At 56.2% G+C, this 554,404-nt stretch overlaps 23 protein-coding genes, 1 long non-coding RNA gene and 1 pseudogene across 46 annotated transcripts; 13 read left to right on the top strand and 12 right to left on the bottom strand.

Moving 5' to 3' along the window:
• Positions 1–22,134: 22,134 nt before the first annotated feature.
• GADD45B (growth arrest and DNA damage inducible beta) lies at positions 22,135–24,237 on the bottom strand. Its single transcript, XM_068537381.1, has 4 exons — positions 23,951–24,237; positions 23,747–23,848; positions 23,146–23,368; positions 22,135–22,874 (listed from the first exon to the last, which is right to left on the bottom strand). The coding sequence occupies exons 1-4, from the start codon at positions 23,992–23,994 to the stop codon at positions 22,761–22,763; spliced, it is 483 nt and encodes a 160-aa protein (XP_068393482.1). The 5' UTR covers positions 23,995–24,237; the 3' UTR covers positions 22,135–22,760.
• A 17,027-nt stretch (positions 24,238–41,264) lies between these two features.
• LMNB2 (lamin B2) lies at positions 41,265–61,600 on the top strand. 3 transcript variants are annotated; one of them, XM_068537379.1, is made up of 12 exons: positions 41,265–41,571; positions 49,940–50,076; positions 53,936–54,092; positions 54,175–54,300; positions 55,940–56,110; positions 56,205–56,330; positions 56,458–56,678; positions 56,792–57,074; positions 57,153–57,260; positions 57,785–57,904; positions 58,086–58,199; positions 58,811–61,600. In XM_068537379.1, the coding sequence occupies exons 1-12, from the start codon at positions 41,296–41,298 to the stop codon at positions 58,850–58,852; spliced, it is 1,881 nt and encodes a 626-aa protein (XP_068393480.1). In that variant the 5' UTR covers positions 41,265–41,295; the 3' UTR covers positions 58,853–61,600. The 3 variants fall into 3 exon arrangements, with proteins under 3 accessions (XP_068393480.1, XP_068393481.1, XP_068393479.1); XM_068537380.1 differs by lacking the exon at positions 58,086–58,199; XM_068537378.1 differs by having other exon boundaries at positions 56,792–57,260.
• Positions 61,601–62,332: 732 nt separating this feature from the next.
• Positions 62,333–84,362, top strand: TIMM13 (translocase of inner mitochondrial membrane 13). 2 transcript variants are annotated; one of them, XM_068537376.1, is made up of 3 exons: positions 62,333–62,531; positions 62,615–62,683; positions 83,758–84,362. In XM_068537376.1, exons 1-3 carry the CDS (start codon positions 62,412–62,414, stop codon positions 83,860–83,862), a joined length of 294 nt encoding a protein of 97 aa, XP_068393477.1. In that variant the 5' UTR covers positions 62,333–62,411; the 3' UTR covers positions 83,863–84,362. The 2 variants fall into 2 exon arrangements, with proteins under 2 accessions (XP_068393477.1, XP_068393478.1); XM_068537377.1 differs by lacking the exon at positions 83,758–84,362 and adding an exon at positions 62,860–63,300 and having other exon boundaries at positions 62,345–62,531.
• Positions 73,961–103,404, bottom strand: TMPRSS9 (transmembrane serine protease 9). The gene is made up of 18 exons (XM_068537375.1): positions 103,263–103,404; positions 100,256–100,383; positions 96,960–97,027; positions 96,668–96,847; positions 95,837–95,874; positions 93,916–94,029; positions 92,219–92,390; positions 86,722–86,996; positions 84,920–85,056; positions 83,838–84,156; positions 82,339–82,510; positions 81,615–81,886; positions 80,887–81,023; positions 77,934–78,315; positions 75,757–75,928; positions 74,927–75,192; positions 74,650–74,786; positions 73,961–74,175 (listed from the first exon to the last, which is right to left on the bottom strand). Exons 1-18 carry the CDS (start codon positions 103,402–103,404, stop codon positions 74,014–74,016), a joined length of 3,273 nt encoding a protein of 1,090 aa, XP_068393476.1. The 3' UTR covers positions 73,961–74,013.
• A 32,312-nt stretch (positions 103,405–135,716) lies between these two features.
• SPPL2B (signal peptide peptidase like 2B) lies at positions 135,717–367,450 on the bottom strand. Of its 4 annotated transcripts, none has more exons than XM_068537367.1 (16): positions 367,447–367,450; positions 150,781–150,841; positions 145,660–145,779; positions 144,751–144,933; positions 144,178–144,267; positions 143,435–143,574; positions 142,730–142,872; positions 142,427–142,523; positions 141,523–141,639; positions 139,935–140,016; positions 139,145–139,219; positions 139,002–139,064; positions 138,817–138,916; positions 138,382–138,459; positions 136,819–136,979; positions 135,717–136,032 (listed from the first exon to the last, which is right to left on the bottom strand). In XM_068537367.1, coding segments are annotated over exons 1-16 (1,740 nt in total). In that variant the 5' UTR covers positions 367,449–367,450; the 3' UTR covers positions 135,717–135,804. The 4 variants fall into 4 exon arrangements, with proteins under 4 accessions (XP_068393468.1, XP_068393469.1, XP_068393467.1 ...); XM_068537368.1 differs by lacking the exon at positions 367,447–367,450 and adding an exon at positions 270,446–270,450; XM_068537366.1 differs by lacking the exon at positions 367,447–367,450 and having other exon boundaries at positions 150,781–150,881.
• On the top strand, positions 150,940–155,711 carry LSM7 (LSM7 homolog, U6 small nuclear RNA and mRNA degradation associated). Of its 3 annotated transcripts, none has more exons than XM_068535058.1 (4): positions 150,940–151,012; positions 151,142–151,232; positions 153,912–153,979; positions 155,463–155,711. In XM_068535058.1, the coding sequence occupies exons 1-4, from the start codon at positions 150,940–150,942 to the stop codon at positions 155,603–155,605; spliced, it is 375 nt and encodes a 124-aa protein (XP_068391159.1). In that variant the 3' UTR covers positions 155,606–155,711. The 3 variants fall into 3 exon arrangements, with proteins under 3 accessions (XP_068391159.1, XP_068391162.1, XP_068391160.1); XM_068535061.1 differs by having other exon boundaries at positions 151,125–151,232; positions 153,908–153,979; XM_068535059.1 differs by having other exon boundaries at positions 150,969–151,012; positions 153,908–153,979.
• LOC137759133 (uncharacterized) lies at positions 170,694–175,448 on the bottom strand. Its single transcript, XR_011073039.1, has 3 exons — positions 174,481–175,448; positions 172,479–172,720; positions 170,694–171,219 (listed from the first exon to the last, which is right to left on the bottom strand). It is a non-coding gene; the product is annotated as an uncharacterized lncRNA (long non-coding RNA).
• LINGO3 (leucine rich repeat and Ig domain containing 3) lies at positions 176,362–178,140 on the top strand. The gene has a single exon (XM_068535057.1). It carries the CDS (start codon positions 176,362–176,364, stop codon positions 178,138–178,140), a length of 1,779 nt encoding a protein of 592 aa, XP_068391158.1.
• Positions 187,762–192,280, top strand: PEAK3 (PEAK family member 3). The gene is given in 8 exon segments (XM_068535056.1): positions 187,762–187,843; positions 188,613–188,904; positions 188,906–189,110; positions 191,519–191,584; positions 191,586–191,739; positions 191,742–191,765; positions 191,768–191,915; positions 191,917–192,280. Coding segments are annotated over 8 exon segments (1,335 nt in total).
• OAZ1 (ornithine decarboxylase antizyme 1) lies at positions 194,457–198,116 on the bottom strand. Its single transcript, XM_068537360.1, is given in 6 exon segments — positions 194,457–195,011; positions 195,237–195,322; positions 195,754–195,926; positions 196,340–196,426; positions 196,428–196,485; positions 197,899–198,116. Coding segments are annotated over 6 exon segments (684 nt in total). The 5' UTR covers positions 198,045–198,116; the 3' UTR covers positions 194,457–194,877.
• Positions 232,203–290,393, top strand: DOT1L (DOT1 like histone lysine methyltransferase). Of its 5 annotated transcripts, none has more exons than XM_068537362.1 (28): positions 232,203–232,354; positions 244,948–244,991; positions 254,610–254,684; positions 257,485–257,548; positions 258,133–258,361; positions 259,998–260,092; positions 260,492–260,554; positions 265,847–265,902; positions 267,855–267,934; positions 271,801–271,869; positions 272,376–272,482; positions 272,676–272,717; positions 273,384–273,494; positions 273,597–273,831; positions 274,136–274,228; positions 275,046–275,137; positions 275,530–275,631; positions 275,881–276,018; positions 276,185–276,310; positions 277,199–277,683; positions 277,835–277,970; positions 278,327–278,473; positions 279,584–279,713; positions 280,420–280,997; positions 281,081–281,286; positions 283,804–283,868; positions 284,253–285,179; positions 287,979–290,393. In XM_068537362.1, exons 1-28 carry the CDS (start codon positions 232,274–232,276, stop codon positions 287,984–287,986), a joined length of 4,584 nt encoding a protein of 1,527 aa, XP_068393463.1. In that variant the 5' UTR covers positions 232,203–232,273; the 3' UTR covers positions 287,987–290,393. The 5 variants fall into 5 exon arrangements, with proteins under 5 accessions (XP_068393463.1, XP_068393462.1, XP_068393466.1 ...); XM_068537361.1 differs by having other exon boundaries at positions 278,294–278,473; XM_068537365.1 differs by lacking the exon at positions 287,979–290,393 and adding an exon at positions 285,883–287,716.
• PLEKHJ1 (pleckstrin homology domain containing J1) lies at positions 290,933–293,664 on the bottom strand. Its single transcript, XM_068537373.1, has 6 exons — positions 293,159–293,664; positions 292,984–293,051; positions 292,737–292,803; positions 291,746–291,836; positions 291,606–291,669; positions 290,933–291,512 (listed from the first exon to the last, which is right to left on the bottom strand). The coding sequence occupies exons 1-6, from the start codon at positions 293,250–293,252 to the stop codon at positions 291,447–291,449; spliced, it is 450 nt and encodes a 149-aa protein (XP_068393474.1). The 5' UTR covers positions 293,253–293,664; the 3' UTR covers positions 290,933–291,446.
• Positions 293,816–304,365, top strand: SF3A2 (splicing factor 3a subunit 2). Of its 2 annotated transcripts, XM_068537371.1 has the most exons (10): positions 293,844–293,909; positions 298,026–298,093; positions 298,709–298,873; positions 300,412–300,483; positions 301,219–301,265; positions 301,468–301,577; positions 302,571–302,620; positions 302,701–302,841; positions 303,287–303,355; positions 303,442–304,365. In XM_068537371.1, the coding sequence occupies exons 3-10, from the start codon at positions 298,748–298,750 to the stop codon at positions 304,240–304,242; spliced, it is 1,416 nt and encodes a 471-aa protein (XP_068393472.1). In that variant the 5' UTR covers positions 293,844–293,909; positions 298,026–298,093; positions 298,709–298,747; the 3' UTR covers positions 304,243–304,365. The 2 variants fall into 2 exon arrangements, with proteins under 2 accessions (XP_068393471.1, XP_068393472.1); XM_068537370.1 differs by lacking the exon at positions 298,026–298,093 and having other exon boundaries at positions 293,816–293,909.
• AMH (anti-Mullerian hormone) lies at positions 304,716–307,835 on the top strand. Its single transcript, XM_068535055.1, has 5 exons — positions 304,716–305,538; positions 306,096–306,238; positions 306,452–306,560; positions 306,672–306,831; positions 306,917–307,835. The coding sequence occupies exons 1-5, from the start codon at positions 305,082–305,084 to the stop codon at positions 307,776–307,778; spliced, it is 1,731 nt and encodes a 576-aa protein (XP_068391156.1). The 5' UTR covers positions 304,716–305,081; the 3' UTR covers positions 307,779–307,835.
• On the bottom strand, positions 308,146–310,871 carry JSRP1 (junctional sarcoplasmic reticulum protein 1). The gene is made up of 6 exons (XM_068535054.1): positions 310,754–310,871; positions 310,330–310,367; positions 310,055–310,184; positions 309,496–309,672; positions 308,715–308,806; positions 308,146–308,607 (listed from the first exon to the last, which is right to left on the bottom strand). The coding sequence occupies exons 1-6, from the start codon at positions 310,869–310,871 to the stop codon at positions 308,146–308,148; spliced, it is 1,017 nt and encodes a 338-aa protein (XP_068391155.1).
• On the top strand, positions 317,303–363,116 carry AP3D1 (adaptor related protein complex 3 subunit delta 1). Of its 2 annotated transcripts, none has more exons than XM_068537359.1 (32): positions 317,303–317,492; positions 338,179–338,274; positions 338,871–338,945; positions 339,991–340,071; positions 342,244–342,351; positions 343,993–344,122; positions 344,840–344,979; positions 345,084–345,157; positions 346,335–346,384; positions 347,336–347,385; positions 347,485–347,533; positions 348,627–348,772; positions 348,847–348,995; positions 349,072–349,302; positions 349,739–349,970; positions 350,711–350,856; positions 351,309–351,450; positions 352,039–352,110; positions 352,727–352,802; positions 353,135–353,334; positions 353,682–353,755; positions 353,908–354,082; positions 354,412–354,468; positions 355,002–355,109; positions 355,307–355,453; positions 355,674–355,721; positions 356,028–356,217; positions 356,433–356,521; positions 356,602–356,687; positions 357,234–357,355; positions 357,462–357,541; positions 361,966–363,116. In XM_068537359.1, exons 1-32 carry the CDS (start codon positions 317,397–317,399, stop codon positions 362,059–362,061), a joined length of 3,615 nt encoding a protein of 1,204 aa, XP_068393460.1. In that variant the 5' UTR covers positions 317,303–317,396; the 3' UTR covers positions 362,062–363,116. The 2 variants fall into 2 exon arrangements, with proteins under 2 accessions (XP_068393460.1, XP_068393458.1); XM_068537357.1 differs by having other exon boundaries at positions 338,865–338,945.
• LOC137755470 (uncharacterized) lies at positions 362,066–363,116 on the top strand (annotated as a pseudogene).
• Positions 364,888–367,580, bottom strand: IZUMO4 (IZUMO family member 4). Its single transcript, XM_068537374.1, has 8 exons — positions 367,367–367,580; positions 367,204–367,284; positions 367,016–367,087; positions 366,507–366,533; positions 366,323–366,398; positions 366,129–366,176; positions 366,030–366,044; positions 364,888–365,108 (listed from the first exon to the last, which is right to left on the bottom strand). The coding sequence occupies exons 1-8, from the start codon at positions 367,578–367,580 to the stop codon at positions 365,018–365,020; spliced, it is 624 nt and encodes a 207-aa protein (XP_068393475.1). The 3' UTR covers positions 364,888–365,017.
• A 415-nt stretch (positions 367,581–367,995) lies between these two features.
• On the top strand, positions 367,996–386,423 carry MOB3A (MOB kinase activator 3A). Of its 5 annotated transcripts, XM_068537353.1 has the most exons (6): positions 367,996–368,165; positions 368,782–368,841; positions 372,673–372,789; positions 378,579–379,102; positions 383,592–383,794; positions 385,096–386,423. In XM_068537353.1, the coding sequence occupies exons 4-6, from the start codon at positions 378,682–378,684 to the stop codon at positions 385,123–385,125; spliced, it is 654 nt and encodes a 217-aa protein (XP_068393454.1). In that variant the 5' UTR covers positions 367,996–368,165; positions 368,782–368,841; positions 372,673–372,789; positions 378,579–378,681; the 3' UTR covers positions 385,126–386,423. The 5 variants fall into 5 exon arrangements, with proteins under 5 accessions (XP_068393454.1, XP_068393453.1, XP_068393456.1 ...); XM_068537352.1 differs by lacking the exon at positions 368,782–368,841; XM_068537356.1 differs by lacking the exons at positions 367,996–368,165; positions 368,782–368,841 and adding an exon at positions 370,492–370,798.
• Positions 386,424–404,934: 18,511 nt separating this feature from the next.
• MKNK2 (MAPK interacting serine/threonine kinase 2) lies at positions 404,935–418,536 on the top strand. Of its 3 annotated transcripts, none has more exons than XM_068537351.1 (15): positions 404,935–405,175; positions 405,745–406,503; positions 406,646–406,781; positions 410,347–410,434; positions 410,532–410,633; positions 410,714–410,811; positions 412,860–412,939; positions 413,263–413,336; positions 413,593–413,697; positions 413,832–413,887; positions 413,978–414,073; positions 414,534–414,728; positions 415,167–415,331; positions 416,068–416,111; positions 416,459–418,536. In XM_068537351.1, exons 3-15 carry the CDS (start codon positions 406,731–406,733, stop codon positions 416,688–416,690), a joined length of 1,386 nt encoding a protein of 461 aa, XP_068393452.1. In that variant the 5' UTR covers positions 404,935–405,175; positions 405,745–406,503; positions 406,646–406,730; the 3' UTR covers positions 416,691–418,536. The 3 variants fall into 3 exon arrangements, with proteins under 3 accessions (XP_068393452.1, XP_068393450.1, XP_068393451.1); XM_068537349.1 differs by having other exon boundaries at positions 404,936–405,175; positions 416,453–418,536; XM_068537350.1 differs by lacking the exon at positions 405,745–406,503 and having other exon boundaries at positions 404,936–405,175; positions 416,453–418,536.
• A 25,216-nt stretch (positions 418,537–443,752) lies between these two features.
• On the top strand, positions 443,753–466,047 carry BTBD2 (BTB domain containing 2). Its single transcript, XM_068537348.1, has 9 exons — positions 443,753–444,150; positions 455,781–455,900; positions 459,690–459,846; positions 461,010–461,115; positions 461,289–461,486; positions 463,610–463,802; positions 463,953–464,040; positions 464,385–464,531; positions 465,091–466,047. The coding sequence occupies exons 1-9, from the start codon at positions 443,762–443,764 to the stop codon at positions 465,250–465,252; spliced, it is 1,560 nt and encodes a 519-aa protein (XP_068393449.1). The 5' UTR covers positions 443,753–443,761; the 3' UTR covers positions 465,253–466,047.
• A 9,941-nt stretch (positions 466,048–475,988) lies between these two features.
• On the bottom strand, positions 475,989–503,510 carry CSNK1G2 (casein kinase 1 gamma 2). Of its 3 annotated transcripts, XM_068537346.1 has the most exons (12): positions 503,226–503,507; positions 485,806–486,238; positions 478,820–478,860; positions 478,601–478,670; positions 478,374–478,522; positions 478,041–478,275; positions 477,890–477,975; positions 477,727–477,811; positions 477,477–477,625; positions 477,232–477,315; positions 477,040–477,146; positions 475,989–476,903 (listed from the first exon to the last, which is right to left on the bottom strand). In XM_068537346.1, the coding sequence occupies exons 2-12, from the start codon at positions 485,987–485,989 to the stop codon at positions 476,849–476,851; spliced, it is 1,245 nt and encodes a 414-aa protein (XP_068393447.1). In that variant the 5' UTR covers positions 485,990–486,238; positions 503,226–503,507; the 3' UTR covers positions 475,989–476,848. The 3 variants fall into 3 exon arrangements, with proteins under 3 accessions (XP_068393447.1, XP_068393446.1, XP_068393448.1); XM_068537345.1 differs by having other exon boundaries at positions 478,374–478,670; positions 503,226–503,510; XM_068537347.1 differs by lacking the exon at positions 477,232–477,315 and having other exon boundaries at positions 503,226–503,508.
• On the bottom strand, positions 502,924–503,407 carry LOC137759089 (cornifin-B-like). The gene is made up of 2 exons (XM_068535006.1): positions 503,329–503,407; positions 502,924–503,225 (listed from the first exon to the last, which is right to left on the bottom strand). Exons 1-2 carry the CDS (start codon positions 503,405–503,407, stop codon positions 502,924–502,926), a joined length of 381 nt encoding a protein of 126 aa, XP_068391107.1.
• An 8,288-nt stretch (positions 503,511–511,798) lies between the features above and the next one.
• Positions 511,799–530,690, bottom strand: SCAMP4 (secretory carrier membrane protein 4). Its single transcript, XM_068537343.1, has 7 exons — positions 530,646–530,690; positions 524,049–524,097; positions 522,641–522,769; positions 522,195–522,351; positions 520,043–520,144; positions 515,144–515,261; positions 511,799–513,456 (listed from the first exon to the last, which is right to left on the bottom strand). Exons 2-7 carry the CDS (start codon positions 524,053–524,055, stop codon positions 513,277–513,279), a joined length of 693 nt encoding a protein of 230 aa, XP_068393444.1. The 5' UTR covers positions 524,056–524,097; positions 530,646–530,690; the 3' UTR covers positions 511,799–513,276.
• On the bottom strand, positions 525,577–527,262 carry ADAT3 (adenosine deaminase tRNA specific 3). The gene has a single exon (XM_068537342.1). The coding sequence runs from the start codon at positions 526,891–526,893 to the stop codon at positions 525,841–525,843; it is 1,053 nt and encodes a 350-aa protein (XP_068393443.1). The 5' UTR covers positions 526,894–527,262; the 3' UTR covers positions 525,577–525,840.
• Positions 530,691–554,404: the final 23,714 nt, after the last annotated feature.

Genomic DNA, 554,404 nt, shown 5'->3' with positions numbered 1-554,404 from the left:
GTGGTTTTGCCCTCAGAGCCTCCATTAAAAAATCAGCCCTCCCAACACCTTGATCTCAGACTTCTGGCCTCCAGAACTGAGAGAGAATACATTTCTGTTGTCTTTTTTTTTTCCCGTTGTCTTAAGCTAGGAAAGTCACATAGCCAGGAACGTCTGGGTGTTTACCTGGAGTTGGGAGATGGGAAGAAGTGACAGCTCAGGCTCCGAATGGAAAGAGGTGCCCTGGGTGTGCTGGAGCGGGGGAGGGGGAATGGCAGGACCCGCGGCTGGAGAGGCAGAGGACAGAAAACGGAGGGCCTTAGGGGTCGTGCTAAGGAGTCTGGAATGTTTCTAATCAGCTCTGGGAACCCAATAAACAGGACAACAGCCAGCCAGAAAGGGCTGCCACAGGGACCCCTGAGTCGAGCGGGCCATCTGGTAAACAAGAAATGAGAATGACGACCAGTCACTACACAAACCCGAGACACCAGTATCGTTTTCAGAATCTGCCCCTTCCACCCAGGAGTTCACTGAAACCAAGAGGGGAGAAATGGCAAATTCTGAGTCACAAAGCTTCTCAGTGGGACCAGCTCCATAATTTGAGGGCCCCTTGTTCAAAAATTATAAATGTCAAGATGGTAACAGCAGAGCATTTAATTTTCTGAGTGCAGGGGCGGGAGGCGGGGTGCCGTCGCCCACAGAGCCAGCCTGCCTCTCAGCAAAGAAGCTTGCAAGGTGGTTTGTTCAGAAGACAGGAACCTGTAAACGTTCTTGCATTTGCAACCAACATTTCTTTTTCTTTTTTTTCTTTTTTGCCCGTGCCATGCGGTATGTGGGATCTTAGTTCCCCGGCCAGGGATTGAACCCACACCCCCTGCAGTGGAAAGCGCGGAGTCTTAACCGCTGGACAGCCAGGGAAGTCCCTGAAACCAGCGTTTCAAGAAATTCGATGCAAAAGTGTTCACTGACCTCGAGTTCTACTTCACAAAAACTTTGTTCAGGAGATGGTGTAAATTAAAAAAAAAAAAATCACTATGTCCCTTTCAAATCAAAATGACAGCATCTTATTTACGAAATGAAGAGGCTCATCTTTAACTCGGATGTTCAGAGATAGAGCCATCACATCACAGCAGCCTCTGTAGCCAGGTCCGTCGCACCAGGGCCGTTCAAGCACAACATGCTCATTCGTTCTTTTGATCTATCAACACAAAATGCTGAGCAGTGCAGAATGGCGACGTGAATATGGTGGCGAGAACAGGGAACTAACACGCCAGATCTATATCCACCTCCGTAGCTGCCCTTAGAGCCTCTTTAGATTCTGATGCTGTCTCCAGAAGGAACTGAGAGGCATAGACTGACAGTACTGAAAGACCAGATCCATCACACAATTTTAAACCTTCAGCCTGTCACCCGACCACACCTCCTGTAGTGCGCAATGAATTCCCGTGTCTATAAATCCTGTCGTCACTTTGCGAATCCTGTATTCTATTTTCTCCACCACAATCTATATATTTGTTCTTCTGCAACTTCTTTAGCCTGTTTTTACATTTCTTCCTCTTCATCTTTTCAATACATTTAAAGACCTCAACGAGTGGAACCTGCCCGGCCTTCCCTGGGACCTTGGGCAAGTCACTCTAACCCACGGGCGCTTAGTTTCAGAGTTGAGAGCAAGGCCAAAAGCACCAAATGAGACCTTCAGGGGTTCATCATGCTGATAAGAGACACAACCCACAACCGAGATGAAATTCACACAGATAACACTAGGTCAAAATATCAAAAGTACGAATTGTAGGGACGGTAAGGGTCCTTCAGTCGTTCTGGAAGACTTGTCCTACCATTCTTTCACCATTTTTTTTTTTTTTTTTTGGTCTTTTCAAGTAAGAAAGTACGTTTTTTAAAAATTTTATTGAAGTATAGTTGATTTATAATGTGTTAATTTCTGCTGCACAGCAAAGGGATTCAGTTATGCGTATATATATTTTTTCATATTCTTTTCCATTCTTGGTTTATCACAGGATACTGAATATAGTTCCTTGTGCTATACAGTAGGACCTCGTTGTTTATCTATCCTATATATAACAGTTTGCATCTGCTAATCCCAAACTCCCAATCCTTCCCTCCCCAACTCCCTGCCCCTTGGGAACCACAAGTCTGTTCTCAATGTCTGTTTTCACCATTTCTGTAACTTCAGGTTCATTGCCCTACAGGAGATGCAGCGCATGCACACACACACACACACACACACACACACACACACACACACACACAGAGGCACAGTCGTCCCAGTGTTAGAGGGGCAGGTTGGGTTCTCGGGGAAGCAGACTGCCTTGTGTTCAGGATGCTTATTAGGAAGGACTTCTGGGATCACCAGATGTGGAAGAGAGAGGAAGGGGCCTCAGGCTACCCCAGGGGAGCTCTGGAGCTGGACCAGCCTTGCAGAATTGTCCCCTGTTGGGCCCAAAGGCAGGCCTCTCTACCTCCATGTTGATCAGTTGATGGGCTGCCTCCAGGACGCTGGGACCCGGGGCTGGGCAGCTCTCGGCAGCCGAAGCATTTCCTGAAGGGGCTGACAGCTGAAGGGTGTCCACTGACAACACCCCCAGAAGCCGGGGCAACTCGTCCCTCCCTCTGTGAAGGGACATGACAGGTGTATCTCCATGCCCACCAGCCCCATCCATCTTGAGCTTTCATATCCAACATCCTTCTATGCATAAACGTCTGGCACCAATAGACTCTACTGAAGAGAAACCTTTGGAAATTGGCTGACATTAACAAGAGAAGGATAACGAGTCCCACCAGCCAGACTTCACGTCGCACACATTTTATTTACGATTAGAAAGTTTGTTTTTGTACTCAGGAAAGGGTAAGCAAGACTTTTACGAGGCTGTGGTGCAGAAGCAAAAGTGCTTATCTAAGCGATGACTTGAATCCTGTTTATCAGCACTACTGCCTTTGACCCGCAGCCAGCCTCAAACCCTGCCCCCTGGGATGGTCCCTCCTCCGAAGCCCGAAGCCCGCCCACTCACTGGTTCCCACCCCTGCTGAGCGGTCTGTGAGATTCCACGAAAGAAAGGAAAGTCCTTCGCAAGCAGCGGCTGGGCTGTGGAGCCCGGGGAAGCCAATGAGGCGGGCTCAGGATTCAGTCTCCCCGAGAGATCCAAAGAGATGAGGGACAAAAATCCCACACGAGGGGGCTTTGGCGGCAGCGGCAAAGCCTCCTGGATGAGGGGGTTCCCCCTGGGTGGCCACATGAGGCTCAGCCCTTTCTGCGGGCCACGTGTGGCTGATCTGGAGAAGCCAGCACAGAGTTCACAGTGGCAAGAGGGATGCAAGGCCTCACTGGAGAGCCGGCTCTAAGAACGTGGGGCTCTTTCTCACCAGCATTTATCACTCTGGGAAGAACTCCAAGCCCAAGCTTGAGAAAGGCATTTTCCCTCTGGTCAGAACCCAGCCTGCGTCCTGCGCCGAAGCAGAGTGGTGGGCTGGAGGCTGGGCCAGCCAGCAGGTAGCCAGGGTCACACCCTTCTCATACCTTCGGTTTCCACAGCCAATCTCAGCAATGTCTGCTAACTCCCCTCCTATCGGTGAGAAAATGAATAATCACAGATAGGGCAGCATTGGGATTCTGGAACAAGTACTTGTGACACACCCCCTTCTAGAGTCTCAAGTCCTAGGTAGGAGGTCGGCTTTAAGCAGGAGAAAGGCGAGTTTCTACTCTACAGAACATTCAGGAAAAGCTCTGCTTGCATCGCCCCCAACCCACTCCCCCCGTGTCAGGAGAATCTAGATGAGTTTGGCAAACACGTCCCCATTCTCACAGCCACGGAGCTGTCCACGTGGAGAGGAGGAATTCCCAGACCAGGGTCTCAAAGTTTCATGGGACAATCTGGGCACACCTATGGGGTCAGAGCTACGGTCCCCCACGTGTGAAAGGCTTAGGGGTAAAAGAAAGCAGTTCCCTTGGGTCGTGGAACTGCTCTCCCAGCAACGCCCCCCCACCGGGAGGAAGTAGTGGGAGCTGCCCTACTGCCGACATTCCTGCTGCTCTTGACTCTCTGCCAGCCTCGTCCTGGCCACCTTTGGAGCAGAGAGGAAGTGCCCTTCACGTCTGGTCTCCTTCCTGGCCAGCACACTTTGAGACATTCCCTCTGGAGGCCCTCTGATTTCAGAAAGCACCTCAGATCCGGAGAGCCTAGGATCCTGAAACCCACTGTCTTCCTGTGACTGTCCGGGAGGGCGGGAACAGGGGGACGGCTGGGCAATGGGTCTGCACGGCCTCTGAGAGCAGTCCAACAAGAGGCAGCGCTGTGAGATGAAACAAGAACGAGCAGGGCAGGTTCCGCCACCAACTCAGGTGGAGGACTTCAGCAACTCAACTCTCTGCGTCTCAGTTTCCTCGTCTGAAAAACAAGGATAACTAGTAGCACCAAGGCTGTTGTGAAGACATTTAATAGGCGTAAAGTACATAATAAGTATCCAACACGTAAAACTGGCTGAGAGTTTAAGATGCTGTAATGCCCTTGACATTCCCCTGGCCTAAGGGACAAAGCACACAGGCTGGGACCTGGGACACTTTGCTGCAGTGCTTCCACCTGGACAAACATCTCCTCAAGCAACAGAAGAGGAGGAAACTATAAGGGACTAAAAATAAGTGCACGCATGCGCAGTTGGGACAAATTAGGAACAATAAGATACAAAAAGGTCAAAACCCAACTGCCACTTCTGGGGTGCCGGAGCAAAAGCAGGGTCCTGTGCATGATCCTCGCACACAGCACCACCAAGTGTGTGGGCAGACCACCTAAGTCACCTGTCTGGCCTGAGCCCTGTATCCACCGCTATCCTCATCCCACTTAAGGGACCAGCTCACCCCTCTTCGGGGATCCAGCAATGGAAGCTGTTACTTGTTTTCCCTCGCTCAGGCTGCAGCACAAGTCCCAGTAAAGCCTTGCCTCCTCTGGCCTCTTATCAATTTCTATTGATCAATGAGTCCCAGGTCGGTATCACAAATAAGTGACAACTGTCTCTTTCAACTCCCCTCGGGGCACTTCCACCCAAATGTTGAGCCTGAGTTTACTCTCTGTTCCTGGGCCTTATCTCCCCTGACAAACTGCCTTCTCTTGGACAGACTCAAGAGGCCTGCAAGAAATCACCCCGCACTACGGGAAAGGTGAAAAATAAACTTAGGACATTGCCCGCTGTCATGGCTGCTGTGACCCAAGGCAATGCTCAGAAGGGCGAGCCTAGGCGGCTCATCCTTCCATCCCGGCACTGATGTCGGCCAGCCGGGCTGACTTCCCCCTTGGCCGGCCGCCACTTCCTCTCCGTTTCCTGCCCATTCATCCGAAGATGGGAGGCCCCGGAGGAGGAGCCGGACCGCTTCTCGGAAGGGGCGCCCCGCCTTCGCCCTGCTTCCTGGGCTGGGCTGGGGGACCGGGGACTGGCCTGCGGGGCCGAGGCCTCCGGCCCGAGTCCTGAGAAGGGCCGCTGCGGGCGGCCACCACCCCAAGCTCGTGCATCACCTGCGCCACTCCACGCGCGTCTGCACCGCCGCCGCCCCCGCCCCCGCCCCCCGCCCCCGCCCCCGCCCCCGCCCCCGCCCCTGCCCCTGCCCCTGCCCCTAGCGCCGGGAAGCCAGCGCGAGGCCCCGCCCACCACCAGGCTCCGCCTCCGCGAGGCTGCGCAGAAAGCACCAGAGCGGGGGAACGCGCATCCTCAGACCCTGACCCTAAGGCTCGGCGTCTGATTGGTCGACCGTCTCAGCGAGCCAAGGAGGGATGCGCCTGTTCAGGCACGAGAGGCGGAGCCTTCAGCACAGGGCCCGCACACTCCGAGGCGTAAAACAGGGTGAGAAGCCTCTGGGAAAGCGCTAAGTGGGCTCCTGGGCGCAAAACGTGCCTTTGTACTTGAGCCCTTTCTCCACACCAAGGCCAGTGTCATCCTAACACACGTATTGGCTTATTTGTTGCCTCTGAGTAAAACCCTTCCCTGTTCCATTAAAGATGTTTAAAAAAAAAAAAACCTTTTCCTGGCAAGTTATAACTTGTGGTCTAGTCACGCATGGGAGTACTATACATCTTTTTTTTTTAGTGTATGACTCAAATATTATATACCTATATACTTTTTTGTAAAAAAAATAAATTCCTATCTTTTTTTTTTTTTTATAAATTCACGTTCTTTTATTTATTTATTTATTTATTTATGACTGTGTTGAGTCTTCGTTTCTGTGCGAGGGCTTTCTCTAGTTGCGGCAAGCGGGGACCACTCTTCATCGCGGTGCGCGGGCCTCTCACCATCGCGGCCTCTCTTGTTGCGGAGCACAGGCTCCAGACGCGCAGGCTCAGTAGTTGTGGCTCACGGGCCCAGTTGCTCCGCGGCATGTGGGAGCCCCCCAGACCAGGGCTCGAACCCGTGTCCCCTGCATTGGCAGGCAGACTCTCAACCACTGCGCCACCAGGGAGGACCCCTATATACTTTTAAAAAAATTATTTATTAGGGACTTCCCTGGTGGCGCAGTGGTTAAGAATCTGCCTGCCAATGCAGGGAACACGGGTTCGATCCCTGGTCCGGGAGGATCCCATATGCCACGGAGCAACTAAGCCCATGTGCCACAACTACTGAGTCCACATGCCACAACTACTGAATCCCACGCGCCTGGAGCCCGTGTTCTGCAACAAGAGAAGCCACCGCAATGAGAAGCCCGCGCACTGCAACGAAGAGTAACCCCCACTCGCCGCAACTAGAGAAAGCCCAGGCGCAGCAATGAAGACCCAACGCAGCCAATAAAATAAACAAATAAATGAATAAAAAATATTTTAAAATTACTTTTTAACTGTAAATATGTCCCAAGTATCATATTAAATATGATAGTATTATACTAAAAAAAGTATTTGTTGTTTTTCCAAAATTCCAAATTTCACCAGGTGTCTTGAATTTTATCTAGCAACCTTATTTATAATCATGTGTTGATCATTGTGACCACGTGGTGGACGTGGCCACGGAGCCCTGTGCTCCACGAGGGCAAGCACCTATCAGCTTCTCCGCCTCATTTGTCCGGCGCTCAGCAGGGTCTGGCCAAAGAAAGTGCCTGTGGTAGGCTGAATAAGCCCCGCCCCGTCCCCCCGCCCCGCAAAGATGTCCGTCCTAATGCCTGGAACCTGTGAATATTTTCCAGACTTTGCTGATGGGATTAAATTAAAGATCTTGAGATGAGGATGATCCTGGATTCCCCCTGGCAAACCCAATTCGTCACAAGATCCTTGAGAGAGAGACAGAGACAGAGAGACAGAGACAGAGACTGAAGACTCATCAGAGAGAGAAGATGATATGATGCCCGAAGCAGTAGAAAAGGCCACGTGATGTGGGGCCGTGAACCAAGGGCTGCGGGCGCCTCGAGAAGCTGGAAAAGGCAAGGAAATGGATTCTCCCTCAGAGCCTCCAGAAGGAGCTTGGATGGCCTTGCGGAAACCTTGATTTTAGCCCAGTAATACGGACTTCCAACTCCTGACCTCCAGAACTGTAAGATCATAAATCTGTGTTCTTTGTGGTGACTTATTACAGCAGCAATAGGAAGTTCATACAATGCCCCACAAATATTTGCTGAGTGAGTGAAGGAACGGATGAAAGAATGCAAAAGGCAGCTTTGGAACACGGCACGGGTCAGAGCCAGCAGCGTGAGGACAGTGATGTGGCCTCCCGTGTGTCACCAGTCATGAGGCCCTTGGTCCGTGAAGTTATCCCAGGGCCTCGGTGTCCTGATCTATAGCACGGGGTCACTCCTGTGAGCCCCGAGGACTGTAAGGAGTACGGAGGTGGCTGGAACATCGTCGCGAAGCATGGAGCGGGAACCCAAAATGTTCCCCTCGGCTCCAGGCAACCATCGCAGCATCCTTTCTGGGGCCACCTGCTCCATCACCTGCCAGGACCCTGTTCTAAGATCTCTAATCCTTTCACTCACAGTTTTACAGTAACTCTGTTGTGGTTATTACCCCGTTTTCCTGAAGGAGGTGGCTGAGGCACAGAGAGGTGGAGTCACTACCCCACGGTTAAGCCCAGCTGTTAAGCTGTAAAGTGTGGATGGAGATGAAACCATCAGGGAATGAGCCTCAGATGGGTCCCGCTCCTGCCCTGGGTTCTCTGTGCCTCGGCTTCTCCTCACCAAGCAGATGTTCCTCTTGGGGACATGAGAGCCCCCAGCCAAAGAGTGTGGAGCTCAAGATCCACTCTCCGCAGAGCAGACGTGTCACAACCCTGAAAGGAGGTGAAAGGTGAGTCTGGGGAGCCCCACCCTGTTCTGGAGGTGGAATTCTGATGTAGTATGTCACGGATTCCGAGAGGCCAGAAGGTCTGGCTCACCTGGGCCCTTGAGAGGCCCCTCCCCCCGCAACCAGGAAACATAGGGGTCTCCCCCTTCCAGGTCTGCCCCAAGGGAAACCCCCCACTCCTGCGGGCTGTGTGTCCTTGTCTACCCTTTTTGATCCAGGCAAGCCTTGGGTCAGCCAGGAGGAGGAGAGGCGGACGGCCAGCCTGGGTGGAGGAATCCCCAAACCGGCTAAAAATAGCGGTGGAATTTATTCCAACACCTTCCCAAAATAGAAACCAGCCTCCCCGCCCAACAAAAGGCCCGGGCAGCTAGAGAAGGGGGTGGGGTTTCGGGAAAGGTGGCCTCGGGCCACCCCTCCCCGCCCCCAGGTCCTTTCTCCCCAACCGTCCACCCCAGGGCTGGCTGTGCGCAGAAGGGCAGCGGGGTGATCCGGCCACCCAGGTGGGTCGGGACGACCAGGAGGGGGAAGGGACCTTGGAAAGTGGAGTCCCTTCCCCCTCCTCACTGCCCTGGCCCGAGGGCTGCTGACCCGGGAACTGGGAGGGCCAGAGCCACGTGGGCTAAAAATAGCCCTCGCCTCCTCCCAGGCTATTTTTAAGGTCCATTCGCCCTGGCCTCAGCACTAAGGCAGCCAGCCGGTGGGCACACCCCGCCGGGCAGCCCGGGCTCAGACGCGGGCACCGCCTCTGGCCACCGCAGGGGCCAGGGCTGGAGACAGACCAACAGGGTAGACAGATCTGGCTTGAGTGCCCGACTTGCTGGGTGGCGCCAGGGCAACCCAGGCCCTCTCTGAGCCCGCTTGCTGCGGAAGAGAGAGGAAAACGACCACGTAGGGGGTCCGGACCCCAGAAGGCGCTGCGCAAAGGGGGCTTCCAGCCCTGGCCCCTCACTCGGGACTGGGTGACTACTCTCTGAGAACCCCGATATGAGGACTGAGCAACGGCCTATGCGCCAGGCATGCAAGCCTCACAGATGAGGGCCCGCGGGCCTCAGTTTCCGCATCTGGGAATTGGGGACATTGGCAGCGCCTGGCTCAGGGCCGAGCAGGTACAAAGCGCACCGCACGTGTCGGCAGCCTGAGTCACTTTCATTTCTCCGGTTTCCCGCTCCCGCCCACCCACCCTGGCCCTCCCCGCCCAGGCCGGCTCCAGAAACGCTGGGGCTGATGTCATCCCAGCCGCGTCCAGCCTCCCCGCGCGGCCGACTCAGGCCGGCGCCGCCGTCACAGGCGTTCCTGCGCCAGGGAATCCCGGCCCCCGCACGGGGGGCCCAGTGGAAACCCGTGACGCCAGCGCCCGCCGTCGCCGGTTTTCCGGCCGCGGCGGCGGGGCGGGGCGGGGCGGGGCGGGGCGGGGCGTGCTCCCGCGGCCCCCCACGCCCAACGCCGGCCCCGGGAGCGAGCGTGCACGCTCCGCGCGCGCACGCTCCCCGAGCGCCGAGTGCCCAGGCGCCCGCAGGGATACGCACTTGCGCGCCTGGGGGGGGGGGGTGCGGGCGTGCACAAGTTCACGGACGCGATCGCGCGTGGAAGGCACCGTGGGCCTGCGTGCGGGGCCCCGGCTGGCTCTAGGGAGGGCATGTCTGTGATATGCCCAGCCTGGACACACGCACGCACACGCACGCACACTGGTGGGTGCCGGTGGCCTGTGGGCGTGGGGCCGCGGCGATGACTCTGGGCCTGTTCACCGTCTCCCCGCCAGTCTGGGAGCTAATTACTGTCAGGACGAGACGGCTTGGCTGGAAAGATGAACAAATCGCAATGTGTCTGCAGCACGTCTGCGTCTGCAGGCCCCATCAGTGTCTGTTCCGGGGGTGTGGGGCGTGACAACCGCGCTGCTTGCTGCGTGCACCGTGGGGAGCCTTGGGCGTGTGCGTGGGTCCTGGCGGGCCTCAGGTGGGTGGTAGGGGCAAAAGCTGTGTGTGTGTGTGTGTGTGTGTGTGTGTGTGTGTGTGAGATCTGTGGAAGGGTTTACTCTCCTTATGTATAAAATGCGTTAATTATAGTACCTCCTTGATTATGAGGACTAAATCAGTTAATAGATGTGAGGTGTTCATGCACCATGGAACCCAGTAAACCCCATTCCTAGGTATTATCCGAGAGAAATGAAAACGTAGGTGCACACCCAGACCCCACCATGAATGTTTGCAGCAGCTTTATTCCTAATCACCAGAAACTGCAAATAACCCAGCTATCCATCCCCAGGTGAACAGGTAAACTGAGGTCAGGCCATACCATGCAATAAGTAGTCAGCAATAAAGAGGAACCAACTAACTTTGAAATATTGACACTCAGAGAAGCCAGACACAGAAGGCTACACAGGGTGTGATTCCATTGATGGGAAACGTGCAGAACAGGCCGATCCACAGAGAGTGGGTTCCTGGTTGTCAGGGGCTGGGGAAGGGGGTGGGGAGTGACTGCTTATAGGGCAGGGCTTGTTTTGGGGGGTGATAAAAATATTTTGGAATTAGAGATGTTGGTTGCACAAGTCTGAATACACTAAAAACCACTGAATTATACCTTTCAAAGGAGTGAGTTTTATGGTATGTGAATTGTATCTTTTTTTTTTAAGGAATAAACTGCTTCCACATGCAATAAAGTCTATGCGTCTCAGCTGCTCTGTGCTGAGTTCAAGGACCAGACTCAGAAGGCCAGGTACTGTGTGATCCTACTTATGTGACTTCCTGAAAAAAGCCAAACCGTTGGGACAGAGCAGATGGGTGGTGGCAGCGGCTGGTAGTGGGGGAGGGGATTGACTACACAAAGGGGCAGGAAGGGACACCTGGATGGTGGCCTGCTCTCAGTCTTGATTGTTAAGGGTTACACAACTGTGTGCATTCGTCAGGACTCACCAAATTGTACACCTAAAAAGTATGAACTTGCTGTTTGTGAATTAGACCGAATTAGACCGCTATACCTCTGGCTTCAAAAAAAAAAGTAAGGTGTTTAGAAAAGTGTTCAGTACTTAGTAAAGCAACAGTAGACACTAGCTGTTACTATTATGGCCGGTGGTGGTGGTGGTGTGTGTGTGTGTGTGTGCGCGCGCACGTGCAAGTAGCCCCAAACCCGTGAAACTAGATCCCCGAATATGAAACTTGGATTCTGGGGACACCTGGAGCCCCTCTCCAATACACACACACACACATCTGTGAGCACACACACAACACACAAACACATAAGCACATACATACAAAAATACATGTGCACAGGGACTTCCCCGGCGGTCCAGTGGTTAAGACTCTGCGCTTCAGCTGCAGGGGGCACAGGTTCAATCCCTGGTCAGGGAACAAGGATTCCGCATGGGGGGCTGGGAAAGCATGTGCATAGAAGCACACACAAAACACATCCACACGAACACATGCACACACACTTATAAATACACATAGAAACACACGTGTTTACATACACAAATACATGTGCATGCACACACAGGAACCCACAAAAACATGCACACACACCTACACAAATACCCATGTACACACAATTACAAAAAACAAACACGCATGCACACTCATACACACAAAAACATCCACACAAATGCATGTCACCTACACATACACACAGGCCAAACACACAGAGGCGCACACACACACACACACTCCAGCAGGGCAGGAGCCGCAGGAGCCCCATCTGGAAGCTGGGCTGGGAGCCTCTGGGACAGGACAGGAACAGGACGTGTGTCTGTGTGTTCCAGATTGGGTCGCTGGGAGCTGTGTGTGTGTGTCTGCCGAGGTGGGCGTTTCTGGGCCGCCAGCCTCACTCTCTGTCTCCAGGACACAGACAGGCCCCCTCCCCCCACAGGCCTCCTCCCCCCGGCTGGCCCCCACCTTCCTGTCCCCACCCTGGCTGCAGGCCGTGGGAACCTACTGTTTGGGCTTCAAGAGTATGAGAAAGAAGAGGGCCCCGGCCAGGGCGTCTGCTTCTCACAGTCCCCCACCCTTCTGGGCCTCAGTTTGCTAGGCTGTAAAATGGAAGGATGGTTTCTGGGGGTGTCTAGGAGCCGCCTCTCCAAGCCCCCCGTCCTGCACAGCTGTGACCCCGCCAACTCTGGCTGCATGTTGGTCTGAAGCCTTCTGCAGAAATAGCCTAAGACTGAGGAGAAGCTCAAACGGAAATCCCAGGCCACAGGGCCACCTGGTAACAGAAGTTCAGAGGGTCGGGGGCGGAGTTCATTGCACCCTGAGGAGCCCCTCCAAACCCAGCTGTGGACACCCAGTGGCCTTGGGAGGGGAGGCCAGGAGCCGGGTGGCGGGTGGAGAGCCCAGGCAGAGAAGAGGGGAAATTGTGTGCACAGGAATGTGTGCTTATCCTCAAGGCCTGTGTGTGCACACCTGACTCTGGTTTCTGCAGGTGAATGAATTAAGGTGGCCTCAGGGGTTTCCTGGTCAGTGCGCATGGTACCCACAGGTGTGTGCAGGTGTGACCTTGTTCACACCCCTGCATACATGCCTAGAATGTCTGTCCAAGGATCTTTCTGTTGTTCCCGGATGTGCAAGTGCCCAACACGTGGTGAACACTTGGCACGTAGTTGCAAATTGATGCGCCCACTTATTCACTGGTTCACTCCACAAATACTTAGCAAGAACCACCCACCTGGGTGCTAGAGACACACCAGGAGCCTAAGGGCGAACATGGACCCTGGGGCCATCGCCTGTGTTGTATGGTTAGTGCACAACCCACAAGGGCAAGCCTGTATGTGTGCACAGCTAACACACTGGTGCGTGCACTGCAGGGTTCACACACGCAGACACGGGGTGTGTGCGCGTCCCCAGTGGCTCCCATGCGGGCATGTGCAGGCTGGGCCCGGCTCCTCCTTGGCACTGCCCGCCGGCCTCACCCCTCTGCCGAGAGTGCCCGGGGCCGGGTGGGGCTGGGCAGGCCCGGAAACCTCTCGCAGCTGCTGTGCTCAGTTTCAGGGAAGCCACCCGCCGCCGGCGTGCTGCCCGCAGAGCCCACCTGCCTTTGCACCTGCCCCCTGGGCTTCCAGGAAAGCTCGGGGGAGGCCCTGCCCCCAGCCCTGCATGCCTGAGTCCACAGCCCAGACCCACCTGGTGGAGGGGGTGTGCAACCCGCTTCCTCTCGAACCTTCAGAGCCCCTCACAGCTGGGACCAGCAGAAGAGACTCAAGCAGAGGAGGGTCCCTCTCCAGGAGGGGAAACTGAGGCACACACAAAGGCTCCTTGCAGAGGGTCCCGGCTCTCAGTGGGTGCCCTCCACGCTGCTCCCACTCCAAATCTGCTGGCGTCAGGGGTCTGCACAGCAAACATTTGAACTTGGAAAGAGTTTGCAGTCCTGGTGACCACACATGGTGCTGGCCAGTGCAGGTGTGCTGGCCTGAGGGTTTTTATCTGCTGGTGGTACCTGCACAGACGCGGGTATCTGAGGGTACAGACGTCTCCACTAACGGGCATCGGTGAGCGTGCATGTACCTCTGTACAGAACGATGCGGGCACACGCTCAGGTGCCACACACGGGGGGTGTTTAATGTCAGCGTCTGCGTGCCCTGCGCGCTGGCACGCACGAAGGGATCCGCTCTCTGCAGGTGTTTGTAGGCAGGTGTGTCTGCACACAGTAGGCCTTGGCGCGCAGACAGGGGTCGGCCCACAGTAGCCTTTGCAGGGAGGAGAGGGGTCGGCCCTGCACGCAGATCAGACCCGGGCTGACCCAGTGGGCGTCTGCAGCCGGAGAGGAGCTCCCCACGGTAGGCCTCGTGCGCGCGGACCCGCGCCGCCGCGGCCGGCTCCCCCCACCCCCCGCGCCCGGCCGGGCAGGTCAGGCGGCTCCGGCGGGGCGTGGGGCGGCCGGCGGGGCAGGGAGGCTATTCCGGGCGCTGGCGCGGCGCCCGGGCCCTGCGCGCCAGGCCGCCCGGGGAAGGCGCCGCTCACAAAAGGAGGGTCTGTGCAGACGCCACGCCCTCGGCCCGGCCGCCCGCCGCCAGGGGCTGGGAGGGGGGAGACGCCGCCGGGGCCGCCGCCGGCCTGGACACCACCCCTCCACGCCGGGGCGGCCGCAGACAGCGCGCCTGGCGGGCACCGCAGGGAGGCTGGCACCGCGGGGCACGGGAGGGGGTCGGCGGCCGGCGATGGGGGCTCCGATCGCGCAAGGGCTGCGCGCCCAGGGCGCACCCTCAGGGGCGCCGGTGGGGGTCGGGACGTGGGCAAACGAGGGGGACAGTCCCCTGCATTTCGCGCACTCGGGGATTTCTGTCTCTCACACACCCGCCTCTGTCTCCAGTTACCCAATTTAAGGAACGAGGAAGCCGGGACTCCTGCCTGCTGGGGAGGGAGGGGCGTCTGGGGCCTGGGTCGGCGCCCCCCACCCCACCCCGTGTGGCTGGCGGGAGAGTGAGGTGGAGGGAAGGGGTAATAAGGGTCGCCCAGGCCCAGCGTTTTGCGAAGTGCTTTGGTGCATTATCTGTTTTCTCCTCGCCACGTGGGAGGGCAGTTAGACTTTCCCTTTTGCGGAGGGGGAAACTGAGTCAAGCTTGCGCGCGCCGGTAGCCGGTTTACCGCTGAGACTAGATTCGAATCCAAAGCTCCGCGGCTGCCCCTCCGCGTCTGGCCTGAACTCTGCCCCTCCGCCACCCTACCAGTCATCCCGGAGGCATTTATGGCGCAGCGGCACAAACGCCGCTCCGCGCCTGCACGCCGGCGATTGCGCGCTCACGCCTGGGGCGGGCGCGCGCACGTGTGCAAAAGGGTCTTCGGCTGCCCCGCGATGCCCCTCACCCCGCCGCAGCCCAGCACAGCCCCGGACCTTGGGAACCCGGCGCCCGGGAGCAGGGGGTGGGTGGGAACCAGGAGGAACAACAGGGCAGGAAAGAATGGGGAGGGGCTGCGAAGGGACCCCCCCACCCCGCCCTCCTCCAGATGCAGCTGTGTGTGTGTGTGTGTGTGTGTGTGTGTGTGTGTGTGTGTGTTTGCGTGCGCCCGCTACTCCCCGGGCATCCTCGGCGGGATTGTCACTCGGGTTGTGTGTCACTCTGGGTCTTTGGAGGTGGTCGCCGTGGGCCCCTGGGTATCTGTGTGCAAGGCTGTGGGTGACTGGCGAACTTGTCCATCTGGTGCCTCCCTCTCCACACTGGGGGGTGGGCTCGGGGGCGGCGGCAGGCAGGCCTCCCAGAATCTTTCGTGCACAACTCCAGGGGGCGTCATTCGCAGACTTCTCCCTTCCAGCAAAGACATGCTCCTCCAGCACTCCCCACCCGCCTGTGCCCAGGGAACCACTTCGACCCTGAAGATCTAGCCGGGAGGCCACTGTGGTCAGGGAGAGAAAAAAAAGAGCAGGTGAGGCAATGGGGGAACAGGGGTGGGGGAGCACCGCCGGCGAAGGGACCACAGGCTGGTTTGCAGAGGGAAGGGGAAAGCTGAGGGCAAGAGGGACAGGGCCAGGGGTCCCACCCTGACCCCGGGGAGTAAGCAGGGAAGCATTACGTAGAAGCCCGGCCCAACGCTTTTCCCAGAAAGCACGTGGTTTCCTTCTGCAGCTTCCTAGAATGGGAGAGCCCCAGCTCCGGCAGACGTGGGTACCCCCAGGGGCGCCATCTTACCTACTGAATGGGAGGAGCCAGAGGTGTGAAGCTGAGCTGGGGGCTCCCATGCACCCTGAGGTCTGAGAGCCACTCTTCCGAGATGCTAGCTACCCACATCTCCTTAGCCACCCGAGGGGACAAGCCCCAACACCACACAGCTGTCCTGGGGCCTTTCCTGGACCCACTGTGGGCAGGCAGGAAGTACCAGGGAGTCGAATCCCCCAGGAACAGCCTGGAACAGGGAAGGTGAGGTTGGTGGATAAATAAGTCCCGCCCACCACTTCCTCCCTGGCCCATGTGCGCTGGAGGCTGCGTAGTCCTTTATCTGTGTGCCTGAGGGCAGTGGGCCAGGCGTGTGTTTTCATTCATTCAGGGTTACTTGGGCCGCCACTGGGACTAAGTTGGGAAACCGGAGTAGACAAGACACAGAGAGGTGTCAGTTGCATGTGAGCCTAGGGGTCTCACGTGTCCACATGTGTGACTGGGAATTCAGGTTTGGGTAATATTGGGGGGTTATGGGTTGAATTGTGTCCCCTCGAAAGATGCGCAAGTCCCGACCCCCGGTACCTGAGAATGGGAACTAATCTGAAAATAGGATCATTGCAGATGATCAGGTTAAGATGAGGTCCTCAGGGTGGCCCTGATCCATCGTGACTGGTTTCCTTATAAGAAGGGGACATTTTTGGGGAATTCCCTGGCAGTCCAGTGGTTAGGACTTTGCGCTTTCACTGCCGAGGGCGCGGGTTCGATCCCTGGTCCGGGAACTAAGATCTCGCAAGCCACGTGGCACAGCCAAAAATTTAAAAAAATAAAATTTAAAAAGAAGGGGACATCTGGACACAGAGACACACATAGAAGGAGGAGATGTGAAGATACAGGAGAAAAACATCTACAAGGCAAGGAACACCTGAGGCCACCAGAAGCAAGGGAAGCCTGGAGAGATCCGCCCCACAGCCCCAGAAGGAACCAGCCTGGCTGACACCTTTTCTCAGATTTCTGGCCTCAGGAACTGGGAGCCAATAAATCATGCAATAATCATGGCACCCCAGTTGGTCAGGAGCTCTGGGTCCCAGGCTCACCCCGGGGACTCCAGGACCATGAGGCCCGGCTCCACGTGCATGTGAACTTCAGGGACGCCATGTAGCGACACAGATCCAACCACCCAAACACGTAGCCACGCAGTTTCAGAGACCGAGCCCTACTCACAGGGACACAGGCAGAGAGGCAGATGCTACCATGCACAGGTAGAAGGAATCAAATAAACAGTTGCATACCAACCAACCCTTCTGGAAGGCTCTCCCTTCTGTTCTAAGTGCCTTACATATCTTCACTCATTTAACGCTCAGGACGCCTGAGAGATGGGCACTCCGATTAGTATGCCCATTGTACAGATAAGGAAACTGAGCCCAAAGAGGTGAAGCAACTTGCCCAAGAGCGCAGGGCCGGCAGCCTCCACGCCAGGTTCCAGCTTCCCCGGAGAGGTGGTGTCACTGCGTCTGGCCAGGACCCAGCACTTGGCTGGTCAGTGTGTCCCTTAGGGACAAAACAGTCTGTTCCAGGGAAAGAGGTGACTGATGGGTCAATCTCTGGTTATATGTAACTCCGGATCCAGGCTTGAATCTTCGGGCCACAGCACTGAGGAAGTGCCAAGTGGGTCCCACGAGGGGCTTGGCCACGAGGGGCCTGGAGGCTGAGAAAAACACATTTCTCCCAACCCTCTTGAATCTGCAGCCTAACACAGGAGATGGATAAGGAGCGAAGGATGGCAGGATGAAGTTGTCATTCCAAACAGGGTGGGGCAGGGGAAGTGGGCAGAGCCAGGAGGCAGGCTCTCAGGGGTCTTATCTGGAGGGCTCCCTGAGGAGGACATCTGGGGTGAGGACAAGAGGGTGCTGGGTGTTAGCTTGCGGAAAGGGAGGGACGAAGGGTTCTGGGCATAGGTTAGAGGGCCAGGTGTGCAAGCAGCGTCTAGGCCCAGGGTGTGTGTGCCACGCCGCATGCCAGGGGTGGGGTGGGATGAGGGTGCGGTGCCTTCCCAGATCCTGGGCTACGGGGAAGCGCTAGTGCTGCTGGGATTCCAGGTACACACGCTGGGGCCCACAGACGCAGGGCGGGCACTATGAGTCCAAACTTTGGTAGTGACACACCCTGCAAAGTGGATGAGCCCCCAGATGTCACGCATGTGAGAAAAGCCAGACACAGAAGGCCACAGAGTGTGTGATTCCACCTGTATGAAACATCCAGAACAGGGAAATCCACAGAGATAGAGAGTGGATTCGTGGTTGTCAGGGGCTGGGAGAGGATGGGGGTGACTGCTCGTGGGGACAGGGCTTCTTTTTGGGGTGATGGAATGTTCTGGAACTAGATCGTGGTGATGATCGCACAACTGTGTGAATATACTAAAAACCACTGAATTATACTTTAAAGGGGGTGAATTTTATGATATGTGAATTATATCTCAAATACATATATACATATATATGTGTATGTGTGTATATATATATATATATATATATATATATATATATATATATATATATATATATATATATATATAAAGTTCTAACTCTGAATTACTACCTGTAAAAAGCAGAGAATAACAGTACCTACCTCGTGGGGTTGTTTTCAGAAGGATAAGAGATGGCAGGGCTGAGGGGCTGGCCCAGTGCAACGTCAGCTACTATCATATCACTTCTCCCAGTATCACTGCCCTATGTGACTGTCTCACTCCTGGCCCCCCAGCCCGGTCCCCAAGTCCAGGGGGACATTATAGGCTTCATGACTTGCTCACAAGGCCAGCCGCCTTTCCTGGGCAGGGAGGGTTCAAGGAAATAGCAGGAAGCGTACACACCATTGAGGCCTGGGGACAGGGAGCACATCTGTATTTACATATGTCAACAGGCGTGTGATTCTGTGGCCGTGTCCACTGTGGCGTGTGTGTGCACAAGCACACCTGGGGACAGACGCTCGACGGAGGCGGCGTGTTTAGGGGACAGACTTGGAAAGGGAGCTCAGAGAAGCCACTTGCCTAAGGGGATGGGGTGAAGCTGGAGTCTGAGCCCTCCACCCAGAAGTGCTGGGGGGACCCATGTGGGCAACAGTGTGTATGAGGTCTGGGGAGCTGTGTGTGTGTCCCCAGGTGTGCCTGCGTGTGTGTGTGTGTCTCAGGCCCGAGGGTGCAGGTGTGGATGGAGGTGAGCGTGGGTGCCCCGAGAGGAGAGCCATGCGTGCCCAGCTGGGGAATAGCGTCTTCCTGCACTGTCCTGCTCCTGGCACCCAGCCCCCAGCAGTGGCAGCCCCAGGGAGGGGGCACCTGCAGCAGTGACCGAACCTTTGTGACCTGTGGCCACTCCTCTCTGAACTCTGGCGGTGGGGAGGAGTGTATTGGGGTGCAGCCTGCCCCCTCTCCCTGTCCCCCTGGGTTTTCAAGACTCCTGACCAAGCCGTGGCTCCTCCAGTCTGGACCTCAGGCTCCTCTTCTGGAAAATGGGACAACGGCATCGTCCTCAGTGGTCAGTGGTCAAGTTAAGGGTGTCTGCGCCCAGCGACGACCGAATCAGCCGAGCTGCTGTGATTACCTCCTCCGAACAGCCGTTGGATTCTGGGTTAGGTCAGGAAGACTCAATGCTTTTATTAACGACAGCAACAACAACAGCAAGAGTAGTAATAACATTAATGAGAATAATGGGAGAACTGGTATCAGAACGTAAGAGCCGTGACCCTGCAAGTTCGCACGTTCGCGCGGTGGCAGCGGAGAGAGCTGGGGTTCGCCTCTCCTGGGAAGCCACGCCCCCTCTGAGAAGCCACGCCCCCTCTGCGTCGTCAGTTAACCCCTAACCCTAACCTGCAAAGTAAATGAGCCAAATACCGAAGTTGAAATCAAGACAGGGTCAGGAACGGTGCCCGCAGAGAGGCAAAGGGACAAATCGGCTAATCCTATCTTGATTTACAGTTTTGGTCCCCAAGGGATACTCTCTCTCTCTGTCTCTCTCTCTCTTTTTTTTTTTTGTTTGCATTCGAGTTAGAAATATATTGCTTGAAAATATTCTTTATCTTGCCCACCGAGTTTTTGGTCTCCTGCTGTCTTAAATTTTGCACGGAAGGCGTGCCCCGCTCGCCTCACCCTAGTCTCGGCTCTGCTAATTCGCAGGGTGGCTGTGAGAGGATTAAAGGAGATGCTTCTGGAAATGCAGGGGGACAGTAATAGTGCTGATAATAGTCTTCGTCGTAATAATGGCTAATCCTTTTTATACATTCTATGTCAGAGGAGCTAATCTAAGGAATATATGTTTCATTTAACCTCAACAATCTATGAGGTAGGTAGCATTATTATCCCTATTTTTCAGAAGGAGCAACTGAAGGCACAGAAAGGTTAAGGTACCAGCTCAGGGTCACACAGCTGGGGTCCCACCCATGCCCTGTATCTCCTTGGACCCCAGGGGCCTGGGGTCTTGCCCCCACTGCACAGAGGACTTAGGGAGGAGAGAGTCAGAGGTCATGCGGCCCTTTTGTCTGGCCAAGGTCAGGATGGGGACAGAGCAGCCCACACCCGCGGGCGGAGCCGGCGGGGAGCTTCTCCTGGGTGCCCCGCCTGCCTCCACAGGGGGAAGTCCAGGTCACCGCTGGAACAATGGGCCCAGCACTGTCCACCTCAGTCCTTCCCCACTGATGCCCCCCACTGAGGCCCCTCAGCCTCTGCTCCCCTTCCCCTCTCTGGGCCCCATCTCAGGGATCCTCCCCATCTCCCCCCTACCCCCTCGCAGTCCCTTCTCCACCCCTCTGGGCTTCAGTCCCCTCACTTCCCAACTCCAGCAGGATCCCCTCTCTCCCCTCAGACTCCTCCCTCCTCTCCTGGAGCTCAAGTCTCCTCACTCCCTTCCCCCCCCCACCCCTACAGGGATTCCTTCGGCCCTTCTCCCCCTCCCGCTCTGGGTTCCCCCTCGCCCCACCCCCATCCCTAAACCCCTCCTCTCCAAACTCCCACCTCCACCCCTCAGGGCTCCGGTCTCTCCACTTAGAATCTCCCCTCCCCCAAATCCCTGCAGAGATTCCTTCCAACCCCCCTTAGACCCGCTGAGTTCCCCTTTCCCCCCTCCACCCCGCGGGGCTCGGGTATCTCCTCTTAGAATCTCCCCTCCCCCACCCCCAGAGGTATTCCGCTCCCCGGGACTGGCGGGGGCGTTGTCCCTACTCCGGGCTGCATCTCAGTTTCCTCCCTCCCCACTCCGATCTCCCCTCAGGAGGGGTTCCCGCCCCTCCCCCCTCGTCTCCCTCTGGGATTTCCCCCTTTCTCCTTCCCTCCCCCGGCGGGGCTCCCCCCAGCCCCGTGACTCCCCGGGGGCCGTCGGGGTTTTCCTCACTCGCCCACGTGGGGCTCCGTGGAAAGGTCGCGGTCTACGGCTGGCCCCCGGGTTACCTCCCCACCCGGTTCCCACGCCCCGGGGTGCGGGGCAGAGGGGAGGGGGTGTTACACGGGCTCCGCGAGCCCACCCCGCAGACTCGGCACAGGAAGACTGAGGCCGGAGTTCGGGCTGGGCCGCGCTCCCAGTTCCCTGCCCCGGGCCGGGGGAGTCACCGCGCCTGCGAGTTAAGGGGAAAAGGAGGTGGCCGGCCAGGCCTCACAGTTTCGGTTTAGAGGCAAAACGCGGCAGCGTGCCAAGCCCAGCTGGGCCGGGAGCACGACTTCCCAGGGTATTTTTCTGCTTGTTGATTTTAGTTTGGGGAAAGAAAAAAAAATTCTTTTTTTCTTTAGTGCAGTGCAGAGGCCCACCCTGGGAGGGAGAAGGCCTGGGTGGGGGGTTGCTCTCTGGGGGATCCCCAAAACTCTTCCTGCAACGCCCAAGCCCAGGGGCAGCTCTGAGCTCCAAGCCCACCTCGCTGTGTGGTCGAGGTGGCCCCTTGACCTCTCTGGACCTGGGCTGCGGTGGCAGCCGGGCGGGCAGGGGCTGCAGCCAGCCCCCAGGGGTGCGTCTATACGTGCCCAGAGTTTGGGGTTGGCTCAGCGAGTAACAGCGGCGGCACGGCGGCCAGGTTTCGTAATAAACCGGTCTTTTAATTGCTCCGGGGCAGGAGGAGGGGAGAAGAAAAAAAAAAAGAGGCAAAGATTTGTTGGACTTGGGTGGCGCCGGCTGCAGAGAGAAGAGGCACTGTTTTTGCAAGGAGCCTGGAGCAGCTAACTCGGACTTCAGTAACACTTCCTGGTGAGCCTGCAGGAGGTGGCGTGGGCGGCGCCAGTGCTGTTGGAGCGCAGGGGAGGTGGAGGTCCTGGTCCCGCACTGAGGCCGGCGGTAAATACACAAGAACCCAGAAGCTTTAACAATTTATTACAAGGCCATCATAGTAGAAGTAAAAATATATGTATCTGTAAGCTTCCCATCTTTCTTTCACCGATTCAAGTAACAAGTGCAAGTAACAAAATAGATTGTCTGTTTAGTTTGCAGACTGGGAGTTCGCCGGTACAGAGCAACATCAGGCCCGGCTCCCAAGTCCCAAAGTACTGTTCTGGCCACAGGGTGCGGACCCTCGGCCCACCAAGGCCCGTCTGCACATGTCAGCTCTGGTCTCAAGGAGTGGGGGGGGTACTATCAGTCCCACCCCACCCCTGAAGTGTGGAGTCTAGGCCCTCCTGTGTGTGAGGGGACAGCTCCCCCACTCCAGCTTCTGCTCTGTCGCCAGGCCTGAGCTCCAGGGTCCCCTCTCCTGCTGGCCTGGGTCCCATCTTCTCCTCACACGGTGGCCGCTGCTGGCGCTGCTCCAGGCCCGCCGCCCTGGGGTGGCCACGCACTCCCTCTCCTGTCTTCAGCCTCCAACGATCCTGCCCCCGATGGTCTCATAGGTTGGGTTGTTTGGGGGGGTTCTGGGAGGGAGGGGGGATCAAATATTTATTTTATCGTGTTTTTTGGCAGCAACAGGTTCTGACGCCGGGCAGGGTCTCAGCGCTCCTGGAGGGGGATGTAGGGGACCCACTGGTTGTTCTCCCTGCTCTCTTCGCAGTAACTGGCAACCTCCACCAAGCCGTGGCTTTTCCAGGCGTCTGTATGAGGGTTCTGTGGGAAGGCGAGAAGACGGGGTTCAGTGGGAGCCCCAGGAGTGGCTGGGGAGTCCCCCTCTCCCAGAGCCCCTCTGGGGAAAGCAGGTTGGCTCAAAATAGCTCCCTGGGTGACTAAGGCCCCAAGACCCAGCCGGCTGCCCACGGGGACATGCCGAGCATGGCTGAGCGCTGAGCTGGTGCAGACCGGCCAGCTCGACTTTGTTGACAAACAAGGGGCCAGGTGCCGGGGTGGGGAGGGGGCGGGGCGGGGCCGAGGCCCAGCTCACCGTGACCAGGAGGCAGTGCAGGTCCCGGGCCTCGGTGGTGCCCTGGGTCTCGGCCGGCTCGCCCAGCAGCTGTGCCAGGCGCTGCATTCCTGACACCCGCACGATGTCAATGTCGTTGTCACAGCAAAAGGACTGGATGAGCGTGAAGTGGATCTGCAGGGCGATATCGTCCTCCTCCTCCTCGTCAATAGCCAGAAGGCACAGGACCACGCTGTCAGGGTCCCTGAGGAGCCAGAGTGGCATGGTGGGTCAGCTGGGGACTGGGGAGGGGCCACCGTTACGGCGGGGAGTTTGCAAAAGCAAAGAGAAACCGCAGGTGCGCAAGGGATCGCGTCTGCATGCAGATGGTGGGGGAGAAGACATTCGGTTCAAAGGATGGCGGGGTAAGGCAGGGGCATAGATGGGGTGACTGCCTGCAAATGATGCAGCACCGGGATACTGCAGCCTCCACCCCTCAAAAAAAAAAGCAGAAAGACCCTCGACCCACAGTAGGGACACTTGAGGGTGTCCCAGCCCCATGCAAGCGAAGGATGCAGCAGGGAGCGTGCAGAGCGGAGGAGGTCCCCACCCGCGCCCAGCCCGGGGCCGGGGTCTCACTCACACATTCATCAGCTTGGCCGACTCGTACACCCCCACGGTGAGGCGGTCCTGGCGCTGCGCAGCCACCAGCAGCTCCTCCACCGCGGCGCTCACAGTCTGCATCCTGGGGCCAAGGGAGACGGGGGTCAGCGCCGGGCCGGCCACGGGGCGCTCCGGTCCCCGCCCGGCCCGGCCGACCTCAGGCGGCGGGGGCCCCGCTACTTACTTCTGCGCCGCGTTGTCGCACGCCACGAGCTCTTCCAGGGTCATGTTGCAGTTATAATCCACAGTGGAAAACAGCCCCACGACAGTTCCAAGGGAGAAAATGCAAAGTCCGAGGCCGGAGAGCCCAAAGCCTTCCTACGGAGCCCAAGCGTTCGTCAAGACCTTCGCAAGGCAGCGAAATCCTCCCCAAATAAGGCGGAAAAAAATTGCAAGCGCCTCAGCAAGAATAATCCAGGCAGCTGCAAAGAAAAGCCTGACGTCCTCGGTTTCAGCGACCTTAGCGCGCGGCCACCGGCGCCGCCTTTTATAGACTTGTACAAACAGGGGCGTGGCCCCGGTGGCTCATCCGCCCCTCCTATTGGAGAAAAAACAAAGGCGAGAGAAACCCGCGCTGCGGTTGGCCGGCGGCGGGGAGGGGGCGGGGCGCCGTGAGGGGGCGCCCCACGTGGGGGCGAGAGCCGGGAGGAGGGCGCGGCGCGGCGCGGCGCGGCGCGGGGTGGGGCGGGGCGGGGCGGGGGGGGTGGGGGGAGCCGGGGGAGTTTGAGTGCCAGAAAAGAAAAAAAAAAAGCAGAAGTTTTCTCCTGATTTCCCGGCAGCCGCGCCGCGTTTCGGGGCGCGCGCGGGATTTCCAGCGCGCGAGGCGGCCTGGACTTTCGGGGGGGCCTGGAAACCCCGGAGAGTCCCCGGCCCGCGCCTTTCCAGGTTCTGCTGGGGTTTTGCAGGGAGAGGGAGTACGGTTTGCAGCCTGATCCTTTCTAGGTGGTGGTGGCGGGAGTCTCCCCAGGCTTCAGGGACCCCAGACCCTGGGTGGCTTTACTTTCTGGGCCTCTGTGTCCCTATCTGTCCAACGGGAATGCAGCGCTGGCCTCTTTGGATTGCAGTGAGTCCTAAATACAGTAAGGGGTGCACGGTAAGCGTTTAACAAGAGGTGGTGGTCGCTGGAGGCCGCCTCGAGGTACCCAGAAACGGGGGCTGCAAAGCCTAGGGCCGAGACCGGGCGCCCCATCCCCACCCGCCGCGAGTTTCAGGGTGGGGCGCGCGTGGGAGGCGCAGGTGGCTCGGCCTCGCGGGCTCCGCGCCCCCTGCAGGCGCCTCACGTTGCAAGGTCTGACCGCACGTCCGCCTCGCACCTGACCGTGGGGGGAAATCGAGGCCCGGGAGAAGCGAGGGGAACCGGTTCCTGCGTGCGTCGCGCGCTGCCACCTGGGCGCGCTTGCAGTGGTGGTCGCCGCCTTTATTTCCTCCCTCCGGAGCGGCCGCTGAATGTACCTAGCGCGCACTGGGCACCAGGCTCCCCGTATCACGGTTCATTTAACCCCCAAGGACGCGGGAAGCAGGGGCTACTCTCATCTGCAGGATGCAAAAGGGGAAACTGAGGCTTGGTGAGGCCTCCACTCCCCCAAGCCCCCGGTTAGTTCGTGTCGGAGCCACACGTGTGCGCCAGTCACAGCCGCACGCTGGGACGGCCGCCAGCCTCGCCATCTCCCCTGGAAAGCAGTTCACGAGCCAGGCGGGCAGGCCCGCGTGGGACTGGCTCCCACGGCCGAACGGGGGCTCCCGATGACTCACAGCTGCGCCCACTCCCCCGCCAGCCTGGGGTCTGGCCTCCGCCCGGCGGCTCAGTTCCCCCAGCTCCCGGGCTAGCTGTCCGGCTGACGCATCGCGCCGCCTCCGTGCCGCCCACCGTGGGGGCGCGAAATGTCCCGGGGGCTGCGGGGCGCAGCGGCGCCACCTGGTGGCCGCGCGAGGTCCCTGCGCCCGCAGCGCCGGAAGGGACAGACCGGCGGGGGCGGGGTGAGGAGGAGGAGGACTGGGACTGGGGTGGCAATTGCAATATTTTAAATACTCAATATTTTATATGTGAAACATGTATTTAATAACTTTATAGTTGCAATATTTTTTAAAAATCAACTAAACTACTGCCCAGGGGCGCCTGCTTTTGTTTTTTTGTTTTTTTAATTTGGTTGTGCTGGGTGTTAGTTGCAGCTCAAGGGCTCCTTAGTTGCGGCTCCAGGGCTCCCTAGTTGCCGCACGTGGTCTCCCCAGTTGCTGCATGCGAACTCTTAGCTGCAGCATGCACGTGGGATCCAGTTCCCTGACCAGGGATTGAATCCGGGCCCCCTGCATTGAGAGCGTGGAGACCCAGCCACTGCGCCACCAGGGAAGTCCCCTGGGTTTTTTTTAATGGTAAAATGTGCACGATATTCATCATTTCGATCACTTGTAAGTATACCGGTCAGTGGAATTAAATACATTCACGATGCTGGGTAACAATCATCGTGATCTTGACCCAAACCTTTTCTATCATCCCCAGAGTAAACTCTTGGGAATTAGACATGAATTGCCCCCAACTCCTGACACCCACCATTCTACTTTCTGTCTCTATAAATTTGATCCTTTAGGGACCTCCTATAAATGAAATCATACTGTATTCATCCTTTGGCGTGTTATTTTACTGAACATAATGTCCTCAAGGTTCATTGATATTGTTCATCCATGTGTGTGTCTGCGTGGCCTTCTTTTTTTTTTTTTTTAATTTTATTTATTTATTTATTTACTTACGGCTGTGTTGGGTCTTCGTTTGTGTGCGAGGGCTTTCTCCAGTTGCGGCAAGCGGGGGCCGCTCTTCATCGCGGTGCGCGGGCCTCTCAGTGTCGCGGCCTCTCTCGTTGCGGAGCACAGGCTCCAGACGCGCAGGCTCGGTAGTTGTGGCTCGCGGGCCCAGTTGCTCCGCGGCATGTGGGATCTTCCCAGACCAGGGCTCGAACCCGTGTCCCCTGCATTGGCAGGCAGAGTCTCAACCACTGCGCCACCAGGCAAGCCCTGCATTGCCTTCTTTTTGAGGCTGAATAGTATTAGACTGTAGGGAGGGGCCGCATTTAGTTTATCCATTCATCCGTTGATGGACACATGGGTTGTTTCCGCAGTTTGGCTGTTGTGGATGCCCGTTTTTGTCAACAAAGTTTTATTGGAACAAAGGGCAGGGTACAAGGTGAGGGGAGTGAGGTATTCACCTCAGACACAAATTTTAAGGGAATGCCACAAAACTCAGTCATCAATATAAACAGTATTATAGGGACTTCCCTGGCGGTCCAGTGGTTAGGACTCCTCGCTTCCACTGCAGGGTGCGCGGGTTTGATCCCTGGTCGGGGAACTAAGATACCACAAGCTGCATGGTGTGGCCAAAAAAAAAAAAAAGATATTTTTTATTTTAAAAATATATGCCAAAAAATCCCCACCCATGATGAGCAAAAATCAAGGTTTTATATACAGACACCATCTGACAGGATGAGGGGTGGAGGGCAGGGAGGTGAGTTATGCACATGCAAGGTCAGATCCTGTCTTTATTTGCAGTTTTGATCTTTTATTCATCATGGATTTTTTTGTATTGATTTTGACTTTTGAAAATATTGCATTAAAATATTTATCTTGAGGATTGAGTTCTGGGCACCCCCTTAAGTTTTGCTCCTAAGGTGAGTGCAGCCCTGAGAATGTCCCTGTCTGCTCCTAGGTGAGAGAGGTGACCCTGTTCACAGGGGAACCCTCACCACCCTCATGGAGAACATGTGAGTTGGCAACTTCCCCAGCCAGGAAACCGGGCATATCCGCTCCCGCCTTGCAAATGAGATCCCTTGTCTCTAGAATTGATAAACATAACAGCTTTAAAATTTAATTTTGCATTGCATTCAAGATACGCATAACAGCAAACTTTTCTTGAGCATTTACTACTACGTGCTCAGCCATTTGTAAGCAGTTTCTCCTTTGATGCCCATGAAGCAGCACTTGTGTGATGGTTGCAAGTTTACAGGGGGTGGAATAGAGACTCAGGAAGATGGTGCTGTTCATCCAAAGGCATGGAGCTCAGAGTTGTCCACGGATATTCCAAGATACTCCAGCTATTCCAAAAGGCTGGGGTTAGGACGGGATGTCTGGAGTCTAGAGGGAGAGAGAGGGAAATTGGGGGGCGCAAAATTTAAAGGGGAACCAAAACCTTGCTCATCAAGATAATCTTTTTCTCTCATTTTTTTATCAAGCTAGAAATCACATACCATAAAATCCACCTTTTAAAAAAATATTTATTTATTTATTTATTTATTTTTGGCTGCATTGGGCCCTTGTCGCTGCGCGCAGGTGCTCTCCAGTTGTGGCGAGCAGGGGCCACTCTTAGCCGCGGTGCGCGGGCCTCTCACTGCAGTGGCCTCCCCCGTTGCGGAGCACCAGCTCCAGGCACGCAGGCCTCAGTAGTTGTGGCACGCGGGCTCAGTAGCTGTGGCTTGCAGGCTCTAGAACGCAGGCTCAGTCGTTGTGGCACACAGGCCCAGTTGCTCTGCGGCACACGGGATCCTCCTGGACCAGGGCTCGAACCCGTGTCCCCTGCATTGGCAGGCGGACTCCCAACCACTGTGCCAACAGGGAAGTCCCAAATCCACCCTTTTAGAGGATCTAGTTCAGTGGGTTTCTGTAGAGTCACAAGTTTGTGCAACCATCACCACTAATCCAGAATGAGATAAATATATTTTTTCTTTTTCTTTTTTGGCTGAGCCATGTGACTGGTGGGATCTTAGTTCCCCAACCACGGACTGAACCTGGGCCCTCAGCAGTGAAAGCACAGAGTCCTAACCACTGGACCACCAGGGAATTCCCGAGGTAAATTTTTTTTAATGTGATAGTCTAAATCATAATGCACGCCAAAACACCCATGATGAACGGAATATTAAAATTTCCCATCAAGACAGGGTCAGTGACAGTCCCTTACCAAGCCATATTGGAGCCCCAGACGAAAGGAAAACAGTATGATTGATCCTGTCTTGATTTCAAATTTTGATAATGTAGTTGGCATGGAGTTTTTTGCATTTAAAAAATTTTTTTTAAATATTGCATTGAAATATGATTTTTCATTGTGACTGAGCTTTGGCCTCACCCTCATTCTGGCCCTGCTTCTTGGGACCCTGCCTTTAACCCCCACCCCAAGCAAACCTGGGAGACAGGAGTGATGTTACCAGTGGACAGAGGGGAAACCAAGTGTCTAGGAGGTTGGGGCATTGGTTTTGCCTTGGGGGGTGGATCAGGGTTCTCTCCCAGCATGGTGGCTGGAATGCTGCAGGGTTAGGAGTCCCAGGGCTGGGGAAGGACATTTGAGAGGTGAGTGCAGAGCTGGAGGCCCCTTTGCCTCATAGGAGGTGTTATGGACCAAAAGTTTATGTCCCCAAAATCCGTATGCTGAAGCCCTAACCCCCATGGGATGGTGTTTGGAGGCGGGGCCTTTGGGAGGGGATGAGGGTTAGGTGAGGTCGTGAGGGTGGGCCCCCCGGGTGGGCCCCCCCCCCCCGCCCCGCCCCGCCCCGCCCCCGGTAGGTTTCGTGTCCTTGTAAGGAGAGGAAGAGAGACCAGAGCTCTCTCTGCCATGTGGGGTCACAGTGAGACCAGGAAGCAGGCCCTCACCAGGAACTGGCCACACCGGCACCTTGATCGTGGGCCTCCCACTTCCAGGGCGGTGAGGAATCGTGTCTGTGGTTTAAGCCCCAGCCTGTGGTGTTCTGTTATGGTTACTCAAGCCAGCTAAGACAGGAGGGGTGTGAGGGGCAGGGATGAGGAGAACGGGGGCTCAGGGCAGGGGTCGGGGGTGACCAAGGAGACTTCTGAGTGCCTGGCTTTGAATCCCCTCCTGACCAGCTACATGAACTCGGGCAAGGCATCCCGCGCATGAGACCCCTGTGCCTCAGTTTCCCCCTCTGCAAAATGGAAATAATAGCGTTATCTAGGAATGTTCTGAGCACAAAATGCATTCAATCTTGTCCACACTTAGGAGAGGGCTCTGTGCGTGGTAACTGCCCTCTAAATGGGGGAATTAGGGACTTCCCTGGCAGTCCATTGGTTAAGACTCTGAGCTCCCAATGCGGGGGGCACAGGTTTGATTCCTAGTTGGGGGACTAAGATCCCGCATGCCACGTGGCATGGCCAAAAGATAAAATAAAATAAAAAACAAAACTTTAAAAATAAATAAATAAATAAATAAATAAATGGGGGATTCAGGCATTGATTGAAGGCCTAGTGGGTGCTGATTCAGCACTGGGGGGGTGGTAACGCAACTACTTCAGGTGGAGTGGTCAGGGTGGGCTTCTCTGGGGAGGTGACATGTAAGCTGAGACCTGAGTGATATAAAGAAACCAGACCGGGGAGGCTGTGAAGGGAGAGGGCTCTGGGCACAGCACATGCACAGGCCCTGAGGCGGGGCCACACCTGGCACATGCGAGGATCCCCGAGGAGTTCCGGATGGCTGGAGCAGAGTGACTGGGGGGAGGGGAGAGGAGATCAAGAAGGTGGGCCTTGGGGGCTGCAGGTGGGGTCTGGATTCGACCCGGGGTCAAAATAGCAAAGGAAGCCTTTGGCAAGCTTGAAGCAGGGGAGGGACTGGCCTCTGACATCATTTTTTGTTTGTTTGTTTGAAGATGAGCAAGACATGATTCCGGTCCCCAAGGAGAGGCTTCTGGGTGGAGATGAGTCATCATCTGACCTTCTAGACGTTGGGAAGACAGGATGGGCTGGGAGGAGGTGGAAACAACACACACCAGGTGACAGAGATGTCAAGGGCAAAGGTGAGGAGGTGGGGAGGCCGGGGTCACATCTGGGGATACCGAGGAGGACGGCGGTGGGGCAGGAGTGGGGGAAGCAGCCACAGCAGGAGGAGGCCGGGATGGCTGTGACTGTGACATCCGGGGGAAGGGCTTGGTAGGGGCATCTCTGCTCTGAGGTCAAGCTCGCCTGGTTCAAATCCCACTCCATCCCTCACAAGCTGTGTGTCCTTGGGTTGGTGACCTAACCTCTCTGAAACCCCCTCCTTTCCTGGGAAGATCAGGTTGTCGAAAGGCTTACAAAAACCCACGACTGAGACTGGGTTTGACCTGTAGAAAGTGCTCCGTACACCTCCTGTACAGCGCTTACCTTGAAAGCCACTTGAAGCCACGCCCTCCCTCCCCGGACGTCAGTGCCCCCCGATAGATAGCCGATAGCCGGCTCTCCCTGCAGTACCCAGAGGGCTCCCTCCAAAACCATCCGCTCACCCTCCAAACAAAGCCCCAGTGGAAACCCATTCCCGCTGTTCTCTGAACGTGCCCGCATGGTCTCACCCCAAGGCCTCTGCCCTTGCCAGTTCCTCTCCCTGAGCACCCTCCCCTGCCCGTGCCAGCTCGCCATGTCCCCCTCTCAGTGCCACTTCCCCTGGCCACCTGTGAAGCGTTCCACGCCCCCACCCACATTTCAACTCCCCCTTTTTTCCTTAGCACACAACGCCGTCTAACATACTATGCATATTCTTATTCATCCGAATCATTCCTTGCCTTCACTCAAATGTTGGCTTCACCAAACAGGAGTTGCCATCTGTTTTGCTTGGCATGGTGTTCCTAGTATACAGTAGGTGCTCAATAAATACGTTCTGGTTGAATGACTGAATGAGACCCCAGCAACAGGCTGGGAGGCTCGGCATTACATTAAAAGATGCATTTTGGGGAGTTCCCTGGTGGCCTAGTGGTTAGGATTCCGGGCTCTCACTGCCGTGGCCCAGGTTCAGTCCTTGGTTGGGAAACAGATCCCTCAAGCCGCACAGAGCGGCCAAAAAAATGCATTTTTTAAAAAAGGAAAAAGCATGATTCTCACGTGAATATCCAATCGATGTGCGTCAGAGATTGCATGGAACTTGTTAATAATGAAGGGACCTGTAAGATGTCTTCTAGGCCAGCCAGAGGCTGAAATGAATTTGTTTAGTCAATGCAAAATGATACAGGACACCACCTAGAGGGGTGGGATAGGGAGGGTGGGAGGGAGATGCAAGAGGGAGGACATATGGGGATATATGTATACGTATAGCTGATTCACTGTGTTATAAAGCAGAAAGTAACACACCATTGTAAAGCAATTATACTCCAACAAACATGTTAAAAAAAAACAACAACAAGGGACTTCCCTGGTGGCGCAGTGGTTAAGAATCCGCCTGCCAACGCAGGGGACACGGGTTCGAGCCCTGGTCCGGGAAGATCCCACATGCCGCGGAGCAACTAAGCCCGTGCGCCACAACTACTGAGCCTGCGCTCTGGAGCCCGCGAGCCACAACTACTGAAGCCCACGCACCGCAACGAAGAGTAGCCCCCGCTCACCGCAACTAGAGAAAGCCCGCGCGCAGCAATGAAGACCCAATGCAGCCAAAAATAAATTAAAAAAAAAAAACAACAAAAACAAAACAAAACAAAATGATACAGGACAATCATCATTTTTCCATCGGATAATTTACAGTTCTATGGATGCATGGAGTTTAGCCCATTATTTGCTTAGAAGACATGGTTCCCATAAGACAATCCCCACTTCAGACACCAGCTGTCAACTGGGGTCCCTGGGACCACCTTCACTTGGACCAGCTGGCTACAGATTTGGGGTCCCCATGCCTACCCTCGGGTTCCATAATTCACCAAAATGACTCAGAACTAGCAAAGTGCTCAGTGTACGGTTAGAGTGTAATAGTCTCCTAACCAACATGTTGGCAGGGCTGTTTCCTCCTGGAGGTTCTGAGGGGGAATCTGTTCCAGGCCCCTCCAGTGGCTGCCTGTGGTCCTTCGCTTGTGGACGCATCCCTCCAGCCCCTGCCTCCATCTTTACCTGGCCTTCTCACATGGCCTCACCTCTCTGTATCCAAATCTCCCTCTTCTTACAAGGACACCAGGCATTGGACGAGGGCCCACTCTGATCCAGGATGACCTCATCTTTTTTCTTTTTTTTAACGCGCCACCTAGCTTGTGGGGGATCTTAGTTCCTGGACCAGGGATCGAACCCGTGTCCCCTGCAGTGGAAGCGCAGAGTCCTAACTACTGGACCGCCCGGGAAGTCCCCAGGATGACTTCATCTTAACTGAACCAATTATACCTGCCAAGACCCAGTTTCCAAACAAGGTCCCATTGACAGGTTCCAGGTGGGGTGTGAATCTGGGGGGACACTATTCACCCCAATACAGACAGTGAAGATTTGGGGCTCCCAGATTGGAGGGGGACCAGACGTGCAGCCAGGTCAGCCACCAAGAGTGAAGGGCCGTGAGGCACCCTGCATGGGGTGCAGAAGGGGTCGGAGGTGGGACTAACTTCACACCCTCTCTCTTCCCCAATAACTAATCCATCAACTCTGGCCCCCAGACAGATCTCAGATCGATCCCCTGCTCCATCCCTCGGTGCACCACCAGCAAGCCCACCCCTAGTATTTTTGGGACCCATTACAAGAATTCAAGAGGGCTGCACAACCCATGGCTAAGGGCTCAACAATTACACACCAAGTAACACACTGCCGAACAAAATAGAACTATCCTCCCACCTGACAAAGGCTCCAGTGGATTAAAGATGGCAGCACCAGGACCACAGTGAGATACTGCTTCACACACACTGGGATGGTTACGGTCAAAAGACAGGTAATAACACATGTTGGGAGGATGTGGAGATACTGGAAGCCTCATGCACTGCTGGTCGGAATGAAAAATGGTGCAGCCACTTCCCTCCCCTTTATCTGGGCTGGCTCTGTGACAGCCTTGACCCATGCAGTGTGAGGGAGGTGACACTGCCAGCCATGTCCCTTAGCTTCAGGAGGACGGCAGGTACTGTCCTGCTCTCAGGGAGTTCTGAGATATCACATAGGAAGTTTGTGCTGCATCAGTGGGCCCTGGAGAGACCCTGAGGCTACACAGAAAGGGAGAGGGGCTGGCGAGGCACCAGACCGACCACAAAAGGAGCCCAGAGCCCCCAGCACCGTTGCCAGCTGGATACCACGCAGGGCCCCCTGTCAACCCCACATGGGACAGAAGAACCGTCCTGCTGAGCCCCACCTGCATTCCCAACCCACGAAATCATGAGACACAGTAAAGTTTGGGGGTAGTTTGTTACACAGCAACAGATTAGAATTGAAACCTGCAAAGCCTCCTGGCAAGTCCGGTTCACATTTAGAACTCTCAGACTCCTGGCAGTTCTGCCCTGGAATGTGGCAGTGTGGGCAGAGCTGGCCCCAAGCTGGTGGCCTGCTGCCTCTGTTTTGAGGGTCTCAAAATCCCAGGGTTGGTCCTGTATTGTGAAGGTCCTCACCTGCACACGGAGGGCACCTCAGCTCACAGATCCACACTCCCCACAAAACAGCTGCCCTCTGTCACCCCTGGGTCCTGGGAGTGTACAGACTGGGGGCACTGCCTGCCTTGGGGGGAGGCACCCGGGCTTGGAAACAGGGGATTCCTGAGTGCTGGGTACTGGAGCGAGGGCTGGAAAAGAAGGTGTGGGGAGAGGTCCAGAAAGGTGACAGGCAGGCTCTAAGTGAGGCACTGACCCCGGCCCAGGCCACTGCAGCCCCTCACCTCAGTGACTTCTCAACATCCTCTCCACCTGTGCTGGCCAGGCAACTACAGCAACCTGAGGCTACTGCGCCCTTGAAATGTAGCCAGAGCCACTGAATAACCGAATTTCGAATTGAATTTCATTTTAATTAATTAAAACCCACAAACAGAAATGGTGTAAAATACTTTTTCGTTAAAGACAACTTTATTGTTTCCTTAAACCACTGAAAATTTAGCACCCAATTTGTGATAGGCTGTGAGTATGAAAAACACACTGGATTTCAAAGACTTGGTGTGGAAAAAAGAATGGAAAATATCTCCTCAATAATTTGGTTAATGGAAAAGAATATGAAAAAGAGGGAATTCTCTGGGGGTCCAGTGGTTAGGAGTCAGCGCTTTCACTGCCGAGGGCCTGGGTTCGATACCTGGTCGGGGAACTAAGATCCCACAAGCCTCGCACTGCAGCCAAAAAAAAAAAAAAAGAATACATATATTTATAACTGAGGGACTTCCCTGGTGGCACAGTGGTTAAGAATCCGCCTGCCAATGCAGGGGACACGGGTTCGAGCCCTGGTCCGGGAAGATCCCACATGCCGTGGAGCAACTAAGCCCATGCACCACAACTACTGAGCCTACGCTCTAGAGCCCGCGAGCCACAACTACTGAGCAAGTGCGCCACAGCTACCGAAGCCCGCGCGCCTAGAGCCTGTGCCCGTCAACAAGAGAAGCCACCGCAGTGAGAAGCCCGCGCACCGCAACAAAGAGTAGCCCCCGCTTGCCGCAACTAGAGAAAGCCCATGCGCAGCAACGAAGACCCAACGCAGCCAAAATAAATAAATAAATAAAAATAAATTAATTATATAACTGAATCACTTTGCTGTACAGCAGAAATTAACACAACATTGTAAATTAACTATACTTCAATAAAATAAAAATAATTTGTGTATGTCGATTGCAATATTGGTTAGAATATTTTGGGTATGTCAGGTTAAGTAAAACACTAAAAATTAGGGACTTCCCTGGTGGTCCAGTGGTTAAGACTCCACGCTGCCAATGCAGGGGGCACGGGTTCCATCGCACATGCTGAGCGGGGCCAAAAGATTTAAAAAAAAAAAAATTGAGATATAATTGGCATATAACCTTGTGTAAGTTTCACGTGTTGATTTGATACATTTATATGTTGCAACGTGATTACCACTAGCAGTTAATACCTCTATAGGGTCACATGATTATTGAAAAATTATCGTTTCTTTTTTGTGGTGGAATATTCTGTTTCTATTGGAACCATGTTGTTCTACACAGCAGTCTGAGGGAGGTTGTTTTTTTCACTTTTGAAACACAAAATACATCAAACACACAAAGAGCATCTGTAATTTATGCGTGCAGCTAAGACTAGAGACATTCACAGCCGCCCAGCTTTCAAAACACAACCACTATGCTGACTTCTGGGTTAATCACGTCCCCACTTTTCCCTTCAATTCTCTAACATTTGTAGCACACGGAAATAACGTATCAGCTAGTTTAGCTGGGTTTCAAATTTTATAAAAACAGAAGCATACTGTAGATATTCTTCTGCACTTTGCTTTTTTTGCATGATCTTATGTTTGGGAGGTCATTCTGTGTGTTAATTTTCCACTGCTGTATAATATTCCACTGCGTGAGTCTACACAAAGGTATTGGTGTGTCCTTTCTTTTGTGTGTGTCCTTTTTTTATTTAAAAATTTTTTTTGTTGAACTACAGTTAATTGACAATGTTGTGTTAGTCCCAGGTGTACAGCAGAGTGATTCAGTTATACATACATATATTCTTTTTCAGATTCTTTTGCATTATAGGTTATTACAAGATACTGAGTATAGTTCCCATTGGCCTATATGGGGTATCTGGGCCATTTTCAGTTTTTGTTTCCCTATTACAACAAACAGTGAGGGTTTCAAAACCCAAATCAAATCCTCTCTTACATGATAAGGAACCAAGACAGCCCCTGGATAATGGCCAGCAAGGATGTGAATCCTTCCAAGATCAGTACAAATGCCCTTGGGAGTCGACCCTGCCCCAGGGAGCCTTGACTGCAGCATCATAAAGCCCGGAGCCAGCCCACCCAGCTAAGCCCCACCCAGCTTCCCAACTATGGAAACTGAGATAAGAAACATGAGTGGCTTTAAGCTACTGTGTTTTGTTACCCAGCACTAGATGACTAATACACGGGTGTTACATGTGTTTCCTTCTCTAATACTGTACTTGTCTCCACCCACTGGAAATTCTTATTCCTTGCCATGTCCACCATCCTGGAGTGTGATTTTGTGCTGGCTGGTCCCTCTCCCTGCAAGGCTTCTCCCCACCTGTTCACCTGGTTGGTCCCCTCCTTCTCTTCGAGTCCTTGCTCAAATGCCACCTTCTCCAAGAGGCCCACCCTGTTTAAAAATGCACCCCCTAGCTCACATGCTCCCAAGCCCCTCATCCTGCTTTTTGCACCTCCCCACCTTATTATATTCTAACATGCCATAAAATTCACTTATTCATTAGGTATCTGTTTCCTCTGTCTTCCTACTTCATCCTTGTCAGCTTCCTGAGCGCAGGGAACTTTGTTTTGGACATTGATACAGCCCCAGTGCCTGACAGGCGGAGATGTCAATCAATATTTGTTTGTTTTTTTGGCCACACCACGAGGCATCTGGAACTTCACTGACCAGGGATGGAACCCGTGCCCCCTGCAGTGGAAGCGGGGAGTCTTAACCACTGGACTACCAGGGAAGTCCCATTATTTGTTGATTTCATTATTCCGGAACCCATTTAACAAACAGCTGTCCCTCCGGCCCCAGCGCTCTCCTTGCCCCCAGATTTCAGTTGGGATTTCAGGGTTCCAGCCCCAGATTCCTGAGTTCTGATCCTAGATTCCAGGTTTAGCCTCCAGGCTTAGGAATTGGGGTTCCAGAACCCGCCCTCCTCCGGGCTCTGGAATCAGGGACCTCCAGATCCAGGGTCTGGAATCCCAGCTCCCCAAAACAGGCTCCCGAATCAGGGTGCCCAAAATTCAGGCTCTGGAATCTCTGCCCCCCACCCCCCACCCCCCAGATCCAGAATCCACAGCCCTCCAGATCCAGGCTCTGGAATGAGCCCTCCCCCACCCAGTCCAGACTCCAGAATCCGCGGTCCCTCAGATCCAGGCGCCGGAATTCAGGATCAAGGCTCGCGATCCGGGCTGGGAGCCAGCAGCCGTTCCGCGGAGATTTTGAAAAATCTGGCGCCAAACTCCGGCGCAGAGCTTGGGCGGCGGCGCAAAGGGGGAGCGATAGGGGAATGGGGAAGGGATGGGGGATGGGGGAGGGAGAGGGGACAGGGCTTGGCCGGAACTTCTCGGGCTCGGGGATTTCTCGCCCACCGCCCGCACCCTCCACCCCCAAAGCAGGCAGCAATTAGCCATTAACTTTTCTAGCGCCCTGGGATCAGAGGGTCGCGGCTTCGAACCCCGCTTCGTCCTGCCCCTGCTGGGGGTCCCGGGACAGGTCCCTGGATCGCCCCGTGCCTCAGTTTCCCGTCCTGGAAACGGGCCGAGCGCCACCCCTCCGCCGCCGCCGCCGCGTGTCGCGCCCGGGGAGCCCGCGGAGTGCCCAGGCCTCGGGCTCCGGCGTGGGGAGGGGGTCTGGCCGCAGCTGTCGCCGCCCCGCCCGTTCAGCGCCAAAATTTGAAAATTGCCAACGCTTCCCAAACTGAACAAGGGGAGTGGAAGCTCCGGCAGCACCCACGGGAAGCGCAGGGCTTTCTGGGAGTTGGAGTCCGGCCCCCGGGGGGGTCCCGCGGTTGGGGGGGGCGGAGGGCTCGGGGCACAGGTTAGGGCAGAGAGTAGGGGCGCAGCCGCGGGGAGGGGGGTTGGGGAGGATGGGGCGCGGGGAACAGCATTCCTGGCGGAGGGAACAGCACAGGCAAAGACCTGGAGACGGATGGGGCACCCACGTGCCAAGAGGGGCCAGCTCGGTGGTCGGCCTGTGGGACCCTGCAGGGCCTTGAATGGCAGGCTACTGGGTGGCCCCGGGCGGTCGTCAGCGGGACCTGTGATGGGGAGGGGGTTGCAGCTAAGTCTGGGGGTGGAGGGGAGGAAAGGTGACCCCATGCCACCCCCAAACCTCGATCATTTTTCTCCCCTCAGGCCCCGCCTCCTGTAGTATCACTTATTCCTATTTTGCTTTAAACGCCCTCACGCTGTACCAACTGTGTTTTGCATTCGGTGTTCCTACCGTTATGAGGGATATGAGGGAAAGGCGAAAAGGCGACGACATACGGTCCCCAAGTATGAGCTAGCTTTTGAGAGGCTAGTCACAGCCTAGCCAGGGACTCGTGCCTGCCTGGGTGCTGGGGCAGGGCAGGGGGCTTTGTTTCTGGTAAGAGGGGAATGTGAGTGAGTGACTATCAGGATTCAAGACAGGAGAAAAAAAAAAAAAGGGCTTCCCTGGTGGTGCAGTGGTTAAGAATCCACCTGCCAATGCAGGGGACACGGGTTCGAGCCCTGGTCCGGGAAGATCTCACATGCCACGGAGCAACTAAGCCCGTGCGCCACAACTACTGAGCCTGTGCTCTAGAGCCCGCGCGCCACAACTACTGAAGCCCGCGCACCTAGAGCCCGTGCTCCGCAACAAGAGAAGCCACCGCAGTGAGAAGCCCGCGCACCGCAACGAAGGGTAGCCCCCCCTCCCCCGCTCGCCACAACTAGAGAAAGCCCGCGCGCAGCGGGGAGACCGTCCCACCGCACACCCCAGAGGGCTGGTAAAGGAATCCAAGTTCTCAGTGTGTGATTTGCTGGGGTCCCCGAGGAAGGCTGTTTGCACCAAGTCCCCCGAGGTGAGATGTATGGGGGAGGGGCGGTTCTCAGGGCAGAAAGAACAGCTGGCAAGTTCCAGGGTTAGAGGAAGGAAGTGGTTCTCCACTGAGGGTGATTTTGTCCCCTCGGTGACATGTGGCAACATCTGGGGACATTTTTGGTTGTCTGGATTGGAGGGGGTGGTGGTGCTGCTGGCATCAGGTGGCCGGGGTGGGGGGAGCCCAGGGATGCCGCCTGACATCGTACAATGAACAGGATGGTCCCCCCACAGAGAGTGATGGGGCCCAAATGTCCACAGCGCTGAGTTGGACAGACCCTGCTGTATCATTTTGCCTCTTCTAGGCATTTTATATGAGTGGACTCATACACTGTGCGACCTTTTGTGTCTGGCTTTTTTTTTCCGGGTGAAGTAGAAAAGAATAGCTTTATTGCTTTGCCAGGCAAAGGGGGACACAGTGGGCTCGCACCCGCCAAAAACTGTGTGTCCCAACCTGGGGGGATTTGGTGAGGAGTTTTATAGCAATAGTTCAAGGGTGGGGCTGCCGATAAGGATTAGGGTGTGTGAAGGGCCTGTGCTCCTTTAATCTGGGCTCAGGTGGTCCCTTGATGAGCTTCTCAAGGTTACCAAACTGTGACCTTCTGTCTGGAACATCTTCCATCTGGTGGGGGGTTTTGTGCTGGTCTCAGGACTTAATGAAGCTCAGGTTCTTGATGTCTTGTCACAGAAAGAATTCAGCGAGGGACAAAGCGATAGGTAAGAAGTGGATCTATTTAGAGAGAAACACACTCCACAGACGGAGTGTGGGCCGTCTCGACAGCAAGAGAGGCCTGTGTCTGCCTTCTTTCACTGAACATTTTTTTTTAAAAATGGAGGTATAATTGACATAACATTATATTAGTTTCAGGTGTACAAACTAATGATTCGATGTTTGTATATCCTAGGAAACGATCACCACCATAAGTCTAGGTGACATCCATCACCACAAATAGTTACAGGGTTTTTTCTCGTATGATGAGAATTTTTAAGATCTACTCTTTTAGCAACTTTCAAATATGCAATATAGTATTATTAACTACAGTCACCATGCTGCCCATTACATCCCCATGATACTTATTTTATAACTGGAAATGTGTACGCTTTGACCCCCTTCACCCACTTCATACCCCACACCCCCGGACACCAATCTGTTCTGTGTTCATATGAGCTTGGGCTGTACACATGAAACTAACACGACATTGTAAATCAACTATACCTCAAAACAAAAACAAAAACAAAAACACACATACACAAAAGAAAATGGCAAAACTTTGCTTATGGACATAAAAAGAAATTCAAATAAATAAAATAATTTAAAAGATGATTCAGGGCTTCCCTGGTGGCGCAGTGGTTAAGAATCCGCCTGCCAATGCAGGGGACATGGGTTCAAGCCCTGGTCCGGGAAGATCCTACGTGCTGCGGAGCAACTAAGCCCGTGCGCCACAACTACTGAGCCTGCGCTCTAGAGCCCGCGAGCCACAACTACTGAAGCCTGTGCCCCTAGAGCCCGTGATCCACAACAAGAGAAGCCACCGCAATGAGAAGCCTACTCACCGCAGCAAAGAGTAGCCCCCGCCCGCCGCAGCTAGAGAAAGCCCGCGCAACAACGAAGACCCAACACAGCCAAAAATAAATAAAATAAAATAAATAATAAATTTAAATAAATAAATAAATAAAAGATGATTCAGGGTTGACAGCAATTCAGGAAAACAGACAATCTCATACATTGTTGCAAAAGTGTAAACTGGTAAACCTCTTCAGAGGACAACTTGACAGTATCTACATTGAGCCTGGGGTATTTTTGATTTTTTTTTTTTTTTTAATTCCACATATCGGTGAGATCACCGAACATATTTCTGAGGTTCCTTCACCACCTCACCTAATTTTAATGACTCTCCAAAGAGGTAGGTAGGTAGGTTATACAAGGGGGGAAACTGAATCCCGGAAAGAAACCCGGTGTCACGCAGCGGCCCAGCTGGGATTTGGAGCCCGGCCGTTTGGCTCCGGGACAGCGCGGGAAACTGAGCGGGAGACTACAGCTCCCGGCGTGCCGCGCGCGGCGGCGGCCGGACTACAAGTTCCAGGCTGCCCCGCGGTGGCGGCGGCGGCGGGCTGCGGGCGCCATCTTGGTCGGCGGGTCGGATTGAATGAGCCCGCCGAGCCGCGGCCGCCGTTCCGAGCCGCGCGGACACCGAGCCGCCGCCGCCGCCGCCGCCTCCATGGCCACGCCGCCGCCCGGCCGCGCGGGCGGGCCCGCCACGCCGCTGTCGCCCACGCGCCTGTCGCGGCTGCAGGAGAAGGAGGAGCTGCGCGAGCTCAATGACCGCCTGGCGCACTACATCGACCGCGTCCGCGCGCTCGAGCTGGAGAACGACCGGCTCCAGCTCAAGATTTCCGAGCGGGAGGAGGTGACCACGCGCGAGGTGGGCGCTGGCGCCGGGGGCTCCCGCTGGGGCGGGCCGGGCTCTCAAGGTCCCCGAGGGGTTTCGGGGACGCCCTTGCGAGAGGGGGAGACTGGGGCGGGCCCTGCCCACCGAGGCGTCCCCAGGGGGCTTCGGGGGCCCCGGCGAGGGTCGCACGCTTGGTTGGGCCCCGGCCTCTGAGTGTCCCCGGCGGGTTTCGGGGACCCCTCCCGTGCGAGAGGTGGAGACTGTTTCCGGCCCCGCCCATCGAGGGGTCCGGCGAGATCTCGGGGTCCCTCGAGTGAGGGGTGCACGCCGGGGCGGGCTTCTGCCTCTGAGAGTCCCCGGGGAGGTTCGGGGGGCCTGAGTGAGGGGTAGAGGCCAGGGCGGACGCTCCCGAGGGACTCCCCAGGGGTTTCTACCCCACCTCCCCGTACGAGAGGTGGAGACTGGCGCCGGCCCCAGCCCCCGAGTGATCCCCTGAGAAACGGGTGCAGACTAGGGCGAGTCCCGTCCTCTGGTGGGTCCCCAGGGTATCTGGGGGGCCCCGAGTGAGGGTGCACCCTGGAGCAGGTCCCCACCCACCGGCGGTCTCCTGGGTGTTTCACGGATCCTATTAGTCTGGCGCTGACCAGTCCCCTGAGGGGGGTTGGCCTGAGTGAGGGGTGCAGACTGGGCGGGCCCCCTCCTCTGAGGGATCCCCAGGGGACCTTGGGGGGTTGTGCCTGGGGAAGTGAAGGGGGCCCTGCCTGGGCGGGGGGAGATGGGGCAGGCCCTGCCCACCAAGGGATTCGGGGAGCTCTAGGGGGCCCCTGAGAGATGGGGTGTGAGCCTGGGTGGACCCCACCCCTAAGGGAGTTGTGGTGAGTCTTGGGGGATGTGTCTGGGTGTTCGGGTGTCCTAGGAGAAAATGGGGGAGGTTCTTGGGTCTCTGGGGAGACTGGGAGGCTCAGACCCTCTGAGGGGGCCCTAAGGAGGGGTGGGGGGGGGTCTCAGGGGGTGTCTCTGGGGTGAGCCAGTGGTCTCAGTTCTCCTTGGAACTTTGCAGGGGTCCTGTAATGAATCCTGGGGAGTTCGGGGATTGGGGTGGGGTTAGGCAGGAGGTTCGGTCTTTTACCAGGGCCTGGGGTGGGCGGGGGTCAGAGGGGGGGAATCTGATGTCTCCCAGGTCCCGTGGGAAATTTGGGAGGCCCTTAGTTGGGCCCTGGGACCCCTTGGCTGGTGAGCAGGAGCCTAGTAGTCTGGTAGCCCCTGCCCTGTCCTGGGGGATGTGAGGGGAGGGGGAAGCATGAGTTCTTGGGGAACCAGCGGGAAGTTTTGGTGCAGACTGAGGGAGAAGGGGCTGGACAAGCCCTGTCCCCTAAGGGGATGTGAGGGCAGCTGTCTGGGGGTCCTGGGTGGGGTGTGTCCGGACTGGCTGCCAACCTAGTGCCCTCCTTTTCTCCCACTGGCGCCCCCCCCCCAACCCAAGGGCAGGTCCTCAGAATAAGGGGGAGGGAGGTCCACCATGTGGTTCCCCTGTGGGCCCCGTGCAAGAGTCATGGTCTCAAGCTGGCGCTTAGCTCTCTGAGCCTTGGCCTCCCACTCTGGAGAATGGGCCCAGTGACCGACTTCTGGGAGGAGAGCCTCAGGGGGGTTGGGAGGTGGGGGGGGGGGTGGGTCATTTCTGGGAGCCACGTACCCTCTGTGATCTTGGGCAAATCACTTAACCTCTCTGGGCTCAGTGCCTCTTCTGTAAATTGGAAATAATAATAAATACCTACTTTTGGGGCTTGTTTGTGGGGCCACAATGAGTTCACGTTTGTCTTGTAGAATAAAAGCAATGAAAGGAAGGACCCCATGCGTTCTGTTGTCCCTGTTTGATGGTCCCTAGGATAGGGATGGGCCCAGAAAGTGTGGCTTGGGCATCCAGGGAGGCAGAAGACTTGGTGGCTGGTGGTGCTGTATTAGGTTGCCTGAGATTGGTTTAAGACTCGGGATCCAAACCCTGGTTTTAATCTGTGACCTTGGGCAGGTCACTCAGCCTCCCAGAGCCTTGGTTTTGTTGTCTGTACAATGGGTCTGGAGTGGCCCGACCCAGAGCGTGGCCACCTGCTTCAGCAGCGCGTGCACGTCCTCGGGATGCAGGCCCAGGTCCCCCCTGCCAGGCTGGTCAGCGCCCGGGGTCATTCCCCCCAGCCTCTTGTCCCACCTGCGGGGTGAACCACCGTGCTGACCTTTGGCGGGGGTGGCCTAGTGGGCCTGATGGACGTGAGGTGCTGGCCCCCACTGGATGGACGTTGTGCCCGAGAGCGCATGCAGAGGCTGGGCCTGGGGAACTTGATGTGTCTGGGCAGCTGCCGAGGCTGGTTGGGATGCAGGACTGCTGTGTGGGAGCAGGGGAGCCCGGCCCCATGGTGAGCACCCCCCAGGGCTGTGCTCAGGATCTGGGGCCACCCAGGTGACAGGCGTGTTTGCAGCGGGAGTGGGGAGTTCCCACTAGCTTGCTGTCCTAGAGCTTGGGGGTGAGATGACAAATGCCCCTCTCAGCTGGACAGTGGAGAGAGCCGGTAACCTACTGGAGCAGGAGGTGGTGTGGTCATGTGGGCTGTGCGGAGGGAGTGACCTGCAAGTGGCCAGGGCTACAGAGGGGCGGGGCTTGATGGGCGGGCCAGGCAGGTTCTGGGAGCCTCCAGGGCTCAGGCTGGCTGAGCCGGGGGCGGGATGCACGGAGGGCGTGGTGGGCGTGGTGTGTCAGGCCTCCCAGAGGGCACTTTACCTGTTCAGCAGCTCCTCACCTGGAAGGAATCTGCCCCCAGGGGACACTGGGTGATGGCTGGGGACATCTGTGGTTGTCACACTTGGGGGGGGGGCCAGGGAGGCTGATCCACACCCCGCAGAGCCCAGGAGGGTCCCCCACGGAGGATGATGTGGCCCCAAATGCCATTAGTGTCAAGGCTGAGAAGCCACTTAAGGAATCCTGTGATGATGCAGTTTAAAACGTTGTGAGCACACTGTGTGCTCGTAATCAATCCGAAGGGTCCAGGGGCATAAGGTAAAAAGTCAGATTCCCATCCACAAGCCTGGGCTGGCCACTTGTAGACTCTAGCCTTTCCCATCGGAAGTCAGATGATGCATCTTCTGGCCGGGTGAGCGGTACTGGGGCGAATGCCACGTGCAGATGTCACTGGAGGGTTTCTGGGAGGCTGGGGGCTGGCCCAGATTTCTGTTTGAGAAGGATCATGGGTGCTGAGGGGGCAGGAGTGGGCCAGGGAGGGAGGGGGGTTCTCCGGGGAGCCTCCCCAACTGGATGTTGAGTTCCTCTGGGCTTCGCTTTCTTCCCCCTTGCTGCCCAAGTGTCCCATTGCTGCGGGGGTCGGGGGGTGCTCCCCAGGTGGACCCCGGGAGCAAGAGCTGAGCTGGGCTCTGGGAGTTCGGGGAGGGCCAGTGTTTGGCTGTGGTTCTCAATCCCAGGGCAGTTTTGTCCCCCAGGGACGCAGGCAGGTCCTCACAGGGTAAGTCTGGGACCCCAGGAAAAGGCCGCCTCAGGTGACGTGAACCCTGCTCCTCCACGGCAACACGTGCTAACACATTTGTTGGGATTCCTCAGGCTCGGCGATTGTGCAGCACCGGCCGTAAAAGACAGAACTAAAGGCCCAAGCTGTGCCCGGGGCTCCCACAGGACTGTCCCAAGTGTCACAGTGCAGTAAGGCACAGGCCTGCCCGGAGAACCCCTGTTCACTGGTCTGAAAGAGCCTTTGTGACATCGGCCGTCTGCGCGTCCTCCTCTAGATAGACTTTTCTGCATCGTCCCAGTGCTGTCGACTGGGTTCGGCAGATGTTTTCTGGAAAGGGCTGGAGTTGTTCTCAGCTTTGTGGGCTGACGGTTTCAGGCTTGAGCACTCAGCTCGGCAGTTGTGGTGGGGAAGCTGCCCCGGGCAGTACATGGAAGAACGTGCAGATTGCCTGACAATAAAGTTTTATTTATACACACTGAAATGTGCATTTCATATGGGTGCCTGCCGTCACGAGATACCTTTTTCTTTTTTTTTTTTTTTCACCCAGCCAATTTAAAAATATAAAAACCATTTTAGTCCCACAGGCTGGACAAAAACAGGTGGTGGGCTGGAATTTTGGCCCCTGGGCCTGAGTTTGCAGCCCTGGCTGTAGAGGACTGCCTTACTAAGACACACAGATGGGTGTGCATACGCGCACACATGCCCAAAACACTGTGAGAACCTAGCACAGACACACCTCGGGTCATTGCGCTGTGCAGACACTGCATTTTCACAAATTGAAGGTCTGTGGCAACCCTGCCTTGGGCAAGTCTGTTCCCTTCGGGTCTCTGTGTCACATTTTGATCCTTCTCCAGGTATTTCCAGTTTCTTCATTTGTGTTATTTGTTATGGTGATCTGTGATCAGCGACCTTTGATGTTACTATTGCAAAAAGATTACAGCTCGCTGAGGCTCAGGTGACAGCATTTTTTAGCAATAAAGTATTTTTATTTTTTTAAATTAAAAAAAATTTTTTAAAAATTTTATTTATTTAATTTTTTGGCTGTGTTGGGTCTTCGTTGCTGCGCACAGGCTTTCTGTAGTTGCAGCGAGCAGGGGCTCCTCTTCGCTGCGGTGTGTGGGCTTCTGACCGCTTTAGGCGCGCGGGCTTCAGTAGTTGTTGCTCACAGGCTTAGTTGCTCTGCGGCATGTGGGATCTTCCCGGCCCAGGGATCAAACCCATGTCCCTGCATTGGCAGGCGGATTCTTATCCACTGCGCCACTAGGGAAGTCCTAATAGAGTATTTTTATTTATTTATTTATTTAAATTATTTATTTAATTTATTTATTTTTGGCTGCTTTGGGTCTTCATTGCTGCACGTGGGCTTTCTCTAGTTGCAGTGAGCCGGGGCTACTCTTCGTTGTGGTGCGCGGTCTTCCCATTGTGGTGGCTTCTCTTGTTGTGGAGCACGGGCTCTAGGCACGCGGGTTCAGTAATTGTGGCGCACGGGCTTAGTTGCTCCATGGCATGTGGGATCTTCCCGGACCAGGGCTCGAACCCGTGTCCCCTGCATTGGCAGGCGGATTCTTAACCACTGTGCCACCAGGGAAGCGCTAGAGTATTTTTAAATAAGGGCTGTGCATTGTTTTTCTTGCCACAAGGCTATTGCACAGTCAATAGACTACAGGATAGTGGGAGCATAAATTTTTTTTTTTTTAGCTGAGCCATGTGGCTTGTGGGATAAAGATCCGTTCCCAGGGATCAAACCCACGCCCTTGGCAGTGAAAGTGCGGAGTCCTAACCACTGAACCGCCAGGGAATTCCCTGGGCATAACTTTTTTTTTTTTTTTTAACATATTTATTTATTTATTTATTTGGTTCTGCCGGGTCTTAGTTGCAGCAGGCAGCCTCCTTAGTTGCAGCTCGCCAGCTCCTTAGTTGTGGCATGTGAACTCTTAGTTGCAGCATGCGTGTGGGATCTGGTTCCCTGACCAGGGATCAAACCTGGGCCCCCTGCATTGGGAGCGCAGAGTCTTAACCGCTGCGCCACCAGGGAAGTCCCCTTGGGTATAACTTTTATATGTACTGGGAAACCAAACAATTTTTATGACTCGCTTTATTGTGATACTCGCTTTATTGCAGGGGTTCAGAACGGGACCCTCTGTGTCCCTGAGGTCTGCCTGCTCTTTAACAAGACCCCCGAGAGTCACCCAAGATGGCCTAGGGCAAGTGAGGCCCTCGCCTTGGGCACGGAGTCTAGCAGGACACCCACATTCTTGCTCACGAAGATGAACGCACGATGTATTTTGAATTGCTCGAGCTTACTTCTTGGGTCAGTGTTAGGTGTACAGACAGAGGTCGAGGGTGGTACTGGGTCCCCATCAGTATCTCATGTCAGTGTGTCTCACAGCTCACTCTCCGACAGTGCTGCATCACCTTAGCTTTGCTCAGATCTCCTGAGCTGGCCCCCCATCCTCTCTGCCCCAGGACCCCTCAGGACCCCTGTGACATCCAGGTCTCCCGTCTCCTGTGCCCCTGTGGGCTGTGCTGGTTCCCCACCTTTCCTGGTCCCTGGGGCCCTGGGCAGCTGTGAGGTGGGGACAGGAGTGTCCCCATTGGGGTTCATCTGGTGTTTTCTCATGGGCAGGCCGGGTTAGGGGCGGGAGTGTTACCTTTTTTTTTTTTTTTGGCCACCCCGCGTGACACATGGAACTTCCCCAACCAGGGATCGAACCCACACCTGCTGCAGTAGAAGCACAGAGTCCTAACCACTGGACCACCAGGGAAATCCCCATGAGTGGTATCTTAATGGGATATTTTAAAAGTCAAAATTAACGCTGACGTCCACGGTGGATAAGCGTCAGGCGTACGTGCAGGATCTCGTGCTGGGTTTCCTGCCCCCTGAGCCCCAACAGTTTCTGTTCTGATCTCGCCTTGGTTTCCTGTCGTGTTGGTCCATCTGCGCCCCTCGTGCCATGAGGGGAGGCTGGAGAGACAGGGCCCCAGTAGGAACCCAGCCTGTGGGGCCGGAGATCTTATCTGAGATCCCTGCCTAGGTGCCAGGCCCTCCACTGGGGTTAGGAAAGTTCTGGAAGGTGACATGGGTGGGGAGAGAGGGCAGAGACACATACCCCTCGTGTCCCCCTCTCGGAATTGCCCCCAGCGGACTGCTCTGCCCCGTAACTTGACAGGTCAGGAGAGGGCAGTGTGCCGTCCTGTACCTCAGTTTCCCCATTTGTGAAATGGGGCTAAGAGCCCATACCCCCCCTACCTGTGGGATGAAATGACCAGGAGTGCTGGATTGAGGTGGGAGAGCCAGGCCCCAGCCGGAGAGGGTGGGAGTCTGAGATCAGACTGGCTGTTAAATCCCACCTCTTCTGGATTTGTTCTGATCTGCCTGGGACGTTCCGGTTTGAAGCTGAAAAATCCCACATCCTGGAATCCCCTCGGTCCCAGGCAAACGGGGATGGTGGTCACCCAACCAAGTGGCAGGCCCTTGGCAGCTCCCCTGAGCCTCGTCAGCTCAGGGGCCTTTCCTGTGCCAGGGAGGGGAGTGACCCTCCCAGGCCTTAAGCTGACCTCCGACCCCTGGCACAGACACTCACTGCCCTGTTGTAGTCTTGTGGGAAATGGTGCCACTTTCAAAGCCAGCTGCCTTGTCACCCTCTGTCTGCCTTCTGTGTCAGCCCCCGAAAGTGTTTTAACCACTTCACTGAGGTATAATTCCCGTCTCATGAAGTTCACCCAGTTAAACTCTGCTCTAAGTTCGGAAGTGGTTAATACATTTAGAGCTGTGCAGCCATCTCCCCAAAGGAAACCCCTTCTTGGGGAGGGGCGAGATAGGGTAGGGGATTAAGAGGAACAGACCATTATGTATGAAGTAAATAAGCTACAGGGATATATTGTACAACACAGGGAGTATAGTCAATATTTTTTAGTAACTATGAATAGAGTATAACCCTTAAAAATTGCGAATCACTGTGTCGTATACCTGTAACTTATATAATATCGTACATCAACTATATATCTCAAAAAAAACATAACAAAACAGAATTGCACTAAAAAAGAAAAAGAAGAAGAAGCCCCGTCCCCATTACTGGTCACCCCCTCACCCTCCTCCACTCCCTTGACATTAACCCACTCTGTCCCCGTGGATCTGCCTGTTCTGGATGTTTCCCATCGATGGAGTCACACCCTGTGTGTCCTTCTGTGTCTGGCTTCTCTCACTGAGCATCGTGTTCTCAGGGTCCGTCCTCGTTGGAGCGAGTGTCAGGGCGTCACCCCTTTTCACAACTGAGTGGTGCTCCCATGTGTGGAGGGACCACATGCTGTTTATCCGTCATCTGCTGATGGGCATTTGGGTTGTTTCCACTTTGGGGCCATTAGGAGTGATGGGGCTGTGAACGCATGCGCATGGGTCTTGTGCAAGATGTGTGTTATATCTCCCGGGTAGATGCCTGGGGGTGGAATTGCCGGGTTGGTGGTTGCTCTGTTTGTCCATCTGCGGAAACGCCAGACTGTCTTCCGTGGTGGCTGTACCGTTTTAACCCCCTGGCCACGCGTGGAGGTGCCGATTCCTCCCTGTCCTCACCCGCACTTGTTATCGACTGTCGTTTCCACGGTAGCCAACCTCGTGGGGGGAGGTGGTGTCTCACTGTCCTGTTGGTTCCAGATATTTGTAAACACGCTCACGGCCCTGTGCCCCTCGGCGTGGGGCAGGTGGGGCAGGGAGGCTGACGGGAGACCTGAGGTGTGTGCCCAGCTGGCAGGTGTGACCTAGCGGCGGCCAGTGATGGGGGCCAGTGACCTGGGCAGGCTGGGGTGGCCCGGGGCTGGTGGGGCAGTGTCAGGGTGAGCGGGAGCCGTGTTGGTGGGGAAGGGTGGGCTTCACCTCGGCCTGGCTGTCCCCCCAGGTGAGCGGCATCAAGACGCTGTATGAGGCGGAGCTGGCTGATGCCCGCCGGGTGCTGGACGAGACGGCCCGGGACCGGGCCCGGCTGCAGATCGAAATTGGGAAGCTGAGGGCCGACCTGGAGGAGGCCAACAAGAGGTGGGGCTGTAGCCGGCGTGATGTTGCCTGATTCTGGGGCGCACAGGGGGCTAGGGCAGGGGTTGTCGCCCTGTGCGAGGTGGCGGCTCCCATCTGAGCGGGGCCCCCGGCTCAGGCAGCCCTCCTGGGAGTGGGCCGTGTGGGTTCTGGGGGCCGCTGGGTGGGTGGGGATGGCCTCTGTGGCCTGGCCCTCTGGCCGCCCTGTCTAGAGCCTTTATCCCCCAATATAATTTGGCCCCAGGAAGAGTTAAAACCCAGCAGCTCTCCTGGGACTGAATCCCTGGTAGCTGGTAGCCCTGTGCCCCTCCCCTTCCCCAGAGAAGGGGTGCCCCAGGTCACAGAGCCCAGCCTGGGCCCCCGAGTCCCCTGGGGGTGCTCACGTGGGAAGCCGGGGGCGGCGGGTGACCTTCTCTTCCCATTCTTGAGCACCATCTCCCACCTGCTCCCGAGTAAAAGGTTCAGGAAATTTGGAGGACAAGGCGGTGCTGGTGGTGATGGTAGCAGAAGGAACAAAGTGATGTAAACTCAACGAGTGTTTAGATAAAGGACCCCGTGAGGGACACCAGATCCCCTCCCCGCTGACGGCGACCCCAGCAGGTCCTGGCTGGCATCACCTCCGGTTACAGGGGAAGCTGAGGGCGAGGTGTGGGGAGGAGTCATCCATGGTCCCTCTGCGTGGCAGGGACCGGGGCTGAGGCCTGGACCGGGGCTCCTGCGTCCCTGTTCATAGTCGCAGCAGCAGCTGACTGCCACCTTCACGTTTGCAGCGTTCTTTTTCATTTTTTCCTAATTAGTAGACTTTTTAATTATCATTAAGAGAGATTTTTTTGTTTTTGTTTTTGAGCAGTTTTAGGTTTACAGGAAAATGAGTGGAAAGTACAGGTTTCCCCAAATCCCCCTCCAGGGTCCCCGATGATGACCACCTTGCAGTAATGGGTGTGCCACTTTGTTAGGATCGAAGAGCCAATATTAATACAGTCTTCTTAGCTGAAGTCTGTAGTTGACGTAGGGGTTCTCCGTTGGTGTCCTGCAGTCTCTGGGTTTGGACACATGTACGCTGACTCGCGTCCACCATCATAGTATCACACAGAGTAGTTTCACTGCCCTGAAAATCCCCTGTGCTCCACTGACCCATCCCTCCCACCAACCCCTGGAAACCAAGGATCCTTTTACTGTCCCCACATAGCTCTGCCTTTTCCAGAATGTCCTGGAGTTAGAATCACTGTGTGTCGCCTTCTCAGACTGTCTTCTGTCACTTAGTGATGTGTTTCTGGTTCCTCCGTGGAACAGAACAGAGAGCCCAGAGACAGACCCACACAGTATAGTCACCTGGTCTTTGATGAGCAGCAAAGGCAATCTGTACACTTTTAAAACAGCCAGGTAAACTGGATATCCCATCAATTTATTACTTTTTTTTTTTTTTCCCTTTTGGCCACACCTCACGGCTTGCGGGATCTTGGTTCCCCGACCACGGATTGAACCCACGCCCTCGGCAGTGAAAGCGCGGAGTCCTAACCACTGGACCACTAGGGAATTCCCAATTTATTACATTTTTTTTAATTAAAAAGGGACTTGAGCTTCTTGGAGAAGATTAGGAGAATTCTGGAATTCCCCCAGCCCCTCTCAGCCCCGGAACCTCCCAGACACCTTTAACCTGCGTGTTGCTCCTCATCTGGGCCGAGAGGTCACGTTTCTTTCTGCTTATCAGAGTCATAGATACTCCCTGGCGAGAAAGCAGATAATGCATTTAATTTAAAGAGAAAAATGAAAGTCTCCATGAGCCTCCGCCCAGACAGAATCTCCGAGGCCGATCTGGTGCATTTCTTTTCCACCTTTTTAAATTTAAACTCAAGGTGGACGCCGTCAGACAACAGAAGGCTTTCCTGACCTCGAGCCTGGTCATCGATGGCACCTGTGTCGTGATGCCGTCCCAGCCCCTCGGCCGTGTTCCAGGCTCCTGCGACAGCTTCGGGTAGCAGCTGTGCCCGCCGTCGGGCACCCGGGCTGGTGGCTTTTACTTTGGCCCCTGCTCTGGGAGGACAGCTTCCCAGGCTGTGGGCACTCACATCCGCAGGTGCTTCGTGCGACGGCCTCGCTTCCCGCTCTTCGGCTCAGAGCCCTCGCAGACAGGTGTGGGTGGCACGTGACAGCGAGCAAGGTGAACCTCCTGACAGGTTACAGCCAGTGCTTTTCTTTTCCTACCAAATGTATCGCGAAAACCCTGTGATGATGGAAACGCAGGTGGTCGAGTGGAGGAGTGACAGGCCGGGTGCTCCCGCCTAATCCTCCAGGAATTAGGGCTCCAGGGGAGGAATCTGCTTTCGTGCCTTGAAGCTGTTAAGAAGCAGGCACTTAAGCCAGTGAGGGCTGCTGGCACCCCTGCTTTCTGGACCATTCTGTGTCGTTCTGTGGAACCCTAGAATGGGGTGAAGATGTCTAGAAATCTGTCACGTTTCCTGATCCTCTGCTCCCGTCGCCCTCGCCTCGTGGCTGACCTTGACCTGCCCGCACACCTCACCCCAGGCCTCTGCATTCTGCTCTGCCCGACGCCCCGATCCTGCCAAAGACAAGGCCCAGCCCCTGGCTTCACGGCTCCGGCTCAAGGGCCACGCCCAGCAGCTCCTGCCCGACACACATCCCTCCCCTCCCGCTTCATCCAGCCTCGGAACACGCACGTTCACGGCTGAGGGCAGCAGGTTGCACTGCTGTCTGCACCCATGAGAAAGTTCTCCATGAGGACAGGGGTGTTGGCAGATGTATCTCTAGTGTGAGGATGGTCTTTCCATGAAGCTGGTCCTCAGGAACGATGTGTCAAATGGTTCTAGTTTCCCCAAACCCTCCAGGGATGTGGGGTTTGCAGCCCCACGCTGTGAGTGGAATAACCAGGACCGTGTGGCTTAAGCTCAGGAATGTGGGCTGCAGGGCCCCCAGACCCTCATAGAGGCCATCGGTGCAGCCCCTGCACAGAGCTCCTGTGAGGACGGGGTCAGCCTGGAGGCTGAAGTCACTGGACTTTATGCCCCGTCGCCTCGAACTGGTGTGGTGTTCCCAGTGGTTGTCACCCAGGGTGGTCCTGCCCCCAGGGGACACCGGGCATTGTCTTGGGGGCGTCTGTGGCTGTCAGGACCAGGGAAGGGGGTGGGCTGCCAGGGCTGCTCCACCTCCTGCAGTGCCCACCGGGAGAGACCCTGGGTGGCCCCACTGCTGCCGGGCAGTTTCAGTTCCTTGGTGGGGAAGTGGGCAAGCTGTCAACCCCAAGGAGGTTTAGAGCAGCGTTCAGAAATGTTCCCCCTTTTTTAAGAGTTGTGTGTTAGAAAAGTCTATTTGGCATCTTAAATATTTCATGTTGGAGATAATTGTCTGTTAGAAGCTGGGCAAGCCCACCTGAAACAGCTTAAGTTTACAAATGAGATCGACTTTTCAAAGGCCGAGGTTTTAATTTGTTACTTTAATAAATTATACACAGGGAATTCCCTGGTGGTCCAGTGGTTAGGACTCGGCGCTTTCACTGTCAAGGGTGCGGGTTCGATCCCTGGTCAGGGAACTAAGATCCTGCAAGCCGCACGGCGTGGCCAAAAGAAAAAGTAAATAAATAATACATTAAAAAAAAAAATCAGAGTTCTCCTCTAAATGACCCTTCCTGTGCCCAAAAGTCTTGGAAAAGGACATGAAAACCCACGTCTTGAGGGTTATTTTGAGCGGCCGGCGGGGTCCCCCTGGTACAGAGTGGGTTTGAAGATGGGGCACCTTTGGTGCCAAGAAGGGAGGGATGCTAGGTCGGGGCCCGGGGCCCAGAGGCAGATGTGAAGTTGGCCTTGGGCATCGGGGCTGCCTGCTAACTTCTGCCCCTGACTTTCAGCGCAAAGAAGAGGGAGGGCGAGCTGACGGTGGCCCAGGGCCGCGTCAGGGACCTGGAGTCCGTGTTCCACCAGAGTGAGGCGGAGCTGGCCGCCGCTCTCAGCGACAAGCGCGCCCTGGAGAACGACGTGGTGGAGCTGAGGGCCCAGCTGGCCAAGGTAACTGTGGGTGGGCTGCAGGCCCCCGAGGACCGTGTGCTGAGGCAGACAGCGTCACCAGCTGCTTGTCCCACGTCTCCAGGCGGAGGATGGGCACGCGGTGGCCAAAAAGCAGCTGGAGAAGGAGACGCTGATGCGCGTGGACCTGGAGAACCGCTGCCAGAGCCTGCAGGAGGAGCTGGCCTTCCGCAAGGACGTCTTTGAGGAGGTGGGGCCCCGCCTGGCGGAACCAGGGTGCTCCCTCCTTCCTGCGTCACCCTGATGCCCGCGTCTATCATCACGTGGCCGTCTCTCTCTGTCTCTCCCCTGCTCACCTGTGTCTTCCAAGGACACTTGTCCTTGGATTTAGGGCCACCTGGATAATCCAGGATGGTCTTGAGACCCTTAACTTAATCACATCTGCAAAGACCCTTTGTCCAGGAAGGTCACACTTGCAGGTTCTGGGGACCAGGACGTGGGCACACCTTTTGGGGGGGCCGCAATTCAGCCACCTGCAGACCCTCCCCTGCCTCCTCATCTCTGGGCCTCGGGGCTCCCCGGGCCCTCCCACCTCATCACAGCCCATTGTGCTGTCATGGTGCAGAACAGAACCCTGGGGGCTGGGCCACTTCCTGCGCTCACTGCCCTGGAAGAGCGCTGGCGGGAAGGGTGGCCATGCAGCCGCAGAGCGGCTTCCAGCTCCAGCCAGGCCCCGCTCCAGCCAGAGCGGCCAGGGGCGCCAAGCGGAAGCCCACATCTGTCAGGGATCCCGTGAGGAGGCCGCGGGGGGCTGGAGGGTTCCTGAGGCGGGCCTGGGGTGGGGGTGGGTGTTCGGCCGAGGTTCCACCACGCTCCTTTGTAAATGCGTTTGGCTTTCTTTAGAAACAATTCCTATTGTTCCACAAACCGGTGCCAGAGATGAGTGACTGATGTCTGTGGAGTGAGTTTCATCCGAGGCCCTGAGCTCTGGGGCTGCCCCCCCCCCCCGCCCTTGACTCCACCGCTGTCTGGTCAGCTCCTGACACATGTGGCCGGGGCATCTGTCAGCTGGTCACTGTCTCGACCCACTGCTGTCCTATCTCGGACCCCAGACACCTGGGATGCGCTCCATCAGGAATTCTTTTTTTAAATAACATTATTGAAACATTCCCATACCAGAAATCTTTCAAAGTTTACAATTTAAACTGGATTTTAGTCCATTCACAGAATTGTGCAGCCATCACCGCTTAATTCCAGAACATTCTGTCACCCCCTAAAAGAAACTCTGTACCTGTTACCATTAGCATTCCAGTTTTTTTTTAATATAACAAAACTATTTTAAAGGATACGACTAATTTAATGAAATTTAGCACATTCACAGTATTGTGTAACCATCACCTCTATCTAATTTCCAGAACATTCCATCACCCCAATAGAAGCCCCGTCCCTATTGGCAGTCACCGCATCCCCCTCTCCAGCCCCTGACAACCACGAATCCACTCTCTGTGTCTGTGGTTCTGCCTGTTCTGGACGTTTCCCATCAGTGGAATCACACGCTGCGTGTCCTGTGTCTGGCTTCTCTCACTGAGCATCGTCTTCTCAGGGTCCATCCACGTTGTAGCGAGTGGATGTCAGGGCTTCACCCCTTTACATGGCTGAGTGATGTTCCCGTGTGTGGAGGGACCCGTGTGTTGATCGGCCGTCAGCTGGGAGATGCTGGGCGGCCGCTCTTCAGTGGTTGTGAATTGTGCCGTGGGGTGTGAGCAGGCGACCTGGCCCCTCCCCAGAGGGTCACGGTTGGCACAGTTTCGTGTCCTCGGTCCAGCCCCTGGTGGGTCGGGGACGCTGGTGAGCAGGCCGGGGCGGTGAGCGCGCCGCTGTGTCCCCAGGAGGTGCGGGAGACGCGACGGCGACACGAGCAGCGCCTGGTGGAGGTGGACAGCAGCCGGCAGCAGGAGTATGACTTCAAGATGGCCCAGGCGCTGGAGGAGCTGCGGGCGCAGCACGACGAGCAAGTGCGGCTGTACCGCCTGGAGCTGGAGCAGACCTACCAGGCCAAGGTGCGCATGCGCGCCTCTGGCGGTCCCCCCCCCCCCCCCCCCCCCGCCCAGCCCAGCCCCCCGCGGGCTCTCACGCACTCCCGTATCCCCGCAGCTGGACAACGCCAAGCTGATCTCTGACCAGAGCGACAAGGCCGCCAGCGCCGCTCGGGAGGAGCTGAAGGAGGCCCGCATGCGGGTTGAGTCCCTCAGCTACCAGCTTTCCGGCCTCCAGAAGCAGGTGACTCGCCAGAGCCCCCTGTCCCCTCCTCAGGCCCTGTCCCGTCCCTCCTGCCGTCGTCGGTGCGGGGAAGAGGCCCGGAGGTGGCCGGGCTTCCCCCTGTGACGCGCGTGGACCCCCGCCCCAGGCGAACGCGGCTGAGGACCGGATCCGGGAGCTGGAGGAGACCGTGGCCGGGGAGCGGGACAAGTTCCGGAAGATGCTGGACGCCAAGGAGCGGGAGATGACGGAGATGCGGGACGTGATGCAGCAGCAGCTGGCCGAGTACCAGGAGCTGCTGGACGTCAAGCTGGCCCTGGACATGGAGATCAGCGCCTACCGCAAGCTCCTGGAGGGCGAGGAGGAGAGGTGGGCGCGGCGCGGAGTGGGCGGGGGTGGGGCGAGCGTGCTGTCCTGGGCGGGGCCAGCGGCACCCCCCCCCCCCCCCCCGGCCCCCAGTCACCCCGCGACCCCGCCCCCAGGCTGAAGCTGTCCCCCAGCCCGTCGTCGCGCATCACCATCTCGCGGGCCACATCGAGCAGCAGCGGCAGCAGCGTGTCCGTCTCCGGGCGCCTGGGCCGCAGCAAGCGGAAGCGGCTGGAGGTGCAGGAGCCGCTGGGCACGGGCTCCAGCGGCACCGGCTCGGGCAGCGGCGGCGGCAGCAGCTTCCGCCTGGCCCAGCAGGCCTCGGCCTCGGGCAGCATCAGCATCGAGGAGATCGACCTGGAGGGCAAGTTCGTGCAGCTGAAGAACAGCTCGGACAAGGTGAGGCCCCCACCCCACCCGTGGGGAGGCCCGCGGGTCTTCTCGGAGCCATGGGCCAACGCCCGTCCCCTTTGCCAGGATCAGTCTCTGGGCAACTGGAGGATCAAGAGGCAGATCCTAGAAGGGGAGGAGATCGCCTACAAGTTCACGCCCAAGTATGTGCTGCGGGCTGGCCAGACGGTCACGGTAGGTGGCTGCGGAGAGGGAGCGGGCAGGATGTGAGGTGCGGCTGCGATGGGGTGGGGGGACCGGGGTGGGGGTGGAGAGCATTACAGGGATGGAGCCCTGGCGCTGAGAACAGCTGCCTGCTGTCACAGATCACCTGTGTGCCAGTGTTTCTTCATCCGGGCTTCCCTGGAGCCCTTGGGAGGGCCTAAGGGATGTGCCGGGGGTCCATGGTGGAGGTGGGGCTGAGTCCAGGCTGTCTGGGCTGTCTGTCCAGGCACTGGCGAGACACATAACAGTCAATAGGCATGGACTCTAGGGCTTCCGATTCCAGCCTGGCCCATTTGCCAAGATGAGAGCCCTTGGTCACTGTGAACCTCAGTCTCTTCCATACCCTGGTGACTACCATCCCTAGCCAGGACCCAGTAGGGCCAGAAGGATTAAACGCCCAGGGCATCGAGGGAGCCTGTGATAGAGGGCCGGCTGGTGGTACATGCCACTGGGACCGGAGCTGACATTAACCGGAGGCCCTCCTGTGTCCCCAGGTGTGGGCAGCCGGTGCAGGGGTGGCTCACAGCCCCCCGTCCACGCTCGTATGGAAGAGCCAGAACAGCTGGGGCACGGGCGAGAGCTTCCGGACCGTTGTGGTCAATGCTGACGGGGAGGTGAGCACCTCCCTCTGCCTCGGTCCTGGGGTCCCTCCTGGGGTGGGGCCTTGGCCAGCAGGGCAAGTGAGTGCAGCCTGGACCTGGTCCTGGGCATGCGAGCATCCTGACCACCTCGCCTGTGGGCTGGGCCCCCAGCACCTGGGGTGGCTGTCTGCAGCTGCTGTGTCGTCTCGCATAGGAAGTGGCCATGAGAACCGTGAAGCAGTCCTCGGTGGTGCGGGAGGCCGAGAACGGGGAGGAGGGTGAGGACGAGGCGGCCGAGTTTGGAGAGGAGGATCTTTTCCATCAGCAGGTAGAGGCTCCCAGGCGGTACGCGCACACACGCACGTGCACACGCCTGTGGGCCCTGTTTACGCGGCTGCCCTGGGCACCACCCAGGTTTCGCCCTGGCTCGGCCCGGCCGCAGAGCTCACAGCCAGAGGCAGGCCGTGGAGCCGGCTGCTCTCGCCTCCTGGGCCTGCTTGTTGTGTGGACCTCAGGGTACTGGCCCGGGCACCCTGGGAGTGGGGTGTTCAAAGCCTATTGCATCTCAAAGTGACTCTGGTGCAGCCCCGAGGGTTCTCAGCGAACCCCCTGTTACCACGTTTCCTCCAGAGTGGGGTGCTGGTGACTTAATAATGGCTTTGGGGGGAAGGTGGGGAGCCAAGGAACCACACTGAATGAGATATAAGCGCAAGACTCTCCGGGGTCTGAAACAATTGTACCGTGTTCTGTAGCTCAGAACAGAGATGAGGGAGACATGGAAGGTTCTGGAACAGGGACCATTGAGGCTGGGGTCATCTTGCTGGGAGCTGAGCTTCTCATGGTGGCTCAGGCCCTGCCCCGGTCCAGCCCCTCCTGGAGGGGGCTGGGGGCCACCAGCTACCTTCCTGGCCTCCTCACTGGTGCCGTCCTTCCTTGCAGGGGGACCCGAGGACCACCTCTCGAGGCTGCCGCGTCATGTGAACCGAACATGCCTCATCACACGTCTTTCTTTATCCAGGGCCACTGAAAACTATTTTTATATCATTGGCTTCTTTAGTCCTTGGTACATTTCTAGAGAGTTTTTAAGCAAACTGCCAGAGCGTGGGGGTGGGTCTCTGCTGAGCTTTCCTGTCGCTGGGTTTCCCTGGGCCCTTCATCACCACTGTCCAGAGTGTTCAGTGCCCCGTTCTCACCTTTCGGTTGAGTTCGGGGCCCAGGAGCCGAGTGGCTAGCGGCCTTTGGGCTGGGAGTCCAGGGGGCCCGTCCACCGCTTCGGTCTCAGCTGCAGCCTGGGGCCAGGGCGGGAGAGGAGGCCTGAGGTGGACAGAGTGGAACTGCGCGTAGGAATCCAATAGTTGTTTGTTTTATTAAGCTTTTAAAACAACCAGATTCAGAATCCAGGTTCTGACCTGGTGGGGGGAAGGGGCACCCTGTGGAATTTTGGTGGCTCAGCCAACCGAGCACCGGAACAAGGGAATCGCAGGCTTTTACCGTCAGGCCTGGGCTTCGGGGTTTGTCACAATTTCTGCTCTGCTCTCAGGAATTGGGGTGCGTGGGGTCGGCCTCCTGGCTCCCTCTCTGGCTGCTGGAACCTCACGTTTCTGGGGTTTTCTGCAGTTGAGTTTCTCACCTTACGGGGATGATTCCGTTGTAAGACTTGTCCTCAGGTAAGCCTTGAGGGGACAGGTGTGACGAACTCGGAAACAAATGCCTTGGGCTCCAGCACTGCGTCCACCTGTAACCACCGCTTCCCACCCTCCCACTGGAGGAGGGCGACTTCAGGGCGAGACGCTGGACTCCCCGTTCTCCGACTCTGTGCCTTGTGCATGGGGCACGCTGACTCACGTGTATTCTTGGGCATATACTAATATCCCGGCTTCCTCTGTAACTTCTTGCTGAAGTGGTGTTTCTGAGACAGACCTGCCAGGGCCAGTTGGCCCCTACGGGATGGCTCTATGTCACGGTCCAGCTTCTGGCTGCTTGGAGGCCCCCTCCCTGCATCAGCTTACCTTCGACGCCTCTGCCACGTAGATACACAGAAATTATTTTTTTAACGGATATTTATTTTTTTACATCGGTCAGTACACACATTGCCGGGATCCCACCTCAGAGGCTCATTCATGCCAGGGTCACCAGGACAGTCCCCCGAGGGGGTGGCAGTGGGGGGCCTGTCTCTGTGGACTCTGAGGCCCCAGACGGCAAACTTCTTTCAGAAAGCGCAGCTCAAGTCTTAAAAGACGCAATACTGAGCCATGGAGGTGGCCTGCCCCAACCCCAGGCCGGGAGCAGCCCGTCTGCCTCCTTTCCCTGGGAATCATGGCGACAAGGGCCCGAGGCCTGAGCCCCAGGCCGGGAAAGTGCCAGTGGCCGATAAAACTAAGCTGCTGCTGAGTCTAGAATCTCCTACAGACTCTGGCTTTAAGTCCGAGCATCTTTCCATGGCCACCTGGACCGCAGGTTGTTTCCTCTGTGGAGGGAGACATCTCTTACCAGAACAGCTCCTCGGGGACGGGGCAGCCCCTGGAAAGCGTTTCTTGCCCTGGCAATGCGCCCCCCCGCCCCCCAGTGTGCACTTGCCCAGGAGTGCTTGCAGGCCTGTGAGGTCGCAGGCTGTCTTCCTTCTCCCAGACGTAGCGGGAGCTGAGGGAGCTGTGAGGGTCTGGGGAGCCTGATGAGATGCTGGGAGAGTGGGGCTAGGTGGCCCTCAAGCAAGTGGGAACTGCACTGGCTATATCCTTCAAGGTATTTTGGGAGTCTCTGGGGAACAAAGGTCTGTCCTGGAATTTGGGGCCTGAATTGCTGAAGTAGTTTTGCAGGCTGGGTTCGAGGACAGGAAGGAAGGGAGAGGGCCCCACCCTCCCTGCAGGCCCAGAGGTCCCGAAAAACAGCCCAAGGGCTGCCCTGGTGCCTGCAGAGCCCCCAGGCTCACTGGTAGGGGTTGTTCCCAGCAGCTGAATTTTCTTGCCTGCTTGAGATCTTGGGTGGAGCCTGGAAGTGGCCCAGACAGGCGCTGGGATGCCCTTGGCTGGTGGAGGGAGGGTGCACTGGACTGGTGGCCACTTGTGGCTGGAGGCTGGTGACGGTCATTGGTAATCAAGTATTTGAAAACACGGAGCAGAGTCCAATGTTACAATGTCAGCCAGGGCCTGGGAAATCGAATTTGCATATGTCCTTAAACATACTTAACTTTAAGCCACTTAAAATGATGCAGAAGCGATTCTTTTTTCTAAGCCCCTGTCATGTGATGAGCACCCTTCTGGAGAAAACCCATGCTTCCCAGCCCTGGGGAGGGACGGCCTGCGGGGATGTGGCCGGCAGGAACCAACCCCTGGGAGACACCAACGCCTCCCCCCGCTCCCCGCCCGCGGTCTGGGCGCTCAGCTGTTTCTACAACAGCCAAGCTCAGACTTGGGCTCGTTTTTACCCACACCATCTACCCAGCAGTTCTATTTATATCAGCATATCCGAGCTGGGACTGACATTCCTCAAGGACATTAAAGCTACTGGAAAGGTCTTAATTCTGAGCCCGAAAGGTATCATCAGCACTACACGCGCTAGTGGGCTCGGTTTCAAGAACTCGGCTGTTTAGACACGTCTCAGAGATCTGTTGGTGATTTTTACCATGCATGCCAAACGTGTGGTCTTTTGTTCTCTCCGAGGATTTGTAATACACGTTTTATGACTGGAAACTTTTTTATACAACACTCCAATAAACATTTTGGTTTTAAATTCTCCCTCTGAGTCTACTTCCACGCCGGGCTGCCGAAGCAGGAGCCCCAGCCCCTGAGTGAAGGGGGCGTCTTAGGAGCCTACCCTCTGACCCCACGGCCCCCTAGTTTTCTGCATTCTTTTTGTCAATTTTATTTATTTATTTATTTCTATTTTTGGCTGTGTTGGGTCTTCGTTTCTGTGCGAGGGCTTTCTCTAGTTGCGGAGAGCGGGGGCCACTCTTCATCGCGGTGCGCGGGCCTCTCTTGTTGCGGAGCACAGGCTCCAGACGCGCAGGCTCAGTAGTTGTGGCTCACTGGCCTAGTTGCTCTGCGGCATGTGGGATCTTCCCAGACCAGGGCTCGAACCCGTGTATCCTGCATTGGCAGGCTGACTCCCAGCCACTGCGCCACCAGGGAAGCCCCAGCTTTCTGCATTCTTTTCCCACCTGATCCACTGACACTCCTCAGTGCTTTTGGTCACATGACGCCCTGGTTTACCACCCCGCCCCACAGCCCAAGGCGCAGTGCAGACACGCCCACCGCCCCGTGCGCAAGTGCGGAGGGACCCTTGGGGGGCGGAGCCTGAGCGCGGAGGGGCGGGCCTCTGGCCCCGTGTCCCTCCCTTCTCCCCGGAGTCCTACACGGGAAACCGACTTTGGCCCCCGCTTTTGTCTGCGCATGCGCGGGAGGCCCCGCGCGGCCTTATTGGAGCTGTAGTCTCGCCCCCAGCCCGCTCGGACTCCATTTCCCGTGGGGCCCTGCGGTGTCCGACTTCCGGCGTGGGTGCGGGTGGGCACACGCGGCCGCCGTCTGGTTGACTTTGCGGAGCCATGGAGGGTGGCTTCGGCTCGGATTTCGGGAGCTCCGGCGGCGGGAAGCTGGACCCCGGGCTTATCATGGAGCAGGTGAAGGTGCAGATCGCCGTGGCCAACGCGCAAGAGCTGCTGCAGGTCCGGGGCGGGGGCGGGGGGCAGAGGGTGGCGGGGTCCGCCGGGGGCCGGCGTCGCAACTGAGGGCTCGCGTGTCCCCACAGAGGATGACGGACAAGTGCTTCCGGAAGTGCATCGGGAAGCCGGGGGGCTCCCTGGACAATTCGGAGCAGGTAAACGCGGGGGGCCGGCGGGGTCGCGGGCCCCGACCCGGCGGGGAGGCTTCTCCGCGTGCACGCGGGCTAACGGGGTGACGCAGTGGGGCCGCGGCGCGTGCGCAGTCCGCTGCCGGGGGGTGGGGGCGCCGGCTGCGGTCCAGACCTGAGCCGTGCGCCTTCCCCGTCCCTAGAAGTGCATCGCCATGTGCATGGACCGCTACATGGACGCCTGGAACACCGTGTCCCGTGCTTATAACTCGCGGCTGCAGCGGGAACGAGCCAACATGTGACCGCGACGCGCCAGCAGGCCACCCCCCAGCCTTGCCCCAGCCCCGGACCCATTTCCGTAAATGCTGTTTGTGAGGCGGGGTCAGCCTGTGCGTACTGCCTGCCAGAAGTTTATGAGAACAAGATTGGTGCTGGGACAATTGGGACTCTGCCCGGCCCCTCCGCCTACACGCACACGTGTTAGTGGGTGTAGCTTGGGTCTTGGGAGGGCCCTGGCCCCGGTGCCACCTCCCCTTGTGCGCCCGTTACCGAATTAAGTCCTGTGGACCCTGCTGGGGCCGCAGCAGAGTTGACACAGCACGAGTATTATTCGGTGGCCGAATAAATGGAACAGCGGGAGCTAAGTTCACAGCTGAACTTCTCACCCACCTGGCGAGGGGGATTTAATTTTAAAGGGAGGAGTGAGGTTAATGATGGGGAGGTACACACATTAGTCTACTGGGGAAGGGGCAAGGCTTTTTTGAGGGAGTTGGGGGGGGGGGACACCGTTTTTATCCTGTTTTGGTCTTTAATGTATGCACCGGCCTTTGGTAGGTGTGTCATTTAATATGTTAATATAGTAAAATCAACACATAATGAGGTTCAGGGTCTGTTGGAGGTTGGATTTGCCGCCATCTTGGTCCCAGCTGGTTCCACTTGGTTTTTTCTTTGTGCGTGTAGCCTCGTCTCTTATCTCTGGACCCTTTAACTTACAGATTTATGTTCACTCCTGCTGAAGGTGTGGCGGAGAGGGTGGCAGGTTTTGAGCAAAGACCTGGCTTAGGTCTGGCAACAAAATCCCCCCTTCCCTTGTCTGCTCCTCATTCTTGAGGGGCGCTGAAGGGCGGAATTTTAATTTCTGAAGCTGCTTTTTGCTGAACGTGGGTGTAGTTTTTTTCTGGATTAGAGGAACAGAACTGTGCCCTGACTAACCTAAAATAAGTTTGATTGTCACCAGGATGCAGTCCCAGTTGCTTGTATCCATGTGTTAGTATCATCTGAAGTTTGATGGTTTCAAGCCATTTACTAACGAAGTTGACAAGGCAGTCAAGGAGACAAGGCCCGAAGGTGAGCTGGAGGATGATAGCAGTTAGTGGGCCAAGCAGCGGAAGAAACCCGTTCAGCTGCGGGGGCTCTGTGTGACCATATCCCAGATGGAGCTTGGCTCTTGACCTTGTGTGTTACATCTATGTAACCACTCAGCTTGCTCATAGATCTCTTTTTTTTAAAGGTTTCACATTTTTAACTAATTAATTTATTTATTTATGGCTGTGTTGGGTCTTCGCCTCCACGCGAGGGCCCTCTCTAGTTGTGGCAAGCGGGGGCCGCTCTTCATCGCGGTGCGCGGGCCTCTCACTATCGCGGCCTCTCCTGTTGCGGAGCACAGGCTCCAGATGCGCAGGCTCAGTAATTGTGGCTCAGGGGCCTAGTTGCTCTGCGGCATGTGGGATCTTCCCAGACCAGGGCTCGAACCCGTGTCCCCTGCATTAGCAGGCAGACTCTCAACCACTGCGCCACCAGGGAAGCCCCATAGATCTCTTTTATGTTGACCTCAGTCTGACCAGAGTTATCGACGTACATGCAGCAGGTTTCATTCAAAACTGCGCAGACTCCCCTTTGCTCAGCCAGGAGATAGTCAAGGGCTAGCCTATTGTCGAGAACAACGTTTGCTAGTGAGTCTAGAGAAGTACGGGGTCTTTATAAGGCAACCTCCATGTTTTTAGACGAATTCTCAAGGGCCGGTGTGAGATCTTGTAGAGTGATTTCATGGTATGTGAGACCTCCCCAGGGGTCCACCAGTCGGAGAGCTATCCCTGCTTCTGCCAGAATGAGTCCCATTGCCCTTTGATCTCAGGGCTGGGTGATACTGATGTTATGAATGGTTATACCTAGGTTCCTAGAACTTGGCCGGCCTAGTGTTCATTGTTTCATAAATTGGGCATTATTTAAGCAAGGAGAGGCTAGAGCCCACCCCAGAGAAGGGAAGGAGTTGGGGTTGTTCTGATGGGGCAATTGGTTTATTCTCGGGCCGCAAAGGAACCAGGTACCCAGGGGGAGCGCATGCCTAGCGCACTTCTGAGGAATTGAACCACCTCCCTAAGTGGCTAGCCCAAGAGGGGGTTCCCTTGCAGTGTGAGGGGAGCGGCCCACCTGGGTAGCAGGGGTCACTGGGGGGTTCTTGACTAGTGGCTTTTCCCCAGGCCTCAGCAGGGCCCCACACTAAACCCCAGACAACTGGCGTCTTCCCTCCCCGATAAGTGCATCTCCTGTCTGGTCCCTGTGTGTATTCATTGCGTGGGTGCAGAGGGCACCAGTGGGTGAGATTTCCATAGGAGTCAGTCCCGGGGCACTTAAATTGTGGGGCAGTGGAAGAAGCAGCGCTCAGAGTCCGGAGCAGCCCCAGGGCATTACTGCAAGTTTCTCCCTTTGGTAGGGGCTGCTGACGTGGGCAGTGGCAGCAAGACCGCACTTTAGAGTGAGTGCTTTGTATTTGCTGGAGGTGTTAACTTCAGGGATGAGATCCAAGCAGGAAAGCTGCGTTCAAGAGGGGTAGGTTTAGCAGGCCCGTTAGCCAAGGTGAGAGTGATGCTGTCATTCTTAGGGGTAAAATGTAACACCTTTAATCCACAGGCATCACTTTGTGGGTGGGGCTGACAGACCAGCACTGGGACAGAGTCTGTCCGCAGGCTGTAATCCCCAAGAAATGCACTGTTGCGTTAAGCTCTCATTTCACGTGGACAGTTACAAGGGACAGGCTTAGCCAGCTGCTAAGCCTGTCCCCCACCTTACTTATCTATCAGTAAGTTCTTCCTTTTGAAAAGTAACTTAAGGTCTATAACAGGCTCACAGGTGTATGGAGTGGTGGCTCAGTAACTCCTTCCTCAGGTGTGGGTGCTGCCTTCCCTCTGGTATGGCGGGTCCCCGGGGCTGTGCCGTGTAATTGTCAGGCAGTCTGAGTGGTCAAGATTACTAGATAAGGTCCTGTCCACTTGGGGTCTAACTGGTCTTGTGGTTTTCCAGCCTTCTGGGTTCTCAAATAAACCCAATCCCCAGGGGAGAAAGGATGGAACGTGATGTCAGAAAGGGAAGGCAGTTCCGGATCCCTGTAGGCGTGTAAAGCTTTGCATATTTCCCCTTTCTATAAGGCATATTTCAGTCACTCCATATCCCTCAGGTTGGTCTTGGAGCCAGGTCCTTCAGGAATGGGCCTCCAGTACACGAGCTCATATGGACTCAACCTGAGCTTTCCTTTGGGGGCTATTTGCATTCTTTTTTTTTTTTTTTTAATAATTTTATACGTTTATTTATTTGGGGCTGAGTTGGGTCTTCGTTGCTGCGCACAGGCTTTCTCTAGTTGCGGCGAGTGGGGGCTACTCTTCGTCGCGGTGCTCAGGCTTCTCATTGCGGTGGCTTCTCTTGTTGAGGAGCACAGGCTCCAGGCGCACGGGCTTCAGTAGCTGTGGCTCGCGGGCTCTAGAGCGCAGGCTCGGTAGTTGTGGCGCACGGGCTTAGTTGACCTGCGGCATGTGGGATCTTCCTGGACCAGGGCTCAAACGCGTGTCCCCTGCATTGGCAGGCGGGTTCTTAACCACTGCGCCACCAGGGAAGTCCGCTATTTGCGTTCTGAAAGGTGTTGTGGGGAGAAGGGACATCCAGGGTTGATAAGTGTCTGGACCTAGTTTGCCTAAGTTTCTTTTGAGGGTTTGATTTGTTCTACTTTTCCTGAGGACTGTGGTGTCGAAGTGGAGTGTAAACCCCATGTAATTCCTAGAGCTCTAGAGAGTCCCTTAGTAATTTGGGAAACAAAGGCAGGCCCACTGTCACTCTGGATGGACTTGGGGAGCCCAAACCGAGGGATTATTTCCTTGAGCAGGGCCTAGACCTCCAAGGCAGTCTTGCTTCAGGCGGGAAACGCCTCCATCCAGCCGGAGAAGGTGGCAGTCCCAGCCGGCAGAAATCTGACATTTCCTCGTGCCTGGGGCGTTACTATAAAATCAGCTTGCCAGTCTTGACCTGGACATGTGTCTCCATACCGGGTGGCGGTCGCTGCCTTGACCCCAGTGGCGGGTGTAAGTGTTGGGCTTATTCCGGAGGCAGATAGGGCAAGCTTCATCCCCCTGTTTAAGGAGACGGCGGAGACGGGGGGTAGTCATGGACTTGATGAGCCATTGATACAGGCCTCCTGCGCATAACGTGTGCTCGGGCCAGCTTCCCTGGTGGCCTGCAGTGCAGAGGCCGACAGGAGGAACCGTCACCCCGGGTATCCTGGGCTTTTAAAATAGCCCCATCCCAAAGCCTTTTTCCTTTCTTCTGGGGGGGTGGATGGGAGTTAGCGTCTGGGGGACCCGGCAGGAGTGGCATCGGAAGTCCGTCCCCACCCTCTGCTGCTTGTTTAGCTGCCCTGTCCGCCCCGTTATTTCCTCTTATAATTCCTGCTTCTGTCTTTTGATGGCTTCTGTGGTGAATGCCTGCTGCTTCCACAGGCGGGAGTGTAGTCTCCAGCAGCTACATCATTTCTCCCTCCTTCTTTGTTCCCTGAGGTCAGCGTTCCCCTCCCCCTCCACACGGCCCCGTGGGCGTGTAGGGTTGGACAGGCATATGCAGCGTCAGTGTAGGTAGTGACAGCTTTCCTTTCCCCGGCTCCAGTGCCCCGATTAGGACAGTTAATCCGGGCAGTTACCCGGGCCTCTGAGCAGAGCGGCCAGAGGGCAGAGCTTTAGCCTCTACCCCTTGAGCGATAGAAACCACCTGGGCCAGCACGTCCTGCCTTTCGTGTCCCGTCTTTCATAAAGCTCCTCCCGTGGGTGAGCCACTCTGAGTCTGCATTCTCTCCAGGGGAGCTCTTCAGGTCAGGCCGACGGGGGTAAGCCTGTTCCATAGCTTTCTCACGACCACGGGTTCATCTGGGACCTGGCTGAGGCAGCAGCGGGGCAGGGTGAGGACATTACAGGGCCTCAGTCACAGACGTGTTGTCCAGAAGTGCGGCTTGGACGTGCAGGGTTATGGGGGGCTGGAGGTGGTGGGAGTACCAGATGGTCAGGGCCTGTCCAGAGGTTAATCTGTCAGCCTCTCTGAAGAGCTGGGAAGTACCAGCTCCAGCCCGTAAGCACGGGGGACACCCTTTAGCTACGACCCGAGTCAGAGGTCTCAGTTTTGTGAAAGCTCCCCCGGGGCAGTTCCTCCTCTCATGTACATATAGATGGAGGGGATGGCTTAGGTCGTGGGGGAGGGAGGGGGCTCTCACGGGACGGCTTTTCAGTTCCAGGAGTGCCCGGTCACAATTGGGGGTCCACTCCAAAGGTCAAGGTTCTTCCCTTTTAATTGTTCATACAAGGGTTTAGCAATTAAGCCAAAGTTGGGAATCCCTATACAAGCATCCCCAGGAAACCCTGGAGCTGCTTTCCCTTACTAGGGGTGCCTGCCGTCTGGCACATCAGCCCCTTCCTCTCCTTAGATGGCGCCCTGTGCCCCTTTTCTACTATAAATCTTAAATGTTCTACCCGCTGGCGGGGGATCCGGGCTTTTTCCTTTGAAACTTCCCGTCCTCTCTCCGCCAGATGATTGAAGGCGTTAGCTGTGTTAGAGTCGGAAGGCTCTTTGCTGGGGCTGGTGATCGGAATGTCATCTGCATGCTGAAGTATAGTTCCCTGTTCTAACTCGGGGTCACCACGATCTTCAGGGCAGAACCACCCAGCACAGTTGTTTCCTCGTGCTGTCGGGGTTCCTGCCTTTCAGTTGCAAAATCTTAATGAGATTTTGGGGTTAGGGGCACACAAAGAAGGCATCTATTAAGCCTAACAGAGTCCCAGGTCCTCTCGGGGTTTAGGGTAGAGTAATGTGTACGGCTTTCGCACCACAGGGTGAAATCTCCTCCGTAGCTTCGTTTATGGCCCAGGGGTCCTGAACTAGCTGGTAGCTCCCATTCGGCTCCTTTACCGGCAGAATAGAAGGGCTGCCAGGGCACTGGCAGCGTCTGAGAAGCCCTTGCTTGAGTGGGCTTTGTGCCCACCAGGGCTTCTTTGCTCAAGCGGTGTTGCTCTTTATCTGGGTGATTGTGGCCGGGTCGCAGCTTGATTAGGACCGGCGGTGCCCTCCTGGCTCTGCCCACAGTGTTGCAGGACCATACAGAGGGATTAACCCCCTTAAGGATAATTGGGCCATTTTAAAAAATATTTATTTAATTAATTTATTTGGCTGCACCGGGTCTTAGTTGTGTCACGCAGGATCCTCCCTGCGGCACGCGGGATCTTTCATGGTGGCGCGTGGGCTCAGTAGTTGCGGCGCACGGGCTTAGTTGCCCCGTGGCACGTGGGATCTTAGTTCCCCGACCAGGGATGGAACCCAGGCCCCCTGCATTGGAGCGTGGAGCCTTACCCCCCTGGGCCAGCAGGGATATCCCTGGGCCATTGTTTTTGGCCGAGGGCAGTAGCACTAGGGCTCCAGAACGGAAGGGGGTCTTAGGTGTTTTCAGTGATAAGGTTTTTGTCTCAGATAAAGGGTAGCTGCCAATCTGTATAGTAGGTCTCTTCCTATTAGAGAATAGAGAAATTGGGCGTTCCGGGACACAGAAGAGTGAGATAACATTCTCTCTTCCAAACCACACTCAAAAGAGCTCTATAAAATTACGTTCCTGTGACTCCCCTTCCACTCCCATCCTTTTACATTTTCCTTTGGTCATCCTGCCTTGTTGGGTGTTCAGGACTGAGTAGGTAGCCCGTGTGTGAGTAGAGTGTCAACCGTTCTACCCCCGACGGTCAGGGTCAGCCGAGGCTCCTTCAGGGAGCCCCTGGGCCCCTTCAGCCCTCTTCTCCCTCCATGTGTGGGACCAGTGAGGGTGGGCCAGGACACCGTGGTCCCCTTGGCTTCCTTCCGAGACCTTTGGGGCACCCCTTTCCAGTGGCTCTGCTCCAGGCACTGTGCACCCTGATTGGCTTGGAGCCCTGCTCTCCACTGTGGGTGTGGTCTTCGAAACCCGGGGCGACTCGTCGATGTCACAGGGTCGCTTCGGTGGAGGGGAGGGGGGAGCATTGTCACTGGGCGGCTGGTTGGCCCTGAGTCACGGAAGCCAGAATACTGGCAGTTGGTTCTGCTTGTCTGTCTTCCTCGGCGTCTGCCCGCAGATCCCGGTTGTTGAAGCCCCGAAATGCTGGCTCCAGCCCTGGGAAGTGGGCCTGGGGGCCCTGTCTCCAACTTCTGTCATTTTCTCCTCGTGTCTGGGCGCTCTGGGAAGTGGAATGGGCCGTGAGAATGGCCTGCCCTGCCCCTGACCCCAGGCTCACGTCCGTGTACACGCCGGCACTCCTGAGGCATTCCGGGAAAGCCGGGGGTGTCTCCCTTCCGCCCCGGATGATCCCTGAACCCTAGTCGCGTTTATGGGTTTCTTCTTCGCCAACTGAATGCCCTTCACAGTCACACCCCTGAAACGCGTGAGGTGCTGCCGGCCGTTTTCCTCTCGGCAGCCCCACCCAGGGTCCGTGCTGGGAACGGCCTGGATCTCAGGCTGGTGTAGAGCGTGTCCTGCATTATTTTGATGGGTCTCATCAGTTTCCTTCCTTGCATTAGTATAATCGGTGCCTTTTCTTCCCCGGAGAATAAGATGTTCAGGAGGGTTTGGACAGCCGCCAAGTGGGGAAGTGGGTGTGAATATTCCCTGAACTAAATTAAGGACTCCCTCGGGGTATCCTTCAAACCCTTGGATCTATCCTTCCAGTTATGTAGGTCTGGGAAGACAAGGGTACGTACATAATGGTCAGACTGCCCCCTCCTTTGGGGACCTCCTGAGGGGGAATAGCCCACTGATTCCAGAGGGCTGGTACTGAATGCGGCTACGGGTGTGCAGTGGACTGGTCCCCGAGGGAGGTGTGTGGAGAGATGGAGGTGGGAGAGTCGGGGAGGGGGCAGCAGGTAGGGGGTGGCGGATTGGGGGGAGTAGGAGGCATCAGGGAGCCAGGAGGGGGAGGAGTCTCCGGTGAACTGTCAGAAGGGGCAGTAGCTGCCCTTGGTGGAGGGAGGAGGTCACGAGGGGCCCTCAGGCTGAGACTCCAGTACCAGGAGAGAGATTAGAAGTAACCTCGTGTTTTGGGGTTTTTTTTAAACTTATTTATTTATTTTTGGTTGCGTTGGGTCTTCGTTGCTGTGCCTGGGCTTTCTCTAGTTGCGGCGAGTGGGTTTCTCATTGCGGTGGCTTCTCGTTGCAGAGCACGGGCTGTACGCGCGCGGGCTTCAGTAGTTGTGGCGCACGGGCTCAGTAGTTGTGGCGCACGGGGTTAGTTGCTCCGCGGCATGTGGGATCCTCCTGGACCAGGGCTCGAACCCGTGTCCCCTGCCTTGGCAGGCGGATTCTTAACCACTGCGCCACCAGGGAAGTCCGCTATTTGCATTCTGAAAAGTGCTGTGGGGAGAAGGGAGTTCCAGGGTTGATAAGTGTCTGGATCCCACACCAAGAGGTCTTGGCGCTCTAACTGAAACCTGAACCAGTCTGCATAGGGGCTGGAAGGGGAGGCGCTGTCTGAGAGGGCCTTGGTTATAAGGTCCCCTTTTAATTCAGCGACTTGACATTCCCAGGCCCATTGTGGGGCTGTAGGAGATACTCAGTGTAGGTGGGTGCTTTCAGCCACCGGCCCCTGGAGATAGGGTGAAGGCGGAGTAGGAAATAAGGGTTCTCTCTCCAATCAGGCGAATTGCCCGCAGGGCCTCCCTGGCAGGCAAGGAGGTCTGTTCAAAGAGGGCGTGTCCCTGCTCGGTGACAGGTAACCAGGCAGGGAGGCCGAATGCTCATTTGGCATGTATCCAGTTTTCTCTACTCTCAGCTACAAGGACCCAAGGCCTTCGGACAATGTGGAGGTCCTCTTCCTTCCCCAGCCAGGCAAAGTGATTTTCCTGAAATCTGGCCAAAACAAGAGTTTTAAAGGGTTTGTGTCTCGGAGGAGGGGTCCCTAGGGTCCTGCGATGGAGGGTAGCGGGGAGAGACCTGCCCAAGAGAGACGTGGACCCTGCCCGGGATGGCCAGTTAGGGCAAGAGGAACCAACACAAGATGTGCTCTTGGGTTTCCGAGTAGAGCCTAGAGGTGGGAACTCCGCAGTGGTGGGGCTGAGCGTTCTACTGCGCGCTTCCAGTCGGCAGTGGGCCTGGTGCTCACCTACCCTGGTCGGCGACCAACGCACTCTTTCACGAGAGTCTGTTTGGTGGCGAGCGCCCTAGTGGCCTGTAAGCGCCCAGCCTGTACCCATGGTTGCGGCACGTACTACTTCCAAGAGCACTAGGACAGGCAAGGCCACAGAGATCAGAGCCTGACGCTCCCCTGCGCCAAGAACAGAGACTAGGGCTCACATCACACACATATGAAACAAGGAGGTGCTCTTGCCACGCCGTGGCCTCTCGAGGGCTTCCCGTCCAGTCCAGTCCCCTTGCCGGGAACCAGTCCAACTGGGCAACCAGTTGTGCGACCTCGCCTCTCCCCTTGCCAGGGGGTCGGCTCTATTTAGATGACCAGCTGCCCAGCCCAGCCCTCTAGACTGAGGTCTGTCTCCAACGAGACGACCAGGATCCTTTCCCTTAACTTGCCAACCCTCACAGCCAAACCTCGGCCAGAGCGGGGTCAGCGCCCACCCCCGTGTCAGGTGTCCCCTGGACACTGCCCCAATCTGTAGCAAGCGTCCTTGCTGTAGATACGCTGTGCGGGGGGGCCTTTACCTGGGGAGCACTCCACTTGATCCTTGGCTGCTTTTAGATCTCAGACTAAATTCAGCAGTCCTCGCTGGCCCAGAGGTTCAGACTTGGGGCAAACTGCCCAGTTATTCAGCTGGCCTTGTCAGCCCCGGGTCAGTGAGTTCAGCCCTGAGTTACAGGACGGAATGGGCCCCACGTTGGGCGCCAAAATTTGTTCCCGAAATAAATCGTATGCCTCGGGATGGGGGTGGGGTCCTTTTTCCATTCGAGTTCGGGAGTGGGTGAATAAGGAAGCGGAAGGTGAGATGCGCAAGCTTTATTCAGTGGCCAAAGACTGGAGAAGCGGGAGCTAAGTTCACAGACTTCACAGACGAACTTCTTGCCCACCTGGCGAGGGGGGTTTAATTTTAAAGGGAGGAGGAGTGAGGTTAATGATGGGGGGCCATATGCAGTAGTCTACCGCGGGAGGGGCAGGGCTTTTTCGAGGGAGTGGGGGGGGGTCACCCCCTTTTTATCCTGTTTTGATCCTTAATACCTGGTCCTGGCTGCCGGTAGGTGTGTCATTTAATATGCTAATGTAGTCAAATCAGCGTATAACGAGAGAGTCGGTCTGTTGGAGGTCAGATTTGTCGCCATCTTGGTCCCAGTGGTTCCGTTTGGTTTTTTTCTTTGTTTGTGTGTGTGTGTGTGTGTGTGTGTGTAGCTCTGGACCCTTTAACTTAAAAAGATTGTGTTCACTCCCGCTAAAGGTGGGGGGTTGGAGGGTCGTGAGCAAGGACGCTCCTAAGGGTTGGGGCTGGAGAGTTTTGAGCAAAGACCTGGAGCAGCTCGCTCTGGCAACACGCTCGGGGCGATCAACCTCATGCCCTGGGCGTAGCATCCGGGTTTGGACTTGGGAGTTGTGGCCACACCCCTTCTAAACCGTGGCCTCCTGGGGTCACACAAATAGATGCTGAGGGCGGCGGAGAGAACCCTGTGCGTCTCCCCTGTAGGGCCCTCTGTGGGGACTGAGCCTCAGCGCCCCCCTCCCCTTCTTTCCTGAGCACTCCTGGGTTTCCAGGTGACAGGGAGTGTCGGTCACATAAAAGGGAGCCTCGAAGGTGAGGCTGCCCAAGGCTGGGGGTGGCCCTCTCCGGGAAGGCCTCCCCGCCCCCATCTTTCCTCCCGCCTCTGGGCCCTGGCTGAGGGGCGGGCAGTTGTCGTTTCTGTGACACGGAGGGCTGAGCCAGTGGGCTGCAGACGAGGGGCTGTGTTTATTGGAACAAAATATGCAGTTAGATTGCACCCCAGTTACCCACAACCCCTCCACCCCCCGCCTGCCACCTGGACCCTCTTCTCTGGAAGGGTGGCCGGCTGGTTCCTGCCACCTTCACGTCGCTGGTCCCAGGCCTGGGCAGCGGTGTGGCAGTCACTCTTGGATGTTCTGCCCGATCCAACCTATCACAGCAGCCACCCGGGTGTAGACGCCCGGGAACTGGGGTCGCCCACAGCCGTAACCCCAGCTGGTGATCCCAGTTAGCACCCAGCGGCCCGAGGGCTCCCTGCAGGCCAGGGGTCCCCCAGCGTCACCCTGAGGAGAGGAGAGGAGAGGCGCTCAGAGCAGGCAGTGCCTCCCCGGCAGCAGCCAAGCGTGGGCTGGCCTGATCTGCGTGCTCCTGGGCCACCACGGCAGTGTCACCTGGGCTCCCTCTGTGACCCCAGCTAGTGGCTTCCCCTGTGAGCCTCACTGGTATTATCTGGGAAATTGGTTCAGCGCTCGGGTGAGCGTTCATCCGCCTGGCAGACATTGGTGGGCACCCGCCTGGCGGTCCAGGAGCAGAACCGGGCCTCAGCCCACAGCCTCTGCCCAGCCTGCTCCTGACCCTCTGAGGGGCGGGGGAGGATGTGGTAGGGGGAACGCCGGCTTCTTAGGCATGTCCACTAAGTGGTTGTCCAGTGGAAACTCGGAGGCCCAAAAGGTGCCCTGTTTGATCTAACTGAGGAAGCGCACCGCAGGGTGGGGCCTGGCCCGCGGAGCCCCGGTCCAGTTGCACAGTGCGCTCACCGAGCAGCTGTCCACTCCGCCCTGCGGGAAGCCCGCGCACAGCATGCGGCTGCTGATCTGCACCGGGTAGAAGCGGCGGCACGTCTGCTCACTGAGGAGGCGCACGGCCGCCTTCTGCAGCTGCCGCGCCATCGAGCCTGCGGGCGAGACGGGACCTGGTGGGCCCGCGCCCGCCCTGCGCCGTTGGGACTCCCCCGATGGGGGCGCAGGCGGGGGTCCTTCCCGACGCCCCCGGACCCTTAACCCTCGGGGGGCGGGGGGGCCCATCCGCGCCTACCTCCCTCGCGCACGGAGCCCCAGCCGGTGATGACGCAGCGCGCGCCGTCGGGGGGCCGAGGCGCGGGGTCGGGCAGGCAGATGGGCCGCACCAGGCGGCTGCGGCGCACGGGCCCCGCCAGCTCCAGCAGCGCCACGTCGTAGTCCAGCGTGTAGAGGTTGTAGAAGGGGTGCTTGTGGATGCGCGCCACGCGCTCCAGCTGCCCCTCGGCACCGCTCAGGAACGGCGTGCCCAGGAAGGCCGCCCACTGCTTGGGGTCCCCGTAGCTGCGGGACGTCGGGGACAAGCGTCCACCCGGGTCCCCGCACCCCGGCGCTGCTCGCCGGGGGCTCCCCGGCACCCTGCCCCGCGGGGGCTGCGTCCGCGGTTGGCTGGGGAACCTCAGATCGGGCACTTGACCTCGGTTGAGTCGTCCCTTTGTCCTAGAACAGCGGGGAGGACGAGGGGGGCCCCGCGCCTGAACGCGCCCAGCCGGCCCCCAGGCACTGAGGTGACACTACAAGCTGTGTCCATTTCCACCTAATATTACGGCTCTCCCGCCTCCCCACCCGCTCTGAGCTTGGCACCGCGAGGCGCATCCTGAGCTGGGTTTCTCCGTGGAGGGCAGGGCCCCTACTGCGCACCCTGCCAGGAAGGGGACTCCCCACTGGGTGACCTTTAGGGTGGTGCCAGTCTGAGCAGGATGGCTAGGGATGGAGAGACCCGGCCTGGGGCCGCCCCGTTTGGTGGGGGTCGGGGACTGGACGGAGGTGCCACACCCTGAGGTTTTGGGCTACGATTGGGTCCCGGTGAACCACGGACACCGGCCGTTTGGGGCGGGCGGGACTCACACGTCGAAGCAGTGCGCCGCCGACAGCAGCCACCTCTCGGCCACCAGCACGGCCCCGCAGCGGTGCTCCCGCCGCCGCAGCCACAGGCTCACCTGCCACGGCCACTCCCCGCGGCCCGCGGCGCTGCCGCCCACGATCCTGGTCAGCGCTGCTGCCGGCGCCAGGCCGCAGTCTGCGGGAGAGGCGGGCGTGGGTCGGCGGTCAGACCATGCCTCCTCCACGCAGACCGCCCAGCTCCGCCCCGGGAAAACGCCTTCCCCCAGGGACCCTGGGCCTGGCGCTTGGTCCTACAAACGAGCCTCTTCTGGGCTTTTCTCAGATAATGCATTTAAGTTTGGTTCCTGTAACCTCAGCCTTGGGGCCGTACCTCCCCAGCTGGGGGCCAGGCCAGCATCCCCTCTCGCTCCCCACTCCTCCCAGGCCTCTTTCAGTCCCCTAGGAGCCAAGTTCCCTGCTGCCTCAGGGCCTTTGCACACCCCAGCTGCTTGCCAGGAGGCCCTGCCTGGTCTCACCAGCTCCTGCACTGGCTGGTCTTCCTGGATGCCCCGTCAGGGGCTCTTTACCTGGGTCTAGTGACCCAGTGTCCTTCCCAGGGTAGCCCCTCCGTCCTGTGACAGACACCCTCCCCCACCTGCAGCACAGGGGGCACCCTCGGAACACAAGGGTAGGAAGACCAAACGGGTAGCTCCGAGGAGTGCTGCAGGCACCGCCGGCAGCACCCGGGCGGGCGCTCAGGTACACATCTGATAATTCCCACAGGCTGTTTTCCAGCTCCACAGCCAGTGCCCCTCCCCAGCCCTGCCTCCCACCAGCCAGCCGCCTCCCCTGCCCTCCACGGTTGGGGAAGGCCCTCCTGTCCCCACACCGAACAATATGTGCCGCGTCAGGAACCCTCCTCCACCTCCTGGTCCCCACGTTGAGAACCGTAGCTACTGGAAAAGGAAGAATCACCAGGCTGGAGGCCCGACCCAGAGACAGCCGGCTGCAGAGTTAACAAGAACCAGTATTTCTCCCAAGGACACGCTGCAGCCGTAAAGTATCAAAACGCCCCCTCCTCTGAGCAGCCCTGCTGGATGGGCAGGGCAGCGAGGTCCCCTCGAGCCTGGAGGATCTCAGTCACAGAGACTCTGCCCCGATTTCCAGCCCAGTCCAGCACCTCAGCTGAGGGGTCTCTGGACTCGACTTTCCACCTCTGTCTTAACCTTGTGGTCCCCGGAGAGGCACCATGTCCAGACCCCTGGCACGTGGTCTGCTTTGCTCTGAGCCGGTCAAACTCTGCTTCCTCTCCGCACCCCCTCCCCGGCCTTCTGCCCCGGATCCCACCGCGCCTGCCTCTCCCTCTGTTTGGTGAGCTGCCCCTTGGTTCTTTGGTGCGCGCTGCCTTGCTGCAGCGAGCCCATAACCCTGACTTTGTGGGTGCAGGTCTGTGTCGGGGGACTTGGGCTGACTGGGCCAGCCTCTGTGTGAATGTGGGGGGCAACGGAGGGCGGGGAACAGAAGCCGGGCCCCATTCTTTGCTTGGTGCCTGGGACACTGCGGACGGCATCTATTTGAGCCATAGGAAATTGCCTACATTTGATGGGGCTTTATTTTTGACCCAGAAATATGGCAGTTTCGTATGGTTCTGATTAATATTTAATAAAAATGAACTCCACATCTCAGACACAAGCTCAGGGCCACGTTCTCTGTCACATCTGTCAGCCAGTTACTGCCCTGTTGTACCCCCCCCTTAGGCCTGTGGCACCAGCCGTTACGTGTGCATCTGCCCTGTCAGTGTCGGGTCCCTGCCATCGGGGCCTACGATGGTCTGACTTGTGTCCCCTCCAGAATTCATAAGTGGAAGCCCTGACCCCCAGAACCTCAGGATGGGACTTTTGGAGATGGGGCCTTTAAAGAGACGATTAAAGTAAAATGAGGTTGTTCGGGTGGCCCTAATCCAGTATGATTGGTGTCCGTATAATAAGAGGAGATTAGGACACAGACATCCACAGAGGGGAGACCGCACGAGGACGCGGGGAGAAGATGGCCGTCCTCACAACGAGGAGAGAGGCCTCAGAGGGGACCAGCCCTGGCGACACCTCCGTCTCCATCCCCTGACTGGGACGCTGTGACAGCAGCCCCAGCAACTGACACAGGACTCCCGCCACCCACCCACCTCACTCCATTTCTCTGGGTACCTGGTGGCTGGGAGCCCACGGTGGTCTCCGTGGCACGTGGAAGTGGTGTCTGTCCCCTGGTGGTGGTGGTCCTGTTGGCAGGTTGGCTGGTCACCCTGCTGGTGGCCCAGGGGGTGGGTCTGCTGGCCACGACCCCCAGGACCGTGAGGCCAGCCGTCGTCCTGGCAGGGTGACTGCTGGTGGGCGTCCTCGTGGTGGACGGCGGGGGCGTGGCGAGGGAGTGGGAGGACATGATGTCCAGGATCCAGCCCTTCAGCCGGGTGATTCGGGTGTACACGCCCGGCTTCCTGGCCTGAGCACAGCCGATGCCCCAGCTCACGATCCCCGCCAGATAGAACACGCCAGGCGTCTCCTCACAGGCCAGGGGTCCCCCAGAGTCACCCTGAAAAGGAAGGACAGAGGGCTGGCTGACCATACCGGCACCCTCTCCGCAGAGGCACTGCCAGGCCCTCCCGTGCTGCCACGAGTGGGAGAAACTCCTCAGCAGAGCTGGACACGCACAGGACCTCAGCAGGACGGGCCTCACACCCACGTGGGGCTGTGAGACCTTGTGTGACCTTGAGCAAGTCACCTCTCTCTGAGCCAAGATTGCTCTTAGTTTTGCATTGGAAACAAAACAAAACAGCAGAAAACCCTAAAGAAAAAAACAACTCTCCTGGGCAAGAATATATAATGGGAAAAAGACAGTCTCTTCAGCAAGTGGTGTTGGGAAAGCAGGACAGCCGCATGTAAATCAGTGAAGTTAGAACACACCATGCACAAAAATAAACTCAGAATGGCTTAAAGACTTAAATGTAAGCCGTGACACCATAAAACACCTAGGAGAGAGCATAGGCAAAACATTCTCTGACGTAAATCGCACCAGTGTTTTCTTAGGTCAGTCTCCCAAGGCAATAGAAATAAAAGCAAAAATAAACAAATGGGACCTAATCAAACTTACAAGGTTTTGCACAGCAAAAGAAACCATAAAAAAAAAAAAACAAAAAACGAAAAGACAACCTACAGAATGGGAGAAAATACTTGCAAATGATGCAACCGACAAGGGCTTAATCTCCAAAATATACAAACAGCTCATACAACTCAATAACAAAAAACCAAACAACCCAATTGAAAAATGGGCAGAAGACCTAAATAGACATTTCTCCAGAGAAGGTATACAGATGGCCAACAGGCACATGAAAAGATGCTCAACATCACTAATTATCACAGAAATGCAAATCGAAACTACAATGAGGTACCACCTCATGCTGGTCCAAATGGCCATCATTAAAAAGTCTGTAAATAACAAATGCTAGAGAGGGTGTGGAGAAAAGGGAACCCTCCTACACTGTTGGTGGGAATGTAAGTTGGTGCAGCCACTGGAGAACAGTGTGGAGGTTCCTTAAAAAACTAAAAGTAGGGACACTTCCCTGGCAGTCCAGTGGTTAGGACTCCATGCTTCCACTACAGGGGGCACGGGTTCAATCCCTGGTCAGGGAACTAAGATCCCGCATGCCGTGCGGTGCAGCCCAAAAAAAACTAAAAATAGAGTTGCCATATGATCCATCAATCTCACTCCTGGGCATATATCTGGAAAAGATAAAAAATTTAATTCAAAAAGATATATGCCCCCCCAACATTCATAGCAGCACTATTTACAGTAGCCAAGACATGGAAGCAACCTAAACGTCCATCAACAGATGAATGGACAAAGACGATGTGGTACATTTATACAATGGAATATTAGCCATAAAAAAGAATGAAATAATGCCATTTGCAAAAACATGGATGGACCTAGAGATTACCATACGAAGCAAAGTAAGTCAGAAAGAGAACGACAAATACCATATGATATCACTTACATGCAGAATCTAAAATATGACACAAATTAACTTATTTACGAAACAGAGACTCACAGACATAGAGAACAGACCTGTGGTTGCCAAAGGGGAAGGGGAGGGGGGAGGGATAAATTAGGAATTTGGGATTAACAGATGCACACTACTATATATAAAATAGATAAACAACAAGGCTTTACTGTATAGCGCAAGGAACTATATTCAATATCTTGAAATAAACTGTAATGGAAAATTATATATGTATATATGTATATACATACAGACGTATAACTGAATCACTTTGCTGTACACCAGAAACTAACACAACATTGTAAGTAAACTATACTTCAGTAAAATAAAGAAAAATTTAAAAGCATGATGTTTGCTGTAGGTTTCCATTATATGTCTATCATAGGGTTAGAATTTTTTAATTTTTTAATTAAAAAGGTTGTTAAAAATTATCAGATGCTTTTTTCTGTGATTTTGACAATGATCCTGTTTCTCCCCTTCAGTGTACTAATGCAGTGAATAGCATTAATGGATTGTCCTGTGTGGAGCCAAACTTTTTATGACATCAACTCACTTTGGTTGTGATGTATTTCCCTTATAATAAATACCCTGCTGGCTTGAATTTGCTAATATTTTATTAAGGGTTTTTTCATCTATGCTTCTAAGTAAGACTGGCCTATGCATTTCTTTTTTTTTTTTTTTTTTCTTTTTTTTTTTTTTTGCCGTGTTACGCGGCTTGTGGGATCCTAGTTCCCCAACCAGGGATTGAACCCAGGCTACGGCAGTGAAAGCGCCAAGCCTAACCACTGGACCACCAGGGAACTCCCTGAATTTCTTTACCTGTGTGTTTCTCTGGCCTTGATAGCATGGTTCAGCTAGCTTCTTTTTATGTTCTGGAGCTGATTTGTTTCCCCTTAAAAATGGGTCAACCACGTGTCAAGTGTGACAGGGTGGTCATATACGTACTCATGTATGATTAGCTTTTCTTCAGTTAACATATACGAGACAGCTTTTAAAATCAGTGTGTATATATTTTGTGTAGATCTACCACATACTTTGAAACTGCTGCCTCATCTTCTGTTTGGACGTATCACGATCTCTCTAAACCGGGTCCCTCCTGGACTCACCTGGCAGGAGTCAACCTTGCCCTCCAGGAACCCCGCACAGATCATCCTGTCCGTGAGCGAGAAGTTGTAGAGGGCACTGCATGCCTTCTGGTCTATGATGCCCACGGATGCCCGCTGCAGGAGGTCAGGCTTGGTGGCTGCCAGGACAAGGAGACCACCCCCCAGGGCCACTTACACAGGGACCACTGTTCAGTAGCCGGCTTCACTCTGACCACAACCCCAGAGGGAGGTGCCATCCCCGCCCTACAGGCCAAGGCCCGGAGACCCACGGCCTTGCAGGGATGCGTGTAAGTCACACAGTGAGAAGGAGGCGGGTCCCACCCTAGAATCTCACCCCTGTCCCTGAGCGGATTCCCTAGCACCTTGGGTGACCTGCAGGGGGGCTACTCTGAGGTTTCAAAGGAAGCATTAACTCTTGGGGGGCCTCTGAAGGGTATAACACAAGGGTCCCCAAACTTTTTCCATAAAGGGCCACAGAGTAAATACGTTCTGCTTTACAGGCCAGACAGCCTGTTGGGACCACTCAGCTCTGCTTTTGCAGCAGGAAAGCTGCCCGGGGCTATCAGTAAGTGAGTGGGCGTGGCTGCGTGCCAGTAAAACTTTATTTATAAAAAGCAGCCGCACTGGGCCCATGGGCTGGAGTTTGCGACCCTGAGTTAGTGGAGAGGTGAGTGGTTTGGGGGCGGTGGGACCAGAGCCCCAGGCGGGGGTTGGGGGTGGAGGCTCACCGTTTCCCTCCTGCGTGTTGCCCCATCCAGAGATCACGCACTTGCGGCCCACGGGGAACTTCTGGATGGCCAGGGGCAGGCAGACAGGCTGCACGTACTTGTTGAAGACCAGGGGCCTGGCCAGCTCCAGCACGGCCACGTCGAAGTCCAGGATGCTGGGATTGTACTGGGGGTGCAGCACCGCCCGCCTGAGCCCCATCTTCACGGGGCTCCCGCCGACGCCCGAGAGGGACACGGTGCCCAGGTGGGCCCACACCAGCTCCACCTTCGTGCTGCCGGGAAGGGGCCGCTCAGACTCCCTGCCGCCCCCAGGGCACCGGGCAGAGCTGCGGGACCCAGGCCCCGGGGAGGGCACCAAGAGACCGTGGGCAAGGCAGGGAGCCCCCCCCCCCCGGGCCTCATTTCCTTCTGGGACAAGAAGGCATGAGAGACCACCACGGCTCTGTGACAATCAGAGGTCAATGCCACCTGCCCTTGAGTGGAGGGGAGGAGCCTGCCCCCCAACTCGGCCCCTCTGGGTCCGTCCCAGACCAGCTCGACAGGATCCTCCCGGAAGCCACTCCCCAGAGCCACCTACTTCTTCACGCTGCCCCCCATCCGCCCCCTACCGCCCCGCAGCTGGACGTGACCCTGGCCACGTGCTGGGTCCTAAGCGGTCTCTGCATGCACGGGGATTTGATGGTGGGGGGACCCGGTGATGACGGGGGAGCCGAGGGGGCCTTACTGGTTGAAGCAGTGGGCGGCAGACAGCAGCCAGCGGTCCCCCACCACGGTGGCTCCACAGAAGTGCCGGGAACCCTCCTTCAGGCTGACCTGCCAGGGCACCTCCCCGGAGGCGGCCCCGAACCCGCCCACGATCCGGGTGGGCTTCTCCAGCGCCGGCCTGGCCCCGCACTCTGCGGGGATGAGACAGGAGGGCCCGCGCATCTCAGCCCGCTCGGCGGGCGGCGGGACCACCCTGCTTCCAGAGGGGCCTCGGGACACAGGGCACAGCCTCCGGGCTCTGGCTGGGCCGGGGCACAATCATCCCGTCACACACATGAAGAAATGGAGGCTTAAAGGAGCCCTAAGGTCTCAAGCAAGTACAAGTACGCGGCCCAGCTGGGGGGATATGGGCAAAAAAGGAGAAGATAAAATCACAGCAGCCCTGTCCCCACCAGTGTCAGCGCAACAGACACAGGCCACAGCCCGGGGCGGCTCTGGACAAAGGCAGAGTCGGGTTGTTACGGGGTTGGGGGCAGGGTGGGTGCAGGCGACTTTAAATGAGGCAGAGTTAAACAACTACACTCCAATAAAAATTATTTTTAAAAAATAAAAAATAATAAAATAAGCAGAAAAAAATGAAAAAAAGTTAACTTGATATTCATTTCCATAGGCAAAAACAATATCAAAATTTTTTCATTTTTATTTGTTACATATAACTTTTTCTATATTATGTGTCGTGTGATGTTTATTTGATTGTATGCATGTGTGTTTACCCCTGTGTATGTGTGTCTTTAGCAATATATCTTTGGCCAGGTACACAGTACTTTGAAAAACTGGTATGTACTCAACATAAATCATGTATTCTTTCTAATGGGAGCGTACTTTACTATTCTTCCTACTCTTTGTTTTTAAATACTTAATGAAGATGGGGAGCACATCTTAGTTGACTTTGTATACCACTGTCTGTCAGAATTTCACACTATTAATTACAATATAAATCTTGAATTGTTAAATGATTGAGTAGGAGCAACCAAAGAATAAAGGAGATTTTTGTGTTTAAAAAAAAAAAAAAAAAAGAGGCAGAGTTTCGACTGGCTTTGAGCCTCGCAGGTCTGTGGGACCACAAAGGCGGATCAGTATCAGATCCGGGCAGTGACTGGACCTGGGTCCTCGGAAAGCACAAAGTCGAGACAGGTGGAGAATCTGTGTGCTTCATGTGGGTGCTTGTGTCTGCGATAACCCCAGGTCAGTCGCTCTCCCACCCTGGCCCCATCGTCAGGGTCACTGGCCTCTTGCTGCCCCTTCAGGATATTCTGAGTACACCCTCCTCCCAGCTGGCAGTAGGTGTTACCAGGCAGTAAATGTGAAGGATGACCACTGGCCTTTGCCTGGGCATTTGACAGACATCACTAATCAATCACCCATCTCTTCCCCACAGAGAGCTTCGGAAAGCCAGTACCAATCCACCCAACCCCGCGCGGAGCGGACACCCACTTCTGCTGTCTCCCCAGAAAGTACCTTGTGGCTTAGAAGCAGTGGCTGAGTCGAGAGGCACGGCGCTGGGGGCCAGCGTGGGTCTGGTGGGTGTGTTGACCACCGGGCTCTGGGGGCTGGTGGGCCAGGCGGTGCTGGGGATGGCCGGGGCAGGAGCCGCCGTGGGGGCCGGAGGCTTGCTCACCGCGGCAATGGCCTCCAGGATCCAGTCACGCAGCCTGGTCACTCGGGCGTACACCCCCGGATGCCGGGCTTCTGCACAGCCGATTCCCCAGCTCACGATGCCGGCCAGGAAGAACCTTCCGGAGGGCTCCTCGCAGACCAGGGGGCCCCCCGAGTCGCCCTGGGAGACAAAAGCACACCCTCAGGAGGGGTTGGGGCTCCCTGGCTGCAGCCGGTCCCAATCCCAGAGCCACAGGGTCAGAGAAGGAGCCCTGGTTGGGGGCCTTCTCCCCCACGCACTCACAGGGCACATGTGGGCTGATACCTCACATCTCGGGACCTCAGTCTCCTCTTCTAAAAAAATAAAACAGGACAGTTGGACTATGAGATCTCTAAGACTTCTTTCAGTTCTACCACTGGCAGTTAAAAAGCCAACCCAAATAAACAATATCCCCTCCTCTCCTTAGCCCAGCAGACATTGGGTAATGCCACCAGTGGCTCAGGAACCTCCAATCATCATGCGGCGTCCTCCTGCAGGGCCGCATCTGCCCTCACTCATCCTGTCTTGCTATCCTTTGCCTTCTCCTCACGCACAGCTCACCGTGACTCTTTCATCCTTAAACACAAGCTCTCTCTTACTATTTCCCGCCGTTTTCTCCAGCTTCTGGCTCTGATGTGGCAACCTGAGCACATGTAGCAGGTGCTCCCCACCCACCAGGCCTTAGAAAGGAGAGCAAAGATATAAACTAAAAAGAAAAAGGAAATCCACAGCCATGTGACAAGCCAAGCAGAGGAAATCTTGGTGCTGGACCAGCAACAGAAGACTCCCCCTTCCGGGGAGAGGGGAACCTCGGGTGGAAACCTGGGGGCCTTTCCCAGCCACCTCAGGGGCTGGCAAGGCGTCGTCTGGGGCCTCTGGCCTCTTTCCCGGGCGCCGGGCTCACCTGGCAGGAATCCACCTTCCCATCCAGGTAGCCGGCACACAGCATCCTGTCGGTGAGCGAGTGGCCATACAGGCTGGCGCACAGGGCCTGGTCCAGCAGCTCCACGGTGGCTTTCTGCAGCATCTCCGGCTTGACTACTGCCCAGGATGGGGAGAGACAAGCAGGGTGAGCACTCCAGGACCCTGGCAGCCACCCCGAGCCAGGAGGCTGAGCTTCTGTTTCCCCAGCTGCGGTGGAGCGGCTGCAGCCCCAGATCAGAAGTGAGCCAGGTCCATCAATGCCCACTGACCACCCTCTCGGCCTGGACAGCTAAGTGGCGTCAAAGTTAACACCCCAAGACTAGGCTCCTCACCTCCCCTCCCCAAACCTGCCCTCCCTGAGCTCCCCCTTACCTGCTGGAATCTTTTCTTAGCCCAGCTGTAGCCCCATCTTGGCTAAACATTAAATCAGATTAGGTAGCCTTTTCCTCAAATGCTCCAGGGTGCTCCCCCCCGCCACCCGCCAGCTCAATCCAAATACCCAAGCTTGGCCCACCTACCCTGGCACCCCAGGCCCTTTGCACATGCCGTTCCGGCTGCCTAGAATGCTTGTCCCTGCAGAATCTGTCCGCCTTCCTCATCTCATCTCCTATTTTAAATTGCAGCCCCCCCCCCAATCCCTGCCTTATTTTTCTCCATTCTGTACATCACCATCTGACACTTATCTTGTTCATTATCTACTGCCCCCTGGAATTGTTCTGTCTGGGTATGGTAGCCACTGCCCACACGAGGCTATTTAAATGCAGATGGAAATTCATTACAATGAAGTGAAATGTAAAACTCGGTTTCTCGGTAGCGCTAGCCCGTGCCATAGGGCTGCTGGCCCTCGTTGTGGGTGGCACAGATGTGGCTTGTGTCCACCACTGAGGGAAGTTTTATTGGGAGGCGCTGGTCTGGACCGGGGGCTCCATGTGAACAGGGGTTTCTGTCTGATTTGCTTCCTGCCAGTCCCTGGAGTAGGGAGCCTGGCCTTAGCTGAAGTGTCACCATCCCAGGCCCTTTCCTAACGCCGTCCCCGCCCCCAACTCATTTTTCCTACTGGTTTCCTTCCCAGCATTTATCACCATCAGGTTACAGTCGATATGAGGCAGTTCTGTTCTATCAAATTACCCAAACACTCAATCAGTGAACACTGCCCCACTGCTCCGGGGGATACACGGGGTCAGGTTCCTGGGAGCCTCTGGTCACAGCCGATCCATATGTACGTAACCTCATGATGGTACGTGTGTTTCTGCTTAAAGACACTTCACTTAACATACACTGTTGACGCGTTAACACTGAGCTCACAGCCCACAGCGCTGTAACTCTTGCCTGAACGAAGCTCACCTAACACACGTACTTTCTGCCCATAAGGCACATCCCAGCCCTCCTGCACTTAGGACGCTAGCCAGCCAGCACTTCAGCTCTACGCTTGGGGCCTGTTTAGATTTTGTGAAACCTGCCACAAAAAGCACAAAAATGCAGAAAAAAAAAAAAGTGGCAGTAAACAGTCCACGAAAAGGACACTGGTTTCCAGTCTGAGCTGAACCAAGAGGCAGGGAGGGCATTGCCCAGCTCCACCTCAGCTGGGAACGACTCAAATTGCACATCAAGGAACAATCGCAGATTCCCCCCACGAGTATCCACTTGGGGAGACAAATGAATTTTAGCGAGTAGGCGAATTCGCAAATACAGAATCCGTGGCTAATGAGGCCGGACTGTGTGTTGCTTGCTTGGCTGGGCTTTGCTGGCTGCCTGGAGAGGCTGCGGGGGGTAGGTGCTTACGGAAATCCTCCTTGAGGTAGCCCCAGCCCGAGATCAGACACTTCTTGCTGGGCGGGAAGACGTGCACGGCGGCCGGGAGGCATACGGGCTGCACGTGCCTGCTGAAGGGCAGGGGGCCACCCAGCTCGAGCACCGCCACGTCGAAGTCGGCCGTGTCAGAGTTGTAGAAGGGGTGCGTGATGATCTGGGCCACTCGGGCCCGCACCGTGCTGGCCTCCGAGCCGCTGAGGTAGGTGCTTCCTGCGTAAGCCACCCACTCGGTGGGGTCGTGGAACCTGCAGGGCAGACAAACCCCCGCTCAGAGGCCCACCGAGGATGGGGCCGGAGGGTGAGGAGGGCGAGGCACTCACCCAGCGGGCAAGTCTTAAGGAGGCGCCCCAAAACTCAGCCATCGAGACTAAGAATGATATTTTCGGGCTTCCCTGGTTTCGCAGTGGTTAAGCATCCGCCTGCCAATGCAGGGGACACGGGTTCGAGCCCTGGGCCGGGAAGATCCCACGTGCCACGGAGCAACTAAGCCCGTGCGCCACAACTGCTGAAGCCCGCACACCTAGAGCCCGTGCTCCGCAACAAGAGAAGCCACCACACTGAGAAGCCCGCGCACCGCAATGAAGAGTAGCCCCCGCTCGCCGCAACTAGAGAAAGCCTGCGCGCAGCAATGAAGACCCAATGCAGCAAATAATAATATTTTCATGCAACATGGTCAAAAATCAGAATGATCGCAAAAAAAAAAAAAAAAAAAACAAACCAAAAAAACACTCAAAACATGGTGCACGAATTATCAGTATTTTAAACAAAGACAGGATCCAACAGGGCTGGGATTAGGGTGAGGCGAGTGAGGCCTTGAATATGGATTGGCTACTAGATAACACTGCGTGGCTGTTTTTAATTTTCTTGGGTGTGATAGCGGTATGTGGGTATGCGAGAGACTCTTTTGTCTATTTGCACAAATGCATGCGGGAGATTCTGAGGCAATGCGTCATGATGTTTTCTACTTAATTTCAAACGGTTTGACAAAGATATATATGTATGAATGTGTGTGTGAATAATTATAGATGCAGATAGATGGAGAGAGTGGGAGAGAAAACGAATACAGTGAAATAGTAGTAACTTTTGAAATCAGATACTGGCATGTGGGTTTTTGTTGTCCTATTTTTTCATCTTTTCTACTTAAATATATTCATAATAAAATATTAAGAGAAACAAAATTTAAAATGATAAAAAAGCAACTCTTCTTGCCCTGAATGTCACTGCTTATGTGACCTGTGTCCCCCAGACCGTCACTTCCTGGGGCAGGTTTCCCTGGGATTCCCAGCAGGCTGTTCCATTAGTGACCCTGCAGCAATTAGTAGGTAATGGTTTCCCAGGGGAACCCATGCTTCCTGTTGCCCTGTCCTGTCCCTGAGGACTCCTCAGATGGAAATAACCAAATAGCAATGCCTGGCACTGCCAGAGGCTTCCAGAACCTTCTCCCACCTTTGGTGAGCTCCATTCTGATTGGCCACCCTCACTGTTAAAGATTCTGACCATCCTCAACAACAAAAAACAACCCAATTCAAAACCGGGCAAAGGGACTTCCCTGGTGGCGCAGTGGTTAAGCATCCGCCTGCCAATGCAGGGGACAGGGGTTCGAGCCCTGGTCCAGGAAGATCCCACATGCCGCGGGGCAACTAAGCCCGTGCGCCACAACTACTGAGCCTGTGCTCTAGGGCCTGCGAGCCACAACTACTGAAGCCTGCATGCTCTAGGGCCTGCGTGCCGCAACTACTGAGCCCGCGTGCCGCAACTACTGAAGGCCATGCGCCTAGAGCTTGTGCTCTGTAACAAGAGAAGCCACTGCAATGAGAAGCCTGTGCGCTGCAACGAAGAGTAGCCCCCGCTCGCCACAACTAGAGAAAGCCTGCACGCCGCAACGAAGACCCAACGCAGCCAAACGAACAAACAAAAAAACTGGGCATTGCTCCAAAGAAGATGGAGCAATGCCACACAAATGTCACGCAAATGGCCAAGAAGCACATGAAAAGATGCTCAACATCACTAATCATTAGGGAAATGCAAATCAAAGCCACAGCGAGGTATTACTGCGCACCCATTAGGATGGCTATTATTAAAAACAAACAAACAAAGTAACAAGTAACGGCCAGGATGTGGAGAGACTGGGAGATCGGCCAAGATGGTGGAGTAGAAAGACCCTGAGCTCACCCCTTCTCAGGAGCACAGCCAAATCACAACTACCTGCAGAACCACCATCGATGAAAAAGACTGGAACCTACCAGAAAAGATCTTCTCCAACTAAAGACAGAGAGAAGGAACCACAACAAAATGAGAAGGAAGGGCAGACTCACGATATGATCAAATCCCATGCCCCCAGGTGGGGGGACGCACGAACTGGAGAATAATTATGTGGCAGAGGTTCTCCCACAGGAGCGAGAGTTCTGAGCCCCACGTCAGGCTCCCCAGCCTGGGGGTCCAGCACCGGGAAGAGGACCCCCCCAGAGCATTTGGCTTCGGAGGCCAGCGGAGCTTAACTGCAGGAGCCCCACAGGACTGGGGGAAAGAGAGGCTTCACTCCTAAAGGACACACAGAGAATCCCACGTGCACTGGGACCCGGGGCAGAAGCAGTAATCTGATAGAAGCCTGGACCAAACGTACCTGCTGGTCTCGGAGGGTCTCCTGGGGAGGCAAGGCGCCGGTGGCTGTGGGTCGCCCTGGGGACGTAATGTTGGCGGCCGCCATCGTGGCTCTTTAGTGTGGAGACCGGGCCCCACACAATAGCCCACAGGCGCCAGTGGGGACACAGCCCCACCCATCAGCAGACAGGCTGCCCTGAGACCCCCCCTGAGCCCACAGCTGCCCCTAGACACAGCCCTGCCCACCAGAGGGCCAAGACCCAGCTCCGCCCACCAGTGGGCGGACACCAGATGCAAGAAAACCATGATCCCACCACGCAGGCCAGACCCTAGCCCTGCCCACCAGTAAGCCAAGGCCACCTTTGGGACGCTCCAGAACCCATACCCAACTGTAGCCGGAACCCGCCCCCTCCCCCCACCACCAACAATGACCTGAAACGAGCTCTGGGATCCCTGGGCCCTGCAGCCAGACTCCAGGAACCAGCTCTGCCTGCCAGTGGCCTGGCACTAACCCCAGGATCTGGCTTCACCGGCCAGAGTCTTCAGGACCCTGACTCTGCCCACCAGTGAGCCAGCACTAGCCCCAGGCCCCCTAGGATCCCACAACCGGCTACGTTGTGACCAAGCCCCGCTAAACCGTATCCAGCAGCATCCACATAAGACAGGGCCTGGCAGCCAACCAAGCCCACCAGACCGCCCACAGAGTCAGCCTGCGACAACAGAAGGACCCACGCAGCCCTCTTAGAGGGAGCCCCTAGAGCACGTAGCTTGGGTGATGAGCGGGCAGTGCACTGCGGAGATGCACAGGACGCGTCCTACAGAGGCCACTTCTCCAAGGTTGAGAAACGTAACTAACCTACCACACACATAAAAATACAAACAGCAACTTAGACAAAATGAGGTGACAGAGGAACATGTTCCAGACAAAGGAACAAGATAAAACCCCAGAAGAAGAACTAAGTTGAGGTAGAGATAGGCAACCTACCTGAGAAAGAGTTCAGGGTAGTGATCGTAAAGATTATCATAGAACTCAGGAGAGGAATGGATGCACAGAGTAAGAAGTCAGACATTTTAAACAAAGAGAAAATATAAAGAACAGCTAAACAGAGATGAAGAATACAATAACCGAAATGAAACATACGGTAGAAGGAATCAAAAGGAGACTAAATGAGGCAGAAGAACAGATCAGTGAGCTGGAAGACAGAGTAGTGGAAATCACTGCCACCAAACAGAAAAAAGAAAAAAAGAATGAAAAGAAATGAGGACAGTTTAACAGACACTAGGACAACATCAATCATGCTAATATTCACATTATAGGGGTCCCAGAAGAAGACAGAGAGAAAGGGCCTGAGAAAACATTTGAAGAGATAACAGCTGAAAACCTCCCTAACTTGGGAAAGGAAACAGTCACCCAAGTCCAGGAAGCAAAGAGGGTCCCACACGGGATTAACCCAAATAGTAACAAACCAAGACACATCATAATGAAAAAGACAAAAATTAAACGGAGAATATTAAAAGCAGCAAGGGAGAAGGAACAAATAACATACAAGGGAACTCCTGTAAGACTATCAGGTGACTTTTCAGCAGAAACTCTGCAGGCCAGAAGGGAGGGGCATGATGTATTTAAAGTGATGAAAGGGAAAAGCCTACAACCAAGAACACTCTACCCAGCAAGGCTCTCATTCAGATTTGATGGAGAGATCAAAAGCTTTACAGACAAGCAAAAGCTAAAAGAACTCAGCACCACCAAACCAGCTTTACAACAAATGTCAAAGGAACTTCTCAAAGATGTGGAGAAATTGGAACCCTTGTGCACTGCTGGTGGGAATGGAAAATGGGGCAGCCGCTGTGGAAAAGAGGATGGTGTTTCCTCAAAAGGGTAAACACAGAATCACCATATGACCCAGCAATTCCACCTCTGAGTTTATACCCGAAGCAATTGAAAGTAGTGACTCAGATACTTGCACACCCATGTTCACAGCAGCATTTTTCACAACAGCCAAAAGGTGGACACAACCCAAGTGTCCGTCGATGGATGAATGAATAAACACATGTCCATCCACACACTGGAATATTATTTGGCCATAAAAGGGAAAGAAGCAGTGACACACACCACAACGTGCATGAACCTTGAAAACAGGTTAAGTGAAATGTCAGTCACAAAAGGACAAGTACTGTCTGATTCCACTCACAGGAGGTCCCTGGGGGGAGTCAGATCCACAGAGACAGGAAGTAGATGGTGGGGGCCAGGGGCTGGGGGAGGGGCTGGGGAGTCAGGGTTTAAAAGGGATAGAGTTTCCGTTTGGGAGGATGAGAAAGTTCTGGAGATGATGGTGGGGATGGTTGCCCAACAATGTGAGTGTGCCTAATGCCACCGAGCTGTGCACTTACAAATGGTAAATTTATGTCATATATATTTTGCCACAATTTAAAAAAATTAATGCATTCAGATTTAACAAAAAGAAAAGAGAGGGAGGGACTTCCCTGGTGGTCCAGTGGTTAAGAATCTGCCTTCCAATGCAGGGGACGTGGGTTCGATCCCTGGTCAGGGAACTAAGATCCCACGTGCCACGGGGCAACTAAACCCACGCTCCACAACTAGAGAGCCCGCACTCCGCAACGAGGAGCCCGTGCTCCGCAACGAAAGTTCCCGCGTGCCGCAACTAAGACCCGACACAGCTAAATAAATAAATAAATAATTTTTAAAAAGGAGAGGGAAGGAAGGAGGGAGGGAGGGAGGAAGGAAGGAAATAAGTAAGTTCCAAGGGGCTCTGAAGACACCCAGGAAAGGTGGCATTCCCAGAGTGGAAGGTAGGTGGGATACAGGGGTGGGGTGGGCTCTGAGACCTCAGGGACGCGGACTCACTCATTGAAGCAGTGGGCAGCAGACACCAGCCACCTGGCGCCAATGATGGCGGCCCCGCAGAAGTGTTCGTTGTTTTCCCGGAGGCTGACTTGCCAAGGGAACTCCCCCGGGGATGCCTCCACACCGCCCACAATCCTGCCGGCTGTCCTCCAGCCAGGCTGCAAACCACAGTCTGCAAGACAGAGATCACTATCCAGGACCCCAAGAAGGCAGGAGTGTGGCCACGTTCCCGGCACGTCTGTCTGCAGTCTGTTGTCCCCATGGCCCCCGCATTCAAAGAATGCCAGAGATGCCAGCAAACCAGCAGAAGCTGGGAGACCACATGGAACAGATCCTCCCTCACGGCCTCAGAAGGAACCGACCCTGCCGACACCTTGATCTCGGACTTCTAGCCTCCAGAGCTGGGAGAGGATACATTTCTGTTGTTTAATCCACTCAGCCTGAGGTCCTTTGATTCAGCAGCTCTAGGACAATCATACCCTAAAGTTAGCTATAAGGATGCTACGTACCTATGTTACCAACCCCCAACACAAACCCTGGACACCAAGCCTTGGCTGAGCTCCCCTGGCTGGAAATACTTTGTGCGTGTTGTCACATATGGTGCTGGGAGGATGAGTTAAGCGCCGTCCACATGACTCCACTGGGAGAGGATAATTGGAAGCTTGCTTGAGCTTGGTCTCTCCTGGACTTTGCACCTTTTGCTTTGCTGATTTTCATCTGTATCCTTTCACTGTAATGAGCTATAACTACGCATGTAACAGCTTGACTGAGTTCTGTGACTCCTTCTAGTGAATCACTGAATCTGAAGGAGTCTTGGGGACCCCCCCCCCCGACCACACCTGCCAATTTCAATCAACCTCTATATCATCCTCCACAGCCAGGTACCAGACACTATGAATGTCTCCCTCACCATGTATTTTGCAAGTTTCAAAATCTTTATATGTCCATCTTTTCATAGGATGCTGTGTCTCTCTGTTTATTTAGTCTGCTTTTATGTCCTTCAGCAATGGTTTGTAATTCTATATAATTATTATTATAGACAGGACACATGTTTATTTTATTTTGTGCTGCTATTAATCAAGAGTGTGATTTTTTCCATTGTATCTTCTAACCCGTTATTAATTGTATAAAGCAAAACAAGACCTTTTTTTATGTGTTCGTATTTATCTTATCTTCCCCTTATTGTTGAACTGTCTTATTTTTCTGATATCCTTTTAGTTAATTTATTGGTTCATTTAGATAATCAAATTCAAATTATGATAGTTTTCCTTCTTCCTTTCCAATACTTAAACCACTGTTCTCACCTTACTGCATGGGCTAGCATTGCTAGAAAAATGTTGACTACTCTTACAGCATTTCAGTTGTAATATTCCCTTGCCCAGATCCTTTTGGTGACTCCCCACTACCTATAGGACAGACCCCCCAGTTCCTGGCATTCAAGGCTTCCCACAGTTTGACCTGATTTTTTCTCCTTCTCACCCGAGGGCTCTCCACTCCACACACCCCAAGGTTTCCCTTCTCTGCTTGCTGCTGATGTTTCCTGTCATATCACAGGTGCCCACTCCCTTTCTCTGCCCAGCTCCAGTGAATGCCAGGACCACGTGTCTGTGTGTGAGGGGCACAGTGGGCCAGAGGATCAGCACTTGAACCTGGAAAGGGGACACAGCCCAGAAAACAGGCCAGACAGGCAGACTGACCACAGCGGGCCTCATCGGAGCCGTCAGAGCAGTCCGCTGTGTCGTCACACTCGGGGTTCACCTTGGTCACACACTGGCTGTTCCCGCAGGAAAAGGCATTCCCTGGACAGCGACCTGAGGGCAGACAAGAACCGCGTTCCTGACCTCACTCCATCTCTCCCGCCTGCTCTCCACGCGGAAACTCTGTAGAGCGTGGAAGGCATCTCTTCTCTGCTTCCTTTTCTCTGAATGTTTCTGGAATAATTTTCTCAGAATTAGTACCGAGATGTAACACATGAGAATGCTAGTCAGCACCGGGGCCAGGGCTATGCAACCTAAGCATATGTGTGCCGTGTACGTACTTTTACATTTCTATCAGCCACGTTTTATTTATTTATTTCTTTAAATTTATTTATTTATTTTTTGGCTGCGTTAGGTCTTCGTTGCTGCACATGGGCTTTCTCTAGTTGCAGCGAGCGGGCGCTAATCTTTGTTGTGGTGCACGTGCTTCTCATTGCGGTGGCTTCTCTTGTTGCAGAGGACAGGCTCTAGGCGTGCGGGCTTCAGTAGTTGTGGCACGCGGGCTGAGTAGTTGTGGCGCGCGGGCTCTAGAGTGCAGGCTCAGTAGTTGTGGCGCACGGGCTTAGTTGCTCTGTGGCATGTGGGATCATCCCGGACCAGGGATGGAACCCGTGTCCCCTGCAATGGCAGGCGGATTCTTAACCACTGCACCACCAGGGAAGTCCCGCCACGTTTTTAAAAAGTAAGAAATAGGGGGACTTCCCTGGTGGCTCAGTGGATAAGACTCTGAGCTCCCAGTGCAGGGGGCCCGGGTTAAAACCCTGGTCAGGGAACTAGGTCCCACATGCATGCCACAACTAAGAGTTCACAAGCCACGACTGAGGAGCCAGCGAGTCGCAATTAACTAAGGAGCCCGCCTGCCGCAACTAAGACCCGGTGCAACCAAACAAATAAATAATTTTTTTTAACGTAAGAAATAGGTGAAATTAATGTTTTAAATTGTAATAAAGTACACATAACGTAAAATTTGCCACTGAAGCGCAGGTTCACATTTGGGGCCATTCTCTGGGTGGGCCGTCCTGGGCACTGTGGGCTGTTGAGACGCATCCCGGCCCCACTCACTGGACGCCAAGAGCACCCCCCATCGTGACAACCACAGATGTCCCCAGACATCACCCTGTGTCCCCTGCGAGAGCAGGATCACCCCTAGTTGGGGACCATTGATGTAAAGCTAAATAAATGTATCTGTAGATGTGTCGTGAGCCGTCTGGGAGGAAAGTCACCAAAATACTAAAAGCAATGAGCTTCCAGGTGATACCTACTCTTGTTTCTTTTTTGTCCCCCCAAACTGTTTTTTGTCTTCTCTTTTAATAACAACTTTCCATCACTTAAAAAAAACAAAACAAAACAAAAAACAATAATGCCTTCTCTTAATCATGCTTGGCTCTGAATAATTCAAAGTGCCTCATTTTTAAATCGTTTGCTCACACAGATATACATTCTTTTTCATCTTCTTTTCCATTATGGTTTATCACAGGATATTGAATATAGTTCCCTGTGCTATACGGTAGGACCTTGTCTATTCATCCTATATGTAATAATTTCCATCTGCTAACCCAAACTCCCAATCCTTCCCTCCCCCACCCCCCTCCCCCTTGGCAACCACAAGTCTATTCTCTATGTCCATGAGTCTGTTTATGTTTCGTAGATAGGTTCATTTATGTCATATTTTAGATTCCACATATAAGTGATATCATATGATATTTGTCTTTCTCTGTCTGACTTACTTCATTTAGTATGATAATCTCTAGGTTCATCCATGTTGCTTCAAATGGCATTATTTCATCCTTTTTTATGGCTGAGTAGTATCCCATTGTACATATATATACCATATCTTCTTTATCCATTCATCAAAACATACCTGATTTTAAGTCTCTTTCTGTCAGCGGCCCCTTCTGGCTTCCTGCAGCAAAACGGAGAAGAGATATAAGCTCATTTAGCGAGCACCGAGGTTCTTTGACAACATCGTAATGCAAAGCAGTGGTCTGTGCTGTCCACCTGGGATCCACTTAAATTCTGACTTAAATCAGCAAAGGTGAAATCAGATGAAATATTCCATTCCTCACGATAAGAGCTCAACAGCCGCGTGGGGCAGGTGGCTGCCAGAGTGTATGGCGCCGACCCAAAACATTTCCATCCCCGCAGAAAGCTCTCTTAGTGCTGGCGAGGTTACTGAGACTCACTGAATGTGTCAGGAGTGGTGGAGAGGGGACTGTAAATGTCCTGCAGGGCAAGGTCAAGGCAACAATTTTAAAATCTGAGCAGTCTGACCTCATGCCTGGCTCTCAAATCACAACGCACAGCAATCTTAGAATTTTAGAGCATAACATTTATCCTTATTTCTATACCAGGGGCCAGGTGCCAAATCCGGCCCACCACTTGTTTTTGTAAATAAAGTTTTATTGATACACAGTGCTGTCCGTTTGTTTATACAGTGTCTTTGCTGCTTTTGTGCTATAATAGCTGGGTTGAGCCATCTGGACAGAGACCCAATGGGTGGCAAAGATGAAAATATTTATAGGTTGCTGCCCCCTGGTCTAGACCATAGAGGGTAAAGCAACGGGTATATGTTTCCTTGTCACCGAGAGGGGCGATTATGGAAAACCTCAAGTTTAATGCAACTTTCACTCGGCTCCCCTTCCCCAGCATGTCCCTCCGGTCCCTCCCAACGTCGCCCTGTCTCTGGGGCCACTCGCCTGTGAGCTGGGCGGACACGATGGTGCCATAGGGGGCCAGGGGGATGCCGCGGCCCTGCAGCCTCTCTCGGAGTCCCCGCTGCAGCAGCTCCTCCTCCAGGCCCGGGCTCGGTGTCCGCAGGGCCGGCTGCATAAAGTGCAGCCGAAAACGCACCAGGATGCTGGCGTTGCCCTCCCTGCGGGGAGGACACTGGCCCTTGAGAGGGAGGGCGCCTCTCGGCTGGAATCTTCTGCAATCTCTCGGGCAACCACCAAGCTTCCTCCACCCCCAAGGAGGCCCCAACTCACCAGTAACTGAGCACCGTGCAGCCCACACAGCTGGCCTCCAACTCCGTCTCCCGAAAGCTGCTGACAAACTACAACGGAAACGACCGTAGCAAATATTTGTGAGACCCTGCGGGGACTCCCTGGGGGGAGAGCTGGGAAGGGGGTGGAAAAGCATCTCCTCTTCAACTCCACGTGTGCGGCCAACTCACAGAACTAAGAGACAGGACAGGCATCTCGAAGTCGTGCCTATGAAAATATAGCTCCGCCAACAGATGATGGAGAAACCCCACGTGGTCCCTCCACACACGGGAGCATCGCTCAGCCATGAAAAGGAGAGAAGCCCCGACACTCGCTACAACGTGGACGGACCCTGCAAACACGATGCTCAGCGAGAGAAGCCAGACACAGAAGGACACGCAGAGTGTGACTCCACTGATGGGAAACGTCCAGAACAGGCAGATCCGCGGACACAGAGCGTGGGTTCATGGTTGTCAGGGGCTGCGGAAGAGGGGGAGGGGGTGACTGCTGATGAGGGCAGGGTTTCCTTTTCGGGTGATGGAAGGTTCTGGAATTAGAGGTGATGGTTGCACAGCTCTGTGAATGTACTAAATGCCACTGAATCAGTCACTTTAAAAGTGGATAATTTTAGGGAATTCCCTGGCAGTCCAGTGGTTAGGACTCGGTGCTTTCACTGCCGGGGGCCCGGGTTCAATCCCAGGTTGAGAAACTAAGATCTCACAAGCTACACAGCGTGGCCAAAAGAAAAAAAAATAATAAAGAAAAGGATGATTTCATGTTATGTGAATTTTACATTAAAATAAAAAAATCCCGTGGCTGAGCCCACTTTGTGCAAGCAGATGCTACCAGGAAGGTCCTTGTCCTCCACGTGCTGTTAGGGTGACCACTGTCTGCGTCTCCTAGGATTGTCTCGGTTTGGGCACCGAAGGGCCCACATCTCTCCCCTCGGCAGCTCACGTCACCTACACATAGGGTGACCACGTAACCCCGTTTATCTGCTCTCCCAATGTAGTCACTGACAGCGTCCCTGTCCCCTGGCAGAATGTCCTGCTTAGGTGCTAAATCCTACGGTCACCATCCTCGCTCCCTAAACACACGTGATGCACGGTCACGCCTGTTCATTCCCCCCATCTAAAACACCCTTAATCCAATTTGCTTCTCTGAACCGCACCCTCTGAGTCCACATCCCCACTGCCCACACCCAGACCTGCACTGTCCTGTAGAACATTCCACAAATTTCCAAAATGTTCTACACCTGCCTCGCCCCATATGGCAGCCGCCGGCCATATGTAGAAACTGAGCATTTGAAATGTGGCTGGTGCCACAGAGGAACTGATTTTCGCATTTTGTTCAGTTTTAGTTAATTCACACTTCAATTTCAAAACGGATACTTGATTCAGTCACTGGAAAATTCTTAACTATATTTGGAGCATCTTGGGTCTGTAAATGTTACAAATTCTAAATATGGATGGAGTTTTCCCAGTGGAAGCTCAGTATCCACCCTGAGATGTGAGTGTAAAAGACACACCAGGTTTGGGGGGCTTCCCTGGTGATGCAGTGGCTAAGAATCCACCTGCCAATGCAGGGGACATGGGTTCAACAACTACTGAAGCCTGCGCGCCTAGAGCCCGTGCTCTGCAACAAGAGAAGCCACTGCAACGAGAAGCCCGTGCACCGCAACTAGAGAAAGCCCGCTCGCAGTAACGAAGATACAACGCAGCCTAAAAATAAATAAACTTAAAAAAAAAAAAGACACACCAGGTTTGGAAGCCTCAATACAAAGGAAAGAATGTAAAATATCTCATTAATACCTGCTTTATATAGGTTGATGACATGTTGAAATGATAACATTTTGGATATTCTGGGTTAAATAAAATGTATTATTAAAAATAATCTTACCTGTTTCTTTTTACTTTTTTTCTTTTTAATGTGGCTACCAGAAAATGTTAAATTACACATGGGGCTTCTGTTACATTTCTACTGGACCATGCCGCTTTAAGATACGGGATTGAGATTAGCAATACGGCCCATGTGCTGAATTAGAATCATTGCCTGTTTTTGCACAGATCATGGACAAGAATGGTTTTTACATTTTTAAATGTAAAAAAAAACAAAAGAAAACTATTTCATGGTGCATGAAAATGGTATGAAATGCAAATTTCAGTGTCCATAAATAAAGGTTTATTGGCACATGGCCACGCCCACTCATCCATGTCATCTATGGCGGCTTTCAGGCTACAACACAAGGCCCAGCAGTCAAGACAGACTCTCTGGCCCCAAAAGCCAAAAATATTGGCCATCTGGCCTTATGGGGAAAGTTTGCTGACTCCTGGTCTAGATGATGGTGACTCCTAATTGTCCCCCTGCTTCTCTCACATCTTATCACACATTTAAAATGAATCCCTACCTTTCCCTTAGGATAAAATTTTAAACAATGTTTTAAAAGTCACCTACCATAAAAACTCACCTTTTACAAGTGTACAATTAGATGGGTTTTAGTATATTCACAGAGCTGTACAACCTCATCACAATTTTAAAACATTCTTATGACCCCAAAAGAAGCCCCATCCCCATCAGCAGTCACCCCCATCCTCTCCCCAGCCCCTGACAACAAGGAATCCACTCTCTATGTCTGTGGATCTGCCCGTTCTGAACACTTCCCATCAGTGGAATCACACACTGTGGGTCCTTCTGTGTCTGGCTTCTCTCACTGAGCATCATGTTCTCAAGGTCCGTCCACGTTGTAGTAAGTGTCAGGGCTTCACCCCGTTTCATGACTGAGTGATGGTCCCATGTGTGGAGGGACCACAGTTGTTTATCCATCATCTGTTGATGGACATTTGGGTTGCTTTCACTTTGGGGCTGTTATGAATCACGCTGCCATGAACATTCGTGTACAAGTTTCCGTGTGGACTCACGGTTTTGTTTTTCTGGGGCAGACACCCAGGAGCGGAACTGCTGGGTCAGATAGTAACTCCATTTTTAACCTTTGGAGAAACCGCCAGACTGTTTTCCACAGTGGCTGCCCCTTTTCATATTCCCACCAGCCGCGTAGGAGGGTTCTGATTTCTCTACCGAAATGCAGTTTACAACCTTTCAACGTGGCCTACGGATCCTGCAGCAGTCGGTTCCCATCAAATGCAACCCTTCCCTGCATTCTGGAATGCATCAGCCCTGCCCTGTTCACCCCATGGGGCCCCCTCCCTACCTCAGAGCCTGCCTGGGCCTCCCATTGCTCTGCTGCCTCAGTCAGAGCCCCTGGCCGCCCACTTAGCCCCCCTGGCTCCCAGAACCCTCACCAGCGTTTCCAGAGTGGGTGTCAGCGTGCGGTAATAGTCTGAGGTCTCCTGCTGCAAGCTGGGGGCAAACCGGATCCCCCGCAGCTCAGCTGTGTGCTCCACATTGACACCCTGTGTAGAGAGGGAGGCTGCGGACAAGACCAGGGCCCCGTGAGAGCGCCCACCTGCAGGGGCAGGGCTCAGCCAAGCCGGCCTCCAAGGCCCCCCATCACCCTGGGGTGGTCACCCCCAACAAACGGGGGGTGGGCTGACTTCCCGAGGGTTGAGTGATTATTAACAGTGCTCCCTTATCAGCTCTCACCCATCACCCACCAGAAGGCCCCCAGGTACACTAAGCCCCAGGCAACCCCAGGTTTCCTTAAGGGGAGGACTGGATCCTAGTCAGAAATGGCTGAAATGGCCTCAGAAGGAAGACCTTCCCTCGACTTTGGGACAATTCCCACCTCCTCCCTGGTAAGGGGCACCAAATACCCCAGGGGCACAGCCAGGGGTACCAGGACCCTCGAACCCCGGCCCATGACACCACCCTCTGAATAATACAGTTTCCAACGGTTGTCAAAAGTACACAACAGCAAAGAAGAACAGTCATAAAATGTTGTGAAGAATACAACCCTACATGATACATGAAGACACGTGTTTCTAACTGTCGAAAATATGTGAGACTGGCAAAGGGGTCCATCAGTCAAAAATGATCATCATTGCAAAATTAAAAGACTAGAAGTAGGGAGTTCCCTGGTGGTCCAGTGTTTAGGACTCAGCGCTTTCACTGCCGGGGCCTGGGTCCAGTCCCTGATCGGGGAACTAAGATCCCACAATCCATGTGGTATGGCCAGAAAAAAACCAAAAAACTTAAAAAAAATTTTTTTAATTAAAAAATAGAAGTAGCAGCCACCTACATTGTGAAAGCTGGCTCCCAGCTCTATTTATTTGAATGAATATTCAACCAGCTCGATATTTAGATATTTGTTTATTCAATAGATAGAACAAGTAGTCTAAAGTAATTCTAAAATTGGTTTGTTTTCTCATGAAAGGAACTAAAAAGAAAGAAAACAAGAACCCTGCTGTGTAGACCCACGTGCTTATGTTCTGGGCCCCAAATAAGCCTCACACTTTCCCTCTGAAATAACCATGGGCTCCCAGGCAACTGGAGAAACAGCCCAGCAAGGGCCTGTGTAAAATTGTATACTTCCAAATAAAATTTTGAGCTGTCTGGGAAGGGGACAAATTTGAATTGTAATTTAAAAGTTGTTTTTAAATTTTAAGTGCATCTTAGAGCCTTCCCCAGTTTCAGAGTTCCTGCTGGAGATTTTATCTACCTGTTATCCCAAAATGTAGCTGTGCTTCTAGACTGGAGGTGTGCAACTGTCCCCTGTCTCTCCCTAGCGCGAGGACATATGGACACACGGACACACGGAGACACACACACACACACACACACACACGGACACAACACACCCACCCACCCCACACACCCACCCACCCCACACACACAGAGCCCAATTTTCATGCACTTCACCCCACAGCCACTAGGGGGCCTCTGTCAGCCGTGCCAGGCTCTGAGTTATTCCAGATATTCACAAATATATATATATATATTTAAATATATTATATATAATATATATCTTAAATATATTTTAAAAAATACATTTTAAATATATATATATTTAAATATATATTTAATATATAAATATATATATATATCCCACATTGGATCACCAACTTATTATTTTGCCACGTGACAGCATTTTCCCCCCAAACTGCCAGTTACCATGATCATGTCAAGGACGAAAGGTGACCTTTACATCCCCACACAGAACTAGCAAGCTCATCTCAGAAAGAGCCCGGTCCAGAGCAGGGCTGCCCAGCAGAACTTCCCCTGATGATGGAAGGTTCTAGATCTGAGCATCCCCTGCAGGAGCCACGAGCTACTCGTGAAATGTGGCTGGTGGGGACGGAGGAACTGGATTTTACCTGTTATTTAATTTAAGCTGATTCGGTCTAAACAGCGCTGGGGCTCAGGGCTACCACGTCGAGGTGTGGGGCAGCCCTGGAATTCTGTGGAGGCAGGGCTCTGTGGACCCTTCCACTGACATAAAAAGACCTTCCTTTGTGTGCTTTTATAACTCAGCCTCACAGCATTCACCACAGGTCATCATTTCGTATGTTTCATCGTAAATAATATGAATGTACATTAGAAGCAAATATGAAGTGGGAGCCACTTTTGACTGTGGGAGGTGGGAAAGTCAACGACTGCTCACTTATACTTTTGGGGACTTTTCAAATTTCTCAAGGGTTTTTATAAATTTATTTATTTTTTATTTTTATTTTTGGTTGCATTGGGTCTTCGTCGCTGTGCGCGGGCTTCCTCTAGTTGCGGCGAACGGGGGCTACTCTTCGTTGCAGTGTGAGGGTTTCTCACTGCGGTGGCTTCTCTTGTTACAGAGCATGGGCTCTAGGCAGGTGGGCTTCAGTAGTTGTGGCGCGTGGGCTCAGTAGTTGTGGCGCACGGGCTTAGTTGCTCCGTGGCATGTGCGATCTTCCCGGGCCAAGGCTCAAACCCGTGTCCCCTGCATTGGCAGGCGGATTCTTAACCACTGTGCCATCAGGGAAGCTCCTCTCAAGGGTTTTTAAAACGTTCATTTCCCTACTGGTCTCCATTTCACCCTGGTTGTGAATCTTCATTAAGCAACTAAGACCCAGCGCAACCAAATAAAAAATAAATAAATATTAAAAAAACCAAAATCAAACACATGGTATTAAAAAAAAAAAGAACCCCACTGGTGGGAAACCTGAAATTTGCAGGTATTGCCTCGACACCCAGGCACCCACCGCCTAGCCCAGAACTAAGTGCAGCCATACTCAGCACCCGGTCCCATCACCTTGCTGTTGGGTGGCCTCTGTGTACTGCACGCTCAGCTCTTTGCTTTGGGACACTTTTGAGCCACTCCCAGGCGTCTTAGTGCAAGCTGCCTGCTGTGTGGACCCGTGCAAGTCCGTGGCCACTCACCCACGAGGACTCCCAGGGTGACCATGACGATGCTGGTGGCCACCATGGCCGAGAGGGCTGCCCGGCAGCATGCGGCGTCTGTAGCCTGGATGTCCTTGGTTGCCCTGGGCACCAGCTGTAAGTCACCGGCGGTGGGCTCCATGGCTCCCAGACGTGGGGACGACAACCTGGAAGCCAGCAGAAAACAGACAGAAAAAGGAGGTCAGAGCTGGGGGCGTTTCTCTTTCCCTAAGCAAGGGTCTTCGTTGTACAGACGTGACAGCCATCAACAGCGCCCTAGGTGTCGGGGGCTCCACGCAAAACATAAAAACGGATTCAACATGATTGCTGGCTGGGCTGGCACACATGGGATCCCCATGGGGCCCTTGCTGGGAAGAGTATGTATGAGTTTCCTGCAGTTGCTGTAACAAATGACGACAAACCAGTGGCTTAAAGGAACACAGATTTATTATCTTACGGTTCTGGAGGTCAGAGGTCTAAATAATAGAAGGCTGTGTTCCTTCCAGAAGCGGCCGTCTGCAAGCCAGGAAGGGAGCTCCCACCAGAAACCAACACCGCCGACACCTTGATCTTGGACCTCCAGCCTCCAGAAGTGGGAGAGAAAAAATGTCTGTTGTTTAAGCTGCCCCGTCTATGATATTTGTTCTGGCAGCTTGAGGTGACTGAGACAATTGCACAGAGTCCCCACATACCTCACACCCAGCGTCCCTAATATAAAGCCTGGTACATATGTCACAATTAATTAACCAATTTTTTTTTTTTTTTTGGCCACACAGCATGCAGGATCTTAGTTCCCCGACCAGAGATCGAACTCGCGCCCCCCTGCAGTGGAAGCTTGGAGTCTTAACCACTGGACCGCCAGGGAAGTCCCTTAACGAACCAATATTGATACACTATTACTAACCAAAGTCTGCAGTGTATTCAGATTTCCTCAGTCTCCCCCCTAATGTCCTCTTCTGTCGCAGGACCCCATCCAGGATCCCATGTGACAGTCATCACGTGTCCTTGTGACCTCTCTGGGCTATGGTGGTTTCTCAGATTTTGTGATGCCCTGGGTAGTCTTGATATTTTGCGGAATGTCCCTCTTTGGGGGTCTGTCTCGTGTTTCTCTCATGGTGAGAGTGGGGTGAAGTGGGGGTTGTCTGGTAGACCCCCCCCCCGCCAGGCCCCACCGTCCACCCCTCCATCTCTGCTCATGGGGTGTCTGGAGCAGCCCCTCCACTCTTGGTCTGGGTGAATGTCTCCTCCTTCAGGAAGCCCTCTTGACCTCTTCCACCCCCAGCTACAGACCGCCCTCTGTCACATTCAGGGAGTATCCTCTCTGCAACCAGCTCTTCCCTGAGATTCCACATCCATCCATCCCCCTGGAAAATCCTCATCACAAAAGACTCACAAGACACTCAGATATTTGTTGAACGAATACGGCTTGTGGAATAGTCACCTGCATTGGGTTTTGGTTTCCCAGGTGTGCCCAGTCAGTTGACAGAACACAATCAGACCGTTTTCTAAATGCATTGTGGTTGGCAACACAGTCCCAGGGTGTACTGACCTCATCTTTTTTTTATTTTGGTCAGATCTCAACTTGATCTTTATTATTTTTTATTTATTTATTTATTATTTATTTTTGGCTGCGTTGGGTCTTCGTTGCTGCACACGGGCTTTCTCTAGCTGAGGTGAGAGTGGGCTTCTCACTGCAGTGGCTTCTCTTGTTGCGGAGCATGGGCTCTAGGCGCTTGGGCTTCAGAAGTTGTGGCGCGGGGGCTCAGTAGTTGTGGCTCGTGGGCTCTAGAGACCAGGCTCAGTAGTTGTGGCTCACGGGCTTAGTTGCTCCGTGGCATGTGGGATCTTCCTGGACCAGGGCTCGAACCCGTGTCCCCTGCATTGGCAGGCGGATTCTTAACCACTGCGCCACCAGGGAAGTCCTGACCTCATCTTAAAGGTAAATGTCTAGTCCAGGGTTGGTTGGCCTCACACCTTGTTTTTATAAATAAAGTTTTATTGAAACACAGATATGTCCATTTGATGACGTCAGTGGTTCCCAACTGGGAGCAATTTTGCCCCCAATGGTGACACACGGTGATGTCTGGAGACATTTTGGGTTACCGCGACTGGGGGTGCCCCCGGCATTTGATGGGTGGGGACCAGAGATGCTGCTCAACACCCACAGTGCCCAGGACGGCCCCACACAGAGAAAGATCCAGCCCAAGATATCAGTGGTGCTGAGTCTGAGAAATCGAGAGGTATATATTATCTTTGGCTGCCTTCGTGATGCAATGGTGGAGTTGGGTGGTCAAGACAGAGACTGATCTGGCCTGCAAAGCTGAGCGTATTTACTCTCTGGCCCTTTAGAAACATTCGCCCATCCTGCATAAGGCCATCCCCAGCTGATGAGTCATCACTAACGCTTTGACGCGGAAGAGGATTTGCGAATATGAACGTCAGAGTTTGCCCTGGTGTCACAATGCAGGTGCTCGCAGAGCAGCCTTCTCCTTCTGCTGGCGGCTCACTCTCTTTGGGGTGGTGGATTCACGCCAGGGTGGCCCACAAAATACTGCACCGCGGTAAACTGGCCCACTAAGCACAACCTGAGAGCTCGTCAGCCCCTGAGAGATGGAAGGAACGCCATGGCAGACAGAATCCAAGATGGCGGCCATGACCCGAGGCCCTCAGTCCTGCAACCACAAGGAACTGAATTCTGTCCACAACCCTGTGAGCTGAGAAGTGGATCCTTCTCTAGTTGAGACTTTGGATGAGACGGCAGCCTCGACTGACACCTTGATTGCAGTCTTGTGAGAGACCCTGAGCAGCAGACCCAACGAAGCTGTGCCCAGACTCCTGACCCACAGACACCGAGAGGTAATAGACGTGTGTTGATTTAAGCCACTAATTGTGTGGTGATATTGTTTTGTGGCATAGAAAGTAAATACAATGCCACTTCACCCATTAAATGCTACTTGAAAGTCAACTGTTGGGTTCGTTTTTATGAGTCTGAAAATTTTGAGCATTACGCTGATTCTCCGTCGTAACAGTTAACTCTATTTCTTTGTTTTTTAATCTCTTATTAGGGAGGATGCAGGGTAAGAATAGCTGTGTGATCTAACAACTCTGGCATCCAGCTTCCTCCTCTGTCAAATGGGCAGAATGCAATGCCTGCCGTCTGGTTGATTTTTCCTCTCCACGATCCAGGATCTCAGGATCTCAGTTCCAAGAAGCAGGCTGAGCTCTGGCACTTTTGCCTCTGAAACTTCTCTGGGTCAAGAGCCAACAAATTCACTTCAGGCTGTTGATTTCTGCTACTTGCTACTAAAAGAGCCTTGAATGTGTTAAGCCATCCCCAGCCCCCTGCTGGATAATTCTCTTCCATTCATGAGACTTGAACAGACCTTTACTCCAAACCCAGCACGTTCTCAGCCTGCAGAGAAGCTTTTTTCTCCAGAGGGGATGAATCACCTTTACATCTCTGTAGAGGTGGATCTCATTACCACCCCTCTGCCTCTGCTCCCCGCGGGATGCAGGTCCAGCGTGGGCGGAGAATGATTCATACCTGGCCTCTGACACACTCTTCCCCATTTGAACACCACAGAGGAGGAAGCGGGGGGACAATCCCATTCTATTTCCCTTGACAGGGCTCCATGAAGGTGCCCACTCGGCCAGGTGCTTCTCTGGAGGGAGTAGAGCTGTTCTTGAGGCCCGTACAGATGAACGGCAGGCCTGGGTGTCAGACAAAATACAGTCAAACCTTCTGGTAACTGACTATACTGCCGAACTGAATGAATAAGCATTTTCAGAACTCTCATGGAAAACTGATGAATTCATAAAAGTGCTAACAAAAGATCAAGATAAAAAAAAATTAATTACATGGGACTGAGTGAACTGATGAGGATGATTATAATTTTTGTGACTTTCTGTTTGAATTAAAAAAAAAAAAATCCCACAAGGACTCAGAGTCGAAAAATATACAAATCAATTATCACTGCAAAGTAAAGGAGCTGTTACAGTGGAGGATTACTGGACTCAATGTCAATATTATGACATAGTATGAATGTGTTTCGTGTTTGGTAATTGCAATCACTGTTGCTTTTGTTGTGGTCATCCATTTACAAAAAAAAAAAACAAAACAGTCAAACTTGAATTTCAGATTGACAAGACATAAACAACCCTGTGATGGTTGATTTTGTGTGTCCATGGGGCTAGGCCATGGTGCTGGTTTCTGGTCAAACATGATTCTAGATGTTGCTGTGAAGATGTAATGAACATTTAATTAGTTGAGTTGAGTAAAGCAGATAAGCCTCTGTAGTGTGGGTGGGCCGTATCTAGTCAGTTGAAGGCCTTAAGAGAAAAGACCAAGGTTCCCTCCCCAAAAGAGAGAATTCTGCCTCCAGACAGCCTTTGAACTTGAGCTGCAACTTTTCCCTGGGTCTCCAGCCTGCCCTGCAGATTTCAGGTTTGCCAGCTCCCATGACTGTGAGCCAATTCCTGTCTCTCTGTCTGTCTCTCTGTGTGCATCTCTCTCTCCATTCCTGTCTCTCTGTCTGTCTCTCTGTGTGCATCTCTCTCTCCATTCTATTGGTTCTATTTCTCTGGAGAATCATGACTCATACAGTTGCTAATATGTCTTGTGCAAAATTTGGGACATACTTGTACTAAGAAAAAGAAAAGTATTTGTTGTTTGCCTGAAATTCAAATTTATCTGAATGTGCTGTATGCTTATTGTTATACCTGGGGCCCAGCCAGAATGTCCCATCCTATCAAGGTAACATGTCTCTGCTGGGAATAGCCACTCTGTGCCTCACTGCCACCGTCCAGAGTCAGCGAAAAAGGGGAGCTGTGCAGGGGTGGAGGCGGGGGCGAGGCTGTACAACACTTACCCCTTTATTCTTACACTTGAGCTAAATTGCCTTCCGAGGAGCCAGAGAATCTCTAAGAATCACTTGATGAAATGTTTTAGGGACAAAGACACCAAGGTTCACTTCTGTGATTAGGGCTGGAAACTCAAATGTAGTGTATGAGCTCACTGACAGCACCCCCTACAAACACACACACTATGTTCATTCAACCCCAGACGATCCTGCCACCCCCCCCCCACCCCGTGGGTTTTCTAAGGATTCCTGTGTTCTCTAAATTGTCTTGTCATCACTGTCATTAGGGCACAGAAGGGGCCTACTGCTACTTAGCATTGAATATAGAAGCTCCATTCATTGTTTCCATCAATCCGATATTTACAAAGGGCCAGGCCTGGCTGCTCTGTGCTGGGTACCCAGCCCTGAATGAGACAGATGTGATTCTCAGCTCACAGAGCGTAAATCTTAGTGACAGAGACCCAAGTAAATTAAAATTGCGGCTACAATAAAGGCTGGAAAGGAGAGATGCATCCATGGGGCTTTGAGTCTCTGTAAAAAGGAAGCTTTGATCTAGACAGGGGGCCAGGGGAGTCTTCATGACGGAGGTATGAGTTATCTGAGTTCTAAAGGATAAATAGGAATCCAGTAAGTACCCAGTGGAAGCGACATATGTCCACGTAGTAAGAACAAAATATGTAAAAGCCCTGTGGCAGGAGGGAGCAAGTAAGGGCCATCTTCGAGGAAGTGTGCCAGTCAACTACTGCCATGTAACAAATCACCAAGACATAGCGGCTTAAAACAATGCACATTCATTATCTCATGGTTTCTGCAGGTCAGGATTCTGGCATGTTTTAGGGGGTCCTCTGCTTCGGGTCTCACTCAGCTGCAATCAAGGTGTTAGCTGGGGGAGTTCCCTGGTTGTCCAGTGGTTAGGACTCAGTGCTTTCACTGCCATGGCCTGGGTTCAATCCCTGGTCAGGGAACTAAGATCCCACAAGCCATGTAGCACAGCCAAAAAACAAAAAACAAAAAAAGTGTGAGCTGGGCTTCATTCTCATCCAGAGGCTCAAGTGGGGAAGGATCCACTTCTGAGCTCCCTGTTGTTGCTGGAATTTGCTTCCTTGTGATGTAAGGCTGAGGTCTCATTTCATTGCTGGCTGTTGGCCCAGGGCTGCTCTCAGCAACAGGGAGCTGTTTAGTTTCAAGCAAATTTAGAAAGTATTTCCAACTCCCATCTTGACACTCTCTCTCTCTAGATATCCTGCCAACACCTACAGTGACCAACTATCTCAGTTTTCCCGGGATTTCTCTGTTTTAGCCACAAAAGTCCCACATCTCAGGAAACCCCTCAATTCCAGGCAGAGTCAGTTGTCACCCCACAGGCAACACCTAAACACAACCTGTCCAAAATTAAACTAATTTTCTTTCTCCAAACCTTCTCTCATCCACACAGTTGCCCAAGCCCTGAATTCTCACTTACAGTCGACCCTCCATATCCATGGGTTCTTTACCCACAACTTCAACTAACAGTTGATCGAAAATATTCAGAAAAAAATTCCAGAAAGTTCCAAAAAGCAAAACTTGAATTTGCCACATGCCAACAACTATTTACATAGCCTTTACATTGTATTTACAATATTTACACAGCATTTACATTGTACTAGGTATTATAAGTCATCTACAGATGATTTCAAGTATACAAGAGGATTGCATAGGTTATATGCAAATGCTAAGTCATTTTATATAAGGGACTTAAGCACCTGTGGGTTTTGGCATCCACGGCGGGTTCTGGAACCAATCCCCCTCAGATACTGAGGGATGAATGTAATTACCTCCATCATACCTTGTCCGTCACCAAGTCCTGCAGATTTTATATCCTGAATTTCTCTAGAATGGGGGTCATTAAACTTTTTCTGCAAAGGGCCAGAGAGTAAATATTTTCAGCTTTGCAGTCCCACAGTCTATGTTGTAACTACTCAACCCTACTATTATGTCATGAAAGCTGTACCAGGTACCTGTAAACAAATGGGTATGGCTGTGTTTCCATAAACAGGCAATGGGCTGGAGTTAACCTGTGGGCCATAGTGTGGTGACCCTTGGTCTAGGATCCATTGTTTGTCTTTATCCACACTGCCTAGTGCAAGTTGTCACCACCTCGAATCTGAATTATTGCAATGACTTGGACCCTCCACTTTATTATCTTCACTAGAGCCAGACTAACCTTTCACCAGGAAAACCCAGTTACTCCTCTGCTTGTAAGCAGTCAAACCCAATGGGTGGAGGACAGAAAAACAAAACCTTTCAAGAGAGACACACCCTCATCTCAGATTCTGCAGGATTCTCACAGATAAAAGCATGCTAAGGATAAGCTCCCAACCTCAAAATTGCAAAACACACGAGGGAGAAAACCACCATCAGGAAGAATCAGCAGACACAAGAAGGCAGTACTAGACGCTGAAGAAAGTGAAACTATCTGAGATTATAAAACAAGTATGCTTAAAATTCGTTCAGACATAAAATAATTGAAAATATGACAAATGATCTCATGAAAAAATGGGTACAACTTTTAAAAAAATGGAAGTTCTAGCAATGAAAACTACAGTCATTAGGATTAAATTCTCAGTAGATGGGTTAAACAACAGATACAGATCAATAAAAACTAAATGATTCAGAAGACAGATATGTTACCCAGAATGCAGCAAAGAGAAGTAAAAAGATGGAAAACCTGTGACAGAAGTTAACAGATACAGGACACAGAAAAAATGGAAGGCCCCACTGTATATCTCACGGGGTTCCAGAAGGAGAGACTAGACAAAGGGAAGAGAGGAAATATTAGAAGAGAAACTAATTGAGAATTTTCTAGAGTTGTTGAAAGACATGCATCCTCAGATTTGAAAAGCACCATGGTCTACAGAATAAAAACAAAGAGAAAATTATAGAAGTAACCAGAAAGTAAAGACAGGTTATCTATAAAGGAAGGCTGATTCAGAGTGATAGCAGGTTTCTTGGGACTTCCCTGGTGGTCCGGTGATTAAGATTCCATGCTCCGCATGCCGTAACTAAGAGCCCACATGCTGCAACTGAAGATCCTGCGTGCCACAACTAAGACCCAGCACAGCCAAATAAATAAATAAATGGATAAATATTAAAAAAAGAAAAAGAGTGATAGCAGATTTCTCATCAGAAACAAAAGAAACTGGAAGGGAGAGAATAATATCTTCAAATTGCTGAGAGGAAATAGGTCAATCAACAATTATATGCCTAAACACATTTAGTCAAGGAAGAGAATGTAATATAGACATTTCTAGGAAAAGACTTAGAAACTTAACCACTAACAGACCTTCACTGAAAAAGCTACTAAAGGATGTATCTGGGGAAGAATAAAATTGAATTTACAGGAAAGATGTAAAAAGCAGGAAGCACTGTGAGCCCAGAAACTGGTGAACATGTGGGAACATCTAAATAAGCATTATGTATATAAAATAGTAATAATGACCAATTAGGGATGTATAAAAACCTAGGTTGAACTAGCACACAAGACGGAGGGGATGATTGCAGTCAAAAGACATTAAGGTTCAGGGACTTCCCTGGTGTGGCAGTGGTTAAGAATCCGCCTGCCAGAACACTCTATGACATAAATCACAGCAAGATCCTTTTTGACCCAGCTCCTAGAGAAATGGAAATAAGAACACAAATAAACAAATGGGACCTAATGAAACTTAAAAGCTTTTGCACAGCAAAGGAAACCATAAACAAGACCAAAAGACAACCCTCCGAATGGGAGAAAATATTTGCAAATGAAGCAACTGACAAAGGATTAATCTCCAAGATTTACAAGCAGCTCATGCAGCTCAATAACAAAAAAACAAACAACCCAATCCAAAAATGGGCAGAAGACCTAAATAGACATTTCTCCAAAGAAGATATACAGATGGCCAACAGACACATGAAAGAATGCTCAACATCATTAATCATTAGAGAAATGCAAATCAAAACTACAATAAGGTATCACCTCACACTGGTCAGAATGGCCATCATCAAAAAATCTACAAACAATAAATGCTGGAGAGGGTGTGGAGAAAAGGGAACACTCTTGCACTGTTGGTGGGAATGTAAATTGATACAGCCACTATGGAGAACAGTATGGAGGTTCCTTAAAAAACTAAAAATAGAACTACCATACGACCCAGCAATCCCACTACTGGGCATATACCCTGAGAAAACCATAATTCAAAAAGAGTCATGTACCAAAATGTTCATTGCAGCTCTATTTACAATAGCCAGGACATGGAAGCAACCTAAGTGTCCATCATCGGATGAATGGATAAAGAAGATGTGGCACATATATACAATGGAATATTACTCAGCCATAAAAAGAAATGAAATGGAGGTATTTGTAATGAGGTGGATGGAGTTAGAGTCTGTCATACAGAGTGAAGTAAGTCAGAAAGAGAAAAACAAATACAGTATGCTAACACATATATATGGAATCTAAGGGAAAAAAAAAAAGGTCATGAAGAACCTAGTGGCAAGATGGGAATAAAGACACAGACCTACTAAAGAATGGACTTGAGGATATGGGGAGGGGGAGGGGTGAGATGTGACAGGATGAGAGAGTGTCATGGACATATATACACTACCAAATGTAAAATAGATAGCTAGTGGGAAGCAGCCGCATAGCACAGGGAGATCAGCACGGTGCTTTGTGACCGCCTCGGGGGGGTGGGATGGGGAGGGTGGGAGGGAGGGAGATGCGGGAGGGAGGAGATATGGGAACGTGTGTATATCTGTAGCTGATTCACTTTGTTATAAAGCAGAAACTAACACACCATTGTGAAGCAATTATACTTCAATAAAGATGTTTAAAAAAAAAAAAAAAAAGAATCCACCTGCCAATGCAGGGGACATGGGTTCGATCCCTGGCCCAGGAAGATCCCACATGCCGCAGAGCAACTAAGCCCGTGCACCACAACTACTGAGCCTGCGCTCCAGAGCCACGAGCCACAACTACCAAGCCCACGTGCCACAACTACTGAAGCCCACGCACCTAGAGCCTGTGCTCCACAACAAGAGAAGCCACCACAGTGAGAAGCCCGTGCACCACAATGAAGAGTAGCCCCCGCTCACTGCAACTAGAGAAAGCCTGCGCACAGCAATGAAGACCCAACGCAGCCAAAAATAAATAAATAAATAAATAAATAAATTTTTAAAAAAGACATTAAGTTTCAGGGGAGACTATTGACAAATTCCAAATCTGTTAAGTGAAGCATTCATGATAACATTTTAAGGGTAACTTTAATAATAGAACTAAAATGGATGACTTCCAAAAAAGTATAGTGAAAAAGATATGAAAGAAAAAGGGAGGAAAACAAAGAAAAAGAGAAAGAAAAAGTGCAAATGTACTAAATTTACAAGGTAAAAGACAGAATTTTTCAGGTTAGACTTTTTTTTTAAAGCTATCAGATGTTTTAAGTGGTCTCTTGCAAACAGTGAAAGTCACAAAATGGAAGAGATAAAAATTCTAATCTCATATGTACCAAATAGCAAGCTAGACACCAGACAGTCTTGTTTAATGGAAATATATATTCATGGCATTAAAGAACAAACTTACCTTTTTCAGGCACACATGGAATATTCGCAAAAATTAACCATACAGTAGCCACAAAGCAACTCTCAACAAAACCCAAAAACTCTCTCAGACCACTTCTCTCACCACAGTGTAATTAAATGAGATGTCTAGAAATAACAAGAAAATTATGACTGAAAATCTAAAATCACTTCTAGTGAAGTAATAATTCCAAGAAGAAATTATAGCTAAATTAATAAAATATTTAGAACTGAATGATAGTGAACATGCTTCACGTCAAAATCCCGGATGCAGGGACTTCCCTGGTGGTCCAGTGGCTAAGACTCCGCACTCCCAGTGCAGGGGGCCTGGGTTCGATCCCTGATCAGGGAACTAGATCCCAGATGCTGCAACTAAGAGTTCACATGCCGCAACTAAAGATCCTGCATACTGCAACTAAAAGATCCCGTATGCCGCAATGAAGATCCTGCATGTGGCAATGAAGATACCGCATGCCACAACTAAGACCCGATACAGCCAAATAAATAAATAAATATTTTTTTAAAATCCTGGATGCAGTCAAAGCAGCCCTTACAGGCAAAGACGTGGCAATCACCATCCACGTTATATCAAGTCGGACAGCTGGACAGGCATTGATTTCAATGCGGCAGTCACTGGGGTCTCGACCCTCTGTGGAAAGCACAAATCTCTAGGCTCGGCCCCCCCAACAGCACTCACTGCACTGAGGTCAGCTGCCAGGATCCTGGCATCCCCAGCAGAGAAGGCCACGTTTTGGGTTTTTCTGTCCCAAGCAAAACCCCATCTTTGCACAAGTGGTCCCAGGAGTACGCATGGGCCATCATACCTGCTTTCTCTTCTCTTAGTTTTTCCTTAAGAAGTGTCTGAGAAGGCAAATCCATCAGGAAGAGAAAGGGGTAGGAATTCAAGGGGGTAGAGATATCTCCTTATGGGGATGTGTAGTCAAAACTTTGGCCTTTGCCAATAAAACTGCCCTGTAAGCGAACTGGATTGTTAGGTCATCAGAAGGTTCTTGTGGGTTTCCTAATGAGCTACATAACCCATGCCCTATTTTCTCTGACATTTCCTCATATTCTATGACTTAATGACAAAACAATGGGAGGTAAAAAATAAAATAGGAAGAACATTCTAAAAACAAAAAGTACAACAACAAAAACGAACAAACAAAAAAACCTTTGGCCTTTGCCTCTGGTTCTGGGAAGTGATCTCTGGGAGGCTGAGGTCAACCATGTGGACAGTCAACGAATCAGTTATGCCCAGTGAAAGCTCTGCACCCTGTAGCTTGGGGGAGCTGCCCTGACTAGCAATACTTCATGTGTGTTATCACACATCAATGCCAGGAGAATAATGCATCCTGAGTGCATGGGGAGAGGACAGCATCACTTCATGTCTGGTGATTCTCCTGATTCTGTGGCCTAATGTTTGTGTCCTCCCCCAATTCTTATGTTGAAACCCTAACCTCCCATGTGATGGTGTTTGGAGGTGGGGTCTTTGGGAGGTGATTAGGTCATAAGGGTGGGGCTCCCGTGAATGGGATTAGTGCCCTTATAAAGGGACCCCCCCCCCCAGAGAGCCCCCTGGACCCTTCTGCCATGTGAGGACACAGCAGGGAGACAGCCACCTACAAACCAGGAAGCAGGGCCTCACCAGACACCGGACCTTCCAGTGCCTTGATCTTGGATTCCCAGCCTCCAGAACTGTGAGAAATAAACTCCTGTTGTGTATAAGCCACCCAGTCTGGGTATTCTGTGATAGCAGCCTGAAGGGACTCAGACAGCTGGACTAGCCCCGTGAGTCTCTCCCTCTGGTTGATCTTAATCGATAATCTTAACCCCTCTAACTGTTACAGTTAATCTTAAATCATAACTATGACTATGACAGCTCTTGGTGATTTCTGAGTTTTTCTAGTGAATTGTCAAACCGCAGGGTGGTTTTGGGAACCACCCCCCTTATTAGTTTCCTGTCATGACAAAGCACCATGAGCGGGGTGCCTTATATCAAGGGTTCCCCAACCCCTGGGCTGTGGACCAGTTCCGGTCCGTGGCCTGTTAGGAACCGGGCCGCAAAGCAGGAGGTGAGCGGCGGGCGGGCGAGGGAAGCTTCATCTGCCACTCCGCATTGCTCGCATTACCGCCAAACCATCCCTCTGCCACCACCGTCCATGAAAAACTTGTCTTCCACGAAACAGGTCCCTGGTGCCAAAAAGGTTGGGGACCACTGCCTTATATAACAGACACTTGTCATCTCCCAGTTCTGGAGGCCAAGAGTCAGAGGTCAGCGTGTCAGCCGGGCTAGCTCCCTCTGAAACCACGAGGGAGAATCTGTCTCGGGCTCTCTCCTGGCTTCAGGGGGTCGCTGGTGATCTTTGATGTCCCTTAGCTTACAGCAGCATCACCCCCACCTCTGCTTCCATCTTCACATTGCATTCTCCCTGTGTGTGTCTATGTCCAAATGTCCGCTTTTTAAAATTAATTTTTTTTGGAGTGCAGTTGCTTTACAATGTTGCGTTAGCTTCTACTACACAGCAAAATGAATCAGCCATGCATATACACATATCCCCTCCATATACACATATCCCCTCCATTTAGGACACTACAGTGCATTAAGTAGAGCTCTCCATGCTATATAGTATGTTCCCATCAGTTGTCTACTTTATACATGGTATCAATAGTGTATATGTGTCAATCCCAGTCTCCCAATTCCTCCCCCCGACCCCTTTCCCTCTTGGTATCCACACATTTGTTCTCTACGTCTGTGTCTCTAATTCTGCTTGGCAATTAAGGTTTAAATAGAACTACCATATGACCCAGCAATCCCACTACCGGGTATATACCCAGAGAAAACCATAATTCAAAAAGACACATGTGGTGCTTCCCTGGTGGCGCAGTGGTTAAGAATCTGCCTGCCAACGCAGGGGACAAGGGTTCGAGCCCTGGTCTGGGAAGATCCCACATGCTGCGGAGCAACTAAGCCCGTGTGCCACAACTACTGAGCCTGCATTCTAGAGCCCATGAACCATAACTACTGAGCCCACGTGCCGCAACTACTGAGCCCGCGCGCCTAGAGCCCGTGCTCTTCAACAAGAGAAGCCACTGCAATGAGAAGCCCGCACACCGCAACAAAGAGTGGCCCCCGCTCACCGCAACTAGAGAAAGCCCGCACGCAGCAACGAGGACCCAACGCAGCCAAAAATAAAATAACTAAATTAAAAAAAAAAAAAAAAAAAAGACACATGCACCCCAGTGTTCATAGCAGCACTATTTACGATAGCCAGGCTGTGGAAACAACCCAAATGTCCCCTTTTTATAAGGACAGCAGTTGTCTTGGCTTAAAGCCCACCCAAATGACCTCACTCTAACTTGATTACATTTGCAAAGATCCTATTTCCAAATAAGGCCGCTTTCTGAGTTGCTGGGGGTTAGGACTCCAACATATGAATTTCGGCGGGGGAGACACAGTTCACCCAGAACATCCCTGAACTTGCAATTGATCTCAGAATCGAGGACAGTCCTGCGCGGAGACCGTGACCTCTGATCTTGTAGTGGGCCCTACCAGCCTCACGAAGGAAAAGAGTTAAAAAGACAGAGTTCACGCCCCCTAGGACGGCCATCATCAAAAAACAGAAAACAGCAAGGGTTGATGAGGATGTGAGGAAATCAGACCCCTCGTGCACTGGTGCTGGGAATGCAAAATGGTGCAGCTGACTGGGAAGCAGTCTGGACGTTCCTCAAAAAATTAAGCATAGGGCTTCCCTGGTGGCGCAGTGGTTGAGAGTCTGCCTGCTAATGCAGGGGACACGGGTTCGAGCCCTGGTCTGGGAAGATCCCACATGCCGCGGAGCAACTAAGCCCGTGAGCCACAACTACTGAGCCTGCGCGTCTGGAGCCTGTGCTCTGCAACAAGAGAGGCCACGATGGTGAGGGGCCCGCGCACCGCGATGAAGGGTGGCCCCCGCTTGCCGCAACTAGAGAAAGCCCTCGTACAGAAACGAAGACCCAACATAGCCAAAAATAAATAAAATAAAATAAATTAATTAAAAAAAAAATTAAGCATAGAACCACCATACGCTAAAGCAATTCCTCTCCTGGGTACACATACACCCAAAAGAAAGGAAAGCAGGGTCTCAGACAGATATCTGCCCACCCATGTTCACAGCAGCGTATTCACAATGGCCAAAGGTAGAAGCAACCCAAGTGTCCACTGATGGATGATGGATAAACACAATGTGGTCCATCCATACAGTGGAATATTATTCAGCCTTAAAAAGGAAGGACGTTCTGACACCTGCTACAATACGGATGAACCTTGAGGACATGATGCTCAGTGAGAGAAGCCAGACACAGAAGGACAAATACTGTCTGATCCCACTCACAGGAGGTCCTAGAGGAGTCACATCCACAGAGACAGGGAGTAGACGGTGGGGGCCAGGAGCTGGGGGAGGGGCTGGGGAGTCAGTGTTTCATGGGGACAGAGTTTCAGTTTGGGAAGATGAGAAAGCTCTGGAGATGATGGTGGGGATGGTTGCCAAACAGTGTGAATGTACTTAATGCCACTGTGCACTTAAAAATGTTTAAATGGTGAATTTCATGTTATGTATAATTTACCCCAATAAAAATAGATCGGAATTAAGAGGGAGAGGAACTGATATGCCAGAAGCGGAGATGTGAGAAGGGAAAACTGTTCACAGACAGAAACATCCAGAACGTGGAGGCCAAGAGCGAGTATCTGTGAACAAACAAGGAAGCTCAGGAGAGGCCAGGCCACCCTCAGGGCCAGCCCCGCCCCACCTCCGAGTCCAGCAAACGCTGGGCTGGATGCGCGCCAGTGCATCTGTGACCCCGCCCGACCCCAACTCGGCCTCCTCGAAGGGCACAGAAACCTCACCCAGCTGTTGGCAAGCCTGGTGGAGTGCAGATAAAAATCAGGCTCCAAAATCTGCCTTGGAACCAAGCAAAGCTCAGAAAAGGCAATGACTGTTTGGTCCAAAACATCTGACAGTGTCTCCAGGTCCTTCCACAGAAATGGCATTTTGCTTGGACACTGTGACAGGCAAGATAACATCCCCTGAAGACGTCCCCGTCCTGGTCCTGGGACCTGTGGATGTGTCATGGGGCAGAGGGGACTTTGCAGGTGGGGTTAAGTTGAGGCCCCTGAGATGGGGAGGACCCTGGATTCCCCGGGGGGGCCCAGCGTCATCCCAGGGTCCTTATAAGAGGGAGGCGGGAGGGTCAGAGGCCGAGAGAGACGGCAGATGCTGCGCTGCTGGCTGTGAGGATGCAGGAGGGGCCGCGAGCCAGGGATGCGGCGCCTCTAGAAGCTGGAAAAGGCGGGAACCGATGCTCCCCTTTCTTTGGGGGAAGAAAAGATGCCCCAGTCATGATGCCCCACCCATCTGGCCCCCAGCCCCGCCAATCACAGTAATCACCCCTCCATCCCTATTGATGACTGGTCCACACTGGACCCAGGCCTGCCAATCACAGTACCCACCCCTCCACCCCCATCAGTGATTGGTTCACACTGGACCCAGGCCTGCCAATCATAGTACCCACCCCTCCAACCCCATCAGTGATTGGTCCACACTGGACCCAGGCCTGCCAATCACAGTACCCACTCCTTCATCCCCATCAGTGACTGGTCCAAAGGATTGCATGACTGAAGTAGGGCAACCAAATTTCTTCCTTGAATTTCAGCAGTATAAAATTGCCACTTTGGTAGGCCAAAAACAACAGGACATGATCAATTTCATAGGGTTTAACTAATAATAAGAGGGAGGGGGGCTTCCCTGGTGGCGCAGTGGTTGAGAGTGCCTGCCGATGCAGGGGACACGGGTTCGAGCCCTGGTCTGGGAGGATCCCACATGCCGCGGAGCAACTGGGCCTGTGAGCGACAACTAATGAGCCTGCGCGTCTGGAGCCTGTGCTCCGCACCAAAAGAGGCCGCGACAGTGAGAGGCCCGCGCACCGCGATGAAGAGTGGCCCCCATTTGCTGCAACTAGAGAAAGCCCTCGCACAGAAATGAAGACCCAACACAGCCATAAATAAATTAAAAAATTTAAAAAAATTAAAAAAAAAAAGAGGGAGGGAGCAGTCTTCTTCCCAGCGGGGCTCCTAAGCTGTCATGGCTAGGCTTGGGGCCATTGGCTGCCATCTTGACCTCTAACAGGAAGGAGGGATGAGATCAATCTGGAAGGAAGAGCCTGGATAGATGTAGGGGGCACAGCCAGGGAAGGACCTCAGGGGACAAGACAGAGTGACCCAGCCCTGCCTGGGTCCAGGTCTTCCTCTGGACTGCCCAGGCACTGGAGCCAACCTTTGCTTGAACTGGTTCAAGTTGGGGTTCTCTCTCTTAGGACATCAAAATTTATGGCTCTTGGACAAACCAAAGCAGGGAGCAGTAACTTCTACAAGGACACTACAGCCCTTCACCACCTCTTCCACCATTGTAAAAAGAGAGCGCTCAATCAACATGACCTCAGGCTTCTCCAAATTCTAGATGGCATCACCTCCCCACACACGGGGACGCCCATTCCATGAGGCCTGGGCAGATCCATGCACGGCCGGCGGTCAGGAGAGGACCTCCCTCCTAAGCGCACCTTGCAAGTCTGAAAAGGGGCCCTGGAGACAGAGGAGCCTCACCTGAGGTCTTCGTGTTCTCAATACTGGCCTCCTTTGGGGGCAAAATCTTGATGGGACGACGCAAGTAGCCACAAAATAAACAAATAAAATAAAGCTTGCCAAACTATTTGTAAGTGCCCACACCACAGCCCGTGCAAAAGCCCTTCCCCCTCCCAAGGAGAGCCCAAGTCAGCAAGGATCATTTATCCACTGACAACCCCCAAATAGAAGTTTCCAGCTCATGTCTCTCTGGAGCTTCAGGCAGGAATGGACACCTGGATGTCTCCTCCTGAAGCTCAGCATGTCCCCGGGATGGGGTGTCCTTCCCCTGACAAGCCTCTTACCCCGCTTCTCCTGAGTTCTCGGGTACCACCTCTCCTCCCCCCGATACCCTAGACCAGCCTCTGGTGTCTCCTGCCACGTCTTCATCTTTCTTCTCCTCCTTGCTGGTCACCTTCAAATCTGGCTGTTCCACCTCCTTCCTCCTGTCTAGGGGCCCCACCCAGCCGTTCCCGCTCTCACGACCTGCCCCCCTTCCCTGGGCTCGTGGTGGTCTTGCTAACCCCAGGTTTGCCGCCACCTGGCCATTTTTCAGACAACTGGAGAGATGTGCCTAGACCAGGGGGTCTCATCTGGGCTGATCCTGCCCCCCAGGGGACACTGGGTGATGTCTGGAGACATCCGTGGTGGTCACGACTGGGGGCTCCTGGCATCAAGGGGGTGGGGGCGGGAATGCTGTTCCATCACCGCACGGTGCTCGGGGTGGCCCCCCAGAGAGAATGATCTGGGCCCCGTGTCAGCAGTGCTCGGGGGGAGACCCTGGTCTATGCAAATACGATCGTGCAACTCCCCTGCTGTCAGCAGCTCCTCACTACCCTTAGCACCAAGTTCAAAATCTCGGCCCTGACTTCCCTCCCCAGCCTCATCATTCACCATCACCCGCTCTCACCACCAGTCACTCCACGTTTATTCTGCTCCCAAGGAAATTCTGACACTCACTACACTGTGGATGAACCTTGAAGACGTGATGCTCAGTGAGAGAAGCCAGACACAGAAGGACAAATGCTGTCTGATCCCACTCACAGGAGGTCCCTGGAGGAGTTGGATCCACAGAGACAGGAAGTAGATGGTTGGGGGCCAGGGGCTGGGGGAGGGGCTGGGGAGTCAGGGTTTCATGGGGACAGAGTTTCAGTTTGGCAGGATGAGAAAGTTCTGGAGATGGATGGTGAGGCTGGTTGTACAACAATGTGTATGTGCTTAATGCCACCGAACCGTGCACTGAAAAATGGTTAAGATGGTGCATTTTATGTGACACACATTTTACCTCCATAAAAAAAATTGTTGAGAGACGTCAGCACAGAGTGGACAGGGTGGAAGATTGTGTCTCTCCTTGTGACTGTGGACACAAGAAAGAGGAACGTTTGGTGCTGGTAAAAAAACTTCACACAAGTAGAAAACACTGATGCCACAGAGGCGGCAGACCCCCTGGCTGGGGAAGTGATTATAAAGTACCACAGGGATGCACCTGGTTCAGAGGAACTTCCAGACTCTCATATACTCCTAAGGACAGAGAAGGGCCTTCCACACCTGTCCCTTACCCTCATCTCCCTGCAAAGTCTTTGCAAACAGTTGGTGCAGAAAACGTGTTTGTTTCTCGAGTGAAAAGCTGACACTTCTACCAAAGGAGAAACGGGCGTGTGCTTATTAGCCTTGCAAGAAGTGGACCAAAACCCTCCAAGTAGCAGCGTCTCTGGGTTGCTTTATCTTCCATCTAATGTTGAGGCACAAAAAGCAGAAGGTTGGATTGATCCCCTGCGAATTATCCGTCTTCAGTCGTAACATAAAGTCCATTTGAAACCCAACTTTCCCCAAACACCTCTATTTCTAGATTGAAATAAACTTCTCAGCAAGATGTAAAGTCCATTTATTTATTTTAAAATATTTATCTATTTACTTGGCTGTGCCGGGTCTTAGTTGTGGCCCGTGGGATCTAGTTCCCTGACCAGGGATCGAACCTGGGCCCCCCTGCATTGGGAGCGTAGAGTCTGAGCCACTGGACCACCAGGGAAGTCCCTGTAAAGTCCATTTAGGGTTTTTAAAAAAATAGTCAGCTCAGACAAATTATTTGGTGTTGGGTAGACCAAAAAACAAACCTGCCTGTTTGGATGTATCTCTCCCCTTTCACTCAGATGTAATGGAGACAGCCCGGCTCGGGCCAGTGGGTGTTTTCCTGAAGAGAGAGGCAAAGGGATGGAAGATTCAAGAAGATCCTACACACCCCTAATCTCAGACGGCAAAATATCTTCTAGAATTTGCTTTATTTTTATTATTTGCAAAGATCGGGGGTGGAATACAAAAGCAGAGTAGAAGGAGGGAAGATAAGAGAAATCAGAGAAAACAGAAGAGGCGATTGCTGGCTCCACATGGAGACCCTGGGCTGAGAGAGCGCCCTTGACAGGTTGAGGCCTAATTTATTTTTCTAAAAGCAATGTTGGAGGATAAGTTACCGCCTGAGCTTGAGAGATACGTGAGAACACCCCAGGCAGATCTGAAGAATGACTGTGCAGCAGTAAAGCAAGAGAAAGGAGTAGGCGGGAGATGCTGTCCCCGGTTACGGGAATGACCCGTGAAAGCTTCCAGAAGGATCCGTATGGGCTCTAAGATCTGAAGTGCGGGCCCAGATACAGGGACGGAAAAGGAAAGGGCTGGGGGGAAGGGTGGGGGGGAAGGGATAGTTAGGGAATTGGGGATTGACCTGTACACACTGCTATATTTAAAATGGGGGCACAGTGGTTAAGAATCCGCTGCCAATGCAGGGGACATGGGTTCAAGCCCTGGTGCAGGAAGATCCCACATGCCGCGGAGCAACTAAGCCCGTGCACCACAACTACTGAGCCTGAGCTCTAGAGCCCACGAGCCACAACTACTGCGCTGGCACGCCAAAACTACTGAGCCCGAGCTCTAGAGCCCGCGAGCCACAACTACTGAGCTGGCACGCCACAACTACTGAGCCCGCATGCCACAACTACTGAAGCCCGCGCACCTAGAGCCCGTGCTCCGCAATGAGAAGCCCACGCACCGCAACGAACAGTAGACCCGCTCACCGCAACTAGAAAAAGCCTGCACACAGCAATGAAGACCCAATGCAGCCAAAAATAAATAAATAAATAAATTTACAAAGAAGCAATATTGATTTCATTAAAAAAAAGAAAAATGTTTTTAATAAATAAATAAATAAATAAAATGGATAACCCACAAGGACCTACTGTATAGCACAGGGAACTCTGCTCAATATTATGTAACAACCTAAATGGGAAAAGAATTTGAAAAAGAATAGATACATGCATATGTATAACTGAATCACTTTGCTGTACACCTGAAACTAACACAACATTGTTAATCAACTATAGTCCAATATAAAATAAAAAGTTTAAAAAATAAAAAAATAAAATAGAAAACAAATAAGAAAAGGAAAGGGCTGCAGAACAGATGACCACAGCGCAGAGACTGCAGAACCAGACTGTGAAGGGTCAGCTCTGAGGTCTCCAGCTGAGCCCATGGCTGCACCAGCATCCCCTCCCCCATAACATCCCCCACTGTCATCTCATGACCTGACTCTCGTCCCAACTAGGCAGTGATGGGGTGACACTGAGCAAGTCACCCCCATATGGGGTGACCAATCAACCCAGGTCTCCTGGGACTCTTCCAATTTTAACATGGAAATCCGGACATCTGGTCACCCGACTCCCCCCCTCTGTCTTCACATGCCAGGGAGGGTCTGGAGGCATTTGGGGGGTCCCAAGGAAGGGCTCAGCCAGGGGACCCTGAGACCTGAGCCATAATAGTGAATGAGGCAGGAACAGTGTCTGTTTCCAGCCTCCTGACGTGCCACGGAGAGGCTCGGTGTAAAGCCAACGTGTCCTCAATGCCACCCGAACGCCTGCCAGAGTCTGTTTCCAAAGAGAGGGAACCTCAGGTGCAGGGCCTCCAGGGAGGATGCCAGGCCAAGCAGGGGGTGGGGTGACGAGGCAGTGGCCTCAGGGGACACCAAACACCTCCGTCAACAAGATCAGTGGTGGGGGGGAGGGATAAATTGAAAGATTGGGATTGACACATACACACTACTATATATACAACAGGTAACTAATAAGGACCTACTGTATAGCACAGGGAACTCTACTCAATACTCTGTAATAGCCTATATGGGAAAAGAATCTTAAAAAGAGGGGATATATGTATATGTGTAACTGATTCACTTTGGTGAACAGCAGAAACTAACACAACATTGTAAATCAACTATACTACAATAAAAAAGCAAACAAAAAACCAAGATCAATAGTATTTTCTGGGCTTCCCTGGTGGCGCAGTGGTTGAGAATCTGCCTGCTAATGCAGGGGACACGGGTTTGAGCCCTGGTCTGGGAAGATCCCACATGCCGCAGAGCAACTAGGCCCGTGAGCCACAACTACTGAGCCTGCGCGTCTGGAGCCTGTGCTCCGCAACAAGAGAGGCCGCGATAGTGAGAGGCCCGCGCACTGCGATGAAGAGTGGCCCCCGCTCTCCGCAACTAGAGAAAGCCCTCGCACCGAAACGAAGACCCAACACAGCCAAAATAAATAAATAAATTAATTAATTAAAAAAAAAAAAAGGCTATGCCTTCCTGGGACTGGGTGTGCTAATGCCTTAATAAAGTTAGTAGTCCCTGGGGGGGGAAAAAAAAATCCATGACCAACAAAATATCAACATTTTAGGGACTTCGCTGGTGGCGCAGTGGTTGAGAATCCGCCTGCCAGTGCGGGTTCAAGCCCTGTTTCGGGAAGATCCCACGTGCTGTGGAGCAGCTGGGCCTGTGCGCCACAGCTGCTGAGCCTGAGCTCTGGAGCCTGCGAGCTACAACTACTGGGCCCGCATGCCACAACTACTGAAGCCTGCACGCCTAGACCCCCCGTGCTGCACAACGGGAGAGGCCACCGCAATGAGAAGCCGGCACACCGCAAGGAGGAGTGGCCCCCGCTCGCCGCAACTAGAGGAAGCCCGTGTGCAGCAACGAAGACCCAATGCAGCCAAAAATAAAAATTAATTAATTAATTAATAAAAAAATAAAAGACTTAAAAAAACCCCATTAAAAAAAAAAATCAACATTTTACATAAAGCCGGGGTCCCACCCTGCACTTGCTGAACTCATCTGTCTCTCCTCCTCCTGATCCCAGCCCTCTGGGTGCCATCTTTGCTTCAAATCTTGATATTTTGCTTGAGGATTCCTCTGTATTCACTTGGTATGTCCAGTACTGCACTACAATATCATTTCCCTTGATCTTGAGGTTTTTGGCGTCTCCTGAAATTCTGTGCCCAAGGTGAGTGTCCTGCTGGCCTCCCCAACTTAGTGTGGGCCCTAGAGGATGGTCATGATTGAATAGCACTGTTTGGCTTTCTCACCATTTTGTTTCTTAGTTCCACTCTCTTGTCTGTTTTCTGTTTGTGCATGTCAGCGACTAAGTTTCCTTTTTTTAAAAAAAAGTTTTTAGGTTTAAAAAGTAGACCACTTCATAAATTTTAAAAAATAAATCAATAAAATGCTCTAAAATTGATTGTGGTGATGGTTACATATAGCTGTGAATATATCAAAAACCACTGAATTGGTTTATATGGGTGAATTTTATGAGATGTGAATTATATCTCAATACAGCTGTCATTTTAAAAATCAAAAGAGGGACTTCCCAGGCAGTCCCGTGGTTAAGACTCTGCGCTTCCACTGCAGGGGGCGTGGGTTCAATCCCTGGTCGGGGAACTAAGATCCCACATGCCGTGTGGCACAGCCAACAACAACAACAAAAAGTAGACCACTTGAAGGTTAAATAAACATTTTCACAGACTACCTGCAGATATGCGCCTGGCCCCTGTGATCCCATCCTGTCTGTGGTTTTAATAACACCCCTGACGCCTCCAAGCTCCAGGCCAGACTTATCTTCTGAATGCCCAACTCAGGTTGGCTTCTGGAACCTCCTTCTGGGTGACCTAAGGTGACCCCCCCCAATGACCCCCACCTCCTGGTGCTCACACCCTTGTGTAATCACCTCCCCTTGACTGTGCTCAGGGCTCTGTTTCTAAGCAGTAGGATATGGGGAATTCCCTGGTGGTCCAGTGGTTAGGACTCTGTGCTTTCACTGCCGTGGCCCGGGTTCTATCCCCGGTTGGGGAACTAAGATCCCATAAGCCACGTGGTCAAAAAAAAAAAAAAAAGGCAGTAGGATATGGCAGAGGTGATGTGTTGTCACTGTCATGGCTAAATTACATCACGTAAGACCCCATCTTAGCAAGAGGGAAGAGATATGGGAACATATGTATATGTATAACTGAGTCACTTTGTTACAAAGCAGAAACTAACACACCATTGTAAAGCAATTATACTCCAATAAAGATGTTTAAAAAAAAAAAAAAAAAGACCCCATCTTAGCAGACTTAAAACCCTCCTGGTGGACTTCCCTGGTGGTCCAGTGGTTAAGACGCCATGCTCCCAATGCAGGGGGCACCGGTTCGATCCTTGGTCAGGGAATTTCCGAATGCCACGCCACGTGGCCAAAAAAACAAAACAAAACAAAACAAAGAACCCTCCTGGCTGGCCTGGTGAATATGTTGGCTTGCTGGAAGAGGCTGTATGGGAAGGAAGTGTGAATGCCTCTAGGAGCTAAGGGTGCCCACCAGCTGGGCCCCTGGTCATCTGCCAGCAACCTGCACGAGTTTGGAACTGGATCCTTCCCCAGCCCATCTTTCAGATAAGAACACAGCCCAGACAGCCTTCTGATCGCAGCCTTGTGAGACCCTGAGCAGAGGACCTGGCTAAGCCACGCCCAGACTCCTGACCCACAGAGAACAGGAGATAATAAACACGAGCCGTTTCAAGCCACCAAACTGGTGGCAATTTGTTACCACAATCCAGTGACTGACAAACTTCTCAGATCTGACACATGCCAAACTGGCAGCCCTTCTCAGCCCCTAGAATATCTGTTCCTCCCATAGTTTTCCCCATCTCAGATGGAAGCTCCACTTTTATGATCACTCAGACCCCAAAGCCCCAGGGTCATCCTGATGTCCTTCTCACAGTCCCCATCCAATCGGCCTGAAAATGCTGTCAGCTCCTCCTTTGAAATGCACCTAGGATTGGACCACCTGCACGATCTCTACCCAGGGCTAAGCAGAGATCTCCCAGGCCTTATCATAGGGCCAGCTGCTGCCACCGACACAGCAGCCTCAGAGAGCCAGCTGAAACCTGACCCAGGCCACATCCACCTCTGCTTGGACCTCCTCCTGGCTCTCGCTCAGGGCAAAAGCCCCAAGTGACCTGATCTCACCCACTCTTTGCCGTCTGTCCTTAGCTCCCTCCCTCTGCTCCAGCCATACACAGACATGATGGTCCTGCCTCAGGGCCTTTGCACCTGCTGTGCCCTCTGCCTGATGAGCTTTCCTATACCCTCATGGCTGTCACCTCCACTTCCTCCGCTGCATCCCCTGCTTTGCTGGGTTTCTCCTGAATTGTGCCAGCTGCACTCATGGGGGTATAAGGTAAGATGGTTTCTGCCAAGGTGCAGAGCCTGGAGTCCCCTCGAGTCCCTTTGGGAGAAGTGACTGAGCACTGGAAAGGGAACCAGGGAAAGAACAAGTACAGCCCAATATGTATGGAGAAAGCGAGTTATCTTACTCTGCACCCTGACCTCACAGTTCCTGGGAGTTCCGGTTTGATCACTCCAGCTGGTACATCGTTCCTCAAGAGAATGGAAATGTACGGGGAAAAAAAAATGCCTTCAGTAAAAATAAGTCAACAAGCATGTTCTACGTGGCAGGCATTGCACTAAACAATATTTACAGGCATTACCTACTTTATGACCACAACCCTCCTACAAGACCAGCTGCATTCTGATGGAAGAGGAAACAGAGGCACACAGGAGCAGGGTCACTTGCCCAAGGTCACGGGATGTGGTGGTTTTAAAGGAGGTTCACAAATCTCTTGCCACTTTTCTCTTTGGTGGAGCCTAAGTTTCCTTCCTTAGAGTGTCGGCTGGACTTGATTTACTCCTAATGAATAGAAAGTACCAGAAGGAATGGCGTGAGACTCCTGAGTAGGTCACAAAAGGCACAGAGGTTTTCCCTCGCCTGCTCTGTGCGGGGCCGGCTGCCATGTAGTGAGAAGGCTCAAGCAGCGCCTGGGAGGTCCAAGTGAGGAGGAGCCACGTGAGGGGGCCCCCTGGAAGCTGCAACTCCTGCCCCCATCAGGCCCTCAGATGAGGCAGCCTTATGAGGGACCCTCAGCCAGAACCACCCCCACCAACAGATCACTCCCAAATTCTTACCCACAGAAACTGGCATAATGAATATTTGTCTGAAACTGCTAACTTTGGGGATAATTTGTTACGCAGCAACTGCTAACTAATACACGAGACTCCAGGCCCCAGGACCTTTCTGTCTGGCTTCCCATTTTCCCTCCCAGGAACCACACCCTCTATTCTCAGTGGTCCATCCTGTTCCCTTCTCTTTATTCTCTCCTGCAGCCCACCAAGCGCCCACCATGAATCTTCCACTTGTCTTTTATTTTTTTTTAATTTTTACTTTATTTTTTTTTTTGGCTGCGTCAGGTCTTAGTTGAGGCATGTGCGATCTCTGTTGAGGCATGCGGGCTCTTCGCTGTGGCACACGGGCATCTCTCTAGTTGTGGTGGCGGGCTTTCTCTTCTCTAGTTGTGGCACGCAGGCTCCAGGGCACGTGGGCTCTGTAGTTTGCAGCACGCGGGCTCTAGTTGAGGTGTGCGAGCTCAGTAGTTGTGGCGGGCGGGCTCAGTTGCCCTGCCGCATGTGGGATCTTAGTTCCCTGACCAGGGATTGAACCCACGTCCCCTGCATTGCAAGGTGGATTCTTTACCACTGGACCACCAGGGAAGTTCCTTCCACTTGCCTTTAATGGCAGATTTTATCTAGTCAGTTCAAATAGTGGTTCAGCCTCTCCAAGGGGAAATACAGCACTTGGGATCACTTTTTTCCAAACAGAGTCAACTATCAACTTTAATAAAACCCCAAACTTCATCCCAGCTCTGCTCCTGGCTCCTACATTTCTTCCCCTCCTCACTCTCAACTCTTTGCCCATCTCTCTGTATAAGTTTTTCTCTTGCCACTCATCCAAGACAATCACCGTTTTCCATCCCGTATGTCTCCGCTTCTTTGCTTCCATGGCAGCCAACGCCGGTCTATGGAACAGGCATCTCTTGTCTACACTACACCCTCTCCTGTTTCTCCCTATCCTACTTCTCAGGCTCAGATCCAGCCAGGAAACCTCCCCTCCCCCATTGCCCCAACTCCATGAAATCAATCACTCAGCAAGCCTTTAGGAAATTTAATAAGCTTGGTCTTTTTTTTTTTTTCCTTTTTGTCTGTGGACTTTTTGTTAGGTTTTCATAGGAAGAGGTGTTTGTGAGAGAACTATTTGCGGTGATGATATCTCATGTTTTTGTAGCTTTTTAACGTGCACAGAGGAAAAGGAGTCAGAGATCCTGGGGGGAGGGGGGTGTGCGGTTGAGGCCAGAAGCTGATAAACACGAGCGACACCCAGGAAAACGGATAAAGACGCGTAGATTAAGAAAAGAAACTTCCAATCACTTATGACTTGTATAGTTTAAATTAATACAGGGGGGCTTCCCTGGTGGCGCGGTGGTTAAGAATCCGCCTGCCAATGCAGGGAACACGAGTTCAAGCCCTGGTCTGGGAAGATCCCACATGCCGCGGAGCAACTAAGCCCATGCGCCACAACTATGGAGCCTGCGTGCCACAACTACCGAAGCCCGCGCGCCTAGAGCCTGTGCTCCGCAACAAGAGAAGCCACTGCAATGAGAAGCCCGCACACCACAACGAAGAGTAGCCCCCGGTCGCCACAACCAGAGAAAGCCCGCACAAAACAACGAAGACCCAACGCAGCCAAAACTTAATTAATTAATTAATTAAAAAAAATTCATACAGGGTCTCAACGCAGTGGGGCATCTCAGATTGGATCCCTGAACAGAAAAGGCGTTAGTGGAAAAACTGGGGAAATCCAGGCAAAGTAGGCTGCGAGTGTTTATGTTCATTTTAATGTCAGTTTCTTAGTTTTGATCTATGGTGGCGCAAGGTTTGAACGCTAGGAGACGCTGGGTGAAGCGTGTACGGGGATCCTCTGCACCACTCTTGCAATGACAATTATCCTTAAATCACTTTGCTTAATTAATAGAGGTAAAGCGGGAAAAATGGCAAAGCCTGATGCCGACGTGAGCCAGAGACCCAGAACATGTGACCCTCTGCCTTACTTTTAGAGCCACGCATGTTCAAATAACTGGGAACAGCTGTTTCCCCGTTCTGACTTTTATGTGGATGGGATGTGCTTATGCCCGAAACACGAGCAGCCACGAGCAGAAAGTTCATGCCTAAAATCTGTGTGGGGTTCCACAGCCTCCGGTCAGTTAGTTCAGACCTCCCAGCACTCCCATGGGGAGGGGGCCGGCACGATGATCCCCACTTTACAGATGAGGACACTGAGGCTTGGAGAGACTATCTCCTCTGTCTCTGTCTCTCTCTCCCTCTTTCTCTCCCTTTGTCTCACTGTTTGTCTCTCTGTCTCCCTCCCCCTACCCCCTCCTCCCTCTTCCACACAGAGTTCTTAGAATTCAGGAACGGCTCCCCCAGGCCCCTGTGGTCCAGGTAAGGCAGGTGAGCCCAGGGGACGGGGACCAAGAGCTCGAAACCCTGCCCCAGGGCAGGAAGACAGATGGCGAGCGGCCAAAGGGACGATGGAGGTCAGCGTCCACGCCCCGGTTCAGGTCCCAGCTCCCCACGTGCTGGCCACAGACCCACACGCTCGCCCCGCCGGTTTCTTTCTCGTTCCTCGACTGCAGAGGCTGGAAGGAGGCGCCCAGACCTTCGTGTCCTCCTCCAGGAAGGACACACTCACCTGCACGCGGCCTCGGGTCCCTCCCAGGGCCTCTTCCCTGTCACTGACAGCCATGGTACCCCGAGCGGACCTGGACCTCTCTCCCCGCGCAGCTTGTGCCTAGACTTAATCAAAGGTCACCCGGCTTGCCTCTGTTCAAAGACTCTCCCGGCTCCACACTTTACACCCTAAACATTCAGAATCCTGCCAAGTGCACATGCTGAACGCTGAACAGCACGCAGATCTCCTGGGGGTGGAGGGCTGCAGGGTCCCCCCTCCAGTCCGTCACCGCGGGCAGATCAGGGGCAACACCTGACGTGCTGTTTGGAGGAACATGAGGGCTAACCACCACGTCCTGGGGGCTCCCAGGGTCTTCCGTCCCCACTTCCCAGGCGAGGAAACAGGGAAGGGGGCGTCCACACACACACACACAACCACGCACAAAATCATACACCATCTCACAGTGCAGTCACGCACACGTGGTCACACACTAGTTACACAGACACACAGGCAATGACACCACCCCACACAGCCATACGCAACCCCGCGCCTGTAACCACCCAATCTCACACAATCCATCACAGGCACAATCGCGCACACGCCACACCTGCTGCCGGCAGCTGACTCTACGGCCCCTCCCCCATACGACCCCCAGCCCAGCTTTAGGCCTTGTGACCACACCCTCCCCAAACTGTTACCCCCCAAATCCTTGTCGTGTTTTTACTCACTAGCAAGGGATTGGCTGAGAGAAGCCACAGGGAGGAAAGCAAGGGGCCCCTCACCAGATCCCTGGAGACCTTCTCGCCGGCTCTGCGCGCCGTTTCCTGCCGGCCCAGCCCCACCGCGGGTTTAGCCGAGTTAATGGGTGGGAAGGCTGGAAAGCGGCCGTCGGGGTGGGGGAGCCCTCGGGGTCCCGAAAAACGCAGGGTGCCCGGCCGTGTCTACACGGCCCGGCCTCAGTCACACTCCCCGAGGGCGTCTACACAGTCCGACGCGTCCCCCGCACGGGCCGGGCGAACCGAGGCGCGAGGAGAGGGCTGCCGCCTCATTTCGGGGGACCCCGGACTCACCGCGCTCCTCCCGAGGCTGCACCGCGGCCCGGCTCCCCCCGCAAACGACCCGGACTCCAAGAGGCTCAGGGATGGGGCGGGGCTGGGGGCGGCACCGGGTGGGAGAGCCGCCCTCCTCCCCCACCCGGGTATCAACCGGGGCTGGGGGCGCCGCCCTCCCCCGCACCCGGACAGCACCGCCTTCGCCAGCTTCCGCTGCCCGCCCCCCCACTGCACCCCTTCCCCTGCGCACCTGGGACCCATCCGGGCCTCTCCCAGCTCCCAGAGGCTCTGAAAGGACAACTGGGTGTGGGTCGCCCTGCGCACCTGGTCAGGAGCCCAGGTGGGTCCCATGACAGAGCTGCGTCAGCAGAGGGAGGGGAGTGGGCGGGCGGTGCCGCGGGAGCCACGTGGGGAGATGGGTTCTGGACCCTCCGGCTTTCTGGAAGCTGCGGGAGGCCGGTGAGGTCCAGGTGGAGGGCATGACCTGGGCAGGTGAGCCCACGCGGGCAGGTGACCTGGGACACAGGGCAGGGGAGGGGTGCCCGGGACCCGGAGGAGCAGATGCTCAGGGCGGGAGACAGCTTGTGGGGAGGAGTGTGCATGCGAATAACTACGGTAGTTTATTAAATGAACTTTAAATTTTTGAACAGTTTCAGGCTTGTGGAAAAGTTGTGAAGACAGTAGTGAGAGCTCCCACATACCTGGCCCCGGGTCCCCATTCCTGACAACTCACTTTAGCGTGGTAAGTAGTCACAATCACCAACAATATTCGTTAAGCCCGTGACTCCTGGGGGCCACCCTCCTCCCTCCCCCAGGCCAGCCGAAGGGCTTTCTAGAACTCCAGAACACCTGAGGGTGATACCCGGCAAGTGCCTTGCCCACGTGGCTGGCAATCCCCACCCCTCTCCGGCCAAGCTCCTAACCTCCTCTCACCTCCCCACCGGAGCCCAAAGCAGCCCCTCCAGTGTCCCTCGGGCTGGACAGTCACCTCCTCCAAGCAACCTTCCCTGCCACCTGCCCCCCAAGACAGAGCTGGGGGCCTCTCCCGTGCTGACCCTCGGATGGACTGCCTTCCCAGACTCACACAGGCATCCCAGGCCTGAGCGGAGGCCTGGCACACAGCAGGCGTGCAATGAACCAGTGAGTGAATGAGCAGGTGAATGAATGAGAAATGCGTAAGATCTGGTCTACTTACTGAAGGAAAATCACTGTGCTCACAGCATTGGTCCTCTTTGTAGCTCAAACACAAGACGCTGATGGTGATGTGGCGAGTGGCACAGCCTGGCGTGAGCCTGGAGGCGCTAGCCCCAGAGACTCGACTTCTCTGTGTGTGAAGCTGAAACACGCCGGCACACGGGCCCCCGCCCCACACACGGCCTGCAATCCTCACCACCTGCGCTCCTGCAGGCCGGGGTCTGATTGCTGGGGCCGCCACCTGTCTTTGCTGAGCTGCTTGCTAAGCAAGGGCTTTACGTTTTTGAATAGTTGTAAATGAGAGTATTTTGTGACCTGTGAAAATGACACGAACGCATTTTGGTGTCCACCAAGTGTTTGGCCACAGTCACGCCTGTCTGCTTACACGTTGTCTGATGCTTCTGGCTACACAGCTGGGTTGACCGGTTGTGACAGTGACCACGTGGCCCAAAAGGGCCCAAACATTGACCATCTGGCTCTTTACAGAAAGTCCACAGGCCCTGCTACAGGTGACTCCCTCCGTGGTTCTTAGATCATCACAGACAAGCTAACAGTATCCAAACACAGGCAACAGCAGGCTCTGCTACCCTCCCCTCCCCTCATGAGGACCCCGCGCACCGAGTAAAGACAAGTAGCCACATGGCGGCAAAGCTGAAACCCCACTTGGGCGGCACCAGCGGCCACAGGCTGCAGGTTTGCTCCGGACACCTCCATCCACACAGGAATTCCTGCAGGCTGAAGGCCACCAGGGCCCAGCCCGGCCCGCCGAGGGCTTCCCCCCAACGCCCCCGAGCCCCGCCCCCCACCCCCGGCTCACTGCACCACAGAAAAGGCAAAGACCCAGCCGTAAGTATCAAAAGCTGTGTTTAATTATAAGATTCAAACAGAAGCAAGGCAAAAACTGCAAACGGAAACTTCAGAAACTAACATCCGCCTTTGAATTCCTTGACGTTTATCAAACCTCCAAAACAGAAAAAAGAGAGATTCCGCGCTCTTTACGGACGTACAAAATGGCTTAGAGGAAGGCGCAGTCCGTAGAGGGAGGGCAGGGGTCCGCTCGGGCCTTCCCCCCAGGCTGCCCCGTGGCTGCGTCCTGGTCCCGGCCTTTAAGGTCAGGGGCTCCCGTGGGGCTGGGCAGGTCCAGCTGCTCCAGCCCCGCCCTCCCACCGGATCACCTGTTCTTTGAGAAACACACAGAAACAGGTGGAAGACGTCTTCTGTTTTTTTTAAGGAATAAACATCGTTCCTTCCTCGAGAGGCGTGGCTGAGAGGCGGTGAGTCTGGCTGGCGCTGGTATTGTTTGGAATGGGTCATGGTTGGCCCCCGCCTGCTGTCTGCAGCACAGCAGCGGGCCGGAGGGACACAGAGCCGGCGTGGGGCGTGGGGTCTGTGCCCCTCCTCACGTCGTGGACGGGGAGGAGCGGGCCGGGGCCCTGGCGATCAGCAGCCCCGGGTGCCTGTCCGGGCGCCGGCTCTGTCGCCAGGCGGTGACACGGGGGCCGGCGGCATCTCCGTCGTGAGGTTCAGAGAACCCTGTCCGTGAGGTAGAAGGCATAACGCCAGTTACGGAATATCCTCCCACATTCCAGAAGCTCCCCGTCCCCCGTGCTGGAGTTGGAGGCCGAGGTGCGTGCACTGGATGGGGTGCTGAGAGCGTGCGGGTGCCTGTGGCGAGGGTGGGGGCCGAGTTCCTCTGAGCTGAAAGGCAAGATGGGGCGACCGGCCTGGCACCAGCCCCGCCCCCGAGAGGGGCAGTCCGAAGGGCTCGCACCCCAGGAGGCGACGCTACCAGAATTTCAGAAAGTCGTGGCCGTTTATTCAAACATGTCGGAGCTGGAGCACAGGCGCTGGGCGCTTCCGGGCGATGGAAGGGCCGGGAGCAGGGCTCGGCGCTCACCGCGGGCCCCCAAGGCCGCGGCGGGGTCCAGTCCAAACCCCTGGGGGCCCTGCTGGGCAAAGGCGCCCCTCCACCAGGAGCCAGAGCCGCTCCCTCTCCCGGCCCGGACCCGAAGGGAAGCAGCAGCAGGGTAAGCACCAAACTGGGCGTGTCCGCGGCCACCGGCGGAGGTGACGGCTCCGCCCTCCCCCGGGCACCACCGCCGCAGGAAGCGGGGCGCGCGCGGGGATGGCCTCAGCCGGCCGGGGGCTTCGTGGCCACGCGAGCTCGGAGCAGGGCTGGGGTCCGGGGTGTGGCCGGGCTGGAGCAGGACGTGCGCATCGGCCAGACCAGAGCACCAAGTTGGGGGCCGCGCGGGTCCAGTCCCGGGGCGCGGGGGCCGAGTCTGCGCCCTCCCCTAGGCCGAAGGGCCGGGGGCGAGGCCGGTCGGACTCTCGGTCTCCTGGGGGGGCGCGCCGGCCCCGCTCTCCTCGGGCGCGGACGGCTCCGGGGGCTGCTCCGCGGGCGGAGGGGACAGGGCCGCTTCTTGGCCGGGAGGCGGCCGGGAGGGGGTGGCGTCGGAGTCCGCCTGGGGCTGCGGGCCGTCGGCGGAGGCGGGTGCCCACGGCGACTGAGGTAGGTCCTTCTGGGGGAGGGAGGAGAGAGGCCCGGGTTGGCGGAGCCGCGGGGAGGGGGGCTCCGGGCCCAGGAAGGAGCCACGCTCCCCAACCGACACCAGCGCCGCATCAGGGCCCCAGGAGGGCCCCACCCTGCCTTCTCTGGCTTGCTCTCCCTCGGGAACCCGCCAGAACCAATCCACCCGCTCTGTAGCAAAGCCAACGCCCGCCGGGAGGGAGACCTTTGGGGACAGTGGGCACTGAGCCCAGGAAGCCTTCCCGACTCACCGGGTCACAACAGTCACACCACATGTAAAGCGTGTTCACATCTACGCGAGCAAGTTACACACACGCCGGAAGTGCTCAGAGCCCCCATCAGGGCAGGGCGGGTTTCCTAACAGGGCCCGCTAGAGACCCCGCAGGCCCGGAATGCCCTTGAGTTGCGGGGATATAGCGGTCGCCCTGCGCTGCACGGGGAGTGGCCTCTGTCCCTTTCCTCTTCAGGTTCATACAAGAACAAGGCCCGGCCCACCCCCTGCCCGCAGCAGAAGCAGCTGGAACCCCAAGTCCAACCAATCCAACCAAATGGGTTAGGAGCGGGGCAGCAGTGTCACCCCAAGCCGCACCACTAGCACATGTACCCCTCCCCGCCCTGCAGCCACGGGAGCACCACACCCAAAGCAAAACCTTCCAGAGACGGGACGCGGGCTGCGGGGTTTAGTTGTAACGCTAGGAGGTCTTACTCAACTTTAACTCTAGTTAGGGCTTATTAGGCTATTATTTCTCGCAGACAGTCATAGCAAACTGGTATTCACCGCAAAGCCGCTGCCCGTCCAGAACGTGCCCAGCTCCCTGCGCCAGAGCGCCAGGGCGCAGCTGGTGACGAGCGTGCAGGGCACCAGGTAGAGGAGGGCGGGCTGGCCGCGCTGCATGAGGGCCAGCGCCATGAACGTCACCAGGAGACCGATGCCGTAGGCTGCGGAAGCAGAGACAGGCAGCACGTTACCCTGGCCGGTCCCAGGCTCACCACCCACTGCTCACAGGGGCAGGAGAGGCAGAGCTCGCGCCAGGGCCATGACCGTGACCCACGGGCCAGGCCAGCGGGTCCTCCCCACCCACACCTTCCCGGACGCTGGCAGGCGAGAGTGTACGCAGGGGTCAGCAGGGAAACGAGAGAGCGAGGGCCCAGCCGCCAGACTGGGGAGAGGAAGTGGGCGGCCGCTACGGGAAGGTCTGGAATCCCAGGAGTGGAGAAGGAGCTGCGAAGGTGCCCCAATATCTCATTTTTGTAAGCCTCTAGTTAGAAAAATAATTTGAACTGAAGTAACATAGGTACAGAATTAGGAAATCAAACCTTTCATAACTGAGTTGTGACCACATGAAAGCACTGAGGGGTGAGAGGCGTCCGCACTTCCTGCTCACCGTTCAGCATAAAACAGCGTGTGTTATTTAGGGATGTGTGAGTCCAACGTATAAAGACCCCCGCGCACGTAGAGCACAGGGACGGACATACAACACAGCACACACGAGGAGGAGTTAGAGGGGTCGGCCTGAGCGCAGCGGCTCGGGGCTCAGTGTACTAACCTTGCAGCCGTACACGTGCGATTACTCCCAGGTGAAGAGTTACAAAGAAAGACACCGTTTACTGGCACATCCCCTCCGAGGCAAAGAGCCCCGTCTCCAGCACCTGCGTCCGCTCGGGCTGCCTGCCCTGCCCCTTACCTCCATGTTTCCAAGCGATAGGCTTGTGCAGGGAGAGTTCCCGCTTATCGGCTGTGGACTAGCCACCTGTCCTAAAGAAGTGATTCAACCGAGCCAACTACAGGATAATTTGACAAACTGTGGTTCACACGGAGAAAAGCTCTGCAGGCGCATCTGGATGAGCTAATCATGGAGTCTGTGAACCCAGGGGGCAGGGGCGGGGAGCACGTGTTTGGACCTTCAGGAACCCGGTGGGAAGGGGCGGACGGAAACGGCCCAAAGTAGGCCGGGATGGCCGGCCTGCGTCCGCCTGGCACTGCTGGGGGCCATGGCGGGGCCTCCCCTCACCCGTGTTGGCTGGCGGGGCCTGTGCGTTCTGCACCCCTGCTCGTCCTGAAGAGCTGACCCAGCAGGACAAGAGAACTGGTTTGGACATTTTTAGAAATGATTGGACTCAACAGAAAATGAGAAAAACATCCCTTTGGTGTAAATGGCTTTAGTAACAAAGGAAACAAACAGAAGACGAAAAAAGAGAAAGACAAAGAAGACCAAAAAGAAGAGAAACAACGACCACCGTGGAAAGTGACAGGAGGCCTGTGACGCGGGCGCAGGCCTGTCCCCTACCACCCCGCGGCGGAGGACGGGGCACGGCCGAGCCCCTGGGGCAGCGGGCTTACCAATGGTGCAGGCCACGAAGTAGACCCTGGAGGACTGCACCTGGATGTCGAAGCGGTGGCAGTAGGCCACGAGCAGCCCTGCGGGAGAGAGGCCGTGGGCTGAGGCCGGGCTGCAGCCCCAGCCAGGCACCGGAGGTTTCCCCGGAGAGACCGGGCACCGTGCGTTCCTCCTGGCTCAGGAGGGAGCTGGCCCGGCGCCACCCTCGACTCCTGGCAGGTAACCAGACCTCCGGCGAGCGCAAACCCCGGCTCAGAGGCCGCCTGGTGGGGGGAGAGGCCCGGAGGGGGACCCTGGGGGCAGTGCGGCTGGGACACCTCGGGGGGACCGCCTCCCTGCCCCCCAGGCCCCACTGGCTCAGCTCTGCCTCTGCCCACCAGCCCCTGTGGCCTGACACCCCCAAGGGCACCCAGGCCGCCCAAGCCCGGCCGCAGTACCTGGGACCAGGATGTCCCCGAAGCCCAGGAGGGAGAAGGGCCGGTCACACAGGGCCAGCGGCGAGGCGTTGAGTCTGGGCACCTTCAGCACCATGGGGAGCTGGGGAGAGGGAGCAGCGTGTCCAGGACCCGCCAGCCCGCGCTCACTCCGCTTGCTCAGCACCTCGGCCGTGCGCACCACGTACCTTCTCGTGGGTGGCCGAGTCCGACGGCCCGGTTGCCACCTCCACCATGATGCTGTTCCCACTCTAACAGAAGGGGGACTGCGTCAGACGCGGGAACGCGGTGGGGGGGGTGGGGAGGCGGGGGGGCGGGGCCCAGAGCCCACCTTGGTCAGGAAGGGCGTGATGAACACGAAGAAGACGTCGTAGATGAACAGCACCAGCAGCAGCAGCGTGCAGGCCTGGGAACGGGGCGGCCTGAGGGCTCTGCTCGGGGACCTCCACCGGCTCCGCCCTCCACCCCGCCCCGCCCAGGGTCCCGGACGCACAGACCCTCCGGGACGCGTCCCTGCCTCTCCCAAGGCTCAGAGTCTCCCTGTGGGGACGAAGCCTTTAGGAGAAAGTCTGAGCACGGGCAGCCTGACCTTCGGTGCCCTGGAGACAATGTCAGGCCCGAGGCTCGGGGAGGGCGACTTTCTGATGGGACACTTGAGAGAGACACAGCCGCGACCGGCCAGCTGCGGGTCTGGGCAGGTGACGCCCGGCTTCACGTTTGCCTGTGTTTCTAGGTTCCTCCTGCTGGGGTTGGGCCTTGGCCCAGGGTCCCGGCCCGAGCCCTGTGCTTCTGCCCCCTTGGTTTCATCTGGTTTTCCCTCCTCTGTTCACCTCACCAGCAAGGAGGCGGCTCTGCTGCGCGCGCCCGCCCGGGTGTCCCCTCGGCCAGCAGTCACAGACGCTGCCGCCACGCCGGGAGACAACTCTGCACTGATCCTTAAGCCCCATTCCCGGGAGGGTGGCCAGAGGGACAGACGAGCCAAGACCACATGGCCCACACAGGGCCAGGCTCAGAGTGGAAGGCCCTGGGCAGGGCTGCGTGGCTGGCGGGCACAGGGCTGACCCCAAGAGACCCCGTCCCCTCGCCCGCGGAGCGCCCCCGCCACCCCGAGGGGCCCTCACCTTGAACGTGGGGAGGCGGATGGTTTTCAAGGTGTAGAGGCAGAAGGCGATGCCCAGCGCGTCCTGAAGGATCCAAGCCCACCTGGAAGGCAGCGCAGCCACCCTCGGGCGGGGTCTCCACCAAGAACCTCTGCCTGCCGGGCCCCTCCCCCACCCTGGAAGCCTCAGCCGCCAAGTCCAAGGCGCCCAGCGCCCAGACGAGCCGCAGAGACCCTTATGCAGACAAAGGCAGCGGCCGACGTCCTGAGGCCCGTGGGGGGACAGGAGGGGCAGCAACGGCCGGTAGGAGCAGGGGGGAAACCGAACCCCCAGCCCCAACACCATGGCCAGAGAAAGGCAGGCGTGCGCCAGGGCCTCTGCCCCTCTGCAGCAGCGGCTATCCCACCCAGATCACAGCCCGGGGCAGGGGGTGCAGGGCACGGGGGGCCATGCATCCAGCGGATTCAAATTTCTTTTCAAAAAAAAAAAAAAAAAAAGTCTTTTTTTTTTCTGGCCGTGCCGGAGGGCTTGTGGGATCCGAGCTCCCCGACTAGAGATCGAACCCGGGTCCTCAGCAGTGAGAGTGTGGAGTCCTAACCACTGAACCGCCAGGGAAGTCCCTCAAAAATATCTTTTAAGCGATCTAGAAAAGCAAAACTTGCACCCACCCAGCCAAGTGCCACATACTCTCTGGGGAAACAGGGGCTCGGGGCCCTGAGGACACGATCTGGAGTCCCGGGAAGCAGGGCGCCACCTTGCGGGGCCGCTCCCGAACTGGGAGGTCAAAGCTGTGTGATGAGGCTCCCCGCCGGGAAACGGCCCCAGGCCCGGCCCGTCCTCCCTGCCCGGCCCGTCCTCCCTGCCCCTCACGGTACTCATCAGAGCGTCACCTGAGCGCAGGATGAGACCCTCTCTGGGCCAGGGCACTGGTGAGAACAGAGAAGGCTCACCAAGGCCACGTGGGCGCCCGGACGCGGCGGAAACCGGGGCCTGTTCTACTTTTACGCGAAGGAGCGAGCCTTCTGGCTTGGATTTAACCGTGAGCGTCCCTATTCTCTTTGTGTACAGAAGACTCAAAATATTTTCACGCTTTCCTTCTGCCAGTTAAATCTGTTGTAGCTCCAAACAGCAGCACAGCCAAGAGCGTTTAACTGCCCAGGGAGAAGCTCAGAGAAAGTGCCAGATGGTGTCGGTGACGGCAGGCGGTGGCGCGCTGCCTCGCGGGGGAGGCCGGCCCAGGGGAGGCGGGTGTTGGGAGGAGCAGAGCTAGCTGAGCAGGCAGGCGGGCACACAACAGAGCAGCGGCCGAGCGGCGCCAGGCCACATCCAGGCTGCCCCGGAGCACACAGCTCGGCGCCCAGGCAGCAGTGCCGGCGGCATCTCACGCCCAGATCGCGATCGCAGATCCCGGGGCACCGGACAAGCCACAGGGCAGCCAGGGCCAGGCCTGGACGGCGTGCGGCCACTGCGTCCAGAGCACTGACAGGAGAGCCTTTCATAACCGGGAGCTGGCCCGGCTCCAGGCGCCCCGAGCGGAGGGCGCGGGGAGGTCAGAGCACCCGAGGACAGCTGCCCCCACCCCCAGCAGGGCCTCCAGGGCTGCACTCACTGGTCCTCGTTCCGGAAGACGCCCCACACCACGCTGACGGCCAGGCACAGCAGCGCCAGGAGTAGCGTGCGGACCTGGGGGCGCTTGTGGAAGTAGGGCAGGCTGTTGTCGGGGACCCTGAGGGCGGGCAGGCGGGTGGGGAGGTCAGCGGCCTCCGACCCTCACAGCCCCGTCTCTGCCCAGCGCCCGGAGGGTCAGCTCAACTCCTGCCCAAAAGCCCGCGGCCTCCCCGTCTGTCCTCCTGATGTCCGCTGGGCTCTGCTCCCTTCCTCTCCTTTACCTTATCTGTTAAACTCACCATCCCTCACCTTTCATTTCTAGAAGGGACGCTCCCAAGGGCAGGGCAGGGCAGGGCAGAGCGGGCAGGGGCAGGGCCTTGGGGGAAGCGGACCTCAGCCAGTCGCTAAGCCGACCCCACCCGCAGGAGCCCTCCGTCGGGTGCTGTGACCCCTCTCGCACAGCCCGCCCTGCTCCAGGCCCTCCCCCAACCCCCCTGAGCCAAGCTTCCTGACCCCCGTCGGACCTCATCTAAACCCTTCCGTTTCCCACCTGCCCCACGAGAAGCAGACCAGACCCCTGACCGCAGGGAGCCTCCGGAGCCTGCATCAGCGGCGCAGCCCGCCTGCTGCCCCCAGCCGGTGTCCCCCAAGGGGTCCCACGGGCCCTGACCCAGCGCGGGAGGTCGGGGGAGGGAGGCCCCCCCAGCCGGCACGGAGCGGGCGCCTGCTGTAACGCCTGCACCGTGCCAGACTGACTGAGGGCTCCGGAGAGTGAGGGCCCTCGGCCTCAGCGAAGCCGTGGAGCCTCCGGGGGCCGCGTAACGGGAGGTGGGAGCGGACGGGCCGCGAGGCCGCAGAGGGGCACCCCCGCGAGCAGGGCCAGGTGGGGGTCGCCCGGGGCTCACCTGCACCTGCAGAACGGCAGCCTCTGGAGGAGCGGCGACAGGCAGCTGTAGAGGCCCGTGGAGGAGGCCAGGCAGAAGATGCCGATGATGACGTAGACTGCGGGGCGGGGCGGGCGGTGAGGGGAGCCTGAAGGAGGGCTCTGTGCCTCACTCCCCGGCAGGGTGACCGCCCCAGGGGAAGGCAGGGGTAGCCCCAGGCCCCTCCTGGTGAGCCAGCAACAGGGGCCTCCAGCCACCGCCCACCACACGGCCCCTGGACTCCCCCCTCAGCCGACACCCTGAGAGCCGGGGACGGGGACCCACCGAGCTGGTCGTAGAAGTGGTAAAGCAGCACCAGCATAGAGCAGCACATGACCACAAACACGCAGATCATGACGGGGGTCACGTCCACGGCCTCGTCCTCGTGCTTCTCAGGCCCGTCGTCCCGCTTGTGCTTCATGTACCTCCTTGAAAGACAAGAACGGGCTGGGGGACGCCCTGCCGGCCGGCACCGCTCCCGGGGGCCGAGGGCCACAGAGATGGGGAAGGACAAGCAGGGGCAGCCTGACACAGGGGTCGGGACAGGCTGAGGGACAGCTTGCCCGGAGGTGACCACCATCACCTGCCCCGTCGGCCAGTCCCCCGTCCCCGCCCACCATGTGTAGCTGGGGTCCCCCCCGACGGAGCCAGTCCTGCCGGAGGTGGGGCTCTGGTCCCCAGGGCCAAGCTGTGGTGGCCGTATGGGGGCCACCCTGGACCCTGGCCCTGCACCAACCCCACCACCGCCCTTCCCTGGGTGGCCAGGGCGAGGTCTCCCGTGGACGCCCCCGCCGGGCTGGGCCCGGGCCGGGAACCCTGAGGTCAGGACAGAATCGTGGGGAGCAGGGCCCTCGGGGCTTTCAACGGGTCTCCTGGGTGTTTATAGCAGCTGTTTTCCAGAAGGCTCTCTGGGCGTGCGGACTCTCGTGGTTACTTGCCCAGCATTAGGGCCGCCCATCCGGGACGCACGCACACGCGCGGGCCACTCACTTCCTCACATCCCGGCTCCCGGCCCAGTAGCCCCCGAGGGCGACGGTGCCCACAGCCATGATGAAGATGATGACCATGTTGTAGTCCAGCATGGGCTCCTTGGGGGCGTACAGCGCCGCCCGTACCGCCCGGCCGAAAGTCTGCCTCAGGGAACACAAGGGAGCTAAGGTCGGGGGGGCCCAGGGGGGGCCCACCCACCCGTCCCCTCGCCACCCAGAGGGCCGAGGCTGGCCCACTCGAGGAGCCGGCGGCCGGGAGATCCCGCCTCACCCCACGCCCTCACCCGCTACTCCTGACCCCAGAGAAGCGGGCTCTGTGGGACGAGCTTCACACAGGGTGGGCGACAGGGCCGCGCGCGTGCGGGAACACAGACCCCGCCCCCAGACACGCATGAGTGAACGAGGGTGGACGTGGCCTGGGAGGCGGCCCGGAGACAGACGGTGGGTCCCTTGGGGGAGACGCGAAGCCTGCAGTGGGGAACCTGGCTATCCCCACATCACCGTGTGCTGCAGCTCGCCTGCTGCGGACCCAGCTCCCCAAATCAAAGACGCACCGGCCTCTGGTCAGACAGGGCCGGGCCGGGCCGGCCGAGGGGCCGGGCAGGCCTGAGCAGGGGGTGACGCTCAGGGTCTCTGGCACAGGGGCGGGGCCGGGGTCGCCATTCCTGATGCTCACAGCACTGCGGGCACACCGTCTCCTCAGGCCCTGGGCCCAGCGGCAGACGGGGTGGGGGACAAGCCTACCTCGAAAATGTCCAGCATGTCTTTGTAGCTGAGTAGGGCCACGGGAATGCCGATCTCGTCGTACTGCGTCTTGTTGCCTCCTGGGGGGACCTGGGGCACGGGGGAGAGGGCGGCTGGACGGCTTAGCAAGGCCCACCCAGGGCGGGGCAGGCGGCCAAGCGCTCCCGACGGCGCGGTCTGCGGTGCCAGCTCTCCCCGAGGGGGCGGAGGAGTCCTGCGTGTGTGTCGGGGTCCTCGGGGGCCAGGTGGGAGGGCCACACCGCTGGGAGGGCAGGACTGCGGGCTCGGCCCCTCCCTCTGGGGGAGGACAAGCTCCCCTTCCCTCTCAACCCTGGGCTTGGGTGACACCGGTTGGCCCTGAAGGGCCTGAGGGAGAGGGTGGCACGTGGCCCACGCCACCCGCTCCTCAGGCAGCAGGCCCAGAGCTCCGCCCCAGGCCTCGTCGGACCCCAGCACCGCCCCGGGACAGGGCCCCTCCAAGGCCACAAGTAGGAAACCAGACTCCTCGCCTCCCCTGGCCTGACCCTGCCCCCCAGGGCCCCCGGCTGCCCAGGAGGGGCCCGGCGGCCGCACCAGCGTCTCCTTGCTGATGATGAGCAGCCCGCGCGCCCCGCTGCCCTGCGCCAGCCGCACTTTCTCGTAGAAGGTGCAGTTCCCCCGCGCCACCAGGGGGATCTGGTTACTGAAGCCTTTGGCAGGGAGGTCGGCCGGAGAGCAGAGCACGGAGGTCGTCCAGTCCCGCACCTGCAGAAGAGACTGCAGGAGGGCGGCCTTCATGTGAGCCGCTCAAGGAAAGCCAGGGCGCGCAGCGTCCTCGGGGAGACGGGTCGGCGGAGGCCACTGCAGCGACCACCGCCCCTACGCAGCCTCACCTCAAGCCCACGGGATCTCAGCCCTGCACACACACGCGCACACACACACGCACGTGCACAAGCGTGTGCGCACACCCACCCCGAGCACAAGGCAGACGGGGGGGTACAGGGCGGCGTGTGCTCAGGAACCCTCCCCGCCTCTCTCGAGCCCGTCACAAACAGCACAAGGCGCGGGCGGGAGCGCTGGCCTTCGTTCCACCCGCCAAGCCAGGCACTGGGCACCCTGAGTCCCTCTGGGAGGAGTGAGGCCAGAGCAGGGAGCAGAGCGTCCAGGCTACCGTCAACGCCTCTCGCCAGCTGCCCCAGCCCAGCACGGGCGGGTGCGGGGGGGAGCCTGGCCGGCGTCCCCGCCAAGGGCTGGCCCTCGGCAGCGCCCCGACATCTTTCATTTATGACCGAAGAAACCAGGGCCCCGAGAGTTCGGGGAGCTCCTCTGGGGACCCATTCCACCTCCGTTTCCCAGCAGAGGCCCTTCCTCCATCCTCAACGGCTCTCCGCAAGACCCATCCTCCAGAGGCCCTTGGGAGACCCAGGGGAGGAGTGGAGGGAGGGCGGCAAGCGAGACAAGACCCTGCGTCGGGAGGGGGCGCCCGCGCTGGCCGGTACTCACCGCTTTGCTGAGGTCGAGCGGCAGGTGGGCCCACTGCGGGTTGTAGAGGATGCAGTAGTCTTTGCCTTTGGGGCCCCCGGCCTCGGACACCACGTGCACCATGCCGTACTCACAGGCCACCTGGACGGGGTCAGCAGTCAGAGAGCCGGCACGGGGCCGCCCACGGCACGACCTGGCTGGGCTGGTCCCTCCCTCCGACAGCAGATGGGGCATGACTGTCACATCTTAGGGGGGACATGATGAGGAGGGCAGGGCCGAGCCTCCTCAGGGAGACCTGGGCGCTGACAGTGGCCATGTCAGGTCCCCTCCCCGTGGCTCCAGTGGCAGGAGCGGGGGAGTCCCCCTGGGACTACAGGGAGAACGAGAGCCCCACGCCGCTACCATAAGGCAGGAAGGGGACGGGGAGAGTCAGCGGTGCCCCAGCAGGTTCCAGGCTCCCCGACAGGCCCCCAGCCAGCGAGGCCAGCAGGCTCAGGGCAGAAAGGGGGTGGCGGAGCCCGGGTCACGTGACCAGCACCTGCCGGGCCACAGGCCGGTGGGAACCCCTGGGTCAGGACCCTGACCTTCCCTGCTCGGATGCGTGGCGAGAAGTGGACGGTGCGAGAGGCAGGGCTGCTCTGGGCAGGGGGCGCTTCATGACAGATGGCGTCACCAGGACCCCAGCAGGGCCCAGGCAGCTGACAGAACCTCCTCCCCAGCACGTCCCGAGCAAGTAGAGCAGCGCTCCCGATGGGCACGGGCAGCAGAAGTGCCCGGCTTCCTGGCCCACTACTCCCAGGAGGACGACAAGGCCTCAAGCCCCTCCTGCCCAGGCCCGCCAGGCAGCAGGCTGCTCGTGGAGGGCCCCACAGAGAGTCCACACGGACCCCGCCCGCTCTGACATGGAGCAAGGTCAAGGGCAGCTGGCTGACCGCGGAGGACGGGGCGGGCTGGGCACACGGGCCATCGGGGCCTTTGCTCCCAGCGTGAACTCAGAGTGAGGCAGAGGGGCAGGCCCCAGAGTCCTTGGAACTCCAGCCCCTCCGTTGAGGGCAGCGGGGTGGCCAGGGCCTGGGAGCGGCTTTATCTACATGAGAAACAAGTATCGCACACGAGTGTCCCCACTGCCTGCTCGTCCCTCTCCCGCCTGGACCGCTGCGTCCCTGCCGGGGCTGCTTCCTCCTACAGGCCGGGCTCGGCAGCGGAGCCCCCGCGAGGACCTCGGCCCCAGCGGGCCTCACGCTGTCTGGCCCAGGTCTGGGCTGCTCCCCGGGGCTGTGGGACCTGCGAGGGAGGAGGGGTCCCGGAGAGAGCCTCGAGCCGGGAGCCCGGCAACACCACGCCCACAGGGGCCCGGGCCCACCCCAGCCCCTTGGCTTCTTGGAGCTGGAGAGGCCCAACTGGACCCCAACTCTGCACACTCCGGCTCCCGGGCCGTCCCTCTGTACCACCCGGAGGCCGAGACGGAGACCGCACCCCTCGGTGACAACAGGCAGTAGCCTGTCTGTGCAGGGACAGACCTCCACCCCCCCATCTGGCCTTCCCAAGTTGTGGGCGGCGGTGCTCCGACTCAGCTGGGGTCCCGAGGGCCCGTGGCCCCGACAGCAGGCCTGGGGCACAGACCAGTTCAGGAGGCCAGGCCCTCCGTGAATGCGTAACGGGGCCCAGACGCTCTGGGAGCTTCTCCCCACAGGCCCACCTCCGCTGGTGGCGTGGAGAGGAGCCGGGGCCCCCACTGCCCCTGCCCAGCGCTTTGGTTTGTCGCCTGGAGCAAGGTGCCGACAGCCGAATGGGCTGCTGGGTGTGCTCAGTGAGGCTGTGTTTGCAGGGCACGTGGGCACTGCCACCAGCGCTCGAGGGAGGGAAGCATGGTGTCGTCCCCCACCCACCCCTGCCTGGTCAACCTCGTTTCCTCGACCAGAGGCAGGACGAGGAGCCCCCTCTTCCGGGTTCTCCCCACCAGGCTGCCCCCAAGTACAGTGCCCGGCCCTGTGCCCCCCCACCACGTCAGCCCTGCCCTGCCCCCACCTTGGGCCACTGCAGGGGTTCTGTGATCCCTCAACCCCCAGGCTGAATCCGGCCCACCTTCTGTGTTTGTCAATAAAGTTTTATCGTAACATGTCTGCCTGGTTGCTGAACGTAGGGTAGGGCCTATGCTGCTCTCTGCAGAGCCGGGGAGTTACAACAGAGGCCACGTGGCCTGAAAAGCCACAAATACTGTCTGGCCCTTTGGAAAATGTTTGCTGACCCCTGGTCTATGGGATCCGAGTTGCTGGTGAAAACTGTCGGTTGTATAAAATGGGAATGACTAGAAGCATTTGTTTTTAAAAGGTCACTGAGAAGCACAAGGGCACACTTCACAGCTCTCCCATCACAATGTGCACAACTGGCTTTCTGTTAAGAAATAAGCCTGGGCTTCTATCAAACACCCGAGAACACAGTCTCGCCATGAATACGGTCTCCTCCCCGGGGACTTAAAGGGCTAGGAGAAGTTCCTCCAAAGGGCCCAGGGCTGTGAGTGCCCCCCGTTCCAGCACAGCACAGCCCATCCCAGTTTGGAGGACGAGAAACAGCCGGGGCTACCGAGGACAGGCCACCTCCCGATGCGCCACAATCATGTCGGGCTCAGGAACTCCTAGGGAAACTATGCTTCAAGATGACGGTGAAAGCATCCATGTCAGGGGACTTTGAAAGAAGCTAAGGGGTCCAGACGGGGCGCAGTCTTCCTAAGATTTGGTGAATTCTAGAAGGGGCTAATTAGGACCTAGGAAGCTTAGAGAAAGATGTTCAGGTGGAGGAAAGTGGGAGAGGTGAAGGGGCAGTGGAGGGGTGAAGGAGCAGGTGGAGGGGGCAGGCAGGGAGAACACCAATGTGTTCAGATCTGCCGAGTAACAGGCCCCACGTGGGCTGTTACGTGCACAACTTACAGCAACTGGGCAGGGGGTCCAATCCCTCGCCCAGGGTCACAGAATGGTAGGGAGTGAGTTTCGGGCCATGAGCAAGCAGCCTCCCGCCCCGTGGAGAGCTGGCCTTACTGGGGCGCCATGAAGGAACCACACGCAGGGTTCTGTGCTGGGAAGGGCTGGCTGGCCCAGGTGCTCTCCCACTCACTTCTACACTCTATTTGGCTCCCCACACTCAGGGTAAAGTTCCAAATCCTCAGCCAGCCGGGAATAAAGTCCAAACATCCCAGCACCCGGCTCTGACCAGCCCAGTCTGCTCCCCTGGACTCCAGCCCGGAGAGGCCACACGTTCAGCCTGCCCTTTACCCCACACGCCTGGAGCCACTCCCACTGCTGCTCCCTCCATGGCCTTCCCTGCAAGGGCACCTGAAGGGCCTCCACTGGGATGACACCTTCCTCAGGTGTAACCACTGGATTATCCTACACGCCAGCTGTAGTGGACTCTCACCGTCTCCAAGTAAATCATCAGCTCTCGAGGGGTAAGGGGGAGGGATAAATTGAAAGACTGGGATTGACACATACACACTACTATATATAAAATAGAGAACTAATAAGGACCTACTGTATACACAGTGAATTCTTCTGAATACTCTGTAATGACCTATATGGGAAAAGAATCTAAAAAAGAATGGATATATGTATATGTAAAACAGATTCACTTTGCTGTACGCCTGAAACTAACAACATTGTACATCAACTATACCCCAATAAGAATTAAAATAAATAAACCTATTATTAAAAAAAAAAAATCATCAGCTCTCACACCTCCGGCCCTGCTCCCATCACCTGCAACAACCTTCTCTACCTTCTTGACCTGGCAAACGCCCACTCATCCTTCAGATCGCCCCTCAGGCACCTCTGCTTCTGAAAAGCATTCCCAGGCCAACTGCGTCCCTCCTTCTGTGGAGTTCCCGTGATCTCCGCCTGCCTGTCGCTTGGCCCTCATTTGAAATACCCGGAGAGCTTCAAGTCCCTTCCTCCAAATGCTCAGGCTGCTGGGGAAGATGAGTGAACAGGGCTGGGGGAAGTACAGGGGGCTGGCAAAGCAGCTGGGGAGGGGGCGTCCCAGAGAGCTTCTGGGAGGGAGGAACAGCTAAGCTGAGACCAGAAACATAACCGGGGAATTCAGGGAAACAGAGACCAGCGAGCAGAGTGCCTTCAAGACACTAGAGCTGGAGAGAAACGGGACGCTTCCTGACAGCCAGATCACAGAGGCCCCCCAAATGTGCCAGGAAGCCACCAGAAGGCTCGCATCTGGACACAAGACCTGACACACTTTGAAAGAGATCACTCCTGCAGTGTTGAGAATGAACTGGGGATTCAGGGGGACAAAAGTGGCCACGGGAGAACGCCAGCCGCCTGGAGCAGAGGTGGGGGCGCTGGAGCAGAAGGGTCAAGGTTAACGGCCCACTTTGTAGGGCTGTTGGGGGGGGTGCATTTCCTGATCTGTGGAACCTGGCAGGGAGACGGAGGATTTGGAAATAAAAGATGCGCTTATGACAACGCACATCAGCCATTTCCTGGTCGGTCCCCCCCTAGCACTGGAGACCCTGAAGGTTTAGTGACAAACAAGTAGCATGCTGCGCGCTCGTGATCCCCTACATCATTTCGCTGACTCTGCACTGTATACTTATCTTCCTTTTGCAGACGAGCAACGGACGCTCAAAGCGGGGAACTCCCTTGCCAAGGTCACGGGAGCAAAAGATGGGGCGGCGATTCGACCCCACTCCAGGGCTGGGCTCCGGGCCGTTTCCTGACACTACCAGACACTGGGTGCCGCGCTCAACAGTTTACTACAACCACGGGGAAAGGGAGTAGTATGGCACTCAAGGGGAAACTGAGGTTCAGAGAGGTGTAGCCCCCCGGCCAAAGCCACGGAGCCAGAGAGGGGGGTCCCCGGCGGCGGTGGGAGACCCGAGACGGACCAGCAGGGGCCGGGGCGGGAGCGGGTGACGCTGTGGCTGATAAGGACTTCCAGGCGGGTAAGGGAGACGGGCCGGGGACAGGCCCGCAAGGTCACGACCGAGCCCCGGGCCAGCGGGCCGCCCGCGCGCGGGGCGCGAATCCCCTAAGCTGGCCCCAGGCCGGGCCGGGCGGGGTCCTGCGCGGGGCCGGGGTCGGGGGCGAGGGGCCGGGGCACCGCGGCCGGCGAGGCCGGCGGGATCGGTGCCGCCCTCACCTGGGCCGCGAGGAGGAGGAAGGCCGCCGCGAGCCGCGCCAGCGCCGCCGCCGCCGCCGCCGCCGCCATGTCGCCCGGTCCCAGCCTCAGGCGTCGGCAGATGTTTCCCAGCAACGCCCCGGCGCACCGCACCGCGCAGGCGCCCTGCGTCCGCCGCGCATGCGCGCGGGGCAAGGTACAAAGGGCGCGGCGGCGGCTCCTGCGCACAACGAAGCGGCCGGGCAAGATGGCGGTGAGCGTGCGGCGCGGCTGGCGGGGTTGGCGCGGCTGGCGGGGTTGGCGCGGCTGGCGGGGCTGGCGGGGCTGGCGGGGCGGAGTCCGGCCGCGCTCCCCGCCTCACAGAGCTCTGTTTCCCCTGCAGGACAAAGAGAAGAAAAAGAAGGAGAGCATCTTGGACCTGTCCAAGTACATCGACAAGACGATCCGAGTGAAGTTCCAGGGAGGCCGAGAAGGTAAGGCCCCTCCTCCCGCCCCCTCCACGGTCCACGAGGAGTAACGGGCGGCGGTACCGATAACGGATGCCTGGGCTGCGCTTTAAGCGCTAGGCTTGGACAACTCGTGCTGGCCTGACGGCGCCGGCAGGTAGGAACGGTTACGCCCCTTTTGCAGGTGGGGAAACTGAGGCACGCAAAGGGGCCCCGACCTCGCTGGAAGCTACAGTGGCTGGGATTCACGGCTCTGCTTCCTGTGGGTCCTGCCTCACTCAGGCGACTGTCCCAGCTCCTCACGGGTCGTCCTGCACCTGAGGGTTTCTCAGGCTCGGCGCTGCTCACATTGGGGCCGCATTTTTCTCCGTTGGGGGCCGTCCTGCTGCCACCCCCTCGGTGCCAGGAGCCGCCTAGTCGTGACGTCCCAGACATGACCTAGTGTCCCCTGGGCGGCAGAATTGCCCCAGTTGCGAACCACGGCCCTATGGTCAGTTTCCACCAAGCTGCCTTAAAGGTTTGTTTAAAACAAATCTCGTCTCCTTGTTCACGGTTGTTCCAGGGTAACGGGATGAACGTTTTGTACCTGAGTAATGCAGGGAGCTCTCGACTGCTCTGGGAAGCTTTCCCTGACCCCCACGCCTCCACCCCAGGTCAGGCCCCTGTTGTTATAAGTTCCTGGTAGCACCTGTCACAGTTTGCGGCTTTATGCTGTTATTGTGAGGCTTTAACTCTGAACTTGCCGTTGGAGTCTGATGCGAAGACGGCAGGAAGGTTGCTGCAGGGTTATGCGGGGAGTGCCGCCCATGGCACAGCCCCAGCTCACTGACTGTGGGACTTTGGGCAAGTTGCTACCCTCTCTGAGCCTCAGTCTCCTCATTTATCAGAGGTTATTAACTCCACCTACTTCAGTGGTGGCAATGAGATTAAAGGGTTTAAAGCAGGTAACGTGTTTTTCTTTTTTTTTTAAATAAATTTGTTTATTTTTTGGCTGCATTGGGTCTTCGTTGCGGTGCACGGGCTTCTCATTGAGGTGGCTTCTCATTGTGGAGCATGGGCTCTAGGCGCACGGGCTTCAGTAGTTGTGGCATGAGGGCTCAGTCGTTATGGCTTGCGGGCTCTTGAGCGCAGGCTCAGTAGCTGTGGCGCACGGGCTTAGTTGCTCCGCGGCATGTGGGATCTTCCCGGACCAGGGCTTGAACCCGTGTCCCCTGCATTGGCAGGCGGATTCTTAACCACTGCGCCACCAGGGAAGCCCCAGGTAACGTGTTTAACAGGGTTCCCGACACTTAGTGAGAGCCCGGTCAACATTTCACTTATTCAGCTGCTTCTGATCGTCAGTTTCTTTATTTTGTAAGACAGTGATCTGGACCCCTCCTTCCCTGAGATGTGGATGAGTGGGCAGCGTCAGAGGGCTAAAAACACAGAGCCTGCCCGTCTAGGTACCCAATGCAGTGAGGATTGGAATCTTAACAAACACTTGGCACCGTGCTGGCTCTGGGATGTATGAAGAGATGGGGCTCTTGCTTCTCAAGGCGCTAGTGTTCGTTTTCTACGCTTGAACAACACATGTTTCTGTCTCACAGCGCCTGTGGTTCCAGACTCTGGGTGCCTCAGGCTCAGGTCTCTGATGAGGTTGCAGTAAAGGAGTGTCTCTGAGAGCCTGTCATCTCAGGCCCAGGGTCCTCTTCCAAGCCTGGGGTCCCCGTTCTCTGCCAAGAGTTGGCCAGGGACACCCTTGGCTCCTAGAGGCTGCTCACCACCCCTGCCACAGACTCTGTCCACAGCATTGCACTTCACGTCTTCAAGACCAGCAGGAAAATCTCATTTTTCAAGTCTCTTTTTTCAGAAAGGGCCCGTCCCTTTAACGGCTCCCCTATCAGGTCAGGCCCGCCCAGCATAGCTTCTCTTCAGATGCACTGAAAGTCGACCGACTCTTGGACCTTAATGAGATCCATGAAGCCGTCTGTCTGTCGCAGCCTGAGCACAGACTGACGTCCCATCGTGGGTCCCGTCCCACACTGGGGGGTGGCTGGGGGAATGCTGGCTCTGTCTGGGCATCCTGCCCGCCTGCTGCAGCGCCCCCGTCCTGGTGAGGAGGGCAGCCCCGCGGGTGCAGGCTCGCTGCCCGGCTGGGGCCAAGTGCCTGGATGTGTTACTGGATTTGTCACTCTCCGTAACCCCATTGGGTGGGTGCCTTCACGGTCTTTGTTCTGCAGCAGAGGGATGAGCAGGAGAGGAAGAGAGCCAGGGCCTCGCACTCAGGCAGGGCTGGTAGACTTGTTCTGTAGGACACCAGACAGGAAACATTTTCAGCTGCGCCGGCCAGACGGTCTCTTGTCACGGCTACTCCACTCTGCCATTGCAGCAGGAAAGCAGCCACAGGCGACATTTAACAAATGAGCATGGCTAGGTGCCAGTTAAACTGTTTGCAAAACAGGCGCAGGCGGATTTTGCCGACTGTGTTGTGGTGGCGATGGTTTTGGGGTCTGCTGTCACTGCTCCCTGTCCGGGAGCCCTTCCCTTGCTTCCCCCGTGGTCTCCCATCTGTCCCGTCCCTGGAGAGGCTGCTCCCACACCTGCATCCGGCAGGGGCACCCCAATCTCACGTGCTGACACCCGGCCACAGCTTGCATCTGCCCAGGTTGACCGTTGATCTTACGCCTGTCTGTCTCTCTTCTCTTCTCGGTGATTCCGACAAGCCAGTGGAATCCTGAAAGGGTTTGACCCGCTGCTCAACCTCGTGCTGGATGGTACCATCGAGTACATGAGAGGTGAGTGCAGCGCGTGGGGCTCGGAGGCGTCCTCGCCGGGCCTTCCTTACTGTTCGTTCCAAAGCTGCTCCGCCGCCACCCAGCTGCTGACTGTGAACGTGGTGCCTTGTGGATCGGACAGCTGACAGGTGTGTTGGATCTCCCGCTGTCCCGGCGAGGCTCAGTAGACCATCGTCTCAGGACTTGGTCTGAGGTGGAGGTGGAGTATTTTCCGAATCCACTCCTCACCAACACTGAGCACCTGCTGGGGCTGAGGCGTGCCCAGCGGGGCTAGAAAAATGCTGCGCCCGCCGTGAGAAAGCCGGCTGCCCTGGGGCTCGTCCTGCCCCCTCATCTCCTGCTGTCCCTGTGTGTTAACCCCCAGCTGCTGACAGAGGGCCCCCTCCCCCTTATTCCCTGTCCCCCCAGGTCCCCAGACCCTTCGCATGGTGGTCAGGCCAGCCCTTGCCCATCAGCCAGCATGTTCTCCAGCTCAGCCTGACCGTAGCATGAAGGGGACACCAAGGCCTAGGAGAGAAGGGGTGTCTTTTCCGGGGACTGGTCGATGTTGAGACACACGTTAGTCTGGTGAAGAGTTAATGGAGCCACACGGAAGTGTCATAGGGCCCCCAGGGAGAGGCCCTCTTTGTGGGGAAGCGACCCCGTGGGGCCTCTTGCTTTGCCCTCGTCTTCCCTCTTCCCACTGAGTCTGCCCAGAGTTCCCCCCGCTGGGATCCTGGCCTGGCCTCCTTGGGCGGATGACTTTCTGGAAAAGGACAGCCTCACCTCGTGGGGCTGTAGGGAAAACCAGGGGAGCTGGGGTGTGCCACGCGCTTAGACGGCCCACGCGGAGCAGCCTTGGAGGCCTGGCTGCTGTTCCTGCGTCAGAGGCCACTCCCACCTGGGCCCTGGCTCGCTCCTTGGCTGAGTCTGCGCCCCCTCCTCACCCCCAGAACGGCCCCGGGACGGAGGCCCTGACGCATGCACGCGGTTCCGGGAGGGGAGGGGCAGGCTTGGACAGCTGTCATCCTGCGGGGTCTGGGAGTCGGGAGTCGCACCCCAAGGCGGGCCTCCCCAACCCGCCATCGTGCAGTAACAGTAATGGAGGCCTCGCCGCCGTGACCTCAGGAGAGCTTTCCTCGGCGTGCCGTCACTTCCCCGGGTCCCTCGCCCCACCGTGAACAGCCCTTTGGCACTGGGGTGAATGGTGGCCCCGCAGGGCTTCCGAGGTTCTGCAGATGGGGTTTTTCTCTGCCGCCCATCTGAGAACTCGGTCTCCGCTGTCCCCCGGGCTGTGTCCTCATTGTAGAAGGAGGACAGGCTGCACGCGGCTATTTGCAGAGCTCTTCCTGAGCCTCGTGGTCCATCTCGGGGAGAGGCTGCCAGCTGGCTTGGGAGTGGGGCCCTTGGCCTGCCCCCCCCATCCCCCCGCCGCAGGCCCATCTCCAGTCCTCCTGGGCCTCTGAGCCCACGCTGCCTCACTGCTGCCCCTCTTCTTCCACAGACCCTGATGACCAGTACAAGCTCACGGAGGACACCCGGCAGCTGGGCCTGGTGGTGTGCAGGGGCACCTCCGTGGTGCTCATCTGCCCGCAGGACGGCATGGAGGCCATCCCCAACCCCTTCATCCAGCAGCAAGATGCCTAGCGGCCGGGGCCGCCCCTCCCCCAGGACTCGGGCCACCCATAGGAACGGAACTTTCCTTTTTGTATAGCTTATGTTTTTGTTTTCTTTATAAAATTGCAAACCTCAAGTGTCCAGGAGCCCTGGACTCTGGCTTTCAGCCTTGGTGTTCTGGCAAGACCTGGGCCCCAGGGATGCGGTCCGTCCAGCAGAGTTTGCGCGCCGTCTGGGGTCCAGGCCCAGGGCTGGGGGGCTCGGAGGGGACTGAGCGTGCACAGTCCAGGTGAGGGCACGGGACGTGGAGGCCGGAGCCTTTCCAGAGCCCCCCTGGGGCCACAGCCCATGCAGAACCCCCGGCCAGCCTTCTCAGCGGCAGGCCCTGTCACTTCAGTGACACTCTGTACGCCGGCCCGAGTGGTCCCCCAAAGCCGGGTCCTTTGTCACATCCCCGCACAGCCGTGACCTCACAAAGAACAAACTGGATGGAGCCTTGCTGTCCGCCCGGTCCCACGACCTCCTAGCCTGACCTGCTTCCTGCCTCAGCTCAGAGGACGAGCCCACCTCTGCCCCTCAGCTGGCGACTCCAGGGCCATGGTCGTGAATGTCCCCATGCCCGTCCTCAGGAAGCAGGGCTTTCTCCTGGCCCCATTTCCTAAACCCAGTGTCCTCGTTAGGACCCGGCCTCCGTGGCACCGGCTGCTGAGGGCAGGCACGTGTCCGCTATTTGTCACTCAGGAGCGCCGAGCATGTGAGGATGAGCGGGGCCAGGAGTGAGTGGGAGTCGTCCTGGCGGGAACTGTAGACCAGGGCCCCTCCGCCAACGGCTGGCGACACACAGGAACCTGCCGTACAAGGGGACCCGGCTGGATGGCTCCCACGCTACCTGTCCTTCGTTGCCACCAGATAAACTGAAAGCAGCTGGCTTATCGCGGGGATCTGAGCTCTGCTGTGGCCCTGCTGCCGGGGATTAGTCGTGGGGCTGCGTAGCCAAGCCCTGCGTGCTCCTCATCCCTCCCGCCCCACTTCCCTGCCAGCTGGCGGCCCTGCCTCGCCCAGCTCCCTCATCAGAGGCCTCAGCCCCAGCAGCTGGGCAGCGGGGGGGCCTGGGCTAGCCGGGGTCACAGCCCCAGGGAAGGCTGTGACCGAGAACTTGGGCGCACCCAAACTGCCAACATCCAACCCGATGCGTCCTGCTCTTGGGGGCAATTCCCGTGCCCGTTCAAGAGCCGAGGGACCGCGACTCCGGCAGGGGGGACACACGGTGAAGGGACCGAGAACCTGGGCACCGGCGCCTCTGTTCTCTCCACACACCCAGCCTGCCCTATCTGAGGCTGAGACACAAAGGCTGAGACCCAGATATCGGGGTCAGAAGGCCCAGGGGTCCAGACCCCAGGGTGGGGTGGGGTGAGGGAGCAGTGAGGCCTGGAGGCTAATCAGACGTCGTTAGAGCCCCGGGGCACCCAGGGGCCAGGACAGAAGGACAAGGACACCTGGCTTTCCAGCTCCCAGCTTCGGTTGCGCAGAAAGCAAGGCTTGTCTCAGGAGCCTCTCTGCTCCATCACTACAGCCCTCAAAGGCTTCAGACCGCTCTCCACCCACCCCTCACCTCCCAGCCGATGAGCGCAAAAGTTCTCTGTGACCACAAAGTCTGGGGCCCCAATCTCCTTCCACCACTTGCTGTGCGGCTGCGAGTAAGTGTCCCAACCTCTCTCAGGTCCCATTCCTTCTCTCTTAAGCTCAGGAAAAGTCATCCAGTACCCACTCTGTGGCCGGGCACTGGGCTGCTGTTGGGCGGGGAGTTGGTTAAGAGCACAGATCTTTGTGTTCAAGTCTGAGGCTGAGAACAAGATGCTCCAGGGGCCCAAGAGAGGGAGACCCTGACCTCCTGGAGGCTCAGGCAGAACTCCCCAGAAAGGGGGATAAGATGAGCTTGTTCCACTGAACCGTATCCACCCTAGAGAGTCACTATGACCTCGTTTGTAAAAGACCGTAAATAACCTAGCTGCCCATCACCGGGGGATCTGCTAGAGAAACTCAGGTTCCTCCGGCCAAATATCAATACAAAGCAACTTTTCACAGAGAGGTAGATAGATCTCTTTGTGCAGCCACTAATTCCCTGCAGCTTCCCTCGCAGGAGGGGGAGTCTGTTTCTCCACCCCTTGGAATCTGGGGACTTGGTTTGATGGTAAGAATACGGCAGGAGTGACGTTGTGGCATTCAGAGCTTAGTTTGCCAAGGAGCCCTGCAGCTTCTACCTTTGTCCTCTTGGAACACTGCCCAGAGGCAGCCGTGTGAGGCCTCCTGAGTTAGCCCAGGTGACACTGAGTTAGCCCAGCAGAGGAACTTTGCTGCCAACCCACAGAATCATGAATAATAAATTTTTATGCCCCTACATTGGGGGATGTTTGTTACGCAGTGACAGGTCACTGAGACTTGCTGACATACAAGTGTAGCATGTGCGTGGTGTAACACCATTTCTTTAAGATGATCCTTATTAAGAACTTATGTTTCTATGCTTTTAAATATATAGAGAAGGAGCTAGAAAGATCCTGCTGACCCAGGATTGAAGATGGTGATGAAAGGGGGATATTAGCCTATCCTTAACATTTTAATATTTAATGAGGAGAAATTTAATATTTAATATTTTACAGAGTGTTATATTGAAATTTTAATATTTTACAAGGAGCCTGAGAAAGAGAAGGCCAGAGGCAGATAGGGAGACGCAGGGGAAAAGACTGAGGGAGACTAGGAAAGGCAGACACAGAAGCGGAGACTAGAGCAGGAAGAGGGAGAAATGAGCCGGTGACACTGACCCTGCCCCCTCCGCCCCCTGGCCCCCGTGTAAATCCCCGGCATCCCCGGCTGGCCAGCCCACCATGCCGTCCGGAGGCTCCCTGCTGACCCCTGCCCAGTTCCCACGCTTTCAGCTCCCTGCCCACGGTCAGCGCGGGCCTCGGAACACCGGGCGGGGGCTGCGGCCATCGGACGGGGGGCCGGTCCTGCTCCACGTGCCCACGGTCACCACAGCCCACAGCTTCCAGGTGCTGTCTGCCGAGGCCCCGCTCTGGGAGACGTCGCCAGAGGCCCCGGCGGGCCCCGCCTTGAGCCCAGACCAGCCGGAGAGCCCCAGGATCCCGCCCCACGGCAGATTCCAGAGTCTCCTGAAGGTGGACAGGATCTTGACATGGCTGACGGTCAGCTCTGCCCCTCCCCACAGCTTCCTTGTCCCCAGAACAGGTTTAGCAGCAGGCTGGGCTGACGTACACCTTCGGGTTCACTCAGCCCCCCACCCCAAACCCTTTCCTTATCCCCATTCACAGATGAGGAAGCTGAGGCCCAGAGAGGCTGAGCAACGTGTACTGGGTCACACAGCCGGGATCCTAACCCCGGGGGTGCGCTGCCCCCCACATCCCTCCTGTGCTCTGAAGGCTGTCTCGTGGGTGAGAGACTGAGACCCAAAGCCAGGTGGGTGGGAAGCACACAGGGGAAGGAACCACCTGCCCACCTGGCCCCAGGAGCTGGGAGGGAACAGCTTCCCCCGTTCTCACGACCAGGTCCGGTCCTGCCACCCACAGACCTGGGGAGCCCTCATCTCCACCCTGGAGCACCAGTGATGCCGCAGAGCCCCGCAGCCCCACATGGCTGGCCAGTGAGGCAGGAGAGGAATCCAGTTCCGTCTGGACTCAGACGCGGATGTGGATGTAAAAGGAAGAAGCTTTTGTTGACTTTGCAAATGGGGTGGGGGGAGGGGGAGGGGTCTTGGATCCCTGGGGCTGTTGGATTGCGACACCCCCGGGGGGTCTGGCCCTCCTGCTTCTCGCTTCCTCCCCAGCTCCAAGCCCGCCTGCAGCCCTCACTGTGCGCAGGAATAGTGCCTCCCACCCCCGCCCCACCCCGCCCCATCCACTCCATCAGACCGGGAGCTTCTTGGCTCTGATGCGCAATAAATGTCCTCTGCTGAAAAGCGCATGTCTCTTCATGCTCTCTGCCTGTGTTCAGGGCCCAGGTCAGCTCCTTGACCCACCCTGTCCCGTCCCCAAGCCATGCTGGCTGGAGCCTGCAGGGGTCAGGACTCACCCAGGCATGAAGAGCCCAGAGAGAAAACAACATTCCTGGCTGAGGGGGGCTGACCAGGAGCCTGGGATCCAGGCGGATATGCCTTTGGGCCCCACCCTGTCGCTAATTCCTGAGTTCCCTTTCCCCACCTCTGCGCCCCCCCCCACCCCGTCTCCCCCAAAGCACCAGATCCACACCCACTGTGTGTCTTAGAGGAACCCCAAATTAATGCGCCCCAAGCTGATGCTCCCCCTTCCGCCTGCCACCTCCCCAGCTTTCCTCATCCCAGGATCCATCCCCACAAGTCCCCCGCTTGCCCAGGCCCCAAACCTTGGGGTCACCCTTGACCCACCCCCACCACCCCATGCATCCCATCCGTCAGCAAGTACTGACAACTCTACTTCAGAACTTATCCCGAAGCTTTTAAGGGACAAATAACACCAATCCAACCTCGGACACCAGAGGAGGAAGGAATATTCCCCACCTGTTATATGAGGGCAGTGTAAGCAAAACCTGTCAAAAACATTGCAGAAAAAGAAAACCACAGACCAATATCCCTCACGAATACAGACGCAAGGACCCCTCACAAAACATCACCAGATTGGATCCAAAGGATTGCACATTGTGACCACCAAGTGGTCATGGCCAGGAATGCAAGGTTGGTTTAACACTGGAAAATCCACCTTTGTGATTCACCACATCGACAGAATAAAGGAGAAAAAAAACCATGACCATGTCATAGCTGCAGAAGAGGCATCTGACAAAATTCAACACCCATTCAGGTTAAAATCGTGGCAACTAGAAATAGAAGGGAATTTCCTCAACCTGATAAAGGCCATCTGTGAAAAAACTGACAGCTAAGATCACCGTGAATGGCGAAAAAACGAATGCTTTCCCCCTAAGACCAGGAGCAAGGCAAGGACACCCATGGTCACCTTGGACGTTGTACTTGAGAGCCTCAACAGTGAGATAGGACAGGAAAACAAAATCAATGGTAAGTGTTGGAAAGGAAGAACTAAGATGGGCCCTATTTGCAAAATCTGAAGCTGCTTGCTGCTGCAAGATTTACTTGCTGAATTACAATTACCTGCTGAAAATACTTGCTGTGATTCAGGCCCCAGCACCCCTCAGCTGGATCAAAATGGTACCTGCCCCAAGGGTGGAGCACTGTGGGGTCCCCGGGCTGAGGCCAGATTGGTCAATTTGTCAATTCAACCAAAAAAGAGGGGGGTTTTGGTAAGCTCCATGGGGTGCACGTAGGGAGGCCCTGAGGGTGCTGCTTCTCACAGTCGTACCAGGGACCTACACTTACTTGGGACCCTGGGAGTTGCCAACTAGGGCCTGCCTTGCACAAGAGGCTAGTGTCAGTTCGAGGCCCCCACTTGACCACACAGAATGGCTGCAGAGGCCCCAATGCCATGTCTGGGCAGCCCTGCGGGCTTTGCCCACACCGTGCCCTCTGCCGGCAGGCCTCTCCCACCCTCTGGGGCCCTCAGAGCTTGTCCTGTGATGTTTGCCTTGCAGTCTGGCCTTGGGCCCCTTTTTGTGGCAGGAGCCGCATTTGGGGACCCGCATCCCCATGCACAGCCCGGGAAAATGCTGACTCAGTAAATAACATCAGCTAACCAACCACTCAAGGCTGTTTACCGAGGATCGGGCAGACAGACTTGTGAATCGTACAGGCCTGTGTCATCCTCCCAACAACCTCGAGGGACTGGTTGCTATGATTCCCACATTACAGATGAGGTTCCTGGGGCTCAGAGAGGTTAGGTCATTAGTCAAGGTCACCCTGAGGGGACCCAGCACAGCCCCAGGGGCCTGGAGCCCAAGGCCTCAATCCCTCTGCTCTCTGGCCTGCCAGAACTCCAGGACTCTGCTCCCGTTGCAGAGGGAAAGCCACTTGTCCAAAGCCATACCTGAGGCTCCCAGGCCATGTGACCCCTCCCTCCCCTGGCCCCAACCGCCAGGCCTGCACATCTCGCCAGAGAACGAAGGAGAGAAGAGCTTTTAATTTTAGAAATAATTACTGCCACCTAAGGGTTCCTGCTGGCTTTCCCAGGCATGAGGACGCAGGATGGGGAGAGCCATGGCCCCGCGACACTCCCACCCAGAGGGACACACGGGGGCTAGGGAAGCCCCCTGGGCTGGCAGCCACCTCCAGGCCCCCTGCCCCTGCCATAGCTCCCCCATCTGGAGCCACCCTCTCCTCCCAGGGGGTCTGTCTCCACGGCAACATCCCCATCGCAGGTGGGATGCAAGGTTGGTTTAACACTGGAAAATCCATCTTTGTGATTCACCACATCGACAGAATAAAGGAGAAAAAAAAACCATGACCATGTCATAGCTGCAGAAGAGGCATCTGACAAAATTCAGGTCGTCGTAACCTTGGCGACCAGGTACTGCCGCCCCACCACCTGGGAGGCTGGAACCCCCGGCCGCATCCCCTTCCCATGCCCCCCCTCGGCCCCCACGGCAGCATCCCACTGGGGATGCTGGGCTGAGAGAGGCCACCCAGCCGCTGAGCCCACCTCCCTCCCCTTGCTAAATGCAACGGAACAGCAATGACGATGTGCACATTCTAGCCGGTTGCTGAGGACCTACTATGTGCTCCCAGGCTCCCTCTTGGCGCACAGAGTAGGTTGATGCTGACCATGGACAGAGAGAAGACAAGACAGTGGTTTCAGGCAGTGGTAGATGCTTCCCTACTCAGACCCCCAGAACCTCCACCTCCGGGGGCAAAACCTGCAGCCCTCAACGTCACTGAACTATTGGTTCATTCAGCCAGTACTTACTGGACGCCTACTCTGTGTCTGCTGGAGCTGCGGCCGAGAAGAAGGCAGGGCCCACGATAAACAGGATAAATCAGTAAATTACACGGTGTCTTAACTGGAGAGAGTGCCGAGGAGGCAGAGAGGGGACAGAAGGAGGCAAAAGGTGGAGCCATGAATCAGGAAGGGGTGAGCCGGGCTGATGGCTGGGGGAAGGCGCTGCAGGCAGACGGGACAGCTGTGCAAAGGTCCTGAGGCGGGCAGTGTCCGAGACCTCATCCTGCTCTTCAGCCAGGCTTCCTTCCGGAGCAATGAATGCAAGCTGGGCAGAGCCACTGAGCGCCCTGGTGTCCCCCTGTGGACACTGAGGACAATGATGTCCCCCTCCATCACTGAGTGGGGTCTCTGCAGCCCTAGAAGACGGGTACTGTTTGGGTCCCCATTTTACAGATGTGGAAACTGAGGCTGCAGGGGAGTCTCCCACAGTTCCACAGGCAGGAAGTAGGTTCGAACCCTGACCCCCGCATTGGTTACTCCCTTCTCCCTGCAGGACTCATCTCAAGCACCCCCTCCTTGGAAAAGCATCCCTGACCCCCAGCCTAGGCTGGGTACCGGGTATCATCTGCTGAGTTTTCCGCCACCCCCTTTTGTGATAATCTCACAAGTCTGCTCCCCCAGGCCCATGGCGAGCCCTCCCCCACTGCCACGTCTCCTCCCTCCGGCCCAGCGCTTGACCTGGTACACAGGCCTACTGGCACACAGTAGGAAAGTGCTTGCTTTCCTAGAGCCCTGGGTGGCAGGTATCAGAGCCTCATTTTACAGAGGGAGACAGAAGCTCAGAGCTGGGAAGCGACTACCCTGAGGTCACACAGCCTCTGCAGCAGTGACTCCTGTATGCGGGCGCTGGGCTGTCCGTGGGGGTGGGGAACCACGAGGGAGGGGAGCCCACGTCCTCCTCCTGGACCTCTGCTGGCCAGGAAAGGGATCTGCCCCCTTGTCCCATGGGGACCTGGCCTGCGGCCTCCTGGGATGCGGTTTCCAGGCCTCTGGCCAACACGACAGTCTGGGAACGGAGCCTGCTTGAATCACAGGTGGCTGAGCTGACGCCAGGCCACCATGGAAGCAGCTGGGAAGGCGCAGCGGGCAGGGAAGGCCGGTGGGGGTGGAATCATGCGAGGTTACACGCCTAGCCCCCTGGGCAGCCAGGCCCACCTTGAGCCCCTCGCTCGGGACAAATGGTATCTCTGAGCCTCGACTTGCTGATCTGTGAAATGGGAATAATAAGTGTCCACCTGTAACCATGACCCTGCAGCAAGCACAAGAGGGCCCGTGTTTAGAACGGAGCCCAGCATATAGTAAGTACTCAGTAATCTCGCTAATTAATCGTGTATTAGCATGATGGTGGTGGGGGGGAGGGTGCCGCCACACCATCCTCTGCCCCTGCGCCTCCCACACTGCAGTAATGTCCTGCCTCTCACACTGGACTCCACAGCGTGAGCTCCCTAAACAGGGCCGATGCTGGGCAGGCTCTGTCCTGGGGGATCAGGACACTCCACTCCTGATTCCATTTCTGCCCTGGCTTGCACAACATCCCAACCTGGGAGTCAGGGTAGGGACACTTCACCCCAACTTTTAGTGATTCTAGGACATCTGCTCCAACAAGACGCCTTTCATCAGATGAGGCAGACCTCCCTCCTAACTTGAGGTTCCCAAGCTTGGGGGTGCCCACGGCTCCCCAAACCACCACAGTAAAAGTAAAAGGGTCATTCTTTCCACAAACATCCATTGAGCACAGCATTGAGCTGCAGCATAAATAAGCGATTACAAACTGGCCAACAAAGGATTCAGGGAAAGGCATTCCAGGCAGAGGGAACAGCTAAGGCCAAGGCCCTGAGACCGGCAGGAGCCTGGCATGTTTGAAAAGGGGCAAGGGGGCCTCACTGGGAAGGAGTGAGGCGGCCGGCGGGAGGAAGGCATGGGTAGGGAAGATCCAGAAACATACACCGAGTTTAGACATGAATCTGAGGGCAACAGGGAGCCGTAGCTGGTCCTAGAGGCCAGTGGTTAAGCATCCTCTGGGGCCCAAGTGAGGAATGGGCCTGGAGCGCTGGCTGGATCGGAAGAGGCTGGGGCAGGTATCCAGGTGCCAGGTGGCGGAGGCCTGGAGTGGGGTCAGCGAGGAGGGGCCAGATCCCAGAGGGTCACAGATGGGGAGCCCTGCGTTTCCTGCACCTCAGCCTCTGCAGACCCACCAAAGCCATGGCCACAGGGGTGGCCCTCACTCGCGCCACCGCGTCGGGTGCGCACCGAGCGGCAGGCGCTCCCGGGTCCTGGACGCCCTGCCCTTCCCCCGCCCGCCGCCCTGGCGCAAGTCCCGGCACCTGCGCGCACGTGTCCTCGCGCCCCGCAGCCCCGCACAACTGCCTGCGGTCGGGTCACCGCGCAGCCCAGCCGGCGGGCCGCGCGCACGGCCGAGCGCAGCCCCACGCGCCCCCGCTCCGCGCGCCGTGGAGGGCGGCGGCGGGCACGCGCCGGCGGCGGCGCGCACGGTGGACCCGGGAGGTGGCGGCTGCTCTTGTCGGCTCCGGACGGCCTCCGCGCCGCAGCCCGCGCCCTGTCCGCGCCGGAGCCGCCCAGGTGAGTGGCCGCGCCGGACCCCGAGACCCCGCTGCGCCTGCGCTCCGCAGCGCCCCCCCCCCCGCAAGCCCCCACCCTCGCCCGGGGACCACTCTCACTGAGCGCCCCTCCCGGGCTCATTGCTCCTCGCCAGGCCCCCAGCGCTCCCCCTGGAAACTTTGGGGGGCCACTCCCCATGCTGGGGTCCCCCGTTCCTCCCCTGGGGCGCCGAGGAGCAGGGAGGCAGGTGGGCTTCTCTCTGGGGCAGTGGGTACGCCTGGGGGGATGCGCCCCCTTCCATGAGGGGAAGGAAGGGGGACTGGCTGGGTCTGGGGGTGGACGACGGTCGGGATGGTAGCGTCAGCCCCAAGCCTTCCTGCCCTCCCCTCCAGCGGGGTCTGGTCCAGCCTAGGGGGTGCCGAGCTGCCAGGAAGGAGAAGGAAGCGTTTGGGGTCCACACCAGGACCTGCTGCATCCCTGGGGCTGGGGACAGCTCAGCCGGGTGGGAGGGATTTGGGAGCACAGGGCCAAGCCCCCTGCACTGAGGGCCTGTGTCCAAGCAGCAGCAAGGATGGGGTCGGGGGAGCTTCTCTCCATCCCGTGAGGTTGGGCATGGGTGCCCCCCAGGGCCTCTGGGGCCAGGCCTGGGAGGCCACTGAGCCCCATTCAACAAGTTGTGAGGGTGGGGGACAGCACCTTGTGCCTTGCTTGATCTGGGTGCAGGTGCAGGAAAGGACCCGGTCCTTATTTTTGAGACCGCCTTGTGACTGGTTTTTTCAACATGTGCCCCAGGCACTGACAACACAGGCACCCCGGCCCCCCAGTTCTGAGGAGTCAGAACTTCTGGGGTTTGTGCCCCAGAACCTGCATTTTTAACAAGCAGTGCCATGTTTGTACAGAGATGGTTGCTGGTGGGGGCATGGGGAGGGGGTGTCTGCTGCAGTATGGTAGCAGCAGAGGGACCATCTGGGGCTTGATGGGGGAACTTTCAGGGATAGCAGGGCTCTGAAACCTGGAGCAAACCAGGAGGGATCCCTGGAGGAGGTGTGGAGGCTGGGAAGGCTATGGCGTGTGAGTGCCCAGAGGTGGAGGACACAGGGTCTCTGTGGATGAGACTGGTGGAAACCAGGTGCAGGCAAGCGGGGAGAGGTCTGGGGCCGTTGGGCTGCGGGCATACTGCCTTGCTCCATTCCCCACTGAGCTGGAGTGGCAGCCATCTGAGACAGGATCTGAGCTGGAAGACCCCGTGGGCCCACCCCATAGGCTTCCCCCGCAGATGCAGCTCCTCCGCTCTACCTGGATAGCGTGGGGAGATGGGAAGGGGCCGCCCAACCTTGGGACAAGGGCTCAGTAGGGCTAAAGCCAGCTGTCCTCGGCCTGCTTCTCTGTTCCCCGTCCCAGCTGGTGACTTCCGGCAAAGGACAGCCCCTCTCTGAGCTCCAGTTTTGAGATGGACATCAACACGGGATGTAATAAATGGAGGTGCATTGGACCCCCGGCATGGGGCTGCCATGAGATAGATGCTCTGTGACTGTGGGGCAGCCATGATCATCCTCTCTGGTACCCCAGCAGCTCTGCCTTGCACCTGCTCGGCCTCAGTGTGCTCATCTGTAGAATGGAGGGGGCTGCTCCTAGCCACCCCCGCATGATGCCTGGGATCCGAAGGTGCCTTGCTGAGTGGGAATTACAAAGCAGATCTTAGGCATCAACTTGATCTCTCTTCCCACAATGCTGTCATTCTTGGGCTCCCCTGAGTCACCACCTAGTCACCAGGTAGAGAGCCCCTTGGAGAACTCTCCAAGCAAAGCTTGTCCTGGGTGGGCCCGGGCGAGCCGCACACCACCCCATGTCAATCCTGGGCCTCTTAAGAGGGCCGTCCATCCACGCTCCAGTAGGGCTCTGGGATTCAGTGAAAGGGAGCTGGCATCAGACCCGGGTTCAAATGTTGACTCTCAAGCTGAGTGCTGCCAGGCGAGCTGGGGACCACTCTGACCCTCAGTCTCCTTTTCTTCAAGTGGGTTTCGTTATTCCCCCACCTCGGGGCTCGGCTGGGCTAGTGGCTGAGCGGCTGTGCTATACAGTGGGCATTCAAAACGTGGTTCCAGATCTAGAGGCCTCACCTGCAGAGGGCGGTCCACAGCCCCCCTGCACAGGCTGGCAAGGAAAGTGGGTCAGGAGGCCCCCAGCCCCCCCGAAGGGTTAACAGGGACTAATGGCAGCTGGAGGCTAATTAGGGCTTAATGAATTGTCATGGATCAAAGTCCCGGGAGGGCCCGGATCTAGGACGAAGGATGCACCAATCCTGAGGGGTCGGCAGTGCGTCCCCAGAAGCAGGCCTCAGAGGGCCGGGCGCTGCTTGTGGCTGGGCCCCACCTCCCAAGTCGGTCTAGCCGCTTGAATAGGGAACGCTTCGAGGACCTGCCAGCCGCACTGCCCTTGCTCCCTCTGGCCCCAGTTGTGGCCCCGGGGACAGAGGGGCTGGCTGCAACCACATATTCCCCCCGCCCCCGCCCTCCTGGTGGGTTCAGCTGCTGCCTGCAGGCGGGGGCCTGGCTCAGCCTTGCTCAAGGGAGTGTTCAGCATACCCCAGCCTGAGAGGGGTCCGGAGGATGAGTCCCATGTGGCCAGTCGGGGGCAAAAGCTGGCTCAAGATAGAAGGGATGGGAGGGGGAGGGGCCCTGGCCAGGAGGGAAGGAGGGAGCTAGCTACCTGGCCAGGACCCCTGGGGCTGGGCTGCCTCTGCTCCAGGGGAGGGGCCCCGGCAACCCCAGCCCCCTCGGCTTAAGAACTTCCTGGTAAATTTGGGTAAAGGACAGCTTGGGGCGAAGGGGAGGAGGGGGTCTCCATTTCCCAGGTCCTGCCTGGACGGACAGATTTCGGGCTCCTCCCCCGGGGTAGGTCCCTGCCCTGCAGCTGAGGCTGATGGCAGACCCTGCGGGGAGCTCGGCCCCCTCCACCTTCCACCCGGAAGAGCAGGCGCACAGCTCTGGGGAGGCCTCCACCCACCTCCTCTTCAAATCTGCAAAGACCCTGCGTGAGTCTCCTGAGGTTGCTGCCGCAAATCACCACAAACCTAGTGCTGAAACCACACACATTGATTCTCTGACAGTCCTGGGGGTCAGGAGTCCGACTGGGGTCTCACGGGGCTAAGTGCAGGCGTGGGCAGGGCTGGTCCTTCCGGAGGCTCCAGGGGAGCAGCGGTTCCCGCCTTTTCCAGCTTCTAGAGGCGCCGCATCCCTGGCTCGCGGCCCCTCCTGCATCCTCACAGCCAGCAGCGCAGCATCTCCCGTCTCGCTCTGCCTCTGACCCTCCCGCCTCCCTCTTATAAGGACCCTAGGATGACAGTGGGCTCCCCGGGGAATCCAGGGTCATCCCTGTCTCAGGGTGAACTGTTCAGCATCCTTAATTTCATCACCCTTAGCCACATAAAGTAACACTGGCAGGTTCCAGGGATCAGGTCGTGCGCGGGCATGTTTGGATGGGGGCGTTGTTCTGCCGACCACAGACCCCCACCTCCCCCGTTCTTCTTCTCCGTAGCCCTGTCCACACGTGGCCTCTGTTTTACTCCTTCTGTTTATCACCCGTGGATGAGTGGCAGGGATTCCGTCCATATTGCTCAAAGCTGTTTCCCTCAAAGAGCAGCGCCTGGCACACAGAAGGTGCCCAGTCAGTGCTTGTTGAATGAATGAATAAATGAATGAACGGATGAGGTGAGGACTTGGCCGAGGGCAGAACAAGGCCTAGGGGCGCCCGACCCCAGCCGGCACCCAGTGGAGACTTTTCTGAAGGCGCCCAGGTTATGAAGTATCTTCTCTCCGACTTCTCACCTGCCACTCCGTCAGCCCTGGGAGGCGGCTGTCAGTCACATGAGTCCCTTTTGCAGAAGAGGAAGCTGAGGCTCAGGCCCTTAAAAGTCTCTTCCAAGGCGGTCGGGGGCGGGCTCTGATGGAGACCCGGAAGAGCTCGTCCTGGCGTGGGATTTCGCTGATTCTCTGCTTCATTGGTTGGATATTCTTGGGCCCTCGGAGCACCCAGCTCCGTGCATGTTGGTGGTGGGGGGTAGAAAGAGGACTAACGTGGTCCCCGCCCTTGGGACAGTGCTATCCAGGCAGCAGACACAAGTTTCCAGCCTCAGATGATGTGGGGTGACAGGGCCAGAACACACACAGCCAGACGCATCTTCAGACTCCAGCTCAGATACGTCCTGCTCCTGCCCAAAATCCCCCCATGACTCCCCCGCACTCTCAGAATCAAGTCCCAACACCCCACTGTGGGTTCAGAGCCCTGCGTGGTTCCACCCTTGCCAACCCCGACCCCCCAGACCCAAACTCAGACGCACCCTGAGCCTCCAGCCTCAACCCCCCTTTCTGTCCTCCGAGCACCAGCCTATTCCCACCCCAGGGCCTTTGCCCCGGCGGATCCCTCCACCCGGAACACCATTTCCCGGCCTTTTGCCTGCTCACTCCTGCCCGCCGCTCAGGACTCAGCTCAGACAGGCCCTCCCGGCCATGCTGGACAAAGCATCAGACCAGATAACAGACCCCCACTTTTCCCAAACGGTCTACTTCATGGATGTGTTTGCATGTCTTGCCTGTTTGCTCACCCGACATGATGCTCAGTGAGAGAAGCTAGATGCAGAAGGCCACACAGTGTGTGATTCCATGGATGGGAAACGTCCAGAACAGGCAGATCCACAGACACAGAGAGTAGGTTGTCAGGGGCTGGGGCAGGGGGTAGGGGGTGAGTGCTCATGGGGACACGGCTTCTTCTGCGGGTGATGGAATGTTCTGGAATTAGAGGTGATGGCTGCACATATATGTGAAAGTACTAAAAAAAACACTGGACACTTGAAATGGGACAAAAACGCCCCGAGGAAGGCCCCGGTGCTGCTGAGCCCCCAGCACCCACGCTTGGCCCACTGGGGTTCAGAGGGAGAGAGGGAGTCCTGGAGTGTGGCCAGGGCAGCCCTGCCACAGTGGGATTTGCCCCTCGCTGGGGAGAAGAGATGGGAAGGTTCTCGGCCACCAGCCCCGAGGCTCTGGCTCCCCGGTGTGGAAAATGACGGGGGGTGGCCCTGGGTATTCAGGGGGTCTGGTCTGCACCACGCTCAGCGTGAGCGGCGCTCAATCCACGTGGCGAGGAGTTTTTCCCACACCAACAGTCACATGGGGACTCAGGCCTAACACGGCTGCCCCCGCAGCCCAGGAAGGGCCAGGCTGGCCCCCAGGGCCTCCTCCACCCTTGGCCACGAGCCGCGTGCTCGCTGACCATGGCGTGGGGGGAGGAAGCCTCGCTCTGCCAAGGGCAGCCCCGGGGCCTCACAGTTCTGCCCGGCTGGCACAGGGCAGGCTCCTGGGTCTGCAGAGCTGAAGGAAGTCAGGGTCCCACGAGGATGGGCTCCCACCGCCCCGACCCTGGAAGAACCGTGGGAGGACAGGGTGTGGAGTCCTGGATTCAAGTCTTACATCTGCTTCTCACCTGCTGTGTGGCCCTGGGCAAGTCACTTCCCCTCTCTGGGCCTCTGCTTCCCCATCTATAACACAGGCTGATAATCAGCCTGTCTCCTCCTGGGGCAGCCACTGGATGCCTGCTCTGTGCCCAGCATCCTCTATGACAGCGGGTCTCACCCGGGCGATCCCGCCCCCCAGGGAACGTGGGCGATGTCTGGGAACGTCTGTGGTGGTCACGACTGGGGGGCTCCTGGCGTCGATGGGGTGGGGGTCAGGGGTGCTGCTACACACCCCACAGCGCCCAGGACGGCCTCCCACAGAGACTGATCCAGCCCCGGAAGTCAGCGATGCTGAGGGACCTCACACAACCCCAGTGCATTCTGAAGGTGGGGACACTGAGTCCTGAAGAAGGCAGGGTGTCTGTTGAACGGCGGTGGGTGAGCTGGAGCCCATGCTGAAAGGAGGGGGGTTTGGAGTGGGTTGGTGGTGGCCTGGCGGTGGCAGAGATGCAGAGCAAGGTGGATCTGGGATATATTTGGAGGTGGAGCTGACAGCACCTGGTGATGGATTGGCCGGGGGTGTGAATGAGGAGCTGCCAGGGGACGGGTGACGTCGGGACACTGTGGGGCCTCCGGGCGATGTCAGGGATGTGGCTGGTCCCCAGGGCTGGAGCTCAGGAGAGACACAGGGTCAGGAGTCATCAGTGAACAGATGGTATTTAGTCCTGGGTGGATAGGGTGGCAGGTCCCTGGGGGGAAAAGGAGTGTCTGGAGGGCAGGTGGTGACCTTGACCGCCCTGTGGGTGTCACCTCCCCCAAGGCCCCTGCCTCAAGGAGGAGGGAAGGGGCAGAGAAGGTGTCGAATCAACATGGACCTGTCCACACGGCCTCATTTTGCCATCCAGCACGGCCCCACTGAGTGGCCTTTGCCAGCCCTGTCCCTCCCAGCCCCCGCCTGCCCTTCCCACCACCATTCACAGCTGGCTGGCCTTCTCACCACCTTTCAGGAAATGGACCCGATGCCCTAAAAACTTAGCAGCAAAAGCAGGACTGGAATCCAGACCCCCACCCTAATCGGGACCTGGGATCCTGGCCTTCTATCCCCACCTCAAGGCCCAGGCCTCCAGGTGAGGAAACAGGCCCAGAGAGGGTGACTCACTTGCTCAGGGCGCCCAGCCCTCCACCGAGACCACCCTCCCGCGAGCTCTCCTGCTTCCCAGCCCAGCCAACGTCGGGGTAAGTGAATGAACAGGGTTGCTAGAGACAGAGTCAAGTCCCCGCTGCTCCCTCGCCCAGACCAGACCTTCCCACAGTGGAGGGGCCAGAACCCTGGGGTGGAGGGGGAGGCATCACAAGCTCCAGCCTAGTTGCGAGTCCACCCACCCCGCACAGAGATGACAGGCCCATGCTGGGGGGAGAGGTTATAGCTCACAAACTGGGTCACAGCTGGAGCAGGCCCCGCTGGGCGCCAAGGACCAGCTATCCTCTCATCCCGGGAGCAGTTACAGCGCGAGTGCTCCGAGGGCGCCCCGGGACTTGCCCCCTTTGACAGGCGAGGTTCAGAGAGGGTGCATTTTTCATTGGAGGTTACACAGCACGTCAGAACCGAGGTCTCTGCCGGCCTTTCTGCTACTGTATCACAGTGGCTGTGCCCTGGCCGTGCTGACCTCTCGTCACTTAAGTACTTCCTTCCTGATACTGTTCTGCGACAACTATTTTTTTAAAAATTCTTTCCAACTTAAAAAAAAAATTTTAAGTTTGTAAAAAGTCCACCTTCCTCTCTCTGCAGCGCCCGTCCCCGGCCTCCTTGGCTGAACGGCCCAGTCCTGCTGCCCCCCCCCCACCCCCCTGCTAGGCTCCCTTTCTCCCTCCCTAAGTCTTTGTATGAATGTCCCTTTCTTAGCAAATTAGATCACTGCAATCCCCTCAACACCCCCTTCGCCCTTTTCCTGGATTTATTTCTCTCCACTTATGGCCACCTAAGGCGGGAGAGAGTGTATTTACTTACCTCTTTTATTATCCGTGGGCTCCAAGAAAGCTGACCCCTTTGTCTCACGCACTGTGTGTCCTCAGCACGTGGAAAATGCCTGGCACAGTAGATGTTTGTTGACTGACTGATGGACGGAATCAACGAATGAGAGGAGACCAGTGTTACAGGATCTCCGCAGGTGATGATGAAAACAGGTCCAGCAAAAACAGAGCAGTAGTTTGAATTCTAGCTGGATGAACTGCCAGGACCCTCTCCTGCCTCTGTTAAAAAAAAAAAAAAAAAAAAAAAGATTAGCGAGTGTTACAGGGTGTAGCACCACCCCACCTCACTCTGAGACTGTCCCCTGCCACCTCTGACGTGCGGTGTGAACCTGAGAGGGTGACTTATGTTGCTTTGAGCCTCAGTGTTCCCATCTGTAAAGTGGGCGTGACAGTGGGGACCCACCCCTGTGAGGTTGTTGTGGGAATTAAATGGGCCGATCCAGGTGGAGCCTTAGCCCAGGGCTGGCCCAGAGCAGGGGCTATAGCAGAGTTTGCCATTTTGATGAAGATGATGATAATGATGAAGATGATGTTTCCAGTCCAGGAAGAGAGACCAGCTTTGAACAGGGGTTTAAGGTGCATTTCAGAGAGCCTGGGGGGAGGGGAGGGGTAGTTTAGTGCAGAGAGTCACCAGGGAAGTGACACTGGGGGCGAGACCCAAATAAAGTCAGGGAGAGAGCCATGAAGGGACAGTGGTCTGGGTCTTGCACAGCCCGTGCAAAGGCCCTGGGGCAGGACCATAGCGGGCATGTTGGAGAAACAGCGAGGAGGCCTGTGGGGCTGGAGCAGAGAGCGAGGGGGAGAGAGGGAGGAGGGGAAGGCAAGGAGGGGCCAGGTGCATGAAATTCTCTCCTGCAGAAGGAACAACGCAGGCAGCTCTGCCCCCACAAGGAGTCTGTTTGGGGGGCTGAACAATACTAGCCATTTCCTTCTTGGGGCAGAGCCAGGGAGGGCCTTGCTCCTCCAAAGCAGACTGCTGAGGAGCTGTGCCCCATCCCCGGCTGGGGGACAGTTATCCCTTGACCACAGGGAGCGGCCTGAGCTGGGATGGCGACCTGGGAGTGACCTCAGAGCCCCTTTAACGTAGAAAGAGATGGCTGAACAGGGGACCATCAGTTCTGTCATGTCCCCTCCTGGGACACGGCCTCTCCACATGCTGTCCAGGGCAACGACACGGGAGAGAATGACCTAGAAAAAGAGCCTGGGAAAGGAGTTTGCCTCGGGGAAGGATTATGTTCCCTGCAATGCCCGGGTCGGGATTCAGGACAGTTGCAGTGGGAAGGCACAACCAGATGCCTCTCGCTCCCTCCCTCTGCCCCCCTGCTAGGTTCCCCAGCCGGGGACAGGGAGCTAAGACCTGTGACCTCCTGTGACCTCCAGGGGCGCCTCGGTTTCCTCATGATATGACCACACTCTCCACTACGGCAACTCCCTTCCCGCCTCTCACAGTGCTGTCCCGAACGGTGTGTGAATTCCCAGGCGTTTCAGGGGCACCTGCGCTTGTGTTTATGTGCCCACCCAAATCAAGAACTGAGTTTGGTATTTGATTTTATTTTGCCATGAATAGGATTGTGCCGTCTGTGATTGTTTGGCAACCTTGATTCCCCCTGGCCTCCTGTGGAACTACACCTCAGCCAGCTTTCCTTGTGGGTACATTTGAATCTCCCAGCATTCCACAATAACCATAGATTATGGCTTATTTGATCCCCTATTGATGGGTGCTTAGGTTAGTTCCATTTTTCCTCCATATAACTAGATCTCAGCTCTCTTTTTCTACTGTGTACATACAGATCTCCTTGATTCCACAGCAGGCACAGACCACAGTTTATTTAACTAATTCCCTATTGATGGACACTTAGGTTAGTTTTGGGATTTTTATTCGCCCCCCCCCCATATAACTACATCTCCACTGTCTTTCTTCATTGGTACATACAAGTCTCCCTGTGTTCCACAGCAGGCACAGACCACAATTTATTTACCTGATCCCCTATTGATGGATTCTAGGTTAGTTCCAGTTTTTGCTGTTCCAAACGACTCTGCAGCAAACCTCCTTGTTCACTCTGCTCCCATGTGTGAGTTTTTCTTACGGATCCATGGATATTCCTTTAGGTCTTGTAGCTGCCATAATGAAATACCACAAACATGGTGGCTTAAAACAACAGAAAGTTATTCCCTCTGTTCTGGAGGCCAGACATTCAAACTCAAGGTGTCAGCAGGGCTGTGCTTCCTCCAGAGATTCTAGGCGTGGATCCTTCCCTGCTTTTTCCAGCTTCTGGTGGTTATTGGCAATCTTTGGTGTCCCTTGGCTTATAGATGCATCACTCCAGTCTCTGCCTTTGTTGTCACGTGGCCATCTTCCCTGAGTGTCTGCATCCAAATTTCCCTTTTCATAAGGACACCAGTCATTGGATCAGGGCCCACCCTGCTCCAGTGTGACCTCATCTTAAATTGATGACACCTGCAAAATACAAACTCTGCCCCCCAGTGCCGTATGGTTCACCTCTGGCATTAAGCTACTCGGGGCTCTGTGTGTGTTAATGCTCACCTAAAATTCCCAAAAGGGCCCAGGCAGGCCGGAGCTGGCCTCACCGCTGTTTAGCAGATGAGAATCTACAGCCTGGGTCCTTGCTGAGCTGGGCCTGTGGGAATAGTGGGGAAACAGGCAGCAAGGATGTGTCAGGGGGAGTCAGGGGATGCCTGGGGGCTTCAGCTGCTAAGATGCTGAAAAGAGCTGCCTGGCCAACGGAGCAGAACCCTCAGGCTGCCATCTGCCTATGCCCTCCCCACCCCCACCCACCTTGGCCCCAGGATCTGGGCTGCAGCCCAGCAGAGTGTGGGGACAGGGGATGGAGGGCCAGCTGGCTGTCAGGAGAGACGGAGCAACTCGGAAGGCGCAGGTGCAAAGGCCCAGGCGTGTTGGCATCTGTCCCTCCGGGCCTCCCCAGCCACATCATGCAGCCTCCGTGACCCCTCCGGTGCATCTCCCACTCCCCACCCCCACTCACTGTACTCCTAGCCTCGCCAGCCACTCCTTCTGCCTCAGGGCCTTTGCACTGGCTCTTCCCCCAGCCTGGAACCCTCTTTCTGCAACACCCATGGGCCCTTTCCTGGTCATTCTTTGGGTCCGTATTAGCTTCCTGTTGCCAAAAACAAAGGTACCACAGACTGAGTGGCTGAAAACAACAGAAATCTATGCTCTCCCAGTTCTGGAGGCCAGAAGTCTGAAATCCAGGGGTCTCAGGCCATGCTCCCTCTGAAGTCTCCAAGGGAGGGTCCTTCCTGCCTCTCCCAACTTCTGGGGGCCCCCGCCATCCTTGGCTTGCAGACGCATCCCTCCAACCTCTGCCTCTATCTTCACGCGGCCTTTCCCCCTCTCTGTGCATCTATGTGTGAGTCCAAACTTCCCTCTTATTATAAGGACATCAGTCATTGGATTCAGGGCCACCCTAATCCAATATAACCTCGTCTCAACTCAGCACATCTGCAAAGACCCTATTTCCAAACGAGGCCCCCTTCCCACGTACCAGGGTCAGGACTTGAACGTTTCTTTCGGGGGAACACAGTTCAACCCAGCACAGGGTCTCAGCTCAAATGTCACCTGTCCTGGTCTGAAGTCACCCCCTCCATGGACCCTGATCACCTTGATCATCCGTCCACACTGCTTCCCTACCCAGCCCTTGGGTAGACACCCCAGAGGGGGATCCCGGGTGCCACGGTGGGTAATCGCTTCCTGAGCGCGCTACTAGGATGGGATGGGCCGGGCCGGGGTGGTGGGATGGCGGGATGCGGGTGCTAACGCTGCCCCCGCCCTCAGGTGCCCACGAGGATGGTGGCGCGGCCCTAGGCCCAGGCTCCGCACCATGACCTGCTGGCTGTGTGTCCTGAGCCTGCAGCTCCTGCTTCTGCCCGCGGCCCCGCCCCCCGCTGGGGGCTGCCCGGCCCGCTGCGAGTGTACAGCGCAGATGCGCGCGGTAGCCTGTCCCCGGCGCCGGCTGACCGCGGTGCCCGACGGCATCCCGGCCGAGACGCGCCTGCTAGAGCTCAGCCGCAACCGCATCCGCTGCCTGAACCCGGGCGACCTGGCCGCCCTGCCGCTGCTGGAGGAGCTGGACCTGAGCGAGAACGTGATCGCGCACGTGGAGCCTGGCGCCTTCGCCAACCTGCCGCGTCTGCGAGTGCTGCGCCTCCGCAGCAACCTGCTGAAGCTCATCCCGCCCGGCGTCTTCACGCACCTGGACAACCTCACGCTGCTGGACCTGAGCGAGAACAAGCTGGTCATCCTCCTGGACTACACCTTCCAGGACCTGCACAGCCTCCGCCGGCTGGAGATGGGCGACAACGACCTGGTGTTCATCTCGCGTCGGGCCTTCGCGGGGCTGCTGGCGCTTGAGGAGCTGACCCTGGAGCGCTGCAACCTGACGGCGCTGTCGGGCGAGTCGCTGGGCCACCTGCGGGGCCTGGGAGCCCTGCGGCTGCGGCACCTGGCCATCGCCGCCCTGGAGGATCAGAACTTCCAGCGGCTCCCGGGCCTGCTGCACCTGGAGATCGACAACTGGCCGCTGCTGGAGGAGGTGGCCGCCGGCAGCCTGCGGGGGCTCAACCTGACCTCGCTGTCTGTCACGCACACCAACATCACCGCCGTGCCGGCCGCCGCCCTGCGCCACCAGGCCCACCTCACCTGCCTCAATCTCTCGCACAACCCCATCAGCACGGTGCCGCGAGGGTCCTTCCGCGACCTGGTGCGCCTGCGTGAGCTGCACCTGGCCGGGGCCCTGCTGGCCGTGGTGGAGCCGCAGGCTTTCCTGGGGCTGCGGCAGATCCGCCTACTCAACGTCTCTAACAACCTGCTGTCCACGCTGGAGGAGAGCACCTTCCACTCGGTCAACACGCTGGAGACGCTGCGCGTGGACGGGAACCCGCTGGCCTGCGACTGTCGCCTGCTCTGGATCGTGCAGCGCCGCAAGACCCTCAACTTCGACGGCCGCCTGCCGGCCTGCGCCACCCCAGCCGAGGTCCGCGGCGACGCGCTGCGCAACCTGCCGGACTCGGTGCTCTTCGAGTACTTCGTGTGCCGCAAGCCCAAGATCCGCGAGCGGCGGCTGCAGCATGTCACGGCGGCCGCGGGCGACGACGTGCGCTTCCAGTGCCGCGCCGAGGGCGAGCCGGCGCCCACCGTGGCCTGGGTGACGCCGCGCCACCGCGCGGTGACCGCCGCCAGCGCCGGCCGGGCGCGCGTGCTGCCGGGCGGCACGCTGCAGATCCGGGACGCGCGGCCAGGGGACAGCGGCACCTACACGTGCGTGGCCAGCAACGCGGGCGGCAACGACACCTACTTCGCCACGCTGAGCGTGCAGCCCGAGCCGGCCGCCAACCGGACCCCGGGCGAGGGCCGCAACGACACGCAGGCGGCCGCGCGCTTCCCTCTGGACCTCACCACCATCCTGGTGTCTACCGCCATGGGCTGCATCACCTTCCTGGGCGTCGTCCTCTTCTGCTTCCTGCTTCTCTTCGTGTGGAGCCGCGGCCGCGGGCAGCACAAGAACAACTTCTCGGTGGAGTACTCTTTCCCCAAGGTGGACGGGCCCGCCGCGGCTACCGGCCAGGGAGGCGCCCGCAAGTTCAACATGAAGATGATCTAAGAGGCCCCGGCCCACCTCCCGCGGCCCCCGCCGCTGCGCCTGCGCCGGAGGCCGCGTCTCCGTCTCCGCCCAAGTCCACGCCAGCCCGTGGCTGACCCATCTGACGACCATCTATGCGTTTCCCGTAGGGGGCGGCCGCAAGCCAGCTCCTGGCAGAACTTGCCATTTTTTTGTAGAGACCCAACCACAGGACTGTTTTTTCATCAGGATGCATCTTTTGCAGAGATTCTCAAGCGTTTTCTTAGGGTTTCACCCTGTCTTCCTGCCCCTGGTGTGGTCGCTGAGCTGGGCAGGGAGCGGGGGGTTGCTCAGAGGCCCAGCGTCCTGGGCATAAAGCGCTCACACCTGGTGGAGATGGTCTACACCTGGAACCCCACGGAGGTCAGCAGGGGCATGTGAAAGCCCTCACTGTTCACACCTGCACGCACACACACACACACACACACACACACACACACCCCGCCCCCATCCCTACACCAGAGCACACACTCACACCTGGAACATACAACCAGACGCATGGCTCCAGAGTGGAACACACACACCCCACACCCAGCTGACACTGAGCAGGCGCCCCCAGCTCCAGAGCTCACCAAGGGCGCGCAGGGCCCTGGGGAGAGGCCAGCCTGCACCCAGACATTCAGCTCACACCCAACTCCCGCTCAGCTGGCCATCTTGGGGCAGATCTCAGGTGCTGTGCTACTGTCTCGCTGAGGAGGTCAGGCTCACCCTGAGGCGGTCCAGCACGCAGGATGGTCCCAGACCCCTGCACCCAGACTCCCGCCCGCCAGGACCTGTTGGCCAAGCAGGGTGGGCTGCCTGCTGGGAGAAGCCATTTCCCTGGTTCCTCCCACCATCCCTCACAGCTGCCACCTGCTTCCTTGCCCTCACCACCCAGGAGGGACAGCCGTCCTGGCCCCTGGCCCAGGAGCATGGCTTCCAGGTGTCCCTCTCCAGCAGGCCAGTTGGAGTGACCTTCAATCCCAAGTCTGCACCACCCCTGCCCAGTCCCATGGCCCATTGCTCACCTCGGGAAGGAGACCAGAGCGTGGACGGTTCTCAGGGTCCCTGTTATGGGCATGGAAGGGGCAGCGACGGGGAGAAAGGCCAGGACAGAGGCTCAAGCTACAGGGAGGCCTGGACCTGGGTCGTTGGGAGAAGGTGACAGAGGCACCTTGGTCTCTGCAACGTTGGGGCAGATCTTGGGCCAAAGAGTAGAGAGGGTCACAGGAAGACTGTAGCTCAGGTGAAAGAAGAGCTTCCCCAAGGTCACTGCCCTGTTGCTCTACAGATAGTGAGTTCCCGGTCACTGGGGGTATGCAAGCAGGAGCTGAGGTTTTGCAGAAGTATTCAGATACCAGACAGGGACCGTACATGACCCTGCCTCGCCCAGCCTGGTCCTTGCCCCGACTCTCTACCTCGGCCAGACCAGTTAGGGCATCACTTGGGGGAAGGGGCACAGGAAATTTTGTGTGGCCTGGCCCTGGCCAGAAGGGAGGTTAGACAGTATTCTCAAGGACCTTGTAAGAAGGTTCAAAGCCAGCTCTGTGCCCTCGCAGCTGTGTAATCTTTGTTGGCAACCGAGGACCACCTGGACCATTCGTGTCCACGTCTATAAAATGGGTCTGACGGTCAAACCTATTGCTACATACGTAGAGGCCAGGCCCATGGACAAGCTTGATGATTGACTTGGATTCTGGATCCCTCAAGATCTTTCTGAGATGAGCCAGAGAGAAAGCTGTCCCTCCTGGAAGTTTTGCACAAAGGATTCAGCCAGAAGGTGGAAGGGGACACTGGCCATTCTCCCTGGGCTGGAAACACCGGGAGGCCCTGATCCTGCTTCCACAGTGTGCACATGGGCCAACAGGGCTGTGGGGCAGGCTGCTGACCACAGCCAGCCAGGGTGGGGACCCCACCCAACCCCATTCATGACAGGAAGTAAGGGAGGGCCGAATGGGGTGTCCAGCAGCCCTACACAGAGTCGAACAGAATGGACTAGTTTTGTTCCCTTAGCATCCTCCTGACCTTGGTTGCCACGACAACACCGAGGGCCCGTCAAAACGACATCCAAGTGCCTTTAACATCATCAAGACAGGAGGGAGTATGTTCTCAGCAGTGTTAGGACTTACAGAAGGTCAGCATATTGAGATCTCCCAGCCCCCTCTGCCCGCCCCCTGTCCCAACATCAACCAAGACCCCTAGCCCCTGCCCCCCACCCCTACCCTGCTGTATTTGGTTGGAATCCAATAAAAATGAAACCAATTTAATAACAAACTTCAGGGTTTTTTAAAATTCTCATGGGAAGCATGGGGGCACAAAGTAGGGGCTGCTGGGGGTCCCTGAGGGAGATGCCTGGCTTCAGCACCAAAGCTGACCCTGAGTCATAGGGCATTTGTGGAGAATGACCCGTGTGATAAGGTTAGAGGTCACACTTCAGGAGTGCCCGTGCTGTTCCCAGCGCTGTTCCCTGTGCTGCCTGTATTCACTCCCCTGTGAGCTGGGTCCTGTTATGACCCCATTTTACAGGTGGGCAAAGGGAGGGTCAAGTCCCCAGCTAGGGAGAAGCAGGGTGCTGAGAGGGACCAGTGGCACTGGGCTGTCCAGGGGAACTCTTGACCTGAGCTCGGTCCAGGGGCAGACCCAGCGGCAGGGAGGAAAGGAGAAATGAGGTGCAGACCGACTCCGTCCCTGCTGCGCCTCCGGAGCTGGCGGCTTCTTCCCCTGGGGCTTCCCCTGGCCAAGGGCAGCTGAAGGGGGACCCGCCCCGTTGGTGGCTAGAAACCCAAGGCAGGGCCCCCCAGAGGGGTGTCTGTGGCCTCAGTGCTGTGTGGCCTGGGGGAAGTCGCTGCCCCTCTCTGTGCAGTGCGCTCATCTATAAACTGGAGGATTATGGTCCTCTTTTATGCAGGGAACTGTTTGAGCTTCCTATGGCTGCTGTAACAAAACTTAGTGGCTTACAACAACTGAGATTTATTATTTGACAGCTCTGGGGCTCAGAAGTCTAAAATGGATTGGCAGCTGGTCCTTCCGGAGGCTCCAGGGGAGCATCGGTTCCCGCCTCTTCCAGCTTCTAGTGGCGCCGCATCCCTGGCTCGCGGCCCCTCCTGCATCCTCACAGCCAGCAGCGCAGCATCTCCCGTCTCGCTCTGCCTCTGACCCTCCCGCCTCCCTCTTATAAGGACCCTGTGATGACGCTGGGCCCCCTGGGAATCCAGGGTCCTCCCCGTCCTCATCTAACCAGCAGCCGCTTCCCCCTGCCGTGCCGCACAGCATATTCACAGGTTCTGGAGATGGACATCTTTGGGAATGTAACCCTGCGCGCCACAAAAAATGGAGGCATTTTTCTCAGAAATGCCAAGTCGTGAGAAATTCGGGAGGATCTGGCATCCCGAGCCCTTGCTCAGGGCGATGCCAGGGATGCAGAGAGCCCGGCCCCAGCTCCCGCAGGGCTCCAGAAACACTTCTCAAATAAAAGAACAGCTTTACTATCTGCAGAGGGTTTGACCCTGATGTGGGGTGGCCGGCCAGGGCTGACACACAGGGTCCACTTTTCAGGGTGAGCTGAGGCAATCGGTCCCCATTTCTAGGCCTCAAGGGAGGACTGTCCATTGGGGCTCAGTGGGGTGGTAGGCACATTGGGGTGCTGAGCAGATGTCAGCTGGCATCTGCTCTCCTCCCCCACAAAGGGCCCCCAACCACTCCAAGGAGGGGTCATCTTGAGGCAGGCAGGGGGGTCCCTGGGCACCAGCTGCCCCCCACCCTGCCTGTCCTGGGTGGAGAAGTCCCCAGGGATGTCATTGCTTGTCCCAGCCTGGCCCTTCTGCCCACTCCCCAAACCCCACCCCAGGGTCAGGCAAATGAGGCACTGACCTGGTACCCAGAACTCAGTCATCAAGATCAATATTCTACAAACAAAATTAATTCATGCCCTGAGTCCACGATGGACACAATATCAACCTTTTAGATAAAGACAGGATCCACTCTGCCTTGGCATGACCCTGCCTCACTCCCCACACCCTAATCCTGGCCCTGGTGCCAATAAAACTTTATTTACAAAAACAGCCGGCTGCCCCTAGGGCCATAGTTTGCAAATAAGATTTTTTTTCTAATATTACATTATTATATTACAATGTTATTTATCTTGATTACTGGGTTGTTGTTTTTTTTTTCAATCACCCTTTTAATGAAAAGATCATAAAATAACAGTTTCTCATCACTGTACATTAAGACTGCACACTTCTAAATGGAGAGATCGGTGAACTGCTTTACTATGACACTTGAGGATTGCATACCTGCAGCTCTGACCTGAATTTATCCAGACTCTCGAGGGAAGTGAACTCGGTGTGATGACTGACAGTGGCGGTGGCCAGTACAGGAGTGCGATCGTGGTCCCCCCTTCCTGGGAAGGGCGCGTAGCAGGACATGATCCCTCTTCCAGTTCCCGGTAAACAAAACAGCTATAACCCCATCCCGCCCCCTCCCCCTCGAGGTATTTGTGAATGGGCCAGTGCCCAACCTGAGGTCCCCCAACGGGGGAGGGGGGAAGCAAGTGATGGGTGGGGGCCAGAGAGGTTCCCCTCAGCACCTGGCCCCCCGGGGCCCCGCCAAGGGGAGGCGGGGAGCCCTGGGGATCCTCCCGGCCCTGAGTGAGGTCTGTTATGCAGCATATTTGAGGTCAATAAATTACAGCAATAAATAGCAAGGTGAGGTAGGGGGAGGGGTTCCCGGTAGAAAATTAAAGTGGGGTGACAAGCCCGGCGGGGTGTGGGTGGTCCTAGGCAGGGGGTCCCGGGCAGCCTCAGTCCCCACAGCGCACACCCACCCCCTGATTTGGAATGTCAGACTGAGGTCAGGCCCCGCTCCACCACCCGCTCCTGGCATCGGGTTCACAGGTTCAGTGATGCCCGACTTGGCTCTGGGGAAGAGCGAGGGCCTTGGTCCCTGCAGGGGGCCGGCAGGGCTGGGATCCCTGGTCTGTTCTGAGGCCTGGCACCTCTGCTTTCGTCCCCCCCTACCAAGCCAAGGGGACGGGACGGATGCGGCCGCCTCTGCCCTGAACCCTGCCCTCCCGGCTGCCCAGGCCTCACCCCGACTCCCGACGGCCGCGGGCAGGGCGGCTGGGGTCCCTGGTGGATCGCATTCCTGCACACGGCCAGTCCAGTGCATTCTGAAGGGTGGGAGTCGGGGTAGCCCACGGCTGTGTGAGGTTCTGAAAGTCCATCTGGGTACAGATTGTTCATTTCACAGGCTGAGGTGTGTGGTTATGCCGCGAGTCTCTGAGATTCGTATTTGCTTAAAGGTTCGTCTTTCCTTCTTTACCTTTTCTGCAATCCTGGAGGAGCCCCGGCGGTGTCGGAGCCTGGTCTGCCACTCGCTCGCCCCAAGTCTGAGAAATAAATACATTCGTCACTGCACAGACATATTGATACAAAAACAACACTGTTCAGAGCGTTTGCACCGTCCGTGCAGTGTTTGCGCAGTGAGCCCCTCCCACGGCCGGGGTGGAGGTGGGGGTTCTCAGGGGGCGGGGACCCGCTGGAGCTCACGGAGCTGCGCAAAGGTCCTGGCTTTTTGGCATGAGAGGGACCCTCACATCAACCCACCCGAGGGTCGCAGGCAGAGCAGCGGGATGGGGGCGCACCTCCATCCCAAGGACCCAAGCCCAGGCTCAGGTCCTGCGGCCACAAGTGACAGCCACCCCTGCTGTGCCAGCTGGCAGGACCGCCAGGGTCTGGCCAGGAGGCCTGGGGTGGGTTAGCATGGGCCCAGGCTCTGTGGTGCCAGCTGGGCTGGGAGAGGCCGGGCTGGGAGGAGGGCTCAGGGGTCTCCATGCCCCCCGCAGGGCCTACTCAGAAGGGGCTCTGGTGGAAGCTGGGGTTCACTGGGACTGGCCTTTTATCTGCTGAGGTCTGAAACTGTAAAAGTTTATGTAAACAAACAATGAGATAAATATATTAGTATCTTTTTTTCTGAGCCCATTGAGGTTCCATACGCATCCAAAATGTGCTTTGGTTTAAAAAATAGGTTTTGTGCATTTGGGTGTGAGCTTTTCTTTTTCTTTTCTTTTCTTTTTTTTTTTTGTCGTGTTTATCCTCTTTCCTACATGACATCTGCTATTTTCTGTTTCCTGTTTCTCCGAAACATTCAGGAATTAAGTGACTAAAGCAGAGAACTGTAAGCCGCCCTTTGGCCTCCAACAGCCTAATCTCCTGGTGAGGCTGTAACACACGTCCATGCACACACTCAGGAGCACGCATTCCACATGAAACCAAAGGAAAAGGAAAACAAAACCAAGTGTCGTGTTAACCCCGCCTGCCCCACAAACCCTTAAAGTCTTAAATAGGAAACTAGTGTTTTGCTTTCTTGTTAAAATACAGAGAAGGCTCGATATATGATACAATACTCAGGTGGGTACAACACTACGTCGCACGAAGGTCGTCGAGTGAGGGCCTCTGCGTCCAGTCCCTGAAGCTCTGCCTTGAACCACCTGCTTCACTGGGGTCCACGCCCAGGGGCGTGTGTGCAGCTCCCGCTACAGACTTCTGTCGTGTGGCTTAAGTGCCGACGGAGTAGGGGGGTTGGGAGAGCAGAGGCGCTGCAGGGGCCCCGCCCAACTTGCCGGAACACGAGTCCCCAGAGGGGAGAGGAGCGGCCTGAGGCCGGGGGCACCCCAAGGGCTCAGCAGGGCCCCGCGTGGCCCTCGTGCCCTCACTCCCGACACCTACCACTCGGGTCCCTGAACTCAGGCTCTGGTTTCAGCTGGAGGGTCTCTGGAGGGGTGGAGGGTAGGGGTTGGGGATGACTCCGGAATTTTTTGGTCTGAACTTAAAGTAGAAAGAAATAAAAACCTGAAGCAAAACGAAGAAGATAAAGCCGCTGGTCCAGCCCTGTGGCTGCAGCAGGCTGGGGACAGTGGGGCCGACCTCTCGACCTCGGCCTGGCCTTGCGAGCGCAGCTCTGGGCCCATGGACGTGTCTGAGGCTGGCGGGGAGCCCAAGGTGAGAGGTGAGGTTGGCGGGGGACTCAGGGCTGAGCCCGTGGGTGGCAGCCAGCCTCTCCCCAGACCACCCAGAGATGCCAAAGCAGAGCAGGTCCCCACCCTGCTGGGGGGTGGGAGAAGATGTACACATCCCTGTGGTCAGCCCCTCCGCACTGGTCAGGTAGGGGCTGCTGCTCTCCCGAGGTGAGGCTCTTGCAGGCCCAGGGGACAGGATGGGGGGGGGGTCTCACTTCCGCCCCGTCCTGGCCTGGCCGGGAGCCGCCAGGAACTTGTCCCACCGTGTGGCTCCCGTCTCCCGGCACCTGCTCCTGTGCCGGGGGCTCCCCAGGGGCTGGAGCACCCATACCCCAACTCGGGCCCAGAGGAGAGGCAGCTCGGGCTCCCTGACAGCAGCACACTCAGAACACCTTCAGGGTGGCCGGCTGGCCACGCGCACACGGAGGAAGTACAGGTGCCCCTTCTGAGAGGGGGCACAGGCGGGGGGCCCAGGAGGGCGACAGGAGGAAAACACAAGTGTCACGGCCACAACTGCCATCACCAACCAACGTCCTGTTCTCGCGAATTCAAGAGGTAGCAAAAGGTCAGAAGTCTCTCCACCTCGATGGTTTGTTTTGTTTTGTTTTGTTGGCATCACCTTAAATTCTGTGCCTGAGGTGAGTGCCTTGCTTGCCTCACCCTAATTAGTCCTGGATGGGAGGCGTGGCCCAGCTGGGTGACCCCACAGGGTCTCATGAAGGAAAGAATAAGCACTCATGGTCAGCAGGGGTTTGGGCAGTGAGCAGGCCACTTCCTTGGCACCTCTGGTCCCTTCTGTTCCACCTGGAGCAGCCCAGGATTTGTGGAATCCTTGTCCCATATAATTGGCAAATCTTTCCTCGAGCCCGCCATTCTCCGACTGCATGATTCTGAAATCTGCCCAAATCACGGGCTGCCCCATGGATTAAGACAAAGAGTATAAATTCTATGAATTACAGAAGCTGAGTGCTGGGAAAGACAAAATGTTGAATCAAGTTACAGACCCTCACACTTGAGAAGCTGGCTGTTAGCAGGTCAGTGTGGCCCAAACTGTGGCAGGAGACCCACGTGGAGGACTCCGTGAGATGGAGTTGTCTTCTTTCCCACACCCAGGGGGCACCCAGCGATGGCCTGTGGACCCCTCTGCCCAGCCTGGACCTGCTATGTGACCACGCACGGACTCCAGCCCTCTCTGGGCTCACTGCCCCTAAGGGAAACGAGACGGGGCGGAGGGAGAAACTCAGCATGAAAGACACTCAAGCTAGGAAGCAAGAACGTCTTTGCATCTTCGCATCTGCAGTGATTTCTTGGTTCTTCCATTACAGAGGGGAAGAGGCTGGGTTTCAGCTGAGACACCTCTCATGCCTCCGGGCATGTAGGGCAAGCCTCAGGCCCCCAGACAGCTTCGACAGTGTGTGCTTAAGCTAGAATTTCACACTGTCTGGCTTTCCCTGGATTTTCACCCTTCTTGATTTTCTGTGTATGGTAATTCTATAACAAATGCCTTTTTCTAAATCAATGCATTAAGGTGGTGGGGGGAAGGGAAGTGAGTTGATTAAATTTTTAAAGAAAAATCCAGCTTCCGTGGCTGTCAGGGGGCAGCAAGCAGGAGCCACTTTTCTTTATTTGCTGGAACAGAGAGGGGTGGTGACTGGCCCAACATCACACAGCAAGTCAGAGCAGAGCTGGGGCTCAAATGGAGCGGTACCTGCCAAGGGTCCTGGGATGGGTGGGAAGTGGGGGCACGCGCAGTGGAGGCTTCTCAGATGATCCTGCAGAAGGGGAAGTGGCTCTGGAGGAAGTGAAAGCCACAGATGAAAGGGTCACCTGGTCAAATCTTTCCCTAAACAGTCACTGCTGGGGTTCCCTGCCCTCCCCAAAGGCGGGGGAGTCTAAAAAGTCTCGATCCTCCCCATCTCTCAGGGCTCCCCTCTGCCACCCACCTCGTGTAAACTCTGGGACCTCCGCCTGTCTTCCCATCTCCTGCCACCCGCTTTCAGCCCTGGAACCGGGTGGCTTTCATGGGGAAGTAATGCAGAAAGCTCCCCCTCCTGCCGGGGCCTGCGGTCTAACAGTTGCCTGGGTGTTTCCGGTTCACTGCCAGCAACCGGTCAGACAGTCCGGGAGGCCAGGGGCTGCAGCTATTGGGAGTTTGTCCCCAAGATCCCCCTGCCCCGAGGTCACTCCAGTCCTGAAGGTAGGGCACTCCTGGAGGGGGGCTGGGGCAGGGAGTGGGCAGAAGCAGCTGCTTTTCAAGGTTGGGCAACCTGGAATCTGGGTGGGGCAGAGCTGGGGCCCGGGCAGAGCTGGGGCCCAGACTGCTGCTGGCAACCACACAGCTTGAGAGCGCTAAGCTCTGGGGACAAGGCCTAAGCATGGGTTCCCTGGGTATTGTCACCGGCCCCCAGCTTCTTCCCCCACCCCCTTGAGGTCTTGTCCTCACAGCTGGACATTCTGTCCATGTCACAAAAGTACAGGGTTCTTCTCGCCGCCCTGAAAGGTTGATGGGTGACATTTGCCCAGAGAGGTCAAGCAACCTTCCCAGGGCCACACAGCAGGTGCTGGGCCCCTCCCACACATGCCCTGCACTCTGACCTTCCCCCAGCAGCATGAGCAACCCAGAGCCACCCACCGAGACCCCCGGGGCCAACGCCCCGACCTGGCCGACCCAGCCCACGTACAGCAACCTTGGTGAGAGCCTGGGAGGGGCCCCGGGTGGGGGTGGGACAGGTGGCCGGTGAGGTAGCCAGAGAAGAAAGGTTGAGTGTTTCATTACCATGTAAGGAAGGCTCTGCGCCATGATGGTTTAACTAGATTACAGCAGGGATTTTTTTGTTGTTCTTTTTTCGGGTTTTTTTGCCGTGCCACTCGGCATGTGGGATCTTAGTTCCCCCGGCAGGGATCAAACCTGTGCTCCTTACTGTGGAAGCACGGAGTCTGGACCACCAGGGAAGTCCTATAGCAGCTTTTTAACTACCTTTAATAAAACTCTTTGTTTAAAAAAAAAAAAAGCTGGATAACCAGCTTCTAAAAATGAGGAAACTGGAGTTCAGAGAGGCTCAGTCACTTGCCCAGAGCCACACAGGGAAGTGGGGGGTCACCTGTGCTGGGCCAGATGTTTCTCTGCCACTGACTTGTCACTCCTCTGAACCTTTGTTTCCTCATCTGTAAATTGGAGATGGCATCCTTACCCCACAGGGCATAGGGTAGTTGGAGTTGGTATTTTTTCCTTTTTTTTTTCTCGGCCGTGCTGCGTGGCTTGTGGAATCTCAGTTTCCTGACCAGGCATTGAACCCGGGCCACGGCAGTGAAAGCTCCAAGTCCTAACTACTAGACCACCAGGGAGCTCCCCATTGTTTCCATTCTAGAGATGAAGGAATTATGGCCGAGGGTGGAGTCATGCGCACAGGACCCCACTCTGCGTGGCCTCACGCCCTTACCCGACTCCCTCCCCCCACAGGTGAGGTCCGTGCCCGCCTGCTGCCCTCCAAGTTCTGCTGCTCACGGACATCTGAGCGCCCCGCTACTGACCCGCAGCCCCTACCCAAGAAGACCCTGACCAGGGCCCAGTCGCTGCCCACCCACAAGTCCCCCAGCCCCGGCCCCACTCGAGCAGGGCAGCCTCAGAAGCCCCTTCTGGGATCCCGCAGTGTGGACGAGAGCCAGGCAGGCGACGACAGGGCGGGGACAGCCTGTCCCCCTGCAGAGCTGCCCTTCTTCTCGCTGGACACCGAGCTGGGCCTCTCCCTCCGCCGCGCTGGAGGCCCGGCAGCTGGAGGGCCTCCGCGCCGTGTACGCCCGGCTGCACGCCCGGCTCCTGGGGGGCCTCCCGGGCCCCTGCCGCCCCGGCCGCCGCTTACGCCTCCTGGACAGCTCGCCCTGCGTGGAGAGCTGAGACGCCCTCTACTACCGCTTGGTGCGGAGGGACAAGGAGGCGTGGCACCTCCTGGCTGCCAACGTGAGCCCCGCCTCCGCCCCGCCTCCTCGGAAGTTTCCCTAGTGTCCCGTCCAAGGCATAACCCAGGGCTCGTCAGACTCAGGCCCAATTGCTTATTTTGCAACTAACTTACGAACAAACACCGTCAGCCCTTGGAACCGCGTTTCTCAGGTGTGGGGCGACCTACATTCAAATCACCTGGGAGTCTTGTTAAACTCTCCCTCACGACTCTCAGGGCCCCAGTAGTCTGCATTTTAACTCACTCACCCGTGAATTCTGGCGCTAGAAACCCACAGCCGGCTGATAGCTCCCACTTTCCATCATCATCTTCAACAAAATATACTGAGCACTGTTCCTTCATGTCTTGTGCTGTTCTAAGGAATTTTAGACACTTTCATTCAGCTAATCCTCATGCAAGCATCACCACGTTTTGTTATAAGATGCTTCTGTTTTATGCACCACAGAGAAAAAGAAAAAAAAGATTCCCATCAAATAAACCAGACTACCAAGTGTCAGACACATCACCATTTTGGAGGAACCTCACCCATTCGGCAGAATATGTTATTATGGACCCATTTTACAGACTGGAGCATGGAGGGAGTAAGTTGCTGCTGGCTGTGAGTTCTTTAGTTGACAGCTCCATCCTGGTTCCATCCATCTCAGAGACCCCTGGGGAGTTTATTTTTAAATTACACACTCCCAGAGCCCTACCTCAGCACCTGTCCTTTTTAACCCCTGCCCCAAGATGATTCAAATGTAATCCCCAGGGCTAATACTCTCCTACTTTCTAGAAAGAGCTTTGCTGTTCAGTACTGCAACTGCTGGCCATGGGTGACTTCTGAGCACTTGAAGTGGGGCTGGTGCCAATTGAGATATGCTCTGAGTACCAAATACACACCAGGTCTCCAAGACTCAGTATCAATAATAATAACAATAATGTAAAACATCTCACTAATACTTTTTTCATTTGGTGACCTGTTGAATGATATCATTTTGGATAAATTGGATTCATAAAATAGATTATGAAAGTTACTTTCAAGGTCATAAAACTCAGTATCAAAAAAAAAAAAGCCTAATTAAAAACTGGGCAGGGGACTTCCCTGGTGGCGCAGCGGTTAAGAATCTGCCTGCCAATGCAGGGGAAACAGGTTCGAGCCCTGGTCCATGAAGATCCCACATGTCGCGGAGCAACTAAGCCCGTGCGCCACAACTACTGAGCCCGCGTGCTGTAACTACTGAAGCCCGTGCCTCTAGAGCCCGTGCTCTGCGATAAGAAGCCACCGCAATGAGAAGCCCGTGCACCGCAACAAAGAGTAGCCCCCGCTCGCCATGACTAGAGAAAGCCCGCATGCAGCAACGAAGACCCAACGCAGCCAAAAATAAAATAAAAATAAATTTATTTTTTAAAAAATGGGCAGAACACCTGAAGAGACATTTTTCCAAAGAAGACACACAGATGGCCAACAGGCACATGAAAAGATGCTCAACATCGCTAATCAGAGAAATGCAAATCAAAACCACCATGAGGTATCACCTCACACCTGTCAGAATGGCCATCATCAAAAAGACCACAAATAACAAATACTGTCGGGGGTGTGGAGAAAAGGGAACCCTGTACACTGTTGGTGGGAATGTAAAATGGTGCAGCCACTGTGGAAAACAGTCTAGAAGTTCCTCAGAAAACTAAAAATAGAACTACCATATGATCCATTCCACTCCTGGGTATATATCCAGAAAAAAATGAAAACGCTAATTAGAAAATATATATGCGCCCCAATGTCCATAGCAGCATTACTTACAATAGCCAAGACATGGAAGCAACCTAAGCGTCCATCAATAGAAGACGTGAACTATATCTACAATGGACTACTACTCAGCCATAAAAAAGAACAAAATAATGCCATTTGCAGCAACGTGGATGGACTTGGAGGGTATTATGCTTAGTGAAATAAGACAAAGACAAATCCTGTACGTTTTCAATTGTATGTGGAATCTAAAAAATAAAACAAACTAGTGAATTTTTTTTTTTTTAGAAGAAAGAAAGAAAGTTACTTTCACCTGCTCCTTTTCACTTTTTAAAATGTGGCTACTGGAAAATTTGAATTCCACCGTGGCCCAAGTTGCATTTCTACTGGACAGCCCAGCTCTGGCACCTTAGCTGTCATCTCCCTTGCTACCAAGTGGCAAGCATCCGCCCCTTTGGCAGAGTGGAAAGTCGATCCCCTAAACACTATCCTCCCTGGTGTAGCTTTCCTTAAAATCATACTGGCGACCAACATCCGAATTAACACGAACCCCCCGCTTTTGGAGGGATACAGCGATGGTGGGCTGGTTGGGTTGGGTGGGAAGTCTTCAGAACAGGTAGAGGCACTGGGCGAGCTGTGCTGGTTTGGTGGCGGGGAGCTCTGAAGGGTCCCTCTGTCCCGCAGGTGCCCAAGCCAGGAGCTGACGAGCCCCACCCGTGTGGCCTAGGGCCGCAGGCCTCGCTGGCCCCGGCATTTCAACCTCCAGGAGCTGTGTGGTCTGGCGCCCGAGGGCGCACTTCCCAAGACGCCCTGGAGCAGACCCGTGGCGCTGGCGGCGGAGGTGCCGGAGCTCACGGTGGTCCAGTGGCTTGTGGAGACAGGCGCGCAGCCGCCCGAGGAGTTCGCAAGGCCGTGGCCCTACTGCTCCTGCAGCCCTGGAGCGCCCGGAGGCGCAGGCTGCGGCCCTGGCCGAGCTGCGGCCCGAGAACCTGCTGCTGGCGGCACCGCGGGGCTGCTCAGCCGCCAGGCCCCAGCGCCTGCTGCTGGTGGACTTCGGCTGCGGCCCCCCGCGACCCCCCGGCCGCCCACGCGCAGCAGCTGGGCCGCCCACTCCGAGAGCTGCTTGGCCCGGGCGCGCCCTTGGCCACGTCCTTGTCCGTGGGCCTGGAGCACCTGGCGGCCCAGCTGGCCCGCGCGCGGCCCTCGGCGGCCGGGATGCGCGGCGCATTGCAGGTGCTGCTCTGGGGGCCCAGGTCCGAGCTGCGTGGCCACGGAGCCCCGCTGGGGTCCTGGCTGCGGATGCACCACGCGCTGCTGGTCCTGCACCTAGCCGAGCGGGCCATGGGTGGGGAGGTGCCCAGCTTGGAAGACTGGCTGTGCTGTGAATACTTGGCCAAGGCCACCGAGGACTCCTTGTACCTCGCCCTGGAGCTGCTGTGGAACTGATCCTTCCCGTGAGCAATGCACCTGTTCCAGGGCCTCTCTAGGAGGCGGGTCCCCCTTTCCAGGGCTGGGGCTGGTGATAGGGTGGACGCCCCCTTCCAGAAGGGACCAGAAGGCCAGCAGAGGATGCAGCTGGGAACTTGGGCCCAAGGCCCCCTAAGAATTCAGGTGCCCCCCTTCCAGGGCTGGGGGCTAATGGCCAGTGCCTGCTGAGGCTTTCTGATGCCAGAGGTGCCCACCCCTCTTCCAGGTGTGGAACCCCCCAACAATTAATGTCTCTCTCAGTGTGTAGAACCGCTCCTACCGCCTTCCAGCAGAAGCCAGGATGCCCTTCTAATGCTGGGGTCTGATGGCCACTGTCTCCGAGACAGTGTGGACACTCCTCCGAACGGCAGCATCAGAGGCATTCCTGGCCCTGGAACACCCCCTTGTGCTGTGAACTACCTTGTCAAGAACTGCTTGGGGCCTCCAGGGGGAGGGAGGCTCCCTGGAACCTGAGACAGCCAGCCCACTCCAGTGGGGTCTGGGCTCACCTGCCCAAACGTGCCCATGCCCTGCCCCCCCTACTCCCTCCACCCACCGTGGCCTCCTTGCTGTTCCTCTGTGACCCTAAATTCCGTCCAGCCACCAAGTCTTTGCATGGCCTGTTCCCTCTGCCAGACTGTCCAAATCTCACCTCTTCTAAGCAAATAAAGTTGCCCCTCCTGGGCCCTCTCTAGCTCCGCGCCCTGCCTTTCCCGAGCACTTGTCACCACCTGGAAGTATTTATTCATCTTTTTACCTGTCACCTGTTCACCTCACCCATCAGGCTGTGAGTTCCCTGAGGGCAGGGGCCAGGCTGAACACGCGCTAGGCGTTTAACTGATGGAATAAACAAAGTGGTATACAACAGGGGACCTGAGGGAGAAAATGAGGTCTCGGTTTATACCTCTGAAAAATGGACATAGGAGCCCTGAGGGGCCCCACTGCCGTAGCCTGGGGTCTCCAGTCATGCCCCCTCACTCCCCCCAACCCTACCATGGTGATCCTGGGGGGAACTTTCTGACCCCCAGGTATGACCAGGGCCCTCTCCTGCTCAGACCTCTCCCATGGCTCCCTAGTGCCTTCACAGTACAATGGGGCTCTTCTAAAGGCTCTGCATGCTCTCTGGCCAGCCCCGCCTGCCACATCACCATCCGTGGAGGTGCTTTCTGGCCTCCAGGGCTTGCCCGTTGCTCCCTCCACTGCAGACACCCTCCCCCCTACCTCTGCTTCAGACTCCTGTACCTCCTCCAACACCCCGACTCCAAACCCCTTTCTCGGCCCTTGCCCTGTCGACGTGGACTGGAGACAGCTGTCTCCCCAGACCTTTGAAAACCAACTCCATCATCATTCAGGTAGCTGAATAGCCCACCCAACCCCCAAATATACTTGAATCCCCCTAAACCCCATCCTCCTCAGTAAAAGATACCCGCTTGGCAGCCTGTTTCTCAATCGCCGGGCCACGCTCGCAGATGCAGCCAGCAGGTGGCGCTGAAGCCCTGCAGCTCTTCCGCCTTCCGCCCCCACCTCACCACAGCCCCCCGCCACTGCAGTATCTTCGCCTTCTGGCTGCCTCAGACCTCCCCACCTCTGCCCCGGCCAGGACACCCACCAGCAGTGCTCCTGCCCCGGCACGACACTGTACAAAGGCTAAAGGGCAGGGTGCCCACGGCTAGACACCACCCCGCCCCCAAGCTGGAAAAGTCCCAGGCAGCCCCTGCCCCGCCCCCCGCCACTTCCCAGGACCCAGTGAACGGCTTCAGACTGGAACCAGGCCACTCCAGCCAGCCTCAGCCACCCCAGGGAATGGCACTGGGAAAGGGGAGTGACGGCCCAAGGTGTGGGGTGGGGCAGGCTGCCATCTGCCCTGGAAGCGGCGGGAAGGCGAGGTATGGAGCAGCTGGGGTGGAGCCCCAGGGCCGAGCTGCCCACAGGAGGCCAAGGCTGGCTGTGGCCAGAGATGAGACGGGGCCCTCGGCTTCCCCACCCCTCTGCAGAAAGAAGTGTGTGTAGGGGAGTCACTCAGCTCAGGACGCTCGCACAGCTCCCTGAACCCCAGGCAACCTCGAGGCCCCTCTCCCCTTGGCCCCGGCCCACCCCTCCACCTGCCCTCCATTCAGACAGCGCCCCTGTCAACACCACTGAGCCAACACAGGTCTTGGAAGGGTAATCGTTTTATTTGGATTTTTGAGAGCAATAGAAGGGTAGATTAATACCTATCTTTCCAAGTTAAGAGACCTAAGACTGTTTCCAAAAGACTTCAAATAAGAAACTCCTCCTCAAGGTACAAGGATAACCTGAATCATCTTAAACCAGCAATAAAAAAGTAAAATATAAATTTTTATTTAGAATTAAAGCAAATACTTCAGTATCACAAACACAATATTAAACTTCAAGAAATACACGGCTAATTTGGAGTGAGCATTTATTTGCACAATTACGACATGCGGACAAACCCAGCAGGTGAGCAGGCTGACGCAGGTCAGCGCGCAGTTGATCACACCACCCGCCCGAAGCACGGCAGCAAGTGCACACGGAACGGTCTGCAATCGAGCCCCAGGGGCCTCAGGGGCCTCACACTACTCCTCCTCACCGGAGGACTCCCTCTCAAACGTGTAGGCCATGAAGCAAGCGTCGGGTCTCTTGGGGACAAGGGGATGCCCCGGTCTCACAATCTCAAAGCCCAGAAAGCTGAAGGTACGGAGCAAGGCGGCTGCGGAGGAGACACCATCAGGTCAGAACACCCCGTCCACCTGCAGGGCCCAGAGTCCTGCCGGCCCGGGGACCGCCTGAGACAGAAGGCCCAAGTCTAGGGCAAGGGGACTGCCCAGCAGGGTGTAGCGCGGCCCCTGGACCGCGTGGACCCCACCCTGGGCCTGGCCTCCAGGCCAGTGGGCAGCCTCTCCCATCTCCTCTCCCCCGCGTGGAGATCACTCACCTCGGTCATCGCGGTTCTTATGGAGGCAAACGAAGACGTGGTCAGCGCGGAGCTGCTCCTCAGCAAACTCGAGAAGAACTGCGAAGCTGAGGTTCCAGCGTCAGGGCCCGCGCCCCGGCCGCCCCACAGGGGCCCTAGCCCAGCTCTCCCACTTGTCTGTGGCCTCATCTGCATACTGGGAGCACCAGCCTCTCCCGGGTCTAATCCAGGGTCAGCCTTGCCACTGCTGACATTGGAGCCAGGTCACTCTGGGGGACCGTCCTGGGCACTGTGGGGTATCCCTGGCCCCACGCACTTGACACCATGAGCAACACCCACAATGTGACAACCACAGATGGCCCCTGGTGTCCCTTGGGTGATACTGCTGGTCCACTGCTTAAAAGGGGAACCCTCACTCCGGAAACAATAACCACCACCTGGCTCCTGACTCAGGCTTCCCTCCTCTGGAGTCCAACTTTGAGGTGCAAACACGGTTTGCCTCGCTCTGCCCCCCAGGCACACACAGGCCCGCCCTCACCTGTCCTTGCTCCCCTCGGGCAGAGCGCCGCCTGGGATCTCAACGTAGAGGCAGCTGCTGCTCAGCACCGCTCTCCAGTTAATGTGTTTGGCATCCGTGAGCCTGGACTGGATGTTAAAAATTCTCGTCTTGTTATTAGACGTTAGTTCCTCTGTTACATTCAGCCGATTATCCTGCGGAAGAAGACCAAATCCAACCTTGAACGCCAGCCTTCACAGCCTGGGGATCTTTCCCCTTGGTACCCTGACAGTCTGGAAAACCCAGAAAAGCACCCATATGACCGTTCACCCCACGCCCTGCAGCGCTGTTTGGGTGTGGAGCCTCCCGGGCCTCTGAGGAATGGTGGTTCCACCCAAGGCCAGAGCACGAGCCCCAGGCTGAGCACAAACAGGAGCTGCCAACAGCTACTAGAGGCTCACGCAAAGCCTGCGCTGCAGTCTGCACCTTTGTTCCTTCAATCTTGGATTCAGGAAAACCATGTGGAGAGTTCCTGGCACACGAAAGGTGCATAAAACATTTTGTGGGTCTGGCTACCCCCCGCCCCCCACCTCACGTACCCAGAGGTCCGAGGAACGAGGATACTTACAGAGTAAAATAAATTAGCTGAAAGATTGTGATCCCTCTGACTATTCCCTCGCCCACCTGGGATCTTCAGGGGTGGGTGAGGGACATCAGGAGCACCACCGAGGCCCTGGACCCAGGTTACTACAGCAGTTGATGGACACCCTGGAACTGGAGGAAAGGCATTGGTGAGCAGCACTGGGGGAGACGCCCCGCCTCCGCTGCCAGGGACCCGAGCCCCAGCAAGGCCAAGCGGAAGACCAAGGCCTACCAGAGCCCAGGTCCCTGGGACGCGCCTCCATCTTTCAAGCGCAATGTTTACGTCGGGTGCAGAGTCAACATCTGCCTCCGTCTGGTCAGCAGCCACAGCAACAAGAAGCCCCTCAAATCCACCTCCTCGGGTGGTGACGCTGGTAAGGTCCAACCCGTCCCCTGGGTGCCTCTTCTACCCTTCAACTATCTTCTGACCGGCGCTAAGTGTCGCCCCACCCAGCCCTGCGCCAGGTTCTACTTCCCACTTCTAAGTCCAGCGCTTCAGCTTCCCCTTTTCCACTTTGCAGTCTCCAGCAGACCTGAAGCTCTAACAGCGTTTTCTTAAGAGTCCAGCAAAGCCGTCCTTCCACTGAAGCAGTCCCTACTGCGGCCCTTTCGTCGTCGGCACCCGCCGGGAGGCGCGGGGCCAGTTCGGTGTCCCCGCCGGCGCAGCGGAGACGGGCCCGCGCAGACGCCCTCCCGCGCGCACCCCGAGGCCTCCGCTTGCGTCATCTCGGCAGAGCGGCCCTCGGCCCCGGGGGAGGTTTTCACAATCGCGCAGCCGGCAGCGCCAGCAGCCATTTGCTGCGCAGTGTCAACAGGCCCCGCGGTCGCCTCCATTTTGCTCGGCTCCCATCCGGGGCGCCCGACCCGCGGGCGCCGGCATCGTGGCTCAAGGACCGCGCGAGGGCACCCCCGGGGCCGTGGTCAAACAGCTCGCGATCCGCGGCGAGCGCGGCTCACCTAGACCCCCGCCCCCGGCCACGACCGCCCTCGACCCAGCCGTCCTACGGGGGAGAGGCGGGCCGGCCGCCACGCCGAGAAGGGCCCCGGGCGCCGTCTACGTGGCGCCGCCCGGCTCCGCGCATCCTCGGGGCTAAAAAGTGATCGCGAGGGCTGCCGCGTCCCGGGGCCACGTCGGGGCGCGGGATAGGGGGAAGGGCCGCTCCGCTAAGCGCCTAAAACCTCCGCGCCCGCAAAGCGCAGATTCCCGCGACCCGCCGGCCCGACCGCCCTCCAAACCCGACCCCGGAATCTCCCACCCCCAAACCGGACCGTGGACTCCCGTGCCCCCCAATCCCAACCAGGTACCCTGGCGGCCCCCCAATCCAACCGGAAATCCTCGTGTCCCCCCCCAATCCGACCAAGTAGCCTGCGGGCCCCTCAATCCAATCAGAGACCCCCTTTGCCCCCCCCCCCCCGCCGCGACTGTGGCCTCGACAAAGGGGCGGACCTCGCGCTCCCGGGACTTCCGTGGCGCCCCGCGGCCGGCCGCCTGCCGGCCTGCGCGGCGGCGCTTCTGGAAGCTTCGGGCGGGGGCGGGGCGCTCACCTCTCGCTGCTGCGGCCTCCGCGGCTGTGCAGGCTGAGGAGCGGCATGGTGCGGGTGGCGTGGACGGTGGCGCTGGGTTTATCCCCCTCCTTTTCTCTGGCGAAGCAGTGGCTGTTCAGGATCCGCTGCAGGGAGGATTTCACCATCCGGCCGCTGGGGTCCGAAACCAGGAAAACCTCCGCTGCGCCTCTCCGCGCCCCCGCCGCTGCTCGCCGTTCGCAAAATGGCGCCTCCGCCGCCGCCCGCCTTTATACGTACCGCGCCCAGGCCACGCCCCCCCCACGCCGCGGGAACGCGGCCGCACGAGGGAGTGGGGCCACCAGGAAGCCCAGGCGCGCCCGCCCCTCTCGGCGTCTGATTGGCAGACGGCGGGGGACCCGGGGTGGGGCCGCGCCTCGGACTGAGCAGGACGCGTCGGGTCCCGCCCCCTCCCCGTCGTAGCTCTGCGGGCGCGCGGAGGGGGCGGGGCCGGCGTGGCGTCGGGAACGCGCGCCGCGCGCCGCGCCGCGCCGCGCCCCGCCCCGCCCCGCCCCGCAGCCGGGCCTGGGGGCCTGGGCGTGTCGCTGCGCCCGCTTTCGGGGGACTCGCGGTAGCCACGTCTCCGCGGTGGTCCCTGTCGCCCTCGCTAGGGTCCTCTCCCTCTAAAGGACTCCTTCCCCTTAGCGGCTCTTGGCGACAAAGGCCCCGGGTATTTGGAGAGAAGGGTCCCAGCTCCCACACCGCGCCATAGAACAAAACTATTTTCAGTAATAACCTCATAATGATCGATCCTAATAATGGTATTTCTGGATTCGGTCTTTCACGTGTTAAAACAATTTACAGTTTCCTTTCAATGTCAAAGATATTATTCAAATTCAGGAAAATATTTCGCGTCACATTTGGACTTAAGCAAAAATGCTTTTCCTTGCAGATAAACTCACAAAGATATTTCACGTGTGAACTAAAATTTGCCCCAAGCAAAAATATTGTTCTTGCAGGTCCCACTTTGTTTCATGTTTTTACGTTTTAAGCACAGAGTCTCTGAAGAGTTACATGGAATGAAGTAACTCCTACTTGTTTCTTTGTCTTTACAATCCCTGCCCTTTTTATCTCATTTTTATTTCCAAGCTACTGTGTCCATTGGGGTTAGAGGCACAAGCTTTCTGCAAAAGGACCTTGAATTATTACAAAACTGATAGAAATTTACTCTCCAAAGCATGTGGCGAAGTCCCTGTGTGTCTCCAAATACCCTTCCATGTGGAATGCAGAATTTATTGTTTACGTATACAGCATTTATAAGTAATACAAACATCTAATTTACAGCTTCTGTATGTACATTATTAAAACTCAACAGAGACTGTAATAATTGCAAATGTTAGGCCAACCAAAGAAATTTCCCAGAGAAAGAATATTTAATGAATGACATTGCTTAGAATTGCCGCTCATGGTGAAAACCAAAAGCAGATGAATTTGTAGTTAACTTTCTTATTGTTTTCAGTGTTTCTTTTATTGCCAGGGCTCACTCCCACCGACCCACTTAGGGTGCCACTTAAGTGTCCTCACTATTTGTGAGGCTAGTATGCTTTTTTTTTTTTTTTTTTTTAACTTTTTGGCCACACCGCATGGCATGCGGGATCTTAGTTCCCCGAACAGGGATCGAACCTGCACCCCCTGCAGTGGAAGCGCGGAGTCTTAACCACTGGACCGCCAGGGAAGTCCCTGGTGCACCATTATTCAGGCTCTGTTTTCTTGAGGCTGGAAGAACCTATGGGTTTCGAAATCTGGGTCTTTGCCTCATGGCAACTCTCGGGTGTGTTACACAGACGGGCGATTCTGGGCTAAGAGTCCAGGATCTGTAACTGCCCATGGCTGGCCACTGGTCACTGGGTCGAGCCGTGTTTACCCCCCATGACTGAGGTCAGGGAGTGACAGGGCTCCCAGCTGACTGCCAGCACAGTGGGCTCAAGCAGCCACGCAGACCCTGGTCCAGGGAGATGTCTCCAAGAATGCCTCGCATGCCAGGCCAGTCTCTGGGGGATGACATTTAGGCCACGTCCAGGTCTCTGCAGTCCAGGGGAACCAGCAGAAAACTCCAGACCCAGGACTTGGGGTGGGAGGTTCCTTCTTCATCAGCAGGCCCTGCGCCCTTGCTGGCCAAATCACGCTTTAATTTGGAATCACTGTGGGTGGAAAGGGGAAAAATATGTAACCTCTTGGTAAAAAAAACAAACTGCAGCAGCTGGGGGATAAAAAAACGGGTGGAGGAGAAAATGGGTGCACATGAGGTCGGGGTGAGACGTGTCCGGAAAAGTCACCGTGGGGTCTCCGGGTGTTGCAGGGCCCCCAGCTCTGGGCGGGGATATGGGGAGGAGTGTCACTTCTTCCTCGTGGGGAGGGTGGGCTCCGGTTCTAGGGACAGCTCTCTCTGCCTGCTGTCGGGGAGGTGAGAGTGACCTGGTACAGGATGACACAGGATGGGGACCATGTTCCTCTGCTCTATCCCTGTGTGTGCATGTTGGGGGCACCAAAGCACCTGCCACTGAGATTGTAAACTCTGAACAAGACCAAACTCTCCTTCCAGGTTTCATCCGGCACCAAAAGCCTTGCTCGCTGTCGGATCTCGGTTGTGAGCCTGCAGTCAGGGTTGGTTATTTTTGTGCTTTTTGTGGGTTTTTTTTTTTTTTTGCCATGCCACGTGGCGTGCAGGATCGAACCCGTGCCGCCTGCTTTGGAAGCGCAGAGTCTTAACCGCTGGACCGCCAGGGAAGTCCTAGGGTTGGGTTCCTGAGGCAGAAATGAATGCCCACTCTCCACATTCGGGGCCATCCCGGGTGCCGTGGGGTGTGGAGCTGCCTCCCTGGCCCCCACCCCCTCGATGCCAGGAGCCCCCTCCCAGTGTAACAACCACAGAAGTCCCCAGACATCATCCAGTCTCCCCCGCCCAGTGTCACCTTCTCTTTCTTTCTCCCACTGATCTGGGGGCACCTGCACGTGCTGGGAAGGGGGAACCTACACACTGAGCAGACCACAGTGGGGAAGGCTCAGGGTGGGCACGGGTGCCCAAGGCAGCCACCCTGGCTGGGCTTGCTGGGGACGGAGAGAGAAATCAGATGGGGTGACGGGGGCGCTGTGGTAGGGAAGGATTGGGAGTTTGGGATTAGCAGATGTAAACTATTATATAGAGAATGGATAAACAACAAGGTCCTACTGTATAGCCCAGGGAACTATATTCAATATCCTGTGATAAACCATAATGGAAAAGAATATGAAAAAGAACGTATATATGTGTAATGGAATCGCTTTGCTGTACAGCAGAAATTAACACTACATTGTAAATCAGCTATACTTCAATAAAAAGTAAATATATAAATAAAAATTAAAAGGCCAAAAAAAGAAAGAAATCAGACAGAGGGGAGGTGCCTCACTGGGAGCAGGGAGTCTGTGAGAGGCGAGGGCCCCAGATTGCAGGGAGGAAGAGGGGGGCATCAGGGAGGGCTTCCTGGAGGAGGTGAGAGCTGAGCTGCTGGGAAGGGATAACAGAAGACCTGGGACAGGCACGTCAAGGATGGAGGGCCCATGCCCGGTGTCCTGCTAAAATCAGTACGGCGAGGCGGGAGGATGCCAGGGATCTCACTCTGATTTTTAGAAAGATTCATGGAGTGTAGTCGGCTGAGTAACAGCCCCCAAACACCTCCCCGTCCTAGTCCTGAGAACTGTGAATGTGCCACCTCACCTGGCAAAGGGACTTTGCAGGTGGGGTTAAGTTAAGGCCCCTGAGATGGGGGTGACCCTGGATTCCCCAGGGGGCCCAGCATCATCACAAGGTCCCTATAAGAGGGAGGCGAGAGGGTCAGAGGCCGAGAGAGATGGGAGATGCTGCACTGCTGGCTGTGAGGATGCAGGAGGGGCCGCGAGCCAGGGATGCGGCGCCTCTAGAAGCTGGAAAAGGCGGGAACCGCTGCTCCCCTGGAGCCTCCGGAAGGACCGGCCCTGCCCACGCCTGGATTTTAGCCCCGTGAGACCCGAGTTGGACTTCCAGCCTCCAGGACTGTGAGTGGATAAATCTGTGTTGTTTTAGGTCACTACACGGATGATGATTTGTTACAGCCGCCCCAGGGAGCTCACACACGGAGTGAGGGGAATATTCAGGATCTTCATGGGCCATGGGTGACATTCGGCACATTGGACAAAACCCATCTGACAGTGCAGTTGGGATGTGTACATTTCCCTCAAGTGAATTTCATCCAAACATTAAAGACACAAACATTTGTCAAATGACTTTTTTTTTTTTTTTTTTTTTTGGCCACGCAGCTTGCGGGGTCTTAGTTCCCCACCAGAGATCGAACCCGCGCCCCCTGCAGTGGAAGCGTGGAACCCTAACCACTGCACTGCCATGAAAGTCCCTATTAAAGACACAAACATTTATGGATCCCCAGTAAACAGTGCGCCTGCTAAAGGGGTTTGATGCCTGCAGTAGACTTTGGAATGAAATTTTAAAAGTAAGGTGGGTAAACAAAGACAGGACAAAGCGAACACAGCGAAATATGACTTGTAGAATCTAGGCGGCGGCAATGTGGGCCTTCACTGTAAATTTCCCTCAACCTTTCTGTCCGTTTGAAAAATTTCGTCATCAACTGCTAAAAAGTAAACATAAAAGGGGCTAAAGTCCTTTCACCACATTCAGCATCCTTTTCAAGCCTGGCCCTCTCTCCTAACCTTATTCTCCAAAGAGAAAGTCAGGAGGCCTCCGGCCTCTTGAGAAAGCAGCCAGAAGAGGGAAGTAAACAAAACACGACCACTTTTCCTATGCCTGCACAGCCCTCAGTGAGAACCGGGCCAAAGGACAACAGCCTCAAATGGCCGGATTTGGCCACAAATCCACACACACGTCTGTTGCCGAGTGATAAAGCACAGGACACCCCAACATGCTCCTGGCGTTTGGACAGCCCCGTAAAAACACCATCACCAAGGACTAGAGGGGGTAACGGGGGAAATGAGCAGGCTTATCTCAAACTCTGGGCTACTTTTTATGTTGTTCATATATTTTTTTTTGAAGTATAGTTAATATATAATGTGGTGTTAGTTTCAAGTATATAGCAAAGTGATTCAGTTATACATACATATTTATATTCTTTTTCAGATTCTTTTCCATTATAGGTAATTACAAGATACTGAGTAGAGTTCCGTATGCTATACAGTAGGTCCTTGCTGTGTATTTTGGAGTTTCTGCTTTTGTGGTTATTACACAAAGGCTGTGTTGACTCTCTTGGTGTATACATATTTGTGGCATTCTAGATAATTTTCTTAGGATCAATTCCTAGAAGTGGAATCTCTAGGTCAAAGAAATAGCTATTACCTCAGAGCTTCTAGAAATGTTACAAGAATTTACTTTCCCATAAGCAGCAGAGGCGAAGGCCTGTTTTGCCATGGCCTCACCAAAAGGAAGTATTATTAAAAAAATGCTTTGGAACTCTTTTTGCCTTGATCTGCATGTTAATGGTCACTTGTGGGGTTGGAGAGTTTCCACGTGGTAAGATTTTTTTCTGCTGTGTTTCTGTTAGTCAGGAAGGCTGGGGTCTGGGGTCTGCTGCAGGAACAAAAGCCCCCAGCTCACTGGCTTAAAGCACGAGGGGCTCGCCACAGTGAGACGCCACCTCACACCTAGTAAGGTGGCTATTATCAAAAAGATGGAAAATGACAAGTGTGGGCGAGGATGTGGAGAAATTGGAACCCTTGTGCACAGCTGCTCCGAAGGATATAAAATGGTGCAGCTGCTGTGGAAAAGTCTGGAGGGTCCTCAAAAGGTTAAACATAGAATCACCGTATGACCCAGCAATTCTGCTCCTGGGTGCATCCCCAAAAGAACTGAAAGCAGGGTCTTTTTTTTTTTTTTTTTTTTTTTTTGTCCGTACTGCAGCATGTGCGATCTTAGTTCCTCAACCAGGAATCGAACCCGTGCCCCCTGCAGTAGGAGCATGGGGTCTTAACCACTGGACCGCCAGAGAAGTCCAGCAGGGTCTTGAAGAGATATTTGCACACCCGTGTTCAGAGCAGCTTGAGTCACACCAGCCAAAAGGTGGAAACACCCCAAATGTCCATTTGACAGATGATGGATAAACACTATGTGGTCCATCCACACACTGGAATATTACGCAACCTTAGAAAGGAAGGATGTTCTGACACCTGCTACATCATGGATGAACCTCAAGGACATGATGATCAGTGAGAGGACCAGACAGAGAAGGACAAATACTGTCTGATTCCACTCACAGGGGGTCCCCAGAGGAGTCACATCCACAGAGACAGGAAGCAGATGGTGGGGGCCAGGGGTTGGGGGAGGGGGTGGGGAGTCAGGGTTTCATAGGGACAGAGTTTCAGTTGGGAGGATGAGAAAGTTCTAGAGATGGATGGTGGGGATGGTTGCCCGACAATGTGAATGTACTTAATGCCACCGAGCTGTGCACTTAAAGATGGCTCAGATGGTGAATTTGTTATGTGTATTTTACCACAATAAAAAAAAAAATGGCACCCCACACCCACAATCCAGTGGTATTTCTTCCTCTTGCCCGGTGGCCTTCCGGGGCCCACACGGGGTGCTGCTTCCCAGACTGGCCCGGGCACCCTACCCTCTTGGACTTCACTGTGGCCCTGGAAGGAATCACGCCAGCAGCTCAATACCCCAGCCTGGACGTGATCCCGCCAATGGGTACAATGGTAAATTTCTTCTGGGAGCCTAAAATTATTTCAAAATAAGAAGTTAAAAACGAACCCACTCTCTGTGTCCGTGGATCGGCCTGTTCTGGACGTTTCCCATCAATGGAATCACACACTGTGTGTCCTCCTGCGTCTGGCTTCTCTCACTGAGCATCGTGGTCTCAGGGTCCGTCCACGTTGCAGCGAGTGTCAGGGCTTCTCTCCTTTTTGTGGCTGAGTGATACTCCCGTGTGTGGAGGGACACGTGTGTTTATCCACTCATTAATCTGTCAAAGGACATTTGACTCATTCGCACCTTTTGGCTTTTGTGAAACATGCTGCCATGGACGTGCATGTAGAAATATCAATTCCAGTCCCCACTTTCTCCTCCTTTGGGTGTATACGTAGGAGTGGAATTGCTGTCATATGGTGATTCTATGTTTAGCGTTTTGAGGAACTGCCAAACCGTAATATACTCTTAAGAGGAAAAAAAAAAAATGTAGGTTCCAAAACAAGATGTTCAGACCTTCACTAATGATGCCAGTCTTGTAAAAATAAATACGTAAATAATATTGAAACACAAGGTTGCAAAAACATCTGAGGAGGGAACCCTCGAATATTAAACAGCGTCTGTTTTTGGATGGGAGCAGGCGGGTGTTTTAAAAACTGTCCTTTTTGAACTTGGGTACGTTTCTAATGTTCAGGTTTTGCCTGCGTCATAAGGCAGAGAGTAAGAGCTGTTTCTGAGCGAGGTGGGAGGGGGCAGGAAGCCGCCGGCCTCGGCCCCGAAGGTGGGCAGGTGTGTCTGGCCTCCCGGTGCCTCCGCGGGTGGGGAGGGCAGCGGGGTTATGTGTTCAGGATTTTTACTGGTGGTGACTCATTGACGAAATCCACTTCCCTTTCTTCTCAGGGGTCCCAGAGTGGCCCACGCTTTCCAGATGCAAACACCTGGCTGCAGGTCTTAGGATGTCCCTTTGAAGGCTGAGGTCCCCCCAGAGCAGGGGAGCTGGGTTTCTCTGCACCACCAAATGGGGGGGTGGGGATGAATATTCAGGGTGTTTGAGTTTCCTGCAGCTGCTGTAACAGGTGACTGCATACTGGCGGGCTTCAGTCAACAATAATTTGTTCTCGAATGTTCAGGAGGCCAGAGTCTGAACCCAGGTGTGGCAGGGCCGAGCTCCCTCCACAGGCTCCAGGGGAGGGTCCTTCCTGCCCCCTCCAGCTTCTGGGGCTCCAGGTGTCCTTTGGGTTCTGGATACATCACCCCAATCTCTGTCTCCGTCTTCACATGGATACTCTGTTTCTAAATTTCCCTCTTCTTATAAGGACACAGTCATACTGGATTAGGGCCCCCAACATTCCATTATGAGCTCATTTAACTAATTACATCTACAGTGACTCTATCTCGGTCCATTCGAGCTGCTGCAACAGAATTCCTGGGACTTCTGTGGTGGTCCAGTGGGTAAGTCTCTGCGCTCCCAATGCAGGGGGCTCGAGTTCAAGCCCTGGTCGGGGAACTACATCCCGCATGCATGTTGCAACTAAGAGCTGGCACAGCCAAAATATAAATAAATAATAAAATAAATTAAACAAACAAAAAAAGAGAATTCCTCAGACTGAGTGGCTTATAAACAGAAGTGTGCTTCTCACAGTTCTGGAGGCTGGGAGTCCAAGATCAAGGCACTGGCAGATTTTGTGTCCCGGTTCATAGCTGGCACCTCCTCTTCGCTGTGTCCTCACGTGGCGTAAGGGGCAAGGGTGTTCTCTGGGGTCCCTTTCATAAGGGCACCGATCCCATTCACGAGGCCTCTGCCCTCCTGACCTAGTGTCCTCCTGAAGGCCCCACCTCCTAATACCATCACAAGTGGAGGGCGTTAGGATTCAAGATATGAATTTGGAGGCGGGGAACACAAACATTCACCCTATAGCAGACCCCGTTCCAAATGGGTCTGGGCTTAGGACTTGAACGTATCTTTTGGAGGTAGTGCAACTAACCCATGACTGGGGCGGGGGAACACCAGGGAGCTGGGGACCAGGTGATGTGGGGTGAGAGCACTCCCAGTCTGAATGAAGGCGGGTTTCCCACAGCAACTCAAAGAGACAGGCACGACCAGTACCTTTCTTCCAGCGAACGACATGGATCTGGACATGGGAGAATTGGCTGGGACTCAAACTGGGGCCTCGGAATCCAGAGCCAGCCCTCTCAGCCCCTCCTGCAGACCTGTTTTCATGGGTAACTACTATGACGGCCCATGTGTGCTAAAAGTGTTTGGACTAACTAACAAGGCTTTGTCCTGATGGTATTTTATACTGTGTCATGTTTTTTTTTTTTTTTTTTTTTTAATTTTTATTTATTTATCTACTTATTTATTTATGGCTGTGTTGGGTCTTCGTTTCTGTGCGAGGGCTTTCTCTAGTTGTGGCAAGCTGGGACCACTCTTCATCGCGGTGCGCGGACCTCTCACTATCGCGGTCTCTCTTGTTGCGGAGCACAGGCTCCAGACGCGCAGGCTCAGTAGTTGTGGCTCGCGGGCCCAGTTGCTCCGCGGCATGTGGGATCTTCCCAGAGCAGGGCTCGAACCCGTGTGCCCTGCATTGGCAGGCAGATTCCCAACCACTGCGCCACGAGGGAAGTCCCTAGCACCATATTTTTGACCACTAGGCTTATAATCAGTATCCACCACTTCTCCCACCCCGAACTCAAATCCTATGATCTATGGATCTTTGTCTTTTTGTTTGCTGTATGGATAGGTGCTTAATAAATGCTTATTAAGATGATGAAGACTGGGGACTTCCCTGGTGGTCTAGTGGTTAAGACTCCGTGTTCCCAATGCAGGGGGCCTGGGTTTGATCCCTGTTCAGGGAACTAGATCTCTCATGCCACAACTAAAAAATTTCTTGCATGTCGGAAAAAAAAAAAAAAAAAAAAAGGAAGAAGATGAAGACTAAAGCAGGATTTTGACAAGAGCCTATTTTTACATTACTGGGAACTGGTGGGCTGCATGCAAACTCCAGGACAGCCAGCAGAGGGCAGTGCTAGTCAGCCTCAGAGAAGGGATGGCTCTTCTCTGAAATGATCTTGGCCTGGAGCTCTGAGCATGGGGATCTGGCCAGAGGTTTGGACACATATGATCAGTCCCTTTTCCAGACCTGAATCAGTTCTCTCATCCCAAAATGACCCATCCATCCATCCATCCACCCATCCAACCATCCATCCATCCACCCACCCATCTATCCATCCACCCATCCATCCTCCCATCCACCCACCCATTTATTCATTCATTCAGTAACAGTATACTGAGTGTCTATTGTGTGCTGACTTTGGCAGTGAGCAGAGGTGGAAAACAAAGTCATAGCCAAGAAAAGTTTTGGGGGCAATGGTCCAGGCAGGTGTCAGGACAAAGTGAAGGGTTAGAATGAACTTGTGGTGCTTGGTATGATGGGGGGACAGAGAGGAGGCGAGTGTGGTTGGAACAGAGTGAGCAAGGAAGGGAGTGAAGGAGGGTGAGCTTGGCAAGGTCATCAAGGACCAGTTCAGGCATCACCTTATGGGAGAATTTATTGAGTGCCTATGGTATACTGCACACGTGTTCTATTTTGATCCTCAAGACAATGGGTGGGGGTTATCTCCATTTGCTCTTTATTATTATTATTTTTTAATTGAAGTATAGTTGATTTACAATGTTGTGCCAGTCTCTGCTGTACAGCAAAGTGACTCAGTTACACACATATATGTGTGTGAGTATATATATACATACATATATATATATGTATATATATACATTCTTCTTTTCATATTCCTTTCTATTATGGTTTATCACAGGAGATTGGATATAGTTCCCTGTGCTATACAGTAGGATCTTGTTGTTATCCATTCTAAATGCAATAGTTTGCATCTGCTAATCCCAAACTCCCAATCCATCCCTCCCCCACTCCCTTCCCTCTTGGCAACCACAAGTCTGTTCTCTATGTCTGTGAGTCTGTTTCTGTTTTGTAGATAGGTTCATTTGAGCCATATTTTAGATTCCACATATAAGTGATATCATATGATATTTGTCTTCCTCTTTCTGACTTACTTTACTGAGTATTATAGTCTCTAGTTGCATCCATGTTGCTGCAAGTGTCATGATTTCGTTCTTTTTCATGACTGAGTAGTATTCCATTGTATATATGTACCACGTCTTCTTTATCCATTCATCTGTCCATGGACATTTAGGTTGTTTCCACGTTTTGGCTACTGTAAATAGTGCTGCTATGAACATAGGAGTACATGTACCTTTTTAATTATAGTGATGTCAGGATACATGCCCAGGAGTGGGATTGCTGGATCATACAGTAATTCTCTTTTTAGTTTTCCGAGGAGTCCATTTGCTCTTGACAGCCAGAGGCTCAGAGAATTGAGGTCAGTTAACCAAAACCCCACAGCTATTATTAAGTTGCCAGATTTGAACCCAGGTCTCATGTTCGCCTGTGCTCCCAGCTACCTTTGGACCCCACCCATCACCCTTAACAGACTCTCATCTGCACTTGGCTTCACTGCTTTGATGCTCTCTCAGTCCAACATGGTGGACACCTGGTGTATTAGTCAGCAAGTGTTGTGATAATGCCATGTAACAAACTACACCAAAGCTCAGTGGCTTAGATCATGGTCACCCATGGTCAGCCAGGCTTCAGTAGGTCTAACCTTGGCTCACCTGGTCTTGATTCCAAAGTTTAAATTCGCCCAAGTATGTTCCATGCAAGGTGAGCTGGCAAATGTTTAACCGTGGGCTCCTTGGCAGGGGTGGGGTGGTGGGGGCATTGATTTGTCACCTTTGCCAATTTCTGCCGTGTAAATACTCTCACTGATTTCAAGCTACCACTGTGACATCACTGAGTGCAGAATTAGGAAGAAAGATGGAGGGGTGGGCCATTACACACTGTCTCAGTCTGTTTGAGCTGCTGTCACAGAATATCACAGCAGACTTTTATTTCTCATAGTTCTGGAGGCTGGAAGTCCAAGATCAGGGTGTCGGCAGATTTGGCATCTGGTGAGAGCCCGATTCCTGGCTCCTAGGTGGCCATCTCCTGGCTGTGTCCTCACATGGTGGAAGGGGTGTGGGAGCTCATTGGGGTCTCTTTTACAAGGCACTCATCCCATTCGTGGGGGCTCCACCTTTATGACCTCATCCCAATAGCCCACCTCCTAATATCACCTCCTGAGTCCTCTGTCCTCTTGTGTTTCTCTTTTACTTGCACACTGCTGCCCACTCACATTTCTGACACCAGATACATGGGTTTTTTTTCCCCCAGAGCAAGCAATTCTCTGTGACATCAGCTGGGAGTCCTACCATTCAACTAAGTTCTGACACGCTCTACCTGAAGATGGCATCAGACCCCACAGGTTAAAGGCTCGGTCCCACAAGACTGCCCCTCCCCACAGATGCCAAACTCAAGTCCAGGTTGTCACCTGTGCTTCTGACCAACTGGCTAGAGATCGGAGGTCTCATGACCCCTTCCTTGGGTTCGATTAATTTGTTAGAGCAGCTCACAGAACTCAGGGAAACTGTTTCCTTACTGCTTATTGCTTTATTATAAAGGGTGTGATAAAGGATACAGATGAACCTCCAGATGAAAGGATGCATAGGGCGAGGTATGTGGGAAGGGGCACAGAGCTTTCATGCTCTCTCTCCAAGCCCCTCCCCATGTTCACCGACCAAGAATCTCCCTGAGCCCCACAGTTTAGAGATTTGTATGGAGGCTTCATCATAGAGGCACAATCCGTCATTAACTCCATCTCTGGCCCCTCTCCCCTCCCTGGAGGGTGGCAGTGAAGCTGAAAGTTCCAAGTTTCTAATCATGGCCTGGTCTTTCTGGTGACCAGTCCCAGCCAGGAGCCCACCCAGAGCTATCTCATTACACCAAAAAACACTCCAATCAACCAGAAAATTAAAAGAGATTTAGGAGCTTTGGCCCCCAGAAACCAGGGGCAGAGACCAATATATATATATATTTTCTGTTCTTTCACAAATATTATTATCATTATTATTATTATCTTGGCTGCGTTGGGTCTTTGTTGCTGCGCGTGGGCTTTCTCTAGTTGCGGCGAGCGGGGGCTACTCGTTGTTGCGGTGCGCAGGCTTCTCATTGCGGTGGCTTCTCTTGTTGTGGCATGCAGGCCCTAGAGCGTGTGGGCTTCAGTAGCTGTGGCACGTGGGCTCAGTAGTTGTAGCTTGCGGGCTCTAGGGCGCAGGCTCAGTAGTTGTGGCGCACGGGCTTAGTTGCTCGGCAGCATGTGGGATCTTCCCGGAACAGGGATGGAACCCGTGTTCCCTGCATTGGCAGGTGGATTCTTCACCACTGCGCCACCAGAGAAGTCCCACAAATATTATTTATATACCATGAAATTTACACTTTTAAATGTACAAATCAGTGGGTTTTAGTACATTCACAAAGTTGTGCAACCATCACTCCATCTAATTCTACAATAGTTTCATCACCGAAAAACAAAAAAAGATTTGTGTCCACTACAGTCGCTCCCCACCCCCTTCTCCAGCCTCTGCAATCAGGAATCCATTTTCTGTCTCTGTAGATTTGCATGCTCTGGACGTTTCCCATCAATGGAATCACACACTCTGGGTCCTTCTGTGTCTGGCTTCTCTCACTGAGCATCGTGTTCTCAGGGTCCATCCACGTTGTAGCGAGTGTCAGTGCTTCTCTCCTTTTCATGGCTGAGTGATGTTCCCGTGTGTGGAGGGACCACATTTTGTTTATCCATTTATCCGTTGATGAATATCTGGGTTGTTTCCACTTTTTGGCAATTTGGAATAACGCTGCTGTGGACATTCATATACAGGTTTTTGTGTAGACACATATTTTATTTCCCTTGGGCATATACACAGGAGTGGAATTGCTGAGTCATATGATAACTCTGTTCAAACTTTTAAGGAATTTCCAGACTGTTTTCCAAAGCAGCTGCACCATTTTACATCCCAATCAGCAATGTATAAGTGTTCCAATTTCTGCACCTCCCCTCCAACACTTGATATTATCTTTTTTTTATATATATATATATATATATTTTTTTTTAATCTGTCTTTTTGATTCTAGCCATCCTAGTGGAAATGAAGCAATACCTCATTGTGATTTTGATTTGCATTTCCCTGGTGGCTAATGACGTTGAGCAACTTTTAGGAGCGCATTGACTATTTGCATATCTGCTTTAGAGAAATGTCTATTCAGCTACTTTGCCTATTTTTTTACTGAGTTTTTTAAAATTTTTTGAATTGTAAGAGTTCTTTATGTAGTCTAGATAGAAGTCCCTTTTCAGATATCTAGATGCAAGTATTTTCTCCTATTCTGTGGGTTGTCCTTTCATTTTCTCAGTGGTGTGCTTGGAAGCACAAGAGGCTTTCCTTCCGATGATGTGACATTTATCTAAATGGTGTACATTCTTGGGATTTCCCTGGTGGCCTAGTGGTTACAAGTTGGCGCTTTCACTGCTGTGGCCCAGGTTCAATCCCTGGCCAGGGAACTGAGATCCCACAAGCTTCATGGAGCAGCCAAAAAAAAAAAAAGATGTACAGTCTTGTGCATGTTTTTTGGTGGACAAGTGCTCTCCTTTCTCTTGGCTATGTATGTGGGAATGGAATCACTGGGTCATGGGGTAAGTGATTGCTAGATTTAGTCATTGATGCCAAACAGTTTTCCAAAGCATTGTACAAATTTACAATCCCAGCAGCAATGGGTGGGAGTTCTGGTGCTATCTATTCTCGCCCACTCCTGGTTTTGTCAAAAAGTTTGTTCAATTAATACATGCACATAAGGCGATAGTTCTGGTGCCCGCATGGCAGGTGAGGAAGCTTGCCCGGGTCACTCAGAAGGTCAATGGCAGAGGAACAGCCATCTGGCTCAGAGCCAGAAGACACCTCTGCTTCTGCCTTTGAAAGGTGGGGTCCCGAGGGTTGTGTCTGGCTGGTGTCTGGGTGAGTGATTAGGCACTTCCAGCCCCCAGACACACCAGTTAGGCTGCCTCAGGCCCCTGTTGGCCAGGGAGGAGATCCCAGCAAAGTACCCATCATCTTGCATCACCTGCGGTACTGATAAACACAGGCACCAGGTCCGCTGGGAGGGCATGGAAGGGCTGGTAACTCCTGTCACGGCTTCTGTGTGAGTTGGGCTGCCAGGGAGGTGGTTCAGGAGCCTGGAGGGGCCTGGTCATAGCCAAGGCTCCACCAGGAACTCAACTCAACAATGTGATCCTGGGCCTTGGTTTCATCAATTGTAAAGTGGGGTTATTGTATTCCCTGCTTGCCTAATTTCATGGGAAGAAGGAAAGGCAGCGCTGACAGGAAAATAAAAAGAAGGAAGGGTAAAGGTGTTAATTATATGGACATTAATAATGACAATAGGACTTTCCTAGTGGTCCAGTGGTTAAGACTCTGCGTTTCCACTGCAGGGGGCCGGGGTCTGATCCTTGGTCGGGGAACTAAGATTCCGCAAGCCGTGTGGCGCGGCCAAATAATAATAACAATGACAACAATGGGCAGATTTATTGAGCACTTAGTATAAGCTTTGCCTATGGTGCCTCGATTAATTCCCTTTATGAAGTTCATATAAAAATCTGAGGCTTAAAAATAGATAACTAATGAGAAACTGCTGTATAACACAGGGAACTCTACTTCACTTTGCTGTACAGTAGAAACTAACACAACATTGTAAAACAACTATACCCCAATTAAAAAAAAAAAAAAACCCTGAGGCTGAGGACCCTCCAAAACACAGCCACTAAGGGTCAGAGGCAGGATTTGAACCCACTTCTATTTCTACCTTCAATATTCCTACAGAGGAAGGCTCTCATTGGTCCAGTATGTCACCGCCCAATGCCCCTATTGGCTAGAGCTCCAGGCCACCTGATAGGCTGCTTCTCCAAACATATGGCTGTCAGCTTTGGGAGATCCAATCCCTGTCAAGGAACTATGGTCACGTGACAGGGTCACGTGATAACAAATATGGTTACCCAGGCCCCAGGAATTGCCCAGGACCATTTTTCCAAAAAGGCTGCCAGTATAATTCTGGGTTGGAATGCCACCTAAAATACAGGACTGCCCAGTTAAATTTGAATTTCAGATAAATAGTGAATTTTGTTTAGTATAACCATGTCCCATTCAATATTTGGGCCATATACTACAAAAATTATGGTTTATCTGAAATTCAACTCTAACTGGGAATCCTGTATATTTATTTGCTAAATCTGACAATCCTAATTCTGGAAACTCTCTACTGCAGACGCTTCACAGGGAGGGAAGCGGAAAGGGACTAAATATCTGGATTGTTGATCCTGTCTCTCCCTCCTCCCACCCACATTGCAGCCTCACCTTTCCCCAAGACCCTTCCTTTCTTTCTTTTTTCTTTTAAATTAATTAATTAATTAATTAATTAATTAATTATTTTTGGCTGTGTTGGGTCTTCGTTTCTGTGCGAGGGCTTTCTCTAGTTGCGGCAAGCGGGGGCCACTCTTCATCGCGGTGCGCGGGCCTCTCACTATCGCGGCCTCTCTTGTTGCGGAGCACAGGCTCCAGACGCACAGGCTCAGTAGTTGTGGCTCACGGGCCCAGTTGCTCCGCGGCATGTGGGATCCTCCCAGACCAGGGCTCGAACCCGTGTCCCCTGCATTGGCAGGCAGATTCTCAACCACTGCGCCACCAGGGAAGCCCCCTTCCTTTCTTTCCTCCCGCGAAGAGAACAGTTGAAATATGTCTCACTTCTCTCTCCTCTTCGATTCTCACAACATCCACGGAAGTTCACTGGAACAAATTTACTGACCCCATTATGCTAATGAAAAAACTGTGTCTCAGAACAGCTGAATGTCTTGTGGAACACTACACAGAAAAAAATGAGTCTAAAGACCTGGACTTAGCAAGGGCTAATCCCCACTTCCTTCTCTGTGTTGCAGAAATGGCCCTTCGCCACCCCCATCCCCTTCACTGGTAAAGCCCATCTGATAAAGACCTCCCGGGACACAATTTTGGTCTCTGAAAGTTAGGCTTAATAACTTGCTGCAGCAAGAGACACCACCTAGTAGAGAAAGTATGGGGTGTCTCCCCAAACAAAAAAACAAAAAGACAGAGACATATTATAGGATTTGGGGGAAATGCAGAGTTTAGGTAATATTTACATAAAGTGGAGTTTGTTAGGCTCAAAGCTAGGCAGAGCTATGAGTAAAGAGGTTGGCATTAAGCTTGGGCTGATGGGAATTCCCTGACAGTCCAGTGGTTAGGACTCTGAAATTTCACTGCCAATGGCCCGGGTCCAATCCCCAGTCAGTGAACTAAGATCCCACAAGCTGTGCAGTATGGCCAGAAAAAAAAAAAAATTATACTGAGATGAGGCTGAGATGAGGATGCAGGGTCCTGTTTCCTTGGAAACTACCAAATGGAATGTTGTGTCTAGACAACCTTTACTTGAAGCTCCACACCTGGGCTGGAAAACCAGGCTGCTTCTCTGGGTCAAAGTGACCTACAGGGTTCACACTCTCCAGGCAAGAGCAAGATGTTGCATTCTCACTAACGGGACTCAAAACAGCAATGGCAGTATATAATTTTAGAGTACAGTGTGGTCCAGCACTATATCCTCAATGTGATTCATAAAAGCCATTTATACAGACTCACATCACATATCCCTGCCCCATCACATGGAACACTTAAAAGTTCATGACAGGGCTTCCCTGGTGGCACAGTGGTTAAGAATCCACCTGTCAATGTAGGGGACACGGGTTCGAGCCCTGGTCCAGGAAGATCCCACATGCCGTGGAGCAACTAAGCCTGTGTGCCACAACTACTGAGCCTGTGCTCTAGAGCCCGTGAGCCACAACTATTGAGTCCGCGTGCCACAACTACTGAAGCCCGCACGCCTAAAGCCCGTGCTCCGCAACAAGAGAAGCCATCACAATGAGAAGCCCACGCACCGCAACCAAGAGTAGTCCCCGCTCGCCGCAACTAGAAAAAGCCCACGCACAGTGCAGCCAAAAATAAACAAATTAAAAAAAAAAAAAAAAGTTCATGACACCCAGCACCCAGATCTTGGTTTCTAATACCATTCACCAATAAAAGGAACCAGAGCTTTGTGGAGAAATGGCTGATTCTAGGCTGGGGCAGGAAATATAGAAGATGAGCCTGGAGCTTCTTGTGCTACAGAAAGTAAGTGTTAAGAAATCTACCACAATTGGGACTTCCCTGGTGGCACAGTGGTTAAGACTCCGAGCTCCCAATGCAGGGGGCCCAGGTTCATCCCTGGTCAGGGAACTAGATCCCACATGCCACAACTGAGGGTTTGCTTGCCACAACAAAGGACCCTGCCTGCCACAACTAAGACCCAGTGCAACCAAATATATAAATAAAATCAATATGAATAAATAAATAAATAAGACTCCACACTCCCAATGCAGGGGGCCGGGGTTCTGTGAAACAGAAACAGGCTCACAGACATAGAGAACAGACTTGCGGTTACCAAGGCCGGGGGGTAAGGAAGGGAAGGATCGGAAGTTTGGGGTTAGCAGATGTAAACTATTATATAGAGAATGGATAAACAGCAAGGTCCTACTGTATGGCACAGGGAGCTATATTCAATATCCTGTGATAAACCACAATGGAAAAGAATATGAAAAAGAATGTATATACATGTATAACTGAATCACTTTGTTGTACAGTAGAAATTAACACAACATTGTAAATCAACTATACTTCAATAAAATAAATTTTTAAAATTTATTTTTTTAATTTATTTTTTTGGCTGCATTGGGTCTTCGTTACTGTGCGAGGGCTTTCTCTTGTTGCAGCGAGCAGGGGTTACTCTTCGTTGTGATGTACATTCTTCCCTTTGTGATGGTTTCCCTTGTTGCGGAGCACAGGCTCTAGGCACGTGGGCTTCAGTAGTTGTGGCACACGGGCTCAGTAGTTGTGGCTTGCGGGCTCTAGAGCACAGGCTCAGAAGTTGTAGCACACGGGCTTAGTTGCTCCGCGGCATGTGGGATCCTCCCGGACCAGGGATCAAACCCGTGTCCCCCGCACTGGCGGGCAGATTCTTAACCACTGCACCACCAGGAAAGTCCCAATAAAATAAATTTTTTAAAAAAGTATGTGCTGTGTATTTTGACTTCTTTCAAAAGAGTGTGGGCTGGAAAGACTGTGGGGAAGAGTAAATTTACGGTGGAGAAAACTGACAAACACACCTCAGCCAGGTGATCAAGACCAGCATCCACAGGGATAAGTCATGTGGATGGCACAGACCCTTGATACGACATGATGAGAAGTGCCCTTCACCTCTGCAGTGTCTTCCTTCCTGAAAACCCATCACCGCAGCCTAATCATCAGAAAAACACCAGACAAGCTGCATTTGAGGGATATTCCAGAAAATTTCCAACTAGCACTCCTCAAAACTGTCAAGGTCATCAAAAGCAAGAATTTCTGAGACACTGTGTTAGCCAAGAGGCACTTAAGAGAATGGACGTGACAGCTAAGTATCACGTGGTACCCTGGATGGGATCCTGGAACAGAAAAAGGACATAGAATTGGCAAATCCATAGAGACAGAGAGTAGAACATAGAATGGTGGGGGCCAGGGGCTGCGGCAGGGGTGGGGAATCAGTGTTTCATGGGGACAGAGCTTCAGTTTGGGAAGATGAGAAGGTTCTGGAGATGATGGTGGGGATGGTTGCACAACAATGTGAATGTGCTTAATGCCATTGAATTGTCACTTTAGAATGATTAAAATGGTAAATTTTATGTTATGTGTATTTTACCAAATTTTTTATTTTATTTAATTAGTTTATTTATTTTTGGCTGCACCACGTGGCAAACGGGATCTTAGTTCCCTGACCAGGCGTCGAACCCGTGCCCCCTACAGTGGAAGCCCAGAGTCTTAACCACTGGACCGCCAGGGAAGTCCCTACCACAGTTTCTTTAAAAAGCACATCTGGAGATTCCAGGGATCCTATGTGGCTGACCAGATGGCTTCTGGAGACCGCCATGAGGTCAAAATAGCAGAAGAGAATTTGTTTTTTGTTTATTTTCCCTTTGTTTTTAATCAGCATGCTCAAACCAACTGGTATAATTTGAAGCCCAAACCTGGACACTTGATCTTGCCTAATTCCTAAGAGACGTGTCAGTAAAGGGAGCGCTTCCTTCAGTTACAGACCTCCCCTACTTCACATCCATTGAGTCTCTAAGTGCAAAAATATTTAGAGGTTCCAGGAAAGATCCAAGATATGGGCTGCCCTAGAACTTGAGGATGACCCCCAGCTTGAGACCAAGTAAGGACCTGGAAATAAGGAGGCCTGGGGTGTAGTCAGCAAGACAAAGCAGGAGCTAGAACTTCAGAGACCCTCACCTCTCTCTAGAGACAAGCTGGGGGGGGGGCATTTCAGTACCACGGAGAGCGCCAAGCTGCCCAGAAAGAGACAAGAGCCCAGATCCTGCTGAAGTGGGGAGGACGCAGCAGTAGTCTGGACAAAGGGGGCAGAGGAGATGCAACCTCAGACCCCAGGGACTTTATGGGGAATGTGGAGTGTCCTAAAATAGCTCCGCCTACTTAGTGAAAGACCAGGTTTTCACTTTTCTAAACCCTGCATTCAGCCCTCCACTGCCTTCCTTCTGTCCACAGGCACTTGGGGCCCTGACAATCACAGCTCTGGGGAATAGCCTGGGCTCTGGAGTTAGACCACCCAGCCCAACCACTGACTAGTCCCTTGTGACCCAAGCAAGTCACTGAACCCATGGGATGTTTTATAAAATATGGTAGGCAGGTCAAAGGGCCTCCCCACAAAAGATGTCCACATCCTAGTCCCCAGAAGCTGTGAATATGTTAGGATAAAAAGGAATTAAATAAACAACAAGGTCCTACTGTATAGCACAGGGAACTATATTCAATAACCTGTGTCAAATCATAACGGAAAAGAATATGAAAAAGAATGTATATACTTTTCTGTACAGGAGAAATTTTTAAAAATATGTATGTATGTATGTATGTATGTATGTATTTGTTTGTTTGTTTGTTTTGGCTGCACCGGGTCCTAACTGTGGCACGTGGGATCTTCAGTGCGGCATGCGGGATCTCTTAGTTGCGGCATGTGGGAGCTAGTTCCCTGACCAGGGATTGAACCCGGCCCCCTGCAATGGGAGCTCGGAGTTTTACCACTGGACCACCAGGGAAGTCCCTGTACAGCAGAAATTAACACAGCATTGTAAATCAACTATACTTCAGGAACTTCCCTGGTGGTGCAGTGGTTAAGAATCTACCTGCCAACGCAGGGGACATGGGTTCGAGCCCTGGTCCGGGAAGATCCCACATGCCGCGGAGCAACTAAGCCTGTGTGCCACAACTACTGAGCCTGCACTCTAGAGCCCGCGAGCCACAACTACTGGGCCCACGTGCCACAACTACTGAAGCCCGCATGCCTAGAGCCCGTGCTCCGCAACAAGAGAAACCACCGCCATGAGAAGCCCACGCACCGCAACGAAGAGTAGCCCCCTCTCGCTGCAACTAGAGAAAGCCTGTGCGCAGCAATGAAGACCCAATGCAGCCAAAAATAAATTAAAAAAAAAATCAACTATACTTCAATAAAATTTTTAAAAAAGAATTAAGGTTATAGGTGGAATTCACGTTGTGATTTAGCTGACCTTGTTGAGAGACCAACTGGGGATTTTATCTTAAACGGGGAGTTTATCCTGGTTTATGCTGGTAGACACAAGGTAATCCCAAGGCTCTTGAAAAGTGGAGAAAGGCCAGAGAGATGGCAGCATAAGGAGTCAGCCTGATGTTGCTGACCTTGAACATGGAGAAAAGGGCCACGAGCCAAGGGTTGCAGGCAGCTCCCAGTAGCTGAAAAGGGGAAGGGAATGGACTCCCCCCGCCCCAGACCCTTTAGAGAGGGATGCAGCCCTGATGACACCTCGGTTTTAGCCCAGTGTACTAGTCAGTGTTCTCCAGGGAAACAATATATGTATGATAATGAATTTGTGTTGTTTTAAGCCACTAACTTTGCGGCCCTTTGTTATAGCAGCTGTAGGAAACGGATATGAAAAGAATGTCTCCCACGGGGTTCCTTGAAGGATCGAGTGAGGATTGTGTGTAAAGTGCATGGTCCAGCCCAGGAATGCAGTAGTCGCTCAGTAATTGGAGATGTTTTAGTTGCCTAAGTCCCCAGTAGCAGGGAACTCAGAGACTCTGGGCTCCGGAGGGGTTGGCAGGCTGGACTTTGGCCCAGCAGAGCCAATGTGATTCTTCTGTTCTCTGCAGCCCTTGTTGTCCCTCTGTTGCAGGAAGGGGGACCCCTTCCAGGTCCTGAGAGTGGGCTCTTGCCTAAGACTCAGCAGTGAATTGTCCGAGGAGACACATGTGCTGACAAAGCAAGAGACTTTATTGGGAAGGGGCGCCCAGGCAGACAGCAGCAGGGTAAGGGAAGCCAGGAGAACTGCTCTGCTACGGGGCTCACAGTCTCGGGTTTTATGATAATGGGGTTAATTTCCGGGTTATCTCTGGCCAATCATTCTTTTTTTAAAAATATTTATTTATTTATTTTGACTGCTAGGGGTCTTAGTTGCAGCGTGTGGGATCTTTAGTTTTGGCACGCGGGATCTAGTTCCCTGAATAGGGATCAAACCCGGGCCCCCTGCATTGGGAGCACAGAGTCTTAACCACTGGTCCAGCAGGGAAGTCCCTCTGGGCAATCATTATGACTCAGGGTCCTTCCTGGTGGCGCGTGCATCACTCAGAGGAGACAGATTCCAGCGAGAAGGATTCTAGGAGTTGGTAGGACATGGACTGGTGTTTCCTCTCTCCTTTTGACCTTTCCCAAGTTCTTCCAGTTGGTGGTAGCCTGTTAGTTCCACATCCCTACCAGGACCTCCTGTTGTAAGATAACTCATGCAAGTGGTTACTATCGTGTCTGGCCGGGCGGGACGGGGGGTTTCGGTCAATGGTTCCCTTAACAACTCCAGAGACTTTTTCTTTCCTTCTTTCTTTTTCTTTCTTTTTTCTTTCTTTCTTTCTTTCTTTTTCTTCCTTCCTTCCTTCCTTTCTCTCTCTCTCTCTTTCCTCCTTCCTTCCTTTCTTTCTTTCCTTTCTTTCTTTCTTTCTTCCCTTCCTTCCTTCTTTCTTTCTTTCTTTCGCACCGCACGGTATGTGGGATCTTAGTTCCCCGACCAGGGATCGAAACTGCGCCCGCTGCAGTGGAAGTGCGGAGTCTTAACCACTGGACTGCAAGGGAAGTCCACCTCTGGAGACTTTAGTAGGCCTCGAAGAGCTGGCAGCTCCATCATTTCAGTTCGGAGGGAAATTTGGCAGCTCGGCAGCTGATTCCAAGCGGAGGGTGTTCTGATGCTTTACGTCAGGGGCTGGCAAACTTCCTGTAAAGGACCAGGGAGTAAATGTTGTTGGAGTAAATGTTGTTGTAAATAAATGTTGTTGGCTTTGCAGACCAGGTGGTCTCCGTCCGATGGTGCAACTGTGCTGTTGCAGCGGAAAAGCAGTCACAGACAGTGTGTAAACAAATGGGTGTTCTGATAAAACTTTATTTACAAAAACCAGAGGTGGTCAGGATGAAGACCCTGTCGTTAATCAATCCTCCTTAGGGGAGAAAGCGTGGGCCCTTAAAGCCTCTCCAAATGGCCTCAAGAGGTCTGGAAACTTCCATCCTTGTCCTCTTACTGGAACATCAGGATGTACTGTACTGAAGTCTGGTTTGCCTCCTGGAGGACCAGGATCAGAGATGAGCCAGCCCAGCTGAAGCCCTCTAGAGCAGCCAGCCTGCCGCCCACCGGCTAAATGAGCACATATATGTGAGTGACCCCCGGCAAGACCAGCAGGGGAACTGCCCAGCTGGGCCCAGTCCAAATTGCTGATCTACACACTAATTATTAGAGAAATGCAAATCAAAATGACAATGAGATACCACCTCATACCGGTCAGAATGGCCATCATCAAAAAGGTCTACAGACAATATGGGGCTTCCCTGGTGGTCCAGTGGAAGCACCCTTCTAACACAGAGGGTGTGGGTTCGATCCCTGGTCAGGGAGTTAAGATCCCACATGCTATGTGGCCAAAAAATCAAAACATAAAACAGAAGCAACATTGTGACGAATTCAATAAAAACTTTAAAAATAAATAAATAGGGCTTCCCTGGTGGCGCAGTGGTTGAGAATCTGCCTGCCAATGCAGGGCACACGGGTTCGAGCCCTGGTCTGGGAAGATCCCACATGCCACGGAGCAACTAGGCCCGTGAGCCACAACTACTGAGCCTGGGCGTCTGGAGCCTGTGCTCCGCAACAAGAGAGGCCGCGATAGTGAGAGGCCCGTGCACCGCGATGAAGAGTGGCCCCCACTCGCCGCAACTAGAGAAAGCCCTCGCACAGAAACGAAGACCCAACACAGCCAAAAATAAATAAATAAAGTGTAAAATTTAAAATAAATAAATAAATAAAATTTAAAACTCTACAAACAGTAAATGCTGGAGAGGGTGTGGAGAAAAGGGAACCCTCTTGCACTGTTGGTGGGAATGTAAATTGATACAGCCACTAGGGAGAACAGTATGGAGGTTCCTTCAAAAACTAAGAATAGAACTACCATGTGACCCAGCAATCCCACTACTGGGCATACACCCTGAGAAAACCATAATTCAAAATGAGTCATGTACCACAGTGTTCATTGCAGCACTATTTACAATAGCCAGGACATGGAAGCAACCTAAGTGTCCATCGACAGAGGAATGGATAAAGAAGACATGGCGCATATATACAATGGAATATTACTCAGCCATAAAAAGAAACGAAATTGAGTCATTTGCAGTGATGTGGATGGACCTAGAGTCGGTCATACAGAGTGAAGTAAGTCAGAAAGAGAAAAATACCGTATGCTAACGCATATATATGGACTCTAAAAAAAAAAAAATGGTACTGGCTATTGTAAAAAATGGTCCTGGCTAATAACTAGTGTGTAGATCAGCAATTTGGACTGGGCCCAGCTGGGCAGTTCCCCTGCTGGTCTTGCCGGGGGTCACTCACATATATGTGCTCATTTAGCCGGTGGGCGGCAGGCTGGCTGCTCTAGAGGGCTTCAGCTGGGCTGGCTCATCTCTGATCCTGGTCCTCCAGGAGGCAAACCAGACTTCAGTACAGTACATCCTGATGTTCCAGTAAGAGGACAAGGATGGAAGTTTCCAGACCTCTTGAGGCCATTTGGAGAGGCTTTAAGGGCCCACGCTTTCTCCCCTAAGGAGGATTGATTAAAGACAGGGTCTAGAGTTCTCAAAACATACACCCCTGCCCCACTGACCTCAGGCTTGATGATGCAGAGCAGTTATCTGCTGCTGCGTACAAACCAGCACAAAACTTAGAACATCCACCGTGTAATACGCTCCTTGCTCTGTAGATCAGCAATTTTAAAAAAAATTTTATTGGAGTAGAGTTACTTTACAATGTCGTGTTAGTTTCTGCTACACAGAACAGAAAACCATGGCAGAAAACCATAAAAAAGACGACAACACAACCCTCAGAATGGGAGAAAATATTTGCAAACGAAGCAACTGACAAAGGATTAATCTCCAAAATATACAAGCAGCTCATGCAGCTCAATATCAAAAAAACAACCCAATCCAAAAATGGGCAGAAGACCTAAATAGACATTTCTCCCAAGAAGATATACAGATGGCCAACAAACACATGATAAGATGCTCAACATCACTAATCATTAGAGAAATGCAAATCAAAACTACAGTGAGGTATCACCTCATACTGGTTAGAATGAAAGAGAAAAACAGGGCTCCCCTGGTGGCACAGTGGTTGAGAATCTGCCTGCCGATGCAGGGGACACGGGTTCGAGCCCTGGTCTGGGAAGATCCCACATGCCGCGGAGCAACTACGCCCGTGAGCCACAACTACTGAGCCTGCGCGTCTGGAGTCTGTGCTCCGCAACAAGAGAGGCCACGATAGTGAGAGGCCCGCGCACCGCGATGAAGAGTGGCCCCCGCTTGCTGCAACTGGAGAAAGCCCTCGCACAGAAACGAAGACCCAACACAGCCAAAAAATAAATAAATAATAATTTAAAATGAATTAAAAAAAAAGCCTTAAAAAAAAAGAATGAAAGAGAGAAACAAATATAGTATATTAATGCATATATGTGGAATCTGAAAAAATTGATATAGATGATCTTATTTACAAAGCAGAAATAGAGACACAGATGTAGAGAACAAAAATATGGACACCAAGGGGGAAGAGGGGGGTGGGATGAATTGGGAGATTGAGATGGACGTATATGCACTATTGATACTATGTATAAAATAGATAACTAATGAGAACCTACTGTATAGCACAGGGAACTCTACTCAGTGCTCTGTGGTGACCTAAATGGGAAGGAAATCCAAAAAAGAGAGGGAGGATATATGTATGTGTATAACTGATTCACTTTGCTGTGTAGCAGAAACTAACACAACATTGTAAAGCAACTATATTCCAATAAAAATTTTTTGAAAAATTGCTGATCTACAGAGCAAGGAGTGTATTACATGGTGGATGTTCTAAGTTGTGTGCTGGTTTGTACGCAGCAGCATGTAACTGCTCTGCATCATCAAGCCTGGGGTCAGTGGGGCAGGGGGGTATGTTTTGAGCACTCTAGCGGGAGACCCTGTAAACACACATGGCAGAGTGTGGGGACGTGCACAGTCCTCTTGTTGGGAGAGACTCGAATATTTGGGAATAGCAATCTACTCTTCCCTTCCAGGTACCATGTGTGGTGTGTTTCTTGTGAGCCAGAAAGAGCCCATCATATGCAAGCACATTGTATGTACGTGTGTGTGTGCAAATATGAGTTTCTTCTGCACACCCCTCAGCACCTTGCTTTTTTCGTAGAACGTGTTGTGTCCATCTTTCTCCATGAGGACATCTGTCCAAAGTTACATCTGCTGGATGACCTTCACCTTGGCATACAGATTTCTCATCCTCCTTCCCTGCTGAGACAGATGCATCCGTGCTCCCAGTCTTGCCAAGAATGAGCTCACTGACCCCAGGACAAAGCAAAGGAGGCATCGGGAATGCATCAAGAGGACGCTGAGAGGGGTCCAGATTTCTGGGGCAGAAGCTTTGCCTGCAAAGCTGGTTATTATGATTGTATGTGCTACCACTGTTTTTCTTTTAACTGTGGTAAGATATACATAAACATAAAATGTACCATCTTAACCATTTTTAAGTGCACAGCTCACTGGTATTAAGTACATTCCCATTGTTGGGCAACAATCCCCACCATCCATCTCCAGAACTTTCTCATCTTCCCAAACTGAAACTCTGTCCCCATGAAACACTGACTCCCCAGCCCCTCCCCCAGCCCCTGGCCCCCACCATCTACTTCCTGTCTCTGTGGATTTGACTGGTCTAGGGACCTCATATAACTGCAATCATATAGTATTTATCCTTTTGTGCCTGGCTTATTTCACTGAGCATCATGTCCTCAGGGTTCATCCACGTTGTAATGAGTGTCAGAATTTCCTTCCTTCGTAAGGCTAAATAATGTTCCATTGTATGGAGGGACCGCATTTTGTTTGCCCACTCACCTGTCGATGGAAATTTGAGGTGTTTCTGCTTTTTGCATACTGTGAATGGTGCTGCTATGAACATGGGTGTACAAATATCTGTTTGAGTCCCTGTTTTCCATTCTTTTGGCTGTCTGCCTAGGAATAGAATTTAGTGAATCATATGGCAATTCTATGTTTAACTTTGTGAGGACCCACCAAACTGTTTTCCACAGTGGCTGCACCATTTTACACTTCCACCATCGCAGACCTAGTTTTATTTTATTCTTTTCTTTCATTTTTATTTTAGGCTGTGCCAGGTCTTAGTTGTGGCACGCGGGATCTAGATCCAACCTGGGCCCCCTGCATTGGGAGCACGGAGTCTTAACCACTGGACCACCAGGGAAGTCCCTCACCCGTTGTCTTCTGAAAGGACATTTACATTGTTTCCAGTTGTTGGCTACTGTGAACAGAACCACCATGGACATTCTGATGCACGTCCTTTAGAAGGGAGTAGACATGTTTTTCTTGGGTGTGACCTTTGGAGGGGAACTGCTGAGACCTGGAGTAGTAATGTCAGCTCTGGTGGATCCTGCTGGACAGTTTTCCAAAGCGGTTGCTCCAATCTGCACTCCCACCAGGAAGATACGGGTGTTCCAGTGGCTCCCAGCTGAACCAGCACTCCGCATTGTCTGTCTCTTTAATTTTGGCTCTTTGAGGAAGAGGAATGTCCACCCGAGTGTTAAAAGACGATACTTGGGACTTCCCTGGTGGCGCAGTGGTTAAGAATCCGCCTGCCAATGCAAGGGACACGGGTTCAAGCCCTGGGCCGGGAAGATCCCACATGCCGTGGAGCACCTAAGCCCGCGCCACAACTACTGAGCCTGCGCTCTAGAGCCCGCAAGCCACAACTACTGAGCCTGCGAGCCACAACTACTGAAGACCGCATGCCTAGAGCCCGTGCTCCGGAACAAGAGAAGCCACCGCAATGAGAAGCCCGCGCACCACAACAAAGAGCAGCCCCCTTTCGCGGCAACTAGAGAAAGCCCGCGCGCAGCAACGAAGACCCAACGCAGGAAAAAAAAAAAAAAAAAAAGACGATACTGGCCAGGTGATCAACGGTAAATTCGTTTGTCATAAGTCTCATTGATGTAGTGTATCCTTGATGTGACCTGAGGAGAATGGCATTTTTATCTCTGTCTGGATCTTCCGCCCCAAACCCTGTAACTCCAGGCCAACCATAAGAAAAACATCAGAAAACAAACAAACAAATTGAGGGAAAAAATACCTGACCAGTCCTCCTCAAAACTTTCAAAGTATCAAAACCCAGGGACGTCTGAGAAATGTCACAGCCCAGAGGAGACTGGGACAGAAAAAGGATGTTAGGGGAAAACTAGGGAAATTCTAATCAAGTGTGGACTTTAGTTTATAACAATGTATCCATCTTGGTTCCTTAGTTGGATAAACATGTCGTACTAACGTGTTGGAAATAGGGGTACTGGGTCAGGGTCCACGGCACTCTGTACACTCTGTACAGATCTTTGCAACTTTTTTGTAACTCTAAGCTATTCTAAAATTAAGCAAGTACTAAACAGAGATAAGAATGTTATTTCCTTGATTTGAACATGCCTGAGTTTCTTTTCATGGTCACATTTTTGCTATCTGGATGTGTCTTGGAATCAGTAGCAAAGGAGAGTTGCCAGCCCCTGGGAAGATGTGGGTGGTTTGCAGGTGGCTTGCTCTGGAGGTGAGGACCACGGCGGGTAGTCTGCAGACTCGGGCTGCACTTAGAACCATGGGAGGGGATGGGCCAGCTCAGGGATTGAACCTATAAATAAAACTTTCTTTCTTTTCCATTATGGTTTATCACAGGATATTGAATATAGTTCCCTGGGCTAGACAGTAGGACCTTGTAGTTTATCCATCCTATATTTAATAGTTTGCATCTGTTAACCCCAAACTCCCAATCCAACCCTCCCTCACTCTTTCTCCCCCTTGGCAACCACAAGTCTGTTCTCTATGTCTGTGAGTCTGTTTTTGTTTCGTAGATGAGTTCATTTGTGTCATATTTTAGATTTCACATATAAGTGAGATCATATATTTCTCTTTCTCTGTCTGACTTACTTCACTTAGTATGATAATCTCTAGGTCCATCCACTTTGCTGCAAATAGCATTATTTCCTTCTTTTTATGGCTGAATAATATTCCATTGTATATATGTACCACATCTTCTTTATCCATTCATCCATCAGTGGACATTTAGGTAGCTTCCATCTCTTGGCTATTGTAAACAGTGCTGCAATGAACATTGGGGTGCATGTATCTTTTCTTTCTTTCTTTTTCTTTTTCTTTTTTTTGTCACACGGCATGTGGGATCTTAGTTCCCCAACCAGAGATGGAACCCATGCCCCCTGCACTGGAAGTGCAGAGTCTTAACCACTGGACCACCAGGGAAATCCCAGGGGTGCACGCATTTTTTCGAATTAGAGTTTTCTCCAGATCTATGCCCAGGAGTGGAATTGCAGGACCCTATGGCAGCTGTATCTGTTCTCTGCACGTCTCACATCAACCACCTGCACTCCAATCCTTGCTCTCAACGTCATCTTTGGGGAACCCAACCTGCGACAGGGACCTTGACAAGAAGAAATGGCTCAGGGAAAAGCTACCTGCACAGGGAGGAGATAGAGGCCATCGCCCCTGGGGTGCAGCGGGGAGAGTGGGCACAGAGATTTGTCATTTCACCCCCGATACTCATCTCAGCCCTCCTAGGTCACCTCGGGATACAGAGGTGACCCGGATAGAGTCCCTGCCTGTGCAGGAACCTGGGGGCACCAGCGGGTCTGAATAATATTAGTGCAGGGTCTCCCCCGCAGCACTGGGGTTATTCGGGGCGGGTCATCCTCTGCTGGGGGCCCCTCCTGGGCACTGTGTGGGATTCAGCAGCAACCCTGGCCCCACCCATTTGATTCCAGGGGCCCCTCCCCCGCAGTTGTGACAACCACAGATTTTCCCCACACATCACCGAAGAACTGGGTGAGGCGGGGGCAGGATGCCTGGCCCAGGGCCAAGTCTGCCCCAATCCGTCAGCGCCTGCATTTAGAACTGCCCCTTTCCTCTCCCACCTCCCCTGCCCTGCAGTGGTCTCCGAGACATCATCCCCATGTAATAAATCACACCTTCTCAGTTTACTGTTTGCTGCCCTCGCTAGAACGTGAGCTCTGTGAGGACAGGGATGCGGTTATGTCCCCAGCACCTAGAAGAGTGTCTGCTGTGTAGTAGATGCTTCATAAATACTTGCTGAATAAAGGAGTTGAATAAAGGGATGAGTGGATGAATGAATGAAGGTTACAGTGGAAGGAGGGGGGAGATTCCCTTTCTGGCTCTCGGGGGTTGGGAGATCAAGTGAAAGATCCGTCCTAAATAGGCTGACCAGCCTTCTGGGGTCCCCCGGGACTGAGGGTTTCCCCAGAGTTCCAGCGCTCAAACCTGAGCGGTCCTGGGCAAACTGGGGGCGGGTGTTGGTCACCCTATCTAAACACAGTAACAATTCCAGCTGCAATAGCAATGGCCAATGGCCTCTACAGTCTTATTGACCAGGCACAGTTCTTTACCTGGCGGGGAAGGGTGGGCCGGGATTGGAATTCTGGTGATCCAGGGCGGGTGAGGGCACACCCCAGGCTTGTGTAAGGGAGTCCAGGAAGGTTCTGGAGGAAGTGACAGTGACACAGGAGGGAGGGAGGAGTCTAAGGAAGAACGTCCCACACGACAACCTGTGCCAATGGCCCTGGGCCCAAGGTCACACCTGACCAGGGCTTGCTTTTTTTTTTTAATTTACTTTTTCCCACGTGGATATGCAATTGTCCTAATGCCATTTATTGAAAACTCCTTAATTTCCCCACTTTCTGTCATATCAAGTTCTCATACATCTGTTTCTGGACCTTTATTCTATACCATAGAGCTATACGTCCCATCCTTGCACCACTAGGGCTGTTTCATCACTATAACTTTATTTTTTATTGATTTATTTTTTTGGCTGTGCCGTGCGGCATGTGGGACCTTATTTCCCTGACCAGGGATCGAACCCGCGCCCCCTGCAGTGGAAGCTCGGAGTCTTAATCACTGGACCTCCAGGGAAGTCCCCAGGGCTTGCTTTGACATCCATCGAATGGTGGGGGTGGGCACGGGGAGCAGGGAGCCATCCTGTGTAGAAATGCAGGGTGGAGGGGAGGACGGATCGAGCGGGAGGGGAAGAGGCGGAGGAGGGAGGGAGGGCGGGCGAGAGACAGACAAGAGAGTTTCCGGAGACAATAGCTCTGGCCGTGTCCTAGGGCATGAAAGCTGAAAATAGCTCCTAGTGCCCGGAGCCTTGGAGCCGGAGCCTCGGAGCCAGGGTGACTGGCTCTCCTCCCTGGTGTGTGTGTGTTGCGGGGGGGTGGGTGGCTCTGGGCTTCTCAGGCTGGGAATGGGGTGCACAGAGCAGGGACGGAGCAGGGACCCTTCTCTCTGGGACCTCGTGGGCCATCCTCAGCTCACAAAGCTGAGGCACTCCTGGCCCTACGAGTGGGGGGCTTCTCCTCCCTGTCCCCTGGATCACACCCCCTCACACACAACTTCCCCGTGTGTGTTCCAGGCAACCAAGGGAATCTGTTTTTAAAAGCTTTGGGGGAGGGGGGTAAACATACAAACAAGAGCAGAATGGATACTTTTTCAGAATGTAAATGGCTCTGTGTAAGCCCACCCCCAGGGTAACCACAGTCCTGACCTCTAACACCCTTGACGAGTCAGCCTTGGTCTGGGCTTGCGGACCCACGGAAGTTTCCTCATCCCCTCCTTCAGATCCCGTCTCTCCCTCGGCGTCTTTGTGACACCGAGCACCCGGGGAAGTGGGACTGCTAGGCTGTACTGCTGCTAGAACTCCACCTGGGCTCCACCAGGCTCCAGCCCCCCGCCCTGTGCACCTCTCTGACCCTGAGGCACCTCAACTGGTAAGAGCCGCATCACCTTCCCTCCCGGGACTTGTGACACTTAAGGCAGACACCGAAAGGACAAGCCTTTGGCTCCCTGGCTGGCAAAGAGCAGCTACTCAATTGTCATAAGTGTCCGTATCAGTGAGGGTTCTCCAGACAAACAGAATCCATAGGGTGTGTGTGTGTATATACACACACAGGTACATATGTACACGCATACAAAAATAGACAGCTGTGTACATATGCAGTATGCGTACACACATATACACATAATATATACAATACACATACATATACACTATACATACACACATATAAAATGCATAGTTTGTATATATACAGTACATACACATACATAGAACATATACAATATACACACCTAGGTACATATATATCATATATATATACACACATACAAAGATATATAGGTGTGTATATATACAGTATACATACATACACATATACTATACATACACATACATACATATAGACACACATATACACCTACATATAAAAGCATATAGCATAAAAATATATATGTACTGTATATATAAATACACGGTATATATACATACATATATATAAAAAATATACACATACATATATACAATGTATATACACACATACACACCTATATGTAAATATGCGCATGTATATACACATATAAATACATATGCAAGTGTGTATATATACAATATATACATATATACATATAATACCTATACAACATATACACATACAGGTATACAACATATATACACACCTATATATAAATATACACTGTATACATACATACAGTGTACATATACTGTATTTATACACACCCATATATAAATATATGGGTGTGTATATATACAGCATGTTCACATTTATAATACGTATACTATATATATACATACATACATATATACAATATATACACACAAATATATAGGTTTCTATGTATATTATATGTAGTACTTACACATATACTACATACGCACGCACATATACACATATGGGTATATACATATATATGTGTATGCACATACCTTATATTCAATACATATGCATGCGTACATACATATATATAATATGGATACACACATATACAAATTAATAGGCTTGTATATATTCAGTATTTTTAGATATATAGTTTTGTTTTAAGGAGTTGACTCACGTGACGGTGCGGCAGGCAAGTCAGGGCAGGACTCCGGGCTGGAGACACAGGGAAGAGCTGATGTCCGAAGGCCATTGGAGGAACAGTTCCCTCTTTCTATGGAAACTCATTTTTCTCTCGTCCTTCAACTGATTGATGAGGCACACCCACGCCGCGGCATTGACAATCTCCTTTACGCAAAGTGGACCGATTTCAGTGTTAATCTCATCTGAAAAATACCTTCCTGGCCATATCTGGAATAATGTTTGTGGTTGCCAGGGCCCCGCGCAGTGCGCACATGAGATTAACCATCCCCGTGGCGTTGATGACACTTTATTTTCTCCCCTAAGCATTGTCACTACTATTCCAATTAAAATGGCAGCGCCATGAGGGCAGGGCATTTCCTTTTTTGCCAGTACTGAGCGTCCAGGGTCTGGTGCCTAGCATAGGCTAAATACACGGCATTCTTGTGAACAGAAGCCGGGATTCCGGCTTTCACATTTAATGAGGAATTATAGTCTTTTTATTGGGGGGGGGGGTTGTCACGGTACGCCAATAGAGGGACTCGAACCCGCCACCGCAGGCCCCGAGGGGTCTCCCCGGGTCCCCACGTCGGGCCGGTGGGGGTGGCCGGGGGCAGCCGAGGACGTGCGTGCGTGCGTGAGTGCGTGCGTGAGTGCGGGCGAGCCCACGGGGCGGGGCTGAGGGGGGGCGCGCGCGGAGCGGCGGGCGGGGCAGCGGGCGCGCGCCGCCTCTTCGCGCCGGGCCCCCCCGCGCGCGCGCCGCGAGTGGTTCAGCCCGGCCCCCGGCTCATTGTGCTCGACTCACGCCGGCCCAAGATGGCGGCGGCGTTGGAGGCTCCGGGCCTGTGACCACAAAGAGGGAGCCGGGGGCCGGACGGGAGCGCGGCGGCGGCGGCTGAGGCCCAGGCCAGGCCCCCTCCCCTCAGCCTCCCGCCCGCCCGCCCGCCCTCCTCCGCCCTCCCGCCTGCCCCGCCCCCGCCGGCGGCGCCCCGCCCCTCCCCCAACCGCCCGACTAGCATGGTGCGGCGGCCGCGCGCGCAGACATGGGGGAGAAGCTGGAGCTGAGGCTCAAGTCGCCCGTGGGGGCTGAGCCCGCCGTCTACCCGTGGCCGCTGCCGGTCTACGTGAGTGCCGCCCGTCCCCTCCCCTCGGACCCCCGCCCCTCTTCCCCCACGGCGCGCGCTGGGCCCACCGAGAAACTGAGCGACTCGAGTCCCCAGACCCTCTTTGGACCCTCCTTCCCACCCCGCCGTGGTTCTCCGCAGCCGTTTCCAGCCCCCGCGCGCAGGGTGGGCAGAGGGGAGCCGGGGCCAGCCTGGGGCGCAGACTTGGCCGCGGGGATTCCGCGCTTCCGAGGGGCGCCCGTGCCGGGCTGCCGTTGGCTCTGCCGGGCTGGGGACCCCGGTCCCCCCGGGCCTGGACTGCCGGCGGGCTTGCCCTTCCGTACTTTATGATCTGACATGTAGGGTTTCTTTTTCCTGGTAGTTTATTCTTGGCGCTGTCAACGTGCTTAGCTTTTTTATTTTTGAGGACACCCTTTTCTCCCTCTTTCCAGTTTTTTGTGTTTTTGTTTTGTTTTAGTTAGGCATTTTGTCCCTCTGATCTTGAGTGGGTGGGCTGGCAGGACCCTTGGAACGGAGGCGTTCTGTGCCCTGATCTTGAGTGGGTGGGCTGGCAGGACCCTTGGAACGGAGGCGTTCTGTGCCCTGATCTTGAGTGGGTGGGCTGGCAGGACCCTTGGAGAGGAGGCGTCCTGTCCCCTAATTTGAATGGGTGGGCTGGCTGGACCCTTGGAGAGGAGGCATTCTGTCCCCTGATTTTGAGTGGCCTTTGGAAAATGACAGGCCAAACGGAAATTTACACAGGCGTCCCGGTGATTCCAGAAATGCAGGGTGCCCGGCCTCTCGTCCCCGGTGGCGGCGTGGTGCGCGTGTTCGTGTCCCAGGGTCCACGCTTGGGCCCTGCAGCCCGCCTTCGGGAGGGAAAGCGCAGCGGGCGCCGTGGGCCGGCGCCTTTGGGGCGCCCTTTCGCGCGCTCGGCTTGCGGGGGACCGGCCTCCAGGGGACCCGGCGGGGAAGCCCGCGCGCCCCGCCCCTCGCGCGGGCTCCGTGTGTGTCAGTTTGTGGAAACTGTGTCGCGGCCGGGGGCGGGGTCGGGACGCTGGGACCGCCCGGGAGCCGATGTTGGCTCCGGGCCCCGGTTCTCCGCGGTTCTCCGAGGTCGGAGGGTTTCCAGCCCGCCACTGCGCACCGGCGCTTTCTATTTTTGCTCTTCCTGCGCCCGGAGGCGCGGCTGAGCCCGGGCTCTGGCTTTTCCGGTTGGGTAGCTCCGGGTGGCCCGGGTGGGCGGCCTGAGCAATGGGCAGGGCGGGGAGACATCCCAGGGCACGGAAACTGAAAGTGGGGAGAACCTTCAGAACTCCAGCTGATGCACTTGCCTCGCCTCCCCCGCCCCTCTTACTGCACTTGTCATGTACCGGTTGGCTGGCCGGCGCATTTTTCAAAATGTAATAATTTGTTTATCCTTAGTAGCCGTGAAGCATAGTTCACTTGTAGTGCACAGTTCTAGGAGTTTTGACAGATGATCGCCATCAGGCGGCAGAGCAATCCCGTCATCCCATTTGCTGCCCTTTGGCGCCAGCGTGCCTCTAGCCTCTTGGCCACTAATCTCCTCTCTGTCCCTAAGGTTTTGGCTTTTCCAGAAAGTCAGATAAACGGAACAACAGTATGTAGCTTTTTGATTCTGGCTGCTTTGGCTCAGCAAAACCTATCAGAGATTCATCCCTGTTTTTTTTTTTTTTTTTTTTTTTAAATATTTACTTATTTAGTTATTTACTTGGCTGTGCCGGGTCTTAGTTGCGGCACATGGGATCTTCATTGCCGCGTGCAGGATCTTTTAGTTGCGGCGTGCGGGATCTAGTTCTCTGAGCAGGGATGGACCCCGGGCCCCCTGCATTGGGAATGCGGAGTCTTAGCCACTGGACCACCAGGGAAGTCCGTCATCCCTGTTGTTGCGGGTATGAGAAGTCACCCCTTTTTCTTGCTGTGTTGTATTCCATTTTCCGTTTGTCCATTCGCCTGCGGGTGGCAGGACTTGTGGGATATTTCCAGTTTTATGGGGATCAGGAATAAAGCTGCTGTAAACATCCCAGGGCAGGTTTCCATGTGAACTTGGGTTTTTACCTCACTTGAGAAAATACTCAGGAGTGAGACTGGGGTCTGTGCTAAGTGTATGTTTAACAACCCTTCTGCATCTTAGAAATTGGTATTTTTGAGTATTGGAAGAGTTTAGAAATCCACTGTGACCCAGCACCCAGGCACTTGAAACGAAGATGAAGGTTCATCTGGAGATGGTCACGTTGTCCCCATCACCGTCTTTTATTCAAGGCACAGCAAGGCCACAAATTTGTAACCCTTGTAAGAAAGACCTCGTGTGTCCAGGCCATGGCAGGACCTGGCTTTCTAGCGGTGGGCGGTTCTGAACTGGAGAGTGTCTTTCCCTTGCTGGCCGGACCTCGCTTGGCAGGGTGCGGGGTGTGCTGCCTGCCTGGCCGGGCACTCCTCCTGCTGGTCAGTAGCCGTTCCTGGTGTGTCTGTCCCACTACCAGGCAAGCAGTCAGGGGCCCTAGTGAAGTGCTCAGCGAGCCGCAGCCTTCCTAAAGCTTTGCGGGTAACGTCTGCTACCCTCCCATTTCCCCACTGAGGAATTTTGCTTTCTCATGGGAAGTGAGGGGGCGGTACTTTATAAGAGTTCATATTTTGTGATGACTCGATGCTGAATACATTAAGAAAATGGGCTCCTTCCAGAAGCTTAACTTTTCAGAAGGTCAGATTACTCATGTGACCGCACGTTTGAAATGACTGAGCTTGTTTGTTCATTGATTCATTCATTCTGCAAGCACCTCCTGGATATTTACAGTGAGTGTTCCAGGGGGCGCAGAGGACAGTAGACAGTATTCTTATTCTCAAGGAACTTATGAACCAAGGACGGTAGGTGATCTATAAACACAGAAGTTCAGCTGAGGTGTAGTGCCCCATATATGGGACCAGCTGAGGTCCCAGAGGGTGGGGCTGCCAGGTTTGCCCTGGGGGAGGTGTGAGTGGCTTCTCTGAGGAGGGGGCACCCGCAGGAGGAAGTGCAAACAGCCACAGCCGTCCACACGCGGAAGTGTCCAGCCTCCAAAATGGGCTTTTGCGCAATTGACAAATGGGAGGGCGGGGTGCAGGGCGAGTTTTGTTCCTTCTGTGACTGAGAGTTACCAGATATCCACTTGTAGCTCACGGCGGCATTTCTAAAGCAGCATGGCCCTTCTTTTGGTGGGAAAACCGGGTCTCAGCTCAGGAGGGAGCAGGTGGTATCTTCGGCTGCCTGATGGCTGGGCAGGAGCCTGCGAGGGCGTGCAGTGGTCCTTCCCCTCCGTGACTCACTGAGGCTGTGGGCGTGGAGCAGCCCCAGCGTGACTGTCCCCGCCTGCTCCTGGCTTCCTCCTGAGAGCCCACGAGTCTCTGATGAATGCCCGCTGAGCAGTCATGCCCTTCACTCGACTGTGAGTAGTAGCTGAAGTGGGCGGCCGAGTGAGCCATCCCTCCCTGTGACTCAGAAAATATTTTCTGATCTGACCTCTGCTGGTGTGAGTCCTGCCTAATCTGAGCTCAGGTGGAAGGCAGGTTAACCCTTTGACGACTTTCTGTGGGTGAAGTAGCCTCTTTAAAGAGGAAGGGATCACCGGAAAAACCTGATATTCCATACGTACGTGGCTGTTAGCTTTTGTACTTTGGTCCCTAACATCCAGATACCGCCTGTGGGCTCTGTTCCTGGTGGGAGGAGCCAGAGGTGGCCGGCCCTTTGGATATTCACTAGGCAGGAGGTGGCGGAGCTGCCGGGGACCCACCCCCAATCTACCTCTAGGAGCTGCATCCTTTTTTCCTTAATTAAACTTTTTATTTTGAGATTATCGTAGGTTCTTGCACAGCCGTCAGAAATAAGACGGAGACATCCCACGTTCTCTTTACTCAGTTTCTCCCGATGGTGGCATCTTACAAAGCTACACACCGATGTAATGATTTCATTAGCATTGGTACAATCAAGATACAGAGTGTTTGGCGTCCCTTTTGAATTTGGGGACCTGTAGGGTGCGACTGGCTGTGTTTGCGCGTCCCTGGGTCCCGGGCCCGGCGCTCGTCTCCCAGGAAACCCCTCTCCTCCCTCTTTCTTTCTGCCGTGTCCTCCTCTCGTGGTCCTGGCGCTCTTCCCCAGTGCGTGCGCCTTGTCTCCCTGGCTGTGGGATGGCAGTCCTTTTTCTTTCCTCCCACTCAGGGTGCTGCCTGGAGGCCTCTTTGGCATCTTCTCTGTCCCTTCAAGCTGTCCCTGCCGTTCCCACCAGCCGGGTCTCCTGCCGCACCCGTGGCGTTGAGCGGTCCCAAGGGTGTTCACAGAGGACGTGCCGGGTGTCTGTCCGCGGTGCTCCGCAGCTCACGCATGGCTCTGTAGTGCCTCCCTCACTGCCTGCCTTTGTCGTTCCTTCCCAGACTCTGTCTCCCCACCCACGGCCGCTGTCGCGGTGCCTGGCCCGGGGCTCTGTTCCTCGGCGCCCCCGTGTGGGACCGGGCCCTCTTCCTGTCCATGGCGCCTGGCAGGGCTGCCGAGTCACAGGTTCCCGGGAGCTGCAGTTGGGAGGTCGGAGGCTGTGTGCTTCACTGAGTATTGACCTTGGATGACGATGCCTCCTCATCTCTGAGGGGCTTCCGTTTGAATCCCCTCAGTTGGTCATGGGGTGCGCGGCCGATGCCCGGAAAGCGTGTTAGAGTCACGCCAGGTGCACGGGCAGCCGGTGTGTGAGAGAGGTTATCTCTGAGAACGCTTGTCCCTTAAAAACCTGACGCGTCTTTTCCCGGGTGGGGAAGGGGTTTTGCAGGCTGGGGGCCGAGGGGCCGCCACGCTGGGGTGGTGCCCATGGGGACGGCGGGAGTCGTGGGGCTCGGGGCGGGGAGCTCTCGGGAAGGATTTGCACGTCGCGTGGTGGTGGTGGCTCACGTTTCCCCTGGTCTGCAGGTGGCTCCCTGGCGTCTGCTCTGCGCTCACCCTGTGGGCTGAGTGAGGCTCCCACCGGGGAGCAGGTGCTGGGGCCGCAGGACATGCTGGGCCCACACCTGGTCTGGGACAGACACCAGGTGAAGGGGCGGGACAAGGGGAGGAGGAGCCGTGCTGGGTCTTGTGTCTTTTTAAATAACAGCTTTGTCAAGATAGCATTCACACACCACAGGACTCACCCATATGAAGTGTACAATTTAGCGGCTTTTACTATATTCACAGAGCGGTGCAACCGTCACCTCTAATTCCAGAACATTCCATCAGCGGAAAGGGCCCGCAGTCCCCTGCCCCAGACCCTGACACTAGGAACCCACTCTCTGTGTCCGTGGATCTGCCTGTTCTGGACGGTTCCCATCAGTGGAATCACACCCTGTGGGTCCTTCTGTGTCTGGCTTCTCTCACTGGGCGTCGTGTTCTCAGGGTCCGTCCACATTGTTGTGAGTGTCAGGGCTTCACCCCTTCTCAGGGCTGAGTGATGCTCCCGTCTGTGTGGACCAGGTCGTGGGGTCTTGAGGCCCCTGGAGAGGCGTTCGTTTGGCTTGGTCCTGGGGTGGGGCGACGTCAGTTGCACTGATATGGTGCTAACAGGACCCCTTGCTGGAGTGGAGACAGTTGAAGGCTGGGGGCGCGGCTCGCCTTGGCCTTTGAGACTGCGGGGTGGAGGCCGTGCTTCCGCTTCTCGCTTGGGGAGCCCCGGGCGAGTCCTTCTCCAGCTGTGCCCCCTCGGAAGGGCCTCCTCCATCCCTGGGCTTTCCCTCCCTTCCCGTCACGGCCTTGGCCTCGGCCTTGGCCTCAGGCTGGACTGCTCTGTGGCAGTAAAGCATTTTCTTTGGTGACGGCAAGAAAAGTTCTGGTGGTGAACTTTTGGTCGTCGCGTTCCCCCGTCCCACCGGAGTCATTGCACAACGGCCCCTCCACGCGGGCCCCCGGCGTCTGGCGCTCAGCACTTGCAGGGGCTCCTTGGGTGGCTGGGCGGCCTGGGCTGTTACAGGTGGGCTAGTTTGGATTGAAGCAACTGAAATGGTCTTGTCACCCCTGGAGCCACCGTGGCGCCCCGTCCTCCTGGGGACACACCCATGCCCGTCCTACAGAAGGACGGCTGCCCAGACAGCAGAACGTCCCGGCCGGTCCTGGCTCTGCGCAGACTGGCTTCCGTGAGCTGCGGACCCAGGCGTGGAGCTCAGGCTCAGGGTCAGGTCTGGAAACGCTCCCGCAGGTGCGGTGGTAGGTGAGGTGGTACATGAGCCACGCACGTGCCCTCCTGGTAGCCACGTGACAAGTCAAAAGGAGGAGGCGAGGTACGTTTTCACAGCATTGTACATAACTGAGTATAGCCCAAATACTACGTTTTCAACGTATCGTTTAAAAAATTAGTAAAGGGCAGTTTTACTTCGTGTGTGTGTGCATGCGCGCGCTATGTCTTAGAAATCCGTGTGCATCTTGTGCTCACAGCACATGGCACTGGAGTGGGCCAGCGCGCACCATTGCCCCTCGTCCAGGTGGCCAGGGGCCGCTGTGGGCACAGTGAGGCTCTAGACCCCTCTCCCTCGTGAGGACTCCTTCCTTGGACCCTGGTCATCGGGGCCCCTGTGTGCACAGTGGGTCCCACCCGCCCGGGTCCGGGCCACGGGCCCACCGTGTCCTGCGCCGTGTCCGTGGCCCGGGAGCCACGGGCCCGCTCCCTCTTCTCTCTTCCTCCTCCAGCTGGACTTTGGCCTCATGGGGTCCCGGCAGCCCCTTCCTGTTTTCCCATGTTGACAGTTCCTTGCAGTGCCGGTCTTGCGGGCAGGGTTTTGCGACGCGGCTCGGTCCCGAGACCAGCCTGGTTTGTCGCCTGGCCCTGCGGGGAGAGGGCCGGGTCGGCGGTGGGAGGAGAGCCTCCTTCCTGGCTCTCTCCTTTGCCTCGCTGTACCAGGCGGTTCCCCTCCTTGGCCTGGCTTGTCCTCCGGTACGGTCCTGGGGCCAGGCAGCACCCTCTTGCTGGGGGCCTGCGGACGTCCAGGGCGGACTGTGGACGGGACCCGTGTAATGCTCCACAGCCAGCCTCTCTGCCACCCCCGCCCCCGTGTGAGATGCACTCATTTTCAAGCGAAAACCTGGTCGCTTCTTGAATACGCAGGCCCACCGCAGGCGCTGGCCCTCCCCCTCCCCCTCCACCCCCTGCTCCCTCCCCCTGGCGAGTGGGTGCTCCCCAGCGGGGCCGCAGGCTGAGAGGTGAGGCTGAGCGCCTTCGCTGGGCCTCGGGGCCCTCTGCTCACCCGCCTGGCTTTCCTCCCAGACGGAGAGCCTTCTGTGGATTTTCCACTCCTCCAGCCAGACCTCTGCTCTCAAAAGCCCTGCCACTGAGAGAGGCAGACAGACAGCCGGCAGACCTCCCGCCGTGTTCCATCTCCCTTGCCTTTGATTCTTCCCGCTGTGCTTCTCCACTTTGGGGAACAGTGCGTGCATCACATCCTGGCCGCTCTGTCCCACTTGTCTTGGCCCCCACCCCAGGGCTCCGGAGGTGTGCAGAGCCTCGGGGAAGAAGGCAGCGACCCCCAGCCCGCAGGCAGTGCCCCCTGCAGCCTGCTGGGGAGTGGGGACCGCGGGCAGAGGCCCAGGGTGCTCCCCCTCGGCACCTCCTGGGCACTCGTGCCCTCAGCAGACGGTGATAGAGAGTGTGGTCCCTGCTTGCTTCAGGCCGGTGGTTCTCTGAGCGGGGCCCCTGGGCCAGCAGCTTTCCCACCAGCTGGAACTGGTTAGGAATGCGGGTTCCTGGGGCCCAGACCTGCTGACTCTGAAACTTTGCGGGTGGCCCCAGAACTCCACTCTTACCAGGGATTCTGACGCTCGTCCCGGTGTGATGCCCCTGCCTCGGAGGCCCCCTGGGTCCCGGCGTCTTCCTGCTGCAAGCGGGAAGAGGAGGACGGAGTCCACGTCTTGTCTCCTCCCTAGTCTCTGCCTCCTGCCTCTCGCCGGGTCCTCCAGGGATGATGTCTCCAGATGTCGTGCCCCTGTCACCGTGAACCGGCCTGCGTGCTCAGGGGTGGGCGGTGCCCTGGCAGCCAGCACCCAGGAGGCCTCCTGTCCAGGCTCCTCACGCCGGGCGCAGGGCCTGCGGGGACGAGCGGGGGCAGAGCCAGACCTGCGGGCGTCCGGGTGGAGTTCCTGTTCCCACACCTGTCCTCACGGTCAAGGAGGAGGCAGGGGCCTGCCGAGTGGGACAGCCAGACTCCCCCGCCCCGTGGGCGGCCCCCGCCCTCACCTGAGCTGGGCAGGGGCGGGGAGCGGGCTGACGGACGGGACGGGCTTGGTGGCGGCTCAGGCCTGATGACAGCCTCCGGCTTCCGCACAGGGTGCTTTTTCAGGCGGGAACGGTTGTGCTTATTGCGGCTGTTTTCCCAGGATCCCGGAGTGAGGCCGCCGGCTCTGTGGTGAGCAGCATTCCGCTAAGCCTCTGCGCGGCTTCCTGCGGAGGCTCTGATGCCATCAGTGAGAAGAGCCTGGGTTAGTCACTGACTCAGCAAGCAGCCAGCAGCGGGCCGGGGCTGTGGCTGGGACGGGGAGGCCGGGCGTCCCGTGCAGCGAGACCAGGGCTGACCTCAAACCCCGGAGTTCCAGGGTTCCCCCGGGGGAGGAGATGTGGGTGCTCCTAAGCGCGGGCTTCCTCAGGGCTGTTCTCAGTCGGACCTTTCTGGGTCGGCTTCTGGCGTCGCTCTGTTCTGAAGGCCTGTGAGGGAGAAGAGGCCACAGCCGAGAAGCTGTGAGAGCTTCTGAATCATCGATGGTGATCAGGGCATCTTAAATCATACGACTCAGGACGGTCGCTGGAAGCTGGCCAGTCCCTAAAGCAGCATCCCCAGATCGTAGGAGGCACGTCATAAACTGTTCCCTTCCTTTCGTTCTGGTTTTAAAGCTTGGGAAATCTTGAGTTCATCTCATCACAGATGAGACCACGTTCCAGGCCCCTGTCTTCCCAGGTTGGCGTGACGCGGCCTGAGACGCGGTGGCTCAGCCAGGGCTGCGTGAGGGCCCCTGCCGCCCCTGCAGGAGGAGGGTCTCTGGGGCGCGTCCAGCCTCCTGGGGGCGCCGAGGGAGGGAGCGCAGTCCGAGCCGGCACGGGGCAGCCACGCGGCGCACACTCAGGCACACGCATGTGCTCACGGGGTCCTTTCAGAGCACGCACCCTGTTTTGTAACTCCACAGTGGTGACCGGAATCAGACTCTCCTGGGTACTGTCAACGTCCTCCTGTGGCTCTAAGACTTGTTCTTATGGGCCATGCTCTCAGGGTAGTGTATCGGCCTAAACGCGGACGTGAATTTAGCGGCTTGAGACGACGCACACTGATGACCTCCCGTGGTTTCTGAGGGCAGGGATTCAGAGCAGGCGGGCGAGGGGATTCCGGCCGAGGGTCCCTCAGGAGGCTGCAGTAGGGGCTTCAGCCGGGGCTGCCCCATCCGAAGGCCGGACCGGGCGGGATGCCTGGCTTCCAGGAGGCCCCTCCCGTGGCTCCTCTGCACGTGGGCCCCCGCAGGGCTGCTGAGGCTCCTCAGTGCACGGGGGCCGGCTCCCCTCAGGAGGAGTGTGATGCGAGAGAGCGTTGGTGGAAAGTTCTAGATCCTCCTCCTCACCCTGTGACTACTCAGCGCCTTGTACACTGTGCTGTGTGCGTTTGTCTCTGAGCAGACCCTGCGGGACAGCGTGGCGTCTTCTCTGCTTTCAGTGGGTACAGGAGCCCAGGGAATTCAGGGCTGCCAGGACTGTCTGTCTGGACTCACTGAATGTTGTGGAGCAGGAACAGAGTCCGTCGGCCGTGTGAGTGTCTGAGATGCTCAGTATCTTCCTACTGAGGCGGGGGTGCTTCTAACGATACTGTGCGTTTCCTCCTGTAGATTTTGTTGTGGTTTTTTTGTTTGTTTGTTTTTGCCGTGCCGTGCAGCATGTGGGATCTTAGTTCCCCAACCAGGGATTGAACCTGGGCCCTCAGCAGTGAAAGCACAGAGTCCTAACCACTGGACCGCCAGGGAAGTCCCTGTTGTTACTGTTGTTGTTGATAGCTGTTTTTTTTTTTTTTTTTAAACATCTTTATTGAAGTATAATTGCCTTACAATGGTGTGTTAACTTCTGCTTTATAACAAAGTGAATCAGTTATACAATATGTTCCCATTTCTCTTCCCTCTTGCATCTCCCTCCCTCCCACATGATAGCTGTTTTGAGGTGTAATTTCCACACTCTTCACCTCATCCACCTAAATCGTGCCGTTCCCTGCTTTGTAATGTATTCATTGAGTGCAGTCATCACTACTACCAATTTTAGAACATTCCGTCACCCCAAGAGGAAACCCCATCCCCATTAGCATCCCTCCCATCCCCCTCCCCAGCCCCTGACAACCAGGAACCCACTCTCTGTCTCTGTGGATTGGCCTGTTCTGGACGTTTCCCATCAATGGAATCACAACCTGTGTGTCCTTCTCTGTCTGGCTTCTCTCACTGAGCATCGTGTTCTCAGGGTCCGTCCACGTTTTAGTGAGTGTCAGTGCTTCACTCTTTTTCATGGATGGATAATATTTCAATGTGTGGAGGGACACATTTGTTTATTCGTTCATCTGTTGATGGACGTTTGGGTGGTTTCCACCTTTTGGCGGTTGTGAATCACGCCTCTGTGAACATTAACGTTCAGGGGTTTTTTGTGTGTGGTTTTTTTTTTTTTTTTTTTGGCCGCGTTGGGTCTTCGTTGCTACGCGCGGGCTTTCTCTAGTTGTGGTGAGTGGGATCTACTTTTTCTTGCAGTGCGCGGGCTTCTCATTGCGTTGGCTTCTCTTGTTGCGGAGCACAGGCTCTAGGCACGCGGGCTTCAGTAGTTGCAGCACGCAGGCTCAGTAGTTGCAGCATGCAGGCTCAGTAGTTGTGGTGCACGGGCTTCGTTGCTCCGCGGCATGTAGGATCTTCCCAGACCAGGGCTCGAACCTGTGTCCCCTGCATTGGCAGGTGGATTCTTAACCACTGTGCCACCAGCCACCAGGGAAGCCCAATGTTCAGGGTTTTGTGTGGACGAATATTCTCATTTCTCTTGGGCAGACACCAGGAGAGGAATTGCTGGGTCATTTGCTAACTGTTTAACCTTTGAGGAGCTGCCAGACTGTTTTCCAAACCCAGCTGTCCTCACTGTTTTCTGACGTTTGCCAGGAGGCCTTGGGGCCGATCAGTGGTTCTTCCCCAGGGTTTCTGGGTCAGCAGTGGCGCTGATGCTGCGGGTCGGTTCTCCCGTTTCGGGAACCACTGGTCTGCAGGGCTGTCCTGTGCTGGACCGCACATGCTCCATCTCCCGCCCCCAGCCTTGTCTAAGTAATGTGAGTTCAATGGATATTTACTGCTCCATCCTTGGTAAGTTGGAGGATGTTATTAAGAACGATAGAAGATTGGTTTTTTTCCTTTGCCTTAAAAAATAAGACTCTGGGCAAAAGGTCACATATCGTAATTCTATTTACAAATGTCCAGAACTGGCAAATCCACAGAAACAGAGAGTGGATTAGCGTTGTCAAGGGCTGGGGAGGGGATTGGGGCACGTCTGCTAATGGGGTGATGGGATGTTCTGGAACTAGATAGAGGTGATGGTTGCCCAGCTCTGAATGTATTAAAACCCACTGAACTGTATACTTGAAGCGGGGGCCCAGTTTGTGTGAATTATATCTCAGTAGGGCTGCTGTTGCAAAGATGAGGCTTAGGACACGAAGGGTGTTTCCAGAGTTGTTTGACCTGTTAGGAACGCTGCGCCATGGGGGGCCCTGCCCTGGGACCTTCCGGGCATCCGTGCCCTGGCCTGCAGGGGCTCTGCCCGCGTTGCCGTCCTCCACTGTGAAGCGTGGAAATGGTGGCCTGGGCTGAGAGGGGCAGTTGCTGTCCCGGGGCAGGGCTGGCAGCTCTGGGCCTGACCGTCTCACCTCCGGCTTCAGCCCATGCTCTTCGCGGCCCCTCCTCTCGCTGTGCATCCTCTTCGAGGCCCCTCCTCACCGCGATAGAAACCTTCACTGGCGGGGTGGAGGTGCAGTCTAGAGTTACAGACCGTCCACACGATGCGTCGTCCTCACTTGGTTTCTGCGCGGTCTTGGGTTAGCTGGCCGCCAAGACCCCGGCGAAAGGCCAGAGCGACCCCCGACGTGCTCCTCGGGGAAAGCGGTGAGGCCAGCCCGCCGGGCGCAGTGGGGCCAGGAGAGCGCCGCTGTGGCCGGGAGGGAGGACCGCTGCTCGCCTGCTCCCGGTGGTTGCACGACTGGTGTTTCCCCATTTTACAGATGGAAACCGAGGCCTGCAGCGGTTCAGGGACTCAGAGCCAGGCCTGTGGCTTCCAGGCTGCAGGAGCGCCCGGGGGAAGTCCTGGGGAAGGAGGGTCGGGGGCTTAGACTCCGTCCCGGTCCCTTCCCCGCAGCCCGCTGGGCGGCAGGGCACTGCAGGAACAGGCGCTCCCGAAGCCAGCGTGTCCCACGTGGCAGGACATGGCCCCAGCGCTGTGGGTAGGGCTCTCTGGTAGGTCCCGCGGGTCGGGAAACGAGGCGGGGAGTCCTGGGGGCTGCAGCACCCGCCTCCTCTGGTCGCCACCATCACCAGAGGGTGGAGGGACGGCTCTAAACCCTGTCCCATTGTCTTTCAGGACAAACACCACGATGCTGCTCATGAAATCATCGAGACCATCCGGTGAGTGTGGCGCCTGCTGGGGCGGGGCCTCGGGGGCGGGGCCTCGGGGTGGGCCAGTCCTGAGTTCCCAGCAGCCCCCCAGCTGTGTGCTCCCCTATTCCGCCATGCTGATCCGCGTCAGCATCGTCAGCATCGAGGAGGCTTGGGAAGCGGGACTGTGGGGTCAGGGGGTCAAGTCCTCTGAGTGTGACCCAGGACAGGTCTTGGTGCTTCGTGAGCTGGCTTCCTGTGGAAGAGGCTGGAAATCCTGAGTGGCCAGCTTCCTGAGGGACCCCCTCCCCTCTCACCTCATCACCTTGTTTTACTCTTCTCCCGTGGGGTTTGCTGTGACCTTTGGGTTTGGGCTGCTCTTCCCTCTGTGAGCCTGCCCCGTGCTGTGCAGAGGAGGCCGGGTGCCCAGGAGGCTGACCCGGGCGAGATCTGGGAGGAGGGCCGCCTGCTGTGTTTCTAGTGGGCTGTCTCCTCACGTGGGACCTGACGGTCTGCGATGGCCTCCAGAGTGCCCTCGGGGGCCCATGCGCGGAATCCTGCGACCACTCTTGGCTTTAGATGTTCCACGTGTGTGACCATGGCCCTGGCATCTCGCTGCATTGTTCCTTAAAATCCTTAGCTGTGTAGCCACTGCCTGGGCCACACGCCATTATATCCGCTTGAACCTGGGGCGGACGGGCTGGCAGTGCCCCAAGAAGGAGTCAGGATGGGGGTCTGGGTTGTGATGTGAGGCCCTGTCCTGCCCCTGGTGGCTGAGTGGCCTCAGACTCCCTGAGATTGTTTTCTCTGCTCTCGGGGCTGAGCAGGGCCTCCTGCAGGATTGTCTGAAAGACTGAGTGAAATCATGGGTGTGAGTCTCGCAGGGTGGGCCTGTCCAGGGGTGGTGCTGAGAATTTGGGATCTACTTTTTTTTTGTTAATGGTGTAATCTATCATAAAAATAATGGTTTAGGGGCTTCCCTGGTGGCGCAGTGGTTGAGAATCTGCCTGCCAATGCAGGGGACACGGGTTCGAGCCCTGGTCTGGGAAGATCCCACATGCCACGGAGCAACCGGGCCCGTGAGCCACAACTACTGAGCCTGCGCGTCTGGAGCCTGTGCTCCGCAACAAGAGAGGCCGCGATACTGAGAGGCCCGCGCACCGCAATGAAGAGTGGCCCCCGCTCGCCGCAACTGGAGGAAGCCCTCGCACAGAAACGAAGACCCAACACAGCCAAAAATAAATAAATAAATAAATTTTAAAAAAAGAAGAAGAAACTAGGTGAACGTTTAAAAAAAAAAAAAAAAATAATGGTTTATTTTTAAAGAAAGCTGCTGGTTAGGAAGTGGGGCTGTGTGATTAGGCGGGGGGCACTGAGTCGGCCAGCCTGGGTTCTCACACACTCCCCGGAGCCGAGCGAGCTCCGGGGGGCAGGTTGGCCTCCCCACCTGCTTCCTTTCTGCAGGGAGGGGGTGTCCCTGCAGTGCGGGGCATCAGGACTGGGTTTGCAGCTGTCCAGCCAGGCCTGGTCCCCTCCCGGGTTGGCGGTGCCTGCCAGCCGCAGGCCTGCTCCTCATCTCACAGGCGACTTCCACCTCCTTCCCTCGTGTCCCCGAAGACAGGTTCTGTTCACTGGCAAAGAGAGCAGTTAACCTATTTTGTTTTTCCTCTTATTTTACTTTTTATCCTGGAGGATTTCCGACATGCCCAGAGGTAGGCAGTGGTTGTGATGAGCCACCCAGCCCAGCACTCGCCGACTCTCAGCTGCTTTTGTTTCACCTGTACCTCCACCCACTTTCCTCTTTTCCACGTTAGGGTTTATCATGACACAGTCGAGGTGTGGTTGAAGTGCAGGAGACTGCATGTGTGGAGAGTGTACAGTGGCCGACGTGGATGTGTGGGTGTCCCCATGTACCAGTGTACAGAGGAGTCACCCCTGTGTTTCCTTGTGCCCTCTGTCGGCCACCTCTCCCTCCCTTCTGTCCTGGGCAGCCCAACCTGCTTTCTGCCGCTGTGGATTACTTTGCATTTTCTAGAATTTTACATTTTTAAAAAATGTAACAAGTTTTTCCTTTTTATTCGTGAGGAGTGCATCATTGCAGGATGGACCACAGTTCACTTATTCGTTTACCAGATGACAGACATGTTTGGGTGGATCTCGATTTTTGGCAATTGTAAATGAAGGTGTTGTAAACATCCCCTGGAGGTTTTTGTGTGGACACATCTCCCTCCCTTCTGCGTAAATACCCGGGAGTGGGATTGCTGGGTTGTGCTTGAAGACAGGCTGCCAAAGTGTTTTCCAAGGGGGCCTCCCTACTTGGCGCTGCAGGCAGCAGTGCAGGACCCACTCCCGTGGCGCCCGTTGTTGGCAGGTGATGTTCACTGCGTTGTTTTTGCTGGTCCTGTTCGAGTCGTGTGGTGGTATCATTGCGGTTTTTATGAGAGTTTTCCTAATAATTGATGACATTCATCATCTTTTGCCTGGTTTTAAAAACTGGTTGTTTTTTAATTATTGAATTTTGAGCATTCTTTATCATTGTGATTTATCCTTTATCAGGTATGTTTTCTTCTGGTCTGTGGCTTGTCTCTTCACGCTCATGACATTGTCTTTTAAAGAGCAGATATCTTAAATTTTGATAGAAGTCCAGTTTATCACCTTTTTTTTAATGGTTTGTGGGTTTTTTGCATGCTAAGACGTGTTTGCCTAACTCAAGGTCACAAAGATTTTCTCCTATGTTTTCTGGAAGTTTTATAGTTTGGGTTTTACATTTACATCTTCTCATCCATTTTGAATAAATTTTTACATGTGGTGCAAAGTATGGGCTCAAGTTTATTGTTTTGCATGCCAGACATCCAGTAGTTCCAGCAGCATTTGTTGATGAAACTGTCCTTTCTCTGTGGAATTTCCTTGTCACCCTTGTGAAAGATCAGTTGACAGTGTACCAGGTGGTTTATTTCTAGACTCTGTTCTGTGCCGCTGATCCATGGCTCTGTCCTTTGGGCAGTACAAAACCTTGGTTACCACAGCTTTATGGTAAGCTTTGGAATCAGACAGAGTCAGTCCTCCATCTTTGTTCTTCTTTTGAAATGTTGCTTTGGTTATTCCATCTCCTTTGCATTTCCATGTAAATATTAGAATCAGCTTGTTGATTTTTGCACAGTTTAGTTAGGAATTGAATCTGTAGGTCATCTTGGAGAGATCTGCCATCTCTGTTGAGTCTTCCAATCCATGAACATGGTATACCTTTGCACTTACTTAGGCCTTTCAACATTTCTTTTGGCAGCTCTGGCATTGCAGTGTGGAGGTCTTGGACAACCTTTTGTTAGGTTTATTCCTAGCTCATTCATGCTTTTGTCACTACCATAAGTGGGATTGTGTGTTAAATTTTAAGTTCTACTTGCCTTCTGCTACTGGGTAAAAATACTGTTGATTTTTGTGTATCAACCATGACCTTGTGCTTAATTCATCAATCCTAGTGGTAGTTTTATAGATTTCCTGGGACTTGCTGTGGAAATAATTGTATCACCTGTAAGTGGGGACAGCGTTACTTCTTCCTTTACAGGCTTCATGATTTTATTTCTTTTTCTGGACCTTATTGAATTGCCTGGAACCTTCAAGACTGTTTTGCAATGAAGTGGTGAAATCTGGTGTTCTTGCCTTTTCCCTGATCCTGGTGGGAAAGATTTAGCCTTCCACGACTGAGGTGATGTTAGCTGTAGGTTCTTCACAGATGCCCACTATGAGTTTGAGGAATTCTCTACTATTCCTGGTGTTATTTTCCCTAGGTGTGACAGTGGCATCCACTTACGTTTAAAAACAAAGAAGCCATAAGTTTTACAGTTAAATACTGAAATATTTATGGATGAAAACGTCACGTGTGGTCTGCTTCCAAATAGTATGGAATGGGTGCAGAAAAAGCATTTGACAAAAAAGTGTTCCTGATAAGAGCTCTGAGTACAGCAAGAGGCATGTGGCATCCACATGTCTTGCCATGATGACATTAACTTGGATCACGTGGTTGAGGTGGTATCTTCCAGATTTCTCCAGTGTAAAGTTACTGTTTTCCCCTTTTTAATTAATAAAAACCGTGGGGGAAATATTGGGTTGGCCAAAAGGTTCGTTCGGGTTTCTGAACGAACCTTTTGGCCAACCCAATACTTGAAGGCTGTGCAGATATCCTGTTTCTTCTTGGACTTTTGCCTCTGATTTTAGCATCCAGAGGTGGACTGCGTGGACTGCAAGGACTAGTTACTGGGGCGTTTGAAAGATGCTTTTTTTTTTTTTTTTTGGGCCGTGCTGCGCGGCATGCGGGATCATAGTCTGAACCCATGCCCCCTGCAGGGGAAGCGCGGAGTCTTAACCACTGGACCGCCAGGGAAGCCCCAAAAGGTGCTTTTCTGTTTCCGTCATTCTCCCACCATTTATTAATTGGAAATTTTCTGTGAGGAAGGGCTGTTCCTCCTCAGGCATTGACTTCATTCTGTGGGTCATACCCCGCTGCTGTATTACTTGTTTTGCTCCTCAGGCTGTTCCTGTGCTGGCCTGGGGGGCTCTTTGTGTTTGTGCCCAGTCCCTTTGACTTGGCCCCGCCCACTCTGAGCACATCCTCACTTTCTGGAGCCGCCAGATGCTCCAGAGTCATCTTGAATTTGCTGTGTCCCAGTGCAAGAGTCGGCCACTGCTCCAGAGAGCTCTGGTTTTTCCCCTGGAGAAGAGTTTGTGCTGTTGTTTTTTTTTTTGTTTTTTTTTTTTTAAATTAATTCATTAGTTAATTTTTATTTTTGGCTGTTAGGTCTTTGTTGCTGCGCGCAGGCTTTCTCTAGTTGCCGTGAGTGGGGGCTACTCTTGGTTGCGGTGCGCGGACTTCTCGTTGCAGTGGCTTCTCTTGTTGTGGAGCGTGGGCTCTAGGCGTGCGGGCTTCAGTAGTTGTGGCTCGCGGGCTTAGTTGCTCTGCGGCATGTGGGATCTAACCGGACGAGGGCTCAAACCTGTGTCCCCTACATTGGCAGGCGGATTCTTAATCGCTGCGCCACCAGGGAAGCGCTGTGCTGTTTTTTGAGAACGGGTTGTTTGTCTTCTTACTGAGTTATAGGAATTATTAACATATTCCGACTGAGTGCCTAGTGAGATAGCGTATTATGCATAGTGTGGCTGATTGCGGCTTTAATGGCATCTTGATGAGTGGAAGTTTTTAACTTATCAATTTATTCTTTGTTGGTGGGTCGTCTGGGTCATATCCAGGAAATCTTTGCCTGCAGAGTCATGCAGTTATTTTCCTGTTTTCTTCAGGAAGCTTTGTGGTTTTAGCTTTTACATCCAGGTTTAAGATCAATTGTGAATTAATCTTTGTTTATGTCTGATGAGGGTTTGTGTTTATGGGGGTCAAGATTTTTTTTTTCCATTCAATATTCGATCGTTCTAGCCTCATTTGTTGAAAAGATGTTCCTTTCCCCATCAAATTGCCTTGGTGCTTTTGTCAAAAATCAGCTGTTAAAATTTAGTCTATCTGTGGATTCCATGTCCTTCCTGTACCATTGATCTGTTCGTTCACCTCTCTGCCAATACCCCACTCTTGGTTACTGTAGCTTTACATTAAGTCTCAAATTAAGGCAGTGTGAATCTTGAAACAGTGCTGTTATTTTTGAAGACTATTTCGGCTATTCTAGATTCTCTGCCTTTGTATGTCAGTTTGAGAATCAGCTTGTCTGTTACTCAGAAAAAAGCCTACTGGACTTTTTCATAGGAATTATTTTGCAGTTCAGTTTGAGGAGGAGATTTAACAATATTTAGTCTTGTATTCCATGAGCATTGTTTGTTTATTTATATATTTACTATTATGTTGTCTTTAATTTTTCTCAGTGATGTTTTGTTTTCAACGTAGAGGTCTTGCAACTTTTTCATTAAGGTAATCCCTAAGTATTTACGTTTCAATGTTGTTTTTTTGTTTTTGTTTTTACATTTATTTATTTATTTATTTTTGGGTTTGCTGGGTCTACATTGCTGCACGCAGGCTATCGCTAGTTGTGGCGAGCAGGGGCTACTTTTCACTGCGGCGCGGGGGCTTCTCATTTGCGGTGGCTTCTCTTGTTGTGGAGCATGGGCTCTAGGTGCGCGGGCTTCAGTAGTTGTGGCTTGCAGGCTCAGTAGTTGCGGAACGCAGGCTCTAGGGCGCGTGAGCTTCAGTAGTTGTGGTGCACAGGCTTAGTTGCTCCGTAGCATGTGGGATCTTCAGTAGTTGCGGCACACGGGCTTAGTTGCTCCGCGGCATGTGGGATCTTCCCGGACCAGGGCTCGAGCCCGTGTCCCCTGCGTTGGCAGGCGGATTCTTAACCACTGGGCCACCAGGGAAGTCCACGTTTTAATGTTATTTTAAGTAACATATAAAATCGTTCCCTTGGGCTTCCCTGGTGGCGCAGTGGTTGAGAATCTGCCTGCCAACGCAGGGGACACGGGTTCGAGCCCTGGTCCGGGAAGATCCCACATGCCGCGGAGCAGCTGGGCCCGTGAGCCACAATTACTGAGCCTGCGCGTCTGGAGCCTGTGCTCCGCAGCAAGAGAGGCCGCGATAGTGAGAGGCCCGCGCACCGTGATGAAGAGTGGCCCCCGCTTGCCACAACTAGGGAAGGCCCTCGCACAGAAACGAAGACCCAAGACAGCCATAAATAAAATAAATAAAATTTAAAAAAAAAATAAAGTAAAATTGTTCCCTTGGGCTTCCCTAGTGGTGCAGTGGTTAAGAATCCGCCTGCCAATGCAGGGGACACGGGTTCGAGCCCTGGTCCGGGAAGATCCCACATGCCGCGGAGCAAGTAAGTCCGTGCGCCACAACTACTGAGCCTGCGCTCTAGAGCCCGCGAGCCACAATGTGGAGCCCGCCTGCCACAACTACTGAAGCCCATGTGCCCTAGCCCGTGCTCCGCAACAAGAGAAGCCACCGCAATGAGAAGCCTGCGCACCACAACAAAGAGTAGCCCTTGCCCTCTGCAACTAGGAGAAAGCCTGCGCGCAGTAACGAAGACCCAACACAGCCAAAAATAAATAAATAAATTTATTAAAAAATTGTTCCTTTTTGGGCTTCCCTGGTGGCGCAGTGGTTGAGAGTCTGCCTGCCAATGCAGGGGACACGGGTTCGAGCCCTGGTCTGGGAAGATCCCACATGCCGCGGAGCAACTAAGCCCGTGAGCCACAACTACTGAGCCTGCGCGTCTAGAGCCTGTGCTCCGCGACGGGAGAGGCCGCGACGGTGAGAGGCCCGCGCACCGCGATGAAGAGTGGCTCCCGCTCGCCACAGCTGGAGAAAGCCCTCGCACAGAAACGAAGACCCAACACAGCCAAAAATAAATAAATAAATAAATAAATTTATTAAAAGAAAAAAAATTGTTCCTTTTTAAAATTCTTTGTTGCTGGCATTTATAAATATAGTTGATCTTTGTGCTGTGACCTTGCTGAATTCACATGAGTTCTGGTAGGTCCTCTGTAAATTCCTTAGGATGGTCTGTGTATTGAGTCATGTGTGTGTGAGTAGGGACAATTTTGCTTCTTCCTTCCCTGTCTTTATGCTGTGCATTCCTTTTTCCTGCCTTGTGGTGCTGTCCAGGACCTGTGGTAGAAGGCTGAAGGTCCCTGCCCATCCCATCCTTGGGGAGCGCAGGCTCGCACTGCCAGCTTGGTGCTGGCTGCGGGGGCCCTTGCCTTCTGTGCTAGGGGCCTCCCAAGGGAACGCAGGTGTGCTGGACAAGAGCTCGCCAGCAGTGAAGGCGCTCACCCTGAAGGCCCAGGTGGAGAGGCTGTGATGACCGTGGGGGCAGTGACTCCAGGGGCCCTTGGGTCTGAGGGAGCCGGGGGCTGGGGGGGATGACACACGGGAGCCAGCACTGCTCAGCTGCCCTGGTGACTGTGAGCTTGGGCGGGTCTCACAGGGAGGGGAGCCAGACCCCTGACGTGGGAGCGCCGGCCACCAGTGGCTAGGGCCGGTGTGTGTGTTTGGAGGGGCCTGGGGTCTGCACGATGGAGAAAACTACCTGCTGCTGGATGAGGCAGTCTGGCTGGATGACACAGGGACCCAGGTGGGCACAACAGAGCCGGCTCTCCTTCCTCTCCAGGCCTGTGGTCTCCTTGTACCCCTCCTGGCAGAGCCCCAGGCAGCAGCGGGCTTGTTGCTGAGAGACAGCAGCTCCACCATGACCCCATGCCCTTCATCAGGTGGAGGGTGGCTCTTTCTGTTTCTGGTTTCCTGAAAGTTTTTATGTGAATAGGAATTGAATTTCGTCGTGTGCGTTTTCTGTATCTTTTGAGACGATTGTATGACTTTTTTTCTCTTTTATTCTCTTAATGAGGTAAATTACAGTGACTAGTTTGTTTTTGTTTTTGTTTTGGCCGTGCCACACGACATGTGGGGTCTTAGTTTCCCAACCCGGGATCGAACCCGTGCCCCCTGCAGTGGAAGCACAGAGTCTTAACCACTGGACCGCCCGGGAAGTCCCTGCAGTGACTAGTTATAGAATGTTAAACAACTTTTCATTCCTGGGATAAACTCTACGTGAATAAGATGTATTGCTGACTTCAGTTTACTAATATTTCTAAAGGGTTTTTGTGTCTGTGTTTGTGAGGGATACTGGTCTGTAGATTTCCTTCCTCGTGATGACTTTATGTTTACAAGGCTTTGTCTTTCTCTGGTTTTGCTGTCAGGGTAACGTTGGCCTCATAAAGCTGAAAAGGATTAGTGTTACTTCTCCAGTGATCCATAGAATTCACCAGCGAAGCTACCTGGGCTTGGAGTTTCTTTGTGGGAGGTATTTGATTAGGAAGTCACGTTCTGTAATAGGTATAGGGCTATTCAGATGTTCTGTTTCTTCTTCTGTCAGTTTCGGTAATTTGTGTCTTTCAGGGAATTTGTTCATTTCTCCCAAGTTGTTGAGTTTATTGACATGGCATTTTTCATAATATCCCTTATTTTCCTTTTATTCTCTGTAAGTTCTGTAGTGATGACTCCTCTGTCACAACTTTTCTCAAGATTGTATCAGGATCCAATCAGGGTTACACCTTGGGTTTGGTGGATATATTTTTGTCTTTCAGTCCGCAGGTTCCCCCTCCATCTCTTTTTTTCCCTTGCAGTGTTTTTTTGTTTTTGTTTTTGTTTTTTGGGATCTTAGTTCCCCAACCAGGCATTGAACCCAGGCCCTTGGAAGCGAAAGCTCGGAGTGCTAACCACTGGCCTGGCCCACCAGGGAATTCCTTCAGTGTGTTTATTGAAGAAGCCCCGTTGTTTGTCTTGGGATTAGTTAATTCTTCAAATAATAGTTCCCTTTCATTTCTGGTGGATACGTTGCTTTTCAGACTCCCTGATTTGAGCTGATTTGGTTTCCTAGACCCTGTAACACATTAAGTCCATTTAGCTCCCAATGGACAACATTGTTGGAACTTGAAGCAACCGTAATACTTGTGTAATTCATAAGGACAGCATCATTGTAATGACAGCACTGTAAACTTCACAGCCTTTGTTTTGAAGTAACACCTCCCTTCACTCTTTCACATTTTGAGTTGGGTAATGAGGATGTTTTGTTTTTGTATTTGTAGAGTAAACAGTGTTTAAGAACAGTGTTGAGAGTAAAAAATAGAGCACTAATACTAGTTTTCTTTGTGTTTCAGGTGGGTCTGTGAAGAAATCCCAGATCTCAAGCTCGCTATGGAGAATTATGTTTTAATCGACTACGACACCAAAAGGTAAGCCGGGTTCTGCCTGGGCTGCGTCTGCACTTGGGATGGGCTCAGCGTGTGTGGACACAGCCTATAATTAGATCTTCCTCGATGCTGCAGGCTGATGGGAAAGTTCCTTTTAGAGTTTCCTTTCAGAGCCAGCATTGAGTTATTTTGGTAGGAAATGTTTATCCAATATTGGCAGAGGCTGTCAGAGTGAGGACATAATTGGAAACTGCACGTTGCAGCAACTGGGATTGGTGTGTGTGTGAAACTACCCCAAGTTAGGAGTCACTCTTCACGGCAGGCAGCTGCCAGCGCCTGCGGCCTGGTCTGGGGAGCCTTGGGCCCTGCCCAGCTCTGGTCAAGGTCTCACATGGCTTTGGCCACGTCTAGCAGTTTCCTACAGCCACATCCTGGGTCTCCGAGGAGAGTCCTGTGGGTGGGGAAGGGCGAGGCCGTGTCTGGAATGCCTGCCTGGAATTTTTTTTGTTTTTCTTTGAGAAACGCTCCTGCCTGTCTCCGTCCTTGGCAGTCTCGAGGTGGCATGCAGGCTCCAGCTTAGGTAGCTGCTCGTGGCAGAGAACGCGGCCCCGAGGCGCCCTCGAGCCCCGCACAGGGCCTGCTGCCAGACCTGCTCACGTGGGCTCACTCCCGCGTTTGGAGGACTTGTGGTCCTGGCCGGCCTTCCCAGCCTCAGTCAGCCCCTGGTCCCACCCCCTTGCCTCCCCCTCCTCCCTGTTCAGTCATCAGTACTTGCTGTTGTGACAAGAGGCCACCCGTGCTGGCCCCTCGTCCAGAGCAACCAGACCCCCGCAGCGTCGGCACAGGTGGCCACACGGGCTCGGGCGGCCAGCGCATCCGTGGGTCCTGACCCCTGATGAGGACGCCTCCTGCCCCTGGGGTGAGGGCGGCTGTGGCCGCTGACCTTGAATGATGGTCTTGAGGTCCGTGCAGCTCATGTCTCATGACGGTTGAGTGCCATGGGCCCGGCCTAGAGCAGCCGGGGTGCTTAAGGGCGCTTTTGGTGCAAGGTGCTTGCAGGTGGGGGTTTGGTGTTCTTCCCTCCGTGTTCAGCCGGTTGAGGAAAGACTGGAAGGACGTGGGGCTGGGCGAGGACAGGGGGCGGTCTGACGGCGCCCACCCCAGGGACCCGTGCGACCTCAGGGTCTGTGACGGCAGGGCCGGCACAGAGGGCCGAGCTCCTCTGTCGGGTGGATCCCGGCAGGGATCAGGGTGCCCAGGTTCCCCTGAGCTTCCGTGTTGCTCATCCTCCCAGGAAAAGGTCTCTTCCAGGGTGTAGCCAGAGGCTTTGAAGGAGGTGTAGAAGTCAGAACACAAGGAAGTGAGGTTGCGAACTAGTGCGTTGTTTTCTCCCTGAGGCCTGCGTAGGAAGACAGGAGCTGGAAATGGACTGGCCATCGCGTCCACCCTTCCATTTCGAAGAGTGGGTGCCTGGGGCCAGGGACGGGCATGTCACTCACAGACACTGCACTCGGGTGGCTGCTGGGCCGTGCTCCCCGGGACCCCGCGGCCCGGTGCTGGGCTGGACCCCTCGTGCCTGTGCACGTGGTTAGCTCCCCCGGAATGTGGGTTTCCTGCCTTGTTGCGGCGTGTCAGCCTGCTCCCAGCGTGTTGGAGCCGAGTATCCCTCTCTGTGTGTCTGTGTGTGAGTTTCACAGGCTTCAGCCGTGCCTGCTCTTTCCCGCTCGAGATCTCTGGCTTTTCAGCTGCAGCTGCCATTCTAGGAAACTGAACTTGCCATATGGTTACAGGTCCCAGTTGAATTCTTTTACTTCTGTTAGGAAGGAAGGAAGGTGCACTTAAATTCCCAGAGTCCTTCCAGGGCCAGGGTTGAGGGCCGGGGGGTCTCGAAGATGCAGGTGGGGAGGGGCTGCGGGGGGTGCTCCCTGCACCCCTGTGTGCATCCTTGGGTTCCCCGGGGTCCTGGCGTCTCACTGGGGAGCAGCCGTCTTGCTGCCCTGCCTGTAGGGGGTGTTGGACGAGCCCCCGAGTGACAGCCCCTCCCCTGTGCAGCGCAGTTACCAGGCACAGCCCCTCACTGCGGGCCTCGGGCAGGTCATTCTCCGCGGGGCCGTCCCAGGCAGCCCCCGCCCCATCTCTCAATGCCACTGGTGACAACCACAAATGGCCCCAGATACCGCCCCGGGGGTACCCCTGGGTTAGGGGATTCCGTTGAAAACTCATTCCCTTGGTGTTTGGGAGAGCCTAGTCTTGTTAAAAACTCCTGACAACTCCCTTGTTAGGCGTCTAACACAGGCTGCTTATATCTGTGAAAGTGTCAGAAACTTAAACAGGTATAGTAAACAGAAGTGATGTCGGCGTGAGGGGGGAGGTGCTGACCCTACTCTCTGCAGAGCCGGGGTGTCGGCTGTCATCCCCTTCCACCCGACCAATAGAGCAGGAGCCCGTCTGCTTCCACGTGGCCCTCGGTGCCCCGGCTGTCCCCCCGCCCACTCAAGTTAGGCCGAGGGGTAAACATGGAGGCCCCCACCCCCCCCCCACCCCCGGCTAGGACAGGGAAGGGGCGGCCCAGCCCTGGGGCGGTGGGACTTCATTGCATCCACGGGTTGGGGGTGAGGCAGCCTTGGTCCCGCCCGCCTCTCTCTGCGGATGGCTGTGCGTAGCCCTTTCCTCACCCAAGGCCTGCAGGGCGCCGCTGCCCGAGGCTTTGACCCGTGAGCCGACCCCTCCGCTCTGGTCTCGAGGCCCCATGATGCCCCTGGGACCTCTGCCCCCTCCCACGAGGCCCGGTGGCTTGTTCCGAGCTCGGCAGTGGCCAGCGGCTAACCCCTGCCTATTTCAGCTTCGAAAGCATGCAGAGGCTCTGTGACAAGTACAACCGGGCCATCGACAGCATCCACCAGCTGGTATGTGGCCTTCACCTGCCCCTCGGGCCCGCCTCCTCCTCCGGGCCCACGCTGTGCTTCAGGACCCCGTTGCCTGTCGAGTCGCTTGGGTGCTTCAACCCGACCCCTGAGGCCCTGGGAGTGCAGAGTCTGCAGCACCCCAGGGCGTTGGACCGTGTAGTGGGGAGGGGGCGGGGAACTGCAGCCGCTGTGACGCAGACAGTCGGAACTGAGCGACCTCGTTACTTCCAAGGGGGTCCCGGGCCCTGGTCGCCCCTGGGGGCCACGGCAGGCGGGCGGGTGACGGGGAGCCTTCCTGGGGCTTCTCCGTCCTTCACCCACCCCTCGGGCACTCTGGGCGCTGGGACAGACCAGCTAGGAGAGGGGAGCTGTGCTGGGGAGCTCACACACTGCTTGGGTCCAGGGGTGCACACGTGTGCACACGCACCCCCGCACGGGTACACGCGTGCACGCAGGTTCATACTACACACATCCACACACAGGCTCACACACACGCTCCCGCGCACACGCGTCACCATTGGGGGCAGTGGCGTGGCCGGCGGGGCGGGGCCCAGGTGGACCGACTGGCGCCCCCTGTGCCGCAGTGGAAGGGCACCACGCAGCCCATGAAGCTGAACACGCGGCCGTCCACGGGGCTCCTGCGCCACATCCTGCAGCAGGTCTACAACCACTCGGTGACCGACCCCGAGAAACTCAACAACTACGAGCCCTTCTCCCCGGAGGTGTACGGGGAGACCTCCTTCGACCTGGTCGCCCAGATGATCGACGAGATCAAGATGACCGAGGACGACCTGTTTGTGGACCTGGGTAGCGGTGAGTGTGGGCCAAGCCCGTGTGCCCGCCGGGAGGGGTCCGGGGCAAGTGCTAGGCAGTGGGGGAGCCCTGACCCTGCAGTCCTAGTCAGCACACCCCTCCCCCCACCCGGCAGCCCGCAAACCAAGCCTGCCTTTCCAGTGCCCAGAAACCTGCCCCTTCACTCCTGCTCAGCCAGCCTGAGAAGGTCCGTGGGCTCCGCCCAGCTGCCAGCGCTGAGCTGCAGCTCTGCTTCCCGCCCCCCGCTCCCCCCACCCCCCGTGCCTGCTGCTGCGGAGAGGAGAGCCCTGCTCCCTGTGCTCCCAGGCCTCGTGGCTGCACTCCCTCCTGCTCCCTCCTGGGCCTGGGGCTGCTCCTGGCTCTTGGCCCACAGGTGGCCCCAGGGACCACCGAGGTGGACCAGCCCCCACCTTGCTGGCGGTCCCTCCCCCCTGCCCGCACTCACCAGCCCAAGCGGCCCCCTTGCTTGCTCACGGGGCGTCCTTCTGCACAGAGTGGAGACTCCTGGGGTTAGGGCCTGGCAGGCGCACACGTGGCACGCCGTGCTGCCTGAGTAAGCATTGGGCTGACTGGTTCCTGGTGGGACCTGTGAGGTCACGGGCTGACGGGGGTGCTATCTGGCATGTCGTTGGGCGGCTCCATCAGGAACCCCCAGCATAGCCCACTGGGGCATCTCTGCCACCCCATGTGACCTGCTCACAGACCCGAAAGCCCCGTCTCAGCCGGGCAGGCGCCCTGCAGATGGGGACGAAGATGGCTTCTTTCGTGGTGTCATCGTCGGTTTAAGTCCTCTTTAAGTGTACGATTCATATTTTAATAAGAATGCACGTACTTCAAAGGTCATTCCTTTAAAAGCCTGTAAAATTTCCCTAGTGTCAGAAGGCTTATGATTTCTGAGAAGCGCCAGCCTCCTCAGGTCCAGCTCTCCACACCTTCCCCCTGTCCCCTGGGAGGGACCGCACATCCTCTCCCGTGTTTACCCCGTGTTTCTGAATAGAGGTTTGTTTTCATCGTTGGAGTACATTCTATTCAAAATGGGAAATCAAGGGGCTCCTGACACTTTATTTAAAGTGCAACTGATCTAAGTTCAAGGAGAGACCATTTAAAAAGCTTCCTTTTGTCATGAAGCTTAAATGCCTGCAGACTCTGCCTCCGTCTTGCTGGCATGTGTGGTGTGGGGCCCTCCCGCCCCCTCTCTGAGCCCGCTTCAGACTCGGCTGAGGATGCGAGCTGGCCGTGTAGTGGAACCATGGTGTGTCCGGGGCGGGCGGGAGCCTTCCCGAGGGGTTCCTGGGTCTCACACAGCTGGGTCTGTGTCTGGACAGTTAATGCCACATGGGGCCGTGGACCAAGGATGGATTCTGGTTGGGGGGCCGTGGAGTGTTGTCCTTGGATGATGAAGTGGAACCCAGATGGCTGTCCCCTGGTGGCGGCTCAGCCCACGGCCTGGGGCATTTGAACACATTCTGTGACCTCGGAGAGCGCTCGGGCACCTTCGCTGAGAGCCCGTGGCCTCTGCCTGGTGACCTTGTGGCCATCGCCCCAGTGGCTGGGGTGTGGCCTCTGTCACAGTGCACATCTGACACCTGCTGCTGTCTCTCTCTCTCTCTCTCTCTCTCTCTCTCTCTCTCTTAAGGAGTGGGGCAGGTTGTGCTGCAGGTCGCCGCGGCTACCAACTGCAAACATCACTATGGTGTCGAGAAAGCTGACATCCCGGCCAAGTACGCGGAGGTGAGCGCTTCTGGGCCCTGGACACGGTTGCATCTGTCGCTTTTCTTTCCAACCTTGGTTTGTGGTGGCCTGTGGGGCGAGGGCGTGGCCTGTGCCGGGGGTCAAGGGGAGGGGAGTTCCCCCAGCACCGTGGGGTCAGCTGGCGTTACCCTTGTGCCAGCGTCTGCCTGGGGGGCGGCAGGGTCTGGGGAGAGCACACGTCTGAGCGGTGTCATCCCCACAGGAATGTGTTTAGAGTTGTGGTTCGCACGCCCGCTGACTCGGGTTCCCTGTGGTTGGGAAGCCTTTGCCAGGGACCCCGGAGCGGGCGGGCGAGGGGAGGAAGGGGGCTTGGGGAGCCGTGGGTGCCCTCCCGGCTGCCTGGTTCCTGATGGGCTGTCTGGTTCGGCTCCCTTGCAGACCATGGACCGAGAGTTCAGGAAGTGGATGAAATGGTATGGAAAAAAGCATGCAGAATACACAGTGAGTGCCACCGCTCCATGCCCCGTGGCTGCTGGTGCAGTGCCTGCCCTGAGCCTCCGCCCCCGGGGGCGGGGGCAGCTCCCCTGCCCGGAGCGCCCTCCCCACGCTTTCCACCCTCTGCCGGCCACTCTCGTCCTCCCTCCTGGGGGCCCTTGCGGGCGCTCAGAGAACAGAGGTGGCCCACGTGGCATTTCTCTTCCTCAGCCCCCCAGGCACCGGCAAGGCCTCAGAGCACCGGCTCTTTCAGAGGCAGCGCCCCTCCCGGGTCAGCAGGTGGGGGCGGCAGGGTGTGGGCGAGGCGGCCTCTGCCCCTTCCGCGGGCCGTCTGAGGGCATCTTTCTCCTGCTTGCCCCCCGCAGCAGTGTGGGGCCCAGCGGATGAGTCCCCCAGCTGTCCCGGTGCTGCCTGCCCCTCTGCCCCTCACTCAGCATCGCTCAGCCCGGCCTTTCGACGCCGAGGTTCCTCAGGTCTCGCTCCTGGATCCTGGACGCTCTGGCCTCTCTCTCTGCTCCTCCTGCCCAGGGTGTCCGCGTCCGCATCCTCGGCTCGAGTGCGTTTCTGTGCTCAAGGCTCCATCAGTCTTCCTGCCAGGTTTCGGTTGCCTGTGGACGCACGGCCGCCACGCAGCCACCATACCCTGGGCCGCTGCTGGGGCATCGCAGGGGGCGGGGTCCGCAACCGGATGATCTTCACCACACCCACCACTTCCCATCTCACGCCCCCCAGGTCACTTAGACCCCAGCTGGCTGCGCCGTGGTCCTGACGCCCCCTCCCAGAGTTCCTTGCCGTGCTCGCTGCTCTCCCTGCGCCGTCCTGCGGGCAGGGTTGTGGGGCCAGAATCGGCGTCCCCGTCGCCTCGGGGACCCAGAGTGGGTCACGTAATCGTAGGTGGGAGGCAGATGGGGGCGCAGGAGAGGGGGCTCCAGGCTCTTAGAACAGCCTAGCCATTTCTCCTTTCATGGGTCATGCTTTCGGTGTCGTGTTTAAAAGCCAAGCCTCAGCTCACCTAGATTTACCCTCACGGTATCGTATAGGAGTTCTGTGGCTGTGCGTTTTGCCTGTAGGTTCGTGGTTTCTTTCTGGTTACTTCTTGTGGAGGGAGTGAGGTCTGCGTCTACATTCATTTGTCCGTGTGCAGACATCCAGCTGCCCCACCCCGTCTGCTGCAGGGCTGCCTCTGTCTGCTGAGCCGTCTTTGTTGATTCGTCCGAGGCCAGCGGCCGCTCCGCTGCGTCCCACGCTCTCCCCGTCTGCTCTCTCAGTGGCACCGCAGTGTCTTGACAGCTGCGTCTTCGTGAGAGTCAGTCCTGAACCACGTGGCATCGGGCCTCCAGCCTCGTTCTCCTCCTTCAGTGATATGCTGGCCACTCTGAGGGGTTTGCACTTGACTTCTGTCTGCTCCGTGCTGACGTACAGCCATACCCTCATCCTGCAGCCTTCCTCTAGCTGCTGGATTAGTTCCACGGTTGTCGTCACTGTCGTTGATTCTTTTGGATTTTCTACATAGACGATAACATCACCTTTGAGCAAAGGCAGTTTTATGTCTGCCTTCCCGATCTGTACCCTTTCCTTTTCTTGTCTTATTGCATTAGCCGGGGCTTCTAGTATGGTGTTGAAGAGCGGGGATGAGAGGGCATATCCTTGCCTTGCCCCTGATCTTAGCAGGAAAGCCTCAAGCTTCTCACCATGGGTGTGATGTTAGCTTTAGGGTTTTTTTGGTGGATGTTCTTTTTTAAGTTGACGAAGTTCACCTCTGTTCTTATTTTTGTGCTGAAAATCTTTATTGTGAATGGGTATTGGGTTTTGTTAAAGCTGCTTTTGCTTGTGTGATTTTCTTCTTTGGCCTGTTGAGGGGACAGAGTACAGAGGTTGATGTACTTCCACGCCCGGGGTAAATCCCACCTGGCCCTGGGGTATAGCTCCTATTTTGTTGAGGTTATTTGCAGCCAAGAGGGATGCTGGTCTGTAGTTCTCCTTTCTCGTGACGCCTGGCTTTGGCAGCAGGGTGGTGTGGCTTCGTGGCGTGAGCTCAGCCGTGCCCTCTCTGCTTCTGTTCTGCTGTTCTTGGACCAGGAGTTGCACATCTACAGGCTGGGCCCAGCTCCCCTCCCCTTTTTCCTGGTGGGATTTCTTGCAGGATTCTCTCCCCTCGGTGAAAAACGAGGGGTGTATCCTCTGTCCTCCTGTGTCCCTCCTGCATCTCAAGTCCTCTGGTGTTCGTTGCTCAGGCTGAGGGCAGTCAGTCCAGTTGGTTTCTGTTTCCAGGAAACTTCTTCCTGCCCAGTCCCTAGATCCACCGGCATGCTGCTAAGAGTTCCTGGGTGGTTTACCGTTTTCCTAAGACCTCATGACGTCCTAAAACATAGGTTTTAAAATTTAAGAAGTGCCTCCTGCTTCTGGTGAGAGGGCCAAGCAGTTCAAGCCCATAGCATAGAAGTCTGCATTGACATAGGTCCCAGGGATGCCCCGATGGATCCGCGGGCAGCCTTCGCTGCTTTATTCGGAGTGTGGTTCTAGCTGCTGGTACAATCCCCGCTGCTGGAGGGAGAGGCGGGGGTGAGATTGGTGGGCTGCCCGCCCCGGCGGGTCACCTCTCCTTCCCTCCTCCCCTCGTCACCTTTGGGCGGCAGCGCCTGGCCTGGTGGGTGTTTGGGGGTCAGTGGCACGTCAGCTGGCTCCTTGGCGGGGCTCCCTGTGTGTGAACCTTCTCGCTCTTTGGCCTCGTGAGGTCCAGGGCCCTTGTCAGTTGCCCTTGCTCTGCGGCCTCGCGAGGTGGCTGCGAGCAGAACTCGGCTCAGAGGACTCCTGGTCACAGCCTTGGCGGCCGTGTCCGGAGCGGCAGCCAGCTGTGCCTCTGGCGTCCACGTGGCCCTGCTCCAGGAGGGTGTGGCGACAGTCCCTGCCCAACGCCTGGATTTGGCAGGAGCTTGCCGGCTGGGTCTGGAAAGGTGCCCCCACTGCGGCTCTCTGTGGCTGGGAGCAGGTGCCCTGGTTGGCGGGCAGGGTCCTGCCTCTGTCACTTAGTAACTGAGCGGGGAACGAAGCCAGCAGGAGCCTCCGAGCCCAGTGTGTTTCCTGGCACCCGAGCCGCCTCTTCGGTCCCTGCCCGGCCCTGCAGCCCACAGCTCTCCTCCCGTCGGAGCCCCTGGGCCCTCCCTACGCCCGGCTTCTGCCTGCGTCTGTCACACCTCAGGGCGCCCCCTCCGCCTGGCAACAGCCGGGTGACGCCGTGCTGTCGGCCCCTGGCAGTGGGCCTGGCACACAGGTTTCGCGTGCCTGGGGCGGTGCGGCCTCCCGGAAGTGCTGTGTGGGGAGGTACCCCCGGCCAGGTCCCCGGGCAGGCAGTGGCAGCCCCTGTGCCTATGCGGGCTGGAGTCCGTTGTTCTTTCTTATCCCCGCGTGCGTTTCTCCACACTGGAGGTGTTGGTTATCTTGGAGCCAGTCACGGGTCCTTGGTGGGGGGGTGACATCTTCCTGCCACGGTTAACTCGGGCACATTGGCCCCAGCGACACAGAGCCGACTCGGCCAGTCTGTGTCAAGAGGCGAATGGCGGCGGGGCCGGGACAATGGCTGTTTTCTTGCCTTGAACGGGAGGCCACAACAGAGCAGTGGCGCTGTGGCTTGAAACGGTGTGGCTTGGATGGGTGAGCCCCCATGGAGAGAGAAGCCACATCAGGACAAGCCTGGGGGACCCCAGGACGCAGCAGACGTCGTCCTCACATTGCAGTTTATTCAGAGACAGGACGGAGCAAAACCAGCGGAGGGAAGAGACGTCGGGTGGGTCCAGGGGACCGGGCGCAGCTTCCAGACTCCACAGGGCGCGCTTCACTCCCCCAAGCGAGACGCGACAGCACGAGCGAGGTGTGGGCCCCAGGGAGGCTCACAGGACCCAGCCCAGGGTTCTCACTGGGGGCCGGTCAGCCGAGACCCCAGACTCCGGGAGGAGAGCAGGTGCCCATGTGGACCCCATGTTTTCCCGGAGAGTGTGCGGACAGGGAGCCCCTGAGGTCCGGTTCCAGACACCGAGCGGCCTTCCCAGGACGTGGCCTCAGGCCCGCAGCTTGAGCTTTGTCCTGTGCGGCATCGTCAGGACTTTGGACTTGGGTCAGTGCCCCGAGCCTGCTGGGCTGTGCGCAGGGAACCGTGGCAGCCTCAGGAGGGGAGAGGACCCAGCGAGCAGACGCGGACGTCCGGGACGTAGACCTCCCACGGCACCTTCATGTTTTAGGACAGCCATCTCCGTTCTGCCCTGCGGGGCTCGGCCCCTCATGTCCCTGGGTGACTCCTGTGTGCCGGAGGGCGCCGGGCCTGCAGCTGCTCTGCCTGGGCGCCGTGGCACTCGCAGGCTCCTCCGCTCGGGGTCTTCCCTCCTGCCCGTCCGAGACAGGCTCAGGGGCCAGCCCTGCTGGGTGGTGCTGCCCCATTGCTGCCTGGAGGGCCTCCGGTCACCTGGTGGCTTGTGGGGTGCAGACGGGGCCGCCAGCAGCCACCTCCACCCTCCCCCAGAGACGCTCTGTCTTTGGGTCCGCCTGTCCTGGACGTTTCCCGTCAGTGGAATCACAGCCTGCGTGTCCTTCTGCGTCTGGCTTCTCTCACTGAGCGTCGTGTTCTCAGGGTCCGTCCACGTTGCGGCGGGTGTCGGGGCTTCACCCCTTCTCAGGGTTGAGTGATGTTCCCGGGTGTGGAGGGACCACGGGGTGTTTGCACGTTCACGTTCATGACGGACACGTGGGCTCCCACCTTTGCTGCTGCGGACAGGGGTGTGCAGGTTCTCCTGTGGAGGTCTGTTTTCACTTCTCTGGGGTGGACACCCAGGAGTGGGATGATAGCCTTTTTTTGAAGAATTATGAAGCCAGATTTCTTGGTTTGTTAAATGGTATACAGTTCTGGGCGGTTAGGTTAATAAGGTCTGAGTTGTCTCAGGCAGACTTTGGCCTTGAGGCACAGTGAGATTAGTCGTCTAACAAAGATAGTGGTCAGGGCGTAAGGACAGCCCTGCTGCCCGGGAGACAGGCGAGGTGGTGCAGGAGAGCTGCGCCCTCGCCGCGTTTGCTCTGTCCAGCACGGCCGCCTCGGGGCGCCCCCTGCTGGCCCTGCATGGGCATGGCGTGGTCTCGGCCTCTCCCCGCCGTCCCCTTGTGGGAGCCTGGCCCCAACGCCACCGCCCTGCCGCGGCCTCCCAACTCAGGGCCTCTGTTCATTCCATCTCTTCTTTGGGGGGCAGGTGGGGGCGGGGCGCAGAGGCGAGTGAGACCCCTGAGTGATGGGCTGTCTCTCTTTTCTCCTTTCAGCTGGAGAGAGGAGATTTCCTCTCAGAGGAGTGGAGAGAGCGGATCGCCAACACGAGGTACGGCCGGGCCAGAGTGAGGCTGCGAGGGCCGCGGGGGCCTGCCGGGCAGGGAAGGATGGCGCGGGGCGGCGCAGCTCCCCCTCCCCGGGTTGCTCCCCCTCCCCGGGGGTCACCCCAGCAGGCAGGGGCCGGAGAGCGCGGGGAGGGCCTGGGCTCAGTGCAGGTTCCTGCCGTCGGGCCTCCCCGGGATGGATGGTAGCGCCGTGGCAAGCAGTCTCCAGGCCGACACCGCCGCGTGTCCTGAGCTTGCCGGCAGCTCTGCCTCCGTGGTTCCTTCCCTTGTCCTGCCCAGACCTGGGGCCGGGGAGCGGGCTGGACCCCGCGCTTGCGCACCTGGCGGCAGCAGTGGCAGTGCCTGTGGAGCGCGAGGCGCTCGTGTGGCTCAGTGGGGGTGGCCGGGCCTTGGTGACCGCGGGGCGGGCGTGTCACTCTCTCAGCTCTCTGGAGGGGGGCGGGTCACACCTTTTCCCTTCGACCTCGTGGTCTGGCCTCCCCGCTTCCTTCTGCATGTGCTCGCTGCACGGCTCCCCGAGGCCCCACCACTGGGTTCCGTGCAGGCAGGTAGGAAACAGGCATCCCTCGTTCACAAAGGCCTGTCCTTGTCTCGCTCTCCCGTGAGAATGTCTCACCTGATTTGGGCACGCCGTCCCCCTTTTCTTGAGGGGACTGTGCTGACCCCGTGGGTGTCCCCATCAGATGGGGTCGGGGGGCTCTGGAGCAGCTGCCGTGGGGGCCTCTCCCGTGGGGGGCGCCCAGCAGCTGTGGCCCGGCGAGGAAGAGCTCGCCCAGAGCACCGCGAGGCCCCGAGGCTGGGCTCTGCCGGGGCCCCCAGACGGTGCCCCCCAGACGGCGAGCACCCTAGGCGCTCTGCTTCCTTTTGGGGGTGTCCCCGCCCTGACCAGCTCCTCTGCGCTCAGGGGTCTTCATCCTGGCTTCCGCGGGCCTCAGGGAGCTTCCTTGTTTCCTCTCGGGTGATTCTAGTTCAGGCAGCCCAGGGTCTGTCCTGGCTTACCCCCTCTCCCCACCTTGGCCACCTTGAGGCCCTGGCGTGCAGCCTTCCCAGGCTCCATCCCAGAGCAGGGACCTCTCCAGGCCGGCCCCACGCCCTGTCGGAGCCTCCCCAGCTCGCCGCTCTCATCAGGGCTCTGCCTGTCGGCCCCAACCTGAACCGCACCGCATCTGGGTTTCTTTCCAAGCGGTCGGCAGCGAGAGAGCTTGGCTTACACCTTCAGTGCTTCTCCTGCTGCCCGTGTCCGTCCTCGCCCCGGTCAGATCCTCCGTTACTGTCCTAGTACCGAGATTCCAGACAAGTGGCATGGAACAGCAGACAGCTCGCTGCTCTCCGTCACGTTCAGATGGGGAAGGGATCCCTGGTGGGGGTCCTACATGGGGGCAGGAGCCGGCGGGCAGAGGAGGGGACAGGTTGGGGGCCTGTGCGGGCAGCAGCCTCCTACTGCCTGGTGGGCGTCTTCAGGCAGCGCTTCCTCGGGCCGTCGGGTGCCAGAGAACGTTTGAGAAACGGGAGAGGATGGGCCAGGCCCTGCCTCGGAAGAACTTGGCACTGGGCCCTCGGGTGGTGGTGCAGCTTGACGGGTCTGTGCTGCTTTCCTGCCTGGGTGTCCTCGCACCTCTCTGCCCAGCTGGCGCTTGAGCTGCCCGCTTTCCAACCCCGGGGCACCTGAGGGGCAGGCAGGGCAGCCCGTGTTGCCCTGGGCCCGTGTCCGTGCGCGCCTTGCCAAGGGAGCTAGCGGTCTGCTTGTCGCGGTGTCCGTGTTCACGGCACCCAGGGTGGCAGTCACAGCCCGTGGGCCCCGGCACCCGTCCCCAGGCTGGGCGGAGGTGGTGCGGGCAGAGCCGGCGGCAGAGGCGGTAGGCGTGGTAGGCGCTGCGGCTCTGTACGTGTGTGCAGGTAGAACCTCCTTTCACTCAACTGGAATATTATTTTGCAGTGTTATATTTGTGAATAACTTTGCCTTTGGTCCTGAGGTGGATCACCAGCTGAAGGAGCGGTTCGCAAACATGAAGGAAGGTAATGAGCTCCCCTCCCTGCCCTGTGCGTCCGCGCCTGCACCTGCTCGGGGCTGGGTGGCTGTGGCCCTGGTCACAGGTGGCGGGGTCCTGACTGGCATCGTCGGGTTCGGCCCTGGTGGAGAGGCCTCAGGCAGGGGGTCCCATCCATCGTGGTTCTCACTGTCACCTAGGTTGTGGGCGGGTGCCTCGCAGCTCAGCACGTGTGGTGGAATAGACTTGACTCCTCCCCCGCTCAGGCCCCAGCTTGCAGCCGGCCCAAAGGACTGGGGCGGGGCCAGATTAGCAAGGGAGCTGCAGGCTGTCTGGTTCGTTCAGATTTCGGGAGACAGGGAGTGACTTCTTAGTTCAAGGACATCCTGCCTTCTCCTAAGGGATTCTTCACTGTGTATGGGAAACTGAAACTTGATTGGGTGTCCCCATGTGATCTGGAACCCTAACCTGGGGGCGCTGAGGGCACGGGGGTTCCCCTGGCCGGCCCCTGCGACCTTTGCCGGCCGGGCCTTTCCTGTACTTGGACCCGGGCTGCCTGGCCAGAGCCGCCCCCGCTGCTTCCCCTTCCCCCTCACCCTCCGTCCCCAGGCCAGTCGAGACCCGGAAGCGGGAGGGGACCTCACCTTTCTTGTGTCCGAGTCTCGGAAGTGCTGCCAGAACTGCTCGGCACAGCTCTGGAAGGAGAGGTCACGAGGTGAAGCTGAAAGCTGAGTCTGTTCTCAAGTCAGGATCCATTTTAGCCTGTAGGAGGGGCGTGTTCTCCCCGTGCTTATGAAAGCGTTTAGACTCACGGGTTACCTTGGTGCTTTTGTGGAGTGAGTGCTGTTGGCATCTGGCCAGAACCTTGTATGGGGGAGGTCTCGACAGGCCATGAAGAGACTGGGAGGGAAGTGCCAAGGCCGAGCGCTTGGACGACGGGAGCTCCTGGCGTCTGAGCGGACTCTCCCCTCCTCAGGAACGCGGGCGGGGGTTGTTCGGTCTTCTTGTGTCCCGAGCTCCTCCCTCTGGCGTGGTGGTCCCCGAGTGAGATCCCTCCAGGCCACTGAAGGTGCAGGGAGGGAGCTGCGTCGAGGCCCGCCCAGGCCCAGCAGCACCCGTGAGGTGTCCCTTAGCTGTGCCTGGGGCGTCCTCATGCACGTGGAGCATCAGACCGGTGCGGACACCTGGGCGGGGCCTTCTACGCAGCTGGGAGCTGACCAGTTTCATTTGAGCCTAGTGTGTGTGCTCGTGCCCGCCCCTGGGTCCCACGGTGAGCTGGGCTCAGGCTCAGAGTGGGAGAGCAGGTCCGGTGTGTTCCAGGAAGAGGGGACGCAGGAGCGGCTGCTTCTCCAGGCCGTCCTCCTCAGTCCGTCTCCCTCAGAAAGCTGGGCGCTGTCTGTCCCAGCACCATCGATGGTCCTGACAAGCAGGGCAGCAGCTGGGGGACCCGGGGAGGGCCCGCGTTTCCCCTTGTCCTGTGCCCTCGCGCCTGCTTCTCACCTGCTGCTTTGTTTCTTCCCCGTGGGGAGGCCAGTAGCTTCCCATGTGTGGTGAACACTCGGGGTGACGGCGGCTCTGTCTGTGCCCTGTGATGCGCTCTGCTCCAGGAGCGTGGGGGTCATCCCACCGCTGGTGGAGTCGCGGGCTTCTTTCCCTGGACGCCCAGGCGCACACGGCCGGGCTCTGGTCCTCGGCCGGGGGCTGTCGCCATCCGTGTGAGAGCTCCAGCCTCAGGTGCCCATCCTTCTCGGGGTCCTCCTGGCAGGACGGGACCGGTCTCCCGGGCCCCCTGTGGGCTATGACCTCAACGTGAGGTCGGATATGCCGCCCCGCGTGCCCACGGCGCTGCTGGGCTCTGCCCGCTCCCCCTCCTGGGGCCTGGCCAGGGATGCGGCCCTGACAGGGTGTCCCCATGCTTCTCCAGTCATGACATGAGATGGCAGGAGTCACCTGTCCTGCAGGGAGGTCTCCAGAAAGCGTCTTTGTCCTCGGGCTCAGGAGGGCGGCTTCTGCTGCCGCCGCTGCTGCTGCTGCTGCGATTCCCACGTCAGGTCTTTGCAGACGCGCCGCGCTCTGTCCTGCTCCCTGTCCCCGCAGCTGCGGGGAGGCCCCCATGCCGTCCTGACCTCCTCTGTGGCCGGGAGAGAGGAACGGGGTGTGTCCCCCAAGTTTTGTTATGAAACGTTTCAAGCAAACAGGAGAGGGGAAAGGATCACCCAGCATAGGCACAGAGAGTTTCCAGCTGCCCTCAGCACTGCCGGCTGCGTGTGTGTTTGCATGTGTGCGTGTGCAGGTGAGCGCAGGGTCGCTCCTGATGGTTTTGTGGGAACGAGCGCCGTGCCCGGGCCCTTCTCCTGAGCACTCGGCACCCATCCCCGCGCCCCACCTGGGAGAGGAGCGTGGATTCCTGCTCTGCCAGCTGCCCTGGGCGCCTCTTGGGCTGTGCGGTCCCGACTCTCTAGACTTAGGGCCTCGGGTCGTGGCCCCTCCATCTTTTTGGACGCGGCCCGTTGGGCATCTGGCCTCGTTGTCTCGTGGGATGTCGCCCGTTCTGCACTCGTCCCTCTTGGTCATCTTGACCTCGCCCTCCGCACCCCGTGTCCCAGCTGAGCGCCCGGGTATTGCACGCAGCCGGCTCGGGGCCCCTGGTGACATGCCCACAGAAGTCCCCTCAGGGCACCTGTTGTCCCGGAAGCCTTGCAGGGGGCACATTCCTAATTCGAGCGTCCTCCCTTCGACACTCTTCAGGTGCGCCCAGGGGACCCCCTCAGCCTCTGGCTGCCGTGACTTTGCTGGCACAACCAGCCGACTGCCCAAACTCGCCCCTGGCCAGCCCGGGACCTGGCGTCGCCGCCTCCTCGGGGTGGGGGGCGCCCAGAGGCCAGGCTGGGGCTCGGGGAGCCGTGAGCGCGTGCGCTAGCAGAGGGCTCATCCTGACTGCTTCAGTTTACTCGTCACGCGTTTTCTTTGACTTTTATATTTGGCTCTGTATTTCCTACGCTGGAACGTTCCGGTGTATTACGTTTCCTGACAGTGTTTCGTACAGGATGGGGGAAGCGTCTGTAACCTGAGGGTGACATCGTCAATCATGGTGACCTCTCTGCAGGAGGCTGCGAGTCCTTGTGGTTCTTTTCCCTACAATGACTGCACACATGCCGGGAGTTAATTGGAAAAACTGTTTTCTGTGCAGCTGTTCCCGACCTGACCCTTTCGCGTTCTGTCTGTGTGGGGTCAGGGCCCGGTTCTGCCTTAGGTTCTGTCTGTTCCTGTGGATCAGGACCCGGTTCTCCCTCAGGTTCTGTTTGTGTTGGGTTAGGGCCTGGTTCTCCCTCAGGCTCTGTCTGTGTGGAGTCTGGGCCCGGTTCTCTCTGAGGTCCTGTTTCCCTGGAGTCGGGCCTCGTCCTGCCTCGGGTTCTGTCTATGTGTGTGGATCAGGACCCGGTTCTCCCTCAGGTTCTGTTGGTTCTGTGTTAGGGCCTGGTCCAGCCTTAGGTTCTGTCTGTGTGTCCGGACCCGGTTCTCCCTCAGGTTCTGTCTGTCTCTGGGGTCAGGGCTGGTTCTGGCCCGGATCTGGTGTGGGTGTGGCGCATCTAGACAGCGCAGAAGCTGTAGAGGGGGTGCCCAGCGGGCCCCACGGCGAGACCCAGGGGACTGTGAGGCCCTGAGCGCGTTTTGCAGGAAAGCAAATCGTGAGACGGGTCGGAGCGCTCAGGCGCCGCTTTGCTTTTAGCTGCGAGATTAGCTCAGGACTCCCAGTCCCTCGGCTTTCCTGTGTTCAGAGGGCTGGTTTCTCTGGATGCTTTTGCGTCCTGGTGCTCTAACCTTCATCAGGCTCTTGCTCGTAACGCGCGCTGGTGTCCCCACGGCCTGCACTGATCCCCCTCTGTGTTTCAGGTGGCAGAATTGTGTCCTCGAAGCCCTTTGCACCTCTGAACTTCAGAATAAACAGTAGAAACTTGAGTGGTAAGAGCTCTCGTGTTGCCGAGTTCTTAACACGTGCAATTATGAGCACCTGCCGTGGGTTAAGGCGGGGTCGCCCGCCAGCAGTGGTGACGGGGTGGGGGTGGGGGGGCGCGTCCCGGGCGCTGTGGGATGTGGAGCGGCGGCCGCACTTACTCCACGCGGGAGGCCCCCAGTTGTGACAACCCCAGACGTCCCCAGACGTGGCCCTGGGCAGGACCGTGGTGCCGGGACCCGAGGGAGCAGTGACAAGGACAAGCAGCAGTGTGTGCGGGGCCGCGGGGAGGTGGGACCCTCAGGCGCTGCGCATCCTCGCGGCTGCTTGCTTGCCACATCGGCCCCCGCCCTGTGGGCTCTTCGCCCTCGTCCTTGGCCAGGCGCCTGGGTGCGGGGAGGGCCGTGGGCACCTCCCCAGCCGGCGGTTGGGACGCGCCTGGGACCTGAGCCCCGCCGTACCCCTCCCCCTGGTGCCCTGGCGACCCCTGACCCCTGCGCCCCGTTGTGCGCAGACATCGGCACCATCATGCGCGTCGTGGAGCTGTCGCCGCTAAAAGGCTCGGTGTCGTGGACGGGGAAGCCGGTGTCTTACTACCTGCACACCATCGACCGCACCATAGTGAGTGGCACCCCTTCCTCCCCGACCCGCCTCCAGCTGACGTGGGTGGGCAGAGGTCCTGCTCCCAACCCGGGGTCCCGAGCGCTCACCGCGCCCATCACTGCCTGATGTCGGTGGGTCTGGGCTGTGGCTCTTGTCCTGACAGGGTTTTCCATCGCTAATGAGACGTTTTCTTTTCCTTTTCCATTTTTAGCTTGAAAACTATTTTTCTAGTCTGAAAAATCCAAAACTCAGGGTAAGTTTGTGTATTTGTCCTTGATCTCTAAGCTGACCAGGGCCCGAGGCATCCCGAGTGGCCGGGCGTGGGCCTGGGTGCCGGGGCCCCCTGGCTGTGGCGGCCGCGTCTTGAGCAGCTTCACCGTGGCCACGTTTCTTGAGAGATTTTTGGGGGAGATAGGTTGGAGTTACAACCTTTCAAAATGTCCTGCAGCCTTGTGGTCATCACTTTGTCTCTGAACCTTGTGGGACGTCTGTCCCAGAGTCTTTCTCTTTGGAGGCTCAGACAAGCACGTGAGCCTTGAAGGAGCCCCCCGCCCGGGCCCTTCCTGCCACACTAGGGCCTCCGGGTCAGGGCATGGTGACGGCCACCCCCACCTGGAGACAGAGGACGGCCTTGAGGGTGGCCCTGTCCTCCCTCCTGTTGCCGTGGGTGTCCCGCAGCCGTCGCCTGTGGATAGCGCGCCCCTCGGTGGGGAAGTGGCTGTGGGGACCTTGGGACCACCCGCCGTCGGGGGGGAGCCAGGCCAGGCCGTTTGGGGGGCCACTGGGTTCCCAGCAGAGACGGGATGTGGGGTGTGTGCACCTCGCTTTCCCCCGGGGCCGGGGCTGCAGGGCCCCTGCAGGCAGGAGGGTCTCCGCGGTGCCCGTGGTTCAGAGGACGAGCCCCCCGCTTGCTCCCCAGGAGGAACAAGAGGCAGCTCGGCGCCGGCAGCAGCGGGAGAACAAGAGCAACACGACCACCCCCACCAAGGTGCCCGAGAGCAAGGCGGCCATGCCCGCCGACACCCCCATGGTGAGCGCCACGCCCCCGGCCGGCCCCGGTCTCAGGGGAGGGAGCCAGGCTGCCCTCGGGAGCCCACGTCGCCGGCTGGTCCCTCACACGGTCTTCCGCTAGGACTCTGGTGCTGAGGAAGAGAAAGCCGGGTCGACCGCTGTCAAGAAGCCGTCTCCCTCCAAGGCCCGGAAGAAGAAGCTGAACAAGAAGGGCCGGAAGATGGCTGGCCGGAAGCGCGGACGTCCCAAGAAGATGAGCACCGCCAACCCCGAGCGCAAGCCCAAGAAGACCCAGAGCGCACTCGACCTGCTGCACGCCCAGACCGTGTCGCGGGCGGCGTCACCCTCGCCGCAGGGTGAGTGCCTCCTCGCCCCCGCCCCGCTGTGCTCTGGGGTCCCGGGGAGCCTCACTGCTGTCCCTTTTCCTGCCGGCTCGGGCAGAAGCCACTGCGGCAGCGTCTGCACTGAGTACTCGGTTGAGGGGGGGGGGCGTGCTCCAGCTCCAAGGCCTCCCGAGGGCTCCGCGGGGGTCCCGTGCAGAAGCCCCGCTCAGGCAGGGCGAAGTGCCGCGGTTCGGGGTCTGGTGGCGGCTTGGCTGGGCAGCTGGGGCGTCGCGCAGGGCCTGGCGTCTAGGGAGCGTGACCCGCCGTCTCCCCGCAGGCGCCCCCTACCAGCTACCTCCCAGCACGCAGCGGCGCCCCCCTGAGCAGCTGCTGCTGGCGCCCGCCCCGCCCGCCCTGCACAGGCTGCTAGGTGAGCTGCCCCGGGAGGGAGGCCGGGCGGGCGGGGCGGAGCGCGAGGAGCGGCTTGTCTGCAGACCCCCTGGGAAACCCACACTGCGTGGCCAAGCGCACCACTCCCGGGGCTCAGGCTCAGCCCCGCCAGGGCGCCCCTGGGCTGTGGGGTCAGCGGGGCCCGTGCGGCGGTCTGAGGCTGCGGTCCTGCCCCAGGGGAAGCGAGGCCACGTCTGGGGGCATCGTCACGACTGGCGGGGGGGGGCTCCTGGCGTCGAGAAGGTGGAGGCCAGGGATGCGGTTCCACCACCCACGGTGCCCAGGGTGCCCTGCAGAGGAGGACCCAGCCCCGTGTCTGCAGTGTCAGGGAGACCTGTCCGGGATGAGCCCGGTGCCCCGAGGGAGCAGGGCTCTGTCCTGCCGAGTCAAGCTCGTGCTCACGTGGCTGGGCTGCCTTGAGATGCCTTGTCCCTTCAGAAAGTGGATGAAGGAAACTCCTGTACAGTTTTCTCAATTCGACGTCGGTAGCATATGTTTACCGAGAAGACCGGCAGACTGGCTGACGGCAACCCACGTGTCCTTGGGGAGAACGAAAAAGCGGGCTGGGGATGGCAGGAGCTGCCAGGGTCCCCACGTGGGCACGAGCCCCACGTGGCGGCGGGACATGCTGAGGCAGTGTGGGGACACGGGCCCCGGCACGACAACGGCACCGTGTGACCCCAGCACCACTCGGGCCCTGGGGAGCCTGCGCATCATTCCCGAACCCCACCCGCCCCCGCCTCGAGCCTCAGCTGGAGGGTTTCTGAGTTAAAACCTTGTCTTGGCTCCCCTCGTAGAATCCTTCAAGATTCAGTACCTACAGTTCCTGGCATACACAAAGACCCCTCAGTACAAGGCCAACCTGCAGCAGCTGCTGGACCAGGAGAAGGTGAGCCGCACCTGGTGCTGCCAGGCCCAGCTCCCCTCACCTGCGGGGCCTGATGGCCCCCGGGCCACGGCTGGCAGGGCCCTGCTGCCCCGTTTGAGGCGTCCTCCTCTGGGGACAGTGTGCCCTGCAGCCTCGGTGGCGGAGCTGGGGTTGGGGGCTGTGTGGTGCGGCCGCCCTCGGGCCTGGTGCGGGCACCCCGGCTTTCCTGAGGGCGGGAAGCGTCAGGCTCTGTGGCTCCTGGTAACGTGGTGCCACGTTTCGGGGTGAGGCCCCGACGGGGGTCTGGCCAACCCCCTCACGGGTGCGTGTACGCCGCCGTGTCCGCCAGGCGGGCTGCGAGTCAGGCGGGGCGCCCATCCCGGGGGCCTCGCGCTCACGGCCCTGCCCCGCAGGAGAAGAACGCCCGGTTGGTGGGCGCTGTGCAGCAGCTGTTCGGCCACTGCCAAGCTCAGAAGGAGGAGATCAAGAGGCTTTTCCAGCAGAAACTGGATGAGGTAGGCGCCCTGCCCTGGACACCCTGAGGCCACGCAGACGGCCCTGGTGCGGGATGGGGGGCAGGCTGGGCCCAGGGCCCAGCCCGGACGTCTGGCCAAGATCCAGAAGGACTGGTGCCCTCCTGGTGCTCTTCACGTTGAAAGTGTCCCTGATGAAGCGGCCTGGAGGTGGTCAGAGGGAGGCTTCCTGCCTCGTGATGCCCCCGGCCCCCCGTGAGAGCCCCCCCCTTTGCCGTCGTTTGTCCTCAGCTGGGAGTGAAGGCGCTGACCTACAACGACCTGATCCAAGCACAGAAGGAGATCTCGGCTCACAACCAGCAGCTGAGGGAGCAGACGGAGCAGCTGGAAAAGGGCAACCGGGAGCTGAGGAGCCAGAGCCTGCGGCTGGTGCGCGGGGCGGGGCGGGGTGCGCGGGGCGGGGCGGGGCGGGCAGCCTGCTCCAGGCCGGGCAGGGTCCCGGGGCAGAGAGGTGACCGAGGGCGGGCCCTGAGGCTGCGGCAGTGGGGCGCCCAGGGCCCTCCGACGCCTCACGGCCGCCCACCCGTCCCCACAGCTCCAGGCACGGTGCGAGGAGCTGAAGCTGGACTGGCCCACGCTGTCCCTGGAGGGCCTGCTGAAGGAGAAGCAGGCCCTGAAGAGCCAGATCTCGGAGAAGCAGAGGCACTGCCTGGAGCTGCAGGTAGGAGGCCTGTCGGAGGCGGCGGGGCTCAGGCTTCAGCTGGGGCACCAGGACCAGCGTCCTAGGCCCAGTCCCCGCCGCACCGCCCGGGCTGGCGAGCGCCTTGTTTCTGAGGCTGCCGCTGGCGGCCCTCACTTGCACCGTGAGAACAGCTCGTGCTGACGAGGTGAGCAGAGGACGGTGCGGGAAGGAAGGACGGACAGATCAGCGCGCGGGTGCGGGCTTCCCGGAAGCCCGTCTGCAGGCCGAGGCCTCCCGCCGTGTTTGCGTCTCCCCAGTGAGGTTTCGTGATTTACGTGAAGCTTTCGCCGTTGCCCGGCCCTGGGGGCTCTTTCAGGGATGGGTTACTGCAGAATGGCAATGCAGTGAATTCCTCTGCACCGGAGGCTGCTCTGGAGGCTACGTCCCTAAAGACACGCGTCCCCCGAGTAGCCGTCGGAGCAGCTGTAGGTCCCAGGATGCGGTGTCGAGCTGCCTTCTGTGGTGGCCCGGCCCTGCTGCCAGCCTGTGTGCAGGAGGAGTCTCAGGAGGCTGCGTGCGGGGTCCTGACGCTCCTGTGTAACCGAGAGGCGGCCCGAAGCTATGGGCCCTTGATTCATTGTAGGGAGAGCCAGACAAACGATGCCTCGGGCCCCAGCCCCCGGGGCCCCCGCCCCCGGAGCCGATACCTTACCCTCGCGGTCGCGGTGACAGCCACAGAGCCTGGGCCCCTCGCTTCCTCAGGCCGGTGCGTCCGCGCGCCTGCGCTGACGCTCGTCTGCCCATCACACTAGCTGGCCCACGTCCCTCTAGCCGGCCCACGTCCCTCTCGCTCTCGCAGGACCGGCCCTGCCAGTGAGGTGCTGGGCGTGGGGCCTCTCAGGCCTGATGCCTCCTCTCGTCCCCCAGATCAGCATCGTGGAGCTGGAGAAGAGCCAGCGGCAGCAGGAGCTCCTGCAGCTCAAGTCCTGCGTGCCGCCCGACGACGCCCTGTCCCTGCATCTGCGCGGGAAGGGTGGCCTGGGCCGAGAGCAGGAGGCTGAGCCCGGCCGGCCACACCTGGAGCTGGACTGCGCCAGGTTCTCCCTGCCCCACTTGAGCAACATGAGCCCAGAGCTGTCCATGAACGGCCACGCGGCCGGCTACGAACTCTGCGGCGCGCTGAGCCGGCCCTCACCCAAGCAGAACACCCCCCAGTACCTGGCCTCCCCCCTGGACCAGGAGGTCGTGCCCTGCACCCCGAACCACAGTGGCCGGCCGAGGCTCGAGAAGTTGTCCGGCCTGGCCCTGCCCGACTACACCAGGCTCTCCCCTGCCAAGCTGGTGCTGCGGCGCCACCTGAGCCAGGACCACACAGCCAACAGCAGGGCGACCGCCAGTGAGCTGCACCCACGGTGAGCTCGTGGTGGGGGGCCTTCTGACCGGGGGATCGTCAGTTTGGAAGAGAATCTCGGGGGTTGTTAGGCCCAGGCGGCCAGCTCTGAATGCAAAACCGCGGCTCTGAGGGCTCCCCAGAAAATGACCGAGGACACGTCTCGTTTCCAGAGCTGAGCATGCCAAGGAGAACGGCCTCCCGTACCAGAGCCCCGGCATCGCCAATGGCATCAAACTGAGCCCGCAGGACCCTCGGCCCTCGTCCCCTGCGGCCTTGCAGATGACGGGAGAGAAGGGCAGTGAGAAGGTGAGGCCACAGCTCTTGAGAAAGCGCCCGCCCGCGCGCAGAGTGGTGTAGGGCTGAGAGGGCGGGTGGGAGGCTGCCTGGCCGCGCCCTAGCCCTGGGGTGAGGCTGGAAGGGTGGGGTTGTCTCTGGGGAAAGGAGAGGGCGGGTTGAGCAGCAGGGGAAGGGAAAAGCCTGCTGCGCTTCCGTGATGGGGCGTGTGCTGGGGTGATGGGCTGGGACCCTGGCAGGTCGGGAGGATCGCTTTGGGGTGGGGGTGACTTGTCACTGGTTGGAGGGCTGCTGTGTCCCTCGGGGCGGTGCTCAAGGCCCAGTGTCCTGGTCAGCGGGAGCAGGCCGGCCCGGTGGTGTGTCTGCAGGGTTGGAAGGAGCGCACCTACGCCAGCAGTGGGGAGGCCATCACCAGCCTGCCCGTCAGCATCCCGCTCAGCACCGTGCAGCCCAGCAAGCTGCCAGTCAGCATCCCTCTGGCCAGCGTGGTGCTGCCCAGCCGCGCCGAGAAGGTGGTGAGTGAGGCCCTCGGCCTGGAAGCCTGGCGTCCCCAGGCACCGTGTGTAGGCACCGAGAGAGCCGTTGCTCTTGTTCTTTCCCCTCGAGGCCTAGAGCCGCCTTGTTCAATTGCACGTGGTTACGTTTTGAGCTTACCGTGGTGCCCGAGAAAAACGATGTCTGATGTCCACATTTAATTCCAGTAACATTTTGCCACTTTTATCTTAGATCCTTTTAGTAAAAGGTGACGTGTGCAAACGGAGAGGGACTAAAACTTCCAGATTCTGTAGAAATTTCTCCTTCTAGTTCACATGTGCATTCAGTCTCACACGCATGGACTTGGAAATGACACTCTCCTGTGGAGTGGGCTGTTCGTGTTTATGGAGATGTCACTCACACACAACTCACCCACCTAAGGTGTTCGGTGCAGTGGGTTTTAGTACATTCACCAGTCTTGCAGCCATCTCTAGTTCCAGAACATTCCATCCCCCCAAAAGGAAGCCCATCCCCACCAGCAGTCACCCACATCCCCTCCCCAGCCCCTGACAACCAGGAGCCCACTGTCTCTGTGGATCTGCCTGTTCTGGACGTTTCCCATCAGTGGAATCACACGCTGCGTGTCCTGTGTCTGGCTTCTCTCACTGAGCATCGTGTTCTCAGGGTCTGTCCACGTTGTAGCGAGTGTCAGGGCTTCTCTCCTTTCCATGGCTGAGAGATGTTCCACCATATAGACGGACTGCATTGTGTTCGTCCGTCACCTGCTGGTGGTCATCTGGGGTGTTTCCACGTTGGGGCTGCTGTGGACGTGCATGTGCGGGTTTTGTGTGGGTACTTGCTGTTGCCTGGCTCCACGCAGGAGTGGAGTTGCTCGGTCAGGTCGTAACGGCTGCCCTCACTGCTCTCCCTGCCCGTTTATCCCTGGCCCAGTGCTTGCCCATTAGCCAGGGCCATCCCTTAGGACTGAGGTCAGACACCTGTGCCTCACCTTGTGAGAACCTTCCCGGGGCTGCCCACCAGGCTCACACCCTGAGCAGCCACTTGCCCTTCCGTGCTCGCAGCCTCGGGCCCTTGGCACGTCCTGCGGCGTGTGGCCGGCTCAGCTGACAATCTGCACTTTCTCTCCGCAGAGAAGCACCCCCAGCCCCGTGCCGCAGGCCCGAGAGCCCTCGTCCACGCTGGAGAAGCAGATGGGTGCTGGCGCCCACGGCTCCGGGGGCAGCGCTGCTGGGAGCAGAAGCCTCGCCCTGGCCTCCGCGGGTAAGGGCTCCCTCCCGTGCGAGGACCCAGAGGTGCCGGGTGGGCTCAGCACGTCAGCTGCACAGCGCGGCCTGGGGCTCGGGGGGCTCCGAGCTGGGCTGTCCCGCTCTGCTCCTCTCAGCTGGCTGTGCTCTGCCTGGGCCCATGCCGGTCCTCTGGGCGGTGGCGTCCTCGTCCAACCGCGTTCCAGCCGGTTCTGCTCCTCCTCAGAGAGCTCCGAGTGAGGCTTCCGGGCGGGGCCCTGCGACCTAGAGGGTGCCTGTCGCCACTGCCCAGCCATGGAGCCCGTCGGGGGCGGCGGGCGTGTGTGGTCAGGTTGCTTGCCTGTGTCCGCACGGCCTGATCCACACCTGTTCTTCTGGGGGTAAAGAGCACAGGGAGGAAGCTGCTGTTGGGACGGGCATCCCGCCTCGGGCACCGCTGCTCTCGCGTGGGGCGGGCATCACCGCTGGAGGTGCCCGGGGTCCACCGGCTTGTGCGTGAGCTCCAGGGCCCAACCATCCCAGGCCCAGAAGTGGGAAGAGCACACAAGTGACGGCCCGGGGGCCCCCACTTGTCCTCACCCGAACCTGGTTCCGTGGTGCCGTCTCAAGGTGCTGGGCACTGAGCACGCGGAGAGCTGAGCTTCCTTGTGCTCCGCCGGGTTCGGCCAGGTGGGCATCCTTCCCCGGATGAGCTCCCCTGAGAAAGCGTGTCCTTCCCACAGGCTTCGCCTACGCCGGCTCGGTGGCCATCAGCGGGGCCCTGGCAGGCAGCCCGGCACCACTCGTCTCTGGAGCCGAGCCCCCCGCCCTGGATGAGTCCTCCAGCTCCGGAAGCCTCTTCGCCACTGTGGGGTCCCGCAGCTCCACCCCTCAGCACCCCTCCCTGCTGGCGCAGCCCCGCAACTGCGGCTCAGCCTCGCCCGCCCCCCAGCTCTGCGCCAGTCCCCGGCACGGCGCCCAGGGCCCACTCCCCGACGCCAGCAAAGGAGACCTGCCCTCTGAGGCCGGCTTCTCGGATCCCGAGAGTGAAGCCAAGAGAAGGATCGTCTTCACCATCTCGGCCGGCTCCAGCAGCGCCAAGCAGTCGCCTTCCAGCAAGCACAGCCCTCTGTCCTCGGGCGCCCGTGGTGACGGCGGCCAGAGCCACGGGCAGGACAGCCGCAAGAGGGGCAGGAGGAAGCGGGCCGCGGCAGGGACCCCCGGCCTCAGCTCGGGCGTGTCCCCCAAGCGCCGGGCCCTGCCGTCCGTCGCCGGCCTCTTCACCCAGTCTTCAGGGTCCCCCCTGAACCTCAACTCCATGGTGAGGCTGGGAGTGGCGTCGGGGGCGGTAGGTCCAGGGCGCTCCAGGGGCCTGCTGACGGGCTTGTGTGTCTGACCCCTCAGGTCAGCAACATCAACCAGCCCTTGGAAATCACGGCCATCTCATCCCCTGAGAGCTCCCTGAAGAGCTCGCCTGTCCCTTACCAGGACAACGACCAGCCGCCCGTGCTCAAGAAGGAGAAGCCCCTGAGCCAGACCAACGGGGCCCACTATTCCCCGCTGACCTCGGATGAGGAGCAGGGCTCTGAGGACGAGCCTGGCAGTGCCAGGCGAGTGGGGCCGACGGGGCAGGTCCCTGTGGCCGGGACGCGGGGCAGGCAGCTTCCCACCTGCCGCTGGGCGGTGGGCGCAGGGTCCCGACCCCACTTGGGGCGCGTCCTGGAGCAGACAGGCCCCTTCCCGGATTGTTCACTTTTAACTGTGTAAGAAACAGCCCGTGAAGGGCCCAGGGCGTCTGAGAGCATCTCGCCACGTGCGTGTGGGGCGGGGCTGACCCCTGAGTCTGCAGCTCCCGGGGCAGCGGTGCGTGGCGGGTGTTTCTTGGTGGCAGAGAGAAGGGGAGGGCGGCCGCCACGGCAGAGAGCCAAGAGGCAGGCGTGCAGGCTCCCGTCGGCGCCTGGTGTCCACTCAGCTGATGGTGAAGAGTGCTTGCTTTCTGGTTTTTTTTTTTTTTATAACAGCTTTATTAGGTATAATTCACATACCACACCGCCCGCTTGAAACGTGTGACCCAGTGGTTTTTGACGTATTCGTGGGGTTGTGCAGCCATCACCACTGTCGGTTTTAGAACATTTTCATCGCCACAGAAAGAACCCCTGTACCCTTAAACACTGACTCCCGAGCCCCTCCCCCAGCCCCGGCCCCCACCAGCTACTTCCTGTCTCTGTGGATGTGACTCCTCTAGGGACCCTGTGAGTGGGATCAGGCAGCGTGTGTCCTTCTGTGTCTGGTCTATTTCACTGAGCGTCGTGTTCTCAGGTTCATCCGTGGTGTAGCAGGTATCAGAACCTCCTTCTTTTTTAAGACTAGTATTCTTCTGTGTGTATATATCACGTTTCGTTTATCCACCGTGTGTCTGTGGATGCTTGGGTTGCTTCATTTTCAGCTGTTGTGAATCATGCTGCTATGAACGTTCCTATACTACATGTGTTTTTACTTGAAAATGTGTTTTCAATGTACCCAGTACTTAGGCGTGGAATTGCTGGATCTCGTGTGGCGAGCCTGGGTTTAACGTTTTGAGGAACCACCAGACTTTTCCACGGCAGCTGCCCCATCTCACACTGCTGCCAACCGTGCACGAGAGTGCCAGTTTCTCCACATCCTCACCAGCACTTGTTATTTTCTGGGTTTGTTTTTAGTATGGTAGCTATTTCTGTGAGGGTGTGGTGGTGTCACCATGGTTTTGACCTCATCTCCCTCGTGGCCGACGCCGCTCAGCATCATCTGTTCCTCAGAGAGATGTCTGTTCAGGTCCCGGGCCCACGCTTGAGTCGCGTTGTCTTGTGCTGCTGTTGTTATGTCGTGAGAGTTCTTTAGACGTCTACGTACGGGATCCCTTGTCAGGTACGGGATCTGCAGCTGTGTTCTCCCGTCCTGTGGGTGGTGTGTTCACGCCATTGCTGGTGTCCTTTGAGGCGTAGGAGTGTTCAGTGTTGACGAGGCCCCGTGTGTCGTGTATCTGTGTTTTCTTTATTATTTTTTTAATTAATTTATTTATTTTTGGCTGCGTTGGGTCTCTGTTACTGCGTGCGGGCTTTCTCTAGTTGCGGCGAGCAGGGGCTACTCTTCATTGAGGTGCACGGGCTTCTCATTGTGGTGGCTTCTCTTGTTGCGGACCAGGGTCTCTAGGCACGCGGGCTTCAGTAGTTGTGGCATGCGGGCTCAGTAGTTGTGGCACACGGGCTTAGTTGCTTCGCAGCCTGTGGGATCTTCCCGGACCAGGCTCGAACCCGTGACCCCTGCATTGGCAGGTGGATTCTTATCCACTGTGCCACCAGGGAAGTCCCTTTCTTTAATTTTATTTAATGCTTAATTTATTTATTTTGGTCACTCGGGTCTTAGTTGTGTCATGTTTACTTGCGGCATGTGGGATCTTCAGCTGCGGCATGCAGACTCTTATTAGTTGCAGCATGCGTGTGGGATCGAGTTCCCCCACCAGGGATCGAACCCGGGCCCCCTGCACTGGGGGCGCGAAGTCTTACCCGCTGGACCGCCGGGGACGTCCCTGTGTTTTCTTTAGTTGCCTGTGTTTTCAGTGTCTTGCTGAGTTACTCTTCCACGTACGAAAAGTATGTTGTGCAAGTTCTGGATTCTTTGGCGAGTTCTGTGTCTCTGGAGGTCGTAGTTCTTCAGGACGGTCCACAAAAATCCTGACACGTGAAACACACACTGCTGTGTACTTCGGTGCAGCTATGGGTACAGCTTGCTGGGGAGTTAACATGTTAGGTGCTGCGCATCCGCCTCTGTGGGCGACGCGGTCTCCTAGAGCTTGAGAACACGTTAAGCACGGAGACAGTTCTGTTTGGGACTCGCGGCTGTCTCTGCGTGTTGGGAAACGGCATCCCTGCTCCTCCGCCGGGGCCCGGCTCTCAGCTGTGTCCCCCACCACGGCCGTCATCGTGCCGGCACAGGCGCCACCGCACAGGCATGGGGGCGCCGGGGGGCCCTGACGGCGGGTCATGCATTGCCGGCTTACCGACCCCGCTGGGCAGTTTGGTGTAAACGTATAGCGCTCTGGTGTGCCCGTGGACTGCCATCATTCATCGTCTCTTTTTTTTTCCTGATAGAATTGAAAGAAAAATTGCAACAATCTCCTTAGAAAGCAAATCTCCTCCGAAAACCTTGGAAAATGGTGAGTTCAGTGCTCCTGATGCCTGAGTCCTTGGTGCCCGGCCTCTGAGGAGCCACATGGGGCTTCCAGAGTGGTCCCTGGGCGGTGTGGGTGCTGCCCGGCCTCCTGGCCCCTTTCCCTGCGGACGTGGCAGGCGCTCTGGATGCTGCCTGGGTAGATCGGGCACGTGTGGTGCTCTGTGCTGACACGCCAGCCCTCCTGCACAAGCAGCCCTGCTCCCTGAGCTTCTCCCACGGCCCCACCCTCACCAGGTCAGCCCCGTCCTCCGCCAAGGGGGCTTGTCTTGGGGGCGGGGGTCATTCCGAGCCGGTGGGGGTCTGGTCCCCGCAGCTTCCGCTCTGCCCCACCCGCCCCAGGCCTCACAGCTGCTGCCTCTCCTGGCAGGTGGCGGCCTGGCGGGAAGGAAGGTGCCGGCCAGTGAGCCGGTCAACAGCAGCAAGTGGAAGTCCACCTTCTCGCCCATCTCCGACCTCGGCCTGGCCAAGGCAGCCGACAGCCCGCTGCAGGCCGCCTCCGCTCTGAGCCACAACTCCCTGTTCGCTTTCCGGCCCGGCCTGGAGGAACCTGGCGCGGCTGACGCCAAGCTGGCTGCCCACCCCAGGAAGAGCTTCCCAGGCGCGCTGCCGGGAGCGGGCGGGCTGAGCCCCAGCAGCCATCCCGCCAGCGGCTTCGCCCTGGGCGGGGGCCTGGCAGCCGACCTCAGTTTACACAGCTTCAGCGATGGTGCTTCTCTCTCCCACAAGGCCCCCGAGGCGGCCGGCCTGGGCGCCCCCCTGAGCTTTCCCGGCCCGCGGGGCAAGGAGGGCGGCGCCGCAGAGCCCGGCCCCTTCGTGAACAAGAGGCAGCTGGACGGACTGGCCCCAAAGGGCGAGGGTGGCCCGCCTGTGTGCGGGCCCGCGGACAAGGCCTCAGCGACGCACGGCAAGGCGGGCAAGGGCCGTGACCGCGAGCCCGACGTCAAGAACGGCCACAACCTCTTCATGGCCGCTGCCGCCGCCGCCGCCGCCGCCGCCGCGCCCCCCGGGGGCCTCCTCAGCGGCCCGGGCCTTGCCCCAGCGGCGTCCTCAGCAGGGGGCACGGCCCCGTCCGCCCAGACCCACCGCCCCTTCCTGGGCGCCTTCGCCCCTGGCCCGCAGTTCACGCTGGGCCCCATGTCCCTGCAGGCCAACCTGGGCCCGTCCGTGCTGCAGTCCCTGTTCAGCTCCGTGCCCGCCGCCGGCCTGGTGCACGTCTCAACCGCTGCCACCAGACTGACCAACTCGCACGCCATGGGCAGCTTCTCCTCCGGGGTGGCCGGCGGTGCAGTCGGAGGTAGGCAGCGCCCTCCGGCCGCGCGGGACCCGCTGGGGGACGGGCCGCGGGCCGCACGCTGTCACCGGCGCCCTCCAGGACCGCTGGGTTTAACCACCGCTGTTTGCAGGTTCCCTTCCAGGGCCCCCTGAGGGGGGAGAGGCTGTGCCCGCGTATCCCCTTGGGTCTACTTTGCACCCGTCACCTCGTTCCTTTTCGCGAAACGCAGACGTGACTGTCGTGTGGGCAGAGCGCTCAGGCGTGAGTCGGCCTGTGCCAGGCTCTCTGGTCTGACGGCGTCCCTCTCGCTCTCGGGAGCTGGCGCCAGACGGGGCTCTCTCCTTCCTCCCCGCGGAGGTCACCTGTCAGGCCTGACGCGGCCCGGACTCCGGGCAGCCTTGGGGCCGGTGCTGGGGAAGAGCCAAGGGCCGCGGCACCCGCCACACACACCGTGGCGCGTGCGGGGTGGAGAGGAGCGCAGGGAGCCACAGCCGGCCCCTTACTGGGCACGGGCGCCGGGGCTGGGCTGGGGAGGGGAGGGGAGCCGTCCTGCAGGTAATCCTAGCGCCTGCGCTCCCGCTGCCTGCGCTTCGCCCTCACCTGTGCCGCTCGCACGCGGAGCTGGAGCTGCAGCCGCCGTCGGCTTCCCCTTCTCCGCGCGCCTTCCTTGGCTTGGCTGGCGATGCCCGCCTGTTGAAGCTGGGTTTTTCTCTCCTGTTTGCAGGTGCCTTTAACCACGCGGTGCCTCCCGCCTCCGCTCATCCGTTTGGAGCCAGTTTCGGCAGTGGGGCTGCATGTCGCAGCGCCACGCTGAGCCTAACCCCGCTGCAGGCGGTGGCCAGCACCCCGGCCTCTTCCTTTCAGGCCCCGTCCCCTGCGGAGCCGAGGCCGCCCCCGCCCCCTCCGCACCTGGGCCGGCCCCCTCTGGGGCAGCCCGCCCTCCACGCCCCCCCCCCTCCTAACGCCGCCTTGCCTCCGCCCCCTGCGCTGCTCCCGGCTAACTCTGAGCCCGTGCTCCTGCAGAACCTCGCGTCCCTCCCAGCTAACCAAGCTTTCTTACCTGCCTCCTCTGCTGCCTCTGTGCCGCCTGCTAACGCCTCTCTGTCCATCAAGCTCGCCTCACTTCCGCACAAGGTGTCCCGCCCCTCCTTCACGGTGCACCACCCGCCCCTGCCCGGGCTGGCCCTGGCCCAGGCCGCGCCCGTGATCCCGCAGGCCAGCTCCACGGGGCCGCCCACCGTGTGGGTTTCCCTTGGCATGCCACCTCCGTATGCCGCGTGCCTTGCGGGGGTTAAGCCGCGATAAAGACCTTGCTTAGCTAGCAGTTCGTATTCTGTAAGGTAAGGCTAGAGCTCGACCAGGCGGCCCATACGAGAACCTGAACTGACCTTCCTTTGCAGAGAGCAGGCGGGCCCGCGGGGCTCCATGGAGGGGCCCGGGGGCCAAGGCTGCTCTCCTGCGGCCGGGAGTTGCGAAGGCAAAGAGCCAGGGAGGCAAGGGAACCTGGGCGGCGAGAGCAGAGCGAGGGAGGGTGTGGCTGGCCCCCCCCACTTCCGCCGCTGCTGGTGGGCCCTCCCACCAGGTCACCGAGGGAGGGGGCCAGGAGGAGTCAGTCAGGGCTGGCGTCCTGGCCGGGTGGAGCCCAGCTCGAGCTTGCCGCCGCCCTAGGCTTGGCATCTGCAGCAGCCGGGGACCTGGGCAGCCCTGGCATGGGGTCATGGGGGCAGCTCAGGATCCCAGCTTGGCCTTGTGTGCGCTCGTGGGCCCCTCAGCCCGTTTCCATAAACGCGCCTTATGTAGGGTTTGGGGGGAGCTCAACGTGTTTAAGGCCCCAGGTACACGGCAGGCCTTCAGGACGTGGGGGTCACACCTGTTGGGCTCCTTCGCTAGAGGGCCTGCCTGCAGGGGCCGATGGGCAGCAGGGTGAGTGTGGCGCCAGCCCCACAGGCAGGAATGCCGGGCGGGTGGTGGGGCTCTGTAGTTGTGGCCGAGGCCCGGCTCCTCCGGCCCCCGAGGCGCACGGCCTGGCCTGTGCCTTTCAGACCGTCCGTGTGGGGTCAGCGGAGACAAGCGTAGGAAGGGCCCGCTTTCGGGAGCTGGACGGGGCAGGTGCCTGCGAGGCCTCCAGGGAGGGTCCTGGGCTCCGGTGCAGCTGGCCCGGCCACTGCTGGTGCCGCGTCCACATCCCCCTGGGGCCAGGACTGGAGCAGGGGGTCTGCCTGCCGTCCTTGGCTGTCTGTCGTGTTTTTAAGTGGAAACAGATGGGAGGCCGCTGGAGTCTGACGGGCTCCTGGTCAGGGTGCAGGTCAGCAGACAGCCATACCCGAGGCCTGGGGATTGGGCTGTGCCTCGGTTGTTGGAAAAGCCCAGAAGGTAGGGCGGCTCAGCCTGCAGTGGCCTCGCGCCGTCAGAGGAGCTTGGAGAGGGCAGACGTGGATGTGCACTGGGAGGTCTGGGGCCAGGCCCACGGTGGACGCTGCCTGCCTGCCATCCTGGCCACGCCGGCCTCACTCCTGGCATGTGCAGGCTTGTCCTGGAGCGCTGCCCGGTGTGGGGACCGGGGGGGGGGTCTCCTGGGGAGGAGGGGAAGCCAGGACCCAGCCAGCGCCCCACACGCACTGGAAGGGCCCGGGGACAGGACCTCCTGCCTCTGAAGGGGCCCAGGGGCGGGGCTCAGGGTGCTGCCACCACCACGTCTGCCGTCTGTCGTCTGTCCGTCCGTCTGTAGGCGGCTCTGGCACCCTGGCCTGGGGGTGCGACGGGCTCGTCTGGACGCGAAGCTAACGCTCTGCTGCCTTTCCTCCCGCACCGTGTCCGCAGGTAACTAGGATTTCTACCTCAACCGCGAGACTATGCAAGGATGGGGCGGGCTGGCGGCGCGGGCCCCCCCGCAGGACGGCGAGGACGGACGGAGGCCAGAGGACAGGCTCTACTGTGAATCAGCGCCGCGCAGAGCTGCGGAGACAGCGCGCTGGGGCCTGGCTCCAGCCTGTACTGTCGATAGTTTTAGATAAAGTATTTATCGTTTTTTAAAAAGTATAAACAATTTTGACTTATTTTATTCCACCGAAGTCGTGAAGGCAACCTATCGAGAGATGTAGATACTATATATGTGAGAGAATATATGTAAAGACATCGCCGAAGGACCGGCCCACCGCGGAGACGCCGCCAGCTGGCCCGGTGCTATCTCGTCGCCAGGCTCGCGCCTCCACGTGCTCTTGGTGCTGACTCTCGAGGTTGACCACGCCAACGCCAGGCCCTAGCGCCTGGCGTGTTCATTCCCGCCGCTCTTCCCATACCAAAGGCGGCGTCTCCGGTGGAGGCCCGCCCCGCCATCACTGTGAACGGCCTCGGCTCAGCCCTCGGGATGGCGCCTTTGGCATCGGAACGGCGGTCCTGCGCGGCAAGGCTGCGGTGGCGGAGCCTCGAGGAGGGGGACCCGTTCTCAGTGGTGCTTGTGAGGAGGGTCTGGTACCCGACTCTGCTGCCTGCCTGGCTGGCTCGCTCGTGTGACAGGTGCATTTGTACGTCTCCGCTCGCCCTGGGCTCCCACCGCAGCCCCCCGCTGCAGGGTCGGCTCCTGTGGTGGCCGGGGCCGCAGGCGGGTTAGTCGTGGGTGCCTGCTGTGTCTACAGGGGAGTCACGCTGACAGGTGACAGTATTTTATAGAGAGGTGATGAAAATTTATAAATTTCATAGACGGACTTCATTTATTTTTAGACTGTATGACGAATACACAGTAAACTAAAGAGAAAAGGAAGAAAGGAAAGTGGGAGGAAACCCTCCCATCTGTTCTAGTGCACAGCGGCGCTGGCCCAGGGCCCGCCTGCCCACCCCACTGGGGTGACACCCGCCCCATCTGAGCAGCCACGGTGGTGCTTGGGAAGGGATGCGCTGGGGGTGGCCGGGCAGGAGGGCTGCTCCCTGAGGCTCCAAGATGGCCGGCCGGTAGGGCTCTTGGTCCCTCGAGCACAGCACCTGTGACCGGTCCTGGGCCCCTGGGTGGAGCAATGTTGTCTGTGTGCCTCCCGAGAAGCTCTCGGTCCCCCGAAAGGGCCGACATCGGCCAAAGGTGCTGACAGCGGGCCTGGACCCAAGGTTGGGTGCCCCAGCGAGGGCTGAGCGTGGGCAGTCGGAGCACCACCCTCAGGTGCTTGCCCCCCAGGTGGCACCCATCAAGGAGCGCGGGAGGGGGCCTCTGTGCGGCGGCCTAATGTGAGCCTTCCCCGGCCTGGCCGACTCCACACACCCTCCAGAGGTGGACGCCACGGGCCCTCTGCCTGCCCGCGAGCAGGGTCAGTGTGGTGGCCGAGGCCCGGCTCCGCTTCCTGACCCCCGGGACGCAGGCCATGAGGGTCAGAGCGGGCCGGTGCGCTACCTGCAGCCACCTCTACACCGTGCGGGGCAGCAATCAGGCTAGAGACGGAGCCTTCCTCCTGTGACCGCCCACCCTGCCCCCTTCCCCCCAGGTCGGTGCTCTCGGTGCACGGTGGTGCTGTCCTGACCCCCGACCCCCGGCCTCTGCAAGAGGCTCCCCTCCCCGTGTCAGGAACACAGGGCTCCCGAGAAAGCTGCGGCGCTGCCAGCGGAGCCCCCATCTGAACAAAGGACACTGTACAAAACACTGCGTCACTTCGGGAGGACGACCGCGCCGCGTCTGTCCTCTGCACGCACACGCAGGCACCAGGGGACGGACGACCCGCGCGGGGTCTGCCCCACAGCGGGGCCCAGCTCGGCCTCTCCACACCCACCCTCCGGTCCCAGCCTGAGCGCCGCCGCTGCCGCCAGCCACAGGAGTAGGGCGCCGACTGGCGTGCGTGGAGAGCGGCCCCACGGGAGCCCCACCGCTGCTGCCGACGCGGGCGCTCCAGGTCTGACGGCTGCCGTCGCTTTGCTCAGGAAAACCTAACAACTAGGACAGCCTCCGGTCAGGGGATGCGTCCTCTGTTCACCTATGAATTGTGACCTATTTAAGAACCCCCCCCCCCCCCCACCCTTATTTATCCTGCCAGCCAGCCCGTCTACGGTTAGGACTGTCTGTTCTCATTTACACATCCATCCACGCTGGCTCTCGCATCCCTGCCTTGGTTTGTAACGCAGACGGGCTTTGCTTTCTTGTTCTGGTAGCCTGTGTTTCAGTTGGGGCGCTGGCTCCACCCCCTCTTCCCAAGGGAACCCCACTGCACTGCGTTTCCATCTCTAGACGCTGTAATAAAATACCTGTTTTCACTTGAACCTGGTCTGGTGGCAGTGTTTCTTCCTGACCCTGACACGGCAAGGTCCTGGAGCGCAAAGAGAGTCCCGGGCCGTGATCACCATCCCCAATTGGGGAGGACGGTCACTCGCAGAAGCCCCACCTGCTCCGGAAGGCAGGCCCTGTGACCACAGCAGACAATGAGCCCCACCTCAGGGAGGCCCAGCCCCTCCTCGAGGGCCGACACCTGACTAGGTCAGGCCCACCCAGGGTGGGCCTCCTTCTTGACTAACTGAAACCAACTGCTTGGGTATTTTTCACAACACCAACAAAACCCTTCCCGAAGTCCCGCCTGCACTCAGAGGGAGGCCTGTGAGCCCCAGAGGCCCTGTGGGCTGGGCCCCAGCCTCCCTACCTTTCCTGGCTCTGGGTTCTAGGCTTCCTCTCCTCTGTTCCTACTGGGCACTTAAACCTTGAACCTGGGCAGGGCCTCACTTCCCTCAGGACCCCGCTGTGACTCTGCGGGACCGGCAGCCTGCGGAGGACAGAGGTCCCTCTCTGCATTCACTGCACCGCCATCCCGTGTGAAAAAGAGGTACCTTTATTTGAACAGAACAAACTGGCCACCTCAAAGGCGCACCTTCCAGCTCTGCCCAGAGGCGTCCGGCCGGGGCCTGCCCCTTCAGCAGGAGAATTCACAGCGGCCCCAGCATCGGCCCACGCCCTTCACAGCATCACCTAATGTTGTACATTCAGCCTGCACGGGGCAGGAGAGTTGCATCAGCCTCAGGCACCTGCCAGGCCTGGATGGACGCACCCAAGGGGCCGGGCACAGCTCCTGGGAGGGGACACCTGTCCCCTGGCAGCAGCATGTGGCACTGAGGTGCCAAACCAGTCCAGTGGGTCCCAGTGCATCCAGAAGGGGCTTGCTGGGTTGCTTCTTCAAAAAGGCAGCCCCCGTGGGCCCTGGGGCTTTTAAAATCTTTAAACCAAGACACCTCCCACGGCAAATCCAGGCTTGGCCAGGAAACCCGGGCCCCAGGGAGGGTTCATCCAGCCCCCAGCAGGAAAGCTGAGGAGCCCCACACCCAGACTCATGCCTTCAGGCCACTCAGCTGGAACCTGGCCTCCTCCGATATGCCGAACTGCTCCAGGGGATCCTGTGTGGGTGGACGATGGCGGGGGTGGGGGGGGGGATGGCATGAGCCTGGGCCCAGAAGACCCCCACCTCCCACCCCTGCACCCACGCGCACCTTGCCAGTCATCTTCTGGATCTCGTTCCTGTAGAAGATGAGGCTCCTCCGCATGAACTCGTAACTGGGGAGGAGGGTGGTGTGAGTCCACAGGGCCTGCCCTGCCCCTGCCCCAGGCCCCCAAGGCGGCCGCACCCCACCTGGCTCGACGCAGAGCAGTCATCCACTCCTGACATTGCTCCTCACTGCAGCACTCAAAGTGATACTTCCTCTCTGGGTCCTCTAGGAAGCCTGCGGAGGGAGTAGCCCCCATCTGTCCCCGCTCGCTCCCACCTCCCCCCAACCCAGCCCTCAACTTCCTCTTGCCATTGTCCACGACTGTCCCCTTTCCAGCCCCGGCCCGCCTGGGCCCACTGCTTCCCACCAGCTGGGTGTCAGTTGAACTGTGTCCCCCAAAAGATGTATGTTCGAGTCTTAAAACGTGAAACATTTCCCAGGACTATGAATCTATCTGGATGTGGAATCACTGCAGGTCTAAGTAGTTACAAGCAGTTAAGCTGAGATCACGCTGCACTAGGGTGAGCCTCTAATCCAACAGAACTGGTGTTCTTAAGAAAAGTGAAACCTGGACACGACCACACAGTGGAGAAGATCCCATGAAAAGGAAGGCAGAGATGGAGTGACAACGGTCGCCAACGACCCCCCAGAAGCCGGGAGAGAGATCATGGAGGCAGATTCTCCTTCAGAAGGAACCAGCCATGCCAACACTCTTGATGTCACACTTCTTGCCCCCCAGAACTGGGAGAAATAAATTTCTGCTGTTTAAGCCCCCCATTCTGTGGCACTCTTCTTGCAGCCTCCCCAGGAGACTAGTTAGAAGCTCCGTCTTCGCCTGCAGACCCCACCCTCTCAAGACGACCCAGTTGAATCCTCCCAGTCCCCCAGCACAGGGCCCTGATCCCAGGAGAAATGAAACAGTTACAGCGAGGCACCCCGAGAGGGCAGCGCTCCCCAACAAGACAAGGGCGGCCTCTGGGGTAGTGCGCTCGGCCTGGGCCCCCACCCGGAGGAGTCAGCGCGAGTGGGGCTGCCCGGGACACTGGACTCAGCCTCTGGGGACTCAGGCGGGGCCGCGCCGGGGTGGAGCGGGGCGGGACGGGGTCAAGTAGCCTCGCCCCAGGCCGCACTCACTGATGGAGAAGCCGCTGGGCTCTTCCTGAGTGACTCTGCAGTGCTCCAGCAGCAGGGCTCCGACGGGCTAGGGACAGACAGGCGCATGGGGGCGGGCGCCGGGAACCTGCCCGCCCCCCGCCCCGCCCCGCCCCCGACTGCAGACCCCGCCCTCCAACTGCGGCCGCCACCCCCCCCCCCCCCCAACTGCGGACCCGGACCCCGACCCTGACCCCAACCCCCGCCCCGGCCCTCCCCGCCGCCCTACCTCCGCCTCGTCCGTCCGGAAGTAGAAAAGGAAGTTGACCACCAGCTTCACCAGCCGCCGTTTCACCACTGCGGGAACAAGGCGGGCTCGCGCGGGTTCCGCGGCTGCCCACCCCCGCCCCCCGGCCGCCTGTCCGCCCGGCCGCCCGCCCGCTCCGGCGCCCCGGGCCGCTCACCGCTGCCCTTCTTGGGGCCCCGCATGCCCAGCTCGGCTGCCATCTCGGCCGGCTGCCGGGACAGCGCCTGCAGCTCCTTCTCGTTATAGCGCATGGCGCCGCTGGGACCCAGAACGCGGAGCGCTGGGCCGCGCCCTCCGAGCCGCCGTCCCCGCTCGCGCCGGTGCCGGCGCCAAAAGAGTCCCAGGGCGCCGTCCCGGAAGCGCGGCCGGAGCTACCACGCCTGCGCGCTCCCGGGCCGCTCAGCCTGTCCTACACCGGCGAGTGGCAGAAGCGTCCCAGGGGCTGCCGGGGCCGAGTAGAGCCCTCGTGGGGCGCACGGGGCAGTAGGCAAGATGGACGGTTGTCATGTAACCAGGCAACAAGGTGGCCCTGGGGTGGAAACAATAAAGCACCCCCACGACCGATAGCGCCCCGTACTCAAGGGAACAGGCGGGCGGGAGTGGGAAACGAGAAGCAACTCGCTTTCCCGCGAGAACTGGCTCCGCGCGAGTTTGCCCGACCGAAAGGACATTGAGAGCCGGTGCGCACGCGCGCTTCGGCTTCCGGCCTGCATTCCCTGCTGCCCGCTTTCCTCCAGCCTCCGAGGCGTCTAGCCCGCGCCGCTGGGCGGGCCGGGCATGCGCACACGGAAGACCCCGCCCCGCCTGCCCTCGGAAGTGCTTCCTTAGCCCGCGGCGCGCATGTGCAGAACGGAGTCGGCGCGGCGGCAGAGGTGGCGGCTGAACAGGCGACGGCAGTGCGGCTGCGGGTGAGAGTTAAGAGCCGCGCGGGGCTAGGGCGGTGACCGCGAGGGGCTCCCTGGAGGGGAGTGGGCGAGGGGCGCCTCGGCAGGGGCGCGGGCTGGGGGCGGGCGCCGGCTCCCCGTCCGCGCCCGGCGCTGGGCAGGCCCGACCCCCCCCCCACCCCCGCCCTCTAGGAGCTCCGGCTGCAAAGGCCCTTTGGGTCGGGTTGGGTCAGGTCGGGTCGGGTCGGGTGGCGGCTCCCGTGGTCCGGGGCGCCTTCCCTGCGCCCGGGGACTCGTCCGTTGGCTTGCTGGCTCTGTGGTCCGGGACTCACCTGGATAGGGGTAACGGTGGTCCCAGTTCCAGGCCCATCGAGTAGAAAGGAAGGTCCGGAGGCGGAGCGCCCGGCACCGCGCCCGAGGCCACCAGAGCCCGTTAGCTGGGCCCGTTTCGCAAGCGAAGCCCCGAGGTTAAGTGACTTCCCCGCCTGTCAGTCTAGGTGTTCGTCCTCTTCTCCCTTCTGCCCTTTGGCAGCTCAGAGCGACCGATAGGAGCTTGTAAATAGCGTGAGTTTTTCCGGATGCGTCGGGCGTAGACGTGGTCTCTCGACCTCCTACCGTGATTGCTGAGGTCTTACGTCTGCCTCCCGCCCACCTGCTCCAGCTTCACCCTACACTTCCTGCACGTGGTTGTAGACACTACTTTAGCCAAGCTGTCGGTTTTCTTTTCTTTTTCTTTTTAATATTTATTTGTTTATTTGGCTGCACCGGGTGTTAGTTGCGGGCCGTGGGATCTAGTTCCCTGACCAGGGATCCAACCGGGGCCCCCCTGCATTGGGAGCGCGGAGTCCTAGCCACTGGACCCCCTGTCAGTCTTATTTTCTAGGGCTGAAAATACTGTCCGCTGCTTAGGCGGGTAGTGTGTTGAGCTGTGCTGCTTTTCTTATACCATTCTCGCTCCTGCCCCCCAAAGCTCGTTAACTTCTTCACTTTTCCTATTCGCCTGATTTTCTCTGCTTGTTTTTAAACCTTTGTACTCAAAGCGTTTTCACGTCAGACGCCTAGCGGTTGTATTTTCCCACACGTTGAAACAAATGGATGCCTTTTTTCCTTCCCCCGTGGAAACTTCCCTCTCAAAGCTGGCATCCTCCGGCTCCGGTCGGGACTGGAGCCCCACCTTGCAGCTGAGTAGCTGTCCTAGAACCTGCTGTCCGGGCTCCCCTGGGCTGGCTTGTTTTCAGTGTGACCATCTACTCCCCTTCCTTTCTTCCGTCAGAGCTCATCAGGTAGCTTTTGAAAAAGTCGACTCATTTGTTTATATTGAGCTCTCGGTTAGCTGGAAACGGCTTTATTTACCCTCACAGTCAGAAGTGTGGGTGTAAAGTTCCAGATCAAAAGCCCCCGGTGGGAATTGTGAAAGCATTGCCCGTCTTAGGAGTTCCGTGCTGTTCTGAAGGGTCTCATCCCTTTCTGGTTTCCGACCTCTTGTTTCTGATTTTCTTTCTGTCTAGTAGAAACTTTAGGTTTTCATTAGTGCTGTGAAATTTCATGGTCTCTTCGTTTGAGAGTGTTTTTCTTTGTTTTTGTCTGAAGATTAGGTCCTTTCAGTCCTAGGGTATTTTCTTTTATTTCATAGGTCATTCCTTTGATGATATTCTTCACGTTTGTTCTTTTTAGTTGTTATTTTATGTGGGTCTGTAGTTGATTTACAACATCGTGTTAGTTTCAGGCATACAGCAAAGTGATTTATACACATACATGTGTCCACTCTTTTTCAGGTTCTTTTCGCATATAGGTCATTGCAGAGCATTGAGCAGAGTTCCCTGTGTTATGCAGGAGGTCCCTATTGATTATCTTTTTTTTTTTTTTTTGAATAAAGTTATTTATTTTATTTATTTATTTTTGGCTGCGTCGGGTCTTCATTGCTGCGCACGGGCTTTCTCTAGTTGGTGGCGAGTGGGGTCTACTCTTCGTTGCGGTGTGCGGGCTTCTCGTCGTGGCGGCTTCTGTTGTTGCGGAGCACAGGCTCTAGGTGCACAGGCTTCAGTAGTTGTGGCTCACGGGCTCAGTAGTTGTGGCTTGCGAGCTCTAGAGCGCAGGCTCAGTAGTTGTGGTGCATGGGCTTAGCTGCTCCGCGGCATTTGGGATCTTCCTGGGCCAGGGCTCGAACCCATGTCCCCTGCATTGGCAGGCGGATTCTTAACCACTGCACCACCAGGGAAGCCCTGGTTATCTATTTTAAATATAGTAGTGTGTCCACGTTTCGTTCTGTTTTCAGTCCGGGATTTCTAGGTTCTTGCTTTGCTTCTTGTTATTTCGCTATTGTTGTTGTTGTTGTTGTTCATTTTTCTGTTCTTCTTTATGAAAGCCTTCTTTGACTCTTACCTTCAAGCGCTTGTATTCATTGTTTTGTCAGGTTCATCACTTTTTTTTTAAACTTTATCTGTTTATTTAGGCTGCACCGGGTCTTAGTTGTGGCATGCGCACTCATAGTTGCAGCATGTGGGATCTAGTTCCCCGACCAGGGATGGAACCCAGGCCCCCTGCATTGGGAGCGTGGAGTCTTACCCACTGGACCACCAGGGAAGTCCCAGGGTTCGTCTGGTTTTAATTCACCGTGCTCACCTTTGGCACCTGTTTTAGTTTCACGGTGTGGTAACGTCTCCTGTCATCCATTGACGTTTCCACCAGGTTTTTTTTTCTCTGATATACACGTTTCTTTGCATCTGTTTATGTTAAGTTACCAGTCTGCGTGGAGAGCAGTGCTTCTCATCTAGTGAGCTCAGTGGGCCTGGCAGAGTGCTGGGGTTTGGGGAGTGCGGGGGGGGGGCCCCCAAATGTGAGTGTCTGAGAATACTGTCTCTGGTACTCTCCCCAGAAAAGACTCCTGATCTCCCCTGGGCTGGGAGCACCAGCTGGGTCTCCTGCCTGCTGGACACAGACCAGGGGAAGGGGTGTTGCCTGCTGCTCAGCGGGTGGGTTTTTTGTTGTCTTTTTTTTTTTTTTTTTTTTTTTGGCTGCATCAGGTCTTCGTTGCTGCGCGGGCTTTTCTCTAGTTACGGCAAGCGGGAGCTACTCTTTGTTGTGGTGCGTGGGCTTCTCATTGCGGTGGCTTCTCCTGTTGCGGAGCAGGGGCTCTAGGTGTGCGGGCTACAATAGTTGCAGCACGCAGGTTCAGTAGTTGTGGCTCACAGGCTCTAGAGTGCAGGCTCAGTAGTTGTGGCACACGAGGGAAGCCCCAGCCGGTGGGTTTTGATGGACCTGCCTCCTTTTCACCCCAGCCTCATCTCAGTCTCTGATAGGTACTGGCGTTCACTGTAACGTGGTGAGTGATTATTTGTTTGCATTTGGGTTTCCTGAGCCAGTCAGATCCTCTCCACAGGTGCTTTCGCGACACCTGTGGCACGTACTCCCGGTTAGAACAAGAGCTTGTTCTGGCTGCTTAAGAAGAAACTGGGCTCCCCCCAAACCGATTGGAACTCTTGGCTCTGTTAGTGTTTTGCCTTTACCAGTTGGCAGCTCTGGGTGGACTTGGCGTGAAATAAAAAGTCTAGCCCTGGGATCCTGCAGCCAACTAGGTCACCGCGCTGGTCACCATATGTGAGGTTTTTGTAAACTCATCAAGTCACACTGCGGGTCGATGGCACAGCTGGCTGGTGCCTGGACTGTTAGTTTCCTGTGGTCGGTGCAGCAAACCACCACAGACCTAGTGGCTTAAACGACCTAAGTTCATGATGCAGCTCTGGAGGTCAGAAGTTCAACGTGAGTCTCACTGAGCTTTATTCCTTCCGGAGGCTCCAGGGGAGCAGCGGTTCCCGCCTTTTCCAGCTTCTAGAGGCGCCGCATCCCTGGCTCGTGGCCCGTTCTCCATCCTCACAGCCAGCAGCGCAGCATCTCCCGTCTCTCTCTGCCTCTGACCCCCCCCCCCCACCCCCGCCTCCCTCTTATAAGGACCCTGTGATGACACTAGGCCCCTTGGGGAATCCAGGGTCCTCCCCATCTCAGGGGCCTTAACCCCACCTGCAAAGTCTTCTCTGCCCCGTGAGGTGACACGTCCAGGAACCCCTGGGATTGAGATAGGGACGTCTTTGGCGGGGGTCATATTCACTCCTGGGCCCCATCCCTGTGAATTTACCCCAACAGAGACAAGATACCAGACACCTGGGGCCAACATTGACCGGATGCGAAAGGGAGTGTAAGATGAGAGAGAGGTATCTGGAGGCTGGGTCTGAGCTGAGCCTGAAGGAGGGTGGGAAACAGTGGCTGGGCTGGAAGAGACATCAAGGGCTCGTGAAAGCCTTCCTCAGCCACGAACGAGCCGTGAACATCTTGTGCGTTAGGCAGTGGTGGTGGTGGGGGGGATAGGTTGGTAGATGTGTTCCTTGTTTCCAGCAAATGTACAGTTGAGCCAGAGAAGCTGAATTTAGGGTGCAAAAAGTAAGGGTAAGACAATCAGGGAATTCAGAGGAGGGAGTGAACAGCACGGGCTTGGGCGGTCTGGGGAGGCTTCCTGGAGGAGGTGAGACTAATTAGTGAGAGCTTGGTCTCATTTTGCCCTTTGCCATTTCGGGTCCTTGGGCCTTTGCACTACTCCTCAGGCTGGGGGGACTTCCTTAGTCCATCCCCAAGGTCACCTGGAGATGCCCTGTTTCTCCTTCTTCCTCGTTTCCATGTGCCTGGCCCATCGTGGACCCTCGGCCACTGGAAGAGACTTGGTGAAGCCTGGGCGTGGGGCTGAGGACGGCGAGAGCGGGGCGGGGGGTGAGGCTGAACCAGGAGGGCGAGGCCTTCTGCACAGCCTCACAGCTGCCCCTTGGCCTCCACAGGTTTCCCCTCTGGTCTGGTAGAGCCCCAGGGTCCTCACCATGGACTTCCAGCATCGCCCCGGAGGCAAGACCGGGAGCGGGGGCGTGGCCTCCTCCTCTGAGAGCAACCGGGACCGCAGGGAACGCCTCCGGCAGCTGGCCCTGGAGACGATCGACATCAACAAGGTACACACGCCCTGCCACCGCCTGTGCCCACCACGCACCAGGGAGCTTCACCTGGAGTGGCAGCTCCCAGTGTCCACCAGAGGCCGGCTGCTGTTCGTAGCCCCACGTTTGAAGGGTCTGTTACCACAGGAAGCTATACTTACCCAGAGGTGTCGGGAGTCGCCAGTGGTGGGGGCCCTGATGGCACCGCAGGCAGCGAAGGACAGCAGCTTATCCGTACAGAGCTGTAGGGAGACGGGCCTCCGCCTCGGCCCTGGGGACGCGTATGTGGGCCCCCCTGGGTGCTGTGGGGTGTGCAGCAGCATCCCTGCCCTGCCCCCGCGCCAGATGCCAGGAGCTCCCCAGTCACAGCGGCCACAGATGTCCCCATATGTCGCTCAGTGTCCCTTGGGGGGCGGAATCGCCTCCGGTGAGACCCCAGGGTTAGGGATTCCACTGACCCCAGGAGGCTGGGTTCCATGACCTCCTGACCTCTGAGGTCCTGGGATGCTGCACACATTTCAGTCCACACCTGAGCGGGAGGGAGAGGAGGAGACACAGATGCTGGGGGCCCCCCTGGCTTACACCGTCTGACCATCGGGGGTTTTTCCTGGCGTCCAGCGTGAGCAGGGAGCAGACTCGAGATTTTCGCGAATAACTGACTAAGGGTTTGTCAGCGTGGACTTCGATGTGCGGCCGGGCCATTCCCTGGGGGGTGGGGGCCGTCACGGGCGCTGTGGGGTGTGGAGGAGCACCCTCACCTGCACACTTGATGCCGGGAGCCCCCCAACTCGTGACAACCACTGACGTCCCCAGACGTCGCCCAGTGGCCCCTGGAGGCAGAGTTGCCCTTGATGTGCCCCTTGGTGTCTGCGTCCTCTTAGACTTTGAAATGCCCTGAGGTGTGTCGAGCCCTCACCGTGTGCCAGGCACCCCCAAAGTCCCTCACAGGCCCGGTCTGGGAGGTCAGTTCTGTTACTCTCCCCGTTTTCCAGATGAGGAAACAGAGTTGGGGGTGGGATTGTCATCGCCAATGACGACACGGTTTCTGGGCGGTGGAGTTGGGACCTGAACCCCTGCCGTCTGCTCTGCGCCTCTTGGGTGGTCACCAGTTGGCCCTGGAGTTCCTGCCCCACTCATGGGACGTGCAGAGACGGGGTCCCCTAGGGCCTGGGGTTGGCCCGCTTGCTTCTCCTCTGCCCGCATCTGGCTGTGCTGCGGCACGAGGAGTGCTGGCCTGGTCGGCGACAGAGCCTGGTCCGCGCCGTGGAGATGGATGAGCGGCGGTGCTGTTTTGGCTCTGCCTCCTGGACCCCAGGCTGCCGAGGACGTGGGGCCGGGGCTCCCGGAGGACCCCTCCCCGGAGCTTGCTGCAGGGGCGCGTGGTCAGCCCCAGCCCCACCCAGTGGACTCTGCGGTGCTGCCCTGGGGGCTCCTGCGTGTCCTCTGCCCCCCCTCCCCCGCCGCGAGCGTTTGCCCGGAAGAGAGTGGTGGTCTCTCAGCGCCCGCCAGGGCCCCGGGGCCCCTCCCACCGCGTAACAAGCGTGCTTCCTCCGCAGGACCCGTACTTCATGAAGAACCATCTGGGCTCCTACGAGTGCAAGCTGTGCCTGACGCTGCACAACAATGAGGTGCGGCCCTGCCCCACCCCTGCCTGCACAGCGCGCAGCGCTGCTGTGGACTCGCCGAGTCCTTCCGTCCATTTCCTTCGGTACCGGTGGCACCGTTGCCACAGATGTGTATCTGGGAACGTGGGGACACCCTGGCACGTTCCACGTCAGGATCAGGGTCGTGAAGTCTAGCCGGTGTGGCTCTAGTTTGCGCCTTTGAAGCAGGCGAGAGTCTGATGCTCCCTCGCGCTGGGCCCCTCCCCTGGCACGAGTAGGTCCCTTTGTCCCTTTTCTCGCGTGGAGTACGTGCTTTGTTTCCGGTGTTTCCCAGCCCCAGACGGCAGCACTGAATTGAACAGCCTGATATGGGAGGTTCTCCCCGTGGCAATGGGGCTGCTCATCCTCCGGGGAGGACCGTCCTGGGTATGGTGTCCCCGGGGGTCAGAAACCACCCCACCCCCGCCTCCTAGTTGAGAACCACTGATTCGCGTGTCTCATCCCTGGGGCATCGTGGAGATGGAATCACGGGACATGGTCACTCCCGGGTTTCCCCACCACTTCCAAGCAGTGTCCACAGCCCACACTGCACCCCAGCAGCTGCGAGACTGCCCGCGTCACACCCTCTGGAGGCCCGCCTCACCTCCAGCTTTTGGGGGTCTCGTTCCCCTAGCGCTCGTCTACTCAGCAGCGATCGGGTGCCTACCGGCACCTCCCCGCTCGCTTTGTCCTGAGCTGTGCGTCCCTCTCCCGTTCTAGGGGAGTTACCTCGCGCACACCCAAGGGAAAAAGCATCAGACTAACTTGTGAGTACCTCGCGCCCCTTCCCATGCCCGGCGCTCACCCCCACCAGAGCTGTCACCTCACTTGGCCCCCGTCCCCCCCGACCTCGAAGCTCCAAGGTTGGCTGGGGCAGGGCGGGGGGGGGGTGGCACTCCTGGCACCTGGGCCTGTGGCCTTGGCGGCCTGTGTGGAGGGGCCTCAGCACCATGTCCGTCCTGCCTGCAGGGCCCGGCGAGCAGCCAAGGAGGCCAAGGAGGCCCCCGCCCAGCCGGCGCCAGAGAAGGTCAAGGTGGAGGTGAAGAAGTTCGTGAAGATCGGCCGCCCGGGCTACAAAGGTAAGGGTGCTCTGTGGCCTTGGCGGGCAGCCCCTCACCCACCCACACCCACACCCACACCCACATCATCCGCCTCTGGGGAGTGTCTCTACTTCCCGTCAGAGGGCTTCCTTCTCTGGGGGCCGGGACATGCCTTCCCGCTCTGAACTTTCACACACATGCCGGAGGAGGGGCGGGGAGCGTGGTGTCCCGTCCGTGCCTGTCATCATTCTTTACGCTCCTGGCAAAGGTGGGTGAGCTTGTGGGATGCGACCGCGGGCCCTGGTGTGGCTCTTTCCTCTGACCTCGGAACTGGGTGCTGGCTCCTCTTCACCTGAGGAGAAAGGAGGGGGAGGGGGAGGGTCTGCGCGTGCAGTAGCGCCTGAGTTACCTGGTTCGGAAAGCCAGTCAAGCTGCCTAGCTGGAGTACAGGGGATACAGAGGACCGTGTTGCCGGGTGGGGGGAAGGCAGGCCACCTGGTAGGTGTCCTGCTAAAGTGGGGACATCCTGCGTGTGGTTGGCGTTTCGGGGCGTGGCGTGCAAAGGCCCTGGGGTGGGCCTGCTTGGTGAGCCAGGACAGGGATGGCACCATCCCCCTGGGGAGGCCACCACAGGCTTTTTGGCCAGTTCAGGCCATCTGGCGTCTTCCTGGGTGTAGCGGGGAGACACTGAGCACCCGTGTGGAAAGCAGCCAGAGCCGCAGAGTTCTGGCAGTGGGCACCCTCTCCCAGAAGTGGGGGCACGGTCTCGACCCTCACACTCGGTGCTCCCCAGGTCGGGGGGGCGGGCAGTGGGGAGGCCTCCCTCTCACCACCACCCCCACCCGTGTGATCTGGGGCAGATGGCACCCGGGGTGCAGCCCTCCCAGCCCTGGGCGGTGCCCATCCAGCTGCGGATGGCTCTTGTGCTTCCCCAGCCAGGTGACCACCCCCATGCCTGCTCTCCCGTTTGTGGGTGGTGTTAGGCCAGCCCCAGGGCCCCTTAGCTGGTCCTGACACCCTCCTGCGTTGCAGTGACCAAGCAGAGGGACACGGAGATGGGTCAGCAGAGCCTCCTCTTCCAGGTGAGCAAAGGCTGGGGACCCAGTCCTGAGGGGAGGGGCTCCCTGAGAGGCAGTGCTGCCACCCGGTCGTGTCCCCACAGATCGACTACCCCGAGATCGCCGAGGGCATCATGCCCCGCCACCGCTTCATGTCCGCCTACGAGCAGAGGATCGAGCCTCCGGACCGGCGCTGGCAGTACCTGCTCATGGCCGCCGAGCCCTACGAGACCATCGCCTTCAAGGTAGCGCGCGCTGGACCCCCGAGGAGTCTGCTCCATCCAGCCCACTCCAGGATGCCCCTCCTGCCAGGCCCGGGGGTGTCCCTCTGGGCCCTTGGCTCCTGATGGGGTGGCGAAGGACGAGGTAGCGCGAGGGCCGGGGGCTGGGCGTCCGAGGTGGGTGTCCGCCAAGAGGCAGAGACTTCTAACGTGGCCCCAGCAGTGAGGCGTCCCTGCTGCTGGCTGTTCGTGGATTCCGTGACCGGATCTGGTCCCCAGACGGACGTTAATGGGATAGCGTAGCTCACGACTTTCTCGGGGTTGCAGGCTTGCTGAGCAGGGGAGCGAGGACATCAGTCGACTCTGTTACCCCCACGCTAGACCCTGTCCCCTTACAGAAGGGCCTCCTCAGCCGGGCCATCTCGTGGTCCTGAAGGCCCGTCTCTGCCCTCTGCTACACCCCACGCAGGTGCCGAGCAGGGAGATTGACAAGGCTGAAGGCAAGTTTTGGACTCACTGGAACCGGGAAACCAAGCAGGTGAGTCACTGCAGGTCCAGGCAGTTCCCGAACCTTCTCCCAGCCCAAGGCCCAGGGGCTGCACTCAGCCTCTCCTTTCTGTCCAGTTTTTTCTCCAGTTCCACTTTAAGATGGAGAAGCCACCGGCCCCACCGAGCCTCCCCGCCGGGCCTCCTGGGGTGAAGCGACCCCCACCCCCGCTGATGAATGGTTTGCCCCCTCGGCCGCCACTGCCCGAGTCGTTGCCCCCGCCCCCGCCAGGAGGCCTGCCCCTGCCCCCCATGCCGCCCAGTGGGCCTGCGCCCTCGGGACCCCCGGGCCCTCCTCAGCTGCCCCCACCGGCTCCCGGTGTCCACCCCCCAGCACCAGTGGTCCACCCCCCAGCGTCTGGAGTGCACCCCCCAGCTCCTGGGGTCCACCCCCCGGCACCAGTGGTCCACCCACCAGCATCTGGGGTCCACCCCCCTGCTCCAGGGGTCCATCCCCCAGCCCCGGGGGTCCACCCTCCAGCCCCTGGTGTCCATCCTCCCCCATCTGCTGGGGTTCACCCCCAGGCCCCAGGGGTGCACCCACCAGCTCCTGCAGTTCACCCCCAGGCCCCGGGGGTGCACCCACCAGCTCCTGCAGTTCACCCCCAGGCCCCAGGGGTCCATCCACCAGCTCCTGGGGTCCACCCACCAGCCCCCGGGATCCACCCCCAGCCTCCTGGGGTCCACCCCCCACCTCCTGGGGTCCACCCAGCAGCTCCTGGGGTCCATCCTCCAGCTCCTGGGGTCCATCCCCAGCCTCCTGGAGTTCACCCCTCAAATCCCGGGGTGCACCCCCCGACTCCCATGCCCCCGATGCTGAGACCCCCGCTGCCCTCCGAAGGCCCTGGGAACATTCCTCCCCCTCCCCCTACCAACTGAAAAGCCACCCCTGTCCCAGCAAGCCTGGCCTTGTTTTCCTGTGTTACCCCCCCCAGAGTGAAGTTGAGTTTTTTGTACAGGGCTGGGCCGTGTTTCCAGAGCCCATTAAAGAGTCTCTGCTAACCCTGGAGTGCACTGCTGTGTGGGCTGGCCGGCGGGCGGGCGGGCGAGAAGCACCCACTCGCTGTGGGTGAACACACACGGCTCCCCTCCGCCACCTATGGGGGTGGCTCAGGGTCGGGGCCCCACCAGGCCCCCGGGGGTGGCCACTGGCGATGCTGTGCCCTGGAGGCTGCTGGGTGAGGACAGACCCTGCTGGCCAGCAGTGGGTCTGGGGTCGTCCTCTGGGAGGAGAGCAGAGCAAAGGCTGCTCGCTCTCCTTGGGGGTCTCTGTGGGCCCCAGAGGCGTGGTGAGCGAGCGTGCAGGGGGCACGGGGGGGGGGGGGGCGCCCCCCACCCACCTACCCAGTGGTCCTGTGGGGCAGGGGCTCTGCAGCTCTGCCCTCCTCCAGCACCCTCCACCCTCCCAAATTGTTGATCGTTTGGGCCACACACTCCCTGCTCACATTCCTGCTCCTGGCTCCAAAGGGGAAAACTCGTCAAGGACAGTCTGACAAATGGGTCACAGGCCACACTTTGTAGCACTGGTGAGAAGGAGATAGATAGGCAGCCGGGCCGGAACAGAAGGGGCTTTGAGAAGGCTGCCGGCCTGCCCGGGCTCACGGCGGGCATTGGCCCCCAAGGTCACATCCCTGAAGGAGATAGGGGCCGCCCTCTGGCACAAACATTCCTGCTCCCCCATATAAGCTGGGGCAGCCCGGCCCCTCCAAGCTCCCACGATGCAGGGTCCACCTCTCTCTCAGCTGGCCCTGGTGCTGTCGGCAATGGGGGCCCTGCTGGGGGCCAGGACCCTCAGGGGAGAGGTCCCCAGCACCCCGGCCCTGCCCAGGGAGCCAACCCCAGGCAGCGGAGGGCTCATCTTCCACCAAGACTGGGACTGGCCACCCCCTGGCATCTGGCCACCAGGCAGCCCTCAGGACCCCCTGTGCCTGGTGACCCTGGATGGGGGTGGCAACAGGAGCAGTGCTCCCTTGCGGGTGGTGGGGGCCCTGAGCGGCTATGAGCGGGCCTTCCTAGAGGCTGTGCGGCGCGCCCACTGGGGGCCCCGGGACCTGGCCACCTTTGCGGTCTGCCCCCACGGAGACGGGCAGCCCGCCCTGCCCCATCTGCAGCAGCTGCAGGCGTGGCTTGGGGGGCCTGGGGGGCGGCGGCTTGTGGTCCTACACTTGGAGGAAGGTACGTGGGGCCCTAACCTGGGGGCCTGGGGGGGGGGGCCGGCTTTGGTGCCCCGGGGTGGGAGACCCCTAGGGAAGTGGAGGCTGATGGCCACAGAGATGGGTGACTTTATCTTTGCCCTGCCTGGGGCCGCAAGTCCTCCTGCAGTGCCTGGGGAGGGTCCCCTCTCCACCGACCTGGGAGCCACAGGGGGCAGGGCCAGCACAGCCTGAAGGTCAAGCGGAGGAGGGCCCCTCCCCCCACACCCCCACCAGGCTGCCCAGGGGGCCTATCCCCAGGGACCACTGGCCTCAGACCCACTACGAGGAAGGGCTTCCCCCCAGGACATCCCCAGACCAAGAGACCCCAAGGGCTCCACCCACTGCCTACAGTGTCCGTCACTCCTCCCAGGCCACCCGTGTCCCAAGAAAGCCCTACACCTGGGGTCCAGGGGCGTCAAGCCTCTCCCACTAGGTTCCCCCGGGCTCTGGGTGGGGTGGGGGCTCTCCCTCCTGCAGGACTGGGACAGGCTTGGGGGAGGGGCTCAGGTGTCCCCTCCCCCGCTGTCCTGGCCGCAGTGACGTGGGAGCCGACACCCTCGCTGAGGTTCCAGGAGCCTCCACCTGGAGGAGCCAGCCCCGAAGAGCTGGCGCTGATGGTGCTGTACCCAGGGCCTGGCCCGGAGGTCACCGTCACCGGGGCCGGGCTGCCCGGCGCCCAGGTACCAGGGAGTTGAAGGGGACTGCCCCTGGGCCACCAGGAGCCCTCGCTCAGGGCGAGGAAGGGGTTACGGTTTTGTTGATTTTTTTAACTGGGTTTAAGAAAAAGGCTGCAAGTGCCCAGGTTGGAATCTTGAAGGGATGTTAAGGGCAGCAGGCAGAGCAGGGCTGGCGTCCCGCGCACCCACTGCCTGACTGAGCCCCCATTTCCGCAGAGCCTCTGCCTGAGCCAAGACTCCAGCTACCTGCCGTTGGTTGTGGGACGCCCGGAGGCGGCCTGGCGCGGGCCTGGGCTCGCCCTGACCCTGCGGCGCCGCGGAAACGGTAGGTCTCGCCCAGATAGGGACACGAATGCCGCGGGGCGTGGGGACGGCTGTCCTCGACCCCCAGACCCCCGGCGCTGAAGCAGCGCCGCGCACGCGCCTCCCCTCGCAGGTGCGCCCCTGAGCACCGCCCAGCTGCAGGCGCTGCTGTTCGGCGCCGACTCCCGCTGCTTCACACGGATGACCCCGGCGCTGCTCCTGCTGCCGCCGCGGGGTCCCGCGCCGATGCCCGCGCACGGCCAGCTGGACTCGGTGCCCTTCCCGCAGCCCAGGTGCGCGCGGGCCCGGGCCTGGGGGCGCGGGGAGTGGGGGGCGGCGCAGCCTTGCGCCCTCACGATTCCCCACTCTGCCGTCCAGGCCGTCCCCAGAGCCCGAGGAGACGCCGCCCAGCGCCGATCCCTTCCTGGAGACGCTCACGCGCCTGGTGCGCGCGCTGCGGGGACCCGCGTCCCGAGCGTCTCCGCCGCGTCTGGCCCTGGACCCGGGCGCGCTGGCCGGTTTCCCGCAGGGCCAGGTCAACCTGTCGGACCCCGCGGCACTGGAGCGCCTGCTCGACGGCGAGGAGCCGCTGCTGCTGCTGCTGCTGCCGCCCACGGCAGCCACCGCCGGGGTCCCCGCGCCACTGCAGGGTCCGGCGTCCGCAGTGTGGGCCGCGGGCCTAGCGCGCCGGGTGGCCGCCGAGCTTCAGGCGGCGGCCGCGGAACTGCGCGGCCTCCCGGGGCTGCCGCCCGCCGCCACCCCGCTGCTGGCACGCCTACTGGCGCTGTGCCCGGGGGACCCGGGCGGCCCCGGCGGCCCGCTGCGCGCGCTGCTGCTGCTGAAAGCGCTGCAGGGCCTGCGCGCCGAGTGGCGCGGGCGGGAGCGGAGCGGGTCGGCACGGGCGCAGCGCAGCGCCGGCGCCGCGGCCACCGACGGGCCGTGCGGGCTGCGCGAGCTGAGCGTGGACCTCCGCGCCGAGCGCTCGGTGCTCATCCCCGAGACGTACCAGGCCAACAACTGCCAGGGCGCGTGCGGCTGGCCGCAATCGGACCGCAACCCGCGGTACGGCAACCACGTGGTGCTCCTGCTGAAGATGCAGGCCCGCGGCGCCGCCCTGGAGCGCCCGCCCTGCTGCGTGCCCACGGCCTACGCCGGCAAGCTCCTCATCAGCCTGTCCGAGGAGCGCATCAGCGCGCACCACGTGCCCAACATGGTGGCCACCGAATGTGGCTGCCGGTGACCCCGCGCCGTGCCCCGGCCAGCCCATATTTATTCGGACCCCTTCATCGCCCCCAATAAAGACCAGAAAGCACGCGGTTGGGGTGTCCGTGCATGTCTGGGGACAGGCGGAGGCCTCCTTCCCCCATTTCTCCTCTGGCGGGCAGGGCCGCGTCCTCCCCGTTGGTACCCACTGCCTCCCTGCCCCCGACCCCCCACCCCCAGCCGCCTAAAGCTCCCCATCCCTGTCACTCAGGCCCCGGGCAGGTTCTGGGGTCCAGGCACAAAGGAGCAGGCGATGAGGGGGACCACAGCACTCGCTTTATTTGCTGGAACCGCGGGCAGTCGAGCAGAGGTTCAGGGACCCCCGTGCAGGACCCAGGTCTGGCTCAGTCCCGCCCCTTGCCCGCGTGATGCTTCTGGCGGCCGGGAGGCCGGTCCTCCTCGTCGGGGCGCCGCGGGGAGGCCCAGGCCTGCCTCTTCCTATGCTCGGGGTCTCTGGACTCTCCCGCCCATGCCCTATGGCCCCCTTCGCGTGCCTCCCAGCGTCGGGGTAGGGCCTCCCCGGCAGCCCGCGGCCTCTCCTTTTTCCGGGGTCTCTCCCTCCTCGGCCTCTCCTCCTTCTGTGGCCTCTCCTTCCGGGGCCTCTCCTTTCTTGGCTTCTCCTCCTTCTTCCGCCTCTCCTTGGGCCCTCGGTTGGCAAGCGGCACGCGCTCCTCCTCAGCGGCCTCCTCAGACTCCCCTTTGTCCTTCCCTGCAGCCCCGCTGCTCCTGGGAACCGCGGCCCTTTCCTCTACCTTCGCCGGGGGCTCCGGCGGTCCCAGTGGGGGGGCCCAGGCCACGGACTTTGGCTGCAACGCGGACAGTGTGGGGTAGTGGGGTCGGCGCAGGGTTCCACGGCCCAGGCCCCTTCCCCCAGTGAAGGCCCCACTGACAGGTCGCTTGAGGAAGTGCTTACCAGGGGTGACGCTGGCTCCTTCAGAGCCGAGCTTGGCGGGACCCACGGCTCAGGGACAGGCGCAGGGGCTTCCGCCTCCCCCGCCACGGCCTCTGGGAGGGGACGGGAGGGGATGCAAAACAGCCTGGCCCAGGGGACCGACCACTGCACACCGTCCATCCCCACCCTTGCCCCCAGAGCCCCCTCTCCTCGGGGACATGCAAGGGGGCCCAGCCGGACCCCACCGGGTACGCTGAGGCTGGGCTGGGTCCCTCCGAGCCCTGGGAAGGGGTTCGGAGTCTCCGCTGCTGCGATGACCTTCCCTTCAAACCTCCCTCATTCAGGCTGCAAAAGGATGCTCCCGTTTCTCTGAGGGCCGCAGGAGCGCCCGCCCTGGCGCACAGAGAAAGCGGCACGCTACCGAACGGGGGCGCACACGCCCATCCTGGGCCTGCAAGGCCCGGGGTGGGAGTCGGGGGCGGTGAGGGTCGGTCACCGGGGAAGGGAGGTGCACCGAGGTCCTTGCTGGGGGGTGGGGGGGCAGGGCTCCTCTTAAGGTCTATGGGAGGCGGGAGTCAAATCTGGTCCTGGATAGAGGGACTCGGGCGCGACCGTCGGGGTGCACAAGGTCAGTCTGTCCCTGAGCAGGAAGTGCACGGGGCGGGGGAACCCCCCCTCACTCACAAGGTCCATACTGGGGGGAAGGGGGCGCGCACGGCCTAGAGTGGATTCGCACAGACCCGCCCCCTGGGCTGTCCGCGCTTCTGGGAGGGAGTAACCACGTGCGGAGGCGCAGGCTCACCGCGGCACAGCTGGAAGGCGGAGCCCAGCAGCGCCACGAGCGAGGCGAGCACCAGGCACTTGTTGAGCGTCAGGTGTCCCCAGAGCAGCTCCTCACTCAGGACCGGGGGCGGGGGCGGGGGCGGCGGCTGCGAGGGCGACGCGGCCTGCGCCTTCTTCCGCGCGGGGCTCCGGGGGCCTGCGGGAGCAAGTGCGGGCTGGGCGCAGGCCGCGTGGGGCCGACCCGCGGCTAAACTCAGTTCTGCCCTGCCGGGCTGTGCGGCCCTGGGCCGAGGAACTAAGCCCTGCGGGATTGGCCGCTTCACTGGGATGCCGAGAATATTCTAGAAGATAATTAGCTGAAGCTTAGTGGCACCTAAGCTGGTGTTATCATGAATTAGCAGAGGCTCCCACAGCCCACTGAGTTACGGCCTGTGACACCCAGACACCCCCCAGTCAGGAGCCCCATGCACGCTATCGCCCTGCCCCCCAGATCCAAGGACCCAGCCCAGGACCGATCCGCGACCCCCATGCTGGTCCACACCCACCCCCCACCTCACCCCTGCCTCCCGGAAACCCACTTGCTCCTGCTTTCAGCCTCTCCTTACCAGGTCCGGAGGCCACTTTGGCCACAGGCTCCTTTTCTGTTTTCTTGGGCCAAGCATCCACACCGCCTGCGGGGCTGCCCTCAGCTGCCGGCTCCTGAGAGTCCTGTGGGGAGTAACATGTCATCCTGGGTGTTTCCCTAAGGGAGACCAAACCCTTCCCATGGGCTGCAGAAACGCACCCTCTTGGCCAACATGTCCCCTACTCTAGGGGCACCCTGGGCTGAAACCCCAGGGCCCCGGCTACTCACACGGGGCCAGCTGCTGGAGTCGGCCAGCCTGGATGTCACTGTTGGCGGGAAAAGAGGGACAGTCACGGTCGTGGAAACCCCCAGGCTGATCCCACCCTCCGCTCAGTTCTGCTGGGTGAGGGGCAGGTGACTGCTCCCATTTTGCAGATTAGAAAGCAGACAGACTCAGAGGCAGCCTTGCACAAAGGCACACAGCACGTCACTGCCAGGCTGGGATTCAAACCCTGACCTGTGTGGCCCAGCACCTGTGTTCTCTGGGCTCTTTACAAACCCCCGACACACTAATGGACACAGGTTGGAAATGGGGGGCATGGTTTAAGTCAGTCCAGTGTGGGAGGCTAAGTCCTGGTCCCTGACGGTGAGCCACCTGGCTCAACAGGAGGATGGGGGCGTGGGCTTCATCCTGTGGTACCCTCTTGGCTACCTTGAGCCCTGTCCTCCCGGGGCCGGCCTGAGCAGGGGTCAGGCAGTGCAGAGCGGTCCTCCTCCACTTGGCAGCTGCCCAGGCCTCCATCCAACTCCTCCAAGGCCCTGGTTGTCATGGAGACGTCTGAGAAGCAGCAGGTCCAGAGTCCGGCTTGGGGGGTAGGGGGAAGAGGCAGCCTGCATCTGCTGAGCCCCTGGTATGAGCCTGGGCCTGGGCCTGACCTGGGGAGAAGGGGGCTCCCTACCTCCCCACACCGCCTTGCTTGTCCCTCTGCCTGGAGCCACCTTTCCTTGGTAGCTTCACACGCAGGGCACGGCCACAGCCCTCCGCCAGGCACTCTCCCTGACCCCCTCAGGCCTGCCTCAGGACCCCTCCTGACAGGCTGCTGGGCTGCTGGGGCCCAGAGTGGGCTGGGTTCTGGCCATGGTCACACAGAGGTGAGCAAAGAGCCCAAACCGGAACCCTTGGCCCCAGGGTCGGCTCATGTTCTCAGAGACCAGCGACTATTTTTATCCAGTGCCCGAGGCCAGCAGGACAGGCCAACGTGGGGCCCAGCCCCTCCTAGGCCCTTGCCCCCCTGGGGTCTCCCTTTGGACCATCCTCACCCCCTATTCCTGGCACCCAGCCTCCCCCCAGACACCCTGGGTGTAGGAGCTCAAGCCCCAGCAGTCGGGACCAGCCTGGTTCTGGCCATGGCAGGCAGGGGCAGGGGTCCCGGGCCTGCAGACCCCAACGCTGGGGTCGCCGCCTCCTCTGGCCGTCTCTGCTCCCATAGGGCAGATGAAGAAACTGAGGCTGGAGGTGGAGCCGTGGGCCAGAGGTTGTGCAGAGCTGAAGCCAAACCCGTCTGTTGGCTTCCACAGCCCTGCTCTTTGGGGTCCCCAGGGTCTCCGGCGCCAGCGTTAGTGTGACCCATCCCTGGGGCCAGAGCAGGCCGTGGGGAAGGGGCCCAGTGGGCCAGGGGGTGCCCCTAAGGGTGTGTGTGGCAGCCACAGGAGTCGGGGACCCCCGTGGACCTCAGGGACGCCCTCCCAGATCCCAGGGACCCCCACTTCTGCCCAGGCCTCCCTCTGCCCCTCTTACCCCGCTGTTGCCACGCTGGGCCTGGTGGGCAGGATGGAGCACGGGGCTTGTGGCCCCAAGACAGACAGCAGCAGGTGGCTGGAGGCCGCGAGGTGGGCCAATCAGCTCCTCAGCCGCCGCGGGGGTGGAAGGAGGGCCAGCCTGAGGTCCCTGCTGGGGCACATCCCCACCTCGGAGCAGGGCCAGGCGCTGGCCCCACCCCCATGAGCACAAAGCCACCGCCAGGCTGGCCGCGGTGACTCTGGGAGTATTGCTTCCTCTTTCAGCCTCAGAAAAGAGGGTCCCGGGGGGCGGGAGCACCCACAAAGCGTGGTTACCTCGCCTTTACGAGCACCTGTTGTGTGCCGGACTCAGGAGCAGCTAAACAACCACATCCCTGTGGAGCCGGGGTCCATCAGGGAGGGCTTCAGGGAGGAGGATGACACCATCGAAAAGAACCCAGGCTCTGCTGGCTGACCCGGGTCAGGCACAGCTCAGAGGCCTTGGTTTCCTCATCTGGAAAGTGGGGTCATTTCCTCCCAGGGGGGCAGTGAGGCTCAACTGTGGGCTGTTTTTTTTTTTTTATTTTAATTGAAGTATAGTTGATTTACAATGTTGTGTTAGTTTCTGCAGTACAGCAAAGTGTCTCAGTTATATGTATATATATTCTTTTTTCATGTTCTTTTCCATTGTGGTTTATCACAGCATATTGAATATAGTTCCCTGTGCTTTATAGTAGGACCTTGTTGTTTATCCATCCTATATATACTATTTTGCATCTGCGAATCCCAAACTCCCAATCCATCCCTCTCCCACCCCCCTTTTCCCTTTGGCAACCACAAGTCTGTTCTCTATGTCTGTGAATCTGTTTTTGTTTCGTAGATAAGTTCATTTGTGTCATATTTTAGATTCCGTGTATAAGTGATATCATATATTTGTCTTTCTCTGACTTACTTCACTTAGTATGATAATCTCTAGTTGTATCTATGTTGCTGCAAATGGCATTATTTCATTCTTTTTTATGGCTGAGTAGTATTCTATTGTATATATGTACCACATGTTCTTTATCCATTCCTCTGTCGATGGATATTTAGGTTGTTTCCATGTCTTGGCTATTGTGAATAGTGATGCTAGGAATATAGGGGTTCACGTATCTCTTTGGATTAGAGTTTTGTCTGGATATATGCCCAGGAGCAGGATTGCTGGAACATACGGTAACTCTATTTTTAGTTTTTTGAGGAACCTCCATACCGTTTTCCATAGTGTCTGCACCAATTTACGTTCAATTGTGGGCTGCTTTTGTATCATCCCACCTAGTCACCCATCCACACCTTTGTTTAGTCGATCATCAAACACACACCACTCAGCCCAGCCCAGCTGTACTGGAAATTACTTTGTCATTTTCTTAAATAACAGCCTTATTGAGATACAGTTCATGTGCAATTCACTCTGTAAAGTGCACAATCCAGTGGTATTTAGTACATTCCCACAGTTGTGCCACAATCATCTCTATCCAGTTCCAGAACATTCCATCACCCCAAAAGAAGCCTGTCCCCATCAGAGTCACCCCCCATCCCCAGCCCCTGGCAACCAGGTATCCACTCTCTGTGTCTGTGAATCTGCCTGTTCTGGACGTTTCCCATCAGTGGAATCACACACTGTGTGTCCTTCTGCGTCTGGCTTCTCTCACTGAGCATCATGTTCTCAGGGTCCATGCACGTTGCAGCGAGTGTCCGGGCTTCACCCCTTTTCGTGGCTGAGTGATGCTCCCGTGTGTGGAGGGACCACATTGTGTGTATCCCTTCACTTGCATCTGACAGGGCTGGGATTAGGAGGAGGAGAGGAGGAGATTTGGTCAAGTGCAGGTTCAGATCCTGTCTTCCTGTAAAATGTTGATATACTGTTCATAGTGGATTTTTATGCATTAATTTTTAATTGTGGTAAAATACACATAAACATAAAATTCACCATCTTAACCATTTTTAAGCGCACAGCTCAGTGGCACTAAGCACCTTCACATTTCTGGGCAACCATCCCCACCATCCATCTCCAGAACTTTCTCATCTTCCCAAACTGAAGCTCTGTCCCCATGAAACACTGACTCTCCATCACCTCCCCCAGCCCCTGGCCCCCACCATTCTACTTTCTGTCTCTGAATATGACTAGGGTTAAAACATACTGCTTCACACATCATGTAAGACCCTTACAAGCTTACATTTCCATTTCCACCTCCCATTCTGTATATACTATTGTTTTACTTCAAATATGATGTAAAATAAATCTCATAGTACATTGCTGTTAGTTTTTCTTTAAAAGGGAATTATCATCTGAAGACATTAAGAAATAATTATAGGGCTTCTCTGGTGGCACAGTGGTTAAGAATCCGCCTGCCAATATAGGGGACCCGGGTTCGATCCCTGGTCCGGGAAGATCCCACATGCCGCAGGGCAACTAAGCCCATGCACCACAACTGCTGAGCCTGCACTCTAGAGCCCACGAGCCACAACCACTGAGCCTGCGTGCCACAGCTACTGAGCCTGAGCTCTAGAGCCCACGAGCCACAACTACTGAGCCCGTGCGCCACAACTACTGAGCCCGCATGCCACAAATACTGAGCCTGAGCTCTAGAGCCCACGAGCCACAACTACTGAAGCCCGAGCACCTAGAGCCCATGTTCCAAAATGAGAAGCCACTGCAATGAGAAGCCCGTGCACGGTAACAAAGAGTAGCCCCCACTCACTGCAACTAAAGAAAGCCCGCACGAAGCAATGAAGACCCAACACGGCCAAAAATAAATAAATAAAAAATAAATTAATTTTTAAAAAACCCTGAATGCAGTAAGGAAGAGACTATTTAAAAAAGAAAAGAAAAAGAAATAATTATACTGGGACTTCCCTGATGGTCCAGTGGATAAGGCGCTGCACTCCCAATGCAGGGGGCCTGGTTTCGATCCCTGGTCAGGGAAATAGATCCCGCATGCTGCAGCAAAGAGCCTGCATGCCGCAACTAAGACCTGGCATAGCCAAATTAAAAAACAAAAGAATTGCATTAACCACATTTTTAGAATTTCTTGTGTTCTTCATTCCATTGCATAGATCCAAATCTCTGGTAACATTTCCTTCTGTCCAAAGAACTTCCTTTAACATTCCTTTCTTTTTTATTTTCTTTTTCTTTCTATCTTTTTTTTTTTTGGTGCCAAAACCTAGGAATGAAAACATTTCTTTTATTGTATGTCTGCTGGCCACACATTCACTCAGCTTTTATTTATCTGAAAATAGGTATTTCCTGGGACTTCCCTGGTGGTCCAATGGTTAAGACTCGGTGCTTCCACTGAACGGAGCCTGGGTTCAATCCCTGGTCGGGGAACTAAGATACTGCATGCTGCGCGCGGCTTGTGGGGTCTTAGTTCCCCGACCAGGGATTGAACCCAGTCCCCCTGCAGTGGAAGCTCAGAGTCCTAACCACCGGACCACCAGGGAAGTCCCACTTTATCTCTGATTTCTAACACTTTAATTTATAATGTGCTTGGTTGTGCTTTTCTCTGTGTTTATCTCTCCTGGAGTTCATTGAGCTTCTTAGATTGTGGTTTTATAGTTACTGTATTTGGAAACTTTGTGGCCATTCATTCTTTGATTTTAAAAAAAATAAATTTATTTATTTATTTATTTTTGGCTGTGTTGGGTCTTCGTTGCTGCGCGTGGGCTTTCTCTAGTTGCGGTGATTGGGGGCTACTCTTTGTTGCGGTGCGTGGGCTTCTCATGGCGGTGGCTTCTCTTGCTGTGGAGCACAGGCTCTAGGCGCATGGGCTTCAGTAGTTGTGGCACGTGGGCTCAGTAGTTGTGGCTCACGGGCTCTAGAGCGCAGGCTCAGTAGTTGTGACGCACAGGCTTAGTTGCTCCGTGGCATGTGGGATTTTCCCGGACCAGGGCTCAAACCCATGTCCCCTGCATTGGCAGGCAGATTCTTAACCACTGTGCCACCAGGGAAGTCCCAGTGATTTGTTCTTTTTTGTTGCTGCATTATTCCGTTGTTGGATATACCACAGGAGTTATATATCCATTTTATGTCAATGGACATTTGGATCGTTTTGAGTTTTGGGCTAATATAAATATGGCTGCTGTGAGCATTCTTGTCCAAGTCTTTGGTGGATGTAATTATGCGTTCTTGTTGGGTACAGTAGTAGAGTTGCTGGGTCAAAGGGCATACATACATTAGCTTTAAAAGATACAGCCAGGGGACTTCCCTGGCAGTCTAGTGGTTAAGACTCTGTGCTTCCACTGCAAAGGCTTCCAGTGTAGCTGTGTAGTTTTACGTTCCTACCTGAAATGTAAGACAAGGGAGTTGCAGTTGCTCCACATCCTTGCAACACTTGAAATTGGCAATCTTTCTAATTTTAGCCATTTTTATGGGGGTACAGAAATATCTCAGTGTGGTTTAAATTTACTTTTCCCTCATAACTGAGATACAGCAGCCTATTGGCCATTTGGATGTCTTCTTTTGTGAAACGCATATTCACAATCTTTTGCCATGTTTTAACTGGTTTGTCTTTTTCTTTGCGATTTGTAGGAATTTTTGTTTGGTTCTGCTTTATTTTCTGTTTAACCGTATTGTGGATATAAGTCCTTCGTCAGATATATGTATTGCTAATATCTTACCCCAGTTTGTGGCTTGCTTTTTTACTCTCTTTATGGTGGATCCCGGTGGGCAGGAACCAAGTGTCTCTCATTCACTGGTCAGGCCTGGCACACAGTAGGCTGTCAATAAAGTAGTTCGCTGAATGAAAGACTGTGTTGAAGTCCTAGTTCTGGGCCTCAGTTTTTCCACTGGCCATGTTAATCCCTGTCCTGGCCATATCACAGGATTTTGTGAGACGTGCAGGAGACTCAGGATCGGTTCGCCGCAGACTCGGTTTTGAAGGTTCTCTGACACCGTCAGCTTTCAGAATCAGAAAGGGCGGAGCTGGGTTCTTCTCCAGGAACCACCCTGGGAAGCTCCACGTGAGCGTGCCCGCCCATAGCAGGCCCCGCCCACAGATGGGCCCGCCCACACCTGTCACTTAGCTGAGGGGCGGGCCAGGGAGGGAGAGCCTAGGGGGCGTGGTTACAACCGGAACGAGGAAGTAGGTGGAGTTCCGGAGGTCACTGACCTATGAGAGGGAAGAGCCCTGAGCTGGAGGGGGCGTGGCCGAGCAGCCCGGAGGCCGTTGTCTGCGTTTCCATTGGGCTGTCTGGCGTCGTCAGGGAAACGCGGCGTCTCGGGGTGAAGGGGCGGGGTTTATAGGGAGGCGGGGCCTCTGGGGGCGGGCCGCCCGGTCCGGGTTACCGCCGTCAGCTGACCGGCCGCCATTTTGTCCGCCATTTGCAAGCGGCGCGGAGCCGGAGGGGAGGGGAGCGCGGCCTGCTGAGCGGGTCCGCTGCAGCCGCCGCCCCGCCAACCGCCGCCGACCTGGCCTGGGAGACCGCCCCGCCGCGGCGACTGGCAGCGCAGCGCTCCGCGGGCGGCAGACGCGGCCCCCAGGCCCCCTCAGGGCGCCTGGCCGCGGGCCTCCCGGGGTTCGGGCCCGGCGGCAGCCGCCGCGATGGCCCTCAAGATGGTCAAGGGCAGCATCGACCGCATGTTCGACAAGAATCTGCAGGACCTGGTGCGCGGCATCCGCAACCACAAGGAGGACGAGGTAAGCCCGGCGCGCCGGCCCGGGCCCGGATCCGGACCCGGACCCTCGCGCCGACCCAGTCCGACCCCGGCCCCGATCCCGACCCCGGCTCTGCCCCTGATTCCGGCCCCCAGCCCGCCCCCGAGGCCCCGCTCCCGGCTCGAGCCCCAGCTGTCCGCGGCCTAGGCCTCCGCACGCCCGCTCCGTCTCCGAGCCTCAGTTTACTGCCCGGCGTTGGGGGCCCGCCTCCTCCTCCCCGAGGGTGGCCCGGAAGAGACTTCACAGCCCCCCCCCGCCCCCCCCCAGAGGTGGATCTCCAATCTTGAATGTGTTTCTGGGTCTCCCGTTCAAAAGGGAGGGCCCCCGGCCCCGCCCCAGGCCTTGGACTCCTGGCTGGGGGACTCTCCTCTCCGCGGGTCGCCCCCGGAGGGAACCCCTGGTGGGCTAAACGCACGTCCAGGTCACTCCTTGGTGCCTGGCCCGGAACTGGGCCTTGCCTCGTGGGCCCGTGTCCCCGGGAAGGTGGGGCCGCGCCTTTTACGGGGTGAGGGGGTGGGGCAGCGGACGTCCTAGGCCGAAATGAGGAAGCCGCTCAGGGGTCCTGCAATAGGGAAGCAGACTTAAAACTAGACACCCGAAAGTCGGTGGGAAAAGGTTTTCCATAAGTAATGTTGTAATCGTGGGCACCATTTTCTTCCCTCCCGCCACGCCCCAACCTGTGACCTAGATTTAGGAGGATCGGGGACAGTTAGTGACCACCAGGCCGCTGACTTCCATGGATGGAGGTCCAAGCCTGCACTTACACAGTGGGGTGTTGGAGAAGGTCCCCTTTTCCCGGCTGGAGAGTGAGACTGCCCGATGGAGAGCAGCTGTTGGACATCGTGCAGGTCCCACTACCAGATTCCACCCCGCCGGCCCTCACAGTGGCGCTCGGGAAGCCCAGCAGTACCCGGAGGAAGGTGCAGAGAAGTTAAGGAATTTGCTGGGAGGCACCAAGGGCCCTGGGCTCTGTCCTTCAGCTGAGGGCCTGAGTTCCTTGCCTCTTTGTCGCACTTTCTCAGAATGGGTGTGACCTCGCTGAAATGTAATTAGGTTGTTTTGGTTCATTTCTGTCACCCCTTCTCTTCTCTGGCTACGCTTGGGTTTTGCATCAGGTTGGAAGCTCTGGCCAGCTGCGTTGGTTACAAGTGTAGGGAACTCTTGGTCTGATTTTCAGTTTCTCTTTGAGTTGAAAAGAGTAGCTGGTTGGTCTGCATTTTATTTTATTTTAATTTTTTTAATATTTATTTATTTATTTAATTTATTTTTGGCTGCGTTGGGTCTTCGTTGCTGTGCGGGCTTTAGTTGCGGCGAGCGGGCTTCTCATTGCGGTGGCTTCTCTTGTTGCGGAGCATGGGCTCTAGGCGTGTGGGCTTCAGTAGTTGTGGCATGCGGGCTCAGTAGTTTTGGCTCGTGGGCTTAGTTGCTCCGCGGCATGTGAGATCTTCCCGGACCAAGGATGGAACCCGTGTCCCCTGCATTGGCAGGCGGATTCTTCACCACTGAGCCACCAGGGAAGCCCTGGCCTGCATTTTAGATACTAAGCATGGCTAAGTGAATTTGGAAGGTGTCTGCACCCTTAGATTTCTTTTTCTGTGCCGGTTGGTCTCCTGATTTTCCCGCCTTGGTTACTGGATGTTACTGAGCAGTCTGTTCCGGGATTCTGAGGAGGTGCCGAGGGGTCTTTCCAGTAGAGAGACGCACAATGCAGTTAAGGGGGTCTGCTTTTTACGGCGTGTGCCGGTCATCACTGGTAGTACCCTGGGCCGTGCTCTATTCATTTGGAATTGGTGGGGATTGATGGCGCTGTCCCCACAGGCTCGGAGCCCACTAAATGGAGTTTTGGTGGTGGAGGCGCTGGTGCTGGGAGTCCTCAAGGCCAGGTTCCATGCGAATACTGCCCTTAGCCTGTTGGCGATTCCCACAGACGTGGCATCGGGATGTGGAGGTTTCCTCATCAGACGAGTCGTGATCTGGAGGGTCATTACTGGTTCCAGATGTTCTGGAGCACAGCAGGTGGTTGTGGGGTGACTCTTCTAGCTCCAAGATGAGTTCTTCCCTTCTACCCCGCCCCGCCCCGCGCATTCCAGGGAAGACTTCTGGCAGCAGTATAGTTTACCCTCAAAGTAACAGATTTTTTTTTTTAAGGATTTACTTATTTTTTAATCTACTTAATTTATTTTTGGCTGCGTCGGGTCTTAGTTGCGGCGCGCGGGGTCTTCGTTGTGCGTGGACTTCTCTCTAGCTGTGGTGCGTGCGCTCTGTAGTTGTGGCGCGCGGGTTCCAGAGCACGTGGGCTCTGTAGTTCGTGGCACGCGGGCTCTAGTTGAGGCGCGTGGGCTTAGTTGCCCTGCGGCATGTGAGATCTTAGTTCCCCGGCCAGGGATCGAACCCACGTTCCCTGCATTGTAAGGCAGATTCTTTACCACTGGACCACCAGGGAAGTCCCCAAAGTAATAGATTTTAGCCTAAAACTTCTGTGCGGCACCACAGAAGTGAGGCTTAGCGGTGACTTTAAAAGCCATGTGGAAAGGCAGCGTGGTTTAGTGTGTGACGTTTGGGAGACCCGCATCCTGGTTCTTGGGTCTCTTTGGGTGACCTGGGGAGAGCCCCCTGATGTTTTGAAGTGGGGGTGACAGCCACCTCTCCACCTTGCTGAGTGCCTGTGAGGGTGCAGCAAGTGATGGAATGCAGGCTTCTGTGAGCCCCCAAAAGAAGAAACTGGAAAATCTGGACCACTGGTGGAGTAACTTGTTTTTTGAAACTTTTGTTTCAGCTTATGATACTAAGTGTATGCATGCCTGTGAGTTGGGTTACCATGGAAAATGTATGTTTTCCAATGAGTCAAAGAAGTTTGAGAAACAGTGGGCTAATTCACCTGTTTCTTGGATGCTTGAGTTTGCTTCTCAGTTCCTAAGATACAGTACAGGTAATGTTGGCAGGTAGGTGGAAATTCACTTGCGAATGTCCTTGCTTCCAAAACTTGGGTATGACTAGGAAAAAACAAATGACTTTTTAACATTTCATTCTTATGAGTACTTTTCATGTTTTGGGGAAAGGTTTTTCTTTCCGTCTTTTAAATTATACCCATAACTTTTTGTAATGAGCTTAGCGTTTATTAAGTCAAAAGGTAACATTCTTCTCCCCAGAAGTCAATTTGAGAATTTTTTCTGTGCGTAGAAATTGAGAGAGGTTCTGTCTGTTAAGATTCTGTCCTGTTCTTGCCTGTTAGCCTTCCTGAGTGCTGTCCACGCATGCCGAGTGCTCCTGAGGGCTCAGCCCTCACGAGTGGGGGTTCCACGTGGGGGCACTGCAGTTTAGGTACCCTGCCCCCCAGTGGCATTGAGGTGGGTTCCATGTTTTCTGTTTGGTGCCACAGCTTATTCCATCGGGCGACACTCAGCAGTATCAGCCAGGGTTTGGGTGGTGTCTGAGCGTTTTCTCCTGGGTCTAAAAATTTCCGAACCACTTAACTGAAGTTTCTGAACTTTATTTTTAATTTATTTATTTACTTTTAAAATATTTATTTGGTTGCACTGGGTCTTAGTTGCAGCACACAGGCTCCTTAGTTGTGGCATGTGAACTCTTAGTTGCAGCATGCATGTGGGATCTGACCAGGGATTGAACCCAGGCCCCCTGCGTTGGGAGCACAGAGTCCTATCCACCGCACCACCAGGGAAGTCCCCTGAACTTTATTTTTATTTATTTATTTTAAATTTTTGTTTGTTTTTTTGGTTGCGTCGGGTCTTCGTCGCGGTGCACCGCCTCAGTGGTTACGGCGCATGGGCTTAGTTGCCCCGTGGCATGTGGGATTTTAGTTCCCCGACCAGGGATCGAACCCGCATCCCCTGCGTTGGAAGGCAAATTCTCAACCACTGGACCACCAGGGAAGTCCCAAAGTTTCTGAACTTTAAAAAATTCAGTTTTAACTGTGTATGGTCGGCTGTGTGTGTCTGCAGGTTCTGTATTTGCCAATTGTGGATTGAAAGTATTTTTTTAAAAAATTCCAGAAAGTTTCGGGACTTCCCTGGTGGTCCAGTGGTTAGGACTCCATGCTCCCAACGCAGGGGGCCTGGGTTCGATCCCTGGTCAGGGAACTAAGATCCCGCACGAAGCAACGAAGGTCCCGCGTGTTGCAACTAACACCTGGCACGGCCAAATAAATAAATAAGTAAATATTTTTTTTAAAAGCGTATATCATATATGTGCTGTTACATACATTAAACACATTTAAAAAAAATTTCCAGAAAGTTTCAAAAAGCAAGACTTGAATTTGCTGAACGCAGGCAACCATTTACACAGCAGTTGCACTGTATCAAGTATTGTAAGTCATCTAGAGATGATGTAAAGTGTACCGGAGGCTGTGTGCACGTTGTATGCAAGTCTGCGCCATTTTATACAAGGGACTTGAGCGTCTGAGGATTTCGGTGTCTTCGGAGGTCCTGGGACCAGTCCCCCACAGATACCAAGGGGTGACTGTAGAGAGATATTTTGAAATTGGGTATAATCTGGGATTAAGATGGAACTGTGTGAAGTGCTGATATTCTAGTGCTTCTGACCTCAAAAATGGCAATTTCTTGGGGTTTAACCTGGTGCCGAGGTGTGCGGGGCTGGCCCTCGCTCCGGGGACGGTGACCGAAGCACATGTCACGTCTGGCACGGCTAAGCGCTTGGTGCTTTCAAACTGTTTCTGTAAGATTCCTTTTATTTTCACAGCTTCTGAGGAGAGTGGAGATAGGACGTTTAGTAAATAGGTTGTTACCCTAAGTCAGGGTCTCTCCCCCTCGGCACTGCCCACATCAGGGCCGGGTCATCCTCTGAGGGGGGCCGGCCTGGGCGCTCTGGGGTGTGGAGCAACACCTCTGGCCCCGCCCATCTGATACCAGGCCATGCCCAGTCTCGACAACCACAACGTCCCCAGACGTGGCCGTGCCCCCTGGGGGGGTGGGATTGCCCAGATGAGAACCCCTGACCCAAACTGATAAAGGAAAATTTCCCAGAATCCCCTAATGCCGGCCCTTCATCCAGGTGTCCCTTGTCCCCTGTGTTGTCATCGTGTTGTTGGACCCTGTGCTATTGTGAGATAAGATGGCCTTTGTCCCTGCTCCTGTCGCAGAGCTCCTGGAACTTTTGTCGTTTCCTAAGCAACAGAGGTACTAGGGGCATCCTCGTTGGGATATTCGGTCTCTGCCCCTGGTTCCTGACACTGACCTGCTGAATCCCTTGGGGTTTCCTGGGTGATGGGGGTGTCTTTTGTTCTAATGAGATGCTCCTGGGTGGGACTGGTCACAAGAAAGACCAGGCCGTGGTTTGAAGCTTCACACCCGCTCTCCCGCCAATCCTTCGGAGAGGGGAGAGGGGCTGCAGGTGGAGTTAATGATGGATCCTGCCTACGTGATGAAGCTTCCATAAAAATCTAAAGTATGAGGTTCAGGGAGGTTCTCGGTTGGTGAAAGCATCCATGTGCCAGGAGGGTGGTGCCCCCCAGTGCCACGAGAACAGAAGCTCTGCCTCCCAACCCGCTGGACCCCACCCTCTGCCTCTTCGTCCAGCTGTTTATCTGTATCCGTTGTTGTGCCTCTCGCAATAAACTGGAAAACTTGAGTAAGTGCTTCCCTGCGGAGACGCGGGTCTCTGGTTTACTGCTGGCGGGTGTGTGAGGTGGGGACAGACCTGTGGCTGAGCCCTCACTCAGCCTGTGGGGTCTGCGCTGACACCGGGCAGAGAGGGTCAGATCCGAACTGAGTTTGGGGACACCCAGCTGGTGTCAGGGAGTCGGTCATTGTGTGGGAGGCCCGCGCTGGAGGTCAGAGTGAAGGGAAACGGGGAGGTTTCCTAGACAGCCCACAGGGTGGGTCTCCTAGATTTGTGTGTTTTTTTTGAACTCTTGTTAGTTGTGAAGTATATAATGCACATTCGTACAGCTGAAGTATTACGATAATTATCCTAAGTTCTCCGAGGGTAATTTCCTTGCCTTGCTTATAGTTTTGTCCCGTAAATGTCCCCGAACGTCTCGCTTACTTCTGCTTGCAGGCTGGTGTCAGTGGCCACCTCTGTCGCTGGCTGCTGCAGGGAAGGGCCACGGTGGCTTGTTCGCTTTGGTCGCCAGCAGGGGTCTGCTGCGGTTGATTTATCCTTCAGACTGTTGCCGGACCTCTGGGTTGTTTCCTGCCTGGGGCATTTGATGAAGCGCCCTTCGTGGGAGGGCAGTCACCGCAGCGTGGGCCGGAGCAGCCTTGGCCTCCAGGGCAGTGTCACGACCACTAGAAGCGCTCCTGTGGCTCCTGTTCCCAGCAGCAGCCGCCGCGGCCTCGCCTGCCTTTACTCTTTCCTCGGCGTAGTGCTGTCTGCAGCCTTCGCAGACGCTGTCTGCCTGAGCCTCCGTGCCCGAGTCTGGGCGCTGGTGCCCGATAAGACCAGAACGGAGGATTCGTGGCGGCACTCTGGGGAGGCCGAGCCTCGGGAGACGGCGAGGGGGGCGTGCCCGTCCTGCCTGTGCCCGCCTCGGACCAGGGCACAGCCTGGGGGGCCCGGGACTCGGCCACGGATCGGCTGCAGGGCCGCAGTCAAGCCTCAAGCTTCCCGACCTTCGACCCCCAGCCCGTGCCCCGAGCAGAGCTCCCAGCACAAGGCTCTCAGCTCTCCCTGACTTGGAGGAGTTATTCACAGGGCGTGGCCCGGCGCAGCGGGTGGCCGGGCTGCGGGCGGGTGGCAGTTGTGAGGACCAAGTCTGTAGTGGGCTGTGTCTGTGCGGGTCATCAGCTCCTAGGAATGCCCATTTGCATAACAATTCCAGGAGGTTGAAAGGCAGGAGCGGGGGCGGTGCAGTGGTTAGGACTCTAGGTTTCACTGCTGAGGGCGTGGGTTCAATCCCTGGTCGGGGAACTAAGATCCCGCAAGCCGTGCGGTGTGGCCAAAAGTATTAAAAAAAAAAACAAAAAAACAGGGAAGGAATGGTGACCTAGGTAGGCTCGACGCTAGGGTGCCCCCTTGGCACTGTGGACTCTGGGGCCTGCTCATCCCCTGGGGGGGCGTCCGTCCTGGGCACTGGGGTGTGGAGCAGCCTCCCTGGCCCCACCCACCGCCTGCCAGACCCTCCAGTCTGAGGACCAGGGACGTCCCAGGTGTGGCCTGGCGTCCCCTGGGGGCACGGCCGCAGAGCTGAGAGCCTTTGTGCTGGGAGCTCTGCTGGGGGGATGGGGTGGGATTCGAAGGTCGGGAAGCCTGAGGCTTGACTGCGGCCCCATGGCCGAGTCCCGGGCCCCCCAGCTGTGCCCGGGTCCGCGGTGGGCACAGGCAGGACGGGCACGCCCCCCTCGCCGTCTCCCGAGGCTCGGCCTCCCCAGAGTGCCGCCACGAATCCTCCGACCTGGTCTTGTCGGGCGCCAGCGCTTACTTGGGCGCGGAGGCTCAGGGTGAGCCCTGGTGCCACCGTCACTGTCCACTGCCGGGGGACCCCGGCGCTGAGGGTCTCCTCCTTCTCCACTTGAATGACTCGGGCCCTGGAGGCCACTGCTGGGCGGCCGGGTCTCCGGGCCGCTGTCACCCTGCAGGCAGGAGGGTCGCTGTTCCGGTGTAGACTAGTGCTGTGAGCATTTGCAGAACCAGAGGCGCAGGCCCGTCGGGTCACATGTCGTCGAATAACGTCTTTCCATTCTGGTGGCAACGAAGTGGTTTTTCGCTGTGTGGCTTTATTGAGACAGTATGGCTTATATAGCTTAGCATCCACCTGCTTGAAGTGTGAAATTCAGTGAAGGTTTTAGTGTATTTACAAAAGCGCACAGCCGTCAGCACGATCTACCTTTACATTTCCGTCACCCCACCAGGGATGCTGTCCCCACTCTACGGTCCCCATTTCCCCTCCCCCAGCCCCCGGCCCCCACCCATCTGCTTCTGTCTCTGCCGAGGTGGGGCTCCAGTCTGGGCCGAGGGCGACTGGGTGACGAGAAGGGCCATGATTGGCCGTCAGGAGCTGCTTGACCTGCCTGCGTGGGGTCCCGGGGGCTGAGCACGGGGACGAGGGGCTCGTGGGATGGACGGGGTGGCAGTGGTCCCGGATGGGCTGTCTGGCCTCTGTCCGTTGCACTGCTCAGCACCGTGCCCTGGCTGTGTTCGTTGCTGGGATGGTGACGGGTCCTGACCCCAGGGTGGGCCTCAGCTCGGGCTTCTGCAGGAGGCCTGGCTCTTCCGGCTGCAGAGGCGCCGGCGCCCATCCCTGGCCAGGTGAGCACAGGACAGCGCCCTCCTTGTGGGTCCCGCTTGCATCTCGTCAGGAGAAGTCCTCTCGTCTCGACACTGACTCGCCTCCGTTTCTGGGTTAAAATGTTAATATTTTCTTGTGGAAGCGATGGTCGTAGATGGCAGCTGGGTTGTTCTTGGCAAGGTGGATGGAATAACGGGGAGAGCCCTCCCTGGTCGCGTATTGTAACGACTTCTGAAATGTTTCTGGTCTGACACTGGCATGCCCTGGAAATGCTGCTGTCGTTACACCCATCTCTGGCAGCGGCGGTGGTGGTCTCAACCCGTCCAAGCCCCCAAAGGTCTGAGCACGCTGGCGCTGGTGCTCACGAGAGCAGGGTGCTGAGGCTCTGGGTCCCGAGCCGGGGCGCCCGCGAGCAGCTGTGGGTGGTGGCAGGACCGGCGTGTTGGGACGATCCGGAGAGCACCTCTGGGAGACGGCAGGGGACGAGGCAGCAGAGATGATGTCGCCCAGGTGGTGGACGGAGCATCCAGACGATGCAGTGTCCCTCAGCGCTAAGGAGAAAGCCGTCAAGCCACGGAAGACACGCAGGAACCTTAAATGCACATGACCGAGAGGAAGAAGCCAGTCTGTAAAGGCTACACACTGTGATTCCAACTCTGGGACATTCTGGCAGGACTCTGGAGCCGGGGGAAGGATCAATGGTGTGGGGGTTGGGGGGAGGAGAGATGAATGGGCAGGGCCCAGAGGGGTTTTAGGGGCAGTGAAACTATGCCGTGTGACGCCGTAACAGTGGATGTGGGTCAGTGAACGTGTGTGCAAACCCACAAACCAGCAAACCTCCGTCAGCTGTGGCTGCTGGGTGATAACGAAGTGTCCGTGTAGATTCGTTAGTTGTAACACACGTCGCACTGGTGGGGGATACTGCTAGTGGGGATGCTGTGCACACGTGGGGCGGGGGGTGGGAAACCTCTGCCTCCCAGTCAGTTTTGCTGTGAACCTAAATCTCTTAAAAAGAGTCCAAAAGAAAAGTCCAGGGTCCAGCTGCGTGGTTTTGCAGCCTGCCAGCACCTCAGGGTCAACGGCAGCTTCTCTGGGCCTCGGTCCTCGAGGTCTGACTCCACTCCTCTGGGAGGGCCTGGGGATCCTGAGGATTTTCAAGTGTCCCAGGGAACTCTGCTGAGCAGGCAGTGTTGAAATGGCTGTTTTATTATAGCTGCGGGGTTCGTATATGAGGGAAGTTTGTATCCTTTGTTCTCAGGTAAATTCTGGATCACACCTCCGTTTCAGTACTGTTTGCTCTGTGGTGAAGTGTGACCCTGCTCAGAACAGGCCGAGGTGTTTGAGAATTTCATCATGCTTGCATCTCCAACTTCTTTTTTGGAAAACAGTGTCAGCGATATGTGATAGCTGTTTATACTTTAGATCTTAAAATATTTCTATTTCATGTTTTTGATACAGACAGGCCTTATTTTTTTGCGCTTCCCTTCGTTGTGCTTCGCAGATACTGCGTTTTTCACAAATGGAAGGTCTGTGGCGACCCTGCAGGGAGCACGCCTGTCGCCGCCATTTTTCCAACAGCATTTGCTCACTTCGTGTCTCTGTGTCACATTTTGGTAATTCTCACAAGTTTTCAAACTATCTCATTATTACGTGATGGTGATCTGTAGTCTGTGATCTCTGATGTTACTCTTGCCGTTGTTTTGGGGCTCCACGAACCTCGCCCACGTAAGACGTGACATAATCGATTGTTGAAACGACAACAAAGCGTTTAGAATATTACATAACTTAGTTGATAAAGGGTTTGAGAGCATTGACTCGAACTGTGAAGGAAGTTCTCCTTCGGGTAAAATGCCATCAAACAGTATCGGACGCCACGGAGAAACTGTTCGTGAGAGGAAGAGGCCACCGATTCGGCAGACTTCATTGTTGTCTTATTTTAAGAAATGGCCACGGCCGCCCCGTCCACAGCATCAGGGCAGGACCCGCCACCAGCAAAAAGATTATGACTCGCTAGGAATTCCCTGGCGGTCCAGTGGTTAGGACGACTTGGCGCTTTCACTGCTGAGGGCTCAGGTTCAATCCCTGGTCGGGGAACTCAGATCCTGCCCCCCCCCCCCCCCCAAAAAAAATGATGGCTTGCTGAAGGCTCAGATGATGGTTAGCATTTTTTAGCAATAAAGTAATTTTAATTAAGGTTTGTATGTTGTTTTTTTTAGACATAATGCTTACTGCACACCTGGCAGACTACAGAATAGCGTGAACGTAACTTTTACGTGGGACTTGCTTTACTGTGATATTCGCTGTATTGAGGTGGTCTGGAACCCTTCCTACAATATCTCTGAGGTCTGCCTGTATAATTTCCTGGATCTAGATCATGTCTGTATACCTTGGCCATTTTTTTTTTTTTTTTGGGAAAAGGAGAGTAAATAGTTCTTTGTTAGCAATGCTGTGTGTAAATAAGACTGCAAAGACTAATCATTCTCTCCCACGTTCCTTACTTTAACTTCATGTGTGTAACTATGTTTTAGATAAATATTTAAATACTCTCAAGGGAATATGAAACATTATTTTTTTAATTTATTTATTTAAACATCTTTGTTGGAGTATAGTTGCTTTACAGTGGTGTGTTAGTTTCTGTTGTACAGCAAAATGAATCAGCTGTATGTGCACGTATATCCCCATATCCCCTCGCTCTTGCATCTCCCTCCCACCCTCCCTATCGCACCCCTCTAGGTGGTCACAAAGCACTGAGCTGATCTCCCTGTGCTATGCGGCTGCTTCCCACTAGCTAGCTATTTTACATTTGGTAGTATATATAAGTCCATGCCACTCTCTCACTTCGTCCCAGCTTACCCTTCCCCCTCCCCACGTCCTCAAGTCCATTTTCTACGTCTGCATCTTTATTCCTGTCCTGGCCCTAGGTTCATGAGAACCATTTTTATTTTTAGAGTCCAAATATATGTGTTAGCATACAGTACTTGTTTTTCTCTTTCTGACTTACTTCACTCTGTATGACAGACTCTAGGTCCATCCACCTCACTACAAATAACTCCATTTCATTTCTTTTTATGGCTGAGTAATATTCCATTGTATATATGTGCCACACCTTCTTTATCCATTCATCTGTTGATGGACACTTGTTGCTTCCATGTCCTCACTGTTGTAAATAGTGCTGCAGTGAACATTGTGGTACATGACTCTTTTTGAATTATGGTTTTCTCAGGGCATATGCCCAGTAGTGGGACTGCTGGGTCATATGGTAGTTCTGTTTTTAGTCTTTTAAGGAACCTCTACACTGTTCTCCATAGTGGCTGTATCAATTTACATTCCCACCAACAGTGTAAGAGGGTTCCCTTTTCTCCACACCCTTTCCAGCATTTTTGTTTGTAGATTTTTTGATGATGGCTGTTCTGACCGGTGTGAGGTGATACCTCATTGTAGTTTTGATTTGCATTTCTCTAATGAATAGTGACGTTGAGCATCTTTTCATGTGTTTGTTTGCAATCTGTATATCTTCTTTGGAGAAATGTCTATTTAGGTTTTCTGCCCAATTTTTGGATTGGTTTTTATTTTTTTGGTATTGAGCTGCATGAGCTGCATGTATATTTTGGAGGTTAATCCTTTGTCAGTTGCTTCATTTGCAAATATTTTCTCCCATTCTGAGGGTTGTCTTTTCATCTTTTTTATGGTTTCCTTTGCTGTGCAAAAGCTTTTAACTTTCATTAGGTCCCATTTGTTTATTTTTGTTTTTATTTCCATTTTTCTAGGAGGTGGGTCAAAAAGGATCTTGCTGTGATTTATGTCATAGAGTGTTCTGCCTATGTTTTCCTCTAAGAGTTTTATAGTGTTTGGCCTTACATGAAGGTCTTTAATCCATTTTGAGTTTATTTTTCTGTATGGTGTTAGGAAGTGTTCTAATTTCATTCTTTTACATGTAGCTGTCCAGTTTTCCCAGCACCACTTATTGAAGAGGCTGTCTTTTCTCCATTGTATACTCTTGCCTCCTTTATCAAAGATAAGGTGACCATATGTGCGTGGGTTTATCTCTGGGCTTTCTATCCTGTTCCATTGATCTATATTTCTGTTTTTTGTGCCATTCCCATACTGTCTTGATTACTGTAGCTTTGTAGTATAGTCTGAAGTCAGGGAGCCTGATTCCTCCAGCTCCATTTTTATTTTTCAAGATTGTTTTGGCTATTTGTGGTCTTTTGTGTTTCCATACAAATTGTGCAGTTTTGTGTTCTAGTTCTGTGAAAAATGCCATTGGTAGTTTGATAGGGATTGGACTGAATCTGTAGATTGCTTTGGGTAGTACAGTCATTTTCGCAATGTTGATTCTTCCAATCCAAGAACATGGTATATCTCTCCATCTGTTTGTATCATCTTTAATTTCTTTCATCAGTGTCTCATAGTTTTTTGCATACAGGTCTTTTGTCTCCCTAGGTAGGTTTATTCCTAGGTATTTTATTCTTTTTGTTGCAGTGGTAAATGGGAATGTTTCCTTAATTTCTCTTTCAGATTTTTCATCATTAGTATATAGGAATGCAGGAGATTTCTGTGCATTAATTTTGTATCCTGCTACTCTACCAAGTTCATTGATTAGCTCTAGTAGTTTTCTGGTAGCATCTTTAGGATTTTCTATGTATAGTATCATGTCATCTGCAAACAGTGACAGCTTCACTTCTTCTTTTCCAATTTGGATTCCTTTTATTTCTTTTTCTTCTCTGCTGTGGCTAAAACTTCCAAAACTATGTTGAATAATAGTGGTGAGAGTGGGCAACCTTGTCTTGTTCCTGATCTTAGTGGAAATGGTTTCAGTTTTTCACCATTGAGAATGATGTTGGCTGTGGGTTTGTCATATATGGCCTTTATTATGTTGAGGTAGTTTCCCTCTGTGCCTACTTCCTGGAGAGTTTTTATCATAAATGGGTGTTGAATTTTGTCAAAAGCTTTTTCTGCATCTGTTGAGATTATCATATGGTGTCTGATCCTTTTAATGTGCTGTTGGATTCTGTTTGCTCATGTTTTGTTGAGGATTTTTGCATCTGTGTTCATCAGAGATACTGGCCTGTAGTTTTTTTGTGTGACATCTTTGTCTGGTTTTGGTATCAGGGTGATTGTGGCCTCATAGAATGAGTTTCGAAGTGTTCCTCCCTCTGCTATATTTTGGAAGAGTTTGAGAAGAATAGGTATTAGCTCTTCTCTAAATGTTTGATAGAATTCGCCTGTGGAGCCATCTGGTCCTGGGCTTTTGTTTGTTGGAAGATTTTTAATCACAGTTTCAATTTCAGCGCTTGTGATTGGTCTGTTTGTATTTTCTGTTTCCTCCTGGTTCAGTCTTGGAAGGTTGTGCTTTTCTAAGAATTTGTCCATTTCTTCCAGGTTGTCCATTTTATTGGCATATAGTTGCTTGTAGTAATCTCTCGTGATCCTTTGTGTTTCTGCAGTGTCAGTTGTTACTTCTCTTTCATTTCTAATTCTGTTGATTTGAGTCTTCTCCCTTTTTTTCTTGGTGAGTCTGGCTAATGGTTTATCAATTTTGTTTATCTTCTCAAAGAACCAGCTTTTAGTTTTATTGATCTTTGCTATCGTTTCCTTCCTTTCTTTTTCATTTATTTCTGATCCGATCTTTATGACTTCTTTCCTTCTGCTAACTTTGGGGTTTTTTTTGTTCCTCTTTCTCTAATTGCTTTAGGTGTAAGGTTAGGTTTATTTGAGATTTTTCTTGTTTCTTGAGGTAGGATTGTATTGCTATAAACTTCCCTCTTAGAACTGCTTTTGCTGCATCCCATAGGTTTTGGATCGTCGTGTTTTCATTGTCATTTGTTTCGAGGTATTTTTTGATTTCCTCTTTGATTTCTTCAGTGATCTCTTGTTTATTTAGCAGTGTATTGTTTAGCCTCCATGTGTTTGTGTTTTTTACAGTTCTTTTCCTGTAATTGATGTCCAGTCTCATAACGTTGTGGTTGGAAAAGATACTTGATACGATTTCAGTTTTCTTAAATTTACCAAGGCTTGATTTGTGACCCAAGATACGGTCTATCCTGGAGAATGTTCCATGAGCACTTGAGAAGAAAGTGTATTCTGTTGTTGCTGGATGGAATGTCCTATAAATATCAATTAAGTCCATCTTGTTTAATGTGTTATCTAAAGCTTGTGTTTCCTTATTTATTTTCATTTTGGATTATCTGTCCATTGGTGAAAGTGGGGTGTTAAAATCCCCTACTATTATTGTGTTACTGTCGATTTCCCCTTTTATGGCTGTTGGCATTTGCCTTATGTATTGAGGTGCTCCTATGTTGGGTGCATAAATATTTACAATTGTTGTATCTTCTTGGATTAATCCCTTGATCATTATGTAGTGTCCTTCCTTGTCTCTTGTAATAGTCTTTATTTTAAAGTGTATTTTGTCTGATATGAGAATTGCTACTCCAGCTTTCTTTTGATTTCCGTTTTCATGGAATATCTTTTTCCATCCCCTCACTTTCAGTCTGTATGCGTCCCTAGGTCTGAAGTGGGTCTCTTGTAGGCAGCATATATATGGGTCTTGTTTTTGTATCCATTCAGCCAGTCTGTGTCTTTTGGTTGGAGCATTTAATCCATTTACACTTAAGATAATTTTTTTTTAAATTAATTATTTATTTATTTTTGGCTGCATGGGGTCTTTGTCGCTGCATGCAGGCTTTCGCTAGTTGCGGCGAGCAGAGGCTACTCTTCGTTGCAGTGCGCGGGCTTCTCATTGCAGTGGCTTCTCTTGTGGGGCACGGGCTGTAGGTGCGTGGGCTTCAGTAGTTGTGACACGCGGGCTCAGTAGTTGTGGCTCGCAGTTTCTAGAGCGCAGGCTCAGTAGTCGTGGCGCACGGGCTTAGTTGCTCCGCGGCATGTGGGATCTTCCCGGACCAGGGCTCGAACCCCATTGGCAAGCAGATTCTTAACCACTGCGCCACCAGGGAAGCCCTAAGATAATTATTGATGTGTATGTTTCTATTACCATTTTCTGAATTGTTTTGGGTTTGTTATTGTGCGTCTTTTCCTCTTCTTGTGTTTCCTGCCTAGAGAAGTTCTTTTAGCGTTTGTTGTAAAGCTGGTTTGGTGGTGCTGAATTCTCTTAACTTTTGCTTATCTGTAAAGGTTTTAATTTCTCCATCGAATCTGAATGAGATCCTTGCTGGGTAGAATAACCTGGGTTGTAGGTTTTTCCCTTTCATCACTTTAAATATGTCCTGCCATTCCCTTCTGGCTTGCAGAGTTTCCGCTGAAAAATCAGTTGTTAACCTTATGGGCATTCCCTTGTATGTTGTTTGTTGCTTTTCCCTTGCTGCTTTCAATGTTTTTTCTTTGTACTTAATTTTTGATACTTTGATTAATATGTGTCTCTCGGCATGTTTCTCTTTGGGTTTATCCTGTATGGTACTCTCTGTGCTTCCTGGACTTGATTGACTATTTCCTTTCCCATGTTAGGGAAGTTTTCGACTATAATCTCTTTAAATATTTTTTCAGACCCTTTCTTTTTCTCTTTTCTTCTGGGACCCCTATAATTCGAATGTTGGTGCTTTAATGTTGTCCCAGAGGTCTCTGAGACTGTCTTCAATTCTTTTCATTCTTTTTTCTTTATTCTGCTCCCTGGCAGTTATTTCCACCATTTTATCTTCTAGCTCACTTATCTGTTTTTCTGCCTCAGTTATTCTGTTATTGATTCCTTCTAGAGTATTTTTAATTTCAGTAATTGTGTTGTTCATCCCTGCTTGTTTGCTCTTTAGTTCTTCTAGATCCTTGTTAAACGTTTCTCGTGTTTTCTCCATTCTGTTTCCGAGATTTTGGATCATCTTTACTATCGTTACTCTGAATTCTTTTTCAGGTAGGTTGCCTGTTTTGTCTTTATTTATTTGGCCTTGTAGGTTTTTACCTTGCTTCTTCGCCTGAAACAAATTTTTTTGTCTTTTCTGTTTTTTCTTTTTTTTTTTTTTTTTTGATGGTTGGTGCTGTATTCCTGTCTTACTGATTGTTTGTCCTGAGACGTCCAGCACTGGAGTTTGCAGGCAGTTGGATAGAGCTTGGTGCTGAGATGAGGACCTCCGGGAGGCCTCACTCTGATTGATACTCCCTGGGGTCTGAGGTTCTCTGTTAGTCCAGCGGTTTGGACTTGGAGCTCCCACCACAGGAGCTCTGGCCCGACCTCCCACCTGGGAACCAAGATCCCGCAAGCTTTGTGGCGCAGTAAGAAAAAAAAAAAAAAAGAAGAAAGAAAAAAAGGAGCAGTACCATATCAAAGAATAAAAACCAAAATAAAATTAGAGATAAAAAATACATTAGGAAAAATAAAACTGTAATTGAAACAACCAGTCGTTGGGGGTTCCTCCCGTCCCCTTAGGTGTCCATGGTCCCCCACCGGTGCCTGGTAGGTGCTCTGGTTGTGAGGAGATGCGAATTCCACATCCTCCTAGTATGCCATCTTGACTCCACCCTCCTGAAACATTATTTTAATATTTTACAACCCATTCCTCCCTTTTCCTGCCTGTAGGAACCATGAGCCTGTGCACCTGTCTTATAGCTAAAAACTCGTGTCGAGGCTGGGTCTTCCTGCAGGTCAGCCACTTCCTGTGGGCTCATTTGTCACCCCTGTGGGTGCTCCGAGGTGCAGGGATGTTACTCTGCCTTCATTCCTGAGGGGTGTTCTTGGATGGAGAGCCCTGGGCCTGGAGTCCTCCCACCTCCCTCAGCCCCCTGCTCCCCTGTAGCAGCACACCCTTTTCCGCTGGCTCCTCTGAAGATTTTCTCCTTATTTTCAGTTTTCAGCAGTTTGCCTGTGATATGTCTGGGTGTGATTTTCTTTTATATTTCCTGTTTGAGGGGGGCGGTGCTGGGCTTCTTGAAATAGTAAATTTATGTCTTTCACCACATTTGGGGAAGTTTGAGCTGTTTGGTTTTTCACATATTTTCTCTGTCCTTCCTCTCCTGGGACCCCAGTTGTACACACGCTACGCCTTTGGTGTACCACAGCCTTGCCTGACTTTCCTCCCTTCAGACTGGGTGGGCCCTGGTGCTCCACTTTCTTCTCAGCTCCAGCTCCCCGTCCAGTCCCCGCAGTGCCTCTTCTACCTCGGAGATTGTTTTTCACTTCTAGGGTTTTCATCTGGTTGTTTGTGTCACTTTCCGTTCTCTGCTGAGATTTTCTCTCTTTCTATTCATTAGGAGCATATTTTCTTTTTGGTCATGAGAGCATGGTTACAGTTGCTGTGTTGAAGTCTCAGCAAATGAATGCGTTCATGCCATCACCAGGGTCACCTCAGGGCCGGTCTTCATTGGCCGTCTTTTTTTCCTTGGGTATAGGTTATGTTTTCCTGTTTCTTTTTTTATTATTATTTTAATTAATTAATTTTTGGCTGTGTTGGGTCTTTGTTGCTGCACGCAGGCTTTTCTCTGGTTGTGGCGAGCGGGGGCTACTCTTCATTGTGGTGTGTGAGCTTTTCATTGTGGTGGTTTCTCTTGTTGCGGAGCATGGGCTCTAGGCGTGCGGGCTTCAGTAGTTGTGGCTCGTGGGCTCTAGAGCACAGGCTCAGTAATTGTGGTGCACGAGCGTAGTTGCTCCGCGGCATGTGGGATCTTCCCAGACCAGGGCTCGAACCCGTGTCCCCTGCATTGGTAGGCAGATTCTTAACCACTGCACCACCAGGGAAGTCCTTCCTGTTTCTAATTTGAATAATTTTGGCTTGTGACCCGGACATTGTGGCTGGTATGTTGTAGACACTGGATTCTGTTGTACTCTCAGTGGAGTGTTGGTTTTGCAGGGAGGGGATGTGTTTTAGGGGCAGTGAGCTTGTCTGTGCTGGAAGTTCGGCTCAGCCTGTCCTGCAGTGGGCAAGAGGCCGCTGGAGTGCTGGGCGGTGTGCAGCATGCAGTGGGTGCAGAGTTCACGTGAGGATGTACCCCACCCCCATTCCCCCCTCACTTCCCAGCAGCTGCGTTTGCCCAGGCTGCTCCCTGCTCTGCATGGCTCTCAGGATCAAAGCCGGGGCAGGACCAGTGGTCTCGCCTGTCCTGCGCTGCCTGGACATTTGTCTCCAAACAGTGCTGGTGGGAGGCATGGTCTGACGGTGGCTGCGCAGACATTGCCGGGAGTGGACGCTGCCTGGCTTCCTGAGAGCTGAGGGGTCACTGGGGCGCCTAGGAAATGGATTTGTGCAGAGGGGTGCACTGTGTTGGCCGTTCACCAGCGGACAGACATCTGGGCGTTGAGGGGCCAGCGTGTGTGTGTGCGTGCGTGTGTGCCTGTGTGTGTGTGTACGCGTGCACCAGTTTGCACCCGGGACCTGCAGACCATCTCCCGCAGCGCTGTGTGCTGGGCCTGTTCTCCCACACTTGGGATCACCTCTCTGTTCTTTCCCTTTTGAATTGTTAACAGCACATCCAGGGTGCACGAAGGGGTTATCGTGCACTGGGATGGGAACTGAGGCGCCTGGGGGATTAGTAACTGGAAGCCCGTTGGAAGGATCTGGTGACCCATGTTCCATTGTCCGACTCTTGGTCATGGAATATTCATCAGACGCTCGCTGAGAGCGCTCTCAGGGTGGCGCCTTCCCCGGGAGCCTGTGCTGGGCCTACGAGTGGTCTGGGGTGACATGGGAGGAGGGTGCAGCCACTTGGGCGGGGTCGCTGAGCTCGCCAGCCTGGCAGGTTTAGGCGATGCCACTGTTGGTGGGTGACGGGAGCGCGGGGCACCACACTCCTCCCAGCCCTGAGTGACGACCCGCCTCTGGGCAGGGCTGGGCTCTCCTGAGGCTGCCAATGGGACTTCTGTGCGGCTCTGGGGGTGGAGCCTTGCGCCCCATGGGACACATTCCTCACTCTGGACCGTGTGTGTCGGTACTGACCTTTTGATCCGTGTTTTAGTACAAGTGCTGGGGTAGTGAGGAAAACTGAAGAGGATCGAAAAGGTGTCCACACAGGCGCCTGTATACACACATCCACGGCAGTGTGCGTCACGGGAGCCGGAAAGTGGGAAGGATCCAAGCCCTCGCGTTGCTGGGTGGGTGGACACGCATGGTGGCAGCGCCGCTGAGCGCTGACACGCTGCAGCGTCCGTCACAGGGAGGCCGGTGGGGCGTGCACACAGACCCTGTCAGACAGGGCCTGAGAAGCCTGCGGGGGAGGCTGCCTAGAGAAGGGCCTCAGTGGGGAAGTGGGGAGCCCGAGGGGAGCCCGCAGTGCCCCCGCCAGTGTGGCTGGTCCTGGGAGGAGTCGGGGGTCCCGGGGGCCGGAGGTGTTCACCCTCCCACCCCCGGCAGCTCTCACCTGCGCCCATGCCATCTGGCCCGCCTAGGCCTTAGGTACCTCGACGCTCTTCTTGGGCGGCCAGCCCCAGAGCAAGCGAGAGGCCTGCGAGGGGCCCTCCCAGGGGACCCTTGGGTGCTCCTGCCCTTGGGGGGCAGCGCTGCACGTCGGCAGTGAGCACCGGCCCTGCAGGAGCTGGAAGGCACCAGCGCACTCACCTGGATGGGGGCACGGAGGGGGGTCTCCGTAAGTGGAGTTATGTGAAGTTATGAGTGGAGTTATGTGAAGCGCTGTGACAGGTGCCTGGGGGGAGGCCCCGGCTCCGTGATACGCGGCGTGGGGAAGGAGGACGGCTGCCCAGGACGGGCCAGTAATGAACCTGGGCTGCGTGGAGGTGGACGGCAGGGGCCCAACAGGCACGGTTCCTGGGGCGGCCGGGCCCTTCCTGCTGTGGATGCCAGTGGGGCGCCCCACGTGGGTGGCCATGCTGGGCAGAGCTCCCGGGCTCCCCAGTCACAGCAGCGTGGGACCGAGGTGGACCTGCCGCCCCCGGCCACGCGGGCTGAGGGACGGGCCTTTGGTGGTGGGACGTGGGCTCTCTTCTGGGCTTGCGCTTTCTCTCGTTCACAGCTGGTTAAAGGGCTGAACTGGAGGACTAAGAACGTTTCCGTGTCTTAATGCTCTGTGTTGAAATGGTTATTCTTTTTTTCTAAGTTTTAAAACTTTTCATTGTAGAAAATGTCAGATATACACACGAGTAGGGGAAGCAGAATTCCCAGAGCTCAGTGTGCCTGCTTCAGGCTAGATCAGCCTAGGCCACTCCTGTTCTCCCGTGGCCCCCTGGCCCTTGGGAGGAGAGCTTTGGGGGATCCCAGGCAACTTATCGCACTGACAGAGCTTTTCAGGATAACAACCTTGTTATCATTCACATACCATTCAGCTCACCCCTTTAATATGTGTAATTCAGTGGTTTTTAGTATGTTCACAGAGTTCTGTTGAATTCCAGAGCATTCCATCACCCTCCCTTTCCCCCTCCCCCGGCCCCTGACAACCAGGACTCCCCTCTGCCTCTCTGGAGTTGCCTGTTCTGGACGTTTCATCTAAATGGAATTGCACACTGTGTGACCTCTTGTGTCTGGCTTCTTTAGGTTTTAGCCAGACACTTGCAACTTTTCAATTTTTTTTCCCTTTTAGGCAAAATATATCTCTCAGTGCATTGATGAAATCAAGCAAGAGCTGAAGCAAGACAACATTGCGGTGAAAGCAAACGCGGTCTGCAAGCTGACCTACGTGAGTGCCGGGCCGCTCGCTCTGTCAGGCCGGGTCTGGCTCCACTATCCCCCTGCTGTCTGTCCATCCGTCCCACCACCACTGATGGACACCGTCCGCTCCAAGCGCCAGCCTGGGGGCACATGCCGGGCTGACTCGGGGTGGAGGGTGAGGCATGTGTGGTGATCACGTGGCACAGGGCAAGCTGGGGCCCCGTCCAGTGGGCCTTTCCCACATGGAGGGGCGGGAGCGCCCCAGCTATCACGGCTCCCCTGCGGGCTGGTCCCCGAAGCCTGGTGGGCGGAGCCCTGCAGTCCCTGGTTGGGGTGTGAGCCTGGACCAGGCAACCCCATGCTGGCCTCCCCTGGTCAGAGAAAGGAGATGAACGGCCTGACCGGTTACCGGTCCTTGTGGGGAATTTTAACCCATGTAACGCTGGTATTTAAACTGCAGGTGTTTATTTATCAGGCCTTATTTTAGTGTGTTATAACCTGTCGCTTTGGTTTTAAACGTGAAGACTCACCTGTCAGAAAAAGAAAGGAATCTCCCCAGAGTGTATGGGGGTGGGGAGCTGGGGCGGGTGCGTGAGAATCAGCCTCTTTCCTCCGCAGCTGCAGATGCTAGGATATGACATCAGCTGGGCCGCCTTCAACATCATAGAAGTGATGAGCGCCTCCAAGTTCACATTCAAGGTGAAGGGAACCAGCTCGCTCTGGGGCCTGAGCCCTGTGGGTGGGGTCCTGGGGGAGGAGGGCGTCCGTCCTGTGATGCAGGCCGTGCTGGGAGGGGACACAGTGACAGACAACAGCGACCCATTCCCATCACCACTTCGGTCCAGTTAGGTCTTTACCACTACTTGCATCACGTTTTTCTTTCCATTTTAAGTAGTGTCAGTGAAATTCGGGTTTGTAGGGTGTAGGGTTGGTTATGTGTTTTATAATACAAATTAAAGTAAATTTGTGACTCTTCAAAAAAAAACAAGCCGACGCTGATCGTCTCCCCCAGAGGCCACCACTTGTCACTTGTCCCGGTGTCTCTTAGCACCCTCTGAGCGTTTTTTCTTGGCGTCTCAGGGATCCCCCTCGTGCGCAGTTTGCGACATTGCTTCTTACTTGATATCATAACAAATAAGCACGTGTCCTGCTTTAGTAAACGTTCTGAAAAGCGGTTTTCAGTGCCCACAGCCCACGTGGGGGTGTCCCGTGGTTTTCCTGGCTTGGCTCAGTTTTCCTTGGGAACACACACCACGCGGCGTCTGAGGCTGTGTCCTGCCGGCGGGTCACTGCCGAGGGCGGGTTCCCGTCCTCCTGAAGGACACAGTTGTCCTGCCTGCCGGTTACTCTTGGTGAAGAAACTAAATGCCGTATTTGCCAAAATTGGGCCAGTGCTCTGCACGTGTGTTTAAGTGTCACACGCACGTGCAGGTGCGACTTTAGGTTACACTCAGCCCGAGTTTAGGCGCTCGTGATGACTTACTCCGTCGGGCCATAACAGCAGCTCCCGCTGTCAAGAAGGCAGTGAGGATGCACATGTTAGCGACAGGACGTGCTTGGCAACCCCTGAAAGACATTGTGCTCCAGAGACCATACGCCTGGGACAGGGCGAGGGGTGCCCTCCTCCTGGTTTGTGACGGGCCGGCCAGGGCTGCTTGGCGCGAAGCTCAGGAGGGCTGGGTGCTTCCCCGAGGGCGCCCGGTCCCCTTGTCACCCCTGACGACTCCATTTGTTCCACTCACAGCGAATCGGCTACCTCGCTGCTTCCCAGTGCTTTCACGAAGGGACCGACGTCATCATGCTGACCACCAACCAGATCCGCAAGGTAGGCCCCTCCTGCGGGAGCAGGTTAGCGGGCAGATGGACAGCCTTCTGCGATCCTCGGAAATGGGAAAAGGGACGGCGGGGCACGCGGGACTTTCCTCTCTCGTTTTCCCCCCTTGGCGACAGGGACTGCCCTCTCGGTCACTCCTTTTTTCAGCTCCTTTCCCCTCTTTTGGGGGCGCCTGCTGAGGGCTCGCCCCTCCCAGCGTGGGGGCCTTTGTGCCCACTGGGTCTTGTGAGTTGGACCAGGTGCGTCTCTCGGCCCCGTGTGGTTTTCTATGCTCTGCAGTGAGAGCACTGAGTAGTCAGCTCCTCCTTGGCCTCAAGACTTTGAGTATCTCTTGTCTCCCGCCTCTCTGCAAACACTTAGATAGAGGGTGTGTCAGAGGCACCCTTTCCCACCCCAGACCCCGCATCGGACCCTGTGGCCCGGGGCTCTCAGACGGCTGGCGCCAGGGCCGGGGCGGAACTGTTGTGGTCGCCCCGCAGGTGGCTGGTGTCGGGGCTCCAAGCGGGAGCTGCAGGGCAGGCAGGCTGTTGGCAGTCATCTGAGGGCCCCTCCGCGAACCTGCTGGCTGACGCCCCGGGGCAGCTCCCGAGGTGCCTGCTGCTCTTGTCGGGCTCTTTGTGAATCACGCTGAGTTGGAGGGACTGTGCCATGAGGCCCTGTCTGCTCAGCCTGGGCTGGAGTGATTTTTTTTTCTTTCCCCGCATGGGGGATCTTAGTTCCCCGACCAGGGATCGAACCTGCGCCCCCTGCAGTGGGGGCGTGGAGTCCTAACCACTGGACCGCCAGGGAAGTCCCTGGAGTGAACTTTAAAAGCCTGTGGTTTCGTATTGTTATCACAGTCTGGAAGGTTAACTCTTTTTTTTTAGTGACTCCTTTTTTTTTTTTTCATTTTTTTTTTGGGCTGCATTGGGTCTTCGTTGCTGCGCACGGGCTTTCTCTAGTTGTGGCGAGCAGGGGCTACTCTTCGTTGCGGTGCGCGGACTTCTCACTGGAGTGGCTTCTCTTGTTGCAGAGCACGGGCTCTAGGCAGGCGGGCTCAGTAGGTGTGGCTTGCGGGCTCTAGAGCGCAGGCTCAGTAGTTGTGGCGCGTGGGCTTAGTTGCTCCACGGCACGTGGGATCTTCACAGACCAGGGCTCAAACCCGTGTCCCCTGCATTGGCAGGCAGATTCTTTTTTTTTTTTTTTTTAAATTTATTTATTTATTTTTGGCTGCGTTGGGTCTTCGTTGCTGTTTGCGGGCTTTCTCTAGTTGCGGCGAGCAGGGGCTACTCTTCGTTGCGGTACGTGGGCTCCTCATGGCGGTGGCTTCTCTTGTTGCGGAGCACGGGCTGTAGGCGCGTGGGCTTCAGTAGTTGTGGCACATGGGCCCAGTAGTTGTGGCTTGCCGGCTCTAGAGTGCAGGCTCAGTTGTGGCACACGGGCTTAGTTGCTCCACGGCATGTGGGATCTTCCCGGACCAGGGCTCGAAGTCGTGTCCCCTGCATTGGCAGAAGGATTCTTAACCACTGCACCACCTGGGAAGTCCCTGGAAGGTTAACTCTTACAACGTCTCTCAGTGTATCTTTTACCACACGTGTGAAGTTTGGGGAGGTTCCTCTATGTAAACAGAGTCCTCTCTTTGTGCCGAGATGGGGCTTCCGCATCGGTTTTAGCGGGAGCACAGGCGAGTGACGTCAGAGGCTAGGGCAGATGTGCGCTTCCTGTGGCTGCTTTTCCTGCTACCCTGAGGGGTAGAGCTCTGGTGGAAGCTTCTCTCCACTTTGGGGAGGGGCCCAGAGGAGTCACCCCTGGTTGTAGTAGGGGAGACACCCCAACGGAAGCAGAGGTTCTAGGGTTCCACCCTGGGGGGCCCCTGCTCTGTGCCTTTGGGCGGTCGGAGCTGGCTGGCTGCACCATTTCCTCGGCCCTTGGGTTCTCCCATAGGGAAGCCGTGGGTGGCACTGGCTCTGCTCCATTGCACCCCTGGAGTGAGGGGCGGACCCGAGACAGCCCTCCCCTTAGAGCCGTCCCGGCTCTTGCTCGGTGACAGAGCGTGGAGCTGGCTGTTTCTCGTGAGTCCTCATCCAAGCCCGTCTCCAGACCCAGAGCAGGGCTGGCAGGCGCAGCTGGGACCCAGCGAGGCGCAGTGGGCGCCTGCCTCTAACCCTCTCTCTCCCTTTCCAGGACCTGAGCAGCCCCAGCCAGTATGACACTGGCGTTGCGCTGACTGGCCTGTCCTGTTTTGTTACCCCAGATCTTGCCAGAGACTTGGCCAACGACATCATGACACTGGTGAGTCTGGGAGCGTGCCCGCCCCCCCTTGGCTTTTGCTCCCTGACGTGCCTGGAAAACCGAGGTTGTAATTTCACGTCGAGGGCACTTGGGTGGGCGGAAACGGCCTGGGTCCCCAGGATGAGCTGGGACACTGAGTCACCGTCTCCCCTTCCATCACCTGGTGGGGCCCGGCATTCACACCTCACCTCCTCTGAAATGGTCCTGCTGGGGAGGGACGGGGTCTGGCTGGGGACGATGGCCTGTCGTGAGCCCATGACCCATCAGCTGTGTTCTGAGGCATGGGTGGTGATGGCAGTGGTCTTGGCAGGCAGTGGTCAGGTGGTTCTCCGGCCAGGAAACTTTTTATTTTCATCTGAGCAAATCTGTTGTCTGGGGCCCAGTCCATCCAAAAGGCAGAAACCCCAGCCAGCCTTGATCTCCAAGGTGAGCAAGAACTTTGTTCTGAAATGTGGACGTGCTCTTTAGAAATCACAGTGCTCGACTCCAATAAAAATTAATTAAAAAAATTAAAACAAAACTGGAATTGACCGTAAAAAAAAAAAAAAAAAAGGAAAGAAATCACGGCCCTCAGAGGGTCGCCTGCATGCCAGATTCTCCATGGTCGGGGGGAGGCTTTCCCCCTCCAGCCACGATAAAGCAGCGTGGAAGGGTGGCACGTTCCTCCCGGGAAGATTCTGTCCGTACGTGGCCTGTTCGCTGTGCAGATGGTCAGGTCTTGGCCCGCGGTCTGGAAGGCTTTGGGTACACGCAGCTTCTAGATCCGGGGCCAGCACAGCACGGCTCGGGCTGCATCCAGTCACTGCCTTTTATAAATGGTTTGTCCACACACGGCCCCGCCCCTTCGTCCACACGGTGTCCCTGGGCTTCCCAGCAGCAAGGGCAGAGTCAGACAGAGATTCTGGCCGGCAAAGCCGACAGTATTGATCTTCAGGCCCTCTTCAAGAAGTGTGAGGAGCTCTCTAGGTGAAAGCGGTCACGAGCCCACAGTGGGGCGGTAGTGAGCTGTCACAATGCATCTCGGGGGCGGGGTGGCTTCCTCAGGGCCAGGCTGCCCGGGGCCCTGACAGGTGAGGAGTGTGCCCACCTGCAGACGAGAGGCCCTCCTGGCCGGAGCACGGTCCCGAGGAAGGACAGGAGCTCCAGGGGTGCAGTGCAGAGGTGCGGAGGGGGCTGAGGCCCGGGCGAGGGGCACTGCTCTGGGGACAGGCCTGGGTGGCCCGAAGAGTCTGAGGCCAGTGTTGACAGGTGGAGGCTCTCTCCAGCGTGACCTTCCACTTGGGGCCACCCTCCCTCCTTCTGTCCCTCATTGCGCCCCAGTGAGTCCAGGAGGCCGGTCTCAGCCTCCAGAGGGCAAGCTGGGGTCATGGACTCAGGGAGGCAGGTTTCGATTCCGTCCAAGACACTGTTGTGTAACCCCTGGGCTGGGGGGGGGCAGTGGAGTAAACATGCAGGCCGGGCTCAGAGGCCAGAAGCCAGATGAGCTGGAGAGAGGGTTATCCTCCAGGTGATGGAGGCGAGACGCGGGCAGGTGTGGGAGGCGAGGGGAGGTGGGGGGGGGGAGCAGGGGGTGCGGGAAGGACTGGGGCAGGGTGGGCGCAGTGGTGTCAGCAGGGAGACTGACAGCCTCTGCCCCTGCAGATGTCGCACACCAAGCCGTACATCCGGAAGAAGGCTGTGCTGATCATGTACAAGGTGTTCCTGAAGTACCCTGAGTCTCTGCGCCCCGCCTTTCCCCGCCTGAAGGAGAAGCTGGAGGACCCCGATCCCGGTTTGTTGACTTGAGTTAAGAAGGGGCCCGTGCGGGGCCGTGATGCTTCATCAGCGTCTGTGAGGCTTGGTGGAGGGGTACTAGGTCCCGGGACCCCATCCTAGCCCTCCCCCATAGGGCACCTTCTTACTTCCTGGCACCACGAGATGCCAGGTTCACTTTCTACTTTCCCGCCAGTCCTGGAATCCGCCGTTTCTCCAAACAGCTCTAGTTTTGTTAGCTGATGTGGGATTTAGAAACCAAGAAGACCACTGGGTGTGCTTATTTCTGCCAGCCGTCATTGCCTCCAGGCCGCAGCAGACTCCACACTCGCTCCCTGGGGAGGCCTCTCTGTCCACGTGTTCGCTGTCTCGTGTTTATTCGCTGCCTTGACTGGCAGTCCCACGCCACAGGGTTCACTCCTGCCTCCGCCCGTCCTTTTCTGTAACTCCTTCTGGGGAGACCCCAGGCCATGCAGGTGTAAGACAGCTTCTCCAAATATTTGCTTGTCTCGGGAGAATCTGCTGTGCATCGCAGAGGATCACGGGGTGTGGAGCGTCGTGGTTAGGGTCAGGAGCCAAGGGGCAGGCGAGGCGGGCTGGGGGCGTGAGCGGGGGCAGCCCCTGGTGGAGGCAGACGGAGCACCTGGATTGACTTTGATCCTGCTGGGGACACGCCCCGAGGGACCGGCCTGCTCCGGAGGACGCCCCCTTGCTGATGGCGTCCCTCGCTTCACAGGGGTCCAGTCAGCGGCAGTCAACGTCATCTGTGAGCTGGCCAGACGTAACCCCAAGAACTACCTTTCCCTCGCCCCGCTCTTCTTCAAGCTCATGACCTCCTCCACCAACAACTGGGTCCTCATTAAGATTATCAAACTGGCAAGTGTTGCCCCTGGGGTTTCCTGGACACGCGCAGCCAGCAGAGCCCCGGGCTGCCGTCCCATCCCTGCTTTGGGTGACCGCTGGCCTCTCTTGTCCCCTAGTTTGGTGCTCTGACCCCCTTGGAGCCAAGGTTGGGGAAGAAGCTGATTGAGCCTCTCACCAACCTGATCCACAGGTAGGGCTTGGGGCAGGCGTGGGAGGGGTGCCCCAAGGAGGGGCGGGTGGAGGGGCACCCAGGCCTGAGGGCCTGCCGCCGCCAGGAGCCGCGTCTCTGGGCTCTCCCTTCCTCAGTCTGCAGACAGCACAGTCAAGACAGGATGGAGAGGGAATTCCTTGGCGGTCAAGTGGTTAGGACTCCGAGTTCTCACTGCCGAGGTCCCGGGTTCCATCCCTGATTGGGGAACTAAAGTCTCACAAGCTGTGCAGCACCGCCAGAAGTAGACAGACAGACAGATAGGCAGGCAACAAGGATATATTTTAAAAATAAAAAAAGGTTGGAGAAAGCTGTCCCAGCCAGTCTCTGGTTCACAAGTAGACCTCAGTCTAGTTGAAGAGCCCTAGGTGAGTGTGTCACCGCCCAGTTCTGGAATGTTCTAGGAGCTTCTACGCAACTTCAGGTGCCTGTGTTTGAATTGTGGGGGCCAAGCTTCAGGTGCCAGGAGATTCTGCTCCTGGGGTCCCCTGGGAAGTGGCCAAGGGCTTGGGACGTTGCTGATTTTAAACAAATCACCAGTGACCGGGTTTATAGTAGCTTGTGGTTTTCAGAGCATTGACGAGAAGCCATCGGTCCTATGACTGTTCATGTGGACTGCCTCTGGTGGCCCGTGCTCTCGGGTTTGGGGGATTTGGGCTCAAGAACATCACTGTGAGAATATCAGAGTGGAGTGGACGTGCCTGGTGCCCACCCTGGTCGTCCTGGGCTGTGCTCACTGTGGCCCTGGACACCCCCGAGGGATGACATGGGGCATGACTCCGTGTTCCTCCTGCCTGCGCGTGGCCAGGCCTACTCCCTGTCCCAGTGGAGCCGGCTGGCGGGGTCTGGGCTGGAGGAGAGAGGCCTTTGGGGAACTAGGCTTCTCTTTATGGGGGTCGCAGAATCAGAAGGTTATTTGTGCGTGGGCTGCAGTGGTGGGAGCATTTCAGGCTGCTTTTGAGGGCTAAAAGGGGTGCTTCTGTCCCTTGGAGGAATCTGATGGCCTCACTGCCCAGGGTGGGGTGTCACCGGCATGGCCTTCAGACCTGAGGCTTCCTGGGCTCCGCGTTTCCTCGGAGGTGGTGCCCCCAGGGGTCTTCGTGGGGTGAGCGGGAGGCAGGCGGCCCTGTCTTCCCGACTCCTATGCTTCCTTCTCTAGCACGTCTGCCATGTCCCTTCTCTACGAGTGTGTCAACACCGTCATCGCAGGTGAGCACCCGGGGTGACCTGTTCTGGAGCAGGGAGCTGTCGCTGGCGGGGGAGCTGGTCCCCGGGCCTCACCAGAACCTTGAGGTTCCTGGCTGGGAAGCTGCTTGGCCCGGCCCGTCTGCAGCCCCTTTGGAAGTGTCAGCTCGGACACGGTTGCAGCCAGAGCCATGGCCAACCTCGGACTCCAGTGATAAACACTGCACCCTGGCACCTGCCACACCCACCAGCAAGACCGCTTTTCATGAGCATTTTAAAGCAAATCTCAGGCCACTTCCCCTGTGGCGTCTTTAGCATAGGACCTGCAACCAGGAGAGTTCTCGAGAGAGAATCGGCACATGTTCCCCAAAGGGTCTCGCGGAGTTCGTTAGTTGCAGTCGGACTGCCTGGTGACTTGTCCCCGCAGCCCAGTTTCCTGTAGATAGGCAGAGGGAGTTGGTGGCCCAAGGGTTCAGCTTCTCGCTGCCTTCCTGTCCCTGCCCCAAACTGTTGGGATGCTCCTCACAGCCCGTGGGCAGCCTTAAGTTCAGTAAAGCCCAGGAAGCTGGCCCGGGGTCTACGCTCGTGACTGCTCTGTGGGCTGTGAGTGTCGCTGAGGGTCAGCGACAGTGAAAGGGAGAGGAAGGGCGAGTATGGGACTTGGGAGCAGGGCAGGCTGGCCGGAGAGTGGTCCCTGAGTCTGGAAAGGTCCAAGGGGAGGACCAAGGTGTGGCAGGATCACAGATGGCCCTGGTGATGGGCAGAGGGAGTGGGGATGCAGACGGGAGGTGGGCCTGGTCCATCGTGCGTCGCGGGGCCAGCGGGTCTCAGCTGGGGGCTGGCCCATAGACCTGCCCTAGACAAGGAGCCCTGGTGCCCAGGGCCTGTGGTCTGCTCTCTTGGCCGCAGAGACCCAGCCTGGGGTTCTCACTGGGGCCGGTCACACGGTGCCCTCACCCCGGTCGTCTGTTTCAGTGCTCATCTCGCTGTCGTCTGGCATGCCCAACCATAGTGCCAGCATCCAGGTATGTCATGGGACCAGGGGCTCCCCTCCTAGGCCCCAGGGACACCGACTCTGCCATTGGTTTAGAAGACGTGACCAGTGGCATCTCCCCTCTTTACAGCTCTGTGTTCAGAAACTGAGGATACTAATAGAAGACTCCGATCAGAACTGTGAGTTGCTCCCTCTGCAGGCCCTGCAGGCCCTGCGCCCTAGATCTCCGCCAGTGAGGGCTCGTCCCCGCCCGAGAGGAGCGTGGGCCTGGCATGGCTGGCAGATTCCTCCTTGGGCACGGCCCCCTCGTCTGCACGGCAGGTTCCTTCCAGCCAGCATCTCAGGGTGTGGCTTGGCCGTGTCCACTGGAAAGGTCTTTAAGCTCTGGGCCCCGTGCCCACATCCACGGGGAGCTGGAACCCGGTTGCAGGGAGGAGCCGGGGAGGCCGGCAGAAGCGCAGTTGAGACATAAAGGGCGAGCTCAGGCCCGGGAGGAGCAGGCTGGGCGTGGAGGAAAGTCCCCACGGGCATGCTGCAGGCCCCCGCCCCCGGCGGTTAATCAGGTGGGGCGGTGCGTGGGGCTCCTGATGAGCGAGGGGGAGCTGCTGTCTGTCTTGCCCATGTGCCCACTCGTGCACTTCCTTCAGCTGACGTGTGCTGTCGAGGGTTCCAGCCAGTCACACGCCCCTGCTGCCAGGACCACGGTGGAGAGGGCTTCTGAGGGCCTGCTCACGTGGGCTGCTCATTTTTTGTTTATCGTTTTTGTTTTTTTTTGTCTGCGCCTTGTGGCTGCTGGGATCCTAGTTCCCCAACCAGACCAGGGATTGATCCTGGGCCCTTACAGTGGAAGTGTGGAATCCCAACCACTGGACAGCCAGGGAATTAATTCCCTGGCTGCTCATTTTGAACCCAGGTCTGTTTGTTTTGAGCAGGAGTTGCCGAACTTTTCCTGGAAAGGGCCAGATAGTAATTCTCGTCAGCTTTGCTGGCTGTGTGGTCTCTGCCACTGTAGCGTAGAAGCCTGCTGGCGGGTGTAGACCACAGGCCTGTCGTGTGCCAGTAACGCTGCCCTAGAGACGGGCTGCGGCCGGACGTGGCCTGTGGCCCAGTCTAGATGATAGTGCGTTGGGCTGCTTTAGGTGGGCAGCGAGGTGGGCCTGGTGCCCCTGAGACGTGGGCCGACGGGGCCCAGGTGGTTTGGGGTGGGGATGCAGGCCCGACCTCGCGCTCCGAACCTCGTCCACGTCTGAGAGCTCTGCGCTGTCTTTGCAGTGAAGTACCTGGGGCTCCTGGCCATGTCCAAGATCCTGAGGACGCACCCCAAGTCCGTGCAGGCGCACAAGGATCTTGTCCTGCAGTGCCTGGACGACAAGGACGAGTCCATCCGGCTGCGGGCCCTCGACCTCCTGTACGGCATGGTGCGTGCCCACCCTGCCGCCTGGCCGCCCCGCCTGCCTGCCCGGCCCCTCCCTCACCAGCCGCCCCCACCCAGGTGTCCAAGAAGAACCTGATGGAGATCGTCAAGAAGCTGATGACCCACGTGGACAAGGCCGAGGGCACGACCTACCGCGACGAGCTGCTCACCAAGATCATCGACATCTGCAGCCAGTCCAACTACCAGCACATCACCAACTTCGAGTGGTGCGGCCCGCGGCCCAGCGTGCGGGCGGGTGGGCGGGCAGGTGGGGGCGCTGCCCTCACGGGCTCTGTCCCGCAGGTACATCAGCATCCTGGTGGAGCTGACCCGGCTGGAGGGCACCCGCCACGGCCACCTCATCGCCGCCCAGATGCTGGATGTGGCCATCCGCGTGAAGGCCATCCGCCGGTTTGCCGTGTCGCAGATGTCCGCGCTGCTCGACAGCGCCCATCTGGTGGCCAGCAGCACCCAGCGCAGTGGCATCTGCGAGGTGCTCTACGCGGCTGCCTGGATCTGCGGGGAGTTCTCCGAGTGAGTGGGGGCCAGGGGCCTCCTGCTCCCCAGGGGAAGCGGGTGTGCCCACCAGACCCCAGCCCCAGCAGCCGCCCCGCCCACCGGCCCGTCTCCTCTCTCTTGCCCTCGTTGGGCAACAACTGCTCTCGCGGCGAATGTCTCCCGTCACGGGGAGCGGTGAGAGGTCTGCCAGCCGCTGGCCCAGCCTTCCTCCCCTCCTCACTGCTGCAGCCACAGGTCATCTGTTGCCAAATTCAGGCCGTTGATAGTTTTCCTTTCCTTTTTCTCGACTGCTTTGTGTGGCTGCTCTGTGACTGTCTCGCCATTGCCGTGGTTTCTCCCTTCACATCTCCTCCCTCAGCACCTGGCATCGGGCGGGGACTTGCATGGCTGGCGCCAGCCCTGGCACACAGACCCGCTGGGGCGGCTGCTCACTGGCCCTCCCTGTCCTCAGGCACCTACAGGAGCCCCAGCAGACCCTCGAGGCCATGCTGCGGCCCAAAGTCACCACCCTGCCGGGCCACATCCAGGCCGTGTACGTGCAGAACGTGGTCAAGCTGTACGCAGCCATCCTGCAGCAGAAGGAGCGGGCCGCGGACACGCAGGCGGCCCAGGAGGTCACGCAGCTCCTGGTGGAGCGGCTGCCCCAGTTTGTGCAGAGCGCGGACCTGGAAGCCCAGGAGCGGGTGAGTGCCGCGTGTCGGCACGTCCTCGGGGTCGGGTCAGCTCCGGGAGAGCAGCTTGGGCAGGTGTTCTTTTCGTGGCTCCCCCGCGCTCGGCCCGGGGGTTGGGCAGATCTGGAGCCCCCATGCTGGGGAGGCCCTGGGTCAAGGGGGGTGGGAGACTGTGAGCGAACGGGAGACCATGTGAGGGTATGTGGTCAGCCCGAGAGGGAAACATCAGAGGTGACCGCGGTCCTGGAGGGCGCTGGCCGGGAGGGTGGAGGAGAGCTGGTCGGAGGAGAGCTTGGCATGCATGGCGTCTGGGCATCGGTGGCCTGGGAGCTCGCCTCTTGGCTCCTTGGTGACGGGGGGCTCTCAGCTACCCAGACCCCGCACTGGCGCTCAGCGGGCCCCGGCGGCTTCTGCGGTCACCGGCGGGTGTGTGACGTGCGCCCGTCTGCTGGCTGAGGGTCAGCTGCGCTCTTGGGGGCCTTGTGAAGGTGCCCTGGTGGCCGGCGCTGCTGCTCGCTGGGGCGGTTGCCTTGCGGGGCGGTGCTCCCTCCACCCCCAACCCGTTGTCTCGCCCGGGAGCCCGTTTGTGTCCTGGCTGGCCCAGTCAGCGGCTCCTCGCGGCGTGTTCTGCACGTCCTCAGCAGGGGTCCGGCTGGGCGTCTGCACGGTTTGAGCGATGCCCCGTGGGGGCTGAGTGGCCTTCAGGGCCAGGCCTCCGTAACTCCTTCCTGACTCATCCACGGCCTCCCCAGGCGTCTTGCATCTTGCAGCTGGTCAAGCACGTCCAGAAGCTTCAGGCCAGAGATGTGCCAGTGGCAGAAGAAGTGAGCGCCCTCTTTGCTGGGGAGCTGAACCCGGTGGCTCCCAAGGCACAGAAGAAGGTTCCAGTCCCCGAAGGGTGAGCCGTGCGGTCCGTCAGAGGACACAGATGCAGGGTGGCACGAGGGCCCGTGGGAGCAGGACCACAGCCCGGACCTGCCGTCCAGACGGGCGAGGTGGAGGGGGCTGGGAGGAAGGCCCCCTGCGGCCCCAGCCCCCTGTGGGCGGGACAGACCTTTCTCACACAGACCGTATGCACGTCACTCACTAGTTCTCCTGGGGCCCTGCTGACCCCTCCCCTGGTGCCATCCCTGGGAAGCAGGTTGGCTGGCAGCTGTCGCCCACAAACCTTGGGGGCAGCTTGAGAACGTGGGAGGGGGGCTGCCCAGGCTCCAGGGTCCCTGGTCTGCCTTGCCCACTGTGACCTCAGGCCGCTGCCCAGCCTTCATGTCCTTGTCTCCAAGGGGACGGCAGTGTCCAGGGCCAGGCATGCAGGCCGGAGCCACCGTGTGATCTCACTGTGTCCTGCAGCCTGGACCTGGACGCCTGGATCAATGAGCCGCTCTCGGACAGTGAGTCTGAGGATGAGAAGCCCAAGGCCATCTTCCACGACGAGGAGCCACGGCACGCCAAGCAGCGGCCGCCCGAGGCGGACGAGCAGGAGCTGGCCCGGGTGAGGCGGGGAGGGCCAGGGCCGCGCACGGTCAGGTCTGGGCTTGGGTCCACTGTCCGGTGGGCAGCGCTGAGCCACCTTCGACTTTGGGTGGGGTTCTCATTGAGACCAGGAGTGGCCTCTTGAGCCGGGAGCTCCCTAGGGAGACCGTGGGGCCCGAGCGCGCTCAGGCCCTGGGGTACCCTGCATGCTGCGCCCGCCTGCTGCCTGCGCTCCTGGGTGCGGAGCCTCAGGGTGCCGTGCAGACTGGAGAAGCAAGGCGTGCTGTGTCCCCCGCTCCCCCGCCGGCCTTCCTCGCCCGGCCTGCCCCCCACCCCAGGCCCTGCCCCGGAGCACGCGGCCTCTCCGAGCCCCGCCCGTGCAGCTCCTGGGTTGTCCCGCCTGCCGCCTGCCTGTCTCCCACCTGCTCTTTCCCACCGCCGCTCTCCGTCTCCTCGTGGTCAAAGGCCGACAGTGAAAGTGGCGAGGGGTCCCGGCACCGCCCGCCCCCGCCGGGTCTGGCGCGTGGACGTGGCCCCCACCTGGGAGGATGCGAAGGTGAGGGCTCCGCGTGCCCGCTGACGTGCGCGCTGCATCCTGTCCCCTCAGCGCCGCGAGGCCCGGAAGCAGGAGCAGGCCAACAACCCATTCTACATCAAGAGTTCCCCGTCCCCCCAAAAGGTGAGGCCGGCCTGCTCGTCCTTGAGACACGCTCCCGCGGGGCCCGTCCGCTCTCTGTCCACGGCCCGTGTGGGGCTGTCAGCAGGTCCACGGGCAGGACCGTGAGGGGCTCCCGACACTAATACCTGGGGAGTGAGTCCTGCGTGGGCGAGGTCAGGCTCCTTTGCCTTGGTGGGAGGGGAGGGTGCGCGAGGGGACCTGGGCTCCTGCCTGGAGCCACCTCCTTCATCTTTACCCTCCACCCAGCAGACCCGTCGTCCGTGTTGGGCTCCACGGGGCGGGTGCTGCACGGTTTCCTTGCTCTTGGGATTTCTGGGTCACCTCTCTGAGGGGCTGCAGACTGTCCCCCGCCGGCACCTGTGTGTCGGGCTTGCTGATACCAGCCGTCCTGGGGGCGGGAAGCGCTATGTCACCGTGATTCCAAGCCTGCACTGTTTTTCCGACTTGGAAAGAAAAAAGATTCAGATGCAAAAAATGGAAGTGTTGCGCCCCATCCTGTACTCGTCCCTGCTGGCAGCCCACCCCCGTCTTTGTGACCCCTTGCTCTGGGGCGTTGGCGCATCACGCTGGGCCCGCCGCCCTGCCCCGTGACGGGGCCTCGGTGTCTCCTCTCCAGCGGTACCAGGACGCGCCAGGCGTGGACCACATTCCCGTGGTGCAGATTGACCTCTCGGTGCCCTTGAAGGTGCCAGGCAAGTGTGTGCCCGGTGGCACGGGTGACGGGGGCTTCAGGCCAGGTGCAGCTGCCACCTCGGGCCTGCGCTCCAGCCCTGCCCTGCACCCCGTGCTGCATCCTCGTCCCAGCAGGCAGGGGTGCACGCCACGGCCCCCAGGTTCAGCCCCATACCCCTCGCCGCCCTGGGGACCCTGTCTGTGTCCCGGTAGCCAGAGGGCACTGCCCAGCATCCCCTTCCCCCAGGCCTGGGTCTCGGGGCTGTGGGTGAACCAGGTGGCAGCAGGGTGCTGGCCGGGTGGGACGTGTCCGTGGTTCCGGGCTGAGTGCCGCGTGTGCGCCTGTCGGCAGGGATGCCCATGTCAGACCAGTACGTGAAGCTGGAGGAAGAACGGCGGCACCGGCAGAGGCTGGAGAAGGACAAGAGAAAGAGGAAGAAGAGGGAGCGGGAGAGGCGGGGTGCCCGGCGCCACAGCTCACTGCACACGGAGAGCGACGAGGACATCACCCCCGCCCAGCGTGTGGACATCGTCACCGAGGAGATGCCCGAGGTCAGCCGCGGGCCTGCGTGGCGGGCGGGCAGGCACCCTTCCCCGAGGTGGGCTCCACCCTCGCGTGGGCCTGCCCATCGCTGCTGCCTCTGTGGCACGGGGTAGCCTCAGCCAGCTGTGCCCTGTGCACCGTGAGCAGGCGGCCCCTGCACTCCTGCCCCATTACCTGCGTTGAGTTCGCTGCCCGCGCCGAGCGCCAGGCCCCAGATCAGGCTCCCTCATGGGTGTGGACCTGGTGGCCTGTTTCTGAGAAGGGAGATGGGTGCCCTGTCCACCCGTAAGGCTCGGCGGGGTCGGGGGCCGGACGGGTTGATCTGGATGGACGCAGGGCTCCTCTCCCCCCTCAGAATGCCCTGCCCAGCGACGAGGACGACAAAGACCCCAACGACCCCTACAGGGCCCTGGACATCGACTTGGACAAGTGAGTGCTGGGACTGAGACCTGGGCAGCTGCCCCGCGGGGCTGGACGTGGCCTGGGCTCCCCATGGCCTGGTCCCTCCCTCTGTTCTCTTGTTTACTGCACAGAGGGGGAGCGGCCTTGTCACGGGCCATGCCTCCTGTGACCACCCCCAGGCCCCTAGCCGACAGCGAGAAGCTGCCCGTCCAGAAACACAGAGACGCTGAGACCTCCAAGTCCCCGGAGAGACAGGACATCGCTGTCGTGGAAAAAAAGAGCAAGAAGCCCAAGAGGAAGGAGAAGAAGCACAAGGAGAAAGAGCGAGAGAAGAAAAAGAAGGAGGCGGAGAAGGTGAGAGGCCAGGCGGCGTGTGTCACGTTGGGCGGGGCGGGCCCGGGCTGCCAGCTGCCCCTCTTCCATCGCATGCGTGTCACGCGTGTGGAGGGGGGCTCCTACGGAACCGTCACGCACGGGTCGTGGGCCTTGCCGCAGAGCAGCGTGACTCCGCCTGGCCGCGTGGTCTCGGCGGGCGCTCGTTCCCGTGGCGGTAGCGCTGCACGTGCTGCCGGCTCCGTGCACACTCGGGTCTTGCGGGGCTGCAGTGGCCTGTGCCTGGCGGAGCCACCGTGCCCTCTCAGGGCTGCTGCTCTGGCCAAAGGCGTGTGTTCCTGTGGTTTCAGGGTGCGGACTTAGACTTCTGGCTGTCCACCGCGCCACCTGCCGCCACCCCGGCCCCGGTAAGAGCCTGCCAGTGACCTGTGCTGGCCCCAAGTGCCCCTCGGCGGACACCTGTGCTTTTCGGCCTTGGAGACGTCAGGGTGCCACCTTGGCGCCCTGCCCCGGCGGTGGAGGAGGTGGGGGACCCTCAGGCAGAAGCCCGGTCTGGGCCGGCTCGGTTCTGTGCCCGAGGTCTCGCCCAGGCAGTGGCTGCGTGGCCGGCCCTCAGCGCAGAGCCCGGGCCCCCAGAGCCAGGCAGCGCTCCTGAGCGACCGCTTTGTGTTAGTGGCTGGGGCCTGGTGGCTCTGGGGTCTCCAGCCGTGACCCTGGTCAGTGCCAGCCGGCCTCAGGCGGGGGCCTCCTTTCCCCTCTGCTGGCCACCGGCACTTACTGGGGGCCACACGTCTGTCTGCGTGCTGACGACACGCCTGGCGTGCGGAGGGAGGTTCGTCACTGCGGGGTGTCCCGGACCAGGCAGGTCAGGGCTGAGGGCGCAGGCCACCCCATCCCGGGCCCCAGCTGCCTTTTGAGCCTGCCACCTGTCTCCCTGCAGGAAGAGCCCGGCGTGAACGCCGCGGTCGCTGCCCCGAAGGAGGAGCGGGAGGAGCCCAGGGGAGAGGAGCAGGACGCCGCCGAGGACGGGGAGCAGGACCTCGAGAAGGTGGGGGCGTGGTGTGCAGGATCCGGGCTGGGGGAGGTGCTAGCCCGCCACCCAGGTCCCACCGAGGGGGGCCGCTGGGGCCTCCTCACAGTGGCCTCCTGTCGCTGTGCATGCGGGGTTCTGCTTCCACACGGCACCGTGGGGCTGTAACTCGCTGGAGGAGCGTGGGGTTGGCCTGAGCCCTGTTCCTGTTTCAGAAACCTTCCAAGCATAAGAAGAAGAAACACAAGAAGGACAAGGAGGAGCGCTCCAAAGACCAGAAGAAATCCAAGAAGAGGGCGCCTCCGAGGGAAGGGGAGGCCGAGCCCGTGGAGAACGGCGCACTCGATGAGGAGCCCCTCCCGGTGAGCGTGCTTCCCGAGCACGCTGGGAGCGGGCCACGGGCGTCGCACCCTCCCTGCGGTCCTCCCGGCCCTGCCAGGGTCAGGAGCCCCGGGGTGTAGACTCGTGTTGTCCGGGACCCGCGGGGGCTCCTAGTGTTTCCTGCCGGCGGCACCTGGCAGCTCCCGACGTCGGTCCCAGGTCCTCGCCGCCCGAAGCTGAAACGTTTCTCTTTTGTTCCAGCCCATGTCTAGCTACTCTCTCCTGGCTGAAAATTCTTACATCAAGATGGTGAGCCACGTGGGGGTTATGGGGGGTGGGGCTGGGCGGGCTCAGGGCTCTTGTCTCTGGACATGCAGGGCATGGAGTGGAGCCGGGCGGCCAGCGAGGCCTGCTCGCTGTGGGTCGGGAACAGCTGACAGTCGCGGACAGAGCTGGAACTCGGGTGCTCGTGCGAGGGCTCAGGACGTTCCCTTCTTTGCACGTTCATGCGCTGGGAGAGCGGGTGGTGCCCACACTCTCCCGGGCCCTCGTCTAGGCCCACGGGGGTCCTTGGTGGGCTTCCCTGCCCCGCCGACCCCGGGCCTTGCTCTGCAGACGTACGACGTGCAGGGCAGCCTGCAGAAGGACAGCCAGGTCACGGTGTCCGTGGTCCTGGAGAACCAGAGCAGCAGCTTCCTCAAGAACATGGAGCTCAACGTGCTGGACTCTCTCAACGCCCGGCTGGCCCGGCCAGAGGGCTCCTCGGTCCACGACGGTGTCCCCGTGCCTTTCCAGCTGCCCCCTGGTGAGTGGCCCCCGGGGCGGCCAGGAGCCCCCGGATCCTGTCATCTGGTGCCCCCTCAGGGCTGAGCCTGGCTCCCTGACCAGGGCAGGCAGCACTTGAGGACAGACCCAGGCCAGGCTTGCGTCCCTGCCGCCTGCCCAGGTGGCTGCACCCCCATCCGCCACCCCAGGCCGTGCCCCGTGCTGCTCCTCAGGTCCGCTTCTCACCCTCACCAGGCATCTCCAACGAAGCCCAGTTTGTGTTCACCATTCAGAGCATCGTCACGGCGCAGAAGCTCAAAGGGACCCTGTCTTTCATCGCCAAGGTACCTGGTGGGGAAGGGGGGCACCCTGAGGGTCAGCTGCGTGCCCCACCCCCGCTCACCCTGCGCCCCTGCTCCTGCAGAATGACGAAGGTTCCACCCATGAGAAGCTGGACTTCAAGCTGCACTTCACCTGCACCTCGTACTTGGTCACCACACCGTGCTACAGGTGCGCCACCCTCCTGCCCACCCCTGGCTCCCCACTTCTGTGCCGTGGGAAGCTCTCCATGCGGTCACCTTGGCAACGTCCTCTGACCCGAGACGAGGATGTGCACGGAGTGTTGGGTGACCGGCTCGTGGTTGGCGCAGAACGCCCAGCGCGTCTGCCGGGCCGGCCAGCTCGGGCGCCTGACTCTCAGCACAGGCCTGGTGGCCCTAACGCTGGACGTCCGAGCCCAGAGCGCGGGCAGGGCTGGCCCTCCTGAGGCCCCTCTCCGTGGCCCTCTCCCCGTGTCCTCACGTGGTCATCCATCCCTGCACGTCTGCATCCTCATTTCCTGTTCCCACAGGGACCCTGGTCACGTTAGATTAGGGCCCTGTTTCCAAGTGCAGTCGTGTCCTGGGGACGCGTTCAGCTCTTGACTTCCTACCAGACCCTGGGGGACCCTGAGTTACAGGCCTGCAAAGGAGGCGCCCCACCCCCTGGGCTGGGGTCTCTGCCCTGCTGCAGGGGATCCCCCGGTTGTCCCCCCCCTGTTCTGTGTCCTTCCCACAGTGACGCGTTTGCCAAGTTGTTGGAGTCCGGGGACCTGAGCATGAGCTCAGTCAAGGTTGATGGCATTAGTATGTCCTTCCAGAACCTTCTGGCAAAGATCTGTTTTCACCACCATTTTTCCGGTAAGACTGGACATGCCGACAGATGGCTCGGCCCTCTTCCCGCACCTGTGACTGTCCCCTGCCGCCAGGGGCTGGCCCGGTCTCACCCCCAGGCCCTCTGTTGCAGTTGTGGAGCGGGTGGACTCCTGCGCCTCCATGTACAGTCGTTCCATCCAGGGCCACCACGTCTGCCTCCTGGTGAAGAAGGTGAGCCCCACGGGAGGGCCCCCGCCAGGCCTGTCCACGCCTCGCCGCCGTGCCTCCTTGAGCCTGTGTTTGTGAGGGGTGTCGGCCTTTCCTTTTCTCCATCTGGCCTTGGCATCAGGGCACTAGTGTGTTCCCTCCTCTCACATTTCCCGGAAGAGATTGCGTGTAGTCAGTATTCCTTCTTGCACGTTATGTAGAATTTGCCAAGGAAAGCGTTTGGGTCTGGGGGTTTCTTTTTTGAAAGGTTTTTATCTACGAGTTCAGTTTCTTTCTTTGATAGTTGTAAGACTTCTTGCTTTCTCTGTTTCTTATTGGGTGATTTTTGGTAGTTCGTAGTTTTCAAAGAATTGGTCTGTTTGTTTCATCCAGGTTATGGAGCTGACGGTGTGTCAAGTTGGCCGGTTCTCTTCGTGTCCTTTTAGTGTCTGAGGGATCAGTGGTGATTATTTTTCATTCTTTTTTTTTTTTTTTTTTTTTAAATTACTGATTTATTTATTTAATTTTGGCTGTGTTGGGTCTTCGTTTCTGTGCGTGGGCTTTCTCTAGTTGCGGCAAGCGGGGGCCACTCTTCATCGCGGTGCGCGGGCCTCTCACCATCGCGGCCTCTCTCGTTGCGGAGCACAGGCTCCACATGCGCAGGCTCAGTAGCTGTGGCTCACGGGCCCAGTTGCTCCGCGGCATGTGGGATCTTCCCAGACCAGGGCGCGAACCCGTGTTCCCTGCATTGGCAGGCAGACTCTCAACCACTGCACCACCAGGGAAGCCCTATTTTTCATTCTTGATGTTGGTAATTGGTGTCTTCTCTCATTTTTCTTGGTTATCCTGGCCAGAAGTCTTACTTATCCATTTTGTTGATCTTTTGAAAGATCAATTTGATAACCAATCTTTTTAAAAAGTTTGGGACTTTCCTGGCAGTGCAGTGGTTAGGACTCCATGCTTCCACTGCTGGGCGCCCGGGTTTGATCCCTGGCATGGTGCGGCCAAAAAATAAAAAAAGTTAATATTTCTTTAAACAATAAATTTTATTGAGTTTTGCTGCATATCTCCTTACTTCTGCCTGCCTTGGGTTTATTTTGCTCATTCGTGGTTTCTTAAGGTGAAAACTTAGACCAAGACCTGTCTCTTCTTCTTCTTTTTTTTTTTCCTAATATTTATTTGTTTGTTTGTTCGTTTATTTACTTATTTTTTTTTCGCTTTTTTTTTTTTTAATTAATTATTAGTTAATGGCTGTGTTGGGTCTTCGTTTCTGTGCGAGGGCTTTCTCTAGTTGTGGCAAGCGGGGGCCACTCTTCATCACGGTGCGCGGGCCTCTCACTATCGCGGCCTCTCTTCTTGCGGAGCACAGGCTCCAGACGCACAGGCTCAGTAATTGTGGCTCACGGGCCCAGTTGCTCCGCGGCATGTGGGATCTTCCCAGACCAGGGCTTGAACCCGTGTCCCCTGCATTGGCAGGCAGATTCTCAACCACTGCGCCACCAGGGAAGCCCCTACTTAACTTATTTTTGACTCGAGCCAGGTCTTTAGTTGCTGCACACAGACTTCTTAGTTGTGGCATGTGGACTCTTAGTTGTGGCATGTAACTCTTTAGTTGCTGCATGCGGGATCTAGTTCCCCGACCAGGGATCGAACCCAGGCCCCCTGCATTGGGAGCGCGGAGTCTTACCCACTGCACCATCAGGAAAGTCCGAGACCTGTCTCTTCTAATAAAGTTTTTAGTGTTATAAATTTTCCTCTGAAGTACTGTTTTGGATGAACTGCACACATTTTTGTGATTCATTTTCATTTCTATACAGTTCAAAATACTTCCTGTCACTCCTTCCTCTCTGACCCATGGATTACTTAGAAGTATGTTAATTTCTAAGCATTTAGAAAGTTTCCTGTTGCTTTTTGGTTACTGATTTCTAGTTTGCCTTTTCAGGCCTTTGAAATGTGCTGAGGCTTGTGCTCTGGCCCAGGATGTGGTCATTCTGGGTGGATATTCCATAGGTGCCTGGAAGCGTGTTATACGTGTCACCTAGATCCTGCTGGTTGATGGCGTTTTCCTTTTCTTCTGGATCCTTGCAGATTTTCTCTCTTCCGGCCCTTGATGAGTGAGCAAGGAGTATGAGGCCAGTGGTGGTCAGTTGGTCTGTTCCCCCAGTTCGTCAGGCTTTACTCCACGTGTGGGAGCCCTGTTGTTGGCTGTGTGGACCGTTAGAATTGTGGGATCTTGGCGAGGGACCCTCTCATCAGTGGGTGTGCTCCTCTCTGTCCTGGGCTGTGTTCTTTTGTCTGAAGGCTACCTTGTCTGGTATCAGTACAGGCACTCCTGCTCTCATTTGATGGGTGCTTACGTGGTATGTCTTTTGCTATGAACCTGCCTTTATCCTGTTTGGATAAGAATTCCTTGTGAATGCTGTGGAGTTTGGGTCACGTGTCCTTATTCATCCTGTCAATCTCTGTCTTTCAGTTGTCGTGTTCAGACCATTTGTGCTTAAAGTACTACTGATACATTTGGGTTTGTCCCACATTTTGTTTTTTCCCTGTGTTTTTCGTTCCTCTTCTTCCCACTTCCACTTTCTGTGGTGTATGTGAGCATTACAGTATCCCGTGTTTATATGTTGGCCGTGTTGTTGATGGTCTCTGTGTATCTGCTTGGGGGGCTCAAGGGACTACATTACACACTTGGTGTGCACAGTCTACTTGGAACTCAGGCGGAATGTAAAAAGCTCACACCCTCTCGGTCCCTTGACCATCCCTTCGCACGGGCAGTTGTCTTAGGTTTTGCCTTTGCAGACGTTGAAGACGCCTTACACCACATTACAGCTTTACAGATTTCAGAGAACTCGGGGTGCGGGTGGGGGCGGGAGGGGGTGAGATAGCCTCTTGTGCTCGCCCACATGTCTCCCATTTCTGTCGCTTTCATTCCTCACGTTCCACCCTTCTGGCTCATTTCCCTCTGTCTGAAGAACTTCTTTTTAGATCAGGTATATTGGATGTGTATTCTCTTAGTTTTCCTTCATCTGATTGATTATTCTTTATTTCAGTATTCCTCAAGGCTATTTTTACTGGGTATGAAATTCTGGCTTTGTGGGTCTTTTCACTCAGTACCTCAAAAATAGGCCATTTCCCCCTTTTTAAAAAGAAAAAAAATGAAAATATTTACTTATTTGGCTGCACCAGGTCTTAGTTGCGGCATGCAGGATCTTTTTAGTTGCAGCATGAGGGATCTTTGGTTGAGGCATGCGGGATCTAGTTCCCTGACCAGGGATCGAACCCAGGCCCCCCGCATTGGGAGCACAGAGTCTTAGCCACTGGACCACCAGGGAAGGCCCTAGGCCATTTCCTTTTAGTGTCTGTGGTTTCTGACAAGGAACATTTTCCTTTTACTAGGGAATGCATTGTTTTCCTCTGGCTATTTTAGGTTTTTCTCTGTCTTCAGTTTTCAGCGGTTCGTGATGTGTCTGGGCATTGACTTCCTTGGGTTTATGTTAACTGTGTGGAGTCTGCCGAACTTGCTGAATCTGTGCGTTTATGTCTTTTGCACAACTTGGAAGTTTTCAGCTATGATTTAAGTACCTCTTCAGCACTTCATTCTTTGTCCCCTCCTTCCGGGACCCCTGTGATGTGAATCTCAGACCTTTTGTTACTCTGCCCACCCCACCCCACCTCCGACTCCTTTCCGCTATCTGTTCAGCTTGGATTATTTTCATTAATCTCTTGTCTGGGTCATTGACTCTTCTGTCATGTCCGTTCTGCTGTTGAGCCCATCCAGTGAGCTTTTCATCTTGGCTGTTGTATTCAGGTCTCGAAGTTCCACTGGGTTGATCTTGACTCTTCCATTACTTTGCTGAGATGTCGTGTTTTCCTATGTGCTTCAGGAATGTACGTGGTTGGTGATGGGAGGTTCTCGCAGTAGCTGCTTCAAAGCCTGTTAGGTGATTCCAACATCCACCTCTTCTCGGTGGGCGTTTGTTGATTGTCTTTTCCACGTGAGCTGAGATTCCCCCGGTCTTGCGGTGCCGAGTGATTTTGGACTGTATCCTGGACACTCTGAATAGGAGGAGACCCTGGGCCTTCCTTAGACCCTGTGGAGGGCGTTGACACACAGGTTCCAGCTGCAGGACACCTGGGCCCACGCCCTCCGGTTTTCACAGCCTTCCTCTCTGCACAGCTGCCTCCTGCGTGCCCCTGTGGGGCCGGGCCGGGTGGGGCTGTGTGTCCTCCGCAGGGCTGGCATCGCTGCCTCCGCCGCGCTCTGCCCGAGCGTCCATCCTGGGCCCCTGGGAGACAGCAGGGCGCGGTGCACCTGCTCCGTCTTGCCTGGAGCCCCTCCTTTTGATTATGAAAGCACCCGGGCATAGGAGAGCATTTGCAGAAGTTGGAGGTACACGGGAGTCGCAGGGCGGCGTCTCAAGGCGCTGGCCGTTGTTTCCCCGTTGCAGGGTGAGAAGTCGGTGTCGGTGGATGGGAAGTGCAGCGATTCAACACTGCTGAGCAACGTGCTAGAGGAGATGAAGGAAACGCTGGCCAAATGCTGAGCGCGCCGCCCGCCATGGGGAGGGCTCGCGGGGAGGGCGGCCAAGTGCCGGGTTTCTCCTCTGTCGCAAGGACTGGGTGCAGCCGGGAGATAACCCAGTCCACCGTCATCCACTGTGTAGACACCGAGGTTTATGTTGCGTTGATTTATCCTGTCATCTTTTTTACTTTGCCCTCACCGCTCTCTCTGGCGAGAAGCCCCCTTCCACTCCCCAGGCCAGCAGGGGCTTCTGTAGCCGGAGCGGACTGTGCACGTGGCCACAGGAGCTGCCCGAGGGTGAGGGTGACCGCCATCCAGGCTGGTTCCTGGTGGGGACCAGACGGGGTGGCGCGTCCCGCTTCTGTCAAGCCATCCGAGTCCCATGAGTCCCCGGATGCCCTGCCCACTGGCAGCTGGGGGTGAAGAACAGGCCAGCTACTCAGCCAGGCGACATTCCTGTTCATCCCTGACGCCAAGGGTCACGTCCTCCCCGCAGGACACATGGTGGGAGAGGGTCGTGCAGGCTCTCGTCCATCACATCCCGTTCATCCCACCACCGTGTTCGTGTGTCCGCCGAGTGGGGGGTGCCCAGCGGGGATCCCGGACCTCACTGGCTTCCGTGCCCAGTCGGGTGTTGGGGTGAGTGGTGGAGAGCTGCGATTCTGGCCCCTCCGCTCATCACTGGACGCTCTGCAGGTCTGTGCCTGCACGTGCGGAAGGGCCTAGTCCTGGGCTCCGCAGCCCTGACGGCGAAGCACGTGTGTCCAGGGGCGGCTGGGCCCCTGAAATGCACCTCAGGGGCAGGGAGGGGGACCCCAGCCCACCCCCGTGAGACTGAACTTTCCTCAGAAATGATAGTCCTCGATGACGTTTTAACTTTTCCTTTTGATGAAAACTGTCACTTTAGCATGTAGAGTAACCTATTACAGAATCCTGTGCAGTGATTCTAGAATCTCGAAATGTATGATGTGTTACATAAGAATTTATTTGCTATCGACATTCCCGTATAAAGGAGAGACATATCACGCTGCTGTAATGATTCTGTGTCAAGATGATCCAATAAACTTGCAAAACAGACGTTTACCTGTTGGGTCTCTGGCCCATGACAGTGTATGCCCCCCAGCCAGGGGATTCTGACCCACTATGGGGGTCAGCACACAGCCCCTGAAATGCTCGTGGTCCGAGGGGGCTGCAGGGCACCCTCATGGAGGTTGCAATGTGCGGGGGAGCCCTTGCCCTCCTGCCATGCACCCCTCAGCCCCTCGGGAGGGGACGTGGTCCTCACGTTATCCAGGCCCCTGGGCTCCGGTGGTAACGAGGAGCCACCGGCCCCCCCCGCCCCACGGGATTCTGAGGGGTCCAGGGGTCTCCCTCCCTTACCAGGGAACCCCATTCGTAAGGGGTGTGCAGGGTGAGCAGAAGCGTTACTGAAATAAATAAGGAAAGTTTAAGTTAGGTAAACGCTTGTACACACATGCACACACACACACCCTCATTTCTAATTTTTGAAGCGCCCAGTGAGAAAAGGGCAGGGTTAGGAGTCCAGACACACGTGTACAGACCCCAGGGCCCCAGGAATCAGCAGGAGCAGATGCTGGAAGGAAGGCCCTGTTGCTGTTTTGGGGTTTTTTTGTTTCGTTTTTTTTTTTCTTTTTTTTAATTTTATATTTTATTTTTGGCTGTGTTGGGTTTTCGTTGCTGGGTGCAGGTTTTCTCTAGTTGCGGTGCGCAGGCTTCTCATTGTGGTGGCTTCTCTTGTTGCGGAGCACGGGCTCTAGGCGCGCGTCAGTTGTTGTGGCGCATGGGCTCAGTAGTTGTGGCTCGCGGGCTCTAGGGCGCAAGCTCAGTAGTTGTGGCGCACGGGCTTAGTTGCTCCGTGGCATGTGGGATCTTCCCGGACCAGGGCTCGAACCCGTGTCCCCTGCATTGGCAGGCGGATTCTTAACCACTGCGCCACCAGGGAAGTCCCCTGCTGCTGTTTTGATACTCAGCATTTCAGATGGCTTCACTGACGCCATGTGGACAGAGGGCTGTGCCAGCAGAGCCCAAATCAACTCCAGCCTGAATCCAAAACGTGGGCAGGTGTGGAGCCCCGCACGGAAGCCCCCTCCGGCAGCGGGCGGGGAGAGAGGCCTCGGATGGCCCCCGGGTGGTCGTTGGCCTGGCCCGCCCTGCTCCAGCTCGTGGACCCCGCACAGGCCCAGGGCGTTGGAGCATCCCTCTGGAGTTTCCCGCTCTCAGTTGCCCTGACCTCAGCAACATTCCTGGGCAGGCAGAGGCCAGTGTTCTGTCAGTGAACCCTTGGAAGGAAGGCGCCACGCCAGGCAGGGGACCCCTTAGCTGGGGGAAGGGATCGGCGGCTGACCAGGCTGTGAAGGGCCAGCCCAGGAGCCAGACAGCTGCCAAGCTCACCACGGCATCCGCGGGCACAGAGGCACCTCCCGTCTGCTGGATGGATGTTGAGCCCTGGGTCACAGTTTGGGTCTGTCCCCTCATGACCCATGTGGGGTGTTTCCTCAAAACCAAGAAGCCAAGCGGTGGGCACAGCAGTTCCCGTGCCTCGGCTGAGATGCAGCCGATGTGGTAGGAGCCCCAGGATGCACCGATGCTGGCCCTGACTTTCACCAGCTTCCTTTCATGTCATCAGGAGAACCACTTGCCCTGAAGGCTAGTTGCCGTTTGCACCCGGGAAGCCCCGCAGCCCTGCCCTGTAGGCCAAGGTCGCACCTCGCCTGGGGCCCCAGCCCGGAGCCCCAACAAGGACCACTTCGGGATGAGAAATGTCAGGGATATTTAATCATTCCGTCAAACAGCTGTGATCCCGCTGCTATATACAAACCCATCTACTTCCCTTCCCCTCCTCCCAGCCCCGGCCCGGCCCAGCCTGGGCTCCAAGGGGGTGGGGCACCCAGGCAGCAGCGGGCCTGCTCCACGGAGTCAGACCGTGGCGGGGGTGGGTCTGGCGGGCCTGGCCGCCCTCAGTGCTGCATCAGGCACTCGGAGGCGTTTTCCAGAGTCAGGTTGGCCAGGTGCGGGGGCTCCAGACACCTGAAGCTTGGTGATAACAAGCTGCAAGGAGACGTGGGTGCCCCCGGTCCTTCCTCCCCTCCCGCACCTTGCTCTCCCTGGTGGGTTTTTGCTGGGGACCTGGGCCCCTCCTCCCAGCTGGGCATGTGACAGGGCTGCAGACAGACCCTCAAGCTGAACTCGGAGGCCTTGCGTGTTCTCACATCCCTAGGACAGCAGAAGGGTCACGCCCTACACTCCCACGACTAGGGCTGAAAAGGCAGCAATGAGTGGGGGGGGGGCATGGGGTTCTGATCTCTGGCTTAGGCACAACTCCTGCCCCTGGAGTTCACCCATGTCCCTGCGGCTTACCCCCACTGGGTCACTCACAAGGCTGGAGTGGTTCTGTGTGTCCAGGCGAGGAGGAGGAGGAGCTCATGTTTATTCATGGAGTGATGGCATGGGCGGGGTTGCAGACGTGATGTCCACATGTCCCAGGTGCAGAGAGGGAGCCCTGCCCGGCTGCGCCCACCCCATCCAACACCCCTGCCCTCCCCCACTGACTGGGACAACCCCACGCCACACACCCCCGCCTGCTCCAGGAGGACGGGCCTGGGGGGGGGCCTTACCTTGTGTTGGTGTCCTGTCTGAAAGACACAACGGGCCCCAGTTAGCTCCGAGCTTTGGGGCTGAGGCTGTGCCTGTGGCCCTGAGGCACCTCCACTGGGGCACACCTCCACCAGGGGGCGCCCTCCCCAGCTCCGACCACAGCCTGCCACTGGCCTGGGGCAGGGGTAGGACCAGACTCTGGGGACCCCTTAACCAGGATGTGCTCCTCGTGCCAGCCGAGCTCAGAGACCCTGGGTGGTAGAGGCTGGGCCCGCCACACCAGGGGCAGGTGCTGCCTTCTGTGGCTGCCCCGGCACATAACTCACCCACGAGGACGCACACGCACACTGCCTTTGGGGAGGGGGAACTACTTACTTGCTCCAGTTATTTCTACAACGACAGCAGGACTGGAGTCAGGGCCAAGCGGCCTTGATCGGGGGTCTCTCCTCCCCGAGCCCAGCTGCCCTGACTCACATGTGCTGGAGGAGGCCCTGCACTGCTGTCTCCCACTCTGCCGACGACCTGCGGGGACACGGGGTGTGGAGGGGGCGCGGCCCACATTCAGGGGCCAGGTGGGGGGCTTCCATCCCCTGCCCGGGTGATGAGGGGACCCTCCAGGGAGAGCCTCGGACCCCAGGGGCAGGGGGCCGCCCGCGTCTGAGCCCTACTCGCAGTTGTAGCCAAAGCAGACGACGTGCGAGTTCGTGCAGTTGGTGCAGGAGATGGTCTCGTACTGGAAGATGCCTGTAACACACCAGAGGCGGCCGCACCCTCCCTTCACCCTCAGCCTCTGGGGCCCTGAGTTGCCGCCACTGCCGCCACACCCCACAACCCGGACAGAGGCTCACTCACCACAGTGACGCTGACAGTCGATGCGGCCTGTGGGGGGACGAGAGCACAGCCGGCGCCTTCTTAGCAGGCCTGGCCTGTCCCCCGCTCTCTCCCCCTCCCAGGCTGCCCAAGGCTCAGGGCCTGTCCGTTGGTCACTTAGGTGGGCCCCAGCCTGGGATGGGGCAAAGCACGGGGGAGGGCGGCCTCAAGACTCTGAGGCCTCCAGGGGCCCGTTGGGGGGAGGTAGCAGGGACGGGTGGGATTTATCCTTCAAGGCCTCCTTCCTGTTGGTGCCCACTGGATGAAAAGGGCCCCCCTCAGGGTGTGGCCCTTCTCCCCCGTTTCTGCCCTTTCTGAGTTCTGACACCTGGCTGCACCAGGCCAGACGCCCTATTCACATTACTCCAGCCTCACCACGACCTGGCCGGGACCCCAGGCCTGGAAGGAGACTGAAATACTCGCGTGGCCCTGGGTCCTCAGGCCCTGGGCAGCAGCACCCTCTCTCTCTCCCCCAGCCCTCATTTGCTCACTTTCGATGATGGCATTCTGGATGAGGTGCACCTGCTCCCGGAAGATAGCTCGCAGCTCGTTGGGAAAATACCCTGATGGCGGGAAGGCAAGAGGGGGGAGGTCACGCACAGTCGGCGGGCGGACCTGAGGTGTCCTGGGGCGGGTGGGCTCTGCCTTAGTTCCCCGTGCACGGCGGTCGCCCCCTTACCAGGGAAATACATCTTCCCCTTGTACAGTTGATCCATCCTCTGGTACACGACGTTCGCCACTTGGTTCAGCTTCTCCCGGGCTGGGGACGGCAGGAGGAGGCGTGTGAGCGGGCCGGGGCCTGGCTGGGCCGGGGGCGCTCCCGATCGCGGCCCCGCACTCACTGATCTCCGCGGGGATGGCCAGGTGCAGCTCCTTCATTGTGTCCTGGCTCCAGTCAGTGAGCAGCGAGCCCGACACGGGGATGTCGCCCACCCACCAGGACTTGAGGTTCACGTGATGGCGGTAGAAGGAGAACTTCTCCGAGAAGTTGCCGTGGCAGTGCAAGCAGCCACGGGCCAGCGCCGCTGTCAGAGCCAGGCACAGCAGCAGTGCCATGGCCCGCCCCCGCCCGCCGCCCGCCGCCCGCCGCCCGCCGCCCGCCGCCCGCCGCCGGCCAACCGACGGCGCCTCCCGCGCCACGCCCCTCCACCGCGCACCAACCAACGGTATCTCCTGCCACACCCCCAGCCGGGCACCAACCAACGACGCCCTCTCGGGCCCGGGCCGCGCCCCCCACCCACACCCCGCCCCCGGCGTACGCCCCGCCCCCGCAACGGACAACTGAGGGAGCCGGTTCCTTTTTCAGGCCCCGCCCACGAGCCGCCACTCCCGGGGAGGCTCCACCTCTCTGTTGGCCCCGCCCACGACCTCGCTCCACGCATGCGCCATCGGCCGGCGCAAGCTCCTCCTTCCAGGCTGGCCTCTGTTCGAGTCCCCGCCCCGCGCTACGCGCAAGCTCCGCCCGCAGGTCTCCCCGGAAGCCGGGGAGGCCTCGGCCCGGAGCGGAAGTATATCCGGCCGGGGGGTGGGGTGGTCGTGCGCGGAGTTTCTCCGGCCTGGCGGCGAGGCTACGCTGGCCAGCGACCCGGGGACGCGGTTCAGCGGCGAGCTTGGCCCGACTCTTCTGGCGGCAGGCGGCAGGTGGGTGCTCAGAGAGGCGACCGCGGGCGTTGGGGAGACCGAGCCCCTCAGGAGAGGAGACCGCGGGCGGCGGGGAGACCGGGCCCCTCAGAGGGGGTGAACGGTAGTGGAGGGGAGGGGAGCCGGTGGCGGCCCTTGGTGGAATTAGGGGTTACATGTGTCACTTTGGGGTCACCCCCTGGCCGTGTCAGTAACCAGGACCCCACCTCCTGGTGTGGATGGAAAGTCCACAGGATTTTAACGGCTCCCAGCACACCGGGACCCCGCCCTCTGAAAGCAGGCTTCTTGGTCCCCAGAACCCGTGAGCAGTGGGAGGTGTTTGCGTGTCAGCACTGCCCACTGGCTGACTCCACCGCTACGTCTGTGCACTGGCTGTAGGGCTTGCGTTTGCTTTAAAGGCCCATGTATTTTACAAAATGTCACTGAGGAGGGAAGGGGGTGTGTGATCGGGGTGATTCTCTTTGTGACGGAGAGTCACAAAGCAGAAAATAAATTGCCAGTGATGCTTCCACCCAGAGAGCCACTCACTGCTCATTTTGGGGTAAGAGTCTTCCAGTCTTTACTCATATGTGCTTTCTGCTCCTTGCATCTTTTTTTTTTTTTTTACCTTTTATAGAGGCTCAACTGACATGCAATGAACTGCACACATTCACAGCATACACTTGGATAAATTTTGGTATGTGATGCGCGAGCACTTTGCATATTTCACCCCCACTGCCTGTCGGCACTTTCGTGATTTTGGACTTGCTTCTGTTACAAGTGGCCCCCGCCGGCGGCTTCTTTGTTCTTCCTTCCCCGCAACATAAAGTTCAGGGGCTTTTATCAGCCCATTTTACAGACTCAGCGCGGAGTGATGCCAAGAATCCTGGCCCTGGCCAGTGTCAGGACAGGGCGCTGCAGCCTCCCAAAGCCCTGAGCACCCGTCCACCCACCTCCCCCCACCCCAAGTTCATGGTAGCCTGTCAGTGTCTGTTGTACTGATTATGGAGTGGAGCAAGTGGAAGTCCTGGCTGCCCCGCCCCTGCCTGCACCCTGGGGCGCCCTGTTTCTCCCCTCCCTTCCGGAGGCGCCCTTTGTTTGTTCACCTCAAACCTCAACCTTCTCTGATCCAGAGCCTCTCCCCTCCCCGGGGTCCGAATCCAGCGCCCACCTCAGACAGCACCCATCCCATTGCTCCTGTCCTCTGACAGGTGGGTTTTCCCCTTTTAAACCACCCCGGAGCCGGGCTGTCCAGTGCAGCAGCCGCTGGCCCCGCATGGCTAATGAGCACCTGAAACGTGGCTGGTCCAAAATGGGATGCGCCATTCGTGTAAGATACGCACCAGTTTCCGAAGACTCTGTGTGTTAAGGTGGGGGTGGGCGGGGAGTGTGTGCAGATTATTTCCTTAATATTTTCTATGTTTGTTAGATGTTGAAGTGATGTTTTGGTGCTCTTGGGTTAAATAGTATATATTATCAATGTTTAAGTCACTTTTTTCATTTTTTACTTTTCAGTGTGGCTACCAGAAGGTTAAAAATTACATACGTGGTGTACATTATATTTCAATGTGTTCCATGGCATTTATTCTTTTTTTTTTTTTTTTTTTTAATTTTTGGCTGCGTTGGGTCTTCGTTGCTGCGCGCGGGCTTTCTCTAGTTGCGGCGAGCGGGGGCTACTCTGTGTTGCGGTGCGCGGGCTTCTCATTGCGGTGGCTTCTCTTGTTGTGGAGCACGGGCTCTAGGCGTGCAGGCTTCGATAGTTGTGGCACGCAGGCTTCCGTAGTTGTGGCTCGCGGGCTCTAGAGCGCAGGCTCAGTAGTTGTGGCGCACAGGCTTAGTTGCTCCGCGGCATGTGGGATCTTCCCAGACCAGGGCTCGAACCCGTATGCCCCGCATTGGCAGGCGGATTCTTAACCACTGTGCCACCAGGGAAGGCCCCTGGGTTCACTCTTGGTGTTGTATGCTCTCTGGGTTTGGACAATGTGTACTGACATGTACCCATCATTTATCACACGGAGTAGTTTCGCTTCCCTAAAAACCCCCTGTGCCCCCCGTTCACGTGTCCCTTAGCCCCCACCCCCACTGCCTTCCACAACCACTGGTCCTTTTCTGCTCTGCCCTTTCCGCAGCGTCACAGAGTTGGAATCACAGTGTCGCCTTGTCAGACGGGCTTCGTTCACTTGGTGGTGGGTGTTTACGGTTCCTCGTGTCTCTTCGTGGCTTGATAGTTTGCTTTTTATTTGGACCTCCCTAAAGGAGAAGAGTAACTCTATCATCTTGAAAATCTGGACCGTGGCGTTCGCACACCAGGTGCCCCAAATAGCTGTGACAGGCTGAGTTCTAAGATCACCTCTGTCTCTCAGCAAAAGCATAAGTGGTTATTTTTGTCCCTGAGGGGGTTCTTGGAAGTGCTGTTTCAGTTCCAGGACTCTAGATGATTTGTATTCCTAAGAAGGTTAAGCTAGTCTGTTTCACGTGTGACGACACTCCCAAGCCAGCCAGAGTTCATGGAAAAGTCAGCCATTAACCATCATTCCGGGAGCTGCTCTCTCATCTCCAGGGCTTCTCGAAATGGAGGTTGAACAAAAATTCCCCAGGCAGCCGGCTTGGAACTTGGGTTTTTACCCTGGGAACTTCTGGACATGCCCCAGCTGGTGAGCTCTGCTCTTGACTTCCTGGAATTGCGAGGTTCAGATTGCTGCAGCAAAAGAGGCGAATCCGACTTCAGAAACCGAGTTCTGGGAAGGAGATGGTCATTCCTGCGGCTCCTGAGTCCCAGATAAGACATCCGGGGCCGGGTCACTCTCTGGGGGGACCGTGCCGGGCGCCGTGGGTTGTGAGCAGCCTCCCTGATCTCCACCCACTCGGTGCCTGGGGCATCCCCAGTCGTGACAACCACAGACGTCCCCCGTCCCCGTGGCCCCTGGGGGCAGGGTTGCCTCATTCGAGACCCACGGCTGCGGCTGAGCGTGGCAGGAGCTCTTGCCGGCGCCTGGAGAGAGTGCGGTCCTTGGTGGACGCCCTCCCCACAGACTGGGTCAGCGCACAGGCCAGTCCAGATCCCGAGGACCCTGATGTTGAGAGGAAGTTTGGGCAGCCAGCGAAGGGGAGCTCGTGGTGGACGGGAGATCGGGTCACGGTTTCTTGTCCGTTACCCTTTCTGACACACAGGACTCGGGTCAGTTAAACACGCGGTGATGGCTCTTGCAGCCTCGGACCGGGTGCTCAGAAGGAAGAGGTGTGGCTCCTACACAGACACACCGCCCACGACCTCCCCCCACGTTTCTCTCCTTTCTGTCCCCCCCCACCCCCTGTGACACCATTCTGTTGAACAGAAAATCGCGTTTGCCCCCATGGGGAACTGAGACTGAGGAAGGAGGTTCGGAGGAGAATCGTGGCGCTGGGCTGTGTGCACCCGGCAGCCCCTCTCCGTCTGGGTGGAGTGAAGGCCGTGGACGTGGGGACAGCCGGGTTTAGATCCCAGGCCAGCTCTCCTCTGCTGTGGGCTCAGGGCTCTCAGAGGCCCCAGGGAGGGTCCTTCCTGCCTCTCTCCCGGCTTCTGGTGCGGCCGGCCATCCTACTCATTCCTTGGCTTGTAGGGCTTGTAGACGCATCACCCGATCTCTGCTTCCATCACATGGCTGTCTCCCGGTGTCTGTGTCCAGATCTCCCTCTTTTTATAAGGACAACAGTCACTGGCCTAGGGCCCACCGTCCTCCAGTGTGACCTCATCTTAACTTAACTGCATATGCAATGACCCCACTTCCAAACAGGGTCCCTTCACAGGTTTGGGGGGTTAAGACTTCAGCATGTCTTTTGGGGCGGGGGAATGTGATTTAGCCCATAAAGGGGGATAGGAAGTGACTGCTTATGGGCACGGGGTTTCTTTGTGGGGTGATGAGAATGTTCTGGAATTAGATAGTGGTGATGGTTGCATACTCCATGATTTTTCTAAAAGCCATTGAATTGTATGCTTTTAAAGGGTGGAGTTTATAGCTGTGTGAATTATATCTCAATTGGCTTTTGTTAAAAAAAAAAAAAAAAAAAGGGATTATCAGGAGGGCTGGAATATACAGAACCCGCTAAAGCACCTGGCTTTCGTATGTGTCCCGCAGATGGCGGGCAGCCTCCCCACCCAGGCTGCAGTCGCAGTATTTAAATATAAACATTTAGTTGATGGAAGACAGCTCTGGAGCGCAGCCATCTTTATCAGGACAGATCCTGGGCCGTGAGCATCTTCCAGCCAGACACTCAGCCTTCCAGGCCAGGGACAAGGGCTTACACACCAACCGAAAACGTGCGGGACCTCCGAGCTTGGGGCCTGTCCCCATGGCGGCGGTGGCCGGGCAGGATGTGGAAGCACCGGAAGGAAGTGGCCGCCGGGCCAAGGTGCGGCAGTTGCTTACAGGAACTGTTTCATTTTGTTCTTAGAAGAAAACGGGGGTGCGTGTGTGCTGGGGAGGCGAGCTTTGTCATCTTAACTTTTGTCACTCTCAGAGTTTGAGTGCCACACGCATCTCGTCTGCAGGAAGAACCAGGGGAGCCCTTGGCGCTGAATTCCGAGAAGCCTGTCCTGCCTACCCCCCGGCCCCGCCATCCTTGGAGGTGTTCTGAGAAGGACCAAGACAAAACAGCCCCAGAGACGGTACCCGGGACGGCGGGGCGGTGGTGGGCAGCAACTCCCGGGCGCCCTGGCCTGCGGCAACGCTTCTCGAGGAAAAGGCACTTCTGGTGGCCGGCCACCCCGCGGCCGCAGGAGCATGTGTTTCTGTTAGAAAGCTCTTTGCTTTTGATGGGACCTTTGCCCATCCAGGAAGTTTTTCAGAAAACCATTGCTTCCACTTAGAAAAAAACCCTCCCACTTTCTGAGGAGACAGAAGGGCAGGCAGGAACCTTCCAAGCCCCTTCCGCTGCCCCGCCCTGTCTTCCAGAACTGTCCTGGCATGGGTCAGCCCACGGCATGACGGGCTGTGGATAGAGCCGCGGGGTCACCCCCGCCCCCTCCCTGAGGCCCTCCTCTCCACCCCTCAGACGCACCTGTCTGACAGGTCACGCGTCCCCAGGTGACATCGTGGGGAGTTAGACTCCCAAACCCGTCCGCAGAGAGGCCCCAGAATTAATAGAAGGCAGCAGTGGGACACTAGCGGGCTGCGTTTTTCTTGACGCTGTGGTTTCCGTGAGGGTTAGAAGGCCGGCTGCAGGGTGGATAAGGAACCTGGGCGGGTGGGTGCACAGAAGCAGCTGCCAGGGCTCAGCGGCCGGTCTGGCCCAGCTCTCCCCCCCTGCCCCGCCACCCCACCCCGGCTGGACGACACGGAGCACCCCGCTCCGTCTTCTCGTGACCAAAGTGGGGCTGCGCTCAGCCCGGGCCGAAGGGTGTTTGGAGGCTGAAATCGGTCCGTGCCGCTGGCAGGTGGTGGGCACGGGGCAGGATGGCTTGAGTCGCTAGTGGGTCCGCACAGGGTCACTGTCCCTTGACCTGCAGCCAAGTGGCCTGAGAGTGGCTGGTTTGCACATTAATCACCTGGGCAGGTTCACGGCCCCCTGGGAAATTTGCAGTCACAGGTGGGGCCGCAGGGTCCCCACGCGACGCGTCCAGCGCCCATGCCCTCGCGTAGAGGGGTCCCGGCTGCCCGGCGCAGGGGACACGGTCAGTCTCTGCAACAGAGGGTCGGGGCAGGTGGCCTCTTTTAATCAGTGCCTCCTGCGGGGTCTGAGGTCCTCCACGTCGGGAGAGAAGCAGGCAGGTGGGGCGTTTGTGGCTGAACCCTGTACTCAAATGCATTCCCTTCTCGGAGGCACCACCTTCCTGCCCTCCAGGCCCTGGGCACCTGGGGCTGTGCCTGCACCCCCAAAACCAGGGAGAGTCGGAGCCGGAAGCACCCAGCCGGCCTGCAGGCATTGCAGAGGCGCCTGGTGCGGGAGCAGCCCCGGCCCAGAGGGCACTTGGCCCTGGGTTTGGGATGAGACGGGCAGAAGCTCGAATAGCGGAGGGGTGGGGCTGTGGAGGCGGGTGGCTGGGCAGAAGGAGCCATGGCTTCACCCCCACGGTCCAGGGTGCGGAGTCGACTCCCCCCTGCTGCCAGCTGCGTGGCTTAGCACTGATTTACTAATCATTAACTAGTGGGGCTGAGTCACCATCTTCTAACCCAGTGGTTCTCACCTAGGGTGGTCCTGCCCCCAGGGGACACTGGGCCATGTCTGGGGACATCTGTGGTCTTCAGGACTGGACGGAGCTCCTGGCATTGAGGGGGTGGGGGCAGGGATGCTGTCCCCACCCCCCACAGCACCCGGGCCGGCCCTGATAGCAGCAGTGCTAGGTCTGGGCCTCAGTCTTTAAAGTGGGGGTTCTCTTTTGTTCTGAGGGTTACTGTGAATGCCTCGCTGGGTGTTAACCAGGGTGGCAGGAAGTGATGATGGCTTTGGGGAAGGAAGTGAAGGCACTTCTGGTCTGTGGACGAGGCACGGGGCCTCCTTGCTCCAGAGCACAGGTGGCCTCTAGCTGCATCGCCAGGGGGCTCCTTACGCAGCGAGTGTTCACTCTGTGACACATCAGTGACTGCACCTTTTATCCCGTGTAGTTTTCCGTGCTTGTGTTGTTACCTTTCACGGTAAACAGATTTTACAGGTAGTGCTGACCTCAGTTTGAGCTGAGAGGGAAACTGCTTTAGTTCTTTACGGTGCCCGGGGTAGCGGTGCCCGGGGTAGCGGCTCAGCCTGCACTTGCTCGGCTTGTCCCCCGCGCCCTGCTTTAAAAATGGCAACTTTACTGACTGTCACTCACATACCGGACTTTCCGCCTGTCTCCCGTGTGCATTCCAGCGTTTTCAGTACATTCACAACGTTTGCAGCCACCGTCTCTGTCTAGTTCCAGAACATTCAGTCACCTCAGAAGAAGCCCCATCGTCAACAGCAGTCACTCCCCATCCCCTCCCCCAGCCCCTGACAACCAGGAACCCACTCTCTGTGTCTGCGGATCTGCCTGTTCTGGACGTTTCCCATCAATGGAATCACACACTGTGTGTCCTTCTGTGTCTGGCTTCTCTCACTGAGCATCGTGTCCTCAGGGTCCATGCACGTGGTGGCGAGTGTCAGGGATTCACCCCTTTTCACGACTGAGTGATGTTCCCGTGTGTGGATCAGTGCACCCGTTGCTGGGCATTTGGGTGTCTCTACCTTTTGGCTGTTGTGTGAACCATGCTGCTGGGCACATGCACAGGTTTTTGTGTGGACATGTGTTGTCACTTCTCTTGGGTGGGCACCCAGGAGAGAATCGCTGGGTGAGATTTAACTGTGTTTTGGTAACTGCCAGGCTGTTTTCAACAGCGGTGGCCCCGTTTTACGTTCCCACCAGCAGTGCAGGAGGGTTCCGACTGCTCCACGTCCTCACCAGCCCTGTTGATTGTCCTTTTTGCTTACGGCCGTCCTCGTGGGGGGAGGTGGGTCCCTCCGCTCTTCACTGGAGCTCCTCCTGTCCATCTGGCTCCATCCCCGGATGCTCAGCTCCTGTGTTTTGCACAGTTCATGCTGCCTTGAGTTGACCTTCCCACACCCGTAGTGTCCAGCGGGGCCCAGAAGTATGAGCGGGCTTCGCCTGCCAGCGGGGAGAACAGAAGATCCCAGGCCCACGTGTTACCAGGGCCTGAGTGACCCAGTTACATCAACTGCAAGTTATTTTGCCCAGCGCTCATTAGGATTATCTGCGTAGCCTCTGTCTGAGTTTCCTAAGACTGCTGTAATAAGTCACCACAGACTTTGTAGCCCAAAACCACACAGATTTATTATCTCACGGTTCTGGAGGTCAGGAGTCTGACTCGGGCCTCACGGGGATAAATCCAGGCAAGGGCAGGGCTGGTCCTTCCAGAGGCTCCAGGGGAGCAGCGGTTCCCGCCTTTTCCAGCTTCTAGAGGCGCCGCATCCCTGGCTCACGGCCCCTCCTGCATCCTCACAGCCAGCAGTGCAGCGTCTCCCATCTCTCTCTGCCTCTGACCCTCCCGCCTCCCTCTTATAAGGACCCTGGGATGACGCTGGGCCCCCCGGGGAATCCAGGGTCATCCCCGTCTCAGGGGCCTCAACTTAATTCTGTCTGCAAAGTCCCCTCTGCCATTTGAGGTGACACGTCCTCGGGGCCCAGGACCAGGACGGGGGTGTCCCTGGGGCCCTTATCCTGCTGACCACGCCCTCTCCCCTAACCAGGGCAGGGAGGCCTCCTCCATGCTTTCACATTGGATACTTTTTGAGCCCTCTGTGAGCAGGCCCTGTGGACACGCTGAGGACACAGGAGGAGGTAGGGTCATGGTCACTCCCGCCCTAAGGGGAGAGACGCTGGGGTCTCCTCTGCCCCCCTTCCATCGGGCCCCACCCTCCCCACCCCTGGGCTCCAGAAGGATCTGCTCTCAAGGCTCAGCTTGAGCGCCATCTCCCTTTAGGCCAGAGCAACGTTTTGCTTTGTAAATTCTCATAACTTAGAGTCTGCATCGCTCCTGGCTCTGCTGCCCTGGGGGCAGGACCGCCCTGGCTAGAACGCTGGTTTGAGCCCTAGACATCATCTATCCAGCCTCCGGAATTAACCCAGAGGCTCACATTCTAGAGGCAGCTGCTGAAGGCCAGGCCAGGAGCCCTAGGCCTGCGGGGGTTTCCAGACCTCCGAGCTGTGGAAGGGCTGAGCCTGCAGGAGACGCTGGCCTACAGTACGTGGTGGGTCGTGCCTCAGCTCTTACTAACCGTCTGCTGAGGTCCTACCCCTCCCGGTCGCTCCGCCTGGACCCGCGGACACGGGTCCTCCAAGGCCGGGGTGACCAGACCTGCCGGCCTCGGGCCTGCCCACCTGGAACGGCTTCTCTGTCACTGAGGCCGTCCTGGTGACGTTGACGTCCTCTCTGCAGGGCAGCCCTGGGCCTGGGGGGGTGACAGGGTCCCTGCTCAAAGACATATCAGGCCCGGCTCAGATGTGGGACATCCAGAACTTTCTGATAATGAAGGAGGGCTGTTCGAAGCCCCTCAGTTTGTGGCAGTTTGCCACACAGTGTGCTAGTCTGGAGGGCGGGCCACCGGACAAGGCTGATGGTCCCAGGGCCCAGAAACCAACTCCTGAGGGATTTACTAAAACGTTACAGATAAGTGGGGTGTGCATCATATGGGGGTGCACGGGTGCGTGCGGTGGAGCCCAGCCTGGGCGGTGCAGAGGCTCTGCTTCCGCTTTCCCTCTAGGCCGACTTCCCCTTCTGCGGCTGCTCCTGGGTGAGCGCCCGAGACACCCCCGTGCCGGCCACGTCCGCACGCCCGGGAAAGCGCATCCCCGGGCCGGAGATGGAGAGCCGGGGCGGCGGGCCAGCGCTGTCATCGTAGCAGCAATGGGGGCGGGGACGGCGCGTGACCAGTCCCGAGCGTGAGCCCGACCTGGGCTCCTTGTGCTCGATTTCATCCTTTCGTGCCCTCTGAGGTGGGGTTTGTAACAGAGGAGACGGTGCAGAGCAAAGGCTCGGGAGGAGCCGGAGGGGGACCGGGCATCACGGCAGGGCCACGGCAGCTGCAGCCCCTATATCGGGGCCTCGTGCCCCAAAATGGGCGGCGTCAGTCATGAGACCAGACGACTCGTAGAGGCATCTTTACTTAGTGCACTGGGGTGGATAGTGTCCCCCCAAATTCATATCCACCCCTTGGAAATGGAGTCTGTGCAGATGTCACGATGGAGAGATGAGGTCGCGATGGGTCACGGCGGCCCCCAATCCAGTGACGAGATTGGGACACAAGACACAGGGAAGATCAGAGAGGCAGCAGGAATGTACCCCCTCCCAGTCCCGGAGGCCAGAAGCCCCAGATGGGTGTGGGCAGGGCCGGTTCGGCCTGGGGCTCTGAGGGGGCATCTGTCCCAGGCCTCTCTCCCGACTCTAATGGTGCTGGCAGTCCTTGGTGTCCCCTGGCCTGTAGATGCATCACCCCGTCTCTGCGTCCATTATCACATGGCCTTTCCCTGGGTGTCTGTCTTCCCTTATAGGGACACTCATCATTGGATTTAGGGCCCACGGGGATAATCCCGGAAGAGGGCATCCCAGGATCCTTAACCCAATCACATCTGCAAAGACTGCAAAGTGTCTTCTTCCAAATAAGGTCCATTCGCAAGTCCCAGGGCTGTGGACGTCTCTTCGTGGAGACGAAGAGACCACCTCAACTGCGGGGGCCGCCCTCAGCCAGCGTGTGGGAGCTAGCGGCTCTCTCCGCTTTACCGAAAGCCTCTGGGCACAGAGAGGATGCTGCAGGGCCCGGCTCAGTGTCTTCTGCTCTGAGGCAGGGGGATGTGCCTGGGGCAGTGCTGTGCGCCCTTTTGGTGAAACTCAAAACCACAAGTCCCGGGAGTGTCCCCAGTCTGCCCGCCGGTGCTTCCAGAACAGGGTTCTGAGAAGGGTGACGGTGCTTCCTCTTTGTGTGTTCCAGGTCTGGGGGAGACCCAGGGGCCCGGTGACCTTCCCATCGTGAGCGTCCCGCCCGGCCCTCCCCGTGGAGGCCTCGCAGGGGGCGTCCTGAGTGCGCGGCGGAGATGTCCAACCCCTTCCTGAAGCAGGTCTTCAACAAGGACAAGACCTTCCGGCCCAAGCGCAAGTTCGAGCCGGGCACCCAGCGCTTCGAGCTGCACAAGAAGGCGCAGGCGTCGCTGAATGCGGGGCTAGACCTGAAGCTGGCCGTGCAGCTGCCCGCCGGCGAGGAGCTCAACGACTGGGTGGCCGTGCACGTGGTGGACTTCTTCAACCGCGTCAACCTCATCTACGGCACCATCAGCGACGGCTGCACCGAGCGCTCCTGCCCCGTCATGTCAGGCGGCCCCAAGTACGAGTACCGCTGGCAGGACGAGCACAGGTTCCGGCGGCCCACGGCGCTGTCGGCCCCCCGGTACATGGACCTGCTCATGGACTGGATCGAGGTGCAGATCAACAACGAGGACGTCTTCCCCACCAATGTCGGTGAGTCTCTGCGCTTTCATGTTCTTTTCATAACAGCTTTATCAGGATGGAATCCACACACCGTAAAACCCACCCACTTAAAGTGCACCGTTTGATGTCATTTTAGGACAGTTACAGCGTCGTGCAGCTATCAGCTCTATCTAAACCCATCGCCCTGGGACTCCCCTGGTGGTCCAGCGGTTAAGACTCCGCCTTGCAATGCAGGGGGTGCGGGTTCGATCCCTGGTCGGGGAACTAAGCTCCCACATGCTGCATAGTGTGGCCAAAAATTTTAAAAATAATAATAAAAATAAATAAACCCATCACCCTAAAAGAACCCCGTCCCCGTCAGCAGTCACTCCCCACCCCCTCCCCAGCCCCTGACAACCAGGAACCCACTCTGTCTCTGGATTTGCCTGTTTTGGACGTTTCCCATCAGTGGAATCACCCCTGTGGGTCCTTCTGTGTCTGGCTTCTCTCACTGAGCATCGTGTTCTCAGGGTCCATCCACATGGTAGCGAGTGTCAGGGCTTTCCTCCTTTTCATGGCTGAGTGATGCTCCCATGTGTGGAGGGACTACGTTTTGCTTCAAGTTAAGGATCTTGAGATGGAGAGATTATTCTGGATTATCTGGGTGAGCCCTAAATGTCATCACAAGGGTCCTAACAAGAGGGAGACGGAGGGAGACTAGACACCCAGGAGAGCAGAAGACAGTGAAGCAACGGGAGGAGGAAGGGATTGTGAGCCCAGAAAAGGCAGGAACAGGTTCTCCCTGGAGCCCCCGGAGGACCCATCCCTGCCCACACCTGCACTTCGGCCCAGGGCGCCATGTGGACTCTGGCCTCAGGAGCTGTGAGAGAACCCGTATGAGTTGTTCTGAGCCACTGAGCAGGTGGTAACTTGTCCTGGCAGCTGCGGGCGATGGTAGATGTCGTTCTCAATGTTCACCCGGGGCGACACGGCTTCCTGGCAAACCGGCCAGTGTGCAGGCCTCGGGCCCAGCTCTTGGCCGCTGGCGTGCTCTGTGCCTCGTTAAGTTTCTCGCCCGCCGTCGGTACAGTGAACCAGGCTGACTCTGGCGGGGTTTTCAGGGACTCATCTGGGAAAAGGCCATCCGGGAATCATCACTTTCTCAAAATAGAGATTCCTGGGCAGTCCCCCATCAGGTTGCCGGTCCAGGTCTACACATGCTCCCTGTCATCCTGAGTCCCTGCCTTGCTGGGACCCCCTGAAGCCTCCCCAGCTCCTGAGCGGTCCACATCCTAGAACTCAGACCCTGAGGGCCTCTAGTCAGTGCCTCGCCCACGGAAGCAAGTTCTAGTAATCCTACCAAAGAGGAAAGCACTAGAAGGGCGAGAGAAATGAACTTGGCAGACATCACTCAGCTGCCCAGCAGGGGTCAGAGACCTCTGCCACACGGCCGCAGTGGGTTCTGTGGCTGCTGCCACCTTCCTCGGGCCACCTGGCCCAGGCCACACCTTCCAGCCCTGTCCACGGACCCTGGGGCCAGCTTCACCCCTCGCCTTGGTTCGACCCCCCAGCCAGGCACGCAGACTGGAATGCTTCCCTTTGCTCGTCTGTGGTGCTGCTCAGAGCCTGCCGCGCTCCTCAAGGTGAAATTTGTGGCCGGGCAAAGAAAGGGCAGCTCCAAAGTTCATCCTACCTCCCGTGCTGGTTCCACTCACACCTGAGCATCCACTTAGGCCCCAAAGCCACCTGCCCACGCTCTTGAGCTTAGACCCAGGATCTTTCCCGTAAAAGAAAAGTTCTTTCACAGACTTTTCCCGTAAAGGGTCAGGCAGTAAATCTTTCCGGTTTTTCCCTCGAGATGGTCTGTCTCAGCTACGCGGATCTGCTGTGTAGCCTGAAAGCTGTCATGGACGATATATAAACAGACAAGGGTGCATAAGGAGTGGGCCTGCGTTCCAATAAAACTTTATTTACAGAAGTGGGCGGTGGGCTGGATTTGTGACCCCCGTGTGAGGGCATCGTGGCAGGTGTGGGCAATGCAGTCCCAGAATCTTCTGTTTCTAGGCCCTTCTACGGAGCTGCCACTCCCCCTCCACCCAGGATGGCCCAGGTTGACCTTGGTGACTCCTGGCATCCCTCTCCCAGGAGAGGGGGCAGGGCAGGGCCTTAGCCTCGTTGGGCCCAGGACCCCGTGTGGCTGGTGCCAGCCACACCCTGTGCTCACCTTCCTCTGCTTGCCATGGGCTCTGCACTCCCTCTGACTTCCTGACACTGTTAGGGGACTTCCCTTATGGGGATCCCCATGCCCTGGAGACCGCTGTCCCACCAAGTGGCTTTCACAGGTCTTCAAGACGGCGTGTGCTCCTGAGATGCCCCGTGAATGTGGTCGTCTCTCGAGGGTGGAGCATTTTTTTTTAATAAATAAATAAATTAATTAATTAATTAATTTATTTATTTATTTATTTATTTATTTTTGGCTGTGTTGGGTCTTCGTTTCTGTGCGAGGGCTTTCTCCAGTTGCAGCAAGCAGGCGCCGCTCTTAATCGCGGTGCACGGGCCTCTCACTGTCACGGCCTCTCCTGTTGCGGAGCGCAGGCTCAGTAGTTGTGGCTCACGGGCTTAGTTGCTCCATGGCATGTGGGATCTTCCCAGACCAGGGCTCGAACCCATGTCCCCTGCATTGACAGGCAGATTCTTAACCACTGCGCCACGAGGGAAGCCCCGAGCATTACTTTTTTTTTTTTTTTTTTAATTTGTTTATTTATTTATTTATTTTTGGTTGTGTTGGGTCTTCGTTGCTGCATGCAGGCTTTCTCTAGTTGCAGCGAGCGGGGGCCACTCTTCATCGCGGTGCGCGGGCCTCTCACTATCGTGGCCTCTCTTGCTGCAGAGCACAGGCTCTGGACGCGCAGGCTCAGTAGTTGTGGCTCACGGGCGCAGTTGCTCGCGGCATGTGGGATCTTCCCAGACCAGGGCTCGAACCCGTGTCCCCTGCATTGGCAGGCGGATTCTCAACCACTGCGCCACCAGGGAAGCCCCCGAGCATTACTTTTGTTTAGCCTTTTTTCTCCAGTCGGATGGAGGGAGAGAACCCAAAGGCCTCGTTGATGCTGAACGAACCTTCCGCAGAGGTAGATCCCTGGAGCCGCTGGACCCTGTCCACCTGTAACAGACGTTCACAGGCGCTTCCGGTTGATGGAATACCAGTCCCATCAGCTGTCACACCCACCAGGACACGCAGGAGGGAGCAGGACGGGAGCTGGGAAGGCGCACGTTCATGGGAGCGTCTTTCCCGTTTGCCTCGTGCCTCCACAGGCCTGGGACCTTTCCCTGGTGTGAGCCGCCGCGTGGGCTCGTCTTCCACCTCCCACTTGGGCCGGGCTGTTCCCCGTCTCACTGCAGACGCCATCCCGTGACGCCACCCTGCGCACGGATCTCCGGCACTTGCCCGCACGTCTTCGGGGCCTTTGCTCGCTGACCACAGGGCTGTGAAGCACAGCACCGTCCAGCAGCTGACCTCTCCATCTTCCGGAAGCACGTGCCTGGTGCACCGTGGCTTTCCTTGCGCTTGGTGGCACCTTTGTGCTCCTCCCGCTGGGCTGCCAGCTCGGGAGCCCCTCTCTTGAAGGACTGGGGCCGGTCCACCCTGGTCCTGGGCAGCCCCCTGGTAGTACCGGTTAGGTGGAGCGAATGCGTGGCCTCTGCCCTGTGGGACGAAGAGGACACGAGGTGGGAGCGGGCGAGCACGTGGGGGGCGCAGACTAATGCCGGAGGAGGGCTGGGTCCGCCAGTCCCACAGTACGTGTGTGTCACCGCGATTTAGAAAACAGAGGGGCTTCCTGGTGGCACAGTGGCTGAGACGCCACGCTCCCAGTGCAGGGGGCCCGGGTTCGATCCCTGGTCAGGGAACTAAGATCCCACGTGCCACAGCTAAGCCCACGTGCTGCGACTACTGAGCCCAAGCGCTCTACAGCCAGTGTGCCACAGCAAAGACCCAGCATGGCCAAAATAAATAAATAATAAATACACTTGAAAAAATAGAAATAAAACGTATTAAATTCAGTAATTGGACAAGAAAGTGCAATATAGTGTATGCATGCAATTAAGTTAGGATATGTACATTCAAATTTAAGTGATGTCATGACACATACGCTGGAGAGCGAGAAGTGTATTAAGTGAAAAATGTCAAAGGCCAAAACATAGGTTTTTATGGGTTCTCCAGTTCTATTACGAAAAATAAACGTAACTGGAGACAGACACACACAGAAGCCTGTGAGCCACCGGAAGCGGGATGGCGTGTCCACAGCTGGCCAGACCGGGGTGGGGCGGGGCGAGGGGTGCGGGACACGTCCAGCGGGCGCCGGGCCGCAAGGGGGCTGCAGTCCTGGCGCTCTATCTGCCGGCGCCCCGCCCCGCCCCGCCCCCAGGCACTGTTAGGGAGCCGAGAAGTGGGCTTCCCAGGCCTGGGGTCCTGCAGAGAGGGGTTCGCGCCTGCAGCTGGGGGCGTGTCCTAGCTGAGCTGCCCCTGCCGCCTCTGCAGGCACGCCGTTCCCCAAGAACTTCCTGCAGGTGGTGAAGAAGATCCTGTCGCGGCTCTTCCGCGTGTTCGTGCACGTCTACATCCACCACTTCGACCGCATCGCGCAGCTGGGCTCCGAGGCACACGTCAACACCTGCTATAAGCACTTCTACTACTTCGTCACGGAGTTTGGCCTCATCGACACCAAGGAGCTGGAGCCGCTGGTGAGCGGGTCGGGGCGTCGTGGGGAGGCGAGTGCCCCCTATCCTGGGGCTGCACGCCCATCGGGGCGCGGGTGGGCGGGTCACCCCGTCGCGCAGCCCAGAGGGGCTCCTGCCTGCAGCTGCCCCCGCTTCCCTGTGGGAGAAACAGATGGGCCTCTGGGTGCCTGTCCCCACCTACACCTCCTCCACCCACCCCCGTCCTCTGCCTGCGGAGAACAAGGATTTTTTTCGTTTTAATTGAGGTAAAATTTGCATAACGTAAAATTAGCCATCATTGAAGTCAACGATTCAGTGGTGTTTAGCACATTCACAGGGTTGGGCAACCACCACCTCTATCCAGTTCCAGAACCTTCCTTCCACCACCCCAAAAGAAGCCCCGTCCCCATCAGCAGTCACCCCCATCCTCCTCCCCAGCCCCTGCAACCACTAACCCACTTTATTTATTTCTTTTATTTTTTAATTAATTTATTTATTTTTGGCTGTGTTGGGTCTTCGTTGCTGCGTGAGGGCTTTCTCTAGTTGCAGCGAGCGGGGACTACTCTTCGTTGCGGTGCACGGGCTTCTCATTGCGGTGGCTTCTCTTGTTGCGGAGCACAGGCTCTAGGCACGCGGGCTTCAGTAGTTACGACATGCGGGCTCGGTAGTTGTGGCGCACGGGCTTAGTTGCTCCGCGGCATGTGGGATCTTCCCGGCCCAGGGCTCGAACCCGTGTCCCCTGCATTGGCAGGTGGGTTCTTAGCCACTGCGCCACCAGGGAAGCCCCAGCCCCTATTCTTTTACAACTTTAAAAAATCTCTGAAAACACCTTCACAGAACTTTCTCATTTTTGTATATTCCCTTGCAGGCTCTGCCTATCAGTAAACATTTTTCCAGAGTTAAAGTTACAGTGTGCATGCTTAGTGGGGTTGGGGTTTTCCTCTGGGGTAGTGGAATGTTCTGGAATTAGAAGTGGGGTTGTGCACCCTTGTGGAGGTGAATGCCGCTTTAGCACAGTTCCTTTTATGTGAATCTCACCAAATACTAAAAATCATCGTGTGCAGTTTTGTGATCAGCTCACTTTTGTTTAACTCAGTGCCCTAATCGCACGGTCATTTGTCCCGCACTGATGCTTAGAGTTAGCTCTTTCTGGACACAGGGACTGTGGGACCCTTCACAGAAAGAGTCTGCGCCCCAGCCTGAGACGCGCTGCCGTCTGCTCTGTATTTCGTAAGATTTGCTTTAAGTGAGGCCTGAGGGCCCCCATGAGACTGCGTCCCCCGATTTCCTGTGTGATTTCCTGATGTCCTGCTTGTTCTTAACAGAAAGAAATGACCGCACGGATGTGCCACTGAGAGCCCCTCGGCCCCGTTGTCACCGAGTCCACATCCGGGGGACAGTCCTACTTGAGGGCCACGTCTCCAGAACAGGGACCGGTGTTTTCTAGCCCAGCAAATTCTGTGCTGTCTGGGCTGCCGTCCTCTCTCCGATCCCAAGGTGGCAGCACCCGTGGGTCTGAACCTCCCTGAGCCCCAGTCTCCTCGGCCAGCACAGGGGAGATAGATAGAACCTGAACTCTGTGATTCCATGTGTTATGAGCAACCGGGAAAACCCACTTCGTTTGCAAACCGCTTGCACCTGCCCGGAGGCTGGCCCCACTCAGGTCCGTCTCTTGCACCAGCCCGCCTGCTCGGCCGTGGGTGGCCAGGCCCCCGTCAGCGAGGCTGAGACCCCGCAGTGCCCCCCACTGCGGCCCAGGCCTGGTTCCGAGTGGTACGAGCGCTCGGCTTCCGTCCTCCCCGCGTCCTTCCCCCCGGCCACTTCCGTCCCGCGGTTCCTCCGGGACCCTTAGGCTCCTGTGCCGGCTTCCCGAGCCCACACCCACATCCCAGGTGTCCTGGGGCCCCTTCATGTCGCATAAAAGATTGAATTCGTCTAGTTACATTTACGACCACCATGAGATGTTACCGAAAGAAAAAAGTTTTTTACCTACAAGGAGTGATCCCCCTCCCCTCTAGAAAAATGTCCCCTTTTCGTCGTGAGTAGCAGTACGATTCTGCCAGGGAACGCCTCTCCCCCGGTTTGGGACCTTTGAGTTTCACCGAATGTTTAGCCGGACTTGGCCTTGCTTCACACGCCTGCCAGCTTCATATCGAAACCCTTTGTCAGCGTGGCCCTCCGTGGCTCCGGGACCAAATCCCAGCACTGTCTCCCCGCAGAAGCTTGGGGGCCCCGCCCGCTCGCGCCCCACCCACGCACAGCATCCTCCGTGGCCTTTCGCCGTGGCGGTCCTGCCCGCCTGGACCACACCAGCTCTGAGTACCTCTGGGTGTCTGGGACGCTCGCGGGGAGACGGGGCCGCCACCCGACACCAACACCCAACAAGTGCAATTAACGCGACCTGGGCCTCTGTCCTTCCCGAAGTTGCCGGGATCCCACTCCCGGAGTCCTGGAAAGACTGCAGGAAACCGCCCGGTCGCGTGTAGCTCCTCTTAAATGCAGAACCACGACCAAACGCCATAACCACTGTGCCACTCAGGTCACCAGCCAGGTTGGAAAGGTGGCGGGGCTGGAGGGGGGCGCTCCCCTGCCCACCCTCCCGTGCCCGTGGATGTTCCCACAGGACCATCAGAGTAAATCATGTGTCTCCTTACCTGCGCCTGCTGGTTGTCATTTCTGTCTTCCTGGTGGGAGGGCCTGGCATTGGGACATGTCCCCAAGTGGCAAAGAAATCTTAGATGTCACAACAGTTTGTGGCCCCCCAGAGTGTCCCAAGTAGATAAACAGATGCACAGAATGTCAGTGGGATTAGAATTTCCCGGGGTGCAGGGCGGGGCTGATGAGGGCCACTGTCTGGAAAGCAGGTTGAGAAGGCGCCCACTCCCTCTCCCGTTTCTGCTTTGTCTCACGTTGCTTTTGGCACTCAGCAAACATTTTAACTGTTGCCTCTTTGCTACATAAAGAAGGTTCCAGAAAACTTTGAACCGAGTGGGAACAGACAGAGGGGTGTTTTCTGTCTCAGCCCCGTCCTAACTATCCTGTGACCTTGACACATGAGTTTACCCCAAAAATCTCATATATGTGAGGAATGGGAAGGGGTTACTTACTCTCAGGGGTCGTGGGGCTGACAGGATGGTCTTGCCAGGCGGGTTGGGGCCTGTGCTCCAGACCTTCCTGCCCCTAGAGGGCGTGCCGTCTCCATCGGACGGACAGAGTGACTTGGGGGGACTCCCCATCACTTGTAAATACCTTCTAAAGAAGCCGCTGTTTCCTTAACCCCTTGATTTTGCAAATGCACCGCAGAGGTTTCCAGGACCATTTTAAAGTTTGGGGAGCTGTGATTCGGAACAACAGACCCCGAAGCCATCCACATCCCGGTCCCAGGACTTGTGGATGTGTCAGCTCACGGGGCAGAGGGGACTTTGCAGGTGGGATTAAGTTGAGGCCCCTGAGATGGGGGTGACCCTGGATTCCCTGGGGGCCCTAGTGTCATCCCAGGGTCCTTATAAGAGGGAGGCGGGAGGGTCAGAGGCAGAGAGAGACGGGAGATGCTGTGCTGCTGGCTGTGAGGATGCAGGAGGGGCCGTGAGCCAGGGATGCGGCGCCTCTAGAAGCTGGAAAAGGCGGAACCGCTGCTCCCCTGGAGCCTCCGGAAGGACCCGCCCTGCCCACGCCTGCATTTAGCCCCGTGAGACCCATTTTGGACTTGTGACCTCCAGTACTTTAAGGGAATAAATTCGTATTATTTAAGCCACTGAGTTTGTGGTGACTTGTTAGAGCCGCCATGGGAAACACACACCCTTTAGAAGGAAATATTTCGCACACAGAATGCCTGGGACGCGCTGACTTGGGCTGCCTGGAATGCAAGAATTAGCCAGGCCAGCTTCTGAGCAACTCCTCCCTCCACGGACCTGAGAATCACTCGTCTTAACAGGACAGTTCGCCCCAAAACTTGTCCAACCAGGAGAGGTAGTGGCGGGCAGGAACTGGTGTCTGGAAGTCTGGTCAGCCGGGGCAGTGGTAGAAGAAACCAGCTGTGTTGCTTGTACAAGACCAGCTGGCCCTGTTCCTTCCCGATCAGCACGGGAGAGGCTGCCACTTAGACATCGCTGTGGATTCGTATCATCCCAATGGAGGTGACAAAGAAGGCAACCTCTGGTGTACCCGGAAGGGATGTTCTTCCAGGAAGTGGAGAACTGCTTAGTAGGGACACCTTGGAAAATCAGGAGCCCCGTGCTACTGGAAACTTCCAAACTGGGGCAGGCATTGTCCTAGTGTCCCATGCTGTCCAGTATGGCAGCCACTAGCCACAGGTGGCTGTTTCACTTCTAATTCAAGATCAACTAAAAGGAAAATGGGGACTTCCCTGGTGGTCCAGTGGCTAAAACTCCGCGCTCCCAATGCAGGGGGCCCGGGTTTGATCCCTGGTCAGGGAACTAGATCCCACATGCCGCAAATAAGATCCAGTGCAGCCAAATAAATAAATAAATATATTTTTTTAATTAAAATAAAAAATAAAAGGAAAATGTCTCAGCTCCTCCGTCGCACTAAGCCCTTGGTGGTGGTGTCTCCACGGCCGCCCATTTCTGCCACGTCTGTTGGCACTGCTTCTAGAAGCAGTTCCTGAGTCAGAACGAAGGTCAGGTAGAGATGATTTGAATCCTTTCCAGTTCATAAAACTCGATAGTGAAATCTGGAATTTGAGAATTGGTTCTCACCTGGACCACCAAACGGAGAGGCCATGTGGGGTCATGGAGGGGAAGAGTTGGCCCTGGGGACAGATGGAGAATTTGAAAAAGCCCAGATAGACTTGTCCTTCTGTTGAGAACCAAATGAAGCCCCTCTGGGTTGTTGCCATTATTTTATAGCTATGATAAATATTCCTCTAGCTGAATCTTTATAAATATCCTTAATTTTTTTTTTTCAATTTTTTTTTTTTTTCAATTTTTTTGCCACCCCGAGCAGCATGCGGTATCTTAGTTCCCTGACCAGGGATCGAACCCATGCCCCTTGCAATGGTAGCACAGAGCCTTAACCCCTGGACCACCAGGGAAGTCCTTAAACATCCTTAACTATTGACATAGCTGATATTGCTGTTGGTGTCAGAGGGAATTACGTTGTAGGGTATTTTTGTACATGTTGTGCAGTACCCTGCAGATAGGGGAAACCAATTTACACCCCCATCGAGGTGTCTGGTGGTTCCCATTTCCTGCATCCTCCTCCCAACACTGGGACTTAGGCCTTGAGTCATTTATCGATTCGAGGTGGAATATCCTCGTTGTAGTAATTCATTATTTTGTTTGTTTAATTTTTTAATTTTATATTGGAGCATGGTTGATTAACAATGTTGTGTTAGTTTCAAGTGTACAGCAAAGTGATTCAGTTATACATATACATGTATCTATTCTTTTTCAAATTCTTTTCCCATTTAGGTTGTTACATAATATTGAGCAGAGTTCCCTGTGCTATACACTACGTCCTGATAGGTTATCCATTTTAAATGGAACAGTGTGTACATGTCAATCCCAAACTCCCTAGTAGTAATTCATTGTTGACCAGAGATATTGCCAATTCATATCCCTTGTCCATTTTTCCATTGGGAAGTGGTCTTTTATTGGTTTCTGAAAACATTTTACATATGGGCTTATTAATGTTTTTTACATACTTGTTTATAAAAGCTTTCCTATATATAATTTGTCATATATGTTACACAAATTTCTCCTGGTTTCTTGTTTGTCCTTAACATTATTTATGATCCTTTTGACATACTTTTCCCTTATTCTTTTTTTTTTTTAATTTTTATTGGTGTATAGTCGATTTACAATGTTGTGCTATTTTCTGCTGTACAGCAAAGTGAATCAGTTATACATACACATATATCCACTTTTCCTTTATTCTTGAACTTTCATATTTTTGGTCACTCGTTTCCCTGATGGTTTCTACCCCTGGTGATGAGCTTATAAACTTGAGCTGGGGAAGGCCTTTATGTGAATATTCGCCTCTGTTTTCTTCTCGTTCTCCATGTTTCTTTTTTTTTTTAATATTAAATACCAGGTAAACTGAAGAGTTTAATTTCCATGTATGGTGAAAGGGAAGGCTCTAGAGAAATTTTTACTTTTATTTTTTAAAATTTTATTTATTTATTTAATATTTAGGTGCATTTTTATTTATTTATTTATTTATTTATTTATTTATTTATTGGCCACACCCCGCAGCATGCAGGATCCTAGTTCCCCAACCAGGGATTGAACCTGTGCCTCCTGCAATGGAAGCATGGATTCCTAACCATTAGACCACCAGGGAAGCCCAAATTTTTTATTTTTTAAATAATAAGTGAATCCCCTGTTCCAACACCATATGACTCTCCTGCCTCAGAAATGTTACTTATTTACACAGGGGTCCATTTCTGGCTTTTCCAGGAACTTGCCTATTCCACCTCCAGTTTTAATGTACCTTATGAAGTTAGAGTAATTTTAATATCTGGCAATATGAGTTTCTCATTTTCTAAAATATATTTTCTTGGGACTTCCCTGGCGGTCCAGTGGTTAAGACTCCACACTTCCACTGCAGGGGGCGCGGGTTCAATCTCTGGTCGGGGAACAAAGATCCTGCAAGCTGCGTGGTGTGGCCAAAGAAAATAATAATAGTAAAAATAAACAAATAGGGACTTCCCTGGTGGCACAGTGGTTGAGACTCCGTGCTCCCAATGCAGGGGGCCCGGGTTTGATTCCTGGTCAGGGAACTAGATCCCACATGCGGCGGAGCAACTAAGAGTTTGCATGCTTCAACTAAGGAGCCCCCCTGGCACAACCAAATGAATAAATAAATATTTTTTTAAGTAAAAAAATAAAAATAAAAATAAACAAATAGGGCTTCCCTGGTGGCCAAGTGGTTAAGAATCCACCTGCCAATGCAGGGGACATGGGTTTGAGCCCTGGTCTGGGAAGATCCCACACGCCGCGGAGCAACTAAGCCCGTGCACCACAACTACTGAGCCCGCATGCCACAACTACTGAAGCCCGCCCACCTAGAGCCCGTGCTCCGCAACAAGAGAAGCCACCGCAATGAGAAGCCCGTGCACCACAACAAAGACCCAACACAGCCAAAAATAAATTAAATAAATAAATAAATAAATAAATAAATAAATAAATGAAAGTATATTTTCCTGACTCTTCCGAAGATAAATTCCAGATGAACTTTAGAATTACTTTAAGTTCCAAAAAAAAAATTGCCTCTGGGACTTTGGTGAAAATAGGAATCGTGCCAAATACCGTGGGCCCAGGTGCTCACTGCAGCACGCAGATTGGTGTCAGTAGCCTCATGCATCTCTCCATGGGTCCCTTTGCCATTCCCAGCACGGAACAGTTCAGCACTTGCGTTCCCCTTTCATATGATTTTAAAAATTGAGATATGTCGCACTCTATAAAATTCACCATTTTAAAGTGTGCAATTCAGTGGATGTTACTATATCCAGAGAGCTGTGCAACCATCACCATCTAATTCCAGAACATTCCATCCACCCCAAAAAGGAAACCCCGTCCCCATCAACAGTCACTCCTTCTCCCCCTCGCCAGCCCCTGACAACCACTAACCACTAACTCTCTGTCTCTGTGGATTTGCCTGTTCTGGACGTTTCCTATCTGCCCATTTCTTTTAAAGTTAATTCTCAGTTATCTTTGCTTGTTACTGTGAACGAGATGTTTTCCCACCGTACTTTCTTAATGTTTATATCTGGAATATGTAGGAAATCTCTTGATTTTGGAATTGATTTCATAACTGGTTAGTTTTCTGAATTTGAAGTTGACTTTCCTTCTTTTACTAGGCAGAGAGTCACATTGCAGGTGATGTTAATTGAATATGTTCATCTTTTTTGGCCAGAATCAGTAGATACTGATGACAATCGGGCAAAATTAAGTTCTCTATGTGTATGTACATATGGCTCTCATATATATACATATGGCTAACCACTAGTAAAATATAAAACGATATGCATCCTTTGAGATTACCTGAAGGGACAAACGCAGGACCAACAGCAGCTACAAAAGATAGAAAATACAGAAAACAGCAAGGTTGAATATTTTAAAGCATCACTCGAGATTAGCTCATGAAAAACCAAGGCAGCAGTCATGGACAGAGCTTGGGTAAATAAATGGAGTCCATGCCTGGTTTTGTAAATAAAGTTTTATTGACACCCGGCCCTGCCCATTCACCTGCACATCACCTACAGCACAAGGGGAGCAGCTGCGACCCAGAAGCTGAAAACAGCCACTCTCAGGCCTTCATAGAAAAAGTTTGCCAACCCCTGACATCGAGGTTGCTTCTCCTGGTAAAATATGAGAACCACACATAAGAGTAAAACCACAATCTTAACACTTTCTTCTTTTCACACAGACCTAGACAGTGGTGATGGTTGCACAGCTCTGCATATGCTAACCCAGGAGCTGTGCACTTACCATGGGAGAATCTCAGGACATGTGACTTCTATCCCAATAAAGCTGTTACACAAAAGGCACAGCACGGTTCAGAGTAGATCAGGCCAAGTTATGTCCAAGCAAAGACGACCATGAGAAAGCAGGGATTGCAGTATTAATGCATACAAGAAAGAGTATACTTATTTTGATCAAGTTTCCTGATTAATAGCTCTATAGGGAAAATATATTAGTCAGAAAACTATATGTACTGAAATATATTAAATGAAATAGAAATTCAAGGAAAACTTAAAAAAAATTATACAAATGAACTTATTTACAAAGGAGAAATAGACCCACAGACATAGAAAACAAAGTTATGGTTACCAAAGGGGAAAGTGGGGTAGGGATAAGTTAGGAGTATGGGATTAACATATACACACCACTATACATAAAATAGGTAAACAACAAGGACCTACTGTATAGTACAGGGAACTATACTTGGGAATTCCCTGATGGTCCAGTGGTTAGGACTCGGTGCTTTCACTGCCGGGCCCGGGGTTCAATCCCTGGTCGGGGAACTAAGATCCCACAAGTCATGCAGCGCAGCCAAAAGAAAAAAAAAAAAAAGGGAACTATACTCAATATTTTGTAATAACCTATAAGGGAAAAGAATCAAAAAGAACATATATGTATATGTAACTGAATCACTTTGCAGTACAACTGAAATTAACACAACATTGTAAATCAACTATAGTTCAATTTAAAAAAAAAAGAAATTCAAGGAAAACATGGCAAAATGATTTAAAGTTACTTCTCTTGCCAGCTAAGAAAATGTATTAATATACTGATATATCAATATATAAATTTACTGATAGATTGATTATAAAATGATATATAAATTTATTAACATAACTTATATAACTGATTTACAAGTTAATATATTTAACTGAATATTTAATATATTCAATATAATTAAAAGTAAAATAATATATTCTATACATGCTATTTATTAAACTTTATTTGCTGGCTATTTTTAAAATTTCTCACTCAACAACTAGAGAGCCTCTATTTTTCCAGACTACCATCAAAGCATTTGTGAAAACTGATTTTCTTTTTCAATTGATGATCTATTCAACTATATGAAAAATATCAAATTCCAAAAAACATGAAATAATACCCAAAACTGTACACGCCATTGCCTCTAATTAGAACACAGTTGTTGTGTGCAGGTCTCAGCCTCTTGATAACCAGTCTTGTGGCTGGACCGGCCCCTGTGGCTCTTATTATGATTGCAGGACAACCTGCAATAAGCATCAGGAAACTATGAAAAAAAAAAAAAAAAAAGTTTATTACCTATAGGACCTGGGAATTACAGGGCACACCTGGGTAAGAGAAACATTATGTAGCAACCTAAATGGGAACAGAATTTGAGAAAGAATAGATACATGCGTACGTATAACTGAATCACTTTGCTGGACACCTGAAACTATCACAACGTTGTTAACCAAGTATACTCCGATATAAAATAAATAGTTAAAAAAAAGAGCGAGAGAGAGAGCTTAGGGGTCTGGTGTGGTTTTACTGGGGTTGAGGGTGAGGGCCTAGGTTTCATGGGCTCACTCTTTATTGGTGACTTTAAAACATACGAGCAGGAATTTAAAGCATGGGAAGAGAAAAAACAAGCAGCCCAAATGGTCAGTTATGGAAACCAACCAAGATCTCTAACTCAGTGAGGGGTGGTCGCCTGGCTCTTTACTTTGTCCCATGGCTGGCAAGGTGTTTATTCGAGATGCCATCTTTGAAGTAGGTGTGTCAGCAGTCTAAGTCAGGCACCTGCATTATGAAAAAGAAAACAAAAAATCAACTGTCAGGGCTTACACTACACCACTAAAACTAGAAATTAATAGCCAAAGATTAAGTAACTCTCAGCCACCGGAAACATACTAAGCCTTCTCCAGAATGGATACCTCTGCATGGGGGGAAGAGCCCAGATTTTTTTTTTTTTAAACGATGTTTTGGGTTTTTTTCATAATTTATTTATTTAATTAATTTATTTATTTTTGCCTGCATTGGGTCTTCGTTGCTGCACGCGGGCTTTCTCTAGTTGCGGCGAGCGGGGGCTACTCTTCGTTGCGGTGCGAGGGCTCCTCATTGCGGTGTCTTCCTTGTTGCAGAGCACCGGCTCTAGGCGCGCAGGCTTCAGTAGTTGCGGCTCATGGGCTCAGTAGTTGTCGCTCACGGGCTCTAGAACGCAGGCTCAGCAGTTGTGGCGCATGGGCTTAGTTGCGCCGTGGCATGTGGGATCTTCCTGGACCAGGGATGGAACCCGTGTCCCCTGCACTGGTAGGCGGATTCTTTTATTTTATTTTATTTTTTTTTATTTTTACAAGAGATAAATAGACTGACAGCAAGCATTGTACATGGTGGTAGGCGGATTCTTAACCACTGCGCCACCAGGGAAGCCGAAGAGCTCACATTTTAAGGGGAGAGTCCTGACTGTAGGGTCAGACAAACCTAACAAGAAATGTAAGCTCTGTAAACATCAGCTTCCATGAGTAAAGTGGAGATTGCATGTATGTGTCTTTAAGAGAAGCTGTTAGTTATATAGTAATGGAGTAGCTGTATGAGTCAGCTAGTGCTGTATAACAAAGCACCACAAACAAAACTTGAGACAACACACATTTGCAGTCCACAGTTCCCGTGGGCCAGGAGTCCAGGCCCTCCCCTGCCCTGCTTGGGCTGCAGTTATGGTGTCAGCAAGGCTGGGGTCTCACCCAGAGACCCAACTGGGGACCGATCCTATTCGAAGCTCTCGTGGTTGTTGACAGAGTTCAACTCCCTGCAGTTGCAGGACAGAGGGCCTTAGGTTCTTGTGGGCTGTCAACCAGAGGCCTCCCTCAGCCCCCTGCCACGTGGGTCACCCCAACATGGCCACGTGCTTCATCAGAGCCAGCAAGAGGAGTGGGCCAGATGGGCATTAAGACCTGATGTGACCACTGCCTCACTCATTGGTGCCGTCCACACTCAGGGGAGGGGATGGCACCAGGGCATGACCACCAGGAGGCAGGTCGCAGTGGCCACGTGAGAGCCTCCAACTTTTTCTCGTTAAGTGGACGTGAACCCCACCATTGAACTACTGGGGTCACTCCATCACGTGACAGGAACACAGATCGGTGGCTCTTTGATGTCATGAAGGCAGTTGGAGTTGTTCACGTCTAGAGACATTCCTGACGGCTCCTCCTCCTCCCACCTGGGGAGTCTCTCTGGACCACGGTCTGTCCCCCTCGGTGCTGCTGGCGTTGGGGCTGGTTATGCTCGGGGGTGGGAGGGGCGTCCTAGGCACTGGGGGGTGCGGAGCAGCCTCCCTGGCCCCACCCACTGGATGCCAGGAGCCCCCCAGTGTGACAGCCACAGCCATCCCCAGACATGACCCAGTGTCCCCTGGTGGCAGGACCCCGCAGGTGCAAAGGCTCCAGGGCACACTCCTGGCACGGGAGGTTGGCGCTTTCCCCGACCCCCACTGGGTAGTGTCTGGGGGTCCTGCTGACCTCACACCCTCACCAGCACCGCCTCTGAGCTATGTCCTCTCTTGCGTACACTGAAATCTCTTGCGAGTGACAGCAGGTGTTTTCTCAAATGCCTGTTTCCTGTCGTGGATGTTTTCCGAAAGTGCGGCCTTCAGCGCCCAGCTCCTGACCTGTGGCGGACGCGTGCTGGCTTCCTTCTCTTTGTCCACTCAGACCCCTTCCTTCCTTCCATCACGGTCAGGAAACGTGGAGTGTGCGGATGTTTGCTCTGCATCCAACCTCAGTTAACAGGCCGGCAGGGTCCTCTCGATGCCCACCTGGCGCTGTCACTGCACAGTTGCCAGCCGCCACTGGGCTGTGCAGGGTCTCTGTTGTTGATAAGCATCTTTGTGAGCCGTCACTGACGTGCTCTGCAGTCCATCTGTTTACAATGGACAATTCGGGGCTTACAGTCCATTCACAGGTCGTCCAGCCGTCACCTCTATCCAGTTCCAGAACTTCCTCACCACTGTAAAAGAAGCCCATTAGCCCCAGCCCCCCAGTTCCCCACTTTCTGTCTCTGTAGATTTGCCTGTTCTGGACGTTTCATATACCAGCAGCCGCCCTCCAGCCACCCCGCTGAGGGCCTCGCATCCCTGGACAAGAATTCTGCCCCAGGAAGGCCAGCTGGGAAATGGGTGAGGGGGGAGGCCGGTCCCCACACCCGCCAGGCCATCAGGGTCCCCTTCACTGCCCGCCCCGGGGGCCCATCTGAGCGTCTAGCCGATGTGGAGGGTCAACCTGCATTTCCCGCTGGGGACACTTGACCCCTTTAGCACTTTGCTGGAGAGTAAAGATGGAATCAGGTGGTCCCTGCTAAGCCCTGCCCCCCAGGAACCCCAGCCAAGTTGCTGGAAACTTCTCCCTCTGGCCAGGCACTGGGCTCTGGTCCTGACCTCTGGTCCCCCAAGGTCCCTGGTTGGTCATGGTGCAGGGAGAAAGCCTTGAGACGCCCAGCATCTGCTGGCCCTGCTGTCCTTCCACTGCCATCTGGCCCGTTTCCTGCTTTCTGTGAGCCCATCTCCCTGCCTGTTTCTCCAGCTCAGCTCAGGGGCCACCATGAGTTCCTCCGGGAACTCTGTCAAGTGAACGTACTCATCCATCAGTCCAGGCCCCCAAAACCACCCGGGAGCCACGCCAGTCTGTCACAGCAGTACGCTCAGCCCTTAGGGTTAGCCCAGGGTGAAGGCATGTTGGTTTCTCGTGGCTGCTAGGGTGAATCACCAAAACTCGGTGGCTTAAAACCACACGTGTTTGGGACTTCCCTGGCGGTCCTGTGGTTAAGACTCCGCGCTTCCACTGCAGGGGACGCAGGTTCGATCCCTGGTCCGGGAACTAAATTCCTGGAAGCTTCTGGGTGCAGCCAAGAAAAAAAAAAAAACACCACACACCTTTATCATCTCACAGTCCTGGAGGTCAAAATCCAGGTGTGGGCAGTGCTGGTCCTCCAGAGGCTCCAGGGGAGCATCGGTTCCCGCCTTTTCCAGCTTCTAGAGGCGCCGCATCCCTGGCTCGCGGCCCCTTCTTTCATCCTCACAGCCAGCAGCGCAGCATGCTGGCCCCCTGGATACAGACAGCCCACCCCAGTGGTACCTCCGTAAACCCCAAAGAATCCTGGACAAGTGGGTGAGCTTCCCCCTGGCTGGGGGTCCTAGGAGAGTGTGGAGACCATGGACAGCTGACGGGGAGGGCCTCGGGGGGCTGGGTGCCCATGACCTCCCCTCCGCAGACTAAAGCCAGCCCTCCGAGGACATAGCATTCCTGGAAGCAGTAAAGGCTGCTTCCAGAACAGCTGGAGGACTTGACACTCCTGGGACATGTCCAGCTTCATGCCTTGGAGGGCCATGTGCACCTGCTGGTCATCTTTTATGGGTCAATGGGCAGGGGCAACAAAAATGTTTAGAAATTACTCAACACTAGTGGTGTGCTTTCTTTATTATTTTACTTTATCTTGAACAAGTTTTAGACTTACAGAAAAGTTGCGAAAATTGTACTTCGAAGTCCTGGATGCCCTCCACCCAGTTTCCCCTAAAGCTAACATTTTACATCACCAGGGAACAAGGATCAAAGCAGGACACCCCAGGTCAGCGGTGTCCAGGGTGCTGGGGTCAGGGGTGATGGAGGGACAGGAAAGAGGGCCACCAGGGGGGAGCTGAGTCCACATCCCAAAGCCTGACATGGACCAGGGACCCTGCCCAGCTAAATGTCCCCCTCCTCCCCAGATCTCTGGGCCCAGTCACCCCTCCAGATTCCAGCCCTGTTCTTTGAGACCATCCTTGGCAGAAACCCAGGCCGCAGGCATCTCCAGGACCCATAGGCCACCCCTGGGGGCACTCCAGTCTTGGGACACAGAGGGTGCAGGTGAATGGTTTTTGGAGGGGTCACTTCTGCTGATCTCTGCACCCAGGATCAGCCAATGTCACTTCTTACTCATGATTTGTCTTTCATTGACATGGGCCACCTGACAGCAGAGAGTAGGGTCCGTCCAGAGTGGAGGGACATCGTGGCTGTGGCCATTGCCCCCCCCAGAGTCCACAGGAAACAGACCCTCACCACCAACCCCCTTTGCTTTCCCCTGTCGGAACTGAGGGCGGGTGGGTATAGTGCCGGGGCATTAAGACCTGAGGACAGGGGAACCAACCTCCCAGACCTACAGGCGGAGAAGGGGTCCTCAAAAGGGATGTTTCCTGGCCCTTGAGGAGGAGGGGTGGGCGCAGGGGCCCAGGCCTGAGGACAAACCTGGCCCCCAGCTGCAGTATGGTCTTCTTGGGGACGCGATCGCCCTAAAGCCGTGCGGCCAGGGTCATCCTGCCGGGGGGTGGGGGTGGGGGGGGTGGGGGGGTGCGGTGGATGGCGCTGCATGGGGTCCAGGTGCAAACTGGCACTGCATAAATGCAGGGGGCCCCTTGGGGGAGCTGCGGGCTCTGGATGCACTGTCCCCGTGCCCTTGCTATGCGCACCTGGGGAAACTGAGGCTCAGGGAGACCCGCGGACCCCTAACCCCGCGCCGTGTTTTTCTTTCAGAACCCATAGGCAAGCCCAACGCGGTGAGATGCGCGCGATCCCTTTAAAGGGGCGTGGCCCTCCTAGCGCGACCTCGATAACAACAATCCCATTGGCCGGTGGGCAGGCCGTGGCCACGCCCCTCGCGTTCAGTGCCTAGAATTCTATTGGCCCAGCGCCAGGGCCCGGCCTCCCGCTCCAGGGGAGCCCGGGCCCAGTGCCGGGTTCGGTGACGCAAACGCGTTGCCCGGCAACCGGTCACGCAGCGGGCGGAGGGGCCCAGCGCCAGAGCGCAGGCGCTGCCGCCCGGGTCCCCAGGGCACCCAGTCCTGCAGTCCACGGCGCCCCCCGCCGCCGCCCCAGGCCGACGGCCACCCCAGGGCAGCCGGCGATGGGGCCCCCGGGAGTCCCCGCTACTGGAATGAGGAGGAGGCGCCCCGGGGAGGGCATGCCTGCCGGGGGTCACGGGTGGGAACGGGCTGGGCGCCGCTGGCGTCTCGCTGCAGAGGGCGGGGAGGGTTCAAAGGCGCCGGGTCACACGCCAGGCAGCAGATCGGCTCGAGCATTTAGCAGCACAAGCAAATCCGACCCCGGGGGAGGACATTCCCGGAGCCTGGTCCCTGCGCCAGCCCCGTGGTCAGGCAGAACCCCCCTCCTCCGGCCACAGCGGCCTCTGGGGCCTTTGGCAGGTCAGCAGACACCGGGCCCAGGAGTCCAGGCTGCGAGGCCCACTGAACACATCGCCCCTGTCCCCAGCCCCATCAGGGGCCCTGGCCGGGAAGCCGGGGTCAGTTGGCCTCCTCCGGACCTGGCTGGACTTGCCTCATTTTTCTCATCTGCTAAATGGGAACTCTGGGATGCCGCGGGTGTTGGTGCCTGTATGAACCTCCTAGGGCCGCTGTAACAAGTTACCACAGATTTAGGGGCTCAAAATGACAGAAATTTAATCTCTGACAGTCCTGGAGATCAGGAGTCCGACTCGGGTCTCACGGGGCTGAATCCAGGTGTGGGCAGGGCCGGTCCTTCCGGAGGCTCCAGGGGAGCAGCGGTTCCCGCCTCTTCCAGCGTCTACAGGCGCCGCATCCCTGGCTCGCGGCCCCTCCTGCATCCTCACAGCCAGCAGCGCAGCCTCTCCCGTCTCTCTCTGCCTCTGACCCTCCCGCCTCCCTCTTTTTTTTTTTTTTTTAAATTTATTTATTTATTTTTGGCTGCATGGTTTTTTTTTTTTATTAATTAATTAATTTATTTTTGGCTGTGTTGGGTCTTCGTTTCTGTTCGAGGGCTTTCTTTAGTTGCGGCGAGCGGGCCTCTCACTGTCGCGGCCTCTCTTGTTGCGGAGCACAGGCTCCAGACGCGCAGGCTCAGTAGTTGTGGCTCACGGGCCCAGTTGCTCTGCGGCATGTGGGATCTTCCCAGACCAGGGCTCGAACCCGTGTGCCCTGCATTGGCAGGCAGATTCTCAACCACTGCGCCACCAGGGTAAGCCCCCGCCTCCCTCTTATAAGGACCTTGTGATGACACTGCCCGACCCCCTAATCCAGGATCACCCCCATCTCACGGCCCTTAATCTCATCTGCAAAGTCCCTTCTGCCACATTAAGGTTTCATATCCACAGGTTCCGGGGAAAGCCCCCCACCCTCCTCAAAACTAAGGGCTCTTGTACGTGACGCCCAGATCACTTTTGGGGAGCAGGTCAGCTGGGAGTGGGAGACCTGGCTCCCCTGAGAGCCACCTGGGTGTCCACTGCCTTGGACACGGAGGGAAAGTGGAATGACAAGCCAAGCGCCCCATCCCCAGTCGCAGAGTGGCAGCCTTTGGCCGTCTGCTGGGCCAGCACTGCTCAGCCCCCGACTCCACCCCCACCCTTCCCTTGGGGACTTTCAGTGACTGACCCCTGGGAGGCTACACAGCCGCCACCATCACAGCAGAGCAGGCTGCACGGCTGCAGAGACACCCACAGGCAGGCAGGCAGGCCAGCTCCGAGCTCCTGGCCACACCCGCCCATGCTTTCCCTTCTGCCTGCCCTCTCCCCACCCCCACAGAGGACAGCGGACCTGGCTCCGTCCCCAGGACTGCTGAGCCACTGGAATGGAGCGGGCTGTGAGTCAGCCAGTAGGAAGGGACACTTACAGCCACTTGCATCAGATGTTCCTGCTGCTGGGCCCCACGGCCAGAGGCCCCAGCCCAGCAAGGGCCCAGTGATGACCCTGCCCATGACCCTCACTTATCTGGGGACCTGATAAGACTGGGAGCTGGTGGTTCCTATTTCTGGGGGTCCAGACAGGTGGGAACATGCAGAGGGGACACAGGCCATGCTGGGCTCCAGCCCAGGATTCCAACTCTACCTTCCCCTTATGCCCACAGTCACCCAAGCACCGAGTGCCGACCCGACCCTGATTCTAACACCCTGATCCTAGCTCGGAAGCTGCGTTGGGATCTGGCTCCTTCCATAACCTCTCAGTGCTTTAGGGCCAGCCCTGTGCCCGCTCTGAGCCTAAGGTGCCTGAGAAGAGGAGGGAGGGGCCCAACCCTCCCCCTCAAAGGCATGGGCTCATGAGGATACTGCAGCGGTCCCAGCACTGGCCCCAAGCACGGGCTTTACCTCCATTCCCACCTGTGCACAGTCTGCCCTACACAGACACAGGCTCAGTGCCTCTCTAAATGTGCACAGACACACACACACACCCCGATCTGCTCACACTCACCCACAATCACACCAAACAGGTGCCTCTTTTTAATGTTGGGAGACAGGGACTTCCCTGGTGGCGCAGTGGTTAAGAATCCACCTGCCAATTCAGGGGACACGGGTTCGAGCCCTGGTCCGGGAGGATCCCACATGCCACGGAGCGACTAAGCCCATGCGCCTGCAGCCTGCGCTCTAGAGCCTGCGAGCCACAACTGCTGAAGCCCGTGCGCCTGGAGCCCGTGCTCCACAACAAGAGAAGCCACTGCAATGAGAAGTCTGTGCACCGCAAAGAAGAGTAGCCCCCACTCGCCACAACTAGAGAAAGCCCACGCGCGGCAACAAAGACCCAACACAGCCAAAAATAAAAATAAATAAATAAATAATGTTTGGAGACAAAGGTCTTACCATTACCCCTTGGTAAGTTTGCCAGATAAAATAGAGGACACCCATTTAAATCTGAATTTCAGATAAACAAAGAATAATTGTTTTGGATATACTTACGCATGGAATATACTTATGCCTGGGAATTATACTGGAAAGTTATTCATTATCTGAAATTCAACTTTTTTTTAATAATCTTTTTTTATTTTATTTATTTATTTATTTATTTATGGCTGCTTTGGGTCTTCATTGCTGCGTGCAGGCTTTCTCTAGTTGCGGCGAGCAGGGGTTACGCTTCGTTGCAGTGCGCGGGCTTCTCATCGCGGTGGCTTCTCATGTTGCACATCACAGGCTCTAGGCGCGTGGGCTTCAGTAGTTGTGGCACGCGGGCTCAGTAGCTGTGGCTCGCAGGCTCTAGAGTGCAGGCTCAGTAGTTGTGGTGCACGGGCTTAGTTGCTCTGTGGCATGTGGGATCTTCCCGGACCAGGGCTCGAACCCGTGTCCCCTGCATTGGCAGGTGGATTCTTAAGCACTGCTCCACCAGGGAAGCCTTGAAATTCAGCTTTAACTTGGCATCCTATATTTTTATTTGCTAAATCTGGGGGCTCCACCTGCTGTGTTTGGAGGCCCTGAGCTGTCCTGGGGTCCCTTGGATGCTGTCCAGGAGGTGAACTCTGCACGACTGAGGCCCCAGGATGCCAGGGCTCTGGCTGCCCAACCAGGCCCAGGGGAAGGTGGTCAGAATGGACCCCATCCAGCCAGCCAGCTAAGGGGAAGGTAAGGGGAAGCAGAGGCCCTAGGGCTCAGCATCATGTCCTGCCTGGTGTCTCCTCCGGGGTTTGGGGGAGACCTCATATACAACATGGGAAGAGAGTCACCTTGCAGAAGGGAGGGGCTTCTCAGAGAACTGATTCTCTGACCCTTTGGCCTAAGGCTTGCCAAGCCCCCTCCATGACTGGGGTGGAAGATGGGGGCCAGCACCCCTGTCCTCCTGGTCCCCTAGGGTATCACAAGGGAAGCTGGGGTAGGGGAGGGGAAGGCCCTGGAGCCAGGGAATTGCTCCAACAGCTACAGAAGACTTGTCCTTCTTTATCAGGCCAGCGCCTCCCAACTCCAGGTCCCCCAGAGCAATCCTGAGCCCCCTTCTGCAGCTGGCTGCCTCCCCTGCCATCCTTTGGGTGGGGGGAGTATCCTTGCCCTGAACCCTGCCTGTCCTGCCCACTGCTCTGTGTCGTCCTTCGCCCTGCGGGACCTGCCCCTCACTGTGTCACTGCCCCAACCCCGAATGCACTCTGAAGGGATGGAAGAAACTGGCTGGCAGGAGGAGGAGGGGTCAGGGCCCAGGTTTTCTGGCTCACTCACCCAGAGGCAGGCGAGACTCCTGGGGCCCAAGGTAAGGTGGGCAGGGTGGCCAGGCCCCCAGCTACCTCCCAGCCCCTGCTCAGCCTGTACATAGGGTCAAGGAAGTTGACAGAATTGGCTGGGTCTGTCAGCCGGCCCGTGGCAGGACAGGGCTGAGGCCCCAGAGCCAGCAGGCCAGGCACAGAGGTCCCTCCCCTCCCCCATTCCCACTGGCAGCACCCTACCTCCACCCAGTGCAGGCCGGGCTGGGGCTGGGCCTGGCTGCCTCGCTCTGGCTACCACAGCCCAGGCACCCACAGGGGCCCGCACCAAGCCCAATCCCACTGCTCGGCCCTGGGGGCTTAGGTGCCTCCTGAGGGCTTGGGTGAGTCTCCAACCTATCCTGTTCCGGGGGAAGTGTGGCGACTGTATGCGTATGCCTGTATGCACCCATGGATACACGCACACGTGCAAGCACTCGTGTTTCCAGCACAGAAGCCCACGTGTGTGCACACACGCGTATGACCCCTACCCTGGTTGAAGAGCCCGTGTGTGTACCAGGACCCCTCCCAGCACTCACACAAATGCTCCCTTGGTGGCCACCCTCCTCACGCACAGGATGGGGGGATGGCAGGACTCAGTGCACCCAGTGGTCAGAAGCAGTGGTTCTTACCTAGGGGGTGATCCTCCCCCCAGGAGATGCCGGGCGGTGTCTGGAGGCATTTGTGGTCGTCATGACTGGGGGGGCTCCTGGCATTGAGTGGGTGGGGATGCCACTCAACAGCCCACAGTGCCCAGGACGGCCCCGCACAGAGAATGATCCAGGCCCCAGATGTCAGCAGGGCTGAGGAGGCAGAGACCGGGTGGAAGGACCCCAAAGGCCCGGGGGTCATCTTCCCATCTCTGAGCTTCCTGTTCCCCAACCTGTGGTACTGGGCCCAGTAAGGGACCATCTGTCCAGGCTGCGTGAGGGTAAGGCAGTTCCTCTGAGCAGCGCCCAGGGCTGGATGCTGCTTCTGGCTTTGGGAAAAAAATCTGCCCCCACCAGCCGGACTCCCAAATCAGGCTGCCCAGGAACTGAGCTCGGCTGGACCGAGGAAGATGGCCCTGCAGCAAGACCTCAGTTCATTTCTATTCCCTGAGGTCAGCGTGACCGGCAACCCCCATGGATCCACACATGAGGATGGACACAGCTAAACACCCGCACCAGGTGATCATAGCCTCACACCAGAAATTGGGTCCCCTTCCTGTCTGATCTGAATTGCGTGCCTCAGAAAGATATGTCCACGTCCCAACGCCCAGAACCTGTGAATGTGACATTTGGAAACAGGGTCTTTGCAGGTGTGATCAAATTAAGATGAGGTTGTACTAGATTAGGGTGGCCTTTTTTTGGGGGGTTGCATCAGGTGGGATCTTAGTTCCCTGACCAGGGATCGAACCTGCGCCCCCTGCACTGGAAGCACGGAGTCTTAACCCCTGGACCATCAGGGAAGTCCCTAAGGTGGCCTTAATGCAATGACTGGTGTCCTTAGGAGCGAGGAGAGACACAGACAGAGAAGATGGTCCCGTGACAATGAGGCAGAGTTGAGGTGATGAGGCCACGAGCCAAGGAGCACCAGGGATTGCCGGCAACCAACAGAAGCTGGAACAAGTAGGAAGGATCCTCCCCTAGAGCCTTCAGAGAGGGTGTGGCTTTGCTGATGACACTGATTTCAGACTTCTGGGCTCCAGAAGCAGCCTCAGGAAGCTCATACCTTACCCAACCCCTATATGCGTGCACACAGACATGCACGCACGCACTCACACATGCTTAAATACATCCTTTCTCTTCAGCACTATTCAGTGAGCACTTCCTGTGTGTGTGCCAGGCCCTGTGCTGGGTGCTGGACCAGCCGTGCGGGGATCTGGGCTTTCTCAGAGCTGGCCTTCTGGCGAGGGGCATCTGTACACACCCATGCCATCCAGAAGCACATGAAGACCTGCAGGTGACGGTGTACACACAGAGAGGGACAGCCAGGTAAGGAGAGGGGTGGGGATGATGATGAGGGAGCCTGAGGCTTCCCCTGGGCAGCCAAGTCCAGCAGCCCCACCCCAGCACCTGGAGCCAACGTGTGTCTACAGACACACACACACATGCACACGCGCACGCGCGGGGCAGGGGAGGGCTGGGGGATGGCCGGGGAGCTCCCTGCAGGTCCCTCCAAACACCCCAGAGCTGGCTGAGGTCAGGCCTTACAGCTCCCGTGGCCTGAGCTGTGGCCTTGGGGGGCACCACAGAAATAGAGGTAGCCTAACAGGCAAGGGGATGGTCCAGCTCAGGCCTCGTTGGGGGACAGTTGGGGGTGGGTGGTGGGAAGCCTCTGAAAGGACAGGCTGGGGCCTGGAGGAGAGGGAGGACAGTTTACTCCGCAGGCCTGTAACACTAAGAGTCCAGACACGGGGTCTGAGGACCATGCACCACTGGGCTGCGGGGACAGAGAGCTGACTGATTCTCTCAGAGCCTGGGTCAGGGGCCCCAGCCAAAATGGGGTTGTGTTTTGCCTCCTGTCCTGGTCGCCCCCACCCCTTGGGCTTTCTCTCCATCAGGCAGGGGAAACGCTCCTTTGCAGGACTGAAGGACGGTCCTTCACAGGTCTGTTCCCACCCCCTAATGTGGTCCCCTTTCCCAGCCAACAGTCGCATGAACTCTTGGGAAGCAACCTGGGGAGGCAGCCGGGCCTATAAGCCTGTTGGGGTGCGCCTGCACGACAGCTGGGGCCAGGATCGGGAAGCCCAAAAAGAGAGCCATGGCAGATCCTAGAACAGAGATGCAAGAGGGAGCCATAGCAGGTTCTAGAGCGGGGGTGTCGTCCAAAGGAGTCAGTGTATTCTAGGCCCCGGCCGACAGACTGCGGTTGTTGCCAGAGGGCAGGGCCGGGCTTCGGCTCAGTGTCAGGGTCCCGCGGGCCTCCCGGAGCCTCCGGCAACCTTGCCCACGCCCGCCAGGACCCTTCCCGGGTCCCGCCCCCCGAACCCCGCGCACCACACAGCGCAGGCGCACAGACACGCCCAGCCGCCAGAGCGGCCTTCCAGTCCCGCCCCCGCCGTGCGTGCGTGGGCGGAGCCATGAGGGGCGGGGTCTGCGTCGGGGCGGGGTGGGGGGGCGGGGCCGAGCCTGGCCTATAAAAGTGACGGCGACGCGGCCCGCTCGGCTCCTCTCGGCGGTGGCGGCCTTGGCGGAGGAGTCCGCGGTGGCGGCAACGGCGGCGGCGGCGGCGGCGCTGTTCCCCGCGCGGTCCGCGCAGCGGGCTCCGGGCTGCGCGTCTCGGGCGGCGGCACTAAGGCCCCGGCCGGAGCCCGACCCCGGTGAGTGTGGCCCTGCGACCCCGGCCCGACCCCGACCCGGACTCGGGGAGCGGGCCCCACGGAGCCTCGCCGTCCTGGCCCGGGCTCCCGGCGCGCCTGCCGCGGCCACTCAACGCCCTCCTTTGTCTGCTCCCGCCCACAGGGTCCCCTCACCGGCCGCCCCCCCGCCCACGGGCCGCCCCCCGGGCCCCGCGTCCCCTCCCCCGCTGGCGGGGCCCGGACAGAAGATGGTGCAGAAGAAAACAGCCGAACTTCAGGGCTTCCACCGTTCCTTCAAGGTGAGGGCCGGGTCGGCTTGGGGCCGCCCCGGGTTGGACCACCCGAGTGGCCGGTGGCGGGACGCGGAGCCCGCCCCCTAGGATACCCCCCGGGGCTCGTGCCAGCTCCCCACCCTTCGCCTGGAGCTGCCCCAGCCTGGTGTGCATTGTCGGGGCGGGGTGGGGGGCGGGTGGCGGTGTCAGCAGCCCACAGTCCAATCTCAAGCACCCTGGGACCTGTCGGGTCTTTCTTCCAGAAGCCCCAAACCGGGCTGGGGACCCCTACATATGTGTCCCCTGCCGACCCGAGCCAGGCATGTGCTGGTATGGTGAGGATGGGGGAGTTCAGTAGGCCACAGTCAGTCCCTAGCGCCCAGGGGCCTCTGGGGTCGTTCCTCCAGGAACCCCGGGCAGGGCTGAGGGGCGTCCTGCCCGTGGGGGCCCCTGGCTGTATGTCCCCTGCAGAGCCCAGCCGAGTGTGCACTGCTGGGGACTGTCAGCAGGCCACAGTCCGGTCCCCAGCGTCATGGGGCCTGCGGGGGTCTGCGGGGTCCTTCCTCCTGGAACCCCAGGCGGGGCTGCAGGCCTCCCCTGCACCCTCCTGGGTGGTCTGCAGAATGGGGCAGTGGGCTGGATGCCCTCCCAGCGCAGCACCTCCCAGACACCCCAGGCCCAAGGCTATTTCCTGTCGGAGCAGGAAGTTTCTGCGGCGGCCCCATGGCTTTGGCATGGGGCCGCCGCAGTTCTAGTCTCAGATGAGCGAGTCTGGGGAGGGCAGGCAGGTGCTAGGCAGGGGCCCCACAGGGCCTGGCCCAGGGGACACAGTGATGTCAGCGGCCACCCCACCCCGCTGGCCGTGTTATGTAATGGCTTCCCTGGGCCTTCTTGGGCAAGAACCTGTTGCCCTCTAGAGAAGGCAAGACCTGGGTGTATGTGCGTGTGTGAGTGTGTGTGTGCAGCACGCGCACGCCTACAGGCGAACTGCACACCAGGGTGGGAGGAGCGAGCTGAGACTGTTTGGGTTAAAATTCCCAGGCCCGTCCAGCCAGCGTCCTGGGCCAGCGCCCCACCCCTGCCCACACGCCTGTCATCCTGGCTTCTCCCCCCAGGGCAGCCACAGCCTTGGCACATCTAAGTGTTCAGGGCTGGGCGGGAGCAGGGTGGACTTGAGACGTCACTGGTGGTGGTCTGTCCTCTCCGGGGGCTAGGTGGGAGCCGAGATGGGGTCAGCGCGTGGGGCCGGCACAGTGGCCAAAGCAAAGTCGAACTTTCTGGATGGTTCCAGCCACCTCCTGCCAAGGCCTGCTGACTGGAGGCCCGCAGCCAGCCCTGGGCCTGGCCTGGCAACACTGCCTGGTACTTTGGGTTGGCCTCTGCAGGCCGTGCGAGAGCCCAGCGCTGAGGTGGGACTGTGGGAGTCCTGAGGGAGTTGGAGGGACACTGGGCAGGGAGTGCTGGCTCTGAGGTGGCCCCCCCGGTGGCCAGAGGCTGGCCTCGCTAGGCGTCTCCTCCCACTGCACCCCAAGCTTCCTCGGGCCGCGGCCACCGCCCTCCCTTCAGCCTGGCAGCAGCGTCTGCCAGGTGTCTCTGATGTATTTTCCCCATTTCCACATGGGAGAGTGGAGCCTTGGACAGCATGGGCATTCGTCTTAGCACCCCCCGCACGTGGTGACAGGGACACAGGAGATGGCATGGCTAGTGTCCCTTCACCTTGGTGGCTTGGCCGCCCCTTCTCTCCAGGGTCCAGCTCTTTGCATTGGAGGCTGGCACAGGGGTGTGGGGTTGGTGACAGGCCTCCTGAGGTCCTCGTGCCCTTCGTGGTCCTTTCGAGTCACCCCTGGGTGCTGGTCAGGCCAGGAGCTGAGGTCACTAGGCCGAGGTGAGGTAGCTGGTGCGGGCTGCCGCTGGCCCCGAGCCTCACATTCACCCTCCCTCCGGATCACCCCACGTTGCCACCCTGGGGCCCCTCCTCCTGGGAGGAGGGAGTCACCTGACGCCTCCAGACGCCCCTGGACTGAGCCTTCTCAGAGCGCTGACTGCCGGTGCTGGCACAGCCGTGTGCCTGGCTCCCCGTGGGTGTCGGACCCCAGGGCGGGCAGGGGCAGGGGCAGGTGCTGGTGGACAATCCCGCGCCGACTGGCTGGAGCGCTGCCTTCCTCCCCTCCCCCGCCCGCTGGGCCTCCTAGCAACTATCTGCAGGGCGGGTGGGTGGCGAGGCCGGGAGGGCCCACGCCTGTTTTTCAGCCGCTCCCTGTGACCTCTGCCTGCCCCTGTGTTGCCGGACTGGCTTCCGGGCCTCCCGTCTGCAGGAATCTGGCCTGGCCCCTTCTGCTGTTAGGCCCCTGGGTATCTCCCTGGGGCTCTCCCGGAGTTCCTTCTCTGCCAGATGGCCCTCCTGCTGGAGCCCTGCTTCCCCTTGTCCCAAGGCCCAGAGAGGGGCAGTGACTTGACCCAGGTCCTCCAGCATCAGAGCTGGCGCCACTGCCGCGTGTACAGGGCCCCCACGCCCACCGGAAGCCCTGGCCACCTGGACCGCCAGGATTCGGGGAGCTAAATGAGAGCAGACTCCTAGAGAAACACGGTGGGGCCTCAGAGCCCCAACTTTAAAGCCTCAGTCTCGTGCGTTGCCGGGGGCCACCAGTCCTCATGCTGGATCCGCAGAAACTGGAGGAACCCCAGCTGCCTTCGTTCCCTTGTTAGGATCCCACGCACCCCCTGCCCAGTCCCGGGGGCCGTCAGGTGACCTTGAGCAGGCCCCTCCCTGCTCAAGGGCTGTTTCCTTAGCTGGACACCGTGGCCTGTGAGGGGCTCCGTCCTGGGGTGTCTGAGGGTACACGGGACAGTGCTCTGTGGCCGGGCCAGGGAGCGGCCCAGTGCTCACGCGGGAGACCGCGGGTGCCTTTCCCGTGAGCCCCCGGAGCCGGGTCCCAGTGGTGCGGAGCTGGAAGCAGACGAGCGAGGGGGGTCGGACCAGGAGAGGAGGCGCAGAGCTGGGGGACGGGGCGCATTGTGGGCGCGTCAGGAGCAGAGGTGTGGTGGCGGGAATCGTCTCGGGCCGGGAGGTGCAGCGGGGATGAGCGGACAGCGAGAGGCAAGGAGGGCAGTGGTGCCCCATTCCACAGGGGGGAGACTGAGGCCAGGAAGCCATGGGAAAGCAGGCAGGGCCGTCAGGCTGGGAGCCCCACCCCGGGAAGCCGCTGACTCACTCCCTCCCACTGGCTGCCCTGCGCCTTTGCCTTTGATCCCTGTGCCGGCAGGGGTACGGGCGGTCAGCCGGGCTGTGGTGCTGGCCCCATCCTGCAGGTGAGCAAACCGAGGCTCAAGACATGGCCTGGTGCCCCACGGGACTCAGGCCTGGCCTGGGAGGCAGCACCCCCTCCCCTGCCTGCGGCTGGCCTCCTCCCATACCACACCCCCTCCCCAGAGGCCCCGAGGGCCCTGGGCTGGGGGTGAAAGGTCCATTTCCTTGTGGTCAGGCAGAGCTAGGCTTTCTGCTCCGCAGCGTGGGGACGTGGAGGCCGGGGCACTCTGGGTGCAGCTGCCCTGCGGGGCTGGGGCCTGAGCTCTGTCCTCTCCTCTCCTGCAGGGGCAGAATCCTTTCGAGCTGGCCTTCTCCCTAGACCAGGCCCACCACGGGGAGCCTGACTTCGGCCTGGAGTGCCCGGCCCGCCCTGGTGAGGCGCTTGGGGGGAGGGCGAGCCTCTGGCGGTGGCGGAGGGCTGGGCCACCTCCTGAGCCAGGCGGGCCTCACCTCTGGCTGCCCCTGCACAGATATGCCCGCAAGCCAGCCCATCGACATCCCCGACGCCAAGAAAAGGGGCAAGAAGAAGAAGAGGTGCCGGGCCACCGACAGCTTTTCGGGCAGGTTCGAAGGTGAGTGGGGCCGGCGGGGGCAGTGGTGTTGGGGAGATGGGCCGGCCCAGGGTGGCTCTCACCAGCCCCCTGCTCTGCAGATGTCTACCAGCTGCAGGAGGACGTGCTTGGGGAGGGTGCCCACGCCCGCGTGCAGACCTGTGTCAACCTCATCACCAACCAGGAGTATGCCGTCAAGGTGAGACAGGCCCCAGCACCTGGGCGGCCCCCCTCGCCCCTCCCCAGCCGTGCCTGGGATCTGGCACCCGCCAGGGGTGGCAAAAGGAGGGGAGCTGGCATTTGAGCTGCCGACTGGCAGCCGGGGAAAACCAGTGTCTAAAAATGGCCTCAAGGCCGGTGACTCAGGCCACACCTGGGAATCCAGGTCAGCCTGGGCTGAGCCCCCAAGTCTGGGTGGGAAGTGACAAGGGGTGGCCCCGCTGCACAGGTGGCCAAGGACCTGGTGCCAGAGGGACCGCCGAGAACTGGGGGCTTCAGTCAGAGCTGATGCTCACCTGCTGGGTCACTCGGGCCAGGCCCCTGTCCCCAGGGATGACGAATGCTTCCCTGTAGTGGTTACAAAGATTGAAAGGCAATGCCCTACTCGGGCCCCGGGGGAGCTGGGCATCAGGGGAGACCAGGGCAGGCCCGCGAGAGCCTCTTGCAAGCCCTGGGCCGCCTCTGACCCAGGGTGCGCCTGCGCAGCCTGTGTTGCCTGGCCGGGCGTCAGACCCTGTGTTCCAAGAAGCCTTCCAGGCTTCCCTCATGACCCTGCATCTGGGCTGGGTGGGGTAACGGGAGACTGGCTGCCCAGGAAGGAGGGCCAGGTGCACAGTGGCAAGCGGGCTGGCCGGAAGCCTCAGGCCCTGGTGGAAGCGTGGTGACCAGGGTGGCTGTGGTCCCTGCCCCTGGGAGTGCCCGGGTTGGGTGGGTGATGGTGCCATAGGACTGCATACCTGGCATCAAGTACATTCTGCACGGTCAGTGTCCTTCCTAAGGCCCCTGCTGGGCAGCCTGGCTTCTGTCACTCTGACGGACAGGGAAACCAAGGCTCAGAGGGTTGGGTTAGTTGTACCGTGTGTGACCCCTCAGAAGGCCGTTCCCTCCCGAGAGGGACCGCTGTCTCCGTGGAGTGGGGGGGGCCCTAGCCACATTCCCAAGGGACGGAATGAGGTTCAGGTAACTCCAGGAGGGCACGGCTGCTGGCATTATCTCAAGGAGCTCTGGAATCTGGTGGTTCTGCCCCTCTGTGGGGCAGGTGTATTTGTCACTAGACAGGTGGGACAGTGCTTAGGGTGGTGGCCAAGCCCCGGTGACCAGTGGATGTGCGTGCCCGCCTCCTGCTGGAGCCTGGCCAGTGGAGCACACCACGTCCCCTCCCCCAGGCTGCTGGTGGGCTGGGAGCCCCAGGCACTGTGGTGACCCAGGCTGCCCGCCCACCCAGTGAGAGGGGGCCTTAGGTCCAACCTGGGAAGAGGTTCCCAGCAGGTGTGTGCGGCCTGGCTTTGCTGGGAGAGAGCTGGCACGCACTTTTTTTTTTTTTTGGCACGTGCTTTCTGACCTCCCCTCTCTGGGAGCGAAGCGGCTCACCCCAGGGGGTGGGCCCAGAACCCTCTGGTCCTTAGAGCTCCTGGGTGCCAGAGGGGAGTGGGCGCAGAGGCGTGGGCTGGTTTCCTGAGGCTCTGGGGTCCTGGGAGGCTGTGCCCGCTGACCTGGCCTGAAACAGACTTGGGCTTACGGGGCCGGGGCATCTGTCCAGACTGGTGCCCAGGCAAGTGGGATGGCTTGGCTGGCAGCCAGGCGCCCCCAGGCCCCTCCAGTTCCCTGGGTGGTGTGTGAGCCGGCACAGTGGCCCCCAGTCTCCTGGTCAGGGAGAGGAGGCCGCTAGGCTAAGGAACCTGCTGCCCTAAAGGAGTATCTTGCAGGGGCTCCAGGCCCCAAATACACCCGAAGGCTTGTGGCAGTCAGGGGCGGAGAGCTACCAGGTCCTGTCCCGCTCGCCCCTCCTGTGACGCCTCTGGGGAAACACGTTGCCCCCAGTTTGTTTTGACACCAAAGTTTTGACTTCTGGTAAATTCTGGGCCCCCATAGGATAGCTCTGCTTTCCAGAACTTCAAAATCTAAGCTCTGACGAGCTTCAGGCGTGACACAGGGGAAGTTTCTGGCGGGGGCGGGTCTCAGGCTGTAGGGGGTCTGGCTGACCCAGTTGGTGTCTGTGTGTGTGTCCTCCCCCCGCTGATGTTTCAGATCATTGAGAAGCAGCCAGGCCACATTCGGAGTAGGGTTTTCCGGGAGGTGGAGATGTTGTATCAGTGCCAGGGACACAGGTAATGTGACCAACCCTCCACAACACTGGGCCCCGAGCCATCTTTCAGTGGCTGAATGGGCCCGAGTGCCTCATCACCCCCAGCAAGCACTTAGTGAGCACCCACTGTGTGCCAGGCCCTGTGCTGGGCATTGTGGGTGGGCCCAGCGGCAGGCAGGCTGACAGTCCCGAGGTGGGCAAGGCGGAAGCAGGCCTGTGGCCCCAGGCGCGGCCTTCCTGTGGGTAGGTGGGGTGGAGAAGGCGGGCCCCTGCTGGGCCGGGCTGTGGCTGCCCACAGGCCTGAGGAAGCCTCACTCCTCCCCTGCCTCCCTGCCCCAACCCCAGGAACGTTCTAGAGCTGATTGAGTTCTTTGAGGAAGACGACCGTTTCTACCTGGTGTTTGAGAAGATGCGGGGCGGTACGTGGGGCCTGGCAGGCTTTTCCATCTGATCCTAACGGGCCGGGGGCTTAGGGCCACCAGGGAGAACCTTTCAGGGGGGCCTGCACATCAGAGGGGCCTTGTGGGGTCCACACGCCAGCTCAGGTTGGAGGACTCTTGACCCGAGGAGGCCGGAGTGGGGGCCTCCCTGCCAGGGTGGGGTGGGGTGGGGTGGGTGCTGGCCGTTGGGCAGTGGAGGTGACCCCTGTGTGTTCTGCTCCATGGCCTGGCCCAGGCTCCATCCTGAGCCACATACACAAGCGGCGGCACTTTAACGAACTGGAGGCCAGCGTGGTGGTGCAGGATGTGGCCAGCGCCCTGGACTTTCTGCACAACAAAGGTGGGTGGCCACGCTGCCTGCCCCAGGGGTCCCTGGGTGTCTAGCCCAGTCCACCTGCCCAGGACTCCTGGAAGACGTGTCCACCCACCCACGGACCCCTGACCCGCCCTCGTGGTTCTTGGTTCTCCCTGCAGGCATCGCCCACAGGGACCTAAAGCCGGAAAACATCCTCTGTGAGCACCCCAACCAGGTGAGGGGCACCTGGGGGTGGCCTTCCCTGCGGGCCAGGGCCCCCAGGGTCGGGACCCCCACCCTCACAGCCCTCTCTGACCCCGCCCAGGTGTCCCCAGTGAAGATCTGTGACTTTGACCTGGGCAGTGGCATCAAACTCAACGGGGACTGCTCCCCCATCTCCACCCCGGAGCTGCTCACCCCGGTGAGGGCCTGCGGGCTCAGGGCGCCCCGAGTGGGGTGCGGGGGGGAGGGGTAGCTGGCAGGGGCGGAGAGGGCGGGAATGGCCCCGAATCCGGTCCCAGGCTGCAGTTGCATAACCTCGAGGTGCGGAGCCTGCTTGGCGGCTCGGGCCTCGGAACTCGGGCTTCCGCTTAGCAACAGCCGCTGATTGGCCGGGCAGAGCGGCTGGGCGGGGCCGCGGTCGGGCGCGGTGAGGCTGGGCGGGCTCCCGGCACCTGTTGATTGGGCGGGGGTTGGGGCGGGGCCGAATCCCTCAGCAGCCTCTGATTGGCCGGCAGGGCGAAGGCGGGGCTGGCTCCCTCAGCAACCTGTGATTGGTCGGGCAGGGCTGTCTGGCTGCGGGCTCCGGGAAGTCCCTGTCGGGGCGCCCCCCCTCCCCCCTCCGCGGGCCCTGACGCCCCCGCTCCCGCCCCCGGCCGCAGTGCGGCTCCGCCGAGTACATGGCCCCGGAGGTGGTGGAGGCCTTCAGCGAGGAGGCAAGCATCTATGACAAGCGCTGCGACCTCTGGAGCCTGGGCGTCATTCTCTACATCCTGCTCAGCGGCTACCCGCCCTTCGTGGGCCACTGCGGCAGCGACTGCGGCTGGGACCGCGGCGAGGCCTGCCCGGCATGCCAGGTGCGAGTGGGGTCCTGCCGTGGTGGCCAGGTTCTAGCCTTCTACCCACCATGTGAGGCTCAGGCGTCATGGCCTGATCCCCCCAAAGCCTGGCCGCCCAGAGCCACCCTTCAGTAAATCGGGCCCCACTTGAGCAGAGCTCACCAAGTGCCTCCCCGAGGCCACTCTCTGGCCCAGCCTCCCAGCCACCCCCAGATGGGTGGGTCCCTGCCCTCCTCAGCCTGCCAGAGCCCCCGGCCTTGCCAGCTGAGCTCAGGGCACTTTCCCCGACCCTAACCCTGGGCCCAGGTCACATGCAGCTGGTGGAGGCTGGGGGCCCTGACAGAACTTGTCACTCAGCGGTGCTCCTCCGGGTCCAGGCTTGCCCCTTCAGGCATCTGCGACGTGGCCTCAGCCCTTGCTGGGTGCAGCTCACCCCACCTTCCATGTCCTCTCCAGAACATGCTGTTTGAGAGCATCCAGGAGGGCAAGTACGAGTTTCCGGAGAAGGATTGGGCCCACATCTCCTTTGCTGCCAAAGACCTCATCTCCAAGCTTCTCGTCCGTGACGCCAAGCAGAGGCTGAGTGCTGCCCAAGTGCTGCAGCACCCCTGGGTGCAGGGGGTGAGTGGGAGCCCCAGGGAGGCCTGGGGGGCCGCTGGCCTCCATCCAGTCTCTGCCAGTGGGCTGGGGTGACTCAGAGCAAGGGTACGACAGACCTAGGCGGCTCAGCATCGAGACCCCCCAGAGCGGGCAAGCGCGCAGCAGGGAGACCCCCCACTGCCTGCTGGCCAGGTTGGGTTGGGACTGCAGGAGCTGCTTCTCAGCGAGTCACCAGGCGCTGTGTCCTGGAGGCGCAGGGGCCTCTTCTCACCTGGAACAGAGTGTCAAGCTGAGGTCAGCCAGGTGGCAGGCGGGTGCCTGCCACCCCGTCCAAGGCTCTGTCCCAACTAAGCTCAAAAGAGCTTGCTGTTTTCTTCCGCCCAGTTGTCGTCCTGGCGGGGCAGATGCCTAGGCCACCAGGGCAGGGGGCTTAACAAAAATACAAGTTGGCACTGTGGGGAGCAAAGACTGGGGCCCCACTGTCAAGGCGGATGGGCTGGTGGAGGGGGCTCCCAACCCCTGCTGGGAGCTGGGAACCCTCTGGAAGGGGCAGCTTTGGTGAGAGGCAGGCCCCGCCCACGACGCGCTCTGGCAACGTCCACCACGCTCACCCGGCTCGGGCCGCGCCCCTCCCCCCAGCTCGGCTCGGTTCCCGAGCAGGTGCACCGCCTTAACCCCCGGTGCTGTCGCAGCCAGCTGGGCGCCCCGAGGCGGGCGGGCTCTGCTCTCCAGCCTCACCTCTCCTGTCTCCTTGCAGTGCGCCCCGGAGAACACCCTGCCCACGCCCATGGTCCTGCAGAGGTGAGGCCCGTGTGGGATCCCGGGTTCCGAGCGGGGAGCCCCGGGTCCAGGAGGGGGCGCTAAATGTTAAGATGTTTGAGGAAGACTACACGACCCTCTTTCAGTCTTGGCGGGGGAAGCCGTCCAAGCGCTTGGGTGTCCTTGTACAGGGTGATGAGTTTGCGACCCCACCGCGAATTCCAGTCCGCCGGCCCCTCCCGCCCCCTGCGGAGTCTGGGGCCTCCTGGGGCCTGCAGCCCCTCCCCCAGGGCACTGAACAGACCCCGGGGGTCCCGAGGGAAGCAGGGGGGACGGGCCGGCGGCTACCTCCCTCTCCTTGGTGACCTCCGCCCTGTCCCCAGGAACAGCTGCGCCAAAGACCTCACGTCGTTCGCGGCCGAGGCCATTGCCATGAACCGGCAGCTGGCCCAGCGCGAGGAGGACGCGGCCGAGGAGGCGGGGCAGGACCAGCCCGTGGTCATCCGAGCTACCTCACGCTGCTTGCAGCTGTCCCCGCCCTCCCAGTCCAAGCTGGCCCAGCGGCGGCAGCGAGCCAGCCTGTCCGCGGCCCCTGTGGTCCTGGTGGGAGACCACGCGTGACCCCCTCCTTCCATCTGTACATAGGCCGCCCCTCCCCCCCCTCAAGTCTAAAGATTTTTTTAAGCTATTGCTCGCGGGTGACCAGCGGGCTGCCCTCCCCCGGCTGGATTCCGAGGCGCTAAGCTCAGCTCGGGGGTCTTTTTATATAAGGTTTTTGCTGTTGGGTTTTTTTCCTGTTCCCCTCCTTTTTTTTTTTCCTTTCAATGGTGTTAAATGCAGAGCAGGCGCCCGGGGAGGAGAGCGGAGGGCCTGTGGCTGGGTGGGGACCTCCCGCTGCCCCGGCCCGGGATGCGCCGGGTACTGTGAAGGCCGCTCCCCGCCGCCCGCGTGACTCAGGAGAGGAGGGCGTGGCGTCTCCCCGAGCCGGTGGGACCTCGCCGCCCCAGTCCCCGGCCCTCACAGCGTTTTCAGGGACGGGTCGACCCCCACCCACCTCCCCTCGACGAGACGGTAGCTTCCTTCCCTCCTCTCAGACACCCTGGCGGCCGGGCGGGCCGGGGGCTTCTCAGGTCTCCCCTGTCGCAGGGCGGGGCCTGGGGTCGGGCGGGGTGGCGCCCCCCGCTGGAGCCCCCGCCGACTGACAATTGGGGCTCCCTCGAACCTTGACCTTAAGCTGCGGCTGCCCGGGTCCCCTCCCCGGGCCTCTCCACTGGGGACTGCCCACCCGGGAAGGGGGGCGCCAGAGGAAGCGCGAGGAGCCGGACAGGCCCCCGTCAGCCGACGTGGGGGTCCCGCGGACCCCCGACCCGGGCACCCGAGTGCCCCTTCTCAGGGCTCAGTCTGACCACGGCCACGTCCTGCCCGGCCGCCCCTCGGGTCTGGCGTGGAAGCTCTGTCAGCCCCGTCCCCGGGGTCTCGCGGGACACCCCCCCCCCCCCGCAGGGCGGTGTCTCTGTTCCGCCCACCTTCAGGAAAAGGCCGCAGCTGCCGTGCCCCTGCCGCCCGCGCCCGAGTCAGACGTCGCGTGACCCGCCGGGCTGGGGAGACTCTGACGCCCTTCGTCCTCGGGTGGGAGACTCTATGCAATTCACAGGCTTCCTTTTCCACGTGCACACGGGCTTCTGCCGGGGTTGGGGGCGCGGGCAGCCGCCCAGATCGCCCTCCGGCTCCTAGCTGTTTGTCCTGTCTCGTTAGTTTTCCAGAACATCAGCTGACTTCCCTGTTCTTGACGAATACTTGAATGTGGGGGGGGGGGGGGGGGCGGGGCGGGCCTCGAGGCGTGGGGGGCTCGAGTGCCGTCTCTGCGGCCCCCCGAGTCTCGGAGATTGTTGCCGTCCTTGGTGGCTGGTGGGGGGCCTCCGCCCCGCCCGCCCGCCGATCTGTGGACTGGCCTTTCCAAAGACTCCGGGGGTGGGGAGGCCACCCCCCATCATTTCTCGCCCATCAGTGATTCCATGTTTTGCAACCGAGGATTCTGCCTTTTTGTAAAAAAGAAACAAACGGACTCTCGCCCGCTGCAGGCGCCATGGCCATTTTACTCCGGAAAGCTGAGCTGTGAGCAGCTTTTTTTTTTTTTTTTTTTTTTTTTTCCTCAAAGGTGGGACAGCCACTTCCTCCCCCACCCCTGTCACAACGACAGTGCGGCCCGGAGGACTGGTCAGAACCGTTACTGTGAACGAGCCTGGCGCTGGGGGGAAGGGGGCACAGCAGTGTTTCAACGTTAAGATGTGTAAAAAAGACAAAAAAAAGAACTCAAATTTTTTTAAAGTGGGGGAAAAACATCCAAGCACTTTAACTCCACTGTACCAGGTGAACTGATACAGCTCAGAAGTTTTCCTTTACACCAACTGTCAACGCCGGTATTTTGTATTCTGTTTTGTAAGGATTTAATAAAAGTCAAAAACTAGTTTGCGTGCCCGCACCCTGGCTTTCTGTTGCCTTGCGACAAGCTGCCTCAAACCTAGTGGCCCGAAGGCATTTTGATATTCCTGGTGATGCTGTGAGTCACCGATTCAGATGGGGCACGGGTGGGCTCGGCTTCTCTCTGCTCCAGGAGACCTGGGTCCTCGGCAGGGAAAGACTCATCATCCGCAGGTGTGGGCTGGGCTGGCACCAAGGCTGGCTCGGCTGGGAACGAGGGCCAGGTGCCCACACGTGGCCTCCTGCGTGGCTTGGGCTCCCTCGCAGCATGGCTGGTGGATCTGAGCGGCCTGGCCTCGGAAGCCTTCCTGCATCACCTCCCCATGTCCGAGCTGAGGTTGGGGTCAAGCGCACAGCTGTCCCAGATCCAGAGGGAAACGGGAAAACAGCTTTGCGTGGGGGAGGGGTGCCTTTAGACAGCGCAACGTAATTCGATAAAACCCGGTGATTCAAACCTCCCCCTCGTAGCTGGCCCACCTCCCTCTCTAGACTCCATCCCCTCAGCCATGATTAAGTTCTTGCTGTATGCGGGTTTCTGCTGGACAGTCCAGGGCTGACTTCAGATCCTGGGGGGCATGCAGGGAGGGAGGTGGTGGATCAGGGAGGGCTCCCTGCAGGCAGGAGGCAAAAGGGGGTGGCAGGGGAGTCCAGTGGTTAAGGATAGCAGCCCCGCCTGGCATCGCAGTCTCTTCCAGACTGCTGTGCTTGTCAGTTTTCCTCAACTGACAACAGGGATCTGAGAGGAGCCAGGTGAGGAGGCCAGCAGGTAGTACAGTGAGAGGGGCAAGAAAGAAGTAGATGTGGTCGCCTCTGCAGGGCCTGGGGTGGGGAGCAGGCAGTCCTAGGGTGGGCCGGTCCAGGTCAGCCCCCCGAGCCTTCTGTGTCTGGCTTCTCTCACTGAGCATCACGTCCTCGAGGTCCATCCGTGTTGCGGCGTGTGTCAGTGCCTCACTCCTTTTCATGGCTGAGTGATTGGTCCATCATCCGGACCACACTGTTTATCCATCACCCATCGATGGTCACTGAGGTTTCCGCTCTTTGGAGTTGTGAGTCATGCTGTGAACATCAGTGTACGTTTGTCTGGTGGTTGTTTCATTGTCCCCGGGTGGACACCCGTAGGAAGAATGTGAGCAGGGCACAGACCCCATCAGATGCCATTTTTGGGAGGACTGTTCTTGTCACCAGGTGGAGTGTGGGCTTGGGGCCCAAAGGACCCCGAGAGCCATTGTCACCCTTGCAGCCAGTCCAGTGAGGGCTGACGGGCCTGGTGAGGGTGGAGGCCACAGAGCACACAGATGCTGGGTGTCTGCCAGCGCCCGGGGACAGCCTGCATGTTGGCAGGGGGGGCGAGAGGGGGGCTCTCTGGGCTGTCCAAAAGGCCTCCTGGCGAGATGTGCGCCCTAGAATCTCCTCTCCTGCCCAGGATCCCGGGCTCGCCAGGTGGCACCCTCCCCCACCTGGCCCTTCCGGAGGAACCTTCAGGCACACCTTGGAGCCTGGCCCTACCGCTGCATTTGCTCAGCCGCCTGCTAGAGCCCTCCTCTCAAACCCCGCAGTCCCCCTCCCAATGCCTCCAGGCCCCGCCCCGTCCCTTGCCTGGCCCGGTATATGTGGGGGAAATGGGGTGGGTGCTGCATGCCAAGCCACCGCCCTCCTAGGTGGCACCGAGCCCCGCCCATCCCCGCCAGGCCCCGCCGCTGACCTCTGCCTGCCCCCTGCCGCCTGCCAAGTTGCAGCTGCCAGGCACAGCTTGTTCTCGGAGCTGCCGCTGTACATTTGATGTTTGCGGTTTCCTCTTGGCCGATCCCGCCCCTTCCACGTCCCCTGGAGGAGTGGCAGGAAAATCCCGGAGCCGGAGGAGCTGAAGCCTTTCCCAAGTTGGCGACCGTGGCCACCTGTCTGCATCTCAGTAAACGGGGCTCACGGGCTCATGGCAGGTGCTTCAGCTGGTCCGGGGCATCTGCAAACTGGGTCTGTCACCCCGAGATCACGGCGAATCACATGTGTGATTCGGGAGCTGCCCTCCACGCTGCTCCACACACACAAGAGGGCCACACATGCTGATGTACGGTGTTAAGAGTAGGGGAAACAGGGCGAGTATCTGGAAACTTTGTACTGTCTTCGCAGTTTTTCTGTAAACCTAATACTGTCTTTTAAAAAAGAAATTTTATTTTAAAAAATAAAGTGAACTGAAAAAGACACAGACACAAAAGGCCACGTAGTGTGTGATCCCACTTATGTGAAATGTCCAGAACAGGCAAATCCACAAAGACAGAGAGTGGATTGCTGGTTGTCAGGGGCTGTGGAGGGGGTGGGGGTGACTGCTGATGGGCACTGGTTTTCTTTTGGGGGGATGGAATGTTCTGGAACTAGAGGTGATGGTTACATAGCTCTGTGAATGTACTAAACGCCCCTGAAGTGTTCATTTTATTTAATTTTTTCGCCGCGCTGTGCGGCAGGCAGGATCTTAGTTCCCCGACCAGGGATGGAACCCGTGCCCCTTGCATTGGGAGAGCAGAGTCTTAACCACTGGACCACCAGGGAAGTCCCTGAAGTGTTCATTTTAAATGGGTGAATTTCATGTTCTGTGAATTTCTCCTAAATAAGAATGAAAAAGATGACAGGACCGAGTCTGTGTTGAGTCTGGTACACAGTGAGTGCTCAATAAATGCATGGAGGAATGTTTTATCACCAGCACAGGTGTCTCTGCCCCAGAGTGTAGGGATTTGTGCAGGTTTTGTTCCCGCCGTTGTCACCAGTCACCAACCCAAGTCCTCCCCGTGGATATCATCCCATCTCACAACCTCTTTCACTGTTCCGTCTCAGGAAACTGCGGCCTGTCCTGGTCTTAGACTCACCCAGAAGGAGGAGAAACTGGTTTAAAGCGAAGCCTGATGAAATCAAGTCGGACGTGAGGAAGGACTTACCCCGTTGGTGGAAGCCTGCATGGGGTGAGCTGGCGAGGGAGGGAGGGCTGGCTTCTTGGGGGCGGGGCACTTGGGCGAAGAGCGTCACCTGCCAACCCACCTCGCCTGCCTCTGGCATTTGGATGGGCATCTGGAGCCCGTCGGCCCTGGGCCACTGTGTGCCGTGAACCCTCTCTGGTCCCCACACTGGGCTGTATTCATCCCCTCCGTCCAATGGGCATCACGTTCCCCTGCACATAGGGTTTGGGGTTTGTGGGCAACTTCGGGAAGATGCCGTGGGGTTTCTGTCACGTCCGCCAACTCCAGCTCTCCCCGGCCTCAGTTTCCCTTTTGTGACCTCCTGAGAGGCGGCAGGAACCTGGGACACCAACAAGAGGGGCTTGTCCAGTGCTGCATCCTTGGCTCTGGAACCAAGGAGGCCTCCAGGGTCTGGGTCCCAGGGTGCTGGTGCCAAAGGCCGCTGGGGAGAGCGTCTGGTGAGCAAGTCCCCAGCAGAGATTTGCAGACAAACAGGGACAAGAGCCTGTTGCCAGTGGGGGTTTTTTGTTTTGTTTTTTTGGCTGGTCCGCGGTATTCGGGATCTTAGTTCCCCAACCAGGAATCGAACCCGTGCCCCCTGCAGTGGAAGCGCAGCGTCTTAACCACTGGACCGCCAGGGAAGTCCCCTGTTGCCAGCGTTTTATCTGCACATTCTGCATCCACCCCACAGGTGCAGGGGTCGGAGTTGTGGGTCGGAGCCCTGGTGCCTCCCCAGCTGAGGTCATCAGCCCAGTGAGTCACCCCTGGCCACTTATCCCTTCCCTGGGGACCTGGTGCCAGGCACACGATGGGGAGAAACCGGCTCGCCACCACTCCAGTCCTGGGCCAGGACCCTCCCCTGGGCGTGAAATTTAAGGGGGTGCCAAAAAACCTCCATCATCCAGATAATGTTTTGTGCTTAGAATGTTTACCGTGACAGCTGTAGATTCATAGCAGTTGTAAGAAATAACATTTTCCCCAGTGGCAACATTTTTGCAAAAGGCTATTACAGTGTCACAAGCGAGATCCTGACATTGCTACAAGTCGACACTGTCTCTTGTATCCCCCTGTGTGTGTGCCTTTCGTGGTACCAACCAACACCGCTCTGGGCTCGAAGCAAAATAGAGCATGCTTTTCAGGTGACAAAACTCCACTCACCCCGTTCTCACTTGGAAATAGAAGGAGTCAGACTGGACCGTGGAAGCCGGTGTCTTCTGATAGAACCACCTGGTGTGATGAACGTGTCCTCCATCTGTGCAGCCATCAGCCACATGTGGCTACTGAGCACATGAAATGTGGCCAGTGAAGAGGAAGGGCAGAATGCTTCACTGATTTCACTTTCATTTATTTACATTTTTGTGGCCCAGTGGGGCTGCTGGCTGCCCCATTGGAGAACGCAGGTCAAAAGGCCCGGTCTGTGCGTTACCTTGGGTTTCACCCCAGGTCCTTGGTTGATCCTCAGTTTGTTCATCCTGAGCCCCGGGCATATGGTTGGCGCTCAATAAATGTTTGTGGTGGGACAGGTTGAGTGAGTGAGGTCTCTGGATGGTCAGTCCCTCCTGGCCTTCTAACCCCCTCCATGTGACTCTGGCCCCTCCACGTGAGACTGGGTTTGCCCTCACCTGGGCCTCAGTATGCCCATCTGCAAAATGGGTCAGGGCGCCAGAGTTCCAGGAGAGGGGGTTCCCCCTGTCCTCAGCACCTTCACCCCTCGCCGGTGTAGATCCTTGGGGTTCCACGCCCCGTGACAGCCACCCAGGGGGATACACTCCACAGCAGTGGGTGGCACCTGGGGGGAGGGCCACCGGGACCCCCACCCTAGCAAGAGATAGAAGCAGGGCTGCATCTGGGGCCGGGGGTGCTCTGGGCATCCCAACAGGGAGGAGGAGGAGTCTCAGATGGGGAAACGGAGGTGCAGCCACGTAAGTCACCTGCCTGCGGGTGCAGAGCTTTTGTGTCCTCAGTTGGAGCCGGTCCCGCCTCCTTCTTTCCCTCCTGTCTGCCTTCCTTCCTATCATAAAGGAAGGCACATGTTGTACCTGCTCTCTATCCAGAACCACTTTACGCCCCAGAATGAACGTATATAAAATATATTTGTCCCGTGGGTTTAAAAAAAATCCTCAGTGAATAAATGTTTTCATTTACAGTCTCCACACTGGAGGGCACACTCCACACACACTGAAGGGTTTTCCTGATGGCCAGTGGGGTGCGGGAGGTCCCTGCCCACAGAGGAATTCTCCTCCCGCTGCCCACAAGACCAGTGGGTGTCCTTGCCTGGCTGTGTCAGGTGATGTCACCTGCACGCTTGCCTCTTTGGTGTGCTTGTCCTGTCTTGTTTGTTTTGCCTCCTCGGTTGGGTGGGTGCTGGTATCTGGGGCCTCTCCTGGCTCGGGTAGGAGCTGGGGAGGGCGGGGCTTCTCCCTGTGAAGAATTTAGGGACCCAGAACCTTCTGGAAGGGGGGAGGAGGTGAGGAGCTGGAGTCAGGGAAGTGGCGGAGGTTGAAGGAGCTCAGGTGGCTGAGCCCCAGACCTCCTGCTGCTCGAGGATCTCTCTCTCTCTCTTTTTTTTTTTTGGTCTCACCTCGCTGCACGTGGGATCTTAGCTCCCCGACCAGGGATCGAACTGGTGCCCCCTGCAGCAGGAGTGCAGAGTCCTAACCACTGGACCACCAGGGATGTCCCAGGAGGTAGAAGGTCTATTTAAAAACCCTGCACTGGGGTCATTCGGGTAGAACTGCCAATCTTGGTTGCCTGTCCTGTTCATTCCCTTCCTTTTTATTTATTTATTTAATTAAAAATTTTGTTTGTTATTCAATTCTAGTTGATTTACCATGTTGTGTTAATTTCTGCTGTACAGCAAAGTGATTGTTATACACATATATACACACTCTTTTTTCATGTTCTTTTCCATTATGGTTTATCATAGGATACTGGATATACTTCCCTGTGCTCTACAGTAGGACCTTGTTGTTTATCCATGCTATATATACTGACTTGCATCTGCTAATCCCAAACTCCCAATCCTTCCCTCCCCCACCCCCTTCCCCCTTGGCAACCACAAGTCTGTTCTCTATGTCTGTGAGTCTGTTTTACTTTGTAGATAAGTTCATTTGTGTCATAGTTTAGATCCCACATATAAGTGATATCATATGATATTTGTCTTTCTTTTTCTGACTTGCTTCACTTAGTATGATAATCTCTAGGTCCATCCATGTTGCTGCAAATGGCATTATTTCATTCTTTTTTTTTTTTTTTGGTGGGTGTACATTGTGGTTTTAATTGGCATTTCTATATTATCTTATGGTATCTTTTGAGAAACAAAAGTTAATTTTTTTTTTTCACACACACACACTGTATTTTATTTTTACAAGAGATAAATAGACTGACACCAAGCATTGTACATGGATGACCACAACAAAAGCAACAATGATTGCAATTACCAAACATGAAACACACTCATACTATGTCATAATATTGACATTCAGTCCAGTAATCCTCCACTGTAACAGCTCCTTTACTTTGCAGTGAAAATTGATTTGTATATTCTTTGCCTCTGAGTCCTTGTGGGATTTTTTTTTTTTTTTAAATTCAGACAGAAAGTCACAAAAATTATACTCATCCTCATCAGTTCACTCAGTCCCATGTAATTAATTTTTTTTTTCATCTTGATCTTTTTGTTAGCACTTTTATGAGTTCATCAGTTTTTCATTAGAGTTCTGAAAATGCTTATTCATTCAGTTCAGCAGTACAGTCAGTTACCAGAAACCTGTACTTGTCAGAGTCTTTTCCATGAATTTCTTGAAGATGAAACCCTTTTATAGGAACATATTTGCAAAATCATCAGAGTACACCCAGAACTGTCTGTAAATGACAAAAGACTTAAAAATGACCACGGTTAAAGATTTGATGAAAGTTCATAATAATGCAGTTGACAAGAAAATTAGTTATTTCTGAGATATACATTTTAAAGTAATAACTAGGATTATTACTTATAACATTATACCAGAACATATAAGATTTTTAGAAATTTCATGTAATGTCTGAAACATTTATATTAACATATTTCCATACATATTTCCATACAAATACAAATCTAAGATTTTTAGAAATTTCATGTAATGTCTGAAACATTTATATTAACATATTTCCATACATATTTCCATACAAATACAAATATAAGATTTTTAGAAATTTCATGTAATGTCTGAAACATTTATATTAACATATTTCCATACAAATAACCCAATGAAAGTTTAGTATTAGTTGTTTTGTTTGTTTTTTTATACTGCAGGTTCTTATTAGGCATCAATTTTATACACATCAGTGTATACATGTCAATCCCAATCGCCCAATTCAGCACACCACCATCCCCACCTCACCGCAGTTTTCCCCCCTTGGTGTCCATATGTCCATTCTCTACATCTGTGTCTCAACTTCTGCCCTGCAAACTGGCTCATCTGTACCATTTTTCTAGGTTCCACATACATGCATTAATATACGATATTTGTTTTTCTCTTTCTGACTTACTTCACTCTGTATGACAGTCTCTAGATCCATCCACGTCTCAACAAATGACTCAATTTCGTTCCTTTTTATGGCTGAGTAATATTCCATTGTATATATGTACCACAACTTCTTTATCCATTCGTCTGCTGATGGGCATTTAGGTTGCTTCCATGACCTGGCTATTGTAAATAGTGCTGCAATGAACATTCGGGTGCGTGTGTCTTTTTGAATTACGGTTTTCTCTGGGTATATGCCCAGTAGTGGGATTGCTGGGTCATATGGTAATTCTATTTTTAGTTTTTTAAGGAACCTCCATATTGTTCTCCATAGTGGCTGTATCAATTTACATTCCCACCAACAGTGCAAGAGGGTTCCCTTTTCTCCACACCCTCTCCAGCATTTGTTGTTTGTAGATTTTCTGATGATGCCCATTCTAACAGGAGTGAGGTGATACCTCATTCTAGTTTTGATTTGCATTTCTCTAATAATTAGTGATGCTGAGCATCTTTTCATGTGCTTCGTGGCCGTCTGTATGTCTTCTTTGGAGAAATGTCTATTTAGGTCTTCTGCCCATTTTTGGATTGGGGTGTTTGTTTCTTTGATATTGAGCTGAATGAGCTGTTTATATATTTTGGAGGTTAATCCTTTGTCCGTTGATTCATTTGCAAATATTTTCTCCCATTCTGAGGGTTGTCTTTTCGTCTTGTTTATGGTTTCCTTTGCTGTGCAAAAGCTTTGAAGTTTCATTAGGTCCCACTTGTTTATTTTTGTTTTTATTTCCATTACTCTAGGAGGTGGATCAAAAAAGATCTTGCTGTGATTTATGTCAAAGAGTGTTCTTCCTATGTTTTCCTCTAAGAGTTTTATAGTGTCCAGTCTTATATTTAGGTCTCTAATCCATTTTGAGTTTATTTTTGTGTATGGTGTTAGGGAGTATTCTAATTTCGTTCTTTTACATGTAGCTGTCCAGTTTTCCCAGCACCACTTATTGAAGAGACTGTCTTTTCTCCATTGTATATCTTTGCCTCCTTTGTCATAGATTAGTTGACCATAGGTGCGTGGGTTAATCTCTGGGCTTTCTATCTTGTTCCATTGATCTATGTTTCTGTTTTTGTGCCAGTACCATATTGTCTTGATTACTGTAGCTTTGTAGTATAGTCTGAAGTCAGGGAGTCTGATTCCTCCAGCTCCATTTTTTTGCCTCAAGACTGCTTTGGCTATTCGGGGTCTTTTGTGTCTCCATACAAATTTTAAGATGATTTGTTCTAGCTCCGTAAAAAATGCCATTGGTAATTTGATAGGGATTGCATTGAATCTGTAGATTGCTTTGGGTAGTATACTCATTTTCACAATGTTGATTCTTCCAAGCCAAGAACATGGTATATCTCTCCATCTGTTGGTATCATCTTTAATTTCTTTCATCAGTGTCTTATAGTTTTCTGCATACAGGTCTTTTGTCTCCCTAGGTAGGTTTATTCCTAGGTATTTTATTCTTTTTGTTGCAATGGTAAATGGGAGTGTTTCCTTAATTTCTCTTTCAGATTTTTCATCATTAGTGTATAGGAATGCAAGAGATTTCTGTGCATTAATTTTGTATCCTGCAACTTTACCATATTCATTAATTAGCTCTAGCAGTTTTCTGGTGGCAGTTTTAGGATTCTCTATGTATAGTATCATGTCATCCGCAAACAGTGACAGTTTTACTTCTTCTTTTCCAATTTGTATTCCTTTTATTTCTTTTTCTTCTCTGATTGCCATGGCTAGGACTTCCAGAACTATGTTGAATAATAGTGGTGAGAGTGGACATCCTTGTCTCGTTCCTGATCTTAGAGGAAATGCTTTCAGTTTTTCACCATTGAGAATGATGTTTGCTGTGGGTTTGTCATATATGGCCTTTATTATGTTGAGGTAGGTTCCCTCTATGCCCACTTTCTGGAGAGTTTTTATCAGAAATGGGTGTTGAATTTTGTCAAAAGCTTTTTCTGCATCTATTGAGATGATCATATGGTTTTTATTCTTCAATTTGTTAATATGGTGTATCACATTGATTGATTTGCGTATATTGAAGAATCCTTGCATCCCTGGGATAAATCCCACTTGATCGTGGTGTATGATCCTTTTAATGTGTTGTTGGATTCTGTTTGCTAGTATTTTGTTGAGGATTTTTGCATCTATATTCATCAGTGATATTGGTCTGTAATTTTCTTTTTTTGTAGTGTCTTTGTCTGGTTTTGGTATCAGGGTGATGGTGGCCTCATAGAATGAGTTTGGGAGTGTTCCTTCCTCTGCAATTTTTTGGAAGAGTTTGAGAAGGATGGGTGTTAGCTCTTCTCTAAATGTTTGATAGAATTCACCTGTGAAGCCATCTGGTCCTGGACTTTTGTTTGTTGGAAGATTTTTAATCACAGTTTCAATTTCATTACTTGTGATTGGTCTGTTCATATTTTCTGTTTCTTCCTGATTCAGTCTTGGAAGGTTATACCTTTCTAAGAATTTGTCCATTTCTTCCAGGTTGTCCATTTTATTGGCATAAAGTTGCTTGTAGTAGTCTCTTAGGATGCTTTGTATTTCTGCGGTGTCTGTTGTAACTTCTCCTTTTTCATTTCTGATTTTATTGATTTGAGTCCTCTCCCTCTTTTTCTTGATGAGTCTGGCTAATGGCTTATCAATTTTGTTTATCTTCTCAAAGAACCAACTTTTAGTTTTATTGATCTTTGCTATTGTTTTCTTTGTTTCTATTTCATTTATTTCTGCTCTGATCTTTATGATTTCTTTCCTTCTGCTAACTTTGGGTTTTGTTTGTTCTTCTTTCTCTAGTTTCTTTAGGTGTAAGGTTAGACTGTTTACTTGAGATTTTTCTTGTCTCTTTAGGTAGGCTTGTATAGCTATAAACTTCCCTCTTAGAACCGCTTTTGCTGCATCCCATAGGTTTTGGGTCGTCGTGTTTTCATTGTCATTTGTCTCTAGGTATTTTTTAATTTCCTCTTTGATTTCTTCAGTGATCTCTTGGTTATTTAGTAACGTATTGTTTAGCCTCCGTGTGTTTGTCTTTTTTACGTTTTTTTCCCTGTAATTCATTTCTAATCTCATCGCATTGTGGTCAGAAAAGATGCTTGATATGATTTCAATTTTCTTAAATTTACTGAGGCTTGATTTGTGACCCAAGATGTGATCTATCCTGGAGAATGTTCCGTGCGCACTTGAGAAGAATGTGTAATCTGCTGTTTTTGGATGGAATGTCCTATATATATCAATTAAATCTATCTGGTCTATTGTGTCATTTAAAGCTTCTGTTTCCTTATTTATTTTCATTTTGGATGATCTGTCCATTGGTGTAAGTGAGGTGTTAAAGTCCCCCACTATTATTGTGTTACTGTCGATTTCCTCTTTTATGGCTGTTAGCAGTTGCCTTATGTATTGAGGTGCTCCTATGTTGGGTGCATATATATTTATAATTGTTATATCTTCTTCTTGGATTGATCCCTGGATCATTATGTAGTGTCCTTCCTTGTCTCTTGTAACATTCTTTATTTTAAAGTCTATTTTATCTGATATGAGTATAGCTACTCCAGCTTTCTTTTGATTTCCATTTGCATGGAATATCTTTTTCCATCCCCTCACTTTCAGTCTGTATGTGTCCCTAGGTCTAAAGTGGGTCTCTTGTGGACAGCATATATATGGGTCTTGTTTTTGTATCCATTCAGCCAGTCTATGTCTTTTGGTTGGGGCATTTAATCCATTCACGTTTAAGGTAATTATCGATATGTATGTTCCTATGACCATTTTCTTAATTGTTTTGGGTTTGTTTTTGTAGGTCCTTTTCTTCTCTTGTGTTTCCCACTTAGAGAAGTTCCTTTAGCATTTGTTGTAGAGCTGGTTTGGTGGTGCTGAATTCTCTTAGCTTTTGCTTGTCTGTAAAGCTTTTGATTTCTCCATCAAATCTAAAGGAGATCCTTGCCGGGTAGAGTCATCTTGGTTGTAGGTTCTTCCCTTTCATCACTTTAAGTATATCATGCCACTCCCTTCTGGCTTGCAGAGTTTCTGCTGAGAAATCAGCTGTTAACCTTATGGGAGTTCCCTTGTATGTTATTTGTCGTTTTTCCCTTGCTGCTTTCAATAATTTTTCTTTGTCTTCAATTTTTGCCACTTTGATTACTATGTGTCTCGGCGTGTTTCTCCTTGGGTTTATTCTGTATGGGACTCTCTGCGCTTCCTGGACTTGGGTGGCTATTTCCTTTCCCATGTTAGGGAAGTTTTCGACTATAATCTCTTCAAATATTTTCTCTGGTCCTTTCTCTCTCTCTTCTCCTTCTGGGACCCCTATAAGGCGAATGTTGTTGCGTTTAATGTTGTCCCAGAGGTCTCTTAGGCTGTCTTCATTTCTTTTCATTCTTTTTTCTTTAGTCTGTTCCGCAGCAGTGAATTCCACCATTCTGTCTTCCAGGTCACTTATCCGTTCTTCTGCCTCAGTTATTCTGCTATTGATTCCTTCTCGTGTAGTTTTCATTTCAGTTATTGTATTGGTCATCTCTGTTTGTTTGTTCTTTAATTCTTCTGGGTGTTTGTTCTTTAATTCTTCTAGGTCTTTGTTAAACATTTCTTGCATCTTCTCAATCTTTGCCTCCATTCTTATTCCGAGGTCCTGGATCATCTTCACTATCATTATTCTGAATTCTTTTTCTGGAAGGTTGCCTATCTCCACTTCATTTAGTTGTTTTTCTGGGGTTTTTTCTTGTTCCTTCATCTGGTACATAGCCCTCTGCCTTTTCATCTTCTCTATCTTTCTGTAACTGTGGTTTTTGGTCCACAGGCTGCAGGATTGTAGTTTTTCTTGCTTCTGTTGTCTGCCCTCTGGTGGTTGAGGCTATCTATTTCATTCTTTTTTAATGGCTGAGTAGTATTCCACTGTATATGTGTACCAAATCTTCTTTATCCATTCATCTGTCAGTGGACACTTAGGTTGCTTCCACGTCTTGGCTATTGTGAATAGTGCTGCCATGAACATTGGGGTTCATGTATCTTTTTGGATTAGAGTTTTGTCCAGATATATGCCCAGGAGTGGGATTGCTGGGTCATATGGTAGCTCTATCTTTCGTTTTCCATTCCCTTCCTTTTTGATGGTCACCAGGCCTGCAGGTTGGCCCTCCATGATCGTGCTGTCGGATACTCATGCTTTGTGTAGCCCTCACCCACATGGAATAGGATGGACCAGGTGACCAATGGGATACTGGGGAAATGACGGGGTGTGACTTCTCTCACTGTCTCTGGATTCACTCATCTGGGGGAAGCCGGCCACCATGTTGTGAGGATGCTCAAGCAGTGCTATGGAGAGGCCCACGTGGAGAAGGGCTGAGACTCCTGCCAACAGCCCATGTCACCTTGCCCTTTGCTCCTGATCTGACTTCCTGCAGAGGCTAAGCCCCTTGTCCTGCAGAATGTCACTTCTGGCAGCTCCAGTGCTTTTAGTTCATTTCCTGAACCCCTGAATTTCTTACAAGTGGGAAATCAGAGTCAAAGGCTTGATGGAGTCAGGGTAACATTTTTGGCTTGAATACTTCCTAGGTGGCACTTGCATCCCCTCAGGTGGGATCTGGTGGCTCCAAGTGCTACAGTTTATCCTTGGACTAGAGTGACATGAGGGACTTCCCTGGTGGTCCAGTGGGTAAGACTCCTCACTCCCAATGCAGGGGGCCTGGGTTTGATCTCTGGTCAGGGAACTAGATCCCGCATGCATTCCACAACTAAGAGTCCGCATGCCACAACTAAGAAGCCCACGTGCCGCAAGGAAGTTCCCACATGCCACAATAAATAAAATAAGACCCGGCTCAGCCAAAATACATACATACATACATACACACATACATACATACATGAAATATTTTTAAAATAAATAAATAATAAAATAACTTTTAAAAAAATCGAGTGGCATGAGTCACATGGATAAAACTCTTGGGACGAGCTTCTAGCACATAGAGTGGCTTGATTTCCCCTTTCATGACTCACCTGGTTATCTCAACACTGCTGATCACCACTGCTGGAACCAAGAGTTTCATTAAGAGCTCCAAACTCCTGGCTGGTCTCAGTTGAAATGGTCTCTTTCTTCCTTTCCCCAAATCCAGTCACATCCTCAATTTATGATGTGACAAGGGCCGTGCTGTCCCTGTGGGTGAGTCTTCTGTTCTGTGCTTTGGCAAACCCCGTAGTCTGATGGGGTGTGAGACTTTAAATGGCCCAGAAATTAAATCCAGGCTGAGCACCTGGCACGGGCTGGGCCGCATCCGTTTGCGGTCACTGACCCATTTGTAAGGGGTCCCCTCCTGGGCCAGGATGTCAAGGAGAGGCTAGGCTGGCTTCTCAGAAGTGTTTCCACCTTAGACGCCGGCTAACTTAGGCCAAGTAGAAGGAGGAAGCATCAACCCACAGCTGACCTCGTTGTGTGGGGGAGGAAAATGTTTTCCTCTACCCTCTTAAGTTCATAATTGGGAGCTGCGAATTAAACTGACAAAGGATATTTTAACAGAAGACAAAGCATACAAATGTATTAATTTTTAATTTTGCATGCTTGGGGCGTCGCAGAAAGAAGTGAATCCCCAAAGGAACAGTGAGATTTGAGAGCTCATAGGCCTTCGTAATAGAGGAAAGGGAGAGGAGAACGGCCACTTATGGGAGAGCAAACGAATGTTAGGAGAGATAAATGGGCCTTTGGAGAATAGGTGAGAGATATGATAGTTTGTGACAAAGTCTGTCTGGGAGCTGACTTGTCTTCTCCGAGAAGAGAAAATGAGTTGATTCCAGGCAGAGATTTATGACAGTATGAGGCTCTGTGTTTAGGTGGATAACAGATTTCAAGAACTCAGATGCTTTCAGCTCAGAGTAATTCTTACACCAGAGTGGCACATTTGGGGATGGCTAATCCTGATCTCCAGTTGGCTCCTCCCAAATTTTCTGCTGCCTCTCCAAAATTTTTCTTCAATATCAGGCATTTTTGGTGTGAATGATATCCCTGAGGGACAGCCCCAGTGTCCAAGAGTCAGGGAGGTGGGGTAGGAAATGATCTCCCACCTTGCTTGCCAATGATGGTTTCCTAAAAATTGCTGAAGCTCCAGAATGAATGAAAACTCCTGGGATTGGCTATGTTAACAGCGCCCTCTAGAGGCCACCACCAGCTTAGACAGGGCTGGGGGTGGTTCAGGGAGCCCTGGATGTGAACCTCAAAACCCTCTCCAAGAATTTCTGCGAGGGACTCAGGTGTCTGATAGCAAACAGGAAGCATATCAACATGGTGGGGCAGAAAGGCTTGGCGACATTCTCTGGTCACCCCCGCGTCTGGGTGGGCTCAACTTTCTGCATTCACAGCTAATCTCTGTGTCTTTGAAAAGATGCCAGAACTGATGGTAGAAATGTAATATTTTTATGCCAACTGAACTTAATTGCAGTATAGTTTACTAACGGTGACCTGCACAGATCCTAAGTGTACTTCGATGGGTTTAGGCAAGTGTGGGAACCCATGTCACCCACACCCCATCAAGACCTAGAACATTCCGGCATCCTAAAAAGTCCCCTCCACTTCCCCAGACAACCGTCTTCCTGATTTCTAGCACCGTAGAAATTACGCCTGTTCCGGAACTTCATCCAGTTGGTCCCCCACGGGATGTCTTCAGCATCTGGCTAAAGAGCTGTGACTTTGCAAAGGTATGACGTGAGGTAAGAAAGTTTGTATTCAGAGAAATTTGAAACATTTAAAAAAAAATCTTTTTTGATGTGGACCAATTTTTTTTAAGTCTTTATTGAATTTGTTACAATATTGTTTCTGTTTTGTGTTTTGGTTTTTTGGCCACGAGGCCTGTGGGATCTTAGTTCCCTGACCAGGGATCGAACCCACACCCCCTGAATTGGAAGGCAAAGTCTTAACCACTGGACCACCAAGGAAGTCCCTTAAAACATTTTTTTTACTTGAAACATAAACACCTTTATGGATAGATGTGTTGGTCTCTTCCCCGCAGACATGGAAGGGTGAAATGTGTACAAAATAACTAAAGATCTTGTAACTTATTCCTCAAAAGTAATTTAACCACCTTGACCACCTATGGGTCCTAAAAATGGTGATTTGAAATAGCATTATGGTCAATTCACCAGTTTTTGCGTTTCATCCTGATTTGTTTAGAAAAGATCATCTTTTTTTTTTTTTTTTTTTTTTTTTTAATTTTGCCTGCGCTGGGTCTTCGTTTTTCGTTGTGGGCTTCTCTCTAGTTGTGGCGTGCGGCTCTAGTTGCCCCGCGGCATGTGGGATCTTACTTCCCCGACAAGGGCACCTGCATCCCCTGCATTGGATGGCGGGTTCTTAACCACCGGACCACCAGGGAAGTCCCTAGAAAAGATCATCTTGCCAACAGGAAGGGAGATGTTCTGATCAAAATCATGAGCTTGACCTTTTCTAGGTTCTGACATTTCAAAGAGGGGAGGATGGCATTCCCTTTCTCCATACAAAGGTGATGTTTTAAAAGTTTATATTTACAAATTTAAAATGGTTTCAAATCTAAGGGCTTTTATTAAAAGGCTTTCAGTTTAACATAAAGAATGTGGCATATTAAAATTGAACATTTATTTCTCACATTTCAGAATATTTCCTTATGTGTTGCTAAAAGAAACGTGTCTCAGGATTTTAGTTTTTTTGTTTGTTTTTTTAATTAATTAATTAAATGTATTTTTGGCTGCATTGGGTCTTTGTTGCTGCACACGGACTTTAGTTGGGTATCTAGAGTAGTGGGGGCTACTCTTTGTTGTGGTGCACGGGCTCTAGGCACGCGGGCTTCAGCAGTTGTGGCTCGCGGGCTCTAGAGCACAGGCTCAGTAGTTGTGGCACATTGGCTTAGTTGCTCCGCGGCATGTGGGATCTTCCCGGACCAGGGATCAAACCCATGTCCCCTGCATTGGCAGGCGGATTCTTAACCACTGTGCCACCAGGGAAGTCCAGGATTTTAAGTTTTGATTCATCTTTGCAGCAACAGGGCAGTTACAACAAGATGGAACTTTGGGGGGCTTCCCTGCGCTACTGAGCCTGTGCTCTAGAGCCCATGAGCCACAACTACTGAGCCCACGTGCCACAACTACTGAAGCCCGCATGCCTAGAGCCTGTGCTCCGCAACAAGAGAAGCCACCGCAATGAGAAGCTCACGCACCGCAACAAAGAGTAGCCCCCGCTCGCCACAAGTAGAGAAAGCCTGCGTGCAGCAACGAAGACCCAAGGCAGCCAAAAATAAATAAATTTATTAAAAAAAAAAAAAAAGATGGAACCTTGGGGATCACCCATCACCTATTTTACTTCCTGCAAAGATTTGCATTTTTGCATTGATGTTGAAATGGCTAAAGCTTTCTGAATTCTCTACCTTTGCTTTAATAAAAACCCTACCAGTTGGTGAACTACTATTCCAGAGAATGGAAAATAAAATATGACTATGGCTTTATACCAAAATTTGTTATACTCTAACTTACTGATGTCTTTTAAAACATCATGTGTACAAACCTTTTTATTGTGAGTTGTAATGCATTTTCAGAAAAGTGCATGCAATGCCAATGGATAATTTAACAAGTTATCATAAAGCCAACACATGATCACGGCCAGCACCTGAGGAGTCCTCCCCACCCCACCCGCCTTGCAACCACAGGGGTCATCTGGACCCTGTCCTCCCTTCCCCCAGTGTAGCCAGTAACTTGAATTTTATGATTATTACTTTCTCGCTTTGTTTATGGTTTGACCACATGAGTGTGCAGCCCAAATAAATTTAGTTTTGCCTCTTTTAAAACTTTACATAAGGGAAAGTGTATTGCATGTATTCTTTTCTGTCTGGTTTCTTTCAATTAATATTCATCCAGGTTATTCCATGTAGCTGAGTGCATTCACTTTCATGACTATATGTATTCCATTGTGTGAATATACCATCAAATTATTTACTATCTGACTTGAGTTATTTTCAGACTTGGGCTTTTACCCCCCCCCCCCCAAAAATTGTGGCTATGGATATGTCTGGCTATATACGTCTGTGTGTTTCACTAGAGTATATACCTAGGAGTGGTATTGCCAAGGTGTAGTGTTTGTGAATCTTCAGACTCATGGATAATGGTAAACTATTTCCCAAAGTTGTTGTACTGATTTATATTGCCACCCACCACGAGGATGCGATAGCTCCCATTGCCTTGCATCTTTGCCAAAACTTATCAGTACACCTGAATTTTTATTTCCCAACCTGTTGGGTCTGTAGTGTTATCTCATTGTAGTTTTGTTTTTTATGTTTATTTATTTACTTATTTATGGCCATGCCACACGGCCTGTGGGGGTCTTAGTTCCCGCACCAGTGATCAAACCCATGCCCCCTGCAGTGGAAGTGCGGAGTCCTGACCACTGGACTGCCAGGGAATTCCCTTATTGCAGTTTTAATTTCCATTCCTCTATTTACTAATAAGGTTGAACATCTTTTCATGATTCATTGGCCATTTGGATTTCCCCTTCTGTGAATCATTTAGTTAGGTATAGTCCAGTTTTCAACTTGGCTGCCTGATTTTCTCTCAATGATTCCTAGGGTGTCTTTTGAATAGTTGTTTTTTTCTTTTTTTTTTTTCTCCCCACACACTGCGGCCCCTGCATTGGAAGCACAGAGCCCTAACTGATCTCAGGTGGCCTCGGCCTGCAGTGGCTTGAAGCAGGATTTCAGTTCCCAGCCAGAAACTGAGGTCAGGTCGCAGCAGTGAGAGCGCTGAATCCTAGCCACTAGCCCACCAGGGACCAGTGACAAGGCCCTGGCCCTTCGGCTTTGCAGAAATGAATTCCCACAAAGACATGGAAAGAGGTGAAACAAGTGAAGTGTTTATTAGGAGGAAAAAGAGTACGTGTGGATAGACACACAGGCGGGCTCAGAGAGAGAGCCGCGCCCTCATGGTGGTTTGAATCACTTATATGGGGCATTTCTTCCAGGTTTCCTTTGGCCAATCATCTTGCTTTGCCTGGTTCTGAGTCCGTATTTGGTATACCTCAGGGTCCTTCCCTGTGGGCCTGTGCATCTCTCAGCCAAGATGGATTCTAGTGAAGAGGCCTGTGGGTAGTTGACATCACCTACTATGGGGTGACGCCCCCTCTCTTTTGACCTCCAAGGAGCCTTTCTGCGCATGTGTAGTCGGGAAGGTCTCCTTGACCTCGAGAATGAGGAATATGTGCTCTTTTATCTCTTATCTGGGCAGGGCCCAGCCTCCTCTCTGTCCACAGGGGAGAAACTCCAGGTGCTCAGACTGGGGCCCAACTATCTCCGGCCTCATAACCACTGGACCACCAGGGAAGTCCCCGAACAGTTCTTAATATTAATATAACCCAATGTTTCATTCTTTTCCTTTATTGTTATGTGACCTGTTTCAGAAATCAATCCTTGGGAATTCCCTGGCAGTCCAGTGGTTAGGACTCGGCGCTCTCACTGCCGAGGGCCTGGGTCCAATCCCTGGTCAGGGAACTAAAGGTACCACAAGCCTTGCAGCAAGGCCAAAAACAAAAAAAAAAAAAAAAAAAAATCCTTACTGCAAGGTTCTAAAAGTATTATTTTGTCTCACCTTCTAAAATGTTATTGTTTCATCTTTCACATTAGGTCTGCAGTCCTCCGCAAATTGGCTTTGTGTTTGGTGTGAGGTAGGGGTCACGTTTTGTGTATTTTCCATAGTGATATCCAGTTGTCGCAGCATCATTTATTGAAGAGATTGTCCTTTCTGCACTGCTCTGCATTACCACCTCCATCATAAATCAACCCTCCGGATGTGGATACGGTCTGTCTTGGGCTCCTAATCTATCCATTTGTCAATCCTTCAGCCCCTTTCTTACTGACTACTGTATAACTGTTTGAGAAGTCTCAATAGCTATCTGAAACAGTATTGTGTGTGAAGAGAATCCCGCATATAGAATGGCTTAGTTCTCCATCAACAATGAACCAAACGGGGACTTGCCTGGCGGTCCAGTTGTTAGGACTCTGTGCTTCCACTTCAGGGGGCCCAGGTTCGATCCCTGGTTGGGGAACTAAAATCCTGCAAGCCATGTAGCACTGCTAAAAAAAAAAAAAAAGAACCTAAGGGTCTCAACAGCCTTGGTAATCTTTGCCTGAGTCAATAATTTCATGAAGAGCTGAAAACTCTTGGAGATTTCATCTGCTTCACCAGCCTTCAAGCCCAGAAGCCCTCCAACTTCAGAATGAGTGTGATGCTGTCAGGTGGGGCCAGAGCAGGCAGTGTGCATTTGAATCTTAACTTACCCATGTACAGGGACTTCCCTGGTGGTGCAGTGGTTAGGACTCGGTGCTTCCACTGCAGGGGGTGTGGGTTTGATCCCTGGTTGGGGAAGTTCCTGCAAGCTGCATGGTGCAACCAAAAAAAAAAAAAAAAAATTACCCATGTACAATTTTCATTGCATTGCAGGTGGGTGGTTGTAGGGTCTCTTCATGAAGCCTTCAGACATTGAATGGCTTATGTTGTTTTCCTTCTGTCTCACAAAGCAAACTGCTTAGAGCTGACCTCCCTGACCCTCCAATAGCTAAATGCCATTATCAAGGAAGACCTGATGGCTGTAAGCTGCCAAGTAAGAAGTGTCAGGAGTCAGGATACCTTTTTTTTTTTGGCTGTGCCTCGTGGCATGTAGAATCTTAGTTCCCCAACCAGGGATCGAACCTGCTCCCCCTGCATTGGAAGTATGGAGTCTTAACCACTGGACTGCCAGGGAAGTCCCGATAGAACACCTTCTGACTAAACATGAACTTAAACAACTAGACCAAAGGACTTGGGTGTATTGTACAATGACCACAAATTCCCCCCATCCCAATATGCATGCCCCTTTGCAATGGAACTCCTAGCCAGAGGGGGAATCAGTTTCTCCACCCATTTAAATCGACACATGGCCATGTGACTTGCTTTGACCTATAGAATTCGGCAGAAGTGAGGTGTGGAAGTTCGACCACCATGATGTAAGGAAGCCAGTGTAGCTTTTTGGAGACTGGGAGACTCCATGCAGAACTGAGGCCTCCCAGCCAACAACCAGCATCAATTGCCCAATATGCCAGTGGAGCCATCTTGGACCTTGCAGCAGACTGAACCCTCCAGGTGTCTGTGGTCTCATAAATCAGCCCAGGTGAGATCAACAGAGGAAATGCCCCCTAACCCGCCGAATGGAAAAAAAAACAAAATTCGAGTTTTTTCCCAACAACATTTGATTGTGAAAAATTTCAAATGTGTATCAAAGTTTAAATAAGTTTACAGTGAACACCCACATTCCTAACACATCACTTCTACCGTTCCCATTTTATTAAATCTGTCATCTCCCCATCCCTTTGTCCATGCATCACTTCATCTCGTTTTTTTGTTGTTGTTGTTTTTTGGTTTTTTACTTCATCTCATTTTTGATGCATTTCACAGTTGCAGACATCAGCCCACTGCTCCCTGAATAGTTAGGTGTGCATGTCATTAGCATATGACTAACAAGAGTCCAATATTTGTTTATATTTTTTCTTTTGAAGTAAAATTGACAATGACTTGCATAAGTCTTAAGTATGCTTTTGCTGAGTTTTGACAGATGCACACATCTGTGCAACTTGAACTTCTATTAAGATCTACATGTTTGCCATGGCTCAGGCTGAATCCCTGGTCGGGGAACTGAGACACAAAACAAAACAAAACAAAACAAAACATTGTATCAGGTATTATACATAATCTAGAAATAATATATGTATCATTTTTGCATAGGTTGTATGCAAATACTATGCGATTTTATATGAGGGACTTAAGCATCCTCGGATTTTAGTATGTGCAACAGTCCGGGAACCAGTCTCCCCAGGATACTGTAGGATAGCTGTAAATAACCACACAGTGTCAGGGATTATCAAAACAGATGCAAGAACAAAGTCACTTCCCTGTCTGTCATTAGCGGGAGGTGTTCAGAGGTGGCCACCAGGGCCAGTTGCACCAGTTACACGCCTGTAGCCATGAGTAACAGAGAACACAACTCTGCTTGCTGAACTCCATAAAGACATTTATTAGTTTACAGAACAAATAGCTGCAAGCTAGGGCAGCCTCCAGGCTCGGGATGCTAGGGGCATCCCCACCCCTGCAGGCTTTTCCTCTCATCTCATTGGCCAGGACTGGTCATATGCCTGGTTCCTTAACCAATCAGTGAGTGAGTCATTCACACTCATCCTGATAGCTTCTGTGATCTTAGATCTTAATTTCCAACCTGCAGTTATTTTAGATATTGTTGATCTTACTGTCATGGCCTGGATTTATATTTTATATTGCCAGATAAAACAAGAAATTACACTAGTTATAATAGGATCTTCGGAGACTAACATGGTTCACAAAACGATAAAAGAGTAAAATTATAATTTGGGTGAGGCATTTATAGAGCAGGAATCTGCAAATGTTTTCTGTAAAGGGCCAGAGAGTAAATATTTTCGGCTTTGCTGGCCATAATGTCTCTGTGGCAACTACTCAAATCCCTGTAAGCCGGGAAGCAGCTGTACATAATGTGTAAATGAGTGGGCGTGGCTGTGTACCAATAAAGCTTTATTTACAACCACAGGTGGTGGGCAGGGTCTGGCCCGCAGGCAGGCCGAAGTTGCTGAGTACAGGTGTTCTGCAGCATTGTTAGAACTAAATTAGAGCAACACGATCTTCCAATCTTTGAAATTTATTATTTCTACCTGACCACTGAAGTAGTTTTTAATCAGTTTTCCACCACAAATTTGTGTGCAGTAATTAGAGAGGGGTCCCAATATCCAAAATGCAGTCATCGGTACTTTTCCCCACCCCAAGGAATAAGGGCTCTTTGGAGAATAGCTGGTTTTATGTTTCAGGGCGGGGAAGGTGCAGTATGGGCCTAGTATATCTTGTTGCCAGAAAGAAGGGATGCCTCTCTAAGTTCTGGGTGTGTTGAAGGTACACCGGAGCCCACTTAAAGGTATCCCATGTCAATAATGATTAGTTAATGACCAATTCATGAAACTACTCAAGTCTGAATGCCATGAATTCATAATTATCCTCAAAAGACAAGAATCAGGATTTTTGTTCTTTATCAAGCTGCTAGTTCTATATCCATAGCCCGATTTTATTTGGGTGAACCATTTTTTAGCATCCCTACATAAAAAGGCTGACATCTTCTTACCAAATGATATATATTCAGGGTGATCCCAACTATATAAAATGATTCTCCTCTTTGTAAAAAATAAACAATAAAAAAAGATAATAAATACAGTATTAACATTGGTTATTTTTGGATAGTAATATGATAGATGACATTCATGTTCTTTTCCTGAATTTTTTCTGGCATTTCCAAGTTCCCGCCTTTATTTTTTATATATTACTTTTAGAGTGAAAAAGAAAACTCTTTGAAAAAAATTTATCTCCAGGGACTTCCCTGGCAGTTCAGTGTTTAAGACTCTGTGCTTTCACTGCAGGGTGCACAGGTTCGATCCCTGGTCAGGGAACGAAGATCCCGCATGCCACATGGTGAGGCCAAAAAAAAAAAAGAGAGAGAAACTGTAAAAAAAAATTTTTTTTTAAAATACTTTATTGAAAAGAGAAGCAAATATTAAAAAACAAAAACACTACTTATCTCCGGGTTCAGGATGTCTTTTTCCATGGTTATAACGTTGTATGGTTTGGTCTTTGGGAAATTTCTCACCCCAAAGAGCAGAGGGTGGCAAGTGGGATTTTATAAAATCCAGAGCCCAAGGCTGAGGATGGGAGTACATCCAATGAGGTGGGGCTGAAAGACGTTGAGCTAAGAGGGCTGGTAAAATCTGTGGAGCTGGGTCCTCGGCCCTGGGGGTAAATGTTGTCCCCAGGTGAGGGGGTTTGGCTTTCAATTGAGGGAAGTACTGGTAGGGCTTTAAGCACTGGCTCCCAGAGACCAGGCTTAAGTTGGGAGGAGCCTAGATTCTAAAAAGAGTAAGGAAGGTTAGGTAGCTGGGGTTCGGGGTTGTCAGGGAGAGGGCTGGGTGGTTCTAGACGGCAGTGGAGGAGGAGGAGTGGGACCTGGACCACAGTGCAAAATGAAAACATGCGGCCCCTTGTCGAAAAATTATTATGAATTTCACGATGGTGACAGCAGAGCATTCAATCAAGTGCAGGGGCTGAACGCCTGTGAAGCCGGCCCCTGTGGGGACCCAGGAAAAGGGAGCCGCTTCAAGGTCTGCTTTGGAGGTAAGAATTGGCCAGGATTCTGGCAGAGACTGGACGCTGAGGCAGAATGTCTTGCCTGTGGCTCTCCTGGGTGTCCATGGGCCACAGCCCACACGCAGAAATCCCTCCTCCATGGGATGGACCAGGTCCAAGAGCCCTGGGGCTCTCCCAGCCACTTTTTAGATGCTAAATTATCACAGGTGTTACTCAAGTCCCATGCTCAGGTGGGGGCCGGCGGAGGGCCCCTCACCCCTCCCTCTCTACCCAGCCCCTGACTTCTGGGACTTTAAAGAGGTTACCCAACCCCTATTCATCTTCCTGACTCCAAGTCACTGGTCAGCATCCCTTCCTTCAGGAAGCCCTCTGGGCTGCCCCCTGCCCCCCTGAACTTGTACCCCCGTTACATCCCCCAGGCTGCATCTCCAGGTTGCAAACCCCAGGTTGCTCAAGGGACCCCATTTTATGCCCTCTTAGCTCCCTGTGCCTCATCTTCAAGGCATTCTGTCACTCTGACACTGTGGGTGCAGTTAGCCATTTGGGGGTTCATCTCTGCCGGCGCCGGGCAGCCGAGACCTGGCCCAGAGGAGGGCCCCATGTTATCTGTTGAGTCTGGGAGGCACAGAGCATCCTGCCTGCATTCAGTGGCAGCCTGCCCGGGCCTCAGCTTCCCCCGCCACACACACAGTGGTGTCCCATCCACTGGGCAGGCAGACCAACTGGGGATGGGGTCTGGGATCCCAGGTCTGGGGTTTGGACTCTGGAGTTGGGTCTGGCTTTGGGATTGGGGGTCCTGGGTCAGAGATTGGGATCTGGGTTTCAGGGACTGGAGCTGGGGTCTGATTTGGGGTCTGGGGCCGGGGATCTGAGTTCTGGAGCCCCAGGTCTGGAATCTGAGGTCTGGAGTTTGGGATCCAGAGCCTCAGTTCTGAGGCCTGAGGTCTGGGATATAGGGGCTGGGGTCCCAGGTCTGGGGCCGCTGGGATGGAAGATCTAGGATTTGGAGCTGGTGATCCTGAATCCGAGGTCAGGGTCTTGAGGTGTGGGGTCGCAATTTCTGGGTCTGGGGCCTAGTGTCTGAAGTAGGGGGTCTGGGCTCTTGTATCTGGGTTCCGGCGTATGGGGTCCAGGGTCTGAGGTAAGGGATCAGGGGTTCAGGATCTGGGGTCGGGGTCTGAGGTAAAGGATATAGAGTCCGGGGTCCAGGTCCCGGTTGTGAAGTACGAGATCTAGCACTTGGGGTCCCATGTCTGAGGTCTGGGGTCTGGGGTCCAGGCCTAGGGTCGGAGGTACGAAGTCCGTTGCTCCCGCGCGCCCCTGCCCCGCCCCCTCCCTCCTCCGCCCCCTCCCTCCTCCTTCCCCCTCCCCCCTCCCCGGCCCCCTCCCTTCTCCTCCCTGCTCTCCAAGTCCCCCACCTCCTCCCCCTCCCTTCTCTCCCCCTGCCCCGCCCCCTCCCTCCTCCTCCCCTCTCCCCCTCCTCTGCCCCCTCCTTTCTCCTCCTTCCCCTCCCCCTCCCCGGCCCTCCCCCCGCCCGCCCCGCCCCGCCCCGCCGGGCGCCGCACCGACAAGATGGCGGCGGGTGGGAGCGGCGGGCGCGCGTCGTGCCCGCCGGGGGTCGGCCCGGGCGCGGGGGGCGGCCCCGGGCCCAGCGCCAACGCCACCCCGGCCCCCGGCAACGCGGCCGCCGCCGCCGCCGCCCCGGCCCCCGCCGCCCCCGGGCCGCCCCCGCCGGTGTCGGGGTCGGGGCCGGGGCCGGGCGCGCAGGCCGCTGCGGGCGGGGAGCGGGCGGCCGAGGAGCCGGGGGCGGGGGCGCTGCTGCGCGAGCCCGTCTACAACTGGCAGGCCACCAAGCCCACGGTGAAAGAGCGCTTCGCCTTCCTCTTCAACAACGAGGTGCTCTGCGACGTGCACTTCCTGGTGGGCAAGGGGCTCGGCGCGCAGCGCATCCCGGCGCACAGGTGGGCCGCCGTCCCGGGACCCGCCGCCCCCGGGGACCCAGCATCCCCGGGCCCAGACCCCGCCAGCCCCCGGGAGTCAGTCATCCCTGAGATCCCGCCACCCCTCCCCCACGCCGGGGAAACCCGCCACCCCCAGGGACCTAGTCATCCCCCAGGACCCGCCCTTCTTGGAAACCCTGCTGTCCCCGGGACCCCACCACCCTCAGGACCCCACCACCCTCAGGACCCCGTCGTTCCAGGACCCAACCCGTTATTCTTGGAACCCCTGCTGGTCCCGGGTACCTGCCCTCACCCCGGGACACCCACCATCCCTGGGACCCTGCTGTTCCCAGTGACCACCATCCCCGGGCCCTACCACCCCTAGGCCCTGTGACGCTGCCAGGCCCCCTTCCACCCGTACTTCCAGATACTGGCCGTATTCTGGTCCTGCGACCCCTGCCCCTCCTCTCTCATCAGCGTCTCCTGGCTCTGTGACCCCTGACCCTGCCACCTTGGCCAGGATCTCCCAGGCCCAGTGACCTTTTCCACCCCTACCATCCCTGTGACCCATCAGCCCCTGCCAGGCTCTCCAGGCCCTGCAACCCCCAGCCTGGCCAGCCCGAGGACCCCCAGACACTACCATCTCCCTCCACTTCCTCCTTCCTGCCCCAGTGACCTCCTCCCCCGAGTGCCCCATCCTTCTGGGGCTGAGACCCCCAGAGCCCCACCAGACTCCCACCTTGTGAACCCAGGACCCCCAGTGACTCCCAGCTCTGCGATCACCCAGCTCCGTGACGCCCCATCCCCCAGGCCTCCTTTCAAAAGCGGGGGGTGTTCTTGGTCCAGGCCCCATCCCTCTGCCAGTCTCCAGGGTGCAGCCCCCAGACTCCTGGGTAGGGTGGGACTGATGTCAGACAGCGTCCGGCCCACTGCTGGTTCCTCTGCCCCTGCTCGCTGGGGGGTGCTGGGGAGGGTTCTGTCTGGGGAGGGAGGCTTCAGGGGTTCTCACCACTCTGCCTGGAGTGTCCCCCAACCTGCTGTGAGTCCTCCCCACTTTTCTGACGTGTGGCCTTTATTTAACTTGTGCCTTCGAGATTCCTCTTTCTGGCTTTTCTTGGTTATTTATATACAAGGTCTAGATTCCTGTCCAAGGAAGCTTCCAGGCCTGTGATGGGGTCCCCAGTACCTCCCTGCCCTGCGTGTGTGTTGCGGTCCTCCCCCCTCTCCCGCAAGCTGTGAGTAGGGGGCCAGTTGATGTGTCACCTGTGAGCCCCCAGCCTCCCTCATGCCTTTCTTGTCCCACATTCCTGCTGTGTGGACCTCCCAGATCGAAGGTTCTGGTTCTTTGTCTTTTCAGCCTTTGGGTTGTTATTTCATACGCATTGTTGACATTTTACCTGCAGTGATCAGGTAGATGACTCTACCGTGAGTGACCCTGGGCTCTGCTGAGCCTCAGTTCCCCCCCACCTCCCCACCCCCCCGGGACCTGGGACTGACCACTCAGACACCTCCTTCCCAGGGCCACAGGGAGGGTGGACCCTGTGACCCAACCAGGTCCTTATCACAGTGGCCCGGGGCTCATCCTGCATACGGGCTGGCTTAAAATGCAGGTGGGGATGTGACCCAACGCATAAAGGAAACACCTCGCAGCCTTGCTGATGGAACACAGACAGGAGTGGGGAAAATTCCTAATACCGTGCTCCACGCTCCCGGGCTGGACCTAACTCCCGCCTCTGTCCCAGGTGGGCTGGATTTGGGGACTTGCTTGTAAAGAGTAGATTGGAATCCCACCTTGGGGGAACCCGGCAGATGCCACCTCAGCCAGGTGGTCAAGGTCGACCTCAGGGTGATGCCCTGGGGGTGTCAGGGTCCCCCTGGAAGGAATCAACGAGAAGGGCACCTCGCCTCAGTGTGCTCCACCCAAAACCCTTAACCCCAGTGTAGTGGGTTGAATGGTGGACCCCAACAAGGTGTGTCCACATCCTGACACCCAGAACCTGTGAACGGGACCTTATTTGGAAAAAGGGTCTTTGTAGATGTGATTAAGAGTTTCAAGAAGAGATCATCCTGGATTATCTGAATGGGCCCTAAATCCAACAAGTATCCTTATGAGAGACACACAGAGGAGAGACCGAGAGAAGACGGCCATGTGACAACAGAGGCAGAGACGGGAGGGACACACGGCCGCAAGCCCAGGACGCCTGGGACCCCAGAAGCTGGAAGAGACGAGAGGGGGACCCTCTCCGGGCCCCTCCGGGGGCAGCACGGCTCTGGGACACACTGACCTTGGACGTGCGGGCTCCAGAACGTGAGAGAGGAAATTCCTGTTCTTTCAAGTCACCCAATTTGCAGTAATTTGTTAGAGCAGCCCCAGGAAACCAGTACACCTGGTCCTATCGGAGAAAATACCAGATAAACCCAGCTTGGGGCCATGCTGCAGGACGCCAGCCGGTCCTGGGAGGAGCCTGAGGACACAGGTGAAAGCCACGTGGGATCCTGGATGCAGGCCTGGGGCGGAGAGGATGTTAGTGCGGAGCTGGTGACTGGGGAGCAGGGCCGAGTCGGGGAGGGGCTCGTGCTAGCTTTGAGGAAGGCCATGGGGTCTGGACCCACCATCTCCCAGGACCCAGGCTTGGGGTGGTCTCAGGCTGGGGCCGTGAATTCTGGGTACAGGGTGACCTGGGGCGTGGGACACAGGAGGGCCTGGCATGAGTGATGGCAGAAGGGGCCAGCTCTGGCCCCGGACAAGTTCAGACCTCATTCGGAGCCTCCCCCTGCCCCACGCACCCAGTCGGCTTAGCCCCACCCCCTCGCCCTGCACTGCACTGCTTTTTGACAGCTTTCTCCTAACTTTCTCTGACTGCCGTCATTGGCTTCCTGTGAGCAGGATTTTTTTTTTTTTTTTTTTTGGCTGAGTCACAGCTTGTGGGATCTTAGTTCCCCAACCAGGGATTGAACCCCGGCACCTGGCAGTGGAAGAACGGAGTCCCAACCACTGGACCGCCACAGGGTTTTGCTTCTCTCCCTCCTGCTAGGCCCAGGAAAACGCCTGGCACAGCAGGTGCTCAGGAAACCCGTGAGTCCACTGTCTACGCTCGAGGGGCTCCCTCTGAGGAAATACCGAGCATCTTCAGGGTAGCACTGTGCACAAATCGGATGGTCCCACATTAATATCTAAAATACCTTTATTCATCTATCACGGAAAACTTAGCAGTGCAGAGAAGTCCCAGAAGTGGAGCAGCCTGTGTCTGGGGTCCCTTCTCTTTCATCGATCTGTGTGTGCTTAGCCCAATAACACGTTTTTTGATGACTGTGGCTTTATGGTGGGTTTTGAGAACTGCCGTGGTGGTTCTTCCCAGTTTTACTCCTTGTCAAGACTTTTTTCAGCTGGCCTCACACACTTAACTCTTCCAGAATCAATCACCCATCCATCTGTCCTTCCCTGCATCCAACAGTCATTGAAACAGTGCTGACAGAAGACATCTCTTTCCCTGTGGGACTTACCTTCAGGTAAATTTGCACCAGCAAAGTTTTGTAAAGAGCCAGATAGTATATAGTGTCAGCAGACCACACGGTCTCTGTCCCAACTGCTTAATTCTGCCATAGCAACACAAATGCATTAAGACAGAAATGAATGGGTGTGGCTGTGTGCCAATAAAACTTTATTTACAAAAACAAGCGGTGGGCCGGATTGAGTCCCAGGGCTGTAGTTGACCAGCCTCTGCCTCAGTGGTTCCTTATGATCTTTAGAATCAATTTGTCAAATGCTAAAGGAATTGCCTGGAGGGATTGGTCTTTGCAAAGATACAGGTTGGGAGAGCTGACAGTTTAGAATACAAAATATATCTGGGAACATGTTTATCCAGGGCATTTTTGTGAGTCCTTAGGAAAGTTTTGTAGTTTCTTCAAATAGGTCTTGCACGTATATTGCTAAGTTTTTTATTAGTTTTTGTTTGTTTTTTCTCTGTTATGAGTAATTTCTCCATTGTATTTTTTCTAGTTGGTTCTTGCTGGGAAGCTGTAGATTTTTTGCGCATTTATTTTTATCTATTTGAATGATTTCTTTCTGAACCCTTCTTAGTGTTAATAATTGCTCCACTGATTCTGTGGTCTGGCACTGTCCCGTAGACTTTTCTGTGATGATGGGATTGTTCTAGATCTATGCTCTCCAGTCCTAGCCACTAATCACTTGTGGCTGCTGAGCACTTGAATTGTGGCTCTTGCAACTGAGGAACTGAATCCTTTTTTTTTGTTTTGTTTTTTTGGACACACTGCGTGGCTTGCTGGATCTTAGTTCCCCAACCAGTGATTGAACCTGCGCCCTCGGCAGTGAAAGCGAAGAGTCCTAACCACTGGACCACCAGGGAAGTCCCAAACTGAATCTTTTATTTAATTTTAATTTTAATTTAGATTTAAATAAGCCCTGAATTTAGAGTTTTAAGTGAGACAATCACGTTATGGGCAATTAATTTCTCATTCTCTCTCATATTTCTGCGTCATTTTTTCTGTTCTGATTGCATTTCTGACCACCAGGGCATTGTTCCGTAACAGAGGTGTTTTTCACAGTTCAATGTGATCATTGATACTGGTTTCTGACAAATCCTTTTTAATACAGTAACAAGTTTCTTTCCATCCCTTGTTCACTAAGAGTTTCCATGAAGTGTGGGCATGGGATGCTATCGAGTGCTTTTAATGGATTTTGGTTTGTTTGATCTGACAATTGGCCGTATAGAAAATTATGCATTTGTGTGACAATTGCCATAGCCCAGTTTGGGAGCACTTCTGTCACCCCCAAAAGCCCCTTTCCCCACTTACCCTCAGTCCCCGCTCCCACCCTGATCCCTGGGCAATCACTGACCTCCTTCTCTCTCTCTAGTTTTGCTATTTGTAGAAATTTCATAGAATTTGAATGATAGAATGTGTAGGCTTTGGTCTGGCTTCTTTCACTGAGTGTGTTGTTTATAAGGCCCATCCAGACCGTTGTATCGGCAGTTCCATTTCTTTTTATTGCTAAAGTAATTCACGTTACTGCTGAATTCCATTGCATGGATGGACCATGCTTTGTCCACTCACCAGTCGATGGGCATACGGCTTATGTGGGTTATTTCCAGCTTTTCATTATGAGGAATCATACTGCCGTGAACATTCCACATTTGTGTAGAAATATGCCTGTGGAAGAACTCCTTTTCTCTTGGGTGAATACCTAGGGGTCTCATGTTGGAATTACAGGGTAACGTGACATTTTAAGAAACTGCCAAACTGGTTTCCAAAGTGGCCGCCCCATTCCCCACCCCTCAGTGGTGCCCGAGGGTTCCAGAGTGTCTTTGACCTCATAGGCGAGTTGGGAAATGTTCCCTCCCCCTCTCCTTTCTAGAAGAGTTTGCATAGGGTTGGTATTATTTCTTCTGGGAATGGGCTTTTGTGTGTGGGAAGATTTTTTTAAATATTTATTTATTTATTTGGTCTCACCGGGTCTTAGTTGCAGCAGGCGGGCTCCTTAGTTGCGGCTTGAGGGCTCCTTAGTTGCGGCAGGTGGGATCCTTAGTTATGGCATGCAAACTCTTAGTTGTGGCATGCATGTGGGATCTAGTTCCCTGATCAGGAATCACACCCGGTCCCCCTGCGTTGGGAGCGCCGAGTCCTATCCACTGCGCCACAAGGGAAGTCCCAGTGGGAAGATTTTTTTTTTTTTTTTTTTTATTGGCTGCTTTGTGTCTTCGTTGCTGTGCGTAGGCTTTCTCTAGTTGCGGCGAGCGGGGACTACTCTTCGTTGCAGTGCCCAGGCTTCTCGTGGTGGCTTCTCTTTGTTGCAGAGCACAGGCTCTAGGCACGTGGGCTGCAGTAGTTGTGGCACGCGGGCTCAGTAGTTGTGGCGCACGGGCTTAGTTGCTCCGTGGCATGTGGGATCTTCCTGGACCAGGGCTCGAACCTGTGTTCCCTGCATTGGCAGGCAGATTCTTTTTTTTTTTTTTTTAATTAATTAATTAATTAATTAATTATTTTTATTTATGGCTGTGTTGGGTCCTCGTTTCTCTGCGAGGGCCTTCTCTAGTTGCGGCAGGTGGGGGCCACTCCTCATCGCGGTGCGCGGGCCTCTCACCATCGCGGCCTCTCTTGTTGCCGAGCACAGGCTCCAGACGCACAGGCTCAGTAACTGTGACTCACGGGCCCAGCTGCTCCGCGGCATGTGGGATCCTCCCAGACCAGGGCTCGAACCCCTGTCCCCTGCATCGGCAGGCAGACTCTCAACCACTGCGCCACCAGGGAAGCCCAGCAGGCAGATTCTTAACCACTGTGCCACCAGGGAAGTTCCGGAAGATTTTTAATGACTAGTTCACTTACTTGTTATGTGTTTGTTTAGATTTTCTCTTCACCAGTGAGTGTTGGCAGTTTGTGTCTTTCCAGGATGTCATCCATTTCCTCTAAGTTGTCTTAGGTTGTTGGCATAAAGTTGTTTCAAAGTTCTTTTATCACCTATAGGGTCTGTAGTGATGTTCCCTTTTTCATTCCTGATTTTGGTAACTTGTGTTTTTTTCTCTTGGTCAGTCTAGCTAAAGTTCTAGCAATTGTTGATTTCCCCCCCACCCCCAAAGAGTGACCTTTAGGTTTCATTGATTTGTCTCTATTTTCCCATTCCCAGTGTCATTAATTCCTGCTCTCACTTTTATTATTTTCTTCATTCTTTGGGCTCGATTTGCTCTTCATTTTCTAGATTCTTGAGATGGAAACTTACCTTGCTGATTTTATTTTTTTAATTAATTAATTATTTTTTGGTCATGCCACACGTGGCTTGCGAGATCTTAGTTCCTCAACCAGGGATTGAACCCGGGCCCTGGCAGTGGAAGTGCCAAGTCCTAACCACTGGACCACCAGGGAATTACTGGATGCTTACCTTGCTGATTTTAGATCTTTATTTAATACATATATAATGTTTACTTCTAAGCACTGTTTTAGCTGCATCCCTTACATTTTGATGCGCCGTGTTTGCATTTTTGTTCCAGGTAAGATCTTTTCTAATTTCCGTTGTGTTCCTTCTCTGACCCATGGGTTACTTAGAAGTGTTGTTTCATTTCCAAATATTTGGGGATTTCTCAGAGGTCTTTCTGTTGTTGGTATGGAGTTTAATTCCTCTCTTTGGAGAACATGCTTTGACTGCTTTCAGTGCCTCTGAGTATATTTGTTTGGCCTTGCATGTGGTCTGTCCTGGAGAATGTGCCATTGCGCCTAAGAGCGTGCATTCTGCCGTCGTTGGGCTGAGGGTTCCGAAAAGGTCGCTTGGCAGCATTGTTCAGTCTTCTTTATTCTTGCTGATTTTGTCTGGCTGTTCTGTCAGTTGTAGAGAGTGAGGCATCAGAACCTCCAACGATAATTGTTGGATTGTCTCTTTCTCCTTTAACAGTCAGTTTCTGCTTCATGTAGTTTGGGACTCTGTTGTGTATTCATTTGTACTGTTAACTATCCCCACGTACTGACCCTCTGTTCACATGAAACGTCCGTTGTTCAGTAATATTCCTTACCTTCACGTCTGTCTTGTCTGATATCTGTGTAGCCACTCCAGATCTCTGGTGGTTTCCGAATGCAAGGTATGTCGTTCCCCATCTTTCTCCTGTCATCCCCTTTGTGTGTTTGAATGTAAAACTTCTGAGCCCGTGACGTCCATCTGTCCCATCTCTGGTGACGTGAGCCTTGGTCATGGGGTAGATTTCTCTACTGGATGTCACCACCGTCCCCTTGTAAATCACCCTTCCCGAGGGATACTTTGGGACTGTACAGACATCCCATTTCCCCTCCTGCTTTGCCCACTGGTGTATGGTGGTTCCTGCTGGAAAGAGTTATTTACTCTAGCATCTGCCATATGGTGATTTCCTATTTCTGTAACTCCCTCTGCATTTGTTAACTGGGGTTCTAAAAGGAAGAGCTGTCCCTTCTCCCTTACTCATCCATTCCTTCAGTTATATATTTATTTCATCATGGACTCATGGATATTTATTTTATCCTCTGGGTCATCATCCGGTGCGAACGTTATTTTGTTGTTCGTATCGTCCCAGATTTGGCTCCTGTGTCCGTTCAACATTCCCCCGTCATGTTGGAGCGTGTTTTTACTTTCTGGCGCCACAAGATACTCTACGCTCATCTTGTCCTTCCCCTGCCCCAGCCCTGGAGTCAGCCATTTCTCCAAGGAGCTCTGGTTCGTTTTAGTGGAAAACGGTATTTAGAAACCAAGACTTGGGTGCTGGGTGTGCCCACTGCTGCTGGGGTGTTGTTGTTTAGAGACCTTTTTAGCAGGTAGAGCGAGGAAATGTACCAACACACACATATCTCTGTTTATTTCTGTCTCTCCACCCGTCTGTCCATCCGTCCATCCATCCACCATCCATCTACCTGTCTAAAAGCCACGAGATCATCTTGATTGCTCTGATTTCGGTTCAGCCCTCCAGAATTTATTCCAGCCCCCCCCCCAATCTATAACTGTTTGCTCCCACGATGAGGACCCTGGCTCTCATTCTGCACACGTCTACTTGGTAGCACAAACCTAGATATGTAGAGTAGTTTCAGAGCTGCTAACCCTCTCCTGTGAAAAATACTTTTACTAAGTAAAGCCCAGTATTTGTATGCAGTTCTTTTGGCCTTTAACCTGTTTCCCAAAGCTACTTAGCTGGTCTTTTCTTCCCTGCCCCTTCAGGGTAGTATGTCATTCTTTCTTTTTTTTTTTTTAATTTTTAAATTGTGGTAAAATACACATACCACAAAGTTCACCCTCTTTACCCTTTTTAAGCGCACAGTTCAGTGGCATGAAGCACATTCACATTGTTTGCAATGATCCCCACCATCCGTCTCCATAACTTTCTCATCTTCCCAAACTGAAACTCTGTCCCCAGGAAACACGGACTCCCCCTCCCCCAGCCCCTGGCCCCCACCATCTACTTCCTGTCTCTGTGGATCTGACTCCCCCAGGGACCCCCTGTGCGTGGAATCAGACACTGTGTGTCCTTCTGTGTCTGACTTCTCTCACTGAGCATCACGTCCCCAGGGTCCATCCACTCTGTAACATGTGTCGGAATTTCCTTCTTAAGGTAACTAATACTCCTTGTATGGAGGGACCACATTGTGTTCATCCATCATCTGTCCATTGATACTGGGTTGCCTCCACCTTTGGCTGTCTATGAATCGTGTCGCTGTGAGCACTTGTGCACAGGTTTTGTGTGGACGTGTGTGTTCATTTCTCTCGGGCACGCAACTTAGGAGTGGAACTGCCGGGTCAGACGGTAACTCCACGTTGAACCCTCCGATGAATCACTGGCCTGTCATCCACCGCGGCTGCACACTTTATGTCCCCACCCGCCCTGCACGAGGGCTCTGATTTCTCCACATCTGCAGCAACTCTTGTCATTGTCCGGATTTTTTATCCTAGCTGGCGTTTCCTAGTGGGGGTGAGGTGGCGTCTCATGGTGGTTTTGATTTGCCATGTTCATCGTCATGTTTTTGAGGATGGACGGATAAGGGAGGGTAGAAGACTCCTGGCGGGAGGCCAGCGAGGGGCCGGCGGGTGGGGCTGTGGGTGGAGGAGCCTTGGAGATGTTCAGACCGCCTTCGACCCAGTGGCCTTGCCAGCCCTGGGGTTTGTCGCCGCGTCCGCCGAGGGCACTGAGGGTGCATACAGCCTGGCAGCCGGGGCTCTGCACAGACACACAGGCCCAGTTGGGCCACCTCTTACTTCCTGCCAGTGAATCGTTGGGGAAAGTTTTCCCCACGGGAGATCAAGATGCTTTGTTTAATCTAGAAAGAAAGGAGGAACAGGAAGACACTTTATTTATGGAGAGTGTGCATGGGGAAGTGCAGTGAGGCTCCAGGGGCCCAGCTGCGGTGGTGAATGAGGGGGGCTCCGAGGATGCGGTGGGGCAGAACAGGGCATGAGCGACCTGGGGCGGCCGAAACAAAGCACCGCCGATGGATGGGCAAAGCCACACAGATTTGTCCTCTCTCAGTTCCGGAATCCAGAAGCCCAAGGTCAGGGTACTGCAGGGCCATGCTCCCTCCAGAGGCTCCCGGGGAGGGTCCTTCCTATCTCCTCCGGCTTCTGGGGCTCCAGGCATCCTGGGCTTGTGGCCACGGCGCTCCAGGCTCTGCCTCCGTCAATACGTGGCCTCTCCCTGTGTGTCTGGGTCCACATTTCCCTTTTATAAATCATTGGATTAGGGCCAGCCTGGGTTAGGGTGGCCTCATCTTAATAAATGGCATCTACAAAGACCCTGTTTCCAAATGGGGTGCCATCCTGACGTTCCAGGTGGACATGACTTTGGAGACACTGTTCACCCCAATACACTCACACTCGGTTTCCCACCTGGCCCCCATCTCTGGTCTGGCCTTTGGGGTGCCGTAGAGCCCCGGGCCAGATTGGGGACCAGACGAGGGCCTGATGGGGCCGGGAGCACCAGGCCACGATGGGGAGTAGGTGGGGGGGGGGTGGTTCTTCTCGCGGAGAGTAGGGGGCTGCCCAGGTGGGGTTCGCTGGGAGCGCTGGGAGCGTCCCCCGGGCACTGGGCAGAGGCCGGGGATCGGGCTGTGGCTGCCGATTCCAGCGGTTCCGCAGGGGGGCGGCCTCTCAGAGCCCTGCGTGTGTCACCGTGGGGACCCGGGAGGGGCTGCGGCGTGGGGCCTTGCAGACCCAGAGGGCAGGGGCTCTGCAGGGGCAGGCCTGGAGCTCGGCCCCCGCCGTCTCTGCCGCCCCGGGGAGGCTGTCGTGGGGCGGGCCCCGGGGCCCATGGGTGCACAGCACAGAGTGGGTGCGCGACGCCAGGCAGAACCTGCAGGCCCCCGTGGCCACCCACGTCTGGATGCTCCCTTGGCCTCCACGCCCTTCCCCACGGACTCAGCCCCATTCAGGTGACCCCGCCAGGCCTTTCCTGACTCTGCTCCCTCACACCCCTGCGTTCTCCTTCCTGCCCCGCTGTCAGGCTGTCCATGCCATGGACCCGTGGCTGCCTTCCTCCAACAAGGCCAGGGTCTCAGTGCCCACAGCCCAAGCACGGGGGCCGTGTGTGTAGAGCAAGGAGGAAGTGATGAAGGAGGGGGTGAATGAGGGAGGCAGGGAGTGGTTGAGTGAGTCAGTGAATGAATGAATGAAAGGATGGAGTGAATGATGAATGAATGAGAGAGTGAATGAATGAATGAATCAGTGGGTGAGCCAATCAGTGAGTGAAGGAATGAGTGAGTGAATGAATGATGGAGGGAGTGGTTGAGTGAATGATTGGGTCAATCTGAGTGAATGAATGAATGAGTGAATGAATGACGGAGGGAGGGAATGAATGAAGGAGGGAGGGATGAATGAAGGAGCGAGGGAATGAGTTGCGTGGGGAGGGCATGAGCTCTCTGCCATAAGCCGTCTAGCCCCTGGGGAGATGATTTCGCTTCCCTGGCCTTTGTTGCTACGGATCCGCAGGCACTGCCTTCTCAGTCCTCAGGGCCTTCCTAACGGAAGCATCCAGGGCAGGATGCTCTGGGCACAGCATCTGCTGCAGGTGCTGGCTGGGGTGTCACTGCTGCGGGGACACTCACCTTCCACATCCCGGGGCCCCGACAGCCCCCCGGGCTCAGGCGGTAGGGACCGGTGGGCCTCGCGGTGGGTAACCAGGTCTTCTCTGACACGCCAGGTTCGTGTTGGCCGTGGGCAGCGCCGTCTTTGACGCCATGTTCAACGGGGGAATGGCCACCACGTCCACCGAGATCGAGCTGCCGGACGTGGAGCCCGCTGCCTTCCTGGCACTGCTCAAGTAAGACTTTCCAGGTCCTTCACGCCCTGGCGGCAGGGACAGACACACCTGATGTTTAAAAAAAATAGAGCCCTGGTGACATTGCCTCCAGAGCCCCCAGCTCCTTGGAGATTTCTAGAACTCACCTCCTCAGTGAGGGATGGGCTCTGGACGCCCCCCCATTTTCATTTTTGTATTTTTAATATCAAGATGTAATTTACATACCATACAACTCACCCATGTGAAGTGTACAATTCAATGACATTTAGTATGTTTAGAGTGTGCAACCATCACCTCTAATTCCAGAACATTCCATCACCCCCAAAGGAATGGCATCCCCCTCCCCCAGCCCCTGACAGCTAGGAACCCACTCTCTGTCCCTGTGGCTCTGCCTGTTCCGGACGGTTCCCATCAGTGGAATCACACGCTGCGTGTCCTGTGTCTGCTGCTCTCACTGGGCATTGCGGTTCCAGGTCCACCCGCGCTGCAGCGTGTGTGAGTCGCTAAGTTTTCATCCTTTCAAGAGTTTTTGAAGAAATAGCCTAATGCAAGAATTTTAAATTCCACCTATATTTTTTCTTCCTGGGTTTCAAATTTTTTCTCAAGGACTTTAAAACAAATACGGTGGATGTTGGGGGTGGGAGTGCCGCCCACAGATTGCAGCTCCACCGAGAAGGAGGCCGGCGAGCTCTGTGGAACTCCCATACACCTCCCTGCTCCGCAGAGCACTGTCCTCCCCTGTCCGGAAACTCTGGGTGTAAATGGTCTGGGTGGCTTGAAAGGTTATCCCGAACAGTCAAGACGGCTTTTCAGATGTGGAGCTTTTTTTTTTTTTTCCCCTTCTGATTATAAAAATGACATTGGCTCACAGAAAGAAAGAGAAAGAAAAAGGGAGGGAGAGAAGAAAACAAGAGAAAAGAAAGCATAAGGAAGAAAGTGGAGTGAACCTGTCTCGCCTCTCAGCACCACGGGCGAGGCCGTGGCTGGTCACTCCCATTCATATCGGGTCCCATTTATATCACATGCTCACAGCGCCCCGCCCCACCCACTGTGTTGTCATCTCCTTTTTTCCTCTGGTGTCTGCAGGGTGTAAATTGGTTCCTTTCAGCTCCATCTAACAGTGTCGAATCCTGTGGGCTGATCACAGCACTTTGTGGAATAATCTCACTCCTCTGTCTTTAGGCAACTTTTCAGATGGTTCTTCAGACCAGGGGCCGCAGGCTGCCCTGGGGTGGGTGGGAGGGCAGGGGCTCTGTCTCCACAGCTCCCTGCCGTCATTGCAGAAGCAGCCTGGAAGGATTTGTAAACTGTGGGCAGGGCTGTGGGCCAAGGAAACTTTATGTACAAAATAGGGGACAAAAGCACGGTGAGATATCACTTCACACCCACCAGGGTGGCTATTATTAAAAAACAAACAAACAAACAAAATGACTTGTCTCCAGGAGGTGGAGAAATTGGGACCCTCATGTGCTTCTGGTGGGAATGTGAAATGCGGCAGCCACTGTGGAAACAGTCTGGACGATCCTCAAAAGCTAAACATAGAATCACTATGTGCTCCAGCAATCCCATTCCTGGGTACATCCCCCAAAGAAGGGAGAAGTGGGGGCTTGAAGAGATATTTGCACACCCGTGTTCACAGCAGCTTGATTCACAACAGCCAAAAGGTGGGAACACCCCAAGTGTCCATGAACAGTTGAGGGATGAACGAGGTGTGATCTATCCACACACCGGAATATTACTCAGCCTTCAAAAGGATTCTGGAATTCAGTAACACATTAAAAGGATCATACACCATGATCAAATGGGATTTATTCCAGGGCTGCAAGGATTTTTCAGTATCCACAAATCAATCAGCGTGATACACCACATCAAGAGGTTGAAGAATAAAAACTAGACGATCATCTCAATAGATGCAGAGAAAGCTTTTGACAAAATTCAACACCCGTTTATGTCATAAAGGATTCTGGCAACTTCCCTGGTGGCGCAGTGGTTAAGAATCCACCTGCCAATGCAGGGGACACGGGTTCGAGCCCTGGTCCGGGAAGATCCCACATGCCGCGGAGCAAGTAAGCCCGTGCACCACAACTACTGAGCCTGTGCTCTAGAGCCCACGAGCCACAACTACTCAGCCCGCATGCCACAACTACTGAAGCCCGCGCACCTAGAGCCTGTGCTCCGCAACAAGAGAAGCCACTGCAATGAGAAGCCCGTGCACTGCAACGAAGAACAGCCCCCGCTGGCCGCAACTAGAGAAAGCCCACGCACAGTAATGAAGACCCAACGCAGCCAAAAATAAATAAATAAATAAATAAATAAATAAAAATTAAAAAAAAAAAAAAAGGATTCTGACGCTTGCTCCAACGTGGATGGACCTTGAGGACATGATGCTTAGTGAAATAAGCCAGATGAAAAAGGACAAATACAGTGTGAACCTACTCACAGGAGGTCCTAAAGGAGTCACATCCATAGAGACAGGAAGTAGATGGTGGGGCCGGGGGCCGGGGGCTGGGGGAGGGGGAGTCGGGGGACAGTTTCAGTTTGGGAAGATGAGAAAGTTCTGGAGATGGATGGTGGGGATGGTTGCACAGCAATATAAATGTACCTAATGCTACTGATAAAAATGGTTAAAATGGTAAATTTTATGTTATGTGTATTTTACCATAATTTAAAAAAATGAAAAAATGTAAAAGTCATATCTATAAAAAAAAAATCAAGACCCCAAACAGGTGACGGGTTGCAGTTAGCCAAACCCTGCCTTAGTCTAAACTTGGTGAGATGTGGGGTGGACTGCTATTCTCTCCGTCTCCCTCTCCATCCCTGTGTCTCTCTGTCTCTATATCTCTCCCTGTCTCTCAATTTCTCCCTGTCTCTCTCTCTCCCTCCCCGTATCAGCTTGGGTTTTGGTAACCAAGCTGCCCCCTCGAGAGGGTGGACACTATCTCCACTGGCACGTGAGCGGCTCACCCATCTTCGCGCACATGTCTTGGTCTGTCCCATTACCAGGTCCCCCTCAGCACTGCTGACATTGGTGGTCATTCTGTCACTGACCCCGCCGGCCGCTGCTGGTCCCACCGGACCAGGGCTACCTGTGCATTCTCAGGGGAGTGAGTCCCAGGAGAGGGGGGTCACCTTCCAGGAACTTGCTCTTTGGGGCTCCCGGTTGGGCTCCTCCACCCCACCCCCCATCCCGTGTCCATGGTGCCCGTGGACGGACACTCGGGTGGTTTCGCGTGGATCGCGCTGCTGTGAACACGCGTCATTTCTCCCGGACTCAGAGGGGTGAGCTGCGCGCCCAGGGCCGCCTCTGAGGCGCTCCCACCAGACGGGCCAGGGTTCTGATTTCTCACCATCTCCCCGTGGTTTTGTAATCGACCCTGACTTCTGACCCACATGTAGAGTCGGGCTGATGGCGGGTGGTCAACACGTCCGGTATCTGCGATTCCGGCTGGCACTTCTGGTCCCGTTAGTGGTCGGGCATGGCAGCCGGCTGTGGCCGGGTCGGGGGGTGCGGAAGCCTCTCCGCGTCCCGGGGCAAATCCCGTGCTGCCCACGGAGGAGCCGGACAGAGGCCCACCTGCTGTGTAGACTCGTTTCCAGGGTTGGCCTGTGGGCATTCCTTTTCCCGGGTAACTGCCTTTGCGGGGTCACGTCCACAGGTCAGAGGGCGACCGATGCTAATTCTGCCTTTGCGGGGTCACGTCCACAGGTCAGAGGGCGACCGATGCTAATTCGGTTGGTTCCTCGGGCCAGGCCGGTGGGTGGGGGCTGGGCGGCTGTCCTCACGCCGCCGTCCGCCCCCCCCCCTCCCAGGTTTCTCTACTCGGACGAGGTTCAGATCGGGCCTGAGACGGTCATGACCACGCTGTACACCGCCAAGAAGTACGCGGTGCCCGCGCTCGAGGCCCACTGCGTGGAGTTCCTGAAGAAGAACCTGCGGGCGGACAACGCGTTCATGCTGCTGACGCAGGTGCGGGGCGGGGGTGCAGCGGCGGGGCTGAGGGGTGGGGCGAGGGCACAGGGGCGAGGCTATGGTGCAGGGGCAGGGCTGCGGGGCGAGGGCGCAGGGGCAGGGCTGCGGGGGTGGGGGTGGGTGGGTGAAGGCACAGGGGGCGGGGCGATGGCGCAGGGCTGCGGGGCGGGGCGAGGGCTCGGGACCCGCTGGGGAGCAGGTGCTCCGGGTCTCCTCAAGGATGCAGGTGCGTGGGTGCGAGTAAGGACGCCCGGGCAGGGGAGGACGGATGAGGGAATTTCGGAGTTTAGGCGCCGCTTAACTCTTGCGCCCAGGTGAGTGTCTCCCTCACCTCATCCTGCCCTTGTCCCTGCCCCTGGTGGCACCGCGGTGTTTCCCTGGTCGCCTTTCGTCCAGTGCACCTTGTTGGCAGGCCGGCCTCACGACAGTCATTTGCTAAAGGCTTCCCGTTGGCGTTTTGGTGCCCTTGTGCAGAGCTCAGGGGTGGGGGGAAAGGCGTTCTGTACTAGGTTTCTTGGAGGGGGACCCTTTGTGGTTGTCTGGTCTGACGGGCTGCGGCGGTCCTGGACCACTGTGGGCGCTGGGAACCTGGCGGGGACGGGGCAGAGCCCGAGTGTCATCGTGGCTCCACAGACCCCTCGCTGAGGTGGCACCTGGGCCTCGGCCCCGTCTGCTGAGTTGCTCTCAAGGGCCAGAGCCTGGACGGTCGGGTGGGGGCCAGCAGCTCCCGGCCATTTGCTGAGAGCTGCAGCCACGTGGGGTGTCCTAGCCTCCTAGCCAGGCTCCAGGCAGAGAGCGATGCACAGGGGTGTGGGCGTCGAGCTGCCCCACAGCTTCTCCGTCCCCGGCCCCCGCCCCGTGTGCGAGTTCTCAGGCGGTCAGAAGCACAGCGCTGCCGCATCCCGTGGGTCCTTCTCCGCCCTCTCCCCCAGGCTCCTGCCTGCCGCAAGGGGCGACTGGGCCCGCCTGCAGCCTGAACCTCTAGGTGCCCCAGCTTTCGAGGTGCAGGCCTGACCCCCGCCCCAGGCAGTGGTTACTGAGAGTCTGTGAATCTCAGGAAAGAAGATCCCTCTGGCCCCTCGGCCCGGGACTTGAAATCCGTGCGCAGTCTGCAGCCAGGGTCCGTCTGGCTGGGTGTTGACAGGCTCTCTCCCCTGCAGGCGAGGCTTTTCGACGAACCGCAGCTCGCCAGCCTGTGCCTGGAAAACATCGACAAGAACACGGCCGACGCCATCACTGCAGAGGGCTTCACAGACATCGACCTGGGTAAGGCCACAGGGCCGGGGACGGCTCAGTGGTCACATGCGTCCCGCCGAGGCCCCGCCGCCTGCCCCACTCTGCTGCTGCCCGAGGGCCGTGGACGGCCTGGCCGCGAGCCGGTCAGAGGTCATCCCCGAGGCCACGGAGGCCGGCGCTCGCTGATGGCCCCTCCCCTGCAGACACGCTGGTGGCCGTGCTGGAGCGGGACACCCTGGGCATCCGCGAGGTGCGCTTGTTCAACGCTGTCGTCCGCTGGTCTGAGGCTGAGTGTCAGCGGCAGCAGCTGCAGGTGACGCCTGAGAACAAGCGGAAGGTTCTGGGCAAGGCGCTGGCCCTCATCCGCTTCCCGCTGATGACCATCGAGGAGTTTGCTGCAGGTAACGGTCAGGGGGTGCCGAGGGAATGCTCAGGAGGGGCGTGACCCCAGGGACCCTGCTGCGTGTGACTCAGTCCCATGACCCTCGTCCCGGCCACAGCGGGTCGGGTGCTGGCCGTGTCCATGCGGGAGCCTGGACTGGCTCGAGAGGGTGAAGCTGAAACGACCCCCAGATGCCGACTCTCCCGCGTCCCAGCCTCTCGCACCCCCCCCCGCCGTCTCGGGTGTCCACACGCACGTGTCCGAGTGTACCAGGCCCCTGAGGGTCCCGCCTGGGGCTCAGGTCCTGGGAGCTGGGCTCTGGCGCCCGCGTCCTTGACGAGCCCCATGAAAGGGTGGGTAGTGTCTGGGACTGTGGGCCGCTGCTGCCGGGCCTGGGCTCGGGCACAGGTGGGGTTGGCCTTGACCCTGCCTCTCGTGCTGGGGGCACACTCGGGTCTCGGGGTCGTGCGGCAGCGGTGGCCAGCTTGGCGACCCCTCCCCTGGGGCTGGGCCTCCCCTTCATGTCATTCTCGTGGCTGGTGCCGACCGCAGTCCTGGCGCCAAACTGGCCTGGAAGGTTCTGGATGGGGCTCCGTGATGCAGCCCCGTGGCGGGTGCACCGCTGTCCTGCCTCTCCCTGGTCCGTGCTGCCCCTGCTCCCACCCAGGCTTAGGGTTGCCAGATTTAGCAACAACAGGAAACAATTTTTTTTAGTGTAAGCGTGTCCCGTGCAGCAGCTGGGAGACGCTTATCCTACAGATCAGCCCTCTTTGATCTGAAATCGAGACTTGCCTGGGTGTCCTGCGTTTTATCTGGCGGTCCACGGTGTTCCCTCAGAAAGCCTGAGAGGCTGTCTCCACACTGGGGGTCACTCATCCGTCAAATACTTAGCACCTCCTGGGTACCTGGCCCTGGCAGCACAGTGGTGACCGAGGCAGCCTGGGCACTGCGGACATGCGGCCGGGTCCTCCTCTGTGGGGGGCCATCCTGGGCACTGTGGGGTGTGGTGCAGCCTCCCTGGTCCCACCCCCTCGATGCCAGGAGCACCCCTAGTCTTTTTTTCTTTTTTAACAGTATGAGAGCTTTATTTTTTTATAAATTTATTTATTTATTTATTTATCTTTTGGCTGCGTTGGGTCTTCCTTGCTGGGCGCGTGCTTTCTCTAGCTGTGGCAAGCCGGGGCTCCTCTTCGTTACGGGCACATGCTTCTCACTGCGGTGGCTTCTCTTGTTGCGGAGCATGGGCTCTAGGTGCGCAGGCTTCAGTAGTTGTGGCTCGCGGGCTCAGTAGTTGTGGCTCGCGGGCTCCAGAGAGCAGACTCAGTAGTTGTGGCTCACGGGCTTAGTTGCTCCTCGGCATGTGGGATCCTCCCGGACCAGGGCTCGAGCCCGTGTCCCCTGCATTGGCAGGCGGATTCTTAACCAGTGCGCCCCCAGGGAAGCCCTGTATTCACTTTTGTATCTTACTTGCTCTCGTGACCCATGGAGATCTCTTGCCCTGTTGCTCAGACCTGTGTGCCGGTGAGCTGCTGGGGCGGTGGGCCGGGCCGGGCTGTGGCTGACCTGCGGCAGAAATGAGCTCAAAGCTGGTGAATGAGTGATTCTTGTAAAGCGAGGGTGGTGCCGTAAGGCCTGCGTCAGGCGCCCTGTCCCGGCGCAGGTGGCGGGCAGGGGCGCGTACAATCCTTCCGCACCGCCCGTCCGCCCCACGCGCTGACCCCCGTCACCGGCGCATGGCTGCATCCAGGCCCCCACCTCCAGACCCCTCTCTGGCTCTGGGCCTCTCTTGGGGGCTGGCATCCCCCCGTCTGTGTAGGTGCCCCGGGGTGGACGGGCAGGGCGGCGGGTGCTCCGTGGACCAGCGGTGGTACCCTGGGGTGGTCCCAGCGGAGGTCGGGAGGCCTGGGGCAGTGAGGGGGATTTTGCCCGATTAGCCAGCAACTCAGAGCACTGGCCCCATGTCTGCTTCGGACCCTTCCCCAAACGCGGCAGAAGGGCCATCCCCCCGCGGGGGTGGTTGGACCGGTGACGTTCTGCAGAAGAAAGATGCTGAGGAGTTGAGAGGCTGGGTGCCATGCTTTCCGGTGTCTTCTGCGTGCTCGGGGTCCGCCCAGCCTTCTCTACCCGCCCCTGTGCCCTCAGGGCCCGCACAGTCGGGCATCCTGGTGGACCGCGAGGTGGTCAGCCTCTTCCTGCACTTCACCGTCAACCCCAAGCCGCGCGTGGACTTCATTGACCGTCCACGCTGCTGCCTCCGCGGGAAGGAGTGCAGCGTCAACCGCTTTCAGCAGGTGGAGAGCCGCTGGGGCTACAGCGGCACGAGCGACCGCATCAGGTAGGCGTGGGCCGGGCGCGGGGCCGGGAGGCCCAGGCAGCGAGCACAGCTGTAGGGGCGGGGGGCGGTGGGGCTGGTGGTCCTCCATGGGGAGGGGCGGGCACTGGACGGTCGAGCTAGCTCAGCATCTCCCTCCTCTGACGGGTTCAGGTTCTCGGTCAACAAGCGCATCTTCGTGGTTGGCTTCGGGCTCTACGGCTCAATCCACGGCCCCACCGATTACCAAGTGAACATCCAGGTACCGCTCGCCCCCAGGCCCCGCCCCTCCAGATCCCTCCTCCCACCTGTTCCTCCCCACCTCTTCCCTTCTTCGTATCCCTTCCCATCTTACCTCGTCCCTCTCAGTCATGGGTCTGCTCGTGTTCCCCCCAAGGTGGCACGAGTGTTCTGGAGTCTATGGGACCCAGGACGATGCCTCCCCACCCCTGCCATTGGCCTCCTCCTTGAGGGTCACGGGTCGGACCCCCCGCTGCAGGGCCTAGAGGTGGGGCTCAGCCCTGGGGTCCAGGCTCCTGGGGGTCCTGCGGGTGGGCACAGGGGCAGGGGTGCCAGAGTTAGCTGTGCCTGGCTCCTGGCCCACAGATCATCCACACAGACAGCAACACGGTCCTGGGCCAGAACGACACGGGCTTCAGCTGTGACGGCTCCGCCAGCACCTTCCGAGTCATGTTCAAGGAGCCGGTGGAGGTGCTGCCCAATGTCAACTACACGGCCTGCGCCACGCTCAAGGTGTGCCCGACCCCAACCCTAGCGATGCCCCTGACGCCCCACCCCACCCAGGACCGAGACCCCAGCCCTGATCCCTGAGCCATACCCAGGACCCCGCCCCTGATCTGTAGCCGGGACCCCGACCCTGACCCTGGTCCCTGAGCCGTACCCAGGACGCCGACCCCAAACTTGGTCCTGATCCCTGAGCCAAACCCGGGACTCTGACCCCGAACCTGACCCGAGCCGTACCCGAGACCCCAACCGCGACCCTGACCCCTGAGCCGTACCCGAGACCCCAACCGCGACCCTGACCCCTGAGCCGTACCTGGGACCCTGACCCCAAACCTGACCCCTGAGCCGTGCCCGGGACCCCGACCCCAAACCTGACCCCTGAGCCGTACCTGGGACCCCACCTTGGACCCTGCCTCCCAGTCCATTGCCCACCTCTGACAATGTGGGGCTAGGAGCACGCAACCCTGCGTCGCAGCCGTGGAGGGCCTGCTGCCCGCGCTGGGTCAGGATCCTGCGCCCTGTCCACACGCAGCACATCCATCCTGACCCGCTGGGCCCCACCCCGCAGGGCCCGGACTCCCACTACGGCACCAAGGGCCTGCGCAAGGTCACCCACGAGTCGCCCACGACTGGGGCCAAGACGTGCTTCACCTTCTGCTACGCGGCCGGGAACAACAATGGCACGTCCGTGGAGGACGGGCAGATCCCTGAGGTCATCTTCTACACCTAGGCTGCCCCGTCCCACGCCACGCCCACTGCTCCCCCTGCCTCGGTCCTGGGCGCCAGGAGGGCTCCTCTGTTCCGAGGTGGCGGATGGGCAGGGCAGCGGGAGACAATCCCTCAGGACTCGGGGGGGCAGGGCTGGCCTGACCCTGCCCTGAGCCGAGGGTCCGCCTGCTGCCCCGGCAGCTCAGGGTCGCCTGACCAGCTGCCCGACCATAGGATTCGTGTAGGGTGTTGCCTCGTGTTTGTTTCAGCTGCACGTGGCAATGCATCTTGGATTCCCATTTCTCTGGTAGGAGACCACGTACGGGGCCCCTAGTGGGCCTGGGTCCTGCATTCCTCTGTTCTGTTCACTGGGGACACTCAGACCGCCCTGACCCACCCCTAGGACGCGGGCTCGAGCCCTCCCGAGGTCCTGCAGGCCGGCTTCCTGCCAGGCCCAGGCCCAGCCCAAGGGCCCAGTGAAGGACCATCCCTGTCCAGCCCTCCTGGACGGCCCCTCCCAGCCCCTGCAGCTGTGGACACGGGCGGCAGACCCCGTCTGCCTGGGAGGGGCGATGCTGCGGGCCACACACGGGGGCCGCATCCCAGCTGGCCCACCTGCACATCCTGTAGCCCCACTCTTCCGGCCCCCAGCGAGCACTCTGCCCAGAGGTGCTGGAGGGCACAGCCCCTCCCTGACCCCCAGGTACTGTCCCCTCCCCACCCTCGTGCTTCCACCTGGAGCCTGTGTCCTCCCCGAAGCCATGGAAGGTGTGTCCTCACACCACACCCCAAAATGTTTTTTTTTTAAATAAAGGAAAGAAACGTACCGGCCCTGACCCACGTGCTGCTTCCCAGCAGGATGGGCCCCTGGCAGCTGGAGGCCTGGCCCTTCTCACTGCATCTGTTTCCCCACCGTTAGAGGGGCCAGCTGGGCTGGGGGGGGGGGGGGGCGGCCACAGGAGGGGCCATCTCCTGACAGACACAGACTTCTCACCTTCAGGGCGTCCAGATCACGCGGGGCTCCACATGGGCTGCGGACCCTCCCCAGACCCTCTGTCCTCTGCACAAAACCCCGGGGCTCCCGTTGTGCCCCTGCTGTGCAGCGATCAGGGACCCTGGGCAGGGTGGGCAGAGCCACCAGCAGGTGATGGCCACGCGGTGGGGCTGTGCCCTGGTGCGGCCCTGGGAGCCTCCTGGCACTTTCTGAGGGTGTCAGCAGGGCCCCCACTGCAGTGAGCCACGCAGGGATCTTGTCAGCTCTGCCCTCTGGACCTGGGGCTGCACCCCAGAGCAGCCCTGCTGGCTCTGCACCAGGGGAGTCCCCCTGCATTCACACCCCACCCCTGGCCCCTCCTTCTGTGCAGTGAGGACTCTTGGGTACAAGTAACGGTTTACGCCCGAGGTGGCCCAAAGAAGGATGTGGCATTTTACTGTCTCAAGGCAGGGACGATCCGGACCCAGGACTGGGCTGGCTGCCGAGACCCACTCTGGCCCTCAGGCTGTGTCACCTCCTGAGACCAGCCACACTGCAGGCAGACCCCAGCTGAGGGATCCACGGGGTGGGGGGCCAGGCCTTCCATTGTAGCCCCCAGAGCAGTCTGTCCTGGGGGCCACTGCAGTTCAGGGCTGCCGCTTCAGGACAGGATGACAGACGGTGTCAGATGAGGGCACAGCTGGGGCACCCATGGTGGGTGGGCATGAGTAGGAGCAAAGCTTGGCAACAAGATGGTGGGGTTGTCAGAATAGCCCCCGAGACACCTGGGTCCCACTCCCAAGACGTGTAGCTATGTAGGGTCACAGTGACCTGCCAAAAGGAACATGCAACTCACCTTCTGGAGAAGGATGACAGTATGAGCCTCTACCAGCTGTCATGACAATGTCCTACAGCAACTCAAAAATTACAAAGCAAGAGAGGAAACGGAAACCAATCCACATGTACTTCAGAAATTGGAGTTATCATCACATACCTCAACATAATAAAGGCCATATAAGACAAACCTACAGCTAACGTCATACTCATGGGTGAAAAGCTGAAAGCAATTCCTCTAAGATCAGGAACAAGACAAGGACTCCCACTCTTTCTTTTATTCAACATAGTTTTGGAAGTCCTAGCTACAGCAATCAGAGAAGAAGAAATAAAAGGGATCCAAATTGGAAAAGAAGGAAAATTGTCACTATTTGCAGATGACGTGATATTATACACAGAAAATCCTCAAAACGCTACCAGAAAACTACTAGAGTTCACCAATGAATTTGGTAAAGTCGCAGGATACAAAATCAATATACAGAAATCTGTTGCATTTCTATACACTAACAATGAAATATAAGAAAAATTATGGAAACCCATGTACCATTGCTCAAAAAAAGTAAAATACCTAAGAATAAACCTACCTAAGGAGGCAAAAGACCTGTACGCAGAAAACTATGAGATGCTGATGAAAGAAATTGAAGATGACACAAACATATGGAAAGATATACCATGTTCCTAGATTGGAAAAATCAATATTGTTAAAATGACCATACTACCCAAGGCAATCTACAGATTCAATGCAATCTCTATCAAATAACCAATGGCATTTTTCACAGAACTAGAACAAAAAAAATTTTTTATTCATATGGAAACACAATCCCAAATAGCCAGAACAATCTTGAGAAATAAGAAAAGAGCTGAAGTCAGAACACACGCCATGACTTCAGACTGTATTACAAAGCTACAGTCATCAAAACAGTATGGTACTGGCACAAAAACACACATATAGAGCACTGGAACAGCATAGAAAGCCCAGAAATAAACCCACGCACTCACTGTCAATCTATGAGACAAGGATGTACAGTGGAGAAAAGACAGTCTCTTCACTAAGTGGTGCTGGGAACACTGGACAGCTAAATCTAAAAGAATGAAATTAGAACATTCTCTAACATCATATACAAAATAAACTCAAAATGGATTAAACACCTCAGTATAAGATCAGATACTATAAAACCCCTACAGGAAAACATACACAGAACACTCTTTGACATGAATCACAGCAGTATCTTTTAGGATCCACCTCCTAGAGTAATGGAAACAAAAGCAAAAATAAACAAATGGGAACTAATTAAACTTAAAAAAGCTTTAGCACAGCAAAACAAACCATAAACAAAATGAAAGGACAACCTACGGACTGGGAGAAAATATTTGTAAACAATGTGACCTACAAGTGATTAATTTCCAAAATACACAAACAGCTCATGCAGGCTCAATATCAAAAAAACAACCCGGGACTTCCCTGGTGGTCCAGTGGTTAAGACTCTGCACTCCCAAGGCAGAGGGTCTGAGTTCAATCCCCAGTCAGGGAACTAGATTCTGCATGCCACAACTACAGGATCCTGCATGCCTCCAATTAAAAAAAAAAAAAAAAAAAAAAAAGATCCCACATGCCACAACAAACACCCGGTGCAGCCAAATCAATAAATACTAAAAACAAAAAAACAAACAAAACCCACAAGCCAATCAAAAATTGGGCAGAAGATCTAAACAGCCATTTCTCCAAAGATACAGATGGCCAACAGGCACATGAAAAGATGCTCAACATCACGAATTATTACAGAAATGCAAATCAAAACTACAATGAGAAAAAAAAAAAACTACAATGAGATACCACCTCACACCAGTCAGAATGGCCATCATCAAAAAGTCTACAAACAATAAATGCTGGAGAGGGTGTGGAGAAAAGGGAACCCTCCTGCACTGTTGGTGGGAATGTAAATTGGTACAGCCATTATGGAGAACAGTATGGAGGTTCCTTAAAAAACTAAAAATAGAACTACCATATGATCCAGCAATCCCACTCCTGGGCATATATTTGGACAAAAGCATAATTCAAAAAGGTACATGCAGGGACTTTCCTGGTGGTTCAGTGGTTAAGACTTCGCCTTCCAGTGTAGGGGGTGTGGGTTCAATCCCTGGTTGGGGAGCTAGGATCCCACATGCCTCAGACCAAAAAACCAAAACATAAAACAGAAACAATATTGTAACAAATTCAATAAAGACATTAAAAATGGTCCACGTCAAAAAAAAAAGGTACATGTAACCCCTATGCTCATAGCAGCACTGTTGACAATAGCCAAGACATGGAAACAACCTAAATGTCCATCGACAGATGAATGGATAAAGAAGTGCTACATAGGGACTTCCCTGGTGGTACAGTGGTTAAGAATCCGCCTGCCAATGCAGGCGACACGGGTTCGAGCCCTGGTCCGGGAAGATCCCACGTGCCGTGGAGCAACTAAGCCCGTGCACCACAACTACTGAGCCTGCGCTCTAGAGGCTGTGAGCCACAACTACTGAGCCTGCGTGCCACAACTACTGAAGCCCATGCACCTAGAGCCTGTGCTCCGCAACAAGAGAAGCCACCGCAATGAGAAGCCCGTGCACCACAACGAAGAGTAGCCCCGCTCACCGCAACTAGAGAAAGCCTGCGCACAGCAATGAAGACCCAATGCAGCCAAAAACAAATAAATAAATAAATAAATAAAGTTAAAAAAAAAAAATTCACAAGCTGTGAGGCACAGCCAATAAAAAAATAAAGAAGTGCTACATATATAAAATGGAATACTAATCAGCCATAAAAAAAGAATGAAATAATGCCATTTGCAGCAACATCGATGGACCTAGAGATTATCATACAAAGTAAGTCAGAAAGAGAAAGACAAATATCATACGATATCCACTATATATGGAATCTAAAAAATAATACAAATGAACATATGTACAAAACAGACTCACAAACATAGAAAACAGACTTAGTTACCAAAGGGGAAAGGTGGGGGGAAGCGATAAATTGGGAGTATGGGATTAACATACACACACTACTATGTCTAAAATAAACAACAAGGACCTACTTATAACACAGGAAACTATATTCAATATCCTGTAATAACCTATAGTGGAAAAGAATCTGAAGAACAGATATATAGGTAACTGGATCACTTCGCTGTATACCTGAAACTAACAGAACACAGTAAATCAACTATACTTCAAAAAAAATAAAAAGAAATTGGAGTTATCAGAGAATTCATATATTCAAGACAGTAGAAAAATGGACAAAATAGATGTAATAATAATTTCAATAAGCAGAACACTCTTTGAGATAAATTGTAGCAATGTCTTTTTGGATGCAGCAATGTCTTTTTGGATTCACCTCCTAGAGTAATGAAAATAAAAACAAAAATAAACAAATGGGACCTAACTAAACTTAAAAGCTTTTGAAATGCAAAGGAAACCATAAACAAAACAAAAAGACAACCTAAGAAATGGGAAAAAACATTTGCAAATGATGCGACCTACAAGGGATTAATCTCCAACATATACAAACAGCTCATGCAGCTCAATATCAAAAAAACCAAAAAACCCAATCGAAAAATGGGCAGAAGATCTAAATTGGCATTTCTCCAGAGAAGACATACAGATGGTCAAAAAGCACATGAAGAGATGCTCAACATCACTAACTGCTAGAGAAATGCAAATCAAAACTATAATACGAGGTATCACCTCACATCAGTCAGAATAGCCATCATCAAAAAGTCTACAAACAGGGACTTCCCTGGTGGCGCAGTGGTTAAGAATCCGCCTGCCAATGCAGGGCACACGGGTTCAAACCCTGGTCCGGGAAGATCCCACATGCCGCGGAGCAACGAAGCCTGTGTGTCACAACTACTGAGCCTGCACTCTACAGCCCACAAGCCACAACTACTGAGCCCACGTGCCACAACTAGTGAAGCCCACGTGCCTAGAGCCCATACTCCGTGACAAGAGAAGCCACTGCAGTAAGAAGCCTGCACACCGCACCGAAGAGTAGCCCCCGCTCACTGTTAACTAGAGAAAAAGCCCACACACAGCAATGAAGACCCAACGCAGCCAAAAATAAAATTAATTAATTAAAAAAACGTCTACAAACAATAAATGCTGGGGAGGGTGTGGAGAAAAGGGAACCCTCCTCCACCGTTAGTGGGAATGAAAATTGGTGCAGCCACTATGGAGAACAGTATGGAGGTTCCTTAAACAACTAAAAAAAGAGCTACCATGTGATCCAGCAATCCCACACCTGGCCATATATCCAGAGGAAACCATAATTCAAAAAGATACATGCACCCCAGTGTTCATAGCAGCACTATTCACAATAGGCAAGACATAGAAGCAACCTATATGTCCACTGACAGATGAATGCATAAAGAAGATGCAGTTCATACATACAATGGAATACTACTCAGCCATAAAAAAGAATGAAATAATGCCATTTGCAGCAACATGGATGGACCTAGAGATTGTCATACTAAGTGAAGTCAGACAGAAAAGACTAATATCATATGATATCACTTATATGTGGAATCTAAAAAATGATACAAATGAACTTATTTACAAAACAGAAACAGACTCACAGACTTAGAAAACAAACTTATGGTTACCAAAGGGGAAAGGTGGGGGGAAGGATAAATTAGGAGGTTGGGATTAACATATACACACTACTAGACATAAAACAGATAACCAACAAGGACCTACTGTATAGCACAAGGAACTCTAATCAGTAGTCTGTAATAACCTAAGTGGGAAAAGAATAGATACATGTATAACTGAGTCATTTTGCTGTACACCTAAAACACATTGTAAATTAACTATACTCCAATGTAAAAAAAAATTAAATGAATAAATAAGAAAAAATAACAAAATTCAACAGAGTTGGAACATATCTATATTTGACAGTCTAGCACTGAAAAATACAATATCTGTAATGAAAATATTGGTGGCTAGGAGCAACAGTAGACTGGGTACAACAGAAGACAGGGCAATAAGAAATGTCCAAGGTGAAGAAAAGTAAAAAGTAATAAGAATGGGAAAATGAAACAGACCATAAGGGATGGGGGACACAGTCAAAGGGCCTGACGTCTGTCAGTGGAGTCCCAGAGGAGGGGAAGAGGAAGAATGAAGAAGACTCCATGCAACGAAGACCCAATGCAGCCAAAAATAAATTAAATTTTTTAAAAAATGATAATAATTTAAAAAAAAAAAAGACTCTGTGCTCCCAATGCAGTGGGCCCGGTTCAATCCCTGGTCAGGGAACTAGATCCTGCATGCCACAACTAAAGATCCCGTGTGCTGCAACTAAGACCCGGTGCAGCCAAATAAATAAATAAATATTTTAAAAAATATATTAGAAAAAAGAATTGACAGGACAAAATTGAAAAATAGGCAAATCTATATTCATAGTTGGAGATGGACACCATCACACAGCTCTCTATAAATGACAGAAGAAATCAGGAAGGATCATTTAGATCTGAACAACACAAACAGCAGACTTGCCTAGTGGACATACACAGAACACTACTCCCAGCAACTGCAGAACACAGGTTCTTATCAAGTGCACAGGAAACAATGACCACAATAGGTAATATTCTGTACCGTAATGCAGGTTTAAGAATAATGTATCTCCTGCAGAGCATGTTCTCTGGCTAAAGTGGAATCAAACTAGAATCAATCATAGGATAACAACAAGAAATCCCCAAATGTTTGGTAATTAACTCCTTGACATAAACATAGGCTAAAATAGAAACCATATGGAAATTAAGAACTATTTTGAACTGAATGATGGTGCTTATAATACACCAAAATTTGAAGATCCCGCTAAAGCAGAATTGAGGGGAACACTTATACTTCATGCATAGGTTGGAAAAGAAGAAAGGTTTATTTTACTTATTTATTATCATTAATTTTTTTGGCTGCAGCACACAGCTTGCAGGATCTTAGTTCCCTGACCAGGGATTTAACCTGGGCCCCGCAGTGAAAGCGCCAAGTCCTAACCACTGCACCGCCAGGGTATTCCCAAGAAGAGAGGTTTAAAATCCATGGTCTCAGGTTTCATCTTAAGACACAAGAGAATTAACAGCAAGTTCAACCCTGAAACAGGAGAAATAACAAAATAATGAGGCCAAAAATGAAGCAGAAAACGAATGAAATACAAAGAAACCTTTAGTCCTTTGATAAAACAATAGCAAACGTTTCTGTTTGTTTGTTTTTAAAGAGAAAACACATGACTAACACCAAACATGAGAAGCGGGGGCTTCCCTGGTGGCGCAGTGGTTAAGAATCCACCTGCCACTGCAGGGGACACGGGTTCGAGCCCTGGTCCGGGAAGATCCCACGTGCCGCGGAGCAACTTAGCCTATGCGCCCCAACTACTGAGCCTGCACTCTAGGGCTCGCGAGCCACAACTAGAGAGAGCCCGCACGCAGCAATGAAGACCCAAAGCAGCCAAAAATAAAATAAATAAATTAATTTATTTAAAAAATGTATTTGAAAGACTTGACCGTATACAACGACAGGGAATTGCGGGCTTATAACATATGTCAGAAGTAAAATAAATGGCAAAAATAGCACAAGTGGGGGTAAGTGGGAATAGGCCAACATCACACAGGTGCCCCTCTCTTCTGCGTTCATTCCGTTTATAATGAAAACCGCCACATGAGCTGACCCCTCTGGCTCTGTCACCGCCAGAGGGCTGGCCTGGCCTCCTCTCCGCCTGCTCTCCCAGCTGCGCCATTTCCACCTCCCCACAACACAGAGGTGGCCTCTACCCCTCCATCCCGGGCCGGGCAGCACTGGCCTTCCGAGGCCTCGGTGCTGGAGGGACACCCTGGCAGCACGTGGAAGCCTCAGCTCAGGCTCGTTCCACCAGCTTCTGAAAAGGCTGAGCTGCCGAGTTCTCGGGCCTCGGTGCGTGATTCTACCTCTCTGCCTGCAGGCCCCAATCACGGCCGTCCCCTTGCACATCCTCGCAAGGTTGTCCCACATCCTTGTGAGGATGTGCCTTGTGGGTGACTGTCTCCCACAGTCATGGTGGAGATTCCGGGCTCTACCTGGAAAGTCCCCTTCAGCAGCAGCTTTATTTTTTATTTTTTGGCTGCGCTGCATGGCTGGCGGGATCTCAGTTCCCCGACCAGGGATTGAGCTCCGGCCACAGCAGTGAAAGTGCAGAGTCCTAACCACTAGACCACCAGGGAACTCCCAGCAACAGCTTTAAATACCCGCTCTGATCTCCTTCAGACTCTGAGACCGACACTCACTCGGCCACCATCTCCTGCGTCAGCAACTGCGTCAACTCTTCACCGTCTCGTTCTGCTTCCCAGGCCTTTTCTCAGATCTTCCCTGGAGCCTCGGGCACCTTACAGTTTTATCCTTCGTTTCTAAAATCATTTGTTCTTTCATTTCCTTCCAGAATTGGATCAGCCATTTCCAAGTCTGGTTTTTGTCTGTGTCCGTCCCTTGTTCTTGAATTTCTGATCCAAGATGGTTTCGTATCTTCCGACGCTGTTGGGACAGTCTTGCCCTTCTCCGACCTCATGCTCTCTCCTGGGGAGGCTGGGGTTCCTGGCTGGGGCACGGGACATGTTCAGGTTGTGCTGTGAACCTCTGCCTTTTGGCTTCTGCCCACCTGGCTGGCTGCCCCCTGCTGATGCTCCCACACCGCCCAGCAGAGAGGCAGGGGTGGGCGGGAGGCCAGGCTCCCACGGGGGAGTTGGTGGTGTTACTTACTTTGGAAGTGTGGGCAGGACGCTGCACACAGCAGGCATTCCTCCCAGTGGTTCTGTGTTGTTTGGGACAGACGGTGGGCTACCATCGTTTTCAACTACCTGGAATCCTTGTGAAACTGTTTCAAGAACTGCTGCTGTTGTGCTTTCTTAGCTGATGCTGCCATAACAGAACAACACAGGCTGAAACCACAGATGGTATTCCTCACTCTCCTGGAGGCTGGAGTCCGAGATCGGTGTGGCTGGCTCCTGGTGAGGGCCCGCGTCCCGGCCTGCAGACGGCCACCTTCCCGCTGCATCCTCACCTGGCACAGAGAGCTCTGGTCTCTCTTCCTCTCCTTACAAGGACCCTAGTCCCATCACGAAGGCCCCATGCCTCCTAACACTGCCCCCACTGCGGGTCTGGCAGCACCATCTGAATGCTGGGGGACATAAACAATCAGTCCGTAGCCACCAAGGTCATTTTTCCTCAGCCGCATCCACAGTGACTGTGACGCCGTCACAGGGCTTCCCACTTTGTGCTGCTGGGTTCACTCAAGACCTAACCATTCACATCTAGCTGGTACCTTTTTGCTCCTGGAAGGGAAGGCTAAGGGTTAGGGTTTCAGATGGACTTGTGCAGACAAGGGCAAGGAGCCTGTCCTTCAGCTCCCGTGTCTGCTGTTCTCACTGTGATTTACTTCAATGGCTCTTTTTTCCACCAGCGCCAAGTAGACCAAACCTGGTTCTTTTTTTTTTTTTTTTGGCTGCGTTGGGTCTTCATTGCGGTGTGCAGGCTTCTCACTGCGGTGGCTCCTCTTGTTGCAGGGCACAGGTTCCAGACGCACAGGCTCAGTAGTTGTGGCTCGCGGGCTTTAGAGCACAGGCTCAGTAGCTGTGGCGCCCGGGCTTAGTTGCTCCGTGGCATGTGGGATCTTCCTGGGCCAGGGCTCGAACCTGTGTCCCCCTGCATTGGTAGGCGGATTCTTAACCACTGCGCCACCAGGGAAGTCCCAAACCCGGTTCTTACATTCACTTCAGTTCTGTTACCTTGTTTCCGACCGTTCATTTCTCCTGAGCAAGGGGGCTGCCACTCCCTGGCTCCTTCCCCAAGTTGTCCTGCCTCCTAGCCTGTCCCTTCCCAGGGACTTGGCTATCTGAGCTGCTGCTTGCCTCAGCCAAGCCCCTTGGAAAGATTGGACACCACGCTTGGAATTGGTTTCATTTTCCTTTATTTTTTTAAAAAAGCCCCTAAGTTCTATGGCTTCCAGGAAGCATCAGAGAAACGGAATTGCCATTTCTGTACACTTTTTGTAAAGCAAGACCTAGACGCACACGCGGGGCGCCCCCAGTTGCTCTGCCCTCAGCACGCGGGCCCCAGGGGACCACGGGGGCCGCATTGACGGGCTGCCCGCTCCGCACGCACCTGCGGGGCTCGGATGGGCTTTAAGGCGCTTGTCTCCACGGCTCGGCCGGCGGCGCAGAGCGACACAAGGAGCCTGCGGGCACGCGCCGCCCACGGGCCACGCAGTAGCCACCCCGAGTTCCAGGCCGGCGGCTCCACGAGCAGGTGCGCAGGACCCCCACGGGCCGCGCCCGCCGGCCTAGGCTTTGGTGCAGCATTTTGGTTGGGGGCCGCTCCCATCCCGCCTTCCCCTTTGGTCTGGGGAGGCCCAGGGCGGGCTCACCCCTGGCAGCAACGCCCCGCAGCACCCCCTCGAGAAAACGGCCTTTGGATCGAGGGAGACAAGCTGCACTTTATGACACTAACGGGCGAGCGGCGGGCTGGACGGAGGCGGCCACGCTACTCACTCAGCAGACGCGCAGGGGCACAAGGCAGGGCGGCCGCTGTGGTTTTCTCTCTTCCTTGTTTTAAATAGTTAATGCTCTCGGAGGGGAGGACTAGACACAGGTGTAGAAATCTCGGCCAAAGTCTTACGTGAAGGAAGTGACCCCACGCGGGGGCCGGCAGCTCTGCCGGGCCTGCAGTCTGTGTCCGGCGGTGGCCACGCGGCCGTGGACAAGCGGGCCCCGAGGGGCTGCAGCGGGAGGCTTCAGAGGCCACTGCCCCGGGGTCACTTGTGTCGCTGCAGAGATTTTCTCTTCCTCCTCTTGAAGAAACAGCAGCACCTGGAAGGGGTGGGCACAGGCTAGGAGGCGGCGCAGGCTGCGAAAGGGGGTGCAGGCTGGAGAAGGGGATGGGGGAAACGGGCACGAGGGGGTGGGCCCAGGGAGTCCCAGCCCCCAGCGACCGCGGGAGCCTTACTTGGTGTCGTCGGCCACCTCCACCTCTGCGGGGGCCGTGATGGGGGCGTTGGAGTGGCCAGCGGTGGGGTCGTCGGCATTCAGCTCCCCGTTCGTGGAGTTCAGTGCCTGCGGGGCAAGAGGGGCAGGGGAGTCCTGTAGGCCCTGCTTTGCCCCCCCCCCACGCTGCTGGGGTCCTCGGCCGGCCCCTCACCTGGTTTTTGCTGTATAGCAGGGCTTTTTCCCGAACCTGAGGCTGCGAGGGCAGGTCGGTGTGGACCGTGCCGATGGGCGTGGGCTGCAAGGGGGCAGGATGCGGCTGAGGCCCGGCAGCTACCCCCCCGCCCCCTCGTCACGTGCCAGCCACCCCCGCCCCCGAGCACAGGGGCTTCAGGGTCCTTGCCAGCTGCCCCCACGCGCCAGGGGCCCCTCCAGCGCCAGCCCTCCCCCGCCACGTACCAGGGGCTTCCCGGCCCAGTCGTACTCGTAGTCGAACACGAAGCCGCTGCGGTCAAAGAGGTCGGTGAAGAGCTTGCGCAGGTAGTCGTAGTCTGGCTTCTCAAAGAAGTCCAGGCGCCGCACGTAGCGAAGGTACGTGGCCATCTCCTCTGCGGACAGCGACATGGCTGGGGGGCGTGGAGGAGCGGGGGCGGGCGGCACTGGGCAGGGGGTCTGCGGGGAGCGCGGGGGCCGGGGGGCAGACCCTCACCTGGGAAGCTCTCACAGAGCACCTCGATGGGCGTGGCCCGCTTGGTGTCCCCGATCTTCTGGTAGCGCTCCTTGAGCGTGTCGGCCTGCAGGGAGAGCACGGTCGGCACCGAGGTGCCGCCTGCGGGAGACCCCCAGCCCCGCCCCGGCCCCGGCGCGCCCACCTTGAGCCCCTGCCAGGGCAGGCTGCCGCGCAGGAAATACATGAACATGTGGCCCAGCGCCTCCAGGTCATCACGGCGGCTCTGCTCTGCGGGGGGGACGGCAGGTCAGCGCGGCCCTCGCGCCCCCCCGCCCACCCCGCGCGCCGCTCACCCTTGCCCAGGTGCGTGTTGATGCTCATGTAGCGCGCCGTGCCCGTCAGGCTCTTGTGCTCGCGGTACGGGATGTGCTTCTTGGTCTCGGGGTCGATGTACTCCTTGGCCAGGCCGAAGTCGATGATGTGGATGGCGTGCTGCCGCTTGGTGCCCGGTCGCCCCACCAGGAAGTTCTCGGGCTTCACGTCGCGGTAGATGAGGCTCTTGGTGTGCACGTACTCCATGCGCGTGATCTGCGGGCGGGCGGGCCTCAGCGGGCTCCCTCCGCCCTGCCCACCTTCCCTCTGCCGCCCCACAGCGCCCGGCCCCCTCGCCCTCCCGCGGCCCGCACCAGCTGGATGGCGATCATGAGCACCGTCTTGAGCGTGAACGTGCGGTCGCACAAGTCGAACAGGTCCTCCAGGCTGGGTCCGAGCAGCTCCAGCACCATGGCGTTGTACTTCCCGCACGGGCCGAAGTAGTAGACCTGAGGGACGCCCTCTGCGGGCGGAGGACACACAGACTCACGCGACGCCCGGGCGGGCTCCCCCCGCGCTCCCACACCCGGCCCCGGGGTACCTGCGGCGCTGAGCTGCTTGTAGAAGCGGTACTCCAGGTGCAGCTGTGGCGCCCGGGACTTGATGGGCTCCTGGGAGGGACAAGGGGACACGTGGATGTCACGCAGGGCGCGGTCCTGCCCTCCTCCCGGCCCGTGGGGACAGCCTCTGCTGGGGGCCGGCGAGGGGCCGGCCCGGCCCGGGCTGGGGACTGGGGGCAGGGGGCAGGGCCCGGACTCACCAATTTGATAGCTACGTATTCATTTGTATAGAGATTCTTTCCTGTGGGAGGAGAGGCACGTCAGGTCGGCAGGACCCCCAGCACACAGGAGACCGCTCACGACCCACCCCTCCAAGGGGCACCTCCTGTTCCGCGGCAGCCCTCCTTGAGTGTGGCCCATCCCTCCCGGACCTGGAAGGGAAAAGGATGGGCCCATCCCGCCCGGGCTCGCAAGGTACTCCCACTGGCGTGGGAACCCCCATCTGCCCCCGCACCCTCATCTCCTGGGCCCCCTCCCTGCCGTCCTGCCCTCTCCTCCAGCACCGCCCCCCAGGCCAACCCTGCCTCCGCCCACTCGGGGCTGCTCCCAAGTCCTCTGCGGGATCCTTCCCGCCAGCACGCCAACGCGCTCCAACTTCTCCCATCTAAAAAAGTGAAAACACAACAAAGAGTCCTGGTGACCCCAAGGCCTTTCTTCAGCTCCAGCCGCAGGGAACCTGGAGGAGACATCACACCCCTCCCACACACCCTCCCCACCGTCCCCAGACGCTCTGTGAGGCCCCCCCGCCGCCTGACCTGCGCTCACCGCTCCGGCCTCTAGGGACCCCCGAGGGCACCCCCCATTCCGTAACGCCAGGAACTCCGGCCTTGAGCTGTACACGTCCAATGGACAAACCCCGCCCCCTCGCTGTGAAGCAGGGGCCCCGGCCAGGAACCCATCAGGAGGGAGCGGCCAGGAACCCATCAGGAGGGAGCGTAACCTGCGTCCTCAGCTTAGACAGACATGCCTGGGGCAGGACGTCTCCCGCGGCCCATCGCTGGCCCACCTGGACCTCCAGGTGCCCACGGAGAACAAGCCACGGCGCTCAACCTCACGAAACTGCAAAAACACACGCTCCAGAACCCGGCGGAGCTCAGCTTTTCACCTGCTACAGTTCCTACCACTGGCTGAGCCCCAGAGAGTGCGGCCCCAGCCCCTGGGCGCCGTCTGCACGCACAGTGAGCGCCGCGTACACCGCTCCACCCTCTCCGCCCCTCCCACCTTTCCAGGTCCTCAGCCCCGACTCAGCCCCACGGTGCGCTGCTCCTCCAGGCGACCTCACGCCCGAAGCGCTGTGCTGCTGCATCTTATTTCTGAGAGGATCCAGTGTGGGAAGAGGCCTCAGCCTCCTCTCCATCCCACTGCAGTGGGACAATCTGGGAGACAGCTGCACCAGGCCGTTCCACCCCACCCACGGGTGGCCAAGACACCGGTGTGTACGACCCCACGAGCCGAGGTCGGGGGCCTGCATGCCTGTCAGTCAGTCCCCCGGGTCCCTGCCCATCCCGGGTGTCTCATCACTGTGGTGCCTGGCCTGGAGTCTTCAGCTCAGCCTCAGCTCCTCCAGGGCCTTGGTTTCCATCCCAGTCTATAGAGTCAGCTGGTCCCCAGACACCTGCAGGGGTGGCCCCGAGTCTGCAGAAAACCATCCTGTCCACGTCTCCAGAGTTAACTTCTCTCAGCGATGTTCTTAGTGCTCAGCGTAGAGAGAGTGTGCGGCCTTTGTTAGATTTATTCTGGAGGCACCTGATGGGTTTTGGTGTTCTTACACGATTGGGACTATTCTTAAATTTTTATTTTCCAATCGTTGCTCCAACAGAGAAATACAGTTGATCTGTGTTGGTATATGCAGCAGCCTTACTAAACTCAATTCCTTTCTAATTGTTTACTGAAAGACTACTCTGGCCTCCGCACGTGGACAATCAAGCCGTCCGAGACAGGTCACAGCTGTGTTTCTTCCTCTCCCAGCTTTCTTCCTCTGCTCTGTTCACTGCCACCGTGCGGAGGGGGTGCCCACAGGGGCCCCTCCTGCAGACTCCACTCCCTCAGTTACTACGAGTAAAAGGCACCCAGCGGCAGAGAAAGAAAGCGCCCATCTAGTCCTCGTTCTCATTTTCATTAAATAACAGGCATGCCTCTTGTGTTTCCCCTCAACATTTTATTATGAAAGTTTCACACATTCAGAAAAGTGGGAAGAGCTGTGTGCAGGGAGCCCCACGCCCTGGCTGCCTGGGTCACACAATTCGCGATTGCTCTGTTCTGCTGCACAGCTGCGCAGCTATCACCTGTTCATCTCATTTTCAGATGCATCTGGAAGTTGCAGACCTCAGTACCCTGCCCCCTAAACACTGCAGCCTACAGATCAACTTCGATTTGTACTTAGTGCTTGGCTTTCCCTTGGGAGGAGGCATTTACCTGGGAAACGCACAGCATTTGATGAGCTCTGGCAAATGTGTGCTCCTGTGCCACCCCGATCCTGTGAGGACAGAGCACATCACCGCCACCTCACCTCCCGAGAGGCGGAACCACCGCACATGCTCCCTGCTCCTTGGGGTTCCCTGCACACGCATGACGCGGCTCGCTCTGGCTTCCTGCCCGGGCGCGTCCGTTGCAGCACGGACACACCTGGCCCGTCTCCAGCGTCCGTTACTGAACGCTGCGCACGGGCCTTCCCGCGAGGGTCGGGTCACTTCTCGGGCAGGTTTGCTGGCTTGTGCTGCACACGGAGCAGAAGTCCTGTCTGGGGCCAACAAGGCGAGGCGCCCTCCACGCCCCCCAGCCGCTTATCCGTCTGCTTCTGGGAGGTGTCTGTTCAGATCTCTTGCCCAGTTTTAATCGCAGCACCTGTTTTTTTATTACTGACCAAGCTGTTGTCTTCTCCTGCGTCCTGGGTACCAGCACTTTGTCCAATGGTGCTCAGCAAATAGCACCTCCCAGTCTGTGGCTCGCCTACTCGCGCTTTTTTTTTTTTTTAATTTAATTTTACTTATTTTTGACTGCTTTGGGTCTTCGTTGCTGTGTGCGGGACTTCTCTAGTTGCAGTGAGCGGGGGCTACTCTTCGTTGCAGTGCCCGGGCTTCTCACTGCGGTGGCTTCTCTTGTTGCGGAGCTCGGGTTCTAGACACGCGGGCTTCAGTAGTTGTGGCATGCGGGCTCAGTAGTTGTGGCGCACGGGCTTAGTTTCTCCGTGGCATGTGGGATCTTCCCGGACCAGGGCTTGAACCCGTGTCCCCTGCATTGGCAGGCGGATTCTTAACCACTGTGCCACCAGGGAAGTCCCCCTACTCGTGCTCTTAACAACATTTTTGGATATTTAAACTTTGATGATGTCTAACTGATCCTTTCTGGTAATTGGTCATCTTATTCTGTGTCTTGGTCAAGAAACCTCCTGTTTTGACTGTGCACGTGGGGAAGCCAAAGTCCCGGAGTCCAGCTGAGTTTAAGGTGAGCGTGTGTGTGCGCACGTGCACGCGGGCGTCTGAAGTCTGGATTTACAGTTTCCCGGGGACCTCGGTGCTCCAGGCTCTGAGCCTCACCAACAGCCAGCTCAGCAGCAGGTGTGAAAAGTGGGAGAGTCTGCAAGGCCTGACAGAGAACGCCTCCGGGGGGCCAGGAGCAGAAGGCAGATGCCGGGGCTGCACAGGGCAGGAAGACGCTGGAGCCTCCACCATCCAGAGCACGGAGGCCGCCCTGAACTCCCCGGACATTTGGCTGAGAACCCAGAAAGCCCACACACTGGGAGGGGGCAACTCCAGCCCTTGAGTAATGCCTGCTCACCACCCACCCTATCAAAGCTGAAAAACAGTCCCTGATGGGGTCAAGATGAGTCACCAGGATGAAGCATGATCCAGACCTCATGTGTGGCACCCACATTGTCCAACACACAATAAAACATCACTAGACGTGTGAAAAAAGGAACAGCACTGCAAGAAGGAAAAACAGCGTCAAAGGCACCACAGACACTGCATTGAAAACAGCTACTGCAAAAGGGAACGCTCCTGCACTGTTGGCGGGAATGTAAATTGGTGCAGCCTCTGTGGGAGACAGTATGGAGGTTCCTCAGAAAACTAAAAAGAGAATTACCGTATGATCCAGCAATCCCACTCCTGGGCACATATCCAGACAAATCTCTAATCCAAAAAGATACATGAACCCCTGTGTTCATTAGCAGCATTATTTACAACAGTCAAGACATAGAAACAACCTAAATGTCCATCAACAGAGGAATGGAGAAAAAAGATGTGGTGTACACACACACACACACACACACACACACACACACACACACACACACACACACACACACACACACACACACACACACACACTGGAATACTACTCAGCCATAAAAAGAATGAAATAACACCATTTGTGGCAACATGGATTGACCTAGAGATTATCATATTAAGTGAAGCAAGTCAGAAAGAGAAAGACAAACACCATATGATAGCACTTATATGTGGAGTCTATCTATGAAACAGAATCACAGACACACAGGACAGACTGGTGGTTGCCAAGGAGGAGGGGTTGGGGGAGGGATGGAGTGGGAGACTGGGGTTAGCAGATGTTAGCTAAGACGTCAGCAGACACAACAAGGTCCTACTGTATCGCACAGAGAACTATATTCAGTATCCTATGATAAACCAATATGAAAAAGAATATTTAAAAAAGAATATATGTATAACTGAATCACTTTGCTGTACAGCAGAAATTAATACAACATTGTAAATCAACTATACCTCAATTTAAAAAAAGCTGGGACTTCCCTGGTGGTCCAGTGGTTAAGAATCTGCCTGCCAATGCAGGGGACACGGGTTCGAGCCCTGGTCTGGGAAGATCCCACATGCCGTGGAGCGACTAGGCCCGTGAGCCACAATTACTGAGCCTGCGCGTCTGGAGCCTGTGCTCCGCAACAAGAGAGGCCGCGATAGTGAGAGGCCCGCGCACCGCGATGAAGAGCGGCCCCCGCTTGCCGCAACTGGAGAACGCCCCCGCACAGAAACGAAGACCCAACACAGCCAGAAATAAATAAATAAATAAAATTAAAAAAAAAAAAAAAGAATGGAGGCAAACATCGAGAAGATGCAAGAAATGATTAACAAAGACCTAGAAGAATTAAAGAACAAACAAACAGAGATGACCAATACAATAACTGAAATGAAAACTACACTAGAAGGAATCAATAGCAGAATAACTGAGGCAGAAGAACGGATAAGTGACCTGGAAGACAGAATGGTGGAATTCACTGCTGCGGAACAGACTAAAGAAAAAAGAATGAAAAGAAATGAAGACAGCCTAAGAGACCTCTGGGACAACATTAAACGCAACAACATTCGCCTTATAGGGGTCCCAGAGGGAGAATAGAGAGAGAAAGGACCAGAGTATTTTATTGTTTTTATTGTTTTCTATAATAAAATGTTTTTAAAAATTAAAAAAAAAAAAAAACAACTGAGAGGAAACTGAGGGACCTGTGGGACAGCATCAAACACTCCTAATGTGTGACTGGAGTATGAGAATGAGAGACGAAACAGAGGCAGAAAGAACATTTGAGGTAATGATGGCAAAGTTTTTCCAAATTTAAGAAAAGAGTGTTAATATACGTATCTTAGAAGCGCAATGAACCCAAAGCAGGATAAACAGAAAGAAAACCACACCTAAATTAAGGCCGAATCAAAATCTGAACCCAGAGATAAAAAGAAAATCTTTGAAACAGGCACAAGACAGGACATACTATATATAGGAGAACAGTGGTCAACAGTAGTCATCAGGGAAATGCAAATAAAGTCCACAGTGAGGCACCACTTCACACCCGCTAGCACGCTCCAAATGGAAAAGCCTGACAACTCCAAGTGTTGATGAGGATGTGGGATGCTGAGAACCTTCACACGCTGCCCGCGGGAGTTTAAAGTGGTACGACTGCTTTGGAAACCAGCCTGGCAGTTTCTCATAAGCACGCGTGACCCAGCACTTTGATGAAAACACTCGTGCACGAGACCTGAAGAAGGGTGCTCAGGGCAATTTTATTCACAACACCCCAAATCTGGGCACGGTCAAATGTCCCTGAGCAGGAGAACGCACGAACAAAACGGGGTGCAGTCATACAAATGGACAGAGTAACAAACAGAGACTAACTGCAGGCCCAGAAAACCACATGCACTGAGCAGGAGGAGCCTGGCAGGAAAGAACACATTGCCCCTCGGCTTCCAGGAGCCCCAGAGGATACCGAAATCTGCAGCTGCTCCAGCCCCTGACATAAAACCGCACAGCACAACCAATACAGTCAGCCCTCTGTACTGCGGGTTTCGCATACTGAGGTATGGAGCAACAACCAAACCTTGATTCTTAAGAAGTGTTTTAAGCCAAAAGCTGCTACCCCCGCAGTCCCCAGCGCACGCTCCACCATCTGTTTACCCAGACCTGTGCTGTTTAGGCTGCGGCTCCCAATGCCAAGGCCAGAACCCAGGACAGCCATCTGGGTCCCCAAAGCCGCAAGGGGCACCCCCAGGCTGTAGGACAGGACTGGGCCGGGGGACGTGAGTGTGCGTGTGCGCACACATACGTGCACACGCTAATGGGGCAGCAGGGCTGGGTCGCGGAAGCCCCGTCAGGGGAAGCTGAGGAGTCGGCCACCGTGCGGCGCAGGTCGGGCTGGGCACGCGGGGCCCCGCACTCTGGGGAGGGCGCCCGTCTCTCCCACGCCTCCACCCTTCCCACGAGCAGTTTGGGCCCCCGCTGCTGACAGCCCACTGGCCCAGAAACCCAGAGCCCAGGGCAGTGAGGATCCGCTGCTGAGCCCCATCCCAGCGCCTCTGGCACGGCCAAGGTTCAGGCTCAGGACGGGCCTCTCCTCCCAGCCTTGCGGGGCCGCTGGGCGTGTCAGACACCAGCAACACCAGCCGACAGACACGGACCACTAGACGGGGGCTGGGGGTCGCCCACCACTAAGCTCCAACCACTAGGTGCTGTGCAGGAGATGCCCCTGGACCCCGAGCTCCGCGTCGCCATCCTCCCGAGCTCTGTGGGCCTGGAGCCCCCGGCACAACCGGCCCACAGCTGTCGGGGTCCAGCCCTCTGCAGAGCCTCCTCCGGGGGCGGGGGACAGAAACCCACAAGCGCTTACCTGCGTCCCCAGCCCTCACGACCACCCCCGCCCCCGCGTCCCCGGAAGTGAACGAGCGGGGCTCACCTAGCCGGAGCTCCCCGAAGTTGCCACAGCCTATCTTCTTCCCGACCCGGAAGTTGGGGCCCACCATCAGGACCCCCGAGCTGGTCCCCGAGCTCCGGACGCCGTGGCTGCTCCGGCCGGCGGCCTTGGACATTCTCCGGCCCTCCTCCGACTCCCCTTTCCCTCCTTTCTTGTCAAAATCCATAAGTTTGTGGTACCCTGGCCTCTCCACGGTGACTCTGCTGCCGTGCAAATCCCGGCTCCACGGAGACCTGCGGTCGCGGTGGCTCTTCGGGGCTAGCACCCCATGGCGCCCAGCGGGCTCCTGCTAGTGAGACACGGGCGCTTGCGAGGGCCCGGCCGCAGCGCTCATCTTGGTGGCCTCGGGGTCACGCATGGGGGGAGGACACATGCTGCTGACAGGTCCTGGGGGCTCAAATCTCGTGGCTCTCAGCTGCAGGAGAAACAGAGGCGCGCGTTAGAAGGCCGCAATGCACCCACCCGCCCGCCCGCCCGCCACGCACCCCGGGGCCCAGAGCACAGCCTGGCCGGGGACCCGGGACTGGGCGTTAAGTGGTGGCGGGACCGCGTTCTGGAAAGATCTCTGACATGCAGGTGCGACCTGTGACCTTCTGGGGGCAGAGGGGAGGGAGGCTCGTGCAACCTGTGACCTTGTGGGGGCAGAGGGGAGGGAGGCCCGGGCCTCCGAGAATTCCACGTGCCACCTGCCAGCCCACCCCAGGCTAGAGGACGGCTGTGCTGGGAGAGGAGACGCCTAGCTGAGCAACAGAGGCCCCAGCACTGCTCCTCGGAAGAGGAGAGGTGCAGAGCAGAAAGTGCCCGAGGCTAGGAGACAGGCCCCTGCCACAGACCCGGGGGGCCTCCGAGCTGCCTCTCCCCCACCCCACCCCTGCCCAATATCCAGGAGACATCAACGTCCCCAGGCCTCGTTCCAGGAGCCCGTGACCCTGTGGTCAGGTGGGTGACCGGCTGCTGCTGCGGGAGAGTGAGCAGGCAGGAGGGGCTGCGAGGGCCCCGAGGGCAGGCAGATGGGCTCTGAGCCTGACGGGGCTGGCTGGACACGTGCCCCCAAGGCGAGTCCGGCCTGGCCTCTCCAGCAGAAAGCTGGGCTGTGGAGGGAACGGCGGGCACCCCGATAGCCCTCCGGGTTACAGGGAGGGGCTGGCCACCCGAGCTGGGGGGTGGCGATACACCCCCAAGGTCTGTCTGTGGTGCCGGCTTCTCCCTCCTCCCACACCCGTGTAGACTAGTCACCCTGCAGCTCAGACGGACGGGGCTCTCCCCTGCCAGCTGGCCGAGCCTCTCAGGCCGCCCCCTCCTCTCAGCGAGGGTCACAGGCCCTCCCACAGCACGGCGCCCTCCTACAGGCCCTCGCCTCCTCCTGTCTCCTCTGGCCAACTCTCACGCCAAAGCCACAGAATCGCTTTCGAAAGAAAACACTAACCTGCTCCTATAACGCCTCCCCCATGCCCTCTGCCTGCCCAAGCTCCCCCCGGCCCAGAGTGGCCACTGCGAGGCTCACACCTGTGCTCCCCTCCCCACCAGGCACTCGAGGGCTGACACCTGGTGGAGGCCACGCCCCCCTGAACGTCTGCAGGGGTGAGGAGGGGTGAGGGGAGGTGAGGCCAGGTGAGGGCCCTGCCCACGGTCGTTGGCTCTTCACGCCAGGTAGGCGGCCCAGCTGCAGCTCATCCACAGCCCATGAAGGCACCCGGGGGGCCCCTGGCAGGCTGTGGCAGGACCAGCACTGAGGTCCGGTGCCCTGGGGTGGGGGGCGATGAGGGGGTCGCCTCCCATCCCCGTGGGTGCCCGAGCCCCCAACTGGCCGCCCACATGGCCCCCAGCGTCCCCACCTACCACCAAGGGCCAGCCAGCCACCGTGTCACCGACGGCACAGGTGCCAAGAGTCGCAGGCCGAGAACAGGCCCGAATGAGGGGACCTCTGGCCATGTGCCCAGAGGCAGGCCCACAGCCGGCAGGATGGGGTGGGGGGAAGCTCACACACGCGTGCACACGCCAGTCCGTGCTCGGCACCCACGCAGGTCATCGCTGCCTGGGGAGGGCGTGCAGGGCCAGAGCGGCCAGGGCCCGGGAGCCCGGGAGATGCCCAGACAGGCAGGGGCCCAGGCTGCAGGACAAACCTCACCGTTTAAGGCCGGCAGCTTCCCAACCACATGGACGGTGAGTGTGGACAATCCGACCCCAACAAGAACTGCGTGCCCAGCTCCACCGCTGCCTGGGGTTCCCGCCAGCCGACACCCCAGTACCGCAGCCGCGCCACCCGAGCAAGGGGCCGGCCCGGGGCCACGTGCGCACGGCCCCTACCGCCAGCAGCGCGCCCCCGCCCGAGACCAGCGCTGTCCGCGCCTGTGGACGACACACTGGTCGCTGGCCAAGCGGTGCCCCTGCTCGGGCGGCCACCCGTCTGTCTCCACCTTCACCGGCTGCACTCGCAGGAGACGGACCTGAGCCGAGGGGACGCCACGGGGGCACTGCAGGCCCAAAGGCAGGCAGGGAGGGGCGTGGCCAAGGAGCCGGGCCCTGGACAGAGCAGGCCGCTCCCCACACCCTCGGCGTCTCAGGGCTTCCAACCCACGGGCCAGGCCGCTCCCCACCTGTAAGCGGTTAGTTCCCTGTGGGGGGCGGGCGGGGGGACAGCTGTTCACCATCAGGAATTTGGGAGTCGACTGGGAACAGCTGTTACAAACTTACAAGGAAATAACTACATTAACAACAAAGGAAATAGTGGGACCTCCCCGCTGGTCCAGTGGCTAAGACTCCACGCTCCCAATGCAGGGGCTCTGGGTTAGATCCCTGGTCAGGGAACCAGATCCCACACGCCGCGCGGCACGGCCAAAATAAATAAAGTGGACAGTTCAACGGTTCTTACTGAACCACGGCTTATGCTTGCAGAGTTGTGCTACAATCACCTCAAATTCCAGCACATTCCATCACCCCAACAAGAAGCCCCGTCCCCATCAGCAGTCACCTCCTCCCCCTCTCCCCAGCCCCGGACAACCAGGAACCCACTCTCTGTGTCTGTGGATCTACCCGTTCTGGACGTTTCCCATCAGTGGAATCACACACCGTGGGTCCTTCTCTGTCTGGCTTCTCTCACTGAGCATCGTGTTCTCAGGGTCCGTCCACGAGTGTCAGGGCTTCTGTCCTTCTCGTGGCGGAGGGATGCTGCTATGTGTGGAGGGCACGCTCAACCACGGGAGGACACCTAGGCTGTGCCCGCCTTCGGGCTGCAGTGAACTGTGCGGCCGGGGCGTTTGTGTGCAGCCCCCAGGAGGCGAGTGCTGTCTCCCGGCTCGGACGTAGGCTGCAACTGCTGGGTCAGGTGGAAGCTCTATTTTAATTGCCGGAGGAGCTGCCCCCCTCCCGCGCCCGCCCACGCCCTCCGCATCCCCCGGCATTGCTGCCGCCTGGCTTTGGGACAGCTGCCAGGGACGTGGGGGTCCCGCTTCACCTCCGGGCACACGTCGCCCCCAGCGCCCGTGCCAGCGCCGGACACGCACTCATCTCAACGGGTGCCTGTGGAAAAGGCACCTAGCAGCGGGGGAGGTGCACACAGGGACCAGGTGGAGCCAGGCTCGGAGCGGCCGGACTCCTGACCACACAGGAGACTGTGCACACGACTCACTTCTGGAGCTGCCGGGAGGCCGGATGGAGCAGGACCAGGCAGGGGGCAAACACTCCCTGAGATGGGAACCAGCCAGCGTGGGATTCCTGCAGAAAACTGAAGCCACAGCCCCTGGTGCCCGGCCCCCTACGTCTGCTGTTTCGAGACCTGTACACACGCAGCGAGCCCATACCCTGTACTCCCTGGGCACTTTGTTCCCGGACCACACGCCTGGACACGCTACCCTCATTCCTCTGAAATCCTCCCGGATTCCATAGAGAGGGAACACCAAAATCTACAGGCCACCCTGCTGATGGACACTTAAGGGTGGTTTCCAGCCGGATTTTCTTTCCTGTCAGAAAGAAATTAAAAACACATGCCTGGGGACTTCCCTGGTGGCACAGTGGTTAAGAATCCTCCTTCCAATGCAGGGGAAATGGGTTCGAGCCCTGGTCCGGGAAGACCCCACGTGCCGTGGAGCAAATAAGCCCGTGCGCACAGCTACTGAGCCTGTGCTCTGGAGCCCGCCACAACTACTGAGCCCACGCACTGCAACTACTGAAGCCTGTGCGCCTAGAGCCCGTGCTCCGCAACAAGAGAAGCCACCGCAGTGAGAAGCCTGCACACCACAATGAAGAGTAGCCCCCGTTCGCCACAGCTAGAAAAAGCCCAATGCAGCCAAAAATAAATCAAAAAAAAAAAAAAACCACACACGGGCCTGTGCACACACACGCAGGCACACCAGAGGCGGATGTAAAACCCATGGGAATTTCAAAGATTAAAAGGTGACCCCTGCGTTCTCCCAGCTCCTCGGCTCCACTCCCCGAGGACGCCCCGGGCACTCCCGCCAGGCACTCCCGCCTGCAAGCGGCAGAAGCAGCCAGGGTGCGGGGCAGGCGGACACCAGCAGCAGGCCACCATGGGGCCGTGAGCTCAGGGGGACGCACACACAAGCGGGAGGGGACGAGCGCGGAGGTTCTTCGGGAACCTCTGAGGGTGGTCTCCACGCAGACGAGGCCAGGGCGACTGGGCGCGCCGCGCCAGTGCGGGGTGGGTGGGCGGGCGCCTCGCAGTCCCGCGTCCCGCCACCGTGACCCACGCACCCCCGCGGGCAAGGATTCAGGTCTGGGTCCTGCTTTGTGCAAGCAGCTTTTATGGGGAAGGGGGCCCCGACACCGCCCAGCCCCACAGCACACACAAGCAACCCCTCCCAGGGCCCCACTCCTCTGTACTCCAAGCCCACCTGCCTGGGAGCCCCGGCCCAGCCGCTGGCACCTGGCTCGCTAGCAGGCCTCCTTTCCGGGCTGCGACCCCCTCTTTCAGGCCATGTAGGACTTGTTCTCGGCCCCAGCCCGAGATCCACAGAGGCACGGCCTTCACATTCCCAGGTGCAAACCCTTCCGAGCCTACGGAACCTCTGACGGCCACAAAGCCACGAGACACGCCCCCTCGGGCTTGTTCGGAAGCGCCCCTACCCCCAGGTGCTCACTCCCAGGCCCTCACTCCCAGCCCCTGCAGGACGCAAGACTCAGGGTCCGGCGACACTCCCCTCGGCAGACCGTTCTCCTCTGCCAGACCCTTCTCTGCCGCCTCCTGGGATGGCTGGTGTTAGGTGAGCGCTTACTCCGCGCCCAGGGCTCAGGCAGCAGTGGGCTCCCAGCCACACCCCCAGCGGCAGGCCTGCTCTCCCGCTCACACGGTCCACCAGGGGGCCCTCCAGCCAGCGCGAAGAGGCACGTTCGCCAGCACACCTGCGGCAGCCGGCGAGCCAAGGATCCAGGAGGCGCCGTGCAGAGACGGGCGTGACCGGGCACAGCAGGGAAGGGGCTCTGTGTGAGCCGCAAGCCTGGGCACAGCCCGCGTTGACAGGGGCTGCGGCGGTAGACGCACCGTGTTGGCCCCCACGCCCCGACGTCCACGGGGCTCCCGGCGGGCAACCAGGGGCAAAACCAGAGACCCTGGTGTGTATACTCCCCACCCTGGCCCCCAGCCCACACGCGATGCCAGAGGCCCCACCGCAGCTCACCCGGCCGGGCCCACAGCAGCTGAGCAGGCGTGTGGCCACCGCGGGGAGGCGGGTGAGGAGTCCTAGACCCTGAGCCTCCCAGGGACAGGACGCCAGCCCTGCTCACCCCACGAACGAGAGCAGCCACCCCCAGCATGCACGGAGAGGTCGCCCCACCATGCACACGACGGTTATCCTGGGTCCCCTCCTGACCTCACGGGGGACGGCAAGAGCGAGTCCCCCGCTGACCTGGGGGGAGCAGGGGTAACAGAGTGGACACAGGGCTAAAACCAGAGCCAAACGTTGCCAGGAGCCTGGGAGTCTGCAGGTGCCCCCCGGCACACCTGGGGGACCAGGAGGCAGGTGTGTGTGATGCCAGCCCTGATGCAAGCGCCGAAGCTAAAACTCATCATGGGGGGGGGGGGTACCCAGTCCTCGACCCAACCAACATGGCCCTCAGGTCCTCCCAGGGGCACCTGGACTCTCCTCCCACGCAGGGAAAGCCCTACAGGGGTGTGCGCTCTGCTCAGACCCTCATGGCCAACTTAAATTCCACAGGCCCCGCTGAGCCCCGACCCACCCCCCTCGCCGCCCCAGGCCAGTCCCCAGGCGGCCCCTGGCCTGCCTTCCAGCTCAGGTGAGTTACCTGTCATGTTCCTTGGGGGGTCCTCCATCTCGTCAGGGCCCGGGCCAGGTCCCCCTCGCGGAGGCCCCGGGAACCCCCTTCTCTGAGCGCCTCCACCCAGTGATGTCACAGTCCCTGGCCGACATCACGGGCACAGCCCTGGCCCAGAGGCAGGGCCAGTCTGGGGCGGAGGTGGGCAGCTTCCCTCCTGGGGGCGGCCTCTTGGAGGCTGCCCGGCTCCACCGCACACGGCAGGCCCTGGTGGGTGCCGCCTGGAAAACGCCGGGACTCTGGTGGGATCGCGGCTGCGGCCCCCTTGAGGCGTCTCCGGACACGCGTGTCCCTCCATCAGGCTGAGCCCGTTTCCGTCCCACGGGGTCTTGGTGACACGTGTAGGGAGGGCCTCCTCCCCAGGGTCACCCAGAGCCGGGGTTGGCGCCCCAGCAGCCGTGAGCACCCCGAGCGTCAGGTCTTGGTGCCTATGCACCGCTCCCCAAGAGGGACCCGGACCCTGGAGACGTGCCGGCCCTGGGGCCGCAGCCTAGAAGCTTGAGGTCACCGCAACGTGGAGTTACAGCACAGAGTTAGGAAGTGGCCCTAAAACAGTGACCAGCCCCCGGGACGAGGTCGACACCTAAATGAATTAGGCAGAAATGGGTCACAACACACTGACCCATACAGACAATGGAACACAACCCTGAGTAGACGAGAGAGGAAGGGGCACCCCACCTGGCGGAGGCTGCAGGTAACCGCCACCGGCAACGCTGGAGCACGCTGAGGCCGCGGCCCGGCGTCACCTTCTTAGCGACCACGAGGAAAAGTCCGTGTGCGGCACAAGCCAGCCCGCGGCCCCGAGAGGAGGCGCAGGGCTGCTGCCCAGACCCTGCGCCCCATGGAGAAAGGTGTGGAAGGGGGCCAGACCTCATGCTCGGGGGCAGCCGCAGGCTCGGGGTCATGGAGAGCAGGTGTGGGCAGAGATGCACAGGTGCAGCCAAGTCACAGACGAGCCCAGGAGGACTGGGGAACTGAGAGCGCTTTCCGTCAAACCTCTCCACAGACTTGAAACGTTCTCACGACAGACCCCGCAGCCTCAGCCCAGAAGTCACCGGGCAGTTCTGCGCAGGGGCGACTCGAGAACCTACCGGAGGAGCGCTCGGCAGTGACCCCTGGACACGGCACCTGGGACGAGCTGAGGTGCTGCGTCGCTCACAATGCTGGGAACGGGTGGGCCCGGGCCACGGGGCCACGGGCTCACTGGACTGTTCTCCCTACGTCTGGGCACGTTTAAAAGTCCCCCAACAGAGAGCTAAAAGGAGGACAGGAGGGGGTCGGGGAGGGACACAGAAGGCATCTGATCACGGGGACGGCGGGCATCCAAACCCGCCAGGTGGGTTCCACCTGATGCCAGGTAGAACACAAGGCAACTGGAGGCGCAGAGACAGGGCCGGGCCGGCCGCACGGGCATAACTGACCGTCCTGCCCCAGCACACGGGCCACCCACTAACAGAAGGCAAACACACAGAAGCGCGCTCGGTGGCACCAGGCACGTGCCAGGAGCTCAGCACTGCCAGGGCTGCCGCACACCGTCCTGGACGAGCAGATCTGGAACCTTCCATCACCGCGAAGGCTGGCCTCTCCCTGCAGCCCCTCTGCCAAGGCCTTGTCCACACCTTTGCGGTGAGCTAGCCGCCCGTGGAGGGGGCAGCAGCACCCCAGCCCACATGACGGGCCCTGCATGACCCCTCGTCCTGGGTGCTCAGATCAGTTGTGCCTGCACTGCAGCCCCGCATCGGTTCCAGGAGGGGGCTGAGCTGTGTCCCCCAAAGACATGTCCCACCCCTGGAGTCTGGGACTGTGACCTTATTTGCAAATGAGGGTGGGCCTGAAGCTGTGACGGGTGCCCTGTGAGGAGAAGAGACAGAGACAGGGAGACGGCCATGCCCCCCACCCCAGGAGAGTGGGCGACACCGGCACAGCCCGGGGGCCTGGGGCAGAGAGGACGTGGGGCAGCGTGGACTCTGGCTGAGGACAACGTATGAACACAGGCCCATCAGCTGGGACACAGGCGGCGCCGAGGGGCTGGTCGTGGGCACACGGGGACCCTCTGAACTGATTCACAGGCTCTCTGTAAATCTAAAACTGTTCTAAAACAAAGTCTATTTAGGGACGTCCCTGGCGGTCCAGTGGGTAAGAGTCTGCCTTCCGATGCAGGGGACGCGGGTTCGATCCCTGGTCGGGGAACTAAGATCCCACATGCCGCGGGGCAACTAAGCCTGCCCACCACAACTACTGAGCCCACACGCTCTGGAGCCCATGCGCCACAACTGGAGAGACGCCCGCACCGCAACGAAAGATCCCACGTGCCACAACTAAGGCCCAACACAGCCAAAAATAAATAAATAAATAATTTAAAAAAATAAAGTCTATTTAAAAAACAACCTCCACCTCCTCTAGCAGCTCCCCCAGTACCCGCCCAGCACCCACACCGGGCCTCACTCCAATGTCACCCACCCAGCCCCTCGAAGAGCACCACGGCGCTCACCGCCATCGACAGCAGCCCGTCCACCCAACGCGCTCCCCAGGGACACAGCAGGTCCCAGGGGGGAACATGGCGGCTACTCGCTGAAAGGGGTCCGAGAGCACAAGGGGCAGAGCAGGGAGGAAACGCGAAGGCCTCTGCGGGCCAGAACGTGGGGCGGGGACACGTGCGCCGATGGAAACGATGGAAACCTGGGCTCTCAGGCCAGGTGCTGGGAGAGGCACGTGAGGGCCCGCAGAAGCGGCCTCCGCGCTCCCACAGCAAGGAAGCCACACTGCAGCCCAGGGGCTCCTCTGTGCCTTCCCCGCCCCGGCGAGCACGTGCAAACTTTCCTGAGCTCAGGAGCAGGGGGGAAAAGGGTGGGGAAGAGGGTTCTCAGCACGGCGCCTCATGCGGAGCCCCAGCTGGGCACGGAAGGCGGGTTGCGGGGGGTGGGGGGACACGCAGACGCAGGGGCCGGAGAGACACACGAGGGAGGACATTAAGGGGCGCCCAGAGCACCTGCAAACTCGCCAGAAAACCACACCCACCGGCCCACCCGGCCAGCCCCCCACCGGGTGAGGCGTCTGGGACAAAGACCCGCCCCTCCCCTCAGGGCCGGGGGCAGCACGAGGCAGCTGCCTCTGGGAAGGAGGCCCAGTGCCTGCCCAATGGGCTGGGCTCCTGCATCCAGGCTGGAGCCTCCGCGGTCCTCCCTCCCCACCCCCCCCCACCCAGACCTGGTGCACCGGGAGCTCGCCTGAGGCCCACAGGCTGCAGCAGCGGGAGGGCCGGGCCTCGGGGACACGAGCACTACCTCCCGGGGAGGAGGGCTTCGTTTCCCTTGGCGCAGCCTGAGACAGTCTCTCTCCCCGACACGGAGGAAACCTGCAGCCAATCCCGAGGGGGGCCGTCCACAGCGTGTGGCTGGACCCGCTTACAAACACGCCCGTGTTGTTCAGCGGTCTGGAAGGACTTCACCGACGCGTGGCTGGTGCCCACCTCCTAGATTCTGAGCGAGTTCTCAAGACATTCCCACGCTTCGTCATAACGTCCATTCTCCTCAATGTGCGTGTGGCTTTTGCTACTGAAAACACCAACGAGAGGACAGTGGTTTTGTGGTATCACAACGGGGGGGGGGGGGGCCACCTGGCCCTGTGGGGCCTGCCGGTCACTCCAGGCACCGGACGCGCCTGCTCAGAGGAGAGCAGGCAAAGGCACCAGGACCGAAGTCCACGGGCCAGCCCGTTGTCTGTGATGTCAAAGGGAAGGACCAGCCCCAGCGCCCACATGCTCCAAAGGGCTGGCATTCTGGAAAGTGCAAGGCAGTGGGAGAACGGTCTTCCAAAAGCCAGCCAGGGTTCCCAGGCTCTGAGGAGACAAAGACACCACCACAAAGGACAGACCCCAACCCAGGACAGGAGAGATGCTGGGAGAGGCCAGGACACAGAACCTGGAGAGGAAGTTGGCGGGGACGTGGACAAATGGGACCCTCAACCATGGCAGGTGGGGCAGAAGGTGGTGCAGCCGCCATGGAAAACAAGCAGCAGGTCCTCAAAAGTTAAACCTGCAGTCACCACTCGACCTACTCCGTGTCCACCTGGGGCAACTGAGAACACGTCCACGCAGACCTGTGTCCGCACATCCACAGCAGCATGACTCATGATGGCCAAGAGGTACACACGACCCAGACGTCCATCAACTGAGGAGTGAATAAATAATGTAGTCCCTCCACGCACGGGAGCATGACTCAGCCACGAAAACGGGTGAAGCCCCGACACTCGCTACCACGTGGACGGACCCTGAGAACACGATGCTCAGCGAGAGAAGCCAGACACAGAAGGACACACAGGGTGCGATTCCACTGATGGGAAACGCCCAGAACAGGCCAATCCACAGACACAGAGAGTGGTGAGTGGTTGTCACGGGCTGGGGAGTGACTGCTCGCTCATGGGGACATGGCTCTTCTGGGGGTGATGGAACGTCCTGGAAATGATTCTAGTGACGGCTGCACAACTTGTGAATACACTAAAACCACCGAGGTGAACTCGCCAGCGAACTTCATGGTCTGGGAGTCGTACCTCAGCTAAAACCAGGGGCGTGTGTGGCATCTCCACAAAGCTGTCTGGAGGGGCACAGGGCGCGGGGCTTGGCAGGCAGCCCAGAGAACAGGGCTTGTCCAGCGCAGATCAAAGTCCGACGCACATGCAGCTGCCAGAGCCACGCCTCCCACTCCCGCCAGTTGAAGCAGCTTCTGTGACAGGCACGCAATAAATCCTTCAGAGGAATCGAGGGGTTCGTGCCCACAGGAAGTAAGAGACGCAGACACCGGCGAGAAGGTGGGGAGAGGAGGAAGGGCTGACTCATGGCCTCGGTCCTTCCCAGCAGCCCTGGATAAGGCCCCAGGGGCACAGAGGTGTTCCCACGATGGCCCAGGACGGGCTCACGCTCACCTGGGCACTCTCGGGAGCTCCCTTCTCACCCCAGAACCGCCCCGCTGGCCTCTGGCCCCGCTCAGCGAGCAAGCAGCACCCCGACTTTGGTCCCCCAGATCGGCCGCGAGCTGGAGCAGCCTCCACTGCCCAGAGGCTGCATCAGAGTCACCAGATGCCCAGCCCAGCCCACCCCCAGATGCGGAGGCCGGGGCGGGGCCTGCAGCCACCTGGGAGCACCACCACCCCATCGCGAAGGTTCCCCTCCACACCCCGCAGGCCGGCCACTGGCCCCAACCCACTGAGGCCAACACAGCCCTGAGCCCCAGATGGTAGGCTTGCCACCAGCCCGGGGTGGCCAGGCGTAGATAAAAACACAGGGCACCCAGCCGACACGGAAATTTAGATAAGCAACTAATAACTTCTCCTACAAGTATGCCCAACGTGCTATTTGAGACCTATTTATACTAAGCAATTTTCGGTGGTTTGTCTGAAACTAAAATCTCACTGGGCGCCCTGCACTTTTAGCAGCTCCACGTGCCCATGCCTGACAGCAGCGCGGACAGCCTCTGGCAGGACTCACATTCCCAAAGGCACGGATGTTTTCTACTCAGGTCCGTGTATTTGTTAAAATCAAGCGTCTCCTATGAAAACTTGGCTTCCAAGTGGTGACGAGCCACGAGTGTGAAATATGCGCCCAAATAGGAAGGACATAAACCGCCTCAACAGCAACTGCTCATACCAATTAACGTTTCAATGATCATACCTCAGAAAACGAAATTAAATGACATAAACGGAGCGTCACCTGCTGCTTTCTACTTTTCAACCAGGTACCGGCACGCTGTCCGCCATCCACACGGCTTACACCCTGTCTGTGTTGTGGGCCGGGGCTGGGGACCCTGATAGATACCTGGGCCTCCAAAATACTCCGCACCGCCCGCAAGCTGGGTACTGTCGTGACCATTTCAGACGGGGAAGCCTAGGCTGGGGTGTGAGAGGCGCCGGGCGCGCCCTGCAGCCTGCCTGGGCGAGCGGCACTACGCAGGGGCGTGTGGGGACTGGCCGTGCTGGAGCCTCAGCTTTGGAGGGAAGGCCGTGGAGCGTCCAGGGGAGACGGTCTCCTGATCGGCTCTGCCCCCTTCATCTGGCCACAGAGGAAGCCCCAACTCCCCGGGCAGCAGCCTGGAGGCCAGGGGCGAAACCAGGAGGGAGCATGAGGGTCACCCTCGGACGAGCAGCAGGGCGGCCCGAGGTGAGGGGGCAGACACTGCCCCATGGGGGGACCTTGGCCGGCCACCACGTCCGGTCCACATGAGCCGCATCCCTCTGGGCCTCCCCTCTGCCGGTCCCCTCCCCACCTGCTTCCACAGACTTCCAGCTCCTGGGGGCAAAGGTGGGCCTGTGGAGGCCCAGAGACGCACTCAGGGAGCACCTGAAACAGGCACCCACCGGGCCCTCAGCTGCAGCTCGCCGCAGGCTGCGGGGTGCAGGAAATACCCAGCTGGGGCGCTCGCCGGGCTGATCCTGCCGCCCTAACACCGGGCAGCGCCTGGGATGTTTGCGGCTGTCACGATGGGGCTGCCCTAGAGAACGACCCGGCCCCGACGCCCACAGTGCCGAGGGGAGAGACCTGGGTCTAGAAAAAGTCCCCCACACAGGTTCCCGCTAGACCCACGGCTGCAGCTTCAGGAAACAAGCAGCTCATGACTGAGAGCCAGCAGGCCGAGGGAAGGCCCAGGCCAGGGCGGGAGCTCCCCAAACTGCCCCCGTGCAGGCGTGAGAGCAAAGGGGGAGGCAGGCGCTGGTGGGGCGACAGGCACACAGGGTGCCACGAGGGGTCCTGGGAGCTATCAGCACTGACCTGGGTCCCCCCCACCCCGGCCCGCTCGGGTTAAGCTACGTGAGCGGCTGGCTTCAAGGCCAGCCCGTCCGTGTGGGTGATCCCCGAGACGGTGCGGCCTGGCACACAGCAAGGTCAAGTTTCTGTAAAGACACCAGTCTCCCAGCGTGGCCCCCTGAAATGACACCTAAGGCCTGTTCTAGAAGCAACGAGGAAGGGAGCCTGTACGTGTCCCCAGGCACCTCCCCCAACCTCAGCCCTCGCCACCCCACCGTCCCCCCATGAAAGCCCCTGGTCTTTCCGGAATTCTCTGCCTGGGATTCTTAATCTCAGCCTACTCCCCAGCCAGCTGCCCCGCTGTCCCGGCTGGGTCACCCACTGGGCGCCCAGCAGAGCTCTGCCACGTGCCCACCAGCCAAGCCCTGGAACCACAGCGAGCAGAGCCCCCCATGACAGGCGTGGCCGTGAGGGAGCACTGCAAACGCTCACCGGGGCCCCACAATGAGCGACGCTGCCCTGCAACCCTACGTCCTGCAGGGGGCTGGCGGGGGAGCGGCCTGGCCCCCAACACCAGGCGGGGCTGTCCCCTCATTCAGGAGGGCGGAAGTTCCACTTTTGGCTGTATTAGGTCTTCGCTGCGGTGCGCGGGCTTCTCGTTGCGGTGGCTTCTCTTTGTTGCGGAGCACGGGCTCTAGGCTCGCGGGCTTCAGTAGTTGTGGCTCGCGGGCTCTAGAGTGCGGGCTCAGTAGTTGTGGCGCACGGGCTTAGTTGCTCCGCGGCATGTGGGATCTTCCCGGACCAGGGCTCGAACCTGTGTCCCCTGCATTGGCAGGTGGATTCTTAACCACTGCGCCACCAGGGAAGTCCCCAAGAACAACTTTTTAAGACTGAGGTGCATCACGGACCAACGTAAAGTTGTGACATATACCGTATATCTATTTCTACCTTTAAATAGCGATCCTACCATGACCCAGGATGACCTGGGACCAGATCTAGCACCTGGGTGCCCCTGCCCGCCACCGGCAGGAGAGGCTCCGAGCAGCGGGAGGACGGTGGGCAGTTCTCTGTTCTCCAAAGGGCGGGCTGCTGGCGGGAGCACCAGGGAAGAGCAGTCCCGCACCAGGGGTGCTCAGGCACTGCGACACCTGCGCTTGCTGGGACCTCCTGGCACCCCGCACACACTCTGCACGGGCTCTGCAGGCTGGGTCTCCGCAGTGAGGGGAGGGGTTCGCCCTCTGGAATTTAAGCACCGCGGTCTGTCCCGAGCAACCTGGCTTCTGCCGCTTACTGAAAGGGACTCACAGGAAGGGCTGCGTGACAGCAGGGCAGGCCCACATCCGTGGACCGTGCCAGGTACCAGGGGACGCATGGGGTTTGGAGAAGGAAGTGCTGCCACCAGCCACTCTCCCGGAGAGTCCCACCGGCCCTCTGCGTGGAGCCCCGCACTACAAAGGCAGGCATGGGCTTGGCCTGGGCCAGAAGCTCGTGTGGAAGATGGGGCAGGAGGGAGGGGCTGAGGCCAGGAGAGGAGACGGGTGCTCACAGCCCCTGTGGGCCAGGGGAGCCCAGGGAGCCGGTCCTCCCGCCACCAGCCTCCTGCTCAGGCCGCAACCAGCGGGCACAGAGGTTCCCCAAGGAGCACAGGTCTTCCTACTGGAGGTCACTCAGGCCTCACCTCCTCATCTGTAGGACGGGCACTTGGGCCGTCGCCCAGCACAGGCCCCCCAAAGCTCCCGAACGGGGAAGGGCAGACAAGGAGCTGCCCGAGGTAGGGCCTTCCACACCTACCAGGCCTCGGGCCCGGTGGATCCTTCCTCCACGGCAGAAAGATTCCCAACCCGACGGCCAGAGCTCTCCCGAGCACACCCCCCTGCCTAGATCATGACAGCAAGGCCCCCACTGGGCCTGACAGCCCCAGCTGGACCCCAGACACTGACCACGACCCCAAGCCGCACGCACCACCCACGCTGACCCACCCAACGCCCCTGGCCATGACACCCCGCTGCCAGCTCCCTCCCCAGCCTGCAGCCTGGTAAGGCCTCCCAGTAAGGCCTCTGGGGTGGGTGGGGGCAGCAACCCAAACCCACAACAACCGTGAGGAGAAACCCTGCTGCTCTGAGGTGTCCGGGGCAGCACTGGGACGAGGCGTTCCTGGTGCCCCAAGACGTCCAGGGGACGTGCTACTTCCCCAGGTACAACCTTGCGGGGACTGGGCCCACCCTGAGTGCTCGCTCAGACCCACCAGTAAACCCCCAAGGACACAGGTTGGCCCTGCAGCTGTCCGGAACGCCTCTTGGCTGGCTGGCTTCCCCAGAGCTGGGATGAACAGATAGAAAGCTTTCAGTGTAAGAAAAAAAAAAAAAAAAACACCTCACCTACTTCCTCTTGCAATCCAGAGGTAATTACTATGTAGTTGAAAGGAGGAGGTTAAGATGGAACCAGCAGCAGCACTTCAGAGGAGTCTGTGTACACAGGGCTCTGCTGTCACAGCTCTGAGCCAGGGAATAAGATGCCTGTCCCCAGCCCGCTTCAGAAAAATTAGAGGAACTCGAAATCAGACCAGAAGACCCGACTGGCAACTACACACGGAAAAACCAGAGCCGGGCTGGACGACCGCTGCAGACCCCGGGGTTTGGCCCACCCCTAGGGTGGGGGGTCCAGCCAGCTCCTTCCCGACCTCCCTCCCTCCACGGCCAAACGCAGCAGACACAACTGGCCCCCCAGCCTGGGAGCTGTCCCCACCAGCTAGACCCCCGGCCCACACCCACCACCCCCAAGTGGCCCTCCCATTCCACTTCTCAGAGGCAGGGCCACAGACACCACCGCAGCGGGGGAACTGAACACCTGGGGCCCTGGAGACAGTGAGGCGGGCCTGTCCAGGCCTGTGTGCGCTCCTGGGGGCGCTACAGTCAACCCCCCAACCCACCTGGCCACGTGCCTGCAGAGCCACAACTTGGTGGAGACGCAGCAGATAAAAACAAACTCCTGGCGAGGACCACAAACTTCCCCCTTTCAAACCGGCGGCCCAGCTCAGCCTGTTCTCCTCAAGGGCAGCCTCCACCCCCTTCCAATCAGAGCCATCCCCCAGCCCCCAGTTTTGCCCCCAAATCAGAGCCTTTGTGCTCTCCCACTGATCTCTCACATCCCTGAGCCACAGGAGCCCGTGGGGGCCCGGAAACGCCCACTGAGCCTGTCCGTGTCCCCTGGGGCAGGGACGGGGGCCCCCAGAAGCCCCTCGGGATGGATGTGTGAACAACCCTGGAGTCCCAGATGCTGGCCGGGCCAGGGTCCCCTGTGGAAGGGGTTGGGGAGAGAATGCTAGGCTCCACCTACGTGCACAGAGCTCTCCAGGCCGTTTCCTGCAAACAATGCCATCCGGAGGCCAAGGGACTACCCCAGCTGCCCAAAGCCTGCCCAGGACGACGCCTCGGACGTCACAGCACGGCTTTCTCTCAGGCCCCCAGCCCGATCGTGAACACTTCCCCTGAGAAAACTGGGGCAGAGGAAACAGGGGAAGCACAGGGCAGGGAGGGGATGAGTGTGGCTGCTGGGCACGCAGACATCGCACCCCCCTCCCTGATCTGAAGTGTTTCCGGAAAACAAAGCCGGTGGCGAGGGCGGAAGGGGGAGGCGCAGCCAGGCGAGAGCCGGGAGTTCCTGAGCAGCCCACAACAGGTCCCCCAGACCAGACCCTTATTGCTGCTCCCCTTCCCTGCTCCCAGCTCCCCGCTAAAACCTGCAGGGCCACAGAGGGGCGAGTGTATGCGCCAGCGTGGGGAGGAGCGATGGGCCCAGTAGAGAGAGCTGGAGGGGTGGGAGGACGCGGGGAGCGGACCGTGGGCTTGAGCGCTGGGGGGTGGTGAAGGGGGGCGGTGGGGTGGGGCTGAGAGACAGTGGGGGACACTGAGGTCTGGAGTGAGGGAACAGTAGGGTCTGGAGTGAGGAATCGGGAGGGACAATGAGGTCTGCAGTATGGGGATTAGTGGGGGTGAGAGGTGACAGGGCCTGAGTTCGGGGGTCGCTGGCGGCGGCAAGATCAGGGGTGCAGGGGAGAAGTGCTGAGCGGTTGGGGTCTAGTGTGTGGGGGTCAGTGAGCTGGAGGGGCAGTGGGGTCGCAGTGCAGGAGTCAGTGGGGCAGCAGAGTCGGGAGTGCAGGGGTCCACAGGAAAGGGTCCGGACTGTGGGGTCCGCGGGGTGCGGGACACGGCGTGCAGTGGTCTGCGGGGGTCCGAAGTCTGGGTGTAGGGGCTGCGGGGTGACGGATCTGGGGGGTCCTCGGGATATAAGGGCGGCGGGGTCCGGGGGTCCGCGGGGGTGGGGCCGCAGGGCCGGGGCGCGTGGCCGCGGCCGCCGACAAGGGCGTCCGCGTCGTTACCTGACGGCCTCCGCCGTGGCCGTGGCCGTGGCCCCGCGGCCGGGCGGCCGGGCTGGGCGGCCCGGGCTCCCTCAGCAGCGCGGCGCGGGCCCCCGCTCCGGACCCCGTTCGCGCTCCGGCTCCGGCTCCGGCGCCCGCTCGGGCCCCCGCTCCCGCGCCACTGCCGCCGCCGGCCTCCGCATGTTGGGCGCGGGCTGTCCCCGCCGCGCGGGCGCCCGGCTCGCCCCGGTCTCGCAGCGTCGCTCGCGGCCCGCGTTTACGCCGCCAGCGTCGCGGGGGAGGGCCCGGCGCCCACTGCGCAGCGGCCGGCGGCCTTGGGGCGCGCGCGTGACGTCACCGCGCGGGGCGGGGCCCGGCGGCGCGCCCGCCGCTTTGCGGCAGCGGGTGGCGCCGCGCGACGACCGCCGCGCTTTGCGGCTGCTCCAGCGCGGCCGGGCCGCAGCCCGCGGGACCACTGGAGACGCGCGGCCGCGAGGGCGCGCACGGGCGCGGGGAAGGAACCGGGCCCCATCCACCCTTCCGGGAGGCGGGGCTCCCGCCGCCGGCCCTGGCCCGCCTTGCCGTTGCCATGGCGACGCGTGGCCGGTCGCCCGGACACCGCCCCACCGCGCTTCTGTGACGTCATGGTCTCGCCACTTGACGTCACGGCCGGGCGGTGCCGCGGGGCGTGGTCAGCGCGGGGCAGGCCGACTTCCGGAGCGGGTGGCGGGAGTCGGCTGGGTGGGGCCGGGAGGGGCGAGGAGTTTAGGTCGACGGGCGAGCGGTTTGGCGGCGCTTTCTCCGCGTCCTAAGAAACAGTGACGTAAGCGAGGAGCCAAGGAGGGGGGTCACCCAAGGCACTGGTCCAGCTGGGCCTTCCGGCCGAGCACGGGCCCTGGCACGCAGCTGGCGCTCAACAAGTGTCGTCTGCAGAGTGCTGGCTCACGCACTGTCAGTCCACCCCGGACCGAGAGGAAGCTTGGGGAGGGGCGACTGGCAAGGGCCCCGCAGTGAGGCCCTGCTCCCCCCGGGACACGGCCTCCTCCGGCGGGGCATTTTTACCGTTGGAGGAGACTCACTCATCCTCGTCTTTATTAAGTGCCTGCCAGCGGCTCTGAAAATAGAATGGTGAGCTAGGCTCTTGGCATGGATTCCCAGCGAGTCCTAAGTCCTGAGCCGGGGGATGGACAGGACGGTGAATAAATGGACACGACGGTTTCAGATGGTGTTACAAGGTGGCTTGGGGCAGAGTGACCAAGGTCCAGGCCCTAAAGGCTAAGAGCTAGATGTGGCAGACGGGAAGAAGATTTCCATGGTCTCAGCAGCGAAAAACGGGGGAGGAGAATTAAACTGGAGGGGGGCGGCGGAATGACAACGGTTTAGGGCTTGTCCTGCCCCAGTCCTCCTCCTTCAGCGCCACTTACAATGTCACCTCCTCTGGGAAGCCCAGGCCACGTTCCCCTGTTGTCCTTTCTCACTGCATCCTCAGTGTCTCCAACCTGAGCCTTACCTTTGTTTGTTTCAAATCAAAGGCTTCCACCAGCCGTGCAAGAACAGGGACTGAATCTGTTTTGCTCACTGCTGTGCCTGTATACAGTAGGCACCTACTCTTGACGTTCAAAAAAAATCTGCCCTCAGGTGCTCAACTCCCAGGGGAGCAGGAGGCATGGTGGCTTCTCCTCCAGATGTATTTGAGCCTTAAACCTGAGCTCCAGCCTTGCCCCTGTAAAAGGCAGGGGGGCTTGTGCAAAGGAAAGAATGCAGAAAGGCCACAGGACTGGGGTTGTGCCAGCCAAAGGCTCTGTGACTATGAATAGGTCACTAACCCCCTCTGGTCCTCTGCATCTTCGTTTGTAAGTTGTAACTAACGATAGCCCCCTCGGGTACATCATGAGAATCCATGAATTAGTGAATAAAGAACTGCCAGCATAGGACCTTCTGCCTCAAATGGACATATTTCTCTTTAATCACTTGGGATCTTTGAAAAAGCAAACAGCCTTTCATGCTCCCTCTTTTTTAACCCACTTCAAAGGTGCTCCACATGTTCCTGCTTCCTTTTTGGCTTTGATCATGGGGACACCATTTGGGGAAGCTGGGGTGGGAAACAGCCCATTTGCGGCTCTCAATAAAATAATAAGAACATTGCAAAGAGGATGAGCTAGTCTCCACATTGCCCCCTCCTGCCACCCCTACCCATCCACCAGGGAAAGTCAAACAACATCCCCAGCCTCCCAATAAATCCCAAACAGCTGTAGATTTCGGGGAAGAGACAAACAGGAAGCACCCCCTTCTGTTCCTTTACCCTTGTAAGAGGCAGGTGCATGGAGAGACCCCAGGACAGAATCAGGGCTGCGTCCTGGTGTCCAGCACCAGCCCACGGACACAAGCGGGTGCCCCGGTTAGCTTTTGTTGAATTGAATGGAATTAGCCCTCCCTGCAGCCAGGCCTCTGCCCCAGTGGGGCAGGTACTTGGACACGTACATTTCCATTTTCGAGCTGTGGAAACTGAGGATTACAGAGGCCAAGTGACGTGCCCAGTGTCTCCCAGCTTCAAACCTCCAGTGCTGCTGCCTTCCACCAGTGGGTAGAGGGTGGGCCCAGCACCACCACCCCCCTCAATCCCAGTGGCTGCAGGCGAGGCCTGGCACCATAAGCTCACCAGTGATTGGGACAAATCAAATTTCTCTCTTTGGTCATTGTGAGCTATGGAGGGAAAACTGAGGCCAGAAGACACATACAGGGCAGTGAGGGGCAGCCATGAAGAAATCAAGGCCTTGAGGATGCAGAAGCTCCCTGGGGCGAACTGTTCACCCCAGGGGCCTCCCCATCCTCTGAGAACAGCCCCCAGCAACCAGGTCTGTACCATGTGACTTCCCAGCCATCTCTGATTGGCCCAGCATGAGCCAATCAGATCCTCCTCTAGGACTGCTCAGCGGATGGAGACTAAGGTACATGGCTTGTGTGAGATGTGACCCAGATGGTGGCCTTCTGCCATTGTGTGGTTTCTCTGGCATCCACCACCCCCCATTGTTGAGACACAGTGTAGGGTGACCAAGCACCACCCCAATATACCCGGGTCTCCTGGGACCCGAACCTTTCATTGCTAAAATCCCGAAAATCCCACCAAACCAGGAAGGCTTAGTCACCTGAGCATGGGGCATATAATGTCCTACCTGTCCCCAGGGAGCCCCCACGAGGAGCTCCTTCACCCCACTCCTGGGGGCCAAGGCCTGGGCAAGGTAGAGGGTTGGATAGCATCCGCCCAAATTCACATCCACCTGGAACCTCAGAATGTGTCCCTTCTTGGAAATAGGGTGTTTGCTGATGTAATTAGTTAAGATGAGGTCATGCTGAATTAGGGTGGCCCTAAATCCAATGCCTTGCATCCTTATAAGAAGAGGGACACATAGAGAAAACAGCCACATGAAAACGGAGGCAGAGACTGGAGGGATATGTCCACAAACCAAGGATACCTGAAGCCCCTAGAAGCTGGAAGAGGCAGGAAGGACCCTCAGAGGATAAATAGCTGATTTGAGCCACCCAGTTTGTGGTACTTTGTTACGGCCACCCCAGGAAACGCATACAGATGTGCACCCAGATTTAGCCACTGTAATGAATTGTGGTCCCCAAAAGGTACATTGAAGTCCTGAGCCCTGGGACCTGGGATGCAACCTTATTTGGAAATTGGGTCTTTGCAGTCGTGATCAAGTTAAGATGAGATCGCACTGGTTTAGGGCGGCCCTGATGCAATGGCTGGTGTCCTTGTAAGAAGAGGGACGTTTGGACACAGACACACAGGGAGAGGCCACATAACCACAGAGGCAGAGATTGGAGTGATGTGTCTACAAGCCAAGGAATGACAAGGATTTCTGGAGCCACTAGAAGCCGGGAAAGACATGGAAAAGATTCTCCCTGGTGGCTTCAGAAGGAACCAGCCCAGCTGACCCCTGATTTCAGACTTCCAGCCTCTAGAAACAGAAGGGAATAAATTTCTCCTCTTTTTTTTTTTTTTTTTTTAGGCCGCGCCACATGACTTGCAGGATCTTAGTTCCCCAACCAGGGATCAAACCCAGGCCCCCAGCAGTGGAAGCGCAGAGTCCTAACCACTGGACCGCCAGGGAATTCCCACATTTCTGCTCTTTTAAAAAAAAAAGATTTATTTATGTGGTTGCACTGGGTCTTAGTTGTGGCAGGCAGGCTCCTTAGTTGCAGCACACGGGCTCAGTTGCTCCATGGCACGTGGGATCTTCGCAGACCAGGGATCAAACCCATGTCCCCTGCATTGGCAGGCAGATTCTTTATCCACTGTGCCACCAGGGAAGTCCAGGTCTGCTCTTTTAAACCACGCTGTTTGTGGAGACTAAAACAGCCACTGAACAGTCCTGTTCGGGATTTGGAGCCTGGAGCCAGCTCACACCAGCTCACTCCAGGGACGAGGCCGTGGTCCTACCCTCTCACCACGCAGGATGCTTTAGAAGATGATGTTCTATTAGCATCTCTTGGTCCTCACAGCCACCTTCGCTCCTGGTCCGGGGTCTGATTCAGGGTCCCCAGCCACCCACCAATTCCTTGGGCATCTGCTAAGTTCCTATAAATCAATTTACTCTGAAAAATCAATTCCAGTGAATTCCTGGGCCGTCTCGAGACAGCCGGAGTTGGTTTCTGATGCTTGAGGCGAGATGCCCGGCTTACCCGATGGGTGAACAGAAGTCACGAGGCAGTGGGGAGACATTCTGGGTTGTGGGTGAAGGACCTGGTTGGTGACGGCTGGGGTCACAGGAGCAGAGATGAAGACTGGCCAGGCGACAGGACAACCCGTCTGTGTGTGTGTCTGGGGACGGCTGTAACAAAGCATCCAGACTGGGTGGCTTCAACAACAGAGATTTATTCTCTCCTGGTTCTGGAGACCGGAAGTCCAAGGTTGAGGTGTCCCTCTGAAGGGGAGAGGGGAGGCCCTTCTCTGAGCTTCTGGTGGTTCCTTGGCTGTGGCGGCATCACTTCAACCACCCCCGGTGTTCTCTCTGCCTGCGTGTCCAAACTCCCCCTTGGATAAGGACACCAGCCATACTGCATTTGGACCACCCCATTCCACTACAGTCTCATTTTAACTAATTCCACATGCAATGACCCTATTTCCAAATATGCTCCCAGTGAGGTCCTAGGGTTTAGGACTTCAACATACAAATTTGCCGGGGCGGGGGGGTGACGGGGAGAAACAATTCAATGCATAACAAGACACAAACACATTCCCCACAAAAACACACACACACGGACGTGCACACACACAGACGCAGGCACACAGACCAGCACTCTCCACCTGAGGGCAGAGTCAAGGCCCCCCCGGCCCCCAGCCCAAGTGTGTGAGCTGGAGGATGAACGCCCCTAGCACCCCCGCCCCCGTGGGCAGACAACCTGAGGCAGGGTCCTCGAGGGACTGAGCCCTCCTGACTGCCCACGGCTGTGACCCGCTCATTTATGACTTCCGCCTCCCGGGTAAACCTTTCACCCTCAATCTGTGTCTCGGATCCAAAACATCCTGCTGCAAAGGAGCCGACGGGAGAATCCAGCTCCTCCTCTCTGAAGCCACAAGTCAGAGATTCGAAAAATGAAGGCAATGTCACTCATCCTTTTATTTTTATTTTTATTTTTGGAAAATGTGGTTTTTAATGCAGGCATAGAAAACAAACTTATGGTTACCAAAGGGGGAAGGGGGGGGATAAATTAGGAATTTGGGATTAACATATACACACTACAGTATATAAAATAAACAACAAGGACCTACTGTATAGCACAGGGAACTATATTCAACACCTTTTAATAACCTATAATGGAACACACCACTGTAAAGCAATTACACTCCAATAAAGATGTTAAAAAAAAAAACAAACCTATAATGGAAAAGAATCTGAAAAAGAATAGATATATATGTATGTATACCTGTATCACTTTGCTATATACCTGAAACTAACATAACATTGTAAATCAACTATACTTAAAAAAAAAAAAGTTCAAATGTAATGAGTTTATTTTTTAAATGACATTAACAAATGTTTCAAAATTTTCTGTCTTCAATCCTAATATAGTAAATAACAGTACTGAGCTGGGAGAGGCAGGAAGGGTCCCCCCAAAGGTCTCAGAGGGAGCAGGGCCCTGTGACACCTCAGCCTTGCGCTCAGGCCTCCAGAACGTGGGCGTCAATTCCTGCCGTGTTAAGCCACCCAGTCTGTGGTCGTCTGTTACGTGGACCTTGCCACCTGCCCCCTGGCCCCTGGGTCTTTGTTGATGAAGGCACAGCATCTAAACCCAGATTCCCCGCCCCCCAGCTGATGAGCTTTCTTTGAGAGAGTAGGTTCGGAGTAAACTCGACGAATCAAATGTAATCTTGATCAATCATTCATTTTCTCCATAGCAAAGTTAAATCGCTTCCACTTACCTTTTTTTTTTTTTTTTTTTGGCCACACCGTGCAGCATGTGGGATCTAGTTCCCTGACCAGGGGTCAAACCTGGGCCCCCGTATTGGGAGCGCAGAGTCTCAACCACTAGACGCCCAGGCAAGTCCCCTTCTAAAAACTTTCTGGTGTTTTTTGTTTCACGTTCTTACTCCTGGAAGTGACTTCCATCAGCATCGATGCTTTGGGATGAAACTGAGGGTACCTGATCCCTCAATCACATTAAAAAAAAACCCAAAAAACCTTCATCAAGTTTTCTAGTTCAGTTGCTGCTCTTGACTTCCACTGAGAACAGATTTGCCAGGTCAAATCTTGCAGCTAAAGCAGGGATCTCACCCCGGTGGTCCTGCCCCCAGGGGACCCCGAGCTAGAGGACGGCTGGCGAGAAGCTGTCAGCTATCAACTACTCACCATTGGCAGGACTCGCCTGGTCCGCCGGCCTCCTGTCACCAGAAGTGACCTGTCCCTGCTCCTGACCAAGGTCAGCCCGTCTCCTCGGATCCCACTAAGGATGCTCTCAGCCCAGCCTCCCCTGCAGGAAGGCTCCCACGGGCGTCTCCAGGTGCCCTGCCCCCACCCTCACCTGCGCCCCTTCCCCCATGAACGATGCTCTCGTCCATCCCAGGGACCCATCCCCAGAGCCAAGCCCCTTGGTGCAGGCTCGGTTCTCTTTCCCTGGACGGGCTGAGCGGTGGCCCGGAACCCGTGAGCTTACTTGGAAACAGGGTCTTTTCAGATGTACTAAAGGTAAGGATCCAGCTGAGATCATGCTGGACGTGGGGTGGGCCCCAAATCCAAAGATTGTTTCCTCGTAAGAGACAGAAGAGAAGGCTGTGAGGACAGAGGCAGAGCCTGGAGCGCCCTGAGGGTGGGAGAGGCAGGAAGGACCCTCCCCTGGAGTCTGGAGGGAGCGCGGTCCGGCCACACCTGGATCCAGAACCGGGAGTGATGAATCCTTCGTTTAGGTCCCAGGTCAGTGGTCCCGTCACGGCCGCCCCAGCAGACGGCCCCCTTCTTGACCTGGCTTTGGTCCCCTCACCTCCAGCCTGTCCTGTGTCCCCCACGTCACCTCTGAGCCGAGGACGCAGATGCCCTTCCCCAGACCCGCATCCACCGTCCGGCGTCCGCCTGACCCGTGTCCCCCACGCCGACAGGCGAGCCCTACAGCGCGGCGCTCACGGCCTCCTTGCCTGCTCACCTCCCTGATATTCGCGGGGCGCCCGCGACCCAGCACCGCAGACTGCGCAGCTCACACACGTGTATCCCCTCAGCTCAGCAGGGCAGAGCCCGAGATCCGGGGTCCCAGGCTGGCTCCTGCCGAGGGACCACCTGCCCACCTCCGCCCCCGCTCTCCCCCGTCTTCCGGGGGTCCCCGCAACCCTGGGCTCGGAGCGGCCTCACCCCGCCTCTGCCTCCGCCTTCACACGGCCCCTCCCCGTGTGTGTCCAAACGGCCCCCTCTTAAGGACACCAGTCCTGCTGCGTTAGGACCACCTGTTCCCATGTGACCTCCCCTTAGCTAACTACTCCCGCAAAGACCCCGTTCCCACACAGGTCCCACTCTGAGGTGCCGGGTCAGGACTTCACGTGAACTTGGGGGGATGCGAGGAAACCCACGCCACTTGCTCTGGGTTCCGTCTGCCTCCCTCTCTGGGTTCCGTCTGCCTCCCTCTCTTCGTTTCCTTCCCCTGGTGTCCGTGGGGTAACAGACCCACCGCCGCTCTCCCGTGTCCACGCAGGGTGTCCACTCCACCACCAGGGCCCCCCGTGAGCCGGGCTGGGGCCCCTGCAGACCCGCACCGCTCCTATCCCAGCCACTTCAGCCCTCGTGTCTCCTTCACAGCAAGTGGCGCTGGTGTCTCACTTTCTGCAAATTTTTTCAGATGAAAGCTGTTGAGCATGAAGAAAATATGACTGAAAGCAAGAACACGAAGGGACATGGCTTGCGGGCGAGGCTGCCGGCTCCTCCGCGGTGGGTGGGGCAGGCTCCCAGGCAGGGGCGGCCGGCAGCGTGGACGGGACTCGGCCCAGCGCACAGCCTGGTCCTGGTTTATCCTGCCGAGGCCGTGGGCGCTGGGATCCAGGGGAGGAAGGCCCCGGAGGTGATACCACGTGGCGCCAGAAACAGCCCCTGCAGAGGCTCCTCTGATGCAGAAAGAATGTCTTTATTTCCTGGATATTCTCACGTAACAAAAACCACAACGCACAGCGAGGAGCGGGGTGGGGGTGGGTGCTGTGGGCGATCCCGGGCTGGCTGACGCCTGCTCATCGCCCGTCACTGGCGGCGCCCCGCTCACGCAAGACTCGGCCCCACGGGGAGCGCGGCGCACGCCTCCGTCACGGGAGGTGGCCTTGGGGACGCGACGGGACCCAGGTTTCCCATCTCAGGGACCCATCAGGGTCCCAGACCCGGGCGCTTTCTCGCGGCCGCCTTCGGGCACCGCAGGGCGGTCAGCACGAGTAGCCAAGCAAGCAGGCGGGGGCGTCGGGGGCGGCCCAGCTGGTGCGACAGGAAGGGTGTCCTGCCCCGAGGGCCGGGCGGCTAGGAGCTGAGGGGCAGCGTCCGGGGCGCCCGGGAGCCTGGACGGGGGCCCGTCCACTCACACAGGTGCAGGCTGCTTGTCTGGGAAGGAGCTGGAAGGACTGCAGGGCAGAGCGAAGGGGCGGGTTCAGATTCCTAATAAGGCACAGACTTGTCACTCTCCTCTGTCCCCTCGGGGACTCCAACTCCTGTCCCCGCGGCCCGGGGAGGGCTGCATGGATGGCAGCCCACGAGCCTCGGGCCCAGCGCTCGGCCTGGGGCGCGCGCTCCGCGGAGATGCGTCTGGTTTCCCGTCTGCTTCCATCGGGGACTGACCGGCGGCTCCCCTCCCCCGCAGAGTGAGTTGGTCCCAGGTTTCAGATCTGACGAGGTCCTGCCTGAGGGTCTCAACTCTAAGACCCCTCCGGGGGGGATGAGAGCGTCTCGGAATGAGCGTGGCCATGGGCAGGGGGACTGGAGGCAAGCTGCCAATGGACAGATGGACAGCCAGCCAGCCAGCCAGACGGGGTGAAGCTCAGATCGTGGCACTGAGGCGGCGAGTCCACAAGAGGACAAACATATGGAGGACCCGGCTACCGTCGAGCCCCTCCGTCTCCCACCAGGGACCGGAACCTGGTGCTGGGAAGGCCTCCCTCTTTCCCTCTTACTGGAAGCTGGGTCAAGGGCGACCACCCGGATGGAGGCCGGGAAGGGTGGACGCAGGCTGGGGCCCTTCTCCGCGTCAGCAGCTCTGGAAAGGGGGCAGCCGGCCCACCTCTGACCTGCAAGGCCCGGGTCAGCCCCCCGAGACCCCAAGGGGAGAGGGTGTGGCTGCAGCACAGTGGACATCACGGTGACTAAACGCATTCAGGACCACAGTGGGTGTCCTTCTGCTGGACAGCGGCGGCCGGACAGCTTCTGGGCAGAGCTCGCAGGGCGCCCTGCTCTCGGGAGTGAGGTGAATGCGGGGACGGGTCCCCGAGAGCCCCCGGGTCTGCCGTCCCGGCTGGCGGAGGGGCCTCACCAAACCCAGGGCGGCGGGAGTGGATGGCGAGGGGCAGGTGGGCCGGGGGAGGGTGGGCAGCGGGGCCGCCGGGCTCCCCCTAAGGCCACTGGCTGCCGCTGGCCGGGTAGCTGGGCACGGTGGGGTACTCGGGCAGGCTGTTCCCCGAGAAGTTGTTGTACTGGGCCTCCCGGGATGGCGGATTCCGCCAGGCGCCTGTGCTCCACTCCGTCTGCGCCTTCTGGAAGCTCCCGCCAGCCCCGCGGTAGATGCTGTGCACCTGCGGGGGTGGAAGAAAGGACAGTGGAGGGACCCACTTGGGTTCGAGGCGGGGCTTTTCTTAAACGGATGACAAACTGCGGGAACTTTAGAAAACGCGCAGAAGCCGAGACGGGGGCTCTGAAGGCCGTGCCTGCGCTGTGACCACTGCCTGCCCGTCCGAGGGTCTCCGCCACCCCAGCAAAAAGGGGCTCGTCCAGGACAGGTCTGTGGCCTGGCGACCACCCGGTGACTCACCCCCCGGGGCACATCAGGCCCCAGGCCCCTGTGTTGCCAAGGGCATCTCTGCAATGACTTCCTCAGCAGAGACCTCTGGGGACGGACCACTGCCTCCTCCCCACCGTCCAGGAAGGCTGGGCCCCTCGGACACGGGGCTGGGCTATTTCTGGAAGTCCCGGCAAATCCACTAACTGAGAAGATGGCGTTTGTTTTAACTTGAGGCTCTTGAGCAGCGAAGCTGACGCTTTTGTCCTTTGTCTTTCTCCTGTGCAATGGCCTCCCGGCGAACCCCCAAACCGGGGCGGTGCTGGGGACCCCGACGGGGCAGCTCTGCTCTGGAGGACTCGCTCAGCTCGGAACCCCTCCCGTCTGCTGCTGAGATGTTCCTGGTGGAACCGCAGCTGTCCCTGCGTGGCCTTCGTCCCAGCATGTCCCCAAGCCTCCTGGGGCCTGCTTTCTGCTGGTTCCTCCTGCCCCCTTTGGGTCATCCATAGAGTCAGGGGACTTCAGGGGCAAACACGGAGAAGCAGGCACCCCTCTGTCCTTCCAGATGACCCAGGGCTCCGACGGAACAGTGCAGGCCTCAAAACCTGACAAAACAGCTGAGATCCCACGGCACGGAGGCTGGAAGGGACTCAAAACCCAGCTTTCAGGGACTTCCCCAGCGGTCCAGTGGTCAGGACTCCGCATTTTCACTGCCAAGGGTGAGGGTTCGATCCCCGGTTGGGGAGCTAAGATCCCACAAGCCCCATGGCATGGGGAAAAAAAAAAAAAAGTCGTGGGTAGGGCTGGCTTCCCTGAGCATTGGTACTGGGCACACAGGAGGGGCACGGCCGAGAGGGTCACCTCCGGGAAGGCCAGGCGGACGCACCGTCAGCCTTGTCACCCGTCGGTTTCCACATGGCCCCAGGACAACCCTCGTGCAGCCGATGCTCCCAGACTATAGGGCTCACGTTCCCGCTGGAAGCCTCCAAACGCCTGGAGTGGGGCTGTCCAGGGAGAGCCCGTACGGTGGAGCTGGTCGGCGCCAGCCCCTCACGGCCTGAGCGCTCAGGAGGAGGTGGGTGCGATGGACACACGGAATTTTTAGTTTTAGTTAACTTTACTCAATTTGGATTTAACTGTAAACAGCGATTAGTGGCCGGTGGTGGCTTAAGTGGCAGTGTGGACCACCCTCTGGGACACGCGTGCTAGGGGCTCTGGCAGGCAGTGGTCACCATCGGCCACAGGGCGCTGTCTCCCTGAGTCCCTCCTCCCTGGAAGGCCATGTGGGCGGGAAGGCAGGGCCCTGGCCTGAGCAGTCGAGGGTCCGGACCACGGAGGGTGTGCCCTGCTGACAGCGCTCACTTCACCTCCCGACGCTCGGTCTCCCGCTCCCGAAACAGGGTAAGATGAGCCCCCGGGGCTGGGAGGTCAGGACACAGGATGCAAGAGAGGAAGCGGGATGTCTCGGGACCTAGAGGAGTTACCTTCATGATCGTGATGGCCATCATGGTGGCCGACATGGAGAACATGATGGCCGGAAGCAGCATGACCACGGCGGCCCCGACACTGGTCTGGAAGAACCCGATCGCAGCCAGCCAACCACTGCAAGGGGCGAGAGGGCGTGTGGGAGCCAGCATGACCGCCAGACAAGGGCCCACCATCCCTCATATGTAAAGAGCTCCAATAAATCAACAAGAAAAAGGTAAGTGACCGACAGAGAAAATGGGCAATTCGCAAGGAGCAACAAACTTAGGAAGCGATGCTCGAACCCACCAACAACGACGTGCAAGTTAGAAGAAGTCTCGTTCTCACACCATTGTCCCGGCAAACATCGTGAGGGAATGAAGAAACAAACACTACCTTGTCAGTGTGGGGTGCACCCTCCCTGGAGGGCAATGGGGTGTGACCTAGAACAAGACTTAAGCGCTCATTCCTTTTCCCCCAACTATTTCACTTGTAAAAATTTATGCCACGGCCATTGTTTGTAAGAAGAAAAAGCTGAGGGTAACCTGTAAACGCCCACTGGCTGGGAACGACTGGAACATCAGTTTACTAAGGAGACAGCAAAACAAGAGAAAGCTGGTGGTCCCTGGGTGCGTCCCGAGTCCACACGCGGAAGAACACCCATCTGGTCTCTGGGAGGGAGAGGCAGGAAATAGGGTGTTTTTGAGAATGTTTCTTCTTAGCAAGTAATGACACCGCATAGTTCGAAGATTCAGGAAATTTTTAAGAATACACAATAGACAGTCTCTCTCCTGCCGACCCCCTCCCCAGCCCAGAGGGAACCGGTGTAGCTCATCTACTATGTATCCTTCCTGAGAGAGTTTATAAGATGTAGGCAACCCGCTGCAGGCACACATGAACAGGCCTCGCCCCTCTGTGAAACCAGGAGGGACGTCCTTGTGTACAAACAAGGACAGCAGAACACGCTGCTTTGCACTTTGAGGGGTATGAGCACAGCCGGGCGGCTGCGGGGCTCAGGTGGGTAGACAGGCAGCTAGGGCTGGGCCAGTGGGGGGCTGGATGCTGTCTGTGGGCTCCTGGGAGGGGAGGAGGGGCTGGCTCTGCTGAGGGAGGGGCCACTTTGGGGACCAATGATCTCACATCGGATCTGGGGCCATGAATCCTGGCCACTGGGGACGGTGGGGCTGTAGGATGGGGACCTGCTCCACGGCCCAGCCTCCCAGAGGAACCGGCAGCCGGAGCTTCCAGAGAACAATCTCACCAACAGCCCAGGGTGACCCACTCAGGACAGTGGGTGATAAACCGGCCTCGACCAGCTACGCACAGACGTGCAGAGCCTGCTGCACCCACCAGGCGGGGCAGCCAAGGCAAGCGGCAGTGGGGGGAGGGCACGGAGGATGACAGGCCTGGAGACAAGGCGGCGGGGACACGAGGGTGCCAGGTGCTCCCCCAAGGCCACTCGGCCAGGAGCTCGAGGGGGCAGAGCCAGGGAGATGGGGACAGAAGGTGCAAAAGGACAGCACAGGGATGCAGCCTGCAAAAGCTATGGGAGGGCCTGGCAGCTCCTCAGATGGCTAAATAGTTACTGCGTCGCCCAGCAATTCCACAACCAGGTGGAAGAGAAACAAGGACACACATTCACACGGATTACCTGTAGAAACTGCATAGCAGAACGACGAGCAATAACAGACAGGCACAGACAACCCAAGCGTCCACCCATGTGTCCGTGAACGGACACACATACCGTGTCCCTCCACACACGGGAGCATCACGCAGCCACGAAAAGGGGTGAAGCCCCGACACTCGCTGCAACGTGGACGGACCCTGAGAACACGATGCTCAGTGAGAGAAGCCAGACACAGAAGGACACACAGTGTGTGATTCCATTGATGGGAAGTGTTCAGAACAGGCAGGTCCACAGACACAGAGAGTGGATGCGTGGTTGTCGGGCTGGGGAGGGGGTGGGGGTGACTGCTGATGGGGACGGGCTTCTTTTTGGGGTGATGGAATGTTCTGGAATTGGATAGAGGTGATGAACCTCTATCCTTGTAAATACACTGAAAACCACTGAATCGTGCGCTTAAAAGGCTGCCTTTCTGGCTGTGAAGGCACCTGGATAAAGCCCCTACCGTGGAGACTACAGACGGTCGAGCTCCCGGATCAGAGAGGTGTGCACACCTCACCTGGAGTCTGACGTGAACCAACCGCAAAGGCCAAATGTTAACAACCCACAGGGATCCCCGAGGGGAAAGACCTGTCACGGAAACGCTGTGGAAACCCGTGACACCTGCAGGTGGGTAAGAGCACTGCACCCGCCACGTCTGGTCGTCTGGTCGAGGAGAGGACGTCAGACGTGGGAGGGGAGTTGGCTGAGTGGTGGGCGGCGTGCTCTGCCCCGGGTCCGTGAACCTCTAAGGAGCCCCACGTGAGGAGGTCACGAGAGGGCAAGAAAGACACGTCTGAGCATCTGAGGTGCTGGGGTCACTGTTGGTTTCTTGGTGCAAAGCAGCATCGCGGCCTTTTATGTATAAGATGTCTCAGAGGTTTTAAAAGTCCATCTCCTGCACGGACTCACAGGGAAGCGTCTGGGGTGGGCAGGAAGGGACAGACCTGCGGGCCTGGGACTGGCTGGGAGCCGGTGCCCCCAGAAGGCATCCCCAAGGCTCCACACGCTGACCCCAGGGTGGTCCACTCGCTCCCTGGAGGTGACCTGCGGGACTGCGGCCACCTGGGCAGGAGGGTGAGACCCCAGGAACAGGGAGACCCCAGCCAGCCAGGAGGAGACCCCCGGAGTGGGCAGACCCCGGGCGGGGAGGCTCAGCAGCGGGGCAGACCCCAGGCTGGCCCATCAGGGTGAACGCAGACGGGCAGAGCTGCAGCTCCTCGGCCCCAGCCCCAGCACTGAGCCCCGAGGAGGCCCCCGGGCCAGGCGCCATCTACTCCACCACATCTGCGGAGCCCGGGGGTACCCGCACGGGACCAGAGCCAGGACAGCTGCCCACACTGGCAGGAAGGGGAGGGCCTTGGGTACCAGGTACCGAGCCTAACCCTGACCCTAACCCCTGCCCCCATCCACGCCCGTCCCCCTGTCTGCAGACTAGGAAGTCAGGAGACTCCTTCAAGGGGAGCAAATGAGCCAGCCCTTGGGAGGTGCCCAGGCCAGCCTGCACACCCAGGAGCACCGTCACTGTCACTGTCACCGTTGCTATTACTACCCCCCTCCCCCTCCCCACGACTTCCCAGACAAGGGCAACATCTCGGGGCAGCCCCTGCGCGAGGTGAGGTCACCGGCTGGGGAGGCCCCCACGGGAGGTGGGAAGGTCGGCTCCGATGTTCCCTTTCTGCAGACTGGGCCCCAAGGAAGGTGTGCACCCTGCCCGTCCGCGCAGAAACCACGGCAATGGGGGGCCAGGCAGAAGGCGGCTGGGTGCCGGCGTGAGGCTGCGTCTGGAACCGGACCTCGGGGGCTCCCTGTCCCAACACCGCCTGTGCAAACGTGGGATCCACCCGGGCACCTACTCTCCTGCTGCATCTGGGGTCTCAGCCATGCCTGGGGGTCGCCCAGTGAATCCCTGCACCTGGGGTGGTCCTGGGGACCCCAGACCCGCATCTGGGAAGGCATCGGCCAAGAGGAGGCCCAGCATTCAGGGTCTGCTCACCACGCGGGGAGGGAGCGATGTCAGGAACCCGGAGAGACGCACCCTGGAAATGACGCTGGGTGACAGGCTCCATGCTGCGGAGGGGTGAAGGCCCGGCAGCAAATGGACACCGAGAGGCCGTGCAACCTCAGCGGGGCCTCAAGAACAAAAGGAGTGCGCACAGCTCACCACTGCCAAGGGCACGTGGCGGCCGTCCCCGCGGACACGGCAGAGTGACGGGGACAGACACCTTGAAGGCAATGGCGACAGGCACCCCCCACCCAGGAGCCAGAAGATCCACCAGAGGGCGTGACCCAGAGGACTCCCCGCCGCTCACACGGGCAAGGTCCTGACACGCCGAGAAATTGTACCAAGAGATGTGGGGACACGCCCGGCGGCACATGAGGCAGGAAGAGCAACCACCCAGTGCCACCTCCGGGCACTGCCTGCCGCAGACGGACCCGCTGCCCCGACAGTGCCACGTCCTGCTCCAGGGCCCCGAGGATGTGGCACCTTAGGTGGCAAAAGGGACTTTCCAGGTGGGATTAAGTTAAAGCCCCTGAGACGGGGATGACCCTGGATTCCCCGGGGGGTCTAGTGTCATCCCAGGGTCCCTATAAGAGGAAAGTGGGAGGGTCAGAGGCAGAGAGAGACGGGAGATGCGGCACTGCTGGATACGATAGAGATACGAGGATAGAGGACGGGGCCGCGAGCCAGGGAGGCGGCGCCTCTAGAAGCTGGAAAAGGCGGGAACCGATGCTCCCCTGGAGCCTCCGGAAGGACCAGCCCTGCCCACTCACAGGTTAAGTGAGTTCTGACCTCCAGAAGGTGACATAAGTTTCTTTCATTTCAAGTCACTAAATCTGGAGTAATTTGTTACAGTAGCCACAGAAACCTCATATGATACCCCAAAAGCAAACAAATGGAAAATGGCTCACCCCCTAGATGGTAGGCCTAGGCACAGGTGGCCGCTCAGGGCAGGCCCTCGAGCTGCTCTCCCACCCCCCAGACACACCATGGACCACGCCTCCCAGGTCCTCCTGGGGCCGGGTGACCACGCACGACGCGGCAGAAGGCGGGCGGATCTGCCGCACCCAGCCCCCTGAGCCGGCACCTCCCTGGAGGGTTGACAAGAGCAAGGAGCAAACGTCAGGCCTCTCCCAGCTGTCGGAGTTTTGGGGTCCTCGTCACAGAGCTTGGCCTGCACTAACGGTATGAGCAAGTGACTCGTGGCCCCAGAGCTGACCCCGCTTGTCGCGGGCTCTCAGGGGCCCTGCTTACCACGCGCCCCATCCCGAGAGGCCGACAGCCTGGATGATGGTCAGGACAAACTGGGCTCCGAAGATGAAGAAAAACGCCATGAAATTGAAGGAGCTGTCAGATCTGGAGAGAAGAAAAACAGCCATTACTGAGGCCAGAGAGGAAGAGGCAGAGGCTGCAGGAGTGGGACAGCCCCTCCCCTGCAGTTCCCATCAGGAGGGGCCCAGCGCTGCCCTTCCCAGAGGACATCACCCAGACACACTCCTCCTGGGAAGGGAAGTTAAGAGCCTCCTGCGTCCTAAGGACATGCCCGCACCCGCGTGGCCCGAGGGAGGTTCATCGTGGATTTGAGGTGCTCTGCATGCTGGACCCATGCCTGCTGCCCCGGACAAGGGAGGCTGCACGGGGCTCACCCAGGCCACTTCTGGCTAATGAAAGGAGGGCAGGCGCCGGGGAACCCACAGCAGAGGAAGGGCGGGAGAGGCAAGGATGCTCGTGTAGCTCAGGGCTGCTCCCAGGCAGTCCCCGAAGCCCTCGGGGGTCCCCATTCCTGCGCACAGTCGCACCAGCCAGCCTGGGGCCTCAAGCAACGGGCCCCTTTTGCTTCAGCACATGTGAGCGGGTTTCTGGTTCTTGCCTCCAAGAGGGCACCAGGGGCCCTGTATGACTCCCACTGAGTCTTGGATTCAGGGACCTTCCAGGGGCAAACATGGCACACACCTGAGTAGGAGGGGGCTGGCTGGGGGCAAACATTCACAGAGCAAGATTCACAGCACCCAAAAGGTGGCAATAACTCAAACGCCCATCAACGGATGATGGATAAACAACTGTGGGTGGACTTCCCTGGTGGCGCAGTGGTTAAGAATCCGCCTGCCGGGCTTCCCTGGTGGCACAGTGGTTGGGGGTCTGCCTGCCAGTGCAGGGGACGCGGGTTCAAGCCCTGGTCTGGGAGGATCCCACATGCCGCGGAGCAGCTGAGCCCGTGAGCCACAACTGCTGAGCTTGCGCGTCTGGAGTCTGTGCTCCGCAACAAGAGAGGCCGCGATAGTGAGAGGTCCGCGCACCGCGATGAAGAGTGGCCCCCGCTTGCCGCAACTGGAGAGGGTCCTCGCACAGAAACGAAGACCCAACACAGCCAATAAATAAATAAATAAATAAATAAAGTGAAATTCCTTTAAAAAAAAAGAATCCGCCTGCCAAGACGCGGGTTTGAGCCCTGGTCCAGGAAGATCCCACATGCCGCAGAGCAACAAAGCCCATGCGCCACAACTACTGAGCCTGCGCTCTAGAGCCCGTGAGCCACAACTACTGAGCCCTTGTGCCGCAACTACTGAAGCCCATGTGCCTAGAGCCCGTGCTCAGCAACAGGAGAAGCCACCGTGATGAGAAGCCCGCGCACTGCAACAAAGAGTAGCCCCTGCTCTCTGCAACTAGAGAAAGCCTGCACACAGCAACGAAGACCCAACACAGCCCAAAAAATACCCACGATATTATTTTTTAAAAAAAAACAAAAAAAACCTGTTGTTCCTCCACACATGGGAGCACCACTCAGCCACGAAAAGGGGTGAAGCCCTGACACTTGCTACAACGTGGATGGACCCTGAGAACGCGATGCTCAGTGAGAGAAGCCAGACACAGAAGGACACACAGGGTGTGATTCCACTGACGGGAAACGTCCAGAACAGGCAGATCCACAGACACAGAGAGCAGGTTCATGGTTGTCAGGGGCTGGGGAGGGGGATGGGGGGATGCTAATGGGCACGAGGTTTCTCTTTGGGGTGACGGAATGTTCTGGAATTAGACAGTGGTGATGGTTGTACAACCTTGTGAAGATACTAGAAACACTGAACTGTTAAGCAGGTGAGCTGGATAATATGTAAAACGTTATCTCAATAAAATTAAGAAAAATGAACAAAACAGGCAACAGCTGGTTTTGGCCCGTGGGCCGCTGTCTGCAGAGCCGATATAAAGTGCCATCCCAACTGGACAAGAGGAAGGGGTGGCGCTCACTCCTGGGCCCGGCGGCAGATGCAGAACAGGATGCAGCCCACGCGGGGCTGGGCACAGAGGGGAGCACACACGGTGAGGTATCCTGTTCCCCTCGGTTTGGGGTTGTCAGCACCAGACACTCCCCGAGGGCCCCTGGAGGGTGCGGGCTGCCCGCCCCACTCACCGGAAGGCCTTGTATGCGGGCCGGAACCAGCACACGTAGCTGCAGGGGGAGAACAGCAGCAGCCAGACCAGGGCCAGGCCGAAGTTGGCTCCCGAGCCACCGGCGATCCACCAGGCCAGGCAGGCGACGAGGTTGACGCCCAGGGTGGTGCAGTAGACTGGGGGGAGGGGGCGAGGGGGGAGAGAGGGGCTGAGCCGGGACACCCCCCACCCTGGACTGAGGCTCCCATGAGTGCAGGGACCGCGAGGCCAGAGAAGGGTCCAGGGGGCCCAGCCCCCCACCTGCTCCATGCACACCGAACAGGAGCTCATCAGAAAGGAGCTTTATTACCAAACCTTCAGGCTCTCACCGCCCGGGCACAGGGTGGCCTCCTAGCCTGTCCCTGTCCTGGGCTTGGGTCTCTGGGTGGTGCAGGTGGCCCTCCCATTCCTGCCCTGTCCACTCACACAGCCACAGGCGGTAGATCCTCTTCACCAGGACCTGGTGCTCGATAGGGATCTCGTCAGAGAAGTTCTGGTAGAAGCAGGGCTTCAGGGGGATGAACTTGGGCAGCGGGGGGAAGTTGTTCTCCTTTCCTGCAGGGACAGAGGGGCCAGAACAAAACCCACACTGCAATCAGCTCGTGGCGGCCCCAAAGATGCGCCCATCTGGTCCCAGGACCTGTGGACATGTCACCCCACGGGGCAGAGGGCACTTTGCAGGTGGGACTAAGTTAAGGCCCCTGAGACGGGGAGGACCCTGGATTCCCCGGGGGGCCCAGCGTCATCACAGGGTCCTTATAAGAGGGAGGCGGGAGGGTCAGAGGCAGAGCGAGACGGGAGATGCTGCGCTGCTGGCTGTGAGGATGCAGGAGGGGCCGCGAGCCAGGGATGCGGCGCCTCTAGAAGCTGGAAGAGGCGGGAACCGCTGCTCCCCTGGAGCCTCCGGAAGGACCCGCCCTGCCCACGCCTGGATTTAGCCCCGTGAGACCCCAGTCGGACTCCCGACCTTAGGACTGTCAGAGAACAAATTTTATTTAAATCACTGAGTTTGTGGTGATTTCTCAGAAGTCACAGGAACACACACAGACTCGATGGCGGGGCCCACGTGCCATTCACACCTTTGACTCCAGGGAAGGTTCTGGCACTCGGGACATATGAACTTCCCGGGGCGGCTGTAACAAACGACCACAGACTGGGGGGCTTAACACAACAGAGATTTATCCATCTCCATTCTGGACACCAGATGACTGAAATTCAGGTATGACAGGGCCGCGCTCCCTCCACACGCTCCAGGGGTGGGTCCTTCCTGCCCTTTCCAGCTTCTGGGGGTGTCCTGGGCTTGTGGACCCGTCCCTCCAGTGTCCGCCCCCATCTTCCCTGGCTTCTGTGTGTCTGTGCCCACATTTCCTCCACACGCTCCAGGGGAGGGTCCTTCCTGCCCTTTCCAGCTTCTGGGGGTGTCCTGGGCTTGTGGACCCGTCCCTCCAGTGTCCGCCCCCATCTTCCCTGGCTTCTGCGTGTCTGTGCCCACATTTCCTCCTTCTTAGGACATCTGCCATGAGACATCAGGGCCACCCTATGCCACTGGGACCTCAAATTAAGTCACATCTGCAATAGGGTCCTGTTCCAGGGTCCTGGGGTCCGGACTTCATGGTTTTCAACACGAAACTTTTCCGGTCTTGCGTGTCCCCCCGCGCAGGGGCCGTGCTCATCTCTGTATGGCTCCATTTTAGCGCACGTGCTGCCGTGTCAGGCACTGCACGGGCCTCAAGGGGGACGTGATCCTGCCCGCAGCACAGCGTCCAGCACCCGAGCGCTTCCCAGAGGGGTGGAGAAGCCGGAACCCTCGCTGCGCGACGTGGCCAGGACTCACCTGACATTTCCGCTGTGAAGACAGGGCAGGGGTGGAAGCCTGCAGCCACCTGGAGGGGAGACAGTCACAGTCAGGGGGTCCCCATGGCTGCTGGGCGACCCCAACGCCAGCTGCAGACCCAGGGGGCCACCGCGGGCACCGTCCTAACCACCAAACCGTCCACAGGGGTATCTGGGCTCTTGGCCCAAAGGCTGGCCCAGCCCCGAACGTGCGATCCCAGTCACCACCTCACCTCAGAGCCCCCCGGGCAGCCTGGCACTTATGCGAGGGGAGGCATCAGGCCAGAGGATCCCGGCAACCCACCCCCACTGCCCTCCTGCCTCATCCCCCCCACCCCCCAAACTTCCCCTTTATCCACGGATGGCTCTGAGCACCTCCTATGGCCACAAAGAGTCTCTGAATCACCGATAAATGGGTCCATGCTCATTGCTGTGTGACTTCAGGCAAACCACACAACCTCTCTGGTCTGTGGTTTTTGCCCCTGTGAGCCTTCCAAGGCCAAGGACCCCACTGCAATCCAAGTAAAATGCCAGGGGACAGGCCCGGCACCCAGCGGCCCTGCCCAGAAGGAGCCCAGGAGCCAGTGTCACAGAACAGCCCCTCACAGGAGACACCACCAAGGCACGTAACTGAGCTGAATTCACCTGTTCCACGAGGGCCCTGTGGGCAGATGGTGCCATCTTCAGGAAATGCGCCAGGCAATGTGGCCACGCCTGGTGCCCACCTGGCCCTCACGGTACAGCTGGGCCTGCACTGCCCCCTGCGCCTGGCACCAGAGTGGGTGGGGGAGCCCTGCCTGGAGGTGGTCCAGGTGGGAAGGATCCAGTGACCGAGAGTTCCCTGGGTCCACCCCCCGGCCCCCTGCTCAGCGAGGGACCCACCGGGACCCTCAGCCCAGCCCGGCCCTGCCCTCCTGCCTGCAGGCCCCACTGTCTGTCCACTGCTCCGGCTCTGGCCGAGCCCCCCTGCCCTGTCCCCACGGGCTGGGCGCATCCCCGGGCTGGGGGCTGGAGCGGGGGCTCAGAGCAGGGATGTCTCAGGGCCCTGTGGCACCGTGTGGTCAGTCAACGCGTGTCTGCTGGATGGACAAACAGGCTGCTCCGAGCCCCACGCACACGGGTCCTAGAGCTAACCCGCCTTGGAAGAGCCCAACGGCCCCTCTGGGGACCCGGTGGGCACCTGCGAAGGACGGGAAATTGATGTGGTCAGCTGAGTCCAGGCTGGCGGGGCTTCTCCCCAGAGTCCAGCCACAGCCTTCCAGACTCCGGGGGCCCCACCCTGCCCATGCGTGGCTCAGAAGCTCGCCGCCCGCCCCCCCACCCCAGTACAAGCCCAGGTGTCGGCGGAAGCAGCCACCCCGACCGAGGGACCCTCGCTCTTCTGTCAACAGACAACGACCTGGTTTCTTTTTTTCTCTTGGCCGCACCGCGTGATACGTGGGATCTTATCGAACCTGCACCCCCTGCACTGGAAGCGCAGAGCCCTAACTACTGGACCGCCAGGGAAGTCCCAGACACCGACCTGGTTTTCAGTTGTTTATTTTCACACGTCAGAGCTGTTTCCTGACACCTGAGAAAAGGAGACACAATCCCGGTGGCCCCAGAAGCCCAGGTCTGAAGCTGCCTGGCTACTCGGCCCAGCTGGAGCCCCGCTATGCCCAAGCCTGGGGAAGAGCTCACCCAGACAGGCATGCACCCCACGCGCCGGCAGCAACGGCGCGAGTGTCCCCAAGCCGAGACGGGGCGGCAGCCTCCGGCAACATGAGGGAGGCCGAGGAAGGTCCGGGCCGGGCCTATGCGTCGGGGTCCAGCCGGCGGCACTGGGCCTCCAGCACGCCACAGAAGGCCTGGAAGCGGTGGTTGAGGTCCGGCTGGGCGTGGAGGCGGAAGCGGGTGCCCAGCGCGCCGTCCGGAGAGGGTGCCCCGTAGAAGACGCGCCGCACGCGGGAGTGGACCAGGGCCATGGCGCACATGGCGCAGGGCTCGCGGGTGACGTACAGGTCATAGCCGGTGCACACGTAGGGCAGGCCATCGGCGTCCTCGTCCAGCTTGCGCACGGAGCCCGCGCGGACGCCCGCGGGGGCGGTGGCTGGGGCGAAGGAGCAGGCGGGGTGGGGTGCGAGGTCATAGGCGCCGCAGCCCTGGCCCCGGGCCACCAGGTCGATGCACACCATGGTGGCGTGCAGCAGGGGGCCGGCAGCGCTGCTGCAGTCGTGGCCCGTGGCCAGCACGCGGCCCGAGGCCGGCTCCACCACCACCGCCCCCACGGCCCGCAGGCCCCGCGAGGCCGCCTGCTGCGCGGCCCACACGGCCCGCTCCATGTGGCTCTGCATCGCCGCCCGCTCCTGCGCCGAGAAGAGCTGCCCGGCCAGGGCTCGGGTCACCTGCCGGTCCTCGTGGAAGGTGGTGGGCCAGTGAGCGCGTGCCTCCTCGAACTGGCCCCGGGTCAGGGGCGGCCGCGCGGGCACGGGCACCAGGAAGGGCTGCCCCAAGCCGCGGGGGTCCACGGCCGGCGGCGGGAGGAGCTCGGCCAGTGATCGCGTGCCCGCGGCCGGCCCCGCCAGGCACAGCAGCATCTCCAGCGCGTGTGGGCAGCCGGGGCGGGGGCTGGGTCGCACCCTCTTGAGGTGAGGCTGTGCGGGCAGCGGGTGGACGGCTGACACCTCCTTGAGGAGGCGTGAGGTCTGGCGCTTGTCCAGGACCGGCGCGGCGTAGGCCAGCACCAGCTCCACAGCGCCAGACTGCTGCTCAGACAGGATCGGGAGGGCCTGCCACGCCGGCTCTCGCTCGGGGCTCCCGACCTTTGCGTCTCTGTGTGGCTCCGCGGCGCCCGGGGTGGGGTCCATCCTCGGCGGGGCTCCGACTGCGGGGACAGACACCGGACCAGGGCATCATCCTCAGCTGCGGGAGGCCTGCTGGGCCGGACGAGGGGTCGGTCCCAGGAGCGTGCCGAATCTGGAGGCTCGTCCAACCAAGCAAGACGCATCAGCGGTCGTGCTCTCACTCACGGCCTACTAACGCCTGCTTTGCACAGAGTTTAAACCGCCCTCGTCACGGTGTCTTTTTTCCCCCTTTTGTTTTGAGATGTCTCACGTTGGGAGAATGCACACCGGACCTCAGAGACTTAATACAAAAGAAAGAACGTAAACTGTCTCAGTTTTTTCTGTATTCTACAGATACCGAGGACCGTCTGCACTACACCGTTTTATATAAGGGCCTTGAGCATCCTCGGATTTTGTTATCCTTGGGGGTCCTGGAACCAGTTCCGCATGGATACCGGGGAATGACTGTGTTGGCTACGTGCTGAAGTGGGAATACTCTGCCTGTCTCAGGTTAAAGAAACGTACTACTAACGTTAGGTTCTCCTGTTTCTTCATACTTTTCAAAAACATGGCTTCTAAACGCTTCATCTCACATACATGCCCTGCATTACATTCCTACTGGTCAGGGCTGCCTTGGATGACGTTAGAGATGCACTACAGATGACCTTCGCGGGACCCCAGAGGATCTCGGTGCCATGCCCGCAGCGCCCTGCATCCTGGCGGCGTCTCGGAGTGGGCCAGCCCCTTCCGCCTCTCCCCCCGGACGAGGCTTTTGCTCCTGTGATGCGCCCCGGCTCACAGGCCCCCCAGAGGACACGGTAGGTCCTCGCCCACCACCGCCTGTCCGAAGCTCACGATACGAGCTCGGCAAACGCACAGGACCAGGGGTGCAGGTGGCAGCTCTGAGAAGCGGCCAGCGTGGACGGCCCCTCGGGCGCCCATGACGCCCGTGCCAGGCGGGGCCCTCAGGAGGGTCTGGAGCACTGGCTCTGAATCCGCTCCCGGCACACACCGTGCCCAGGATGCCAGGGCCCGCACAGCCTGCCCCAGGCCACAAAAGCTCCCATTGTCTCCCGGGCAAGACAGACACAGTCCCGTTTGTGTCTCCAAGAATGCAAGCTCTGTCTGATCAAAATAAATACAGGGGGCTGCCATTGGGACACTGCTGGCCGGGCTGCTGGCTCCCAGGGAGGATGCCTAAAAACCACAGCAGGCCACCATCCGCTCCTAGGTGTGTGTCCAGGAGAACTGAGACACACATCCACACAGGCACCTGCACATGCATGCTTGCAGCAGCGGGATTCACAGCAGCAAAAGGTGGACACAACCCAAATGTCCACAGAAAGATGGACAGATAAACACAACGTGGTCCCTCCACACACGGGAGCATCACTCAGCCATGAAAAGGAGTGAAGCCCTGACACTCGCTGCAACGTGGATGGACCCTGAGAACACGATGCTCAGTGAGAGAAGCCAGACACAGAAGGACCCAGAGCGTGTGATTCCACTGATGGGAAACGTCCAGGACAGGCAAATCCACAGACACAGAGAGTGGCTTCGTGGTTGTCAGGGGCTGGTGGAGGGGATGGGGAATGACTGCTGATGGGGACAGAGTTCCTGTTGGGGGGATGGAACGTTCTGGAATTAGACAGATATGATGATCACACAACATAGTAAATACACTAAAAAACACTCAAACATACACTTTAAGTGGGTGAACCACACAGTGTGTGAATCGTATCTTAGTAAAGCTGCTGCTCCTTGGGGGTGATGGGGGACATCTGGTGGTCGCCAGGGCAGCCGGCCCCAAACGAGGCCCAGCACCTCATGACCGCTGCTGGTGCTGGAACCACTGCACGTTCTCACACTGCCGTGAACAGGCTCCCCGACTCCTTCCCATGACCCGGGACAGAGACTATGGGGCTGTTCCCTTTCTAGAGGCCAAGGAACTTGCCTGGGGCCGCGTGGCTGGGAGGACAGAGCCAGGACCTGAGGCTGAGGCCAGGTGGCCAGGGACTCCCCGACTCTGCCTTCTGAGCCCCAGACGATGGGGGTCCTGAGCCCCTTCTACAGATGAGAAACAGGGTCCGCAGAGGGTGACCCGCCCAGCGACTTGCTTCATCGTCCCCGGGGACCTAAGCGCGCGCGCTCGGAGGCTGACCTGTTCCTCTTTTCGTCCTCGAAGCCCCGCATCCACCCTCAGCTCTGGGCGCCCCACTGCGCCCCACCCTCCCCGCTGTGCTCTTTGCTGCTCCCGCCAAGCTCAGGCCCTTCCCTGGGTGCGTCCACCTCCCTCTGCCTACAGCGAGGGCACCTCCTAAAGGTGCCTGTGCTCCAATGGGGCGGGCAGCCCCTTTCACAACTGTTTACATTTACGGTTGTAGGCACCGGCTGCCAAGCTCAGGGAGGGCTCAACTGCGTGGGGCAGGCCCTGGAGGGTCTGCGGAACCAGGGAGCCAGGACACCTAACAGCCAGTCCCCTCACTGGGTGCCCTGGAACTCCTGTGGTGCCCGCGGGCTGTGGGTCTGGGGTCCCAGGAGGCAACGGGGCTTATTCAGCAAGCTGAGTCAGGCTCTGAAGGTGACACCCAACCAGAAGAAGGGGCCTTATCTCACCCCTGGGTGTGTCCCGGCCCTGCCCGAAGCCCTCACCCAGCCCACATTTTCCTGGCTGAGACCTGATGTTACCCATCCTAACCCCACCCCCAGCTTCCCCCTCTGTGAAATGGGATCCACTGCCGCCATGCACGGCTGCCTGGGGCAGAAAGTGAGAAAATCCACAGGAGGCTCAGGGTCCCAGTGCCCTGTGACGGGCAGACTCCAGGAGGGCTCTTCGGAGGCGGTGACCCAGAGCTGGGCCTAGAAGGAGGGTGGGGAGCCCTGAACAGAAGGAACAGCCAGGGCTGGAGTCTCCAACGCTCACACCGCTCACACATTCCGGGTGGGCGCTGGTTTGAAATACGGTTTCCAGGACTCCGCCCCACAGAAGGGGAAGGGCCCCGAAATCTGCATTTCTGACAAGCTCCCCAACAGAGTGAGGTCTGCAGATAACATGCAGGACGCCTCGCTAAATTCGAATTCCAGATGAGCAGATAAATATTTAGCATAAGTGTTGTGTCCCATGCAATCACTGGGATATACGTATTCTAAAATATATATATGTATGTGTTGTTTACACAAAATTCCAATTTAAGGGGGCAACCTGCGTGTTTACTTGCAGAACCTGGCCACCCTATAAGTGGGCCTTCGTGCATGAAAATTCGAGAACCTCGTGCATGCGGGGTGTGGGAGAGACCCGAGGTCACAATTTTAAAAGGTCTTGAAAACTCACACTTTCCTTAAGTATCAGGAAGGATTATCAATGTTTAGGACGTACAGAAAGATTGGGGCCTTTCCCCCAAAGCGGGCGCGAAGCTGGTAAGTGGACAGTCCAGTGGACAGCCGGGAGGCAGAGGGCTGGCCGCGATGACCCCAGGGCAAGGCACGCCAGAAACAGCTGGGGCACGGGGTCTCCACGACGGACGGCAGGGGCGCACGCACGCGCAGAAGGGTGATGGCGCGGAGAGCTAGGTCCCGCGGCCCGGCAGCCCCGCGCGCACGCGCACACGCGCCGCTCCCCGCGCCCGCCCGAGGCGAGCACGAGCCCGGCTCAGTTTGCTTCTTAGCTCCCCGCGCGGCCGGCGGCCGCCGCAGCCGCGACCCCCGCCCCAGCTCCCGCTCGCCCTCCGCGGGAGCCTGGGACGCAAGAGCCCGAGACCCCGGGGCCGTGCGCTTACCTGAGGAGACGGGCGGAAGCGCTGCGCTTCACCAAGTCTTAGCAACCGGCCCGCCTGCCCCGCCTCCGCCACCGCCTGGCGCCGCGGGGCACGACGGGAGCGTAGTTCCAGGGGCGGAGTCAGCGCGAGGCGGAGGCGGAGCCGGGACTACAATCACCACAAGGCCGCGCGCGCGCGTGCCGCCTCACTCCGCCCCTTTCTTGAGCGCTGCTCCCGTGACCTGCAGGAGAGAGGGGTGAGCTCTGAGTCGAGGGTTCGAGACCCATCAGGGCGGCGGGAAAAGTCCGATCCTGGGGGCCCTTTGGGAAGTCAGCAGAGTGAAGAGACTGAGGCGGAGGGGCACACGCCACCCGCTGCAGTCACTCCCCGAGTCCAGTTTGCTGCTGCCACGTGGCACCGGAGAGCCTGTTCCCAGAGACCAGGATGCGGTCTGGTTCCAGTTCTGCTCTGGGGCCCCAGCCGACTCCGGCCTCACTTTCCCATCTCTACAGTAGGCGAAAGGGACCTCTTGACTCTCCCAGGCAAAACATGCTAATTTTTTAAACATGCTAATGAGCAAATCCGGTTATTCATTCTGGTTAAAGAGGATAAACCCAGAGGGTCTCAACCAGGGGCAATTTGTCCCCCCACTCCCAGGGGACACTGGGCGATGTCTGGGGACAGTTGTGGTTGTTACGCCTGGGGTTCCTCCTGGCATCAAAACCTGGGATGCTGCCAAACACCCCACAATGCATAGGACGGACGCCCCCAAAACAACCTCCCCAATTGTCCACAGTGCAGGGGGGGGTTGGAAGACCGTGGTTTAACCCCACTGCTAAGCAAGGAGAAAGATTTAGGTCTAGAAGGACCCTGAAGGGGGAAAATTTTCAATCTTTCCATTTTCTCCCTGCTCCCCTCCTGCAAGAACCAAGGAATCCCCTGCCAAGATCCGTTCAACGTCTACCCTTGGAAGGCGGTGGCTGGAGGGGAGAACCCACCTCCTGGGGTCCCCACCGCAGCCCAGCTCCTCAACCTTGCAGGACCCTGAGAGTCCAACCCCCTGTGTTTCTCCTCTTAATTTGCAAAGCATCTCCTGGTGTCCCAATCTATTCCTATGTGAAACAGCACTCCGGGAAACCATCCTGCTGGAAGCTAATCACTCTTTTCTTTTCTAAATACTCAGATTAATGTGTGCTTTAGTTTAACTTTTTTTTTTTTTTTAGAGCCATCTTTCCATCCCTGTATGTCCCACTTAAGCTAGCCAAGCTAGCCAAGAGTCCCTGTTTTGCTGATTTTTTTTTTTTTTTTAATTTGTGGCCCTGCCGCACAGCTTGTTGGATCTTAGTTCCCCAACCAGGGATTGAACCTGGGCCCTTGGCAGTAGTGAAAGCACGGAGTCCTAACCACTGAACCGCCAGGGAATTCCCTGCTGATTTTTTTTTTTTAATGCTCTTTAATTGGTATGTTGTTAAAAGCAATGCCTAGGGGGCCTCCCTGGTGGCGCAGTGGTTGAGAATCTGCCTGCCAATGCAGGGGACACGGGTTCGAGCCCTGGTCTGGGAAGATCCCACATGCCACGGAGCGACTAGGCCCGTGAGCCACAATTGCTGAGCCTGCGCGTCTGGAGCCTGTGCTCCGTCCGCAAGAAGAGAGGCCGCGATAGTGAGAGGCCCGCGCACCGCGATGAAGAGTGGCCCCCACTTGCCGCAACTAGAGAAAGCCCTCGCACAGAAACGAAGACCCAACACAGTCATAAATAAATAAATAAAATTAAAAAAAAAAAGCAATGCCTAGATTATTTGCATCTAAAAAATGAATCTCTTCAATGTATCTTTCTGCTTATTTTTAATTTCTCAAAATGCAAAAACACATACAGGTATGGATGTAAAATGGTGCAGCTGCTGTGCAAAACATTGTGGTGGTTCCTCAAAAAGTTAAACAAAAAATTACCCAAAAATCCAGCAATTCCACTTCTGGGTATATACAGAAGAGAGTGGAAAGCAGGGACTTGAATGGATACTTGTACACCCAAGTTCATAGCAGCATTATCCACAATAGACAAAGGGTGGAAACAACTCAAATATCTGTCATCAGATGAATGGATGAACACAATGTGGTCAATCCATACAGCGGAATATTACTTAGCCATGAAAAGGAAGGAGATTCTGACACCCGCTATGACACGGATGAACCTTGAGGACGTGACGCTCAGTGAGAGAAGCCAGACACAGAAGGACAAATACTGTCTGATTCTGCTCACAGGGCATCCCTGGAGGAGTCACATCCATAGAGACAGGAAGTAGATGGTGGGGTCAGGGGCTGGGGGAGGGGATGGGGAGTGCCTGATAATGGGCATGGAGTTTCCTTTGGGGTGATAAATATGTTCCACAGTTAGATAGGACTGATGGTTATACAACATTGTGGATGTACTCTCTATCCCACCAAATTGTACTGTCGAAACAGTTAATTTTGTGTTGTGTGAAATTCTCCTGGAAACAAGAAAGACATAAAAGAGAGAAAAGAAATGATCCCTGTCTTCCTGCCTCTTGTTTGTATGCTGCCTTCATTTCCTTACCGGACAGGGACAGACAGGATTTCTGCAATCCTCTGGCTGCAACCTGACAGCTGCTGGCTGGCCTCCAACCCACCTGTCTACCAGTGGGGTCCCCTTGTCCAGGGACTCTGCTGTCAGGCTGTCCATGCAGACAAATGTCCGCCTACAACATGCATCCTCTGTGTCAACACAAAGAACTCCACTTTGGGGAGAAAAACCAACAAAGGCTCACTGAATCTTTCTTTTTTCTTTCTTTTCTTTTTTTTTTTTTTCTTTTGGTTGCACTGCACAGCAGCAGAGTTTCGGGATCGAACCCGGGCCCGGCAGTGAAAGCGCCGAGTCCTAACCACTGGACCGCCAGGGAATTTCCCCCCCATGCCTGCCACTGAATCTTTCCAATGGAAGTCACGCACCAAGTCTGTGCATCCACAGGGCACCAAGGTGGGGAGGGAGAGGCAGTGTGGCGGGGTGGGCAGAACAGGGCGCACACACATAACAGCTTGGTCCAGGGGTGTCTCTTCCACTCGGGTACTTCCTGGTCATCGGCATGGATACAGCAGAGGGGGTGAGAGAGGGGGTGAGACTGGAGTCAGGGCATTGACTCCCAGGTGCACACCCCAGAGAATTAAAAACAGGGACTCAAATACTTGTACATGAGTGCTCCTAGCAGCTCTACTCGCAATAGCCCAGACCTGGAAGCAACCCAAAGTGTCCATCGATGGACGCGAGTGGATAAACAGAACAGGGGACTTCCGTCCACTAGCGTATTATTCGACATTGGTCCTGGATCAGGAAGATGGGGGAGCTGCCTGTGCTTATGTTTCCAGGACTGGGATGGGGTGGCAATGGAAACGGGTTGGTATCTCCTTACTGGAAACCCCATCAAGGCCGGGCACTTGTAAGTGGTGTCTGTGTTCTATTCTCTCAGGATCCAGCACACCCTTCTGGACATGGCACTCCAATGTTTGCGGGGGACTGTCCCTCTCACATGCTCATGTGGTTCTACAGATCCATTATCAACTTAGCCCCATCAATCAGAGAATTTCCATCCACAGAGATTCCATCCACAGTGATTGGTTCGGGGAATGAACATGTGACTCAAGTGGGACCAATGAGTGTCATCCCAGGCACTTTGTCTGAAATAGAAGCAGTGTCGCTCCTGGTGCCATACAGTGGAAGCCTGGAGCTGCCAGGAGTCATCTTTTGCCACCCAACAGCTCTGAGATCTGGAGGGCGTGACCATGTCCCACATAGACTCTGACCCTAGATACTGGCCACTCTGCTGTTCCTCTTTTGTGCATTCACCCCCACCTATCAGCTGGGCTTAAGCCTTCTGGGAGCATCATTGTGGTTGTTTTGTATCTCTGGACCATGAGCCTCAGTTAAAAAAAATTTTTTTTTAATGAGAATGAAGACAAAACAGAAGATGGCAGATCTTAGAGAGAAAGAGAAGTTGAGGAGTCCATGCCTTCACAACATTGTTTAAGCACCTTTTTTTTTTTTTTTTTGGCTGTGCCACACGGCATATGGGATCTTAGTTCCCAGAGCAAGGATCAAACACGTGCCCCCTGCATTGTAAGCATGGAGTCTTAACCTCTTGACCACCAGGAAAGTCCCTGTGTAAGCACCTAGATCCAGCCATACCTGAAGCAGGTAGCCCTTAGCCTTTCCTGTGTATTTTGTTTTGGTTTTTTGGTTTAAGCTAATTTGAGTCATGACTTCAGTCTTTTGTAAACCAAGAGTTTCGACTGATAGTGTCCCTTTTTTTTTTTTTAATTTTGCATTTATTTATTTATTTATTTTTATTTTTTGGCTGCATCAGGTCTTAGTTGCGGCACTCATGCGGGCTCTCTAGTTGTGGCGTGCTGGCTCAGTAGTTGTGGCGTGCGGGCTTAGTTGCCCTGCAGCGTGTGGGATCTTAGTTCCCCGACCAGAGATCGAACCGGCGTCCCCTGCATTGCAAGACAGATTCTCAACCTCTGGACCACCACAGAAGTCCCATGTCCCTTTTGTTTTGACGTGATTCATCATCCAGCACCTCTCACAAGTAACGTGACCCTCAAAACTCACGGTGGTAGGTTAGTGCCTGCCACCAAAATGTGGCAAAACCATGGAATCGGTTCCCCAATTGTAAGCTCAACAGCAGCAGAAAGCACCCTGGAGTCAGTCAGAAGCCTGTGTCAGCTTCAGAGGTAAGACTTCTACCTCTGCAGGGCAGTCAGTCAATAAATGAGTCCAGGGGGAAGAGAGGCTTCCCCCCAAGCCACCCCTATCTCCATGCGGCTGGGGCCAAAGTCAACATTTCTTCAGCCAAGTTGTGTGGCTTGTGTTTATCTGGCTTTTCATCCTGTTGACTTTCTGAGGTTGCTATGGGGAGCTGTATAGGCCCCAGGTGTTTCCCGCCTCTCTGGGGATCTTCCTGGAAATGGGTTGCAGGGGGCTTCCTTCAACTGCCCAGGAAAGGCAGATTAAAGGCTGTGAGAGCCTGACAAGGAGGGGAAGGTTGCCGTCTCCTGTTTCCCGGAGGTTACAGGACACTTTCAATAAATGAATCTCTGCCTACCTACCCAGACTCTAACACAAACACACACACACACACACACACACACACACACAAACACACAGCTCATCTGGCCATTCCCCCAGGCCGGAAAACATTAGTTTCCAAAAAGCAAACTCAAGTGTTGTAAAATTCTAAAACACAACCCCTTTTCTCACAGCCCTTTAACGCTTAGTTTACACACAATTAAAACCTACAGCGTTCTCTGCGTTCCCAGGTCTCAGATGCTGAAAGTAATGATAACAATTAACAGAGGTTAGGGACTTCCCTGGTGGCGCAGTGGTTAAGAATCTGCCTGCCAATGCAGGGGACATGGGTTCGATCCCTGGCCCACGAAGATCCCACATGCCGCAGGGCAACAAAGCCCGTGTGCCACAACTACTGAGCCTGCATGCCGCAACTACTGAAGGCCGCATGCCACAACTACTGAGCTCATGTGCTGCAACTACTGAAGCCTGTGTGCCTAGAGGCTGTGCTCTGCAACAAGAGAAGCCACCACAATGAGAAGCCCGTGCACCGCAACGAAGAGTAGCCCCCACCTGCCACAACTACAGAAAGCCCGTGCACAGCAACGAAGACCCAATGCAGCCAAAAGCTAAATAAAATTTAAAAAAAAATAGTGGTTAATATTGAGACTTCCCTGGCGGTCCAGCGGTTAGGGCACCATGCTTCCTCTGCAGGGGGCATGGGTTTGATCCCTGGTTGAGGAACCAAGATCCGCAAACCGTGTGATGCGGGAAAAAAAAAAAAAAGTGGCTAATATTTACTAAGTGCTTATTTGGAAACAGACACCATTCTCAACACTTTATATCATCTCATTTAGTCTTTTCAATAACTCTGTAAGACAGCAGTGTAACCCGTTTTAAAGATGAGGAAACAGAGGTGCAATCTCCTAACCACCCAGCTATCTTTCATTGAATCTGTTTCCTTTTGATTATTTTACATTTATGCTTACATTTATGTGTGCACCTCCCCAACTAACATCCCAAGGTCTGCCTAGCTGTCCACTGTGGTTCTAGCTTAGCCAAAAACAGGGCCTGGCACAGCTAGGAAGACCACAAACCTTCGTCTCTGAGTTTTGTGGCCACGGAATGACCCCTTCTCATGTCAGGGGGCTGGAATGCACCCCACCAGGCACACATTCCAAATGATCCTCCCCAAACCCCTGGCCACGTGGGAGTGGGGTGTCAGAGAGGAACCCCCATCTCTAGTACTCCCTATTCTTTCCCGGCCAGCTCTTTATTGTATTGTCTTTCCAGCATTTATATTAGCTGGTGATATTTACCTAGAATGTCTGCTCCAGGATGACTGGACATGTTGTCTACGGAGGTATCCCCATTGTCCAGAGTGAGAGAGCAATTCATGCGAAGTGACCACGTTATTATTGTTATTATGTTGGCAAGTCAGTCGCTCACGCATCCCGCCCCGCCCCGCCCCAACCCCCCCCCCCCTTCCCTGCACCCCTTCCCCCACCTCCAGGATCAAGCGGGCACTGTCGCCACCTAGCGACGAAAGGCACCATGGTCCGAATCCCTGGCTTCAGGCCAGATCTGGAGATGCAGTCATTTGAGCGCTTCCCCCAAAACATCCACCCACCACCACACCCCTACCCCGCCCCCGCCCGCCTCTGGCTCCTCCCGGTCAGAAGGAGGCAGCACCTGGCTCCGAGTGGCTCTCGGTCTGGCAGGGGCGGCGTTACGGCAGTGGGTCTCCAAGAGGGATTCCCCACCACCAGCAGCACCTGCAGCACCTGAGGGCCTTTAGAAATGCAGATTCTTGGGCCCCACCTCAAACCTGCGGAATCAGAGACTTGGAGCGAGGCTGGGTCTTCTGTGCTTCAGCGGGGCCCCCGGGGGATACCCCTCCCGCCCTGAGCAGCAGTCTTCAACCACGTTTGCTCCCCGACATTTTCCACAAGTGGGGAGTCCTCCAGGCATCGTGCAGGTGGGGACCAGGGAGGCTGCTCAACACCCTACAGTGCCCAGAAGGGCCCCAACTCAGAGAACGATTGGGCCCCAAATATCAGCAGTGCCGAGGTTAAGAAGCCTCACACTATTTGGGGGAGAAAATGGAATCTGACTCAATTGAGTCCCTGCTCACACTACGCACCAGGATAAATCCCCGATGGTCAGACAGGGTAAACCAGGGTGACCCCCAGTGTCTGTGTCTCCTCCTCTCCCTCCCCCTCAGGTGTGTATTTAAATGTGTGCAGCATCCTAGGACCTCAGAGGTCAGATGGTCATGGAGTACATTGTCCTGGGGGGTCCATGAAATCCCCTAATCCAGTGAATCTCATCCATGGTGATCCTGCCAACCCCCCAGGGGACACTGGGAGATGTCTGGGGACAGTTGTTATTGTCATGACCGGGGGGCGGGGGTCCTGGCATCCAATGGGTGGGGGCCAAGGATGCTCTCCACACCCCGAAGTGCCCAGGATGGCCCCCCCGCACCAAGAATCATTCACCCAGTCTACTGTCTAGACTGAAATTCCTGCCCCAGAGCCAAGCAGATATGCTAATCATAGTGGGGGACCTTGGGCAAGGGTCTTGGGGCTCGGAGCCTCCAAGCCCCAACTTTTGTAAGTTGGGAATGATGACAGGACCCATCCGCCTAAGGATGTTGCAAAGACAACGACGAGCATGGACACGGAAAGACCCAGTCCCTGGGTTTGGGAGGAATCTATGGGGCGGCAGACCCCTCCCCTTTAAAACGGAGGCCCGTATGGGACTTGGGGAGACCTGCTTAAGGAAATGGGGGCCTTTCTGCAGAAGCCCGTGCCACTGTGCCAGGGACTGGGGGAGCCCCCTTGTCCTTCCGCCTCCTGCTCTAGCCTGCAGGTACAAATGCCTGGCCGCGTCTCTTCCGCGAGAAATGCGGAGACATACTGGCTGCCCGTCCCGCCTCCGCCGGGAAAGACCGCTTTCTATTGGTCTCGGGGCAGCAGTGGCGAGGGCCGATTGGCCGAGAGGCGGGCCGTGGCGAGTGATGGACAGACAGGGGGCGGGGCCTCGGGGCCCTGAGAGCTTTCAGCGCGCGTAGGCTGGTTCTGGCCGCTGGAATGGGGTGCGAGGAGGGGGCGGACAGAGCTCCCCAGCCCCCGCGGAATTGCCCAGGGGCCGATTCGTAGGGGTGGAACCGCAACCGCGGGGAGATTGCCTGTCTTGCTCCCACCCTCTCTTTTCCTTTCTCAGATGGGGAAACTGAGTGTTTATTCAAAATTTTATTTCCTCCACCATGGCTTTTTTGCATTAATTTTTTTTAATTAAAAAAATTTTTTTATTGAAGTATTTGCTTTACAATGTTGTGTTAATTTCTGGTATACAGCAAAGTGATTCAGTTATACATATATATACATATCCTTTTTCATATTTGTTTCCATTATAATTTATTACAGGATATTGGATATAGTTCCTTGTGCTATACAGTAGGACCTTGTTGTTTACTTATTTTATATAAAGTAGTTTGTATCTGCTAATCCCAAACTCCTACTTTATCCCTCCCCCACCCCCTTTTCCCCTTTGGTAACCATAAGTTTGTTTTCTGCATTAATTATGATTTTTAAAATATATTGCAATAAAATGGTATTTACCTCTATGACTGAGTTTTTCTGGCGTGACCCAAGTCCACCTCTGCAGAGAAGGATCCAGGCAAGTGAGCCCAGGGGATCTGCTGCTGCTTCTTGGGCCTCTAGCTGTTGGGGTCAAATCATCACTCCCAGATCTGACCTTTGGGGGGGAGAGGGAGGGGCCCTGGCTCCTTTGGCCTTACATTTTAAAATTGGTTAATTAATTAGGTACAATGACTAAGTTTTGTAACATGTATATTGAGACATAATTTTCATGCCTTACAATTCACTCATTTAAATTGTACAATTCAGTGGTTTTCACAAGGTTGTGCAACCAGCACCACGATCTATTTTAGAGATTTTCATCACCCCAAAAGGAACCCTGCCCCCCTCATTAGCAGTCACTCCCCACTCCCTTCCCCAGCCCCTGGCAACCACTAATCCACTTTCTGTCTCCGTGGATTCGCCTGTTCTGGAATGTTATATAAATGGATCATACAGCATTTGTCCTTTGGTAACTGGCTTCTTTCTCTGAGCATCATGTTTTCAAGGTTCGTCCACATTCTAGTGTCAGTGCTTCATTACTTTTTACTGCTGAGTAATAGTGTGTGGACAGACCACACTGGTTTATTCATTCGTCAAGTTATGGACATTTGGGTTGTGTCCACTTCTTGGTGATTATGAATCATGCTGCTGTATGTGTGCACACATTTTTATGGGGCATACATTTTCATTTCTTGTGGGCATGTACCAAGGAGCAGAATTGCTGGATCATATGGCAATTCTGTGTTTAACCTTTTGAGGAGCTGCCAGACCGTTGTCCACAGGGGCTGCTCCATCTTACATTCCCACTTGCCACGCGTGAAGTTCTGATTTCTCCACACTCTCACCAACATTTGTTATCATCTACCTTTTTGAATGCAGCTGTCCTAGTGGGCATGTGGTACCATCTCACCATGGTTCGGATTTGCATTTCCCTGATGGCTTATGATGTTGGAATGCCTGCTGTGTGCCAGGCTCTTTCCTGGGCTCTGGACATAGAGCGTGGACAGCAAACTTGGCCCCTGTTCCAGGAGCACTCACGAACAGTGGAAGGAGACAGGTAATAACCAAGTAAGATAAAATTGGGACTTCACAAGCAGTTCAGTGGTTAGGACTCCGAGCTTCCACTTCAGGGGACCCAGGTTCAATCCCTGGTCGGGGGACTAAGATCCCGCGTGCCACGCTGTGCAGCCAAAAAGAAAAAAAAAAAAAAAAGAAAGGTGAGGTCACAGGAAGTGCTCTACGGAGAATGGAAAGTAGTTGCTGCCTTCAGGATGACCACGTGGCCATGGTAAATGGAGTGGTCAAGAAGGCATCTCCGCAGAGTGACACTTTCCCTGAATCCTGAATGATGAGACATTTTCTGTCAGAAAAGCATTCCAGGCAGGACCTGGCTCTGCACATTGAAACCAGGAAGATTCCCTGGGATTTGAGTTTGGGGAAAACAGGGGCAGGTAGAGGAGATGAAGCCAGGGAGCCAGAGACCCCGGCTACTCTGAAAAACCATTCGGCATTTTGGACAAAATCTAAACTCACGGGTATTCCGTGACCCAGCAAATCAGCTCCTGAAGGCGTAGGTGTCTGTTAGGGACTAAATTTTTTTCTCCCTAGATGCACACATTGAAGTCCTAATTGCCTGGACCTCAGAATGTGGCTGTATTTGCAGACAGGGTCTTTACAGAGTTAATTAGGGTAAAATGGGTCTAGACCCTAATCCCATCTGACTGGTGCCCTTGTAAGAAGAGGAGATTAGGACACAGGCTTGAACAGAGGGATGACCATGAGAGGACATGGGGATAAGATGGCTGTCAAGGAGAGAGGCCTCAGAGGGAACCAGCCCTGCCCACACGTCAATCTTTGGAGCCTCCAGAACTGGGAGAGAATCAATGTCTGTTGTTTAAGCCCCCAGACTGTGGTACTGTGTTATGGCGGCCCAGGCAAACGAATACAGTGCCCAGTAAAATATGAGTGCGGGCTTCCCTCGTGGCTCAGTGGTTAAGAATCCGCCTGCCAATGCAGGGCACATGGGTTCGAGCCCTGGTCCGGGAAGATCCCATATGCCGCGGGGCAACTAAGCCTGCGCGGCACAACTACTGAGCCTGCGCTCTAGAGCCTGCGAGCCACAACTACTGAGCCCATGTGCCACAACTACGGAAGCCCGCACACCTAGAGACCATACTCCACAGCAAGAGAAGCCACTGCAATGAGAAGCCCGCGCACTGCAACGAAGAGTAGCCCCCGCTCACCGCAACTAAAGAAAGCCCGTGCGCAGCAGCGAGGACCCAACTCAGCCAAAAGTAAAAAAAATATATATATACACAGCCAGGAAAAGACTCATAGCAGCTGTGTTCATAATAGCCCCAAAGTGGAAACCACCCAAGTGTCCATTTGCAAGAGATGGGTCATGAAATGGTGGTACATAATAAACAATGATAAACCATAGCGAAAAAGAATATATATTTAACAAAAAAGAATGTAAGGACTTCCCTGGCAGTCCAGTGGTTAAGACTCCACGCTTCCACTGCAGGGGGCACAGGTTCGATCCCTGGTCAGGGAACTAATATCACGCATGCTACACAGTGCGGCCGAAGAAAAAAAGTATATATATGTATAACTGAACCACTTTGCTGTACAGCAGTAAGTAACACAACATTGTAAATCAAGTATACTTCAAAAAAAGAAAAAAGAGAAATCACAATTCTCAGGTCAGTGCATCAGAAGAACAAGAATGCTTCTGAATTCTTGTAATCTGTATTTTGACTTAGGATCATACAGTGCACTGTGAAAGACTTCATTTAGACTATTTGTGAATTCAATATATGTAAATTAATGAAATTGAACGGTTTTTTAAAATAAATTCATTTCTTTATGTATATATGTATGTATTTATTTATTTATTTATTTTTGGCTGCGTTGGGTCTTTGTTGCTGGGCGTGGGCTTTCTCTAGTTGCGGTGAGCAGGGGCTACTCTTCGTTGCAGTGCAGGGGCTTCTCATTGTGGTGGCTTCTCTTGTTGCAGAGCACGGGCTCTAGGTGTGCGGGCTTCAGTTGTTGTGGCACTCGGGCTCAGTAGTTGTGGCACGTGGGCTCTAGAGCGCAGGCTCAGTAGTTGTGGTGCACGGGCTTAGCTGCTCCGCGGCATGTGGGATCTTCCCGGACCAGGGCTCGAACCTGTGTCCCCTGCATTGGCGGGTGATTCTTAACCACTGTACCACCAGGGAAGTCCCAAATTGAACGGTTTTTAACATGTTTTTTAAAAAAGAAATGGTGGTATGTTTACACAATGGAATACTATGCAGCAAGGAAAAAGGTGAGTGCCCTCTGCATGCAACCTTGTCCTGCATTCCCTGACACAGTGTGGAGTGGATGAAGCTGGTCTGGAGAGAACAAGCTGTAAGACTCCTTTTACAGAAAGTACAAAATTGGACAAAACATGTCAATGGTGATGAAAGTCAACCAGTGGTGACCTCTGGTAGGGGAGGGACTGGGACAGGGCAGGAGGGGCCTCTGGGGAGGGGGGCTGAGGTTGGGGCTGGCAGTGGGTCACATGCACAGGATTGTAGATATTTGCGTGCAGCTTTTTTTGTTTTTGTTTTTGTTTTTTTAAGGTATTCTTTTTGCTGTTGTTGTTGTTGCACTTGGTTTTAGTTGCAGCTCGAGGGCTCCTTAGTTGCGACTTGCTGGCTCCTTATTTGTGGCATGCGAACTCTTAGTTGCGGCACACATGTGGGATCTAGTTCCCTGACCAGGGATTGAACCTGGGCCCTCTCCATTGGAGCACAGAGTCTTAAACACTGCGCCACCAGGGAAGTCCCTTGTGTGCAGTTTTTTTTTTTTTTTTTTTTTTTTTTTTTATTTTTGGCTGCATTGGGTCTTTGTTGCTGCACGGGGGCTTTCTCTAGTTGCAGCGAGCAGGGGCTACTCTTCGTTGCAGTGCGCGGGCTTCTCATTGCGGTGGTTTCTCTTGTTGCAGAGCATGGGATCTAGGCGCATGGGCTTCAGTAGTTGTGGCTCGCGGGCTCAGTAGTTGTGGAGCACGGGCTTAGTTCCTCTGCGGCATGTGGGATCTTCCCGGACCAGGGCTCGAACCCATGTCCCCTGCATTGGCAGGCAGATTCTTAACCACTGCACCACCGAGGAAGTCCCCCTTGTGTGCAGTTTTTAAATACAATTTCTCAGAGCAGTTTTAGGTTCCCAGCAAAATTGAGCAGAAGGTACAGAGATTTCCCACTTCCCCTCCCCCCCCCCACGCATAGCCTCCCCCGCTATCAACATCCCCCACCAGATGGGACATTTGTGACAAGGATGAACCTACACTGACAGGTCATTATCAGCCATTGTCTGCAGTTGACACTCGGATTCACTCTTCCTGGTGAACAGTCTACGGGTTTGGACAAATGCATAATGAGAGGCATCTATCACTGTGGCATCACACAGAGTATTTTCACTGCCCTGAAACCCCTCCGTGCTTCACCTAGTCATCCCCTCCATCCCCCAACCCCTGGCCACCACGGATCTTTTTACCGTCGCAACATTAGCCTGTACGTGTGTGATTTCATTCAGTCGTGCCACATTACGCTCTGTAAGATACATCTTTTTTTTTTTTTTGTCCTCACCACCGTGGCTTGCAGAATCTTAGTCCCCCAACCAGCGATTGAACCCGCGCCCTCTGCAGTGGAAGCTTCGAGTCCTAACCACTGGGCCGCCAGGGAATTCCCAATATATCTTCCTTTTTTAAACTTGATTTCTGGGTGTGTCTGTGCAGGGCTTTCCGGATGAGGTGGTCCTTTGAATTGGTGGACCCCGTAAAGCAGATGGCCCTCGCCTAAGTGGGTATCAACCAGTCCATTGTGGACATGAATAACAAGCAAGGCAAAAGAAGGGAGAATCTGTCCCTTCTGCCTGACAGCTGGCAGGACCATCCATCACCTCCTGCCTTTGGCCTTACAGCACCAGGTCTCCTGGGTGTCCAGCCTGTAGACGGTAGATCCAGATAGAGGGACTTCTCAGCCTCCATAATCCTGATTATACATCTCTTTCTGGGTAGCAATATATCTATATCTATATATTATTAAATTTTCTTTCTTTATTTTTTTGGCCGCGTGGCATGTGGGATCTTAGTTCCCTGACCAGGGATCGAACCCACCCCCTGCATTGGAAGTGCAGAGTCTTAACCACTGGACCGCCAAGGAAGCCTCCACAATATATCTATATTTGTATCCTTATATATTCTATTGGTTCTGCTTCTCTTGAGAACCCTCATCCAAGCTCTTAGGGTGGTCCTCCTGCACCTCTTTGCTTTGAAACCCAACTCCTGAGGCTGGGCTGGTAGGGCCGTGGTGCAAGGTCTGGCTGTGTCCAGGGAAGTAGCGGGGCTGGGTTCCGGGGAGGGGGCTTCCTCAGAAAAGTCCCATCCAAGCCCCTCTCCCCGTCCCCACCCGCAATCAGCTGGGCGAGCAGTGCTATTTTCAAACCCTCCCCCCCACTTCCTTCCGTGCCCTGTCAGAAGCCCACTTCCTGACTGGGTCTCATCCTCTCCCCTCAGGGTGGGGTAAAGACAAACTTGCATATTGCGGCGTTTCTCCACCGACTCCAGGGTCCCAGACCCCGACCTTGAGTCCTTTCCCCGAACCAAGACTGGCCACATAATGTACAGATCCCAGTGCAGAATGAAAATGAAGATGCCCTTGTTCAAATACTATGAGGAATTTCAAGACACAAGCCACAGAGCAGTAAATCATGGGTGCGGCCCTTCTGAGCGCGAGGTCCTGGGTGACTCCACGGGTCTCAGCCCAGGAGGCTGGCACTGCCCCCAACCACCTGCAGCCCTCCCTCCACTTCCTGGTTTCATAAAGTTTTATTTATTTTATTGTGTTAAAATACACATACTATAAATTTTCCATCTTAAACATTTTTAAGCACACAGCTCAGTGGCATTAAGCACATTCACATTGTCGGGCAACCATCCCTGCCATCATCTCCAGAACTTTCTCATCTTCCCAAACTGAAGCTCTGTCCCCATGAAACACTGACTCCCCAGCCCCTCCCCCAGCCCCTGGCCCCCACCATCTACTTCCTGTCTCTGTGGATGTGACTCCTCTTGGGACCTCACATGAGTGGAATCAGACAATATTTGTCCTTCTGTGTCTGGTTTCTCTCACTGAGCATCATGTCCTCAAGGTTCATTCATATGGTAGCAGGTGTCAGACTCTCCTTCCTTTATAAGGCTGAATAACATTCCACTGTGTGGATGGACCACGTTTTGTTCATCCATCGATCCACACATGTTGCTTCTACCTTTGGCTGCTGAGAACCATGCTGCTGTGAACATTCCTGTACAGGTATCTGTTTGAGTACCTGCTTTCAGTTCTTTTGGGTCTGTACCCAGAAGCACAAACATTAATTTTTAAAAATTAATCAATTAATTAATTAATTTTTGGCTGCGTTGGGTCTTCATTGTTGCACGCGGGCTTTCTTTAGTTGCGGCGAGTGGGTGCTAAACTTCATTGCAGTGAGTGGGCTTCTCACTGCGGTGGCTTCTCTCTGTTGCAGAGCACAGGCTCTACGCGCGTGGGCTTCAGTAGTTGCGGCACGCGGGCTCAGTAGTTGTGGTGTACGGGCTTAGTTGCTCCGCGGCATGTAGGATCTTCCCGGACCAGGGCTTGAACCTGTGTCCCCTGCATTGGCAGGTGGATTCTTAGCCACTGCGCCACCAGGAAAGTCCCACAAACATTAATTTTTAATAGCCAGCCTTCCCTTAGGCATCTAGTTTTATCTCAGCTTCTGGCTGATCCTAACAGTGAAACACTCCCTTTGCCTGGCAAAACCAACAAAAACTCAGAAGACACATCAAGGAATGAAGAAGAAGAAAAAAAATCTCCTGTAACCTCATCCCCCAGCGTCCCCCCCGTTCCCACTGTGGCGTGTGTTTGGGGGCGGGGGTGTCGGCTACAGTTGCGCTGGTTGCACTGTTTGCTGGATGTGGCGCGTGAATCTTCTCATTAGAATCCTCTGCTTCCAGGAATCTTCCCCGCAAGTCCCGCCCACAAGTGGGAAATGCCCCAAGTGCTGTTTTTGTCCCGCCCACAGCGGAAACAACCTAAGTGTCCAGCAAGAGCGTACTGTGTACACAAACAGTGGGCCAGCCCTAGGGGTTGCATGAGAGGATCGCAAGTGCAGTGTTGCTGAAAGCTACTATATGTGTCAAAAAATAAGAAGAAGAATGGGGATTGTGTCTTTACACCTGCTCACAGGTGAACACAGATGCCTGGGTTTCTCGGCACTGAATCGGTTGCAACTGGGAATACTGGCCGCCTTAGGATGGGGTCATCTGTTTCCTGCGCAACAGGTTTGGGGGAGAGATGTTTTCTGCACAGCCTTTTAAACCCTTTGAATTTTGAACCATGTAAATATATTTCCCATAAAAACATAAATCAAAGTAAAACTTTTTTAAAAAAATTTATTTATTTTTGGCTGCGTTGGGTCTTCGTTGCTGCGCGCAGGCTTTCTCTACTTGCGGTGAGCGGGGGCTACTCTTCGTTATGGTGCGCGGGCTTCTCATTGCGGTGGCTTCTCTTGTTGTGGAGCACGGGCTCTAGGCGCGCGGGCTTCAGTAGCTTCAGCACGTGGGCTCAGTAGTTATGGCTCGTGGGCTCTAGAGCACAGGCTCAGGAGTTGTGGCGCTCGGGCTTAGTTGCTGTGCGGCATGTGGGATCTTCCCGGACCAGGGCTCGAACCCGTGTCCCCTGCACTGGCAGGCAGATTCTTAACCACTGCACCACCAGGGAAGTCCCCCAAAACTGTTTTTTAAAAAAAAAGACCGACAGCCTAGTATGGGTCCGCATACCTCAGGGCTGCAGTTTTTTTCATCAAGGGTTGACCATAATCTTTTTACTTAATTTCCTCTCTTCACTTTGAGGATGTTTTTCTGTTTTCTTTTATATTTTCTTTTATTTTTTTATTGGAGTATAGTTGCTTTACAATGTTGTGTTAGTTTCTGCTGCACAGCAAAGTGAATCAGTCATACATGTACACACATCCCCTCTTCTTTAGATTTCCTTCCCATTTAGGTCACCACAGAGCACTGAGTAGAGTTCCCTGTGCCAGCATTCCCAAACTTTTTGGCACCAGAGACTGGTTTCATGGAAGAAAATTTTTCCACGGACTGGGGGCAGGGGGCGGGGGCGGGGGTGAGGGGGTGGGGGGGATGATTCAGGCAGTAATGCAAGCGATGGGGAGAGGCAGATGACGCTTCCCTCGCTCGCCCACCGCTAACTTCGTGCTGTGCAGCTTGTTCCTAACAGGCCAGGGATGGGTACCTGTCCGCGGCCCGGGGGTTGGGGACCCCTGCCCTGTGCTATAAAGTAGGTTCTCATTAGTTACCTATTTTATACATTGTAGTGTATATATGTCAATCCCAACCTCCCAGTTCGTCCCACCACCACCCCTTCCCTTCTTGGTAACCATAAGTTTGTTCTCTACGTCTGTGACTCTATTTCTGCTTTGCCAATAAGTTCATCTGTACCATTTTTCTAGATTCCACATATAAGCGATATTATACGACATTTGTTTTTCTCTTTCTGACTTACTTCACTCTCTGTGACAATCTCTAGGTCCATCCACGTCTCGGCAAATGGCATTATTTTGTTCTTTTTTATGGCTGAGTAATATTCCATTGTATATACGTACCACATCTTCTTTATGCATTCCTCTGTCGATGGACACTTTGCACTATTGTAAATAATGCAGGGATGGACATCTATGGATAGAACTTGCTATCTTCATCAGATTATTTACTTTGATTCCTACAAGGAGAATTCCTTCTTTCCTTCCTCCCTCCCTCCCTCCTTCAAACATTCATTGAGCACTGACTGAATGCTAAGCCCAAAGGTAGGCACAACAGGAAACCAAACGGATACCGATGCAGATGCCTTTCCTCTTGGAGCTCAGGGGCTAGACCGGTGCTTCTAGAACTTTCCAGGTGATGGACTTGTTCTCCATCTGTGCCATCCAAAATGGGAGCCCCCAGCGCCAGGTGGCTCTTGAGCACTTGAAAATGAGCCCATAGCGACTGGAAAAGTGAAATTTAAATTTTATTTACTTCTAATCAAGTCATTTCAATTTAAATAGTGGCTTGGGGCTGATGGCCTCCATACTGGATAGTGCGAGGCTGGAACTCATGGCTCCAGGTGGGATTGATCTCGGAGAGAGACAGCAGTGAGCGGGGGCTTGAAGTGAGATCTTAGTTCCCCACCCAGGAATTGGACCTGGGCAGCCTGGATGAAAACCAGGAATCCTAGCCGCTGGTCCACCAGGGGCTAGAGGCTAGAAGCAAGGTTCCCCTGGCTCTTGCTCCCACTGAAAAATGCATTTCTCAAGGAGGCAAAAACTGTAAAAAACAGGTACAAAGTCTGTTATTAGAGACACAGCACAACAAGCGGCAGAGCACACAGAAAAACAATTTGTTTAGTTAAGACAGAAGCAAGGCAGAGATGCACCCCTGGACAGAAAGGATATGGGCGTCCCCCCTAATGAGGAGGAGCGCAGTAAAGAGGCGGTTAAGTCATTCATATAGGGCAGTTCTTCCGGGTCTTTGTTTACCTTTGGCCAATTATCTGGCTTATTTTTCCACACCTGAACTGCCCTAGGACCCTCCCCAGCACGTGTGCGCAACTTTTTTCCAAGATGGATTCCAGCCCAGAGGCCTATGGGGGGCCTTGGCATCACCTATTATGGGGTGACGCCCCCTCCTTTTTGTCCCCGAAGGAGGCTTTCTGCGCATGTGCGGTGTCTCCCTTGCCCCAAGGATGGGAAGTATGTGACCTCTTGATCTTTTCCTCAAACAGGATTGCTTTTAAGACCATTGATTCCTGTGGTCACGTTATTTTGCCAGTGGGTTGAGTGTCTCGGGAGAGAAGGAAAAGCACAGCATCCCGCCAGCCTGAGGTCTGTGCCGGTGGCACCCAAAAGCTCGTGGAGCCTCCCTCCACCCTCCCGAAAGCCTTCCTCTGGGCTGGGAACTACCCTCCTCCTGTGCATCCATTGATTCATCAGACAGCATGGGAGACAGCTGGGGACCTGGTGGTAAGAGCCTGGGTCCCTGCCCCGGGGAGCTCATGGAATGGGGGGAAGACAGATGACAAGCAAACAACTCAATATAATGATGTCAAGTTCTATGATGGAAATGAATAGGGTGTGGTAGGGATTTTGACTGGGGGTGGTCAGGGAGGGCTTTCTGAGGAGGTTATATTTGAGCAGGTGCTTGAAGAGGAGGAGAAGCTGGCCATGTGTCTATCTGGGGGCACTCCAGGCAGTAGGCACCACTTGTGCAAAGGCCCTGAGGTAGGAACAAACTTGGCAAGGATGGTTTGGCTGGGGCAGAGAGACCAGGGGCAAAAGAGGTGGGGAAGGGACTTCCCTGGTGGTCCAGTGGTTAAGACTCCGCACTTCCAATGCAGGAGGCATGGGTTCGATTCCTGGTTGGGGAACTAGGATCCCACACGCCTCGTGGTGCAACCAAAAAAAAAAAAAAGAGGTGGGGAAAATGGGCCAGCAGCTGCATGGCAACACCAAGCAGGGGCTTTGGGGAGGGGAGGAGAGAGGGGTGACTGACCTTCTGAGACCTTGGGACATTCACAGCAGCGCCTTCATCCTTGCAGAGTGCCCTCTGGTTGGTGGGGGAACTCCGTGGGAGCGGGGCAGACCACATTTGGGTGGGGATTAAGCCTATCCCCACCTCCTGGCCACCCCCTTCACAGGTGTTCCCCTTAGGGCATTTCAGTCCTGGTGGAGCTGGGCTTTCTGTAGGCGCCACTGCTCTGGCCCTTTCTAGCCCAGGGGAAGAGGGCCTGGAGGGGAAGATGGGCGGTGGGGGGCGGGTGGGGGAAGGAGGCTGCGGACAGGCCTCTTCCTGTTCTGGCACAAGGAAACTGGAAGGAGCCTGGCCCAGGTGTGACCTTTGGACCTCAGGAGAACAGCTGACGCCAGGAGCCCTGAGGGGGGCAGCCGAGGCAGGGGGACTCCGGGGCACCCCTCAACAGCCCCCTGGCACATGGCTGTGGAAGGTGGCAGCTGAGCCCGGGGCCGGGGGCCAGAGGAAACCGGCTGGAAACTACCTCTGGACAGTGTCCACTCCTGAGCCTAAGCCTCTCCGGGAATGGGGCCCTGGGGGAGGGCTGCCCAGGGAGGCTTATCTCTGCAAATGAAGCTGAAGGTTAGGCTCCCCGGGGAGGAGAGGGGCCTGGGGTTGCCTGCAGATGGTGGGGCGGATCTTGAGCTGGAATAGGCTTGCCGGCCCAGGGAAAGGCACACGCAAAGGGCGGAGGCCTGGAGTGACCAGGCTGTCCCACTAACTCATCTCCCTGCCTCAGGCTGGGCCCTGTTGGCCTCTGCAGCCTTCCTGCCCCTGTCCCTGTCACTCCTCAGGAAGGCCTGCCCTGACTACCCTCGAAGAGGTTCCCTGGTCACCTTCAGCCACACTGCCACTTTGCTCTCAGCTGACATCCTTTTTCATCTCCCCTACCTTCAGCTCTGTAGCCATCCGCCTCCCTGCCCGCGGGGTGAGCTGAGTGGGAGGGGCTCGCGATCCATAATATTTTATTATATTATTTATTTATTTGGCTGCCCCGCGCGGCATGCGGGATCTTAGTTCCCTGACCAGGCATGGAACCCGTGCCCGCTGCAGTGGAGGTGCGGAGTCTTAACCACTGGAACTACTGGACCACCAGGGAAGTCCCCGATCCATAATATTTTAATTGCATTAGTAAAAAAGCCAAAACCAAGGCAAAAGAACCCATGATGAACAAAATATCAAGGTTTTAAATAAAGGCAGGATGACTCGCCTCACCCCAGTCAGGGGCCTGGTTCCAACAAAACTTTGTGGGTTTTTTAGTAGTGCATTAAAATATTTTTTTTTATGTTGACTACTGAGTTTTTTGGCACGCTGTAAGCTTATTTTCTAGGCGAGAGCCTCACTTGCCTCACCCGAGTCCTGGCCCTGGAATGAGTGAAGGATCGAATGTATGGTTGTGAGTCTCCACTGCCTGAAACCTAGGGGGAACCCAAAGCCCTGGCCCCGCCCACCCACTAGTGCCCCGCCCACCACGACGTGCCCCGCCCCTCCAGGGAGCCAGCTCCACCCCCAAACCCTGCCCCGCGCCCGGCTCCTGGCCCCCGGCCCCTCCGGCCCTCGCGCACACCTGCGCGTCACTTCCGGGGCGGCGGTGGGAGTGAGGTTCACTTCCGCCAGCGGGGGAGCGGCGGCGGTGGCGGCGGAGGAGACCGGGCCGGGGCCCCGGGGGATCGACGGACGCTCGGGCGGGCGGCCGGGAGCCATGGAGCGCGGCCCCGGGGCCGGGGGGCGCGGGCCGCGGCGGTGAGTGTCCTGCAGGGGCTGGCGCGGCTGCGCGGAGCGGTGTCAGTGCTTCCCGCGGCCGTTTGGAGAGCCGGGCCGGGCCGCGAGGCCGGGGCAGTCCGGCCGGACGCCCCCGAGACCCCGCACTCCCGGAGCGGCCGCGGTCCCAGCCGGAGGACCCCCGGATCAGGGCCAGGGACCGCGGGACGGCGTCTCCGATTCCGGCAGAGCGCCGTCCGCCGTCCATTCAGCCCTCCGACGTGGGGTGTGTTCTCACCTTTGCGGGTACGTGGCCCTGCCTTCGGGGAATGCGCTGTCTGAGCCGCGGATTCTATCCCCGGCCCCGAACCAGTGCCCCAGCCTGACACCCGGACCCGCCGAAGCAGCCGGAGCCCTGCTTCCTAAACGTCTCCAAGACACCTCTGCCCTTTCGCGGGCGTCCTCTGGCGGGCTGGGACACCTGGACAGGCTTCCCAGCCTTTGCTCCAGTCCCATCTCCAGGCTACAGCTAGGGCATATCCACAGCTCCTAACCCACGGGCTCCATTCCCAGCCCGGGACTCCTCCAGGGCTCCTCCTTTTCCCCCAGGATGAAGTCCAAACTGCAGTAGGGCTCACGGGCGCGGCCCGACCCAGCTCTGGCTCTCTCCAGGATCCCTCTGCTCTCCTCTTCCTCCCAGTGTCCCTCTAGCCTGGGACCCGCAGTTCCTGGAACCCGCTGTCACTTCTGGGTTTTGCCTGTTTTCTCCCCTCCGCCCTGCTCCCTGTCACCCGTCACTTTGCCTGTGCCTTTCAGGCTGACTGGCTGAATGAGGTGCGGTCATAGTCGTCCGTATTTAGGTCGTCCTGGAGTATTGTAATTGCCTGGTTCCTTGTTGGTCCTCATGACACTGCCAGCCTGCACCGGGCCCGGCAGCGGGGTGCCCGATTATGTGCTTGTGGGTGAAATCGCTGGGCTCTTGGTGCCAGGGGTGCCTGCCCAGTGAGTGAGGCATCTGGGTGTGCTCTGTCCAGTCTGAGGCCCGGCTCTCAGGTCACATTCAGTGACATCCATAAAAGACAGCGGGAGGTCCCAGGTCTGCGTGGCTTGAGAAGAGACCTTCCCCCGTCTCTGTCAGATGTCAGACCTGGCGGACTGTAGCATCCCCCTTTCCCTTTTGCCCCTGGTACTTTGTCCATTCGTTCAGTCAGTGTTTACTGAGCAAGAACAGGTAGTAGTCTTGCCCTCATGGAGTTTCTCTTTGGTTTGAGGGGTATGGTTGAACATGCAACCAAAAGTTGCAGAGACAGATCTGAACCATGAGAGTGTGTGTGGGGGGCTGACCCTGTTTGGAAGGGTGCTGGAAGGGAGATGTGAAGGGTGGGTGGGACAAGGGTCACGGGCTGTCTGGTGAGATTGGGGGAACTGCTGGGGCTTTGGCTCTGAGGCAGGAGGAGGCAGTGGGGCTCATCAGGGGAGGGTGAGGTACAAGATGCGTGAGGCTGGAGAGGTCGGCCCCATGCCTGGTGCCGACCTGGCAGATCGTGGTGAAGGCTTTGATCTCTATCCTGAAAATAGGGGGGGCTACTGGGGCACCCAAAAAGGGAGGTAGCGTGATCAGATTTGTGTTGTGAAAAGATCTTTTGGCAGCTGGGGTGAGAATGGCCCAGAGTGGGTGATGGTGGCCCAGCCGGGGAGGTGGGGGGACCGGCGAGGGAGGAGACTGTGCATGCCCCAGGCAGAGTCAGCAGGCCCTGTGACGGGCGGATCTGAGGGTGCAGGGAGGTGTCAAGGATGGCACCCCAGTTTCTGGCTTGGTCAGCAGGACCGTGTCCACCTTAGCATGCCTGTTCATCCTCGGGTCACCAGAGGCCTCCTACCTGCCCACTGGCTCTCAGCCAGGCCTTCCTCTCAAAACGAGCCTTCCCTGTGCCACCCAAACTCCAGACCCGCCAAGTCACCAAAGCACCAGTGCAGTGTCATCTGTTGGGGCCTGGGCCTCTTTGAGAATATGTTGGAGCAACAGCGGTTTGGTTGACACTCTGGAGGGGGAGGGAGGGCGTCCTGGGCACTGTGGGGTGTTGAGCAGCACCCCTGGCCCTGCACACTCAGTGCCAGTAGTAACCCCCCCGCCCCCAACTCACGACAACCAAAGATGTCTCCAGACCTTGGCAAGTGTCCCCGGGGGGCAAACTTGCCTTCGTCTGAGAACAGTGTGATGGACTTGTAAAGCGAGCATCCCACCTGGGAGTCTGGGGGCTCCTGGAGGCAGTCCGTGTCCCCGCCTCGGCTGTTGCCACCCTCTCCCATGCCACTCCATGTGCCCCCATCCGAGTGACTGCGATGCGGCTCTCTGCAGCCCCCGGTCTCAGATCACAGGTCTGGAGGGAGCCAGGTGTATTTCTGGGCCTCAGACTGCGCCGACCTGCTCTGCATCCGCGTGTCCCTGGCCCAGTGGTTTACAAGTGCTGTGGCCCCGAAACAGAACGGGCTCAGGTGCTCTGCTGCTGACACTGAGTTGTGAGCGTGTGTCCCTCCCTTACTCCAGGCTGTAGGGAAAACGTAGTAAATGAGTATTCTGTATTTTCAAACCTCTGTATTTTCTTCCAGTCTCCCTGTTGGCAGCTCCATGTACGATTGTAGTTGCTTTAGCAATTTCGCTGTAGTCTGTTCAAGGCCACGTTTCACACGACATTCTGCGTTTCTTCTCTGAGCCTGGCCCATTCCA

The sequence above is a fragment of the Eschrichtius robustus genome, chromosome 2, assembly GCF_028021215.1.
Source record: "Eschrichtius robustus isolate mEscRob2 chromosome 2, mEscRob2.pri, whole genome shotgun sequence".
In the NCBI taxonomy this organism is placed as follows: Eukaryota; Metazoa; Chordata; class Mammalia; order Artiodactyla; family Eschrichtiidae; genus Eschrichtius; species Eschrichtius robustus.
This window is presented reverse-complemented; position numbering and strand designations above follow the sequence as displayed.

Excerpts from the sequence above, each read along its gene's own strand:
- GADD45B (XM_068537381.1), bottom strand. The coding sequence starts at position 23,994 with ATGACCCTGGAAGAGCTCGTGGCGTGCGACAACGCGGCGCAGAA. Across the intron at positions 23,849-23,950 it reads TGCGACAACGCGGCGCAGAA|GATGCAGACTGTGAGCGCCG; the intron begins GTAAGTAGCGGG and ends CCTTGGCCCCAG. Across the intron at positions 23,369-23,746 it reads TCGGCCAAGCTGATGAATGT|GGACCCTGACAGCGTGGTCC; the intron begins GTGAGTGAGACC and ends CTGGCTCCTCAG.
- LMNB2 (XM_068537378.1), top strand. The coding sequence starts at position 41,296 with ATGAGCCCGCCGAGCCGCGGCCGCCGTTCCGAGCCGCGCGGACACCGA. Across the intron at positions 57,905-58,085 it reads TGGTCAATGCTGACGGGGAG|GAAGTGGCCATGAGAACCGT; the intron begins GTGAGCACCTCC and ends CGTCTCGCATAG. Across the intron at positions 58,200-58,810 it reads AGGATCTTTTCCATCAGCAG|GGGGACCCGAGGACCACCTC; the intron begins GTAGAGGCTCCC and ends CCTTCCTTGCAG.
- TIMM13 (XM_068537376.1), top strand. The coding sequence starts at position 62,412 with ATGGAGGGTGGCTTCGGCTCGGATTTCGGGAGCTCCGGCGGCGGGAAG. Across the intron at positions 62,532-62,614 it reads ACGCGCAAGAGCTGCTGCAG|AGGATGACGGACAAGTGCTT; the intron begins GTCCGGGGCGGG and ends GTGTCCCCACAG. Across the intron at positions 62,684-83,757 it reads CCCTGGACAATTCGGAGCAG|AGAGCTTCGGAAAGCCAGTA; the intron begins GTAAACGCGGGG and ends TCTTCCCCACAG.
- TMPRSS9 (XM_068537375.1), bottom strand. The coding sequence starts at position 103,404 with ATGGAGCCCACCGCCGGTGACTTACAGCTGGTGCCCAGGGCAACCAAG. Across the intron at positions 100,384-103,262 it reads CACCCTGGGAGTCCTCGTGG|CCTCCCTCTCTACACAGGGT; the intron begins GTGAGTGGCCAC and ends TCTTGTCCGCAG. Across the intron at positions 82,511-83,837 it reads CACTGCTTCTAAGCCACAAG|AGTGCGGGGCCAGGCCGGCG; the intron begins GTACTTTCTGGG and ends TCATCCCCGCAG.
- SPPL2B (XM_068537366.1), bottom strand. The coding sequence starts at position 150,849 with ATGGCGGCGGCGGCGGCGGCGGCGGCGCTGGCGCGGCTCGCGGCGGCC. Across the intron at positions 140,017-141,522 it reads GTCTTCCGGAACGAGGACCA|GTGGGCTTGGATCCTTCAGG; the intron begins GTGAGTGCAGCC and ends GCTGCCTTCCAG. Across the intron at positions 138,917-139,001 it reads ACTCGGCCACCCACGAGAAG|CTCCCCATGGTGCTGAAGGT; the intron begins GTACGTGGTGCG and ends CCCTCTCCCCAG.
- LSM7 (XM_068535061.1), top strand. The coding sequence starts at position 150,940 with ATGCGCGCGGGGCAAGGTACAAAGGGCGCGGCGGCGGCTCCTGCGCAC. Across the intron at positions 151,013-151,124 it reads AGCGGCCGGGCAAGATGGCG|CTCTGTTTCCCCTGCAGGAC; the intron begins GTGAGCGTGCGG and ends CGCCTCACAGAG. Across the intron at positions 153,980-155,462 it reads TACCATCGAGTACATGAGAG|ACCCTGATGACCAGTACAAG; the intron begins GTGAGTGCAGCG and ends CTTCTTCCACAG.
- LINGO3 (XM_068535057.1), top strand. The coding sequence starts at position 176,362 with ATGACCTGCTGGCTGTGTGTCCTGAGCCTGCAGCTCCTGCTTCTGCCC.
- DOT1L (XM_068537365.1), top strand. The coding sequence starts at position 232,274 with ATGGGGGAGAAGCTGGAGCTGAGGCTCAAGTCGCCCGTGGGGGCTGAG. Across the intron at positions 272,718-273,383 it reads TGAAAAATCCAAAACTCAGG|GAGGAACAAGAGGCAGCTCG; the intron begins GTAAGTTTGTGT and ends CTTGCTCCCCAG. Across the intron at positions 278,474-279,583 it reads CCAGCCGCGCCGAGAAGGTG|AGAAGCACCCCCAGCCCCGT; the intron begins GTGAGTGAGGCC and ends TTCTCTCCGCAG.
- PLEKHJ1 (XM_068537373.1), bottom strand. The coding sequence starts at position 293,252 with ATGCGCTATAACGAGAAGGAGCTGCAGGCGCTGTCCCGGCAGCCGGCC. Across the intron at positions 292,804-292,983 it reads TCCGGACGGACGAGGCGGAG|CCCGTCGGAGCCCTGCTGCT; the intron begins GTAGGGCGGCGG and ends GTCTGTCCCTAG. Across the intron at positions 291,837-292,736 it reads GCCCAGCGGCTTCTCCATCA|GCTTCCTAGAGGACCCAGAG; the intron begins GTGAGTGCGGCC and ends CTCCCTCCGCAG.
- SF3A2 (XM_068537370.1), top strand. The coding sequence starts at position 298,748 with ATGGACTTCCAGCATCGCCCCGGAGGCAAGACCGGGAGCGGGGGCGTG. Across the intron at positions 301,266-301,467 it reads AAAAAGCATCAGACTAACTT|GGCCCGGCGAGCAGCCAAGG; the intron begins GTGAGTACCTCG and ends TCCTGCCTGCAG. Across the intron at positions 301,578-302,570 it reads CGGCCGCCCGGGCTACAAAG|TGACCAAGCAGAGGGACACG; the intron begins GTAAGGGTGCTC and ends CCTGCGTTGCAG.
- AMH (XM_068535055.1), top strand. The coding sequence starts at position 305,082 with ATGCAGGGTCCACCTCTCTCTCAGCTGGCCCTGGTGCTGTCGGCAATG. Across the intron at positions 306,561-306,671 it reads CCTGCGGCGCCGCGGAAACG|GTGCGCCCCTGAGCACCGCC; the intron begins GTAGGTCTCGCC and ends CTCCCCTCGCAG. Across the intron at positions 306,832-306,916 it reads GTGCCCTTCCCGCAGCCCAG|GCCGTCCCCAGAGCCCGAGG; the intron begins GTGCGCGCGGGC and ends TCTGCCGTCCAG.
- JSRP1 (XM_068535054.1), bottom strand. The coding sequence starts at position 310,871 with ATGACAACCAGGGCCTTGGAGGAGTTGGATGGAGGCCTGGGCAGCTGC. Across the intron at positions 309,673-310,054 it reads GAGGCTGAAAGCAGGAGCAA|GCCCCCGGAGCCCCGCGCGG; the intron begins GTGGGTTTCCGG and ends TTGCTCCCGCAG. Across the intron at positions 308,608-308,714 it reads AGGAGCCAGCGTCACCCCTG|CCAAAGTCCGTGGCCTGGGC; the intron begins GTAAGCACTTCC and ends TCCGCGTTGCAG.
- AP3D1 (XM_068537357.1), top strand. The coding sequence starts at position 317,397 with ATGGCCCTCAAGATGGTCAAGGGCAGCATCGACCGCATGTTCGACAAG. Across the intron at positions 352,111-352,726 it reads GTTCCCCGTCCCCCCAAAAG|CGGTACCAGGACGCGCCAGG; the intron begins GTGAGGCCGGCC and ends TCTCCTCTCCAG. Across the intron at positions 352,803-353,134 it reads GGTGCCCTTGAAGGTGCCAG|GGATGCCCATGTCAGACCAG; the intron begins GCAAGTGTGTGC and ends GCCTGTCGGCAG.
- IZUMO4 (XM_068537374.1), bottom strand. The coding sequence starts at position 367,580 with ATGGCACTGCTGCTGTGCCTGGCTCTGACAGCGGCGCTGGCCCGTGGC. Across the intron at positions 367,285-367,366 it reads GGCCATCCCCGCGGAGATCA|CCCGGGAGAAGCTGAACCAA; the intron begins GTGAGTGCGGGG and ends TGCCGTCCCCAG. Across the intron at positions 366,534-367,015 it reads CCAGAATGCCATCATCGAAA|GCCGCATCGACTGTCAGCGT; the intron begins GTGAGCAAATGA and ends GTCCCCCCACAG.
- MOB3A (XM_068537355.1), top strand. The coding sequence starts at position 378,682 with ATGTCCAACCCCTTCCTGAAGCAGGTCTTCAACAAGGACAAGACCTTC. Across the intron at positions 379,103-383,591 it reads CGTCTTCCCCACCAATGTCG|GCACGCCGTTCCCCAAGAAC; the intron begins GTGAGTCTCTGC and ends CCGCCTCTGCAG. Across the intron at positions 383,795-385,095 it reads CCAAGGAGCTGGAGCCGCTG|AAAGAAATGACCGCACGGAT; the intron begins GTGAGCGGGTCG and ends TGTTCTTAACAG.
- MKNK2 (XM_068537350.1), top strand. The coding sequence starts at position 406,731 with ATGGTGCAGAAGAAAACAGCCGAACTTCAGGGCTTCCACCGTTCCTTC. Across the intron at positions 410,435-410,531 it reads GGAGTGCCCGGCCCGCCCTG|ATATGCCCGCAAGCCAGCCC; the intron begins GTGAGGCGCTTG and ends GCCCCTGCACAG. Across the intron at positions 410,812-412,859 it reads ACCAGGAGTATGCCGTCAAG|ATCATTGAGAAGCAGCCAGG; the intron begins GTGAGACAGGCC and ends CTGATGTTTCAG.
- BTBD2 (XM_068537348.1), top strand. The coding sequence starts at position 443,762 with ATGGCGGCGGGTGGGAGCGGCGGGCGCGCGTCGTGCCCGCCGGGGGTC. Across the intron at positions 444,151-455,780 it reads CAGCGCATCCCGGCGCACAG|GTTCGTGTTGGCCGTGGGCA; the intron begins GTGGGCCGCCGT and ends CTGACACGCCAG. Across the intron at positions 459,847-461,009 it reads CGTTCATGCTGCTGACGCAG|GCGAGGCTTTTCGACGAACC; the intron begins GTGCGGGGCGGG and ends TCTCCCCTGCAG.
- CSNK1G2 (XM_068537345.1), bottom strand. The coding sequence starts at position 485,989 with ATGGATTTTGACAAGAAAGGAGGGAAAGGGGAGTCGGAGGAGGGCCGG. Across the intron at positions 478,276-478,373 it reads TCATGATCGCCATCCAGCTG|ATCACGCGCATGGAGTACGT; the intron begins GTGCGGGCCGCG and ends GCCCGCCCGCAG. Across the intron at positions 476,904-477,039 it reads GAGGTGGCCGACGACACCAA|GTGCTGCTGTTTCTTCAAGA; the intron begins GTAAGGCTCCCG and ends CACCCCTTCCAG.
- LOC137759089 (XM_068535006.1), bottom strand. The coding sequence starts at position 503,407 with ATGCGGAGGCCGGCGGCGGCAGTGGCGCGGGAGCGGGGGCCCGAGCGG. Across the intron at positions 503,226-503,328 it reads GGAGCCGGAGCGCGAACGGG|GTAACGACGCGGACGCCCTT; the intron begins GTCCGGAGCGGG and ends GGAGGCCGTCAG.
- SCAMP4 (XM_068537343.1), bottom strand. Across the intron at positions 522,352-522,640 it reads GATCTACCGCCTGTGGCTGT|TCTACTGCACCACCCTGGGC; the intron begins GTGAGTGGACAG and ends CCCTCCCCCCAG. Across the intron at positions 520,145-522,194 it reads CCCGCATACAAGGCCTTCCG|ATCTGACAGCTCCTTCAATT; the intron begins GTGAGTGGGGCG and ends TCTTCTCTCCAG.
- ADAT3 (XM_068537342.1), bottom strand. The coding sequence starts at position 526,893 with ATGGACCCCACCCCGGGCGCCGCGGAGCCACACAGAGACGCAAAGGTC.